This window comes from Bacillus rossius, chromosome 1 (assembly GCF_032445375.1).
Source record: "Bacillus rossius redtenbacheri isolate Brsri chromosome 1, Brsri_v3, whole genome shotgun sequence".
Lineage (NCBI taxonomy): Eukaryota > Metazoa > Arthropoda > Insecta > Phasmatodea > Bacillidae > Bacillus > Bacillus rossius.
The window spans coordinates 54,174,792-54,751,074 of record NC_086330.1 but is presented as its reverse complement, the minus strand read 5'-3'; the positions used below and the strand labels follow the sequence as shown (position 1 = coordinate 54,751,074).

Below are 576,283 nucleotides of genomic sequence, written 5' to 3'. Positions count from 1 at the left end.
GCTGTATCTTAAGGGTGGTATTAACTAGTAGTAGACAATGGTGACACTCCTTGTTCAGCATAAGGTAACCGGTGCCTAACTACAGATGTAATACATGCACTGGAACTGAAAACATGTGGTACACATATTTATTAACGGACATATTTGGGAACACGATATTGCACAACACTACTCTTTGTTGATAATTTGGACATAATTGATACACGATATTACACGACACTACTCTTGATTAATTATGATTGTCTCTACCTAAGGCAGTCAGTTAGAGGAGGGAGATCGTTGGTTGTCCTGGAGTCGGCCAGGTCCGTAACGTGACTGTCCTTAAGGTGGCCCTGTGGCCCGTGGCCTTAAGGCAGGAATTACGACGGCCGGGTTAAGCCCTGCACCATAAAAACCGACCCAGGGTCGCGTGGGGAATTGACGTTACAAAGGATTTGGTTCATGACTATATTTACCAGAGTGAAGAATCGGTGAGTTACTAAATTGAAGGTTCCCCACGGAACGAACACACGAACACATCTTCCCCGGGCCGCGAGATGATCTGGACTGCCGGACTGGGCTGTCGCGCGGGAGGTGGGGGGGGGGGAGGGGGAACAGTTCCGCCGCGCGCCAAACCACGAGTGAAGAAAAGAAATTACCGTTATTCGGTTTTTAATTGAAAATTTACTTGTTAATTTATTGTACATTACCCTTGTTTGAATATTAATGCTGACATTAGATATATTATGAAATATTTATTAAAGCTTTAGTATAAGAAATTGAACAAATATTATTTTAAAAAATAATCAAAGTTGGGGGCAATGTAATTGGCCTGCAGAGGCCACAATCTCGATTCGGAGCCTGTTTTGCCTATTATGCATGTTTACAATGACCATGAAGGCTAATCACAGAAGATATCCAAGAATCCAATGTAATATCGAGAATAGAAAACTAGAAATATTTATTTACATATAACTTAAGTAATTCAAAAGAAAATCAATGTTTCTTTGAATGAGTTTTTTTCACATGAACATTTTGAAATCGTCAATATAATTTATAAACTGTGTCGTCATCTCACCTGCTTTCTGTCGGTGCTGTGATGTGATATTGTGCCTGGTGAGCCCGCTCTGCCTCGTGCACCTCAGATCTCGCCAGCTCATTTCCCTGAAATGCCTACTCGCCCTCCGGCACAACTGGTTCGACCCACGCTTTCCTTCGCGCAGGCGGCGATAAATGTACCACGCACGCAAACTACAAACATACAGCTTCCCATTCCCATGCGGAACCCACCAAACCTGCTCTCCGCACCTCCAAAACCCCCCTCCCCACCTTCCAATCCTACCCACGGACTATCCTCTCTCGGCGACTGCGGCGGCATCCAATCAGCCCCTTTCGACCTCCGCGACCTGATGAACTTCCTCCGTGATGCCAACTTCGTGGCCTTCATGGACCACATGAAGCCCTACATGCTCCTTGCCAACTCGGTCGCCGAACCGTCCATGAAAACACTCCTGCTAGTGCAGGCACAGACTTTCATGGGCTGCGAGTAATGGTCGTACACCCCCAGCAGTGCATCCTGGCACCCTTTCCCTACTCTACTGGAACGCGAACAGTATTTATACACAACTATACGAACTGGAGCGAGTGTTGGAGATGTTCGGCGTGGAGGTGGCCCTTATTTACGAATTTTTTTTAAAACCAAAGAACGTTTTTCAATTAAAAACTATATCGCCTACCGTACAGATAGAGTAACTTTTGGTGGAGGAACAGTAATATTAATTCACAATAGAATACCACACCATTTAAATAAAACAATCGCAACTACCCACATAGAAAATACCTCTATAAATATTCGCACTCAAACAGGCCACATAACTCTAGTCGCAGCCTATAATCCGCCAAACAAGCAGTTACTAAATGACGATCTAGATAAAATAATTGACCAGCCATATCCATTTATCATAGCTGGTGACCTAAATGCCAAACATAAACAATGGCACAGCAGATATTATAATAATATTAAAGGAAACCTACTTGTAAAGCATTCCACATTAAATAAATACTTATTTCGAGGCCCACTTACACCAACTATTTACCCAGCAGATGTTAATAAAAAGCCGGACGTTTTAGATCTAATCCTGACTTATTACACAATTAAATATTGAAATGGAAGTGCTTCCGGAACTAGATTCAGACCACATGCCAGTTCATTGTATTCTGGAAGCAGGTATTTTAAAACACCCCAATGCAGTCCTTTGTAAGACCCCGGTCGTCAACTGGGTTAATTTTAAAGCAGAATCAGAGGAAGTATTTAGCGCTAATCTAGAAATACCATCAGCAGAAAACATTGACTCCGCAGCAGAAATATTACAAAATACACAAATAAACACACTTAAAAAACACACTGTTTTCCTAAACAGATGCGAATTTCTTAAACAATCTTTCCCGGATGCCGACCTCCTGCTTACTTATAAACGTCAGGCACATAATGTTTACCAAAAACACCGCATGAAAGAAAATAAAGATAAATATTTCGCTGATGCCGTCCCCTCTACATCCTTTAATTTGTACGTGAATTTTATATCGTTCGTGATTTTAGGGAGGGTTCGGCCTGTGGCTAGAGGTAGGGGTTAATGCACTAGGGCCCCCCGAGCTGTTATGGCCACTCGGAACGCCTGAAGAAAAACACAAAGTTACTGGTTGACGCCTGATTAATTTATTACGGCACAGACCTTTACATAGTGCTGCCCGTTCTGGCCGTAACAATTGTCCCGAATCGAATAGTCACACGCGCAGCCTACTTCCTCAGTGGTGGCTCACGATTTTACTGCGCGTGAAGGACATACTCTTGCACACGATGCGGCGGTTACAAAATATACTCTAACATGACAAATTATACCTTGAGGAATAAAACACTGCACTGTTACACAATACATTGACGTCGTCCCAAGTGCTCCTCCAGCTCGCTGAGGCCATTATTGCCCGTTGCTACTTCAGGCTTGCGTGTGCACCGGCACCCGTGCGCAAAAGTGCAACAAAGGTTTTGTTTATGTAATTATGTGAGTGTGTAAATATTTATTTGTCTTGTTGTGTACCTGTATAATTGTTTCCCGGGTGACTGAGTCGCGTCTCCCCGCCTGTGACCATGTGGGCTCCACACACACTTGCACACGAAGGGAAGAGGGGGTATTCATGTGCGCGCGGCAGGGGGGAGGCCGCTGAGACGTCGCGGAACGTGGGTGGAGTTAGTCGCCTGAGTGGGATGAGAGAGTGCAGTTGCGAAGTTGTGAGTGAGAGTCGAACAGACACTGTCAGTCGTGTCACCGTTGTCATGTCACTTTCAGTAACGTCATCGTCATTCGCATCGGCAGTTACATCACAGTCTTTCGTGTCATCGTCATTCGCATCACTGTCAGTCACGTCACAGTCAGTCACATCATCGTCATTCGCAACTGCAGTTACGTCACAGTTTTTCGTGTCATCGTCATTCGCATCACTGTCAGTCACGTCACCGTCAGTCACATCACCGTCAGTCACATCACCGTCAGTCACGTCACCGTCGTTCGTGTCACCGTCGTTCGCATCGGCAGTTATGTCACCGTCATTCAGCCACTGTCAGTCGCATCACTATTGTGTCACTGCCAGGCGCGTCACTGTTGTGTCACTGCCAGTCGCGTCACTGTCGTGTCACTGCCAGTCGCGTCACTGTCGTGTCACCGCCAGTCAGGTCACTGGTAGTTTCGTGTCGCGCTCAAAGTGCGTGGAGCCGGGCCTCGCCCTGATGGACTGTCACAGATGGGAGCTGTGACAGCCCATGTACAGTATGTGTGATGTGTGCAGGACGTGGAATGTTACACACCTGTGCGCGTGAATATGGATGGGGTCTGCCAGGCGTGTCATAAGCCACATGGGGCGGGCAGCTTGCGAGGGGAGGGCACTACGCTATGGTGCTCATGTACCCCTAAGGAAAATACTGTAAGAAAGGAAGTATATAACCATGACACAGAGCGGGCCGTGATAAGGGAGCGTGTGACTTGCGCGAGGGTAGGCTGTCCCGGGCGACCAGGCGAGACGGCACGGTGCTTTGCGTGCGGCACTGTCAGACACCGGATTTGCATGACTGCACGCGAATTCGCTAATTTAAGGGACGGACTATTTCTATGCGCAGCCTGTAACGACGGTGTGCGGCTCTATGGAAAGGCACAACCGGAACTGGTACCGCGAAAGGCAAGCGTGGCAGTATCACTGCCTGTATTCATGGGGCGAGCACATGAAGATCTGCATGCATTTCTGCAAGCATGTTGGGACATACTATCAAGACACGCGGTGCCCGAGGACGAGTTCACGGACAGAGTTAGTGGACAGCTCCGGGACAGTGCCCAAGCCTAGTGGGCGATGGCAGGCGAATACCGGATGTTTTGGACCAAATTCGTTACCCGGTTCGAATCCCGTTTTGATGACGCGCGTTCCCGTGCCAGCTGTCGGTACCAGCTGTACTGTCAAACACAGCGAGCCAGGGAAAGCATGGAAGGCTTTATTTATCAAAAGCTACGCCTCCACCGACGTCTGACGACAAGCAGCACTGTCGCCGAGATACTGCCAGTGATAGTGGAGCTACTGTCACCGGAATTACGACCTTTCATGCGTAACGCCATGGGGAGAAGCGTGGACGATTTCCTAGCTCTGGCGAGGGAAACAGAGAGAGACATCCAGGCCATACACAGTGCAACGGAGACCACGATGCAGTGGAGGACCAACCCCACCGCGTCGGTGCTGTCACCAGAAGATGCTGGAGCAGTGGTGTGGTACACTGGCCTGCCAGCACAGCCGGACAGATCCTCCCAGTCGCCGGGGTCGCGGGGACGCAACCTTGAGCCAAAAGGCCAGTCGCGGCTGACCTGGCGGCAGGCCGACTGAGGAAAGCGACGCCGAGGCCCGACAGCACGCGAAGAGCGGCCTCCCCGCTGCAGGTACTGTCCAACAGAAATGTACCACTGGCACCTCGAATGCCCCATCAAGGCCGCCGGAGAAAGGGGAAACGGAGGTGACACAACACCATCGGGAAATGTCTAGGTGAGGGCGATGAGACAGCTGGGCCCCGCTCTCCGAAACTCCAACCAGCCACGCCGCCCCACCTACCTAACGTCGGCGGGAGCGTTCCGCGCCGGCCCGACGGGCCGTGCCCCGAGTTTTCGGCGAGCTCTGCCGCTCACCCCACGTCGTCGGCGTCCCCGCCAGCAGCTGCGGGCACCAGTGTGCTAACGCCCCGCCCACCTGACGTCGGCGGGGGTGGTTCGCTCTGACCCAACGGGCCGTGCTCCGAGTCTTCGGCGAGCTCTGCCGCTCGCCCCACGTTGTCGGCATCCCCAACAGCAGCTGCCGGCGCCAGTGAGCTACCGCCTCGCCCACCTGAAGTCGGCGGGGGCGGTACGCGCAGGCCCGACAGGCCGTGCCCCGAGTCTCCGGCGTGCTCTGCCGCTCGCCCTACATCGCCGGGGGCCTCGACAGTAGATGCGGGGTTAGAGGATACCATGTCCCGGCTCGGGCGCATGGGTCCCGGGGAAGGCAGTCTGCTGCGCTTACCTGTCCGGGTGGACGGCCGGGAACTGGAGGCGCTGGTGCACACAGCCGCCAGCCACAGCTATATTGCCACTTACCTCGTCACCGGTGCTGATGTGACGGCTGAGGCGGACACAGTCCTGCTGGCCACCAGGGGAGCTTGCACGCCCACGTCTGAGCGCGCCCAGGTAAAAATCCTCATAAGGGACCATGTTAGCCAAACGGATGCCATAGTGCTGCATGAGCTACGAGAGGAGCTGATCATGGGAGCCCCCTGGCTGGCACAGGTCGATGCTACAATCGAAGTCCGTGCCGGGCGCTTGCACCTTGTTACCCGCGACTGCTGGACTGTCTACAGTATCCACAGGCCTATTCCATCCCCACCTAGCACAGTTGTAGGTTTGGATGAGCTGACCCACGGAGTTCCAGCCGAGCACCATGTCAACATCGACGAGGTGATAAGGGCTCATTCGCAAGTGTTTGCATCTGCGGACCAGTTACGGAGGAATACAATTACAGAGCATTGCATGCCCCCGGTGCCCCAAACCCCTCAGTTCCAGAAAGTGTTCGGGTTCGGACCCTGTGAACAGGATGCCATACAGGCGCAAATCGAGGAGATGCTGGTGAGTGGTGTCTTTGAACCTAGTAATTCACCTTATAGTATTCATATCGTAATGGCCACCAAGAAAGATGGAAGGCTGAGATTTTGCGTAAATTTCAAAGCAATAAATCACCTCACCATTCCAGGCCCCAACACCATTAATCAACATTACGGTTGCCCTCACTGGCTTGGGGAATGCCACCATATTTTCAAAGCTTTACCTCAAGTCGGGGTACTGGCAAGTGCCAGTATGCCCCGCCGACCGACCCAAAACAGCCTTTACCGCCCCAGACGGCAGGCGCTTCCAGATCTGCGCGATGCCGTTCGGACTGATGGATGATCCTGCGACCTTCCAGACCATGATGGTCTGTTTTGGATGGCTACATCGGCAAGTTTGCCCAAGCCTACCTGGACGATGTGATCATCTGGTCATGTTTGTGGGAAGAACTGGCACACCATCTGACCTTGGTGTTTGATCGGCTCGCAAGGGATGGGCTGATGTGCGCCCCGAGGAATTGCCACATTGGGGCGGAGGAGATCGAGTTTCTGGGCCATATTGTGGACACAGAGGGTTGCCGCCCGCTGCCCAAACAGCTGTCCATGATTGAGGGCAAGTAGGCACCCAAGACAGGGAAGCAGCTCCAGAAACTCATGGGGCTGTTGAATTGGTTGAGGTCATTTGTTCCTCACTTCGCCTCGATAACCGCGCCCATGACCGACCTGATTTCACCAAAGCACAAATTCCGGTGGACCAAGGCCGCCGACCAGGCCCTGGGCGAGGTAAAACAACAACTCCGCAACTGTCACACCCTGTAGCGACTGGTGCCGGACGAACCACTATTCGTGCAGACCGATGCCAGCCAGGAAGGCATAGGGGTGGTGCTGTACCAGCGGGACGGCCAAGGCTAGAGATGTATTGTCGAGTACGCGAGTGCCAAGTTTGGCCCAGCAGAAAGACGATACCATGCCAATGAGCAAGAGTGCCTCGCTGTGGTGTGGGCACTAAAAAGATACCGACATTACCTCGAGGGGCGCCCCTTCATTCTCCGCACGGACAGCCAGTGCCTCATATGGCTGGATTCCATGCAGGAGGGCAAGTCCAAGTTCACCCGGTGGGCCCTTCTCCTCCAGAACTTCCACTTCACGGTGGAACATGTTCCCGGCCGGGAAAATGAGCTCGCTGACAAGCTATCCCGGCACCCGGACCCCAGAACCATAGTCTACGATGACCAGGGGTGGGACAACCTCCTGCCCCCGGTTCCAATCACCAACTATTCGGACCCGGCCCCCAACGATGCCCTACTGTACACGCTGCCTGAGCCTAGCACACTGGAGCCGGTCACCCCATTCGCCACCATGGCAGAGCTGGTGGCTCACATCCGTGACGCCCAGCAGGACGACCCACAAACGCGAGCCCGACTGGCCGAGTGTGGCAACCAAGATTTTCCCCATCAGCGTAGTCTCGATGGCATGCTTCAGACCCGTGGTACTCGCAGAGGAAGCCGCTGGAGTATTCATGCACCCCCTGCTGCACGGCCAGCCATCCTACTGTTCTTCCACAGTCATGAGCTGGCGGGGCACCCTGGGGCTGAACAGACCCTGCGAGATATCCGCAGGATGTTCCACTGGCAGGAGGTCATGCCCGACATCAAGCGGTTCGTGCGTGAGTACCAACGTTGCCAACAGTGTAAGGCGCGTCGACCTGATGGCGTGGAGCAGCAGGTTCCCCGACGCCCTGACCACCCGTTCCACGAGGTGGCCCTTGACATTATGGGCCCCTACCCATGCACCTCCCGGGGAAAGCGGTTCATATTTGTAGTCACTGATGTGTTCACACGATGGACCGAGGCATTTGCTGTCGCCAATGTGAAGGTGGGAACAATCATCGCCCTACTGGACCGAGAGTTGTTCCCATGGTATGGGTATCCGCGAGTGCTGCTCACGGATAATGGAGTCCAATTTACGGGTCACAGTTGGCGGAAGGCATGTGGGCAGTGCAGGGTCCATCATCACACCACCCCTACCTATCATCCCAGATCAAATCCCACTGAACGCCGCAACCAAGACATTAAGACCCAGCTCCGTATCCGCCTTGATGAGGACCACACTAAGTGGGACATTCACCTCCCCACCCTCTTGTACTGCCTCCGCCGGCGCACGAACGAGGTCACGGGATATTCTTCAGCTGAGCTGCTCCATTGTCACAACTTGGCATTGCCAGCCGAACTGGGTGTTATTCACACAGAAGAACCTTTCCCGGTAGAGGACCTATGGGCTGGGGCACGCAGGCATCAGGCCCAGTTTTTGGATCATCGAATGCCCCAGTCCTTAAATCCATCCCCGCAGATCATTCCAGGCCAGTTTGTGCATGTAAGGCTCCAGCATCTGTCGGCCAGGGGCCGTGGGTTTTGCGCGGGCCTCGCGCCCAAGTGGTCCGAGCCCAGGGAGGTGGTGGCTCGCTTGGGGATGACCACTTACCTGGTGCGGCAACCGAATGGCCGAACGGCCAAAATACACCGTGATGCCTTGCGGCTAGCCACGGTCCCGATGCCGCAGCAGCCGTCAACCGCAGGAGCTGCAGATGGTTTTGCAGACCAGGACAGCCCCAGTGACCAATCAGAGACACAGCAGGGAGACCGTTTTGCCAATTCTGACCCGATGCCCTTAGACACCGACCATGGAAGAAACCACTGCGGTAGGGAAGGAAGGAGATCGGACTCCCCTCAGGTGCCGACGAACTTCGGTGACGAAATGGTCACTGGCAATACCAACCCAGCGGGTTGCAAGGTTACTTTAAATCCCGAAGCTCCAGTATTTTCCCGAGAAGCTACGCCCACCCAACAAGCATATGGGTATGAGCCCAACGGTTTTACTATGGACCACCTGGATGAGCTTGCTGACAGGCTGGACTCCAGGGATGCCCAAAACTCCATCGTTAACACATCCCTTACCCCAATCCCTGATGGAGAGGACCCTGAGTTATCAACCATTGACAGCATCCCTAAAATCGTATTCCCCGAGGAAGTAATGGAAGGGTTAAACTGGGATGGGTACCACCACCACATAGGTTATCCACCTGAAGAGCCCTGTGGCCCCGAGGAAGGGGTCATCATTGAACTCCTTGATGAGGTGAAGGAAGGGGACAGATCCCCACCTATGCACCCAGACACCGCACCGAATTCCCAGGTTCCGGAAATAGCCCACCGTTCCACTTGTCACCGCAGGCATCCCTCCTACCTGCTAGACTATTGGCCATGGGTACCCACCCAGCGGGTTACTCCTTCTTCCGCCCATGGGACGCCAATATGAAGGCCCGAGTGCCCAAGTGTTAATGGTGAAGTGCGTGTGATCGTAGCATCAGCGGGCAAAATGGCCTCGGGGAGGGGGGCATTTGATGTCGTCCTAAGTGCTGCTCCGGCTCGCTGAGGCCATTATTGCCCGTTACTGCTTCAGGCTTGCGTGTGCACCGGCACCGGTGTGCAAAAGTGCAACAAAGGTTTTGTTTATGTAATTATGTGAGTGTGTAAATATTTATTTGTTTTGTTGTGTACCTGTAGATGTGTTTCCCGGGCGACTGAGTCGCGTCTTCCTGCCTGTGATTATGTGGGCTCCACACACACTTGCACACGATGGGTAGAGGGGGTATTCATGTACGTGCGGCAAGGAGGGAGGCTGCTGAGACGTCGCGGAGCGTGGGTGGAGTTAGTCGCCTGAGTGGGATGAGAGAGTGCGGTCGCGAAGTTGTGAGTGAGAGTCGAACGGACACTGTCAGTCGTGTCACCATTGTCACGTCACCGTCAGTCACGTCATCGTCGTTCGCAAAGGCAGTTACATCACAGTCTTTCGTGTCATCGTCATTCGCATCACTGTCAGTCAGATCACAGTCAGTCACGTCATCGTCGTTCGCGTCGGCAGTTACATCACAGTCTTTCATGTCATCGTCATTCGCATCACTGCCAGTCACGTCACCATCAGTCACATCACCGTCAGTCACATCACTGTCAGTCACGTCACCATCTTTCGTGGCACCGTCGTTCGCGTCGGCAGTTACGTCACCGTCATTCAGCCACTGTCAGTCGCATCACTGTCGTGTCACCGCCAGTCAGGTCACTGGTAGTTTCGTGTCGCGCTCAAAGTGCGTGGAGCCGGGCCTCGCCCTGATGGACTGTCACAGATGGGAGCCATGACAGCCCATGTACAGTGTGTGTGACATGTGCAGTAAACACAACTTAAAATCATAAACTCTTTTATTTCACCCGAGTTAGGGTATTTCCCTTGCCACGTGGCACATACCCTCTCTACCGGAGCAGCTGGGCAGCGACTCCGAACCACGGAAACGGCCCTAATGTCGACAATGTATTACACTGGGCTAATGACACGTAGGCCCGTAACTCCGGTAACTCTACATGACTCTTAGACGTGTCCCAGAGACTGACTCGTTAGTAAGTTTGGTGGCACGACACCGTGCGGCAGTTACAAATAAACTCTAACATGACTTATTAAACCCTGGCGACAAAAACACTTCACTACTACATATTACGTATTACGCTGGGCTAATGACACGTAGGCCCGAAACTCTGGTGACTCTACGTGACTCTTAGACGTGTTTCAGAGACTGACTCATTAATAAGTTTGGTGGCACGTGTCGCCTACTGGCTGTCCCATGGGGGCTGAAACTAATTAGCTGGTAAGCTAGGTTGTTGCGTTGTAACGCCCCTCGTGCCTCAAAATTAAATTATTTTAAATTAATTAAAAAGAGCCTTGGAAACTGCTGGGTAAGAAAAATAAGAAAAATTAAGTTATTGACCAGAGGTGGCACGAGGTGGAGAACAAGATAATTTGGATCTCCCTGACACAAGCAACCTGGGAGCTGGTGGATCTTTTAAGGGAAGAAGGTATATCATAAATAAATTAACACTACACAAGTAGCTTGGTCTATAGGTTCCCTGGTTTATTATTAAGGAATTTTTTGTTCGTATTATTCAAACCTGACAATAAAAATCTTAGTAATTAACAAGGTTAAAGGGGGGGCGCCCCAGGATTATTTAAAATAATACATATTACACCTTAACAAAAAATTATTACATAATCAAAAATTTAAAAATTGCACCAAATTTGAATGTCCCAACAATTACATATATATATGAGTTTCCTCGATTTTACAGATTCTTGAGGATGACGTCTTTAAAACACTGCTCGCTGGTATCTTTGTTTTAGTTCCTTCTATTTAAGTAAAAAAAATATATATATATATCATATCACCCGGGTCTTTCCAGGATGACCTCGGACAGCGGGCCAAACTCTTCTAACAAGGGGGGGGGGGGGGATCAGCTGGAGGTCCCGAAGATCATGCGGGGGCAATTTCTCCCTCTGTAACTTCGACCCTGTCTGAAACACAGCCCAAATTCAAAACGAATTAGACCTGCGTCCAGACAGTCATACACAGTTGGCACGAAAGCCAACAACGGGAAATTGGGGAAAGAAAAGGACGGGTCGTCACTCACCAGACAGGGAAGTTGACTTCTATTTACAGATGCGTCGCCAGCCAGGAACTGGATCCCGCGAATACGCGGCTGGGCGCGGTCGTTTTCTAATTTCAAAAAAAAAATTAAAAGATAAAAAATAACTATTACATTTTATACTACGCAGACGGACTAAACTACTTGAAAAAGATTATAGGGATAGCATCCCTCATTTAGGCGACTACATAGTCGGTTGCGGCCGGATGGAAGTTTTGCAGAGTCTCGTCGACTCGCCGATAATCAAACGGTCCGTCTGCAGTCGCGGCGCGAAGTGTCCCGCGGAGAAACGCGTCTCGTAATTAAAAGTAAAACTTGAATCAAAAGTGGAGGGGAGGACTGGGAGTCCGGACCGAAAGGTCCCGAATTTCCCCGAGTGAGGGCCATAAAAAAAACTCTGATTGAAGTCTCGAAGCTGGTAGCATTGCATCGACTTTAGCGCTACCTGTTGGGGGCTGTCTGAAATAAAAAAAGAATCGACTCGCCCAAGGCGTCTGCTTAAACCAAGGGTTAAAGGGCGCAGTCTAGTGCTACACTCTGGCGGCCTACAGGGTAAGTTGGCTGGGTGGTTAGCGAGTTTGCCGCTAGGTGTCGCGGGGTGGTCCATCTTGGCACACACATTTTTTTATGCAAGGCATCCTGGGAGACGGTCGCTGTCTGCTGGGGTTTCTGACCTGTCATTGGCCTTAGGCGGATCCTTAGAACCGAAAGAGGAGGGGGGGAGCAAAAGTGCAACGACGCTGAGAACAAGCGTCCATGACGTGCTTTTCGAGGAGAGAACCTAATACGTATTCGTGACCAGACTTACTTCTCTCAGCAGCTCTCTGAGAAGTAGCAGCTTGCAGCCCAGAAGCTGCTCTATGCAGTTTTGGTCGTGCAGGGAATTAAAATTACAAACTCGGGACGTGACTGCAGGCGAGAGAAATTTCACCCGGACTGACCATGTCCACATTAGCCAGCAAAATATCAGATTGGCCCCCTGGGAAGGGGCTTCGGTCCACTGGCACAAGGTTTAAAACCGTGTTGTACACCGGCCTAACAAAAAGTAAATCACCCCCATTAACAACCAGATAAATTTAAAAAAATAGAAACCCCAAAAATTTTTAAAATTATAGAAAAAATTAAAAAAAAGTGACGAAATGCCTAATTTCCGGCACATACTCCCCCGCTTGAATGCGGAGCATATAGGGAAAAAATAAAAAAAAACACTTACACTGCTCACTAAAACTAGTACCAGGTTCGCCTGTATCATACTACTTATATTCTAACACCTTTGAGACGCGTCCGCCTCTCAGGCACAACATATCGATAACCATTAAACAAACTTATTAACTAAGTGGCCACTTAAAACTAATACCACGTAAAACTAGCATTCTTATTTCTAGTACCATGGATTTTTAAGACCTCGAGTATTTCTGGCATGCCTAATATTAGAGAGTCTCCTATGTTAGGGTAAAGAAATTAAACACATCTACTTTAAGTCAGCATGTGTTTTCTTTAGATGGGAGATGTGCGCTCTGGTCACGAATTCTCCTGAACTGGGGTCAGCTAGGCTAACCGTCACTGGCGTTAAAAATCGCTGTATTTGAAAAGCACCTCTGCAGCGGTACGCCAGCTTGGCGGAAAACTTATCCACTGCCTTGCTGAGTGGGTGTGCCTTACAAAGCACAAAATCGCCTACCCTGTAAGGGTTAGGAGATCGGTTTTTGTTGTATCTCTTTTTTCTGCTCTCATGAGCCAGGTTGAGATTTTTACGAGCTATTCTCCAAATCTCCCTGATGTCTCTCGGATCATCGGGCAATAGGTCATTCAAAGACCAAAGATTTGAAAGAGGGGTATTAGGTCGGTAAGTGAACATGAGTTCGAAAGGAGTACTTTTGTGTCCTTCATGATGTGCATAATTAAAGGCCATTTGCAGCCACACCAAATTCGAATCCCATTTATCCTGCTCCTGCGCATGGTAAGCTATTAGAGCAGACCGGAGATTGCGGTTGAATCTCTCAGCATGCGAGGGCTGTGGATAATAAGGCGAGGTTGTGACGTGCAGAATGCCATGTGAGAAGCACATGTTCTTAAAAATCCTAGCCGTGAACTGGGTTGCATTATCTGACACTACTATAGACGGGACTCCCGACGTCTTGAAGATCTGATTATGTAGCGCAGATACAGTGTGTTCTGCGGTGGCTTTTCGCATGGGGATGAGCCAGACAAATTTTGTGAAAGCGTCGATACACACCAGCAGCATAGTGTTTCCTGTCTTTGAGCGCGGGAAAGGCCCGACAAAGTCGATAAACATTTTTTTGCATGGGGCGTTCGGCCACATCTGAAGTTAAATAACCGAAACGAGTGTTCTGCGCTGGCTTACTCAGCGCACAGATTTTGCATAGTTTCACCTGCTCGGTGATGTCCTTGTGCATGCAGTCCCACACGAAATGACGTCGGATAGCCTGAATGGTCTTATATATACCGAGGTGTGCGCCCACCGGCGAGGTGTGATAATAATGGAATATCATATTACGTAGATTTTGTGGGAGCACAATTTTGTATGTTTTCGATTGGGTGGTGCGTTTTTGTAACAGCCCCTTAGACATCCTAAAGTATTTTGGCGCCGTTCCTGAACTAAAAAGTTTAATAATACTGGAAATGTGTGGGTCAGCTTCCTGCTGGCTCTGTAAATCCTGAAATGCCAACGGAAACTCTGTCAATAGGGCTTGACATAAGAGTGGTGTTCCTTCGGGCGGAGTCTGAGTTGGGTTTTCGAACATGCGAGACAGTGTGTCCGCTACTATATTCTGTGTGCCACGAATGTGTTGGATTTTGAATTTCAAAGAGGAAATTTTTGCAATCCATCGCCCGAGTTTCCCTAATTGTTTCGGGTGTGCCAAAAGCCAGGCTAATGCCTGATTATCTGTCTCTAACAGGAATTCCCTGTGTTCTATAAATTGGCGGAATTTGTCGATGCCAAATACCACGGCGAGGCATTCTAATTCGTAGATCGAGGAGGCTTTCCTCTCGGCGTGGGTAAGTGTCCGCGACGCAAACGCAATGGGCTGTCTGCAGCCTTCGACTTCCTGTGACAGTACTGCGCCAATAGCCACACTGGACGCATCAGTCTGTAAAATGAAAGGTTTGGTGAAGTCTGCCATGCGGAGTACAGGCGGGGAAGAAATCGCCTGTTTCAGGAAATTAAAAGCTTTTTCTTGTTCCGGACCCCATGTGAAAGGTGTGTTTTTCTTACGCAACGTATTTAGTGGTGCTGCGTGCTCAGCGAAATTAGGAATATATTTTGAGTAAAAATTTGCCATACCAATAAAACGTGAAATACCCTTAGGGTTTGTGGGAGGCGGAAAATCACGAATAGCTTGTGTACGTGAAGGATCAATGGTGACTCCCTTGCTAGAAACCAGGTGTCCTAGAAAAGACAGTTCTTGAACTGCAAACTTAACCTTTTTTGTGTTGACAGTTAACCCTGCTTTACGAAATCTACTTAGGACTTCCTCTAAATGTTTGATGTGTTCTTCGAATGTTTCTGAATATACGACGACATCGTCTAGGTAGTTGTACACTGTTTTGAATTTTAGATCTCCTAGTATCTGATCCAGGAGTCGAGTTAGTACTTGGGCTCCCGTGGCAAGTCCGAAAGGTACTACTGTGTATTGGTGCAAGTTCCAAGGGACACAGAAGGCTGTGATGGGTTTTGAATCCGCAGTAAGGGGAATTTCGTGGTAGGCAGAATTTAGATCAAACACACTAAAATATTTGGCCTTACTGAACCAATGAAAAGCAGTGTTTAGGTCTGGCAAAGGTATGTTTTGTATGACTATTTTCTCATTAACTTTTCTGTAATCAATTACACATCGTTGTTGATCCTTGCCTTAGGCACCAGGAAAGCTGGGGAACTGTAGGCGGAGGTCGAGGGTTCGATTACCCCTTTTTCTAAAAGCTCCTGAACATGATTGCGCATCGTCTGCATCTTAGGGCCTAAAAATTGATAAGGGTGAGATCTCACTGGTATTTTATCCGCCAACTCAATTCGGTACTCGACTAAATTTGTGCGACCTAGTTTACTAGTCAAGACATCTGGAAAACTACTGCATAATTTATCAATGGCGGCCCGCTGCTGTGTATTAAGGTGCTCGTGTGAAGTGGTGTTACCCTGATCCAAGATGGCTGCCGTTGGCTCGGCCGGAACTGAAACTATTTGTTCAGGGGTCCCACAAGGAATAGGATTACCCATGTTGAATTTGAAAACAAAATTCTTCGCCTGAAGATTAATGATTAGACCTGTCTTGGCAATGAAATCAGACCCGTAGATTAGGTCCGTGGCAAGTTGATCAGACACTAAAAATGGGAAATTCCATGAATATAAATCAATCTTCACCTTGATCACAACTGCTAACGTAATATTTAATGGCTGCTCTGAAGCTGTGAAACATTGTAACTTAGTGGTCTCAGTTCTTAGAATTAATTTGCTCTGTTTTAACTTGTTAAATAACTGCCCAGAAATCAGGCTGCGCGCTGATCCTGTATCAATTAGTCCCGATACAGTGTGTTCGCCAATCGTTGTTACTGCATACGGAATTACTGTAGGAATATTGCCAAAAATTTGGTGGCACTTTCTCTTGCCCTTATTTGTAGGATCAACACACGTTTTACATGAGTACGTGTGCGTTGAATTACCATTTCCCTTATTTTTGTTATTTCTCCTGCTATTGTGCTTTCTTTGTTTATGTTTGTGATCTCGCTTGTTACTTTTATTCCTGGACTCCTTGTTGTTAGGATTATTGTTTTTGTGTAATGGTGTTTCTTGTGTACGGCCATTACTTGGCGCAAGTTGAACTTCCCACTTATAAGAAAAATTTTTAACACTTGAATTTTTCGGTGGCCCTGAATAAGGTTGTTCAGGCCACCGCGTTATGCGTTTTTTGGAGTGTCGCCATTTTGTTTGTTGTTTTTGTGGTAACACTGGGACAGGGAATGTCCGTCTCTTTTACAGAAAGTACAATGTGCATTTTGTTGATATCTTCCTTGTGGCCTTGAAGAGAAAAATGTATTGCCCTGATGTTTCTGTGCTGCATTCTTTTGTTGCGAATTACTGCGCTCCGTTCCCGCGCTGCTACCTTGTTGACTAGCGAATGTGGCTTGTTTAATTCGCTGAAAATCAGCGTATTCTATGTTTGTGGCGTGTACGCAAAGTTTATCTAGCTCAGCATAATTTTGGGGGCGTGCCTGGAACACTGAGCGCGAGCGCTCCGCTGGGTTCAAACCGTCTAGAATCGTACTCACGACCTCTCTCTCGGAAACCTTTAGCCTGAGTACCTGGTTGGCTTCGCGTATGTCAGCCACGTAATTTGGCAAGGCTTCATTACGCTGCTGCAGGCGGTTAAACCACTCCAACCGAATGTTTGTGAGTAGCCTACTCGGTATACAAAAATTTAACACGTCTTCATGAAACTCATCGAAAGTGAGGTCATTCTCAATGGCTGTCATGATCCGCTCACTTAAGGGAGCTTGGGTGTATGGGTAAACAATTTCAAAAATTCGTTTGTCGGGAATCCCTCCCTTTTGTCGCAGCTTTAATAAGACTCGAAGGAAATCAATTAGTTTGTGTGCGTCCAGACCCGACGCCTCTGGCAAATCCTTGAGTAACCTTTCTACAGGATGGGTGATTTTTCCGTATAAACTGTAGCCAGTTTCTGGGGCTGTCGTGCTCCTCAATACTGAGTCGTGGGGCTGAGCCGAGGCTCCTGCCGGCTGAGGTGAAGGCTGGTGTGACACCGGGTGCGACTGAGTCTGTTCCCGAGTCGCACCCGAGGGACTGACCTGTGGTGGAGTGAGCTGAGGCGTTATGAGTGGCGGCTGCAAAATCCCAGCACTCGGAAGTGGGGTGGTTTGCCATGAAGGAAACTGTGGTTGAAATTGCGCATAAGGGTTAAAATAACCCTGAGCGGTCGGATACGGGAAAAACATGTTTGGTGGGTACGGTTGCGTCATTTGGTGTGCCAAGGTTGGTAATACCTGTGAAAATGTCACACTAGTGACGGGGTGGGTTGTCACATGACCCGTTGTAATGTTTGTCGCCGCTGTCGTCAACTGCACAAGCGGCTCTGAATGAGTAGTAGATACGGGTATCGGTTGATTTGGAAACGACGTTAGTGGCTGAGCGTCAGGGGCTGCGTCTGGTAATCTGCTCGTTTCCGTCTCCTGTCTGTTTACCGTCGCCCGCACTTCTGATTGTCGCGTGTCGGGTTGCTCTACTTTCAGGGGCAAGCTAGGAGCGTCCCCTTCCGGGAAGGCGGGACAATCGATGCCTAAAGCCTGTGCCTCAGCCACATAATGCTGACTGCGTCGTGTGTCTTCCAAAACGGCTGCTCTCGCCGCCAATTTTGTATGGAAACCTGCCGTCTGTTGCAAACATCGTTCTATCTCTTTTATATAAATTCCATGGAGAAGGTCTGCCGAAAGCTGTTTCAGGTTTTGCAAGCGTCGGGTAACATGTTTTAGCCTGACTATATGTCGCTCGACATTGGGTAAATTTTCCTCCACATCTAGATAGCTTACGAAAGCCGATATATCATAAAACTTGGCGCAAGCCAGGTTGAATTCTTCAGTTACATCTAAATCCAAATTCGATACACTAGTGGGCATGCCATCATGAATGGTGGCCCTGAGCCTCTTTCTGAGGACTTGGACATTGCCACTGGAGGGCAAATTGCGTAGCTGTAACTCATAGGTCAGCTCATCTGACAGCATTAACTCCGGCTTAAACATACTGCTCGGACGTAAATTACTGCTAATTAAAACAAAAATTTAACACACATGTACGATTCAAACGTACACCATAAATACTCCTCTCTTAACAACTATCTTAATTTTAAATACCTCATAAGGCTTCCTATATTAATATCAAATACCAACTAGCCCCAATGCGCGGGGAGTAAGTCACACTTTCAAGGTGGGGGGGGGGTATGTGCCCAAACTTATTTGCGTATAAAGTCGCCGTGCTACTCAAACATCTGCGCGAACGTCCCCTGTCAGCTTGACCTGCACCACCTGTATACGTCCACTAGGGGATTGACCTGCCACTCGCAAGGTCGTCTGCCACGTCGGGCAGAGGGAGAGGGGTGTGCGGGAGGAACAGGTCCGTGTCTTCGCCCTCAGATTACGGGCGTGTCGCAGGCTCGAGCGGGCTGGGGGGGGGGGGGGGGGGAACACCAGCTGAGGCGAGAGATAAGCCACGTCTCGCTGCCGGCCTGCTAGCGGACAGGACGCCGCGACTTCTTGCGCCGCGCACAGACTAAGTCCGCACGGCTCTTTAAAACTCAATCATAACTTTAAAATACAAAAGCAATATAACTACCGGGTGTACCAGCGATCAGTTTACAATGTTAAAAAAACAAAATTGGTTTCACAAAAAATTAATTAATTTTTTTTTTAGTTTTTTTATTTTATTTTAGGTATGCCTACTTTATTTAGGTATGCCTATAGACCAAACCACGCTCTGCTACCAATTATAGCGCCCCTCGTGCCTCAAAATTAAATTATTTTAAATTAATTAAAAAGAGCCTTGGAAACTGCTGGGTAAGAAAAATAAGAAAAATTAAGTTATTGACCAGAGGTGGCACGAGGTGGAGAACAAGATAATTTGGATCTCCCTGACACAAGCAACCTGGGAGCTGGTGGATCTTTTAAGGGAAGAAGGTATATCATAAATAAATTAACACTACACAAGTAGCTTGGTCTATAGGTTCCCTGGTTTATTATTAAGGAATTTTTTGTTCGTATTATTCAAACCTGACAATAAAAATCTTAGTAATTAACAAGGTTAAAGGGGGGGCGCCCCAGGATTATTTAAAATAATACATATTACACCTTAACAAAAAATTATTACATAATCAAAAATTTAAAAATTGCACCAAATTTGAATGTCCCAACAATTACATATATATATGAGTTTCCTCGATTTTACAGATTCTTGATGATGACGTCTTTAAAACACTGCTCGCTGGTATCTTTGTTTTAGTTCCTTCTATTTAAGTAAAAAAAATATATATATATCATATCACCCGGGTCTTTCCAGGATGACCTCGGACAGCGGGCCAAACTCTTCTACAAGGGGGGGGGGGGGATCAGCTGGAGGTCCCGAAGATCATGCGGGGGCAATTTCTCCCTCCGTAACTTCGACCCTGTCTGAAACACAGCCCAAATTCAAAACGAATTAGACCTGCGTCCAGACAGTCATACACAGTTGGCACGAAAGCCAACAACGGAAAATTGGGGAAAGAAAAGGCCGGGTCGTCACTCACCAGACAGGGAAGTTGACTTCTATTTACAGATGCGTCGCCAGCCAGGAACTGGATCCCGCGAATACGCGGCTGGGCGCGGTCGTTTTCTAATTTCAAAAAAAAATTAAAAGATAAAAAATAACTATTACATTTTATACTACGCAGACGGACTAAACTACTTGAAAAAGATTATAGGGATAGCATCCCTCATTTAAGCGACTACATAGTCGGTTGCGGCCGGATGGAAGTTTTGCAGAGTCTCGTCGACTCGCCGATAATCAAACGGTCCGTCTGCAGTCGCGGCGCGAAGTGTCCCGCGGAGAAACGCGTCTCGTAATTAAAAGTAAAACTTGAATCAAAAGTGGAGGGGAGGACTGGGAGTCCGGACCGAAAGGTCCCGAAGTTCCCCGAGTGAGGGCCATAAAAAAAACTCTGATTGAAGTCTCGAAGCTGGTAGCATTGCGTCGACTTTAGCGCTACCTGTTGGGGGCTGTCTGAAATAAAAAAAGAATCGACTCGCCCAAGGCGTCTGCTTAAACCAAGGGTTAAAGGGCGCAGTCTAGTGCTACACTCTGGCGGCCTACAGGGTAAGTTGGCTGGGTGGTTAGCGAGTTTGCCGCTAGGTGTCGCGGGGTGGTCCATCTTGGCACACACATTTTTTTATGCAAGGCATCCTGGGAGACGGTCGCTGTCTGCTGGGGTTTCTGACCTGTCATTGACCTTAGGCGGATCCTTAGAACCGAAAGAGGAGGGGGGGAGCAAAAGTGCAACGACACTGAGAACAAGCGTCCATGACGTGCTTTTCGAGGAGAGAACCTAATACGTATTCGTGACCAGACTTACTTCTCTCAGCAGCTCTCTGAGAAGTAGCAGCTTGCAGCCCAGAAGCTGCTCTATGCAGTTTTGGTCGTGCAGGGAATTAAAATTACAAACTCGGGACGTGACTGCAGGCGAGAGAAATTTCACCCGGACTGACCATGTCCACATTAGCCAGCAAAATATCAGATTGGCCCCCTGGGAAGGGGCTTCGGTCCACTGGCACAAGGTTTAAAACCATGTTGTACACCGGCCTAACAAAAAGTAAATCACCCCCATTAACAACCAGATAAATTTAAAAAAATAGAAACCCCAAAAATTTTTAAAATTATAGAAAAAATTAAAAAAAAGTGACGAAATGCCTAATTTCCGGCACAGCGTGAAGCGCCGACGTAACGTCTCATAGACTCCCCACAGTACTTTCGTAATATGCTGAACACTCATCTTGGAGCACTGATTTATTTAAGTGAAATATCTCATGGTAAATTGAGGCCAACCACGGAACTGTACGTAAAAGATTAAGAAAAGATTATAACTATTGAAGCAATATGTCGGTGAAAGCAAGAGTTAAAGGTTCCATGCTGCGCGAAGGCTGCAGGCCTATCCGAGCTCCTGAAGGACACTGCCCCTCTCGCCGCACGCGACCCCCCTCCCCCCGCCGTTCCTCCCGTGGAAACGTGTGATTTTCGCGGGAAACTGAACCGGCCAGGTTCGGAACAAGGCGCACAGTGAAACATACTTTTGAAAGGACTGAAATATTAAATGATGAAAATAATGTCTAATAAAAACTTGTGGAAAAATATACATAATTGCATTTGTTACAGTTCGGCGGAGGGATATGCCACACCCGGCCGGATCCTTCCGCCGACGTAGCACTCGTTGACTGGCGTTCGCCTCATTGCACGAACTACACTTTGCTGCGCGCACGAGCGCGTTCGGTGCACACGCCTTTGCGAGACGTTGATGAGGCATAGCGGTCTATGCGACATAGAGGAGCATTGGCGGTCGGCGTCAACGCCTTGAAAAAACAATTAAAATCCACTCTTCATAAATTAAAAATAAATAACTGGGAAAATTTCATGTCGGAATTAATGGATCATATGAATAAATTTTGGAAAATTTCAAAGATTTTAAGAAACAAAACTAAAAATACAAACTCTAATCCTATTCAATCGCCAACTGGAATACTGTTGTATGACCCGGACGAAAAAGCAAACACAATAGCAGACTGCTACGAAGAACAATTCTCACCTAATGACGACATCGGGGACCTGTTGTTTACACAAGACGTACTTTTAAACATAAATAATTTAAATCAGGCCCCCGTAACCTCTATCCCAGATTTAATTACACTCCCCGAATTAATAACAGTTATAAAACATGATAAAGCAAATAAAGCCCCCGGTCACGATAAAGTAACATATCAAATGATTAAAAACCTTCCCGTAAATGCACTTGACGCCATTTTAAACCTGTTTAACGCAATTCTGACTTATCAACATTTCCCGCAGATCTGGAAAACAGCCAAAATTATCACATTACCTAAGCCTGGAAAATCCCCCATAATTCCAGCCAATATAAGACCAATCTCCATTAGCAAATTATTCGAAAAAGTATTGCTCACAAGACTGCAAACTCATTCCGTAGTGCAAAAAATTATCACAGACACTCAATTTGGTTTTCGTTCCGCACATTCTACCGTCCACGTCCTTACAAAATTCACTACGGTAACTATGGCTGCAATGCAGAAAAAAGAATTTACAATAGCAGTATTCTTGGACGTATCCAAAGCATTCAGTGGGGGATCCAGGATTTTGGTTTAGGAGGGGCTTGACCCAGCTGAGGCTATGCTTTATCAAGGCAAACACTAAAACAATAGTGGACCCAGATGCTTTTTGGGGGGGGGCCTTGAGCCCCTTAGCCCCCCCTCTGGATCCGCTACTGAAAGCATTCGACAAGGTATGGATACCTGGTCTACTCCAAAAATTAATATCTTTTAATTTTCCTGACTGTAACATAAAGCTCCTAGCCAGCTACTTTCAGAACAGAAACGTCTATGTTTCAATAGATAAAGGCAATTCATCAACCAGACCTATCACAGCTGGCGTACCACAAGGCTCCGCCATGTATCCCTTTCTCTACAATATCTACACAGCCGATATCCCAACCACTCACTTCACCATCCAAATGTATGCGGACGATACTGTAATCTTTACTCACGACAGAAGTTTACCTTACGCAATCCTACGCACCCAACTGCAATTAGACGATTTAGAAAAATGGTTTAATAAATGGAAAATTAAAACTAATCCCGCAAAATCACAGGCTCTAAATTTCACCACCCGCGAAATGTATCATTAAATAATGGAATAATTCCTTACTCAGAAACTGCCACATACTTGGGCCTAACTATAGACAGAAAGCTTCGCTGGAACACGCACATAAACAAACTCAGGGGGTCGGCCATGGGCAAACTTAACCTATTGAACCCACTACTTAAAATCAATAAATTACCACAACACTTAAAAATACTAATTTACATCTCTACTGTCCGCTCAGCTTTCATGTACGGTAACGAAGTCTGGGGAAATGTACCTAAATATCAGATAAATATCCTTCATATAATACAAAATAAATACCTTCGCATAATTGGATACCCCCCTCCACGCACAAGGATAGTTGAACTCCATGACAGATTAAAAGTTCCCTTAATCACAAACTACCTTGTTTTTAGAAATAACAAATTTTTCAACAAATTACCCGTTCACAACAACCCGGTTATAAAACGCATAGGAGATTATAACCCAGACATAAATAGACGCTTAAAATGCCCAAAAATGGCTGTAGATGCAACGTAAGTAATGAAATATAACTATTGGCGCGGCCGCCTGCGCGCCGCGCATCTCCGACAACTCCACAAGTAACTACTATACTCGGTTGCGGACCGTCAAGAGAACTCCCGCACAGGCCGGCCAGCGCCGGACCCCTCCAACCAATCAGAGGGAAACACCGACTCCGCTCACGCACAGCAGGCTTAGAACAATTAAATCATAACAAGTACATATAAATTAACGAAAACATTAAGATCAAACATTAATTATTCTATACACTTTAAATTCAATTGCATTTAACCATAAAATCAACCTCTCAAGACCACGCTGTGTATTGGCTCGAGCCAATATCCACACCACCCAAATCGAAGCACCGACTTCGAACGAATTGAGCCCCAGTAATTAGATCAGCACCTTCCAGGAGCTAAGGCCGTCCTTTACCGACCGCACAACGCAAATTAATTAAGGCACTTCATGCAACCTTTCGGACTAACCTTAATTAAAGACTTGACAAAAATCAGACCCACAGTATTCAAAATCTTTCACACTACCAGGGACTGGGCAGGTGGGGACGCCTGCCCACACCTTCTCCCATTTTGGTCAGGGAGGGGGGTGAATCAAAAGGGTGCCAAGGGAGGGAGTGGCGACACACTCTCTCTCCAAGACAATCCGCTGGGTTTGCGCTGCAGGCTCAGAATGACAACTGTCTTACGAGTGGAGGAGGGGGCTTTTCCTTCTCTCACCCTCACGCACCTCTAAGAAGACAAAAAGGGAGGACAAGAGCCCCTCAAAAGGCTTGTACCTCCCCCGCGCTGAGGGGCTTCGCCCCAGTGATGAAAAGCGGCGGCGGCGTAGTTTCGGTTCCCTGCAAGAATTTCCGAAGATTTCCGAAGTTTTGCGTTTTGGTATTAACGCCACTTCAGCCGCTAAATCAGAAGTTTCCAATGAAAAAAAGCATGTTGTGACAGACCTAACCTAACCTAACTCTTCGATTTTTTTAATTTCAATTTTTGAGAGAAATACGAACGTGGTAGAGAACAGAAACTACCGTGAGTTGTAGGCTTCCCGTCTCTTGATTATTTTTTTATTTTCTAACATAACTAAAAACTAAGTGTATTTGAGAGGGGTCCTGGTTAGGGAGGAGACTATGTGTGTCTCAGGCCGAAACCTATACGCTGTACTCATACTGGGTTTAAGCCATGTAGGAAAGGTAACATGCATTATGTGCTAAGAGGGGATTGGCCAGCCATGGCAGCGATCGACGCCATGACTATGACGCCGTCCCCGCTACCTCTGACTATTTAGACGTGATTTTTGCTCGGGTTCGTGATCTCAGGGAAGGTTCGGCCTTTTGGCTAGAGTTAGGGGTTAACACAGTAGGGCCCCCCGAGATGTTATGGCCACTCGGGACGCCTGAAGAATAACACAAAGTTTAGTTGGTGAATTTAATACAGCACAGCCCAATACATGGTGCTGCCCGTTCTGGCCGTAACGGTTTGCCCGACGCGACTAGTCACACGCGCAGCTCACTTCCTCAGTGGCGGCTCACGATTTTAATGCGCGTGAGGGGCGGACTTGTATACGTGATGCGAGAGTTACAAAATACACTCTGACATGGCACACGATATCTTGACGAACAATCACTTCACTATTACCTAGCTCTTAATAAACTGGGCTAGCAACACGTAGGCCCGTATCTCCGGCGACTCTACGTGATGCCTAGATGTGTCCCAGGGACTGAATCGTTATTATGTTTGGCGGCTCAATGCCGTACGACGATGATACATAAACCCTGACGTGACAGATAACATTTGGACGAACAACTATTTCACTAATACATTACACTTAATAAACTGGGCTAGCGACACGTAGGCCCGTGTCTCCGGCGACTCTACGTGATGTCTAGATGTGTCCCAGGGACTGAATCGTTATTATGTTCGATGGCACGCGTCGCCTGCTGGCTGCCCCGTGCGGGCCAAAACTATGTAGCCGGTAGGCTAGGTTGGGGCGTGAAGCGCCGACGTAAATTCACAGAAACTCCCCACAGTACTTACGTATGACGTAGAACACTCATCTCGGAGCACTGATTTAATTAAGTTAAGTACCTCATGGTAAATTTAGGCCGACCTCGGAACTGTACGTGAAAGGTTGAAAAGAAATTACACTATTGAAAACTACATGTCGGTGAAAGCAAAGGTTGAAGGTTCCGCATTGCGCGCAGGCTGCCGGCCTGGTTGAGTTCTCGAAGGACACTGCTGGTATCGCTGCGCGCGACCCCCCTCCCCCGCCAGCCCTCCTGCGGAAACGTGTGAATTTCGCGGGAAACTGAACCGGCCAGGTTCGGGACAAATCGCACAGTGAAACATGATTTTGCAAGGTTTGAATTATTAATTAATGAAAAATAATGTTTAATAAAAACCTGTGGAAAACATAATTATAATAATCTGTTGTAGTGCGGCGGAAGGATATGCTACACCCGGCCAGATCCTTCCGCCGGCGCAGCACTCGTTGCACGGCGTTCGCCTCGACGCCCGCACTACCCTTTGCTGCGCGCACGGGCGCGTTCGGTGCACACGCTTTTGCGAGACGCTGATGAGGCATAGCGGTCTATGCGACAGAGGAGCATTGGCGGTCGGCGTCAACTAATTGCCTTCACTTCCTAACTCTATACCAAAAACTAGATAAGTTTTGCCCAGGTGAAAGCTGCATAAACACAGGAAAAACACTGGGCACTTACATGCAGAATGCTAAATTTCATGCATTAATATCAAGCAGGTTGGGTATGGAGAACAGTGGGATGTTTCAGGAAGAAGAGTTGTGAAGAGTAGAAAGAGTCTACTATGCGGGTGTTGGGTGCCTGAACTTTATATCCGCCTTGGGTTTGGGGGGCGCTGGTTCTTTCGGGGATAACTGTGTCGTTTCCCGCCAGGCTGCCAGACAGCCTATACTAAATTAAAACGGGTCTCTCGTGTTAGTCAGTTCTCGTCCTGATGCACTGTTATAGACAATTAGAAATGGTGGTTACACTGATGGCTGGTCATGTTACGCATAGGCACTGCTCCAGTTACTTCTTAGCAATTGGCACAATACAATTACAGATTACACTAAAAAGGCATCTTATTATTTCCCATTTGTCATGTGACTTTAGAATCCTTTGTGGGTAGAATTTTAGAAAAATCCTTGTGCCTAAACGATCTCAAGAAATAACCAAGAAACGAGTGTTGAAAATTTATTGTTCTGGTGATATGTTTATTTGTAAAATCATTTTTTTGTTTTCTTAAAATTATATCTCACAAATTTCTCGATTCTTAATGAACTATCGATACTGTAATGTTATCTACTTCAGCAACTAACGAGTTCATTTCATTTCATCATGCTTGCTGTGGTTAGTTCATTCGTCATTGCTGGTGAAGGTTCTGTAGTGCGTAAGTATTGCGATTTCTGCTTTTAGGTCTTAGTTTCTTTGTTAGTGTTTCTTATTTAATATTAATTTTAAACTCTTCCATGTTACTAATAATGTTTCTCTTATGAATATGTAAGTTTCGTTTATGGTAAAGCAATTGTCATAACTAATTTGCTTTCACAATGTTGCGAGAGAAAGTACCACGTTGTGTTGCGTGGCTGCTAGGTCTTGATGTTAAGAACATTTGTTAGGAAAGTTATGTTCTATAAACTGTTTACTTCTTTTTTTCAGGATACTTGAGTTGCTAAATCCGAAGAGGTATTTATTCGCCTACAATTCAAGAAATTTTTGATCTTGATGACAACAATCCATAAGGCACAAAGGAACTTGCTTTGAAGAGTGAAATTCAGAAGGGTTCATTTATAAAATTTTGTGGGGCTGAGTACTAAGTACGTAGCCTTGCATAAGTTTTCGTCGCAACACTTATGTGTGTCACACCGCAAGTGTTGTCTTATACCTTGTCTTTTGTCAGTCGTAACAATCCCTACGATGCAAGACGAAATTTCGGCAGCGGTGCGCTTTTTAATCCGCCTGATAGAGAAAAGCGAAAACTTTAACCACGACCAGCTTGAAGAATTCGAAGCATGCTTGTCAAAATTGTTAGTTGAACGTTTTCAAGATCATTGGTTTCCTGATCAGCCTTGCAAAGGACAGGGTTATCGCTGCATCAGGCTTAACGAACGGGATCCGCGAGACGCAATTTTGGAACAAGCTGCTATCGCCTGTGGTTTAAAATATGAAGATTTCAAATTACCTTTGGAGTTCACATTATGGGTTGATCCCAATGAAGTGTGTTGTAGGTAAGTCGTATAATAACTTTATTTATTCAATGTAATTGTGGGAGTCTAAGGCAAGGCTCAAATTGGTGTATCATATAAAATGACACTATACTACATGTAGAGTAATATGAGATCAGTAAACAGAAACTTAGGTAAAAAATTTTCATTCTTTTATGCTATCTGAAGTGCATAGTCAGAATGAGGATACTACTTAGCTCATGGGAGAACAAATATTGTTAATAGGTTTTCCTAATTATCATGTTTGCAGACACATGCAAGTAAAATTAAGTGAGCTTCATTTCCTTTTAATTATCATGAATGGTGTAAACATATGTCATTCCTTTGTGTTGTGTATTTTGATTGTAGCCTGAAATCGACCTGTCATTCTGCATATGTGCTATTAATGTACTAAAACAATTTTAGTCTAGCCCTAATTTCTTCACTTAAAAATTTGTTGCTGTATACTACATGTATATTCTGGGCAAATTTCTAAAGTAGCTGCTTTTTCGTAAATAAAATAATAAAATTCAGAATGTTATTTTTTTAACACTACATACGTTCCTCTATTTTCCCTAAAAAAAAAAAAAAAAAAAAAGTGTTTCAGAATTCTTATTGGTTTCTGAGAATGACTGTTTGTAGGTTACATTAGGTAATTAGGCACAGTTTGGGTGGTTTTAGTGTTGGCCCTGGTCTTGACATTCTGACATTAAACAGCCTTGGCTTTGTTGTATTCCTAAGAACCAGAAGATCAAGTTGCAGCTAGTATCAAGTAAACAGTAGGGTGGGAGTAGCAATTAAGCCAATAGCTTGTTAAAAACAGCTGTGTCGTTGCAACTGCTACTTAATGTAACCTAAAAACGGTAATTTCTCAGAAACCTTTAGTTTAGCATTGTATACTCTATTTGTTGGGTAAACAGAGTAACGTCTGCAGTGTTATAAAAACATTCTGAATTTTATTAATTTATTTACAGAAAAGCTGGAATATTAAAAATTTACTATTCCTTCAGTTTGTTGAGAAGCATGCTCAGTAGGATTTTGCAGTTTATTTCGAATACTCAATTTTTTTTTAATTAGTACTGGAGATAGTTGGTAATTTTGGGAAAATGCTGTTTAAAGTTCCTTTTGTCAACCCACATTGCTATAGTCAAATAATGAAGAATTGGTTCTTGTTTGATTTTGGAGTACAGATTAAGAAATTCTTGAAACACTATATTACCTTGGAAACTTTTATAGTGCTTATTTCTAAATCAAAATTAATAATAAGGGTTATAAAGATTGAGGAAAATTTTGGAACAGAGCAGCCTATCCACAAAGATTTCTTCATACAAATTACCAGAAAATTTTCCAATAAAATATTTCACTGGCTACTTCTCTTGACACGCCTGGTAATTGTAGCCATCTGGGTTGATTTCAGAGTGTAGGCTATATGGTGGCTGTTAGGTCTGGCAGCCAGCTGTAAAACATTTTCTTGCTAGTTTTTACGTAATGGAAACTGTAAACTTATTTGAAATGTTTGCTGCTGTTTTGAAGCACTCTCATAAAGAACATAGGTATAGCAGGGTGATCACATTCTGGAAATTTGGGGAAGTTAGAATTGTTCAAGGATAGTCGGGGAAGTTGGAATTGGTTAGGTAAAGTCAGGAAATTCTCTTGAAATCCTTGAGTTGTCATTGAAATTCTGAAGTGATAATAATTTGATGGGAAAATTTTTATGCGCCAATCTGCCATCCCTCAGAAGGTGAAAGCTTATTTTTTCAAATGGTTTTTTAGTACATTGTCATTCACACTATAAAATGGCATATTGTTATGATTCAACTATAAGATGATCTCAATTCTTGACTATTCTAAGACAGGGTGATAGGAGGCTCAAGACTAAGAATGAAAGACAATTCAATATGGAGACTTGATTTACTGTCATGTACTATTACAGTGTTAGCGGTCACCTAATTCCGACAATGATCAGGGGGTCTCGCTACCACACCTTGGCAGGTTCCTTACCCACGCTGTGATGGGTCGCGCTCGCGGCAGGTTCTCGACGACGGAATGCGGCTGCCGAGGACCACTGCGCTTCGTGGTTACGATGTCGCGACTTAAGCCGTCCAGTTGCCGCTGACCAGAAGAATCCCCTTCTCGACGGTGGCTGTCGTTTTTATCCTTCTGTCCGCGTCCGTGTTGTCCCCTTTTCTCTTGCAGCAGCGGTCGGCCTTCGGCGACCCGCGTCGCTGTTTCGCTGGCGGTGTTGAAATTGCTGACACCTCGTGTTTGACTCAGGGCGAGCCTCGAAGACGCTTGCCAGAGTGCTCAGAGCGAGTCATAACAATATGTATGGTTCTCTTTGAATTTTTAAGTGTTAAAGAAATTTCAGAGGAAACTAGGCCAGCTATGGTGTTGATAGAGGCTGGGTTTATTCTTTGTTTCTTTCAGAAAATATCAAAACAGGTAAATTATTTAATATAAATTAGGGAAATTTGAAAATTTGGTTATAGAAAATATGGGAAATATTACAAATTTATGTGGACACGCTGTTTTAATACTACATTAAAAAAATATATATATATATTTTCCCACAGTAATTATTTATTAGGTGAGGTTGGAAAACTTGTCATTTTAAAGCTTGTAACCTGTTAAGTCAGTCCAGCTAACAAGCAAACATTATGAGATTGAAAACTGTTCAAATACGCACTGTTTTCAATATTGTTACGAACGTGAGCAAGGCCGGGACACGTGCAGGTGCAGAGCTGGCTGGCGGCCGCCTAAACATGAGACGCGCCACGCGCGCCTGGAACATTACAAGGATTATCGCTTTCCTCCCCCCCCTCATTCGCTCTGCTCCCCATGCGGCCCTGATAGCTAAGACACCTGACACCTCAACGCTGCAGAGTTACGCGAGCCGCCGACACGTGTTTCGAGAGATTTATGCCGTCGGGTCGGCACGGAATGACGCGACTGGCCCCAGCCACGCTCGTGATTTCTGGAAAGCGCCTGGGCTGATGATATAAAAGCCGGGGGACACCGGCCTCAGAGAGTCAGTAAGAGTTCAGTCGGGAGTTCTCCCGCGGCAGAGTTTCCGGGGCGATAGTGCCGCGGGTGCGGCAGAGTGGCGAAGTCCTTGGATGAAGGTTCCAGGGCAGGGAGTGAGTGAGTGGAGTGGGGAGTTTTTCCCGCGGCAGAGTTTCTGGGCGATAGAGCGGCAAAGTCCCTGGACGAAGGTTCCAGGGCAGAGAGTTCAATTCCGGGCGATAGTGTCGCGGGCGCGGCGACTGAGTCCTGCAACGGAGGTCCGCGAGGGGTGCTGCGGCGAGAGTTGCGTCAGAGGTGCGGCCCAGCGAGGTGTGCAGTGTGTTCAAACGAGCTACTGGGAAAGCAACATTTTTTAAAGTGCAATTGATTATTTGCCATTTTAGAAGATTAATTGTTAGTGACATAAGTAGTGGCCATCAATAAAACTGTGTAGTGTAATAAAATCTTTAATTGGGCTATCCTTTACGAACCAGCGGTAAATCGTAACAATATAATTATTTTTTTTGTAATTGTCTGATGTTTGATAAAAATCAGTATTATCAAAGGCACCATAACTATTACATATATGGTGAGATCTTTTTTACAAGTTGTTATGAACATTTAGACTTTGACAGCTGAATATTGTAAAACTAAAAATAATTCTTGATACATAATAACCTAATCTGGTGCTTCATGAATGAGTGTATTTTGTATATTACATCATTAAATTATGCTGTCGGTCTAAACAATCTTTGCAACAGCCTTAAAATAGACTTCACCTTTATCTGGATCACTGTCTTATTTTTAAATTTATTATTATTGAGAAAAATGAAACACTTTTACTCATACTGTGCCATTGTATTGTGTCCATAAAAAAAAGATATTTAACTATGTGTGTATATGTATACCATGTACAAACTCAATACTAACTTAAGAATCATACTAATACCCTTTTTTACTTGGTAAGTACTGTTTGAAATCTGTGACATGTAAAATGTAAACATCTGTGGTGTATTAAGAAGGTTGTGTTGTAATGGAAAAAGTAATCTGATCTGCTTTTTAAGCTACAGTTACTCACTCATGGTATAGGCAATAAATAGGGACTGGAAAAATTTGCGGTTTCAGTGACCAGTAGGATAAACTCCTCGATCCTCTATCTTCTTATGCAAATTACACCTGCTGATTGGCTACTAATCCATGACACCATTCAACAGGAATGCTTGTGATTGCAGTTTTTTTTGTTAAGGATTCTTCATTGGCTTACTGTCATTCAGGTAAACTGTTGTCCAATCACGGAAGTAGCATGAAGTTGAACAAGTTTAGATTCTAGCCATCGTAAAATTAATCCGCGAATTTTCCGGTCTCTGGCAATAAATACTGGTAAACCAAATTCCTTTTAAGTATGTCCCTCCTTTAATTTTCTAATTTAAAATCCCATTAAGATTGTTTTACATGTAATAGTTAAGCATAAATAACTGTACCGGAACTTATTATTATTTTTTCAGGTATGATTTTGAGATTTCACGAAACGTGTAAACACAATTTACTAGAAATCTTAATAAGTTTGGTCTTATTTAATGTACATTATGCAAGTAACAGCAATTTTATTGCTATCATAGTTGTTTTTTCCGTGCGCACTTTTGAGTATACAAGTGCTTGCTGTATGCAGTATTTATTAACAGGTAGAGCTAATAACCAAATACTAATTACTTAGTTAAATTAAGCCTAATTTTTAAAATAGTAATACAACACATGCAGTTCTAGAAAAAATATTTACTCTCTTAAGTTTTTACAGTAATTGTGTACAAAGGTGACTGGCAGATCAGCTAGATTGTAATCTTATCATTATGGCATTAATGTAGATAAATGTAATCATTGAAAACTGCGTTGTTTCAGTATGGACTATTCTTAGTAAAGTTGTCGCCCAATACAGCCCACTATCAGTTTACATATGATGGTAGATAACTAACGGCGTGAATAACAAAGCATGTCTCGACTAAAGGCAAAGAATCTCATTAGACATGACTTTGCCTAGCATATAAAAATGTGATCCGTCATTTAAGTTATAAAGCCATTGGTTTAGGTGATGGTATATATATTTTGTAAAGAACATCCAGAGAAAAAAAAGTTATATATTTATTTTTTCCTTTTTTTTCAGATAAGGATATTTGTGCATGAAATGAGATGTTTGTAAAAAAAATAGCAAATGTGATAATGTGAAATCACGTATGTAATAAAGTTCATGGAATTTGTGTTAGTCTGTGCAATGTAACTTTTCTCAAATTTTACACTTCTAAAGTAGTAGCAGATGTTAGTATTTCCCATCACTTGCAAAGCATCACATAATGCTTGTTTGTGAACAATGACAACCACGTGAAGTAGTTTACCAACACTTGACAGAACAACAGTGGGGTAAAGATACATAGAACACTGGTACTATTTAGAGCACTTTCAAATTTAAGACAAGTTACAGAATACAGACAATTAGTAGTATTCTAAGACGTTCCGTTAAGGTAGCGAATAAGCACAACCTTTTTGGGATATAACCATAGCCGTAATCTAATTCGCGGGCCGTATTCCAGAATGTGCCCCAAACTGTATCCCAGTAAGGGATCAGATTGGCAGCCATTGTAATAAATGGGGGCATGAGTGAAGCTAGAAACTGGTTCCAGTGCATTCTAGTGGACGTTTGACAACCATCGACATAATTGTCATGGCAAAAATACTAGAGATAGCAGCATCGTCGCAGGAATTAAATGGTGTTATTCTAAATTTTCTCAAGTACTTTTAAAGTTGCGATTATTTCTTGTTATGACCATTAAAGTGTACAAAGTGTATTCCAGGATAGTTTCACTACCATAAAGCTTCATTTGGCACACCAAAACACTTGGTACATCCCCGATGTTCATGAAATTAAATATATATGCGTTAATGATGCCAGATGTGTATCTGCCATCTGGACAAAATCAACGAAAAAGTGAGCTCTGTGCATGCACGAAATTCGGGCAACAGATAAGTCACAGATAGGACACCATGTCCTGTTGTGCACTAGGAATACGGTTAGGTAACATATGTAGCATATTCAACACCTTAACCCTTATTTTTGTGTCTTGGAATACTGGCCTATTTGTAGTTTGTTTGTTTGTGTAAAGGAAAATTTATGTGATCGTTAGCTGTGGTTATGGATAAGTTTAAATGGAATACATGCTCATTTTAACTTAGTTTCTTGAATGTAATTTTTTCGGTCTTGCTTTTCAAGAGTTTTCACTATATTATAGTACATTTTGTACATTGAGGCTATAGATGCAATTATCATGAATAAACTCTCAAGTTATGTTATTGCTGTGTAAACATGGTTTAGTACTATTGCAATAGATAAGTGTGAAGGTCTTGAATACTTTTGGGTTTGAGCCGAAACCTAGCGTTCTGCTGGAAGATAAACTGTGGCATGAATCAATAGGTAGGCAGAGGTGACAGGCATGATGAATCATGCAGAGTTGTTTTGTTGAAGACAAAATTAGACGTGAAAATAAAGTAGGGCAAAAGACAGCTTGGTGACACTTGTTTCAGGTGTGGTGGACAAGCCATAACTTGTTGCTTTAAGAGAAGTGTCTTAAATCCATCTGCTTATATTTTGATGTCGGATTGCCTTTCAGACGACATAATCTGATCTGAAGGGGATCAAGGTGACAGTGGTCAGATCACTTGCCTCCCAAAGCGATCAGTGTTTGATTCCCAGTGTTGCCAAGTACTATGGATTTTCCTGTATTGTTTACCCATGCAGAAGTCCAGTCACAGCATTATGGAGTGTTATTTATTTATTACGGAAACAGCATTTAGCCGCCTGGCTGTTGCTGCAGTTGTGTGATAATTTTGGTAAATACCATTTTGGTTGAATCCAGTTTGGTAGAATCCAGTTCATTGTGTTTAGTTGTGCTAGTAACATAAATTTACCCCCAAGGAGGTTCCGTAATTCAGGCATGGAATGCTTACATTTTCAAATGATAAGTTAAATCTTTTGTAAAGATCTTAGCATAAATATAAATTGATTCATATTTTAATTTTTTTTAGACCTATGTACCTTTTAATCTGTTTATAAGGGATGAAATAGCTCATTGCTGTACAAGTGTGTCAATTGTTTAGTGGTATCATTTGCCATGACCTTTATCGTATTTGCTTTACATGTGTCTTATTGAATGTATAACTGATTACTGACTGCTGTGGATTCCCGGTGAGTTTATAACCCCTTTTCTTGATTGGGGAAACATGGCGACGTTGCATTTAGCTGGTGGGTTTTCTCGGGCTACTTCCGTTCCCCTTGCCGATGTGTTCCGTTGCTGGAGATTGTATTTGTAATAGTGAACATAACATCTATAAACTTATTTCAGGAATGCTGCTTGTAACAGAGTAAAGAGAAATTCAAGCAGACTGGGAATGAACAAGTTGGTTTTTATAAGTTGTTTGTGTTGGTGGTGATGAATGACTGTAAAAAAATTGTATTTCCAGGTTTGGTGAGCACAAAGGTTCCTATTGCACACTGGCACACTTTGATAAAGAAAACATGGACTTGAACAAAGAGATGGAAAATGACAGCGAAATCGCAAAGGAGACAAAAGAAGAGGTGAGTATTGGCCACACTTCACTATCAAATTGTAGTGTTAATTCTTAATAGTGTCGGGTTTGTAATGTTTCCGAGAACTACCAGTGTGATTTGAAGGTGCAGGGGTCATATGTATGTTCGAGAAATTCTTGGGATTTGCAACATGCACACATCTGGGATATCACTGAAACTATGATCAGCTGTTAGTGTAACTAGAAATTGTAATTGTGCATGCTTTTAGGAAACTTAAGGCGGTGCCTCGAGGCTCTCAAAACCTAGTTTTTCCTAATTATAGTTTACCCTACTGTAGGAATAAGAAATGAATTTGGTAATATATTATATTTATTTAAATTTACAACTAATTCACAAACTGGACTCTGTGTACATTGGCACTGTGCGTGCCTAGAGTGGGCTAGTATGAGTTAGCCTACGTGAACTTGGAGGTGGTGGACCTTTAGTTGTAGCTGGGTGTGCTTCAGTTCAGGCTTAGATGAAACAAGCATGTCACGAGTCTACTGAAAGTAATGAATGAGTGTGCCCAGACTTTAGGCAGCCAGTTGTCGGGAATTACGAACGAGTGAGACCCATGGTACTAAGACGACAGGTACGCGCGCGCGCATCGCCTCCCCTCGCCCCGCAGCTGCCGACGTCACGTGGCTGATAGCTCACCCAACACCAGCAACTACAGTAGCTCTGTACGTCTTGTCATTCTTTCGTTGGCAGTAAAAGCTGTCTACGGTGTACGAATTTCATTTAAATGTCATACTGTGCTGTTTATGGTTGTAAAAACAGTAGCAGAAACAGTGATGGGATAAAGTTTTTTCGCTTTACAAAAAATGAGGATCTTCAACAAGAATGGATACATTGCTGCCGCAGAAGCGACAAAATTAATGTAAAAAATGGTAAGTAGCCTATATCATTCTGTACTAATCAAATGTGCAGAAATATATTTGTGTTTGCAGTTGCACCTTATTTATTAAAATTGGTCAGAAATCATTTTATTGATAAAGGTTTCATTGTGAAAGGTGAGGAGATCGATAAAGACTTTGTACAGCAATTGCTCAACAAGTCTATTTATGAATTCGAACTTACACAGCATAGATGTCAGAGGTTCTGGAAGACAAAAAGTAAAGCCAGCCGTTAAGGTGTTTTCTAATTCGGTATCAAATGCAATTACGTATCGCAACGAAAAAAAAGTAATTGTAGGAAATGCACAACCACCAGCAAAAGTTTTGAAACTTTTTAATTATTGGTTTGATGTTTTTAATTCGTGTCGCCCTTGTGATGCGTACGGTACAAAATTAGAACAAAATGATATTTTGAATGAAATGTCTGAACTAACGGAATTTCTAAGAGTCAAAGGCGCAAAGCGTACGTTGCCTTTTCAGATCGGCATACAAATAAACAAGTCTCTACAGTCCCTCTTTACTGACCTAAAAAAAAATATAATATCAAATACATAACCACAGTTAAACTGAACCAAGATGTGTTGGAGTGTTTTTTTCCGTATATTAGAGGCATGGGACATCAAAATACGCATCCGTCGCCCATTTACTTTAAATACAGAATTAGAAACTACATATTGGGAAAACATTCTGCAGCAGTTTTTGCTGAACGGAAAAACACGGATGAGAAGACAGACTAAATGTGTTTGGTAAGTGATTTTTCGTCAAATTAAATGGAACAGGGCAGTGCTTATCAGAATGAAAGTACAGAACTACTTTTGTGCAAGGAAATGCATTTTACAAAGACATTTCAGGAGAAATCACCTTTAAATGAAATAGATCTTGCTGACATGGAAGAAATAGACTTAGATTTAGAGGACAGGCCCCTTTCAAGTGACGAAATTTCTCTTGAAAGGCTGAAATATGTTGCTGGCTATATTGCTCACTGTTTCAGAAATAAAAATCCTGACCTTGGCACTACGGATTTCAATTCGGAGGACGATAGCTGGATACATGTACAATCAAAGGGTAACTTAAAAGGGTAACTTTTGAATTAATAAAGATAGCTGAAATGTGTTTTGATAATATTCATGGCAACAATTTGTGCAAAAAAGAGCAGATTTTTTAATCACTGACACAAATGATTTGCGGAACTACTGAAAATAAATATCCAGAAGAAGTTATAAACTCTCTTGTCACGACAAGAACGTATATGCGTATCAAGTATTTGAACATGAATATGTTAACGAACAAGGCCAAAAATGCAAAGAAAGAAATAAGATGAGGTAAACTACCCTCTAAGATTTTTCAATGTGATAGTATCCACTTTCCTTCACTAAAATATGTATGTTCATAATTTATTTACGATGTTTTTAACTACTATATTTAAGAAAAGCATTTATTGTGCATATCGCAGCAATTATGTAGGGCTTAGGGTATTTATTTTATTCCAAATATTGAGTATGTCATTTTTATTGCCTTTATTAAAAATAATATATACATATGTTAACAATGTAACAAAATTGCGAAATTTTTGTATTGCTATTGCAATTTCGTTTCTTGTAAACATTATTGTAGACTTTTTCATATTGAAATTAAATTTGCTATAGGGTTGTTTGTATTTTAATTATACAGTTATAAGATGTTTTTATATATTGTTTACTGTTTACAAACATTTGAAAAATATTTCCTTAACCATATTTCCATTTCCATGGAAATAGTCTTGTTAGCTTTTCGGGTAACTCTTCTACATGGATGATAAGACGATGCGACATCAAAAACATATCACACCACCTTTACATAACTATTAAACTAAGAGGTGTTTTATTTGCATAATATTAAAGTATAATGTTTCCTTGTGGCGTAGGTGATTTAGAATTTCCATTTATCTAGAAAAATGCGCTTTCAAAATGATTTTTAACACACAGTGTTTCGGAAGGTTTTTGAAGAAAAAAATTGTCTACGCGTTTTATTTTTTTGCAGCTGAATTCGGGCACGTGCATGAAATATAATTAATCCGTAGGAAGCGCAATGTTTTAAAGTATTGATGTTGAATAATTGAAAAGATTTATTGAAATATTGTGAGAGAACGAGCGAGTTGAGTGAGAAGATGTGCGGAAGTGGCAGAGGTTAGCTCTCAGCCACATGACGTCGTCGTGCGCAGTTGCGGACGGAAAAATAATCCATTCCGCCTCCCCATGAGTGTGACCATGGGTTGGGAGTTAGGCATTGTGAATGTTTTAATTTCATGCACGTGTAATGTAACCAGAGGGAGGTTAGTGTTTTGTGCAGTGCAGGGTGATCCAAAATTATAGGTAGTCAAATTGTTGACTCATGTAATTTATGAAACAGAAACTGTAAAAGAGTTGGGGGGGGGGGGGGGGGGTTGGTGTTAATCAGAGAAGGTAAAAGGATAGATTTTCAATACCTTCAAACTCCTATCTTTCCCTCACCATAGTGGTGTCTGAGCAATCATGGTTACAAAGCATCTCTGAAGAACTTGTTAATATTGTTATTGATGTGTTCCAATTTCATCTTGAGTTTTTTTTTTGTGTTCCTCTGCTGAGTATACATACCTAATTTTATTCAATATTAGTCTAAATTCATCTCACTACGAAGTGCATGGGTCATATTTGAGTCACTTTCATGTGATCTTGTTACGCCATCAGTACGAGCACTGTGGAGTTTGTGACACACATAAAAAAATAGTTACCATCAGTTCGTATCATAAATAATGCTGTGTGTGATGTGTTTGATGGTATATGGTGCAGGGTTCATACACGTCCTGGAAAACCTGGAATTTCAAAAAACTGTTACCAGTACTGGAAATGTCCTGGAATTCGCAAATAATTGTAAATTGTCCTGGAAATTTTATCGGTATGCACACTCTGTGTTACAGTAAAACACTTGATTAAATAACTTAAGTTTCCTTTAACTGAAGTAAATTCTCCGTCCGTGCAGCATGTATTGTAAACAAACATAAATTCATAGATAACATGTCGTGAAGTAGACGTTCATCTATAAACTAAAAAGACGTAATACACGAACTTGCACTTTAAAGCTGTTTTTTTTCTTTCATGTGTTTGCACCAATGTGATTTTTTTTGTGGATTCTCAAAGTTAATGATCAAAATTAATATGAACATTATATATTAATGCAGATATACTAGTAAAAACATTTTTAAAGCCATTAAAATGAGGAAATTATTATTTACTTATAGTCAGATCTGTACATAATTCTAACTTTTATATTAATTTGCCAGTAATACTCTTAGCAAGAAAAAAATCAGTTTCCTTCTTGTCACAAATCATAAAAATATATTTACAGCTGCAAAGCTTTCAAGTTAATATTTTCCTACGTGGAGGATGTTGTTTCAGAACGGTCTATTGCTATTTGGCCACAAGTTACAGCATTTGTCGATTCTTACAAAGGTAAACCCAAATCTGCTCTGTGTACCAAGTCTTTTCAGACTGTTCAGAAGGCTACTAAAGATCCACTGATGGTTGCCAAATTGTCTTTCTTTTCCTTTATTGGAAGTCAGATACAACCATACCTCAAGTGCTACCAGACTGATTCTCCCATGATTACTTTCCAAGCTTCTGACACAATAGAATTGTTGTATGGACTAATATCATTATTCATAAAGAAAGAAATTTTGGATAAGGCAAACAATGATGTAGATTTGTGTGCACTTGATCCTAATAGCAAGGATAACGCAGTGTTTACGAAGAGTATCGAAATTGGTTTTGCAACAAGAAAACAACTGATTATGTGTGTTACACAAAAGAAAGTCACAGGCAAGGATGTTTTAGTGTTCAAATATGAATGTCTACAGTTATTGAAAGTATTGGTTAAAAGAATTCAAGATAAAAATCCATTGAAATATCCTGTAGTGAGATTTTCCAGGTGTCTTGACCCTAGAACTCTACTATGCAATGAAACTGAAACCACTGAAACATTTAAAAAGTTGCTTCAGCAGATTGAAAATAGAAAACTGATCAGTACAGGTGTGTGTGATGCAGCTTTACTACAGTTCAAGTTGTTCCTCGGAGAAGTGTCACCAGATCCTTCACAGTTTACAAACTTTGATAGAAATACTCAAAGGTTAGATTATTTTTTTTTGTAAATATTTCCTGGACAACAAACAGTATGCAGATTTGTAGAAAGTATTTAAACTTATTTTGATTCTGTCTCATGGCCAAGCATCTGTAGAACGTGGTTTCTCTGTCAACAGAGAAATGCTTGTGGAAAATTTAACAGAAAAAACTCTTGTAACAATGAAGATTGTGTATGATGAATTTAAAGATAAAAAAGTAAGTGATGTTATTTTCAGTAAAGAACTGTTGGCAAATGCTAGATCATCAAGAATGCGCTATCAGCACTTCTTGGATGAACAGAAGAAACAAACATCTAGAGAGGAAAGTAGTATAAAAGAGGTCACACATGTTAAAAACTGTCCAAGAACTGAAGAAGAAGAAGCTGCAGATTGAGAAATCATTTGATTCAATGAATAAAGAAGCTGATTCAATGGCATTACTTGCTGAGAAAAGAAATGATTTCACTCTTCTTTCAAAGTCCAACGCATACAGGAAAAATCATGTGAATCGGCAGCCGAAATCGCAAAGTTAAGTGAAGAGATTAAAAAACTGTTAAAAAAGGTACCTAATAATTGTTTTGTTGTAGTTTATAATCCTGGAAAAATATTGAAAAACAGCATTTTTATTATTATTAGTGTTTATCTTTGAATTAAGTGATTGCCATTTTATCGATTACAACATAGTATCAAATAACAATTGTTATTTTTGAAAATCTGTGAAATGTCCTGGAATTGTCCTTGAAATTTTTTTTCAATTTGTGTATGATCCCTGATGGTGACAAAATACACTTGACGCTATAATTTAGTGTATCAATGCAGTTGTATTGGTATTGGCTGATTTCCAAATTTTTTGGATTTTTGATAAATCATTTTCCAATTGATTCTTAAAAAACAAATACCATGAAAAAGCACAATAATTTCATCCATTCAGGTGTCACCCATATTTTTTTCTATATCTGTTTATACTTAGTTAAGGAGGCATCTTTTTTACTAAAATTTTTCTTGATTTAAGGCTTTACTTGAATGTTGAATGTTTTTTAATTAGTCAAAAGCATAATTTGTAATGTGCTATGCACAAATTTTATGCTGTAAAATACTTTTTTGTGTTCTGCCAAAAATTCTTAATAGTAAATAATTCTTTGTAAAGGTGCAGATTTATAACTTAAAAATACTGAATTTCTGGAGACTTGTGCTGTGATTGTTTACAAAAAATATTTTATTGAACCTGTATTGTATCGGTTGTCGGATCTTTAAGAAATATATTGTTACGATTTACCGCGGGTTCGTAAAGGATAGCCCAATTAAAGATTTTTATCACACACACAATTTTATTTATTACCACTACTTGTCACTTACAAATAATCTTCTAAATTGGCAAATAATTAATTACACTTTAAGAAATGTCAATTCCCCAATCACTCGTTCCTACCTCGCTGGGCCGCACCTCTGGCGCAACTCTCGCCGCAGCACCCCTTGTGGGTCTCCGCCGCCGCCGCCGTCACACCCTTCGCCGAGATCCCACACGACGACTCGCTCGCCACTTCACTCGGGACTCCGCCGCGCCTGCGACTCTATCGCCCGGAAACTCCCGACTCCACTGAACTCACTGACTCCCTGCCCTGGAACCTTTGTCCAAGGACTTTGCCACTCTGTCACACCCGCAGCACTATCGCCCGGAAACTCCGCCGCGGGAGAACTCCCGACTTCGCTCTGAACTGACTGACTCAGACTGACTCCTGACGTCCTCGGACCTATATATAGGCCCCAGCGAAATTCCAGAACTCACGAGAGCGGCCGGGGCCTGTTGCGTCATCGCGAGCCGTCCCGACGGCAGAAATCTCTTGAAAACACGTGTCGGCGGCTCGCGCAACTCCCAGCTGTCCGGTGTCAGTTACGTGTCAAAGGCAGGGCGCCGCGCGGGGAGTGGAGGGAAGGAGGGCGGAAAGCGACAATCCTTGTTATCTTCCAGGCGCGCGTGGCGCATATCACGTTGCGGCAGTCGCCAGCCAGCTCTGCACCTGCACGTGTCCCGGCCAATGTCACGTTCGTAACATTATCAATAGTTGAATTGAATCGGGGTTTATTAATATAGCCCACTGCTTCTTAAATTCCTCTCTGTTTCATATGTCTTCTGCCAATCTACTTTGAATTAGTTACTTATGACAAAAAATTGTTTTTTTAGTCCAATTTCTTTTATAAAACAGATTTTGATATTTTTTTATTTTTATGAAAGATAATGTGGTCAAAGTAATGGTAAAATTTATGTGCTGCATTTTTATGATGAAATAATTTGTAATAAATTGGTCTAAAACAGATAACATTCTGAACAATAAAAATAAATTAACCTATGTTTATACAAAAATCTTAAATTTTTTTAGTGATAAGTTAATGTACATAACACAAGCATGAATATGTTAACTTATTATTTAATTATAATACATGCAATGGTCGATTTTTTTTAATTTGTTAAAGTTATGTATATACATGTTTTGAGGTAAACTTTTTTTTTATCTGTTTACAATCTGAGAGAAATGAGTGTTTGCCTTTGAACGAGAGAATTTTAATCTCAGGCTTCACTATCTTATCAGGAAGTAAAGTTTAGCTGCATGAATTAGGTTTCACGTGGCGTGTTATGTTATAGATAGTGTTCTTTGTGGTTTGGTTTTACTACCTTGATGCATTCGTGCTTCAGGTTTCTTTATTTGTTTTACTGGAAAATTTAGATCCTTCAATGTGTGCTGCTTGTACTTGATCAGCACAAACTTTTATAGGGATTGTGATGATTTAATACTATTCTTTTCCAATCATACAACAAAACATGGCAAGGCAAACATTGCTAATTTTCAAATAATAATTCCTAACAGGATTTTTTGATGTGTAAACATCTTAGCTCTCTGGCGTAATTTTGTCAAAATGGAACTGAAGTCTGTAAACGGAAATGTTACAAAGATGGCAGAACCACATGTAGCAACATAAACTTGTTTATAGTTACTTTCGTAAACATTAAGGGTTATAATAGACATTTTGTTGTGCCATATGAAACTTTATGATAGTGAAACTACCCTGGAATATATTTGGTAAATTGTCATAGAAAAGAGTAATCACAAGGTTTAAAATACCTACCTAAGAAAATTAGAATTACAATGATTATAATACTTATTCTCCTTCTAAATTTCCAAGAGGCTTAGTAACACAGCGGAAGAGCATGCACTTGGTAACCTCAAGGGGTGCGGTTCATTTCACTGGAATTTTTTTTTAATTTTTTAATAATATTGTTACGAACGTGACATTGGCCGGGACACGTGCAGGTGCAGAGCTGGCTGGCGACTGCCGCAACATGATATGCGCCGCGCGCGCCTGGAAGATAACAAGGATTGTCTCTTTCCCCCCTCCTTCCCACACTCCCCGCGCGGCCCCCTGCCTTTGACACGTAACTGACACCGGAAAGCTGATAGTTACGCTAGCTGCCGACACGTGTTTCGAGAGATTTCTACCGTTGTGTCGGTGCGGAATGACGCAACTGGCCCCGGCCGCTCTAGTGATTTCTGGAATTGCGCCGGGGCCTATATATATGCCCGAGGACGCCGGCCAGAGGGGAGTCAGTTCAGAGTGTTTAGTCGGGAGTTCACCCGCGGCGGAGTTTCAGAGTGATAGAGTCGCGGGCGCGACGGAGTCCCGAGCGAAGTTGTGAGCGAGGAGTCGAGTGGGATCTCGGCGAAGGAGAAGTGCGTCGTCGGCGGCGGAGTGTGGCACCGGAGTCTCGCGGTGGAGACCCACGAGGGGTGCTGCGGCGAGAGTTGCGCCAGAGGTGCAGCCCAGCGAGGCGTGTGGAAGGAGTGACTGGGGAATAGACCTTTCTTTAAGTGTAATTTATAATTTGCCATTTTAGAAGATTTTTGTAAGTGACATAAGTAGTGGCCATCAATAAAACTGTGTGAAATAAAATCTATTAATTGGTTTATCCTTTACGAACCCACGGTAAATCGTAACACTATGATACTGTTGAATCAGCTCAATAAGGTTAATGTCTAACAGGCTGATTTAAGTCATTTAAGCAAAAAAATATATACAAACATATACTTAAGTGTTATAATAGTATGTGCTTTAAAAAGTTTCAGGTTAAAATTCTACTAATGCCATAGTAGTATATCTTTTAATGTATGCAGAAAGTTTATAGTATTAACTGTTTAGTGAATATCAACAACTGGGCAGTATTTTAATGAATTTCCTTGACAAAAATCAGGTCGAAAGCCAGGGTTTTATTGGAGCCATTTCTATTAGTTCAAAATTCCTTGTTTTTTTGTGCTGCTGTGTTTGATGGTGGCAACCAACGTTTATGATTCAGGCAGTGTATTGTAGTGGGGGGGGGTGTTTGCAGAAAAAGTATGTGATTCACACCCAGATATTTTGGTATTTGAAAAGAGACTATTTTATTTATCACACTAGGCATTATTTTAAAGAGTTCTATGTTAAGTTTGTGTCTTTGAGTTTTGTATTATAAGTTTTTTTGCAACATCTGAGTTTGCTTGTTACTGAGGTCAGATGTTTACACATCGCTGATGAGTACTGAAAGAATTCATATTTAAAAAAAATCTGATTTGTATTGTAAATTGATGAATCTTAGTTGAAACAAAGCTAGTTCTACATAGTTGTGTTGATTATCCATTTCAGTCTCACCATTCTGAATTTGTCTCTTCTGATACTCTTGTTTTAGTCTTTAAGTCTCCCTGCATTTAATGTAAGCAATTCATTTTCATCTTATACACCTTGTCTGTTTAATTTGTTAACAGTGCCATTTTAATTGTAAAGGGTCAGCTTTTCATTATTATTTTTTAATATTTGTTCATAAATTTGTCCCTATGACAGTTTACACACTCATATAAAGGTGAAAAATCTAGTTGCAATTTTACTGTTAACAAAATAAAATTACAAAATTTTTTTCTAGTTATAATGTGGCATAACGTGGGCTTGTTTGGTGTGACACCTTGAATGAAAGTTGATTTGCTATATTTTAAATATGTATTATGAAATGTTGTAGTATGTAAGAATATATTTATTCTTTTGTTAACTAAATAAATCCACATGCACACTATGTATAAAAAATTTATAATCAGCTCATTACATCTTACATTATTATTATTATTCAAAGAAAATACTAGCAACATAACAATTAACATTATATTTGATTACATTAAAAACTTAGTTTTCAATCTTTTAAGAATTTAGAAGAAACCTTGACAAAGGCCATAATGTTACTTATAAAGTGATGTTTTCTTACACAGATTGTGACCTGTTTAACATCAAATATTACTGTAGGTTCAAAATTAGTCATACGTAATTTATCCTACTGGTATTTTAACCTCAATGTTGTTCACTCACACTGATTGCAACACATACAGCCATTGCAGAACAGAAGTAATGAGTAATGGATTGTAGTTTCTTTGATCAGGATACTGCACAATCAAACACTTAAAACACGTAACCAGATGTTGACTTAGTCTTGTTTGCTGCCACCCAGTCTGCATGGATGAATCACTGAAGAGCAGGTCTCTTCTTTTGCTTTGTTAAGATCAGCTGAGTTTTGCTAGAACTTCTCACAGCCATCTGTATGTCAATCCCAGTGTTTTTATGGAAGCGACTCTCTGAATTTTACTATCATCAGATTCTTTCATTAATATTATGTTCAAGTAGTAGAGTAAAAAAAAAGCTTGTAATGCAGCAAAAATTAATCACTTATGATCTAGGAGTTTTGACATACTTTCATTGAATACACTTTGCTTTGTCGTTACAATATTTGATGATGAAAGTGTCATACTTTATACAACACTTGCTACAAAAGTTTTATGTTGTTTGATTATTGTTTTTTTAATATACCAACTTCTGCGTACTATTTGGTTTCCAAACAAAGATGAAGGAATAATTTTGATTGTTTTTTAATATACCAACTTCTGCGTACTATTTGGTTTCCAAACAAACGTGAAGGAATAATTTTCATATAGGATTTTGTATTTAGAATTTATTACACATTTACAGACAAGTTTTGGGTTAATTTCTTGATTGCCTAATTTGCTTATTTTATATTCCTACCAACAAGTTGTTAGTTAGAACATTTTTACCTGGGCTGAGAAGTGTGGTCGTGGGAATGTGAAATATTTAGCAGAACAGGTTAAAAGATTGCAGTTAATTTTGCAAAGTGACTAATGAATTGCCTTAAACTTTATACTTAAATAGAATAAATCTAGTAAAATTGTCTTCTCTTTCCTCCCAATTATTTTCACTTAATCCATAATTTTCGAATTGGGCACTGTGAATGGGATATGATACTTTGTAGGTTATGTACATAATGCCTCCTTAATATTATTGACTTCTTAGGGTGTCTACAGGTTACAAACGTCATGAAAAAGTAACGAAACTGAAAGACAGGTCACAAAAGTCATGAGAAGGTCCAGAAGTAAACAGCAATGGTGTTGGAAGTCACAAAACTTTTAATTTCCTAACTTCCTAACTTTAATTTTTTTTTTTATACCTCTTCAGTGGACACTGTCCACTCAAATAACTTACATAACTTTTGAAAGGTTTTTAGCTTTTGAACTAAAAAATCAGTATATCGTCCGGAATGTTTTTAAATTTTACCTGTTAAACTCCCTAATTAATTTTTTTCCAGTTGCACAAAAATACTTTTAATATGTAGGCGTTTTTTTCTTATTCTTTTTCGTACTTTGGCATCAGGTAATGTTTGGCACACACAATTTGTTAGTGTTTCACAATGCTGTATGAATAAATTTTTAATTACTCTTTGTTTTTGTGTTTCTTTTGTCAGTTATGAATGATAGGTTTTCATAAAATCCATTTTTGAAAAATAATTATTGAACTACTTACTGTCAATGAGGTAAAAATAAATTTGTAGTATTTGCGTATATTTGTCTTAGAGAGATCTAAAGTATGGAAAGGCACCGTGGATGCTGGAATGTGTGCCTTGAGAAGGAGTCTGGTCGGGTGGTTTCCAGAGCACTCCCCTGGGCGTGAGCAACCAGCGCAGCAGCCCGAAGCGAGCGGCCGGCCGCGGCAGCAGTCCCAGGCACAAGCACGGCAGTCCGCGCGCCAGCCGCGGCTGGGGGGTCCACGGTGGCTACCAACACCCGCCCCTCCAGTCGTGGTACAACCTCCTGCCCCCCCACTGGCTGGCCGCCCCCTCGCCGTCCCCCTACCACCTCAGCCACCCGCTCATGAGGTCCCCGCCCATGGGCAAGTGGGGGGGCCACTTCAACCAGCACCCGTCGGTTCGCTACTGGCACTCCAAGCCCGCCGTCAAGGTGTAGCCGCCACCACAGCCCTTCAACTCAGTACAAATGTATCACTCGCTCTCCATTATAATAGATTTTTGAACAGGTGTAGTGTAACATAAATTTGAACCATTTTTAAGAGCTCTGGTCACATACATGTAAATAACACACAGTACTTACCGGTACTTCCATTCGGCACAGTATTTTCGATTAACAGAATTCTGTGATTCTCTTATGTTGAGCTTCTGTCTTCTGCCATATACTTAGTGTAACAATGTTTTATATGAGTTTATTAATTGTAATATTCATAAAAAAAATCCTTATACATATAAATTAAATTTTAATAAATCCATCATGGCATTTTTATTTTGTAAGTAAGTTAACACAATTTAAGTAGCTTTATTATTTGTTTTATATTTACAAATATAATTTGAAGATTTGAGCATTATTTGTTTTAAATTGCTGCTGGCTATTACATAATTGTAGCTTCATTGATTGTAGCCTTTCATTTGCCTGGTTCTTTATCGTAAGTATTTCAACAGATTTAACAGTTTGTCATCGTTGTAGTTGACTGTACTAAGTGTCTTCTCTCCTAATTGCATGTTGGTGTGTAGTTCATTGTGAGACTGCTTGCATTACTGTCAACAGGCACGAGAATATTACTATAGTTTCACTTCAAGTAAATTTTGGTGACTGCATGTAAGAATGTGGCATGAAAACTAATAGTTGATTTATTGCACATGATTCTCATACTTCAGAAGCTGTAAGAGCTGTATGAGCTGTATGAAGCCTATTTCAGTATATTGTGATTGCCATGACATGAACCTTTCAATGATTATTGGTTGGATCAATTTACTGTGTCTGCAAATGAGACATAATTTTCTCAATACATTTAACATCTGCATATCTGTTCAAACTTTTAAGTCTATTCTACAAAAAATATAGGTACCTACCACTATGAGTGATAACATTTTATTAAAAAAAAACCATGTACTGTACTCAATAACATGTTTTTCAAAAAGATGTTTATTTGAACTTAACTGTAAACTCGGCTGTGTATTAACAATGAAAACATAAATAAATAAATTTAATGTTGGTTGAAAAGAGACAAAGCCTAATTTGTGTGAAAAACAAAGCCAAGTGCATTGTTATAACTGCTACTTTTTAATTAAACCACTTTAAGAAAAGAAACAAATATGAAACTTTTTACATAGGTTGAGTATGAATAACTAGGGAATATTGGATGTCTTAAATTTTGTTTTGTCTAAAATACTTTTTTTTTAAGGATAATAGTTTTTGTTTAAAGCATTTTTTGTCTGCTTCAGTAAGAGTATTTTGAACAGGTTCCACCCATGCTTCAAAAAGTTTAAGCTTGTCTTATGTCTAAATAACTTTATTACTATAACACACACCTTAGTTTATGTTTCATGGTCCCAGCCAGTTGATTGAGGTAACATGGAAAATAACTTGCAAAGAAAATTACAGTTTGGGTGTAGTTAGTGGCTCTTGGTGTATTGTTACATTTTTTCATTTGGTTTATAGGGACTTGCATTTAAAACCCAGCCAATCAAATGTACAGACCAGATGTATTAACAAATGTTCCATGGACTTGTGTTTTAACTTTTAAGTTTCTCCCAAGCCATCTTGGGTATGTTTATAGTGGATACTTCTAGTATACCACATAGTGTTCATTTAGGACGTCTATATTTATTGTGCTCTGTTTGGAAATAATCAACATTTCAGAAGCATTCAAAACATTCTTTGCTCATGGCAAACTGTTGGTGGATATTGTCACAAAAATGTTTTAATCTAATATAAAATCTATAAATATTTGTCTGAATTTGCTGCAAAGAGTATTAATGAATGCTTTTTTTTTTTTTTTTTGCATTTGGTTTTAAGCTGAAGATATTTTTGAGTTTTCTCTGCTTTAAAAGTGTAACCATTTTAGCTTGATGGGAGAATTAAAGAATTTTATTTGTAAAATTTGTTGCTTAAACTGAATTTGGTTTTTTGTGGCAAATGCTTTTTATTCAGCGTAAGTTTTACCTGTAAGTCTTTGTGCAATCTAGTTTTGTATGTTGCATGTTTTGCTAATTTATTCCAAATGTGCAATTAAATTTGAAGCTGAAGCACTAAGATTCCTTAAATGGTGTTTGCCTTCAAGAATGAAAAGGTAAAATATATGTTTGATTACTACCTTTCTTCCACTTTCACATTAATAATAGGGTGTTTGCAGTTCTTGAAAATCTTTTTATTTACACGTGTGTGGTTTAAGGCATTGGAAAAGTCCTTGTTATTTATTTTGGCAATGAATTTTTAATGTCTAGGAAACATAATAGTCCTTAAAAACAATAAATTGTATAAGTGGGCAGTAGTAATTATTAGGATTTTTTTTGATGTTACTTGTCAAGGTTTTTATTAGAAAAACATATGTTTAAATAAGTTCAAGCTCTTGAAGAGAACATTTACAAAAATTCCTAGAAATTTTTTTTTTTTGTTTATAATTTTTTTAAGTTTAGTGAAAATTGTATTGAAATATATAATAAAACTAAAAAATGGAGACATACAGTTATTCATAACAATGTTATCAATTTGGTTCTTGAAATTTTACCTTGAAAATTTTTTGAAAATAATAAAATTATAATTTCTGCAAGAACCCTGCATTGCACATTCTTCCATGTTCCCTTAAATACGTAGTTGAAAATTTATTGTTGGGTGTATTTTTCTGTATTTTATAATCACTGGTTGCTTGTAGTACTAAAACTTGCTGGCTAAAGAAAATTTGTAATGATTGTCTTATGGATGTTCCAAGAATCCCCTGATATTTTCCAAGAATATCTTGAATTGCAGTTTATTGGAACTATTGTTTTTTTGATGTAATAGTCCTCCTTGGGCTTGATAAGTCATGATGTTTGCAGGAATATAAGGCAAAAATATTTATTATACATTCTTAAAGAAAGATTCTGAGAGTACCAATGGATTTTTACTTTGAGATTTTTTTAGTTTTAAGATCGAGAATTGGTCAGTATTTTTCCAATGTTACAAATTTAGATTTTGTGTTGATATTGGTGACAATATATTGAGAAGTGATTACATAGTGTGCACTGAATGGTATGTTAAAATTTTATTCTAGTACTTATGTAGATGGATGATTAATTTAAATTAAGGGTAATAAGTAAAGTTATAAATGTTTACATCAGGGAAAAAACTAACTTATATGTAATTATTTTACATTTAATAATAAAGTTGTTGCAAATTTTTAAAAATATATATTTATGCTGCCTTGGTGACTAGTGCACTATATGATTTTGTTGATCTATAAACATTTTAGGCAGAAAACCAGTCAGCAAATTTGGGACACTTAGGTATAATGAAAGTGATTTGAAATAATAGTATTTTTTTAAATGTATATTTGCTGTAATGCTGCGTTAGTTTAACATGGGAAGCAGAAAATTCAGTACTTAAATGTTGCAAAATATATATAAGTTTTCAGTGGGCATTTTTCTTTGATATGTAATAGTGTCCATGTCACTGCAAATTGTTCAAAGCATTTTTTTAATTTCACGATAGCTTCTGAGTTATTGTGGAAACATGTATTTAAAAATACCTGCCGTCCCATTTGTGTTTTCATGTTAATGTTTGATCGTAAAATAATTGTAATTTGACCAAAAGTGTATATTATTGTCTTTGTGCGTGTGTTGGTGTGCGTGTGAATAAAATACATTATGAAGAGCACATGTTTTTGATTGCTGTTTTTATGCCAAGAGATATGTAGTGTGTGTTCCTAGAACACTTTTAAAATTGTTAAAGTGGGAGGTTATTAAGTTAGTATTTTTTTTTCATTTATTATTAATAACCTTAGGAAAACTTGCAATTAGGGTTGGGCTGATAACAGATTCTTGCAGGTGCCACTGCTACTGTACTGCTGATACCTACACAACCTTTCTTCTGTAATTCAGGAGATTATAAATGTTAGAATTTTTTTAGTGTATTAATTCTGATTAGAATTTGTCATAATATTGAACTTTTCTTTCAAAATGTTTCCCCTCAAGCTTTTGAAATTTTGTTTGTAAAAAAAAAAACTTTCACAGCACTGCTAACACAGGATAAAACTGCAAAAATATCCAAAGTCCTTGACTACATGGAAAGGTCATTCATCATCACTAGTAGCAGAGCTGGGAGGCCTGGGACTGCATACCACCATGTGGTACTATTGGGTGGGATGTGTGTCTACACGTCGGCAGATTCAAGGTTGTAAAGGGAGGCTGGCCTGCGTTTTCTAAACATTCAGGAGAGAGGGACTTGGCATAACGAGGTGTTTTTGATGGAGTGGCAACTGATAACTTTGAAATGTGGGAAGGGAAAGTTGTGTGGAGTTGTACACGTCCCCTTGTCTCAGAGAGCTGCAAGCGAGTATCTAACAGCAAATTTTTCTTGTGGAGTACCTCCCATCTACACCATGCAGTGGCTTTTGCTTCCCCACACACCTTACGAATCTCATTTAGCCTCCCTGAAAAAAGGTTCTTTTAGACTTTTTATTGTTTGTTTAAGAATTAAACGTACACACACACAAGCACCCTAAGCTTAATTTTTCTGAAATGGAAATGGATCGTGACAAGTGTCTGAAATTATTTCCCCATGTGCTTCCGATACGAACACTGTCAATGTCGGCTGATAGTCTGGTATCTGGATTGTCTTCAGCCCAGCCTTACGCCTGCAAGTAGTGCTCTTGTAGCTGGTCAGTGGAGCAGGTATAATATGCACATTTATATTTAAGCTTGATAAGGCTGAATTATTTGTGGGTTATTGTTTTGTATTACATACATAGTTATAAAATTATATGGGTTCCTTAATAAAAGAGTAATGTGATTTATTATTTATTTCCATGATAGGGTGTCTACAGCTCTCAAAAAAATAACTAAACTGGACTGGTCATTAAAGTCTCAAAATAAACAGTAATGTTGCTGAAGTCACCACACACTGTCTAGCAGCCTTTGTTAACTTGCATTATGTTTTTTGATACCTATCCTCTTAAATCATGTGGAAATAATATTTGAAAAGATTTCTGCTTCCTGTCATAAAAATCAGTTTTTTTTACTGCCATCAGTAGATCTGTTTTGCTTGTTATATATCAAAATTGGAAGGTTTTTCCTTCAAAAGTTCTAAAATTGGTTCACAAGGTAATTGTAGACACCCACCATGAAAACACAGATTTAAGCTAACATAGTTTTGGCTTTAATTAGTTAACTACTAGGTAAGAGTAAAATTTATGTTTGTTCATTTTTTTGTTTTGAAAGTTGTACAGTATATGTATGCACCCATATTCTAAACTCTGTAAGAACATAGCATCTTGTTTTATATTGGTTCACATTATCTTCATGTTGCTTGGGAAATTGATTTGCAATCTTACATTTATTTCATAATGAATTTTTTTAACCAAGTTGCAACTTTTATTTTGTATTTGTGTATGTCAGGTTTCTTAATTTGGTTTAAAGAGGGAATTATATACTGCTGTATTGCTGTTTCACAGTAATGAAGTTCATTTGCTAACGTTTACATAGGTAATAAAAAAAAGTATTTTTAACTTGAAGTGGATTATTGGGGGGGGGGGGGGGGGGGGGGGAGGAATACTGAAGGATTATAATTCATCTCATTTTGTTAAGTACAAATTGCTAAGAAATATTCCACTAACTATAAAAGTTCTTTTCTGTTAATCGTGGAGTTAACGTAATAATTAGGGCCATTTTTTGATAGTATCCATGTGCAGTGGGTAGCTTGATAGTACCAAGAACATTTTTGGACACACAACAGTCAAAATTACCATCACTGTGTGCATTTCAATGAAATAAGTTAAACTAAACTATGAATAAAGTATATATTGCTAATATGTTAGTGTGCTCTGCAATATAAATAACAACTAAATTTCAGCTAAAAAAAATTTTACATTTGTTTTTGCCAGTGAGAAGTCATGTTGAAGATTCCTAATTAGTATATAGCTCATTACACAATCCTTATTAGCATATGCAGTAAAAGTAAGTTTATTTGTAAAAGGCTGATTTCAACAGTGGGGAAAACTAGTACGAGTGCTTTAAAATGGTTTGAGAGCAGACATTCTTTCATAATCACGTAGTGACTGACTAAGCTTAAAAAAGTAACCATAATTTGCAATTTTTTTTGGAGAAAGTTAATTGGATGTAATAGTTATATTAAGGTGTGGGTGGGAGATGAGAAGTCTGGGAACACAGAGGGTAAGACTAATTCTGTTTTCGTCTGTGGTCATCTCATGCACACATACGAACAGGAAATGTTTTTGTACTGGGGCAGTGTTTGAAGACATGCTTTATGTTGCTGCTGATTATTCCACCAAGAATGTATCTTATTTACCAAAACTATGCACATCTCTAACCCGATACGATTATCAGACCTGCCAACTCTCACGATTTTGGAGTGAGGCTCACGATTTTAAGGTCCATCTCACGCCAAAATAGTGTTTCCTCACGATTTTTTGGGGCCCCAAGATTTTGTTTGTAAAAGTTACAAAACAAGTTTTACGAAAGCTTACAGTAACGAGTTGCCATCAATACTCGAGTCACGTAAAGGAAGCAATTTTGCGTTTTGTAGCGTGTGCCGTGCTGATTTTTCTATCTCGCATAGTGGAAGAGGAGACATTGTGAAACATGTCACTACAAAAAAACACAACTAACACTTGAAGTGTATTGCTTCCAATAAAAAAAATTAATTTTGCTGTGAACAGTGATAATAATGTTACACGAGTAGAATGTTATTTTACATCTTTTTTAGTTGCGGCCCTGCATGATCACTACACGACAGCGCTAAATTATGTTCAACTAAATTAAATCTGCAACCTATAATTTGTTGAAATAAATTTTGAAGCAGAGACCATGTAACATATGTACAGGTATGTCACTTAAATTTAAAGATTCTCATTTGTTATTTTTTTGTATCTAACCTGTATTTATGGGCCTGAAAATTTTTATCGAGGACCTCATGATTTTTTAAATTTGAATGTTGGCAGGTCTGGATTATGAATAACAGTAATACAATAAGTATGTACATTTGTTTAACAGAAGTTATCCTGTTACCATTTACAAAGTGAAATTTTTCTGTGTGAGGCTGGTTTAGGTTGACTATGTAACCTTCCAACTGACATCAGATTTTTACTGATATTGTTGTGAATGTCCGACTTAAATTTATTTGCTACCAATCAAAGCTTCCGATAAACTCTGCCCATTGAGTTTACCATTCTTTGGAAAAAATAATTTAAAAGACCTTAAAAGTTGGTGAAAAGATATGGTTTAAATTTAATAACTATTTTTGTTAAAGTTGTGAATTTCTGACTTACAGTGGAAAGTTTACAGAGGAAAATGTGTACATAAGGCATGTTGCATGTATGAAACAGGTAAGATTTTTAATGGGATGCAGTTTTAATGTGTACCTTGGTTGTTAGCTGGAATGAATTCAGCTGGTTACTTTATTACAATTTATTTCTTAATTTAGTCTGCCAGTGTAACAAGTTATACAAATAATGCATGCTTGGAGCTTGTGGTTAGTGTGCTTTCCTTAGGCAAGTTTTATCTTGGATTATATATTTTACCGTGCTTGCGGGATACATTTGTAAGAGTTATTTGGAGTAGTGCGTGATATCAATCTGCGAAAATCAAGTTTTAAAAAGAATGCATCTTCACTGCAACATAGCACAGAATTCATTATTATCTAGAACTTGCAATACTAAAATTAAAAATGTGATAATTTAAAAAAATATATTTCCTGAGTTGCCTGTTTGTCCCTTTTTGTGGACAAATAGTAACCAAAATTCTTAAACAGTTTTTAGTATAAAAAAAAATTCAGTGTGCGAATTTGATTTACTCCACATAACTTAAGAGATTATGCTTCAAAGTGTGAAAATGGGAGAGTACTGCATAAACTTAATGTGCTCCACAAATCCAGCATAGCTTTACAGATTTTCATATATGTAATTTGTTTAAAGTGTCTGACTAGGAACATCCCTTATTCTAGTCTTGGACTGTGTGTGTATTTTTGTGGTTGAATTCTTCTTAATGACACTGTCAATGTCTGTGCTGATCTTGTTAGTGGACTGTGCAAAAGTCATGTGTACATTTTATTAGGGTTTTATGTGCTGATTATGTGGAATAGTACGTACAAAACCATTTAATAATTTACCATTATAACTACCTATTTATCTTACACATTGTAATGAGTTTTATTTACATTTATGATTGTCATGGTGGCAGATATGTTGAATGTCTTCAATGCAATTAATTTTAAAGGGGCAATGGATTCTAAAAATATGCTGCATTGAAGGCTAGGTCCACAATTTTGTACAGACTGTGATGTGGGAATTAAATAATTGTATTTATATTGTGTAAATAAACAACTAAATTTGCAAAGGTCTACTATGTTGGTGTGATAAATGTATTATTGTGAAGGAATACTGTTTAAGTGTGCTTTATTACTGTTCGGAAACAGTTTGTGTAAATTTCCCATTAAGGATTTATAATTAACTAGATAATAAAAATTATTCCTAATTGTTGAATGAGTTAAAAATTTATTATTGCCAGTCAGTGTTAATTAATAATAAACATGTTATGTGGTAACTTGTATTAAAAATGTATGACAATAGATCATAGTTTTGCATCACTGAATAAAATGTTTTATTTTAATTATAAAATTGAAACACATTAACCTTACCCTGACATGCTTACTTAAGTTGATAGTGACTAAATTTTAAAGGAAAAGCATTTATTCTGGTTACAAGTTACACATCTAAAATTATGTGCTATTATTCAAGTAAAAAAACACTGTTAATAAATATTAAAATTAGTTAAAAACCTTTTCATATGACTAATATTTAAATGTAAAAGTGAATATTATTTAAGCGTGTTATTTCTCGTGTAAACCTGGCTAACTAGGCCTGTATGAATATCAGTTTTTAAGTTGAGATTGAATATTTATAGTAAATAATTTTTTAATTTAGAATTTTAATAGAAAAAATGATAATTGAAATCCTACAAAAATTTTTTTCTTCGCATTACTTAACAAATACACAGGGGGGGAAAAGGTAAACATGTAGTGTAGTGGCTTCTGGGAAATTAGACTAATACTAAGTAAAAGTTTAGTTAGGTTAAGTCAGCTATAATAATAATATGTAAAATGTTTGTTAAAATTAATAATTTTTGGAAGAAAATAAAGTGTTTTTAAACAGCTGACTTGACTTAACCAATCTTTCACTAAAGTTTTATATGCCTGCTTTCCCAGAACCAGCTACTCATACATGTTGATCCAAAATTTTTTGGCAAACCACAAAATACATACACAATTTATACGTGTTGCAACTAATTTGTTCACTTATTTAATTGCCATCACATAAGAGTTTTAGCATTTTGTGTCGTAGTTTACATGTGATGATAATTGTTTGTTTTAAAGTTTGAAATGTTACAAATGGCCAGATTTTGAATTGCCCATAATTTTTTCCACTACAATTTCGCGAGACAGTAGTGAAATAAGTTTGAATACTTTTTTGCATGTTTAAAATGCAAATAATTGTTCATGTTTTGATTATGCTGTTTTGCTAAATCATATAAACTAGTTATTTATGTCATACAATTGACTTAACTGAAACACTGAATGTTGGTGTATAACATACTCAGAAGGTATGCTATGTCAAATATTCATAACCAATTGAATATTTGTTAATTCAAAGTCAAATCTAATATGAATAATAAACTATTTGGATTAGAAAATTTGAATAGTCACACAGGCCTATTAGTAGTTCATCATATGGGTACCTACCTTCTGTCAATAAAAATAACTTTCTTTGGATATTAGTGTTTGTAAATGACTACCAAGAATACTACAAACTGGCTCATTACAATATAAGGGACTACAAACAAGATGACAACAAACAGTAAATTTCTGAAGGTTCCTCCATTACCAAACATAGTATAAGATTTCGACAAATTTGAAACCATAGCCAACATAGAGAATTACAAGAACAGGACAGTCACATAAGCTAAGTAAAAACATGGGCACCACATGTATAAAAGCAAAAACAATAACAAACAGCAGCATAAAGAGTAGAGAAGCTACAAAGACTCTTAACTCAAACTTGCCAATATCAAGAACAATTGATAAAGTCCATTCATGATTGGCAAATATTATAGCCCATGGCATCAGGGTCCTCCTCTGATCAGCTGGCACTGGAGCCAATAGAATTCTGGCGATCTGCTAACTAAAGATGACCCCCTCCTAACTCAGTTAATCCTTAATTCTGAAGATGCATGCTGCAATGTGGAGCAAAACATTACCACTCAAAATCGATAGCAGAGAAAGTTAATCAAACTTTAGCCACGGAAAGCTTGTATTGTATAAAAATTGACATTTGTGGTTTTTATTTGAATACAGGTACAGTAAAACCTCTAGATAGTTGGCCTTATAACTAATACTGTATTACAAACTATTTGTCAAGTACCTAACATAATGTGTTTTTACTTCTATGATAACAATATGCCGAAGAGTGAATTCATATTAATTTTCTTGAGATATTAAAAACAAGAAAAAAAAAGTTTTAAATAATTAACATAATCATATGAATTATTGAATTAGTAATATTTATATCTTAATATTTACAACAGAAATAAAAAAAAACTGCCAAAATATGCCACAAATACTAATTTATTTATATTTGTGACATGCCCAGTGACAGTTTGAGAACTTTAATGGTGGACACAACATATACACTCACATGCCAAGATGGAAAAGAAATTACACGGTCATCTCATTTTCGTAGTCTTACTTGATGTGTTTTTTTTTTTGGGTAGATTTCATATTGTAGCCATTGCCATGGTATGACTTCTAGAAAATATAGTTTTTTGTTTCATGGTCCATAGTCAACTACTGTAATTTTGCACAAATCTCTTTTAAACTGATGCCTAAACAGTGGCGAGGCATGGATTTTAGTGCATGTGTAAGCAATGAATAAAACTGTCCTTAGTTTAATTACTAAAAATTACAAACTTATGCAATGTTAGCATGTACAAGAATTGAGTTACACATGCCATTTATCAAAAGGTTTTAAAACTTTGTTTGCAATATATTTATTAGTTCTTGCACTTAAACCACATTGCTTATTATCTCTCTGTATGTTACAAACAAAAAAGTGAGTGAGTCTTTCAATACTTGCCAGTGATGTGTAACATCTAACCTCGCCAACGAGCAAATTCATGTGTTCTCATGTTGCAAATACACTTATAATACGAAAATAGGACACAAATTGTGTTCAATTACATTTCTGGATGTGAATCACACGTAGTTTCCGCACTCTTTGCTAGAATTTGTTACTGGAGCAGCTATGTCAATTATCGAATCAGTTGATTTGCAGAGCGAAATTTTAAACTACATACTGAAACAGCTCCAATAAAAGTGAAAAAGACTTGAAAAAAAAAAAATACTAACCCCGGCTTTGGACCTGAGTTTCGACAAGAGAATTTGTAAAATACTGCTTATTTGTTAAAATTCATTAAACAGTAAGTACTCTGTTTCCCTTTGTCTTTGTGAACTTTGCCACAGATGGTGGCACCATGGTTGTGATTTTGCCAATAGACTACATAGACATATTGCAATGTATTCATTGGCAATGATAATGTTCTGCCATCTAATGAACGAACAATGAGCAACATATCCGCCACACCGCGACTGCCACAAAGTGAAAATAAAAACAATTTTCTACACATGGGATTTGTTTAAACTTTTTTTTTAAACTAGCTTATTCTTAGTTGGACTCCACACATTTACACACCCGTGGGCTCATAAATATAATACGGTGTGTGATACCTTTAATAAAATAGTAATACGTGACAAATAAAAAACCCTGTCAAACTACAGCGTGAAAAACATTATACCAGCAAAAAATATTTAGTTACACAGCTAAAACAATACTCATGTAATGATGTTTAACAATATTGATTTACACAAGTAATTAAAACATAATACGTACTTAAAAGAACACCAATTTCTTGCGAAGATGGCCAGTGGTGTGGTGCGCAATAACCTCAAATCCCGTTGTGCTGCTCTCTGCCCAAGTTGGGTGACGTCAGGCGAGGGCTGGTTCCAACCGGAATGACCCGCCCATCCCTGCAGCATGGCAGGGTTAAACCTGAGCCCCATGCCACCACGTAGAGCCAGCGGCCCGCCGAGTTCTCTGCACCGTCCGCAACCGTTTAGCGTCAGAAATCATTTCACAATAATGTTTCATGAAAATGTTGCATTAAAATTTGGCCTTGAAATTTTACTTCCATCGCACCTAAAGAAGTTTCACTTAAAAAAATTTAAAAACTTCCTCACTATCAAATTAATTAAAATTTATTTTAAACAATCGTAATATTTTTTGAACCTTGGTCAAAAATAAATTTTTATATGAGCACATATTAGTGCAAGGGATGAAAAATGATGTGTGAATGTCAAAAAAATTTACTTATCTACCTTAGTAGGCATGATATGATATTTGCTCTAAGCTATCCAATGCTGCATAGAATATTTCTTGAAGAGAAAAAAAAATTTATTACTATTATTTTGGATTATTGGAAAACATATAATACAATATACATTAAGTTTTCAAAATGTTCCAAATGTTTGTAGAATCTTCCAGAACATTTCCAGAAGAAATCTACCTATGCCCGTAGGCTATGCCGAAAGGGATATTTTTTGTGTTACTTTTTAGTTATGTTATACAACAGTTTTACTGTACTGTCTTAATATGGTCTGGTCATGGAAAAAAAAAAATTCAAGAGACCTATACCATTTTTCACTACAGAAGGTAGCCATAATTTTCTTACTGAAAAGGCTAATGCAAAATGATTAAAAACTTATATGTTGTGAGGTTTCAGTACTAATTTAATAACCAACATTCTAAATCATTCACTATTTTACCGTAAAAATGATGAAACATACAACATATATATATAAAATTTTTATTTAGTGAAACGCTAAAATAATAAACAAGATACATAAAAATTTTTAACATTTTTTTATTGTGTTGAGTGTAAAAGATTATAATATTTGATATCACTGTACATTGACACACAATCACTGTGAGCACGAAAAATATGACTAGAATAGTTTTCAGTTTACAAACAGCCAACAATGGTCATACTTATAGCCAATTGAGGCCACTAATGTGGACACATGCTTGACTACTAATTCGCTGTGGGCAGGCCCTCTGCAGACACTCCATGTTAACAGTAAAGCATCTTTTATCTTTTTCTCCGCTTGAGGGCCACCCCTTCCCTACCCCTTTCAACGGACTCCCAGGCTTCCTGCAAACAAAACATGTCATATACTTTTTCCATTCACAAATTCCTTCTGCCATTTATACTCTACAAAAATAGTGAGTCTGATCCACAGCACTTAAAAAGTTTTCTTCTAAATGCACACTGAATTAAGAACTAGATTCTAATATTTTATATTATTTTAAAATTAAATCAATAAGGAAGATATTTGAACAAATATTGATCACACATTTAAAGTTTAAATGTAATTTTGTGAAATAGACGTTTATTCAACTAGTAATTTCTTAAAAAAAAAAATCTCAATTTTCACAAGGCCAGCTTCATAAAAACCAGTAGAAAACTTTGCTGTCAATTATGAGTTTTGTGTTTTACAGCCTAGATGTATTATTAACTAGAAGCGAAGCTAGTAATCAATTTCTGGAGGAATTATTCTTATTTTAAACTGCGTTTTAAAAATTTTATACTGTAATAATTTATTTTATTTACAATTGTAACATGCCCACCAACAGGTGTCTAGACTTTTATGGTGGGCACAACACATATAGACAAATACAAGGTTAGTCACTGCAAATGTATGGACTCCTACCCCCGTCTGTACCATAGCAGGCAAAACATCCACACATGACACGGGGAAAAGAGTACCATACGTTAGCAGAGAAACAACAAATACAAACAAACACAAAAACAATAATTAAAGACAAAAACAATAAAAGTACTAAATAATACAAACAACTGTAAGCAAAAAGAGAATCTAGTAAAACAGTAAATTAAATATTTATAATGTAGTATAATATTACTAGTACAGCAACAGAAATTAAGTAAAAATGAAAATAATTATAATTTGATTTAAACAAATTTTTTAAATCCCATATATTAAAGTTAAGACATTAGTTCATAAATTATATATTTTTTGTTGTCAAGAGTACATAACATAGATTGTAGGTGACTATAAAACTGGGGAACTTGAATACCTACCAGTGTTGCCAAGTAAATGTTTACAATATAATTTTGATTTATAACAATGTTATACAAAAAATAGCATCTTAGACCTACGGTTTAAAAAAAATTATTTTGTATGAATTCAATTTTGTCACCATCTGAAGTGTTCATATTATTCCAGATTACTGAACAACATTCTAATTTACTTCTAATAAAAGCTAGGTAAAGTGTAAGAATAGACAATATTTGAAGCTTATAAAGTTATGTGATTAATTAATGCTTAAATTCTGTTTTTTTTTTGTTTTTTTTAATCTCCATGTCAACAGTATATAGTTTGGAGTCTAAGATGATGTTAGGTCTTTTATTCTAGATGATATTGAAATTTGTGTGTAATCAAGTATATTATAAACATACCTAAATGGCTGAGTTTTTATAGTAACGGAAATAATTTGAGTTTTAATTTTATAAAGAGAAACAAATTAAATTTACACTTTATTAATTGCAAAAATATATCTTGGAAGCAGAAAACAATCATTTAAAGAATGAATTTCTATGCAGATTTGCAGATCACAAACAATAAACCAGTGCTATGATGAACCTGAATTATATCATTAATGTATATATTAAAAAGTAAGGGAAATGAAGAACCTCCTTGGGCAACATCAGAAGTAGCATAATGTAAAGAAGAAAATTATATGTAGTTATTTAATGATACCAAAAAAAAAAACTCTTTATCATCAAGGTAGCTAGTAAGCCAATTTATGTAACTATTATAAAGATCAAAGTTAGTTTATCAAGTGAAAAAGTGTGATTGACAGAATCAAAGGCTTTCGCCAGATCAAAATACATAATAGGCATCAACCTGGCTACTTTTGATACTTATTGCAAATTTGTGGTGACAGTCACACCTAGGGATGGGGCGAATCCTGATTTCCTCGAATCCGAATCCTAACTCGAATCCTCGACTGGAATTGCCGAATCTCGAACCCAAACCCGAATCTTTTAATAGATGATGTCCACATATCTAATGTAAGTGAGATGTATTCTGCTTGCACTAAAAGTCCCTTGACTTTATCACATGTAGTTTGGTACATTTCTGGTATAGCCTAAGTGTATATAAAGACAACAATTTTTTCTTGAGAAATTTCAGTTTTAGTACAGATTAGCGGTTAGGATTTTTTCTATAAATAAGCTAGAGGTCTGCGAGCCTAAGAATTTTACTTCGAGCCGAGCTCGAGCTTTTGTGGTACAGTTACACTTTTGGGAAATTATTTTTATCTTAAACTTAATATCATGTTTGAATAAAGTATTAAAATGAAGTGGGCTTATTAATTTTGGGTAACTATTTACAGAGTGTGTTTACATTTTGCACTGCTAGAAAAAAAATAACATTTTTTTTCATTGAATCTTACCTGTTTCCATTGGTTCATTAGTAACTGATATCATCCAACTAACATAACCAAGTATATGTTTGTGTAAATGTAACATATCTTTGGAAAAATTTCACCCTTGTCAATATTTCTGGAGTCCTTACTGAGCTTCAACAAACTTAGCACCAAAAATCATGTTGTTTGAAAAGTACATTCACATTGTTTCAACATTTCCACTTTTCAGCACAATAATTCTGAGAGAGATTGTCACAGAGTATTAAATTCTGTTCTTTAATCTATCATTCAGAACAATAATTTGTTCTGCACGTTCAGGAGTTAAATTAGCTCTACGATTGGAGATAGTGTTTCCAGCAAAAGAGAAGCGTCTCTCGCTGGCAACCTGCTTGGCTGGAATGCTTTAGTAAAATTGCTTAACCTCAAAATTAGTGTCATAAATATCTGTAACTGGTCATTAAAGTTTAATCAATTGAAAGTAATAAAAATAAAAACATTTTACTTCATTCAATTTACACTTGCAAAAAAAACATACACACAATAAACCTACATGGAAATTAAAGTCTTTTTCAATATCCTGAAGTCTGAAATATGTTTACTCATGTCATTAAATGTAGAGCTGTATTGAAGAAGCCGACTTTGCCAATATTTGGTTGAATCGGCATTTCTGCCGACTTCCGATACAGTACGCTCGTTAATTTTCGGCCGATATTACTGAAAAACGAAAGAGACTGCTGTCGTAAAGATGGCGGGCAAGTAATGTGATGTGGAATTGAGCTCTGCGGAAATGGTGGAATTATAGGAGTACAAAGGAGTTGAGAAGGGATTATACTAAGATAGCAGCGTAACATTATATATTTTGTATCAATGTAGATAAGAATTAAGGGTTTTAGTGTTTAATCTTTTGCATAAGGAGGTAGTAGTGTTGTGTTGATTTGCGGTCGCCACGTGGCCGTTTAATTAGAGTAGAAATAAGATCTAAGGTGTAGGATTATCTGTTGGTTATTACAGTAGGATTATATATTATTTAAGTTATTTGGGTAATAGGTTAGTGTAGAATAGTGAATTGTGACAAAATGGGTAGGGTGAAATGTAAGTCGAAGCTTAAATGTGTGGGTTGTAAAAAGGTGTGGAAAGATGGAGAGAGTGGTGTACGGTGTGACAAATGCGAAGGCTGGGTCCATACGGAGTGTGCAGGACTAGAGGAGGGGGAGCTGGGTAGTCTGGGGCAGGAGTGGATGTGTAAGGATTGTGACAAGGATAACAAGGGTTCAGGAAGTGTAGTGGCAATGGCAGGAAGCAGTGGTAGCCAGGAGCTGGTAGGTGGGGTGTCAGGAACTCAGAGGGAAGGAGGGAATGTAGATGTGGGTAAGGACTGGGCACTCAATTTCATTGGTGATATTCTGGGAGGAAAGATTGTTGAGGGTCTGAGTGGGACAAGGAGGGAAGTCGATTTGAAAGAAGGATTAGGTGAGGTGTTGTACAGGAAGGAGATGGAAATAAAACATAGATTAGAGAGGGTAGAGGAAGAAGTAAAAAGGGAGGATGGGTTGAGAAGTGTGTTAGTAAGGGTCGAAAGGCTGGAGTGCGAGCTGAAGAGGACAAAGGAGGAAGTTGAGAAGGAAAGGCAGATGAGAAAGGAGGCTGATGTGGAGGTAGATAGGCTGCGCAGGAGGGTGGAGGAGCTGGAAGGGAGGGAGAAAGTAAGGACTCAAGCTGTTAAGGCCACATATGCAGAGGCATGTACTGGGGAAGTTCAGGAAACAGGTGTCAGGTTGCAGAATGAAGGGGTAGCAAGGAGGGTGCGGGAGGAGGCCGGCAGTAAGGCTGTGGGTACAAGCAACGTAGATGTGAACAGGCATGAAGAGGGCAGGGATACGAAAAGGGGTACAATAGTTAGACAGGAGCCCGAAGTGATTTTCCTGGGCAGCTCTATTGTGAAGGGGGTAGAATTGCAGGGGGTGGGGAAAGGAAGTATATATAAAGCTGCGTTTGGGGGTGCAAAGATTAGGAACTTGGGGGAGAGGGTAGGCTGCATGAAAGGAAGCAGTAAAGTTAAGGTGGTGGTTGTTCATGTAGGGGGAAATGATGTGGCTGGTAGAGTGGTGGGGAGGGAAGTAGAGGAGGATATGAGGGGGCTAGTGGGCAAGGTGAAGGAGAAGTTCCCTGTAGCCAGAGTTGTGGTCAGTGGGGTACTAGTAAGGAGGGGTATAAACTATGTCAAGGCTGCGGCGGTCAGCGAGGTGTATGAGAGGGTGTGTAGGGACTTGGGAGCCATGTTGGTAGATAGCAGGAAATGGGTGGGGCAGGACTGTGTGGGCAGGGATCAGGTTCACCTAACAGAGAGGGGAAAATGGATGCTAGGAGACCTGCTAGGAAGGGAGACTTCTGGCCATTTGGAAAGGGCAAGGTTTGAGCAGCAGGGAAGAAGATAGCAACTAGATAGTGAGGAAGGTGGAGAGAAGGGGGGTGATTGTGAATATAGAGCCGATAGCAATGCTAGGGAGGAGGTGACAGCTAAAGTCAACAAAACTCAGATTGGTTGGACGGGGAGCGAGGAAGGAGGAAAGAGGGGGGTGGAGTTGGATAGGGCTGCAAGAGTGCTGGAAATCGGGGTTCTAAGGGGAAGGGGCACTCGTATCAGGGCGGAAGGGACAGAGGCGCAAAGGGGAAAATGCCAATATGTAAAAGTCGCAGTTATAAACTGTAGAAGTATATATAAGAAGGTGGAGGAGTTCTGGGGCAGGGTGGAAGCCTATGGGGCGGATATCATTGTAGCGGTGGAGACATGGTTGGACGAGGAAATTAGAGATGGGGAACTGAAGAGAGCACACTTTGAAATATTTAGAAGGGACAGGAACAGGAATGGAGGAGGGGTAATGGTGTGCATGCGAGAGGGACTCTGTGGTAGGGTTGTATGGGTTGGGGGGAGAGCGGAGTTATTGGAGATGCAGTTCCAGGTAGGAGAGAAAAATGTACGGCTGATTGCGGTGTACCGGCCACCAGGGCAAGGGGATGAAGCCATACGGGAGGTGCAGGACAGGTTGGACATGCTAGGGGAAGGCAAGTGGGTGATAGTGGCGGGGGATCTGAACATGCCAGGGGTGGCATGGGAAAAGGGGCCGGAGGGGATGGGGTCAAGGGAACAGAGATGGGCATCTCAACTGGCAAACAGAGGACTGGAGCAGGTGGTGACTGAAAGCACCAGAAAAGGTGCCAGGAGAGGAGAGCAGGATGACGGGAACCTGTTGGATGTGGTACTTGTGAGACCAATGGAGGCGGTCAGGGGAAGTGTGGTAATGGAGGGCATCAGTGATCACAGGATCCCAGTAGTGGAGTTAGACGTGGGCTGGAGGGAGAAAAGGGTAAGGAGGGGAAACGTGGTAAACTGTTGGGGTAAGGCTGATAGAGTGGGGGCAGAGGCATTCCTGAAGGGGGAATACAGTAGATGGGTAGATATAGAGGACCTCGAAGGTAGATGGGCTGCCTTAAGAAATATTCTGCTGCAGATGGCTACACGTTTTGTACCTCAGAGGAGGGTAGGCCAAGGAGGTGACCCTCCCTACTATGGAAGGGAGTTGAAAGTGTTGAAAAGGAAATGTAGGAGGCTGCATGCGAGGGCAAGGAAGCTTGGGGGAGAGGAGATAGAGGCGGAAATGAAGGCGCTTGGGAAGGAACTAGGGAGGAAATCACGGGAAGCAAGGGATGCTTACATGGAACAGCTGATGGGGGAAGGGGGGACGGTAAATGGGGCGGAGCTCTACAGATACATAAGAAGAGTGAAGGGTGAGGAGGGAATAGGGGTTCTCAGAGGAGGAGGGGGGCAGGAATATACAGAGGACAGGGAAAAGGCAGACTTACTGCAGGAGCAATATCTGGCAGTATTTACAAAGGGGGAGGCATGGGAGGGTAAAGAGGACGACAGTTTAATGGGCAGGAAGGCCTTTGAGCTGCGACTGACAGATGTAATTAAGGTGATCAGGAGGTTGAAAGGGAGAAAGGCAGCTGGGCCAGATGGTATAGGGAATAGTCATTTGAAGTTGGGTGATAGGGAGATTGGGAAGTACCTGTTGGAGGTTTTCAAGCAGTCTCTGGAGGAGGGGAAACTACCAATGGAATGGAAGGAGGCAAGTGGTAGTTCCCATCTACAAGGGGGGAAATGATAAGGCGGAGCCAGGAAGTTACAGGCCGGTCAGTTTGACGTCCTGTGTAGGAAAAGTGATGGAGAGGTTGGTAGGAAGGTACGTAAAGGGGGAAATGGAAGATCTGGGGTGGGTGGATAACAGGCAGCATGGATTCAGGATGGGGTTCTCATGCGAGACCCAGATGGCTGGGCTGTTGGAAGACCTGGTGGAAGCGGTGGACGGGGGGAAGCAGATAGATGCAATCTTTATAGATTTTGAAAAGGCGTTTGATAAGGTCCCCCATAGGAGGTTAATGGAAAAGGTTGAGTTGCTGGTGAGGGATGGAAGGGTGGTAAACTGGGTGGGTGATTTCCTGAGGAATAGAAGACAAAGAGTGAGAGTGGGTGAGGAAAGCTCCGAGGAGGGGGAAGTGACGTCGGGGGTGCCACAGGGGAGTGTGCTGGGGCCTCTGTTGTTCACAATTATGATAAACGATCTGGGGGAGGGCATGAAAGCCAGATGGAGGCTATTTGCAGATGACTGTGTAGTGTATGAGGTTGTGGGGGAAGGGGGATGTTTAACAGAGGACTTGATAAGGTTGGAGCAATGGACGGAGAAAAATGGAATGTCCTTGAATGTTGGTAAGACAAAAGTTGTCAGATTTACAAAGAGGAGGAAAGTCACACGAAATGTATATTACTGGAAGGGGCAGGAGATAAGAGAGGCAGCAGGATATAAGTACCTGGGGGTGACACTGAAAAATGACCTAGGATGGGCGGAGCACATAGAGGGGGTGGTCAGGAGGGGAAGGCAGGCGCTGGGGTTGCTTGGTAGGACCCTGCAGGGAGCTGGGAGGAGGACAAAGGAGAAGGCATACTCCACATTGGTCAGGCCAATGTTGGAGTATGCGGCGGCGGTCTGGGACCCCTACCTGGTGACTGAGGTGAAGGAGCTGGAAGGGGTGCAGCGCAGAGCGGCTAGGTGGGTGATGGGAATGTGGAGAAGGAGGGAGGGGCAGGATGGGAAACTGCATAGCCCAACGGAAATGATTAAGGAGTTGGGGTGGGAAACGTTACAGAGGAGAAGAAGAGTGGAAAGGTTGGTCAGGATGTTCAAGGTGCTGAAGGGGGAAGGGGGATGGGGGCAATTGGGAAGCAAAGTACATAGAGGGGAGTACAGAGGACGAAGAGACCACAGATGTAAGCTCCAGAGGGTGTGGAGGCGGACAGAGAGAGGGCGGAACACCTTCCTGGTGAGGACGGGGAGGGAGTGGAATGGGCTGGGGGAGGAAATGGTGGAGGTCAGGGATGGGAGGGAGCTGAGGAGAAAGCTGATGGAGGGGGGGGGGAGAGGGGAGTGAGTGGGAGTTCTTGCCACCGGGTGAAAGCCCAATTGCAGGTTAAGTAATAATAATAATAATAATAAACCTAAAAATCCACGAGTACCATTTTCACTTTTCGTAGTAGTACTGCATTCTTTCAGATCGCATTATTTCTTAGCAACATGTGCCAACCATACATATCAAAGTTTAACATCTTTTTTTTTTTTTAACAATGTTCTTTAATTTAATATGTCATAAATAAATAATACATTACTATCACGGTAAATATACATCTCAGTTGTTACGGTAACTATAGTGCAAATATGGTAGCTATCATGCTTCTGTAGTAATTATGGTATTCTACAAAGAATCTTTAGTTCTTTTTATGGTAATTATCCAAGGTCATTAGATACCAGGTCGTCTCAACAGAAGAAAAACGAGTTTGGTCGTTCGGGTGTTTCCGTGATATGACGTATCCGCTAGACCTTCAAAGTAAACAAAACTGTGAAATTGCGTGCTTGTTTTGATTTTGTTTTCGTGCTGTGGTTTAGTAATGTAAAAATGCCTGCTGTTGAGAAGAAATTGGGTGCTTCATTTGTAAGAATAAGGACTTTTTTAAGATTGAATCATTTCAATCGACAGCTAAGTAAAAAACGTGTTGGAAGAAGCAGCAACAAAGTGTGCAAGAAAATGAAAAAAAAATTGTAACATAAATAGTAGGCTAATAGATTTTTTGAAGGAAGTGTCATTTAATTTAGATTTAGCAAAAAAAAATTGTGGGGTGTGTTTGGAGTGATAGTAATCTTTTGTATTTCATATGAAATAATTTACATGTAAATTGCAGTCATGGATAATTTCAGGATGTGTGTTTGCTACAGAATTGTACAAAAACTTATGACTTGGCAAGATAGAACTTCTAAAACTGTTTGACAGGACTAAATGTTATTGGATGTATTATGTTTGTAGGAAAACAATAAGGCTCCTGATATTGCTCATCGTTCATTGAATAAAAGCATGTTTGATGTGAACCACACCTAATGAACTTCATTTTCTGGTTTAATGAATTTGTCATTGCTTTGTTTATCTTTAAATAGCAAACATTCCATAGCTTGTCAGATCACTCATTCTTTCATTGTATTGTTTTATTTCTCTGGTTTTTCACTAAATTGAAACTAAATAAATAACTCTGGACATATTGCAAGAGTTGTCCCTTGTTACATTCACAAGTAATTGTCTATGTTCTTATTATATTTACATATTTGTGCATTTTATAATTTTTAATAGGTATTGTGGTCATAATTGGGCCGCAGTGATTTAATGTAGTTTAACAAAAAAAAAACCTGAACCTAACCGCAGTTGTTTTCGACATGAATAGAAAATATGTAGCATATCAAACTAAGTAATTCAGATGCATGGAAAAGTTACAAATGTGTTTGTATACTTATGTAACAAGCTAGTGCACCCATGTGATATTTTGAAAGGGGGGGGGGGGGGGGGGGAAGTGAGATCTGGAGGTATATGGTGTTTTAAATATTTTGGAAGACAAATGGTGATTTGTAAGTAGGTACATATATTTAAAATCTTCTACGTGAAAATATTTCAGTGTTGGACGACTTATACGTAACTACATTTTTGTCTTTCTCTGTCAAGGAGGGGGGGGGGGGGGGGCTGCTTTGCCCCAGGTATGGGTGCCCATGGTAACAAGTAATAATCTAGTGATGTAAAATATGTCTTGTTAGCTCCAAATGAAGTATTTAGGGAGTCATGCTTAGTTTTACCTCAATTTATAACCTGTATTTGTCTACCACACACCAAAATTTATACTAAGCATCATCATCCACTGTTTCCAGCCTGTGGCTGGGTCAGCCAAGTGGGTCTTGTGACTTTGTCCATTTAACAATCACATTAAAGTGTGATGATATTGAAAGCCATGCAGTTTATATTTTATTCGTACAAATATATAGTAATGTATGTGTGTGTGTATGTATATATATACACACACACATACATATGCCATATAAATTTCAGAGATAAAGAAAATATGGTATTAATTTTCATGGCTAGCTGCCACACTAATTCTTTTTATCCAGGATTTTGTGCAAAATGACTTATATAAAAAAAAACTAATGGCAACAGTATAATAAATAAATTTAACATTTAATAGAGGTGGTATTAACCAACATGTAAATAATGTTATATCATTTACATAAATATCTTGGTAACAAAATTTATTTATGTACATATTTCATTAAGGAGACTTAATGCTAAACCATTTGAAACTTCGCAAATATGTAAAATTACAGAAAAAAATATTAAATTACTTTTTATGTAAATTAATGTAATAAATGATCAGCTACAAGTTGGGAAAACAATTCCTACACATTTGCATTGAAAAAAACAATTAAAGCAAAATAGTAATGAGATAATGCCTGTAGTAAAAAATAAAGTTTTGTGTATTTTTTGTCAGCTTTTTATTTAGCTTTCAAATATGTGTTCATTATAAAACATACTTGAAGTGCCTATTTATGTTGATGAAATATTTAGAGAAAAAAATCATGTCAATTGATGTAGTTTGTATGACAGAACATAGTGACTAATTGTATTTGTTTTATAGCTTCTTACTCACCACAATTTATAATAGGCATAAGTAAATGTAGATTATTATGAATTACCTATATATTTTGTTAAATACTGAATTTTGATGTGATGAAATATGTTCTGGGATCAGATTTGGAGTGTTGAAATATTTCTGATGAATTATTTGAGAAAAATTACCTTGTTACTGTTTCTAGCAGTAAAGAATTATGATGAGAGTATACAGACTGCATCTAATAAAATGAAAACAATTTAAGATATGGAGAAATGTGTTATGTGCATGAAAAATAATGAAAATCTGTTAAATTAATGGTGACTTTGAAATGCAAATCATCAATGTAATCACGATTACATTTAGTAATAAATTTAATAGTCACAAAAATAAATATTGCAAGTTTTAAAAGATGTTACACTCCTAGGATACAAACACTTACCTACAATGAAATATTTTTCACAGTAAATTATTATGTTTATTTGGCTCAGTGGTTTGTACGTAGTTATGGATTACAAGTTGCCAGGTTTAAATCCTGTCACTTAAGAATTATTTTAAGTAGGTACATAAATTTTTACTACATTTTAACACACTAGAGTTATAGTGGATTATATTATTGATGGTTATTTGTTCACATAATTGTTGTAATTACTATTAGCTTGGTCATTTTTTACTAGGTGGTCTTACAACATTTATATATTTTTTACTTGTAACAAAAAATTAATCTTGCAAACACAATCAAGGAGATTAATTACGAACATGTAAATAAAAATTTATATTGATACAAATTAAGTGTATATGTTTGTTTGCATGTTTTTTTATACAAATGTACAATTTTATTCTACACAAATAAAGTTTTGCACATTTAACCTTAAAAACTAGAGGAATGTCACTGTCTACACATTTAAAAAACCTGCCTCTTTTTCTACCTCTTACAGCAGAAGTTTGGCATTTTGTGGTGAAATTTTTTGTAACTAACAGTTCAAAATATGATTACTACTGTGAACATCTGATTACAAAATACAAAAACTATTCTCATGCTCCATCTTCTACCAGAAGTTTAATTTTCTGACAAATTAAAAAAAATATATTTTTTTATTCTAGTTACTCTCATTCAAAAAAAAATTATGTTTGTCTAAACTGCAAATGATGTTTATGTGATACTGTTTCTCATTACCGGCTTAGTACAATTTTACGTTCCAATGTTAAGAGATGAAATAAAATTACCCAGCGATGTATCATGTAATAAAGACTTTGAACAATGGTTTGTGATATTTGTGTTTTAAGCCACATATTTGCGGACCACTTGTTAGAAAGTATCACAAGGTAGGAATAAAGTGTTTCAGTGTTTTAGGCATGTTTTCTTCCAGAAGAAGTGTTCAGGTAAATCAGAAACTGAGTATGCCTTACTGCCTGCACTATGGTGCGTAAGTAGTGGCAGTAGTGGGAAAGGAGCATATTTAGGAATACCAGCTTGGAAACATGTACCTGCCAAGAATGCCAAAATACCAAAATATTTTTATCATGGTAAATGATCTGGGAGTGTGTTTTGCAATTTTAATTTGAGATTTTATATCAAAATTTAATTAATAGTATATGTGGTAATTTTGGAGACTATTAGTTTTTGGTAAATAAGTTGAGTAAGGATTAAAATGAAAGAATTTAAGCAGGGAAATACATATTTTTTAAAGAATTAATTACTTTAAAAAAATAATTGTGTTATTATTGTACTCTAATAAATCTTTCACTTAGAGCTACCATTTTTCAGAATTACAGATCCTAGTTAACCTAGCAAACCTTTCACATAGTGATCATTTACCATGTTACTCAGGAGTTACCATTCTTAAGAATTACAGCTGATGGAAAGGGACATGGTTAATAGTAGGCCAGACAGCTTTAGAGTGCAGTTTAATTTTTTTACTTAAATTAATAATTATAAATGACAGGTCTGTAAGAAAATTTTCTATGCAAAATTACTAGCTCACTTAATATTAAATTAATGGTAGGAAGAGGGAGTGGTGACATGGAGTACATACCACAGGGGAGTGCCATGGGGCCCTTGCTGTTCATAATGACAGATGTCTGGGAAAGCATGATGAGTAGATTAAAAAAAAGCGGACGGTGAAGAAGGGAGTAGGGGTCTGGGGTTAACTGCTATGACACTAAAGGAGAGAAATAAAAGTCAATGAAAAGGCATCTTCCATGCTGGTGATAATCAGATATGGAATACGCCACAGGAATTTGGGACTCGTACCTAGCGATGGACATTTAAGAGTTATAAAGGTACAATGCAATGTAGTGAGATAAGTGACAAATATCGGAGGAGAAACGATGACGGAAGAAGGAAGATGCATAGACCATCAGTGATGATGGAGCTTGTGTGGGACACACTGTAAAGGAGGAGAAAGAAAGAATGGTGAAATAGGTTAAGGTAATTAAAGGGAGGGGATTTTGGAAAGCTGAGAGATAGGTAAAGTGCAGAGGGATCACATGTGGAAGATCCACAGGTTAGAATGCAATGGATTAGACAAAATCATATTACTGCACACAAATATGAAATTTGGTAGTTAAAGGGCCATTAAATATTCTTAGAATATTTTTTGGAGGATAGTCATTACCATAAAACTTGTTATATTGTATGATATTCTTAATACACTTACAAAGTTTGTTTACTACTGCAAATGAACATAACATGTTGACACTTAAACATCTAGCAAGGAAGCTAAATGTAATATTGAATATAATTACTTATCAATGGTAACAAGCATAAACAAATTAGCATTAAATAACACAATGTTGTGAATATTGCAAGAACAGCACGCATCACAATGTTTACCAACAACACCAGTTTAGATTTTAAAATACACATTTGAGCCTAATTTACGATTAAATAACTGATAACATAACAAAGATTAAATATATTACTAGCGGAAACACGTGATACATTTAACCTGTACATAAATTACATCAGTCTATGTGAATCAGAAAATTTAAGAAAGTGCCATTTAGACACTTGATTAATTTGAATTCCCGCGGCAATGTGGTCTAGCATGTACGTCAGACGCGATTGACCAATAACAGTAAAATAGAGGGATGAGATGACCTGGTATCTAATGACCTTGGTAATTATCTTAAAATAACTATTGGGTTTGTACTGTAGTTATGGTACATCATCCATATTTCTTCGTATGTTGTTGTTCATTTGTCTTTTCTTCATATTTACGTGTGCCATTATTTGAGACAAGAAGTTTCAGAAAAAATTTTAACGGACATTATATCACACATTTAATGGCGTAAATGACGAGACCTCGGGCAATTTAAACGCTTTATATGGAAAAACCTACCATGCGGGACCTCGTAAGCGAGTTTTACTGTATTTTTTCCCCGTAAATAGTAAAAACCAAATCCTTTGACGAATCCTATATCAGACCAGCCGAACCTTCGAATCCCTAGGATTCGGCGGATTCGGCGGATATTGGATTCGGTCGCCCCATCCCTAGCTCACACCCTTTCTAAAGCCATGTTGGTTGTAAGATAATCTATTTTTATATGGACATTAATTGGTTAAAAAAAATTATTTTTTTTTCTTTCAAATTTTTGCAAGACCATTAAGTTATGAAATAAGTCTATAATTTGAAACATCTAATTTACTTCCCTTTTTGTTGATTGGAATAATCTTGGCTACTTTCCATTTCGAAGGAAAAACTTGTTATTTTAAGCTTGTATTAAAGAGATTTTTTAACAAAGGCAATAATCGATGAGCACATCCTTTTAAAATGAAATTAGGTAAGCCATCAGGGCCAGTTGACATAGAAGATTTTAAAGATTTTATGCCCCAAAGGACTAGACTCTCAGAAGTTTAAATAGTGTCCACATTTACATTTGATTCAAAAATTTTAGGGTTGTTAGTGGATGGTACATAAACACTAGAAAAATGATTTGCAAAAACATTGGATAGTAATTGTGGATCACTAATAACATCACCATTTACATTTAAAGATTGAGGTTCACAGTAACCATTTTTCAAAATTTTTACATATCTCCAAAATTTTTCTGAGTTATTCTTAACAGTATTGTTTATCCTTTAGGTCCAATGAATTTTGTCTCGCTTAATTAGATTTTTTACTAGTTTTCTATTATGGAAATTTTTTTTTGGATTATTTTAGGGCTTGAATTAACTCTCTTGTGAACCAATACAAATGTTTTGAGGCCCTTTTTGTAGTTTATGGGATGAAAGAATTAATTTTGTCACTTATACAAGTAGTTGGCTGTTCGACGTGAGTATTCATACCAAAGGTATTGTAGAAAGTGGACCAGTTATGTTATTTTATACAATTATATAGGTCAAGATAATCAACATTTTCACAATTACGTAATACATTGTGATGCAATGAGTTTCAGTTGATCAGAGCTTTGATGCATGTGACATGCATGGAGTGTTTTGCATGAACACAGGATGTTGGGTTAGTTGCTCAACACATGCCACTAGCATAGGCGTGCGCACGGTAGGTGCCACAGGTGCCTTGGCACCACCATTAGGGTTAACGTTATTTTATTTTTTACAAGCAGAAATAATACATACTTACAAAAAACCGTATTATTTACAAAAAATATGTTTTCCAATCGTGTCGAGTTACAGATATGTGCTCATAACACTATCAGTATATCAATTATCAATTAGGGATGGTGCGACCGAATCCAATATCCGCCGAATCCTAGGGATTCGAAGATTCGGCGGGTCTGATATAGGATTCGTCAAAGGATTCGGTTTTTTACTATTTACGGGAAAAAAATACAGTAAAACTCGCTTACGAGGTTCCGCATGGTAGGTTTTTCCGTATAAAGCGTTTAAATTGCCCGAGGTCTTATCATTTACGCCATTAAATGTGTGATTGTGATATAAAGTCCGTTAAAATTTTTTCTGAAACTTCCTGTATCAAATAATGGCTCACGTAAATATGAAGAAAAGACAAAGACAAATGAACAACAACATACGAAGAAATATGGATGATGTACCATAACTACAGTACAAACCCGAAAGTTATTTTAAGGTAATTACCGTAATAAGAACTAAAGATTCTTTGTAGAATACCATAATTACTACCGAAGCATGATAGCTACCATATTTGCACTATAGTTACCGTAACAACCGAGATGTATATTTACCGTGATAGTAATGTATTATTTATTTATGACATATTAAAGAACATTGTTGAAAAAAAAAAAAAAAAAAGGATGTTAAACTTTGATATGTATGGTTGGCACATGTTGCTAAGAAATAATGCGATGTGAAAGAATGCAGTACTACTACGAAAAGTGAAAATTGTACGCGTGGATTTTTAGGTTATGGAAGTCTCTTTCGTTTTTCAGTAATATCGGCCGAAAATTAACAAGCGTACTGTATCGGAAGTCGGCAGAAATGCCGATTCAACTAAATATTGGCAAAATCGGCTTCTTCAATACAGCTCTACCTTTAATGACATGAGTAAACATATTTCAGACTTCAGGATATTGAAAAAGACTTTAATTTCCATGTAGGTTTATGTGTGTGTGTTTTTTTTGCAAGTGTAAATTGAATGAAGTAAAATGCTTTTATTTTTATTACTTTCAATTGATTAAACTTTAATGACCAGTTACAGATATTTATGACACTAATTTTGAGGTTAAGCAATTTTACTAAAGCATTCCAGCCAAGCAGGTTGCCAGCGAGAGACGCTTCTCTTCTGCTGGAAACACTATCTCCAATCGCTAATTTAACTCCTGAACGTGCAGAACAAATTATTGTTCTGCATGATAGATTAAAGAACAGAATTTAATAAGACTCTGTGAAAATCTCTCTCAGAATTATTGTGCTGAAAAGTGGAAATGTTGAAACAATGTGAATGTACTTTTCAAACAACATGATTTTTGGTGCTAAGTTTGTTGAAGCTCAGTAAGGCCTCCAGAAAAATTGACAAGGATGAAATTTTCCCAAAGATTTGTTACATTTACACAAACATATACTTGGTTATGTTAGTTGGATGATATCAGTTACTAATGAACCAATGGAAACATGTAAATTCAATGGAAAAAAATGTTATTTTTTTTATGGCAGTGCAAAATGTAAACACACAATGTAAATAGTTACCCAAAATTAATAAGCCCACTTCATTTTAATACTTTATTCAAACATTATACTAAGTTTAAGATAAAAATAATTTCCCAAAAGTGTAACTGTACCACAAAAGCTCGAGCTCGGCTCGAAGTAAAATTCTTAGGCTCGCAGATCTCTAGCTTATTTATAGAAAAAATCCTAACCGCTAATCTGTACTAAAACAGAAATTTCTCAAGAAAAAATTGTTGTCTTTATATACACTTATACCATAAATGTACCAAACTACATGTGATAAAGTCAAGGGACTTTTAGTGCTAGTAGAATACATCTCACTTACATTAGATATGTGGACATCATCTATTCAAAGATTCGGGTTTGGGTTCGAGATTCGGCAATTCCAGTCGAGGATTCGAGTTAGGATTCGGATTCGAGGAAATCAGGATTCGCCCCATCCCTATTATCAATCGAACCAAATATACACACGGAAACAAGCCAGGTGCAATTACTTGTGTTGTACACGCGGGCCGCGGCTACGACACTTCTGAAAAGTAAATACTTCTCCTAGTTCTCCTCGAATTGCATAGAATGTGCGCTTTGTGTCCACTGTTCACTCCACTCGGCAGGCGCACGGAATAATAGCCGCCGTCCGCCAGATAGCACTACTGTGTAGTGTTTACTCTTACTGTTTACTCATCAGTTTACTGTTCTAATGAGTACACGAGTACAGCCTGTTTGTTACGTGGATCACTCATTAATTAATTATCATTTTATTTTCACTAGTTGACAGTTGTTATGGTTCGTTAATTGCTGTATATATCTGGCTGTATGATGTATAAATGGGTGATTAAAATTAAAAAGCCCGATCTCGAAAAGGATTACTCGATGACTTATATGCAGTCGCCGACAAAACATTTTTGTTGTATTCCAAAAGTTAAAACTTTTGCCCACTCTTATTTGTGTATTTTTATTATTTTAATATTTTTCATATTTGAGGTATGTTACAAAAACTCCCTTGATTTGTTGATTTTAAAACTTAACATTTGAGAATGTTTTTTCTAGCATTTATTTCGCGCCTTCAGAAAACATGTAAGTACGGTTTTTCAAAGCCACCAGCATGAATTACGTGCAAACAATTTGTGAAAATTTACTTTATGGCTCAACAAAGCTTAAAACTGTAAATAGTTTAGTAGTTTTTCTGGCGATTATAACGTTCAAAGCCATAATTTGTAATAAAAAATGTTAAAATTTTTGCATCTGTGTATTTAATGTTTTTGTTCGGAAACACCTTAAATAGCACCATTTTGCGCTTTCAAAACCAAATTTTTCCGGGGTAGGACCCCCGGACCCCCCGCTTTAGGCTCGGGTCCGTGAATGATAGGGCTGTTGTGTAATCTGGCACCACCACTACTGAAGTCCTGCGCACGCCTATGGCCACTAGGCCTGTTGGAATCTCTCTAATCCGTTACCTTTATTTATGTCTTGAAATGAAGTGAAAATGTGTTACAGTGATAGACAGGCAAACTTTCATGTGTGACAAAATACCATCAGATGTGAATCGCTAATAACTACAAGACAAATAATGCATCACCAATGGTTGAGTCCAATACAGATATGAGATAGATTACCTATATCTGTATGTGTTTATTGGGCAGTATTTGTTTTGCCCATGATGCATCATACCAGTGAAGATGCAGGCATGATTGTTACTGTTGATGATTAAATTACATATGTACTAATAAAAAACAATTGTAATGATTTTATCCCGTTTTCATGAAAAATCTATGGCCTGGACCTGAACTGCGCAATTTTAAATTTTGTTTTTTAATCGTAACGTCTGTTTCGTCATAGAAAATGCAACACATAAGCTGCTATTGTGCCGGACTATTGATACACACCATTGAAACTATAGTGTTCACTTTTTATGTCCATGGTAAAAGAGTGCCCATAATTTCTGATGTAGTCCATTGTCGCAGAGTTTTGTTTATTTTATTCTGAAACTGGTACGCAAGGAGAAATAAATACAAATAATTGTTTGTTTTCAATTTACAAATTTCAAAAATTGTCAGTGTTTTCAACCATTCATACAAATTTTCAGCTACCATATTACAAGACAGATTAGATAACTTTGATTAATTGTTGTTTATTTTTTGATAGTGCTTATCAGTTATCAGGTTATCACTATCAGTCATATTAAAACATCTCAACTGGGTATTTATAATGCACAAATGACTATCTCAACAGTCAAAGTTGATATACGTCCAGCTAATTTGTGCATATCATCTTGAATGCTTTAAAGTTTTGACTTCGTTCAAGCACCTCACAGCACATAATTAAATGTAATGCCGAAACTCACATAGTGATTGGCCACGTAAAATACAGTCTTTTATTCTGTGGTCAAAGAGGTTCAATAAAGCATTAACTTTGAAGAATCTACCTAATAAAATTATCAAAAGTCACTCTCTAAAAGAGTTACTAGATACATTAACGTGTGCCCTGCCTGTGCCAGTACAAAATAAAGAATACAAATATTGATGCTAAAAGAAAGTTATTGGTAAATGTATTAAAAAATGGCAATTATCGCTTCCCCTTAGGAAAAAACCTACCCTAAGAAAACCTATACATTATACTTACAAGGAGACGATGAGATAATGAGAGATGTAAGGAACTTCACTTTTCATTGTCCCCTACATTAGTCTCAGCATGTGTCTGCAAGTTCTTCACAGCAGAATAGAGTGTGAAAAGAACATGAAGTGACTGTATCTTCGATTCATATGTTGGGATGTCGAACAAACCTTTAGAAATAAATGGAGGAACAAAATAATCAAGCAATGTTTAAATTAGTTCATCCATCAAGTGTAACTTAACCTAATCATCAATGTAACCTGAAGCAACATTTAAATATTTATCAATAGCAAAGAGTTTGTTACTTAACTTCATCCAAAATATATAACAAAAGTAATCACTAATTCCCATTTAATGTGCAAATTTCAAATTTTTCTGCTGCCTGCAATGAGTGTGCTCTTAGAACTAGAAAACTGCACTTGTCACACAAATACATGAAAACAGTGAAAACTGTTGTTACACCAGAAACTGGAATGTGACTCAAGAAAAGTGCAACATATCTGGGGACATTATTTAAAATTTAGATTTCTGTAACTCAAGATATGTTCTTTTATTAAGGTTTGGTAATATAATAATTTGAGAAATTCCACATTTGCATGTGGCAAATCACCTTTCTATAATGCACACCAGGGTTTTCATTCTTATAAGGTTGAATACATTAACATAAATATAATTTTTTGACGTGATAACGTCTTACAAATCGATGAACGCCGGCTGCACGCACGAAAAAGCATGACTCATTATCACGTTCCGCCTGAGCTGAGCGTGCAAGAACCGGCCAACCACCGTGCGAGAAAATCTTTTATAATATCAAACAGGTTAAGGTGGGCTTTTTAAAAGCAGCAAGTTAATAATTTTGATTTATTTGTCCAATTTCGTCATTTCAAATTAAAAATTTATTGGCATTGATTTGATTTCAGTTTATTTCTATAACTAATTGTTCGTGATTATATTCAAACAAATTATTTAAATTAATTTTGCAAAAATTGTAAATAATATTTGAACATTAAAAAGTATGCAATTTTTCATCAATGTTTTCTTATGACGTTATCACATAAAATTTTAGTCCGTAAACTGACTTATATACAACCCCCCCTTTTTTAAGCAATTATACAGGTTATTTTCTCTTTTCAACACCTTCAAATTATTATGTATTATAACTATTGTACCAGCACAGTTCACTCCTGGAATACAGAAGAACACCGAACACAGTGCAAGAGTGAAGGCTAGGTCTGTGTGTGTAATTTGCTGTTTGTTTTTGTGTGACTACGGTGGGTAAGATATGGTTTACAAAATGGTGGGAGGTAACACACGTTTACTGATCCTGTGATGCCAGCCGCAACTTTGTTACACTAGAGTTGTGCCTATACGAATCAGCAGAAGCCGATTTTGCCGATATTTAGTTGAATCTGTGTTTCTGCCGATTCATGATAAGCTTGTTAATTTTCAGCCGATATTATTTAAAAAATTAAGTGGCTGTCATAATCTAAAAATCCACCAGTACCCATATCACTTTTTGTACTACAACATACTTTTATCATCATTTCTTAGCTACGTATGCCAGCCGTACATATCAAGCTTAAACATCCTACGTTTTATAACGTTCTGGAATCTAGTACAGTGCGCGCGCGCGTGCATATATATATATATATATATATATATATATATATACACACACACATACATATATATATATATATATATATATATATATATATATAGACACACACACACACATACACACACAGTATTAGATTCCAGAACATTATAAAATGTGTGTGTATATATATATATATATATATATATATATATATATATATATATATATATATATATAATATATATATATAATATAAACCAACACAGTAAAGTTAGATAAGAACAAAAACTTGCTTTATTTAGAGCATGGCTACCACTACAAACAGAAAATACCAACTGTTTGTAAAGCAAAGAAATGTTCTTAATATCGTGACTGAGACATTTTTTGATTAACTTACATAAAGTTTTTAAAATTGAATAAAAAAGTTATAACAAAATAATATAGGACTTCACATAACGTAAATTACTTTTCTGGAATTCCTGTTCTTGAATTGTAAACATGAACAAAGTCTCACAATTTTGCACATTTTAAAAATTCATTTTTCTAAATTTCTTATTTTGTTAAACAATATATTTTATAGTTAAGTATTATTAAATATTCTTATTTTATATAATTATGTATAAAATAATTAAATTTTCCAACTTCCATTAGTAAATTCATGTTTCAATAAGCAACTAATGGGTTGTCAACAAACAAATGAAAACAATCTAAAAATAAGAGTTAAAAAAGAGAGGTTATGTTCAATTTATAAACTAAAATATATGTGGAGTTGCATTGCATGCTTTTCTTAGAATGAGTTCTTTTGGGTAATTTTGTAAATTTATAAAAATATTTTAACCAAAATCCAAAATGTATTTTCTCCTGAATCGGTTCCAAATCTGTGAATCCGCAATAGATGTATCAGCATATCTGCAAAATTTTGTGAATCGGTACAGCTCTAGTTTACACGTAAATTTTTGGTGTGGTACAGCAACTTACACCCAGCAAACACAAGCATCAAGCCACAAACGTAAACAACAAACAAGTTGGCACTTCAACTATTGTTTTAGGTCAGATGTGGCCAACCTTTGGATAGTGCCGGACAATCACAAAAATGAAAAAAATATAGCTGGCCATTTTCCATTTTCACAATTTCCTGCCATTTTGGTTTGTAATAGAAAATAACTACAAATGACTGAGCACTATACTGCTTTCATCTAGGCCTATAGCAAAATTCCTTGCCTTTTCAGGGTCAGCATCTCCCATCACTACATTAGACGACCTGGCAGCGAACAAGAATTTTATAGCAGGTTACATTTCACATTAAAAATACCTGTATAATAGATAACATATAATAGACATAATATATAACTTTGCTTAAGAAACAACAAACAACAAAGCCTAAGTGACATTTTTTTAAAATTAGATTTTTGTTTCTTCATGGAAACATAAACATTTGGCATCTTCTTATGCCATGTTTTGCTGAAAATCCAACAGAATGCGCTGCTGTGATCTTTTTTTGTAACACCGGCTATAATTCAGTTTCAGCATGGTGCATTAGCTATTAAGTTCTCCTGAAAAATTTGATTTTTGTCACATAGGCGGTGTTGTTTCTTAAGCGACTATAATAGACATTCAAAACTTCGACAAAAAGGTTTTCGCTGTACTACCAAAGAAATTTAAAATCAGTGAAAAAAACAGGTTTCTACTAAGCCCTTTTTACAGTATTTACCAAGTAGACTGCTGGCAGCTGCAAGAAGATATGCGACACGCCTTAATATGCATGTGACAAACAAGACATTGCTAGAATTACTCATGTTTGGGCTGTTTACATGCGGCATAGAAAAAAATTCACAACCTAATTTTCAAAATAATTTTGATAAAACATGACAGCGAGGTTACACTGCAGGGAGGAAGAAGTTTGAGTAACTCTGCGTTTGGCAAGTCGAGGTTGCGCCTATTTTGTAAGCAAGAGACATTAGCCAGCCCGTGATAAATTGAAATTTAATGTAAATGTACAGGAATTTCATTTTGGCAGATTTGAAGAAAGTTAACTTTGGATGGACTTGAATCCAATTTTTTTTGTTACATTAAAATTTTTAATGAAACAATTTGTTTAGATAAAACTATTGTAGATTTGGTGTGGGGTCCCAGAGTTTACTAGTGTATACTGTGCACTGTTAACATAAAATACACAAATATTTGGGAATTACATGAGATTTAAAAATAACAATAAGTTGTGTATTTTCATGCACGAATCTTCCTGTGTTTGCCTTCACTGTGTCAAGTGGAGCATTTAAGAATTTGGTTTGGGTTGGGTTATTCTACAGCAGAGTTAAACAGTGCCAGAACTTTTTTTCATTAGGTAGTACCTAGTATAGCGTAGTGTGTGCGGGAAGTTGGTGTGCGGGATAAATTCGCCAGGCACTTTAAATTAGGCTCATAGTGTTTACCCACAAATGGTTAAGGCTGGGGCTACCTCTGAAGCCCATTGTTAAGACAGGTAATAAGCTGCACCAGTATGCAGAAATATATATACTATGTATAATATAGAAGAGAAAGTTTTTGTGTCTGTAGTTCACATAGCACCGAGGCTGTGTGACCTTAAGCCATGAAATTCTGTATGCGGATTCTCCAGTGGGTCAGTTTGCACCTCACAGAGAATTTTCTAAAATTTGTCTTAGTTTTCTTAGTTAATTTTTTAAGCAATTTTCAATCAAGTTTTCCCGAATTTCTCCAAGTCAACTGCTATCACATTGTTGATGCTTTGTTTCCTGGCAATGGCTATCACATTGTTGATGCTATCTTTGTCTCTTGGCAACTACTATTACATACATTGTTGATGCTTTCTTTGTCTCCTGGCAACGACTATTGCATTATTGATGACCCTTTCTTCATCTGCTGGCAACGGCTATCAAATTTTTGAAACTTTCTTAGTCCTTAAGCAACAGATGTTACAGTGTTCATGCATCATTCACACTCATATCTTAATCCATAATTTCTTTGCCATAATACTGACACAGTATTGTTGGATAAATAAATATGAATATGAAGGCCCTTAGAAAACTGCTGAATCCAAGATGGCTTCTTTGGTTTAAATTTTCTTCCCAGTTATATGACTTCTAAATATATATATTTTAATTCATAAGTAGATTTTTTATAAATTCAATTCAGTTTTTTCTTTTGTTTGAGGCTTGGTAGTGGCATAACATCGAGAAGGGGCATGTATAATGAGCTGATTGACAGTTTTCTTGGCTGTAGACTGCATGTAGCGCATGTGAAGCGCGGTTACATCATCTGGCATATGTATACATATATAGGCTATGTATATACACTAGAACCCCGATTTTAAGTATACTCACGCATTGCAGACACTGACAGTGAATGATTATTCTTACCAGCATCATAACAAACTGTATTAATAAATCTATGTAAAATAAGTGTTGTAAATACTATTACTTAGTGTTGTGACGAACTCAAATTTATATAGGCCTAGGTAAGTTTGACTATTATAATTTTTTTTACACAGGTATTTAATTTAAAAAAAAAAGTGCTTTGTCTTTTAACTGTAATTTCCTCTCCATAATTTTGTATTTTAACTGTGATCTCCTCTCCAAACATTCTTTTTCCTAGACTCTCAATCAAAAGGTTTGGGGTCGCATTATATTCAGAGTAGCAGTATCCTTAAGAAAATAAAGTACGCACTAAGCAAACTATGCACCTGCTTGTTCAAACAAAGGTCCCTGGCAAAACAAATACAAAAGAAACTTATGTTAACACGCAAACAAGTAAAAATAAAGCGTATGGGCTTATTCACTATAAAGGAAGCAAATTGTCAGAACACTTTAAAATGCATGAAACAATGTAAATTACGATGATAAAACATATGGCAAAGGAATAAAAAGCTGTTATTAAAATGATATTGAAAACCTCACCAATGTACTGAACATGAAACTTTGTAATAAATTGTTAATTAAACTGTGTAGCAAGTTGGGAGGGCAATAACCTAGGCTGTGAAAACACTTATGATGTTATGACCTGTGTTACCACTGCATTTTTTTTTTAAGTGTTGTTCACAGCTTAGTTGAAAAACTACTTTCTGTGCCTACGAACTTAGTCACTGATACCATTTTTGAGCACTGTTTATTGGTGAACCTCCCCAACATGTGAGGAATGTGACATGTGTTTAGATACATAACGCTGTGTGGTGCGTTGGCTTTCATCACAGGTGTAGACGAAGGGAGAAGGATGTGGACAGTTTCTCATTAGGAAGGTTGTATGAGGGGAGGGTATGTTGGAGCGTTGGAGGAGGAAGACAAGATGGTATGTCTCTCTAGGAGGGATGAGCTTTAGCCTTAAAGAATGTAAACTAGGAGAGGGTGGTAAAGTAATCCATACAACGTCATGATGCCGTCACTGCTGCTGGCATGCGCTAGCCTAGTGGGACGAGTTTTGTGCGCATCCACTTACTTCGCAGAAGCTACCACCGCCAAATCTTTAAACGGAATGTATAATTTTTTTGGTTCTTCTTATGGGAACAAATCAGAGTATTAAAGCCCACACAAAATACTCACTGTGTGTTAAAAAATAACATTTTTATTTATGAGATTTCAATGTGATTTTTTTTTAAAATTCTTTTATGAATAATTATATTTTGGTGTCAAAGTTCTGATGTTCCGACTGTTTCTGAGATGTATTTATAAATTGCTGCTTCATTAAATCTGGGGTTATTAATATAGGGGTTCTAGTGTATATACACACACATATATGTATATACAGTAGTGTTTCCATACTTCCATGTACGTACTTCCAAACATGAAGAAGGTCACTCACTGTCTTTGTGAAATTTCAAGAAAATCACCCCTTAAAGCAGATTTGGTACTTCTAGATCCAATTTTGATATTGCATTGATGATGATTTCTTCATTTCCATGGCAACGGCTATTGCATTGTTCGTGCTTTCTTCATCACCTGACAATGGCTAATGCATAATTTGATTTTTCCCCCCTCAAATTTGAGCCATGGCAGCGGCGTACCCATGAGGAGGGGTAAGTATAAGAAGCAGTGTAAAATGTGTTCTGTCTGTAAGCTGCCGTAGCGAAGCATGACTACTTCAGCTAGTATATATACAAAGAAGAATTTTTGTTTGTTTTTTTCTTATAAATCTGCAGTTTTACTCCAATCATGATGAAATTTTGCAAACTTGACCTTTGAAATATCAGGAAGGTCACTGTCTATTTGAGATTTCATGAAAACCAAGTCTTAGCAGAATTTTCAAACTTCTTGATGAAATTTTGCCACTGCAATGTTGATACTTTCTTTGTCTCCATTGAAACGGCTATTGCATTGTTGATGCCTTCTGCGTATCCTCGAAAAGGCTGTTTCGTTGCTGGATTTTTTTATTCGAGCACTGGCAGCAACGTACCCACGAAGAGGGGCATGTATAATGAGCTGTATGAGTGTGTTCTGCTTGTAGACTGCCATAGTGAAACACGGGTATTTTGAAACACAAAGAACAACATTGTCTACATGAGATTTAAAAAAACACCCTCATTTCCCTTTCCCACAGCTGAAATATGGTACTACTTAATGAAATTTTGCTCATTTAATGTTCAAATAAAAGGAAAATGTCTTTCTACATCTGATAAAAAAAACAAAACTACCCTCACCTCCTGAATTATGCCTTTTCACTCTGCATAAAGCATGAGCAATGGCTAGTAATTCAACAAGTTGTGTAATATACGTCAGACAATCTGAAATCATATAGAACTACGTTGGTAACAACAAAAAAAAAAGGAAAATATTCTGAACAGATTTTTTTCCCCCAGAATTATTTCTGCACACTATCTGCCACCCAGCAACAGTCCTGCCCAGTCTCGATGCCCTAGCACGCTAGCACGCACCGCACACAATGTCGATGTACGTGGCGAGGTCGCAGTCGAGGTCGGGGGTCGGCAGGCCCACCTCCCGCAGCTTCTGCTCGAACTCCGCCGGCCACTCCTGCAGCAGGCCGTCCACGTCGGGCAGAGGCCTGCGCACAGAGCAGTGTCCGCTGTTCCCCGCGACTGGCACACCCGGGCGCCACTCCACTGCATGGCAGTCTACAGGTAGGCAAGCGTTCGGTTTCACACCACGTCGTGCGGACCTCGGCATGTTGTTGAAACATTTCTGCCCCGATCAACTGTTCTTCCAGAACATCCTTCTTTGTCCAGTGTCGAACCTGCTTGCTTAATGCTTGCCATGTTGTGGCATGAAAGTGCCCAGTGTTTACCACGTGTTATTAAAGGTTTTACATGGACCCACCTTAAATGATTACAGTCTAAAATTAAGATAGGGGAGTTAGTCACGGCATCAACCGCTGCCATGGCTGGCCAATCCCCAATGTGCTACCCTTCCCGCATGGTTGAAACTTACCATGATTAGGCTTATAGCAGGGGTGCCCACAAGGGGGGGTAATGACGCAGACTGCGTCATTAAAATTTCAGGGGGGGGGGGGGGTTTGTTAAAAGACGAGAAAAATGTATATATTATTTACATAATTATAGCTTCTAATGTGAAAATACGTTTCTGGTGCTTTGATAATTGAAAGGGATCTTGTAAATCAAATTGGCAACCCCGCACTTTCCTCAACAAAAGCAGTTTGGCATCTGTCGAATCAGGATGGAAATATTACCTGATATGACCAAAATTATTATTAGAAAATCAGTTTTAATTAATGCAAAATGTGATAAAATATAATACTAAAAAGTGTAATATTATAAAATAATTGAGTAAATCATTGAGAAAATGGCATAAAAAATTTCGGGGGGGGGGGGGGCATCATTAGGTTAGGGGGGGGGGGGTGAGTCATAGTGTTTGGGGGGGGGGGGGGGGGTGGGCACCTCTGCTTATAGTGCCCGAGATGCACTTACACAAAAATTTTCTATTATATTTCACCAAAATAATTAAAATTTTAACTCTAGCACATTACAATAAAATAATTTATAATATGCATGCCTACAACAAAATATATTGGAACAATAAAAATCTGCAAGCATTTCCAAGTTTGAAAATTACATGTGTCAGCAATGAAAATATGATGCATAACAGCATAAGAGATGAAAGATCAAACAATATAAAATTTATTTGCTCACATTTTTTTTGGTTCATACATTTTAGTAGTATAAACTTAATATTGAATAAACAACATTCAATTGAAATTAAAATAATTGTATTAAAATATTTAAAAAAATTTATTAGAATTTTGTTAAAAAATTTAGTTGCATTTCAGTACAATAAGTTATATGGTGTACAGGCATGCTTTTCAGTTTTATTTTGGTTTTATCGCAATCCAACATAAAAGATTGTCCATAGGAAGTGGCCATGGCTCATTATACACAGAATCAGCCGAATATTTGCCTGGAACGATTCCAGAAAATCGTTAAAAATAAAAATCAGAATGACAGACCGGGATTTGAACCCGAATGCAAGTCTAATGATTTACTGTTGAGTCACCACGCTTTGGGGTCGACTTGAGAAGAATGGACAAACATTAATGAACTAGGGCTAAATATTTTGTCGACATTGAGGTCACTATGGACCATCCAGGCTTGTTTAACACTATTTCAAACTCTACTTTTGAAAAAAGGCACTGTCCATAAATGCATATAATACAACACAAACATCTAGTCAAGTTGGCAGGCAAATCAAAGGAAGCAATTCCTTGACTCAACATAAATAACTGAAAATTGTTCTTTTTCTTTGTATTCATGTAAAAGTAACATTTATGCTTGTGACAATTTGAAAGTTATTGACTGAAACATGCATAAAAGTGGCAATGTTGACTTTGCACTTGGCTGAAAGAAACTTAAAGCAGACATTGAGAACTTTCAAAAATGTTTCATTTGAAGGGGGTAAATGACAGGATGGATTAGCGGGGTTGAAATGGGATTACCTTGAGAAATTCCACCAACTTGTGCAACATCTGCCATGTTTCTACAGGGCACACTAAAAACGAGAGGGGAACAAGAAACTAAAGGAGATAGAGGTGCAGAATGATGAGCCAGTGGCATGATGGATGACGGACAATGACAAACAAACAAGAGCATTGAAATTTAACTTTTTATCTTCACTTCCATATGGCAACATCAGCAACACATCCGGACACTTTTTTGTATAAGAAAAGTTTCATGTTTCTAAATCCCAGAGTGGACTGTGCTCTTACAATTAATTCAATCCTTCCGTAACCACACGTGTACACTTAGCAGAACATCACGATCTGACGTCCACACTCACTTTGTGTAGTGAACGGTGGGTGGTGGCTTGCTGCGATGGAGATCTCCAATATCTTTAATCCATCTGTCTATAGCTTTTGGATTCTTCTCTGCATTTTCCACCATCTTCACCACCTGTTAACACCACAGACATTGGTGAAAATGTCAAGTTACAATTTGTTACATATATTGACATCATTGATAAGTGGTATGTGATCATGATGACAAACCTTAAATATGTAGGTACATTTAAGACCTATAAGTTTGAAGGTGAAAAAAAATCTTATGGTGAGATTTAGCAATGTTAGATGATTCAAATATGTGCACTACAATATACAGTAAACTCTCGCCAGTCCGTGGCCCGAGAATCCGAAGTTCTCAGAAATCCGGGGTATTTCCGAAGTGACATGATCGTTAATGTTTAGATGTATGTATCACTATTCTCAGTGGATGATAAGAGCGACGCTCACTGATATTTATAGCGCGGTAAAAGGCTCTGAACTGGCGCGCAGTCATCTCGTTCCCGTCAGATAACTGTGAAGTTTGAGCGGTGACCGTAACATTATATGGCGGGAAAATAAAGATAAAGGTGTAATGCCTTTTCCTCTGGTGCTTTCAAGAAATTTTTTAACGGTTTTTTACACCTAAAACTTCAAAACCATGCCTTTTAGCCATTTTAACTCCTCTTAATCCGATATAAAAAAAACAGTTGGGCATTAGCAAATTCTTAAATGCTTTTCGTAAACAGACTCCAGTCGGATATTTAGAGTAGGTTGGAAATCGCGTAGGTTTTCCTGAAGCTCTGGGCACCGTGTGTCAGTGTGTGAAACATGTTGCCAGTGACAAGTTTCCTAGCTGTGCGCGGCACACGACTGTAGTTGTCATGCGTCACACGCCGGGAATGCTGGCCGGAGGGAAGGTGAGTATAGTTCATTTGCAGTAAAAATAAATACTCTAACCGCCCTGCTAAATTTTTCCATTAAAGAAATTTTGAAGTTTCAGAGATTTTCCAGCAGAAATAATGTTCTGTAACTAACAAACAAATTGTATCAAAAAATTAACGGTAAATGGCTGCCGTGGGGGGCCTTAAAAAAATGTTCATTTTACCGGGAATGGACTATACAACCTGGCTTTCGTCGCATGCAGTGTGGAGTAGGGGAGGAAGGATGTTGACAGTTTCACACGCAGAAAATGGCTAGAGGGCTGGAGAGAGGGAGAGAGATGGTTTGTTGTCTGGGAGGGAGAGGTAAGCCGTATGACGTCATGCATCCGCTGCCTTTGCAGCCGCCAGCCTGTCTAGACGAGATTCTCGCACTCCCACTTACGTCGCACAAGCTACTGCTGCCGTGTTTTTAAACGGACTGTCCAATTTTTTTTCTCTTCTTATACGAACATTAGTAAGTGCACTATAAACCAACACAAAATATATGCTGCATGTTAAATAATAGCTTTGTATAAGCTTTTATTGTGAGTTTTACCATTTTTTCCCCGATTATTTTTGTTTTGTGCCAAAATTTCAGATTTTTTGATGGTTCTAGTGTACAATTAACTAATGATTTTTTTTTATTTCTCCCGTTTCTCTTTAGTTTAACTGGACTGGCCGTGTGTCTGTGAGGGAGTGGCCTTGAGTCTCTTGCCAGCTACGTATCGCTTCTCTCTCCCGCCCCTCCTAAATTCACTTCCCCTTATCAAGGGGCTTCCCGTTTCAGCGCACGCCACATTGCTACGCCTAGCTCTTTCACATCAAAGTGCGACTTCGGGTGCCATTAATTTAATTTAAGATGACTTTAAATTACTTTTTACACAATTTACTACCAACTTGAACAAATGGGTGTGTTAAATTTAATCAGGCCAGGCTGTAAATTTTCAGGAAAAAAAATTTCTCGGGTGCTTCATTTACTATGAATGGACTATACTGGTATTGCTTACGTACCATTCTGTTAACTTCTCAAGTGTCTTGTTTATTATGACGTCCTGTGGTAGTATTACATGTTCATTGACTACCATCTTATCTTTTAGAATTTTTTTTTGTATTTTAATGAAAATTTTTCAAAAATCCGAAGTTTTCAAAAATCCGAAGGTCATAAATCCCCGACACCCACGGATTTGCGAGAGTTTACTGTAGTTCAGTAGCAAACATCAATTGCCTCAGCTACAATAAATTTTTAATTATTTTTTTTCTTTAAAATATACTTATTAAAGTAAATTATAAATGTGCAATTAAGGTTTCAAATTGAACACTTCATAGTTTGAGAATAATAGTATGTTGGGTCTAATCCATAGCTGTCAGCAAAATTGCATAAAGATGTCACAATGACTCATTGGCACGGTCACTTTAGTCACAAAAAAAAATAGTGAGGTCAAAAAGATTTATACTTTTCTCTTTCTGGGAAAAAAGTACATAATCGGTCATAATTTTGTAGAACTTTTTCCTTATTCCATTACTCTTTCGGTCTAAATTCAAACACTATTGTTCACATGACTCTACTTCAACTGACTAATCACTACTATCAACCTTTGGATTTGTCAACAATCACATTATCTTCAAAGGGGCTTTTATTTATGTATTTATGGGCTTGTGCAAAGATGCCATTTCTAAAGTTGAATCTTTTGGCAACCCAAGAGTTTTAGTGTGGATTCATACTAAACTAAATTCAGTTTCAGTTTAATACTTAAGCTAACTCTACATGCAAAATGAAATTAGAGCTTGGATCACTCAAAAATTTAAATAAATAGGCTACTTATTGCCTACAATTTATTATTGAGTAAAATTATTCATGTAGCCATTTTGTGTTCTTCATGAGAAAGCAAAACTTAAGTAACCTTTTGAGTGAAATTTTTTTTTGTGTTTTAATGAGAGAGAATAACTAAGATGACACTTTAGTGTTTTTTTTTATACGGAAGCTTAACTAAGGTGACACTTTCGTGTTTTTTTCATGAGAAAGCATTCCTAAGATAACACTTTTGTGTGTTTTTTCCATAAGAAAGAGAAATTAAAAACAAATCTGATGAAGTAAAGAATTCTGGAACTAATATGAAACAAAACCTCTTAATGAGAAACTATTAACATTTTAAATTCCAAAATCATATTATATGGCTGTGCATGTGTTCTAGAACAGACGTTCTGCCATGATCCGGTCACCTAATACTTTGTTTTGGTTTGATGACTCACACGTTAGTGACTTGTATTGCAATATTTTGATCTAATGGCTACAAGGTTGATAATAAAAATCATATTATTAAAGATTTTATACTTGGCACACAATCCACCACAAAATTGTTTTTTATTCAATTAGCCCCATGGGACTTGTAATTTGGTTTTAATTTAAGCCTATAAAACCAAAAGTGATTAAAAGGAAATATGAATTCATCATTGTTTATTATAATTATTTGCTAAATATTACGAAACAGTAAAAAATATGGTGGATTTGTGGTAATTTAGAAAAGTTAGGAAATCCCATAATATCAGCTTTTTAACACTGTTCTTATGGAGAACAGAATTCCTGGAAAGTTGACTTCAAGCTCTATGTTACGATAACTGACTTACCATAATTGTTTCATAAAATAAAGACAGGCACACCAATGAACAATCCATGAGCACATAAAAACGGAACAGGATTATCGGAAGGGTAGAGGAAGAAGATGTTCATGTTAAGAAATATATTTTTTTTCCCCCCCCAGCAGAAAATGTCATCTAGCCAGAGTACATTGCGATCAGAAAGAAAAAGAAATGAAAATGGTGGTCGATTGTGTTTGACATTGTGTTTTACATTCACAGAGTTGTACACAGAGGCTTAACGCAATGGGACCTCCCAAGGTTTCAAGTGTGTACTGACTCTGTGGTAATTGTGCTGGGGTTACCGGAATCAAAACTGCAATCCTCGCCGCACGAGCGCGATGCGTCAGCTATCAAGGTAACCTCCGCCGACGAGAGCCACCCACCACGGGCTTGGCGGACGACTGCTTGGCGACCGCGCGCAGCTGCAGATGCAGCACGGCGGGCTCGCTCTGCCGGGCGCACGGCTCGTCCAGCACACGCAGCCCAATCAGGTCGTTCAGCCCGTCCGGGCGCGGCACTTTCAGGAAGGCGTCTATGTCCCCCACCGCCGGGATGAAGTCGGGGATGAACGGCCATAGCTTGTAGTCCAGCTCTATGTTCTGTGGTGTGTAGCTGGGAACAGGCCGAGGCTGTTAAGAGAGATCGCCCCTCCCTATCCCATGACAACGCAGACAGCCCAACACTCGACGCTGTGACGTGTCATTTGCAGCCCAACTGCTCTCTGCTGCTAAACAACACCTGATTGCTGAGAGCGTTCGCTTTTCAGCTGTTTTTAATTTTTAATTAATAACTTCACATGCCTGATAAACGATACATGAAGTATTTCATTTAAGCTTTGTAGTCTATGATATGCACTTAGCAAAACAATCTCTTTACAAAATAACTAATGAGCTATGTTGCATTTTAAGTTTATCAGTGTGATTTATATGCATCAAAAATTCTAATATAATTGTTTTCTGAAGAGTGTTTTTTTGTTTTCCTTTAAACTTATTTAATGAAAGTGATTTTGGCACCAATACCAAATATATAAAAATCAACTTGTAAAAGTGCCAACATCATAATGTTACGAACGTGAGCAGGGGCGCAGCGCGTGCAGTTTCGGAGCTGGCTGGCGGCCCCACACGGCCACTGATGTCACGTGGCCGCTGCAACGTGAGACGTGCCGCGCGCTTGGTAGATTACAAGGGTCGTCGCTTCCCCCCTCCTTCCCTCCACTCCCCGCGCGGCGCTCTGTCTCGGGGCAGTTATCTAACACCTGACAGCTGGGGAGTTCTGCGAGCTGCCGACGCCTTTCTCGAGAATTCTGCTGTCGCGTCAGCGCGGAATGACGCGACCGGCCCCAGCCGCGCTCGACACTTCTAGAAGTGGCGCCTGGGCCTATATAAGCCCGGGATGCCGGCCCCCGAGTGGAGTTCAGTTCCAGGACGAGTGTCTGGGCAATAGTGCCGCGGGTGCGGCGGAGTTCCGAGCGAAGCATTGAGGGGATCCTCGGCGAAGGGAAGTGCGGCGGCGGCGGCAGAGTGCAGCGATGGAGTCCTGTGACGGAGGTCAATGAAGGGTGCTGCGGCGAGAGTTGCGCCAGAGGTGCGGCCCAGTGAGGTGTGCAGTGTATAAAAACAGAGTGACTGGAGAGTAAACACTTTTAAGTGTAATTGATTATTAGGCATTTTTAGAAGATTATTTGTTAGTGATGTAAATATTAGCAATAAATAAAACTGTGTAGTAAAATTTTTAATTGGGCTATCCATTTACGAACCCAGTAGTTTTCCCACGACGATTATTGTTTTAATAATCGTAACAATACTTATACAAATAGTGACCTATTTTGTAGCACTTATGTAGGAATCAATAAAAACTTTTTTGTGTTTCATTTAACATTTGTTGATATTGTTGCATAATATTTATCAGGAACCACACCATCACGTGTACAATGTGTATGTACTAATGTTCATTAAAATTTCTTTGATATGCTTCTCAAATGACTTAAAAGGCTGTGAATGAAAACAAAGTTAGGTATCACTGTTGATACCACTTATGTGTGAGTGATTTACAAGTTTACATATCTTTTCCACCTCGAGATTTAATAAATGGTACGTTAAATATGGATCTTGATGGTATTTTAATAAATAATGGTTTGCAAATTAATCTTTTTAAGTCGCAGGTAAAATGCAAGGGACTAATGTTATGATGTCTAATAAATTCACTTAGCATCCCTGATAAAATCTTAGATAAACAAAAATTGGCCATTTAACCAGCAGGTTAAAACTTAGGTATCACCCTAACTCGTCACAGCATATAATACTGATAAGTAAAAAGGTGTTTGGCAATGTGCGTGGCCTAAAACATCTGATAAAAATGAAAAAGCTTCTGCCAACCTGTGTTAAAAATTATTTTGTTTAGTTTCTCATAATTCAATTTTTGATTACTGTGATACAGTTCATGGCAATTTGACCGAGGAGCAATGCAAAAGGTTGCAGCATATTTAGAATATGTGTGTCATTTTATTTATAATTTAAAGAGTCATGAGCACTTCTCCCATGTCACATTAGGTTCTTTTGGCTAAAACTTTAAAAATGACAATTCCATTGCAATTTACTTCTTAAGAAAATATTAATGACACAAACCCCTGTACTTTCTTGCTGACAAGTTTCAGTACCTTGGTTCACATCATGGTGTCGGCACGAGAGAAACTGTTCTTTGCTCATCATACAACATAAGACAGCTGTATACTCAAAATATTTTTCCATGACTACTGTACATACCTGGAACGAACTATCCAAGTCAATTAGACTTCAAATTCCCTATTAAAATTTTTATTTTTGAAATTGTCGAAGATACAGAAATAATAAAAATCCAAAATTTTTGTTTATATATATATACACACACACACACACACACACACACACACACACACATTCATAAAGGGCTGTAAATTTTCCCTAGTTGTAGTACAGCAAAAATTCACACATCATGTAAAAGCTAAGAGAAACAGCTTTTGATCGATATCCTACATGGCCTCCTTGTGACAGATTACTATTTCAAGGTCAGACACTGTAACTTTTAACATTGAATATCTCAGAAAAGTTTTATATATATATATATAGACACACACACACACACACACACACACAATTTATTGCTGTAGCATTTTTCTACCCATATGCCACTGCTATGGCAAGGAAGTGCGGAATTAACAGAAGAAGGCATGTTTTGGCACGGGCATATTATGTACAGTAATACTGTTTTTTCAGGTGCATAAATGTAATAATTTCACAAATATGTTTACAGGTTATCCTAGTGGTATAATGTTTCACTTTCGCAATTTCCAAAAAAATGTGAAAGTATACAATCAAGTGAAGCGCTTGGTTAATGTTAAGGCTGCGTACCAAAGGAAAATGATTTTATCTTAGTGGTGACCATCTCCAGAAAATATTTCCAACCTGTTGCTGTTCATAGGTCAACCTTCATAATTTTTCAATTACTTTACTTTTTTTCCATGGTAAACAACATCTCACTTCATCACTATTAGTATGCAATAACGTTTCTGATTGTAATATCACTGAGTTTTTTTCGGTATAGAATTTTGAGTTGCTAAAACACTCTGCTCTACCACATAAATTTAAATTCTCGTGCCATTTAATATGTTAGACAATTATTTCTGAATTTTATAAACACTCCAGGTTTTAGGCAAAATTGTTTGTATTTGGACCTTTAAACTTCTTAGGTTGGTTTATTGAAATTTTTCTTTCAACTAGTAAATCATGATTTTCACATTCTGGAACACCATAATAGTCTTTTATAACTTTACCAATTTTCTTAAATTTCTTTTTACCGTACTGTACAAAACATAATCTTTTTTATTGCAGAAGATTTGCCAAGAGAAAGTAATTCAGAATTCAGAATTTTCAAATTTGTGTCACTATCAGTCCATTTCTCACTCTGCACCTCTACCTCTGAATGATCTTCACTTAGTAACTCAGGTTCTGTCTCTCCATCTGTTTCAGTTATGGACCTAGCATTTCTGAAATATTTTTTCTGCATGAACTACATATTTTATGCTTTAATGCTATATTTGGATATTTCTGAATCATCCAAGTGTTTACTTTTCTAAGATTATTTCTGCACCTTGTCTGTCCACTTTTAATCTCAGAATTGCAACAAAAAAATTGACTTTTAAAGTCCATTTTGGTCAATGAAACTGTTTATTAAGGAAACTGATATAATTAATTTCAATTGTGCACTGATCATCAGACATATCTCAGAATTGAAATGACAGCAAATGTAAAATGGTTTAGTACGCTTTTTTATTGACTGTAATGATGTCTACCATTGGCTGTAACAAGAAGTGTTGCCATTGGCTATACGAATAAGCCCTTTCACAGATCAACATATCTTTACTAACGCAACAGAGACAAACAATACAACAATAGTAAACAAATACCGTACACACCCACCTCTCCCCACCAACCTTTGGAAGAGGCCACATGTCAATGAGGAAGGAGCGATGCTAACAGAAGCTCAATAACATTAGGGAGGAGATCGACCTGGAGTCTTGTTTCAATCCTTAGCCATAACCCTGATGGAACTAGGGCAGACTAAGCAAGATAATTCTGCAGTGGATCACCACTTCTGCAGAATGGAGGTGTATGGGCAGAACGACAACCAATCCGAACCCAAGTAAAAAATACCTGACCTGGCCATAAATCAAACCCAAGACCACCCAGAAGCACTGCTCACCAAGTATACAGGTCAGACCCAAAGACAATGTATATTTAAATTGCAAGAATTAATATACAAAGCATCAGACAACAATTTTGTGATCAAGCCTACTTACCGAGTTATGTCCTGGAAAAGATCTTTTATTTCTTCAGACACTTGTAGATGATCAAATTCCGAGGGATCATATGTTCTGCAACAAATCTAAATAGATATTACCTAATGAATAAGCTATTATAATCAGCTACACACAAACATCACTATTAAATCCCACACTCATAGGCACAAGGGGTTGTGGGATTAATAAAAGATATCTCGTACAATGTTCGGCAGCAAATCTATTACCTTTACACAATGATTACATTTAATAACTTCAAGCAATGCTGTACATTGTAAAATTAGATCAGTAATATTAAATTAAGTACATACTATGTATCGCTTGTAAACCCTTAGTTGCTGTAATCGCTAAGGCTTAATGCTCATATGAGGAGCATGAGGACATTGGTTTCATGCCAAACTGGAGTATGATATTTTAATGGACTGAGTAAATACCCAAATAGTTTGGATTCCACTATAATAGGCCTTCATTTGGAGTAACTGTGCAGCATAAACTCATTAGCCTTAATACCAGGGACTGAGATTTTATACTATCTCCAGGTTCTCCAAAAATTAAAAATTAGAAGGATAAAACAAATCTTTTACAATTGTATGTTTAATATAACTACTATTTCATCATGGAGGATTAAACCATAATATTAAGTACTACCTTAATTAAAAAAGAAAAAATTACCAACCTGAGATGGTTTTATCTGTATGGTTATTATAAAATTACTAACTTCAGGCCTAGCTGTTTATAGGAAGGTAGTTTCTTTTTCTTTTTTGAGAGTTCTAAATTGCTGTTCCTTCAACACTAACATTTATCTAATGAAGTAAATCTAATGTGTATCTAAAGCACAACTTGTTGAGCCACTGTTATGAAGTTCTACTACTACTGGGTGATAAAATTCATAGCAAACCTGGAGTCCAGGTCCTGGAGCCAGGAAAAGAAGTACAACGAAAGGTTGGGGACCATGCCCATGCCAGATGAGTAATTTTGACTGATTATTGAATGTTAATATATATATATATATATATATATATATATATATATATATATATATATATATATATATATATATATATATATATATATATAAAAATATACCAATGGAAAATTAACATCCAAAATAAGGTTATTTAAGACCAGTTGTAATAAGCTAAATTAAGAAGGAAAAAACACAGTTGAGCATTGGCCTTCAAAAAATATAGATAAGCATTGGTCTTCAAAAAATCATTCCTAAATCACACCAAATTAAATATGAAAATTAATCTAAAACCTATGCTAACTACAATTAGTTGATGGAGACTTCAATCCTGCCAATAAAATCATAAGTACAAGGCAAATGATGATGTGATCCCTTCTGTTTGGGATATTTGGAAGCAGAACTCTGTATTAAGTATACACACTAAATATCAGAGGTTATAACAAATTTATAAGCATATGAAACATCAAATCAAACATTGAGGCACAAAATATCATACCAAAGCTTTAAAATTTAGCTTAAAAAAATTATGTGACATACACGTGCAAATGTGTGAGTGCGAGGACAGGTAAGGAAGGTAATACCTCAAGATACAATACCACGTGACATCTTACCAAAAGACAGGTAATTAGGTAATTACTATAAATTAAATTTATCATCTTAAAAATATATGGGCTTATGCGATTATGAATCTGCTCCGCCTATTGGCATCTGCTGTGGGTCACTGGGACGGTTCGAGTTACTCTCTAACAAAAAACAGTTTCTTCTCTCTTCCTCAGACCTTTAATTTACCTTTAATTTAGAGAGTTAATATATCATTTCTGAGCATGTTTTAGATGTTTGGTAGTTCACAGCAAAACCACCTGGTGGAGACTGTTTGTTTAGTTGGTTAAAATTTGTTAATGTGAAATAGCTTCACAATGATACAAAACAACCTGGTGTTGAAAAGAAAGATTAAACATAGATAAAGATATTTGCTGGTCCAATATCATACTAACACACTGACTATGAAACTATTAATAATGAAAACAAGATAGCTAGCAGACTTACAGGTCTATGGGTCAGCTGCCTACCCATCCCTTGAAATCATTTCATTCAAAATAATTAAGACCTGCATTTGTAGAGCTACTGTAGGAGTTTAGGCCCCACTTGGAGTGCCAAATAACTATGTAGAGCTACTTCCTGCTTGAGGCCCCACACACTAAAACGTTGGGCTGAATAAAAACTGTGTAATAAATTTTATTTCTTAATTGTGTGGGTCTCCACTGGTAGTGTTGATGTCATGTAGGTCACAGTTAGGTGTCACTTGATTGGTTAGGAACATACATAAATACACACTGGGTAGGTGAAATTACAAATAACATAACACAACACTTCGAATATTAAATATAGAATTATTTTATTCCCAATGTAAAAACGATTTAAAAGGTTTCAATCTTATTAATATATTTAATTATTATTCATATTCAAACAACAACCTAACTTAACATTGACATCATAGGAATTCAATAAAAGTTCAATTACCAGGAGTTATGTTGCGCACATTTAAAATATTTTCAAAAGTCTTTATTTGGGTTCGTTGGCACTACACAGTTTTTAATTAATGTTTTTAGGGAACTTAAAATCAATTTACCTCGGCTAGTTAGGTTCAAAAGTCATCGGCAGAGCTCAGAGCCTCTCATCTATAGGACCACTGAGTCTGTTAATTAGTGTATAAATTCGTAAAATTTATGTCCAAGTATTATTTAAATCATCTATAAATGTCAATTAAATTCATGAGATCAAAGTTTATATTAAGTTTCGGCGACGATGCGACATAAAAACGGGAGTTGCGTGATTCGTGCATAAGATTAGAGACACAAAAATCTGGGCACTTTTATTACTCACGTTATTCACTCCTATATTATTTATCTTTTTAGATAAATCCTATTTCAATATTCTGAACTCCCTAATGGTTCATAATTATCATCCTCTATCCGGGATGCCTGATGCTAAATAGCTAATTTTCAGGATTTAAAATCGCCGACGTCACGAAGTTGCCGCTCATTCAGCTGGCCATTAAGAACTCTCTTTCTTACTAGTTTCCTCAAATAAACCAGTAAGACTAAACTTTTAAATGGTGGCCCGTGATTGGCCAAAAGGACCAATTCTGTTACTTAATTTCTTACCGAAAACGTGAACTCCGAACGCAACAATTGTGCGGATAACAAAATTTCACTTATAATTTAAATACATAAATATTAAAATAATAATTTACATAATAAAATCACGGCGTTAATTTTACCGTTTACAGATTCCAAGTCCATTAGTCCTTAGAGGGGTATCAACAATACATCGTTCAAATAGTCCGGTAAAAATCCAAAGAATCAATTTTCCATAGACATACATAACAAAATATTGTCGTTTCTGAAAATAAATAATATTATACATAGAGCAAACAAAATAAAATAAATCGTAAATAATAATAAATAAATAAACTGTCAAAACAAACATGTTGCAGTACACATTGTAGGGCGAAATTTGATAAACATTATAATCACATTCTTAAATTATTCCTGACAGCTTAAATTTTATGGTTAAAATTAGTTATTTTTACCATAAGTAACAAACTTGCATTACGAGATGTTGGAATAAATATTATTATTCTGTTTCAACTGTCTAGAAGATACGATTTTACAGTTGGGAATGCTAGCTTCATATTTACCTTTACTTTGTTGAAATTGACATTATCTAAACCTAAATATACAGGCTGCTTTTTGGCAAACTTGAGAGCAACTTCTGTTTCACATATGTGAAAACGGTAAATGATACAGAACAGTTTTGTTGTACAGATATCAGGGGCTTATGATGATGCGAAACCCAACATAGTGAACTGACTTGCTGTTAATAAAATTAATTCCAGAGGTGCCCGGAACAAAACCACAACCTCACTCTACATGATCGTGTTACGTTAGTAATAATGGCCACCAAGAACCCTCTTCCTACATGGAAACGTTTGTGAAGTTGACTGTGATATTCCTCTCATCGAACTTTTGTTACGGTTTGAAAATGAGTGATGTGTTTGAAACACAGCCTTACCATCATCATACAAGTGCCCTGTGTGGTCTCTAACTACCTAATTAATCATCTTATACATAATTCAGTAGATAGTACTTGACAGCCCATTGTAACTTAAAAAAATAAGTCACATGCAAGCGAGCTGCAGTGAATGTAATATTTATACGTATTTTAGTACCAAAGAATTTCTAGTAGGCTAAGTATGTTTGTTCTTTCCTTGTAGTTATGACACGCTTTTTTATTTGAAATTTTGTTTAGAACTGATTACTCTAATTATTTGCTGCAGTTAAAAACACTATTAGCTTTTAATATCTGGTCAGTTTCTTAACCTAATAGGTCATAATTCATTTTACTACACATGGACCCACATGCAAGGAGATCAAATGAATTAATTTTCTATCTCTTTCTGTTATTCTATTTGTTAGCAGAGAAAATGTTAACCTGTGTTAACTTTTAAAATTGAACTTTATTATTAAAAATACTAACTTTTTACAGTAGGTAGGAAACAATTGATGGAGAAACTGTACATATAAAGAAGCTTTTTAAAAATTTTTTTTTTTCTTTAAACAAATGAAAGGATTGTACATAATTTCCCACTTTTGTCCATGCAGTGGCGTACCGTGATTCGCGATTACATCTTGTCGTCAAATCTCTGACAAAGCGTGGTATCGGGCAATTGTCACAGACAGACGTTCACATGCAGTGATCGACATGTTAAGCACGTCCAACTATAGTTCCGTGTCAAAGTATTACCAAAACAGCATCTCTTTTGTCGCTCACCCTTCCAATGTGGTCGCCTGCACATCCAACTCTTCATCATCTTCTTCTTCGCTGTTGTCTGACTGATCGGAAACCCTCTGATTCAGATTGCGCGACAAAGATGACATCCGCGAAACTGAGCGCTTGGTTCCAGCCCCGAGAATGCTTGATGTGCCAGCCTTCAAACAAAAACATATCAAAATTTGATTAACGAGAGAGCCTACATATACATACCTATTGAAACTTTAGTTGCAATAGGTTCAGGGTTTAAATTATTACCAATGTATATAAGCTGATATAATTTATCTCAAGTAAATCTCAGCTAATACTTGAATACATTATCAAACTCTCAACATATATGTCTGACATAAACCATAAAATAAAAGGCGCCTATATTTATGTACATACATTAGAAGTTATATTTCTTTGGCATGATTAAATAAAACACCTAGTTAACATCTAAAGGAAAAGATAGCACAAAAATCTGTAACGTTAAAGAGAAACAACACAGTAATGAATTTCATAAAAGCCATTAATGTTCTAAAACCATATTCTCAAGTTAATAAATTGTAAGTAAATATGAAGAAAATGAAATTGATGTGTTCTCTTGTTTCAGCATTATTAGTTCAATTTTAAAAATATATATATATATATGAGCATATGTTTATCAATTTGTTTAATTCATTAACTATTTTTCATTAATTTGAAAATAAACCACAGCTTTGTTGTATATCTTGCATTTGAACATAATGGAACAAAATTTGCATCATATTTTAAATTTCCTAGTGTGTGCACATCTTGCTGCATGCTAAATTTCCACCTTAATGCTCCTAAAGGATTATAACTTCAAAAATGTATTTTTGGAACATGTTGTGTTTTACTTGTACAAATAAATTGTCATGGAAAAATTACCTTTTAAAAGATGCCTAATTTTTAAATGTGAAAGAATTTAAATAAAAATTTAAGAGGATATTAATTAGATCCTACCTTTCTTCACATTTTACTTTTCTGTATGAGATTACAAAACAGACAAGAGCAATAAACAACGAAAGGTATTATATTTCTTTCAGGTAATATGTCACACAATCGATTTTGTAAGTTACCGGTACAAGGAAACAATCTATTTTATATACTTGTATGAGATGAATGGTGAGTTTTAAGCTATATCTTTAATTTATTATAATTATTTAATTTATCTTTATCTGTGATTTTTTCACCATGAATTACTTTCACCGAACCTGAAACATCAACACGCCATCCATGAGTGGTTGATGGCATGGAAAATTCAGGCATGAGTACATGGTCGACATGAGAGAACAGGTCTCAGTTAACAGGACAGAAACTATGATAATGAGAGAGCGGTGAAATGAAATCACAAGTGACTTCCCACCCCATGGAACACCTACAACTGCTGCTGATTCTTTAAGGCTTGGTCTTCCTGCCCTGTTGGTATTTTAGTTTTCTTGTCATTCACTACTACTCACACAAGGCTATTGCTGTGAATTTATTACGGGTACACATTTGTATTTTTTAGGTCACAAATTCCATGAATTTTATTTGCAAGCTGAAAAATGTAACGTAAGTGATCAAGATTAAAAAAAAAGTGTAACACATTACATGTGATAGAAGTGAAACTTCTTTAGGATTTCAAACCTCGTCTCGTAAGTAAATCATATGGGTTAAAATGGCAAAGAGAGAAAGAAGACAATTTTCTAAATAAACATGAATTAACATAATGATTACTCACTTCAAAATAACTGCCTAGGATATCAATAAATAATTTAGTTACACAGCTAAAACAATACTCATAGCCTATAACATTGTTTAACAATATTGATTTAACCAAGTAATTAAAAAAAAAATACATAAGTACTTGAAAGAACACCATTTTTTTTTGCGAATATGGCCAGCGGCACGGTGCACAATAACCTTAAACTCTGTTGTGTTGCCCTATGCCCAAATACTCCCTTACTAGATGCCAGCAAGTCGGGAGGTGTCCGGCACAGGCGGGTCCCTACCGCCGCGACCCGCCTATCCCTGAAGCATGGCAGAGTTCAACCTGAGCCACACGCCAACACGTGGAGCCTGCTCAGGATTGGAACCCGACAAGTTCTCTGCACTGTACGCAACCTATTCTCCATCCTTTTTGCAATAGAAACATTACACAACGATGTTCCACGAAAACATTGAATTAAATTTCAGCCTTGAAATTTTACTCCCATCGTGCCCAAAGAAGCTTCACTTCAAAAATTTCATTACTTTCATTGCTATTAGCTAACATTTGGTAAATATTTGGGGCAAAGTCCTGACAAAACATAAATGCAAGAGAGCTATTATGGAAAATTAACAAGAAAGGCTCTTAAATTAAAGTAATGGAAACAAAAAGAAAACCAATACGGCAAGTGAAATCAAGCCTTAACACTGAGCACATAGATTCTTTATCCCCAGGTGTTGACTGCACTAATCACTAGCATTGCCCCTTTAAGGGGTCAAGTCATGTTCTCGAGGCACTGCAGAACTTTTGTCAATACATTCTTCTCAGACACCACTATTTATTTCAGGCTGAGAACGAGCACTAAAAGCATACAAGACTGCTCTATATCAACATGTCCATGATTCACTTTGAACGTACAAAAAATGACTGACTAAATAAAATAAAAAATAAAAATAATAAGCATGTTAGCACTATGGTTTTTCATGACAATATTTCCACTGTGGAAAGTACGTAAGCATTTTGTGTTCTCCTGAATTATGATTCAAGCTACAAGCGTAAAGAGGTTAGGAGTTAAAAAAAAATCATAATACATTGTTTGCAACCTACTGCAAACATAAATCCTTATTTGTTTGAAATAATGCAAAGTGTGCTTTACATGTATGACTTGATACTTTTTCCTCTCTTGTAAATGTGTAAAATACTTTAAAATTGTAAATACCAACTACAAACTGCTATGACATAACTATAAGGCAACAAATACATCTAAAATAATGTCATGCATTGCTACACTAAGCAATAATAATTTCTAAAAATTCAAAATTTTTAATCTGTTTCACATAATGCACAGCAGCTTACGAACATGAAAAAGATAGACATGCCGGAGGCAAATTTTCAGTTACTATTAGATTATTCATAACCAGTAATAACTTACCACAAAAATAGTTCAAAAATGGGATTATTTTTTTGTTTTGCTTGATAATATTCTGTGTCGCACAGTTAAGCACAGATAACAGTGGATACCAACTCAGAATTTGTGAATGTGAGTAATGCCGGGGTGTTACAATTATTGAATCCTACAAAAGTGATGCATCAGCTATCACAGTGTCTGAAAACTCAACGACTGAATGAAACAGGCCTGCATTGCTAAGGTGGACTAGCACAGTTAAGAAATAAAAATGTAAGCTAGTAATGGGGTAGCATTATTCACTGTCTCAAGTTACTACTGTGGATGCCTATGTTGTTAAATTGTGATACACACAGAAACGTTCTGGGGGATGATTATAAATAGGATGATCAATCAAATTATTCTTCAAATTATCTATGTGTCCTATTCAAACTTAATGGAAAGGAATGAAAAATATTTCTACAGATCATATTAAGCTTTCATTAAAGCAAACATTAAAGGCTAAGACCAAGAAATAATTTTCAGTGTGAAGAAATAAATCCTAAACAATAAAAAAATCTTTGCATGAAACAATTATTGTAGAAAAAAGTGCGTATGTAATGTCTTTATATACAAACTTTTATCTGAGTAACATTTTCATAAACATAATATGTCAATGAGTACCAGACCCATTCATAAAAATTACTTTTAAAAACTATTAAATTAATTCATCTTGTAAAAGAAAACCAAACCATCTTGGGTCAGCACAGTCATGATATTCAGAACCCATCCTACAGCCCTACATATGAATTTATAAATTTTTCTCAAGTTGACACATCTTTGTTGATTAACTGCATTGAATTCTGATGCTGTTTACACATAAGGTACATGCATGGTATTGAGTTATAGACCAGACAAATAGGCTGACTGAATGCCTAAAAATGGTAAGAAGAAAATTATCTGACGCCTTAAAAAAAATTTGGGATTTGTTAACTATAAGTAAACAAGCATTTAAAAATTGGCATAACGGCACTAAAATGAAACCACTGCAAAACTAAGTATACTATACTGATTAATTTAAGTACTTAGATTTGAGAGATTCATGCAAAACCGCTAAAGACCTACAAAACATATTGTGCATGCAGATGCAACAATCATAAAGGAGGAATTCATACCTGCTGGTCATAACAATCTTGTAACCCATGCCCATATGGTAACTGAACATTGGATACGTCTTGAAAACTGTAGTCAGTACCGTCTGGAGAGAGTGATCTCCCATCTCCTGCATCGAAACTGCCGTACATATGCGACGACAGCTACAAGAGAGCCCAGACTGTACAAGATGTGTCAGTCCACCCAAAGTGCCAGTCTACAAGTTCATGCCTCGATCATGTTTGTTTAACTTGTTATTTATGTCTCGCCCGCAACAAGGTCATCAGAGAGCATATAACTAGGACACAGAAATACTTAAGGATATCCCCCTTTCATAAAATAATTAAAAATTCCCATTTTTTTTACATTCACTAAAATGTTTTCGAATTATTCCCTAAGACCTCATGATACTTCCAGTAGTTTACCAGTAGTGTAGGCTACCGTTTTAACGGGTGGTTAAATTAGGTTAGTTTAGCTACATTACAACTACTCTGATATCTGAGAATAGTCGGTTGGGTTATATATAAACACTTAAAATACTTCAAGATTGTGTGAACAGCTGGCTTAGTTTGAGAAGATATTTTGTTTAATGTGACTGGTAAGTACCTTTGACTGAAACAATCAAAAGGAGGTTTCTTGTATTCATCCAATATTTGCACAATGCTGCCCTAACTGGAATCCAATTTGCACCTAAAAAGAAATTAACACAGCTTTCATTGTACAGCTGAATAGTGTACATATCTCATAGGTACTTCTATGAAGGCAGTCTCATGGCCAGGATGAAATAACCAATAGAATAATTTGTACACTGCCAATTTGAGGCCTATCCTGCGAATATAAAAATATTGAGCAATCCTACAAAATTTTGGCAGCTATAAAAGCTTTCACCCTTAAAACTATCATTATTTAAGGCCAGTAACATACAAATTTTTTAGAACATAAAAAGATTTTATAAAATGTTTTCACCCTAAATATAACACAATTTCTGTTAATTTCTGCACTTGTGTTGCTTTGCTTGAAATTAACCAGCATATTATTGATTTTTTTCTGCAAATGGGCAAAAAAAAAAAAACCAGTGGCAAGCATTCTCCCTACTTCCCTCTCACTTTTCTCAATTGCATAACACTCCCAGCCAACACACACTCCTCCCCCAATATATTCCATTTCCTTACCATTATCACTACCACAGAATTTCTCCCCCTTTCCATTCTTCTTCTCTCCTTAAAGTCCTTGCTATAATTCTACCTCCTACTTCTATGCATCCCCATTGCACCTCGTTTCCCCAGCTCTCCCCCCCTCCCACCCAACTCAGCACTTGGTACATCCTAACTAGCCTCTCATTATGCCTTCTGACCATTAGGGTCTCTCACCCCACTTCCTTCATCAGCTCTGTTGGACTATTAAAACTATCTCCCTTTCCATCACTCACTATCAATTCTCCTCTACATACCCTTCACCCACCTAGCTGCCCTCCTCTGCACCCCTTCCAGCTTCCTCTCAAGTCTCAAGCACTGCTGTATGTGGGTCCCACACTGCTGCAGCAGCACTGTGTAATCTAGCATGGTGCAAAACCACTGGTGAATATACCTTTTCCTTTAAATTACTGCTTTCTCTCCTAAGCACTCATCCCATCATGCACAGGGCCTGTCTGCTCTTCTTAGCAACCTTATACACTTCCTCTTCCCACCCCAGAGGCCTAACCTATTACAACTCCCCAGTGGTATACCCTCTTATTAACATTCTTCTTCCCAGTACCACTACTTTCGTCTTGCCCATATTTATCTTCATGCCATTTCTCTCCACACACACTTCCAGCCTATTAAAATCCTCCTGCAACCCTACCTTCTCAGCAACCCCATACACTATGCAGTCATCCGCAAAGACATTCATAAGCCCTTCTATTCCCTCTCCTAAACCGTTCACCATGATGGTGAAGAGCAGTGGGCCGAGCAAATTGCCCTGCGGCACCCCTGATAAGACACTTCCCTCCTCAGACATCTCATCCTCTACATGTAGGTACCCTCCGTGTCATGTTCCTACTGGAAATCACCAATCCATTCCACCGCCCTTCTGTCCCTTATGGATCACACACTTTCTTCAATTTCTCATGGGAAACCTTCAAAATCTATGAAACAGGCATCGATCTGCTGTCCCATGTCTACTCTACTTCACTAACTCCTCCAGCAGGCCCGTCAGCTGTGTTTCGCTTGAGTGGCCCCTCTGGAAACCATGCTGTCTCTTGTCCAGCCACTGCCTCCTGTCTATCTCACCTACTACATACCTGTGCACTAGTCTCTCCATGATCTTTCCTTCTGCTGATGTAATACTTTATTGCTTCCTTTTTTGTATATACATTCAACCACCGCCTCCTGCCATTCCTACGGTAATTTACTCTCCTCCAGTGATCTGTTGAATTATACCCCCAGGTACATTGCCATGGCTTCTCCCTCCAGTTTTACCAGTCCATTTGTTTATTCCATCCTAGCCTATGGCTTTCCTTTTATCTTGGTTTATTCCTTCCTTACCTTCAACTGTTCCTCATATTGCTCTGTACCTTGCTCTGCCCTAATCCCTTCCCACTGTTTTCCTGTCTCAAACACTGACAGGTACTGCTTTGCCACCATGTCCGCCTTCACCTTGGTTCCCACTGCAACTTCCCCTTCCTGATTCTTAAGTATCGGTATCACTGCACCTGTGACCTTCGTAATCCTAACAAACACGTACAACTACTGCCAGTTTTCCTTGATTCCCTGCACCATCAAATCTCCTAAATACATTTACTTCACTATTTTAATTTCTATAGTCATCTGTTTTGAAATTCCTTTTAATCTGTCCAATACTATCTCCTTTCCTCTCTTCCTACCCAATGCATGTAACCTTCTCCCCTTCCTCTTTAATTTTAGGATTTCCCTACAATAAAAAGGTGGGTAACTCCCCACTTTGATCATTTTCCATGGTACATATTGTTCCTGTGGACTTCCTAGAATATCCTTAAACACACAAAATCTATCTGGTCAAAATCTATCTAAATACTCCTCCACCCTTGTTTGTACTGCCCTCCCAAACCACCATATTGATTTACCCCTGCTTTTTGTGACCTGCTCCAAGCAGATCTCTACTATGGGTATATCATTGTCACTTATTCCTTCCACCATCTAGCTAGCTCCTCAGGTTTGACATTACCACATTCAATATTGATTCTTCTGCTCCCCCACCCATCCTTGTATTCCCCAGCACTACCCGGTTTAGACTCATATTCACTAGTTTGGTTACCCTCCACTGCCCCAAAAGCCCTACTAGTGCCTTACAACACTCCCACTGGATCCCTGGGAGATTATGTTATTCACTACCACTACCAGGCTGCTCTCCTTCAGCATATCTGGCTTCTCCAGCAACATCTCCACTTCCATTCCCCCCATCGCCCATTAGCCTGTAAACTGCAAACAGCTGCATTTTCCTCTTTTTACCTGTAACCTCCAGATGAAGCACCTCTTTCTGTTCCAACCATTTGACTTCCGCCTCCAGCTCTCCCCGTACGAGAACCATTACCCATCCACCTCTCAAACTTCTGTCTTTTCTGAATACTGTGTATCCCTCTATTTCCCAATCTGTAACTTCTCCATCGTCTTAACTGCTGCTACTACTATCTCAATCACATACCTATAGCTCTACTACTGACTATTGCTTGTTTACTTTGTTTACCTTTACCATTGGAGATATATCACGATCTTCGTCAATTTTATGTATCGACATTGTTGTAAATAATTTGCATTCACCAGTTAACCAAACTCATAAAGTAATAAACAACAATTTAACAAATCAGAAATATTTTAAAAACATGGTAACGTCAGGGTAACATCAATAACTGAGTTTTCCTTTGCGTTGCCAAGGCAACACAATTTCTCCCTCCCTCTTTTTTCATGCGACCACCAAAAAAACGATGAAATGAAACTACGTTTCTAGTTTATTGGGATAGAGTTTATACTGTTGTGTAAATATAGATATTATAAAATTTGCGCATTCTACTAAAAGTATATAATACTGTCTATAATTTTATTTAAATTAAATTTGTTAAATATAATCAACCCACCTTATGAGAATGAAGGTTATATTCATAGAGGTTTGAATTCATTCTATGGGCGCGGTTACACGGTAGTCTGAACTACTTCAGGTGAACATGTTCAGCTGTTGAGTGCGGTTACACCAACGACCTAGGTGAACATGTTTCTTTCGAGGCCATTTCCCATTTAACTTAAACAGGTTGGCAAAGTACCCTCGGCTTCTGGTCCCTGATTCCCCGTTTACGTAATAGTCCTGTTGTGCCCGTTCTGCTCTCGTCGGTGAGGTGTGGGTCCAGGCCGACGTGGCCGGGACCGGGAAATACGGGACCTGGAGGGAGAGTGAGGTGAGGAGGAAGAATGGTAGGCGAACCAAGGATAACTCGATGTTAACAGTTCTACGAGCCCCTTTTATTGTAGTTTTGAGAGCCTGCCGCAGCCTGGCGGATCCGTCGCGGAACGAGCGCCCTTCCCACGACGACCCGGACTCCCGGAAGACCGTCCTGTCTGTTAGCACGTCCAGACACTGACTGCAAATTTCCCCACGTAACAATGTCCCCGATTAAAGTCGCTCCACAAAGATGTGTGATACGTGCGCGGTCCGTTACGTAAAAATTCTCGCAATGACGGCGAAGGTTCGGCGGTTCGTGACTACGCTTACGCGTTCTAGGACGTTCGACTGATGACGTAACTCGTAACTCATAAACTCAACCGGGTGAGTGACTCGGCAGATGCAGCTCAGCTACCGCGACAACCCGTGCATTGGCACTGTCGCCGGAACACGAGCTCGGAAGACGCGCCTCGCGATCAGCGCGGAGCAGCATGCACGTCTGTCCCTGAACGAGCCCTGAGCATCACTGCCCTTCCCCGCCCGCCAGCGGGCCGAGGCCCGCGGGCCGCGGGGGACGGGGAGGAGAAATCGGCCGGCATGGGAAAGGCCCCCCCTCGAGAAGCGCCAGGCTGCGATTACATACTAGCACTGCGAAATATTTGAGAAAATTACAAGATCATTTACACACTTGACGAAACATTAATCAAAAGTAAATTTACACAAGAATTAATAAATTACGATTACATTATTTACACACTTATTGAGGTTCGCGACCATTTGAAAAATACATAAAGCGGAATTATTTGTAACACTAAAGAAGCCCACTGGCATGCTAGGGCGCACGCGGGTGCGTCCCTGGCCGTCGCACTACACATATGGTGCACTGGGGGGACAGACTCCCTCAGGCCCACGTCGGTGGCCAGGTACGGCCTCTGCAACTGGGAGGGTACGACGACTGTCGTCATATGCCCCCCCTCTCCCCAGGGCCGTCCTGGCCCCAGACGTCGACCTAGACCGGCAGCTGCGTCCGCGTCCAGCCACGTGTCTGGTCGTCGGAGTCCGTCACGTCATTCCGTATGGGTCGGGCAAACTGGGGCAGGAGCTGCATCACGCTGAAGCGTAGCCCACCGACGGCCGTCTGTCGTACGTCTCGGGACTTATACTGACCCCCCCACTCGTAGTCCCGGAGGTAGTGAGGGGCCGTTTTCTCACGCGTGGACCGGCGCAACGCCGGTCCTCTCCCTGCATGAGCGGTCGTCATCGGCTCCCCAGAAGGCAAGTCCAGGACCACCTGCTGGGCCCTGTCGACATCGCCCTCCCCACTGAGGAGCCGGACCGTTACCCCATCTGTCACGTCCTTGCTCACGTCCGTCCTTGTCACCCGCCGTTCCCAGGGGTGGACGCATCTCCGTCCACGCCTCTGGACAGGCTCCGGCAAAGTCACTACTGGATCACTCAGGTCGAACAGGTCACCCTGTGCAGTGTCGTCATGCGTCACGTCCTTGATGAGCGGTCTGTCATTAACGTTGGCGTTGGCGTTGACGTCATCGGGCGGAAGTACCCGGTCCACAAAGCGCTCCAGCTCTGCCATATTCGCGCCACGCGGGCCCCTTCCGCCCCTCCTTACGGGCGTCCTTGCCCCACCCCCTATCGCCAGCCGAGAGCCACCGTCTCCTCCCTGATGTCCCCTCGTAGGGGGCTGAGTCGGTATCGTCGTGCGGGCCCGTTCGTGCGTCGTGCCCCGTGTGTCATCGTCTCAGTCAACGCCCCCGCTTACAACCCGCCGTGACTTGGGGTGGGCGTGTCCTCGTCGACGTCCCTGATCCAGCTCCGGTGGCATCACCACGGGGTCACCGAGGTTGACCAGTATTCCTACGGTGACGTTGTCATTGGCCCGGTCCCTGACCACTGGCCCACTGCCATCGTGGCCGGCCCCGTGTGTCCCGTCCCATGTGTCATCGTCCTCGTCAACATCCCCGCTTACCACCCGCCGTGACCTGGGGTGGACGTGTCCCCGTCGACGTCCTTGGCACAGCTCCGGTGGCGTCACCATGGGGTCCCCGAGGTCGACCAGTATTCCTACGGCGACGTTGTCTTTGGCCCTGTCCTTGACCACTGGCCCACTGCCGTCGTGGCCGCCATCGTGTGTCCCGTCCTGTGTGTCATCGTCCTCGTCAACTTCCCTGCTTACCCCTAGCCATGACATGGAGTGGGCGTGTCCCCGTCGACGTCCCTGGTCCGGCTCCGGTGGTGTCACCATGGGGTCACCAGGGTCGACCCGTACTCCTACGGTGACATCACCATTGTCTCCGTCCTCGACCACTGGCCCGCTGTCGTCGTGGTCATCCTCGTCGTGTGGCTCGTCTACCAATTGGATGTCGTCTCTGTGTACTTTAGTCGTTCGTCCGTCGGCGCGAAGTACGAGGTACGTGGTGGTCCTCAGTCTGTCAACTACTTCCTGCGGTCCCGACCACTTAGAAGCCAGACTAGCGCAGAAGCCCCTCACGCCAGACGACAGGTGGTGACACCTGAGAAAAACCAGCTGGCCAGGCTCCAATTGTCCTGGGGGCTGGTGCGTCTGCGGTGTGCGGTGGGCCAGGTAGTCAGCCTGGCGACGTCGGGCGTCCTCCAGCAGATCGTCCGTGGTCAAATCGTGCGAGTCAGGGAGTGTGCGTGCTTCCCCGGGCAGGGCGAGGTTTCGGCCCTGCACCAGTTCAGCGGGGGAGTGGCCCATGACAGCGTTCGTCCGGCGGCGCAGACAAAACAGCAGCGTCGGCAGGTGCAGGTCCCACTTAGTGTGGTCCTCGTCCAACCGGATGCGCAGCTGAGTCTTAATGTCCTGATTCCGCCTTTCGGTCGGATTCGCGCGCGGATGGTAGGTGGGCGTTGTGTGAGGCTCCACCCCCCATCCCGCGCAGGACATTCGCCAGTTTCTCCCCGTGAACTGCACCCCGTTGTCCGTCAGCAGGAGACGTCCGTGACCACAACAATGAAACGCCGGCCACGGGACGTGCGAGGATACGGCCCCATGATATCAACCGCCACGTTATGGAAGGGATCTCGGGGCCGTCGCGGGACCTGTTGCTCCTTGCCGTCGGGTCGTCTGGACTTCCGCTCCTGGCAACGCAGGCAGGCCCGCATGTAGCGTCTCACTTCTGCCGCGTCGCCAGGCCAGTGGAACGTCCGTCTGACCTCACGCAGCGTCTGCTCTGCACCTGGGTGTCCCGCCAGGGGGTGGTCATGCAGGTAGCCCATGACCCAGCGCCTCGCCTCGGGCGGCACGTGGGTCTGCCACCTGCTCGTCCTGTGAGCCCCCTTGGTCTGGAGCACCCCGTCCAGTTTCCGGCAGCCCGGTACCACTCCTTCCCCGCACTCTGTCAGTCGAGTCTGGGTGTCGTGGTCCCGGAGCTGTGCATCGTGGACCCACTTTAGCAGTTCAGTCATAGTCTCTGGTCTCGCGTCCGGCGCAGGGGCAGTGGAGCTGGACAGTGCGTACAACGCACACAGTCGCAGCACCAAGTCCTCGACCCCTCGTTCACGCTCAGGGAGGAGCACTTCCTCCCAGCCCTGGTAGTCGTGGAACTCATTCTCAGGGTCCGGATTCCGGGACAGCTCGTCGGCCAGCTGATTTTCACGTCCAGGAACGTGTTCGACCGTGAACGAGAATTCCTGGATCAGCATGGCCCACCGAGTGAACTTAGACTTCGGGCCCTGAGCGGAGTCTAGCCAGCGGAGGCATTGGCTGTCGGTTCTCAGCGTGAATGAGCGCCCCTCGACGTGGTGACGGTACTGCTGCAGGGCCCAGACCACCGCAAGACACTCCTGCTCATTCACGTGATACCTCCGTTCAGCCTGCCCAAACTTGGCGCTGGCATACTCGATCACGCGTCTCACGCCCTGGTCATCCATCTGGTACAGTACCGCACTTATCCCCTCCTGACTCGCATCTGTCTGGATGAAGATGGGGTGGCTGGGCACCAGGCGCGAGAGCGTGTGACAGTTCCTGAATCGGTGCTTCACCTGTCGCAAGGCCTCGTCTGCGGCGGGGGTCCACCGGAACTTAGCCTTTGGCGACAGTAGGTCCGTCATCGGGGCCGTGATCGTGGCGAAGTCGGGGACAAAGGACCGCAGCCAGTTGAACAGCCCCAGCAGCTTCTGGAGCTGCTTCCTGGTATTCGGTGCCCCCTTTACCTCGATAAGCTCCAACTGCTCGGGTCTGGGGCGGCACCCCTCCGCTGTCACTATGTGCCCCAGGAACTCGATCTCAGTGGCCCCAATGTGACATTTCTTTGGGGCACACGTCAGTCCGTGTCTGGCCATACGTTCTAGCACCAGTGCCAGATGGTGCGCGTGCTCCTCCCACGTCCTGGACCAGATGATAACGTCGTCCAGATGGGCACTGGCGAATTCACCAATGTACCCATCCATAACATGTACCATCAGGGCCTGGAACATCGCAGGGGCATACATGAGGCCAAACGGCATGGCACAGAACTGGTATCGCAGTCCGTCTGGTGCTGTGAATGCCGTCTTAGGGCGGTCCTCTGGGCATACTGGCACCTGCCAGTACCCCGATTTCAAGTCAAGTGTCGTGAAGATGGTTGCGTCCCCCAGTCCGGCTAGAGCGCCCGTGATGTTGATCTGCAGGGGCAGGGCGGGGATGGTCAGTTTGTTTACCGCCTTGAAGTTTACTCAAAAGCATAAACTTCCGTCCGTTTTGGTGGCCAGCACCACCCGCGAGTTGTACGGGGAGATGCTGGGTTCAACCACTCCGTCACGTAACATCTCGTCAATTTGAGTATGTATGGCCCCCTGTTCTCAGATGCCAAATCCGTACACCTTCTCAAAGGGGGGGGGGGGCGGTGCGGTACCATCGGTATCCGGTGCTCAGTCACGTTCGTCCGTCGTAGCCGGTTCGCGGCCACTAATACCTGTGCCTGGGAGGTGAGGACACTGTTGATGGCGTCGACGTGTTCCTCGCGGACACCGTGCTGAAGATCCTCCAGGCGGATGACTGACTGAGGGGGACTGGGAGGAACCTGGTGTACGCCGTACACTGTCCAGCGCCCCCGGGTGCCGAAGTGCATCGGCCCAGCTCGTACTTCCATGGTGGCCTCGACCTCGTACAGCCACGGGACTCCCAGGATCAGCCCCTCGCGGAGCTAGGTACCACCCAGGCCTCGATGTGGCAAACGTGACCAACGATGCTCAATGTTTCCTGAGTGATGCCCCCTGCTGCGACGACGGCATCCCTGGTGGCCAGCTGCACCAGCTCCCTCCGCGGGGTCACCGCCTCCACTCTCACCAGGTGGGCCGTGATGTAGGATCGGCTGGCGGCGGTGTCCACCAGGGCCAGCATCTCCCGTCCGTTAGCGTGGACGGGAATTCGCAGCAGCTTCTGCTCCTCGGGGCCGACCTGCCCCAGCTGTGCAGCTGTCTGTCCCCCACCACCCCCGGCCTCCTGGCCGTCCAGGCGTGGGGAACTCGCGGCGAGGTCCCCAGCTCGTCCTGGCGTTGACGTGTTGACGTTACGGTGGTCCACCTTGTCGACGGCAGATCGACGAGGCGGCTGGTCCGGCCACGGAAAAACCTCCGTCGGGGCTGCTGTGGTCATGGCGGCATCCAGTTGTCCTTGGGGTTGTCCCAGCAAGGGAACTACTGGCGGGATGCCTATGCTGATGCTCCGGTTGCCCACCTCGCCGATGGCATGTCGACGAGGCGGCTGGTCCGGCCCTGGTAAAACTGGCTTCAGGGCCGCGGTGGTTAAGACGGCATCCAGCTGTCCCTGAGGTTGTTCTGGCATGGGAACAGCTGACGGGGAGCAGTTCTGTTGCCCCTTGCTTCCCGGCGACGGACACGATGTTGGTGTGGTAGGCGCTGGCGGTGGTCGACGAGTCCTGCTGGTTACTGGGTCTGCCGGTGGCTGGCGGGTCGGGGAGCGGCACCCAGTTGTCCCTCCGCCCCCGTTCCAGCGTTTCCCGCTTGCGATATGTTGCCTTCGCACGCCTCCTCCCACGCAGATCTGGTGGGGCACAGGCGATGCCAATGGTATGCCTCCGGGCAAAACCGGCATCGCGGCGGACGCTCGTCCCTCTCCCATGTTCCTGTCCGCTCGTGACGTCCTCCTCCTGCTGCAACTGTCTCTGGGAATCCCCTGGTGCCACCTCGGTCTGTTGTCTTCCGAGGTCCCGCGCCGTCGGCATAGCTCACCATGGCCATGTCATTGTCCATGACCTCTGTGACGGTTACCCCCCGTGGTCCCGAGCGGGCACGGGGAACCCTCGCGCACCTAAGTGCCGTCCTCCACTGCAACATGTCGCGTTCAATCACGCGAGCGATGGCCACGAACTCCTCTGTGTCACGTCTGGCGGCTCGTCTCATGAAGGGGCGGAACTCTGGTAGCAATTGTTCGATGATAGTTGGTAATGCCGCACTAACGTCCCCACTCGTCCCCAATCGGCGGAACATGCGCAGCTTCTCGTAAATGAACTGTTCCGCACTCTCGTCCTCATCCTGGTTCCGGTAATAAAATGTCCACAGACACATCGCACGCGCCTGATCGTTATCGAACCTAGTCTCGACTTGGCGTACAAAATGTCCCTACTCGGTATCAAAACTCCCGGCCATTGACCACCAGTTTCTTGCCTCGCCGCGGAGCTGTCCCGCCACTCGCGACGCCCACTCTGCCCGTCGCACTTCGTATAGTTTTAGGAGGTGCTATCACTCCCGCAAAAACTCCCACGGGTCCTCGTTGTCTCTCCCCGCAAACACTGGCAACTCGAACTGTGTATTCACGTACCGCACTACCGGCCCTTCCACGTCCGCGGGCCTGTCACTCTGTTCCCGTTTACAGTTGTCGTCTGTGCTGTCCATGCCGTTCGCGCCCCCGGACGCGCCGTCGGACCCGCACACTATGCTTTTTACGTCCATTTTTGCAGAGTCCCCTTCCTCGTACATGTCTGTTTCGAAACTGATCAGATCGTCCCTCTCTTGTCCCGCCTTCTTCCACGCCATCCTATCCTCCGGCGCTACTGATCCGGGACGTAATCGCAATCTCCCCCAGTAATACAGTCCAATCCTTCCCGTCGCGTTATCTTCAGTCGGAGAACCCGCTGCGCCGCCATCTTGAATTTCCGTCGCTCCCACGTCGCGCTATCTCTCGCCGAAACATCTTGTGTTGTCGCCGTTCGCACGCCACGTTAACTCCCGCCGGCACGCCGGCGCGACGGCTCGAGTTCACGCCGCTCCCACGCCGCGCGGCTGCACCTGCTTCCATCCTGTCTGCGTGCGCTTGCGTGCGCTTGTGTGCGCTTGCGTGTGTTTGCGTGTGCTTACGGCCACACTAGTTGGGCGCCAAATGACGTCCCTCAACTTTTGGTCCCTGATTCCTCGTTTACATAATAGTCATGTTGTGCCCGTTCTGCTCTCGTCGGTGAGGTGTGGGTCCAGGCCGACGTGGCCGGGACCGGGAAATATGGGACCTGGAGGGTGAGTGAGGTGAGGAGGAAGAATGGTAGGCGGTACTAAGGATAACTCGATGTTAACAGTTCTACGAGCCCCTTTTATTGTAGTTTTGAGAGCCTGCCGCAGCCTGGCGGATCCGTCGTGGAACGAGCGCCCTTCCCACGACGACCCGGACTCCCGGAAGACCGTCCTGTCCGTTAGCACGTCCCGACACTGACTGCAAATTTCCCCACGTAACTATGTCCCCGATTAAAGTCGCTCCACAAAGATGCGTGATACGTGCGCGGTCCATTATGTAAAAAGTCTCGCAATGATGGCGAATGTTCGGCGGTTCGTGACTACGCTTACGCGTTCTAGGACGTTCGACTGATGACGTAACTCGTAACTCATAAACTCAACCGGGTGAGCGACTCGGCGGATGCAGCTCAGCTGCCGCGACAACCTGTGCAGTGGCACTGTCGCCGGACCACGAGCTCGGAAGACGCGCCTCGCGATCAGCGCGGAGCGGCGTGCACGTCTGTCCCTGAACGAGCCCTGAGCAACACTGCCCTTCCCCGCCCGCGGGCCGCGGGGGAGGGGAGGAGAAATCGGCGGGCATGGGAAAGGCCCCCCCCTCGCGACGCGCCAGGCTGCGATTACATACTAGCACTGCAAACATTTCAGAAAATTACAAGATCATTTACACACTTGACGAGACATTAATCAAAAGTAAATTTACACAAGAATTAATAAATTACGATTACATTATTTACACACTTATTGAGGTTCGCGATCATTTGAAAAATACATAAAGTGGAATTATTTGTAACACTAAAGAAGCCCACTGGCATGCTAGGGCACACTTGGGTGCGTCCCTGGCCGTCGCACTACACAGATGGTGCACTGGGGGGACAGACTCCCACAGGCCCACGTCGGTGGCCAGGTACGGCCTCTGCAACTGGGAGGGTATGACAACTGTCGTCAAATATGTAAATACATTCCATTTCTGCTGATAATATTGTATATATAAGTGAGAAAATCCCATGTTTTCTAGATACAATTACAAAATAGAGATCAACAACACAGTCATTCGTTGACAGTAGACAATCGGTTTTAGAGCTAAACGCAACTACTGTGTAACCGTACACTTTCGCGTTTGTAAACCTGTTTATTTAAACATGTTCACCTGAAGTAGTTCAGGGTCCCGTGTAACTGCGTCCTATATAGAAAAAAAATAGTTGGAAAATTATGTCTGACGGAATCAGCCAATTAGAGTCATGCCCAAGGAATACGAAATTGGGGTTGTACTCTTCATATTAAAAATTGGCGCTGCCCTCTGCCTTACAATATAGATGGGCATGTTAAATATTAACCTGGTGTTACCGGGTATAGAAAAGTTGCGGTAATAACCTTTGAATAAACTAAATTTTTAATAAATAGCACAATAATGTGCCACCGTTGAAACGCACCCTGCGATGGCACTGCCAGCTATCACCAGTATTGTGTTTAAAGAAATTGTTTTAAGACTCTTATCAGGAAGACAGGTGGCATTATTAATTCAAATGTATTTAATGTATTCTTTTACAGCCACCCATATACAGACAGGCAGCATCTTAAATTAAAATTTGCGAAATTGTTTACACGAGTGCCGCTCCTGCGGAGCTGAATCTGTGTCCTTGTAACCCTTGCTCCATTACTACGTGACCCACTGGCAGGGCATGATGTTTCATGGGGTTCCCAACATTTGCTATCTTTAACTGATCAGTAAATATGATAATACCTTAACTACTGTTGTTACCTTCTTTTCTTATTTATGGAGCTTCTTGTGTATATCGCGGTGTGTATTTTGAGCAGTGTGCCTGACCCCACTCCTTAGATTCTTAACCTCGCACCGTGTCGTATGCCGGTCGACTAGTCCCTGAAATGTTTCTATTTTGCCAGCTACTCAGGGTTCGGTAGAGAGGGGTTCAGGCCGCGTGGCCGAGGGACTTAGTCTCCAGAATTAAAATTAAAAACAACTCGAATAACGTTTCCTGGTCCTTTATGCTCAGTAATATGAACACTTTACATGGGGCTGCCACGTTTCCGCCGGTGACTATTTCTATAGGGCGAAGCCCGGTTCCACCCACTTATATGGTACTGAAAAATATGGGACATCCCGCCCGTGACGAGTATTACCCACGCTGAAAGACTTGAATTCGCTATGACTCGCGTGCAATAAGATGGCTGTCTGACTCTACACCACAATGACCGGGAAGAAACGTAAAAACACAGTACATGCGACGGCGAATGTCCAGTTTACAAAAATACTCCGCAACTCGCAAAAATTAAGAGAAGAACAGACGTGAAAAAAATGACAAGATGAGAGATGCGACTGCCGTCACCCGACCTCTGTGAAAGGCCCGGGGGGTACCTGACGGGCGCTACGGGCGTCGCGATGCTCTTGTTGTCCGGAGGGTCGCCAGGCTAGCGGGCTGCTAGGCCGTTGGTGTGGGGTCGTGGGTACTCTGCCCCCGTGTGGCCCGCCAGGTTCACGGCTTGAATGTAACCTGAATGGTTCTACCTTGACTGTGAAGGCCGCTCGGCCGTTTAGAGGACGGGGGATTACGGAAAATGATATACAAGTTGGCGAGAATACATTTAATTTGGGAGTTTCACCGGGGGTCCATGTGGGTACACGGTACACTCTACAAGTCCGCTCTGCGGTTCAGTCCCGCTACAAAAATTCTCACCAACATTAAACACAACACTACGTGACAATGGTTACCACGGCAGTCTCGTGGGACGTGGGTCGATGCTCGCTGGAGATGGCCAGCGCCGAAAGTTAACGGGTGCAGGGGGGGCTCTATGAGCGGGCTCCTAAATTCGGCGAAACACTTACGTGTGTGCGGCCAGCAGGCATATGCACGGCGTCCTTAAATATAAACACTTTCGCTGGAGTCGGCCAGTACCGTACGTTCTGTGATACGATACGTAGCGCGGTATCACACTGAAGACGGTCGGGATAGGCCCGGCTCCGCAAAATACGTGCCGAGTCGACGTGGGCAGCGGTGAATTAATAAAAGGTTTTAAATTTAAGGATTTAGTACAGAATAAAATAATCAAAGAAAGAAAACTTGGATGCTGCCCACGGACACAAGTCTGTTCCCGGCGCGGAGTGGTTGGAGACTGCCGAACATGGCCGCCTCGCAAGGATGAGAAACTTTCTCTTCTTTGTGAGTCGGCGTCAAAAAACTTATATTAATTGAATTTACTCTATTACCAGTTAAAACATGTTCCAGGTGCCCAATTAAAACGTAGCACCTGGTAATTGGGTGCTTAAGGCTTAACAATGGTTTTAATGTATTTAATTATTTAAATTGTGACATCAAGTTGGCGACTGTAAATTTATTAACATATTGTCCCACTGTGAATTGTTTTAGAGGGATTTCTCCTATTCTGACTTGATCATAGTTACGGGCATTTTAATTAAGGCCAGTGGCCGTGGTGACTGTTAATGAGGTTTGTTGTCTGCTCCGTGCGTGGTGTACTCGCCCGGAGTGGCTACGACACACTTATTACATGTCGGGTAATTAGTAAATTCGTACTAATGGATTTTCCCTTAATTGAATAATGGGTACGAGCCTCCGGGGTTCCGTACCTTTAAATTTCATTATGTCTATTGGGGTCACGCCCGAGGCGCTCGCCTGACTCAATCCGGCTGGGAAAGGGGCGCGCTCCGAAAACGGGATATGGTACTGGCAGTGCGGAGCACGGGCTTAATGGCCATGGTCGGTACGACGTCACGACTGAATGACAAAGTAACAATCTCGACTGAATGACAAGGCGACTGTAAAACTTAAAACACTTCTGCTCGGCAATGTCTGAAGCTACAGCAAATACCGCGCCCGTTCCAATCTCACCGTCACGGAGCGACGTCGCAAACACGTCCGTTGCCTATCGTGCCGGGTCCACGACTCACTTCCCACTAGCGCGGAGCAGCCCGCTTCCGTGACCGCTGTCTCTCGCGTCTGGCTGACGACTCCTCTCCTTCCCCGCCTGGCACGCCCAAGCGCCCATGTCTCTCCCCTCTCTGCGAGCCCGCGGAACACGCTGATTGGTCACAGGCGGAAGCCACGGCCTTGGCGCCCGGTGAACAAATAAAAGCATATAATACATAAAACTTCAAATGGAGAAATATTAAAAATAAAGTTAAAACAAAATACTTACAATAAATTTAAAAACAAAACCTTCATAATCAAAATAGATGTCAAATCCTTTAAAGAAACAACACGTCGCACGTCACCTACACTTACGTCGCACTACACATGCAAGAGATGGCGCTGGCGATGCATAACGGCCTGAAGGAGCCGGGGAGACACTTGGGTCGACGTCAAACCGTAGGGCACCAAGGTTATGGGACTGACCGACTCAGGCATTTCTTTTCAAATAAATCACTGGCATGGGCTTGTGCCGGGCCAATGTTTTGGAATGAGAGCAAGTGTCATCACATGTTTCCAATTTACTTTTTTATCGAAGAGTGAGATGTGTTTGAACATTTGCACTTGTAAGTATATGTGGGTGCTATGTTAAAGACGGATGTAACTTCCACCTGATGTGTGAGTACTATTTTCCACCAAATCACTATCCTAGACCGGAGAGTATCTGCAGGAGAGTGTATTGACCTATCTAGAGACAGGGCTATCGAGAGAAATTACGACCCTAGGGGCAAAAAATTTCGTCGGGCAAAACTAAGTACTTTTAACAGCAGTTTAAGAAAAAGTTGGAATCATAATTTTCATCCCTTATTTGTACTGTGATGTAGCCAATCACAGTGGTCAATTCAAAACTGTTTATTCTACGATTTTTAATTATTTTCTGTTTGCAGATATTTTCATTTGTTTATTTGTGAATTTGGAAATAGCATCGCTCTGTGAATTGTTTTACTCTACGGCACTAAACCAGCTATGCAAAAACAATAGCCTACATTCTCTAGGCATAATTTATTTTATCTTATTTTAAGGTAAACATTTGTTTCGATTGTTGTATTATTTCTAACTATTTTTATTTTGAAATCTGAAGTTATAATTTGTATTTTTGTGTTACTTCACATCCAAACAGAAGTTTTCTGTATTTGGTATCCATTGGCTTGGGTCCACAGACGTCCAATCAGGATGCTGCATTTGATTTTGGTAAATATTAAAATGATTCGGAATTAAAAAAAAAAAGAATGTTGAAAATTGACGCCATTGTACAAACACACAAAAAGTGACATTGTGAAATCGTGTGTAATCCAGCATATTTATTAGCAAAAAAGTAGTGAATGTGTTCATTTTAACATTTTATATATAGAGTGCAATGAATAGTGCTAGGATAATCCTAGAAAGGGTTATGAAATAGGAGTGATCTACACACATTAAACACAGTGAGTTTTATTCACTTTCGGTAACATAGTTTGCATGATACTGTGTTTCAGACGGTGATTTCACTATCCTGAGGTGAAATTATAAACATATTTCACATTCTTATGATTGATTCAACAGTAAAGTAGTGTCTATTACTATCCATTATGCATCAGCCCGACTTTGGATTTGAAAACATTGTTTGTGCGGCCTATAAAATGTAACTACAGAGTTATGTGGTTTATAATACTCCCCAGTAGTCCAGGGATACCGAAGTTTAGAGCCTACCCAGAGTCTTCTAGCCTGGCAAATACAAAGTAAAGTGAAATACTTGTTTTTAAATGGAAATGATACAAAATCCGGTCAGTCAGAATTGTGCTATCTATAGACCGAAATTTTGATAGTTTCTATGTCTACGGCGTAACTTTCTGGTTGATTATCAAGTTTATGCCTGTACAGTCTTACTAATCTGAACTGATTTTATTTAGTAACATATTTATATTACTGTAAGATTTGTAAGTCTGTGTATGTGTATAAGAGTACTGTATGTTAAATTAATCTACTAATAATCTGTCACATCAGCCCATAGAGACATAAATTTTATTATTCAAATTGCTGGCATTTGTTTACATTAATATTTATTACCCTGACTAACCACTATTTAGTGTTTTCCGTTTCCCATACATATAACATAATTACTGTATGTTTTTAAATCAAAACAATTCTCTGACTTTGGATCAACATAACCTAAAACTATTCGTTATCCCTGAGCATCACTATAAATTAAACTGTGGTAAAAATTTACTTATGGCACATGGCACCCAGCAATGTATTATACAATTATTTTTATTCCCACATAATTTGACATCCCGAAGTATTGTAGTGTGCCGTCACCCGCGGTATCGTGATCGAGACCCGGGGCGGTCCTAGTGGTTTTCAGTGGGTCTAAAGGAAATCTCCGGCGGGCGCCAGGTTAATTCGAGGATTAACCGAGGTGGTCGTGAGTTTTTGCCCCTGCGTGTTCCACTAGGATCGACGGCTGTTGATGGTGGGAGGGAGTCCCTGCTTCTAACTGGCCCTAAACAGTATAGAGGACTGTTTCCTAATTGTCCAGGAGGCGTTCACGAAATAAAGAAACAGTATTTAGGTGCTGGTTTTTTAATTCCGCGTCTCACATAGTGTGGATGGGCACAAGTTACACAATTACACTTGACAAAAATACGTTGGCACTACACACACTCGCACTGATAATTAATTACGTGTTACGTTGCGGCACTTGCCAACAAGATCCCTACATTGGTTTGTGGGTCGCCGAAGGGTTTGAGTGGATTAACGGCCACTCCCGTGATGAACTGGAGATAGCTTCGTGCCCGGGCTCACCTGTGTCGGGAGTCGGCCCGGACTGTAAAGTGACTGCGTCGCGAACCGTTGTTCCGCGACGAGCAAAAATTAAAGAGGCCGGGTTAAGCCCTGCACCAGAAAAGGGCACGGGGGCACGCTGGGAGAGAAAAAGAGGTTTTAATGAATTATGATATTTACCAGTATGAAGAATCAGGAGTACAAAAGTTGAAGTCTCCCCGCGGGATCACCCGTCCGCCCCGGCTCGTGAGTAAAACTCTACTGCCGTTTTGTGCCGGCTTGGGACGGGAGGAAGCGTCATGACGCGCCGAACTTTCTAATGTGCCTTTATTCCACTTTTATAATTATAATTAGTCATTATTAGTTCTAGAACCCTCGTATCTTAATGACATCTGTCTGAATTAGTTGGTGGAAGACCTATTATAGTAATACATAATAAAATTGAGATTAATAATATTTGAAAATAAAAAGTCAAGCTGGAGACTGTCTGTCACTTGTTGACTACTCCAGTGGCTATTCGGAACTAAAAACAGGGAGGTGAATTTGGTTGATTTACACTGAGGTTAATTATTGGCGGAAGGCCGCAAGGGACGTTCCGAACGTTTATTAATTGCGGTTTCCCACCGGGAAAACCGCTGCACCCCTACGACACACTTTCACTATTAAGGGTTGTTCTATTAATTAAAAATTGCTTAATTACTTACAGCAATTAATGATGCATGAGAACTGTTTGGTGGTGTTGGCATATGGACGTAATCTGTGAAAGCACTCACCGACGTCGACAGCTCGCTTGACTCACGTGACATGGGCTAGGGGTGCGTTCCATTAGCGGGGTTTAATACTGGTGGGTGGAGGCCGGGCTTTATGGCATTCGAAGGGACGACGACAAGTGAAGCCTATGCTATATACATGTATATATATAGAGAGATAGGACAGCAGCGCTACAGTAAAAATGTCAAAAATATGACAAAATCATTCTTTAAAATTTTAACCATTTACATAAAACCGAACAACTTAAAATATAAAAGACTTAATACCGAGCAACTTAATAATCAGTAATAATTAAAAATAATTTTTTCGAGCTTACATAATGTTTTAATAATAAAATGATAACTCAATGTTCACGCAAGTCTTGATTCAATGCATAATGTTGCCATCACCCGACCTCTGATTAAGGCCCGGGAGGTACCGGACGGGCGCTACGGGCGCCGTGGTGCTGCTGATGTCCGGGGGGCGCCAGGCTAGTGCGATACTAGGCCGTTGATGGTGGGTCGTGGGTACTCTGCGCTCGCGTGCCCCGCCAGGTACGCGGCTTGAAACCTATCCTGAGTTGCAGCGCTCGGCCGTGTGGAGGACGGAAGGGTGCAGAATGACGGTAGACGACACAGTTTGTAGTAAACGGGGTTTAATTCACGTACTTTCCGGTGGTATGCATGGGTACCTTGTACGCCCTACACGTACACTACGCGGTACAAAGTCGCTACACAAACCACGCTAATGTGCTGTGCGGCATCTACGCCGTTGTAATACCCCAATTGTCTTTAAGAATAATTAAATAATAAGGTAAAAAGATTTGGAAACTTTGATTACTGGGGCCCACAATTAATAACAATAAAAGTCAACAACAGAAGTGACACTAGGAGTAAACAAAGAAAATTTAGAGACTCCCTACGAATACTTGGGAGTAAAAGGATCGTTATTATATATTAAATAAATAAAAACAACTGTTACGTCTATAGAGTTCCTTATTTTATTAATCATTGTTCTTTCTTTCTTTTATAGATTTAATTTTCCTTAGTAACATCGGTTTTTTTATTGATAAGTGATCTTACTTAAATTCCTCACCATTACACTTATTATATTATATATTTTTTGAACTTATTGACTATCGGGCCGGCCCTGAATGTTTAACAAAAATAACAATACTTAAAAACATGAATTAAATCGACATTGGTAACTTTAAAGGTTGTACATATAGTCCTTGCAAAACATAATATAAATTTCTTCTCCTCGAACTGCTTTTTACTGTCCGCTGTCTTAACTGGGGTACACTATTTTTGAGTTCGTGAATAAAAAGATAGAATTATGCGGGTATCACCCGGGGCCGTAGGTAGACGGTGATCGAGGTAGTAGGCCTAACGATGTTGGATTCTGTGCAGGAACCGACTCCAGAGGTTCTGGCAGAGGATTTTGGCTGCCCCAAACTTGGAACCCTGTCTGAAACAGAGGTCCAAATTCCAAAGAATTAGACCTGTTTCCAGACAGTATACATAAATAACGCAAAAGGCTAATAGAGGGAAATTAAAAGGGGGGGGGGGGGGGGGAATTACGTCAAGACTTACCAAAACAGGGTGTTTGTCCTGGCGCTCAGGAGAGGGCGTCTCGTCTTCGCAAACTCGTACCACGTTTCGCGGTATCCACGGAAGTCATCACGAATAATTAGAATTAATTTATATAAAAATACTAAGTTTCTCTACTTTCAACTAAACTACTGACTGGTTAATAATTTTAGCTAGGGACTCCATCCCTCTAGTCTGAGAAGACTACATAATATACGATGTCGATGATTCGCCGAAGATCGCAGATACAAATGGTACCAGTCAGTCAGGAGGCACGCACCGAAGTAAGTTCAGAGCGGGATATCACCAGAATATCATAAGCGCGGGATCTCTAGAGAATGGGAGGGGGGGTAGGCTCTGAGCCGAAAATTACCGAGCCCACCCGAAGGTGTCCGGCATAAAAAAATTAGATCTTACTGAAGTGACTGCGCGACTGAGGCGCTATCTTTTGGTGGCGAGAATAAGTACTAATAAATCGACTAGTGACCGACGAGAGTTTCAAGTTAGGGGGGTAATGGAGTAACCAGAGGTGCCACCTAGCGGCCTGAGACATAAGGAGGGGAAAGGTTGTCGTTACCTCCGCGCGAGCGCTGGTGTCGGCGCTGCCTACACCCACAAGTGGTGTTAGTTACCACAGCCGTCGCTAGATGTCGTTAAAGTCCAGAATCGTAACTGCTGCTGTCAAGCCTGAGATGGCCTTGACTCCGGTTAACGTCCCCGTGCGGTCGTCGCTCCTAGCCTCACTTCTGAGAAGAAAGGGTGGGTGAGCAGGAGGGGGATGCCTTCAAAAAACGCATGGTCTGTGGGACACAAGGCCCACGGGAATCCTCCTGTCGTGTCTTGCTGCTAGTGAACCCTATACCGATTCGTGACAGAGTTAGCAGGGCTCAGCACTGCTTCACAAGATGCTGTAGGAAAAATTAGTCACGTGAAGAAATAACGTTACCGGCCCCCGATGTGCCTGGAGGCGGGAGAAATATTAGCCAAAATGCTAAGCTAGCATGAGGCTGGGAAAGAAAATCAGCACGCCTCTGAGGAAAGAGGCTGATGCCTGGCCGTAAAGAAAATAAGATGAGAGAAAAAAAATATTTCCAAAAATATTTAAGATTACAAAATTTTAAATAAAACGTGCCTAAATCCCTAATACACGGCACATACTCCCCCGCGTTAAAGCGGAGCTTACGGGAAAGCAAAAACAAATCCAAAACTTCAGTAGGACGAGTTACCAGGTTCGCCTGTATCCTACTACTAACATTTGACGCACGGCTGCTGCGCGTCGGCACCTGCAGTCTCGTTGAGTTAAGAGAGGGAGTCGGGTCGAGATAGAGGCAAATGAATAAACGTTTTTGTTAATGTAGGTGGTAATACCTTACAGATAATCTCAATTACTAGTGGGGTCACTTTAAACTTTTTTATTAGAAAAATACTTATTCTTAAAGAAAATTTATTATTATAGATTATTATTGTGGGTGCAATATTAATAAAGTAAGTTTCAAATATTGTTAGGTCAAGAGACTCAAAATAAAATTTTAATATTTAGCATATGATAAATCGAAAATTATATATAATGATCACACATAATTATTTAATAAAGTAAATATTGAATCACGTTGATCTCAGATGTTGGACATCGTGTAGCTTCAGAAAGTGGGCACTGTGAGGGAAAGCCGAAATTACTGAGGCCAAAACAAGGGAAATGCGTCCTTGAGCACTCAGTGATATATGGGGATTGGAACCCCTGTATATGGGTATGGTGACCCGTAACTTACAAACTAAATGGGAATGAAAACCCCTGTACATATTCGTTTGTCCATAATAAGTTGAAGGCATGGGTCCAAGCCCTGCACACTCTGACGATGGATCAAACTAAATTATATAATTTTATACTTGCTCAAAAAGCTAAGTACACCTCAGTCCCGAAAACTACATTTATTAACTTACATAGGATCAATATGTTCAAGCTCTGATAGTTGATCAGACCAACAGGCTGAAGCAAAGATACCTACGAGGGAATTTCACCCTGAGTTAGATCGGGTTCGAAACCCGAAAGATCAACGAATTTCGATGAATTTAGAAAAAAAAATTAAATCAAACACAGACTGTGTAAAAACCACAATATTTAGATTCTGAAAAATATTTTATTTGATAAACTATATTTTAAAAGTTCAGTTATCCAGTTATTAATTGTAGTTATAATAAAATAATAATTAATATTAATCCTCGCACTCAAATTTAATTAATAACTATATATATATAAACTCGTAACATATAATATTATAATCGTAATAAACATAATTAAATTTAAATTAATTATTTTCGCCGTTGGATCTTCCATGGCGGGCACAAAAGTTCACACTGCCTAAGAGGGGGTTTGAACATAGGCCGTCCAAAGATGAGTGGTGGGAATGGAACCCCAAAGAACACTCGAAAACGGTCATGAGATATTTCACTCAGAGGACCAGGTCTTGGCTCATTGGCTCAGAGGACCTCTCGCGAATTAACGCCTGAATATAGTGCTGCACTGTGGCGAGCGTGACCTAGTTCGACTTTAGAAATACACAAAAATTAAACTTTAATGCCACCTTGGAAGTCACAGTTGCAAAACAATGTATAATAATATTATCATAATGATGTGAAATAGCTACTAATTTTAGAGTGAGTAAGCAAGACAATTAATAGAATTTAAAAATAACATTAAATATATAGATGCACAAATGTATCATCAGCTACTGGGCTCAAATTCCATTTACGTAGCTGTACAGTGAAAGAAAAAAAAATTAATTCTTCATGAAAATAAAACATATTAGAAATCTTATTAAAACAATAACACAAAATTAGTTAACACTCAATACAGTCTGATAAACTATGAATATGCAGTTCAGTTACTGGTTAAAATAGCCAATGTAAATAAATGGACCTAACCTAGGCAATCATCATCTCCGTACTAGCTTATAAAAAATATGGTTAATTAACCTACACCATAATAACTTAATTTAAGAACCTTTCGTCGAAGGCTAAAATGAATACACCTCTCATTGGGTAATCAGGAAATAAATCTAAACAAAAGCTAGTCACATGGATGGATGCAAATCGTGGAAAAGTAATAAACAATAATCAATAGCATCAATGCATACATTACTTTTAGAATTAAATTGACTGTAAACCTGTACGTATAGAATACGATAAATTTCTATTTCTTATTATAGTCATTATATTTATTATCTCTGACCTTAGATAAATATGCAAATTAAAGTTCTCGTGAAATTAAATCTTTATATGTTATGAATAATATCTAGTAAAGCTTACTAGGTACACTAGTAAATAGCGTAACTATGCTTACATTAATTCTAATATTAAATGATCGGCGTAAAGTAGTATTAAAATTAGAAGGTTTATAAATTACTGTCTATACCCCTTTTAAATGTTATGAAACTAAACATGAGGTTTTCCTTAAAATGTTGAATATAATTATGTATAGATATATATAACGCAGCATTAAAATATTATGTTCTAAAAAAAATGAAGATACACTTAAATATAGCTTATGAATAAAACAATTGCTTTATTGCATGGGAAGTGTGTGCCTTTATAAATTATTATTATTATTATTACGCGCGTCGGGAAATGAACAGTGTACTCGGGTGTAACAAGCAGTCAGGTTAACTTGCACAACACGGTACCTACAATGAACGTCACGTCAGCCGGCAGGACTGACTTTGGCGCGCAGCACCTTTAACTAGGGGTGTGGGGGGGAGGGTGTATCTGGTCCAGCGGACACATCTCTGTTGATAAGCCACGCGCGCGGGCTGAGTTGCTTGGGCGGGCAGCCAGCTGCCTCTCCGCGCGTGCTCAAATGTAAACACAGAGACCAAATTGCAGCAAAACTTATGATAATTTTAAAATTCAATGGCCAATTTAGCTACTAAGTGTATCAGCGGACAGTTCACAAATTACTTACTACAAAAATATTCTAAGTGACAAAAAAAATTAAAATTTTTTTTTATTCAATTTTATTTTTTTAAATTTTAATTTTAGGTATGACCTTTCAACTTAGGTAAGCCTATAGACGTAACCACGCTCTGCTAACATTTTGTTATATCCCAAGTGTCTTAAAGAATAATTAAATAATAAGGTAAAAAGATTTGGAAACTTTGATTACTGGGGCCCTCAATTAATAACCATAAAATTCAACAACAGAGGCGACATTAGGAGTAAACAAAGAAAATTTAGAGACTCCCTACGAATACTTGGGAGTAAAAGGATCGTTATTATATATTAAATAAATAAAAACAACTGTTACGTCTATAGACTTCCTTATTTTATTAATCATTGTTTTTCTTTCTTTTATAGATTAAATTTTCCTTAGTAACATCGGTTTTTTTATTGATAAGTGATCTTACTTAAATTCCTCACCATTACACTTATTATATTATATATTTTTTGAACTTATTGATTATCGGGCCGGCCCTGATGTTTAACAAAAATAACAATACTTAAAAACATGAATTAAATCGACATTGGTAACTTTAAAGGTTGTACATATAGTCCTTGCAAAACATAATATAAATTTCTTCTCCTCGAACTGCTTTTTACTGTCCGCTGTCTTAACTGGGTTACACTATTTTTGAGTTCGTGAATAAAAAGATAGAATTATGCGGGTATCACCCGGGGCCGTAGGTAGACGGTGATCGAGGTAGTAGGCCTAACGATGTTGAATTCTGCGCAGGAACCGACTCCAGAGGTTCTGGCAGAGGATTTTGGCTGCCCCAAACTTGGAACCCTGTCTGAAACAGACGTCCAAATTCCAAAGAATTAGACCTGTTTCCAGACAGTATACTTAAATGACGCAAAAGGCTAATAGAGGGAAATTAAAAGGGGGGGGGGGGATGACGTCAAGACTTACCAAAACAGGGTGTTGGTCCTGGCGCTCAGGAGAGGGCGTCTCGTCTCCGCAAACTCGTACCACGTTTCGCGGTAGCCACGGAAGTCATCACGAATAATTAGAAAATAATTTATATAAAAATACTAAGTTTCTCTACTTTCAACTAAACTACTGACTGGTTTATAATTTTAGCTAGGGACTCCATCCCTCTAGTCTGAGAAGACTACATAATATACGATGTCGATGATTCGCCGAAGATCGCAGATACAAATGGTACCAGTCAGTCAGGAGGCGCGCACCGAAGTAAGTTCAGAGCGGGATATCACTAGAATATCATAAGCGCGGGATCTCTAGTGAATGGGAAGGGGGGGGGGGGGGTAGGCTCTGAGCCGAAAATTACCGAGCCCACCCGAAGGTGTCCGGCATAAAAAAAATTAGATCTTACTGGAGTAACTGCGCGACTGAGGCGCTATCTTTTGGTGGCGAGAAGAATTTCTAATAAATCGACTAGTGACCGACGAGAGTGTCAAGCAGAGGTGCCACCTAGCGGCCTGAGACATAAGGAGGGGAAAGGTTGTCGTTACCTCCGCGCGAGCGCTGGTGTGGGCGCTGCCTATGCCCACAAGTGGCGTTAGTTACCACAGCCGTCGCTAGATGTCGTTAAAGTCCAGAATCGTAACTGCTGCTGTCAAGCCTGAGATGGCCTTGACTCCGGTTAACGTCCCCGTGCGGTCGTCGCTCCTAGCCTCACTTCTGAGAAGAAAGGGTGGGTGAGCAGGAGGGGGATGCCTTCAAAAAACGCATGGTCTGTGGGACACAAGGCCCACGGGATCCTCCTGTCGTGTCTTGCTGCTAGTGAACCCTATACCGATTCGTGACAGAGTTAGCAGGGCTCAGCACTGCTTCACAAGCTGCTGTAGGCAAAATTAGTCACGCTAAGAAATAACGTTACCGGTCCCCGATGTGCCTGGAGGCGGGAGAAATATTAGCCAGAATGCTAAGCTAGCATGAGGCTGGGAAAGAAAATCAGCTCGCCTCTGAGGAAAGAGGCTGATGGCCTGGCCGTAAAGAAAATAAGATGAGAGAAAAAAAAATATTTCCAAAAATATTTAAGATTACAAAATTTTAAATAAAACGTGCCTAAATCCCTAATACACGGCACACCGTATTACAATTACACTTTAAAACAAAACACGACACTACAATAACCCGGCAGTCTCGCGGGTACATGATTAATGTTTGCTGGAGACGGCTAGCGCCGAGAGTTAACTAGTCTGGGAGGGCTCGACGAGCGTGACCCTAATTTAGCTGTAACATTTACGGGACGTTGGAGCCGGCTGTCGTATGCGCGACGAAATAAATAAAAACACTGTGGCTGGAGTCGGCCAGTACCGTAAGTGGTGTGATCCGCGACGCGGTGCGGAATCACTAATAAGACGGTCGGGATAGGCCCGGCTCCGCGGAATACACGCCGAGACGACGTGAGCAGCAGCGAATCAGAAGGTTATGTGATTACATTACTTACAGAAGGAGCGGTCGGTGAGCACAAAGGTGAAGGCTGCTCACGGACGAACACGTCTTGACCCGGCGCGGAGTGGTTGGAGACTGCCGAACATGGCCGCCTCGCAAGGGGGAGGGGGGGGAAACTTTCCCTTCCCTTGTGAGACGGCGCCAAAAACTTATATTATATTAATTGGTTGAATTATAACACAAAAACACCTTCCAGGACACTTAAATAAAATCTAGCACCTGGTAATTGGGTGCTTAAGGCTTAACAGCTGTTTTGTATTATTTAAAGATTTGAAATGTTGCACCAAGTTGGCGACTGTCAATATAGTGACAAATTGTCTCTGTGTAAATTGTTTAGGTTGGATTTCTCCTAACCTGATTTGATCAGGTTCACGGGCACTGTAATTAAGGCCAGTGGCCGCAGTGACTGGTAATTAGGTTCGTTGCCCACTCCGTGCATGCGGTACTCGCACGGGTTACCTACGACGCACTTGCTTAATGCTTATGAATAAATTATTGTTCTAGTGTCTCATTTATTGACTGTTTTATGAAGTCGAGTCCCCGGGGTTTTGTGTCCTGAAGTTTATTCGAGTTTATTGAGGTCACACCCGGGGACCTCGTTTGACTCATTCCGGCTGGGCTAGGGGCGCGCCCAAAAAACGGGATCCGGTACCGGCGGTGCGGAGCACAGGCTTAGAGGCCATGGTCGGTACGACGTCAATGTTCTTAGATCAATAAGTCTTTGTTGAGCATTGTTAATCTCAAGCAATTCTTTATTCTGCTAAGCACACGGAAAAATGTTTCTGATTGAGCAACGGATCCAGGAAATATGTAAAAAAATGTGCGGTGCAACACACACATTCAGAAATAAATTAGGAATATTGAGTTATGGTAATTTGTTCAGCAATTTTAGAGGCTACAGAGTAGATTTTGAAAGGTTTGTCACATCCACCAGTATGACCTCGGCCGACACTCCAAGCCGACGACCAATCCCCCCCCCCCCCTTTACTACATTGCCTACCCCAACATGGCCGCATCCCGGAGCAACCATCAACGACATTCCCGTCTGCATAGCAAGTTGGACAGTAGTGCTCTCGTTGTTCATATATGACAGGTCATGAAGAATGGGTATTAAGTGAAATCATCCAAATGTCATGGGACATCCAGAGCCATAATATACATAATAAATGTAGTAATAATATTATGTAATATAATTGTAGAAGCTAATTTAAATGTGATATGTATGTATAGGTATCAAGTATGTAGGATAAGTGTATGCACATACCCTGATGAACTTGTATTCTTGGTGTATATAAATGCAGGCCCAACCAACTCTCCCTCACGCCCTCTATCCTGGAGCAGCCTTCCGGAGCTCGCTCTAGAGGTGGGTTGTTACTTCGGTATCTGCTCCAACCAGTTACTGATACAGTAAATTAGAGATGGTTGTTACAGCAATTTTCGGTATCTGTTCTAACCAGTTACTGATACAGTAATGTACTGGTTACAAATAGCTGATACTTCTGTATCAGCTACAGCAGTAGCAGTCCCAGGAAGCAACAAGGTATCAGCATTCTCGTTACAGGTTACACATCCGTGCCGTCATCACCAGCGTGAAAAGGTATCAATTTTCTCATTCTACATTCTTCGTTGTCGAAAAAAGGTATCGGTGTATCTTTCCACGCCTTTCGTAATCGGAGTCTTCAATCTTCGCAAGGAGTACTCACTGCACACTGAGCGTACTTTGATAAGAAGCCTAAGATGTACATCAAGCTCTGTCCCTGCCCGAACACGCCCGAATATTCACCTTCGGCCAACCTCGGGATTTGTTTTATTTTTGCGCAGGAAAAATGAATTCAAATATTAAAAGTGGTCAGTTAGGTTAGCTTCATTAAAACACTTTAAAACACTATGGACGGTTAGTTAGGTTAGTATAGTTACATTAAAATAAACAGAGAAATATAAATATATATAAATAAACCCGAGGTTCGCCGAAGGTGAATATTCAGGCGTGTTCGGGCAGGAACAGAACTTGATGTACATCTTAGGCTTCCCTACTTTTATGTGGGACAATAAACAAAACGACTCGTAACAATTTCGCTCTGCGCCTCTCCTTCAATGCCTTCCCCTGCTCTTCCTCCTCTACATTCTTTTTCTTCTTTATCCCTTATTCGTCGTGCCGCTCCCTCCCCTTTCACAAGCTCCGCCCAAGTGACCGCCATCTGCGATCGGGTTCTGCGCACATTGGCCGTGGTGTTGTTCCAGGTGTATTCTAAACTGATACTAAAGTACTTGATACTTGAATAGTGTACTCATTTGCAGTACTTGATACAGGCGTGTATCAGTTACAAAGTAGCAGATTGATACTCTGCAAACCACCTCTAGCTCGCTCTAGGATCCTCCCTTTCCCCTGGAGCGGCCTTCGGGAGCGTGCTCTAGGATCCTCCCACTTTCCTGGAGCAGCCTTCCGGAGTGCGTTCTAGGATCCTCCCGTTCCCCTGGAGCGGCCTTCAGGAGAGTGCTCTAGGATCCTCCTCCCCCCCTGGAGCAGCCTTCGGGAGCTCGCTCTAGGATCCTCCAGCCCACGACCCCTTCTCTTGTGCTGCTCCTTACATGCTGAGCAAGAGGGCTGGTGATCGACCCAGAGACCCACAGCCACAGCCCGTCTCGGCCAGGTGCGTCATGCGGCTGCAGGAGATCTTCGACAGCGACACTTAGGCGTGCAGCGCCCAGGAGTTTTTTTACCCTCACTGGAGACTCACCATTGCCTTATCCCGCAACCAGGGATAAGAAAGGTTTGTCCTGAAAATTTTGAGAACAATGAGAAATTTTGAACGAAATATTTGCCTTCTTACTTTGTTTTTCATCTGCATAAGCTGACACAAATCCAAACTTTAATAAATTTGCTTGACCCTTGATAACCTTTTCTTCTTTTTGATGATTTTCTTTCCGCATCTGAGAACCTTATTTATGTTGGTGTTACATAATTTCCTGAGATAATTGAGCACATTACATTTTACATGACTTGAATTTCAAATAAATATATACAATGAAAAAAAAAAGTGTTTGTATCGATGAGCTTAACAAATCTGGTGTCATATTTATAACTCAGAACCAAAATTAACTCAATGTATATTTGTCATATAACATATTTTTTATGCTACCATATTTATTATCTGCGTGTTCAGAGATATACCGTGTGAGATTTCGGATATTTGTATTTAAAGGTTATTTTAATTAATATGCCAAGCAAAATGGAAATATCTGGATCTAAAAATATACACACATATATAATACAATCATACTTCGCCAACTGTATGTGTACATTACTGTAAAATGCTAAATCTGAATTATCATGGAAGATAAATCAAGGAGCATTAAATAAATGAGTTACTGGCTGCAACAGAAGCCGCCCCGCTGATTATCTTGAAACTAGCTGCAGTACCCAGCATTGCCCGGGCTAAACACAGGGTGAAGGGGAACTGTTTAGAGATCAGATGTAGTTAGTAATTGTCTTCTTAATTTGAATGTCAAGTGTGCAAAATAATTTATATCACTTTCAGATCCCGACAGATGTTGTTCTGCCAGTTTATAGTTATTTACCTGGTCTATATGTAATCTAGACTCTATAAAGCAATATAAAAATAAACTGAAAAATAAGGGATTACTAATATTGAAAATATTCCATTATCTAGCTAATGCTCGGCATGCATTGCAATGCCTCATTCCGTTTTGTTATGTAATATGTTTGAAGTAGTTACACATATACAAATAATCTATCCATGTCTCTAAATATATATTTATCTCTGTCTACATCTATAGTCCTATATATCTATGTATCTCTCTATCTGTATTTATCTCTTTATATCTACATATATACCTCACACTATCTCTATGTATTCTATATGTGGGTACTGATTGCTTCGTTGTTAATATCACACGGGTGTTTTTTACTTGTATGGGAAAATTAAGAATGATAAGGCATCTAGTGCGTGGCAACAATGTTAATAGGCAATAGGAAATGAACTTCTAGCGCCTGCGGCATTGTCAACACACACTTCGTACGTGTACTGCATGTTGTATCTAACCCCCTCCAACACATTTGATTCTAAATTGGACTTTTAGTAAGGATCCCTAATGTTATTGATAATATAATATAGCCTATAGCCTTCCTCGATAAATGTACTATCCAACACTGAAATAATTATTCAAATCGGACCAGTGGTTCCTGAGATTAGCGCGTTCAAACAAACAAACAAACTCTTCAACTTTATAATATTAGTATAGTAAGATTGCTCATGCGGAAAAAGCTGGTGCTGGCAAACATCTAACACAGACACTATTAAGAAATGTCTGCCACGGCGAATAAAAAGGAAACCTACAGTGCAAGGCCCACTACCTAGTATCAGCATCATGCATGTTACCTGTGGTTTCAACAATATGTGTTTTTGCAAATAAATCAATATTTGCTTGAAACATGACGAAATGATGCAACATCGCATAGTAACTCTACAAAAGGTGGATATTTGGACATTTGAAAACCCCCATCGGTGCTCCCCATGCTTGCAGAGGCAGTTATTACACAATACTGCCTCACAGTGGTAGTATGTGTGTGGCCTCGTTGGTGGCGCGAACAAGTGTCTGCAGTGCAATGCAACATAGTGTAACACCTCGAACAGATGAAATTGCCGCGATATCGATTGCCACTTGGGATTGTTCCTGTGGGTTATTTGTTAATATTAATAATACAATTGTTATTATACATAATTTTTCCAGCATTGGACATATCTCAAATTATAATTAATTTCTGACTTAACATGATGACATTTGTAACATGGCCTGAAGTACTCCACAGTTCACATTATCGTGGGAAGACAACTCCTACTGGTGCACTGTGACTAGGAGCTAGGCCATTTCGTCATCCATCACCCTAAGAGCAAGATGAGTGTTCCATACAGTGGTGCTCCTCAACTGTTTCATCATTAACCACATTTTCAGCAATAGTGTTAGTTTTTAAAGCCTAATTCATTGACTCTGCAGCTAGCCCTCCGTGGCTAGCTTGAACTCATCATCTTCTTTACTTAATCACCTGTGCCAAAGCAAGGGATATTTTCTTGTAATATGTAATTTGTGATTTTTGCCTGGGGCCAAATTCTTGGCGCTGTCGGAATAATTATGCTAGAGGAATGATCCAATAATTTCATTCGGCAAAGAGCTAAAAGCCTATTCTTAAAACTTCCATAGCTGGTATCGGAATCAACAATGTCGGGGTAACGAAAAGTCTCTATGGAAGTGTGGCAACGTTGCTTTTAGTGTTGTCACTGGTAGAAGGCCTAACACAATACGTGAAGGAGCATTTCTCATTACAGTGTGTTAATTTTTTCATTATGTGTATCTCTATTCTATAGTTAATGGACATGGAAGTTATGTGTATAAATAAATAAGTAATAATTAAAAATGAGTTGTAAAGTTAGGCCCGGGAAACAGAAAATTCTATGACTTATAAAAAAATATGTTTTAAGCAGGGAAAATAATATAATTGTATAATGCAGATGTAAATTTATTTTTTGTGGAAAAAGAACTACAAAAACACAGATATATACGAAAATGTTTACAGCTTCGTGTTATTTATAGTATTAATAAATCTTATAACTTTGACGACAACCATCAGAGTTCACCCAGCTCACATAGGCCGTTATATACAATTGCCGTTCCTCCAGGGCTGCGCCCCTATTTTTCTACGTGTATACTTCAAGTGTAAAAAAACAAGGGAAGTGCAGCTAGTAGAACAGCCCTGCGGCCAATATATCGATAGCTGCCCACGCTTTTTTCAGATGACACAATTGTATTTCACCACCAGGGTTTAGTGTATCATTCTACCATATGAAAAAGCAATTAAGAAACTAATGTATTTTAAGAATTTTTATATCGCCATGTCGTTTTAGCAATTAAATCACTTTTATTCACTGTACACTTTGTTCCACGAAAATAGCCTGAATTGTCTTTTGCTGTCTACACACATCGCATGTGAAAGCGACCCCGCGCGGAACAGCGTCGCTACGGGCTAAGCCAGTTGTCATTCACCCAGCGCAGAGGCCAGACGCACTCGCGCACTGTGAAGCATTCATCACCTTGCCACCATTGACAATACCTACAATAGTATAAGTTTTTATTCAACCTTTTTCTTTGCACTCTGCGGCCGGCCTCCATTCGGCTTGAGTTAAAGCCTCTGCCATGTAATCTAATTCATCCAATTCTCTTGATGTATTCGGGGGTTGTACATCGTAGCTTTGTTGTCAAAGCTCCACACTGTGTGGACCCCTCCTAGATTACCTTGTCAATTTGTGCAACTGATTAGGGCTGTTAATTTCGCATAACTAAAAGCCTTGCTATCCCCTTATAGTGATGGCCGAGTGCGGAATAAATACTTGTGCCGCACGATGACATGAAAGCAGTACAAGAAGCTTAACTCTGAATCAAACACACAGAAGTAAACTAGAAGGAGCTATGGTACGAGAGTCGAAAACAGTACACATTCATTACCGAAAACGGAAGTCTGCAAATAAGACAGCGGATGCATGATCAGAGGGTGGCATCCAGCTGAGTCACCACCCTCTATCGGGCTCCTGTGCTATGTCCGACAGCGCCTGTCCTGTGTCACTCGTTCCCAACCTGGCGGCTCTGGTAGGGCATATGTTGTGCCAATGGTATTCCTCAGAATGACAGTACTGACATCGGGGTGGTCGCTCTTCTCCTGCCGACTGTCCTCTGACTTTGTCAAAGGGCTGCCCCCAGGGCTCCGTGCTTGGACCCTTGTTGTGGGACATACTGTTCGATGGATTCCTCCGGATCCGGCTGCCTGAGGGTTGCGAGATCTTTGGGTATGCCGATGATGGACTTATTCTCGTCTCAGGTTGTTCCAGGGATGCTCTTGAGTGGCGATGTAATGAGATCTTGGTGCAGATTTCATCCTGGGCTGACTCGGTGAAACTTCGGTTCTCATCGGGAAAGTCCAGATGCATGATGCTAAAGGGCAAGTTTAGCGGAGCCTGGGCTCACTACCCACAAGTGAGCCTGGGGGGTGAGCGCCTGAAATTTACCACCACTCATAAGTATCTGGGAGTCTTACTGGATGATCGGCTCTTATTTGCTAAGCATTTAGAGTACGTTTCCCAAAAGGCTGTGGTGATGTTTCATCGCCTCCGAGGATTGTCCCCGACCAACCGGGGCCTATCGTCGCCTACGCTGGCATGTCTGTACAGGGGGGTGTTCATCCCAATCATGACTTATGGTGCAGTTGCATGGTGGCATCGTTCAGGATTGGTACACATGAGGAGGAAACTGCAGTCGGCGCAGCGTGCTGCCCTTCTTGCGGTTACCGGGGCCTACCATACCGTATCCAATGACGCTCTGCAGGTTCTCGCTGGGGTGATCCCACTGGATCTGCTCATGGCTGAAAAAGGGCAGCTTGCTGCCCTGAAAGCTGCGGGCACCCTCAGGCCAGAGGACCACATAAGGCTCAGGTAAGTGACCATGGGGCAGTGGCAGCGCAAGTGGGAAGCTAGTGAAAAAGGTAGGCATACCTATGAGATCTTCCCGAATGTACAAGATCGACTTCAGTGCAAGCATATAGAACTGACGCGAGCCACGGTTCAACTTCTAACTGGGCATGGTAATTTCAAGGCCAAACTACACCAATTTGGTCTAGCAGAGAATCCGCTGTGTGGGCACTGCCACACGGTGGATGATGTCAGACATGTGCTGCATGATTGTGAAAAAGTAGAGGATCTTCGTGAACAGCTGAAGTTCCACCTGGGTCTGATTGGGTGTGACTACGACCTTGCAAATGTGGTGGCGCGGAAAGAGAGTTGGGTTCTCTTCCGTGAATTTGCTCGGAGAGTCATAGTGAGACTACAAGTGGCAGATGAAACTGAGCCACTGGCTCCGTGAGCATCCTCCCTTGCAACTGTTAGCGGAGTAGTATTCAACTACTACTGAGATACTTGGATTATGTTCTCCTGGATAAGGCACGCACAGGATCATTGACTACCTGCTGGTTAGTCAGGGCCCTAATGGGGGACCTGGCCCCAGTAGATGGTCCTCAAATTATGGCAATACCTGGATGACTGATGGGTAGCAGGTGCTGAAGCATGTCTGGTAATCTGTATATGGGTATATAATGGATATATAATCAATATAAGGAATATAATCAATATATAAATTACATGTAATGGACATATAATCAATATATAATGGCATATAAAGGATATGTAATGGACTCATATATATATATATATATATATATATATATATATATATATAATGGTGTTGGTTTTGCTGGACTGTGAATGCGCCTGACTTGAACCCTTACCTGCATATAGCCCCATGTGGGGATTTCAGTCTACAGGTTCCTAAGAAGCCACTATGGGTACCATAGTGGTGAAGGGGACATGTTTTCTGGATCTGGTAGTTTCAGTAGGAAGGAGCCCTGGACTATACAGATCTGAAAGCAGACTCCCAATCTACCCTTAAAGGGCGCACATTTGGGAGGGGCGGAAGGCGGGTGCATTGGCCTTCGGGCCTCCGAAAACATGTCCTCTGCAGCGATCTTCCCAATGGGGCTGTCACCAGATCTGCCTTGGCAGGCTCTGTTGTGTTGGGTCCCATCCCCATGCCTCTATCGTCAGGACTGATCATTCCTGGGTTGGCTGTGGGGCCACGTACGGAACTACCGGCATGGTGTCCTACAGTGGAACAGTTGCTGGAGCTGGGTTGGCCTCTCGTGTCGTGTTCCTGCATCCCGGACGCATGCTCTGTATGTTGTGTTCCACTTCTTTTGCTACTTCGAGAAATTCATCCAGTCCTCTTCCCAATGCTCCACACATGAAAGGGCGTAGTTCTGGGAGAATGAGCTCAACTATGATGGACAGCTCCTCGGCGACATGATCCCCCGATGCCAGACTTCAGTTAAGCCATATATTGCCATAGACAAACTCCTACACGCCCTCTCCGGCAGCTTGCGAGTGGAAAAACAGTTGACGTTGACAGCTGATGCGTGTATGAGCATTATCGTATTAGGACTCGAGCCACGTCACGAAGTAGTTCCACATCATCTGGTACTCGCCTGTCATGGCCCATCATGCCTGAGCACTCTCGCACAGCTGCCCGCTGACCTTCTCTGTGAACTCCTCGAGTGGAATGGAGTACATTTCGAACTGTCCAGGCATGTACGAATGAATGCACGCCGTTCTTTATGCGCTTGGCCAACAAACTCTGGTAACGATACTGGCATGCTTGCAGTGCGGGGCACTGGTCTTGGCTGTTCTAGGCCCACATTTTCAAAACTGTACACACAAACTGCGCACATGAAAAGTCCTCCCTATAAATTGAGAAATTCCCATGTTTTGGTACACGTCCTAGGCTTCGTTTTCTCACACTGGTATCGGCCATTTCGCCGGATTGTCCAGGGCAGTCCCTCACCACGCATGTCACACCCACTTCGTCCCATGCCTTGTTCGTGTCCGGTTCAATTTTCACTCCGTTCGTGCATGCAACATCTCGCTCCAGCACACTGCTGGTTATGCATGGTTTCCCGCAGTCCCTGCATAGCCCTTCCACGTTGATTGCTACCGACGTGGAATTTCGCATAGTCCTTCACAGACAGCCAACCCTAGCAGCAGGTCGGAGCATCGATGGCAAGATGCGGACAGGTAGGGAGGACTGCATCCCCTCACTACCCAGCTAAAGGGCCAATGCCCACTCGCCTCTTGCCCGCAGAAGTTAAGTGGATGCGCGGTGTTGTGAAGTGAAGTTTTTCGGCTAAGTTCGTTACAGTTCGGCTCGGCTGGGTCGAAGTTGTCTTCGTTAGCGCTCGGCTGCGCTCGTCGCGAAGGTGGGAGGGAAAAGATTCTGTTTCCGCAACACAGAGATGTAAGATGATCTGTGTACTGTGTGCGACATTTTGTAACTATACACGCTCTTATCTCGTGCTGAAAGATAATCCTGCGCTATTCTGGCAACCCGGATTCCGCTCTTCGCTGGAATTGTCCCTGCGCGGCTTTCAGACTTAAGAAATTTAAATTTTTTTTGAAATTTTTGGCTTTGAATTTTAAAGTTTGTGGTTTGAGGGTTTGATAGCCACATTAGTTGGGCACCATATGATGTTCTCTGGGCTGTCTCAAAATAAGGATATGTGAATATTGTGCCCGGTGAGTTCTCAGGGAGGGTTCCTGGCCATGTGGCTGAGGCAGCAATTAAATGATATCGGTTAGATTGCAAGACTGTGTGAATTTATACATGGTGTGACAAGAGCACCCAGCCTGTTATGTTGCTGTGCCAGAGCAACCCCCCGCGCACTGGTTGAATAAGAGAGTACAAGTTACGACCACGGATATGATGCAGGTTTGACTGTATAGCGAAGAGAAAGTCTGCAGGTGGCAAAGCACGGTTCCTGATGCGGAAATACGTGAGAGTTCGGTATGTGGTACAAATTAACACGAGACAGAACGATCAACCCTACAAAATACACTAAAGTTACAAAGAAACTGGTTTAGGTCGCGTGCGCGATGGCTATGTGATCAGCACTGTGCGTGCATTAAAGATTCAGTTTGCTAAGAGAAACACTGACACATTCGAGATACGGTACAATACAAGACAAATGTCTTCTCTTAAACACAGGTGAAGGCTCTCATGGGCACGAACCTCACGTGCACAGACGCTGCCTACAGCAAAGTCCCGTGGGAATTAATGATTACATAAGAAAGTTAAATTAAGCATGTGCACTTATGGTCCGTAGATGGCCCAGTGCGGGCGACGAAGGAAAAAATTCAATTGCTCGATCTACTCTCGAGGAAGGGCCACACTATGGTCCTTCAACTACTAAAGAAATAAGTGAAAACTCGCGAATGCGCACTGGCGAATAATGCAATTAAGCTAAGCGTGAATTTGGTTGAAAGTACACTATAGTTGGGGCCGATGCAAAAGGATTTGAAAGTACTTATACTATTGCGACAATAACAGATGAACAAAGCGGTGAGGACCCCGTGATGCGCGCGCGATCCGGACCCTTAGTCGGTCAGGCAACGACTGGCGCGCCTCTGGTGGTTCCACGCAGCCGAGGGTCGTGATTCCTGTGCGAAGCAGGCAGAGCGCGGGAACCGTATGGCTGGGTGTTGAAGCCTAATCGCGCAGTGGATAATTTTACGTTTTTTTTAAAACTACAAAACATGATTAAATTTTAATTAACAATTGCTGATTAACAAGAATAAATTTAAGTGTGATAACTATTTCTGGCGGAGAGATACGCACGGTTCCTGTGGAGAAACACGGCATGTCACATGATAGCCACGTGGGCGGCTATTGATAAATCGGCTGTGGGGCCGTTTCACTCGGTGCACTCCACTACACCGGGCTGCCCCTGGGGGCACATTCGTCGCACTCACATCGCACTCCTGTGAACACGGTATTGTGGGCGACAGTGGGCAACAACGGTCTAAGCGACTAGGAGAACATCGACGGATGTCGTCAAGTTTAAGTATATAAATAATTTTTTTCCCTTAGGGTTAAATTAAAGTTCAATCAAGTAACCTACGACTCGGTGATAGGCCTACCCACAGTTTCACATCGCGTATTTATATATGAATATATAATATAATATAACGAGGTGAATAAGTTATTGCTGGATTTAAATAAAGCTAACCCTATATAACTAGCCATCTGCACTATTTTACAAAATTTAAATTTAGCTAACTTAACAAAACCAACCATCAACACAATTTGAAAGTATTTCGGAACCACAACATAGCCTCCATTTTAAACAAATAGAAGTTCTGAAGAATAACCTCGCTCCCCAGACTGATCTGGTACTTGAGATTGGCATAATCAACATAAAGGCCTATGTTACCACTACATTTCCCTCGTTGTGTATTGCCTCTGGGATGGGTTCTTCCTGGTGCTTCCCTGGCTGATCTAGAACGATGGTACCATCGTGGTTGTGGGAGGGAGGCTTCATGTTGGGACCTGGAGACTTGTGGCAGTGTACGGGCTGGCTAATCGCTCGCCCCCCTACCCAAACTGCACGGATACAATCCTTTTGGTGGACATTCACAGTGGCGTGCCCCCTGAACATGCATCTTTATTATATTAGATTCTCGGAAAAAACCACAAGTGTTGGTTGAACGACTGCGCCGTACAGGTATACAAATTACTTGGTATCAACCCGGAAACGTAATTAACACATAGTACACAGCATGTAAGTAGTAATTACTAACTACATCTGATTTTGGATTTTTGCAGTTTCTTTCCCCCCCCCCCCCTTTCCCAAAATTTTGATGGAGAAGACATCTTTGGGTACATTTTCCACCATGCCCCGGACACTTTAGTTCACCGTACACACAGGAAACGGAATGAACACAAGGAAACGGAATGAACAAACAGTACACACAGGAAACGGAACGAACACACAGTACACACGGTACACACAGGAAACGGAACGAACACACAGTACATACAGTACACACAGGAAACGGAACGAACACACAGTACATACAGTACACACAGGAAACGGAACGAACACGCAGTACACACAGGAAACGGAACGAACACACAGTACACACAGGAAACGTAATTAACACACAGTATACACCGTACCCACAGGAAACGGAATGAACAAACAGTACACACAGGAAACCAAATGAACACACAGTACACATCGGAAACGGAACGAACACACAGTACATACAGTACACACAGGAAACGGAACGAACACGCAGTACACACAGGAAACGGAACGAACACACAGTACACACAGGAAACGTAATTAACACACAGTATACACCGTTCCCACAGGAAACGGAATGAACAAACAGTACACACAGGAAACCAAATGAACACACAGTACACATCGGAAATGGAATGAACACACAGTACACACAGGAAACGGAACGAACACGCAGTACACACAGGAAACGGAACGAACACACAGTACACACAGGAAACGTAATTAACACACAGTATACACCGTACCCACAGGAAACGGAATGAACAAACAGTACACACAGGAAACCAAATGAACACACAGTACACATCGGAAACGGAATGAACACACAGTACACACAGTTGACAAGGAATGAACACACACACAGAAGCGGGAACACAATAAATAAAACATTAAATTTGTGTAATTTAAATTATTTATTTTATTTCTCATCATCATACAAATGCAGGTAAAACAATTCATTATTGTATGTAGCCAGCCTCCTTCAGTTCTTTGAGTATGAAGGATATTTCTTTGATGCACGAATAGTTTCCTGCACAAAGAGAGGCATTTAGAAGTCTTAGCTGGTCAACCAATATGTTTGGATCTTCCCATTATGTGTAATCAATCTCTTCTGCTACGTTCATCTTCTTTGCATGTTTATAATAAATATTATAATCTCTGCTGTCTTCCGTTTTAACACCAACCACAAGGTCACTTTCATCATCGAGCCAGTGATCATCACAAGCTTGATCAGGATAATTTATTTTATTACGTCAGTAGTATGTAAATGACGGAGCTGGCACAGGCGTCAGGGTGTGGTGTCTGTGGTGTTTTCCGCCATCTTGGTTTGTGACGTCACGGCGGCAAAAATTCCTCAAAATTCCTCAAAAATGACTCAAAATGACTCAAAATTTCCCGTTTTCGAGGGAAAAATTCCCGTTTCGAGGAAAAATTAGGATTTCAAAAAACCACAAATGTCTTTTGCCTTAGAAAGAACACCAATTCCTAAAATAGGCTTAAGCATCCTTAACTCAAGCCTCAGTTAAGCCATTTCTAGGAATAAGGATACCTTGACCTTTGACCTTGACCCCGACGGCCATCTTGGATCCACCATCTTATATCCGCCATTGTGTTCTCGAACATTCCGTCGATGTGTTATCCGCCATTTTGAATTATGACGTCACCGTTGCAATTTTCGTTACGCTCGCATCTTTAACTTTTTTATTATCCGATTTTAATGAAAATTTTTTTAAAAATTATAAAAAAATTCACTTAATAAAATTTTAATCAAAAATATCGAAAAAACATATATTTACGACACGGAGCTCGGAGTCCTCGGTTCGAACCCGGTGAAGGCAAAAAAAAATAAAAATGGTGACCGATCCTTCCCCTGTGGCGGGGTGCTGGCAGACTGACCCCCACCACTTATGTCAATGCACATATACCATCAGGTAGTATGATGTCATGTCCGCCATCTTGAAATTTGGACGCCATCTTGAAAATCTTTATTTATTATCCGATTTTAATGAAAAAAATTCCAAAATTCATCAACAAATTAACGTATTTAAATTCTGTTTGATTATATCGATGTACGTCCTTGGTTCGATTCCCGACGAGAGTAAACAGTCGATCCTTCCTCCATGAAAGCTACCTAGACTGATCTATCACCACCAATACCAAGGTATATATCGTCAACTGGTATGACATCATGTCCGCCATCTTGTCTTCATCCACTGGAGACCACCATCTTGTTTTCGTGTGCTAGAGTGTGCCGATATCATGTAGTATAATTATCTGGTCACCACACCTTTGACCTTGACCTTGAACTTTGACCTTGACCTTGAAATTGACCTTGAACTTTAACTTTGACCTTAACCTTGAAATTTGACCTTGACCTTGAAATTTGACCTTGACCTTGAACTTTGACCTTGACCTTGAAATTTGACCTTGACCTTGAACTTTTACCTTGACCTTGAAATTTGACATTGACCTTGAAATTTGACCTTGACCTTGAACTTTGACCTTGACCTTTAACTTTGACTTTGACCTTGAAATTTTACTTTGTCCTTGAAATTTGACTTTGTCCTTGATGTCCATCACGGATCCGTCATTTTATGTTCAGTACATGCTACCAGGAGCGACCACCTGCTGGAGTACACCATCTTGTGCGTGTACTCGTATTACCATCATGCTAGTTTTATTCTAACATGCTACAGTGCAGTAATCATTTATTACTGAGGTACCCACCATCTTAAAATTTGACCGCCATCTTGAAATCATGTAATTATTTAGCTAGAAATGCGGGAAAAATTCCAATAGTCTCCGAAAAAATCATTTATTAATTTACAAATCGAATCGATAGATCCCTGTCCACGGTTAGATTCTTGACCAGAGACAGTTGTAACTAATTATTAAATAAATGTTAGGTTCTGTTTTCCATTACCTTTCGCGGAGTTTATTAATCATTCACTCTACGAAAATCAACTCAAGTCAATATACCGGACCAACGAATTAAATCAGTGCCGATTAGCCTATTATGAAAGTCTAATTTTTCAATAATCTGAATAACATATAAGCCGTTCATGTACAAAGCCACACATATAGATCAATTGCCTTCAGTCCATGAGACCGAGTCATGTCATTATCAGACGTATAGGCTAGTCATTTCAGGACCACATGACCTTCGTAATCCATCGTGACATTTTTATACATTCTAAAGGACCAAGTAACCTTGTAAAATATTTTAGTAACACCAAGAGGTGATAAACTAGTAAATATTCAATCACTACATTTTGTACTACGCGCAGTCAACAAAAAAGGAAGCACCAACAACGAAAAGACAGCACCACCAACGAAAAGACAGCACCACCAACGAAAAGACAGCACATTTGGAAGCACCGACTACGAAAAGGCAGCACATTTGGAAGCACCGACAACAAAAAGGCAGCACATTTGGAAGCACCGACAACGAAAAGGCAGCACATTTGGAAGCACCGACAACGAAAAGGCAGCACATTTGGAAGCACCGACTACGAAAAGGCAGCACATTTGGAAGCACCGACAACGAAAAGGCAGCACATTTGGAAGCACCGACAACGAAAAGGCAGCACATTTGGAAGCACCGACAACGAAAAGGCAGCACATTTGGAAGCACCGACAACGAAAAGGCAGCACATTTGGAAGCACCGACAACGAAAAGGCAGCACATTTGGAAGCACCGACAACGAAAAGGCAGCACATTGGAAGCACCGACAACGAAAAGGCAGCACATTTGGAAGCACCGCCAACGAAAAGGCAGCACATTTTGGATGCATCATCGAATAAGGAAGCACATTTGGAAGCTCCATCAACTAAAAAAGGCAAAAAGGAAGCACAAGTTACGAGATCTAAGTCTTAGTAAGAAAACATAATACAAGAAATAAAAACATTACATTCTTATAATTTAAATTATTTATTTTATTGCTTTACATTATACAAATGCAAGTAAAACAAGTCAATATTGTATGTAGCCAGCATTCCTCAGTTCCTTGAGTATGAAGGATATTTCTTTGATGCACGAATAGTTTCCTGCACAAAGCGAACCATGTAGTAGTCTTAGCCGGTCAACCAATATGTTTGGATCTTTCCATGATGTGTAATCATTCTCTTCTACCACCATCTTCCTTGCACCTTTTTAATAAATATTATGATCTCTGGTGTCTTCCGTTTTACCACCAACATCAGGGTAACTTTCATGTTTGAGACGGTGATCATCACAAGCTTGATCAGATTTATTTAATATATCACGTCGTTTCCATCGTTTCGGTCTCAGGACACCGCCACATTCTTCGATCTTGGCAGCTTTAGGTGCTTCATCATAGTCTATGTCTTTGTCAACAGCCTCAGAGTCACTGTAACAATCACCGTAGAAGGAATCGTCTTCACCCAATTTACCGTAATAATTCGATGTTGATGATGTTGAAGTGTCTTCATCGTCTTCGTGCTTCCTTTTTAGGAATCCATCATTTTTACAAAGTAGGAAAGATCTACTTGAATTCGGCTGGAATATATTCTTACTTTTCACGTTAAGGATTCTTCCATTGTCTTCATTCTTCCGTAAATCATCAACCTTCTTCAATTTAAGTTCTTTGTCGAGATCGGAAGAGCCAAGAAAATTATTGTCGTAATGCAGATCACTCTTCCTTAGGCTAGTAGATTCATCGTTGTCCTCTAGCTTGTACGCAGGCTTGGCGCTACAAGTTCTGCCATGTCTTTTTAGGCTCTCTCTCCGTGTAAACGACTTGCTACATCGAACACAACTTATCATATTGCGCAGTGGATTTTTAACACAGTCATTCTTCTCGTGTTGTCTTTTATTCTTTCTCAAGATAAACTCTTTACTGCAAAACTTACACCTATGTTCTTTCGAAACAGCGTCAGATCCCAAATCGGAATTCATATTAGTTACTGAGACTAATGCCAGATACCAATTGAGTGTTTTAAATTAGATTCAATACTTAAATAGAAATTTTTTCATATTTCATCAGCGAGAATTAATATATCTCATGCAAAAGTACTTTATGCATGTAGTTCTGCTTTTCAACAACAGATATCGCCACATGTTGCTTGCAGGTAAATAATATTTAGTTATTTTATGCGGGATGCGGAATGCTCACTAACGATCGCAAAAGAAGGATGGCTTCGTTAGACTCCAAGGAAAAGGAAGTTCGTCTTGCATGTTGGTGCTCCACAGATGTCTCATGGCGTAATATTAATTTGACTGAGTAATGATATTTGTTAATTCCACCTGATAAAAATATTGCAAGTTTTGATTTAGTAGCAGAAATTATCGAATTAAATGTAACTCCAAATAAAATGACATGTCTCATTAGAACAAAAAAAAAATCCATGCAGAGAGCGGTTTCTCAGAATAGTCAGAAACACTTGAAGAAACCACAGGAATGATTGCAAGAACACGAGAAAAACCATCAAAATATTGTCAAGAATAATCAGGAGCACACTGAGAAAACCACTATAATATTAACAATAATAATCGGAAGCACACGGAGAAAACCATCATAATATTGGCAAGAATAATCAGGAGCACACGAAGAAAACCGCCACAAGTTTTCTTTGATATCATTAAAATACAAAAAAAATTAATAAAAAATAAAACGAAAAAAAAATTCAAACATTCTGCTAGCTTGTGAACTTCTCATTGTTGAGCAAAGATAGAGTTCTAGTACAAGCCAGAATGTTTGAATTTTTTTTCGTTTTTATTTTTTATTAATTTTTTTTGTATTTTAATGATATCAAAGAAAACTTGTGGCGGTTTTCTTCGTGTGCTCCTGATTATTCTTGCCAATATTATGATGGTTTTCTCCGTGTGATTCCGATTATTATTGTTAATATTATAGTGGTTTTCTTAGTGTGCTCCTGATTATTCTTGACAATATTTTGATGGTTTTTCCCGTGTTCTTGCAATCATTCCTGTGGTTTCTTCAAGTGTTTCTGACTATTCTGAGAAACCGCTCTCTGCATGGATTTTTTTTTGTTCTAATGAGACATGTCATTTTATTTGGAGTTACATTTAATTCGATAATTTCTGCTACTAAATCAAAACTTGCAATATTTTTATCAGGTGGAATTAACAAATATCATTACTCAGTCAAATTAATATTACGCCATGAGACATCTGTGGAGCACCAACATGCAAGACGAACTTCCTTTTCCTTGGAGTCTAACGAAGCCATCCTTCTTTTGCGATCGTTAGTGAGCATCCCGCATCCCGCATAAAATAACTAAATATTATTTACCTGCAAGCAACATGTGGCGATATCTGTTGTTGAAAAGCAGAACTACATGCATAAAGTACTTTTGCATGAGATATATTAATTCTCGCTGATGAAATATGAAAAAATTTCTATTTAAGTATTGAATCTAATTTAAAACACTCAATTGGTATCTGGCATTAGTCTCAGTAACTAATATGAATTCCGATTTGGGATCTGACGCTGTTTCGAAAGAACATAGGTGTAAGTTTTGCAGTAAAGAGTTTATCTTGAGAAAGAATAAAAGACAACACGAGAAGAATGACTGTGTTAAAAATCCACTGCGCAATATGATAAGTTGTGTTCGATGTAGCAAGTCGTTTACACGGAGAGAGAGCCTAAAAAGACATGGCAGAACTTGTAGCGCCAAGCCTGCGTACAAGCTAGAGGACAACGATGAATCTACTAGCCTAAGGAAGAGTGATCTGCATTACGACAATAATTTTCTTGGCTCTTCCGATCTCGACAAAGAACTTAAATTGAAGAAGGTTGATGATTTACGGAAGAATGAAGACAATGGAAGAATCCTTAACGTGAAAAGTAAGAATATATTCCAGCCGAATTCAAGTAGATCTTTCCTACTTTGTAAAAATGATGGATTCCTAAAAAGGAAGCACGAAGACGATGAAGACACTTCAACATCATCAACATCGAATTATTACGGTAAATTGGGTGAAGACGATTCCTTCTACGGTGATTGTTACAGTGACTCTGAGGCTGTTGACAAAGACATAGACTATGATGAAGCACCTAAAGCTGCCAAGATCGAAGAATGTGGCGGTGTCCTGAGACCGAAACGATGGAAACGACGTGATATATTAAATAAATCTGATCAAGCTTGTGATGATCACCGTCTCAAACATGAAAGTTACCCTGATGTTGGTGGTAAAACGGAAGACACCAGAGATCATAATATTTATTAAAAAGGTGCAAGGAAGATGGTGGTAGAAGAGAATGATTACACATCATGGAAAGATCCAAACATATTGGTTGACCGGCTAAGACTACTACATGGTTCGCTTTGTGCAGGAAACTATTCGTGCATCAAAGAAATATCCTTCATACTCAAGGAACTGAGGAATGCTGGCTACATACAATATTGACTTGTTTTACTTGCATTTGTATAATGTAAAGCAATAAAATAAATAATTTAAATTATAAGAATGTAATGTTTTTATTTCTTGTATTATGTTTTCTTACTAAGACTTAGATCTCGTAACTTGTGCTTCCTTTTTGCCTTTTTTAGTTGATGGAGCTTCCAAATGTGCTTCCTTATTCGATGATGCATCCAAAATGTGCTGCCTTTTCGTTGGCGGTGCTTCCAAATGTGCTGCCTTTTCGTTGTCGGTGCTTCCAATGTGCTGCCTTTTCGTTGTCGGTGCTTCCGAATGTGCTGCCTTTTCGTTGTCGGTGCTTCCAAATGTGTTGCCTTTTCGTTGTCGGTGCTTCCAAATGTGCTGCCTTTTCGTTGTCGGTGCTTCCAAATGTGCTGCCTTTTCGTTGTCGGTGCTTCCAAATGTGCTGCCTTTTCGTTGTCGGTGCTTCCAAATGTGCTGCCTTTTCGTAGTCGGTGCTTCCAAATGTGCTGCCTTTTCGTTGTCGGTGCTTCCAAATGTGCTGCCTTTTCGTTGTCGGTGCTTCCAAATGTGCTGCCTTTTTGTTGTCGGTGCTTCCAAATGTGCTGCCTTTTCGTAGTCGGTGCTTCCAAATGTGCTGTCTTTTCGTTGGTGGTGCTGTCTTTTCGTTGTTGGTGCTTCCTTTTTTGTTGACTGCGCGTAGTACAAAATGTAGTGATTGAATAGTTACTAGTTTATCACCTCTTGGTGTTACTAAAATATTTTACAAGGTTACTTGGACCTTTAGAATGTATAAAAATGTCACGATGGATTACGAAGGTCATGTGGTCCTGAAATGACTAGCCTATACGTCTGATAATGACATGACTCGGTCTCATGGACTGAAGGCAATTGATCTATATGTGTGGCTTTGTACATGAACGGCTTATATGTTATTCAGATTATTGAAAAATTAGACTTTCATAATAGGCTAATCGGCACTGATTTAATTCGTTGGTCCGGTATATTGACTTGAGTTGATTTTCGTAGAGTGAATGATTAATAAACTCCGCGAAAGGTAATGGAAAACAGAACCTAACATTTATTTAATAATTAGTTACAACTGTCTCTGGTCAAGAATCTAACCGTGGACAGGGATCCATCGATTCGATTTGTAAATTAATAAATGATTTTTTCGGAGACTATTGGAATTTTTCCCGCATTTCTAGCTAAATAATTACATGATTTCAAGATGGCGGTCAAATTTTAAGATGGTGGGTACCTCAGTAATAAATGATTACTGCACTGTAGCATGTTAGAATAAAACTAGCATGATGGTAATACGAGTACACGCACAAGATGGTGTACTCCAGCAGGTGGTCGCTCCTGGTAGCATGTACTGAACATAAAATGACGGATCCGTGATGGACATCAAGGACAAAGTCAAATTTCAAGGACAAAGTAAAATTTCAAGGTCAAAGTCAAATTTCAAGGTCAAGGTCAAATTTCTAGGTCAAGGTCAAATTTCAAGGTCAAGGTAAAATTTCAAGGTCAAGGTAAAATTTCAAGGTCAAAGTTCAAGGTCAAGGTCAAATTTCAAGGTCAATGTCAAATTTCAAGGTCAAGGTCAAAGTTCAAGGTCAAGGTCAAATTTCAAGGTCAAGGTCAAATTTCAAGGTCAAGGTCAAATTTCAAGGTCAAGGTCAATTTCAAGGTCAAGGTCAAAGGTGTGGTGACCAGATAATTATACTACATGATATCGGCACACTCTAGCACACGAAAACAAGATGGTGGTCTCCAGTGGATGAAGACAAGATGGCGGACATGATGTCATACCAGTTGACGATATATACCTTGGTATTGGTGGTGATAGATCAGTCTAGGTAGCTTTCATGGAGGAAGGATCGACTGTTTACTCTCGTCGGGAATCGAACAAAGGACGTACATCGATATAATCAAACAGAATTTAAATACGTTAATTTTTTGATGAATTTTGGAATTTTTTTCATTAAAATCGGATAATAAATAAAGATTTTCAAGATGGCGTCCAAATTTCAAGATGGCGGACATGACATCATACTACCTGATGGTATATGTGCATTGACATAAGTGGTGGGGGTCAGTCTGCCAGCACCCCGCCACAGGGGAAGGATCGGTCACCATTTTTATTTTTTTTTGCCTTCACCGGGTTCGAACCGAGGACTCCGAGCTCCGTGTCGTAAATATATGTTTTTTCGATATTTTTGATTAAAATTTTATTAAGTGAATTTTTTTATAATTTTTAAAAAAATTTTCATTAAAATAGGATAATAAAAAAGTTAAAGATGGCGAGCATAACGAAAATTGCAACGGTGACGTCATAATTCAAAATGGCGGATAACACATCGACGGAATGTTCGAGAACACAATGGCGGATCTAAGATGGTGGATCCAAGATGGCCGTCGGGGTCAAGGTCAAAGGTCAAGGTATCCTTATTCCTAGAAATGGCTTAACTGAGGCTTGAGTTAAGGATGCTTAAGCCTATTTTAGGAATTGGTGTTCTTTCTAAGGCAAAAGACATTTGTGGTTTTTTGAAATCCTATTTTTTCCTCGAAACGGGAATTTTTCCCTCGAAAACGGGAAATTTTGAGTCATTTTGAGTCATTTTTGAGGAATTTTGAGGAATTTTTGCCGCCGTGACGTCACAAACCAAGATGGCGGAAAACACCACAGACACCACACCCTGACGCCTGTGCCAGCTCCGTCATTTACATACTACTTACGTCGTATCCAACGTTTTGGTCTGAGTACACCATTACAGTCTTCGATCTTGCCTGCTTTAGGTGCTTCAGTACAGTCTTCGATCACGTCACCAGCTTCAGAGTCACTACCGACATCACCATAGAAGTCAACATCTTCACTCGAATTACTGTAAGAACTCGAAATCGTTGATGATGTTGGAGCTTCTTTAACGTCTAAAATATTCCTTTTTAAGTGTCCATCATTATTCCAAAGTATGGAGGATCTACTGAATATGGGCTTGAAGGTATTCTCACTTTTCACGGTGTTGTTACTTCCATTAGTTTCAGTCTTCCCGAAGCCATCAGCATCCTTCAATTTATATTCTTCGTCACGTTCGGGTGAGCTAATAACATCACGCTCAGGACAAAGACAATTATTTACATCAACCAGCACACTCTTCCTTTGTGTAGTGTCTTTATCGATGTCCTCTATCCCGTAAGTGGGCTTGGCTTTACATGTTCTACCATGTGTGTTTAAGCTGTCAATGCGTGTTAACAACCTGCTACATCGATTACAGCTTATCATTTTGCGTAGTGGGTTTTTAACACAATCATTCTTCTCATGACGTGTAGCATTCCTTCTCATGACAAAATCCTTGCTACAGTATCTACAGCGGCTTCCTTCCGATTCAGCTGCATATAACAAACCATGATCCATGGTATCTTCTGTGACTAATGTTAGATGCAAACTGACAGTTTTCAAATTGGAACCATTACTTAAATAGAATTGTTTTAAATATTTCATCAGCGAGAGTTAAGTTATCTCATCTAAAGCAACTTTTTGTAAGTAGTTCTGCTTGTCAACAACAGATGACGACACATTTTGCTTGTAGGTAAATATTATTTATTTTTGTGGAATGCTCACTAACGATCGCAAAAGAAGGAAGGCTTCGCTAGGCACCAAGGACAAGGAAGTTCGTCCTTCGAAATAGTGTTTCTCATCAGTCTTATAACATATTATTAGACTGAGTAATGATTATTTTTAATTCCACCTGATAAAAATATTGTAAGTGCTGATTTAGTAGTAGCAGAATTTCACTAATTAAATGTAACTCTGAATAAAATGGCATGACTCATTAAGTAAAAAATCCTTCATGCAGAGATCGGTTTCTCATAAATAACCAGAATTACTTGAAGAAACCACAGGAATAATCAGGAGCGCACAGAGAAAACCATCAAAATATTAACAAGAATAATCAGAAGCACACGTAGAAAACCATCATAATATTGACAAGAATAATCGGGAGTACACGGCGAAAACCATCAAACGTTTTCCTTGATAACAAAATTACATAGAAAAAATAATTATAATAAAATTTAGAAAAATGAAACAAATTACAAAAACAGCTTCTGTCAGCTTGTGAACTTCTCCGTTGTTGAGCATCGTGAAAATGCATTCCCATTTTTGAATTAATACTTCTTTAGATGCGTTATGGAACAATTTTGAGAGTGAATTTTCACGATGCGCATGCATAATCCAACGAAATATTCACAGGAAGATGGCGAACCCACGTGTATGAACATAATCCCATATATATTCACTTTAGTTTAAAAAAAATTAGGGGACATACCAAACGTATTGGCGTGCCAAATGAAACTTTGTAATAGTGAAACTACCCTGGAATTAATTGGTAAACTTAAATAGTCATAGTAAAGAGTAATTTCTTTTTTTAATATCCCTACGGATTCAGGATTATAGCAATTATAATACATACCTATTCTCCTTGCAGGATTCATAGAAAAATGGTTCTAGTGCGCAGCTAATAAGCTAAAGGAACTTGCTTCAAAAATCAGGCAGTAGAATTTTTTTTATCACATGTTACTGGATTATACAAATTGCGCTTTACTCAAATATATATGTATGTATATATATATATTATTTGTTTATAGAATGGCTATAATATTATTCAATACATATCTCAGTCCACTGGATAGATTATTTCATACTAGATAGACCTAAATACTTGACATTTACTTAAAGCAATATTAAATTAAATAAGTTTGCTAGGAAATTAATTTCCATTAATTCAAATAGGTAATAAAAAAACTTTATAATACCGGTTGTACAACTATCCTTTAATAGTTAATAATTTATAGTCATATATAGTATACAGAAACTAAATACTATAAAAAGTTTAATGATTTTTAACATGGTGTGCAGTATTTTGATAGAAATTCCTGGTCAAAAATTAGATCCAGGCCTGCATATAGTATTTTTTTTACCCTATTTCGTTTTCTATCGGAAATATTTAATTATACAGTTTAACCTTTCGCTTTGCAAATCCAATGATTCGATAGTCGACGTAGTTGCTCCGGTAGCGAATTATAGTGGCAGGTATGGAACTATGTTTGATTCACGTTCAGAAATTTAGTGACCTTTATTTATTACGAATATAAGTGATAGAAACTGTGTTTATAAACTTTTCAATGTATATTTATATAAGTGAGTTTATGTTCCCGTATGCATAATTTTTTAGCATTATAAATTATCAGTCATTAATCATTAGTTATAAAATTTTTTAATAGTTTATTGAAAGTCTTTAATTGTAAAAAAAATCAGCGTATTTATTGATCTTCATTACTAAGTAAAAATGAACTCGATTATGTTATTAAATAAAATAATTAATTTTATACGCATGTTTGTATTAATATTGGATACTAATATTTATTTAATGAATTTTTGTTACAGGTAATTTTAAAATAGTTCAGTGTCTTAAAAAAAATAAGTATATCGTGTGCGTAAGTACAAACATCTTATATATATATGTGTGTGTATATATATGTATATATATATATATATATATATATATATATATATATATATATATATATATATATATATACTAGCTGCAGTACCCGGCATTTCCCGGGCTGAACACAGGGTGAAGGGAATCTTTTTCGAAATCAGATGTAGTTAGTAATTGACTTCTTAATTTGAATGTTAAGTGTGCAAAATAATTCATATCACTTTTAGATCCCGACAGACGTTGTTATGCCATTGTATAGTTATTTATCAGTATATATCTAATAATTTGTGGTCTGTATGTAATCTAGACTATACAAAGCACTATAGAAATAAGCTGAAAAATAACAGATTACTAATATTGAAAAGATTCCATTATCTAGCTAATGCTCGGCATGCATTGCAATGCCTCATTCAGTTTTGTTTTGTAATATGTTTGAAGTATTTACACATATACAAATCATATATCCATCTCTCTAAATATATATATTTATATCTATCTACATCTATATATATCTATGTATCTCTCTATCTATATTTTTCTCTCGAAAGAGAACAGATATTAAATTTCTGAAATTTTCGAAATTTTTTGGCTTTGTCCCTAGAGGAGGGGGTATGTTGAGGACCCTGAATGGCTCGGAATCACTCAACATCTAAGGAGAATAGATTTTTGAAATTTTTGAAACTTCGAAATTTTGGTGCTTTGACTCCTTGTGGGGGGAGGTTAGTTTGAGGAAACTGATTTCGAAAAAGATTCCCTTCACCCTGTGTTCAGCCCGCGCAACGCCGGGTACTGCAGCTAGTATATATATATATATATATATATATATATATATATATATATATATAAGATGTTTGTTCTTACGCACACGCTATACTTATTTTTTTTAAGACACTGAACTATTTTAAAATTAATTGTAACAAAAATTAATTAAATAAATATAAGTATTCAATATTAATACAAACATGTGTATAAAATTAATTATTTTATTTAGTAAATTATCTAGTTAAATTTTACTTAGTAATGAAGATCAAAAAATACGCTAAATTTAATTACAATTTAAGACTTTTAATAAACTATTAAATTTTTTTATAACTTATGATTAATGATTAATTAATGATTGATAATTTATAATTCAAATAAATTATACATACGGGAACATAAACTCACTTATATAAATATATATTGAAAAGTTTATAAACACAGTTTATATCACTTATATTCCTAATAAATAAAGGTCATAAAATTTCTGAACGTGAATTAAACATAGTTCCATACCTGCCACTATAATTCGCTACCGGAGCAGCTACGTCGACTTATGAATCATTGGATTTGCAAAGTGAAAGGTTATACTGTATAATTTAATATTTCCGATAAAAAACGAAATAGAGTGAAAAAAAATACTATACCCAGGCCTGGATCTGAATTTTTTCCAGGAATTTCTATGAAAATACTGCACACCATGTTAAAAATCATTAAACTTTTTATAGTATTTAGTTTCTGTATACTATATATGACTATAAATTATTAACTATTAAAGGATAGTTGTACAACCGGTATTATAAAGTTTTTTTATTACCTATTTGAATTAATGGAAATTAATTTCCTAGCAAACTTATTTAATTTAATATTGCTTTAAGTAAATGTCAAGTATTTAGGTCTATCTAGTATGAAATAATCTATCCAGTGGACTGAGATATGTATTGAATAATATTATAGCCATTCTATAAACAAATAATATATATATATACATATATATATATTTGAGTAAAGCGCAATTTGTATAATCCAGTAACATGTGATAAAAAAAATTCTACTGCCTGATTTTTGAAGCAAGTTCCTTTAGCTTATTAGCTGCGCACTAGAACCATTTTTCTATGAATCCTGCAAGGAGAATAGGTATGTATTATAATTGCTATAATCCTGAATCCGTAGGGATATTAAAAAAAGAAATTACTCTTTACTATGACTATTTAAGTTTACCAATTAATTCCAGGGTAGTTTCACTATTACAAAGTTTCATTTGGCACGCCAATACGTTTGGTATGTCCCCTAATTTTTTTAAATTAAAGTGAATATATATGGGATTATGTTCAAAAACGTGGGTTCGCCATCTTCCTGTGAATATTTCGTTGGTTTATGCATGCGCATCGTGAAATATCACTCTCAAAATTGTTCCATAACGCATCTAAAGAAGTATTAATTCAAAAATGAGAATGCATTTTCACGATGCTCAACAACGGAGAAGTTCACAAGCTGACAGAAGCTGTTTTTGTAATTTGTTTCATTTTTCTAAATTTTATTATAATTATTTTTTCTATGTAATTTTGTTATCAAGGAAAACGTTTGATGGTTTTCGCCGTGTGCTCCCGATTATTCTTGTCAATATTATGATGGTTTTCTACGTGTGCTTCTGATTATTCTTGTTAATATTTTGATGGTTTTCTCTGTGCGCTCCTGATTATTCCTGTGGTTTCTTCAAGTGATTCTGGTTATTTATGAGAAACCGATCTCTGCATGAAGGATTTTTTACTTAATGAGTCATGCCATTTTATTCAGAGTTACATTTAATTAGTGAAATTCTGCTACTACTAAATCAGCACTTACAATATTTTTATCAGGTGGAATTAAAAATAATCATTACTCAGTCTAATAATATGTTATAAGACTGATGAGAAACACTATTTCGAAGGACGAACTTCCTTGTCCTTGGTGCCTAGCGAAGCCTTCCTTCTTTTGCGATCGTTAGTGAGCATTCCACAAAAATAAATAATATTTACCTACAAGCAAAATGTGTCGTCATCTGTTGTTGACAAGCAGAACTACTTACAAAAAGTTGCTTTAGATGAGATAACTTAACTCTCGCTGATGAAATATTTAAAACAATTCTATTTAAGTAATGGTTCCAATTTGAAAACTGTCAGTTTGCATCTAACATTAGTCACAGAAGATACCATGGATCATGATTTGTTATATGCAGCTGAATCGGAAGGAAGCCGCTGTAGATACTGTAGCAAGGATTTTGTCATGAGAAGGAATGCTACACGTCATGAGAAGAATGATTGTGTTAAAAACCCACTACGCAAAATGATAAGCTGTAATCGATGTAGCAAGTTGTTAACACGCATTGACAGCTTAAACAGACATGGTAGAACATGTAAAGCCAAGCCCACTTACGGGATAGAGGACATCGATAAAGACACTACACAAAGGAAGAGTGTGCTGGTTGATGTAAATAATTGTCCTTGTCCTGAGCGTGATGTTATTAGCTCACCCGAACGTGACGAAGAATATAAATTGAAGGATGCTGATGGCTTCGGGAAGACTGAAACTAATGGAAGTATCAACACCGTGAAAAGTGAGAATACCTTCAAGCCCATATTCAGTAGATCCTCCATACTTTGGAATAATGATGGACACTTAAAAAGGAATATTTTAGACGTTAAAGAAGCTCCAACATCATCAACGATTTCGAGTTCTTACAGTAATTCGAGTGAAGATGTTGACTTCTATGGTGATGTCGGTAGTGACTCTGAAGCTGGTGACGTGATCGAAGACTGTACTGAAGCACCTAAAGCAGGCAAGATCGAAGACTGTAATGGTGTACTCAGACCAAAACGATGGATACGACGTAATAAAATAAATTATCCTGATCAAGCTTGTGATGATCACTGGCTCGATGATGAAAGTGACCTTGTGGTTGGTGTTAAAACGGAAGACAGCAGAGATCATAATATTTATTATAAACATGCAAAGAAGATGAACGTAGCAGAAGAGATTGATTACACATAATGGGAAGATCCAAACATATTGGTTGACCAGCTAAGACTTCTAAATGCCTCTCTTTGTGCAGGAAACTATTCGTGCATCAAAGAAATATCCTTCATACTCAAAGAACTGAAGGAGGCTGGCTACATACAATAATGAATTGTTTTACCTGCATTTGTATGATGATGAGAAATAAAATAAATAATTTAAATTACACAAATTTAATGTTTTATTTATTGTGTTCCCGCTTCTGTGTGTGTGTTCATTCCTTGTCAACTGTGTGTACTGTGTGTTCATTCCGTTTCCGATGTGTACTGTGTGTTCATTTGGTTTCCTGTGTGTACTGTTTGTTCATTCCGTTTCCTGTGGGTACGGTGTATACTGTGTGTTAATTACGTTTCCTGTGTGTACTGTGTGTTCGTTCCGTTTCCTGTGTGTACTGCGTGTTCGTTCCGTTTCCTGTGTGTACTGTGTGTACTGTGTTCATTCCGTTTCCGATGTGTACTGTGTGTTCATTTGGTTTCCTGTGTGTACTGTTTGTTCATTCCGTTTCCTGTGGGAACGGTGTATACTGTGTGTTAATTACGTTTCCTGTGTGTACTGTGTGTTCGTTCCGTTTCCTGTGTGTACTGCGTGTTCGTTCCGTTTCCTGTGTGTACTGTATGTACTGTGTGTTCGTTCCGTTTCCGGCGTGTACCGTGTGTACTGTGTGTTCGTTCCGTTTCCTGTGTGTACTGTGTGTTCATTCCGTTTCCTTGTGTTCATTCCGTTTTCTGTGTGTATGGTGTGTATTGTGTGTTAATTGCGTTTCCTGTGTGTACTTTGTGTTAGTTCCGTTTCCTGTGTGTACTGTGTGTACTGTATGTTTAGTGCGTTCTTTTGTTGAATGTGTGATTTTTCGTTAAATGCGCGTGTTTAATTCAGTAGGATATCTGAAAGTTTACTAGTTCAAAACCTCTTAGTCTTGGTAGATCAATTTTTCAGGGATTCTTGGTATTCTTGTGAACTTAAAACATGTTACGTTGGTTATTGAAAATAATTAGCCGACGTCGAAGAAGTACATGTGGTTCGGAAAAGACTGGTCTATATGTCTGACATTGTTCATGACCCTGTCTCGCGGTCCGAAGATGCTTGGTCTATATTTATGTATGGCTTTGTACATGAACGTTTTAGAGGTTATTTTAAGTATTGAAAAACTAGACCTTCATGTTAGGCCTATCGGCAACGTATTTAATTCGTCGGGCAGGTATATTGTTTTGTGTTGTTTTTCGTAGAGAGAATGTTTAATAAACTCCGCGAAAGGTAATGGAAAACAGAATATAAAATTATTAAATATATAGTTACACTTAACACTGGTCAAGACTCAAACCGAGGACAGGACTCCATCGATTAAATATGTAAATTAATGAGTGATTTTTTCGGTGGATTTTGGAATTTTCCCGAATTTATAGGTCAATAAATACAAATTTCCAAGATGGTGGTCATATCGGTTCACTGGAGGCTGGTAGTAGAGGAGTTGAAGCCTCTTTTATGTCTTACAATCTTATTGATTGAAATTGATATTTTTACATAAAATGATTTTTTTTTTGTATCGACCAGGGATCAAACCGAGTATATGAACTGATCGAATCAATCAGTATATTGATTGCAAAATCATTTAATGGATTTAGGATTTCCCCCCGAATTTTTAGCTAAATAATTACACAATTCCAAGATGGCGTCAAAATTTCAAGATGGCCTCAGAAATAATAAATGATTACTGCACTCTAGCTGGTAAAAATTATACTAACATGTTGTCGGCGCACTCTAGGAGCTGAAAACAAGATGGAGACCTCCAGCAGACAAAAATATGGCGGACATGAATTCATACCAGCTGATGATACATACCTTGCTATTGGTGGGTCAGTCAGCAGGTGGCTTCCATGGAAGAAGGATCTAACAAAATTTATTTTTTATTTTTGCTCTTACCAGATTCGAACCGAGGACTTCAAGGCCTAAGTGCGTTTTTAAATAGTATTTTATTTAAATGTTATTAATAAAATGTTATTATAATTTTTGAAATTTTTTCCTAATTTCTAGCATAAAAATTACGGTTTTCCAAGATGGTTTGCTATAACGAAAAGTGCAACGATCTAGAATTTAATATGGTGGACGTAACGAAAAGTGTAACGATGACATCATACTCAACCAAGATGGCGGGCATAACGAAACATGCAACATTTAGAGGATCCAAGATTGCGACTGTAACGATATGTGCAACGGTGGATTTTAATTAATATTTTATTAAATTTTAATTAATTAAATTTCTTTAAAATTTTATTTTTTTTCATTAAAATTGGATAATAATTACTGATTTTCAAGATGACGGCCGTAACGATAATTGCAACAGTTACGTCTTAATACAAGATGGCGATTCTGTCTCAAACAGGCAATGCTATTATTACTTCAAATTAAAAAAAATTAAATGTCCTAATATGTTTTATATATATATATATATAAGTATACCTTATTTAACTCTCAGTCTGGTAGATGTCTCGGTGGCCGTGCGGTCAAAGGCGCATGTTATCCAACCTAGAGGTCAGAGCTGCGTTGGTCCGAATCACAGCGCTTCCCAGGTATTTTGCATAAAATATTAAATGTAATATGTCGATAAGGACCATAATAGCTATGGTAGGTAATGGAACATCGACCTTATGTAATGAGACAGAGCGATGCTGGCGCTCCTTAGGAACAAACATCAGAAACAAAGTCGACGGTATCCAAGATGGCGGCCTCCAGCGGACAGAAAAAAATCAATTTGGTGGCAGTGACGAAAATTTCATCATGAGTGAGTGGGGCACTCTATTTAAAGATGGAGGATCCAAGATGGCGGATTCAATATAGACGCCGAGTTCAAGGTCAAGGTCATCCACGATAGCCACCGTGACGTCAGAGGGCGGTAGGTCATTGACCTCACCACCACCACACGCCTGGCGCTTGGCGCCGGAGGAACTATGACATAATACTGTCAAGGTCACGGTTGAGGTTGAAGGTCAAGGTCATCCAAGATGGCCGCCGTGACGTCAGAGGGCGGTCGGTCATTGACCCCACCACCACCACACGCCTGGCGCTTGGCGCCGGAGGAACTATGACATAATACTGTCAAGGTCACGGTTGAGGTTGAAGGTCAAGGTCATCCAAGATGGCCGCCGTGACGTCACACTTCAAGATGGCGGTCGGTTCCACTGGCTCCACACCTTAAACCCTGTGCCCGGAGCCCCTATCCTATACTACTGTCATAGAGTATGATTGATATAGAGTGATAGTTTGTTTTATTGGGCCAAATACTGTTGATACTCCAATCATGAAATTAAAATGATTTGTAAACAGACGTAGGCCATCATAACTGTACTGTTGTCTCTGCACAATATTGACCCCGTATAAATGTAATTTACAAGTTAATTATAACCAAGATCCTGATTTGAGGTACAATTCAAAATTGACGAAACCTCAACACCCAAATGTTTACGATTATATTATTAAAATATCCTATAGGCCATTCCTATTAATCCTAATTAGAGAGTTAATGAAAAACATTTGTTACCACTGTATGATCCTCAAAATGTAATTGTGAATTAAAGTTTCTTTGATTTCAACGAAATCAGGTTTTGGGCGCTTAGGTCAAGTTTACAATTTACGCAAGAAATGCAAAAACGCAATAATCGCAAAACGCGAAATGTTCAATAACGACGTTTTCACATCTACCCGTTAAAATTTTAACCAAGACTCAAAAGTTGATGCGTTTCAATTTGCGTGTACGCCTTCCATATTTAAAGCAAAGTGTTCCAAAAACTTTTCAAGGCTCTGAACTTAAGTGAATAAAAAGTTACGATGTATTTTTTATTATATTCATCACGTTTTCACTTGTTAAACATTCAAACATAAAATAAAAACAACAAATTTAAATCAAATTACTTTAATTTAATATATTTTATAAAATTTTTATAATATACATTAATCATAGAAAAAGCTCAAGGAAGAAACTTGTTTTATACTATTCTGCAATTTTAAGTTGTAGGATTGGTGACATATTGCCATTTGCGTGCTTCATAAAACATCCTAGTTTTCTTGCGTTAGTTGCGTATTGCGTTGTTATGACGCGACGTTGCGTTCCTTGCGTAGTTTACAAACCTAGCCTTAGTCCCTTTTGAGTTTCATTCATAGAATTGAAAAAACTGAAGTACGTTATAGAAAAATTGTTGTATATTGAACGTTTTCAGAACTCCACACACACACACACACACACACACACTCACACACACACCTACACACACATACACACACACACATATATATATATATAACATTTTAAGTAGTGACAGATGGTAGACATGCAGGACAGTACTTCAAATAAATATGTTGTTTACAGTTCAGGTAGTTTATTCAAAAGTTAAACAGCAATTAAGTGGAATGACACACAGGATATCGAAGTAAATATAAAGTAGACAGGAAGAGGGGTATAGGTATGACTATGAAACTGCCACAATAAGTATTAAGGAAATAACATACAGTAAACAGAATTAGTGAAGTGACATGTCACCATATGGTGACACGACAGACATTGAAGTCTCATAAAATGTTGGTTACCAATCTCTTCAATAGCCATCATTGACCCAATATACTAAGTATAACACAGATGTAAAAAATTAGACTCTGAAGGAGTAATACTTACTGCTAAGATACTGTTACTAGAGTAAAGTGTTTAAAAGCGCTTTTTCTCCCCAGTACGCCATCATCAGGATGACTATTACAATGGACATTAAAAACAGAATACGATTTATTTAAAAGTGGTAATCGTAGATTACGTTGAAATACATTTCCGTACCGAAACACTGTGAATTTTTCTTCCCACTCTTTCATCTTACCAACAAGTCATTTGCAGCTCTTAACAGGCGTCAAATCTTGATATATTCCAGGAATTACGCATGCCAATTGGGACTGCATGACTACATGGTAAAAGTAGCATTTAGTAAAACGTACACCGTGTCTTAATGAGGTTATTTCTTTGGTATTCCCAGGCGAAGAGAGGCCTTTAAATTTTCTGTTAATCATTTAAGTTCCAAGAGAATAAAAGGTACTCCTGATAAGATTCATACATTTTCACTTATAGATTAATATAAATTTGAATTGTTTTAAGTTGTCAGCTGGTGAAATCTATGCTACTATGCCCCGACAAGTAGGCCTAGTACAAGGCCAGACCCTTATTTTTTCCAGGCTTGATGATATTCAGACTACAATATGAAGCAGTGCTTCTTTTAATTTCTTACTTATCTCTATACAAGATGATTGAAAATAAAATAATCGTAGTGGTTGTAGATTGCCGCTGTTTAAAGTAAAAAAAAAGTTACAACATGGGTTCTAATCGCAATACGCATGGCGTTATGACAATGCGCCAAAATGCACTAGTGTTTAGTGCGCGCTTGCAGCATTGTCCGATGGTAAGTCGCCGCAGAACAAACGCGGGTGAGCGACGCAACACGCTCATTTCACATGATTGGTGCGGAATGCATTGCCGCCAAAGTAATTGTGATTGAACATCTACTGTAAAATAACCGTTAGTTATCAGATCCTTCTTTGGTTCCACTTCAGTAGTGTGCTTACGGCGGGACTGGCACAGGCCTCAGGCTGGGTGCAGGGCGCGGGTCAATGACCGGCTGCCATATTGGATTTGAGACTTAACGGCGGCCTAAATTTCAGCAAAAGTCCTTGTAAACTAACACAATTATCCTCAAAATTACTAAAACTTTCCCTGTTACGAGGCATCAATACCCATTTTAAGGGTAAATTTGTAAACATAACAAATAAAAATTGATTGATAACGTGATAAATTAAACCCTAGCAACAATTTGGGCCACTCAGATATTTAATTGGTCTAAAAAATGGTATCAGTCTTTTTCTATCTATTTAACCCAAGGGAATTATTCCGTAAACGTGAATTAAGTCACAAAATGAGCTTGAAACCATTAAATCATGCTTTAAGTGCATGTGGTGTTGGTTTGATGAAGTAGGTATTCAGAATGATTTGTCGAGTATCATAAGCTTTATATATTCCTTCAACATAAGCTTAAACCATGTTAAAGAAAAATGTAAAGCTTTACCTAAACCTGTAGAATAAAAACATAGAAACGATAATTCGGTACTTGAAAAAAAAAGACTCTGTGCACGTTCATTCTTAGTGACTTACGCAGTTAAGAACACAAAATATAATGAAGTCGAACAGGGTTTTAAAGTACCAAGAGTCGTCATGAAAGTAGATTGTGAAATCACCAAGAGTGCTGAAATACAGAGTAGATAAAATTGCATAATTAATGAGTACAGCCATCGTATTCATGGAATACTTGTGTAGGTACACCATTTATGTTTATCTACATTTAAGTTTTGACAGACCATCTTCAAATAAGATTCGATTTTTACGAAAACTCAATATAAATATTATTGTTATTCATAAACTCAAAGTTTTTATTTAAAATTAAAACAAATATTTAAATTACGATGGGCCTTGTTTTTTCAGGGGCATGTAAATAAATTGGGCGAACTTTTAAATATAATAAACACAATATTATTATTTCGATGTACTATAAATTAAGTGCATTGTTGTGTACAAATGTAATTGAAAATGTTTTTGTTGCGAAGTTAAAAAAATCTTTATGAAAATTTTATTTTTAATATTGCTTTATATATTTAAACCTTTTTGCTTTTCGTTAAGTCTAAAGTTATTCGGTTATATTATAAAAAAATTTCAAATAAAAGTTTCTCATTATATTTGTTTTTTATACTATAGCCAATAATTATAAATAAGTTATTTGGAACTTCCTTATCGAAAATCTCTTATTACTATTTCTTAATATCACAATCTTCTCATTAGATACAAGTGCTTCATTGCTGTTTGGGACAGTTGTATATTTTCATAGTATTTTTGCTTATTGAGTGTTTGTTTTGCCACTAGTTTCCAGTACCAAAACAAAAGACAAATTTCAACTTTAAAATATATACATTTTAGAAAGAATGATTTTTTTCAAACTTTATACAATATGTTTGATAAAAATTTCTTTGATAACTGGTAAGGTTCTTTTTATATCTAGTTTAAAATTATTTTGAGTGACCGGCCTATATTTATATATTTTTTTAAATGTCACAATGCAGAACACGTTTTGACACATTCTTTAGTTTATTGTTTTATCATTTAATTTACATCTTCGGAGATACGAGTTTTAAAATATATGTAAAATTATCCCTTTTTCACCCCCATTAAAAACAAATTTCAATGCAGGAAAAAAAAGCAATACTAACTCCAGATGCAAGTTCATTTTTAGTTTCTTACTTCTAGTTCTAATTGAATTGGAAGTGTTATTTTTTTTTGTTTTAAAACACAACTACACATTTTAGCAAACTTAGGGTTTGAATTTCGCAAAATGGTAAAATTGTGGTTGATAGTTTTCGTATTTTTATAACTGTTATCGATTTTTATATAAGATGCTATATTAATTTGCAGTTAAAATTGTTTATCTTAAAACAATATTCACCCCTTTTTCACCCCTTATGGCTGGAATTTCGCAAATTCGTAAATTCGTGGTTGGTAATTGCTGTGTTTATTATTACATTATTAGTCCCTAATATATTTTGTTATGCTAGGTTAGCTCGGAGATATTATTAATTATTTTAAAATCATATTTACCCCTTTTTCACCCCTTAGGGGTTGAATTTTGAAAAAAAAAAATGATAAAATTGTGATTGGTAGTTGTCGTAATTTTATTATTGGTACACAAAATAAATTATTATGCTTAATTTAATTCGGAGATCTAGTTATTAATCTTATAATAATACTTACCCATTTTCACCTGCTAGGGGTTGAATTTGGCAAAATGTCTATAGGAAAAAACAGCAGCAACTTAATGCTGGATTAACGACAGCATGATGAGCACGATTTGAAGAGTGCGGTGCGAATTTTTTTTTGAAACCAATTTGGTTTGACACACATGACGTCAGCGCTACGCAAATGTCGATCTGACAGACTTCTTGTCTAGATCAATTTTCTATTTTAATTTCTTTGGAGGCTCGACGTTATTGAAATGAGCGTTAGACTTCTGTTTTAGAACGATGGTTATACATGTGTATTGATAGCATATTAAAAAAGAAAAATGGTTAGATTATATTTATACTAGAATTTTTGAAAATGTTTACGCGCACTGATTTTTTCAGATCAACATTAAAATTGCTTTAAAATGAAAATACTTGTCTTAAACATGGCGGCGGGAATAAAAACTTCACATATTGATGACTGATTGTTTTGTTGCTATGAAATATAACAAATATTTCATAAATAATTGTTTATTTCAGTTTACCGCGTGGGTGGGTGACAATCGCATGTTCACAATACCCGCGATATTTTACTGTCGCATCGCGTCAATCGCGTCGCTTCTGTCGCACCATGTTGACTCCATCATAACTTTCCCAGGCAGCACATCGGTGTGAATGGAACCTAGTAGTTAAGAGAGAAGGCAATGGTAGCCATGCAAGTGCTTCGTAAGCTCGTTTACGTACTCAGAACAAGTGACAATGGACATTCGAGTAAAAATCGGCATGTAACAGCTATAGCGCAGGCAATTAAATTAGTTCTTATTCGTTATGGTTGTTAAATTATTAGAGGAAAACAAGCACACAAACTTTCAATTTCAAACATAAAAGCCAATGAGTTTTATTCATTTTTTTCTTGCATGCCTTGGAACAAACACATTGGTATGCTAAGAATATTCACAATATTACTTAGAAAAAATTTATCGAGGAGTGGTGTGCTATAATATTTTTTTTTGTAGAAATGGAAATGATTTAACGCAATGTCAAATCGGTATGAGAGAAAATAAATATTTGAAAGAAAATCCTGCTGACACGATCACTTAAGAGGGTTTGCTAGTGCTATCAATGAGTTATATATCGCTAAGAAACATTTGTATAGGGGCTTTTTAATGCACTTTCTGCATAAATTTTTAACTGCATGATCGGGAATGTGATATATTTTTTAAATATAAATTAACCCTTAAACACTAAAGAAAAGTGAACTGTACCAAATGAAGCTAAAATAAATTTAAATTATTTGAAATGACAATAATTTGTTCAATCTTAATCTAATTTGGTGTCCAACATTTTAGAGACATTGAAATTATTTACATAACATTATAAGATATTTCAAATTAATACTGTTTGATAAAGTCATGTTGTTCATTACAGATCAAATATTTCAGCACAAATTCGTACATTATCATTTTTATAAGGAAGAAGTCTTTTTACATAATTACACTAATTGCTAAAACATAAATGAGGACAAGTCAAATAATTGTTCCTCTTCTTAATTTTCAGATACTTGTTACAATTGGATACTCTTAAACAACTTTTTGTTTAAGAGATGTAATACTCTAAATCAAATCATCGTTTAAAAGTTGCGAGCAGTTGTTGCCTTTATTTAAAAAAGAAATATAATCATTTTAAATATATGTTAAATTTAAAAACCAATGATGCTTCAGAAGATGATTCATCACATGCACACTATAGTAAAAACTGATTGAAATTGAGAAGGAAAATTAAACTATACGTTGAGCAAATTCTTGGTGTATAATGATGATGATTTACGCATTAATTACGAGAACGATGGAGAGATTATCTTCGCTTCGAAAGCTATTTGTATAGTTCTGTATAAAACAGTAGGTGCTGGTATTGCAAAACAAGCAGAACTACATAAAAAATACATAAAAATAAAACCATATCACACTTTAACATCTAACACTGAGGTAGACGCTTGCTTCAAGGTCCGCGCATATTCGTTATATTTTTGATGTAAATTATCCATTTAAAACTAAGGAATGCAAAACGGACATTGCTTGTGTAATTAAATTAATATAAAACAATTATAACGGGATGATTAAAAATATTTTGTCAGATCCTGACCTTTTTATTATGACTCATGTAAATATTTGTGCTGTCAAAGTGCATTTTTAAAAAATTTAATTGCTTGTGTCACACTTGTATTTATGTACTTAAACACAACAAATAAGTGCTGAAAATTTTGCCAAGTTCATGGAAATTTGAACTTTAAAAGTTTTAGATCTCATCATAAAGCTTTCATAATAAGTTCTCTCGAAATTGGCAGTAGGAAAATAAAACTTTAAAACTTTGTGAACGTAACTTCTTTATTCCTTATAACTATGTAAGTTTTTTTTTCCATTTCTAGTGATACACTCTGGTGACACAAGACACGACAGTATTGATAGTCATGTAAACAGAATGGTCACGAGACTAGTATTCAACCTTAAGTGGTCCACTCTTTTTGGATTTGTTGTTACTTCTTGTACGGAAACAAGGAAGCTCTAAAAACGAAGGTCGCTTGCGCTACAAGTTACCTAACGCCTCTATTCTCTGAAGTGACGGATTCACCTGTAGGACTTCACTCCAAGCTACTTTTTTTTTTTTTTTGTGGGTGAAAGCGTGTAGTAAAAATCAGTGCTTAAAATTGGGATAATTTCGTGGATATTCAATGGAACGATTTAAATACAAATCAATGTTAAAGTATACAACTAATATGTTAATAGCTTCAATATAACGTATATCCGACACTAACACAATATTTTAAAACCGATTCCCGAACTTAAATTTAGGCTGATTTCTTCTCAGGTGAAAAGAACTGCAAGCAAATTCCATTGTTTCTTGCGAAAACATGCATTTCAAACAGTTTTCAGTGAAATTAAGTGCCAGATAGACAGGACCCGTAAATTGCATTGTGGTTTATTTTTCAGTATAGAATTCGGTCCTTAAAAAAATTTCCCGTGAGGTATGGTACATTTGTTAAATCTGCAAGTATCTATCGTTTCTTCAGTTCTCCTCCCTCAAATTGCAGCCCGTCGCACGGCGACGCACGGTAGTGAGGTGTCGCCGTGGTAAGGCACGTGAGAGCACTACCACGGTCTGGGATTCTGGTTCGGCCAACATGACTGGCGACTTGCGTGGTTCCCTTGAACGATTCCAGGCCACTGCAGGGATGATGCCTCACTACAGGCCACTGCAGGGACGGTACCTCACTACAGGCCACTGCAGGGATGGTACCTCACGACAGACCACTGCAGGGATGGTACCTCACTACAGGCCACTGCAGGGATGGTACCTCACGACAGGCCACTGCAGGGATGGTACCTCACGACAGGCCACTGCAGGGATGGCACCTCACGACAGGCCACTGCAGGGATGGTACCTCACGACAGGCCACTGCAGGGATGGTACCTCACTACAGGCCACTGCAGGGATAGTACCTCACGACAGGCCACTGCAGGGATAGTACCTCACGACAGGCCACTGCAGGGATAGTACCTCACGACAGGCCACTGCAGGGATGGTACCTCACTACAGACCTCTACAGGGATGGTACCTCACGACAGGCCACTGCAGGAATGGTACCTCACGACAGGCCACTGCAGGGATGGTACCTCACGACAGGCCACTGCAGGGATAGTACCTCACGACAGGCCACTGCAGGGATGGTACCTCACTACAGGCCACTGCAGGGATGGTACCTCACGACAGGCCACTGCAGGAATGGTACCTCACGACAGGCCACTGCAGGGATGGTACCTCACTACAGACCTCTACAGGGATGGTACCTCACGACAGACCACTGCAGGGATGGTACCTCACTACAGGCCACTGCAGGGATGGTACCTCACGACAGGCCACTGCAGGGATGGTACCTCACGACAGGCCACTGCAGGGATGGTACCTCACGACAGGCCACTGCAGGGATGGTACCTCACTACAGACCTCTACAGGGATGGTACCTCACTACAGACCACTGCAGGGATGGTACCTCACTACAGGCCACTGCAGGGATGGTACCTCACGACAGGCCACTGCAGGGATGGTACCTCACTACAGACCTCTACAGGGATGGTACCTCACGACAGACCACTGCAGGGATGGTACCTCACTACAGGCCACTGCAGGGATGGTACCTCACGACAGGCCACTGCAGGGATGGTACCTCACGACAGGCCACTGCAGGGATGGTACCTCACGACAGGCCACTGCAGGGATAGTACCTCACGACAGGCCACTGCAGGGATGGTACCTCACTACAGGCCACTGCAGGGATGGTACCTCACGACAGGCCACTGCAGGGATGGTACCTCACGACAGGCCACTGCAGGGATGGTACCTCACTACAGACCTCTACAGGGATGGTACCTCACTACAGACCACTGCAGGGATGGTAACTCACTACAGGTCACTGCAGGGATGGTACCTCGCCACAGGCGACTGCAGGGATGGTACCTCACTACAGGTCACTACAGACTTTGGTCCCCAAGGGCGCAGCTAGAAAGGGGGGCAGAGGTCGCGTAATCTGCGGTCCGAGGGTTTCTCGCGCGGGGCGGAAACGACACAAGTCATCTCTCGAGTCCAGGCCTATATGCATGCAATAAGCGGAAAATAAATCACTAATGTTAAACAGGCTTTCCTTAAATCATAGCTTGGGCTTTATCATCACGTTTATCATCCCAGTACACAGTTACGTTTGCCTCCACAGTTGAGGTTTTTTTTTCATCCTTGACTCAGAATCACATTCCCTGTTAGGCATACAAACACTTCTTTAACTGGAACGTTACTTGCACGACTTACGGCATGCCTATTTATTGTAGATCATATCCGATTTCGAGTGAAGAGTACAATCAATGAAAGAAATTTTGAGATCGGTCAAATATTTTTCGAGTATACACTTGTTATGGTAGGAAACTCCTACCCAACGAGAATTCCCCAAAATGCAGGACATCTGCACTACACGGGAGTCTAAGAGGTTGCATAACTCCTAGGTCCCAGGAAACCCGGAGACTCGCAGGCGACCGAGCCCTTAGCAACAAGGCAGTGAGCGCTGATTGGCTCTAGATGATGTCACTTCAAGTCTGTGCTGATTGGCACTTGATGATGTCATGCTGGGTTCGCCGGGTATAAATACGGGTTTGTTATCAAGCAGCAAGCAAAAGGTGCCTGGCTGCCAGCCAGAGGCTCCGGCTTACCACCGCTCCGAAGAAGACAACAGATCGTAACACTGCCGCCATCGCCCACGAGGCCCGGAACTGCGCTACACCACGACGCTGCCGGCTTAGACAAGTCAGCACCAGGGGCAGAAGGGAATCGCTGCTCCACCACGAGAGAGGCTCCAACCGGACTCTGCCTGCGGCTGCCGCGCCGTGACCTCCGGAGTCTATCACCTCCATCAGCAGCCGAGGTGGGACTTAGCCGAATTTCAACAAGCAGTAAGTGGGACTTTAACTTTTCACACTGGACCGGGACTTAGCCGCAGACGACATAATAAGAAGAAACGGACTTAACCTCAGACGCCACGACTCGCCACCAATACTCGCCAGGAGCGAGTAGGAACTCGCTCGGCGAGTAATTTTGTGAAAAGCTGCTAGTCAAATTTGAAGTCCTCAGGGGTGGGTGAATACCCCCTGAAGGAAAATAGTGAAGGGAGCAGACTTTTGATTAGGGACACTCACTCAGCGAGTGGGGAAGGAGCGAGTCGGCGCAACGAGAGTGGAAGTCGACATTTACATCGTCCGCATACGGCGAAGAGGGTTTATAGGCAGCGTTGGCGAAATGACCCGGAATTGACATTGTACATAGAGTAGTAATTTGATAGAGACAGGACTGAGACGCCGGATAACCGGAAATATAAAGACGATGAGTTGGCCGCACCTCAATAGTGTGTAGGCGAAGGCGCCACTAGGGATTTGACTTAAATGTTTTTTATATAAATGGAGGGCGGACCAAAACTCGCGGCGTAGTTCTAAGTCTAAATCAAGTGTATCTTATAAATTGTGTGTCAGATAAAGATTGTGTGTAATTCAGTAAAGTTAAGTATAGTTTGGAATTTTGGAAGTAACAGTAAATTAATTCAAAGAAACTAGAAGACCAAAATTACATTGTTTGTTGCCATTGCTAATATAATCGCTAATTGTCAGGATTATTATTTGTTGTTATTACGAGATTATTGCATCAAATTAAAAGTGTGTAATTTGTGTTCACAGAGATCGTCAGCCATTTGCAGTTAACCTGTTTCAGCTATTGAATCAAACGGCGACGTAACGGTACCAAGTTTGCATGTTTGTCGTGTGCTATATCATAACCAATAAAAGCGTCTTGTACACAAAACTGTTTGAGTTTCTTCGCAAGATAAAAACCCACCCTATCTCCCTTGGCAACTCTGTTCGAGTCGCTGCAGGAGATAACACACTAACACTTTCTCTTTAAAATATTTTTATACATTGCAGGAATAGTCACATCTCTAAATCAGTACATTTTTGTCCATATATTAACATTCTGGAAGGCTTGTGGGTACAACACTATATTTTTCTCAGCCAGGTACTACTGTAGTGAGTGTAAGAGACAGTATCGAGCAAGAAAAATAACATATGCCCCTTTTGTGTTCCCAAACAACGAAGTCTTTTTTTCTTGAGAAAATGATGCAGTTGCATTTTTTTGTTGAAATTATAGCTTATTAACTATAAGTACATATGTTAAAAATATAATAATAAAATTTAGAGTGCAACATAAAATTTTTCATTATGTACCAACAGAATGTAAAATAAAATCTGATAAAAATACTAATATTTTATAATATTAATGAAAGTCGAAGCTTTTATTTGGTTTACTGACATTCATCCCTTGAGTTTTTCTGCAGAGTTCGTGACCACCTGTTTACTGATATTTATAAACAATGGAACAATTTTTACTATGTGTAGAGTAAAATAAGTGACATATTAACCTCACTTATTTGGTACACACACACACTGTTCACAGAAAGAAATTCCTCGCATTAAGGAAGTTTGAGGTTGCGAGTTTTAAATACAATTTATTGCTACCGAAATAAAGTTTGTTCATGTTACAAACTGAATTTAATGTTTTATGTTAGAATAAATTATCGCTTACTTCTAGTTACAGTGTCAATACAATTTCTGTTTGCATTACGAAGTCCAGTATTTGTGGTTACGGTATTTATTATGATGTTATTAAACTACATTGATTTATTATTTGTTTACTTTTTAAACCATTTAGAAACTAGGAAATACTTTTTCTACGTATTTATAAGTTTTTCAGAGATCAATATTTCCTTAAAAACCATAAAGTATTTTAAATAATATTTCAACACAGTAACTGCAACAATGCTTTAAGCTAAATAATTTCTGGAAACTTTATTTTTGGAAAGTTGTTTAGTGACTATGAAAATACGTAATTGTTACCTTAATACCACACATCAATAATAACAAGTGTTTTAAGTAGATATATTCGATTCTCATTTTCGCTGATAACGTAGTTTACATTTTCTACCCTGACAACTGCACTACCTATTTTAATCACAGTTTTACAAATAAATTAACATCGTTTCAGTCATGTGTTTGAGTTGATACAGACATACCTAATGCCGTAAGTGTGAGACTCGTCGTATTTCTAGGATTAGTCGAATGTTTTCGCAGCATTCTTGGTCATTCGGTAGAGTTTTTTTTTTTAAATTCACGTTCGTGACGATGTAATATTATATTTTGCTGCTGAAGTCAAGAGCACTAGCCGGGCGATAGTAAATAAAAGTTACCGTTGCGCCGCATTGCCTGACTTCGAAGACGATGCGATATAACTCGGCGGTCACGCTGTTCGTTTGTCGCAAGAAGATGGCGAACAACATCAGTCTGTACATAGACATTATTCCCCTGGTTCTTCATTACTGTCCACGCATCAGCACTTCAGCCCTGCTGGGAATGCGGTGACGCATTCAAAGTTTAAAAGAGATAAAAAATAAGTTGCATTTACAATCGAGCGGTAGTGTAAGCGAGTAGCATAAGCAAATTCACAAGAGACCCGGAAATTTAGAAGTTAGGCAGCAAACCTTTATACCTATGAACTGAATTTATGATTAGATCACAGTTGTTTCAACACGTTTCTCATCACTGTGAACAAATAAGTACTACTTGTAAAATAAGGTAATTACAAGGGATCCACTGAAAAAAAAGGCCATGTTTATTATAAGAAATCAGCCGATTTGGAAGCAAATGTGAGTAATGTATACTTGTACACAGGAATCTAATTTGTATGTTGACATTAAACAAATACGCGATATATATATATGTATATATATCTGCACTGATACGATCGTTCATAAATTTACAGTTGGTTCACACTTAAATTAACATAAAATGAGACATAGTTTAGGCTCTAATTCTCCGTTACTGAAACTTCCGTCAAACTTTGAAATGAAAATCGAGATGTCACGCGTACGCATACACGACTTCATGATAAAGATGTGGAATAGAAACCCAATCACGAGACTACTGCGAGGATACAGGTTAAAATGTATATCTGAAACAACGAATTTAGTTAAATGACTGCAAGATAAATAAAACAACACTAATAAAAAAAAGGTGCCAACATACGAACTACTCTCACCAGCCCTCTGCCAACGTATCTGGTTCAAATAGAGATAACGAGGATGTCGATGGGTTACACGACTGGCTCAGACGGGTTCGGGCAGGGCTGAAGCGCCGGCGAGGGCGCGCAGGGGCGGACGGGCTACAGCCGGTCCAGCTCCGTGGTGACGACGGACGGCTTGTGCTCCGAGGACTCCCACTCGCCGCGCGCCGGGTAGTGCACGTAGGGCCCGGGCGAGGGCGCGCGCGGCCGCCTCGCGCTGCGCTGCCCGCCCAGCGACGCGCTGCCGTTGCGCAGCACCGTGGTGCCGGCGCGACCCAGGCGGCACACGTGCGTGCTGCGCACCGAGCAGTTCCTGCCGTCGCCGTTCGACACGACGCTGTCGTCGTGCGTGCCGCCCTCCGGGGAGTCGCGGCCGCCGAACGGGCCGCGTGAGCAGAACAGCTTGAAGAACAGCCGCTTGAACTTCTCGCCGAACGTCACGTAGATGATGAAGTTGACGGAGGAGTTGATGGTGATGAGCAGGTCGCTGGTCTTCACCAGCTGGTCCACGGTGTCGCCGTAGAACGCCTCCAGCACGTTGTTCACCAGCGCCAGGATGTTGCACAGGAAGAACACGAACACCACGCACAGCAGCATCGTCGCCAGCCCGATCTCCTTCTTCTGCAGCCGCGACAGCCGCTGTCGCTCCTTGTTGGCCCGTCTCACCTGCGCAACACCGAGCACGCGTCAGCGACCTCCGACACCACATTCACTCATTCGCAAACCTTCACACACTCGCACCGTGTTCACGATAGGACCGCAGTTATTCGGACACGAGCCTCTACGACCGCGAGCCAACGATGCGCAGCTAGGAGAGAAGTAGGCGAACCAGGATAAAAATGTTCTCGCTAAGAAGTAAACCAATAGGAAAGCAAACATGGGTTGAGCACCACCTGCGACTCTGAATTCTACCCTGAGGTCAGAAGAATCTGAGAAATTTCCGGGTGTCTACGTCATAAACCTCGGCGTGTTGATGGCTGCGGTCGATATTCTATTTATAGAGACCTGCAAAGTTCACGTTATTGTAAAGTGCTAGGTTTGACTCCACAGACGTTCGCTTAAGAAAGCCGATTATCATCTGTTCATTGTCTGCTGGCACATCTCACTTCCTCTCATTGGCTTCTATGCCTCCAGTGCGTGTCTAAAAGACCGTGGTCCAAATGAAAAGGTAATTTAGATGTACATGCATTTTTAGGGGCATGCATTTATAGCGAAAAAAAATCTGAACACCCATTACTGTAATACAGTATGACTGCGCCAGCTGTTTCTTCCTTGCAATTGGCGACCGTCAGCGAGAGACCGTTGCCTTATTTGAGCGAACCACTCAGGACAGGTTTGCTTCCGACTGAATTAATGTGACTGGTGTTCTAACAGTAGAAACATACCTGAAATAAACTCACTCAATCACGAAACACAGACTATCAGCTAGTTTCGCAAAAAATACATGCCCATAGACATTTGCATTCTCGCCTGTTATCAATATAAAGTGAATTTTGCACGTGTTTATCCACCAGATCACAATAACATGATATTTTTGTTTTATCAGGAGCAGGAACATTTATGGACGTAACTCTGCTATTTATGGAGTTACCAATGGCAACCATTTATTTTAGAACTAAATTAATTTTTTTTTCACTCAAAAATGTTTAGATCTAAACAATATTATATGGAAGCAGTCTAGTTCTAACGATTTAAAGTCTTAACTTATTCATAATCGCGCTATTATCCTTGAATAATTTAGTGACAAAGGTTCACTACTTTTCAGGAAAATTTGATGTCATTGAAGGAAGGAATACATAAATATACACTCAGTGAAAAAAAGAGGCAGAAAAAGGGAAGATTGTTTGAAATACAGATAAAATCGCTGTAGATACCATAAAATATCACATCTGTTTGAACGTATTATAACTCAAAGAAGTAACACAACAATTTTTTTTTCTGAATACGTTTTTGATACGACCATACACAACGGCAAAGGGTTGGAAAAAAAGGGTTGGAAGGGAAAAATCTCCCTTCAAGGGTACAACATCGAATTGTACAAAATTTGAATGAATCTTATAATTTTTATCTAAAACATTTTTTCTGGAACAATTTTTGATTAGACCAACCATTCCTGCCAGGGATTGAAAAAATAAGGGGTAGGATTAAAAAAAAATTCATAACTCCCTTAGTAGATAGACTATGAAATCCATTCACATTGTAAGTAAATATTATAATTTTTATGTAAAACTTTAGTCTGAAACAATTTTTGATAAGACGAACCAATGTTGTTGTGTTTAAAAAATAAAGTGGTAGAATTAAAAAAAAATCACAATTTACGTAGGGGAGACCGGGGTAAGTTGGCGAACGGGGTAAGATGACGAATCGTATGTAACTAATCCAGAAACACAGATAGAAGGTTGGCGCACCTGTGACCTTGTGTGTCACCATCTGCACCTACTAGGCAGGTGCAGCGGAATTTTCCAGTCAGTTTGAATGTGGCAGCTTTGAGAGGCAGTCTGTTTCGTGAGCCATTGTTGTGATATTGAAGGTACGTATGTTAAGCTATTACGAGAAAAGAGTCCATTTGTTTTAAATGTTTATATATGTAAAATGAAATGCTGACTTTTGGAAGTATTTTAATGTATAGATTGTTGAAGAAAATTTTTTCATGTTGTTCGTGATTTTGGTAAAGCAAAAATACGGCTGCTGGGGCAAGTTGACGGGGGCAAGATGACGAATTCGTCATCTTGCCCCTGCAATCTCCAACTTGCCATAGGTAATGACAGTGTGAGCATTATTTTGTATTAAATGTGTTATTTAAACCAATGATGTGCAGATATGACGAAAATTTAAGTAAAATAAAAATAATAAAGAAATTATAAAATATTATAAATAGTTCCTGTGTTAATAGTCGTAACAATTGTGTTTAATTTTTTTGTAGATGCCTAGGCATATTATAAGCGGAGAACGAAAAGGAGGCGTTGGAGTGACGTAGAGATGACTGCTGATGTGAATTTTTGTCGTGATAATGGTATTGTGATGGTCGAATTGCCACCACATACGTACTTCGCATAGGTTGCATCAATTGTATGTTTAGTTTGTCGGCCCTTTGAAGACATTATACTCACATGCCTGTGACAATTAATTATTTGGTGTCACATCCCGGACAACAAATAACTGATCCTAATGTAGGAAATTTCTTCGCTGCAGCTTATTCAAAAGCAGCAACTGTAGGCAATGCCATCAAAGGGTTTGAGGATACTGGGTTAGAGCCTTACAACCCTCAGATATTCGAAGAATGTGATTTTGCTGCTGCGGCTACATCGGAAAGAAAACTTCCCGGAAGTGAAGAACCAATGTCCACTTCAATACCAATTTCATCTGATCATGCATCAAACGATGTTTGGCTAAATTATATGCTTAATGCTTCAGGAGCTGATTCATTAGCCCAGTCTTCAAACAATGTGCAGCCAGAACAAAATAGTGATCTTATCGATGAAGCAGGGCCTTCTTCTGGAAAGGCCAATGCATGCTGATGTAGTAAAAAGGCATCGTTTTATGATTTAAAACCATTGACAGTGGCCCACAGGACAACCACGACAAGGAAAAATAGTATAGGATCAGCTTCAGTAATAACAAGCTCGCCCGTTAAGAACATGTTGTTACGAAGAGATAGATAGAAGAAGCAGAATGAAGAGAAGAAAAATGAAAGAAAAACTAAGAAAACTGAAAAACGAAGCTCTGATAATTCTGTAGCAAAACCATCAAGCCTAAATAGTGTTTCTTGCCCTGCATGTGAAGAAGTTTACGTGGAACCTCCAAATGAAGACTGGATTCAGTGTTCCACATGTTCTGAGTGGTGGCACGAAAACTGTTCCAATTATGAAGTCAAGGAATTATATCAAAGTCGCCCAAATATGTTACAATATATCTTCTTTACATCCTGAACGTTGTTTAGTGTAGGATATCTATAAAACTATTGTTTACTTTGTCTGTAAATATATATATTTTTGTTTCGTCATCTTACCCCAATAGGTTCGTCAACTTACCCCACTCCTGGGGCAAGATGACGAATGTGTTAACTAATTGGTTTCTTGTCAATAACTTCGGAACTACGCAAAGTAATAGAACCTTTTTACATATTTAGGTAGAAATTAGTATGTACTTCGTATTGGTACCAAATTAGATATTATATATGCTTATTTATCTGTTAAAGGCCATTTCAAAGCTTAACATCGTCAACTTGCCCCGGTCTCCCCTACCATGTAAACTGTCATATCCGTTCTGTTTTATTGTAAAACCTTAAATTATCTACAGCTAACCATAACTCCCTTCGTAGGCAAAACATCTAATTCATTCCCTGTAAGTCTAAAACCAGCGTTATTTCGAACGTTTCGCGAGTTTACAAGGCATATATATTTTACGTTTAAATCATTGAGTGTCAAGAACAAACATCACGTAAACAATTATCACTATTTAAAACATAAATTTTAAAATCACGAAAATAAATAATACAATATGAGGAGGTTAAGAACAAAAAGAGTTTCGTCACAAAGAATTAAAAAGTTAGCTGAGAGAAGTTTTGTGTAGGGACTGGTCATCCTGAACTAATGTTATCACCCAAAATGTTCGAAAAAAATTAATCCCATGTATGTAGCCATTCGAAAATTAAAGTTTATTTCAAAAGAAGTTTAATTCACCATCAGTGACGTTCAAAAAAAATTTATTCCAAAACAGCCAATCACAGAGCTAACTCAAGTTCCCATGAGCCTATGCTGCTCTCTTGTTTACATTGAGAGTTTGCATGTTGTTATGTTAGTTGTAAAATGTGTTTTGTGTTTAATAGTTAATTATTTTTATCAAAACTAAAAATAAGTGTCACTGAAGACAATTTAGTGACTGTTGGTGTGCGAGCAACGAAGGCAGTCGAAAAAGAGAAACTAAAGGAAGAAAGAGGGTTGATGAAATGAGAAAAAAGTACTTGCAACCCAAAGGCTTCAACACATAAAACCCTTGTCAACAAAATAGTAAGCACTTTAAGAGCAATAAATTTTCACATAATGACTGTAATTAAGTACTTAAGTAACAAACTTTTAGTGTCGGATAAAGTAGCTCAGGATAACTTAATTTACAGTTTTATTGATGTTCTCCCAGTAAAACGGCGCAGACCATTGGCCACAAGCAATAACAGCTGACCAAATTCTGTTTTGACTAAATATCGTTTAATTACGTCCAAGGGAAAAAGGTTGCCTGTGTACAAGAAGCTTTTCATGCAAGTAATGTGTGTGAAACCTACTAGATTAAGAAGTATCTTTCAGCTAAGTCTAAAGGCGAGTATATTTCTGTAAAAAGAGGTGGAGACCGAAAACTCATAAAAATGCCGCAAAACGCCTTTTAGTTTCAGAATTTATCAAAACGTTAAGGGGAATAGAAAGCTATTACTACAGGAAAAAGTCTAAAATTATTTATCTCAGAGGAAACTTTAACATAAATATACTGTGGAACCTCTATGTCCCATTTTAAATCTGTAATACCTTCGAAAATATTCATTTAAATTACATGCTGTAGTGGTTCATATCGATCTATATTAAATGCACAATGTATTTAAGGTACTTAATTGGATAAGGATTAATGCTGTATTGATTAAAATCGCATCGTAAATAAGACATTATTTTTCGTAAAAAGTAAAGGATAAAGAATGATTATTGTGGGTTATCCCTATGAGATAGACATATACCAGCGCAGACTTTTTTGTAGACCTTTTTAAGGCGTACAATACTGTAGTACATTATTTTGATCTATTTCGTAGGGTTCAGCCAGTGTTTGCAATGTAAGAGCAAAAAAAGTGTTTATTTACGAGATCACATTAGAAACCTCTAAAATTATCAGTGTTTATCCTTGAATCACTCTATTTATTAAAAAGAACCGCATTAAAATCCGTTGTGTAATTTTAAAGATCTAAGCATACATAGGAACAGTTAAACAACATTCGAAACATTTTCGCTCGATGCATCCAGCATTGAATAGCAAAGAACAAATTTCATGCTATGCCTACTAAGGAAGTTATGAACTTATTTTGACCTTTAAAAACTGTCATTCATCCTTATTCATATTAAGCCTACTAATGTAGTATTGATATATTTTTCACACTAATACTTGGTCGTACAAAAAATTTGCTTTGGATCAATGTTTAAGATAATATTTAAAAGTTTTAAAATAAATTCGAACAAATTTGATAGTGCAAGTTTTAAGGAAGTTTATATTTTTTTTAATTTAAACCCCCGTTTTTAGGGTAATTGCTTGTCTCATCAAAAGTTTTTTAGTAAAACGTTTTAGATAATGTTTAGTATTTGTACAGTAAGTTATAACGGATTTAATAGTTAATCTACTAAATGATTTATTATTTTTTGTCTTTCAAACCTTGTTATTCCCACTCTTTGCAAGAAATAGTTGGTTACAAAAAAATTTATATCACAAATGTTTAGATAATATTTAGAAATTTTAAAATAAAAAAAAACGGATTCGATAGTGTATATTATATGGAACTTATGGCTTTTTTTATTTCACCCTTAGTTTTTTCAACCAGATGCAGTAATGGTTAGTTTTATCAAAAATTGTTCCAGACAGAGCTTTAGCTAATTTTTTGGAGACTTACAATTAATTGTTATAGATTTGATACTAACCTAATAAGGAAGTTATCATTTTTATCTGTCTCTGAACCCCGGTTTTTTCACCTCTTGTAGTGATATTGGTCACATCTAAAAAAAATTTCAGGCAAAATTGTAGATAATAATTTAAGATTTACCTTAACAATAATTAATAAAGTATTTAATAGTTTACATGGTATGATAATTATTAATTTTTTATTTCTTCCCGTTTTTATCAACTCCTTACAGCAGTGATTCATCTTATCAAAAAATGTTTCAGACAAACGTTTTAGACCAAACTATAAGATTTACAAACAATTTGAAAGGGTTCGATGGTGTGCCCACTAAGTGAATTATGATTCTTTTGTCATCCAAAACCTGTTTTTTCATCCCTTGCAGTTATAGTTGGTCGTATCAAAAAATTATTCAGACGATAGTTATTGGTATTACTCCTATAAATTATAATACGTTAAAATCGATGCGCTATTGGTCATATTAGGGAGTTACAGAAATTTTTCTGTTTTTTTAAAAACTTTCCCTATTTTCAAACTTTTAGATCGGATTTTACCTATTAATGAACTTAAACGAGATTTTCCATTACTTTATTCTATTTATCTATTTGTAAGTAATTTGTGCAAAATTACGGCGTGATCGTGATATAAATATATAAATATATGTATAATCATTTTGATTTGACGATAGTTTTTTTAGTCTATGGAACATTAAACGATAAAAAAACTATATAAAAAACTGTCCGGAAGTCGCACTATGGTAACGGCTTTAATAGGTAGCCTTTCTTAGAAATCTACCAAAAATACACATATAAAGATAATTTAAGATGCTTTTGTGCAAAACACATTAAGTTCTTAGTTAAATTGTAATAATATATTCAAGCATAAAAAAATTACTATAAAGTTTAAAGTAAACGTGTTTGTGTGTATTTAAGAGAAAAATGAAAAAAAAAAATTACGATGACATTGTATTCATTGTAAGAACTGATATTTTTTTACAAAGAGCTGCGTCTTTGCATGTTTTGGTACAAAACATTTTTTTCTGCCCTAGAGTGTACGTACTAACATAACGCGAGATAACTTCTGGGCAGAATATTATCCCAGGGCTTGTCTGTCCGAGGAGCACTCGCCGAATGGTCGGAACCACCACCCTCCCCCCTCTACGGTTTTAACTCTAATGGACTTGAAAGGTACACCATTTGCTTGTATAGAGGCTTTCTTCGTAGTAAAGGGAGTGTGGGTTAAGAAGGAGGGGGGAGGGGGTAGGTTTAACGAGTAGATGGCAACGACCCTCCAGATTGCGACAGAAAATAACGGGCGACACTTAAACTCTCTACCGTGCCATAACTACGGGAAGGGATTATCCTTGAAAAAACGTTTAAGCTACAGCAGCAAGATATGACTATCATTTTGCGGGAGGTGCATTTTGTCCAAGAGATATCCATAAATCGGTGAGACGCCATTTTTATTTTTATAATTTTTTTTTTTTTTCGTTATAAAATTTTTCTATTGTATGATTTTCAATATTAGGCTTCGATAAAGCAAAATATGTAATTTAATAACTAGCTCCTTCAAATAGTTTACACTGTGAATTAATTGACATTTAAAATAATTAATTTTTTGAATGACTACAACTGTAATAATACTGTCAATAGACTGTATGTTTTGGTCTTTATAAATCTCTTAAAGTGTGATCTATGTCTTAAAGAAGAAAAATTTCAACGTTAAATGATGACACATTGTTATGGCATAAAACAGTTGATTTAATATTATGTCTTTTGGGATCCATCTCTCCCTCCATTTAAAACAAGATGCAAACACTGACATAATATTATAGCATTATTATATTCTTTTTGACCTTACGGAAACGTAATAAATCGATTCGATAGCTCCGTTTCTAACGAGTATCAGTAGAGTTGATACATAATATGCATTCAAACTGCCCTTTCCAAAGAACGAGATTCTTACTAGCACGTGTGCAAAAACAATACAAGCATAGAAACTATGTTGTTCATTGGTGTGGGTTCACATTCTTCCTGATGACTGCAACGGAACTGCAAAGTTATAGAAGCAAGATTAACTTGAGAAAAAAAGGGTGCATGTTCGGCGACAAGTAATAACAAACAAAATTTTTTTCTTATTTATAATATTAGTTTGATTAGGATAGTAGGACTGGTCATTGCCGACTCCTTCCCCAATATCCTTGGTTTCTATTTACTATTTTCGTCTTTGACGATGTCACTGTCGGTAATATTTTGAACTCAATAAAAAAAAAATATTCGTTTGTGACTTTCTTATTTATCTGTCAACAAATATCAGGAACTAACATTTTAACCATGGTGTGTATTGTTCGCGTTTTTAGTACTGAAAATAGACGAACATAAAGTAGCGGGTTTTCTAATTTTACATGAATTAAAAAAAAAGTTGCCCAAAAAGCAGAATTAAAAAATTCGTCGTTTGCATCTTAATACTCTTAAAAAATTTCATTAAACGTGAAGATAATAACTGTGACACAGATTATAATATAATATTTAATACATAAATTTTATTTAATGCTGAAGTGAACAATAGTGGACCCCAACTGCTGATGATTGGATCGTTCTATTTAAAGTTTGAAGTCAATCTAGCTATTTATTTGTTTAAAACCGCGCATAAAAAGGATATAGCTACTACATAGATTCATGCAATTAGTTTTATTTTCAGTACAACTGCAAGATTGATTTTACCGTCTAAGGCGTCGTATTTAATTTTTCTGGTTACCACATTTAATCCAAAGAAATGGTTGACGTGAAAGTTATGGCCGAGGAATTTCGATTATTTCGATAAAATCCTGCCAATCTTTGAAATAAAAACGATTTTTTCCCCTAACATAACTAACACTAAGTGTATTTTGTAGGAGGGGTCCTGTTCTTGGGAGGGACCTTGGTGCGTCTCACGTAGAAGTCATACCAGGGATTAGCCATGCAGGGAAGGGTCGCATGCATCGTGTGCGCTGCTCGGGGTAAGGCCAGCGGTTGAATCATGGCTACTCCCTTCACCAAGATCTAGGCTTAAAAAAAATGTGTGAGTGTAGTCCACGAGCGACAGAAGTGAAACTATTGCATATTATATTATAAGTTATAGGAAACATAATTCTCTTTGGCTGAAGTCACAGATTAAAAAAAATGATATGCAAGTATGCGAGGGCTAAAATATGCTATTGCGCAAGTATGCCAGTGTGAAAAGTATGCAAGTGTGCAAGTGTAAAATGTGCAAGTGGGCAAGTATTTAAATGTACAAGCATGTAAGTATGCAAGTGTGCCATTGTGCGAGTATGCAAGTGTGCAAGCATGTAAGAGTGCGAGTAGGCTGCGTCATTTCCACCTCTCCCCTGCGGTCTCCTCCCCTACCGGTTACCCCACCACGCACCCAACTAATACCTATCATGCGATCGGAAATTTCGCAAAGCTCGAAAAATTGTAGCCCCGCTCAGCAAAGAAGTTTTCACTTCGAAAAAAACTAGTTTTAAGTCGTCGGGCCCGGGTAAAAAAACTGCGTGGACACAGGCTCAGACGTGCAGGGTGAAAATCACGTGCGTAGATGTGCGAGAACGCAGGAGTCAGAGGATGGAACTGGACGACGAGTTTGTCTACCACGCAGGGGTGCGGGCGCCTCAGGGCCGGTTAAACGTAAATTGGCGCCCTAGGCGAAAAACCTTAATGCCCCCCCATCCCCCCCCCGCCGGACACCCCAAAAAAAATTTTCCTTGCCTCAAAATACATCACGTAAGCCTAAGATTTTGTCAACAATCAAATGTAAGCAGGCTTGTGTTTTTTTTAACTTTTTTACTTATTACAGATCATTAACAGGTCACCGTGGACTTTAAATAATTACTTATATCAATATAAACATTCCAAACTGTTTCAAAAATCCATTTTCACCTAGTTTCAATAATCGTTAAACATATTATATGAGCTGTTATGTGTCGTGCTGCGCCGCCCCCAGCTACTTTGCGCCCTAGGCGGTTGCCTAGTTCGCCTGTATGGACGCGCAGGGGTGCGGGCGCCTGGCACGGACGCGACGTCCTCGGCGCGGCGACCCTGGCTGACCGGCCACCGTCCTGCGTTTCGATGACCTCCAGGATAGACTCCACGATCCTCTATGTACTCGGGAACATTACACCAGCTCATTGGCTACTGACTCGTGACACCTGTTAACTGGGATGTTTGTGATTCGATACTTCTTACGTTGAGGGTCATTCATTGGCTCACAGTCCTTCAGGCAAACTGTGTTCCAATCACTGAAGCGGCAATAAGTTACACGCACTTGGATTCTAGCCTATCGCGAAATGAAACCGCGAATTTTTCCGGTCTCTAACGATCGCTAAACAAAGCTGCAGCCAGTTGTGTTCGCCCGAGCTCGCAGTCACTGCGTGGCGCAACGACACGGCGCTATCGCAAAGCAAATAATAACTCGCCCGCCGCACAAACATTGACCGAATTCACAAAACACGAGAGCGTAGGAAAAAATAAACATTTTTCACAAAACACGAGAGCGAATTTTTTTTTTTTTCACACACCGTGCCACTGTACAAATGATGCAGTACCAGCGCCACACGCAGCTATTTATGTGTTATTTTGCCATACCTACGTTACTACCTAGTTGGAGTATGAGATAGTTATAAGCGAACTTAATTTTTGTTTTGCTTGACAGTGTGTTAAAGAAAGACAGTGTGAAAATAACATTCTTTTATAAATGCAAATTTCACCTATTCTGACTGTAGTATCTAGAGATGTGAACTATTGCGAGTTTATTGGACTTCAACAAACTGGACAGGCAAGTTGTTCATATCACTAAAATAACCGTTAAACATAAATCAAATATTCTATAGTTCTTATTGTGCGGTTTGGAACTGAACTATTACATTTCTAATTTCTTTTTCCCTATAAAAGATGCTCCGAGCTTTTGCTGGCCCTTAAATTAAATATATAACAGAAGTTTTATATAAGTAGGATATTTATTCATTATCTTTATTTTGTCGGTTAGCACCTTATGAAAACGCCCACAAAAGGAAAAAAAAAAGATACTTAATCTCTTGAAGGTATGCGCTGTTGTCTTTTTTTCAGTTATATTTTAGGTTGTTTTAGTTCCTCCGAGAGATGCTGGTTCGTGCCGCGGTTGCTTGTGCGAGCGTGACTAAGGAAGTTGTTTGGATCATGAATCCTTTTTGTCCGATGCTCTTAAACAGTTACAAAGACGGCCTCTCTCCTTAAATCAAACAATTTTATCGTCTGTAACGGCCCCACTAAAAAACATTTCATTTGTTTCTCCTCTAATCTGTATTCTTCCTGAGTTTCTTTTTGGGCGTGGCCGTTTTACTGAAAACGATGAGTTCAGCCAATCCTTTAGAAACAAATATTAAAATCAAAATTTGTATGTGAATTAAACGTATCACATAATTATGGTAACGAACAGTTCACAATATTAATGAATTACAGTGTGATACCATAAAAGGGATGTGCATGATACACATCACCTCCAAAAATCTAATTACATATTTAGTTGTTTACGTAAATAAGATCGATTAACGTTTGAAAACGGTAAGTAGTAAAATGTACTTAAGTTAACTTGACTTAACACGGTATAAATATTTTTACACTTGAAAATTACATTCCTCCTTTCCCTAAATAGATTTATAGCTAAGATCCTGTGTTACCACGACTACTATAAAGTTGAACACACCATAGGCGTACCCAGGGGGGGGGTGTATTGGGGGTTCAAACCCCCCCCACCCCCCCCCCCCGAAATGAGGCAAGAAAATTATGAACACTCATGTCATTCGAGCTCAATTTCTAAACACAGAGCAACGAGAGAAATAACGTCACCAAGCAGCCCAATTGGTAAGTAAACGTAAACAAATTTGAATTGCAGTGGTTGGTTCATGATAGGTCAGTCTAAATTCTCAAATCGCGGTGATTGGTCTGTGGAATAATCAGTTCAACTCTACTTATATATAAAGATTTAATTCTGTTTTGCTACACTTGAATTGTAAAGCCTGCATGACAACAGCCCGTCGCATCCGTCCGTCAGCCGCCAAGCGATATACAACTTCACTTCACTTCACTACACTTCACTTCACTGCTTGGATTTTGGACTTGAGCGGTATCCGTTTAGCCAGAAATATCAATTTAATTATTCTTTTTTATCATCTTTTATCGCAAGTGTATATTTTGAATAAGTCTCAGTTTTAATCCCATGCCTTACCCGGGACTCGAACCCAGAACCTCTCCCACCATAAGCCGGTGTGCATCCGACTACGCTACGGAGGTCGGCTGGCGATTTACAACACTCCGCTCGTCCGTCATAATATTTCTCCACGTCAATGCTGACAACTGTTGAGAAAACTTAACAATTTGGGGGAAAAAAGTTATCATATGTAATTATATTACTTAAACAATTATGTAAAGTAAGTATGTACTTTGAAACTCATTAAACTCGGAGTGTTTTTTTTTTCGGTATGTATTTTCACATTTCCAGAGTTACCATACGTAATTATAATACGTCCGTAACTTAGACAATTTTTGTTACAAAAAAGAGCTTTCGAAATGTGTCTAAACGTAAGCTAAGAAATTATTTTGGAATCAGTTAAACAGTTAAACAAAATTTAATACATTTTAATATAATATTTTATATGCAAACACCTAGAAGACATAAGGAGGTTATAGTTTCATCCGTTCACCCGTCAAAAGTATAAAGTTACCAAGCTTTAGACGGACAAGTGGATGACATTTTTCAGTCCATCTTATTGGGTGCAGGTCACGTAATTGACAGTCGGATGACGGATGGACGGGCTATTGTAATTCCGGCCTTAGTTGCTAACACCCTTGCAATCAAATTATACAGCAATTATTATATTGTCACGTCGTCAACTTATTAGGAATAAGTTTGTAAAGTACGTACGTAAAGTTGTTAAGTTAACTAATTATTTATATATATATATATATATATATATCTTTTTGGGGGGTTTTGTAGGTATTTTAATATTGCAATGTGAATTTACTTATGTTAATTGAAAGAAAAATTACGTACACATTACATATCAAGAATAGCCCAGGTGAAAAAATGAAATGTGAGATTATTCTACTCAAGAAATAATTAATTTTTGGTGTTTATGCAGTTTTTCCTAAAAATCTGTAAGAACACCCCCCGAAAAAATTCCTGGGTACGCCTATGGAACACACTGAATGTAGAAAAACCATCACAAAGAAAATAAAAATAAAGTCAAAATGTAATTATGAGGTTGAAATAAATGACAAATAATAAAATAACCGTAACACAACATAAATTTGTAGTACATATTAGTATTATGTAAATGACGGACCGAGCGCAGGGTTCAGGGTGTGGATTGTGATTGTCGGCCCACCATGTTGAATTCTGACGTCACGGCGGCCATCTTGGATGAGTGTAACGGGACACAGAGTAACGGGACAAGTAGGAAATTGACCTTTGACCCTCAAAACTAGTCAAAATTGGGCAAAATTTGCCCAAACTTCCTCAAAAATCGCCAAAATTTACATTTCTGTGGAAAAAAATTCCGCCAAAAAATCTCAAAAATTTTGATAAATTGAAAATTCCCGTTTTCGAAGGAAAAATTTCCCGTTTCGAGGGAAAATTTCCCGTTTTATTCCTTAAAAATACCAACAGCTAGAAATGTCCATATGTAGGCTTAAGCATCCATGTCTACAGCCTCCGATAAGCCTCTTTTAGGATTATGACGTCACCGTTGCAATTTTCGTTACAGCCGCCATCTTGAAAATCTTTATTTATTATCCGATTTTAATGAAATTTTTTTTAAAAATTATAAAAAAATTCAATTAATAAAATTTAAATAAAAATATTAAAAATTGTACTTTTACGCCACGGAGCTCGGAGTCCTCGGTTCGAACCCGACGAGTGCAAAAAAAATAAATATGGCGACCGATCCTTCCTCACAGTGGCTGCTGGCATACTGACCCCCACCAATTATGTCAAAGTATATATATCTTAACCTCATATGACGCCATGACCGCCATCTTGAAAATCCGTAATTTTTATGTTAGGAAAACGGGAAATTTTTTAAAAATCATTAAAAAAGTAACTATCAAATTAAATAATAGAAATCTTAAAAACCACTGTTACATGTTTCGTTACGGCTGCCATCTTTAAAATCCGTAATTTTTATGTTAGAAAAACGGGAAAATTTTTAAAAATCATTAAAAAATGTAACTAATCGAATTAAATAATAGAAATCTTAAAAACCACTGTTACATGTTTCGTTACGGCCGCCATCTTGTAAATCTTTAATATTAATGCTAGAGATTCGGGAAAAATTCCAAAATTCATCAAAAAATTAACTCATTAAGGAAATTATTGATTCCTGTCCTTGGTTCGATCCCAAGACGATACAAAACAACTTTAATTTTAAAAAATACCACAAAAGTGACAGGTTTGAGAAAATAAAAACACCGCAAGTTCTATTAAAAAAAAACTTTTATTACATAAATTCTACACAACTACAAGTACAAAAAAAATACACAGACAAATTACCAAAGTATCGTGGATCTCTCGATTCAAACAGTCTTCTTATTATACGGACTAAGTCCTTTACATAACTTTAAATGTCTATTCAGTTTATCAGGTCGACATATTGGTACACCACAATTTTCACACAAAGACAAATTATCAACTTCATTAAAAGGACAGTGATATATTTCGTGTCGTTGTGCACTTTGAATATTTGCTAATGTTTTGTTACAAAATATACAACTAAATTCCGATGAATGTACAGCCAGTCTATCACAATTCCTGAGGTACAGTTTTAATCTTCCATAGAGTATAAACTTGCTTAAACATCTGTTGCACTGATATTTAATGCGTTCAGAGTTACTACTACAATTGTGTATTACATAATCCCGTAATTTCAAGTTTTTGATCTTCTCACAGTACGTGCAGTCGGGGGATGGAACACCGCTGGATGCTCCTTCCTTCATCTATGGCACTGGAACTGTTGACAACCATTGTAACACTGTTGACATTTTACCTACTGAAGCCTTTGAGGTCTGCTCTGCGGAAGATGTTTCACGCGTCGAAATCTCCTGCTGTGCTGAGAGAGCAGGTGTAGCTGTAGACGTCGTTGTCATCGTGCTCTGCACTGATGATGGTAGACCTTCGATCCAGGTTGGTGTGTTTAGTGGTAATGATGCCATCGAGTTCTCTATTATGTTATACAAGTCTAACTATCCGATCCGTTCATCACCGCAGCCAGAGACGGACTGAAGTCCATATCACCAGGGTCTCACTTATATAGTCTCATCAGCTGGTACAACACATGAGTCAAAACAATAACCATGTTCATTATACTCGCACTTAACTTTCTCGGAGCATTTTTTATAATGAAGATGTAAGCTATCAAGACGTGAAATTAGTTTTTTGCACTTATTGCACTGAAATTGTATTCTTTTAACATTATTAGAACAACTGCTTCTTTCATGTCTGCGAGCATTTGTGGTGATAGTAAATGATGCGTCACAGTATTTGCACTGACGCAATGTACACTCTTCATTAGTTGAAGTATCCATTACTGATGATGAAACTTCGGATGATGGTGGTATCACATCTGTTGAAATCTCCTCCAATGTTGACGTCGTCGTCGTTGCCAACGGAATCTGCACCTTCTCCGTCGTAGCTGTCGTAAAGGTTCCCGTAGACGATGGTAAAACCTCCGATTTCGACGTTAAAGTCGGTAAAGATGCCATCGAGTTAGCAAGAGCAGGTAATTACGCGATTTATGCACCAGATTAAACAAACTAGGTGATCTTTACACCGCCGACGTCAGTAACAAAGTGAGCGTCCTGTTGTCTAGGACTCGCATTTATACATGCACCGTATGGAATAATACGCTAGTCAAATCAAGAACCATCTACAAAAATACAAGAGTCAAAACAACATTAAAAATAGAAGGACCATCAACGAAAAGGCAGCACATTTGGAAGCACCCACAACGAAAAGGCAGCACATTTGGAAGCACCGACAACGAAAAGGCAGCACATTTGGAAGCACCGACAACGTAAAGGAAGCACATTTGGAAGTACCAACAACGAAAAGGCAGCACATTTGGAAGCACCGCCAACGAAAAGGCAGCACATTTTGGATGCACCATCATAAAGGCAGCACATTTTGGAAGCACCATCGAATAAGGAAGCACATTTGGAAGCTCCATCAACAAAAAAAAAAAGGCATAAAGGAAGCACAAGTTACGAGATCTAAGTCTTAGTTAGAAATCAGAATACAAGAAATAAAAACATTAAATTCTTATAATTTAAATTATTTATTTATTTTTTACATTATACAAATGCAAGTAAAACAAGCCATTATCGTATGTAGCCAGCTTTCCTTAGTTCCTTGAGTATGAAATATATTTCTTTGATGCACGAATAGTTTCCTGCACAATGCGAACCATCTAGAAGTCTTAGCCGGTCAACCAATATGTTTGGATCTTTCCATGATGTGTAATCATTCTCTTCTACCACCATCTTCCTTGCACCTTTATAATAAATATTATGATCCCTGGTGTCTTCCGTTTTACCACCAACCTCATGGTAACTTTCATTTTTGAGACGGTGATCATCACCAGCTTGATCAGATTTATTTAATATATCACGTCGTTTCCATCGTTTCGGTCTCAGGACACCGCCACATTCTTCGATCTTATCAGCTTTAGGTGCTTCATCATAGTCTATGTCTTTGTCAACAGCCTCAGAGTCAATGTAACAATCACCGTAGAAGGAATCGTCTTCACCCAATTTACCGTAATAATTCGATGTTGATGATGTTGAAGTGTCTTCGTCGTCTTCATGCTTCCTTTTTAGGAGTCCATCATTTTTACGAAGTAGGAAAGATCTACTTGAATTCGGCTGGAATATATTCTCACTTTTCACGTTAAGGATTCTTCCATTGTCTTCATTCTTCCGTAAATCATCAACCTCCTTCAATTTAAGTTCTTTGTCGAGATCGGAAGAGCCAAGAAAATTATTGTCGTAATGCAGATCACTCTTCCTTAGGCTAGTAGATTCATCGTTGTCCTCTAGCTTGTACGCAGGCTTGGCGCTACAAGTTCTGCCATGTCTTTTTAGGCTCTCTCTCTGCGTAAACGACTTGCTACATCGAACACCACTTGTCATATTGCGCAGTGTATTTTTAACACAGTCATTCTTCTCGTGTTGTCTTTTATTCTTTCTCAAGATAAACTCTTTGCTGCAAAACTTACACCTATGTTCTTTCGATACAGCGTCAGATCCCAAATCGGAATTCATATTAGTTACTGAGACTAATGCCAGATACCAATTGAGTGTTTTAAATTAGATCCAATACTTAAATAGAATTTTTTTCACATTTCATCAGCGATAATTAATATATCTCATGCAAAAGTACTTTATGCATGTAGTTCTGCTTTTCAACAACAGATGTCGCCACATGTTGCTTGCAGGTAAATAATATTTAGTTCTTTTATGCGGAATGCGGGATGCTCACTAACGATCGCAAAAGAAGGATGGCTTAACTAGACTCCAAGGAGAAGGAAGTCAGTCCTTCCTGTTAGTACTTCTTAGATTTCTCAGAGATTATTATTTGACTGAGAAAAGATATTTTTTTTATATTTCCACCTGATAAAAATATTACAAGTGTTGATTAAGTAGCAGAAATTCACTTATTAAATGTAACCTTAAATAAATTAACATGACTCATTAAATAAAAAAATCCTTCTTGAAGAGATCAATTGCTCATCTGTAACCAGAAGCACTTGCAGAAAACCATCAAAATATTGTCAAGTATAATCAGGAGCACACTGAGAAAACCATCAAAATATTGACAAGAATATTCAGGAGCACACGGAGAAAACCACCATAATATTGTCAAGAATAATCAGGAGCACACGGAGAAAAACACCATTATATTGACAAGAATAATCGGGAGCACACGGAGAAAACCGCCACCAGTTTTCTTTGTTATCATAAAATAACAGAAAAAAAAATTAATAAAAAAATCACAACAAATTCAAAAACTGATTCTGGCTTGGACTAGAACTCTATCTTTGCTCAACAATGAGAAGTTCACAAGCTAGCATAATCAGTTTTTGAATTTGTTGTGATTTTTTATTAATTTTTTATTAATTTTTTTTTCTGTTATTTTATGATAACAAAGAAAACTGGTGGCGGTTTTCTCTGTGTGCTTCCGATTATTCTTGTCAATATAATGGTGGTTTTCTCCGTGTGCTCCTGATTATTCTTGACAATATTATGGTGGTTTTCTCCGTGTGCTCCTGAATATTCTTGTCAATATTTTGATGGTTTTCTCAGTGTGCTCCTGATTATACTTGACAATAATTTGATGGTTTTCTGCAAGTGCTTCTGGTTACAGATGAGCAATTGATCTCTTCATGAAGGATTTTTTTATTTAATGAGTCATGTTAATTTATTTAAGGTTACATTTAATAAGTGAATTTCTGCTACTTAATCAACACTTGTAATATTTTTATCAGGTGGAAATATAAAAAAAATATCTTTTCTCAGTCAAATAATAATCTCTGAGAAATCTAAGAAGTACTAACAGGAAGGACTGACTTCCTTCTCCTTGGAGTCTAGCGAAGCCATCCTTCTTTTGCGATCGTTAGTGAGCATCCCGCATCCCGCATAAAAGAACTAAATATTATTTACCTGCAAGCAACATGTGGCGACATCTGTTGTTGAAAAGCAGAACTACATGCATAAAGTACTTTTGCATGAGATATATTAATTATCGCTGATGAAATGTGAAAAAAATTCTATTTAAGTATTGGATCTAATTTAAAACACTCAATTGGTATCTGGCATTAGTCTCAGTAACTAATATGAATTCCGATTTGGGATCTGACGCTGTATCGAAAGAACATAGGTGTAAGTTTTGCAGCAAAGAGTTTATCTTGAGAAAGAATAAAAGACAACACGAGAAGAATGACTGTGTTAAAAATACACTGCGCAATATGACAAGTGGTGTTCGATGTAGCAAGTCGTTTACGCGGAGAGAGAGCCTAAAACGACATGGCAGAACTTGTAACGCCAAGCCTGCGTACAAGCTAGAGGACAACGATGAATCTACTAGCCTAAGGAAGAGTGATCTGCATTACGACAATAATTATTTTAGCTCTTCCGATCTCGACAAAGAACTTAAATTGAAGGAGGTTGATGATTTACGGAAGAATGAAGACAATGGAAGAATCCTTAACGTGAAAAGTGAGAATATATTCCAGCCGAATTCAAGTAGATCTTTCCTACTTCGTAAAAATGATGGACTCCTAAAAAGGAAGCATGAAGACGACGAAGACACTTCAACATCATCAACATCGAATTATTACGGTAAATTGGGTGAAGACGATTCCTTCTACGGTGATTGTTACATTGACTCTGAGGCTGTTGACAAAGACATAGACTATGATGAAGCACCTAAAGCTGATAAGATCGAAGAATGTGGCGGTGTCCTGAGACCGAAACGATGGAAACGACGTGATATATTAAATAAATCTGATCAAGCTTGTGATGATCACCGTCTCAAAAATGAAAGTTACCATGAGGTTGGTGGTAAAACGGAAGACACCAGGGATCATAATATTTATTATAAAGGTGCAAGGAAGATGGTGGTAGAAGAGAATGATTACACATCATGGAAAGATCCAAACATATTGGTTGACCGGCTAAGACTTCTACATGGTTCGCATTGTGCAGGAAACTATTCGTGCATCAAAGAAATATCCTTCATACTCAAGGAACTGAGGAAAGCTGGCTACATACGATAATGGCTTGTTTTACTTGCATTCGTATAATGTAAAGAAATAAAATCAATAATTTAAATTATAAGAATTTAATGTTTTTATTTCTTGTATTCTGATTTCTAACTAAGACTTAGATCTCGTAACTTGTGCTTCCTTTTTGCCTTTTTTTTTGTTGATGGAGCTTCCAAATGTGCTGCCTTTATGATGGTGCATCTAAAATGTGCTGTCTTTTCGTTGGCGGTGCTTCCAAATGTGCTGCCTTTTCGTTGTCGGTGCTTCCAAATGTGCAGCCTTTTCGTTGTCGGTGCTTCCAAATGTGCTGCCTTTTCGTTGTCGGTGCTTCCAAATGTGCTGTCTTTTCTTTGTCGGTGCTTCCAAATGTGCTGCCTTTTCGTTGTCGGTGCTTCCAAATGTGCTGCCTTTTCGTTGTCGGTGCTTCCAAATGTGCTGCTTTTTCGTTGATGGTCCTTCTATTTTTAATGTTGTTTTGACTCTTGTATTATTGTAGATGGTTCTTGATTTGACTAGCGTATTATTTCATACGGTGCATGTATATAAGCCAGTCCTAGACAACAGGACGCTCAGTTTGTTACTGACGTCGGCGGTGTAAGGATCACCTAGTTTGTTTAATCTGGTGCATAAATCGCGTAATTACCTGCTCTTGCGAACTCGATGGCATCTTTACCGACTTTAACGTCGAACTCGGATGTTGTACCATTGTCTACAGGAACCTTTACGACAGCTACGACGGAGAAGGTGCAGATCCCGTTGGCAACGACGACGACGTCAACATTGGAGGAGATTTCAACAGATGTGATACCACCATCATCCGAAGTTTCATCATCAGCAATGGATACTTCAACTAATGAAGAGCGTACATTGCGTTAGTGCAAATACTGTGACGCATCATTTACTATCACCTCAAATGCTCGCAGACATGAAAGAAGCAGTTGTTCTAATAATGTTAAAAGAATACAATTTCAGTGCAATAAGTGCAAAAAACTAATTTCACGTCTTGATAGCTTACATCTTCATTATAAAAAATGCTCCGAGAAAGTTAAGTGCGAGTATAATGAACATGGTTATTGTTTTGACTCATGTGTTGTACCAGCTGATGAGACTATATAAGTGAGACCCTGGTGATATGGACTTCAGTCCGTCTCTGGCTGCGGTGATGAACGGATCGGATAGTTAGACTTGTATAACATAATAGAGAACTCGATGGCATCATTACCACTAAACACACCAACCTGGATCGAAGGTCTACCATCATCAGTGCAGAGCACGATGACAACGACGTCTACAGCTACACCTGCTCTCTCAGCACAGCAGGAGATTTCGACGCGTGCAACATCTTCCGCAGAGCAGACCTCAAAGGCTTCAGAAGTTAACATGTCAGCAGTGTTACAATGGTTGTCAACAGTTCCAGTGCCATAGATGAAGGAAGGAGCATCCAGCGGTGTTCCATCCCCCGACTGCACATACTGTGAGAAGATCAAAAATTTGAAATTACGGGATTATGTAATACACAATTGTAGTAGTAACTCTGAACGCATTAAATATCAGTGCAACAGATGTTTAAGCAAGTTTATACTCTATGGAAGATTAAAACGGTACCTCAGGAATTGTGATAGACTGGCTGTACATTCATCGGAATCAAGTTGTATATTTTGTAACAAAACATTAGCAAATATTCAAAGTGCACAACGACACGAAATATATCACTGTCCTTTTAATGAAGTTGATAATTTGTCTTTGTGTGAAAATTGTGGTGTACCAATATGTCGACCTGATAAACTGAATAGACATTTAAAGTTATGTAAAGGACTTAGTCCGTATAATAAGAAGACTGTTTGAATCGAGAGATCCACGATACTTTGGTAATTTGTCTGTGTATTTTTTTTGTACTTGTAGTTGTGTAGAATTTATGTAATAAAAGTTTTTTTTTAATAGAACTTGCGGTGTTTTTATTTTCTCAAACCTGTCACTTTTGTGGTATTTTTTAAAATTAAAGTTGTTTTGTATCGTCTTGGGATCGAACCAAGGACAGGAATCAATAATTTCCTTAATGAGTTAATTTTTTGATGAATTTTGGAATTTTTCCCGAATCTCTAGCACTAATATTAAGGATTTATAAGATGGCGCCGTAACGAAACATGCAACAGTGGTTTTTATGATTTCTATTATTTAATTCGATTAGTTACTTTTATTTAATTATTTTTAAAATTTTTCCCGTTTTTCTAACATAAAAATTACGGATTTTCAAGATGGCAGCCGTAACGAAACATGTAACAGTGGTTTTTAAGATTTCTATTATTTAATTCGCTTAGTTACTTTTTTAATGATTTTTAAAATTTTTCCCGTTTTTCTAACATAAAAATTACGGATTTCAATATGGCGGTCATGACATCATACTAGGTGAAGATATATATACTTTGACATAAGTGGTGGGGGTCAGTATGCCAGCAGCCACTGTGAGGAAGGATCGGTCGCCATTTTTATTTTTTTCTGCACTCGTCGGGTTCGAACCGAGGACTCCGAGTTCCGTGTCGTAAAAGTACAATTTTTTAATGTTTTTATTAAAATTTTATTAATTGAATTTTTTATAATTATTAAATTTTTTTTATTAAAATCGGATAATAAATAAAGATTTTCAAGATGGCGGCCGTAACGAAAATTGCAACGATGACGTCATAATCCTAAAAGATGCTTATCGGAGGCTGTAGACATGGATGCTTAAGTCTACATATGGACATTTCTAGCTGTTGGTATTTTTAAGGAATAAAACGGGAAATTTTTCCCTCTAAAACGGAAATTTACAATTTATCAAAATTTTTGAGATTTTTTGGCGGAATTTTTTTCCACAGAAATGTAAATTTTGGCGATTTTTGAGGAATTTTGGGCAAATTTTGCCCAATTTTGACTAGTTTTGAGGGTCAAAGGTCAATTTCCTACTTGTCCCGTTACTCTGTGTCCCGTTACACTCATCCAAGATGGCCACCGTGACGTCAGAATTTAACATGGCGGTCCGACAATCACAATCCACACCCTGAACCCTGCGCTCGGTCCGTCATTTGTATACTACTCATATTTAATAATAATAATAAAAACAGATCTGTAGCAGCCACAAACTATTTTATCCATATTCACTCTATCAAATATTTAGCTGTGACAAAGAAAAATAATTTTGTAGTCTTCATGAAGTGATCCAGTGCCAGACAAAAATTGTTGCCTCCACTAAATGGTTTTCTTCAGACTGCAAAATTACGTTGTTGCCACCACAAAACGTTTGGCAGGGTGTATACTGACAAGAGTGGTTTAGAGTTACTGGCGAGCCGAAGGTAGCGGGTTCGGTTTCCGGCACCGGTTAAAGTATTTTTTTTTCACTTGTGAATTATTTACTTCCCGGGTACAGCCCTGGGTGTGGTGTTGTCCATTTATCACTATGCTGCGGAAGTCAACGTGAAACCACCTCCGGATCACCCTGCCACGGAAACCCGCGGTGTGACCTGGGGTAGCCATGCTCGGACACGAGTAGTGATAACTCATCACAGTCATACCAACAAAATATTTAGTGGCGTCTACAGTCCTAGGCTGCAAGGGAAATGGAGTATTAGTCACAGAATGGCCATAATGGAATTAGGCCAACCTTCTGCTTAAAGGATGAGCCTGCTCACGTGGTTTTAGTTATGGGATCTCCCTAATGTTTAAGTGGGGTTTTCTTTTCTCCGGTAGTATGCGTAAATGTAATTTTTTTCAAAAGTGATTTTGTATTTGATATATTTTTGAATGAACGAAATACTTTCGTGTACAAAGTACTTGCTCCTTAAAAAAATAGCATTAATATTAATAAATTAAGATTATTGTTTTTAATAATTTTTAAATTTGTTGCATTTTTTTTTGTAATTTTTTCAAGTTTTCATTTTCTATTTATTACAGTTATGATGAACTAAATATAGAGCACTCACTAATAGCACTCACGCACAATCTTGCTTTTGTGGTTGTTAATTTTCCTACAAAATACTTTGTGATTGTGTAAATATGAATTAAAAAGGGGGAAAAAAATTATTACATTAAATCATTAATTTTTTTGGGGATAACATTTGATTCAAACAAGATAAATAAAAATAAATTTCCAATTTCTATAGAAGGAAAAACGAGTAGAAGTCAGTTGTTCCCCTGACAGCCTCGCGGCACTGACCTGGCGGTAGATGGCGGCGTTGAAGAGCGCCAGGCAGCTGAACGGCAGGAAGTACATGAACACGAGGTAGAGCCAGTGCACGTAGATCTTGACGTAGTAGGGGTTGCTGCGCATGCCCGACGGCTCGACCATGTAGAGCGTGGTGTTGCGGCGCTCGTCGAAGCCCAGCACGCTGACGCGCACGTCCCAGAACCTGGGCAGGTTGTAGAGCGTGGAGAAGGCGATGACGGCGAGCACGTAGAGCCGCGCCCGGCCGTACGTGCAGAGGGAGCGGGCGCGCAGAGGGTGGCACACGGCGACGAAGCGCTCCAGCGTGACGGTGAGCGTGAGGTAGACGGACACCGTCTGCGCGATGAGCGCCAGGGGGAACACGTAGGGCGCGATGTGCGGGTACACCTTGAAGTAGTAGGTGAAGAGGAAGCCCGTGTAGGTGAACACCGCCGGCAGGCCGAACAGCAGCACCGACGTGATGATGAGCACCGTGTCGCAGCGCGCCAGCCCGATCAGCAGGTAGTTGATGGACGAGCGCATCTGCGGCCGCGACAGGATGATCATGGAGACGACGTTGCCGAACACCCCCAGGGCTCCGACGGCGTTCAGCAAGACGCCGTTGGTCACGAACTGGAACAGGATGGCGCGCCGGCCCTCGCTGTCGGACACGGCGTACAAGGTGCCGTTCAGGTCCACGGTGTTGTCGGCCATGGCTCTGCTCCGGGTGACCTACGAGGGGGGTCGCCTCCCGCCGCCGTGGGCGCCCGCGCGTGGCCGCGCCTCGCCGGCACCGGGCCCTTCATCGGCGACTCTCATCACCACCGACACTCCGCACTGTCCCGCGCCAGGAGGCCCGCAAGGTCCCGGACACTCTCGCTCTCTCGACGTCCGCACAGCAGCCACGGGGGGGTTCTTCACGGTCTGTCTCTTGCTAGCCGCCGCTGGATATCTCCATCACGTGCTCTCCAACCGAGTGAAGAAGTAGAACTCAGCCGAGTGTCGAGGTCAATGGACAGCGGTGATCTGAAAAACAAAAGAAAAAAAAATGTTAGCGGGTCTTTCAGTACTCGCCTGTGATGTGTAACATCCAACCTCGATAACGAAATTTAATGTATAATTCTTTAAAATAATGCAGAGCGTGATTAAATACACGCATATTGTGTTTTCAACTACATTTCTGGACGCGAATCACTCGTAGTTACCACACCTGCCGCTAGAATTCGCTGCCATTAAGGTACGTCAACTATTGAATAATTTTACTAGCAGACCGAAATTTTAAACTATATAACGAAACGGCTCCAACAAAAGCGAAAAAGACTTTAAAAAATACTACAACATGGATTGGATCCTGATTTTAGACAATACATTTTATTAAAACACTGCCCATCTTGTTCAGATTCATTAAACACTTAATACTGTAATGTTTCCCTTTGTATTTGTGAACTTTGGTTCGCGCTATCTACCACAGATGGCAGCACATGGTTGTTTCACTTTTCCGTTCCTTGACTTCCGTCACATTCACGAAATTACTCCCACCAAATGCCATATACCGAGAGCTATAATATTACACATAAAAAAAGCTATACTACAGTTTCATCAAACGTGCAGGCAAAAATATATTATTTTTAACACAAAATAAACTAATATTCCACATAAGCTGGCAAGCAATATTTCATGATGAAAAAAATGACTTTGGCACACGAGACCCACATTTTTAATTGAGATATTTGAGATAATTTGTATTTATAAACATTCGAGTGTCTATCTGTTCCTAACTAGGTGACATCGCTTCACATATTTTCTATAAAAATCTTTACCAAACAAATGTTTACATCTGGCAATAAAAAAAACTTGAAATGTTTATACTTGATATGAAAAACAAAATGCAATAGTGCTTAATTTACAGTTTATTCTGGAACTATGAAAATACTAAGGATCAAAATTACTTGTGTCAACTTATATTTATCTTAAATTATAGGTTGGTTACGTTTTACCTCTACCAGTGCCAAAAAGGACTAACCAAACAGTTTAACTAGAATATGAGAAACATTTTTTTCAAAATGTATCAGATATCACTAAAACTGAGTAACAAGTGACAAAATTCACACAACACATCAAAATTCATAAAATGATATATATATAATATATATTATATATACCATCAAGTATCACAGTTAAATTAACAGTATTTTTAAATTTATCTTAATGTATTTTTCGTCAGGACATGATCTTTCCAACACAATCTTATGATTAAAAATTATAAATTTGAGGCCTCGTCAAGCAATATGTGGTGTATATATGTATATGTGTGTGTTTTAATTATCTTACCAATATACGCTTTGCAGTCAAATTTGCAAATGCAATTTCATGGTATTTGGTGTTCCGCAAAGTAGTAGTTTATCTCAAATACTCTTTAATATTTAAAACATGATATTCCAACTGTAATCAGAATTGATCAAGAAAAGATATCGTGAAAAAAATATATAATTGGGAAATATGTTTGTGAAACTATTCAGCAAGATATTTCAGCTGTCCAGATCTGATTTTCAAGTAAACAAACGTCTGTGAATTACGATAGCATTTATTCTAGGTATAACCTTTAGTAAAAAAAACCTAATTAAATTAATCAGAATTATTACATAGTAAGTAATGACATTAAACGGGATTTCCTCTTTTAAGACCTTCGAGTTATATTGGATGCCAAGCTTTTTTTTCACCAACATGTAGATAATACTATTAGCGACACATGGAGATCTTTAGATCTTATTAAATTTATAACTTTTTCTACATAAACTAATTTTAATTAGAATATAATTGAAATTATGAAGAAAAAAGTTCTTAAATTAATATTTAAAAATTTTAGGTATTTAAATTATTTTGAATATACTACATTCCTATAAAAACTATTTGCATATTCTATTTATTAGACGTTCAGTCAGTGATGAACTTTTATTATATACAATTTATTACCATTTTTGTTGGTTCAGACGTAATATCTCGGTTTCGATTAATAATTCCAACTTGCAATTACAGAATTAGAGACACTTTTAAAACCATTAGTAACTATAAAATGTGTAAAAAATTAAAACTCTTTTTGAATAATATAGAAACATTCATTGGTAAAAAAAACTTAAGCAGAAAGTTATTTTAAACTTTTGTAATCTACATATTTATTTTGTATACACCATTTTAGTTTCTGTTTAATATTTTTGTGATAACAAAAGTAACCAATTAGTTAACATGAACTTTATCAATCTTTATCTATCTGTGTGTTGTGTTGTTTCGTGTTTTGTCGCAAGGTATTAATATGTATCAGTGTATGCTTGTGTTAATGTGTTTTTGTTGTTATTTTATGTGCCATAATTCGTTTATAGGTGCTGTAAGGCACAAAAAAATTGTATTTCAATTTGATCTGACAGTTTTAATGAAGCAAAATAATATGCTACGCATATTAATGTTTTTTATTTACTAATATAAAAAATACTTAAATTATAGTACAGTTTATTTTTGAAAGACTGCAAGCCTATGAAAAGCCCACCAACATTCGATGTACGAGCTTATTTCTCCCCTAGAGCACCTGTGCTACTTGACCTATGCCTTCTACACTACACAAAAATATTTTCCTCGCATTTCAGCATCTTAAAAATACATTTTGTAGACTTTAAATAATTTAATATGGATATTAAAGAGCTTAGTATCTGAGTTTATTTTCTGTTCTATCATCCTAATAATGAAAACATTACATAAGAAAACCCTTGAATATTTGAATTTTGATTTGCACTCATTAAATAATGATCTTCAATTATTTTAATTATTTCAGTGTGGAAAAATGTTAATTATATGAAGCTAGTTACATTACGATTTTCCGAGTAAGGCCATTTTCCTCATTCCGTAGAATGTATAAGAAATTTCGGCAGAATTCCCCTTTGTCTGTCCTTTTAGTTATGGCAGTTTTCCATAATGGTACTCTTTAGCCGCCTCCGTAAAAACAGGAGGAAAAGTGCCTTAATGGAAAACTAAATTTTTTTTTTACAAATCGTCGTAATAAGAATACAGTGCTGCTCCCTATAACACATTTTTGGAAACATTTGTTTCTATTAGTGCGCGATCTATCGGTGATTTGTGATTGCAACTATGATAGTCGGAAGCGTTATCTGTAGGCTTTAAAGTTAACCTGAGAAACAGCTAGAGGGTTGACGGCGCTACCTACCAAGTATTCTATACATTACTTCGACAGCAATGCTGCTATACTCATTCCATGGAGTGTATAAGAAAATATGGCAGAATTCTGCTTCGTCATGGCAGTTTTCCATTATGGTACTTTTTCGCCTTTTTCGAAGAGGCCAGGCGGAATACTGTCATTATGGTAGTTTTCCAGTATGACAGTCTACCGCGTCCCCGAAAAAACTCCCAAAATAAAATAAGTAAATAAGTGGGGAAAAAAGTCCATACGAAACACACGAATTTCTCAAGCTAATATGACCGAGAGAAATGTGTAAACGAATCAACGATAAGCAATGGCAGGGGGATGAAATTACAGCAATATATATATATATATTTAAATTAATTTTATTACCAAGCTTTCACCTAAATTAAAATACCAGAAATCGTCAGAAAAGATTGTCCATACGTTTTAACTTTTGGAGTCTTTTCAACTCATTGTAACATTCGCTGTAATATTTTCGCTCTAATGCACTGCCAGACTGTAATGATCGAAACTCATTAAGTTGGAAATTAAGTGAATGGTTCCGAAGCATTTTTAAGGTCTTGTGCGACAGTTTCTACTTTCCATTGTTTGGTAAAATGCTGTTAAGTGACAGTACGGTTCATTAGCGCTTACCCTCAAGGAACATGGATATTTTACTTGCTATTATTAGTCGATTCCTAAGGTTCTTTTCGAAACGAATTTCCATTCTTATTCAAATCCATCCAAATACCCACAAGGCTCTTTGCTAAGCTCTGAGATGATTAACGACTTCTCTATAATGTAGAGCCTTCGCTGCTTTAATCGAAAAAAAGCCTCTTCAAGTAAGCTGCGCTTCCCTCCAGCAATTTTATATAACTTTGAAATATGTATGTATAAATATTATATTATGTATAAATATTATGTATGTATAATATTATGTATAAATATTATATATAAAAGTATCTGAAGAGACATGTTTGATGTTCTATAAAAACAAACGTAATACAAAAAAAATGTTTAGTGTCGAAGGTTTACCAAATAAAATAATATTCTTCAATTGTGATGGAAGTTTGGGTGAAAACATCAACATGTACATAAATTAATTATGAGCTTAAATATTGCAATGATTTTAAGCTCTTGTGCAGGTTGGTAATTAACTTGCAGGAAATTGCAGGAAAAAAGAATACCTTTAAAGTAAACTTTAGAAAAAATGAATGTCAATTACCAATTACTGCACATGATTCAAGTCAAACAAGATGGCAACAAATCGAGAAAATTAGTCCTACAAATTAATAATTTGTTAAATTTGCTACGTTTAGTACAGCTGACCACTTAACTATTTTTTTCGGTGAAGAACATGGAGGGTAAGAAGTGTAGTGAAAGTAACATATTTGCGTTTGATAATATTTTACAGCTCTGCCCTCTGAAATGTTGAATCTGCCATCTGGCGGAAGAATATTTAAATTTGATTTCAAAGCAAGGATTCAGAAAAAAAGGCGAATTAAAGGTTAACCAACTGTAATCCATCCAAGCCCCGTCAGATTCACTGTGACGTAGTAACCTCGTGGTTGTTTCATAAATAATACATGTAATATACAACTGGGTGAGATGGTCGGTCACATGAAATACCGTTATTAAAACTGGAATAAGTTAGTTATTGGAACTTTACAAATACACATTTAATTGCAGCTTTTCCGGTTTTACATGGTTGGAATATATTCATTTAATGGGTTTCGTTACCTTTGGTTCTACCTTGGGTCGATCAATGTTTCTGGAGTGAAGAGACTCAATGCGGCGATAGTTTTATTCGGACCGAACATGTAATTATTATGTTTCCGTTCTTCTAACGAAATACACGATTAAATTTAACAACTATACGCTATTTAAGCGCGTATCTTAAAACATTATCCATATAAAATTGTGCTTTATAAAATTAATTACGAAGTCTCATTCATCATTTTTTTCCTTTAAGAGTTACAACTTACGACAAATAACTTTGAAAATAAGTAAGTGGGATTATCTAGGATTTTTTGTCTATTGATGAAGAAACGAAAAAATCAACATGGCGTCTGAGACAGAAAATTTAATAGTCACTGAAAAAACTTCCCACGCATAAGCAAGTGCATTATCTTCCCAAAAACCAGTAGCCACCTTACTGTTAGCGTTACGTTAAAAATAAGATTTGGAATCAAAAAATCACACATGCATGCCTTTTACTTAACAAAGCTAGGAATTTCTGCTTTAATATGCATGATATAAAAGTATAAAATCAGACAAGTTAAATTGGCTGAGCGTTTCAATAGAAACAATAATTAAATATTGCTACGTAAATCTATGAGTAGCAGTAACAATACATTTACATTGTCAACAGTTTTAGAAGTTAAATTCATCTAAGTACGAGGTTTACAGTTACTATGCGAACAAAATCATCGTTCAAGACACTGTGATAAACTTCGAATACCGTACAATTTTATGACTTTGAAAACAAAACTTATGTTTATTAAATAAAGTCAGTTATAATATACATTTTTAAGTTTTTATTTTCTGGTACCTCTTTCCACAGTGTACATTGTTTGTACTATTAGCACAATAATGTGCAATAATGGACAAAGGGCAATATTTACGGCTGTTATACGGAACAAGCGTCAAGCGAACGCTCGCTGAATGTTAATGTTACAGGGAGCGATCTGGTATCTAACTCCGGAACAATACAATTTCCTCGTAGTTCATTCCATTGATAGCCATCTAGTTGTGGATGAAAGATCATTTATTTCTTCTTGGGCGTGGATTGTGTAAAATAATTTTATAGCTGGCTTGTCATATGTAAATTTATCGTTCTGTATTTAGCTTTGTTTTATTTTTAGGGCATTAAAAAAAACGATACTGATATCAATCCAAAAGGTATGAACAAACATATACGTTTGTTACAGACTGAAGAATTCATAAAATTATAATTTTTAAAATATATTGTAAATATGCCATATTCACAGCACTATGAAACTGAATAATTTTTATTTTGTCTTTGGACTCGAATGAACACTATGAGAAAAGATTATTTTATTTTATGTGCTTTGTTTTTGCAAAGAAGTGCAATATCTTTGCTGACTTGTAACAAAAAGAAAAGTTTTAAAAATGAAAATGGAAATTTCGGATTGTCAATAGTGAGTTTTAAATAAAATGTTTTGCTGTATGAAATAATTAAATAATTGTATGCCAAGAAATAGTTTCATCAGGTATGTGTGTACAAATAGGAATAAATTGCAACTAAATACTATCCCAGTGGTAGAGTACTAAAGAACTCATGACTCTAACTGAGTGATAAATTAGCCGGCAAAAACTTTTAAATTTGATATTTTAAGAACTTTTGATACGTGTTATGCGCCCAACTATTAAAGGCAACGCTAGATACGAATATTTAAATATTGCTATAATTAACTTCTGCAGTGATCATTTTTTTAATTTACAAATCTATGACACTCTAGGTTACACTGGCAATATTTATATTTAAAATAAATATCAATCATACTGTGAGGGTTAGTTTCCCCGCAATATCCATATGCAGTGTTTGAATTCGATAAGTTGGGGGATTATATTTTAATTATTTACCATGAACGTCACGTAATACACCACATGTAATGACAGTGGGAGACATTTCTTTGTTATATGTGTATGTAATTTTGTTACTCCCTAAGAAACGGCTGAATTCGTAACGTTCAGTCACAGCTGGGGAAAAAAGTTAACCAGCTTGCTGTTTTAATTCAGCACGTCGAAAAATACTGATGGCATGATCTTGTTTGCTTGATCTGTGGTACATGGTGCTTGCTGGTTTAGTTCAGTACGTCGGAAAATCCTGCACATGAAAGAAATTGCGAAATATAAAGAATTAAGATTTAAGTTGAAAAAATCCATTTTATTCGACTTACCGACATAATTAATTATTATATGATATTTTTTTTGCGTAAATGATCTTCCGACGTACTGAATTAAAACAGCAAGAATCATGTACCACAGGATCAAACCATCAGAATCATGGTATCAGAATATTTCGACGTACTGAATTAAAACAACACACATCATGTACCAGAGGATAGCCAACAGGATCATGCCATCAGTATCAAGCCTTCAGGATTCAGCAATAAACTTCAATATATTAAACGAAATAATTAGCGTATTTCTTTATTCTCCATAGTTGGCTACAGTTGTGCTTAACGAACAGATAGACGGTCGCGGGTAAACAATGAATAGCGGCGGCAGTGTGAAAACACAGGTATTGTAATGTAAGTTTTAAACTGTTATTTTTCATGAACAAGTAGGAATTAAAAAATAATCTCTTCAGGGTAAATTTAGGGACGTGTGTAGTGTGTGAAACCATGTTTTCCGATTTTTTCTTTTCTTCTAAAAAACCCCGATATCCGAGTATTACCGTAGTAAATTGATACAAATGTAAATTTTCGTTCAAAATATTAAATATCAGAAAGTTCTTCACCGATTGCTTTGAAATTTTGACACATGGTTGCAATAGAATGCGCGCATGATTTTTATATACGTATGTCACACCTGTGAAAGGTAAAAAAGATATATAAAATACTAGCTGCCCGACCCGGCTTCGCACGGTTGTATTTATGGGGGGGGGGGGGGAAATGAGACCAAATCTTCTATTTACAGTTATAATAAATGAAATAAAATGAAAATTAATTAATTTTGACAAAAACTTAATACAATGCTTTGTAATGTACCGAAGAAAAAACGAATAGCACCGATGGTTTCCCGACTCTCAAGCACGCAACGTTGTCATGGAAACGAAGTACCCACTGTTTCCCGGGCTTAAACACCAATCAACATTGATAATCAGTTTATTATTAATTATAAATTATTAAGACTATTAATCGAAATAAAAACTACCCTATCTCTCAAGTTGGAAACAATTACACATAAATGCCAATTTTCATCGAAATCGGTTGACTTGGTAAAGAGTTCACTGGACCATTTTAGAAATCAGATGTAGTTAGTAATTGTCTTCTTAATTTGAATAATTTATATCACTTTCAAATCCCGACCGACTTTGTTCTACCAGTGTATAGTTATTTACCTGTATATATCTAAAAATTGGTGGTCTGTATTTAATGAGTGATGAGGACTACACTAACAATGAAATAGTCGTTGCCATGGAGACGAATGAAGCATCAACAATGCTACAGCCGTTGCCGTGGTGATTTTCTGCCAACTCATACATACATCACATTAGAAAACTCTAAAATTATCAGATTAAGACCATTTATCGAAATAAAAACTATCCTATCTCTCAAGTTGGAAAAAATTACACATAAATGCCATTTTTCATCGAAATCGGTTAAGTGGTTTAGAAGTCCATTGAGGACAAACATTGTGACACGAGATTTATATATATTAAGAAGATAGATTAGCAACACTATATATGTATGAATGATGTTTGTGTGTTCGTCTTCGGTTTTGTAAAGATAAAAATATAGATATGAATAAATAGACACACAGAGAGATATACAGAGTGAGAAGCGATACAGAGAGGGATATATACAGATATATAGAGAGATATAGCGAGGAATATATTTAGATATAGAGAGAGATGTAGAGAGATATGGATAGGGAGATATATTGAGACATAGCTAGAAACTTAGATACATAAAGAAGTATAGTGAGATATCTAGTGATATAGATATATAGAGAGATAGAGAGATTTATTTATAGAAATATAGTGAGACTTAAAGAGGGACAGACATAGAGAGATAGATACTTTGAATATGTGTACCTACTTCGAAAAATTACAAAAATATATTGAAATAGGCATATTAAAGCATGCCTGGCATTAGCAAGTTAAATATATGTATAGTATTGGCTGAGAATAATCTTACATAGTATAATGTGTATGTGTTTGCGTGTCTGTCAATTGTTCCATGTATTTGTGGTTAGAATGTGTTTTAGATTAACCGAACAATTCGTATCTCGAGCCTCCCTGAAAGTTGAGCCTCTTAAAATCTCAAAAATTTGAAAAGAGCTTAACATAAATTCAAAATAATGGCCTAGAATGGGCTGCACTTCCTTTAGGAGGAGGGCGTGATGTTTTCTGGCCGGGGTGTAGCATGCTGGACCGGAAGTCTGTGTAGGGTCATGGCGGGGGCGTAACACACAGAACGAGAGAGAGAGAGAGAGAGAAGAAATAAAACAGTTTGACCAGACAGCTCTCTCTCTCTCTCTCTCTCTCTCTCTCTCTCTCTCTCTCTCTCTGCGCTATGGCGTGACGTCGGGCGTGAACGACGCCTTTACGCGAGCTCCTCCATTCGATTTTACGGGCCATTTGGTGCCGCGACGCGGGGTTCAGAGGCCTGCAGTAGCTCGTGACTTTCTACCCTTCTCCTTCAGTCTTCCTCCTCAAGCGCTCTTATCCCCGATTCACTCCTCCCCGGCCCCGCACACAGCTCGTGCGCGCACGCGCCGCGTGTACGGCAGACCTACCATTCACTTACCCCCGGTCAGACACCAGTACAGTCCGCTTTCGTGCGCACAAATTTTTCCCCTTCTAAACATAGTCTAGGCTGGCTGGCAGCCTGGTGGGTAACGACTAAAGTCGCCCCCGAAAAAAAACCAGTGCCACCAAAACAAATGCGGACAAAATGTCCAAGCTCCCGCCCATTTGCATAGTAGTCTTTCTACTATGCCCAACTTCTTCTTCCAGAACCATCCTTCTGTTTCCCGTAACCAACCTGCTTGTAATAAATGCATGAAATTTTCATCCTGCATGTCAGTGTCCAGGGTTTTCCCTGTGTCTTTGCAGGTTTTACCTGGGCCCAACTCATCTAGTTTTTAACCTAGAATAGTCAGTGAGGGGAGTTAGTCATGGCTAAAAATTTGCCATGGCTGGCCAATACCCTCCTAGCACATGATGCATGCTTCCTCTCCTGCATGGTTCATAACCTGCATGCTTAGAGCGTATAGGCTTCGGCCTGAGACGCACTTAGAGTCTTCCCTACCCAGACCCCTCCCAAATACACTTAGTTATTAGTTAGGTTAGGAAAAAAAAACTTTCGTGCATCTTCTTCTTTTATTTTAAAGTGAACCTTCTGTACAGCTGGTGGGGTGTGTCGAGGTGATGACTCATCAAGGCTTAAATTAAAGTTTAACAATCTGAAATAATATCTTATACGACCATATATTTATAGCAACAGGTTGGAAAAAAACATGCGATGAAAGACAAAATAATTAATAACTCCCTTATTTGGCAACTTATTAAAACCGTTAAAATTGTTTGAAAACCTTAATATAATCATAAAAACCTTTGCCTAATACATTATTTTTGATACAACCAACTATTACTGCAAAGGGTGGATTAACAAGTGTTAAAGAACACAAAATTCATAACTCTCTTAGTAAATCCACCATCAAATCCGTTTAAATTGTTTGTGAATATTATAATTTTAATCTAAAACGTTTGCCTGAAACAATTTCTGATACTGCAACCATACCTGCAAGGGGTTAAAAAAAATATGGTGTGATATATGTGAAACTTTTACTGTATGTATTGAGTTATGTGTATTAATTTTAGTTAATGTATTAGCTACTTGGGCTGTCGGGCAAGCGAAACTAGGGCGGATGTTGTCGAGATGACTGAGTGTGTACAGAGTCAATAGTTTATCCGCGGGAGCCTGAGGTCACGGGACAACAGGAAATGTACCATTAACCAGTAGCGGAACTTGGGTAAATAACACACAGCCTCTTGGCCTGGAAGTACAAACATGTGAGCAACCATGTTTACAGAACCAGAGCAGGAACTGACCTCCCGGTCACGAGGTTGTTACAGAGTGACCCCCCGGTCACATGGTTGATACAGAGGAGGCGTAAAGGCAGAGAAAGCTGTCGGAGTCGAGGGAGTCTTTCAAAGAAGCTGGAGGAGAACAGTCGCAAAGTAGGGACCAAGCAGGGTCCGAGCGCTTGGCAGGAAGCGCGACGATTAGTTAAAGTCTTCAGAACACTGGAAGCAGTTAAGGTAGATACTTCGCAACCACCATGGCTTGCCTGTCATTAGCAAGCTTAATAATGAACTAAGAAGTTAATGATTATGGTAAGATAACACCGATGCAGAGTATAATAAAAGAGAACATAGTATTACAGGAGTTAAAGTTATTGCTTAAAACTTCACTCGCTTACCCGCAACATCGCTGCCTAATTGAAATCCTCGCCGCTCGGATATAACACTGGGGTGGAAAAAAATAATATAATTAAAATTTCTGTAATATGTAAACTATTAAATCTTTTATTATTTATTATGAAACCATGAAATATTTGTACAACCTTCATCTGAAATAATTCAAACGGATTTAATAGCGTGCCTACTAAGAGATTTATGAATTTTGTTGCCTCCAATAAATGATTTCCTTCAGACAACTTTCCTGGAGAGCCGAAGGTAGCGGGTTTAATTTCCAGCGCCGGTTAAAGTATTTTTTTCTCACTCGTGGAACATTTACTTCCCGGGTACAGCACTGGGTGTGGTGTTGTGCAGTTATCACTATGCTGCGGAAGTCAACGTGAAACCACCTCCGGATCACCCTGCCACGGAACCCCGCGGTGTGACCTGGGGTAGCCGCGTTCGGACACGAGTAGCGAGAACTCATCACAGTCACACCAACAAAATATTTAGTGGCGTCTCCAGTCCTAGGCTGCAAGGGAAATGGAGCATTAGTCACAAAATGGTAATAATGGAATTAGGCCAACCGTCTGATAACAGGGGGCCTGCTCACGTGGTTTTAATGATATCTCTCAAATGTTTAGGTGGAGTTTTCTTTTCTCTTTTCGGACGAAAGCTGTAGATAATATTTGAGGTTTTTTTACAACAAATAAGGATGGATTTATTAGTGTACATGATACGGAAATTCGGAATTCATTAAATTCTACCCCTGTCTCTTTCGTCGCCTTGCTACAATGTTTCGTCCCCCCCCCACAATAATGTTTCTGACAAACGTTTTAGACAAAATTAAAATAGTTACAAACAATTTTTATACTAGTCGTTACTGTAAGGGGTAGAAACAAATAGGGATTGAATGACAAAAAAAAATCATAACTTTTTTAATAGTCGGCAAAATATCAAATACGTTCATATTGTTTGTAAACCTGTTAAAATGTTATCCAAAACTATTGTCTGAAATTATTTTTGATGCAGCCATTCATTGTTGCAAAGGGTGGAAAAAAACAAAGGTAAAAAAAAATCTTGACTCCCTTATTAGGTAAACAATATAATATATAACAATTGAATGTAAATCTGAAAATGTTCTTAGACTTTGGTCTGAAACAATTTTTGACAAGACGGACTATTACTGCAAGGGTTGAAGAAAAACAAGGGTTTGTACAACAACATAAATAAAACCTTCGTACCTTTTACACTACTGAATCCGTTCATATTTATTTTAACTTGCTAATTTGGTCTAAAACGTTTGTATAAATTAAATTTTTATGCAACCAATCGTTACTGCTAGGTGTGAAAAAAAAAACAAGGGATGAAAGATAAAAATAAATATATTTTTTAAGGTATATTATCAAATCCGTTAGAATTTATTGCGAAAATTCTAAACATTATCTTCAACTATTGACTGAAATAATTTTCGATTAGACGAACTATTCCATTAATACATTTTAAATTTACGTCTTTGTCCAACCACCACCAAATAATGCACCCCAACTCTGTATAACTAAAAACGTGGGGTGCTTGATATCATTTGTCTTAAATTTTCTATCAGTAATAACAATATGACTTGTAATAGTTTTTCTATCACTAATTTTAGGATATAGTCAATACGAAAATTCTACGATATAATTATTTCAAAATCTTAGGAATAGTCATTACGAAAATGAATATATTAACTCAATAACAATAATAACTTAAAATTAGTAGTGTTGTAATTTAGGGGCACAAATCTGTAGGACTCGCAAGTGGGGCCCACGGATATTTTCGGGGGGGGGGGGGGGGGTGGGGGGGAGGGGGGCTGCTCCCGAGAATTTTGCACGTGGGGTTAACCGACATGTCATATTTGGATGCGGTGCCCGTATGCTGTGCACTGCCCATATTTTGGCCTACATGCAAGCAATAAGAATAAAAATTTTAAATGTACAGGAAGTTTTGACATCAAACACGTATCACAGTCATTATTTGCAAGTGCAGGCGGGTCCCCCTTAATAAGGGGCTGCTTAATTCCAGGGAGGCCCGGGACTTCCTGCCTCCCCGCCCCTAGGATCTACGCCCAGGGGGTCCTTGATTTAATTTGTCTTAAATTTTCTATCACTAATTTTAGGATATAGTCATTACGAAAATGAAAGAAGAGAGCACCCCTCGCTTTTAGCTATACAGAGTTGTGATGAATTACTTGGCTGATGGACAAAAAGCTACTAAATATAATTTTTTTTTATTTTTAGTTCATTCAACTATAAAAAGCGTTTTTTAGTTTTTTAAACTATATGTTTATTTTATTCTTTTTAGACTCAAAACACAATAAAATTATTGAATATGAGTAATTGAAACAAATTAAAAATACTACATATGAGTGATGAAAGTATTTATTTGTTACAATGAACTTAAAATTATTCATTAATATACACGTAATCCAGTCATTTCAGCTAATGCGCCAACATTACGAGCAATCAAGTTCTTTAACTTCGAGACCATCCAGTGACTTTACACGACTAAGAGCTACATAAGCATATCCGGCAGCAAATAGACCCGATCCAAAATAAATAACTGCATAATCTACAGTGCAGTCTTGCACTTTATGTACGGTAGATGCCAAACTCAATATTAATGGTAAAATTCACCTTTCAGCAGAAACCATAGCTGTATTTCGCTGGAAACTGAATGGCTATTGGTTTAATTATATTGTTACGATTTTTGAAATATTCGTCGTGGGAAGAACTGGGTTCGTATAGGGATAGCCCAATTATTTATTTATTTTTTGCACAGTTTTATTGACTGCTAATATTTACAACACTACTAAATAATCTTACTACATTGCCTACTAATCAATTACTCGCGCTCAGTATCTCAAGTCCTTAAACACCACACACCTCGCTGGGCCGCACCCCTCGTGCAACTCTCGCCAGAAATACTCCTAGCGGACCTCCGTTCTCCGAACTCTCGTCGCATTCCGTCGCCGCCGTCGCACTTGCCTTCGCCGAGGATTCCCTCGACGCTTCAGTCGGAACTTCGCTCGGGACTCTCGCCGCACTTGCAGCACTCTCGCCACCCAAAAACTCTCCTCGCCGAGGAGCTCACTCCAAGTCACCGAGACACTGTCGCGGCTTATATAGACCATGGCGCCCTTCTAGAAGTGACGAGCGCGGCTGGGGCCAGTCGCGTCATCCTGTGCCGACCCGACGCCCGAAGCGTCGAGAAGGGAATCGGCAGCTCGCGCGAGGCAGGGTGCCGCACGGGGAGCGGAGAGGAGGAGGGGTGGTAGCGACGACCCTTGTAATACAGCCAGGCACGCGTGGCATGTCTTACGTCACTGGATGGCGCATGACGTCAGTGACCGTGCGGGGCCGCCAGCCAGCTCCGAACCTGGCATCGCGGTCTGCTCTCTCGCGTTCGTAACAATATGTACACCATCTGTGCAGAAATCAACACGGACTGATGGAATGTCCGTATCATACACTTGATCACGCCGGAAGAGTGGCCATATAATTTCAGATATCCTACTAATATTATAAACGCGAAAGTTTGTAAGTATGGATGGATGGATGTTTGTTACTCTTTCACGTAAAAACTACTGAATGGATTTGAATGAAATTCGGCCTACAGCTAGCTTATAACCTGGATTAACACATAGACCTCATATTAATATGAAATTCCATCCCTAAGGGAGTGAAAAAGTGATAATTTCATTTTATAACAGAAAAAATTACAGGTCATAGACATACAAATAGTAAGTGAGTGTCATTTCTCATACACATAGTAAGGTCTGGCAAATTAATATTTTTTTCCTTGGTGAGACCAGTCCGCTTAGTGGGGCTCGCAGCGGCTAACAAAATAAAGGCGCTAATAACAGTTTTGTTCTTAACTTCGTCAATAGATAGAGTTGCCTTGAATTTTAAACGCACCATCGTATGATGCGTTTGTCATGTCTTTAATTTTCCTTTGTTTGTGCCGTATGCGTTCCTAAACCATTCATCCGATTGCGATGCAATTTTGGTGATTTGTTATGCGCATGCCCATGAAGTTTACTGAGACGGTATAACTATTTTTCAATAGTTGGAGCACGAATCGTGTCAAAAAATGTGTTTATTTTATATAGCGGTACTTCGTCTGTTTTTGTTGTATAAGTGCGCATGCATGACACAATTTATTTAAATATAAAAGAGAGACAGAGATAGAGTGATATATATATATATAGATTGAGATAGAGACGGAGAGATAAGTTGTGATAGAGCGATGCATAAAGAATGAAATGGGTTAGATAAAGATATATACCTATAGATGTATAGAGCTATATAGAGACTTATATATAGAATATATAGTGATAGCGGGAAGTATATATGTACATATAAAGAGATAAATAGAGATAGAGAGATACATAGATGTATATAGATGTAGATAGAGATAAATATATATAGAGAGATGGATAGATGATTTGTATATGTGGAACTACTTCAAACATATTACAAAACAAAACTGAATGAGGCATTGCAATGCAGGCCGAGCATTAGCTAGATAATGGAATCTTTTCAATATTAGTAATCTCTAATTTTTCAGCTTTTTTCTATATTGCTTTATAAAGCCTAAATTACATACAGACCAGGTAAATAACTATAAACTGGCAGAATAACGTCTGTCGGGATCTGAAAGTGATATAAATTAATTTTCACACTTGACATTCAAATTAAGAAGACAATTACTAACTACACCCTGTGTTCAGCCCGGGAAACGCTGGGTATTGCAGCTAGTAGTACCCATATTGCCATTAACAAAAACCGGGCACATTTTCCACCATAACCCAACCTCGGAAACACTCTAAATCAAAAAGAGTATACTCTGAAATGTTCAAAATTTAGGAGCATTACAACCACCCCCCCCCCCCAAATTACCCGGGCACATTTTATATTATAACACGATATTCCAAACGATAAAGCATCGAGTTTTAAAATTTTAGAAATTTTGGGTCTTCAACCCCTCCTCTCTATGGTAACAGTCAACCCCGGGGCAAATTCCCTCCATGCCCCGACCTCATGGATAAAAAAAAACGCCTTGTTATCACCCATGGCTCGAAATTAGCGTTTTTTTTAACCCTCTGAACCCCCCCCCCAACCCCCCTTACCCGAAGAGTATTAAGTTAAGAAAATATTGTATTGTCAGAGGTTCTTTATATGCATGTATGTATGCACAATTTAAACACATTCAGACGTCGAAAAGTGGGTAAAAATTGAATGGTAAGATTTTATTACATAGTCCGTTCATACATACATACAGGTGAAGCTAATAAAAGCGCGGTGAAAACAGGGGAAGTTTAAATTTAAAAAAAAATATTTAAACTTCCTTACTATCAAATACTTTCGAATTTCTTTCAAACACTGTTAATATTTACCTAAGCCTTGGTCTAAATCAAATTTTTCTACGTATACGTACTAGTGCAACGGATAAAAAATAGTGTTTGATGATCAAAAAACTCACTACTACCTTAATATGAAATACAATCGTTTCAGGCTATTCAATGCTGGATGTATTGAGTTAAAAACATTAGAATATTTTCGCTGTATGGTATATGAAACAATATGTATATTACGCTTTTAAAATATTTTAGAAGTTAATTGATGTTTCCAGAAAAATTCTGCAATATGTAGGTACAGACTTCGAAATCTACCTACGCCTGCAGGCTGTGCCGAAAGGATTTTTTTTTGCTTGCGATCGTCATATTGAGTTTTCGAGACACGATGAGACAAACGACGGTACAAGAGTCTTAAGGTGGCCGCCCGGCTGAGTGCACGAGCTCTAAAAATGCGCGGTGACTAAGGGCGACCCTGGTCCGTGGATCATGCGCCTCTTCGCCTCTACGCACCAGGCACTGAAATGGTGTGCAGTCTTCTCGTCGGTAACGCGCCTCTATGAGACTTTAGGCGGTAACTTTATGATTTTAAGGTGGAACATTGAATATAAAGGCTTACTGCATTTTTCTATATAATATACAATACTGTGTGGAAAATTGTTAATACCTAAAAACCACCACGAATACACCCGTTTGAGTCCTTTTTCATGGACAAAAAATTACACGTTACAGAGGAAACCATCGAACGAAATGGGTACCTACCCGCCCGGTTAAGGTTGTTTATTTGTTAGTGAGGCGGGATGATAAGTGCGACGCTCGCTGGTGCTTCTAGCGCGATGTCGCCTCTAAGCGTAAGTCTGTGTTTTGGCGTACAGAAGATAAAAGTATACTGAAAGTCCTTTGACTGCTTTCAAGAATTTTTACCGGGAATTTAACGAATAAAAATTATTCTGAAAACACGTATTTTAGCCCTTTTCACTCTCTTTGAAATGCAGTTTGAAAACGTTAATCAGAAATAGAACTACCCATCCACCCTCAGCATATTCTTAAATAGTTTTCGTAAACAGACAGATATCGTGAGGAGTTTTCAAATCACGTGTTTTATTCTTAAGACGGTTTTAACAAACTCTGATAGAAGATTTATTTTTTCATTCAAGTATTCATGTGATATAGGCCTATAGTTCTGAATTAAGCGTTTGCATTTAGCTTTTGTTGTAATAAGTTTGAGCAAAAGACTTAAAAAATTAGGTTTTTCTTAGAGTTAAGATAAAATGAAAATTTTAAAGTTTTAATTATTTATACAAACATTTAAATTTTGACACTTTACATTATTACAAAAAGGAAGAATTACTATTTCTGAGGTCTTAATACTGAGGACAAAAATTATTGCATGTTCGATGTAATTCTTATTATATCCCTAGAGATATTCCCCGTTTGAAACTTTGCCAAGTATTCCAATGAAAATGTCATTTTGTAACTGTATTGTATAATATACTCCAAACAAGGCCATGCATACGTGTAACGTTAACGCATATATAACATATCAAAACCACCAAATTCATCCTCAACTCGTACCCATATATAGCGTCATCCTTCTTTACAAAAAACATTTTTTCTAATAAATAACTGAACATAAATTTATCAATAGGATTATAATTTTTTTTAATATTTGGGTTTAACATCTCTTCAATAGCAATATGGCCTCGTGGAAAATGCGTATCCAGGAAAAGATGAAGAAGGGGGAGGGGAGCCAACTGGCCCCCTTTTTTCATAAGTGAAAAACCAAACGGATAAGGGGTTAAATTGCATAGCCACGCTAAGTATTCACCACCAATGGGTTTTCGCAAACAACGAGTAAAGAGATGTAGTTAAAAAAAGAGAACATCGCAGTTCGGGCACGCGCCATAGATTTTCCGTGAAAACGTGAGGAAAAAATCATAACTATTGTTTTGTATTAATAAGTAATTTAATTATCAATCCATGGATTACAATGGTTACACAGAGCAGTCAATTTTCACTTATATTCCGGCGGAAATTTTTATTGTCTCACTTTGGGTCCGCATGCTCTTCACAGCGAAACCCGAATCAATGTCCCAGCTAAACGTATTCCCACGCTACACCAATTTATAATTTCACACAAATCTAATTCGCAGCAATCACGCGCATCCGCCTACGCTGGTACGATGACGTCACAGGCAAAACAAATACTGCGCGACGAACACGTGCAGACATGATAGATCCGTTTCAACCACTGCCGACGCATTATTAGTCACGTAGTTATTAGCGATTCAAATCTGATGGTATTTTCTCACTCAAAAAAGTTCGACTGACTATCACCGTAGCGAGCGAATATACGTTTTCAAGTCAAAACTGTAATTGATCCTTACACCATATTGTAATATATATAGTTTTAAAATAATTGTTCTGTTGTTATTGTTTATTATTGTATGGATCCATGGTCGGGGGTTCGAGGACTAATCTTCCGAGTCCAGTGTCGTACCACTGCACTTCTCGCTTCACCACGGACTGTCATCACATGAACTTCGGCGTGGTACTTCTAAAAGTGGAGGGAAAAAAAATAACAACAATACTGTCGCGAGCGCTTGCAGAGGGTTTATTTCATTATTATATTTTTTTCCGGTAGGAAGTGACCGTCTGGATCTTATTTCCGAGTCACGAGGCAGAAGTCCCGGCACGTCACCGCCGACTGTTCTTTATGACGGATGGCTGGCTGCTCCGCCTTCAGACGGGAATAACCTTTCCCTTTTTTCCCTCTCGATCACATTGGGACGACCCAATTTTACTTTTTTTTTATTTTTACCATCAAAGATCCGCTCGTAAGGGATGTCCTACTTTCCATTTATTTGGCCGGGTTTTTCTCAGTTAGATTTTGATGGAAAAAAAAAATACACCGTGTCGGAATCCCATCTCACATCCTCAAAAATTTTGTTCGAGCCCGATTGGCTACACGCGCGGACCAATTAAAGCGACCCAGGCCACCGAGTAATTCGTAAAGGATCCAATTATAACTTCGAAGATGAGTTTCTTCGCGCTCGTAATCATTTTCGCACCAACATCAAGAATAGTTATAAGTATTCCTAATTAGCTGCCAGCATTATGACAAGGCTTAAGCGGGGGCAAAAAAAAAGTGTTTATTAGAAGCATCACAATTTCACTGAAACGAGTTCCGGCAGCAAATTATCACACTTGAATTCAATGTTGTTTTTTTTTTGAAATATTAAGTGCAAAGAAAATAATATTTTCAAACATTTAGCTTCAAACATGGACTACTAGAAACCAGAAAAAAGTTTTTTTTTTTTTTGGTTAGGACTCTAGAGAAACTCACATCACCGGTGGTTAGGTTTGCATTCTCAGTTTCTCTCAATAGAGTCAATTATGATAAAACTATGTTATACATTTTAACTAATAAAACAAAAATTTTATTTTTGTGAAACAGAAATAAATACATAACATGTGTGCAAAATACCGTTGTCTTTCCTAAACTGTTATAAATAAGACATTATTAGGAAAGTTTTCTATAGGTTTATTATGTTCATGTATCCATAATAATGATTCACGTATAGTAAAATTAAAAGTTATAACCTAAAACTTAAATAGATTTGTTTTAAAAATTTAACTAAAAATTTTATTGAATGTTTTTACAGCACTTTTATTTGTTTATAAATAACCCTTATTTCAGTAATGTACGTAAGTTATTGCTTTACTTTGTATATAGCCTATGTACATTGCTTTCAATTTATTACATGATGTAGCTTTTTATCTTAGGACTGCATCCACCGTATTTTCTCAGGTGTTAAAAATGTTTTATTAAGTTGTTAGCTAAAAATTGCAAAGTTAATCGTTTTGTTTTCAAACACAAACGCTGAAAAACATAACATTATTTTTCTACTTACGCCTATAAAACAGTGTGCAACTATCTGAATTCACCTGAATTATATACTTATATATAAAAGTCCCCGGAATTAATAAAACGAGGGCTGTCCGAACTGAGAGTGAAGGATATTAATATGAAGTAAACGAATCTATTTATAGGCTATTATTAGGCACTTCCGGGTAAAGAAACATCGCCATTTTCAAAAGTGTTTTGCAGGTTATATTTAATTGAAAACTATAGTAACTAAATTTGTAAATTAAAATAATTTTCACTTTATTTAGCAGGTTTAACCCATTTAAATAACAAAATAACTATTAATAGGTTCACTACGTGTTCAATCAAAAGCAAGCACATAACCATAAATTAATATGGACGCAAGAGAGGTTCGTTGTGTCCATCCGTTTTCTATCCGACCGTCAATCACTTGACAGAAAGCCCGAAAAATTCCATCCGCCCGTCCATCAAAAGCTCCCCAAGCTTTAAGTTTTGACGGACGGACGGATGAAAGACAAACCCCCAAAATGTTAGAAACGTATTTATTGTCAGCAACCTTTACTATCTTAAAAAGTTTTAAAATTGGTTTATTTTGTTTAGCTGCTTCCATTCAATGTTTTTAACTTACGTTTGAACACGTTTTAAAGTTTCATTATTTGATACAAAAATTGATCGACACAAGGAAGTGTATTCAGTTACGTAAGGTGACACTAAAATAATATTAATAAATATCAGAGCGAAAAAAAAATTGAGTTTAATGATTTATAAGAGCTTAACTTTCGTGATCGTCAATGTAATCTGCGTATACAGAATAATTTTTAACCATTATTTAATTATTATAGTCAGTTAGCAGCATCAAAATGGAATAGTATTTGACCTGGATGGTGAGAAGGGGAGGAGATGCCAGGCAGATCTTGGCTGTGAAATCATTTGAAGCCAGGGGGCGTTGTTTGGACGCCATGTTCAAGTAAGCAAAATGCAGTGATCAACCATTGTCGTTTATGGACAGGCAGTATCACGTAAAGGTTATGTTGGACCATAACAAGAAAAAATTTGCTTGTGTCTGTTAAAATACTATCAGAATGTTGTGTGAAAATAGTGGTTAACGTTTAAACTAATTAATGATATTTTGTTTCATCTATGATGTTGGGATTTTGACAGATGCTGCAAAATTTATTCGGAAGACTAATAACGGTAACTAATTAAAGAAAAAACCACGTATTCATGTCTCGCCAGATTAGCTTAGTGTGTGTTAAGAAATTAATAAGTGATTTTCTTTTTACAAGATTAGCTGTCAAAGTGTGCCAGTTTATTTTGAAACTTTTATTATTGTGAGATTGGTTGTTTAGTTAGGTAAGCTACAGTAAAAATAAAGATTTGTTAGATTAAAAAATCTAAAAGGTAAAGTAAATTTCTGGAAGTTACACAATTATAATAGATACTTCGCCTACTAACACATTTTATTAAACAGATGCTGCTATAAGTATTTACTCGTGAAAAGTAAGACCAACCCGTCCTTTTTTTAAAAAAAAGCTTTTGATACAGTAATTAGTTGCACAACTGACAACCGTTATGTGAGACCGATATCATCCATCAATCTAACTAGAGGACCCTGGCTAAATTTGTTGGCAACATACATTTTTAGTCGACAACAGGGTAAAACTCCCTGGTATACATTATAGACCATGCAAATTCTGCTAGCAGACGACCCTGACATCAGTTCGTGACGTCATGCCAGCTCGTCCATTTCTATCCTCTCTGCATTTGACAAACGTGCGTATAATTGCGAATAGCTCGGCTTTTTGACGGACGGAAGGATGGCGTACGGACAGGTGACGGACGAACTCAGCGGACCATCGAGAGTCTATCTTAACTTTCAAAGAAAACGTAGAAACATAAATTTAAATTATATTAAATACACGAGTGCAAACATTTATTATCAAAAAAATAATATTTTTTGAAAGGATTAAATTTATTTGTTGAAATAATAAATACTAAGCTGGCTAATGCCATTTTAACACGTCCAAAAGCAAATGAAGTAACCAAGGATAGCAAGTACATAAACGTGTACTTAAATTCGTTAACGGCATAGTACACAGTTCATAAATACCATGGAAAAAATTTCATGCGAAAAACATAATTTTGGAATAACAGTTGTAAGAGTTCACTCACGAAAAAACACTTTCATTGAATATTACGTGAAATTTTTCTGCGCGAAAGAGCTTGCTACTTCGACGCACTGACGAATATTCACTTGAGCTGAAATTCCTTTTTCACTTGATCGATTCTGCGAATATCCTCTTTTTTTCGTCTGAATTGGTCCTCACGCAACCTTTCATTTCTGTTCATGGGTCTCGCCCGAAACACATTTCTCACATTCTTTCCAGTCGGAACATCACACGAATACATCAGCTGCCTGCGCTTCTCTCCATTCAAATCCATGCTTTTGTATTTGGTACATATTCATATTTGTTATCTGTCGTGTTCGAGGAATGTTTTAAACGAGTATTTAACTGTCTCACGTTTGTTACAGTATGAGTTACAATCTTCGAAGTTGTTTCCAGAACATTTTTTTCTGTAATATTATTTTAATAAAAAGGTCGATATAGTTTTTCATATATGTGACATAAAATATTTGTAAAAATTAAAACTTTAAAAAATTCAATTTTGAAATTAATCGAAAGTTTGAATACGTTTATTTATCCCCTTACATGACTATTATAGCCTATATATAATTGAATGTTTGGTATGTCTGTATGTACATATGACGTCGATAAACTCGACACTGTTTGACCGATCGCAATGAAAGTTCGAACATCCAAGGTTTTTTTTTCATGGAGAAGGTTATTATGCTATACATTTTTTTGTAACTCGCCGCTAGATGGCGCTGCAGCGCATCAAATTCTAAACTGTTCAACCGATCTCCATGAAAATTGGTATAGCCTACATAGATATCGGAACACGGAGAATATTTTCACGATATCCATTTTGCTGTAACTCGCCAGTAGATGGCACTGAAATGCATCAACTTAGACTACGTTCAAACAGATCTATAGTAAAATTGGTATACATATATATTTGAACACAGATGATATTTTCGCGATATACATTTTGCTACAACTTGCGCTAGATGGCGCTGCAGCGCATCAATTTCTATTCCGTTCAACCGATCGCCATGGGTGAACAGAAAATCATACGTCATAGACATACAAACCGTTAATTGTGTGTCTTTTCTTCATGTCCACCACACTGTCATATAGCGCTATCCATTTTGCTTGACCTCGCGGGAACGTATAACCCTGTGCTCAGCCCGGGCAACGCCGGGTACTGCAGATAGTATATCATAAATTAAAACTAATAGAAGAGTATGAGAATGCATGAAATTAAATGTAATTGTGTATGCCTTGTTATAAATTGTTACACATTGCAAACTAAACGATGAGATAGTAAAGTCGGCCTGTTGTGAAATTTCGAGCAGTTTCTGACATTCGCTGTAGCGTGTGTGTTGCTGCGTATGCGGTCATGACAAAGAGGCGGACCCCTTGGCAAACATCTTGAAACTGCCTACAAAATAATTTTTTTACGATATTACACAATAAGTTAAAAATATAAATATAATGCTGATGCTTTTTTCAATAAAATATTACTCCCGGTATTTTACCATATTATGCTTTTGACAGTTGCAAAGCTAAATACATCACAATTAAAAAAAACATACAAGTTAACTGCAGGTTCCTGAAAATAGGGTAATGTCATTCGCATTAAGAAAATGTAAATAAAACCTTTTTGTAATTCTGGTTTGAGCGACCTGGAATAACAATAGCGTGACGGACGCGACGCGAAAGATGCGATGAGACAGCAAAATATCGCGTCATTTTTATCACGTGGTTTTTAGCCACGCGACAAACACAAATCAACTAAATTATACGTAATATATTTTTGTTCATTATAAGTATATGCACCACACATGTGGCAGCCACACGTGTTTACAAGTTTTTAATGCGCAAACATCTTAATTCACGGTGTACGGGATTTGGTAATTTCGAGAATGGAACGGAAGTCGCATGGAACGGAAAAGTGTAACCACGGTGCTGCTATCTGAAGCGGATGGCGCGAACCAATTTTCATATAAACAAAGGGAAAATTTTATAGCATTAACTGTTTAATGCATTTTAACAAGATGAGCAGTGTTTTAATAAGATACTTTGTCGAAAATCAGGTCCAATCCCGGGGTTTAGTAGTTTTTTCAAGACCTTTTCGCTTGTGTTGGAGCTGTTTCATTACATAGTTTACATTTTTGTTCTGCTAATCAGATGATTCAATAGTAGACGTAGCTGCTCCGGCAGCGATTTCTGGCGGCGCCTTCAGAAACAAAATATGATTCACGTCAAGTAATGTAGTTGAAAACATAATTTTCGTATATCGCTGGGGATTATTTTAAAGAAGTCTACGTTATATTTCGTGTCCGAGTTTCATATTATAAGTGTATTTGCATCATGAGAACACATGAATTTGCTCGTTCCAACGTTAGATGTTACACGCATCTCTGACGAGTACTGAAAGACTTGCTCACTTTTTTTTTTTTAAATCAACTGTTTGAGAGAATTATGTTTAATAAAAATTCAACCTTCAATTTATTTCAAAGATTTCACAGATAAATTTTGGAATCATAACGTTATAAATAATGAATCGAACAAACAAATATTCGGTTGATTATTCCAGTAATGTCGCGCACACGAAACGATTGAAAAAATTAAATCTTTCTAACAGAAATGTCTGTCACGACCGCAAATTTTGTGGAACGTGGTTGGCTGGTGAATTATATTATTCGCGCTAAGTTAATCACGTCGGATCCTGCCCGTTATTGTGTATTGCGTTTCCAGTATTACTGACTAGCTTAAAGCAAAAAAAATTGGCTGTCTGTAAAGTCGGTTTACGGACGATAGTTTAACGTGACAACGTCATAACAAAACATTGATGAAATGTTTGCATACTTTTATGAATAAATTTGAAACATTTTTTTTTTGGAATTATCACTATTATGTATGAATACAAAGATGGAGTGAAATGAAATCTACAATTTAATTGATAAATTTACTTTTATTTGCACTCATTAATTCAAATATGTTTATTACTTTAACGAACAGATTATTTTAACTATAACCTTTATACATGTTTGCTATTTAACTTCAAGATCGTCGAGAATGTTTTACGCTTTTCCATAATTACATTTTTAACGACGAATTTTGTTCGTCGTGAAACTAAACGTAGAATTTAATAAAAATTCCCTTGCAGTTAATAAAATAAGTATTATTAGTAAATTTAAGAGATGATTTCGGCTTTAATCTCCAACTTAGACGCTCGGGGTGGGCTGGGGCCGAGATTAAAATTTGTCGAGAATATTTTACGTTTTTACGTCTTCCAGTGCTCAAAATGATATACAATTGTGGCCCCGGGCACGAAATTTTTTATAATTCATTAATAATCACGCCCTTCGCTATAAAAAAAGGAAAATATGTATTAACGAGTGCCTGGTTGCCGCGGAAGCGGATAGATAGCGCGATTCGTTCGGTTCACATCCGTCACCGTAGATGGCAGCACCGTAGGGGAATAATATTATTTAGTTTTTATAATACGATTGTATAACAAATACGCATCCCAAATACACCAAACTTATTTATAATGTGTAACAATATTTTTTAAAACATTGTGCAAAAGATCCCGGGTGTAATTTGAATTATTATGTTTAACTGTAAAAGACCATTGTTCGTAAAAAACGTATTTGAAAATTCAACATTACTTTTAAATAACCGTACTGATTATGCTGAAAATCGGTGGACGATCGTTAAATTACATAATATTAATAATTCAAACGACGAAAACATGATTGAAAAGTCAAATCGGTGGTTGTTACAATCGAGTGGAAGAGAGTTAGATGCGGCGCAAGCGTACAATGAGCGTAACGGGACACATAGTAGTGAGACAATGTGCGTTACGGGACACTTTTTCGTGCGTGCAGCCGGCGTTCATCGATTTATTAGACGTTGTCACGTCAAAAAAAAACTTCTTCTAAAGGCAAACAGGGAGCAGAGCTTCAGGTGATAACGCGTCATTTACAAACTGCTCAAGAATTCTCCAGAGTGTCTGATTAAAAAAAATACCTTTCAGCACAGCCTACAGGCGTAGGTAGATTTAGAAGTACCTATTTATTCCGTAAATATTTTGGAAACTTCTATAAACACCTGGAACATTTTAAGATCATAATATTCACCAATATTAAAAAAACAAACGGATTTAACCTTTTCTCCTATTCCATTCAAAGAAAATATTTAGAATTTTGTTAATTACATGCATCAAATTGTAAATATCTTAACGAATTTACTAAGGTAGTTATTCAATTATTTTTGATCTTCAAACACTAGTTTTCATTTCTTGCACTAATATGGGGTCGCATAAATTTATTTTGGACAAATGTTTAAAGTCATATTAAGAGGGTTATTAATTAATTTCGACAAGTTTGATGCTAAGAAAGTATTAATTTTTTAAAATTTCAACTCCTGTTTTTACTGCAATAGTTCGTTTCATCAAAAATTGTTTCAGCCAAAGGTTTTATATAAAAAAAATAATATTTACAAAGAATTGGAACGGATGTGATAATGTACCTACGAAGGGAGTAATGAATTATTTTAAATTTTACCCTTAATTTTTTTAACCTCTTGGAGCATTGGTTCTTCTAAGAAAAATTGTTTCATACAAAAGGTTTAGATACGAATTATAAGATTAACACACAATTTATAAGAATTCTATGTTTTACCTACGAACAGATTATGGTATTTTTGTCCTCCAACCCTTATTTTTTCAATCCCTTGCAGTTATGGTTGGTCGAATAAAAAACTTATTCAGACAAAATATTTTGGTATCGCTCCTACGAGTTATAATACTTTCAAACGGATGTGATATTTTTTTCTATATTATAGGAGTTGCAGCGATTGTTACATTTTTCAAAAAAGCTCCCTTTATACCCCTTTGGTCGGATATTGCTCATTAACGAACTGTACCGAGATTTTCTACTACTATATTTGATGTATCAGTTTGGAAGTGATTTGTGAAAAATGTCTGCATTTATCGTGTCAGCAAAATTGTGTGTGTATGTAAACTTTTTAATGGTCGAAAAACTATATAAAAATTCTCCTGAAGACGAACCATGGTAACGCCTACAACAGGTAGTATTTCTTTGAAAGCTACATAAGCATTTAAGAGGCCCGCCTATTTAAGGGTGTATTTTTGTTAGTGAGGCGGGATGATAAGTGCGACGCTCGCTGGTGCTTCTAGCGCGGTGTCGCCTCTAAGCGCAAGGCTCTGAACTGACGCGCAGTCTTCTCGTCGTCCATAGGGAAACTGTGATATTTGAACTATAAACATTGCGGTATATGGCTGAGAAATGAAGACAATTGTGTAATACAAGTCTATAAGTGATTTCGAGAATCTGTTACCGTACGTTTACCTAATTATTATTCCGTAAACACTCGTGGTAGTCATTTTAATTAAATTTTTAAAAAATAAATACAGAAACAGAATTACTCATCCACCTTCATCGTATTCTTTAATAATTTTGGTAAACAGGTATATACTGATACTTCGAGCAGTTTTGAAATCGCGTTTTCCCCCTGAAGCTCTGCATACCGAATGTGCACCCAGGCAGACCATAGCTCTTGTCTATAAAGTTTCGATCCATGGTTTCGTCTGTAACATGTGTTTTTTGACAGTGGAAAAAGTTAAAACGAGTGTCTTCCAGGCGTTTTCAGGCCGGAAAACTCCTAAACGCAGTAAGTGGTGTAGGAAAGTGCAGGAAGCCTCTATCTCCAATATAATAGCATAATATCACAGAGTGACCTATTGAAGTTCCAAAGAGGTGCGTTACTGCACGCCAGTTCAGCGCCTGGCGCGTAGAGGCGACGAGGCGTGCGATGCGCGAGCCAACGTCGCCCTTAGATCTCGTGCGCTGAGCCAGGCGGCCGCCTTGAAGGAGCACCGGGTGCGCGTGACGGAGGCGACTTAAGGCAAGCACTCGGCTCTCCCGAACTCCGGCTGATGTGCTCCTTACTTCCTTCCTTCGCGCCGTTATCTCGTTACGCCCTTCCCCGCAGCCTGAGGAGGCCGTGTCGCTGAAACACCCCGCGACGGCCTCTGACACCGCAACTCATCAGATTTAGAATTTTTTAAAAAATATTTTCCTGAAATTTCGTCACATAACATTGTAACGTTAAAGTACAAGGAGAACCGTAAATTGTGAAACTTTTTACGGCTTTTGAGCTCTACTATGTGTCAAAATAACTATACTTAAGTAGAAAATTATATATATATGATACCAACAATTTATCTTACTCATATATTAAAAAAACATGTTTGGCAAAATTATCGCCTTTACACTACATTAAAATCGTATGTCAAACCCAATTTTAAAAGTAATTTGATTACAAAGTATAAATATAAGACAAAGCGATAAATCTATTTTTCTTTAAAATTCGACACTTTTTAGTTTGAAATAAATAGGAGCTGGTATATCAGTTAATAAAACTTCAATTTTGTGAAAAATATCGGAACAATTTTGCAATTATACACCATGCAGGATTAAAAATATATGTATTTCTTTGAAATATCTGCCAATGTTATAGAGGTTATATATATATATATTTTTTTCAAGGCATCCACCTAATTCATAATTGTTTGTTGAAAGGTACAAAATAATTTTAAATATTAAAAATTTGGCTAGTTACTGATTTGCGCAGTTGTGGGCTTTTCAAATATTGCATTAGTGATTATAATTGTTGCAAACAATGGTAATGCAAAATATTACTGTTTGTAAGGACACGAATGTTCACAAATTCTTATTTAGTCAATCCCAAGAACAAGTGAACTTTTCTTCACGAATTCATAAGGCATTAAATTGTCAGTCCATACAACTGTTTTTCAATAACTAACATAAATTACCTTATTCATGTAAATCCTGCCTCAGGCGAACTACATGTCTGTTTTCATTTTCATTCACTCTGTTTATAAAGAACCAGGCAAGCCTACCATTTATCAGTATGTTAATGATATATAAGGGAAGAATATTTTTCTGTCAAAACTGAACGCATTGCTCATGCTGTCTGTCCTCAATGTGCACCCGTCCTTGAAATACCATATACCTCGAACCAGTGCAGATCCCAATTCGTAACTTAAGAAAACGCGATCAGACATGACTGACATTGTTTACTTCAAAAACTAATTTTTTTACTGAAACATTTTCAGAAAATTATGTGCACATTTTTACGAGACACGAGATAAGACTTTTCAAGGGTTGGTTATCATTTTGAAAATGCTGAGATAGTCGCTGGTGCCTGTTCGTGGTGAAGATCGCGAGAAGCCCGAAGAGTTTCAGACAAGCATTCCTTCTGGGGTCACTGTTACGAGAGGTCAGGTCACTCGCCTGCTACCAACGAGATCAGGGTTCTTTACGCGGCGGGGGTCACACCAGAGGGAAACGTGGCGGACGTTTCCGTAACCCCCCTCCTTCCACAACTCATCCAGTTCCGTCCCAAAACTGATTGGTTTAGTACAATTTGTTTGGACACGCACCATTACAGTTTTTCACTGTTCGTCATGGACAAAATTCAAGAACGCAAAATACGTTTTGTCGTGTTAAACTTACCGTGTTCGTCGAAGCTGTCGTCGTTGTGTTATCCGTAATGGGCGCCTGTTTATTTTTCATCGTTGTGTTCGTATGTTTGCTGCGTTGTCCAGGTTTGTTGTCTATCTGCTTTTCCTGTTCTCGTAGAAACTGTCTCATCGTTGTTAGTCCACTGTGTTCGTCTGTACTGTTATTTATTCACGACTAAATTCCTTCCACGGAATTCTTGTGTTGTCTTGATATTTTAAGTTTGAATGTGTTCGTCTGTGCGGTCGTCGAGGCGTTGTCAATAATACCTGTTTATTTGCATCGCTGGGTCAATCTGTTTGATACCAGCTGGTAAGGCTTGTTCTCTGTGGGTTCATGTTTTCATTTTTATTTATTATTTTGCATACTTGAAATTATTTTTCCATGACAGACAGTGCAGAACTGCAATGGCATATGTTCAAAAAATTGTATTGAATAAAAATTTTCAATCGCATGAATTATTTAAAGAAGAAACATCCTGGTCGCGACCCGTGGTCTCTGGTGGCTCTGCCGCCACCAATCCTGGGACTGGACTCGAGATTCCCGTAGGTCGGACTGCGAGGCCAATCTTCGCACCGCAGTGGTCCGCGAGGCCGGAAGTTTAGTTTGTGGTTTAGGGGGTTGCGGGAGACACTCGGGGCCCCCTCGGAGCGCGATTGCACTCTGCGAGGCAAACACTCTCCCTCCCTCCTCCCTTCGCTAGCTGCCCTCCGCCCCAGGAGGGTTGTAGCGGGTCCTCTGATGGCCGCCAAGCGCGCAGCACAACAAACAACCAGCGCCGCCGTCGATAGCTACAGCGCGCCTCACCTCGGATTGCAGTGCACCCTCTCTCTTTCCGCTGTTAGCGCCGTCCTTGCTTCGGCGTGCTCTGTTGCCAGATGCACGCCATAGAGCGCGAAAATGTTCCAGACACAACTTTTGTAATGCAATGAAAATTTTAATAATGTATCGGAAAAAATTGTATTTTATAAGGTAAAACTAGGAATGAGAATCGTGGGAATACATTTTTTCTGGAGTATTTCATCAAGAGCACCGTCTGATGATTTCCATTTTTTTTTTTAATTTCTAAGGAGATGTAACTGAAAGACGCCATCTTGGTTTCAACCGTTTTTGTTAACTCTTTGTTTATATCACTTCTTTTTAAGAATCACTAAATGATGTTTTCTAGCTCTTGTACCATTTATTGAAAAGTTTTATTTTATTGAGACAGATATCTTATTTTCATAGGTAAATTAAAATCACTAAATGATGTTTTCGATACTTTCATGGAATGCCTTGTTATTAGTAGTCACTAAATGATGTAAATCACTAAATGATGTTTTCTAGCTCTTGTACCATTTATTGAAAAGTTTTATTTTATTGAGACAGATATCTTATTTTCATAGGTAAATTAAAATCACTAAATGATGTTTTCGATACTTTCATGGAATGCCTTGTTATTAGTAGTGACTGATTGTTACAAATAGTTTCTCCTGTGAAATAACAATTGGTGTTTTAGCATTTTTTTGTGAGAATGACTACAACTGCAATCATACTGTCAGTAATATTTTATGGTCTTATATAGTAGAACTAGTATGATTAAAAAAAATATATACATTATAACTTATTATGGTCAACAATAGTACACAAAATAAGACAGTTAATGTTAACAAGCCGGGTAGTATCAATCTGGCAACAGTGTTCGCCACTTACTCCGCACTGCAATCCAAGCGTGAAACAGACTGTAGCTAGGACCCCGACACTCGAGCACCTGAACACCCCTCGGCTATACTCGAGTCCCGCCGAACTGCTCGACGCTGGTCCGTGCACACACTACCTCCGCGTCGCGACGCTTGCCCATCGCGACAAGGGCGTATCCAGCTCGAGACGGTTAAAGGGAAGGGGAGAGGCTGGAGAAATTTCTTCTTTATTTTGAAATTCAACAAAAAGAAGAAAAAAATATAAAAATTTTTTTTTCAACAATATAATTGAATATTAGTTACAAATTTTCTAACTACAGCTTCTTTCTCCTTGTTTGCGAAAACCAACCGGCAGTGTTGCGAGTTGCATAAATAACTCTTAAAGTTGTAGTTCTTATGATTTCTCACAGATGATGTAGGGTCTCTATTTCGTAATTTCGTACGAACGTGTTTCATCGAACGTGTTTAAATACAACATGTTTATTTTTGTTTGAAATTTGTTTGATATTTTTGGAGTTTCTTGGCTTGTGGGATTCAGCCGCATTGAGGGCGATGCTTTCACAGACGTTTCTGTCGACACTGCAATCGCCATTAACAGGGTATGATCCTATTGGGGGGGTCTCACATAACATCTTGACTTTATATACTCTTGTCTGGGATCTATGTGTTTCCTGATTGGCTGCAGCTGAGGATCAATTAGAGGATTCTTTCTTTTTGGTTGGCTGGTTGGTATGGCCAAAGGAAGATGGGCTTCTGTGATTAGATGGGTTTACTGGCCAATCGGTGGCATATGTTTTTTTCCACTTCTTGTTCTCCTTTCCCCCGGAATACACTGTTGATGCAAGGAATACTTTCAGCACATTACTGAACACTCTTTGATGGATACACTTTGTTCAAGATATGTGTCACTTTTTTGACGGGTGCTTCGGTGAACATTTAAACTTTGGCAGCTGAATATTGTGATGTAATGAAGCAAAAACAAATTCACGTGACACCAGAAAAACTAATTATGCATCAGTAATTATTTAACTAATTTCATACACATATTCATATTTCAAAAGTCTAAATTTTTACATCTTTTCTTGAATAGAGTTAAAGTAAAATTAAGTAAAATTTTTCTCGCTAATTTTGTACTGAGGCCATGTTTTACCATATATCTAGTTACAAACTTTCCTACTAGTTTATTTACTTTTAATATTTTGCGAAAAAGCATAAATACACGAATAATATAACCATTTTTTTTTCATTCACCATGTTCATTTGTAATAAATTTTGTCACATCCGTTAACGTAATCAAAAGTGAATCACTTTTTTTCTATCTGACATTAAAAATAATGACTTTCAAACTATAGCAATGACAGAGAACCTGTTGGGTGATTCAGTAAGCCATTAAAAACTTGGCTTTTAAATATATATATTTAATTTATAACGAAATGTTACAAATATATCACGTATGATAAGAATCCCTCAATTTTAAGCAATCTGCAACACAACTGATGAATCGCTCTATTATTTGCAAAATTGCCGACACAGTTTTCGCCTTGGTGAGAAGAGGGTAGTCGATTACATTCAGAGCCAGTTTGACCAATATTTATAAAATTTAGAAATTCAAGTTAATTGAATAGGCCCTAGTGATAGCGGTGTTGGTAATTTTTAATATATGTATTCATAAAAACACTTTAAATCTTGCTTAGAGATCTTTGGAAATAATCTTTTTACTACGATACGACATCAAATTCTTTTTATCCTCTTAAGTGACGTATTGAGGAAGGCTGTAAAAATGTGTTTTTTTTTTATTGTTCATATTCACTATCTTTCCTCTCACTTCTTTTGCTTTGGATATTATGTTTGTTTTAATGAAACAAAAAAAAATTGTTTTACATCCTTAGAGGTTTAATTTCGTGATATGAAGAATATGTGTTAATCTAGTTTATAAACTAGAAATGTCCATATTTTTTTTATTAGTTCATTATTAAAAAAGTGACTGAGTTACAGAAAATAAAACATTCAATTTTCACATTTATTTATTAGTAGGGAGCAATACGAAATCAAATATACTGAGATAAAAAAAAGTATTTAGACTAGTAAGATAAAACAAAAATATCGACACCCTTCTAATATTGGTACATATGTCAAATACAGTTTTTGAGTAGGGAAATCCGTAGTATATTCTATAAAGTTTTCATATAAATGTGTCAACATACATTCTGGCTTTCTTTACCTATTAGTGTTTTAGCGAATCACTGGAATCAATTTTTATATGTGATATAGTTTGTAAAAACGTAAAAAGTCACGCTAGTTCAGCTTGCTTTCATTTGGAAATAATAATTTTTTGTGCTTGTTACAACCGCATGGCTTGTCCTTGAATCAGAAACAGCCAAATGAATTTTTATTTTTAAAAAATTAATCGTCATTACAATAATTTAAAGTTTATTTAGTGAATTTTAAGAAAATACCTCCCTCGAATTTGTTGTTCTGTTACAAATATTTTCAACGGTTATTCACTAAGTGGGTGTATGGGGTGTAAAATATCGCACAAGTTTTTGTTGGCCACTTGTGAGAATTTTTACGCCCATTTTTAATGTTAGAGAATATCTGTTGAAAAAAATTGTGACTCAACAAAAAATTAGAGAGGTTTTGTGTTAAAATTTACAAAATATCTTTTAAACAATTAATAACCAGATAATAAAAAAAAATCATAATGGCGTGTGAGACCAAGACTTATTGGGTTTTGCTTGGTAAATTTAGAAAAAAAAACCACAGTGTTTCAATGTCAACGAACCACACTGAAAAAAAACTTAGGTAAGGAAATTCATAGCTTTGTAGACCATGTGTTAACCTAGGATACGAACAGGCTACGGTTCAAATTTTATCCAAATTCGTTCAGTATTAAATACGTCATTAAATTTCAAACATCCACACATCAAAACTATTACAATTTTATATTGGAAGGGAATATAAATTTTGAATTGCACAAGTGTTTTCTTAAAATTCAACATGTTTACATCTATCGATTGATAACAATCACACACTTAACACAAATCACAATTCGGCTTTAAAAGTAATTTAATATTCTCTGTGCTACACAATGCGACGCATATAACTCAAAATTGTACACATGTATATAAAGGCATCCTTCTGTTTACGTCATTCAGTGTCTGCGTCACAACACTTGTCGATGGCTACTCCTGTTCGCTCCGCCTGCTTCGTCTGGCTTCTTTTGCTCTTGCCGACTTGCCGTGGGGTCCTCCTGAGTGTTTTGTTATCTTCGCACTGATCGAGTTCCAGCACCTGGTTAACCAGGTCGTGTATCAGCGCGGAATTAGACTACGATAGGCGAAGTTTACGGCGGGGCAGGGCAAATTTACTCCCGATGGGTCGAAACGAGCGAGGATCCTCGGAGATCCGTTATCTGGAAGACGGACGCGCGCCCACATGGCCGGGCCGTCTCCACACGCACAGCTCGGTCGCGGGAAGCCGGGGGGACACGCCAGTTTCCCTCGACGACACGAAACGGGACGTGACCGTAAATTAACTCAGCGAAGAGTTCCAGAGGGGTTTTAAAAAATGGTAGACGTGCTTCCTTGGCGGGAATCGAGACAATAAACGCGACGTAAAGTTCTCGATACGCGAGACTGAATCGTAAGGAACCTACACTCAAAGAGTATAACTATAGTGATTTAAGTGATGTTAGTTTAAAATTTTGGGCTCATCGTATCTCGCCAGCGAAGTCGTTAGAGACGGCGAGACAGCCCGTAGTGCAAGGATCTCGGAAAAATAAATCTTCCGTGGCGCATAGTACAAGAACCAGGGGGTGGATACGTCTGCATTATTACATGGTAATTGTTTGAAGACTTTTTTTTTCCTCCAGCTAATTGTTGCGCCATATTGGTCGGGCACCCAAAAAACTGACTGAGGTGTAATTTTTTACACTGAGTAAACAGTTTTAAATGACTTTTTTTTGATCTGTAAACGTAAACGGCATTTGGTAGGAGAAATTTCGTGAAAATGGAACGGAAGTCGATGAACGGAAATGTGATATAAAGATGGCGGACCTACGTGTGGCAACATAAACACGTATATAGTCACTTCCATAAAACTTGGTATGCCATGTGAAACTCTATGACAGTTAAACTACTCCGGAATATACTTGGTAAACTAAAATAGTCATAGTAGTAATCTCAAGTTTTAAAATAACTAAGAAATGGTGACATTACAATGATTATAAGCTAATAAAATTTTCCTTGTAGCATGTAAAAGGGCTCGGAAGCACAGCGGCAAAGCGTGCGCTTGTTAACCTCAAGGGCCGTGGCTCGAATCTCGTCACTAATTTTTTGAAATAACATTATCATTTAATATTATTATATAATAATGACGTTTAATCAGCTCAATAAGGTTAAGGTTTGTATTTAGACTGATTTCAATCGTTTAAGCAAAAATAAATATACAAACATATACGTATTATTATAATGTGTTATAAAATGTATACGTTTTCTTTAGAAATGCCATATAAGTATATCTTCTACCGTATGCGGAAACTTTAAAATATTAACTTATTAGTGAATGTTTACAAGATGGACAGTTTTTGAATTAAAATTCGTTGTCGAAAAATTTATTTGCAACACGAACAACATGAGAACACACATACATTTTCTCGTTACCGAGGTTAATGTTTACAAATCACTAATTTTTTTTTATTTTTAAAAAAGTGACTGTTTTTTTAACGACGGAGATTCTAATTCATACTTACTAACCATCATCAGACGTTACCAAACAATGTTTCGGGCGGGACAACATGGCTACTGCGAGGTAGGGAGTGACTTCAACCACGTCACGGCATGCCGTTTCCCGAGGGTACCCCGTCTCCCTGCATTACGCCTGGGGGATCCGAGCGACACCGCGGACCACCGACACCAGGACAGCCGGATCCACCGGATCGCGAGTCCAGCGCGCACGCTCGCCGCGTCTCAACACGCGCACTCGTGACGTCGTTACTTCGACTGGACACGTCGTTTCCGCACCAATCCCGATGGCATTCGCGTGGACGTGAGCCAGTGGGCGACAGCGGTCCGCATGCTTACAAAAAAAAAAAAATCTTCAGCCCATTGTCTTTGGCATTTGCGTCACACGTAAATATATATTTGTTTCAGGGTGCACTCGTCGTCATGGGTGTATCTGTGTCAGTGAGGCGGGATGGTAACGACGCTCGCCGGTGCTTCCAGCGCGGTATCGCCTCTAGGCGCAAGGCTTTGGACTGGCGCGCAGTCTTCTCGTCGTGATTATATGGCGAAGAAATGAAGGTAAAGGTGTAATGTAAGGCCCTTGAGTGCTTCAAAGCTTCTCTAACAGTAGTTTCGTCTAAACATATTCTGAAAAAAAAAAACACGCATTTTAGCCATATTCACTCTCCTAAAAATACCGTTTGAAAACAAAATATGGAAACAGAACTACTCGTCCGCCCTCTGAGCATTCTTAAATACTTTTCGTAAGCAGACATCGCTTGGATATCTCTAGCAGTTTCCAGATCATGAGGTTTCTTCCGAAGCTATGCACGCTGGGCGTGTAAGGTATTGTCATGCTATTGAAGTATCAAGCAAGAAATACTTTCATTTACAAGGCCGAGTGTTCCCTGGTGGTAGAGTTCGTCGAGGAGTTATGCCCATGGAACGATGTTCGTGGGTTCGACATCAGCTCCTAATGAGAATCAGTGTATGGGGAATTTATGAATGTTTGCAACCCACAATATATGACTGGAGGTTAAGTGTGACGTACAGTTTAACAATTGGTGCCTAATGACACAAAACGTCTGTTTATGGAGCGAACAGAATGTTGGTTAAAATTATTAGGGAATTTTTTATAGTCTACATTGTCCGTATTAATAAAAGAAAAACAAGAACCTGAAGAATCATCCAACATGATTTATTTACACTGTTAAACTCTTTAACGAGTGACAAGTGACCTACAGACTGACAAGTGTTCCAAATAATAGTTTCGTCGACAAACTTTTAAAAAAGTTCATAGATGACGTATCTCATAACGACATTGAAATATGTTACCAAATAAATCATGAAAAAAACTTAACATTTTATGATCCTCTAAAAGTTTCACAGAAAATATAAGAACTTAGTGACAACTTTACAGGAACGATCAACCTAAAATATAACGAGCGTTAAATTAAACATTTTATTGTGATCACTTATGCACGTCACGTGGTAAGACACAGTGCAATCACCATCGCTAACGAACTGTTTCCTGCAATACAGCATGGCCGCATGAAATACTACCTCGCTTTAAAAAAAAGTGAGATTTTAATGCCACTTAAAAGGAGGGCACAAATTATATGCTGGTTGTGAGTCAAACTCAATGACCTCGGGGAAAAAAAATGTTCTGAAGAAACGTGAGACAAGATCGAAGAAGTCGAGTTTCCAGGTTCAAAGAAGTTGAAAGATACAAAGGAAAGGAGTGTCACCTGAGCCGACAAAAATGATGTTGGTGATTTTGAGAATAACGAATATGCCTACAGACAGCATTTGCATATCTACATCTCTCGAGTTACTTGCAGTCGAAGGCAAATGATGGAAGAAGACAGAGAACAAGAACATAAATGATTTATTTCGGAGTGAGTATCAATACTTTTATTCTGCCTATATTGATGGATTTGTAAGTCGATAGATAAATCACATGCAATAACTGAAAAAAGTTCGATTCATTTGTAAGATTGGTAAATAAATACTATGAAATAACTTGAGTAATTGCGGATATTAAAATTGTTTATAAAATTAATTCAGTGTTGTTATTTGGGAATAAGTAGATGAAACATTATGTAAATATAACACTAAACTGACTAACTTATGTTAATAACCTATGCGAATTATTCGGTACGATTGAACAAAGTTCATTAACGAGGACAGCTGTTACAAATACAACTCTGATGTCGGCCTGCAAGGCAAAGAAGCTTTGACTAATCGAAATATTAGCACTTGGTGTGAATAAATAGCGATCGGTTTTACATGTTCGGATGGGAGTGACATTATATATTGGCCAGCCAATTAAAGAATGAGAAAATGAGGCTACAACGTGTTGGGAACGGGTCGAGCGAATTTGAACAAATCGTAAGATACATTTTTACCGTCTGCGGCAGAAAGCAACCTTTAATATAGTGTGCATTATTCAGTGATATATTTAATATTGTTTTATTACGATATGTGCATTGATGCCATATTAACAGTGTTATTACCAACTAGCTGACCCGGCAGACTTCGTACTGCCTAATTAAATTGCAATAAAGTCCTGTCAAAATGATTTGTAATGTGACATTTTTTTGTTCCTACATATTTTATAGTCGGGGCAAAAAATTATCCTGAACAGAACCGTCACGCTGGTGATAGGGTGTTGTGAATAAGAAATATAATTAAATAAAACATATAAATAAAAAGATAAAAAAATTAGTAATCTATTTATTGTTAATCATGTGAAACATAATAATTGTTATTTTCATTGTAGTGCATGATTATATCGGTAATTAGCTTGGTTTGTAGCATTTCGGGTTCTTCTACCTAAATTGATTCGTCTAATAGGAGGCATATCTATATTATAGATTATTTTGTCACATGCAATAATTAGCGATCATAGGTAAATGAACACTGCACAAAACACTATATAGGTAAGAATTTGTTTCGTGTATAAGTTGACAAAAGCAAACTCATTAGGGTAGGTAACCTAAAATCCAAGAAAAAAAAACACTGACATTGACAGTTTGTTGTTGTTTCTACTTTTTTTTTTTAATTTGATATGACTTGGAGTCAAATTCTTCAAGCCGTATTTAAAATAGAGAAATGAAATAATAAAAACTTAAACTTATGAAATACTTTTGGTAACGCTGGTTTTGTTTGACTGATGTAATGACTTGAAAACTTATGCATTTTAAAGGAAAAACAAATGAAATAATATCGCGAAGCCGACCAAATTGAACTATTCGATTTCGTTTTTTTTATCTGTGCTCCAACGCACACTGTTTTGATAGATATGATTGAACATTGTACAGAGGTAATAAAGTGCAAATTGACTCTTTGACGTTAGGAACATACCTACATTGTTTAAACAACAATGAGTGCTTGTTTTAATTAGAAAACTTATGTATGGGAAAAAGAAAAGGGCTGGTTTTAGGGTTTTTCCGGCAATTATTCAAATTTTTCTCGCCGTAAAAACCATCTTTGAACTTCAGCGAACATTTAAAAAAAAATTGGCCGAATTGGTCCAGGCGTTGTTGAGTTATGCGCTTACCAACACTTTTTGCGATTCATTTTTATATTATAGATATAAATTTCATTTTCTCGATTAGTTTCATGCCCAATATGCGTCGTTAGTGAATGCGGTGTTGCGTAGCACTAGACTTAAGTGATTTCAGCACAAAATACAGAACGTTAAAATGTCTATGGAGGTGCAATTTTTTTCCCATTGACGCACTAAATATTTCACCTTCCTTGATTATTTGTTACAACTCATTCTCTTCACCGCTACCTTTCAAAAAAATTCTGCCTTTTAGCTACATAATTCCATGACTCAACGCCCAACACACTTCTTTGTTTAATTGCGTGTACTCCACTGGGGAACTTTGCGCACGTATTCGCAATGTTACCTTTTAAATTCATTAATGACATAATCTTCCGCGAATTTGCAGTCTTGTTTTCAGGTACTTAAGCCTTTCTAAACATCACTTTGAAATCAGTATTGGTAGCAATAATCAGCACGAAAAAAAATGCTACGTAAGACTCGGTTTTAAAAGAACACATTTAAGACTTAGGAGGTTTTCTTTGGTGCAGTTGGTAATTGAGATGTTACCCTCAGAGCGAAAAGTAGACCAAAAAATATGAGCACAGATTGTATAGAAAGACAGTGGCGGGATTTTACGTTACAGGTTCAAGACCTTTTCACGCAAGGAAATTTACGTGCATGCCACTTCTCTCGAAGTCGCTAGAGTTTGCTTCAGGCAGATTTCAAAAAATGTCTGAAACGATCACTAACTAAAACCTTATTAACTGGATGCAACGCGGGAAAAATCATGGAAAATTATATCTATAACAGTATGAAGTACGTGCTTTAGTTTTATAGAAGAACATATACCAGTAAAATCAGACATTTCTTGTAAAAAAAAAAGTGTTAAAAATAATTTCCACTTAATCTACGCTTAAAGCTCGGCACCACCCGAGACTTGGGGTTATTACATTTTCATGTAATGTTTTGAGAAAATTACTACGGATTCCTATATGAATATTATAAACAGTTACATTATAAACAGTGTGTGCGAGAGTGTTTGTTATTACGAAGTTAACTTGAAAACAACTGGACAGATTTCAAGAATTCTTTCCCTGTCATTAGCTACATTATACCAGATGGAAAAAAGTAAATTATATATCTAAAAAAATATTTTTAAATAACGCAAAACAAATACACCATATATATATGTTTATCTCGAAGACATGTATATCAGAAATAAATAATGTTACAACAAACATATATCGAAGTGCAGATATAAATTAAGTATGCATTAAACTTATTTTAGTTACCTTTTTTATTTGTACTAATCTTCCCATGAAAGTAAGAATGTGGACATAGGCTAGGCTTCATTTTAGATATTTAATAATTTATAGTACCGTAACATAAAACAATATCATATATATATATGTAAGTGCAATAAGAACTTAAATGTATTTATGCGGTTTTAGCAAAAACCACGCGGTTAATCCATATAAATTTGGTATCATTATATATTTAAATATTGAGTTAAAAATAGTTTTTTTAACATAAAAGCTACGGAAGCAACCCTCACTTAAGCCTACAAAGGGCACCAGTGTAGTCAGAAATAACACGCCGGAGTAGGTGATAATTATACAGCACGAAAATACTGGCTGTGCTACTTCGTATTTAGCCGGTGGGGGTTTTCTTTTAGCTGGCGATGTCGCGCCGCAGAATTCTTTTGAAGGACCGTCGCTGATGTTATTTTTACGCCGTTGGCCGCGTCCGTTTCGCTTTGTGTAGGAAAGAGCACGGGAGCGAAGAATTGAGTTTCTTGGTTCCGCCCCGCGATACGCATTTGTTACCCTTCTTCGTTACAACTTTCTTTTTATTTTATATTTGATGGACTTGTGGTTGTTATTCATGACAAGTCTATTTAGTAGCGAGTTAAATATGCGGATTTTATGAAGATAGTCATTTCCGTCAAATATATTCGAAAATATGTTGTGTTTGATTTCTACCAAGAATGTCTATATTTTTACATAACTGTTTCATGGAATAATTAACTTGGCTTACTTACAACCAGTTCATTAACCTCCCGTCAAAAGCTAACAGAATATTTGATATTGCGCCTAATTTAAGCTAAATGAAAATAAAACAACTTTCTCCACGCAAAAAAAAAAGATCTATTGTTTTAAAATATTATAATTATTTTTTTAAACTCATGGTGAATGTATTTATTTGTAACGGGAATATTTTATCACATCTATGCTTATAAATGAAAGTTCAATGCATTCTATCTCGTTTTGATTAGTAGAGCTAAAATATTTGAAGTATGACATAAGATACACGTATTTTTCTAAACTTAGGTAAGTGTCATCGTGTCAAAGCAACATCCCTAAATTAACTGCAGTCATCAGGGGAAAAAAAAACTGCCGTTAAGTCCACGGAAAAAACGTGCCTACCAATATTTCAGGTGTTATCTAAATTTTACGTCTATGTGAAAGTTACTAAATAGACCTATACGGCGCATTCGTACGCAGTTAAGAATTTTTCCCCATCTAGTTTGATATTCGAAATTGAGAAAAATACGAAAGTTAATCACTAAGTGTATAAAATATGATAATAAATAATTTTAAGGCGTTCACGGTTAATAATAATTTTAACGTGCTTAGCCACGTGTGAGTTGAAAAGAAATAAAAATTGGTTGTCTGTAAAGTCGGTAAACGGACGATAGTTTAACGTGACATCATAACAACACACTGATGAAATGATTGCATACTTTTATGAATAAAATTGAATCATTTTTATTTCAATAATAAAAGAATAAATAGGTACTTGAAATTATACTAGTAATCAGATTTTTAAAATGCAAGAATAATGAACTTTTATCGCCAAAATTTTTGTTGTAATAAGCAATGAAAACCACATTAACTTTTCACTTCACTTTATAAACAGTCGACGAAACAGTTTACGTTTAGATGACTTGTAATTAATTTTAAAAACTGGCGTTTAGCTATACAGTTTAAATATAATTATGAACAAGTTTTCATATAAGTAAACTATAATCAAATATCTATCATCAATTATATGAATCACCATAATTCTTTAGTGAATTGTAACATAACCTATTATTACTGCACTCGCCGACAGATGCTACTTTTTTTAATAATAAAAGAATAAATAGTTGAAATTATACTATTAATAAGATTTTTAAAATGCAAGAATAATTAACCTTTATTGCCGAAATTGTTGTTGTAATAAGCAATGAAAACCACAGATTAAAATTCGTCGAGAAAGTGGTACGTTTTTATGTCTTCCAGTGCTCAAAATGATATGCAATTGTGGCCCCGGCCACCAAATTTTATTTATAATTCATTAATAATAACGCCCCTCATGATAAACAAAGGAAAATATGTATTAATGAGTGCCTGGTTGCCGCGGAAGCGGCTAAATAGAGCGATTCGTTCGGTTCGCGTCCGTCACCGTAGATGGCAGCACCGTAGGGCAATGATATTATTTCGTTTTTATAATACGATTTTATAACAAATACGCACCCCAAATACACTAAACTTATTTATAATGTGTTACAATATTTTTTAAAACATTGTGCAAAAGATCCCGGGTGTCATTTGAATTATTATGTGTAACTGTAAAACACCATTGTTCGTACAAAAACGTATTTGAAAATTCAACATTACTTTTAAATAACTGTACCGATTGTGCTGAAAATCGGTGGACGATCGTTAAATTAAATAATATTAATAATTCAAACGAAAAAAAAAAAACATGATTGAAAAGTCAAATCGATGGTTGTTCCAATTGAGTGGAAGAGAGATGCGGCGCAAGCGTACTATGAGCATAACGGGACACATCGTAGTGGGACAATGTGCGTTACGTGACACTTTTTCGTGCGTGCAGCCGGCGTTCATCGATTTATTAGACGTTGTCACGTCAAAAATATTTTAGGTGCATTACAACTGGGTTCTTGAAAACGATTATAAGACAATCCTTCCAAAAAAAAAAAAAATCCAAACAGGAGTAGGGCGGCAGAAACGCCGCTACCGGGTCACTGTTCTGGCCGCTAATTGGCTGTCTGGCAGCAGATCGCGCGGCCTGATCCGTCTCAGCCGTGGGGCGCGCGGGCTATGTTTAGCGCGCAGTAAATATAGGCGAGTCTCGTCACGAGCGGAGCCTGCTTGCCAAAGACGACGCTCCTGCAATCACGGCGACAATGCCTTCAGTAATAAATACACTCCAGCTTGGGACCACACGCACACACCCACACACCTATTATATGAAGTTTCTGTAAAAAAAAAATTGGTTGTCTGTAAAGTCGGTTTACGGACGATAGTTTAACGTGACGTCATAAAAAAACATTGATGAAATGATTGATCCAGAAGAAAAGGAAATATCATATTCGGCCTGAGACTGAGCTGTATCTAATAGGTTTTTGCAACCAAACCAGTTAGGCATTAAAAATATTATATTCTTTGAGGAAGAATTTTTTTTTTAATTTTTCTATCTTTTGTATGATACAATCTACCTCTGCTTACTTTTATGAATAAAACTGAATCATTTTTATTGATTTATCACTATTTCGTATGGATACAAAGGAGTGAAATGACATGTACAATTTAATTAATAAAGTTACTTTTATTTGCATTCATTAATTCAAATATATTTATTACTTTTGAAATGTTGCGTGCGCCGTATTTATTTTTACAAGTACAAAAAAAAATCGCAGCTGCCGGGAGTCGAACCAACAACCTATGGATTGAAAGTCAGCTATGCTGACCGCAAGGCCACGAGGCCATACTTGAAAAATAATAGTTTCCGATTTTGTGTACATATTTATAAAAATTTTGTTCACGGTAGGGGAATAATATTTCGTTTTTATAACACGATTTTATAACAAATACGCATCCCAAATACACCAAACTTATTTATAAGGTGTTACAAAATAATGATTCAAAAGTCAAATCGATGGTTGTTCCAATCGAGTTGAAGAGAGATGCCACGCATGCGTATAATGAGCATGAAGAGAGATGCCACGCATGCGTACAATGAGCAAACAGGACACATCCGTAGTGGGACACTTTTTCGTGCGTGCAGCCGGCGTTCATCGATTTATTAGACGTTGTCACGTCAAAAAAAATAACAACTTCAATATCTTACTTAATGCGCTCATAGCAAACATACAAGTGCATATCGTCAACAATTGTGTGCATGGAGTCGACTCCTTGCTTATTAGGTATACATAGAGATACATTTATTTACATTTTCAATAATTCTATTCACATAAAATAAAGTTAACTGCACAACTCAATAACTCTTTTCCACACGAATAAGTAAATTGTAGATATTTAAATAAAATTAAAGAAATTTGAATAAGACAACCACAAATAGCGTTACGAGTATTCTGTGGAATCACTGCTGCGTCATTTCTATCTCACCCCTGCCGCATCCCCTTCCGGCCGTTACAACTAGCATATAGCATGCTACGCCACGTAACTATCCCCCACCCCCCTTGCTGTTTTCCCATTCGACCGCTAGTGCGTGTGTTGGAGTGTCGTCGCCGCTGACGCACTCTCCTCCTCTGCCCACTCCCACACCACGTACCTAACTGTTACTCTCATGCGATCGGAATTTTCGTAACGCTCGAAAATTTTAGCTCCCTCAGCAATAAAGTTTCTCTTCAAAAATTGGTCATTATATTGTCATTGTATTGTGATAAGAACATAAACAACTTGTAGGCTGTATCAAGGGCAATCCTACCAAAAACAGAAAACTAGAAAGGAAAGGTTTTCAGAATCCAAAACAAGGGGGGAATTTTCTGGAATTTAACCATGAATGCAATACAAAAATAAACAATAACAAAGGAAAACATCATTAATAAAAATGTTTTACTTTACTATGTGAGGATTAGTATTAATTATTTCTCTAAGTATAGGGCCTTGCTCTTGTTTTATAAAGGAGGGGGGATCAGCTTCCCATCCCTTTCCCTCCCCCCTCCACCTGAATACGCCCATGTACTGGATCGTACCGCAACCAGAGTCACGGGGACACATAAGTGTGACCGGAGAGAGGTGATACTGCAGAGGCTCACCATTGCCTTCCGCAAAATGAAAGTAAAGGGATGACATAATACATAGTGAAAAACTACCCTTTACGGCCGGAAATTGAGCCCTGAATCTTTGCCTCTCCAGCCAGTGGCTCCAACCCATTTTTGAAAAGGATTTATTTACAGCTTTACACACAAAATTTACAACATGTTAATTATATGTTAGACTAAGACATGATTATCATTGGCATGAAAAAATTCAAAGTGATTGTTAACAAACCAATTGCAGCAACAAAGAAATTTCACTGAGACGAACACATGCTGTACGATCGAAATCCTCGTATAGTCTCTCTGATGCTGGAGTAACAATAGCGCGATATACGCAACGCAAAGGAATTTGATGCAGCGACAGCAAAATATCGCTTTATTGCGATCATGCAATTTTTATCCGAGCGAAAAAAACAAAATTTGAAAATATGTATGTAGTTTTTCTGGACCTTAAATATGCATCACAAATACAACAGTCATCAATGTTTACAAGCCTACGACATGTTTGAGAGAAGTAGGTTTAATGAAAGCTTAACGTAAGTATGGAGGGAAAAATGCTGTGTTTGCAACACTTTTCAAAAATCTCACAGATAATAATTTAAGTAAAATAACCTTTCAAATACGAGCTTTTTAAAAAGCTCAGTTTGGTCATTAAAAAAAAGAACTTGTCAAAAGGGGTTTTAATGAGAGTCTTAGTTTACTAAATATATACTTGATATTTTTCACGTGATCGCCATTCAGTTCCAAACACTCTTCGTAACGTTGCATCGGTTTCTTTAACCCCTCTGCATACAAGTTCGCCGCCAGGGAATTAAACCGCCCGGAAGCGCGGCTACTCGCAGTGCAGACGAATGAAGCGGGAAGCCTGCACATAGGGGCAACTTATCATAGCATCCCAGCCCCCGCGACTATCACACCGACGGCGACGGCATCTTCGCGAGTCACGCCGCGCCCGGCAGGCACAGCTACTCGCCGGGGACCCCAGCTGACGAGGAGAGTCAAGGGCAGGCATGTGGACGACGCGCGTTGCGTTCCGAGTTTTGACGTGACAACGCAACGTCTAATAAATCGATGAACGCCGGCTGCACGCACGAAAAAGAATGACTCATTGTCCCGTTACGCTCATTGTTCGCTTGCGACTCATCTATCTCTCTTCCACTCGATTGGTACAACCATCGATTTGACTTTTTCGAGGCACATTAAACTTGAAACACTCCCATTCATTTCCTACTTTTCCTACCATCGTCCTATCCTTAACAGAATAACACAGATTGGAAGAAGTTAAATAGCAAACATGTACAAAAGTTATAGTTAAAATAATCTGTTCGTTAAAGTAATAAACATATTTGAATTAATGAGTGCAAATAACAGTAAATTTTACAATTAAAAGTATATTTCATTTCACTCCTTCTTTGTATCCATACAAAATAGTGATAATTCAATAAAAATGATTTAATTTTATTCATAAAAGTATGCAATCATTTCATCAATCGTTTTTTATGACGTTGTCACGTTAAACTATCGTCCGTAAACCGACTTTACAGAAAACCAATTATTTGTGCGCAAAAGGATCTGCGTCTGCCACATGTGTGCGGGCTTACCGCTTCACTCGTCTGCACTGCGAGTAGTCGCCCTTCCAGGCGGTTTAATTCCCAGGCGGCGAACTTCTACTATGTATGCAGAGGGGTTAAATAAAACCGGTGCAGAGTTTCGAAAAGTGCTTGGAAATGAATGGCGATTATTTGGAAAAATGAAGTAGATGTGTAGTAAAATAAAACGGTCAATATTTTTGTTTCACGAGTTTATTATTTTTAATCACCAAACTGACCTTATTAAAAAAAAGCCCTCGTATGTATGAATAATAAGATGCGAATGAAGCACCAGTTATTACATCGCTGGAAAACCGAATTCTGCGAAGCGAGTAATCTCGGGCCGCCTCGTTGGCTCGGCGCCAGTGGAGCGACTCTTCAGGGAAACGAGGCGGCGCGGCGCGTCCTTCTGGCCGCTAACGAGACCATCGAAGCCCGATCCAGGACCGGCGTCCGTCTGCTCTGAAAAAAATAAACTACCTTTGCTTTTATGAAGTCACTAGCCGGAACACCCGCGCTTAGCTACGGTAGTCCAACGACAAAACACACTACAGAACGAGGAGGGAAATGTAGAAGCGCGACTCTTACAGTGGAAAATGAAACCATGTTTTGCGCGATATCTGTTGTGTGGGCCCATAACTACTAGCAAGCAAAATGAGGGAGGTTCAAATACAAAGTAATAACTTTATAATTTAACTACTTGACGACTAATTGCTTAGTAGAAGAGATTTACACTGTGTACAAAAAACACTTAATACGGTTGTGTAATAAAAAAAATGTTCTTAATACATTAGTAGGTAATGCAGTATTTCTGGTATGCCACACCAAAAAATATGTGACTACCAAAATAAAGTGAATTATTGTCACTGGTTTGCTTCCCTAATAATAGCTGATGCATTACTTCTCACAATCAATGTAGCTATATCAGTAAAATATTATGAAAGCTACTATCTAAAGGGTTGGACCAAAAAAATACTTAAAAAACTATGCTTCAGTAGCGTCAATTATCCCCAGTGGAACACACTCGCACTTCTCATTATACACGCCTTTTATCGTGTCGTTTCAAAAGCCGTTGCCATGGTAACGCAGAAGGCGTCAACAATGTAAAATCCCGCAGTCGAAGAAACGAAATAAGCGTCATCCACGAAATGGCACAATTTCATCAAAAATAGTATATATTGGTAGTAGTATGTAAATGTTCCCCCGGGGACATGTCGCTGGCGCGTGGTGCCGGGTGCCGACCGTAGATTGTGACGTCACGGCGGCCATCTTGGACTCAAAAATTCCTCAAAATTCCTCAAAAATGACTCAAATGACTCAAAAATTACAGTTTTGAGGAAACATTTCTCGTTTTCTTCCTCAAAAATTCAAAAATTAGGATTTCGAAAAACCTCAAAAGTCTTTTGCCTTAGAAAGAACACAAATTCCTAAAAGAGGCTTAAAAGTCCTAAGAGCTAGCCGCTCTAAGCCTCTTTTAGGATTATGACGTCACCGTTGCAATTTCCGTTACGTCCGCCAAATTGAAAATCTTTATTTATTATCCGATTTTAATGAACAAATATTTAAAATTTATAAAAAATTCAAATATTAAAATTTTAATAAAAATATTAAAAAAATTACTTTTTCGACATGGAGCTCGGAGTCCTCGGTTCGAACTCAGAGAGGGCAAAAAAAATTTAAATGTCGACCGAAACTTCTTCCAAGGAAGCCGCTGGCAGACTGACTCCCCCCACCACTTATGTCAAAGTATATATATCTTCACCTAGTATGACGTCATGTCCGCCATCTTGAAAATCTGTAATTTTTATGTTAGAAAATAGGGAAAATTATTAAAATAATTAATTAATCAATTGAATTGAAAATAAAATTTATTAAAATATTACTTAAAAATCACTGATGTACTCATTGTTACGGTCGCCATCTTGGATTATATAAATTTTTCATGTTTCGTTACGGCAGCCATCTTGAAAATCCGTAATTTCAATGCTAGAAATTCCGAAAAAATTCCAAAAAATATTTTTAATTTGTCTACTTCAAATGTTTCGTTATTTAACCGATTTTGGTTCTTGGTTAGATTTCCGGCGAGAGTAAACTAGTATTTTATTAATATATTAAAAACATTCTCAATAAAAAGTAATATCAACATCTTACACCACACCCATAGTTTTGAATTATGTCACCACTATATCAATTATTATCTTTACGGACGCCATCTTGAAAATCTTTATTAATTATCTGATTTTAATGAAAAAAGTTCAAAATTTATCAAAAAAATAACTTATTAGAATACTACTTGATTAGATTGATTCCCGTCCTTGGTTCGAAACCGGTAAGAGCAAAAAAATAAAAATAACATAAAGATCCTTCCTTGATAGAAGCTACCTAGACTGACCTCACACCACCAATACTAAGGTGTATATATATATATATATATATATATATATATATATATATATATATATATATATATATATCGTCAACTGGTATGACGTCATGTCCGCCACCTTGTCTTCGTCCGCTGGCGGCCGCCATCTTGTTTTCGTCTGCTACAGTGTGCTGGTGACATGTTAGTATAATTTTCTGTTCACCATACCTTTGACCTCGACTGTTGGCATTGAACTTTGACTTTGACCTTGAAATTTGACCTTGACCTTGAAATTTGTCCTTGACCTTGAAATTTGACTATGACCTTGACGTCCATCATGGATCCGACATTTTATGTTCAGTACTAGCTACCAGGAGCTACCACCTGCTAGAGAAAATTGCCACAATTTTTTTTTTTGTTTTCGTTCTGCTGGAGGACACCATCTTGTGTGTACTCGTCTTATAGAGTGCATTACCATCATACTAGTTTTATTCTAACCTGCTAGTGTGCAGTTATCATTTATTATTACTGAGGTTCCCGCCATCCGGAAATTTGGACGCCATCTTGGAATCGTGTAATTATTTAGCTAGAAATTCGGGAAAAATTCCCAAATTCAACAAAAAAATCAAACATTGGTGTACTGATTGATACGTAACTTGGTTCGATCCCTGGACGATATAAAATTAATATAACATCAATTTAGTATAATAGTGACAGGTTCGAAAATAAAACAGCACAAGTTCTTTTTCAAAATACATTTTATTACATATCTTATATTATACTACAGAAACATTTGCGAAAGTTAACAATTTTATAAACATTTAGTTCCGCATCGGTGTGAAATGACTAATTCTAAGCTCCAATCGGTTTATACTAGACAGAGACCAACCAGAACCTTTACTGACGTAGTCTTCCTCTTCTTGACAGAGTTTCTGGATACCGCGTTTAACAGATTGCTTCAAATAATTAGAAATGTCAATTGTAACAGTCGATGTCTTCAAAGGACTTCTTCTTTAGGTCCTCGAACGGATACGATTTACCATATAAACAGCACAGCCACAAGTTATAATTTAAAGGTCTAGGTTAATTATTACGTATTTTCAAGATGGTGGAAACGTCATCATTGACTTACTGGAGGCTGGTAGACTAGGAACCTAAGCTGCTTTTAGAATATTTTGTCATATTTTATTGAATAAATATTTTTTTACCTAAAATTATCTTTATTTGCATTGTTCAGGGAAAAGAGCGAAGACGGATACCGATCGAATCAATCATTATTTTAATAAGTGGTTTTTGATGAATTTTGGAATTTTTCCCGAATTTATAGCTTAATAAATACAAATTTTCAAGATGGCGGGCGCCCTGGCAATAACTAATTACAACACTCTAGCGAGTGAAAATTATACTTCCATGGTGGAAGGGCCTCTAGCAGACGAAAACAATGTTGTATCCAAGTTGGCATCTGCAGCAGACGAAAACCAGATGACGGACGTTACGTAATACTAGTGGCGATTTATATACCTTGGCATTGGTGGTGGGAGTTCAGTCTGCTAGTGGATTCCGTGAATGAAGGATCCGTCACTTTTTTTTATTTTTGCCCTCAACTGGTTCGAACTGAAGACTCCATGACGTAAGTTAATTGATTTTAAATTAAAATTTTATATACCTATTAATATTTTTATTAAATTAAATTTTTTCCGTGTTTTTGAATGAAAATTATGAATTTTCAAGATGGCGGACGTGATATCATAATCCAAGATAGCGGAATGTTTATATTAACAATTTATTATTTAATATTTTTATTAATTTTAAAATATTTACCGATTTTCTAGCATAAAAATACGGATTTTCGAGATAGCGGCCGTAACGAAAAGTGCAACGGTGACGTCATAATTCATAATGGCGGCCATGACATCCTAATGGTAGAGGTCATGACCTCGGTGGAATAGTGCGGCTTGCTCATGGGGAATTTAAGCAGCTTTGGATAATTTTCAAGCCGTTGAAATTTTTAAGGACTGGCAATTTTTGGCTAATTTTGAAGGTCATGGTAATGTCAAAGGTCATGGTAATAGACATCCAAGATGGCCGCCGTGTCATCAGAATCCAAGATGGCGGACATCGGCTCTCGGCTCCACACTCCTATCACTACTGCCGCAGGAGGTACCATTATATACTACTATCAAACCATGCTAATCTTTTGTGGTATATTATACGCTCCGCCCGCGTGGCATCTAGTGCAAGGGCCACTCAAAACTGAACCTCTTTAAGATGAATGTACTGAAAATGGGATCTCATATTTGTTGCGCTTGGTTGTGAAATAATGTGGTTTTATTGTTATATCTTCCGCTCTCGTAATTACAAGGAGATAGAATATACACCAGAGTTTACGTCTAATCATAAGATTTTAAACACAAAACGATTAATAGAAATCTTCCAGTAGTTTTTGCGTCAAACTCCAACAAATAAACATAAACTATATAATATAATACTTTATAAATTCAAACATGGCACAATGCCTTTATCATTTAAAAAAATTGAAATGTGCGGCTGTAGTGACTTCTGAACCACGTGGCAATCAGACAAAACGACTAGCGCTAGAACATTGCGTGTTTAAGTTATCAAGCCAATTGTATTGAAGAAGAAAAAAATTATTTTTGGCAACTTATCTCTCAGACCAAGAAATTTTCACGCTAAATTTACCACTTCGTGAATAATATTCAGACACGTTGACGTACGTGAGTAAGATGTTTTGAAGGTCGACACTAATACGTGTATCTAAAGCACCTTCGTGATTATGACCGTCACGTTTAAAGCATACGTGTTTTTTTTCTTTTGATTGGGATAAAACGTATTTGAAGTCCCCGGGAGCATACCTACATCTTTTTTGATTAAAGGCTTGAGCCATTTCGAAATTTTTTTTTTTAATTTTTATACGTGGATTTATCGTATCACGAAATCACAATGGAAACAGGTAGTCAGTGTGTTTCTCCTATGGTTTAAAATAAAATAACGTTATCCTTTGCTTGGGATTTTTCTTCGTGTGTAACCCTTATCTTTATTAGCTTGCGATAAAAGTTGCGTGAGACGTGAGCAATCCTCCTCCAGAACGTGTTATTTCCTTCACGATTACCCATGAGTTGTGTGCATGAGCGGTGGCCAGCATGCATGGGAGAGGAAACCTCACCACGGTTTCTTTTTATCACCGACACATACACACCCTCCCACCAAAGAGGTGGAAGGTTACTTTAAATGCACGGCAACATGGGAGTTGGGGCATAGATAAAAAAGCAGTAGGAGGTGAACTGCATTCACCCGGAAGATGAAAAAAAAAACACACATACACAAAACTATGAATAACCCCTCTCTCGTGATCCTGAAGGGAAAGACGTTGAAGAGAAATACGCTGAAGAGAACTAGCCAAGTGTTGAACGCGAGTTGATCTTGTTAAACACTCCATCAAACAGGCCCTAAATACTCACGCCGTCAAAAAAGGCAGCGTGAGAACATACCGGAATAAAATTTCCAACACGTGGTTTTAGCCGCTCAAGTTGACCCGGCCGGAATGATCCGATTTATAAAATATAAAATTTACACTAAGGCTCGTTCACACGTGCGAATGGGTCACCGCGAATGTCATGCTCAGCAGCTGAAAGGACAGTGCTATAACTTTGAGAGGAGATTAAGTCTGCACATCGGAGGTAAAGAACAAATTTATGAAATACATTTGGCACTATGACCATGATATTATTTGTTTGCTCTATGAATTGGCATTAGAACACTCATACCATTATGTCCAAAGTGTTTTTATAAGTATAAAAAAAGCCTTAACACTATTTCAGAATTAAAACATGGAACTTATATCTTAAAAATATTTTTTTTGTATGTTAAAGAATTTTAAGAATCATCTTATACCTTGGGGGTACAGAAATATAAAATAAAAACTAGCTGCAGTACCCGGCGTTGCCCGGGCTGAACACAGGGTGAAGGGGACCTTTTTCGAAATCAGATGAAGATAGTAATTGTCTTCTTAATTTGAATGCCAACTGTGCAAAATAATTTATATCACTTTCAGATCCCGACAGACGTTCTGCCAGTGTATAGTTATTTACCTATATATATTTAAAAAATTGATAGTCTGTATGTAATCTAGACTCTATAAAGCACTATAGAATAAAACTGAAAAATAAGAGATTACTGATATTGAAAATATTCCATTATCTAGCTAATGCTCGGCATGGATAGGAATGCCTCATTCAGTTTTGTATTGTAATGTGTTTGAAGTAGTTACACATATACAAATCATCTATCCATCTATCTAAATATATATTTATCTCTATCTACATCTATATAAGTATATCTCTATCTCTTTATATCTACATATATACATGTATACCTCCCACTATCTCTATCTCTTCTATATATAAATCTCTATATAGCTCTATACATCTATATATCTCTTTATCTTACCCATTTCATTCTCTATACCTCGCTCTATCTCAACTTATCTCTATTTCTCTCTCTATCTCACTCTTTATAATATATATCACTCTATCTCTGTCTCTCTTTTATATTTAAATAAATTGTGTCATGCGTGCGCACTTATACAACAAAAACAGACGAAGTGCTGCTATATAATATGAAATAAACACATTTTTTGAAACGATTCATGCTCCAACTATTGAAAAATAGTTATACCGTCTCAGAAACCTTCACGGGCATGCGCATAACAGCTCACCAAAATTTCATCGCAATCGGATGATGGTATAGGAACGCATACGGCACAAACAAACGAAAATTAAAGACATGACAAAGGCATTAAACGATGGTGCGTTTAAAATTCAAGGCAAAAATATTTATTGACGAAGTTAAGAACAAAACTGTTATTAGCGCCTTTATTTTGCTAGCCCCTGTGAGATCCACTACGCGGGATGGTCTCACAAAGGAGACAAATATTAATTTGCCAGACCTTACTATGTGTATGATAGTGTGGCAGATATAGAGAAATGACACTCACTCACTATTTGTATGTCTATGACCTATGATTTTACTGTTATAAAATGAAATTATCACTTTTTCACTCCCTTAGGGATGGAATTTAATATTAATATGTGTCTATGTGCTATTCCAGACTATAATCTATATCTGTGCCAAATTTCACTTAGATCTCTTCAGCCGTTCTGGCGTGATTGAGTAACAAACATCCATCCATCCAAACTTTCACATTTATAATATTATAGTGGGATGAATGCCGACATGGATTTATCCTACGTTGTGCGATATGAAGTGACAGGCTAGTGTAATACTACAGGAAAATCCTTTTGTTGTCAACGCCCCTTCAGTCTCTTGAGGCCATGTAGATGTTACGCGTGTTAACTTACTCAAATATTTGCCCGCGGAAAAAAAACCCAGCAGGGACATGCGGTATTATTTACACTCTACTGAAACACGTGCCTTGTAGCCGCGTTATAAACCATGGAGTTAGGAATTGTCAGTGACGTAGTTGAAGCCACTTTTTAACCTCGCCATCGCCATATTGTTACGCTAAAAACATTGCAGAAATGGTGCTTGACAACGTCTGATGATGTTTAGAAAGTATGGATTAAAATCTCCAACTTTAAAAACAGTCACTTTCATTAAAAAAAAAAAAAAAAAACATTTAAAACTATTTCTTCAAATAAAACACTACACTTAAGCCAATGGTTTGGGCGTCTAACCAAAATGGCACACAAATTAACTGAAGGAAAAAAACCGGCTTCACACAGTTATCATGTAATCATGCAGTTGTAGCCACCCCCTGGTATAAACCAATGACGAGAAAGGCAAGCGACCTCTGATTGTTAACGTATTTGTCGAAACACAATTTTTTCAGTAAAATATTACTATTTTGTTTTACTGGTAACTTTAATGTTTATATTTATAGTTTCATCTCCCTTGTTTCAAACACTTGAAAGTTTGTACTGATTTGTTTCATATTTAATTAAATTAAAGATGCAGACATTTTTTGTCACCCATGTTGTTTAAGTGTACGTTGTCATAAAAAATATGGAACCATAGATTAACAAGATAGAACTACTACTACAGTAATAGTTCTAAACCTCAAAACTATTTACGTTAAACACCATTTTTTATATGTTATGCTTCCTTAAAGACTCAACTAAGTATGTTATGAGATTTTAGTGATACGATTTTCTTTTATTTCATACTAATTATACTAATTATAATAAATCTACATTGTAACTTTTGATTCGCTCAATACCAACAAATGAAACACACTTGGGCTATAACATAGTATTATTAATGGTTTGATGAATTGGAAAAAGGTGGAAAAAATTAAAAAAAAATTCCTTGTCGGAAATCAGGCCACAAAGCCGGGGTTATTATTTTTTAAAAATATTTTCCACCTTTATGAGATAAGTTTCATTATGTAGTTTAAAATTTCGCTCGGCAAATTGAATGATTCGATGGTCGACGTAGCTGCTCCGACGTAGCTGTAGCGAATTATAGCGGTGGGAGCGGAAACTACTCGCGATTCGCATCCAGAAAGTTAAGTGAAAACACGATTTTAGTTTATTCATCACGATATGATTTATTTTAAAGATTCTAAGTGAAATTTCATGTCCAAGTTTCGTATTAAAAGTGTATTTGCAACAAGAGAACACATGAATTTGCTCGTTACCGTGGTTAGATGTTACACGTCGCTAGCGAGTATTGAAGAACCTGCTCACTTTTTTTTTTTTTTTACTGCAACCATACGTTGCAAAACCACGGCATCGAATTCTACTACATCTAGCCGAGCGCTACCCGTTGGTTGAAGTGTGTTCCTGTCTAAACAAAATAACCGTCACTACGCAGTAACATTTCGAGCACACGAAGAGCGATTGCAACCGAGATCGCAACTGTCAACAAACTGTACAAATTGGAACCAACATGGCTCGCGTTTATCACAGCCAGTCCTGCCAACATCAACGCGGAAAGTGGAATGCTCGATCTCGAACAAATGCTTCACGCTAGAAGTATACCAACTTTTATTGACAACAAATTTACAACGGTTTTGCTAAGTACAGGACCGGTAAACTTAATCCCGGCAATATTTACCGTCGACTGTGGTTAAGTGCGTCTGAAATATCACTATTTTAAGTGGGAATTATTTTTGTAAATTTTTTGTCACGTTTATATTTAAGTAAACCCAAAAATGTTTTTTTCCTGTATTTTTGTTTTAGATGTCACTGATTTAATTGAAACATAATTTAATGGCAGAGTTTTAAGCTAGACGGAGGTGCCAAATTAATTATATTTTTTTTAAAATTTAACTGGAGTAGTATGTAATAGGGCATACTGGGACAGGCTTCAAGCTGTGGTGTCTGTGGTGTCGACCGCCATCTTGGATTGTGACGTCACGGCGGCCATTTTTGACTAAAAATTCCTCATAAATGACTCAAAAAGTCCCGTTTTGAGTACAAATTTCCCGTTTTATTCCTTAAAAATACCAGCAGCTAGAAATGTCCTATGTAGGCTTAAGCATCCATGTCTACAGCATACGATAAGCCTCTGACGTCATCATGGATGACGTCACCGTTGCAATTTCCGTTACGGCCGCCTTCTTATTATACGAATTTAATTTAAAAAATTAAAAAATTATAAAAAAATTCAATTAATAAAATTTAAAAAACAGAAATCTACGACACGGAGCTCGGAGTCCTCGGTTAGAACCCGACGAGTGCAAAAAAATAAAAATGGCAACCGATCCTTCCTCCCGTGGTGGCTGCTGGCAGACTGACCCACACCATTTATGTCAAAGTATATATATCGTCAGGTAGTATGACGTCATGTCCGCCATCTTGAAATTTGGACACCATCTTGAAAATCTTTATATATTATGCGATTTTAATGAAAAAAATTCCAAAATGCATCAAAAAATTAACTTATTTGAATTCTGTTTGATTAGATCGATTAAAGTCCTTGGTTAGATTCCCGGCGAGAGTAAACGGTCGAACTTCCTCCATGAAAGCTATCTAGACTGACCTACCACCAACAATAACAAGGTAGGCCTATATATCGTCAACTGGTATGACGTCATGTCCGCCACCTTGTCATCATCCGCTGGAGACCACCATCTTGTTTACGTCAGGTAGAGTGTGCTGATACCATGTTAGTATAATTTTCTGTTCACCATACCTTTGTCCTCCACTGTTGGCATTGAACTTTGACCTTGACCTTGAGCTTTGACCTTGACCTTGAAAATTGACCCTGACCTTGAAATTTGACCCTGACCTTATAATTTGACTTTGTCCTTGTTGACCATCATGGATCCAACATTTTAAGTTGTGTACATACTACCAGGAGCTACCACCTGCTGGAGTACACCATCTTGTGCGTGTACTCGTCTTATAGAGTAAATTTCCATCTGAATAATTTAATTCCAACCTGCTACAGTGCAGTAAACATTTATTACCGAGGTGCCCCCGCCATCTTGAAATTTGTACGCCATCTTGAAATCGTGTAATTATTTAGCTAGAAATTCGGGAAAAAATCCAAAATTCATCAAAAAAAATCACTCATTAATTTACATATTGAATCGCTGGATTCCTGCCCTCGATTAGATACTTGAACAGTGACAAGTGTAACTAAATATTAAATAAATTCAATATTCTGTTTTTCCATTACCTTTCGCGGAGTTTATAAATCATTCTCTCTTCAAAAATAAAACACAAGTCAATGTACGACAATGTTCGACGAATTAAATACGTTGTCGATGAGCCTAACATGAAAGTCTAGTTTTTCGATAATCTGAATAACCTCTAAACCGTTCATGTACAAAGCCATACATATAGACCAAGCGTCTTCGGACCTAGAGACGGGTCATAATCAATGTCAGACGTATAGACCAGTTATTTCCGAACCTCACGACCTTCCTCATCGTCAGCTAATTATATTCAATTGAACCAACGGATTATGTTTTTTATGCTTATAAGAGGACCAAGAATCCAACAAAAAAGGCAGCACATTTGGAAGCACCGTCAATGAAAAGGCAGCACATTTGGAAGCACCATAATTAAAAAGGCAGCACATTTGGAAGCACCATCAACAAAAAGGCAGCAAATTTGGAAGCACCATAATCGAAAAGGAAGCACATTTTGGAAGCACCATCAACAAAAAGGCAGCACATTTGGAAGCACCATTAAAAAAGGAAGCACAATTGGAAGCACCATAATCAAAAAGGCAGCACAATTGGAAGCACCATAATCAAAAAGGCAGCACATTTGGAAGCACCATCAACAAAAAGGCAGAACATTTGGAAGCACCATCAAAAAAGGAAGCACAATTGGAAGCACCATAATCAAAAAGGCAGCACATTTGGAAGCACCATCAAAAAAGGAAGCACAATTGGAAGCACCATCAACAAAAAGGCAGCACATTTGGAAGCACCATAATCAAAAAGGCAGTACATTTGGAAGCACCATCAACAAAAAGGCAGAACATTTGGAAGCACCATCAAAAAAGGAAGCACAATTGGAAGCACCATAATCAAAAAGGCAGCACAATTGGAAGCACCATAATCAAAAAGGCAGCACATTTGGAAGCACCATCAACAAAAAGGCAGAACATTTGGAAGCACCATCAAAAAAGGAAGCACAATTGGAAGCACCATAATCAAAAAGGCAGCACAATTGGAAGCACCATAATCAAAAAGGCAGCACATTTGGAAGCACCATCAACAAAAAGGCAGAACATTTGGAAGCACCATAATCAAAAAGGAAGCACATTGTGGAAGCACCATCAACAAAAAGGCAGCACATTTGGAAGCACCATCAAAAAAGGAAGCACAATTGGAAGCACCATAATCAAAAAGACAGCACATTTGGAAGCACCATAATCAAAAAGGAAGCATATTTTGGAAGTACCATCAACAAAAAGGCACTAAGGAAGCAAAAGTTACGAGAACTAAGTCTTAGTTAGAAATCAGAATACAAGAAATAAAAACATTAAATTTTTATAATTTAAATTATTTATTTTATTTCTTTACATTATACAAATGCAAGTAAAACATGCCATTATTGTATGTAGCCAGCTTCCCTCAGGTCTTTGAGTATGAAGGATATTTCTTTGATGCACGAATAGTTTCCTGCACAAAGCGAACCATGTAGAAGTCTTAGCCGGTCAACCAATATGTTTGGATCTTTCCATGATGTGTAATCATTCTCTTCTACCACCATCTTCCTTGCACGTTAATAATAAATATTATGATCTCTGGTGTCTTCCGTTTTACCACCAACCTCAGGGTAACTTTCATTTTTGAGACAGTGATCATCACAAGCTTGATCAGATTTATTTAATATATCACGTCGTTTCCATCCTTTCGGTCTCAGGACACCGCCAAATTCTTCGATCTTGTCAGCGTTAGGTGCTTCATCATAGTCTATGTCTTTGTCAACAGCCTCAGAGTCACTGTAACAATCACCGTAGAAGGCATCGTCTTCACCCAGATTACCGTAAGAATTCGATGTTGATGATGTCGAAGTGTCTTCATCGTCTTCATGCTTCCGTTTTAGGAGTCCTTCATTTTTACAAAGTAGGAAAGATCTACTTGAATTCGGCTGGAATATATTCTCACTTTTCACGTTAAGGGTTCTTCCATTGTCTTCATTCTTCCGTAAATCATCAACCTCCATCAATTTAAGTTCTTTGTCGAGATCAGAAGAGCCAGGAAAATTATTGTCGTAATGCAGATCACTCTTCCTTAGTCTAGTAGATTCATCGTTGTCCTCTAGCTTGTACGCAGGCTTGGCGTTACAAGTTCTGCCATGTCTTTTTAGGCTCTCTCTCCGCATAAACGAATTGCTACATCAAACACAACTTATCATATTGCGAAGTGGATTTTTAACACAGTCATTCTTCTCGTGTTGTCTTTTATTCTTTCTCAAGATAAACTCTTTGCTGCAAAACTTACACCTATGTACTTTCGATACAGCGTCAGATCCCAAATCGGAATTCATATTAGTTACGTAGACTAATGCCAGATACCAATTGAGTGTTTTAAATTAGATACATTACTTAAATAGAATTTTTTTCATATTTCATCATCGAGAATTAATATATCTCATGCAAAGGTACTTGTTGCAAGTAATTTTGCTTTTCAACAACAGATGACGCCACATGTTGCTTGCAGGTAAATAATATTAATTTCTTTTATGCGGGATGCGGGATGCTCACTAACGATCGCAAAAGAAGGATGGCTTCGCTAGACTCCAAGGAGAAGGAAGTCTGTCCTTTCTGTTAGTGCTTCTTAGATTTCTCAGAGATTATTATTATTTGACTGAGAAATGATATATTTTTTTAAAATTCCACCTGATAAAAATATTACAAGTGTTGATTAAGTAGCAGAAATTCACTAATTAAATGTAACCTTTAATAAATTAACATGACTCATTAAGTATACAAATCCTTCAAGCAGAGATCAATTGCTCATCTGTAACCAGAAGCACTTGCAGAAAACCACCATAGTATTTGACAAGAATAATCAGGAGCACACGGAGAAAACCGCCATAATATTGACAAGAATAATCGGAAGCACACGGATAAACCGCCACAAGTTTTCTTTGTTATAAAATTACAGAAAACAATTAATAAAAAATTAATAAAAAAATCACAAAAAAATCAAAAACTTACAAATGTGCTTCCTTTTTGAGTATGGTGCTTCCAAATGTGCTGCCTTTTCGTTGACGGTGCTTCCAAATGTGCTGCCTTTTTTGTTGGATTCTTGGTCCTCTTATAAGCATAAAAAACATAATCCGTTGGTTCAATTGAATATAATTAGCTGACAATGAGGAAGGTCGTGAGGTTCGGAAATAACTGGTCTATACGTCTGACATTGATTATGACCCGTCTCTAGGTCCGAAGACGCTTGGTCTATATGTATGGCTTTGTACATGAATGGTTTAGAGGTTATTAAGATTATCGAAAAACTAGACTTTCATGTTAGGCTTATCGACAACGTATTTAATTCGTCGAACATTGTCGTACATTGACTTGTGTTTTATTTTTGAAGAGAGAATGATTTATAAACTCCGCGAAAGGTAATGGAAAAACAGAATATTGAATTTATTTAATATTTAGTTACACTTGTCACTGTTCAAATATCGAATCAAGGGCAGGAATCCAGCGATTCAATATGTAAATTAATGAGTGATTTTTTTGATGAATTTTGGATTTTTTCCCGAATTTCTAGCTCAATAATTACACGATTTCAAGATGGCGTACAAATTTCAAGATGGCGGAGGCATCTCGGTAATAAATATTTACTGCACTGTAACAGGTTGGAATTAAATTATTCAGATGGAAATGTACTCTATAAGACGAGTACACGCACAAGATGGTGTACTCCAGCAGGTGGTAGCTCCTGGTAGCATGTACTATACTTAAAATGTTGGATTCATGATGGTCAAAGGATAAAGTCAAATTAAAAGGTCAGGGTCAAATTTCAAGGTCAGGGTCAAATTTCAAGGTCAAGGTTAAATTTCAAGGTGAAGGTCAGATTTCAAGGTCAAGGTCAAATTTCAAGGTTAAGGTCAAATTTCAAGGTCAAAGTTCAAGGTCAAGGTCAAAGTTCAATGCCAACAGTGGAGGACAAAGGTATGGTGAACAGATAATTATACTACATGATATCAGCACACTCTACCTGACGTAAACAAGATGGTGGTCTCCAGCGGATGATGACAAGGTGGCGGACATGACGTCATACCAGTTGACGATATATACCTTGTTATTGTTGGTGGTAGGTCAGTCTAGGTAGCTTTCATGGAGGAAGTTCGACCGTTTACTCTCGCCGGGAATCTAACCAAGGACGTTAATCGATCTAATCAAACAGAATTCAAATAAGTTAATTTTTTGAAGCATTTTGGAATTTTTTTCATTAAAATCGCATAATAAATAAAGATTTTTAAGATGGTGTCCAAATTTCAAGATGGCGGACATGACGTCATACTACCTGACGATATATATACTTTGACATAAATGGTGTGGGTCAGTCTGCCAGCACCCACCACGGGAGGAAGGATCGGTCGCCATTTTTTTTTTTTTGCACTCGTCGGGTTCGAACCGAGGACTCCGAGCTCCGTGTCGTAGATTTCTGTTTTTTAAATTTTATTAATTGAATTTTTTGATATAATTTTTAAATTTTTTTAATTAAATTCGTATAATAAGATGGCGACCGTAACGGAAATTGCAACGGTGACGTCATCAATGATGACGTCAGAGGCTTATCGAAGGCTGTAGACATGGATGCTTAAGCCTACATATGGACATTTCTAGCTGCTGGTATTTTTAAGGAATAAAACGGGAAATTTTTCCTCAAAACGGGTTTTTTGAGTCATTTTGAGTCATTTTTGAGGAATTTTTGAGTCAAAATGGCCACCATGACGTCACAATTCAAGATGGCGGTCGACACCACAGACACCACAGCCTGAAGCCTGTCCCAGTATGCCCTATTACATACTACTAACTGGTTTAAATTAATGTATTTGTTTTTATGCCGTAGGATAAATATTGGGTTGGGTTGCGGGTGGGGTTTGCAAGAAAACTTAATTTAAATCAATTAATTATGAGGGATTCGAATTTACAACCCCTGACAACGAAGTACGTTTGACCATTATTTAGCGGCAAGAACAGAATGCCAATCATGGTTACAGAGAACTTTGGGGGTCACATAACAAACTTTTGAAAATTTCGGGAGGGGGTTGGCGTGAAAAAATGGGAATTAAACGAGCTAGAGATAAGCGCCAATTTGAAGGCAACTGCGCTGAATGACGTTCGAGGGCACATTGACCACATCATCCCAAAATACGAATCTCACGCGTTTAGAGCAGTTGCCGACTGATATCCCGGAAGAAGTTGCGTGTTAGTTACGAAACTTTCACACAGGATATTGGTTGTTCCCATGTGATTTGAAACCACATTCACTTTTTTTTAAGGTGAATGTTGGTATTTTTTTTTTTGCCAGTAAGGTGGTGGGGGAGGGTTCCATTTGCTACACAAATAACAGGCTCTTTGACCTTCCTTACGTTACGATTCTAACTGGCTACTTTATACAAATACTAGGACAGTACCTACTTAAAACCACAGTTCAACATGTAGGGGATTAGCTTGGCCAAACAGCTAGGGAAACCCTTTTAGACGGTCGTTGTTCATGTGATGTATTTATGCGTGGCCATAATAAAAGAAAAGCGCTATGTTTGGTCATACTATTTTTTTTGTTCACAATCGTGGAGTACAAAATGACAGTTTTCGTTTTGTCAGAACATGCAACATTAAACCAGTTTTATTTAAGTACTTAGCTGTGATTAGCATAAGGGTAAAATGTTGCTCTAGATATTTAATCTAATAATTGCCAAATTATTTATTTTGCGAACACCTAGTTATCAATTTTTTTTTGGTTTTCGTAACTCATTTTTCCATCACGGAGTATTTCATATAGTTACGTTACTGAGAGATAAAACATTTAATGTATTTAACAAATAAAAAATTGGATATCTAATTGCAAATAATTTACGTAACACAGTTTAAAATGAAGTTTTACCCCATTTATTTATACATTTGCACTCAAAAGTGTACATGTTTTTATCTGGTTCGTATTTTCACCTTTCACAATAAAAAATACATGCAGTTTATTCAAAACTATGTATCATACATGCGGACGAAATTAATGCTGTTCATTTTAAAACTGTTTAAGTTATCATAACATTTTTTGGATAGGATTCAACCATGAGTGATTCACTTGTGAGTTTCACCACTCAAAAACGTACGGAATTCAGAAAAAACTGATTGATTTAAGGGTAAAATTTCAAAGCAGTGATATGTCAGGAATGTAATTTCACTGTATCAATAGTCTGGTAACAGTAAATTTTAATTATAAAGTATTTGGTTTAGGATAAAACTTTATGTTATTTTCAACTACCATACACCTTCGAGACATTATTTTGCTAAGAACATTGTGTAATTATATTATCTTGTCTAATGCAAATGTAAGAACCTTATGGAGGATGGAATGCAAATGAAAAAAACAACTCACGGCCCTTTATAGTTGATCACAAAACAAGCTGCACGATTACATTAAACCATTTCTTTATTCCGTATAGTAGTGAAGTGGAGCTGAAAATCCTTTATTTAAGATCTTAAATTAGTTCTCAACTGTAAAAACTGCGAAGATAATTGATTCTTATTCATAACTCAGGGTATTAAATAAGAGATTAATTATTGTACTTGTAAATAAGAAACTAAAAAAAAGAATCAATGTAATTTAAGTATCTGTTTTAAACGTTAAAATTTTGTTTAAAAAAATAATATTTTCTTTAGTCACGGTGCTTACGTGAAACATGCACGTGTAGTAATCACAAAAAATTAAGCTTTTTTTAAAATTTGATATCACAGAATTTTAGAACTTTTCTTGCAGCCTTTTGTGCCTTGTCTTGTTGTGTAGATTATGTTGTCTTGTCAGCTTGAGCCGCTTCAGAGCGTAAGGTAGTACCACGTTTGGCTCTTTATTCTAGCAGAAATAATTATTCTGGTAAACATCTTTATTCTAGCACACATCATTATTCTGGCAGACATATTTATTCTGGCAGACATCACTATGCTAACAGACATCATTGTTCTAGCAGACATATTTATTTTAGCAAACATCTTTATTCTAGCAGAAATCATTATCCTGGTAGACATATTTATGCTAGCAGACATCATTATTCTGGCAAACATCATTATTCTAGCAGACATTATTATTCTAGCAGACATATTTATTTTAGCAGACATAATTATTCTAGCAGACATCATTAAAGGTCATTAAGCAACAGAGCTTTGAACACGCAAACGCAACCTTGGACAGCTAAAGGATACACCGCAAAGAACGAATAATGAATATTAAATGTTTTTTCATCAATACAAATAAATTAAATCGAATTGTCGGTATTTTCTGATTATTACATTTTATAAACTTTTCCTGTTAGAAAATTAGATAACTTACCACTTACCCCATTCAAACGTTTAATATGTTTTGCATAAAAGTACGGAACGATTAAACACAGAAATTGCTGATTCTATGACTTAAATTTCAAAACATATTTTATATATTGATAAATAATTTTATTGTGATATTTAAACTGTTCCAGATATTTAATCATAATTATAAACCAAAATCTAATAGCAAGTATCGTTATTTATTTTGAATTTTAAATAAAAATAAAAATAATAATGGAATTGTACATTTAGACATGATAACAATGCTATAACTAAAAAAAGAATGATTATAAGCTTGATAAATCAATTCTATGCAGTCATTTGAGGAATGGTGTATTTCAGTTGTTTCTAAAATAAATATTGTTTTTTTTTTTTTTTTTTTAAATTTTGTTCACTGTTGTCAATTTGGGTTTAATAGGTGATTGATCAGATGTACGTATCATGTTTTCGTGTTAGTGATTACAATAAATTGTTTGTGCGCGCTTGTAAAAGTAAAACCAAAAATCAAGTTTACACAGAAGATTTGATGAAAATTTAGCTTTAGTATACACATAAATAAACATTACCTAACAGTTCCACTTTTATATCGAAATAACCCGTGTGAGTACATTTTATACGCGCGAGTGTAGTCGCAGGGACAGAAATTACGAAATAAATTATTTAAGGGGGATTACGCCTCGCCATCTTGCAGTTTAAAATATTTTGATACATCTTGCAATAAAGAATCCGTGCTATTTTTGTTTTGTTTTACATGGCATGGGACTTGGCTACTTATTGAAGTCAACACTTGTGAACTCGTGTTATTGTCATGATAGTTGTAGTCACCCACGTAAGTTATAAGTTATAAGTTATTTCCTCGCGGCGGTTACAAACTAGAGCCTGTTAGTAAATACGTGGTTGCAACAAGGTATAGAAGGTCTGGGAGATATGGTGTATGCCTTGGCATGCCTACAATTGTGATAAATAGTTAAACATTAGAATTATAGCAAAAAAAGATGGCGAAAAAATCCAATATGACGGGGCGTAATCCCCTTTAGCTGTCCACGCATTTATCGATTTCATCAAGCATTCTGCATTTGCTTGAACGGAAAAAAAACACATTTCCACCGTTGGAGCACCAACTGCAGTGCCTAATAGTGATCGTGTAATGAAACACTGCGACGCAAGGGAGTGACCGGATTATTTTCGGATGTTCCGGTGGTTTGTCCGGACGCTCTTAATCGCGCTGTTTGAGATCGCTGCAGCACGCGACGGGCCCGCCAGCAACACGCTATCGCGAGCGGTTTCCGTGACACGTGTTCCTTCATCGAGCGGGATCCGAACAGGAGTGGTAGTGGTTAACGCGGACACAACGCTGCACAAAAAAAATTCCATACTTAAACAAAAGATTCTTTCGGAAACCCATTGCCGAGAAATAGTTCGCAATACTTCAAACTACTTTGTACAAAAAAAATGGCTATACGCGAAATATGTTTTTTTCCTTCTAGATAATACTGAGTATATCTTACGAACATTGGCCAATAACTTTATATATATATATATATTTTTTAAACCGTGTGAACGCTAATCGAATATTCAACAATTTGACTTTGTTCCGTTGCATCATGCTTAATTAAGGTGCGCAGTTAATACAAAAAGCTATTCAGGGCACGGTTTACAAATAACTTTCTTACTATTGGAGACACTGGGACAACACAAAACATAAATTCCCAAGTACGTATACGAACCTAGTATTACTGCGAACATTTTTTTTGTAGCGATACAGTTGTTATAATGTGAATGTAACAATTCCATTTAGAGTAAATGTAAATACATAAATAAATAAATAAATTTAAATACATTTAGAGTAAATTCGCGGACAAAGCCGAGTTTCGCCTCCACAGGTATCAAGTAAAAAATTACAGCACAAAATTTTTGGCATCTGTGCTGAAAAATATAAATTAATTAGAGAAGAATAAAGGTACTAAAAATGAACATTCATGCCACCAAAGCTAAGGGGAGGAATGAAACAGAGTGTAAATTGCATTCACATAAATTGACGTAACTATTTTTCTTTCCAATTTTCGGAATTTGACAGTTAATTGGAGTGAAATAGTAGAAAGTTTTTGTTTCATGATAAAAAAAATATTTATCTGAAGCTAATCAAACAGTAAAATATATATTGAATGCACTGCATTAACTAACCCATAACAGGCTTGCTTTAAGAAGAAATTGTAATTTTTGTATATTTGTTAATTAACTCTATTTTGAAGAAATTTTGAAAAAGGAAGCAATTTTACTTCAGTAAACGAGAGATTACTTTAAATTCCGTTCAGATAACACGGAGCAGATAATAAAATAAATTTTCTATGAGAACGCGCGGTGGCAGTGGCCACAAAAGCTACCGCGTGGGGAGCGAGTTATTATAATATATGCTCATGTATAGCCTATATTTAAAGCTACACTAAACATTTAGTTTGCATTAACATTTAGTTTAAATACTGTGAACAAATATACAAAAAAAAACCTTAGTTTAGCCTCACATATAATGGTTATGAAACTGCGGGTATCAGTTATGTTCATACAGATAAATGTACGCAAGAAGCTGTGTTCTTCAGGCCTTGCGACAAACCAGAAATCTCACCTGCAAACTGACGTGGTCTGCAGCTAATATGCCGTGAATTAGATTTTTTTTGTGTCTGCTTTCACTTATTGTTCGATTTTAATTAACAGGATATCGGCGAGATGCGTTAAACCCAAATTCATTCCAGAAGCGAGAGGCGCATGTAGGCCTCAAATTCATCATTTTTCAAATTGGAGAGTAAAGCGAAGGACTCTGGTTCGTTCCCATCGATTAGTGTCTTTATAATTATCACTTCTCCATCACTCTTTAAAAAAATTAAATAAGTAATGAGAAATCTACTTACTCTTGACTGTTTTGTCATCGACAGCAATTGCGAATAAAGTAAGTTTTATTAACATTAAAAATTAGAACCTTTTTATTATATTCCAATGAAACCAAAATTTAATTGCTGTATTTGACATTATTTGCTTTTAAGGTGTTGTGTTATTTAATTTACAATGTTTATTTTAGGACTGATACCATTTAAAGGCTTTAAGAAGCCCGTTGACGCGACGCTTCAAAGCAAACAATTATATGAAATAAATTACAATCGTTTCTTCACAATAAACAAAAAAAACTACTGCACCTGGTTTAACGCAGATAAATAAATTACATCATGAAGCTGTATTAATCTCTATTACCTAAGTATTTTTCTACTAAATGAACAAATTGACTGACTGAGATTTTAACAAACTTATTTCTCAAAACAGTTTTTTGGAATATTTATTTAATTGTAATTAATGTTTGAATAAATCCTCAGCCACATGCTAATTATGCAACACACTGCCATTTCACTGACATGTCATTTGCAGGACTGTTCACTGATCAACGGCGCTATTTGCCTGGACGAAACTTCGGATCTCTGCACTGTTCGAACTAATTACGCAACGTTCCGCAACAGATCAACATTTCATTTGATAAATTACAAGCCAAGCTCTTTACCGCGAAGGAGATCATTTATAATTACGGACAAAACCAGCGAGAGATTTAACTACACATGATCACACATATTCACTATTATTCACAGATGGTAATAAATCTGATTAAAAAAATGTTTTACGGTCATACGAAATTGCTGATACACTGCAGGTCATAGAGAAATCTCAATAATGGACAAACAACATGGATACAAAAACAAACAGAAAAAAAGGGCCAAAACCAGCCGATGCCAAATCTTAAATGCATAGATAAAACAGAGGATTCCACAGAAGGAGAAAATAAATCATGGTGTAGACGAGAACAGTGGGCTGACAATAACGAGAAATTTGCAACAAGAACAGAAAATACAAACAACAACTTTGTACAACACAGCGACAAGCGGGAGTACCCCGAGAAAACCCACAGGCCACGACAACGTCCGCCACGTTTCCCACTTGCAGAAAATCCTGGTTTGACTCCTCCGGAAATCGATGCTAGGACACCTTGGTGAGAGGCGAGGGTTATTTAATACTGCTTGCATTTAAATATAGTAACCCCTTATTTTCTTGGTTTAAGGACCACCTGAACGAAAGAGTACTCGTGAAATTAAGTAAGTCGGAAATCAATATGATTTTCTAAGAAATTTTAGAGCAGAAGAAGGCGAGAGTTTGTTTGTAAAATTGAAATTTCGATAAAGCTAGTTTGACACTGAGTACTTAGTTTGGTAGGAAAACAATACGGAGTGAAAGGAGTTCTTCTGAACACACCCTGTAAGCTAGACTGTACGGTTATTCGACGTGGTTCTTGAGATATAGGTTAAGTTAACTGTACTTGCTGGGAAATCTTTAAAGGAAGCTATGAAACCCGGCCCGCGGAAGGCTTGTTCCGGGTAGCGCTGTCGGCTGTCGAGAGGGCGTGTCCGGCATAATCACGTCACAAGGGCCGACACCGCACGCACGCCGGCCGGCAGTTGCAACACTGTCGACAGCCACGCGGAAGGAACGGACATAAATCACTAGCAGGCTTACTCGCAACGTAGTCCAAACAACCAAGTTACAACCCCCCCCTCCCCCCTGAGAAACTACATCCTTCCATCTTAACAGAACCTATAAAATACAGCACGTGCGTAAAAGACTGTCCCAACAGTAAGTATCAACTCTAAGCGTTGTAGAGTGTTGGCTGAAGGTCACAATTATTAAAGAATACCCTCAAACAGCTTTAGTTAAGCGCATGCGCGAGTACTGCTTTTTTTTCTTTTTTTTTTTCTCTCGCTTGCAACGCCACCTACTCAAGATGGCGACTCCTGAGCGTGAAGCGTTTCGTGTTCTGCAATTTTCCAAGAGTGAATCTGTAATTTCAGATCTCCCCATTGGAATCTCTTTGCACGAGAGTGGTTGAACGTCGAAGTCCCTGACCGTTGGATTGGTTACAATGGTCGAGACGATGGAGTTCTTTTTCTCTGGCCTCCACGCTCACTTGACAAAACGTCATGAGAATTTCTACTTTGGGGCTTTACAAAAGATCGCGTCTACGTTCCGCCACTATCTAATAATCTGCCAGAGATGAGACACAGAACTGAAGACTATTGCTTCCATTACTCTCCGGACGTGTTAACCAAAGTGTGGGAAGAATTGGACTTTAGGTTGGATGTATGCCGTGTAAGTAAAAGTGGATATATTGAACATTTCTAAGATATACAAGGTTATTTTATCTTCAATTTGATGTATGATTTGTTGTAAATAGTCTAAATTGAACTGTTATAATATACTATAAAAACTGGGACATTCTTTTAGGAACACTCTGGACCTTGTAAGTCTTAAACCTACTGGCGTTCAATGAACTGAGAAATCAGTTTGTAAATAATGCAAAAACGAGATTATAACGATCATAAAATTTTATTACATTTCACTAAGTACATTGTTATGAATTACAGTAAATTTTTGGAACTTTAACGAAAAATTAAGCTGCAATTAAAGAAGAGTTGTATTTGCACCTCCACACTTCTCTTTGTTACGAGCATACAATCTTAGCTTACCCAGCACAAATATTTCAAAACATTGTATTTTTTGGTGTTGTTTTTAGGTATTTAATATTAAAGTTGTACACAAAAACTCTTCCCTACATTTGAGACCCAGATAGGTCGATATTTTATGAATTTAAACGAAATTATTAGGGCTACAAGAAAGCTACTGAGAGTTATGTAATATTAGGGCGGATGAATCGATATCAGATGGTTTCGGAACAAACCTATTATTTGCGTTGATTCCCAGATCTTCAACTGCAGAAGAGCACAATCAGATTTTTTCAAACATGTTTAACCATGTCTTTCAGTGATAAGCAAATAACAAACGCTGCAAACTCACCTTTTCACACTTAAGAGTGGTGAGTCAGAAAATAATGTGGAAACTCGCCATAAGATTTGTATTCCGAAGTGCATAAAATACTTCCAAGAGGTTCACAAATAAGTTTAATTGGAGAACCACCCACATCATACAATGTGGACTTACAGTAAACGAGGTTCTGTATAATGACAATAAATTATGAATTGAACAAATCACGCAGGCTTAATTGGTTTGTCTTTTGATCTTCTGACCAGCAGTTACATTAATTCATCTTCGTAAACTGCACTTAGTCCTTGACGTAGAAATTTTGTTCACTGAGTAGGTGAAGTAATTACCTAAAACCAAAAACTCGAACGTCTGTCAAGAACTGTCAAAAAGCGACGATGAACTATATGTTTGTCATATCGCTTGAATGATTTCCTCGGTGAATAAAGTCAAAAGTGTTTCCGACGTGTTTTGCAGTTTCCAACTACTAATTCCGCCCGATTTTCCCGTCACGACGGTAAATTACAGTCACTGCCACACGAACAGAAGCAGAGTAACGAAGAGGCAAGAACCAGGTCGCTAACTAATTCGGCGAAGATGTTTGAAGTTTCTTTAGAAGTTGGGAAACAACTTACGAGTGCGTGAGATAAAATGTGGTTTAACTGTTTAACGACTTTTTTCCCCTTAGCTAGACAGCACCTTTAGTAAAACTGAGATCATTGCTTGTTTTTTACAAGTAGGAAGGATATTTCCTTTACCGATGTTGAAACCAACCAAAGGGATCTTTTCAGTTTATGGCTGCATTCAGTGGGAAACTAGCCGTAAAAGGGATATCATAATTATTTCGACGAAAACAAAATCTTGTGTTGTTTCAGTAAAGAACTACCTTTTTGATTGTCATTTCCTTGTGTTCACAATTTTTTTACACTCTATTTTCAAGCAATTATCACTTTTACAATTAAACTGATTTATTTTTCAGCGAGCCTTTAGTATCAAAACAAGCTCAACACAATTTGTCGAAAGAAAAAATTCGGCATTTTTGTAAAGACCTCAAAATTACCAAGCAAATATGATAGATTTTTCGGAAACAATTTCTAATGTTACACCAAAACCATTTTAATCCATTATTAATTAAATAATAAAATAAAAAAACTTTAAGAGTTATAAAAGCCAAAAGCATATAAAAACAAACTTAGACCAAAGTCCTTTCAAACAATTCTTAACACATATATACGTAAATAAAAATGCATGACACTGAGACTTTTTTTACGTATCCTGATAACTGATTGAGCTGGTTTTGATATTAAACGCCTAATATATACTAATTAGTTGTGGCAGCAGCTGGCTGTCCAAGCAACAGACAACCGTTACTTTTCACTAAAAGACAGCGCCACAAACCACTCTCAGGCCACGAGGCTGCATGAAAGGTCGTGAGCGACTCATCCTTTCACGAAAGGTTGCATCGGTGATTCTGCATAGATACTTGCAAATATTCGGAAGGCAAATAAAAATGGGCTGACAGCTTTTAAGATGCACTTTTTAAGGATTATTTAGGCTAAAGAGTACCTACTTGAAAGAGGTATTCGAAAACAGGCAAAGAGTATAAAAATCGCAATAAATAGGTATATTTACAGGAAATATCAGCTGAATTGTGTTTATATTACGGTGGGTATGAATTCAAGCCAATTATATCTTGGGACGTTTTTTCTGTAGGATTCTGTAATTTAAAATGGCCAGATATTTTTACTGATGGTGTTTGTTTTGTTTAACTTAGTTAATTCTCAACATATTGAAAGGTATTTCATAACTTCACACATATACATTAGAAGCATTTGTGTGCCTATAGGTAATTAACTTATAAAAGTGTTGCGGATCATCATTTAGGTAATTGGTATGATGATCAAATTTGCTGTATTATTTGGCAAGCACCTAGCTATGAAACCCCTGACACGTGTTACTACATATTTGTAGAATTATTTTTTGGTTAGTGGTCATCAAAATATATGTTAGCGTAGCAAACCTCATTAAAACAGTGTAACATTCTAAATAACTATTGACTATTAAGTATAGAACTGTAACTGGTGGCCAAGCATTTCTTTCATAGTCTTGATATTCAATCAATTATACAGTTATATCAATGAATTTTCGTCTAACACGAAACGAATGGTTTTCCTCGTAAGTATTAAAACCTACATAATATTAACTCAGAAGTGTTCTGAGGCTCCATTTAGTTTATAAAACAGGCCCAAGTTTGGAGTAATTTTTCCTTAAAAAATTTAATAATACTTACTTTTACCCTTTTAGTTTATATTCATTGCGTGGTCTTAAATTATAAAGTTATATTAAAAAAATATATTTAAAACACGTGCATCTTTGCCTTAACTGCCAACAAGTTGCTATTAGCTTTTCTTAGAAAATAACATTATCTAATTATAAGGAACACACCCGAGCTGGCCCAATTAGGTTGCCCAAGTATTTTAACTTTCCTCTCCTGAGTACCCACTCTAAATGTTAGATATGTTAACGGCCTCGTATTTGACCTAAAAATAATTCTTCCTAATTTTTTCTTCCTTCTTCATATAGCTATACTGTCATACAGAAAGGTTATTTTATTAAAGGTCTTACATTATTCATTCAGTAACATTACTTACACATAAATATCAAGAAAATTTAATATGATGTAAAATGCTATGTAATTGCACACTATTTTTAATTAAAAAACTTATATCACGTCGCCGAATAAATTTACAATGATTTAGGCATCATACTGAATCCTAGACATGTAACGCTGTATAGTCTATAATGCCCGGCTAAATTCTAGGTATTATAGTAGTGTTTTTTTTCTCAATAAATTTTCACGTACGTAAATCCACCCACATATGTATTGTTATTTGCAGCTTATCACTTGGTGGTATAATTTGATCTCTCTATTACAGTTTCTTTTTCACAGTAATATCTTTTTTATGATTTAGTCCGATGAGAATCACTTGAGTTTTTAAATTGCATTGTCTTTATCAGTTGGTTTTGGGGGTATTATTTTTACCGCTGAGATGAAAATTCAACTAAACACACCCTAAGCATAACCAAATTTAATTTTTAAAGTTATAAAGTAATAGAAAGTTTTGCACAAAAATTGAATGAAAAACATGATTCTATAGCGTTGCTCTTCATCTCACCAAATCGCTTTACGCTTGTATTTTAAGGGGCCAACACCGTAGACGGTACTGCTGTACAGCCTTGAAAGTAGTTTGCCGTGGATTACCTTTCAATTATTTGACAGGTTTTTTCTTTCTATTTATCAACAATTGTACCAGTTCAAAGCTTTCCCAATAGAGTGCAGAACAAGTCTAATGAGAGTTAACAACGTACTTCTTTGTATATGTAGTATAGAAAATAAATTTTAAAGTAAAAACAAGTTAGTATATTTAGTTTCGTACATTTATTTTTATTTGTTTTTAAGAGCAAGACTAAGTCTTATTTAGTCTTCGAAATAATATTACAGCTGAATCACTGCTTATTTGATATGGCACATTAAACCTTTGAACCTACCCAATAACGTACAGTGGGAAAAGATCGAAAATACTCATCATCGAGCACTTTGAATCACCGATAATAGGTACAATACGTTGAAGGAGTCTTTGGGTTATCATATGAGACTATTTAGCGTGATATAATTTAACTCAAGACCACTTTAAAAATTTGAAATGTGAAATATGAACATATGTACAAAAGAGTAAATCCATAAGAAGTCTCCAAAGCTAAACTCAACCTTAAGTCTGTACCACATTAAATCTCGTACATGACCTGTTAAATTTTATAAACCAACCCGTAATAGTTATTACATCGGTTGAAAATGATACTTTTTAAAAGTTATTTCACTTCCTTGTTGTAAAGTTCCAACAACTCTACCAAGAAAAATTCTACAGGTGGGAGATTCTCCTGATATTCAGTTTTATCAGTTTCTTCATCCAGCACTGGAATACCATGCAAAACAAATTCAATTTAAAAAGTAATTAAGAAGTTATCACTGTTCCCGAGTTTAACAAGCGAGAAGAGGAAAATGAGGGAAGAAGAAGTGAAGAAGGAAAAAAAAAAACCTCTTAATTCCACTGTAGGTTTGAGACTGAGTTGCTTGTTAGGACGTGACAGAACAATATAGAACTAACAAGAAACCTGATTTTCCAAATTAATTTAATGACGATGCCAGATAAAATTTATCATAAAGTTTAACCTTTTAATTATTTTTGTAGATGTTTCATGTTTAATTGACATTATTATACAAAACATTAATACGACGTAAGTTTGAAATTTAGTTTCGTCTCCTTAACTTGCCGACATTTCTTTTAATGAAATGTGAGCAGAGATACCATCAAAGCAAGCACCAAAAACACATTCTGCTTGGTTTTTTTTAATTGGGAGGTTTTTCTGCAGGGTAACACAATGATGACTTTAAAGCAAAATGATTTCATGACTAACATATATATTTTGTTTTCAGTTGAAAAAATGTGTAAAACCACAGTATCATAATTTAGTTCAGCTTTATACCTAAGTATAAATCAGTTTACAAGTAATTTGTTCAACTAAATTTTTATCTACAGTTGATATTAAAGTTACAACTTTATCAAACTCTTCCCAGCTACGTCTCATTTATTTTATCCATTTGGAGTAAAGTTTTGCGGCGGTAGTCAAATTCAAGTGTTATTAAAGATAATATATTCCTTAATCTTTTCCAACAAAATGCACAGGTATAAAAATGATTCAATTTAATTCTTGATATTTATGTTTTTTTTGCTCTTTTTATGCAAGTTTAAAAGAATAACTCACAGTTGAATAAACTGGCAGAAACGGTATGATTTTTCCCACCTCTCGTAGACCATGGATCAACTTAAAGTAGCAATATTAAATTAAATTTTCTACCAAAAATAGTTTGCAAACATCACCATTTCTTTATTTAGCACCAACCATTTCAAAAAAGGCAGTGTCTTTAAAAAGAAAACCAACTTTATACGATAAAAAATTGACATCCTTTACAACCTAAAAAAATCAGTTATTGCGTACATTGTAATGTAAAAAACAAAAGACACTAAAGTTTTTTGATGTATACGGTATTTGATTGAAGTAATTTCGTGAATGGAACGGAAGATGCATGTAACGGAAATGTGTAACCACGATCCTGCCATCTGTGACAGAAGACGCGAATCAAAGTCCACAAAGCCAAGGGAATACTAAAATATTAACTATATGGTGAATTAAAAAAAAGGACAGTGTTTTAATAAAATTCCTTGTCGAAAATCAAATCCAAAGCCGAGGTTTAGGATTTTTTTCTAGACTTTTTCGTTTTTACGGAGCCGTTTCATTATATATTTTAACCGTTCGCTCTGCAAATCGAATGAATGATTCGATACTTTACTTAGCTGCTCCAGCAGCGAATTATAGCTGCGGGTGCGGTGTACAACGCGTGATTCGCGTCAAGAACCGCAGTTTAAAAAACCAATTTTTGTTTATTTACCACGCTCGTGCCCGAGTTCCGTATTGTAAGTTTATTTTAAACGTGAGAACACACGAACTTTCTCGTTACCGAGGTTCGATGTTTACACATCAATGGGGAGTACTAAAAGTCTCACTCACATATTTTTCTCCCCCCCCCCCCCTTTTCCACACTCCGGTCAGCCCACTTTTTAACATGGCTTTTTAAAAATCGAACATACAGAATCGGTAGGCGTACGGGTAAAATTTACCCGTGATGCCAACGTTACGAAGTGAAAACCGTCGAGCCAGTATCGCGCGTGACCAGAAAGGAGAAGCAGCATGACCCGGTCGTGTAGACGGAGAGTGAGAGCGAGAAAGGGTTTGGGGAGGTGGAAGGAGGGGGGGGGGGGGGTTTGTAAGAAGCGGAAGAGGCGGAAGAGTTGTCAGGAGAAACAGGAAGGAGCCGGGTCTCCAGAGTGGATCAGTTCCTCAGAATTAGCGGCGGTGAGGGATGGAGAACAAGGGGGGGAGCTGAGTTTATTCACTGGGCGTGGCGAGGGTTGCCTTCCCGCCAGATAAAAGCCTGCACTGGAAACTTCCAACGGTTCGCGAACAGTATCCCTGAACGCAAACGAATGAAGTAACACTTCCCCAACCCCCCCCCCCCCCGGTCTCCGCCAGTTTTAATTGATTTATTTAATTATTGAATTTATACTTCATTAGGCGTGTTATGAAAAATATGACGAGAGTTAATTTTTACGATGCGCGCGCAGCATCCGACAAATATTGACATGATAAAAAATGCTACAAACAAATAAAAATTATATATGTTCTTTCAAATCATATACTTAAGCGATTTATAATGATTACTGGTCCATATAACTAAAAACCTTTACTTATTGTGAAAATTAGTGATAGAAATTGTATTTATAAACTTTTCAGGTGTATTTTCAAGTGTTTTTGTATGAGGGAGTTATGTTCCCTTATGTATAATTTATTTGCACTATATGTTATTGAATTATTTAATGAATAATTAAAATGTATAAATTAGAATAAAAATTCAATATATTTTTGATTTTAATTATTAATTAAAATTCACCTCGACGATTTTACTAAAATGACTAATTAATTAAAACACGCGTGTCTATTAATATTAAATACTGAGTATTAATTTAACAAAAATAATTTGATTCAGTTTATACTTACCAAACGTACTTATAATATCTATCATTCAAATCCTTTTTATTATTTTATTTAGATTATTTATTTGCATGCAAAATTAAATTTAGTTTTTTAACATGCCAAGTAAGTATAATTTCTAGCGTTAGTACATAAGTACACGCACCAGTTTTTTGTGATAGTAAATGTAGTCGTAAACATTACACCAGCCAGCAATATACAATTATTATTATTATTATTTACTTTTCGCTTACATATTGAATTTTTTTTTGACGATTCCACATTTTTAATTGTTTGCATTAAGAGGCCACTCCAGTGTTTCAGGGGCACTACGCAACCCGCGTTAACCTTTTAAGATTCAATGCTATTTTCATTTTGCTTATAACTAATTAACTAATATAGATTTCGAAATGATGCTTACTTGATATGTAAGACAACGATGCTCTTATCAAAGCCCCTTTCTTCAAAAACGTGCATAAATTATGGTTTTATACTAATATTTACTAATATGCATAATTGTATAGTCTAGGTTTGAACCATAATTTATGCACGTTTTTGAAGAAAGGGGCTTTGATAAGAGCATCGTTGTCTTACACATCAAGCAAGCATCATTTCTAAATCTATATTAGTTAATTAGTTATAAGCAAAATGAAAATAGCATTGAATCTTATGAGGTTAACGCGGGTTGCGTAGTGCCCCTGAAACACTGGAGTGGCCTCTTAAGAAGCTGTGGAAACACAGAAAATAACTATATAGTCACTGAATAAGTTTACTTACATAAGATGATTGTTGGCTGATTGTTTGATTTTTTTTCTCATCACTATTAAATACGGAATTTGGCTGTAAATAAATTACTTAAGCCCTCTCGCATTTCATGTTTGTTCACAAATTTTCTCACCACATGTTTTTAAAAGTTGTTTTTAAGCTTTAAAAAGTTACGATATGGATCATTATAATAAACACTAGCCGAATTATTTTTTTACCACTCTTATATAATTTTTATTAAATATCTGTTAAGATAATCTGAGACGAAACTTAATATTAGAGAGAACTATCGGAATACATGAAATGTTTGCAAACAATACTGATGAGAAGAAAACGAAATAACCAATATGGTATGTGAGACATAAAGATATTTGTTTTTTAAATATAGCCCAAGATTTTTACAAATAGCAGATAAGATTGCATATATTTGTTCCAAAATTTGTAACAAAATAAACCTTGTAAAGTTTTTTTGTCTTAACATCCGTAGGAATTTCTGTGGTATATATACATTTATATATATTCTCTTTTTATATTATAAATGCGAAAGTTGTTTGTCTGTCTGTCTTTTCACGCGGCAACGAAGCAACGGGTTGACATAGATAATTAATGGGTCGAAGAGTGACATAGACCACATGTAATTATAAAATTCCATTCCCAATGTTTTAGGTTATTTTGTTTTAATGTTTCTACTGGACTTAACCTTTTGTTTAAAAATACTTAAAAGATAGTGCCACGTGCGTAATGCTTTAGAGAACCAACAAAATGTTAAATATTTTTGACGCCATTTGTTACAACACAATTTTCTTAGCTAATAAATTATAGGTATCTTTTAAAGTTGCGATTTTATCTTATTACGACTATTGAAGTTTACAAAATTCATTCCAGTATAGTCGAAGTAACTCCCTGTGCTTTAACCAATGACTCATGTTTATCTTGAAAATATGCGAAATGGTCAATAATAAATTTAAAATTGCTATCTTTTTATTGTGCTAAAAATTTAACAAGTAAAAACGTGTGAATTTACAGAAAAAAAGTCTTTACTTTTACAAAAGATTCCTTTGGAAATCAGTTGCCAAGAAATAGTTTGTAATACTAGAGTAAAGATATTGTAACTTTGTACTACATATGACTGTGGTTATTTTTTCATATAATAAATACGGTTTTTTGAGATAATACATAGTGTTTCTTGAAAATAAATTGGCGCATAAATTCATATTTTAAATGATGTTTCATTCAAACAATTTTTTAAACCATGTAAAAGATAATTGAATACTCAGTAATTGGACATTAGTTTTATTATGCTTATTAATGTGCGCAGTTAATACTGGAAAGTTACTCAGGGAACGGTTTACAAATAACTTTAACTATATCAGGTACTGGGACAACACAAAGTATAAATTACCGGGAAAGAATCCGAACCCAGACATTTTTTTTTAGTAATACAGATGTTTTAATGCAAATGTACAAATTTTTTAAAATATATGTAATTTTACGTGAATATTACTCTTCCATTAAAAAAAATTGCTGTGTAGTAAAAAAGAACGTCGTAGTCTTCTTGACACATAACTACTACGTCTTTGAAAGATTTTCGGCACACAGAAGGCGGAAATGCAAGAAGATGAAAGTTTGCCGACGCTTGAGTTGCGTATTTTGCGTCAAGAACGATTCGAAAAACGCGAATTTGAAAACTTGGTCGTCGAACTTTTTCTTGCGTTTAGTCCGTAGCTTCCCTGACTCTGCCTTAAAACTGCGGAGCGAAGGAAGCCGGAAGGGCGACCGTGCGCGGAAACTCAGGATGAGTTATGGTCCATCTGTTATCGAATTCACGTCGTCGCGTCTAGGAGTTTGGAACCTGCGAGAGCGACGAAGGCACCTGGCCCCGCCTGCGCGCAACAACGCGAGCGAGGCCGCAGCGAAGCGCAGAGCGAGACGGAGGTCGCGGCCGACTGTTGCAGTCGACTTGCATTCCTCGCTCCTTGTGGTCTCGGAGAGACGCGCAAGTCCCCGTCACCGTCGGAAAGGAAACTTGGTGAGATCCGGGAAGTCTTCCGCGTCAAAGAAGAACCCAGCACACTGCCATCCGAAATGAATTTTTACGTTGATGTGCAACATCTTTGCCCTCAGTACACGGCATTTGGTGGGAGTAATTTCGGGAATGGAGCAGAAGCTCATGTAGCGGATATGTGTAACCACGGTGCTGCCAACTTCGGCTGATGCACAGAAATCTGAAGGAAAATAAAATGGTGGGCCCGTGTGATTCATCCGTATGTATTGCTTTCGTGAACATCGCGGAATTTACGCCACCCTTACGTGTTAAAAATAAAACTTTATTTAAAGTACAATAATCTATTAATACTCTACGTTATAATTTATACTCATAAAAATAATTAATGCGAAGTTAAAAAATACGTTCGAATTCTGGCATTACAAAAACAATAACCCGTTGTTAACATTGAAATGTAGAGACTGCACAGCGTTTATCATAGTGTAGAGACGAAATGAATTGTTAGCTTACATGTATTTGACGCAATGTTGAATAAAATTATTTCTTGAATAAATTTTTACTGTTAAATCTTAAAAGTTGAATCAGCTCAATAAGGTTATAGTTTGTTTGTACGAAATATGTACTAACTGATTTCATTCGTTTAAGGGGATACAACATAAATGAATATACTTAATGGTATATTAATTCTTTTTAAATGTTTCATGTTAATATTTTATTAATGCCATATAAGTTTATCTTCTAACGTGTGTACCTAAGTACACACTTCTATTTTTTTAAACAATTATTTATTGAATTTCGTGTAGGATATTTGTATAACAAGTGTATATGCAACATCAGAACACATGAATTTGCCCTTTATCGAGGTTAGATGTTAATCTCTGGCGAGTATTGACAGACCTGCTAACATTAAATATTTCAAATGCTGTTTAAGGTTAAGGTTAATACCAAGGTTATTAAATAAGATGGAGAATTTTAACAATGAAAACTTCAATTAAAAAATTATATTTTCTAAGGAACTTCCTACCCCACCCCCTCCAAAAATATTTTTTTGTAGAAAAATTTTTTTTCTTTAAATGGGAAACTTATATTCGAAAATGTGCTTTAATGTTTAGCCCTTTTTTTGAGGAATTCTGTGTCTTTTTTTGAGGAATAACTGGAAATTTTGACACAGGAACCCAAGATGGCAGTCAGTCATTTATTCTCATCCCCAGGCTGAACACTGTCCTTGGAGCCTTTTTACACACACTCAGAGTACGATTGCAAATTCAAGATATTTGGGAACTATAATATTCCGAAAACAGAAATCTAATTTTATGCGTGGTGAATCTGTGATCGACCGATCAACTTAGGCTGCAGGTTTTTCACAAAATAAAGTTGTAAATAAGGTACTACTTACCCTCGTCTTAAGTGTTTTCCAAGACTGGTGTCCGCCTTTGAAGTTGGAGCTGAGTAACGCTTTTATTGCTAACTATTGCTCCGTATGCGTTGCTATGCCACTTTCGATTTTTTTGTAATTTGTTTGAAGTAGGTACACATAAACAAAGCATGTCTCTCTATAACTATATTTCTCTATATATGTCCCTCTAAACTAATTACTATATTTTACTATACATAATAATCTCTCTATATATCTCTCTATACCTCTATCTAAATATATATATGTCCATTTCTCTCTATATTACTTTATCTCTCTCTATATCTCTCTGTGTTTCTGTTTCTATCTCTATCGCAATATGTCTCCCTATCTAACAGCTCTAATCTATATTTATCTATATATCCTTCCATATCTTTATATATACTTATATGTATATCTCCATCCTTTATTTATAACTCTCTACGTCTCTATATCTCTATGTCTATATCTTCCTATCTATATCTTTATCTTTACAAAACAGAAGAATAACACACAAACATTTATATATAGTTTTACTTATCTAATTTTTATCTATCTTTTAGCTGTCATAGGTGTCACATAGATATATAAAACACGTGCGAATGCAACGTTGTTTTATTAAAAGTTCAAAGCAATCGGCGAAGAACTTTCGTAGATTTAAGAATTTTAACATACGAGCATTTACATTTTTATTTATCTACCTTGATAGTAGGAAAATAATTTAAGATGTAACAGTACGAACCTGCATTATGTTTATTTGAATAAATTTCTGCAAACACAATTATTACGTCACTTATCAAAGTCGAATAAATGGCAAAATATAAAACTTAATGTGATAAATATGTTGTATGTTGGAATATGTGTATGCCAGGCTATTTTTGAGTTACATTTTGTGCAGACGGATAGTTGTCAGATGTTGTTTCTATGTCTTCAGATTAGTTTTAACAAAACGCCCACAAATATGAATTGTTATTGTCGTTATAAGTTGTGAGGTGATTAAATCGCAACTATAATTTCCTTTCAATGGCTAAATATTTTTTTTTTCCGACAGACGTACTTACACGTTTCACATTTATGTTATTGCTAATCTGAAGACATAGAATCAATAGGTGACGACTGTTACCCTCCAGTATATTGGTCAAATTTTAACTCAAAAATAGACTGGCGTACGCCTAATTCCAAATTGAACACATTATTACAAGAAGTATTATATTTTAACGCGTCTTCGACTTTAAAAAGGAACGTTATTTTGGTTGAAAATTTTTGTTGAATTAAACACTAAGCAGGCACTTACTGTTTCAGAACAATATTAATACGGATTATATGTTCAGCCCGGACATGTACAAGGGTTTCTCTGTTGGAAACGTGATGAGCGTTGAGTTACTTACAAGGAACATTACCTCCCCTACTTGTACTATTACTGGAAATGATGTTACTGGTGTGTACTTGATTACGACTCCACGTTGAGGTAGAAAAATTTCTCTCTGTACTGATACTCGTTGTATTTAGATCTATTACTGTTATAATTATAGTTGGGCGCCGTTTTTCTTCTGTTCTATCGGTACAGATTTACTTATAGTGTTGTACTGTGATCATATCAAGATCACCAGGGGATAACATCCAGAAGATTGATACAGCTGACATAAATTGCTAATAAATACAAATAAAACTGAGATAGGTAGAGAATATAATAAAATATGTTAATGGTGTTGAAAAGGTATGGGATATATATATATATATATATATATATATATACTGTAGTAAAAAGGTCTTGATGGTTTGGGACACAGAACACAAAACACATTTAATATGATAAAACTACACTTACACATGCATATACGCTTACAATGACTTAAGCGCTAATGTATACACAATAACACAGGCGTTGATGAAGTTTGCTTTGGATTGACAAAAATTAAAATAAAAAAATATGATTGTTATTTAGTGTGATTAAGGCAGACCTGGTGATGTGTAACTGGATCAAATTGACAGGAGATACGGTGCGATAGATCATTTCACAAGTTCTTTAAGTTAGTTCGGAATTAAAATAGGTCCAGAAAAGATTAACTCAGCTTTAAATATTTCTTAATTTAGCTTTATGCAGTTGTATCACAATTAATTATTATAATGTACCACGGCTAGTTAGTTCAGGGTGAACGATGATTACTTGACAAACAGACCTCTGGTATATTATTCCAACTTACGATGTCCTCGAAATGTTAATTAAAAAATTGGTTGTCTGTAAAGTGGGTTTACGGATGATAGTTTAACGTGACAACGTCATAACAAAACATTGATGAAATGATTGATCCAGAAGAAAAGGAAATATCATATTCGGCCTGAGACTGAGCCGTAATAGGTTTTTGCAACCAAACCATTTAGGCATTAAAAATATTATATTCTTTGAGGAAGAATTTTTTTTTAAATTTTTCAATCTTTTGCATGATAAAATCTACCTCTGCATACTTTATAAATAAAATTGAATCATTTTTATTGATTGATCACTATTTTGTATGGATACAAAGGAGTGAAATGAAATGTGCAATTCAATTAATAAATTTAATTTTATTTGCATTCATTAATTCAAATATATTTATTACTTCTGAAATGTTGCGTGTGCCATATTTATTTTTACAAGTACATAAATCATTTCGCAGCTGCCGGGATTCGAACCGACAACCTTTAGTATAAAAGTTTGGTTCGCTAACCACACGCCCACGAGACCCAACTAAAATAATGAAGTTTCAAATTTTATATGTATATTTATAAAAACTTTGTTCACGGTAGGGGTATAATATTAACACGATTTTATAACAAATATGCATCCCAAATACACCAAACTTATTTATAATGTGTTACAATATTTTTTAAAACATTGTGCTAAAGATCCCGGTTGTAATTTGAATTATTATGTGTAACTGTAAAACACCATAGTTGGTTCAAAACGTATTTGAATTTTCAACATTACTTTTAAATAACCGTACCGATTGTGCTGAAAATCGGTGGACTATCATTAAATTACATAATATTAATAATTCAAACGACGAAAATATGATTAAAAAGTCAAATCGATGGTTGTTCCAATCGAGTGGAAGAGAGATGCCACGCATGCGTACAATGAGCATGAAGAGAGATGCCACGCATGCGTACAATGAGCAAACAGAACACATCCGTAGTGGGACATCCGTAGTGGGACACTTTTTTGTGCGTGCAGCCGGCGTTCATCGATTTATTAGACGTTGTCACGTCAAAAACAATAACTGATTTAATTACAATTATTATCTTCGATATGTAGCACAGCTATTAATGCAAAACAAAGTTAAAACAAAGTTATCACGAAGTTACTAAATTGGTAAGTGGCATTACTAAGAGAAGCGTGGCTTTAATGGCGATGGCTTAGGCTTCCATCGAAATATTGAAATAATTACTTACAACATAGTTACTTCTTGCCACATTTACTCACGGCACGCCTTTGTATAGTGTAGATTCTGATGCACAATATATTATCACAACACGCAATAAATATTTTATATAATATCAAAATTTCTACACGGCGGCGTCGGGCTAAGCCTTACGATGTACGCCTTAGACATTTCTTCTTTCTATTCTAATACTTCCTCCCTGTTGAACAAAAGGATTATTGTTAATTTAAAATCTGGTTGCTGATTGGCTGCTGTAAGAACATAACAGGAGGCCTTCGTACACATGTAAGCAGCAAGATACAGGTAAGTAATATTAATTAATAAACTTACAATAAATGACAGTTAAATAACAAAATAACATAAAATAATTTAAAATAAATCCAGTTCAGGATAGATTGCAAACTTATGTGATGTAAATGGCGTAATGTCTATTGTTGATTTAATATAAATAAGAGTTTAGATATTCGTGGCTGGATCTCGTAGAAACATATTTAACAATATAAATTAACTCTTAGATTACAATACTAATATCTTAACATATAACAATTAATTTCACAATAATAAATAAAAAAAATCTGAACGAAAACCATGTTATCGTACATCCTCCCATTGCATTTTGTTGCTTCTTCCTCGTGTAATCTCATACCATGACGTATTCATGAAAAGTAGGCGCACGTGAATACCACCTCACATCCTCGTCAACGAAGTAGTTGTTTCTTGCCACATGCGTTGCAACACGATGGGCGGTATTATCTCCTTAAAAAATAAACAGTCCTCAGGAGTCATGCACTCATGTAAAAATAAGCAAGGTCGTATGGTCGATCCCAACTTCCAGCATAAATTATTCTAGCGAATGAACCGTGAGTTGTTAAGAGGGTGGTATAATAAATTATTTTGCTTCTACGAATTCCATGAATTCGTGCTTTGCTTGTAACAATAAATCAATTAAAAATATAACAATCTGTTTTGTTTACAAATTGTTTCGTTAATTTAATTAATACGCCTGAGAAACGTAAGGGCCAATTTATATTTCACTTCTTGCATGTGCGGTACACAGTTTTGAATTAAACGATTGTGTGTGTGTGTACTTTGTCGTAAAAACCTTTATTTTTAGGATATCAGTCCTTAATATATAAACGTTTGTTTGCCAAAGAGCCTATAAAAATGTGAGTTTTTGGGTTTTGAAATAATGTTTTTTAAAATTAGAAACGATATTCTTAAAATTAATGTTTTTACGATGAAGGCCACATAAAAAATAATTAATTAAAAATTGCATTACACGAGGTATCAAGCTGTTAAAAAAGGCTAGGATTGAAATACAAATTGGTTTTTAAAGTTCTCAGAAAAATTAAGTAAGGATTACTTATTGATGTTATACAAATATTAACAAATTTTTAAATAAAGTTAAAATATTCATTAAAGTTTAATTACTGAAAAAACTTACATTATTATAGGCACAAAATAATGAAGGAAAATATCCCGTTAACCAACTGGTTCTGGCCTTAACTATAATATTAGCAGTGCCGTTACGTTGAGTCCTCGAAACCGCGGCAGTGGACTGAAAAAAAAAATTACTGACAGGCAGTTTAGCTGATAGTCGTTTGACTAACAGGTAGTAGACCAACAGTTATTTTGCCGATTGTGATTCATCAGAAAAATATTCAAACCGACATTCTATGACCGACAGTCATTTAAGAGAAAACCTGAATATTTAGATTTCTGAGAAAATGGCCAACTCTGGCAACAGGAAGTTGACTGACAGTTATTTTTCAAGTCATTTAACCGTCAAGTCATTAGACCAATAGTCGTTCCATCATAGTCATTTGAGCGAAAACACGAATATTTATCTTTCTGGACAAAAATGTCAACTGCGAAAATAGGCAGCTGACTGACAGTCATTTGGACGACAGACATAAACAGAAAAGTCATTTGACCGACAGTCGTTTCACTGACATTTAGGTCAAGTTACTTTCTGTCTTCTGACTGCTACCTGAGATCACAACCCGTAGCAAAATCAACATTTCAATAGTTCCTTATTTTCTCAAATGAAGACGGTACTCTTCTTTCCTCTCGCATCCGAGAGCAGATCGAAGATGCCCCAGAGAGTCCGCCCTCGGCTAGATGCTATCGATTAATCGTCTCGGAATAAAATTGGTAGCCTGACACTTGAGAGGTCGTTATGAGAAACGAGTTGGAGGGAGGGAGACTCGAGAAACGAGAATATACGAAAAAAGGAGGTGAATCTCTCTGGTCGAAGAGATTCAGAAGCCTGACGGAAGAAACCGTTTGGTTAGGTCTCGTGCCTGTAATTTAATCTAGCCAATGAGGCGGCGAAGACGTTACAGTCTGTCATACGTACCTGAGTAGTATAACTTTTGTATATTATTTTATAAAAAACATTTTTATAAAAAAAATTTATCATGAATGTTTCTTGATAGTTTAATGATCCTGGGTATTTTGGAAGTGAAAACTTCTTTAGCCGCGTTGAGCGATTTTTTGGTAGGGGAAAAACTTATGGGTTCGCGTCACCGACATGCTTGTGACGTGTTGCGCCAGACTGGCGACGCGCAGCGGCCTGTGCACATGTATACGCATGTATACACTAATACATTGTATATACTAGACTGTATCATGTGCGTGTTGGACTATTTTTGGTTGGGTAAAATCTTTTGAGTTCGCGTCACTGACATGGTGTAGTAGCAGTAAGTGAAGTAAAATTGACCGCGTTGAGCGATTTTCTATTGTTTATTTATTTACGTAGTGACTGTTTAATATTTAAGGATTTAAGATTATAGTTTTTATTTTCAAGGATAAAACTTCATTTATTCTAATTTTCATTTTATTTTTATTTTCCAAGGAAATTTTAACGTTGTGGTGTGGTACATATTTCGAGTATTGACTATTCTTTTTAGTAGGTAGTTAATTTGAGGTTAAGTGATTTATTTTGTTTATTTATTAACGTAGTGAATTTATTGAAATATTGGGTTATTGATTTATGAGAGGTAATGTTAATAATTTGTGGATTTAAGTTCATAATTTTTTTTTCAATGATAAAACTTCTTTTCTTCAAATTTTAAAGATAATATTGGTAGGGGCAAAACGCATGGGTTCTTGTCACCAACATGCTAGTGATATAATACAAAAATAATTTTCTTACGTACATTTGACGTAGAAATGATGAGACATTACACATTTAAAAACAAGGTTTTAAGTTTTCACTTCTGTCGACAGTCCCCATGACTGCCTTTTCGTTTTTTTTTTTTTTTAAATAATAAATCATTAAAGGAAATTTTGTGATAGTTCCATCTACGAACTTTTTTTAAATTATAGCATAAGGTAAGCACTCGACCCAAAAACTAAATGATGATGGGTACGACGTTTCGGAGTGCCTTGTTGCGTGATTTTTGAATTATTCCTTTTACAAATATTTTGAACAATCATCACCAAAGAATCAGCATAAGTCCAGATTGTGGCACCTACAAATCAGATGCTTGCTTCCTGATTGTTTAGACATCCTCCAATCAGGGCCGACCTCATGGAACAAATACAGCCCAGTGGCGATCGGCCGCCATGTAAATACTGCGCAAAAACACCTTGTAAATCGCCCTTAATAATGGCTGCAACGATCTAAAACTTTTTTCCCAAAACTGCGGCAACTGAATAAAATGAACACCAACGTTATTGCGTGTGAAATGATAATGCTTCAACTTATGTGTTTGTACAACTATCGTGTACTCCGAAGGATGGCATGAGTAAGTCAGTGCTAAATCTGGTATGCGTTTAATCAAGCATCTGATGACATGGTTGCCTAAAGAAATATTCCCGAAATAACAAAGCAAATAAAGCACTTTTGATAAAGCATTCGAATAACGTATTGATGTTTCTGTATGGCATAATAAAGAACAACGAAGTATGTTTCTTCCTGCCCTCATATGTCTCTTTCACCCACCTCACTATCTCTCCTCCTCCCCGATTTCCTTCATCCACCCTCCCTATTACTATCTCTCCAACCCCACTATCTTTCCTCCTCCTGCCAGACCATTGATCCTTATTCCAACTTCACTACCTCTCTTCTTTTCACACTACTCTCTCTTCCCCCACACTGCTCTCTCACCTCTTCCCAAACTACTCTCTCCTCCTCTCACCTTACTAACTTTTCTTCTCCCCATTTCGCCTCATTCACTCTCCCCACTATATTTCCTCCTCCTGTTCTGTTATTGCTTCTAATGCCAACCTTACTACCTCTCTTCCTCCCACACTACTCCCCCCCTACTATCTCTCCTCCTCCCATTCTATCTCTACACGTCTTACACTACTCTCTCTTCCCCCACTCTATCTCTCCTCCCCCATTCTATTATCTATCCTCTTTCCACTATAAATTACTCTTTTTTTCCTCTTCTTTCCTCCTCTCCACTCTTTACATATAACTCTCTTCCCTCCTTTCCTCAACCACTCACGCACCTCCGGGGTTCAGTTGGCATCTCGCCAAAGAGCTGCTGACGTGCAGTGAAATCTGACCATCCGTTACACTGAAACCGTCCCTCCCGTAGGCCTTCGCGACAATTGGACAGTATCAATCGATTCGGCAATAATTCATCCATAATCTAGACCCTTCTTAATCAAGATTTCCGTTTACGTACGCTGGGCCAGTAGCAAGAACCTGGAAACTGTCGCCCACACCGACACATTCAACTAAATATACATGATTGAAGCTTAAACGATGACGTAAAAGTGATGCTACAAAGAACAATTTTAGTGACAACAAACAACAAAACTTTTGATACATATTGTGAAGAATTAAAAGGAGGCAGAAAGCTCAATGAATAATAGGTATGTAAATGATTCAGTTCATCGCTAGTCATTGCCGTGTACAAGGAGACACTGGATCCCTGTTACGCGGAACGTCATGTCAGTGATCATGTGCACATTATGCAACATACTATACGTATAGTTAATAGTGTATTAGTTCTCTGTGTCTCTTTGAAATGTGGATTTCCTGATAACTTAAGAATTTTTGCAATTTTTTTTATAAAATTTTCTTATCATTATCACAGGAAATGTAGAATGTAGTATATATATATATATATATATATTTGAGTTTTATTAGCATTTAAATTATTTCGATTATGATTTTTTCATGATAACTATACACTAACTATTAGACAATATTGATATATATTAGGTAAAGCATCTATTAAAGTCAAATGCGTGGTTTAAAATCGTAAAAAAGTACAACAGTATTAATAGAAAGGTCTGAACATTTAAAGTTTTAGAAATAATACACAATAATAATTTATCGTACATATATTTATTGATGATGCTGCTGTAAAAACAAGTGTACCTTTTCTAGCAATAATATTAATAGAAAATAATACACTGTTTAGTGAATGGACAATTTTGCTGCAATACCTAAAATGTAACTTATCAAAATTATGAATGTTACATTTGATTATTTATAAATAATGATTTTTTGGCAGGGAGATACAATATGCTAATGCAGATTAATATTTTTTCTGTCACTGTTGTTAAAATACTATACTAGTAATTTTCTAAGAAAATAAATTCTGTGGACACTCATGATTATACAAAACAAGGATATAGTTTATAATAGCACAAATACGCACCTACAGAAAAATTGCTTCGCTTCCAAAATGAGAGTTGAAAGAAAAAAATATTAATGTGGAATTAGCTCGTGGAACGGAACAAATGATTAGGTTAACTTCAAGTAAAATTTTGTGATGTCCTTAGTTAACTGGTTTTTCGTAAACATTTGCATGTAAATGAGGATGTAAGAGGGGGAAAATATTCCAATAAATATAATTCAATTTTACCACAAAGATTTTGAATTTCGTTCAAAAATGTTAATTGTATTTAAATTTGGAACTTTTTGTAGCAAATTTAAGACTTTCCGTTTTGGATACTTATTATGTACAAATATTTTATACAGTAAAAGAGATAAAAAAATTATTTTTCTTAATATTTAATAACAATTTTGTCATCTTGATTGCCCTCTCATAATTCTTGGGAAGGTAAAAAACGAGATGTATATGTTATTTTCATGAAGCCACATAACGATACAGGCTAAAATAAGAGCATATATTTTCAAGTTAAAAAAAAACTATGCAGGCGAAAAGATTAATTTTTCTGCTTGTAATTTAAATAAATACTTAGTTATTCAAATATCTCTATAAAATTAATGACTACATTACTGGGCGTATAAATTTTTTAAACTTGGGTTTAAGATGATTGGAAAAGTCGTAGGTCGTTCTTGAATTACGAGTGTGTGTGTATATATATATGTATAGTAGTATATAATAGGGGCGCCGGGCGCACGGCTTCTGGCTGAGGATTGAAGATTGTTTACATTGTGACGTCACGGCGGCCATCTTGGAGGAGTGTAACGGGACACAGCGTAACGGGACAAGTTTGACCTTGACCTTCGACCCTCAAAATTCGTCAAAATTGGGCAAAAAATGCCCAAAATTCCTCAAAATTCGTCAAAATTTACATTTCTGTGGAAAAAAATTCCGCCAAAAAATCTCAAAAAATTCCACAATTCAAAAATCAGGATTTCGAAAATCCTCAAAAGTCGTTTTGCCCTAGAAAGAACCCAAATTCCTAAAAGCGGCTTAAAACTCCTAAGAGCTAGCCGCTCTAAGCCGCCGAGGTCATGACCTTGAAAACTAGGATGCCATGACAGCCATATTGGATGATGACGTCACCGTTGCAATTTTGGTTACGGCCGCCATCTTTAACTTTTTTATTTATTATCCGATTTTAATGAAATTTTTTTTAAAAATTATAAAAAAATTAAATAATAAAATTTTAATAAATTATTTATAAAAATCATACATTAACGACACGGAGCTCGGAGTCCTCAGTTCGAACCCGACTAGTGCAAAAAAAATAAAAATGGCGACCGATCCTTCCCCCGTGGTGACTTTTGGCAGACTGACTCCCACCACTTTTCTTAAAGCATATATATCGTCACCTAGTATGACGTCATGTCCGCCATCTTGTCTACGTTGCTGGAGACCACCATCTTGTTTTCGTCGGCGAGAGTGCGCTGACGCCATGTTAGTTTAGTTCTTATCCGCTAGAGTGCAGTAATCATTTATTACTGTGACACCCGCCATCTTGAAATTTGGACACCATCTTGAAAATCCGTAATTATTTAGCTAGAAATTCGGGAAAAGTTCCAAAATTCATTAAATAAAGCACTCATTAATTTACATATTGATTCGATCCGCTCCTGTCCTTGGTTCGATACCCGATCGATGCAATAATGGTTAATCTTATTTAAAAAATAATAATTTCAATAAACCATGTTCAACATTCGTAAAGAGACTCTAAATCCTCTACGACCACCATCCTATCAGACGTCAAGACCACCATATTGGAAATGTGTAATTTTAATGCTAGAGATTCGAGAAAAAGTTCAAAATTCATTAAATAAATTTGTAATCCATTTAATGATTGATTAGATCGACTAAGATCCTTGGTTCGATCCCTGGCCGATACAAAACAACTTTAATTTAAAAAAATACTAAAAAAGTGTTAGGTTTGAGAAAATAAAAACACCACAAGTTCTTTTAAAAAAATTTATTACATAAATTCAATACACTACTACAAGTACAAAAAAAAAACACTTACAAATACCAAAGCCTTTTGGATTCCTCGTTTCAAACAGTCTTCTTATTGTACGGACTAAGCCTTTTACATGACTTTAAATGTCTATCCGATCCGTTCATTACCGCAGCCAGAGACGGACTGAAGTTCATATCACTTATATAGTCTCATTAGCCGGTACAACACATGAGTCAAATCAATAACCATGTTCATTATACGTCTCGGAGCATTTTTTATAATGAAGATGTAAGCTATCAAGACGTGAAATAAGTTTTTTGCATTTATTGCACTGAAATTGTATTCTTTTAACATTATTAGAACAACTGCTTCTTTCATGTCTGCGAGCATTTGAGGTGATAGTAAATGATGCGTCACAGTATTTGCACTGACGCAATGTACGCTCTTCATTAATTTAAGTATTCAATGCTGATGAAACTTCGGATGATGGTGGAACAGCACATATCGAAGTCTCCTCCAGTGTTGTCAGAGGCGTTGCCAACGGGATCTGCTCCAACATCGTCGGCGCCGACGTCATGGTTCCCGTAGTCGATGGTACATCCTCCATCGAGTACGACGTTAAAGTCGGCAAAGATGCCATCGAAGTCTCAAGAACAAGCAATTACACGTCTTATGCACCAGAAGAAACAAACTAGGTGATCCGTACACCGTCGACGTCAGTAACAAAACTGAGCGTCCTGCTGTCTAGGACTCGCTTATATACATGCACCGTATGGAATAATACGCTAGTCAAACCAAGAACATTTTACTAAAATACTAGAGTCAAAACAACATTAAAAAAATAGAAGCACCATCAAAAAAAAAAGGAAGCACACTTGGAAGCACCTTCAAAAAAGGAAAAAAAAAATTGGAAGCACCATCAAAAAAAGGAAGCACACTTGGAAGCACCTTCAAAAAAGGAAAAAAAAAAATTGGAAGCACCGACTACGAAAAGGCAGCACACTTGGAAGCACCTTCAAAAAAGGAAAAAAAAAATTGGAAGCACCGACTACGAAAAGGCAGCACATTTGGAAGCACCGCCTACGAAAAGGCAGCACATTTGGCAGCACCGACAACGAAAAGGCAGCACATTTGGCAGCACCGACAACGAAAAGGCAGCACATTTGGAAGCACCGACAACGAAAAGGCAGCACATTTGGAAGCACCGTCAAAGCAAAGACAGCACATTTGGAAGCACCGACTACGAAAAGGCAGCACATTTGGAAGCACCGCCTACGAAAAGGCAGCACATTTGGAAGCACCGACTACGAAAAGGCAGCACATTTGGAAGCACCGCCTACGAAAAGGCAGCACATTTGACAGCACTGACAACGAAAAGGCAGCACATTTGGAAGCACCGTCTACGAAAAGGCAGCACATTTGGAAGCACCGACAACGAAAAGGCAGCACATTTGGAAGCACCGACAACGAAAAGGCAGCACATTTGGAAGCACCGCCTACGAAAAGGCAGCACATTTGGAAGCACCGACAACGAAAAGGCAGCACATTTGGAAGCACCATCATCGAAAAGGCAGCACATTTGGAAGCACCGACTACGAAAAGGCAGCACATTTGGAAGCACCGACAACGAAAAGACAGCACATTTGGAAGCACCGACAACGAAAAGGCAGTACATTTGGAAGCACCGACAACGAAAAGGCAGCACATTTGGAAGCACCATCATCGAAAAGGCAGCACATTTGGAAGCTCCATCAACAAAACAAAAGGCAAAAAGGAAGCACAAGTTACGAGATCTAAGTCTTAGAAATCAGAATACAAGAAATAAAAACATTAAATTCTTATAATTTAAATTGTTTATTTTATTGCTTTACATTATAAAAATGCAAGTAAAACAAGCCATTATTGTATGTAGCCAGCATTCCTCAGTTCCTTGAGTATGAAGGATATTTCTTTGATGCACGAATAGTTTCCTGCACAAAGCGAACCATGTAGAAGTCTTAACCGGTCAACCAATATGTTTGGATCATTCCATGATGTGTAATCAATCTCTTCTACCACCATCTTCCTTGCACCTTTATAAATATTATGATCTCTGGTGTCTTCCGTTTTACCACCAACCTCAGGGTAACTTTCATGTTTGAGACGGTGATCATCACAAGCTTGATCAGATTTATTTAATATATCACGTCGTTTCCACCGTTTCGGTCTCAGGACACCGCCACATTCTTCGATCTTGGCAGCTTTAGGTGCTTCATCATAGTCTATGTCTTTGTCAACAGCCTCAGAGTCACTGTAACAATCACCGTAGAAGGAATCGTCTTCACCCAATTTTCCGTAATATTTCGATGTTGATGATGTTGAAGCGTCTTCATCGCCTTCATGCTTCCTTTTTAGGAGTCCATCATTTTTACAAAGTAGGAAAGATCTACTTGAATTCGGCTGGAATATATTCTCACTTTTCACGTTAAGGATTCTTCCATTGTCTTCATTCTTCCGTAAATCATCAACCTCCTTCAATTTAAGTTCTTTGTCGAGATCGGAAGAGCCAAGAAAATTATTGTGGTGATGCAGATCACTCTTCCTTAGGATGGTAGATTCATCGTTGTCCTCTAGCTTGTACGCAGGCTTGGCGCTACAAGTTATTCCATGTCTTTTTAGGCTCTCTCTCCGCGTAAACGACTTGCTACATCGAACACAACTTATCATATTGCGCAGTGGATTTTTAACACAGTCATTCTTCTCGTGTTGTCTTTTATTCTTTCTCAAGATAAAATCTTTACTGCAAAACTTACACCTATGTTCTTTCGATACAGCGTCAGATCCCAAATCGGAATTCATATTAGTTACGTAGACTAATGCCAGATACCAATTGAGTGTTTTAAATTAGATTCAATACTTAAATAGAATTTTTTTAATATTTCATCAGCGAGAATTAATATATCTCCTGCAAAAGTACTTTATGCATGTAGTTCTGCTTTTCAACAACAGATGTCGCCACATGTTGCTTGCAGGTAAATAATATTTAGTTATTTTATGCGGGATGCGGGATGCTCACTAACGATCGCAAAAGAAGGATGGCTTCGCTAGACTCCAAGGAAAAGGAAGTTCGTCTTGCATGTTGGTGCTCCACAGATGTCTCATGGCATAATATTAATTTGACTGAGTAATGATATGTGTTAATTCCACCTTATAAAAATATTGCAAGTTTTGATTTAGTAGCAGAAATTATCGAATTAAATGTAACTCCAAATAAAATTACATGTCTCATTAGACAAAAAAAAATCCATGCAGAGAGCGGTTTCTCAGAATAGTCAGAAACACTTGAAGAAACCACAGGAATGATTGCAAGAACACGAGAAAACCATCAAAATATTGCCAAGAATATTCAGGAGCACACGGAGAAAACCACCATAATATTGACAAGAATAATCGGAAGCACACGGAGAAAACCGCCACAAGTTTTCTTTGTTATCATAAAATTACAGAAAAAAATAAAAAATAAAAAAACACAACAATTTCAAAAACTGATTATGCTAGCTTGTGAACTTCTCATTGTTGAGCAAAGATAGAGTTCTAGTCCAAGCCAGAATCAGTTTTTGAATTTGTTGTGTTTTTTTTATTTTTGATTTTTTTCTGTAATTTTATGATAACAAAGAAAACTTGTGGCGGTTTTCTCCGTGTGCTTCCGATTATTCTTGTCAATATTATGGTGGTTTTCTCAGTGTGCTCCTGAATATTCTTGTCAATATTTTGATGGTTTTCTCGTGTTCTTGCAATCATTCCTGTGGTTTCTTCAAGTGTTTCTGACTATTCTGAGAAACCGCTCTCTGCATGGATTTTTTTTTGTCTAATGAGACATGTAATTTTATTTGGAGTTACATTTAATTCGATAATTTCTGCTACTAAATCAAAACTTGCAATATTTTTATAAGGTGGAATTAACACATATCATTACTCAGTCAAATTAATATTATGCCATGAGACATCTGTGGAGCACCAACATGCAAGACGAACTTCCTTTTCCTTGGAGTCTAGCGAAGCCATCCTTCTTTTGCGATCGTTAGTGAGCATCCCGCATCCCGCATAAAATAACTAAATATTATTTACCTGCAAGCAACATGTGGCGACATCTGTTGTTGAAAAGCAGAACTACATGCATAAAGTACTTTTGCAGGAGATATATTAATTCTCGCTGATGAAATATGAAAAAATTTCTATTTAAGTATTGAATCTAATTTAAAACACTCAATTGGTATCTGGCATTAGTCTCAGTAACTAATATGAATTCTGATTTGGGATCTGACGCTGTATCGAAAGAACATAGGTGTAAGTTTTGCAGTAAAGATTTTATCTTGAGAAAGAATAAAAGACAACACGAGAAGAATGACTGTGTTAAAAATCCACTGCGCAATATGATAAGTTGTGTTCGATGTAGCAAGTCGTTTACGCGGAGAGAGAGCCTAAAAAGACATGGAAGAACTTGTAGCGCCAAGCCTGCGTACAAGCTAGAGGACAACGATGAATCTACCATCCTAAGGAAGAGTGATCTGCATCACCACAATAATTTTCTTGGCTCTTCCGATCTCGACAAAGAACTTAAATTGAAGGAGGTTGATGATTTACGGAAGAATGAAGACAATGGAAGAATCCTTAACGTGAAAAGTGAGAATATATTCCAGCCGAATTCAAGTAGATCTTTCCTACTTTATAAAAATGATGGACTCCTAAAAAGGAAGCATGAAGGCGATGAAGACGCTTCAACATCATCAACATCGAAATATTACGGAAAATTGAGTGAAGACGATTCCTTCTACGGTGATTGTTACAGTGACTCTGAGGCTGTTGACAAAGACATAGACTATGATGAAGCACCTAAAGCTGCCAAGATCGAAGAATGTGGCGGTGTCCTGAGACCGAAACGGTGGAAACGACGTGATATATTAAATAAATCTGATCAAGCTTGTGATGATCACCGTCTCAAACATGAAAGTTACCCTGAGGTTGGTGGTAAAACGGAAGACACCAGAGATCATAATATTTATAAAGGTGCAAGGAAGATAGTGGTAGAAGAGATTGATTACACATCATGGAATGATCCAAACATATTGGTTGACCGGTTAAGACTTCTACATGGTTCGCTTTGTGCAGGAAACTATTCGTGCATCAAAGAAATATCCTTCATACTCAAGGAACTGAGGAATGCTGGCTACATACAATAATGGCTTGTTTTACTTGCTTTTGTATAATGTAAAGCAATAAAATAAACAATTTAAATTATAAGAATTTAATGTTTTTATTTCTTGTATTCTGATTTCTAAGACTTAGATCTCGTAACTTGTGCTTCCTTTTTGCCTTTTGTTTTGTTGATGGAGCTTCCAAATGTGCTGCCTTTTCGATGATGGTGCTTCCAAATGTGCTGCCTTTTCGATGATGGTGCTTCCAAATGTGCTGCCTTTTCGTTGTCGGTGCTTCCAAATGTACTGCCTTTTCGTTGTTGGTGCTTCCAAATGTGCTGTCTTTTCGTTGTCGGTGCTTCCAAATGTGCTGCCTTTTCGTAGTCGGTGCTTCCAAATGTGCTGCCTTTTCGATGATGGTGCTGTCAAATGTGCTGCCTTTTCGTAGGCGGTGCTTCCAAATGTGCTGCCTTTTCGTAGTCGGTGCTTCCAAATGTGCTGCCTTTTCGTAGGCGGTGCTTCCAAATGTGCTGCCTTTTCGTAGTCGGTGCTTCCAAATGTGCTGTCTTTGCGTTGTCGGTGCTTCCAAATGTGCTGCCTTTTCGTTGTCGGTGCTGCCAAATGTGCTGCCTTTTCGTTGTCGGTGCTGCCAAATGTGCTGCCTTTTCGTAGGCGGTGCTTCCAAATGTGCTGCCTTTTCGTAGTCGGTGCTTCCAATTTTTTTTTTTCCTTTTTTGAAGGTGCTTCCAAGTGTGCTGCCTTTTCGTAGTCGGTGCTTCCAATTTTTTTTTCCTTTTTTGAAGGTGCTTCCAAGTGTGCTTCCTTTTTTTGATGGTGCTTCCAATTTTTTTTTTCCTTTTTTGAAGGTGCTTCCAAGTGTGCTTCCTTTTTTTTTTGATGGTGCTTCTATTTTTTTAATGTTGTTTTGACTCTAGTATTTTAGTAAAATGTTCTTGGTTTGACTAGCGTATTATTCCATACGGTGCATGTATATAAGCGAGTCCTAGACAGCAGGACGCTCAGTTTTGTTACTGACGTCGACGGTGTACGGATCACCTAGTTTGTTTCTTCTGGTGCATAAGACGTGTAATTGCTTGTTCTTGAGACTTCGATGGCATCTTTGCCGACTTTAACGTCGTACTCGATGGAGGATGTACCATCGACTACGGGAACCATGACGTCGGCGCCGACGATGTTGGAGCAGATCCCGTTGGCAACGCCTCTGACAACACTGGAGGAGACTTCGATATGTGCTGTTCCACCATCATCCGAAGTTTCATCAGCATTGAATACTTCAATTAATGAAGAGCGTACATTGCGTCAGTGCAAATACTGTGACGCATCATTTACTATCACCTCAAATGCTCGCAGACATGAAAGAAGCAGTTGTTCTAATAATGTTAAAAGAATACAATTTCAGTGCAATAAATGCAAAAAACTAATTTCACGTCTTGATAGCTTACATCTTCATTATAAAAAATGCTCCGAGACGTATAATGAACATGGTTATTGATTTGACTCATGTGTTGTACCGGCTAATGAGACTATATAAGTGATATGAACTTCAGTCCGTCTCTGGCTGCGGTAATGAACGGATCGGATAGACATTTAAAGTCATGTAAAAGGCTTAGTCCGTACAATAAGAAGACTGTTTGAAACGAGGAATCCAAAAGGCTTTGGTATTTGTAAGTGTTTTTTTTTGTTCTTGTAGTAGTGTATTGAATTTATGTAATAAATTTTTTTAAAAGAACTTGTGGTGTTTTTTTTTCTTAAACCTAACACTTTGTTAGTATTTTTTTAAATTAAAGTTATTTTGTATCGGCCAGGGATCGAACCAAGGATCTTAGTCGATCTAATCAATCATTAAATGGATTACAAATTTATTTAATGAATTTTGAACTTTTTCTCGAATCTCTAGCATTAAAATTACACATTTCCAATATGGTAGTCTTGACGTCTGATAGGATGGTGGTCGTAGAGGATTTAGAGTCTCTTTACGAATGTTGAACATGGTTTATTGAAATTATTATTTTTTAAATAAGATTAATCATTATTGCATCGATCGGTTACCGAACCAAGGACAGGAGCGGATCGAATCAATATGTAAATTAATGAGTGCTTTATTTAATGAATTTTGGAACTTTTCCCGAATTTCTAGCTAAATAATTACGGATTTTCAAGATGGTGTCCAAATTTCAAGATGGCGGGTGTCACAGTAATAAATGATTACTGCACTCTAGCGGATAAGAACTAAACTAACATGGCGTCAGCGCAATCTCGCCGACGAAAACAAGATGGTCTCCAGCAACGTAGACAAGATGGCGAACATGATGTCATACTAGGTGACGATATATATGCTTTAAGAAAAGTGGTGGGAGTCAGTCTGCCAAAAGTCACCACGGGGGAAGGATCGGTCGCCATTTTTATTTTTTTTGCACTAGTCGGGTTCGAACTGAGGACTCCGAGCTCCGTGTCGTTAATGTATGATTTTTATAAATAATTTATTAAAATTTTATTATTTAATTTTTTTATAATTTTTAAAAAAAATTTCATTAAAATCGGATAATAAATAAAAAAGTTAAAGATGGCGGCCGTAACCAAAATTGCAACGGTGACGTCATCATCCAATATGGCTGTCATGGCATCCTAGTTTTCAAGGTCATGACCTCGGCGGCTTAGAGCGGCTAGCTCTTAGGAGTTTTAAGCCGCTTTTAGGAATTTGGGTTCTTTCTAGGGCAAAACGACTTTTGAGGATTTTCGAAATCCTGATTTTTGAATTGTGGAATTTTTTGAGATTTTTTGGCGGAATTTTTTTCCACAGAAATGTAAATTTTGACGAATTTTGAGGAATTTTGGGCATTTTTTGCCCAATTTTGACGAATTTTGAGGGTCAAACTTGTCCCGTTACGCTGTGTCATGTTACACTCCTCCAAGATGGCCGCCGTGACGTCACAATGTAAACAATCTTCAATCCTCAGCCAGAAGCCGTGCGCCCGGCGCCCCTATTATATACTACTATGTATATATATGTATATATATGTATATATATGTATGTATGTATGTATATATATATATATATATATATATATATAATAGAGTATCTGAACGACTTGACAGAATTCTATGGGGTTTGTTTTGCCAGCTAGATATTTTCATTGAAGACTTGATGTTGTGGGAGCATCGTACTGGGTGAAAGAAAAAAAAAACAGACAGCGAAGTGAAGTTGCCAAAATTAATTTATTATAAACACAAGCAAACAACTTATGACAAACTCAGCATTTAAGTTGTTCTGAGAATCATTTTATGAAAGTAGGTACTTGTGTTCCTTCGGTACAGGGACTCGCTCAGTATTTTAATGAAGGCTGTGTCCAACTACTTAAAGAATAACAAATACAAATACACATCTCATAAGAAGCCTAACACAGAATCATCTTAAATGCTTCTATTAGGCTCGTCTTGTGAATGCTTTTCTTTACAATTTTAGAGCCTGCTAAATACGAATATCAAAGGAAATATTCTTCAATCTCTCAAAAATATTTCCCTTAAAATAAACACGTGAGAAATAATTATTTTCAAATGATTATTGACTACAATATAAAATTACGAAACTTGATAAATGATATTTGGAAGATGAGTACGTTTTGAAATAGAATATTAAAATTAAGTTTACATGAAATATTAATATATCCAGATCTATAAATATTACTTCTAAAGTTAATACTATACTCTGAATATAATATACAGATTATTAAAGTAAGGCGTGAATATGGATGTGATAACACTTTAAACAATATCGCCTTAATTAACATGGCTAGACACCACCCGACCTGCGGTGGGATTTATATTTTCGCAACTCGCCTGAGAACGTTAAACAGCCAGACAACGAGTTCACTCGCTGCCCTCCGATAGAAGTTCAAGACAATTTGAGACTCATTCCGCAGGAGAGGCGAGTAGCACGAATACCGCAGTACGTTAAGCCGTAACGGCGTATGCAGAGTAGTCTCGCGACGAGGCCCGGAACTGCTTACGATGACTCACGCTGCCTTCTGCTGTATTCGCTACGGCTCTCGATCGTAGCTGCCGCGTCCTAACGTTTTCCTGTTCCTGTCTTCAAATCACACATATTCTAAGAACTACTGGAATTCCTCACGTAGCCCTTCCTCACGTAGCATAACCGTAATTCGTCTACGTCATTAACAATCACGTGTTCCGCCGTACAGAGAAACTCCCTGCGCGTGACTTACGTTGCGTTACGTAATTCACTAACAACTGTTAATTTATCACTGCTTAATTTCAATAAACTACACAGGGATAGAGCTGTCCTCTAGACGCAGCTGTCTCCCACTCTATGCGTTGCCAATAGACGTCATTACGAAATGACGACGTGGTGGGTGTGTTAATGTGATGCCTGCATGTAAACGCCAAACGTGTTCGCCCATGCTTAAGTTCACTTCGTCTTCACTAAGTAAAGTATTTTCTTACGTGCAGTTATTTCCCAAACGACTAGGTACAAACCTGCACATATAATTTTAAATCGCCTTATGTAATTCGCTAATAAATTCTATCCCCTTCACTGCGATTCTCCAAAATTATTCTTTCACGGAATAATAACAATGTAGAGTCACTATACCCTTATTCCGTAGTGCGTAGTCCCGTGTTGAGCAGCGTAACGACGTAAGGCGGCAGTGGGCCAGAGCTTCGGCGGCGATCGTGGTTCTTCGGTGGTCGGTGGAGATTGTGCTGGGTACAGGGAGCTGTTATACTTCGCGAGTGCTGTGGTTATTGGGGCCGAGAATATTCTTCGCTGACCACCAAGACACTCGCCACAGTCCGGCTTCCGACTACGTACACAATTTTTGGTAGTATTTCGGAGAAATACTACCTATTATAGCCGTTACCATGGTGCGACTTTTTAGTTTCATGGTCCATAGACCCCAAAATCATCGCCAACTCAAAAGTTAGTATATATATATATATAATTTTTATGGACAGGTTAACTGTCATTATTTTTCACAAATTACTTCCAAACTATTACATAACATATAGTAATAGAAAAAAAATCTAATTTGAGTTAGTTAACGAGCAATATCCGACCACAAGGGTAGAAATGGGAAGGTGTTTTGAAAAACATAAAAATCGCTACAACTCCTATAATATAAAGAATATCACAACCGGTTGAACCTAATATAACGTTTAGGCGATAAAAAACGAAAAACGTTTGTCTGAATAAATTTTTGATTCGACCAACCATAAATGCAAGGGGTGGAAGAAACAAGGATTGGAAGACAAAAAAAAAATCATAACTTCTTTCGCAGGCACACAATCGAATACGTTAAAATGTCGTTGTAGCCATGTTTGTTTATGCTCTAAAGACGTTAAAAATTGTTTTAAGTTCACCATATAAAGTCTTCTATTATTACTTGATCGTTTATTTTTTTATTATATATGTTCATTCTGCCCGTGATACGAATTCGAATATTTTTTTTAAAATTAAATAAATATTTTGTAACCTTGAAGTGCAATGTCGTTGATTAACATTTGTTACGTTTCCCGTGCATTGTGGAAGCAGCAGACGCGATGGTGAAATGTTCCGGGAGATCCGTCTCCGTTTACGTGATCCGTCTCCGTTTCCGGGGCTCCACTCGCCATTAGCTCGTGCGCTTGCAGGGGAGCGCCAGCCGGGTACGAGTTTCAACACGAGCTTCTGCCACACTTCTTCTTGGTCTGAGGTGGATCCCGGCGTGAGCCACACGGTGTAGGACGACACATTCGATCACAATATCACCTAATTTTGACGGCTTCAAATTTATCGCATTAAAATACAAACTAAAACGTACATCAACTACTCAAAACGCATCATCTTAAACGGGTTGATTTAAAGTTTATGACTGATATCTCGTGGGTTAGGTCTTCACTGACGAAGGGTTTCAACATTTTTTCTATGAGCGCGAAAACCCCTCGTGCAACGAAAACTTAGTTCATACGTTCAACAATGTCTTAATTATTTGAAAGATTCAGATTCACCATGCCTTCAACTTTCGGCAAATATTTTGATTATTCTATTGCACATCCAACAGGAACTCACCTGTTTTATCCTACGTTGGCCATAATGAATTCGAAATTTGCATTTGCAAGTGCCATAAAATTAATACTATAGCATGAATTGTGTTTGAAGTAATAGGAGCCTGCATTAATGATTATAATAGTTTCCTTTTGTTTACCGTCAAAGCAACCACCAGATTTTGGAATATTATGAATTGATTGTGATTATATAATTTTCTTCTGGGAAGGTTTGTAAATTAAAAGCACAATGTATTCTTAGTAAAATACGTATTCTATAAGAACATATTCAAAATCATTTAAATATATTCTGATTAAAATTCAAAAAAGAATTTTTAACACCTCTGTTTATTTAATATACAGAGTTTTAGGTGTTTTCTCATAACAATGTTGCATGTTTTTTCAAGTGAGAACATAAGTAATACTCTAAACTTTTTTTTTTTTTTTTTTTTTTTGGAAAATCACAGTTATCCTCTACGCGAACAATAGTTGGCGGATTAAAACAATTTTGGCATTTAATGTTACATGAATCCAATTAACATGTAAAATTTACACATTTCGGAAACTAAAACCTACGAATTAAGTTCGGAGCATGAGCGTATCGTGTGTGGTAAAAACTAGCCGAATATGGCTCGCGAACAAGTTCGCCGAGTCAGACTCTCGAACCAGACTCGTAACGTGTACAGCTCTCTTTTCAGCGGCCCATACACGCACGAGTCTGGCTCGCGAACAAGTTCACCGAGTCAGACTCTCGAACCAGACTCGTAACGTGTACAGCTCTCTTTTCAGCGGCCCATACACGCACGAGTCTGGCTCGCGAACAAGTTCACCGAGTCAGACTCTCGAACCAGACTCGTAACGTGTACAGCTCTCTTTTCAGCGGTTCATACACGCACGAGTCTGGCTCGCAAACAAGTTCACCGAGTCAGACTCTCGAACCAGACTCGTAACGTGTACAGCTCTCTTTTCAGCGGTTCATACACGCACGAGTCTGGCTCGCAAACAAGTTCACCGAGTCAGACTCTCGAACCAGACTCGTAACGTGTACAGCTCTCTTTTCAGCGGCCCATACACGCACGAGTCTGGCTCGCAAACAAGTTCACCGAGTCAGACTCTCGAACCAGACTCGTAACGTGTACAGCTCTCTTTTCAGCGGTTCATACACGCACGAGTCTGGCTCGCAAACAAGTTCACCGAGTCAGACTCTCGAACCAGACTCGTAACGTGTACAGCTCTCTTTTCAGCGGCCCATACACGCACGAGTCTGGCTCGCGAACAAGTTCACCGAGTCAGAATCTCGAACCAGACTCGTAACGTGTACAGCTCTCTTTTCAGCGGTTCATACACGCACGAGTCTGGCTCGCAAACAAGTTCACCGAGTCAGACTCTCGAACCAGACTCGTAACGTGTACAGCTCTCTTTTCAGCGGTCCATACACGCACGAGTCTGGCTCGCAAACAAGTTCACCGAGTCAGACTCTCGAACCAGACTCGTAACGTGTACAGCTCTCTTTTCAGCGGCCCATACACGCACGAGTCTGGCTCGCAAACAAGTTCACCGAGTCAGACTCTCGAACCAGACTCGTAACGTGTACAGCTCTCTTTTCAGCGGCCCATACACGCACGAGTCTGGCTCGCGAACAAGTTCACCGAGTCAGACTCTCGAACCAGACTCGTAACGTGTACAGCTCTCTTTTCAGCGGCCCATACACGCACGAGTCTGGCTCGCAAACAAGTTCACCGAGTCAGACTCTCGAACCAGACTCGTAACGTGTACAGCTCTCTTTTCAGCGGCCCATACACGCACGAGTCTGGCTCGCGAACAAGTTCACCGAGTCAGACTCTCGAACCAGACTCGTAACGTGTACAGCTCTCTTTTCAGCGGTCCATACACGCACGAGTCTGGCTCGCGAACAAGTTCACCGAGTCAGACTCTCGAACCAGACTCGTAACGTGTACAGCTCTCTTTTCAGCGGCCCATACACGCACGAGTCTGGCTCGCGAACAAGTTCACCGAGTCAGACTCTCGAACCAGACTCGTAACGTGTACAGCTCTCTTTTCAGCGGTCCATACACGCACGAGTCTGGCTCGCAAACAAGTTCACCGAGTCAGACTCTCGAACCAGACTCGTAACGTGTACAGCTCTCTTTTCAGCGGTCCATACACGCACGAGTCTGGCTCGCGAACAAGTTCACCGAGTCAGACTCTCGAACCAGACTCGTAACGTGTACAGCTCTCTTTTCAGCGGTCCATACACGCACGAGTCTGGCTCGCAAACAAGTTCACCGAGTCAGACTCTCGAACCAGACTCGTAACGTGTACAGCTCTCTTTTCAGCGGTCCATACACGCACGAGTCTGGCTCGCGAACAAGTTCACCGAGTCAGACTCTCGAACCAGACTCGTAACGTGTACAGCTCTCTTTTCAGCGGTCCATACACGCACGAGTCTGGCTCGCAAACAAGTTCACCGAGTCAGACTCTCGAACCAGACTCGTAACGTGTACAGCTCTCTTTTCAGCGGCTCATACACACACGTGTCTGGCTCGGCAAGTTCGCCTTAAGAGCCAGACGTGTATGGGCCGCTTTTGGTTTGGTTTGGTTTTTTTAAAAGTTTTTATCGAGTAAAAACATCGTGACTAAAAGATACAAGACCCAAACCCTTTACAGCTTTCAAACCAATTTTTGGTTTCTTCCACTGTCATGGGATCTAAGTCTTTTACGGTCCATCCTGTGCATTGGTCATAAGCGCGGTCGAGGTGTGTAAGGAGCTGATACAAAACACAATACTAAAGACAGAAAATAATTAGCACCTTCTGGAGGAGGAAATATTGCAAAAAAATCAGGTGATGGGACGCGACTGATCTCACAGCCTAGAGCGTTTCTACTTCGCCATGTGTCACATTCACGTATTTTTTTTATAGCAAGCTTGATAGATAGGTAATATCTCACACGAAACCCCCGGCATGACTCATGAGTATAATGGATGAACAGAAGGTCGGATGCACGCGGAATTGGATGGTATGATGACAGTAAAAACTGTTAAATGCGGGAAAATTGAATTTAAAAAAAAACAACATAAACCCAGGTTTACAGCATAAATTATTTCCGACTGAAACACATATATCTAGCAATATCTACTTCAGGACGATATTGTAATTCAAATTTATGGAAACTCAATTTGCCAAACATTAAAGTATTTGTACTTGATTCACAACGGCTAGAGACTTGCAAAATTCCCGAATTCATTCGGTGATAGGCTAGAATTCAAACACATATACCTCTTAGATAAGTTTGCTATTGGCTTACTGTTCATCTGGACGAATCTCAACCAGTTATAAACCCTCAACCAAAGAAGGATCGAATCACAGACAAACCAGCTGAGACGACTTACAAGTCGACAGCCAATGAACTTGCGTTATTTGCCCTAGTGTACAGGGGTATGTGCAGTCTATCCTGAAGGCCATCGAAACCGCGAATTTTGCAGTTCTCTAACTATGGCACAGGACTCTCCAATTTCACTCCACGCTCTAACTTTAATGACCGAAATGGGCACGGCTGCGTGCCTGGCACATTTCTGGGCAGCAAAGACTTTTACGAGTTTCCTCCGAGGCAGTAAATTGCCAAGGTCACAGACGCGGGGAGGTTTCCTTGCGCCGGGGTTGGCGCCGCAGCGAATCCGGCCGTAAGGGCCTGCTCGCCCTCGCCAGGACGTGACCCGGCGCGCAGGGTTGTTTGTGGCGCCGACCGAGAGAGCGCAGGTCGTTCGTTGCGCGGTCTGCTGGAAGGGAGCCCTCAGTGAGATTCACTGAACCGCGAACAGTCCCGAACACATCCGAAATTCCCGCACCCCTCCACCTCGCACGTATAACTTCAAGGTCGAAATAAAATGAAAACAACATTTTGCTAGTTGTCATACCGTACACTATATTAGAGATCACTATAACGTGAGAAAACAGACATTAAAAAAAACAAAGTAATTATTATGTAGCATAAACAACGTAACTTGCCTTTTGCCACTACACAAGTAAAAATAAGTGTGTGTGTTTTTATGTGAGATATATTTTGTAGTTATGTTTTTATAATACACTAAGAATTTTGAATGTGAAACTAATAGTTACAAAACGAATCAAAAATTGGTTACTTTGGAACAAAAACTATTTTACAGCACAATGTGTGTGTGTGTGTGTGTGTGTGTGTAAATTTACGAACTGAAGTACCCGTTATTGCCAGCTGGGCTTTGTAATCTAATGTAACGAGACATCTGTTTTAATTTTTCGAGAGAAATCAAATGTTTTATTTAATAAACTTAAACTACTGGTGGGTGGAGGACGGGAGTAGTTGATATTTTAATCAGATGTAGGCAATAATTTTTGTCTTATTTTTAATGTCAAGTTTGCAAGATTTAATCAAGAATATTACCGAATTTTCTGTTTAGAACGTGGAATATGGGATTGGGCTGTTTTTTGACGTTTATTTATAAGTGATCTTTCATAATTTTTTTAAATATTATATGTCGACAGTAATTTTTGTCAAATGTGCTGAATTTCATCAAAGAAGTACTACAATTCAGCTAAAGGGTTGGGAAAGGCGGATGTGGCGGTTTTAAGAAATATTATGTAGATCTATCCTCTTTTTCCTAATGGGTAATATTCTTCTAATTTTTACTAAGACGTACTTAAATTCCACTTTAAGAGATGAGAAAAGGTACAATGAAATTCGTCTTGTTTTGAAGGTCAGGTTTGCCAAATTTCATCAAGCTCTAAATAAAACTGTAGATTTGTATTTAAAAAAGACAATAAAAAAATGCAAGCAAACAAATAAAGTTTTCTTTATACGTGTATGTGTATATATAAAATTTCTCAAAGTTTTTTTTTGTGCCAACGACATATCCCCCTTAATTCTTCATCAAAATTAATGATTCAAACATAATTTTAAAGCTTATGTTTCCCACTATTGACGAAAAATGGACAAATCGTTTCAATTTAATGTTTTTGTTAAAAAAATGATTAAAAACGTTTTATAAAAAGAATATTGTCATTAGGATTGCCATCTGTTGATGGTTTTTCTAATGAAAATATATTCAACTAATATGTAGGAGGAATCATATATTAACAATCTGTTTAACTACTATGACAGCTGTTGGATGGTTTAAATTGTATAGGTATGTAAGTATAATCTATAACGCAAAGCAATCAAATTAAATTAACTTAAAGCGTTATAAATCCTTAAAAACGGTTATTTATAAACCAATGTAAATAATACAAAACGTAATTAAATGAATTAAATCAAAGTATTAAATCAAGTAAGTACTCCTAACTTCAATAACAATGATGCTGTACATATGGTATACATATATAATGACTTTTTACAATAAGACTGATATTTATTACTTCTCTTCAAAATGAAATTGTAAAGCTTATGTTTCCCGCTATTGACGAAAAATGGACAAATCAATAATAAATACTTGCATTTAGTTATTTCCACATTATTGAATTACTGTTCGATGTTTGATCATGATTCTGTGCGAAATATTCGCACGTGTCAGCTTTTATAAATATTACTAATTAAAAACTTTTAGTATAATAGCCAAAACAACGGACTAAGCTCTATTAAAAGTTATTGTAACAATTAGTTAAACAAAGCTATAAAGTAGTGTTAAAATGCAATTATGTCATATAGCAAAAAGTAAAAAAAAAATCCTTTAGAGACGGTATACGACCCTTGAAACACGAAAGCACTTAAATGCTGAGGTAAATAGACAAGCTAACATTTAACGTAAAATATTTGCTTATAAATATTTGTCATATCAGGAGTGGTATTATAAAATTTGTGAATATTTATTTTTGTTGTTATTAAATTTTATGAAATGTATTCATGAATAGGTTTGCTATTACAAAGATACGTTGATAACTCCCGCGATGTTCACATATGTACGCGCGGTCGGCTATCAGAGCGACGGCGGCTCGAGTCTGTTGCACAAACTTTTAGAGCTCATCAATTTAAACTTCCATGGTGAGAGCAGTTCACTGCATTTTCTTTTCTTACTAAAATTTTTCCTGAGACGCGCCTTAAGAAGTATGACTTCAAATCATCCCTGAAGAACCACGAACGTGGATTATTCGGGCGTCAGGTCCGGGGTATGTGAATGTTATGTTTCTCTATTTGCTGCGATGACAGGAACAACTGTCACACGAATGGCGAACCCGAGAGGAGACGGCTTGTAACAGCGTGGATAAAACAGCACCGAAACCTTTAAACAACTTTATGTACGCGTTGTAGCATAATGCTAAAAAAAAAAAAAAATCACACGTGCCTAAGGTTAGTCCGAATTCGACCAACATACTACGACTGCAGGCTCGTTACGAAAAATGAAGCTGAAAACATTTTCCACGCCTTATGGTATAAAGTGCTACACCTCTGAAGTTGAATTTGAACTGGTTTATTACAAATAATCTAGAAAGTTTTTAAGATGATATAATAAGCGTCCAAGCAATCTTTAATAAAAAAAAATAACGTTCTAAAACTACAGCAAAGTTTGAAATAATTTTGGGGTAACTCATTTATTTCCCATGCCTTTTTGTAACGTGGAAGTATATTGTGGATTTAAAAGGTGGATTACTAACCAACCGGTGAAAAACAGCTTTTAATTTCCATTAATTATTTCTTTAAAAATACCTTTAAGGGCCCCGCCTACCTGGGCACACATACGGTGTTCAGAGCTTCAGAAGAAACCACGCTATTTAATAACTGCTCGAGATATCCAAGAGATGTCTGTTTACGTAAAGCAATTAGGAATTCGTTGACGGCGGATGAGTAGCTCTGTTTCTGTATTTCCGTTATTATGTTTTTAAACTGTGTTTTTAGGAGAGTGGAAAGAGCCAAAATGCATGTCTCCAGAGTGATTTTTAGACATTAGACATCCGGTACAGATTATTGAAAACACTCAGGATTTGCCCTACACCTTTAGCGCCATTCATCTGCTATATAGTGCGATAGTTATCACTCAAATTTCATAGTTGTCGCATGCACGATGAGAAGTCTGCGCGCCAGTTCAGAGCCTTGCGCCTAGAGGCGATACTGCGATAAGAGCACCAGCGAGCGTTGGCGTTATCACACCGCCTTACGAGCAAAAATACAAACCCTGACTAGGTGGGCACCTAAAGGCGTGTACTCCACTTAAGTGCCCCTTAAAGGCGTGTGCCTCAATTAAGTGTCCCTGATTTGAAGCACCTATATCATGATAATGTGTAGTGCATGTTGCAAACATGCCAGGCGTTGTAGGTATTTTTTTTACTTTTATATTATTGATACTGGGCACACAAACTGATCTCTTTGTTTTAGGCAGGTACTGCTCTGGCATTTTCCTGAGGTAGGGCTATGAATAAACTGGAATCCAAACCCTGTGTAGGAAACCGAGATAAAAAAAAGACATACATAATGTATTTCGGGTAAGCTATTGTTCTTGGCTAAACACGCACTTATAGTTAAGGTGCCACGAATATGGAAGTAGAACCAATGAACAATAAAAATATAATTATGAAGGAAATTAATCGAATGAGAAATTAGTTTTGAAATCAGTCAAATATAAATGGTACATTTTCTCGGCACCAAGGACTGCCTTCGTATATGTCAGGATGAAGCCAGGTGGTAGGTTAACCATTTCATTAACAGGAGACTTTCAGGACGTGATTTCAGTAAATCTACATTACAAGCTGATGAACTCGTTATTCGCTACCGAAGTCTACAAGCAGTACACTCTCTCACTGCCCTTTGGATGTGAAATATCTCGAAATTTGCTTTATTAGTGTTGCCCTTTGACCTACGACGACCGTATGTACCTTCGTTAGCTATCTAAGCCTTTTATTTGTAGCCACATAGTGATTAGTCGATAAGTGAATTTTATAGTTAGCGTATATGATTAGGCCCATTAGAAATATGTCCTCATTGTAAACATTACACAAACCATGTTTATTCATTTCTCAGTTTATCCAAAAAAGTTTAAAATAAAAAATTACTGTGTTTTGGCTTTAGCCTAATGTAAACAACTTAAAATCTGAATTTAAAGAAAAAAAACTTTCCTTATTGCAACGCTGGAGTCTGAGATAATCATATGCACAAATGTTCAGCTCTACAAATCTTTTTGGTGGAGTCTTCGTTATCAGTAAGTAGTGAGTCTTATTTAGGTTTCATGTATAGAAGAAGGTAATAAAATTAATATTAAAAATATGATTGCTCTTCTTTCACAATTCCGAAAGTTAGTCTCAAAAAACGAGTTTGGTGACAATTTACAAACTAGGAACTTCACCAGTTTTAACCATGTTTGTACGCTGCAATTCGTCAAATACAAAGAAAGCAAAACCTTGCATTTTTTATTAGTGACGCCGTGGTTTAGTGAAAAAACAAGCGACGCGCACACACACTCGGGGTATAGAACAAAATAACTTTCATTTTCAATTTAATTGACATGAGTTATTTCGGTATATATGTAACTGTAGAGTGTCTCATTTATTTATTTATTTTCAATTTGACAGTTCTTGGAGGTAGTAGCAGTGCTCTACGTATTTATGCTACTGTTTTTCTGTCGACAGTGCTCGTAACTGACTTTATGTGAATGTGAATGTTCGTCTTCCAACATTACGTCTCATTTTGCAAATGACGTTTAGGATTCGAGTACCACTGGCACTACGTTTGAAAACTGTACAATTTTCAGGATCAGTTACATGACATGGACTTTATATTTTAGACGAAATAATGGGAAATATTTTAGTAGCGATAAATCGTTCGCAATTTTCAGCAGCATCTTCTATTACACAACTTCGAGGTTATGTACGGAGAGCAGATCGCAGGAAAGAAAGGTAAGGTGGTATAGCTATATAAAATGCAGGCTCTCCTGCGAACATTATTGCCGACGGTAAATCCCAGCATATCGCGGCGAACAACTGCTCCATTCCCCCCCCCCCTAGTTTCTGTGTAAACAACCCCCCTCCCCCTTATATGGCCGGGCGGCGCGGGGTTTATGGCCCGCGCGGGGGTATTCCTCCCATAATGAAGAGGAAATTAGTTGAGCGGGAAATTGCTTCTGCGTCAAAGCGATCGATGCCGGATTGTCCCAGACGCGCCGAATGTGTCTGCAGCGGCGAGAGTGCCGTAAAACTAGCCAGGTCGTTCCGTGACGTACTTGCGCTCGAGTAATCGGAAATAACATCATCCAGGCAGGAAAAAAAAATCGATTTTTTTTTTATATCAGTCGACTAACGTAACTCGATCTTCATTCCAAATAATTTCATGGACATGCGCAAAGGGGGTGGCTAGTCTGCACGATTGCATGGTAACTGTGTGAAGCCGTATTTTTTCACTTCACCTAATAGTAGCGCCATATTGGTTGTACGCACAAAACATTGACTGAAGTGTAGTGTTTTAGTGTTTGCATTGTGGAAACAGTTTTGAATGACGGGGTTTAAAATTTACTCTTATTAACCTTCATCAGACGTTATCAAGCATTATACTCGCAATGTTTTTGGCAGAACAATATGGTTATGGCGAGGTTAAAAAGTAACTTCAACTACATGCGTACGTTATTGCTGACTTATACTGATTGTCATAAAAAAAACCTCACAAATGGACAACTAACGTTGTACAGTTATCGTAACAACAGTCTCGTTGTTGTCGGCCAATCGTGTTCGTCTGTGCTGTAATTTTTGTGAACAAATTTCTTCCTATGAATTATTTGTGCTGGCTAAGCATATAACATTTGACATCAGCCGATATTGGCTAGCTATCCGTGTTTTTATATTTTTATATTTTCTGTTCATTCGTGAGGGATTTTTTTAAGACAGCCAGTGTAAATAAGACATGGAGTATTTCCATGAAATTATTTTAATAAATCTTACTAATTGCAAGAAGTATTAGAAATCGTTTTAAATAAACTTTCAATTTTTTTTAATTGTGTTTTAAAAGGTGACATCCAGCTTTTCACAGAATGAAAAATAAGAACCTAACGCTTAATACATAATTGCATAAAGAAGATAACAGAAATGTCACTAGTTCTGTATTTTTTAAAGAAAAAATGACTTCAGGGATATATACGTCTTTGATAGTTTACTTTAAATATAATAGAAAAACCTCCCGATTTAAGGATAAAAACCAGTACATGAACACATGGAGAAGGAGTCAATATCAGCTGATGTCAAATGCTAAGCGCCTAGACAGCACAGAGAATTCCGTAGAAAGAATTTAGTCTGACAATACAATTACAATAATTACATAACAGACGAACACAGCATTAATTGACAGTGGCAAAAGAAAACAACAAAAAAACAAACAAATTATATCAGCTCGGTTGATTAAAATGCAAAACATGTCAGTTAAGGTTCTTGTTGGAAGGTGCGGTTAATTTTCCTGTATGTTTCGGTTTCTGTATACTTTAGTGGTGATTCAGCAGTTTTACTTGGTGACTAGGGCACATCTAGGAAAATAAGGCTACCATCGATTACCATTTCATATATGAACTGGATGGATAGCCTAACATTCCAGTATAAACCAGAAAAGGCGTATGCACATGAAATTGTTTAAGAATCCATTTGCACCTTTCTACACCCAAACCCAATATTATATCCATATATTATGATTAAAACATTATTTTTTTATCACGAAAGGCAGAAAGAACAAGAAATAAAAGTAGAGCATCCAAACTGTACTAACTTGTGTCTTGCTAAATCATCAGGAATATAGAACACATCTAATAAATATATTTGAGATATATAATGTGTTATCATTGATAAGTATCAAAACAATAATAGTACGGAAAAGGAATTTATAATCTTAATGCTTAGGTTATTCAGTCGATATAACTGCATAAGACTTCTGGTTTAAGAATTATACTCGAAAAGTCTAAAAGTAATCACCAATAGTTATAGTTTTTTAAATTTAATTGTAAATCAGGGCATGTAATTTTGTGTGTATTGTAAGTATCAAACTTAACATTAAAATAATATCACTAGGAATGTTGCATACAGAAAATATGGATGTTTCAGGATTTTCTGCGACTCTTCTTTAAAATAATATACACTTGGATATCCAATAAACTCTTTTGTGATAACTATTGCAACTCCTTGATCAAAAATTTGCTTTTTAAGTCCATAATAAAATATATAAATAACTCTGAATTACATCTCCAAGTCATTCACACACATTCCTTATACGATAGTTAGTCGTAGTTTCGCCATATTGACAATGTCTCATTTTAAAGTTACTTAATCCTACATTACGTGCCCTAATAGGATCAAAGTGTCATAGTACAGCATAAAGTATTAACTTAGTACATATAATACATACTTCATCACACATAATACATATATAATACATACTTCATCCATAGAGTAAGTTTTCAATATCAAACAATTTCAAAAATCTATGGTCAACACGAACGATTTGTTTAAATTAAAATACAGCATAGTTATCATGCTATAAGAGAAATAAAAATGACAATCGTGATGACGATGACAATAGCGGTCATAGAGTCACTGACTGGTGGAACTGCTCAATGTTCATATACCATTAAAATCACAGATAATAATACAAGAACAGTTCATGCTTCTGTGACCATCTTTTGGCACACCTTTGTAAGAATCCAACAAAGAACGTAGTTTGTATTCATTTAGACTTATATAAATTTTGGACTGCATCACTTAATGATACTCAATTCTGTCAGATAAAAGTCAGTGTTATTCCAGATGAAAGTCAGTGTTATTCCAGATGAAAGTTAATATTTTTTTCCCGAGGACAGTTGTGCGAACAGTTTTAATTTCCCGAAAAGAATTTCTGTTAAATGGTCTTAAACGATTTCGACAGTGAGTTCACTAGAGACGACAGACACCATTAAAGCCTGGGACATTGGGAAAGGAATTGTACGTGTCCTATTGTAAGGAAAAAAAAAATCAGTATTTGCCTGCAGTGTTTTCATAAAAACCATGAAAAACAGGAATTAGGATAGTCTTAACAGGATTCGAATTCGTTTCCTACATCTCAATCCAGTGGAGATTGAGTGGTCAGATTACTCACCTTGTCAGCCCAAAATTGATAAACTAATTTGCCAATATAACTGTCATAAACGGATAGCTGACGCAGCTAGCACATTACTGTCAAATGCCACTTTGCATGCAGTTACTGTTTCACCTCTTGTAGTGTTCAGGAAAGGAGTAGGCGACCTCTTATCAAAAGGCGAAAAGCGCACAACTGAGCCCTGATCTGTTTGCCCTTAATGAAGTCTGAGTTTCTTATTATAACAATTATATGTATGATACTATAATTTGCAGTATTAGCGACACTGAATTATGGTATTTTAACGAAAACTCCGAATAAATGTTTGCTTTAATCTCTTGATATATCTCCTTTAATATTATTTAACACAGAACAACCCTTTTAAGAAAATCCAAGTTAAGGAAATTTCGTGCTTAAAATTGTTTAAAAATTAGTATTTCAATTATAAATAAAAACATAGTGCTAAAAACAAGTGTAAGCAAAGATGTTATTTAATAGTTTTTATGTTTATTACCCGAATTTTATTAATAATGTCTTTATAAACAGTTTTTTCTTTCAAATGTAACCCATATCTACGAAACCGAGACCTCTATGACTGTTGTTTTTCGAATATCAACGCAATGCACGGACCCTTCTCAGGACTATGATGTTTGTTAGCTGAAATAGTTTTCTATGATGTTATGTTATGTTTTTATTTTAAATCTGTGTTATTTTACACTTATCTCATCTTTGTTGACAGTTTCCATTGATACATTTATTTGGGAAAAAGGTTAATGTGACGGCTTTCCAGCCAATCAGGAAGTAGCATTTTGTTAATTTAAGAACATTTTAAATTATTAAAAAAAAAGAATGTTTTAGCGTCCGATATGGAATAGTGTTACGGTATTATGTGGTGTTGAATCCTTTGAATATTATGTGCAAAATGGATTCTGACAATTAACAACAAAGCGAAGTGTTTAAGTAAAGTTGATAAGTGTTTTGATATATAAAACATTGTAGTTATTTGCGATACTGTAAAGTGAGCGGCAATTTCCGTGGGTACATTTTTCTGCACATTTCGCCTCACTCACATATTTTGCACTAATTAAATAAACAATATTGCATGTGTATCAGTTTCTCGCGATCATAAAACACTGTTAAAACGTGACTATCAGCAACAAGACTTATAGTGGGGTAGGATAGCTGCAAAAAACTTCACAACTGGCAACCAATGCGCCCCTTTGGATTCTGATAGTACATGGGTAGACGAGTCTAAAAAGCCTGGGACACAAATTTTCTTCACCCTCTAGCGGTGTTGATGACGTAATCAATATGGCCGCCAAAGTTTTGTGACAAGCTTCTACGTTTCCTTATATAACTTGGGTTTTTATTTTGATATTAACCTAAATTTAAAGTGATTATTAATCAGTAGGAAATGCGCTTTCTAACGGCATATTTGACGTCATTGTTTAGGTTCATAAATCTTAAATATTATTTATTTTATTAAAATTTTGTATTTCATTTTTTATTTTTTCGAAATATTTTGCTAAATAACCTGGAATCTGTTACATTTAGCTGAAAACTTGCCCTATACGTTTTTGTTTGTCAGAAAATTATCTTGTAAACGGTATACATGACTTCTATTTTATCAAAAACAGTTGCTGAAAATTCGCCAAAACAATGTATTGTTGCACAGCGAGTCGTTATGGCAAAATGTAATTTATAAGGGTTCCGAAAAGTAATACTTAGATATTTTTGTAACTGTTTATGAGGAAAATGTAATAATTATAATTTTTTATGTTTATGTAAATATATACTAGCTTTTTAGGGGGTATTTTTTAAAATCCTAGGCCCTCTTGCCTAGCGTATCGGTTTCTGCATTTCATGCACAAAATGAACTTGGTGTTAGAAAAATAAGGTCTAATGCATCATTACTTCCACTTTTAAATGACGAAATTGCGACGCCAGCAATGGTACGTCATATGATGGATATCATAGTAATGGCTACAGCAAAATTAAATGGAAATCAAACACCCGTGATTACATGTGACCAACCAGTATATGATATTGGGAAGCAACTGCAATGGAAATTTCCTGACAAGTTTGGTGAAGATCGCATCATACTCATGATGGGTGGCCTTAGAAATGATGGTCATTAACTTACTTGGCAAGTGGTTAACTGGAAGTAGATGGACTGAATTAGTAACAACCGCTGGTATTGCAAGTTCTGGTGTTGCAGAATCTTGCCTTACATCTTTGCATGTAAAAAGATTTCGGTATGCACACGAAGTTTCTTAAACTATCTTGCATTGTCTACATACCAACAAAGCATGTGTAACAAAATCCAGCATCAGCAGCGACGGCATTGAACTGTGGATTTTATCTAAAACATCTGAATGTCCTCAGTTCCAATACTGGAACACAGTCATCAAACTGGAGTCCCTTCTAGTGCAACTTGTATTGAGTTTTCATACATCTAACTTTGCAATGTACGTCGATACTTTGGCTCAGTTATGTCCGTGGACATTTGCGTTGGACGCAGTCAACTATTCTCGTTGGTTGACAGTATTTGTACGCACTCCACTGGACCTTCCAGAAAAACATCCAGATATATATGCTGAATTTCTTTGTGGCAACATTACCAGCAGCAAAACTGCTACACCGTTTTCTGCAATATCTGACGATCAGCTTCATGAACACAATAACAAAGTTATAAAGGGTTAAGTTGGAGCAATTGGAATCCTTGATAGTGAAAATTCTCTGCTTAAATGGATGGTAGCAGGCCCTAGGATCAGTTCTGTAATTGAGGAATTTGAAGAGAAATCAAATTTAAAAGATGACAAAAATGTGGACGCAAAGCATCATTAAGATAACAATGCATTTGAGAAAAGATTCATGACACATGCCAAAGAAATGATTAAATTCTTGACAGAACAATGAAATCCGTTTGAAGAAACCGATTTAGTGTCAGTAGAGAGATCCAAAATAATTCCAAATGTCGAAGCTGTCAAGTGTGTTATGGAAGCATTTGCTGTAGGGCTGAAACAGTATGATGAATATGTTGTGTCCCGTCTCGATCAAGCTAAAAATTCAATTCATGAAATTATTCCGTGAACCAACATTCACATTTTCAAGACTAAAACAAATAACAAAAAACAAAAAACAGATAAGGCAAAATCCAAGATTGCTAACTTGCATAAAGATTCAAACTTGTTCTGCAGATTGTATGTTGCATCTGAAGCAAGGAATGGCAACATTAATGATTTCTTTGCGCGTGAAAACCAAATGTACCCACCATATATATCAGATTATGGAAAACTCCGAAAACCACCCAACAAGTCAGATATTATTGAATGCGACACAGTTATCACTTTTTGTGGCGTTGGCAAGAAGACTGCTTGGAAGGTCTGGATGTCATTTCGCGAAATTGATTGTGTATGGAATCAGCTCTGTACAGGCACCTGTGATACTGATGATGAATGTCATGATCTGTTGCAGCGATTTATTATTCTACTATATGATCAAGCATCAGATCTTCAGAGCATCAATAACTGCAGACGAGTGTTATTTACAAGAAAGTATCGAGCAATCGAAAACATACCTCCTACAGTAGATGCTTTAAAACAACACATCAAACGAGCTACTCTCCAAGCAAGAATTTGGAACAAAAGTCTCGTTGCACAATACGCAATACCCTCGCCAACCCAGTGGGGATGGAACGTAACTTCAGGAGGATCATACCGACCTGTGTGGACAACAATACCAGAAGTGTCAAAACACTGTGTACAACTGTACTTGCCTGTACTTGCCGCAAGCGATGCACATCTTGTAAATGTGTTAAAATGGGAATACGATGTAGGAAATTCTGTGAATGTGAAGGACAGTGCTCCGACAGTGATCGGTAATCTCAAGTGAATTTACAGAAATCATTAAGGTATTATTTCATATGATAGCAATATATTATTTTATTTGGATATTATGGCTGACATTAGTGTGTTTGACAATGTAGAGGATATTATTGGATTTGGATGTTAAATTGTATCAATGTATTGTAAGTACATTCTTGTGTTTCTCATACTTGTACTTAATTTTAATGTAACTGATTTTAAAACGGTAATGAAAATTTCATAGCCCTAAAAAAGCTTGAATTTATTTAAATGTACATAAAAATTACAATAATTACATTTCCTACATAAACTATTACTTTTCGAAACCCGATAAATTACATTTTGCCATAACGACACGCTACATTGTTTTGGCGAATTTTCAGCAACTGTTTTTGATAAAATAGAAGTCATGTATACTGTTCAAAAGATAATTTTCTGACAAACAAAAACGTATAGGGCAAGTTTCAGCTACATGTAACAGATTCCAGGTTATTTAGCAAAATGTTTCTAAAAATTAAAAAATAAATAAAAAAGTTTAATAAAATTTAAAATATTTCAGGTATTATGAAACTAAACAATGATATTAAATAAACCGTTTGAAAGCACATTTTCTACTGATTAATAATCACTACAAATTTAGGTTAATATCAAAATACAAACCCAAGTTATATAAGGAAATGTAGAAGCCTGTCACAAAACTTTGACGGTCATTTTGATTACGTCATAAATACCAATAGAGTGCCAAGAAAAATTGTGTCCCGGGCTTTTTAGACTTGTCTACCCATGTACTATCTGAATCCAAAGGGGCATATTGGTTGCCAGACGTGAAATATTTTGGTATAATTTTAAGATAACCTACCCCACTATTATGTAATACGTGTATTTTATGAGTGAAACAACAAATATTGAAACTGAAAATTATCTGTAATTTTTCGTTCTTACACACACTCAGTGGTCCTACTGAAAGTTTGTGTGACTACCACTGAGCTTTAGCTAGCCGAAGCGAACCCCATTACTTAAAAATATCAGTAAACTATTAACAGTGTGGTGTTATTTTCGAAGGCTTATAAACTGACCTAAATTGAATGAACAATTGCTATTTTTAATGTTTCCGACCTATATCCAGCATTTTATATACAAAACTAGTCTTGCGGCCATGAAATATCTATTGTTTTAGGTATTATGTATAAAGGTTATATTGTAAATTTATTACATTGAAAGCAACTTACATAACGTGTTTAAAATATACCTTTAATCATACACTTTTACAGTATATGATGTGTATGTTATTTATTACTAAAACTATGTAATTTATTGTATGTTTTCAACAAGGCTCTAGGTATAAATAATTTCATTATATCGGTTTTGTTTGGATTTTATTATTTGAAGATAAGTGTTGTTTTTTCCCCTCAAAGAACTACAGTACTTTATCCTGTTACAACACACTTAATTTTGCTGATCAGTGTGATACTGTTAATATTCTTGTTTAATCATTTCTCTCAATTTTAAGCTAGTCAAATTAAATGAGAGTAATATTAGCAGGCACATATAAAATATATTTTGTTACGGTACAACATACTATTTAATCCTCTACTGATAAGTTTTCCCTGTTTATAATTTTAAAATTCTAAGTAATTTAAAGAACTTATTAACCGGGTTTTACTGTAGTAATTCGCCATTTTATTAAGTAGTTGTTATTTCATGTTACCTGTATTTGATCTGTAACGTAACTGTGAAAAGCTGCCTGGATATCAGCGTGATCCCGTTACATTTTTTTTGAGTGATATGTTCCTTTCACTTTGTTTTTGCATTTGCATTGTGCAAGACTGTTTTGACTGGAACTAACCTAATACATGTAATAATTTGAGCAAAGGCTTGAGTTTTTTTGGAGTACCTTACGTAATAAAACGCACGTGTCTTTTTTTTTTTTAACATTTTCAGATTTTCATTGTTCCGTTGACAAAAATTACGCCAATGTCGAGAGCTACCCTCGGAAGAAAAGAATCGGCCCACACCCAACAAGAATCTATGCGATACGCAGTATAATATTTAGAAGTACGCTTTCCCATACTTAACTTAGTTGCGTTTGCTAGGCGCAGATGTGAATATTTAGTTCTTCGTTTATCTTGTGCGGGAAAGCAAGTGGTGCTAAGAAATTGTACGTGTTACATACATAATTTTCATAAAAAATATATATACAGCATGTCTCAGTTCTTGATGGTCAACCTCTGGGAACGAATTTTATAGTTAAAGAGGAAATAATTTTTGGAGAAAAAATCTTCGTTAGGAGATATTTCACAATTTATGTTTTGCTAAATTCTCGCTACCTTACCGCGTTAAAACGGTCTTAATGACATAGATATAAGGCTTTAACTAATAAGATTTTAAAATAAAATTGTTTGCTTTTGAAGTGTACCTACAAAGTTAGGGCATTTAGAACTGATATTAATTGCATTATCGCTTCGGCCATGTGCCGGAGGGTTTGATAAGGAACGTAATAAAAACGTACTAACCGAGTTACTTACCCTTAATGTGCGCAAGACAGAGGTTGAGTTTAAAACATAGTCCTCATTCATGAATGACCATTGACCACAACCACCCCAGAAATGAGCTCCATAAAACTTTAATTAAAAAACGCACGGACTTAACTAAAAATATTGAGTCACTCAGGAGAAAAGTGCGTTAGTAAATCTCGATCAGATTTTAATGGCATAAGTTTAATTAATTATTTAGCGTATTTTCCGTACTTATTATAGTAAAAAATATATATTTTTTCAATATGGATTAAAATGAATACTCAGAAATGAATATAAATAAAATTTAAAAACTTAAACATTTCAAAGTGCCAAAAAAAAATATTAATACTTGTTTTCTTAATATTCCAGAATGTTACGATTGTTCTGTTACTACATATTTGGGAACGGTTATTTTTTATGTATTTCGTAAATAATTGGAGTAATAATGGTTTGTCTACAGCCCATAAGCCATCAAAACTTGATTAGTATTTTTTACTGGTATGCTAGAAAGCACTTAATGCTTGAACTAACCTAAATTCTTTACAAAATTCCAAACAGAATCAATGTGAAATAAAGGACAGGCGTTTGCAAATATCGGTTACAGAGGGAACTGGCAGTAGTGTTAGCGGGTTAGTCATGGTGAGATGAACAGTGCATCTCAAAAATTAAAATTAAATTTAACGTTTATCAGGTTCACACGTGGTCCCATAGTAAATAATTTAGTTTTAGCCAAATGGTCAGTAAAATTGGGTTGTGTTCTTGATGAAAAAGATAGTTTTATAATTAAATAATAGTCCTTGACATATTTCCTTTAAAAATTTAAAAATTCGAATTCATCACATAAAAATTTCAATGTTATGTCAACGTAAACTGTTTTAGCCCAATTTTCTTACATGTCTTTAGAAACATTTGTAAAATATTTTCTGGCTTAGGTTTTAATATCTCTAGATAAAGACAAAACCTCTTGATTGGAGCGTGTTTAAGAAATAAACTATAACACTACTAGCAGCTTGCGTGGCATATTTAATTGAAGCGAGGCACACTTCAAAGGGCGCCTTGCCTGCATTTGCAGTGCCTCATTTAAAAAGTTTACAAGCTGCATTATTTTTCTCATTGGTAGTGCTGGTTATTGTTTTTATCTTGCGATAGTTATTAAGGTTAGTGACTGAGAACTTGTAGTGAAAAAAGGATGCGGTTGACATTAATACGTCTCCCATTAATACATCTAAATATCTATATACTTTATTATCCCTTCAAAATGTACGTTTCACCATAAACGTTTAGATGCTTATATTCGCATCAAGAACATATCTCAAACTTACTGTTGTTGGACCCCATGTTTTGAGCCTCAGAAATAAAAGAAGACGATCTTGGTCCACGCAAAATATATCGTTGCAAAATTTTTTGTTGCTGTATTTATCCCTCACATAACTCAGTCTCATTTACGTTATGATAAAAATATAGCTATGCATTCAAGGTAGAATATATTGTGACCCTTACATACCAGTAAAAAAGTTATTTCTGTTTTTTTTTATCTTTATGCTTGCTCATTACCTTAAATTCTACGAGAGAAACCACTTTAAGCCCTTTTTTATACTTATATTACGACTCATAAAATATTTTTCTCAGCCGTGTATTTTATACACGAAGGAAAATATTATCACTACAGGCTTTCGGTGCAGCGTTTAGAAATCTTGGATAATTTGCATATGCTGGAATATTGCTACGGTGACGTCTTATTCTTTAAAACAGGATAAAAGACACGAACAATGTTGGAGATATATGTTGTACAACAATAAATAAAAAGAGGAATGAAGAGATGGCATTCGAAGAAAATTGGATGAAATATTTTGCGTTGACAGTATTAATAGCAATAAGAAGTAGCCAAGGGGAAGACCAAATTCGCAGGAAGATTGAGATTGTGAGATATTGTACTCAAAGAGCGCGACGAAATATTCTGAATAAAGGAAAATGACGGAAGATAAATACGCAGGAAGACTATGTAGGAATTCAAGGATTCTTAGATGAGCAGGACGACTATGGTTTCTATTTAAATTAATAAAACAGTTAAATGGAAGAAATGACTTCTACAGCCCCGCCGTGTACATTAAAAAAATAATTGATGTTTATTCAATAGTTTTAAAATAAGGAAGAAAAAAAAAATTGGGGAGAAAAATAAACACGCAGTTTCTTTCATGCAAAGAAGAAACTAAGGCCCGTTATACAATGGCACGTAAACAGAGACGCATCTCACGCAACAGAGTTTTCACAACAGCACGCAGACGGAGACGAACTCGTACGTATAAGCTCGGCAATGCTGAGCTCCGTGTGACCAATAGAAGCCGAGTATTTAGCTGCGGTGGTTGCCATGTTTATATTCTAAATTCGTTAAAAATTGTTTCAATACAGTATTATTTTATTTTCTATATTAATTTTTGGTTGAGTTTTATTATAAATATAAATTCTGCCCGTGCTTTGGTATTGAAGCAAATTATATTTTAAAATTAATAAATATTTCGTAACCACAAAATGGAATCTCAATAGTTGCCATTTTTACATTTACATGCATTGTGGGAGCAGCAAAGACGCAATAGTGAAATGTTACGGAAAATCCGTCTCCGTTATGTGATCTGTCTCCGTTTCTGTACCATTGTCGAACAGGCTTAAAAGAATTTAGTTAAGGCAGACCGATCTCTAATCAATATGATATTTGCGTTACTGATAAAAACATACATAAATACAACAATGTCACGTCGAAATAAAGAGTTAGGCCTGCTATTAAATGATACGGATCACGTACGTCTATATGTAAATAACGAAAAACATAATCTACAATAGCAAGCGTAGGGACACGGATACTTAACGAATCTCTAATATTTTCTGTTTACGTTACTTCGTGTGACCAACAGAAGCCGAGTATACGGCCGTGGTGGTAGCCATGTTTGTTTAAGTTTTAAATACATAAAACAAAATGTTTTAATTACAAAAATATTTTCATACACGTGGTACTTTAAGTTTTATTTTTATTATAGACCTATGCAAATACCGACCATGTTTTTAGATCTAAAATATTTTTCGATTAAATTAATGTTTCGTAACCGTGATATACTTGGCCTTTAAATACGTTAGCTAATAAACTTCAGTATTGCCACATTGTGATTGTGATTGTGTTGATTAAATAATTCCCGAGCAATCTCTGTAGTTGCCGTATGTTTGTTTTCACTCACTATTGATAACGAAATGTAAATACCTCGCGCTTCCGTGTCCCGTGTTTCACGCGCCTGAGAATTTTGAAACGGGCCTTGTTAACTTCCATGCGTGAAGAGAATTGCGGGCAAGGTTACACTTGGAGAAGGCTTAGACAGCAAACGATCGATGCTTAAAGAATTGTACATAAATTTCACAAGTTGAAAAACCCCAACTAATGCAGACGTAATAAGGAATACTGCTTAAAAAATCTAGATAATATGTAATTATATATATTTTTTCAGACACAGTGATTTCTTACGTACTAAGAAGCTAATTAAGAAATATTAGGATGTTTTGTTAAATATTGCATACCCCATAATTTATTTTCCGACGTTATATGTACTCGATAACTACATTTTAATATTTTAATCTTAATTTTTTAAAATAATTTTTACTTCATTACAAGTCAACAAATTTTTGCGAACAAAATTGTTCTATCATAATGTAAAGTTCGAGTTCTCAGCCACCATTTTAATCAAACAGCGATTTTAAAACGTTACTACTTATACTGAAAATAGCATCTGATCTCTTGCTCAATCAGATATGTCCTCACGTAAGTTGAGCCACTATGCATACACACGCTAAGTATAGATTTAAAACGCATTATGGAATTCTAATATTTAAATATTTTCTACGTGTAGGTTGTGATTCTATATTTTGAGACGGAAATGTTGCTAATGCATATCTGGTTTATCCTACTTCTAGAGTCCAACGTCTTGATTCGTACAAGGTGTAAATTTTATGATATTCATGCTAATTAGGACACAAAAAAGACAATCTACATAAGTGTAGAGATAAATAATGTATACGACATTAACACTTTTGACGTAAATAATATTCAAAACAAAGTATCTGAAACTAGAAAAAAATAAGCTATAGAAAATATTACGAATTGTGATTATTGAAGGAAATGAATTTGATTATTAAGTATAAAGTTCCTGAAAACCAGTTTTAACCTAATGTCTTAGGTGAAATAACGATTTTAAAAAATCTGTGGGCACCTTACAATAGATCTGCGACAATACGATACCAAAAGAAAAACAGCTTAAATACCTACCTGCATTTTTTATAATTACATTACTTACTACCGGAAAAGTATGATATACGTATCCATTAAAAGGAGGTACAATTGAATTCGTTTGTGGAGGAAGAATTTTTGTTTTATAAATCTAGTTATCCTTTGTATCATATTATAAAAATTCAATAATACTAATTCAATGCAATTAATGTGAACATATTAATAACATACCTTATCAACTTAGCTGGAAATCCATAAATGCATTAATAACTTAAATTCAGAAACCAGCCATTGATCTCCTTTATGTTGTTATCTTCGTGCGCTGCGAAGTCGTATCCACAAGCACAGGAAATCTTCGGAGTAATCATTCAAACCGCAAGAACACTCACTGTGTCACACATATTCGTGTAAAAACGAAACAATCACAGCACTCGAATTGTATGATTGCGTTACGATCCATTCTTTCAAAACCAAACGGGATGGAACACTCCGCACTCTCAAACTCAAGCAGTTCAAGAAATAATCATAAGAAAATTAATTTTTTTCCCCGTGTCAAAATTATGTATGATTTAAAACATGGTAGCACACAAAAATAAAATAAAAAATAAAATATCTGCAAGGGTATTTTAAACAAAATATCACTTCGTAGGTGGATTCGTGAAGGAAGTTTTACGTAACGCAAGGTTACCGCTGCACTGCCGGGCCTCCCTCAACAATGTACGCAGCAGACAGTGGGTTGTGGTAGTCATGTTGGCGACACTGCTCGCTCCCGCCGAAACTTGGCCGCCTTCCCGCCGCCTCGAACACAACAGCGCTGCCGGTCGGTGCCACCGCGCGCAGCAGACTGGCCCCACGAGGGGGAGGGGTCTGCCGGCAGGTTGGCGACACTGCTCACTCCCGCCGAAACTTGGCCGCCTTCCCGGGCAAATCTTCCCATCAGCGCTGGCTGGATGATTCACTCGTGTCGGTCCATGTCACAACCTCGCGAGGAAGGAGCTCGACGCCCACTAGTCTCCAAAGTCATAAACGGTCATGCTGAAAGGGATGGGGAAAATATATATCTCAAGGGCGTTTGCTTGGACAAATTTTCGGGAGAAAAAAAAAAGAGCGCGTGTAACTAAGTACATGTGATAGAAGTGAAACGTCTTTGGAAAATAAAACTTCGATTCGTAAGTGCTCTCTTTGGCGTTAGGAACGTTTCAGAAAATGTTTCACGAAAACGTTGCATTAAAATTCGGCCTTGTAATTGTGATTGAAAATTTACTCTAATCGCTCCCAAAGAAGGTTAAGCTCAAACATATTTAGTTAAATAGCTAAAACAATACTCATATATCACTGTTTAACACACGTTACACAAGTAACTACAAAAACACTTACTTGAAAGAACACAATTTTCTTGGGAATATGGCCCGTGACGCGGTTCACAACAATAAGCTCAAACCTCGTATTGCCTTCTGCCCAAATACTCCCTTACTAGATGCCAGCAAGTCGGATGGCGTCAGGCGCATCCGGGTTCCTACCACCGCGACCCGCCTATCCCTCCAGCATGTCAGGGTTCAACCTGAGCCGCACGCCGCCACGTGGAGCCACTCAAAGGAACGAGGTCCGACGAGTTCTCTGCACCGTCCGCAACCTATTCCCCGTACTTTTCACGTTTCACGATACGCATGTTTGCTGGCAGTTTATTTTTAAGTTACGTTTATAATTAACCTAATTATATTTAATATTAAGGCTCCCTCCAACACCATCGTCCCTAACATTTCACACAACCGTAGCCTACGATTGCGTAGAAGCTGTGGCTAGGACCTCGCGATGAAGGACTGGATACTTTCCCTAACCGATTTTGGTAAACCTGAAACTATGTCCACTCCTGAGTGTGGGTCCGATGCACCAGCTCGCGACAAAAGCACGAAATTAATTAATAAAAGCTACCGAACTAAATTTATGTTAATGTTTATTTTAATGTATATTTAAATATTTAAATTCAACAGGCGCATACTAAATTTCCCCTTCTTAATTTAGTTTAGGCTGGCTGGCAGCCTGGCGGGAAACGACAAAGTCGCCCCCGAAACAACCAGTGCCACCAAAACTAATGCGGACAAAAATGTCCTAGCTCCCGCCCTTTTGCTTAGTAGTCTTTCTACTCTGCCCAACTGTTATTCCAGAACCATCTATTTCCTGTAACCAACCTGCTTGTTTTTAATTCATGAAATTTTTGCATCCCGCATGTCAGTGCCCAGGGTTTTCCCTGTGTCTATGAAGGTTTTAGCTGGGCCCAACTTATCTAGTTTTAATCTAGAATAGTCAGTGAGAGAAATTAGTCATGGCTAAAACGTTGCCATGGCTGGCCAATCCCCTCCTAGCACATGATGCATACTACCTCTCCTGCATGGTTCATAACCTGCATGGTTCATAACCTGCATGATTATAGCGTATAGGCTTCGGCCTGAGACGCACTTAGAGTCTTCCCTACCCAGATCTCTCCCGCACACTCATAGCTTTAAGTTAGGTTAGGAAATAAAACGAGACCCGATGCAACATTTCGCCATTAATTAACATTATTTACTTATATAATATTTTCACATGTGACCTACACATACTTCTTTAGGTTTAAGTACACGAGTTGGCTAGCAGCCTGGTGGGAAACGACGAATGCCACCCCCTAAAGACCAGTGTCCACCCGAAATCAGTACGGACTGCCGGACAGCAATGTACAATCTCCCCACTTTGCTTAGTAGATTCTATCTATCTGACCAAATCTTCTTCCTGCACCATCCTTCTTTGTACTGTATTGAACCTGCTTGCTTAATGCATGCATTTTGTATACCGCATGAAGTGGCCAGGTTTTTCCCTGTGTCTATGCAGGTTTTACCTGGGCCCAACTTAACCAAATTATTCTAGATTTTAAGATAGGTGAGTTAGTCATGGTACCAATTACTGCGATGGCTGGCCAATCTCCGAACAAACCACACGGTGCATGGTACCCTTTCTGCATGGCTACAACCCAGCACGATTAGGCGTAAAGGCTTCGGCCTGAGACGCACCTAATCCAGACCCCTCCCAAACAAATACACTTAGTTTAAGTTAGGCCAGTAAAAAAATCGCATTAAAATTCGGCCATGAAATTTTACCCCCATCGCGCTAAAGACATTTTACTATATATATATATATATATATATATATATATATATATATATATATATATATATATATATATACACAAATCATTGGACGTATCGACTAGCAAAATCCTTCCGAATCCAAATGTATACTTCAAGGCCAGGCGCAATCTCGCCAGATTACTTTCTGACGCCCTTCTTTATGACTGATATAAATATAAAATGCACCGAACGATTATGGGAAAAGGGAGAACGATGTTTCCCTCCACGGCGTGAAGGATTTGGATTCACACGTTTTCATAATCTGCGTTCGTGCAGCTTCGGAATATTCCTTCCGAGAAGAAGAAAAACAATTGTTTAACGTTATTAATTTGGCTGGCTGAACCCAACGTACCCTTCGCTTTAGTTCTGATAATTTAGGCCTCTTAAAAAAAGTAAATCCGCAATTGCGAAAATCGGGCGTGCTTTCTTCAGAACTCTATGCTACCAATAGTTAAAAAAGTCCCCCATTATAAATATGGTAGAAATAATCTTAAACTCTATTAGGAAATAACTATGATTTTAAAAATAATTATGTATGTTTCATTAACTCGCATATGAACAACTAAAATAAGAGTAAGCGCACAGTCACACTCGTTAACTAGCGAAGTTAACTGTACAGTAATGGGCTTCCCTCCCGCCTCATCCAGATTTCTCCATCTAAAGCAACCGGTCACCAGGAAAACGCGTCGATCCATCTATTTACTACACGTAACTCTTTATCTCTGGCACAAATTAGTAATTTAACTACTCCTTATCTTTCCTTGTCACTAAAATCTTTTTTTATATCCTCATACAAAAAATTTCTCTACATACATGTTTTCAATTTTTAATACCAAATAGATTGACCAAAAGCAACTAGATAGCGTTTCCCAACCGAGCAATTATTTTTATAAACAACCAGATATATTTGGAAAACAACTAAGATGGCAACAGTGGATGAGCCCAATATCTGCTATTAGCGCTGTCCTTGTTTCGGTGTGCTCTGTTGCAATATGCACGCCATAGAGCGCAAATGTTCCAGAAACAACTTTATAATGTAACAACAAATTGTTAAATATATCTGAATAATTTTGTATGAGGTAAAATTTTGGAACGAGGATTGTGGAAAAAAAACATTTTCCTGGTGTATTTCATATTTCATTAACAGCATAATTTGATAATTTCCTTATTTTAATTTCTAAGGAGATTTAACTGAAAGACACTATTTTGGTTTAAACAGCTTTCATCAACATTTTTATATAATTCAACTTTAAGAAGTTTTGATCTTTTAAACATTTCAATTATTTTCATGGAATGCCTTGTTAATATTAGTGACTGTTACAAATAGTTTCTCCTGTGAGATAAACAATTGTTGTTTAGCACTGTAATAATACGTTCAGTACATTATTTTATGGTCTTAGACAAATCAAGAAGTAGCAGAATTTAAAATATACATTACAACTTATTATGAGAAACGATGGCACACAAAAAAAAAACTTTTAATGTTAACAAGCCGGGTAGCATCAATCTGGCAAGTAGTGTTCGCCATTTACTCTGTACTGCAATCTAAGCGCGAGAACAGACTGTAGTCTCGAAATATCATCGCCAAAAAAATAGGAGGCGCTAGTCATGAGACACGTTAGTGAATCCCTGAAGGGGTTTGAATGCCCCGTGCAGACACCCGGAGCCCCGCGCGCCTTTTATCAGGGGAAGAGAGGCGGCCTGACCCACGCTCCGCGGACGCTTTTAACGGGATTGCTCCGCGACTCGGTGTGTTGATTGGGTGAAGGGGGGTGGGGGGTGGGAGAGGGAGAGAGAGAGAGAGAGAGAGAGAGAGAGAGAGAGAGAGAGAGAGAGAGAGAGAGAGAGAGAGAGAGAGAGAGAGAGAGAGAGAGAGAGAGAGGCGAGTGGCGACCGACGGCCGGGCGATCTTGGACAGACCACTCGACCCCGGTCTCTTCCCGCGCCACCCCGTCACAGGGAGCTGAGTGGCAGCCGGGTTGGGCGACACCAGCAAGTCTTCCACCCCCACCACACTACCACCACCACCACCACCACCACCACCACCACCACACTGGGCTGCCAAGAGAAACTAGGGGCGGTGTTCCGAGACGTCCGGGTGAGGTAGCGAATAAGCACTGCCTTCTTGGGACACGACCGTAACCTAACTCGCGGGCCGTATTCCAGAACGTGTCCAAAGCCGAATCTCAATAAGGCATCAAATCGGCATCCACTTAAATAAACGGTGCCCTGCGCGAGGCTAGAAAATAGTTTAAACGCATTCTAGTTGATGTTCCGCAAACCAAGATTCGATCGTTACGACCAAAATTACTAGCGATATCAGCAACGTCTCACGAATTAAATGGTGGTATTATAATTTTCTCAAGTACTTTTTTAAGTTGCAATTGTTTCTGGTTATGACCAATGAAGTGTACAAAATCCATACCATAATATTTTATTTGGCACACCAATACATTTGGTATAGGCTATTCCTCGATATTTACGAAATTGAATGTTAATGGCGCCAGACGCAGGTTCGGCATCTGGACAAAATCAACGAAAAAGTGAGCTCTGCGCATGTGCGGGATTTGGGCATCAGATCGGCAACGGATAGGACACCAAAATTCGTTTCCTAAAAAAAAAAAAAAAAAAGACTGGCTGTGTCTTTAGGGTACAGGAGTAGCATACTAAACCCCTAACCCTTAATTTTGGGTATATGAGAGGTTTTTGAAGGAGAGGTCTGGGTTAGGGAGGGACCTAGGTGCGTCTCAGGGCGAAGCCTACACGCCTAATGCTGTGATTAGCCATGGCAGCAGTTGAAGCCATGAAAGGTTTGGACCAGGTAAAACCTGCGTAGACAAGGAAAACACTGGGCGATCTAGCCCAGTATTTACGTGTATAGGGGTCGATCACAGCCGAGCTTGACGCACCTACAAAGCAAATGCTTCTTGATTGTTGTGACCATCCTCCAATCAAGGCCGACCTCAGAGAACAATCACAGCGCAGCTGCCATCAGTCCCTATATAAATACTGCGCCAGAACACCAGGCCTCAGTTGTTAATCGCTCTTTATAATGGCTGCAACAAGGCACTTCGATACGTCCGGGAACTTTATCAGTTACAAAGATGTGACTCCATCACAGGAACTAAGAAGTCCTATAATCTGGATTCCCAAACAGTTTACAATAAAAAAAAAAAAAAAAGAAACAAAAGTAGGTCTTCAAATGTTACCATGACCTTTCGTAAGGTTTTCATGGAATTATATTAACTAAATATTTATAAGTTTATATTTTATCGCAGTAAAATTCACTCGTCAAAAATATCATCAATCTAAAACACTCTCCACCCCTAATTTTCGTGTGCCCCACCAACTGGTTATCAAACCCAGGACCGTCAAAAAAAAAAACCTAAATAAAATCCAAGGTCCTAATCCCTGCGCGTGGTCAACGTTTTCTACATCTTCCAACTTAGTCTTGTCACCATCCGTCTTGCTTATTAATGCATGTATCGAATATAGTTTGTCCTGTTGGAGATCATTTTCACGTACGCGGCCTCAACTCGTCAGAAGCCGATAAGTAGTTTAGTGACTGTAAACCACTAAAGCGCACTATTCAATGTTTAGGCCTACTGCGTAATGTTTTATTTTGACAGTACTGTTAAATAAATCGTGCTGAGATAAACAAGAATAAATCTTTATGGATGTTTCAATTATTCTTGTAATGATAGTGATTAACTTAACGTGGTGTGTTGGGAATACGCAATTTCTGGTTTCACGTCGGTTGTCACAGAAAAAAATAAAGAACCCTCAAGAATCGATAACAGAGTTAGGATGAGGGAGTTTTTTCGTGATATGTTGGAAAAACGCAATATCTGGTTTCACGCTGCTTGTCACAGAAAACGAATACTCAGGAATCGACAACAGAGTTAGGACGAGGGAGTTTGGTCATAACACCAATCACTCCAAACAAATCACACAGTGCATTTAATATTTCCTGTGTGGTTACACAAAAAGCCGCACTATACTTGGATATAGGCTTAGGCCTGAGACACACAGACGTATATTGCCAAGACTCCTCCCATGAATAACTTTAAATTGATTCAAGCCATAAATAAATTTAAAAAAAATATAATCGCCAGGTGCTCTACTCATTCGTCGGACAAGAAAAATAGCCATTGTTTTGTCACTCCAGTACAATAAATGTGAGAAATATATTTTATGTCAACAGTTTACACTCACACCAACATACACACACACACATATTGAAATTAACCATACTATCATTAAGAAAACTTTATTTTAATTTCTAGACAATTTTTTTTTGTTATATTCCGAACCTAAAGTTAAGCTGTATCAAAATATTTACAATTTTTCAATGTCCTATAAGAATTGACAAATAATAGTAAACATAAAATACATATTTTAACCTTTTATATTTATATTATTTATGTGACATCACTTAAAGCTAGGTTACATTTTTCGGTCTTTCCGTTATTTTTTCCGTATAGATATGTCTCTAAAGATTTGACGACGTGCCCCATCGCAAAATAACTTCCTATCGGACTTTCCACGACCCAGTCCCAGTGGTGTGTCCAGGAATAGAAAATTTTGGGCAGGGTGAAAATTTTTTAATTATTTTATTGCGCTGCATATCATGTTTTAAAAGTAGTTAATTCCTTAACCTGGATAAAATACTGACATTCAATACAGACATGCACATGTGCTCGTACAAAAGCGTCGGTAAACTTACAAGACACATAGCGTACATTTTCCCATGTTATAAAAAAATTATCTATCCCTCTTCCTCTTCCTTAACAGAGGTGGGCCCAGTTGTCACCGATCCTGGTAGCGCAGTTAGCGTGCGTTTAAATTTGTAACTACATAAATAAACATTGACATAAAACATCTAATAAATTATTTAACAACAAAATTAACAAATAAATATGAGTACTAAAGGTTTCACAAAGAACATGTCCGTTCTCACAAATACTTGATACGCACACAAATTCACAATGGTAAGTCACTTGTATTTTACAATCAATGACAGAGAGATAATTAATAATTGTCGATATACAAATTTACGTCGTCAAAAGGAAAGACACAAGTTGGAGCTTTTGGCTGGTGAGCCAAATGCCTCGGGTTCGTTACCCAGCCTAAACGGGTAATATTTATTTGCAAAAATTTTCCTTTATAAGGAATGGCATTGAGTTGTCACTTCGCCTCCGTACTTCAGAAATAAATTGCAAATCATCTCAGTATCCTCTGGACAGTGCAGTCCAGTCCAAAGTTTTATGACAAGTTGTAAAAGTTATGCCTATTCATTTTCTTTTTTACTTTCTAACAGTTTTCCTCCCTTCGATGGCATCGTTTAAAAAACAATTTACCGTGGGGAAGAATGTTCTATCCAGTTACACTTCTTTTGATTTATACCTCCAACATTTTCCCATCCTTCTTCGACCCTCTTTAGTTTAGCATTCTCTCTGTTCAGCCAGGTCTCCACTTCAAAAGCCTCCAATCCCTCCACTTCCGCTCTCCAGCAGCCTACGACTTCAGCTCCATACAGAGACACGCCTGAGATGTAACATTTTTATGAAGCCCCTCCTGATTTAGAAGTAGATGAAAAATATATCCCTCGTAAGAGGCCATTCCCGCCAGGGTTGCAGCCCTGCTTGCAGTCGTATATATATTTTGGGAAACAAGTTGACATTTTGAGTTCGTGTAAAAAACATTATAATTTACCTATACATTTCGGTTTTTTATGTGTAGTCTCATACCTAACATCCTTAAATTTTGCGCATATGTCTTTGTTCCGTAGATTCAATATTTATTGTCAGAAGAACTTTAATATTTAAATAGGTATTTATACAATTTTTTTCACCTGAATGTCTAAATTTTTAATGACATAATTGAAGGTTTAGTTTATGACAACTTAAAATTTGATAATTGTGAAAAAGACCAATATCATTAAATTGTGATTTTTAAAACATTTTATTTTCAAATATAATAACCTATGATATAGAAAATATTTATATTTAAAAAGAGAAATAAAATAAAACGAAGAAGTGGACACTGTTTTACATGCTAAGAAAGAGTAAGAAAATGGATAGTAGTTGTTTGTTCACTGCTACTGGGTATAAAAGATTTTGAATTTGCTGTATTTTGTATTTGAATATGTCTTTAATGATAGTAATATACACATAAGATTAGTTGGTTGAATTAAGTGACGTAGACCATCAAAAAGGGTAGCAAGTACCAGTAGTTCATGACTAATAAACAATTCCACTCTAGAATTTTGTTATTGAAATATGAATTAAAGATAAATTTCCCCAAAAAAAAAATATATATGTATGATATATATATATATATATATATATATATATATATACATATACATGTACATGTACATACACACATGTGTTTTCAAAGTTCACAAATCTTCAGCACAGGACAGGCAACATCTTTATTTGGTTATCACGTTTCTTGCACACGCATAAATATTAAGCTATATACGTTTTCTTCTTTAAATCTTAGGTATTAACTAATGTCATCGTCTCCAATATTTCTTCAGCAGTGTAAGGAGTTTCTTATATATAACAGGGATAACTCTAATAAAGCAAGCTCTAATTCTACAGAATGGCTTCTATATCTTAGGTTTCATGACAGAATCCATTTTTGCTATCAAGAATGTGTGTATACGTGATCTTCTTAATTTTATTTATATATAACTACATAAAATAAAACAATTCTATTTTTTAATCAAGAACGCAATAAAATAGTTACATAGGCCAACAACGCTTCGGGAACTGAAATCTTCTCCCGTTCCCAAAACGTCGCGAATGTTTTGTCATAAAAAACCTACTGTATTAATCCATGCTGTCATCATTGTGTTGTCCAGATCATCTGTGTAGTTTCATCGCTGGGTTCTCTTGTGCACCACTGTGTTGTTCAGTGTTGTTTTTTCTGTGTTTATTGTTATTGTTGCAACTGCCTCGTCATTGTCAGCTCACTGTGTACGTCTGAATAAATTCCTTCTGTGTTGTCTAGGCATGTAATATTTAACATCAAATGAATTTGGCTTGTTTATTGTTTTTTTTTTTATTTATTCATCTTTGCTGTCTACTCTTGAGGGTTTTCTATGATAAGCAGTGTAAATTACCATTGTGATGTATCCATGGGATAATTTCATGTCAATCTTCTTTATTGCAAAAATCGTTGGAAGGTAAATTTTTTAATAACTATAGAAAGAACTTGTTTTGCTCCTATTAATTAATTTAATCTAACCTAACTAACGTTATCATGTTCGTCCCACCCGAACAGCAACCCCGCTTAATGGTTCACGCAACTCCACGGTGTATATTTTCGCTTAAGCATGAGTGAGTACCACTACACTACGGTGGTTTTTATTAGATTTAAACTATTTTCGGAGCTTGTAAACTAATCTAACACTGTTGTGTCCTGTCCCTCGTCGGTATCTCTTGACTCGATCGGTGTGTTTACAGAGGGTAATGTATATCACAGAATTCATATATCACAGTTCATAAGAATTAATGGTAAGGGGAACATCTATTGAGTATTACTAAACTTAGTAACTACACGCACTAAGTCCAGGGAGACAACATGTATTTACACCGCGGGTCTTGTGGGCGACAAGCACGACAAATTAACAATACAAGGGACTGCCCATGATTGACTTAATTACCGCCTATCTGCAGTGGGTGGAACTTCCAAGAATCTCCATAGATAATATCACTTCGTGGCGTCCACGGCCGAGGCCATTGTAACGAGGGACTTGTCACTACTTATTAATTTAAAAACTTGTTTGAAATGTAACAAATACTAATTAATCGCCTTAAAATAAAATCAGAATGGAAAATAGTGATGTTTTAATTATGCGACTGTCGTGTAATGGTACAATTTATGAGCAAGACTTTGCGAATGATGCTGTAGACCAAGAAAGTTCTTTATGTAATTATATATTTTTGATTTTTGGAATTATACTTCTTTAGGAGCGTTATGAAAAAATGATGAGAGAGAATTTTTATTATGCGCGCGCACCATGCAACGAAATTTGCACAAAATGAAAATAAAGGCGAAATACAAAAAAAAAAAGACTACAAACAAATAAAAATATATCTATGTGCTTCTAAATCTTATACTTTAGTAAGTGATATTGAATACTGATCCATATCATTAGAAACATTAATTTATTGCATATATTAGGGATAGAAATTGTATTAATAAACCTTTTTACGAGTATTTTTAGTGTATCAATATAGGTGACGTTAGGTTATACTTCTTTAGCGCTTATGAAAAAATAATAAAAATATTTTTTTTTTGCGCGCGCAGCTCGCAACAAAATTGACAAGATTGAAAAGGCTACATACCAATAAAATTATATATGTACATTTAAATCATATACTTTAGTAATTGATATTGAATAATTGTACATATAATAAAAACATTTATTTATTGTAAATATTAGTGATAGAATTTGAGTTTATAAACTTTTTCAAGAGTTTTTTCAAGTTTATTTATGCAAGTGAGGTATGTTTTCATATGAATAATTTATTTTCGTTATAAATAATAAATTGTTACATTATTATTTAATACATTTTTAAAATTATTAAATTAAAATAAACGTTTAACTTATTTATTTAATTTTCATTATTAATTAAAATTTACGTTGATTACTTTAATAAATTAAATATTTAATTTTTCGTATCCATATTAATATATAACACTAAGTATTTATTTAATTTTTTAAATTTTATTGAATTTTAGTCGTTAACAACTTATTTATAATATCACTCCATATTTTATTTTTACTTATTATGTGTATGCTAAATGAAAGTTAGTTTTTTATAACTCCAAGTAAGAATAACTTATAACGCGCGTATATACTAACACGCACTCATTTTTATAGCATGTCCGACGTGTTTACTCAGTGGTCAGTGGGTCATGGGATTTTTCGCTTGCGGTAAAATTTACTTTCTGGGTTCGAGATTGGGTGTAGGTGTCATGTTTCTGTCCCTTCACCACCATTATGAGGAAGGCAAAAACGTACCATCGCCGTTTCATCTCGCATTGGTAGCCGTAGTCAAGCATTGGTTGCATCCCCGTGGTGAACACTGGGGTACAATCCAGTCTCCGGGTGCCAATTAAGCCAACTTATTCATCATCCCCATCATTATTATCATCATCCTGTTGCATAACTGCGTGCAGCCATGATATAGTTAAAGTAAGACTTCAGTGACAGTTGCAACGAATTCTCGAGAAGAAAACCGTGTGTTGCGAAGGAATACCCAAAAAACTTAGAAAGTCAAAACTTAGAACAGTTATTACTTAGAATTCTTGAAAAAACACATAAATTAAAACTGTCATAAGTTAGAACGATCATAACTTAGAAACACACAACTTAAACTGTCATAACTTATAAACACTTAAATTAGAAACAAAACGCCAAAACACACCACATAAAACTGTCATAAGTTAGAAGCACAACTTAGAAACACACAACCCCGAAACCAGCAACTTAAAAACGTCATAACTTAGAAAATCATAACTTAGAACTATCACAACTTAGAAACACGCCACTTATAATTCGCATATCTAAGAAACACGTAATTAAGGAACACACAACTTAGAAACGTCAAAACTTAGAAAGTCATAACTTAGACTATTATAAAGTAGACATGTCATAACCTTAAACTGTCATAACTAAGAAGTGTCATAACTTAGAAAATTATATCTTTAGTGTTTCTATGTTGTTTGTTTCCAAGTTATGACAACATCCCTGTTGCGAACACGTGTCCGCTGCAAGCGAGTGTTTCCAAGCTTGCGCGACGCTCCAGCCATTGCTTGCGCTGACCGCCAGCTCGCGTCTTGACGTAACGAGCCAATCCTTTCCCGGGCTTTTGTTTCGCCCCCGTTCTTTCCCGCGCCGCTGCCATCCATCACTTCCGGAGAATTCCTCTCGGCACGTCCCGAAAATATTACTCCGGCTGTCGGCTCAAGCCAGGCCCCATTCATTTTTTTTTTATTCTACCATGCTGATTTATCGGGGATTCCCTCATCTATCCGCTCGTGCTGAATAAAAAAAAAGTTTTGAAATTATGTTACGTTTTTATGACATACTCCTCTCTGTTAACATGCTTACAGACGGAAAACAGTAATATTATTAGGGATTTGTTGAAGTCCTCCAACCGTACGGCAATAAACCTAGTGTACCCAACCGGAAAAATGGGTCACCTACTGAGACGAGAACATTTTCAAACGTCCAAACCATTCTGAATTATCAAAGCACTCCTCCTGCTGGTTGCAACATTTCATGTGCTATAAGTAGGGATAGGAAAAATTCGCGGGTTCATTTCGCGACAGGCTAAAATACAAATAGTTACACCTCAGTGCTGCCTCTGCTATTGGCTCACAACTCACCTGGATGACTCTGGGCCAGTGAGAAACGCCCGACCAAAGCTTTATCGAATCACAGGCTGCTACGTTGGGACGTCTCACAAGATGGCAGCCAATGGGTGGGTGGCATTTGACCGAGTGTACGTAGAACTATGGAGTTCATCCTGCAGGTCATTGAACCCGCGAATTTTTCCTATCCCTAGCTATAAGCCATATAGTTGAATTCAATTTTATTTCTGATGTGGATTAAAAAAATTAAGTATTGTTAAAAAAATTATGGCTTTATATACAGTCAAAACAAAATGAAGGAATCTACGAAACATATATATAAAAAAACAGAAAAAAAATCTCCAGTTTAACATTAAATGTTGATTTATTGTTGAGAAGATAACTGCATATTACTTGAACGGCAAATGAATCGTTAAAATGTATAAGGTTTAATTTTATTAATATTATTTACATTCGAAAACTTCTAAATGGGAAGTAAAAAATTATTTAAAAGGTTTAAGTTTAACTCAGTTTCTTTTATTTTACGGAAGTAGGACACACTTCGTTGAAAAAGTCGAGCTACTGTAATTAAAAAAAACTGCATATTCCACAGATGTTTATTTATTGCAAAAATCAAGAATAAAGCAATGAATAATTACGATATTTTCATTGTAGTACAAAATATACTTATATGCAAATAGAAAGAAATAGAAATTTATTCATACGTATACTTAGCTGTTAAAATTCAAAGAATGACGAAAAACACATATACACCAAATAATGCATAAAAAACTTTACATTAAATAGTTTTTAAATCCTTTACAATACAAATATTTTTTATTAAACGCTAGTATTTGAGTGTCCTGTTATCTTACAGAAGGATTACTCGTAAAAAAGTTGATTTAAGTTTACCAATTACTTAGTATCTGTAAGTTAAAACATTTATTGTATAAATAGAGGGAAATAAAACATTTTTACTAAACGATTTAGCTTTTAAATTACAACGGTCTGGTGATTTCAAGAGAGAAAAAAAATAGGGTTTTGTTATTTATAGCGCTTTGGCTAAAGAACTCAGAAGTTCACTCGCTTATAATCACACCGTAATTCAATTAAATGCTTCAGACTTGGGAGTAAAACTGACCCAAGTCCCAATCTTTTGTATAAAGTGTACTGCGTCAAACTAATTTTTTGTCCACGACTTCTACAGTTCGTCCCACTTAGGTCAGCTATCTTTTATATGCATGGTTTTTCAAAATATATGAATGTACCGGCCTAATAAAAAGTTTTCTTCCTCTTAAGAACTTATAAATAACGTATAAAAACCTGGACTTGGGTTACTCATAGTTTTAGATTATATAATTAGTAAAAATATTTCTGCAATTTTGTTAGGTACATTCAATAAACTATTTTATCACTCGAGATAATAGAGAAACTAGTAAAAATGAAAACAAAAAAAAATAGTTATTCTGTGAGAGTAAATTTGCGAAACGTACTATGTTTAGGTATCAAATCAGACATGATTGTTGCACGTTTTTTTCTGAATAATGTTGGTAAACATCTTTATGACAATGAATTAAAAGAAAATTATATATATTTTGTACAAGACTACATCAATAATCCTACACTGCATTTAATAATTTCCAGCGGGGTTTATTAGTATACGTAGTTACCGAATAAACGAATAATTGACGGACGAGGATTGAAAGTATTAGTACGTATTTATCATTACGTAACGTACTCGCATAAAAATAAGAGATAATTACAAGGGTAAAATATATTTATTGTTATGACTATAACTACCATCCTAGTTATAAACTGTCCCAAAAGCATTACCATTTTTTTTTGTATTGGAACCAATTCTATTGGAAGTGTGACCGCTCTTAGTGTTACGTATTCGGAAGAATCGAACAGTAAGACTCGAGACGGCGACAGAACGACTCGGCAAATCATGAGCTATGAGCCACGCCGGAGGTCGGACGCAGCGCTCGCCGGACAGCCCACTCCGCCGACATGAGCGCGACTGCTGGACATGCAGGGCGCGCGATCACACACTAGCTTGTTACGGCTCACCGCGGCGGTCCGACCCATGGAGGTACCGAGTCAGGGAGTGGACCAGTGTGTGATCTTTTTCACGTCGATAAGTGAAGTTCAAAACGTAAGGAACTGTATACAAACAACCTTTTTTTTATTATTGTTTGAGTGAATTTTAAAGTTAATTTCCAGCAGGTGTGGTTTGTTAATACTTCTGTTTATTAATACATTATATTGGACATACACCATTGCTAATTTCCACTGCGTATGAACAACATTATGTTTGAAATAAATTTTCTCCATTCCAATAATCATTCAAAGAACAAGATACTCCATTATGCCGCTATTTTTTACGATTATTTCTTGCGAGTTGCTTATAAAAGCTATTATTTTTTTAGCATTACTTTATACCGCAAGGCTTGTTTTGCTAACCTAATGCGATGCATCAACTCAACGGACTAATATAGACCTCCATGAGCCTTACACACACACAAACACACACGTTGATAACTTCTGCAGAACGCGCCGCACAGAAAACCAGTCATCGCCGCAACGAGGTTACGTTAGGCAGGCCGCGCCGAAAAAAAAAAAGAGAAAAGAAAGAAAGAAAGAGTTTTCGGTGCGGGCCGGCCCATCGTTATGAGCCATTTCCTCGTTAGCCACTCTGCTTGCCGTCCATCAGCCGGCCCACTTCAGCAACCCCTCGCGGAGAGGCTGTTCCCTTTCTCCCCCACGGCGCAGCTTCCGCCATCTGCCGACATCACGTTGTTCGGAAGGGGGAGGGGGGTGTCACCCCGGCGTGTTCGCAGCGGCTGGTCCCGCGGTGCGGAGACAACACAAGCCTGAGACCGCGTGCAAGCCTCGCCAGTCTCCAGTCTGCTGGCTTTCCGCCCAACTGTCGGCAATTTCCGGGCGAGTTTGCATCGGTTCGGGCTGGTGGACACACCACTCTGCCTGTATTGCCATGAGAATGATGACATGTACCATGTTCTGACTAATTGCTGGAAGATGGAGGACCAACGGGAACAATTGCACTACCAGTCCGGGCTCCTGTTAGGTGAGATTACATTGCCCGAGATGCTCCTGCTTAAGAGCACAGCAGCCTTAGTAGGAGCATTTGCTCACGCAGTGGTCCGCCGGCTTAGTGTAGCGGAAACGCTGCTAACGCCGAGACCCCCGGACGGACAACCTGGTCGCAGTGGACAGGGAGACCTGACCCCTACCAGTTAGTGAGCGAAGCATAGGTAATGAGGTCCCAGTGCGTGGGAAGTTGAGACAGGGACATGATACCAATGATTGCACGGGACGGTGCCGTGCGCTGGCTCTCAAGGTGAGCGTAGCGGTGCCACTCCAAGATGGCAATGATGCAGGAGCGGAGCCATTCGTGTTGGTGGCATATACACCACCGACGGGGCTGCAGGGGGTGACGAAGGGGCGAGTACCGTAGTCAATGTCCCGGCAGAAACCTTAGGGAAAGCCTTAACCAGCGCAAAGAGCGCAGCATCTACTGCGGCCTGATCCTACCGAAATGAGCCTCAGCCGGCGAGGGGTGCCCGTGGACCTCACGACTAGGGACGACGTAGTTCACCGTCCCTGACTGTGTTAGTGCGGGTGGCAGCGCCGGTGCACGCGTAAATCTCTCAGAGGGCTAGAACACCAGCCCAAATATGTCTGCAAGTACACGAGAGGCAACCATCACATGTCCTCGTGTAACCTGAGATCCCTTCCCGGCGTCAGCTGGGCAGGAGGAGGGGCGTGATTTCAAGCTGAACGGATCCTTGAGATGGGCAACAATCTTGTGCCGAAGTTTTTGACGTGACAACGTCTAATAAATCGATGAACTCCGGCTGAACGCACGAAAAAGTGTCCCGTTACGCACACTGTCCCGTTTCGATGTGTCCCGTTATGCTCATTTTATATTGCTCTTTGCTAACCTGAACCTCCTAGCATTGCGCCCGAGTTTGTGGCGTAATTCTGTTTTCATGCATTTCACTGTAAAATTTTCATTGCTCTTTGCTAACCCGTTCCTCCTAGCATTGCTGCAGAGTCCGTGGAGCAAATATATTATTTTTGACTGCATTTTGGTGTTGGGTAAGCCATTTTCCTTCACATCATCCTTGAAACACTCCCATTCGTTTCCTACTTTTCCTATCATCGTCCTATCCTTAACAGAATAACACAGATTGGAAGAAGTTAAATAGAAAACATAAAAGTTATAGTTAAAATAATCTCTTCGTTAAAGTAATAAACATATTTTAATAATGAGTGCAAATTAAAGTAAATTTATCAATTAAATTGAAGATTTAATTTCACTCCTTCTTTGTATCCATACAAAATAGTGATAATTAAATAAAAATGATTTAATTTTATTCATAAAAGTATGCAATCATTTCATCAATGTTTTTTATGACGTTGTCACGTTAAACTATTGTCCGTAAACCAACTTTACAGACAACCAATTTTTTATAGGCCCATTCTAACACGTATATCACCTGTTCCCTGGTTCTACCTTTGAGGTGCAGGTACAGGGAGGGAGGAGGCGCGGAAAGCCGGACATGTTCCGGAAAACATGTGGAGAACCTCGAACCTCGAAGGATGCAGCTGCACTTCGTCTCTCCGAGTTTTATTATTATTTAAAAAAAAAATCTCTTTTGATATTCTTTCACCCAGATGTGCTTAAAGAGGAGTAAATGGCTCCAAAATTTTTTTCCACAGTAAAATTATTTTAAATGTTTTTTTTCTAATATTGAAAATTTTGGCCACGTTGAAAGCAGAGGTTCATATATTAGTAGATTTGCAAGGAACTTAACGTAATTTCTACTGACAGTATTATTACAACTGTAGTAATTTCCGAAAGTTAGTTAAATACTAGCCAACATCGGCTTCACAGGCTAAAATATGTAATGTGCTTCAACAGAGCCAAATTTTGGAAATAGAATGGTACACAATCGTTATGGCCTGTATTACCTTTAAAATAAATGAAATCAATCAACGTCTTTCGTTGCTATATAGTACTTGAGAAAGAACAAATTAAAATCATGAAAACAAAAGGAATTACCGTTAAAATATGTGTGATTTTATGTTTCTTATGTTATGAGTGATAGCAAAAAAAAAAAAAATTCTTCGATATGGTTGGTACACTCTAGAAGGAAATCTAAAGACACTGTTTAATTGATTGATTACAATTTCTAATAATTAAACAACACTTAGAATTTCGTATGTTGTGGAGGAGTCGATTATATATATGTTTATATATATACACATACATATATATACATATATATACAAACACACATATATACACAGGGACGCAAGTAGCCGGATTCGCAAGGGGAAGGGGGGTGATAGTAATTTGCAAGGGAGGGGGGCGGCCCGAAAATTTTGAGCGCGTGTTTTAACTGACACAAGTCATTTCTGGATACGGTGCTCGTAACTCGTATGTTGTACACTGCCCATATTTTGGCATACATGCATGCAATAAGTAGAAAACTTAAAAATAGACAGAAATTTTTTCATAATAGTTTTGACGTTTACGTTTATCGACCCTGTTTCACAGTCATGATTTTGCAAGTGCAAGCTGACCCCCTAAGTGAGGAGATTCTTAATTCCAGGGGGGGGGGGTTGTCCCTCCCTACCCCTCCCCCGGGATCTACACGCTCATGAACATACATATATATATGGAAACTTGACTCTAAAATTTACGCAGAAAGACCAAATTGGTAATTAATATTGACTACTTAAATAAACCGTGAGTTTTGGGTTCGAAGAGAAATTTTAGAAGCTACATTCGGTGGAAACTTTATAGGAATGAGGTTTAAGAAAAACTTCTTTCTTTATTGACGGTCATTTTGAACGGAATGAAGAAAACCGATTTTCTCTTCCCACTGACTAGGAAATAATTCCGAATCAACTAAAGTAAGTAACTGAATCACGTGCACCTAAATAAAAAATATATTCGAAGTTAAAATAAGTTAAAACCATTGAGTCTTGATTTCGGCAAAAAAAATATATTAGTACTATAACATGACTCTGTAAATATTTGCGTGATTAAAAATACATTGATGGATACAAATTTGCTAAAAATACACGAAAAAGGAAGGGCTAAGGATGTAAGATTTATTTATGGTGGTTAGAAATAAATTGAACCATACACATGGAAGTTACATAGAGACTGAACTCGTTAAATGATGTGTTTACATGTTTAGAAATGCTATCTGATACTCAATAGAAAAGCGATTTGGCTGTTCACTATTACCTAGAATTTTGCAAAATATCTTTAATGAACTTGTGTCTCAAAAATGTCACATAAATCTGTCTCGTTTAGTGACGGTAAAAGAAAAACTGGATAAATTAATATTATTCTCTCTTAATATATTTTCATCGGGTGTTTTACTTTAAATTATTTTTTTCCCGAAGTCTCAGACATTCTAGAGACGCCCTATGCGTGAAGTTAAATGCTAGATATCCCTACTGCAAATGAGAAATAAACTCTTAAAAATTAAGACACGCAGTAACAATAGCCAATCATTATTTTCCTTACTGTACCTCTGCCAATTGAGCAGGGCGTTACGTAGGGCGCAGTGCAGCACGCACACTGAGCCAATCACAGCCAATTAGCCTGAGCGAGATTGCCCCCATCGTAGCGGGTGTATCGAGAGTTGCGCGGGAAATAAAAACTGGGAGGAAATTCTACCGACACGGTTCATCGACTCGGATAACACGAGTTTGTTGTTTTGCAGTTCTGTTGTGTTATTTTCAGTTTCAGTTTTTTTGTTTCGTGCGAAATCGTTGGGTAGGACCTAAGAGGAAAGAGAGAAAGAACTCTTTGTATAGCTCAACTACAATACAGTACAGAAAAAAAAAAGCTGGAAAAATTCCTGCCAGTATTGTTCCAACATAGCTCAACATTACACACAGCAGCAATATTCTAAATATTTTTTTGTCGCCCCCCTTTTTATAAAGTCGAAGCGGCGAAATAATATGTTACCATGTTATTTGGTATGGTGATTTCAGAGTAAAATAATACATCGCATCAACAAGCGTATTCGAATACAAATCAAGTTGTTCCTACAGACTTGAAACTGTTTTTACCACATGTATTGTTCACACGCACTGCTAACGAAGTAACGCAAGAATGTGCATCTATCTTTATAAGAATGGTAGGAGAATGCCTTTACAAGTAAATTAATAAACTTAATTTTTGTACATTGAAACATATGAAGTTGCGCATTAGGTAAAGGCATTTCAAACACGTGGTAAACATTTAACTGTAAGAGATTCAAATTTGCAAAAGTTTTCTGTACACGGGTAAGCGAAAGAAAGGTTCCTATGAGTGCACGTTAGAGGTACACCCAGAGACCCAGCTGGTGACCCAGCTGACGACGCGACAGTCGACAGCTCGGTTTTGTTTCCGGACCTCTGACAGTGTTGGCATCTCCAACACTCACACAACACTCACAGTTCCGCGCTAGTGCTGCACTCTCCTCTACTGTCTTCACAAACAATAGTTGGCCCGTGTTTTGGGGCGGCTCACAGCGTGAAAACCCTCTCTCGGTGATGTCGTGAAACATGTCAGCTCTCGGTTTACGGCATTTGGTTAGAGTAATTTCGGGAATGCGACGAAAGTCGAGGAACGATAACAGACGGTGCTGCTTTCTGTGGTGGATGGCGTGAAGCAAAGTTCACAAAGCCAAAGGGAATCTTTATGGTATTAAATGTTAAATGAATTTTCATCAAGTTGGGCAGTATTTTAATAAAATTTGTTGACGTAAATCAAGTCCAAATCCGGGGTTTAGTATTTTTTAAAGTACATACTTCATTTCACTTTTATCGAAGCCGTTTTATTATATAGTTTAAAAATTTCGGTCTGCAAATGAATGAGTCGATAGTCGACGTAGCTGCTCCGGCAGCGAATTCTAACCTCGTGTGCGGAAAAGTGTAATTTGCGTCCAGAAATGTAGTTGAAAACACAATTGGGCTTTATCTTAAAGAATTATACGTTAAATGTCGTATCCGAGTTTCGTATGGTAAGTGTATTTACAACATGAGAACACAGGAATTTGCTTGTTACCGAGGTTAGTAGCTACAAATCTCTGGCAAATAATGAAAGATTCGCTTATTTTTTATTCATTTATTTGTTCGTGTTTCCTTTGCTTTATTTTTATACGAGCAGGGAAAAAATCTTTATGTAGTGAAATGCGTTTAATCCCGAGCGTATGTGAACACTACCATGCCTGTGTAACAAAGCAGTCAAGTCAATAGCAGGAGTCCACCCGAAAAAAAATTTTAATGTGAGCGGCTCGTATGATGCCGGATTACAGAATGTGCTGAACTATAAAATACCAGATTTTTTGTAAGTTCACTGTAGTTTATCCTAAAAGCAGAGGCCGGGATATAATTACCACATTGTCTGCCAGTAAAGATAATTTATCATACATTATTTATGAAATAGGCTCTTTGAGAGCCTCTTCTTGTGGACCAGGTTGTTTTATTTACCTTATTATATAATGAATAAAACATATACATGTAAGATTATTTAAATGATTATTAAGGGTTTTCATGTTACGTGTTATAATATAAGTCGGAGTAAAGTTATTAATTTATTTTAAAGTAAAATGTTTAATTACATCCATGAACAGTGTCCAAGAAGTCGAACTGCATCCACCCTTCCCTGCGATATATATATATATATATATATATATATATATATATATATATATATATATATATATATAAATTCCAGATTTGGTTTTGAAGTCTTCGTGTGCGTGTAGAAACGCCTGATTCAAGAGTAGTTTTCCATGAGAAGACACAAAAGTAGACTGTGTTTCCCTTTGTCAGCCATGCAGCAAAGTACCTTAAACATTTGCTGCGTGACAACCAATGTCATCATCCTATTGTATCGTATGGATGAACTTAATTACGTCACGTTATCGCTGGCCTGACGTTTCAGTAATTCAAAGGCTTTTGCTCCTTGTGCGGGATTCCTAATTATTTTCAAGGTTTGACCTCTATGTAAGGGCAGGTACTAACAAGATTTCGATCAATTTTTCTTTGAACATTAATCATAGCATTTCAAAATGCGCTCGTATCAGTCACGTTCCGAGTACTGAAAACGATCTGCACACTGTTCTCAAGGGCTAGGACACCGAATATCAACAAATTATTTTCGCTAATGGGTCAAAAAGTAGAAAGTGTGAAAAAAGAATAATAGAATAGTAATTATTACTAGAATAGTAATTATTACTAAAGTACCGGGTTGCTATTGACCAGCGAGTGTGGAGGCCTTGGATTCTCCAATCAGTGACCTGATAGAAGTATTGAATACACAAAGACTTTGAGGTATTTTCAAGATAATCTGAATAATTCACTATCTCAATTAGTAACGAAAACATATTTTGCTAAACGCAGCAAGAATGTTATTTATTTATATATGAAAGAAATTGATGAAATTACTGCGGATGAGTAAAAAGTATAAAAAAGTGTTATTCGACGTATTTTTTTATCCAGTTTAATGTTGGAATTGGCCAGTAACCTTCATCTTACTATACCGTATGTCCGTGCAAAAATCTACTTGCTTGAAGAGTCAGAATTTCACGGGAAATGGAAATTGAAAAGATAATTGAACCAATTACTATTCGCATTGATGAACTTAAAAATAAAAAAGAACCCCCCATCTCAATGAAGACTGAAGTTGTTGATGAGGTACCAACTGCAAAAAAGAGAAAATATAAACCAGCTTGATAAGGAGAGGTCAATCCGAGTACCAATTTTATACACAAGGAAAAATTATATAAATGTGGACACCAAGTTAATGCAATGGTCCAACCGTACCCGAGGTCTTTCACGAGTCAGAATAATGATACAACAAATTAAATGTACAGAAAACATTATAATGTTTCCTCGGCGCTAAATAATATACTTTTTTAACCAAGAAATGTCATATGTGTAGAGGATTACAAAACAAACGGGACTCCAGGTCTGTACGAATGGTTGTTTAGCAAGCTATATAAAGGCTATTCCCATGAAAATTTGCAGGAGTACAAAAACTGCTAGAGCTAACTCATGCACATTTCCATGATAACGATGCAGAAAGTTGCGTATATTAAAATAAAGATCATGAAAATATCGGCAATTTCACTAATCTCTTCAGTGAACTTGCAGTTCATGGTGAAGGTTTATAAAAGCTAGAAAGCTATCATGAGGTAAGGACCCATCGTCCTACATAATTATATGAAGTTACTGGTTTCGAACCGAGGACTCCAAGGTTCAATATGTAAAAGCATATTTTTATTAAAATTTTGTTTAAATTGTTACTAGGTGATCTTTTATAAACTTTAAAAATTTTCAGATTTTTCTATGATAATTACTGATTTTCAATATGACGGATGTCATATCATAATGCAAGATTGCTGGAGGTTATAGAAAACAAAATAGCAGAATATAAAATGATAAAATTTAAAATGACTGAAATTTTCAGAATACATGATTACGAATGTGAATTCTTAATTTAAATTGGTGGAATTTAAGACGGTAGCCGGGGTAAAGATCATCCAAGATGGGGTTGGGGTCAAGGTCAAAGTCAGTCAAAGGTCAATTTCAAGGACATCCAATATGGCCACCGTAACGTCACAATCCAATACGGTGACCCCGACACCTCACCCTTCACACGGGAGCCTGCTCTCGGAGGAGCTAAAATATTCTACTATCCAGTCCACCCAAATTGTCTTGCTTGCTAACATTGAAGGTAATTTGTAACCAAAATTGCTTATCTCAAAGCTTGCCTGACACGAACACATTTGTGATATATGCAGAATATTGACAATACAGTTACCAGGATGTATGAAAACAGTATCCGAAAATATAAATATTGTTTTATATCCACCCGGCACTGAAGAGATTATCGGCATATAAACTTACTAATCTAGAACTCTGCAACTAAAATTTATTTTTAACCCTTAGTTTCTTTTTTTAAACAATTTTAATTGATATTTCACTTTACCTTCATGTTGGTATTAGGAAAAAACTTATCAATAAAGCGAGGTTTTGTTTAATACGATTAGTCTCAGAGGTTTTGTGGCTCAAAAACAATTTGGGCACTGAATCAATATCTTGAATTTCAAGTCTTAGAGCACTGAAGTGCTATAGTGTACCGATATTTCACTCTGCATTAATTTAAGCAGGCATCTACATGGTTGAAAAATCAACTCAATATTGCATGCTGCAATGCAGAGTGAAACGTCCTTTCAATCTACCACTTAAACGCGGCTAAGCTTCGAAATCCAAGTTAAATTATTAATTCGACAATGGCCGCGAAAGCATGAAGTCTACTTCAGTTTTCATTAAAAGGCAATAATGCTTGGAAGTTAAATGTTGGAACCGCCACTTTTTCCTGCCATCGAGAAAAGAGACTTTTTAAGGGAGTCACTAGAATGAGCAGGTGATAAATGTTTCACTAATTGCCTAAATTAAGTAGAGAGAAATGATTATTCAATGAATATGATAACGATTATTCACCGGAAATTAGGTCTGTCGTAGCCAATCACGTGGGCAGCGCACGGGAGGTCAACCTAAGTGATGGACGACGCAAAACGGATAAAGGTCAAAGAGAAGGGAAACGGCGGCGCGACGTAACATAACAGGTAGCGTACGAAACGAGGCGGCTCAGTGGTAACACACTGGACTCTCATTTCCAGAGGACGCGGTCATCCTGATATCGGTTTACCAGGGTTTATGCCGAAACCGCTAGAGACTTATGATAGGATGTACCCTCATTAGGCTACAGACGATTCCTTTCATCAAATGCCTTGAACTGTGTCCATGAGTTTGTTCTTCTCGAATGAATTCGCTCTTGATAAGACGTTAAAACCAATAAAACTAACAGTTATAAAGCACCAGCAGCGTTGCATAAAATAAAAGTGTGTATTTCAACGTGTAAATAAGGCGATTTTTAAAAACAGGATACATTCACTGCTAACAATTAAGTGTTTCTATTTGTTTTTGAAGTATGTTGAGGTTTTTTAGTTAATGTTCATTAAAATAAAATTAAGAAAACTTGTATGCTACTCACGAAGGCGCATCCATATCGTTAGTAAAAACTGGAGTCTAAAGTTATATTTAAACGAGATATATCTTACCATGATATTTCTCATACAGCTGGGCATATAAGAAGAGAGAAGTTTGTTTCAAGTTATGTCGGGATGTTCCTTATTTCTTTACGTCACAGATACGGCGCTGAGACGAAGATAAATGGGCTGAAAGCTTTTGTACGCATCTATCCCTCTTGTAAGGCTTTGCATTTTGTTTTCTCAGATACAGGCAGAACGTCCTTTTATAACTGTGACGTGGAAGATCTTACGGAATGATACAATGATAAATTATATTTTCAAAAAAAATAAAAAAAATTGTATGATTTTATTGCCATTCGTAACAGTTGTTAATAAATTACAATTTTTTCTGGTTTTGCTCGTTTAGCAATGTTAACATTTATATTAATCACTATGATTAAAGAATAATTTTCTTATTTTTTCATCTCACATGACCCAACGTTTAAAAACGAAGAAAAAATTAAATTACTACAGTTGTTGATATTAACGTAGAAATGATGGGCATCGATCAAGCTTTTCAGCACTGGATACAAATTGATATGGATGGCGCAGTGCGTTATGGTAAACTTTCATACATGACGGAGGTATTCAGTTTTCGATTGTATTTTAACACTCACAAAACATTTTCTTTTATTTCACTTGAAGAAGCAAAACAAAATTAAATATAAATGACTGCAAATTGTACTGACAAAACGGCTTGTCGTAGTAAATAAAGCATTAATAAATTGTCGGGGCTGTGTGAGATTCATTAACTTAATATAAGTTACCTCAGCTAGAATTGTTTAACTGGTATCAAACTATTCAGATAAAATTTATTTCTAACAGGCTAATGCTTGTTTTTCTCATGGTAATGGAGGTCATGTCTTTCTCACAGTAATAAAGGCTGAAAAAAAAAAAAACAACTCCTAACATAAAGCAGCAATACAGACGTAAAACCCTCCTAAGTACCTAATATTGACTGAAACAAAATTAGTCCCTCAGATTTTTTTAAAATTTAGAACTTAATAATCTAAAAGATTCCGTAAAATTATTTGTAAGGGGCTTTTTCATATTAGTTGTAAATCAGTGCTGTGTCATTTCTGTCAATGATAGAGGCAAAATTGAAAAACTTCTGATTTGTCATGCTACGAGAATTTAGTTTATCATGTCGCCTTCATATGTTTCAGTCTATATAACTTTCCTGGGGCTAGCTGTTGCCAGACTTAAAATTTATGTCGTAAATAAAACAAAATTAAAAAAAAAATTATTCAAAATATAGAATGTCCCTTTGAGTAACGCAGCAAACATTAACTTAGTAAGTTTTTAAAACTAATAATAAGTAATTCTTGGATTGTGGCATCTAATAATTTAAAAGAATCTGATTTAGATAGCGGACAGATGTACTTAACTAATTCAGGCAAACTTCACTGAAAGGAAAATATACAGTTGTCTTGATCAAAATATGCTAAAAACCTACTGGTGTGAAAAAAGTATTTAATCTATGATTAATTCATGTGATAAACTGTGCAAATGTTTTGTTCCTGTTGAAATATCATTGTAAAGTTATAATTATGCGTGTTTTGTACTATTCTGCATACGACCCCAAAAATTGCAAATACCAGTGGTCCTTGACAGATATGTCAATATTTAAAATGAAGTTTCCGGACAGGAATATAACTAATGCACTTTAGTTATTAATTTAAAAAAATGAACCAATACATATTATTCATTCACTCCTGATTTATCTGCAGACATAAGAAGACACGTTGAAAAACATTCAACGCGCAACGTTCAACCAACAAAGAACACTCTGTGCGGATGAGAAAAGGAAATTTTTTTACAGTAAATTTTGCTTCCGAGCATCCTCAGACGTGTAGCCGCGCGCGTTGGGATCGGTAAACAAGTGACTCAGTTGCTCGTGTATACTAGGTGCAGGGGTGCAGGGGCGGGGGAGCGCTGGGCGGATTGCGCAGTGCAGAATGTATCTGCAGCTTCTCCGGTGCCTGCGAACACGTGACTCGCTCACTCGACCAACTAGCATCGAGGATGAACATTGAAGAAAAAAAAAAAAAAAAAAAAGGAAACTGAGCTTTTTTTTACCCCCCACCCACACCCTTATTGAGAACATAACCAACGCTACACATCCTGACCTGCACACTAAACCCGTTTTATAAACTATTTAATCCGATGTATTTTTACAGGCTTTTCGCGGCCATCTTGGATTTCGGCGTTGAGGCATACGTTGCAGTCGTAACGTGTTTCGACGTTTCGCTATGTGTTGCAGCGGTCATCTTCATGTTTGAGAATCTACTGAGCTTTTTAACAACACTCCGTAATTTATAGACTAATGATGGATATACGTATACCGAGTGCACAAGCTGCGGAATAAAAAAAAAACTTGCCCATAATTCAACAGTTTTTTTTTAAATTTAAAAACAGTGTATAAGAAAGTGTACTGGGGGACGTAGCCAAGAAATTGTCGCAACTATAAAAACTCATACATCTTTGTATGTCAAACACTCTAAACGGAAAATTATTTATTTTTTGTTATAAGTGCATTGAAATATGTTATGTATAAAATTAATATTGTACATTAGAAGTTAAAAAAAAGACGCGTGCGTGTCTGTTGGATTATAATTTGTGTACAAACGCCATATGGCTTAGTTTACTTTAGCTAAATTTGGATGGTTCTTTTATAAAATAGCACGCACTGATGGTTTGGTACGAAAAATACAATAATATGTCTATATTAATCTTCCGTCTCTGCCATACTAACGTTTAAAATATTTAACAGATTAAAAAATATTATCCGGTTGAGCGGTCAAAACCAGCTGATGTAAACATTACGAAAATCAGTTTGCATTAAAACGATTCTCCAAAAGACATGCACTGGTGTTAACATGATTGCACGTTGGGAAGCATTTTGCTGCAGTGAACATCAAAATGTGCTTGTCACTAAATGTCAATTAAAATCACTACGAGATTTTGTTATTTAACAATGTGTGAACTGCGTCCTAAGCGACACTTGTTTTCGACAGTTGTTTTGGCAAACAAGTAATTCAATTTCAGAGGTACAAATATTTTTTCATGCAGTTTGCACGCTTGATTTGTGACATTATTTTAAATCAAGTTGCCCACCGCCGCCTATCGAATATTAATGTGTGTGTGTGGATTTTTACGTTATACTTTTCAAATCAAAGCTACCAGTGCCCCGCTTTGCTCAATTCATCTACTTTGCAAACTCGGGAAATATTTTCTCTTCATTTCACGCGAGCACGTTAGTAGTACATTTTGGCCGATTCTGGTGTAGGCTTCAGGCAGATTGTGTCAGTAATAAAATGTTTAATCTCACAGAGGCTACAACTACCACTATTTTTTATATTTATTTATTTATAAAAAAATATAAATTCTTAAGTGAGTTTAGGTAAAATGTGAATTCGACGCCACATTTCACTTGAAGAGTTAAATTTCAGTAGAGGGGTCGTATTTAAAGACCAAAGTTCAAGGTCAAATTCAAGACCACCAAATTCCGAGATGGCGCCTTGTCATAGATTTAATGTTTCATTCTTAGTCTTAAAATTTGCGCTAGATTAGGATAAATTTTACTACTAATACTTGTTCTCTAAACTGCAACAGTAACTGTACTCCATTATAAACCAAAATATTAGTACATTCACACTAAATTGAATATCATACTAGCTATCAAAAAGGCGGAGCAAGAATTAGACTATTAACTCGTGTATGAAAGTAAATGTGTTCGAATTCCCGGGTTATTCATCTTGTTTTCGGTTTCCATAGCTTATATAAATCACGCCAAGCAAATTATTAGGTAGTTTCATAAAAAATAAAAAAGCTTTGGGCGATATCTTTCCCATTCATACCTACATTTTATTTATTGTATACGCACCTTTGGAATGACTTATGTTATGATGATTTCCCAATCGCATCAAGGAATCATACTTATTATTTTGTGACGAAGCTTTGCAAATAATGTTCATTAAGCATTTACAAACGAATGTTATTTACTTTAACCTTTTTTTTTTATCTACTCGCCAAAATTCCACTTTCATTAGTATGTGCATTCAAGTTCAACAACTGCAGAGTAAAACCTGTGCAAGCTTACAAAAATTTTTATTCAGTTCACCATTACCGTCATTTCTCGCAAGCGCTGTTTCTTATTCAATACGCCCTACGTTCAGCGCCTGGCTGTCTGCAACGCCTGTCTCTACCACGCTGTACGGGTTGCATACAAAGGAGTGTTCAAGGGGTGCTCAAAATTGGACTGTCTAGAAAACTTGGATCGTTGGAGTAGGTCATAAAGTGCCCCGAAGCGTATGAACGGCACAGAAGGTAAAATTAAAAGCTCCCACCTTCAGTATAGTGCCTTAAGTACTTAATACAATTACATATAGCAAGTGTATATATAAAAGTTTTTGAATTGAATCGCTCTTTTTATGCAGCTGGTTGAGAATAATTCGGTGCCACCTATGAAGGAGACATAATGATTGACATGTGTCTTTTATTTGGAACAACTAGTTAATTGATGACACAAAATCTGCGAGTGTACTTCAGAAATAGAGTCTAATATGTGTGACATGATTATATATTACATGGAATTTAGATGTTGGTACAATTGCTCCGTTTTACCATGAAAATATAGAATATGTATATATAGAATAATCTATATATAGCATAGGATGTTGGTATGTATGTATGTATGTATGTATGTATGTATGTATGTATGTATGTATGTATGTATGACGTCGATAAATTCCGACATCGTTTGACCGATCGCCATGAAAGTTGGCACATCGAAGTGATTTTTTTTTTCGCTGCTAGATGGCACTATAGCGCATCATCAACTTCTATAGCGTTCAACCGATCGCCACGAAAATTGGTATAATAGATATTTGATCACGGATAATATTTTTGTGATATGAATTTTGCTATAACTCGCCACTAGATGGCTCTGCAGCACACCAACTTCTATACCGTTCATCTGATCACCATGAAAATTGGTATGTTGTAATTTTTACTGTTATTATATATTAAACAACAATAAATATTGATTGTGACTGTGATTACTATTTGGCGCGGGAGATTAAAATGGAATACCATTTCAAATCATTATGCTTTATAGAGTCTAGACTACACACAAACCATACATTTAAGATATATAGAGATAAATAAACAAACACTGACAGAACAACGTTTGCCGGTTTCTGCTCGTTACTTATAAGGGACGTTCTTTTAATGGTTCCTGCAACAGGGAAGGTCAGTTTAAGATATTTTTGTCGACATACTCCATTGTTGGTCATACCCTATGTCATTAGAAACTTCTATATGTCTTAAGAAGCATTCTATGTTCGTCTGTGTTGTCTTCGTTGTGTTGTCAGAACATTTGTTTGATTTCATTGCATGTGCGTCCTGTATGTCGTGCTGTTCATATTATCTGTTCTGAATCATTATTGGGTTCCTCTATTTCTTCTGTGTTATCCAAATATGTTGTTTTGTTTGCATTCACTATTATTGTCGCAAATGTCTCGTCGTTGACAGCCCACTATGTCCATCAGTTTTGTAATTTTTTTATTAATTTGTTTTTGACAATTCCTTCCAGTATTTTTCTGTGCTGTCTATGATTTTTAATTTTTTGATATCGACTGACTTTAGCTTGCTTTCTATGTGTTTGAATATTAATATTTTTGTATATTAATCTTCTTAGTCTATAATTTAGGGTTTTTATTATAACATGTAACCCGTAATGGCGTATACCCACAAAAACGTTTTAAATATTTATAAGGTATAGATCAAATTCTTAAGGTGAAATTATGATTCCCATCAAGTATGAACAATGCCAGCTAAAAATAAATGAATGTTTGACTTAGCTGTTAAGAACATGATTAAATATCAGCAGTGATTCATTTGTTGCATTTTTTATATCCACATATTAATTATTCAATTTTTATAATGATTACTTCTCTCTTTGTGGTATATCAATTATCCACAACAAACCTTCCTCAGCGATATGGAAAATCTCATAAAAAAGAAGCCACTAGATTGAAAACTCATTTTAGGCATGGCTGAATCAGCTATCGTAAATCTAAACTATGAATCAAACCCACACCAGTGTCAAGAAGCAAAATTCCACCATTATTTGTTAGTAGTTTAAATATTACAACACAGCTGACTCAGAAACTTTTGTCTGATTCACCGTAGTGTTACAGGTGTAAATATGCTAAAATAATATCTTATAACTTAGATTACCTTAAAATGCAAAAGTAACAAAAAATCCCAAAATATATATAATTTAGAATTTTTTAGTTGGGGATAAGCGGTACTTGGTTCACAACCGATAAAAAACGTGATGTTTAATTTCTTTCTTTTTTTGATTATAAGCTGCCACCGATCTGAGAAGCTAACTGCAATTTATTGGCTAATAAAATAACCTGTTACATTTAAAAATTCTAATTATGATTAAAATTCATAAAATATACTCATTTTAAATTAAAACTTTATAATATTTTCAGGTATTTTCAATATGAGTCACGCTTTACTTTCTCCGTAATATTTATCATCATTAATTTTCTAGTATAAAACTCGTAATATTTTAACTATAACAGCGGTAAGCAGTAATAAATGTAACTTTTGTTCTTTTTTTAAGTAATGTTTTTATTTTAAAAATATTTTTTTTTATTGAGTTGTGATATAAATGATTAGAAATCAGCCTTGAATGTCCTTAAATCTTGAATTTATAACCGCAGAGGTTATGAGGTACTAAAATGATTCGTAGAAATAAGAAGAAATGCAGGATACACAAACGATAGTGCAAGCCGTTTGACGGGCTACCGTAAACGATACGTTCTGGAGATATTAGCCTAGCGATATCTTAGCACCTAACATTATGAAAAATATATTTTTAATGCAGTTCTGTTTTTCCAACATTTTTTGACAGCCAGCTACAAATAAATCGTTTCATTGTTAATAACTGAAATGATAATGAGAAATTCCCCCCCCCCCCCCCCCCCGGCCATTCAACAAACACTATTTCCCATTCGGAAAGTAAAACAATTTTTGTTGTTGTAATGAATTTTAAAGCTGATGGGTTGTAAATATTTTTGTCTAACAATACTCACTTCATGGTGGCATTATTTAATTTCTTACTAGAAAAATAATTTTAAAGTTATTAAACCAACTTCTAGCATTAGCCTTTATAAAAACGTTTGTAACTAATCAATAAATAGCTAACCAGAGTGCCATCATTATAACAGATACCTACACGGTGGACCTCCAATATAATAATGGACAAAAAATAGTGTCATTGAAAGATATAAAAAATTCATAATATGTATGACTTCTTTGTGTCCATATAGTTTAATTATGCTTACCTAAATCAGTTTTTTTATCATCCATCGCCTGAACACACAAATTGCAAGTCGTCTCACGAGTCCAGATATCAAAGCTGATAGGGCTTTTCTCGTCGGAGTTTTAAGACGGAGGCGCCCATATACTCTTTAGAATTTTCAAGTTAAACCTACAAATATGAATGGTTATAAGTAATTGAATGTATGGATGATTTCGTGAATTTGCGGACAAAGAGAGTACAAATTTTAATCACGATCTTCCAAGAATCTTTTCGGAGTGTTGAAAAAACCCTTAAAAACTTGTTAAATTTACAGAAATTTTTTTTAATGCCGATCATCTTACAAAACAACACAAAATTCGTTCGTCAAATTTCAGCATAGATTTTAAAAATGAACTGTCATTTAGCACTACAATGTAGAAACCCATAACTTTACATTTACGTAGAACAGTTGTCACAAATTATACAGGGTTCTTCTTAAATCAACGATATATTCATAAATTTACGAGTACAGAGTTTTCGTAAATTTTACAAGACATTAAACGAGTACCTAATCTTGGAAGTTCCAAACAAATTTGTTAAGTATAGAGCAGAAACACTTCTTCTTTTCACCTGCCTGTTTCCCTAGTTTAAAATGTATGATCGAGCTATCCTGTTAAAACTTTTCACGGTAAATTTACGAAGAATGCCGGCTAAAAATTATTCAAAGAAATTCGTAAATTAGCGATTTTTGTTTTTCGAAAATTTACGTTATCGGGTTAATTAATTTTCAACATGAATAAACAATATTAATATTTTTATATTTCAAAACAATTTGAATCTTGTTGAATATACAGAAAAAAAAATTTTTTTCTTCCACGCTTGTGTTTACCCTGTTTACAACGAAACCCTTAACTCGTCGGGATCAGACGTAGTTTCTACGAAGATCCAGCTACCTGAGATTAAGAACAACAATTCGTTTATTTCAGGTAAGTTCTTCGTTGATAAATCCGTAAATTAACTGTATGTAGGTAGTTATTAACAGCGTAAGTGGAACACAACGAACAATTCGTTTTCTGTGCTTTCTTGGTGGAAATATTCCGTGAACTTAACTCAATTTATAACAGTGCACGGAGCACTCTTCGTTCACTTGAGGTACACACTTGGTCGGTGAGAATGTGATTTCTAAGAGAGCGCAGGACTCGGTTATCTGCCGCTCTGCTGGCGCGCCAGCCCACATACTCCCTGAAGCGAAGTTAAATAAGAGAAGAGTAGTTGGGGGCGCGCGCATCCCCGCCGGCGGAGCGGAGATGACAACCTATCGCACGGAGAGATACGGGAGCCCTCGCGATTGGCTGGGCTGAGCGCGCTAGGGACAGAAGGACGTGCGAGGGAGCAGGAGCAGCGAGCAACCCGCACGAGACGCCAGTCAAGTCGCTTCACATCCAGCTTGCATCACCACGCGTGGAGAAGACAACAGCAAATTAAATTATTAATCTCGCTTTTGTCTAGCAGAGTGTTTCCGTTTGACGTAGATTCTTTAGCAACGCGTACAACGCTCGCATCACGGCGCATGCAGCTTACAAAAAAAAACTTTTACAATTTACATTTATTTTAATACTTTCGTTTTTATTTAAAAAAAAAGCTAATTTGATACTCTGGACCAAAATGTAATTAATAATGAGAATCTAGATGCACTCTTACATTTATATTAAACAAAGTCATGTGAAATTTCAGTTTAATTAAACAAAAAAAATGGTTGTCTGTAAAGTCGGTTTACGGACGATAGTTTAACGTGACGTCATAACAAAACATTGATGATATTATTAATCCAGAAGAAAGTGAAATATCATATTCGGCCTGAGACTGAGCCGTAATAGGTTTTTTCAACCAAAACATTTAGGCATTAAAATATTATATTCTTTGAGAAATAATTTTTTTAAATTTTTTTAAATCTTTTGTATGATAAAATCTACCTCTGCATACTTTTATGAATAAAATTGAATCATTTTTATTGAATTCTCACTATTTTGTATGGATACAAAGGAGTGAAATGAAATCTACAATTTAATTGATAAATTTCTTTTATTTGCATTCATTAATTAAAATATATTTATTACTTTTGTAGTGTCGCGCGCGCTGTATTTATTTTTACAAGTACAAAAATGAAGCTTCGCAGCGACCGGGATTCGATCTGTCAACTTTACGCATAGTAGTCAGCGATGCTAATCGTACGGCCACGAGGCCATTATGGAAATAGTTGTTTCAGATGTTATATATACATTTACAAAAAATTTTGTTTTGTGTTGTGGAAGTTTTAAAAACGTATGTAGTCCACCATGTTTATTTCTTATAGTGGTAAGCGGGAAATTAATAACCGTACCGATTGTGCTGAAAATCGGTGGACGGTCGTTAAATTACATAATAGTAATAATTCAAACGACGAAAATATTATTGAAAAGTCAAATCGATGGTTGTTCCAATCGAGTGGAAGAGAGATGCCACACATGCGTACAATGAGCATAACAGGACACATCCGTAGTGGGACATCCGTAGTGGAACAATGTGCGTTACGGGACACTTTTTCGTGCGTGCAGCCGGCGTTCATCGATTTATTAGACGTTGTCATGTTAAAAAAATTAATTGGAAATTCATATGACAAACGATTAGTAAGAATAAAAATCTCGAAAAATTACACATAGGTTATCATAATATAAAATTAAAATACATGCTACCCAAAGTGCAAATTTATTATGATTTAAAAAAAGAGCACTTTTATCAAAAACATTGTTGTATGAAGATCTATGTCGTTTATCTGCAATTTATTTTCTAATTTTAAAAAAGGAGCAATTTTCGCTATTTGAGTAAAAAGCTCATACAAATTTAACACTGTTTTTTATATTTAGACACTTAAGCAACTTATATTTCCAATCACTTAGTCTTTTTTCGCAAGATAACAAAATAATTACTTGATATGAGTTAATACTGTCAGTTTATAAATCGAGAAATTCCAATGCACATATTACTGAAAGTGTTCATAGCATTAAAAATATATGTTCAAAAGTAATTACAAAGTTTTCTGAAAATATTAATTTCATCAATTAAAAATACTGTGTACGTAGTAATATGTAAATTATAGAGCAAGTTTAATATTGTGGATTGGGGTTATGCTGACCGCTTCCGCAAAAGTCCTCAAAAACGACTTAAAATCCTCAAGAAGACTTAACATTCCCCTATTTAAAGGGAATAATTCCCGCTTCCAGGGATAATTTTCCACTTTTTTCCTTAAAAAAAATTATAGGATTATGTCTACAACCCAAGATGGTGGTAGACACAATACCCAATTCACAATCTTTAACCTGCTTTCAGAACTATACATTTACATACTACTTATGTTAGTATTTATCAATGAAAAAAATAGTTCTTAAAAATGTAAATATATTTATGCGAAGCAAACGTATTCACCCCATGGCACGCAGTTTATCTTATTTAGTGTAATTTACCCAGAACAAGAGTTAACTAATGCATTGTCTTGAATTCATGAGGTTTTTGCTTTAAATCTCAGCTAATATTCTAAATGTGAGAAATACGTACGTTAGAAACAATAACGATATTACCGAAAAGTTTATGATTTGGGTGATATAAAACAGAACTACACCAACAAATGGAAACCTTAATTTTGTGTCTGAATAGTATGAAATAGGTGTAACATTTTAACTGAATATGCTTCAAGAGAATTATCATCAGCCAACAAACTTCAATAACGATATAACAAATAAAAACAATCAGTTGTTATTATATTTTTTACAACAAGCTTATTTGTAGATAAATTATGAAGTGTTAAATTGAAAGAATTGTTAACGTAATAATAAGGCGTAATTTGCATTGAATGTGGACAGGTTTAGTTCACACACAGTCTCGAAACATTCTCCGCAAATCATGAAACCTTCACCACGCCTATACCGTTTACATATTTGCTCAGATGAAATGAAAAATTGCCTGTGAACATGCACAAATATTACAAGAGAAAAAAATAATAGACCGCGTCTTTGTCATAGTGCATGGTTAATGAGCGAAAGGACCGTTGTTCGAAACTTGGCAGAGGAAAATATTTTTACTTTTTTTTATTTACAAATTAATGGAATTTACAAATTGTGCTTTAAGCAAATATATATAATTACATTTTATTTGTTTATCGAAATATTATAAAAATATTTCAGAAACAGGTTTACATTAAAATTAATTACCGCGTGTAAAAGAAAACGAAGAAAAAATAAAAACAATGAAATGAAAATTACATGGCCATTAAAGCAGTGTCCCTTTCTCCGTGGATCAGCCACTTTCAGTGACGCAGCTTACGATATCGCTAGTGTCGATGCGCTACCTTCTCCCGCCACGTGCCTGCCCGGAGGACCCAGCTGTCCGCGCCTGGACACTGCCTGGACACTGCCTGGACACTGCCTGGACACTGCCTGGACATGAACCCCGCGCAGACGCCTAGCACGCTAATTCTGGCAACTGTTTAAGAGAGTGCATCTCCTCCCTTATCACACATGCTCGCACGAGCTGGGCCAACGTCGAAAAAAACTCCCCTGCACATTAAAATACGACGTGTTCAAACCCTCACTGTCGGTTTTAAAGAAGTAGTGCGTCGCTTCTACTGAAGCGTTGGTTCGAAAGATGTTCATCACTACAATTAGGACGTTAGTACACATTACGGTACGAGGGGAATCATTTTTTCACTCTCAGTTTTAGTGTGAAATGTATTTTTTTTTTTGGAGAAATTATTTTTGGACAAACGAAGTGTGCTCGTTTTTCACCCGGAGTGGTGTCGTGTAAACCCCACGAGAAAGGAATTATTGCAACTCCCGAACATCCTGCGTACGCCACTGCAATTACAAATTCCAGCCACGCGTTCATTAGCATTCCGCTCGTTGATGGGGAGGAGATGGGGGGGGGGGGGAATTGATGCGGTGTCCGTCCTGAAAGCTGCAGTTGCGCCAGGCAGGCTTGTCCGTCGGCGACGTTAAAAAACCACGCGCTGATGATGAACGAGCGAGCAACGAGGGCGGGCTCCGAGGTGAACACGATAACAACACAGCCGCGTCGCGCGTCACGTCCACTATCGCCGGATAATGTCGCTTCACATTATCTAAACCCCCCTCCTCTTTCCCGTCAGCGGTCCCTCTCGGACACACCACACTACTCGTGCATGTCACAAATACGCCGCCGAGGTAAAGGTCAGCGCAAACACGACCGGCGCAAGCATGAATATGTTGACTCGGTCAGGAGAGGAGAAACAGTTCCCGACCCTCTAACCATGACCGCAGGGACCTCAAAGAAGTGCCCAGAGTTGCCAGTTACTGCATAGGTTTTGTTACATAAGTACACATTCAAATCACACCAATTTATGTCTCATAAGTCGGAAGAAGAATTTTTTTTTTCCTTCAAATAATAGCATTACAATGTTTAACTTAATTAGACGATCAAATAAAAATACTAAAAATATGATTTAAATGATCACGTATATTTTATAGTAACGTATCGAACCGAAAAAATTACAACACAATGTATATTACGGTTGCAAATATTAAACTACAAGTTTGTTGGTCTATACTATTATTATTATGATCAGTGGAAAAATTAATGCATTTTTAAGCATATTTTAAGACTGGAGAGAAAACTATTTTTATAAAATTTTTGGCGTGATAATGGTTTTGTGCGAATGTTCTTGCATTTAAGCTGCATTCTTTGATGAAAATGCTATTAATTTACTGTTACTTTTAACAGCGTATGTGCTAAGCCATGTGCCAATTCCTACCAAACTCAATTTCTGTGATTTATCTGAAAACATAATGCTTGCTTTTAAGGGGGTATGTCCTGTTTCAGGTTATCATTTTAGATTTATGTTAAACACAATTAAACTTATAGACTTTTTGAATGTCTGAACTACAACAAAATGAATGTATACAGTGCATACTTTTGCATAATTAACTGGCAAAGTTGAAGTTTTAACATGTTTGTGCAGTATGGATAAAGAGAACCAAATAAAATAAATATCTGAAAATTTTTTGGTCAAAAAGCAATTCTGGTGGCTGGTTTAAATTTGAAATTTATTTAATTTTATTTAGCCTTTAAAAATCACACAATTATGATGATTTACAAAACCAAGATATATTAAATAGTGTTTCTGAAAGAAACTAAACCATGTTATATAGTAGCCAGTAAAAAAAAACTTTAAAACTAAAAAGTTACAGTTATATATTCCATTTCATTCTTCTTATCCAAACGCACAAAAATGTTAATAATGCAACTTCGCCAGCTAATTATGGTATAAATGTATGATATATATATATATATATATATGTATATATATATATATACACACACACACACATCCATCTTGTGAAAGATCCCATTCAAAAAGTCGGAAAAATTAGCCGTGTTTAACGTAAATATAAAATAATAACCTGGGACGGGACATGTGTACAGACTTAACAAATAATCTTGGACCTGTTATAGAAAAAAGCTCACGACAGGATTGCACAACAAATATTAAATACAAAAACACAACAATAACAAACCAATACCGCCTGAACGTTGCTATGTTGTCTGTAGGTTTTTTAAAGGTTTTACTTCTTCAGGCATGTTATGGTAAAAGTATGAGAGTGAATTTTCACGATGCGCGCGCGTCACGTGACGAAATTCTACAGGAAAATGGTGGACCCACGCGCAGAAACATAGACCTGCATATAGTCACTTTCATAATAATTAGGGAACATACCAAACGTATTGGTGTGCCAAAAGAAACTTTATGCTGGTGAAACTACCCGGGAATATATTTGTTAAACTAAAATAGTCATGATAAAGAGTAACTGCATAATTAAAAAATCTAAGGATTTTGGAATGGTACAAACTATATTACATACCATTCTTCTGTCAGGCTTCATAACCTATCGGCCTCCGTAGCATAGTCGGCAACGCACCGGGCTTCGCTGCTTGGGCTCTGGGTTTGAATCCCGGGTAAGACATGGATAAAACTTATGTTGACCTTATCGTCTCCTTTGCGCTTACCTATTCTCCAACAACTACGACAGCTACAACGTCAACCACTACAACAAATTACTCGGGGTTACAAATAAATATACCACATTAAGGGAGAGAGATGGTTGGCTTAATGGTGACCTTTAAACCTGCCAGTGTGCCACTCATCTTTGTCATAGTGCATGGTTATTGAGCGAAAGGACCGTTGTTCGAAACTCGGTGGAGGAAAATTTTTTTCTTTTTTTTTGAATTACAAATTATTGGATTATACAAATTGTGCTTTAAGCAAAAAATACATATAATTACATTTTATTTGTTTATCGCAATACTATAAAATTATTTTAGAAACATTTTTACATTAAAATTAAATACTGGGTACTTATTTAATTGATTTTTGTTAAAATCAATTTCAAAATAGTTCAGTGTCTTAAATCAAAAAGAAGTTATAATTTATAACGCGTTTACATAAGTACACTCGCCTATTTTTGTATATAATGTTCTTGTTGCAAATGTCTCGTCATTGACAGCCTATTGGGTTCGTCTGTGCTGTAATTTTTATTTCTGACTAAAAAGCCCCATACACTAGCGGATATGCTCACCGCATGGCCGCTACCACACACTACACGAGCATGCTCGTCTCTTTCTCTATAAAGACAGTCGGTGTTGTACTTGCACAACGGTTACAAGCAGCATTGCACTGTTTGGCGGATTATTTTGTTTGGATGTTTTAATTATTCGAAGTTCACGACGAAAGCTTGAACGTAAATTGTCAATTTTGTTTCTTCACAAAGTCTAAGTCTGCGTCTGGAAACATTTCTCTGGCTTTTTTCACTAGCTGTTCGTAGCACACTCGTGTTATATGCCTTTTGACATATTCCTTACACCTTATGTCCCACACTGGTCGAAGAGTGCGATATAAATTTATGAACTCCTCCCAAAAAAAACTTTATTGTAATTAGAAGACACGATGATGCGACAACAGACAGCACACTCGCTGTGGGCTCGGGGCGAGCATGTTGGAACCTGCCACACACTGGCGGATATGCTCGGTCCGGGGCTCGGCTCGGAGGGAACTGCCATCCGACGGCGAGCCGAGCATGCTCAGTCTGACGGAGGCCGGACCAGCCCACACACTGGCGGATATGCTCGTCGAGCCAAGCCAGCGAGCATGCTCGGCGAGCATATCCGCTAGTGTATGGGGCGATTTGAATTCATTCCATGTTCTCCAAGCTTCTGTCTTATGTATTAAAATTGGCTTGTTCTCCACGCGCGCGCGCGTGTGTGTATGCACTGATATTTGTTATCAATTCTTCAGGTATCAAAAATTACGTTCGTTCAAATTGCCCTGAATAATATGTTGGAACAAATCTTCCACGTTGCAAGAGCAAGTAAAAAAAAATATTTCTGCGTGAAAGAAAAATCGGCGTGTTCAGTGTGGGCGACCCACCTCTGTCTCCGTCTCTCTCGCACGCGTCAGCGATGTGGAGGAGGCTGGCACGCAGCCAGTATAAAAGAACGAGGAGGGGGCGGGGGGAGGGTTTGTGGATGTCACAGCCGTCGTCAGGGGGATCCCGGGGTCATATCGGAGATTGGTTCGCGCGACGGACAGTTCCTCCACCCCCCGCTTCTTCGGCCGCGGGGCAGCTGTGCGTTCGACCCGCCGCGACCCGCTGCCTCCAGGATCCACCGACCCCCGGATCAGTCGTCGAACACTTCCGAGGTCTCGTCGCTCGCTTCGTGCAGCTTCGCGGTCTGAATTCAAAAATTAAACTTTACGTGCTAAAACCCACCTTCCGAAAGAAAAAGAACCATTCTTTTGTGACAATTCCAAATAAATACCTTATTTTTTTTTTTTTAAATTAGAAGTTTTCTATCTCCTGGATTTTTTGTGTGTTTATAATCTTACGCTATAATTATATTAATAATGTATAATTATTTTATTATAATTAAAAGAAGAAAAATAAAATAGCCAGCTTAACCCATACATTCAAGGTTTAATAAACTCCATGTACCATTAAGTTATAAATGTTCCACTTCAGTGCAGGGATGGACTGAAAGGGTTGATCTAAAAAAAAATTTTACTACAGCAAAAAAAAAAAAAAAAATCTTCGAAAATGCACGAGCACGGATTATTCGGGCTCCTGGCTCTGGGTCAGTGACTTCGAGGTTTCTCTTTGGGTGACGTGTTCCACGCGAGATGGCGGTGGACGACCGAAATGGTGTGGGTGAATGGGGTGGGGAGGGGAGTGGAGGAACATGGTCTTCTCGCTCGGCCGAATTCAGTGACTGGAGAGATTTCTCCTTCCCCTCTGCAGTCGAGAACCAAACGCTCTCCACTGCGTCTCTGGGGGACGAGAAGTCACGTGGTACACAAGTTCGAAACGGAACACTCACTGTTTTCTACCCGCTTGGAACCATTCCAGTCACATTAGCCAGCTCGCATGCGTATTCGGAACAAAAAATATTGGCAATATTATGGCATTGTCAGCAACTAAGTAGATAGAAATGAAAAAATATATATTAAGTATCTAACTAATAAAAATCTTTCTGGCGGTATCCAAAAATTCCTTGACATCATGTAAATGATTTAGTTTTATCTTCTAAAAAATAACTCAAACAGTAGACATTTTAAAGTTCTTTTTATTCAAACAAGATGTAGTATTGTGACTAAACAAAATAAATACAGTATTCATTCTTTTTAAAATATGTTGTACAACTGTAAACCACATACACACCCTTTCACCACTCAACGTTTCAACCCAGTAACCCATCAGTCTAAGCTGTGTTACTCAATATCCATGACAAATCTGTGGCACACATCTTAAAGTAGCTCCATTATATATCCCAGGCGTTTTTGTTATCATCTAGTGTTGTTTTATAATTTGCTTGCGTTTAATGAGCTCATAAATATATATCGAAATTGGTAAGCCAACATTCAAACAAGCGCAGTCAAAATTAAACTCTCGCAGGTAAGTTATAGTGACTTCGTAGGGACTTTCCTGCTTGTTATTAAATATGATAGAAGGTCACAAAATTCTCGTCTCTTTGTATAATTTGTATGGTGTCTTACAATAAAAAGGCTTTAATTTAAAATAGAATAAATTATGTTTGTTTCTGAGATAATACAAGCAAGTTATTAAATTTAATACAGACCTTTTTAGCTCACATCATAATTGGTGACTAAGACTTTTTTTCACTTTATATTATAATGCAGTATCATTTAAGACGTGAGACGCGGTAATTAAGTGGTTACAACAATCTACTTCCAACAAGACGGCCGGGGTTAGATTCCCGAGAGGTCGAACGTAGATTTTCTCAAGTGTAAAGTGTGGTGGACGTTGACGTGTCGTATGTGTTTTCTCAGGGTACTCCCGTTTCCTCCATCAATTCATTCCGTGGCATCTCCATAGCCCATCTCACTTCACCTCACTCAACAACAGATCTGTTCCTCGGGTAGGGCAGCCGGCTCCTGTGAGTGACCGCGCCATTCCATCCATGTAGACCCTGCCTCAGGCGGGAAACTACGTGTAATTTAAGAATGTATCTTGTTCAAATTATTTTGTTGTTGTGAATCAAAATAAAGATCTTGTTGGCACTTTCTTGGCAAAATCAGGCCACCCTCCCTGAAGACTCCGTAGATGATGGAATTCTAGACGTACACTTTATTGAAGACTATGGATATTAATTTAACGGTCAATAATAATATAGTGAAGTTTTTATGTATCGCACTGTCTTAAGGGTTTAATTGTTTCCTAAGCTTCTCGTTTATTCTAAGGTGTTTAACTACATGTGTTATTAAATAAATTCCTGTGTTTTGGAATGGTATTTCTTATTATGAATTGTATGTATCAAAAATTTAGTTTATAGTATATTTCAAATTAAATCATGATAGAATTGCTACATTTAAAAAGTGTGGTAACGAATAAAAAAAAATTTAAATTCGCAATTTCATGTGACTTTCTACCATAATTTTTTTCAGTTCGTAGGTTACATTCTTAGCAAAATGCATACATATTCAATGTAAATAACACATCATATTTTGTAAATTAAAGTATTTTACGGACGCCTCCTTGAGAGTGGTGAGTCCAGGCAGCGTCATGGTTTTGGAAGCCACAGGCTCCTGACCGCGCTATGGCGAGGCGATCCTGTGCCATCGCTTTGCGCGGAATGGAGTTGCATGCCGGAACCTCCACCCAACTGAACCCAAGTGAACTGACCGTTTAACCAACAGTCAGAGCTGTTTACAGCTCTTCAAAATTACTAAATTCATTCCTGACAGATATGCACTTCTACAGCATTGTGAGATTTGTATGCAAAGCAATTCTATCGATTATATGTCACCTATGTAGAAAAGGGAGTCTATGTATATACATACATCATCACCTTTGAAACACAATTTTCATACATAAAGTGTATCTTTCTGCTAGCTTTCAAAACTTTTACTCGACAATTTGCATGGCAGTGTCATTCGGTTATACAATTCGGGACAGTCTAAATTTAATGCAATTGGAACTGTTTGCAGCATATCCGATTGGCTGGCAGTTCATTATGAGACTTGAGTGCCAATGACAAACCCGCCTTTACGACGAAGTACCGAATCACTAAGCAGCCGAAGAACAGGTGATATTTTCCTGAATAAATAAAATAATTTATTCCATCCTGCAGGTAACTAAACCCGCGAATTTTCCAAGACCTTAATTAGGTGGAAGTCTCACAAGCCATTTTTTTTTTTCCATTTTCTCGTCATCACTGTTAGTTAAGGGCTCTTTATCTGTAAAATTAAAACAATACTACTCTTGCATCTGTTGTTCTGTCACAAATATTTTCAGGGATATTCGCTAAATGTGATATAATTGCTGTGAAATGTCGCGCATATAAAAACAATTATATTCACTTGCATAACATTATTCACCCATTATATAAAACTTAGTAAATATCTGTTAAAAATTTGTGTGATATATCGACAAATACAAGAAAGGTATGGAGTTAAATGAACAGAAGTAGGCCTTATCTATTAGTTATGATGGGGAAATTTAAACAAAAAAATTGTGAGTCTTTCCGTACTTGCCACAGATTAGTAACCTCTAACCTCGGTAACGAGCAAATTTATGTGTTCTCCTGTTGCAAATACGCTTACAATACGAAACTTGGACACGAAATTAAACGTAGAATTCTTTAAAATGACGCCCAGCATAATAAATATAAGCAAATTGTGTTTACAACTAAATTTCTGAACGCGAATCAAACGTAGTTTCCGCACCCACCGCTAAAATTCACTGAGAGAGCAGCTACTTCAACTATCGAATCATTCCATTTGCAGACCGAAATTCCAAACTATAAAATAAAACGGTTCCGTTTAAAGCAAAAAAAAAAAAAAAATACTAAAAAAAAAATACTAATCCCCGGCTTTGGACCTGATTTTCAAAAACTAATTTTATCAAAATGCTGCCTATCTTGTTAAACTCCATTCAACAGTCAATACTATGAAGTTTGCCATTGGCTTTGTGAATGTTGGTTCACGCCATTCGCTACAGACGGCAGCACCGTCGCGAAATTACTCCTACCGAATACCGAGAGCTAAGACGTTACACGAACCCAAAACAGAGCGCGCCAGACACGGTGGAAGATGACACGTCAGCAGTGTTGATCCGTCATGTGGTGCTGGAGGACGGGGTGGGGGAAAGGGGGGAATGGTAAACTGTGTAGCGTGTCAGCCCGGCACTCGCTTTGTCCCCGTGTTGCCTCGTCATCAGCCCTCATCAACGCCCGGACCGCAGGTATACCTCCCCTGTCCCCTTCCGACAGTCAAACACCCCTGTATCCTCACTAGCATGTTGCAGCCTCACCCCACCTGTCGTGTGAAATGTTTGTCTTCAAGAGCCCCGCCTGCCCGGGCACACATGCGGTGTGCAGAGCTTCAGAAAAAAAAAACACGCGATTAGAAAACTACTCAACACATTCGAGCGGAGTCTGTTTGCGGAAACCATTTAAAAATAGGCTGAGGGCGGATGAGTAGATTCATCTCCAAATTTCGTTTTCAAAATGTATTTCTAAGAGGATAAAAATGGCAAAAAAACGCAGGTTTTCAGGTTAATTCTAGGCATTAGCGTGCGACGCTCGCTGGTGCTTTTAGCGTGGTATATTCTCTGTAAACAGGCGCGCAGTCTTCTCGTCATGTTCAGGTCAACTACGAGATGTGAGCGGCGAGGCGCATAAATGAAGATAAAGTTGCATTGAAAATCCCTTGAGTGATTTGGAGGTAGGTAACTCTATTTTCCACATATTTGTGAGGCATTTTACTAACCTCAATTTATTTAATAAAATACATTTGCTTCAGTGACAAAATTCGAGGTGGATGTGGAATGACATTAAACTAAACATAATCCAAACGCTTAGAGATATATCTTAAATACTTTCTCTGTTATTTACAATAAAAATATTTTTCAGTCCCAACCTAACCTAACCTAAAATCTTCGCAGTCGACAATGAAGTGAACATAAAAATATTAATCTTCGTTCCTTAAAAAAATTTAATACATTTTTCTTTGGTTAATAATTCCGGAGTAATGGAAGAAATAGCCTCATCAATTCTGTATTTCAACTCTGGAAAATCATTAGGTGGCGGCGGAACGTAGTCACGATTTTATATAAAGCCCTAAAGGAAAAATTCGCATGGCGTTACGTCAGGTGAACGTAGAGGCAAACAAAAAAGAGCTCTGTCGTCTCGACCATTACGACTTATCCAACGGCAGAGACTTCGACATTCAACCCCTCTTGTACCAAGAGATTCTAATGGCGAGTGGTTCCATCCTGAAATTACAGATTCTTTCTTAGCAAATTTCAGAACAGAAAATGCTTTTCGCTCAGGAGTCGTCATTTTGCGTAGGTGGAGCTGCAAGCGAGAGAGAATAAAAAAAAAACACACAAACAAGTACTCGCACATGCGCTTATCTAAAATTGTTTGAGTTACTCTTTAACCGTGACTTTGAACCAAAAGTCTATAACGCTTACAGTTGATACGATTGAAATTTATAACTGGGACATTATTTTGTGGACGAACTATATAATGCGTATTCACTGCAGGGGCTGCGATGGACTGGGAGAAGAAAAAAAATATATGTTTTCGTCTTTTTTCCTTCCAAGTCGATTGAAGAATCTTTTTTTACTCTTGGCCTTTCTTCCGCACACCCCAGTTCCCTCGCTGACCCACGGTTCCTTAGCTTCTTCCGCGCCACCTGATGCCACCTGCCGTCTTCAGGCTCGCCGGAGCGCCTTAACCTTGAGGGGTGTTTGAGCGGGGAGGGGGGAGATCATTCGACTTCGAGCAGCCCTGGGTCCACGTTGTTCATGACGTATCAGATTGAAACCTGCAGATTTAAACCTACGAATCCTTCCCCCAATTTCTTATATAAAAAAAATTCTCATCTTTTTGGAGGAAAAACTCCTTCTGACCAAACATAACAGGGCCTTTTTGATATTAAAAGTAGTCTTTTTAGTAGAAGAGTAGGTTTTTTAAAATTCTATGCTGGGATATCAAACGAATTTATTCTAAAAAAAAAGAAGATAATTTTTATGATGAATTTACGAAATTATTCATCGCAATACGTTTTGATGCAATAATAAACATATTTAACAATGCCACTATTAAATAATATAACTGCAGTATCAAAACCATATTATGACAGAAGGAAATATTTTAGATCTTTTTTTATTCAAAAATTAAATAAATGTTTTGGTATATTAATTGCGCAAAGACGCAATAACCTATTGGATGTCTGTCAAGTACATTGAAACTTACCTGCCAACTAAGCCTAAAATGTTATTTATGGCTAATACTTGTCAAAAGTTTTAATATCGAGACAATACTTAGTTTGACTCAGAAAGTTCTTATTCTGAGAAACCTAATATAAACGTATTGTTAATGGCAGCCGTGTACCCGGACATAAATATGCGTGAGCCCCTGCTAAATGTGATACTGTCCCGCCGAGCATGGGGCGCGCTGGCTATTTGGTTGCCGCAGCCGCTGCCTCATCGGAGTCGGGGAACTTCGGCAATCCTCGGAACTCCCGTCCAGTGGTCAGTGCAACCACTCACCACCAGGGGCGCTTGCGTCCCTGGTCACTAAATCCAGTACTGGACAATTAGCAAGGCGGACCACGAGTCCAAGTGCCCAACCCTCGCATGGTAGACTCTTTTCTATTCTGTCCAACACTTCATCCAGACCATACTCTGTCTCCTGTAAATTCCTACACGTAATGCATGCCAATTTGCATCCCGCATGAATGTTCCCAGGGTTTTCCCTGTGTCTATGCAGGTTTTACCTGGGCCCAACCTATCTCTAGTTATAGTCTAGATTTAAGAGTGAGGGGAGTTAGTCATGGCGCCAATCGCTGCCATGGCTGGTCAATCCCCTCCTAGCACATGATGCATGCGACCCTCTCCCTGCATGGCTAATCCCAGCATGACTAGGCGTATAGGCTTCGGCCTGAGACGCACCTAGGTCCCTCCCTATCCCGGACCCCTCCAAAATACACTTAGTTTTAGTTAGGTTAGGAATAAAAAAAATCGGAAGCGGAAATGACGCTTATCGAAGGCGGCTGTCCAGGCTAGTCTGGATGTTTCGACGAAGGTGTCGAACTCGTCTGAAGGGGTTTATAAACCCCTCCTCAGTTCGTTCACGACTGGAAGCAGTCGAGAGGATGACGCCGAAGACTGACGCGCTGACTGAACACCTGTCAACAAGCTGCCACCGCCCCGCCGATGACGTCAGGAGAAGATGGTCTTCGACTCTGGCAAGCCTCGTCGACTACACTTTGCTTGAGTTAAAGAAGTAGTCTGGTCACAGATAGTTGCAGAAACGACTCAGTAATTTGGATACTGTGGCAGATAGGGAGTAACGAGTGGTAATTTATACTCTTTCACTAAAGTTATGCGCTAAAGCAACTACGTAGTTGAGGTCAAGAAGGGCAGGCGGTGGAGGTAGCGAGGATCTAGAGGTACAGACAGCAAACCATAACAGATACTACATTGTTCCCAGTGGAGTTGCAGACAGCACAGGAATACGTCCGTTATTCAGTTGCATTTACGTCTTGGTGCAGAGTCCCCGACAGCGAGTAGAAGTGGCGTGTAGATAGACACTTAGTAATTTCAAGACTTGATGTAATAGCGAGACTTGGGAATCCAGAGGAAGGTGGTGTTTGAAGGAACGAGTGTGATAACTTGTGTCGTCGGTCACCAAGTTGCAGTATTTGCAAACTCGTTCCCTTACTCGTCGGAAGCACCGCGAGTAGCCGAGGCCACTGTCAGCGAGCTCGCGGCCGGGATACGAGTTCCCGCCGTGGACGACTCGCTGCAGAAGTCATCTCCTGAAGCGGATGAGGCGTGGAACAGCGTGTGGCGCCCCGGGATAGGACTTCGACAACCCGGACGAGTCACTCGCGGAGACTTTACTGCAATATTCCCAGGCGAGTGCGAAAGGCATTGGAAACGCATAGACAGTCACTATACAATGTTGACAACCTCCTAAAGACTTACCGCGGCGGTTTTTTGGGCCCACCTGCAGACACAAGACATTTTGTATTTTTTTTATATAACTCTGTAAAGTTGCAAATAATCAATATGTATATAAACGTTAAAAATTAGAAACAGCTATGTAATAATTCGAGTTTGCTAAGATCTCAGGCTGGAGAGGAATTTAAATTCAAATTGTTAATAGCCACGTGTTTACTTAAAAATACTGGTGTAGATGTTTGCTCGAATGCTATAAAATTATATATTTTGGAGAATTGAAATTTACTGAAATATTGTTTCATGTGAGGACTTAAATGATCCATGTGTTAAGAACCATTGACTGATTAAGTTAACATCAGTCAATACTATGACATAATAAAATGTTAGAGTTTTGTTTTGTGAAATAATCTTCCACAGATTTATAGAGTTTGGTATTTGAATTTACAGCGTGGTGATTTGCCTGTTTAGTAGAAACAGTAGGAGGGCGAACGCCAGTGCGGTGTTCAGACACCGTCATCATTAAGGCTCTTGCTTGCCTTGATATTCAGGCCCTTGCCAGTTTATGATTTCTCTAAAATGTTGCTTTCTCTAAAATTGTATTTATTATGTTTACAGACCTTGTGCCGTAAGGAATGCAATCATAAACTGAATACTGAAATTTTAGATGAAAATGTTGTTGATCATGTTTTACTGGATTTTAAATAGTACAATAAATTGTGTGTTATCGTACGTATGCATTCACTCTCGCTCTTTAGCTTAAGTTATATTCGGTCCCTCTACTTTTTCAGGGAAAGGTAACAGTACATTGAAGTTATGTTATGAGTAGTACGATCTTGTCTAAAATTTACAAACGATTGTAGTACTCCGGCCAAAGTATTTAGTTTTTAAATTAACTATATAACAGACTGTAATTGTTGTTAACTTTTTATGGACTGGTATTTAGATACTTTAATTTGTTTAATGCCTCCAATACTTCGAAATATCCATTTTTGTGAAACATGCTAACCGTTACCTGTTGCAATGATAATACTATGGATAATTATGTTATAATCACATATCATTCTTTTTTCCTTCTAATTGCACGACGATTTATATCCTTAAAATATATAGTCAATACCTTGAAACAACTATTTCCAGAATTTAGGAAGAGATAAAATTTATTACTTTGTTTTAATAGCAGTTACGGTGTGTGAACTGCTTGACTCGTCAGCTAACACAAAAACTGAAACAATAAAAGTTTATTTTACACAACGCATTTCTAAGACATATTTATGGGATAGGTTTACTAGAAAAGTTTAGTAAAGATGAAGAAATTTCCCTCAGGGATAGAATGCGGATGGAGAATGGCCAGTTAATAATAAAGTTTCAAACTTGTCAAGAACTTCATGTAGCTGCTTGTTAGTAAAAAATCGAAGAAAGTAGCTTATGTATCGAGTGGCCTTAATTATACGACCAGGTACATGGCAATAGTTAATTTTACTGGAGATAATCATGCAGGTAAAAGTACACCTTGTTGCAAAAACAGTGAATGGCCTTGTTTCGACCGTATTGTATTAAAAATATGAAAAAGAAGACATAATTAATATTTTTTTAAATAAGCCTAAACGAAAAATAGAATTAATTTAATAATGCATTTGGCATAAAATAAAACATGAATTCCCTGGAAAACATTATGATTTGTATATTTACTACAAGTGTTTTTATTGAAGAAAATAACTTAGAATCAATATCTTGTTACAAAAAGTTTTCAAAATCTCAGAATTATGTATGCTGTAACTACATTGAGAAAGCAATATTTTTTGTCGCTTACATGTGATAATGAATGAACTATGATACTGTCATACAGCGGCATTAGCCTATAGAACATTTTATGCGAACTCTCTTAATTACAATACAGAAATCTACTATTAAAATAAAGGTATTAAAACATTGGTTTTTTTCTTAAAGGTAAAAATCATTGAGCGTATTCTCACAATAGAAGAAAATGTAGTTCTTGATAATGAAATATACATTTGCCCTAAAAAGTAATCCTCACACACATTGTAACGTTTATCAACTAGCTGACAAAAGGTTTATATGTAACACAATGTAAATATTTAATGCAGGATTGAATTAAGTTCAGTTTCTTGCTCCTTCGATCTATACACTTTGCAACCTGTGTCGCGAGTTTTAACAAAGACATCCGTAGATTGAATTATCCTGTGATGTATGTCAAAGGTGAAAGACAAAGGTAAACATCAATGCGTTTATTGAAACAAAATGCAAGGTTTATAAAAAATCAGTTTAGCACCTTTACAAAGATCTTTGAGAGCGTACTTAAACTACTTTCATAATTGCCATGTTAAGTCTTAACGTAATTCTGAAGATTATTCTGTAAGAACGTTACGCTTTTAAGCCAAGCGTTTTTTTACACATTTAAGAAGATAATAACATTAGAAAATTAGAGGAAAAATTGAAAAATAACAATTTAGGGCATGGAAAATTTCCACCATAATGTGGTCCATATTTTATTATCTCAGCTATTACACGAAACTTAAAGTGCAATAACCACACTGTCCGGTGCAATACTTCTCTGGTGTTAAAATTTGCGTGACGTGAGTAAAAATTCGAAATCGGAGCCATGCCTCGATACATCTTACGACTGATACGGTCTCGGCAAAACGGGAAGGTTGACAGCACCATAGGGGGCATCTGCACGACGTACGTGACGCAAAGGGTGCGATGCAACAGAAAAATTTCATGTTGTTGTGAACATGCCGTTTTTAAATGTGTGACAGACAGAAATAATTCACTAGATAAAAAAATGTTTCTTGATATTTCATTCGCACAACTCGAACAAAAGCTATCAAATGTTTACAAGTTGGTTTTTCATGAACAACTTGTTTAACCTAAATTGAAATTTTGTTTGAAAAAAAAAAATCCAAAATATTTCACAAAAATTTCTATACACAAACTCTCGAAGACATAAGAATAATAATCGCAATACCAATAAGACAGATAAACCATAATTTAAAAACCAAATTCTCACATTTTTAAGTAAAAATATGCTTACGACGCGATGGAAACAGAAAAAAAAACCTTTTAACCAAAGGTCAGAACAAACAACGAAATAGAGGAGAGGCAGACACTTAAAAATAATGCGTTGTTAGTAGATCTACAAATTCACGTTATTTTATGTTACACGCCTTCCGGTCAGATAGCATTTTATTGGGTGATTCGAATGTTGTAACGCTGTTATTGGTTTATTTCTTTCATTTCGGGGCATGTCAAAACTACCTATGGTCCAATAAAAACGCAGCTCAAGTGCAAAATATGTATTCAAACCTCTTTACAAATAATAACGTGAACGTTGCAGGTCTCTAGTAATTAAGGTTTAAATTTTTATATATAGTGTTACAAGAATTTAATTAGGTATACTTAAAGGAAAACCCTTATTTAAGATACTATAAATTTAGAGCCCATTGGATTCATTCCAATGTATTGTGTCTTCAATATCACATTATTACGAAGGCATCCTGGCATACATTTTGGGTTAGAGTGAAATTCTTCTGCGAACTTTGTCGCGTTGACATCACACATGTGTTAACGTGCATTTATGATTAAACTGTGAAAATACTCTCCTTTCGGGACAGGGTACATAAGAGCCATGGGGAAATGTTCTATTTCATCGTGATTTAAAGGTAGTACACAGAAAAAATATCTCTATATTTACTAAAGATTCCTTTCGAAACCATTTGTCAAGAAATAGTTTATATTACTACAAGAAAGATAATGTAGCATTGTACAAAACATAGCTATATTTATTTTTGCATATATGAAATGTGTTTTCGGGATGATACTGATAATTTATTACGAAAATTGGCGCATAATTTTATATTTCAATTGATGTACTATTTAAACATATTTTTTTTTCAAACCACGGAAAAGATAATAAAATATTCAATAATTTGAGTATTTTGTTGTATATATACTTATTGATGTGCGAAGTTAATACTAAAGGAATTTCAAGAAACAGTTTACAAATAAATTTTACTATTGTATGTACTGGGACAACACGGAATGCTAAGCTAGTATTACTGCGAACACTATTTTGTAACGATACAGTTGTTTTCATGTAAATGCACAAACTTACAAAAATCCGTAATTTAACATGAATATTTCTGTTCCATAAAAAAAATTGCATTAAAGTGACTGACTGATACTTAACTAAATCTTTCACTACAAAATGAGACCCCTGAACTGCCTAGATTATTCGTGATCCGATGAAGTTCCTAGCCGCCCTCTACTAGATGTCCAAGCTGGTACCAGAGCTGTTCCGCTGCTTACTGCGTCCGGTCATTCAGGAATTGGGATCCCTCCCGTAGTTCTCCCAGAGGAAGTTCCACTGTCAGTGTGAGTCCAATAACAATCTATTCAGAGACTTAGGGAAGCAAGCCCCAGTGCGCCGGGGTAAAGCCAGTACTACTACAAATTCATCAAGACACTTACGTATCTTATCAGACCGTTAGACTTTAACTAGAGACACCCTAAACCAGATCGCAGACATGTGGTAACACCTGCATGCCTCAAATATACTACCACCTCCAAGTACCACAGCACAGCAAGGTTAGAGCTGTTAAGGCCTTTATTCCAAGGCACAGAAATAAAGGCTTAGGTGTTGAATATGGTACACCTGTACCCTAACCATGTTCCTAGTGCACGATAGGACCCAGCCAGTCCCTTACTTTCAAGGAACGGATTTTGGTGTCATATCCGTTGCCGATCTTTTACCCGAATTCCCAGCATGAGCAGAGCTCACTTTTTTCGTTGATTGCGTCGAGATGGCGGACCCGCGTCTGGCGCCATTAACTCTTATATAGTTACTTTTGTGATCATCGGGAGACGTACCAAGTGTGTTGGTGTGCCAAATGAAACTTTATGATAGAGAAAATAACCTGGAATACCTTTTGTTCACTTTAATGGCCATAACGAAAAATAATCGTCGCTTAAAAAATACCAGAGAAATTAGAAAGGCTGTTCTATTTTCGTGTGATGGTGCTACACTCTCTAGTATCTTTTTGGTTATTGTATCGATGGTTGCGAAACGTCCGCTAGAATGCGTTGAAACCATTTTCTAGCCTCGCGCAGGGCACCGGTTATTAAAACTGTTGCAGATTTGTTTTCTTAATGGGATTCGATTTGGACACGTTCTGGAATACGGCCCGCGAGTTATGTTACCGTCGTGTCCCAAGAAGGCAGTGCTTATTCGCTACTTTACCCGAACGTCTTGTAATACCACTCTAAGACCAGATGTTTCCCAGTCAAACTAACAGAAAAGCACCCGATCTTCCCTGTTACCATAGCCTGAAGGTCCACATTAATTCAAGGCTTTTGAGACGTAGCGACCTAGAGGCTCAGTTGTCGAACCCGCCCAGAATTGATATGGCCAATTTATCCAATGTGGTTGGTTATAAAATTATGTTATTCTTATCACGCGGCAACCAACGCATCACGCATTGTGTTTGCAGCACTAGTGGGTCATCGGGAGTCAATGGCTGCGGGGGGTAGGGGCGCTGCTCCTGGAGTTGTTCTGCCTCTGTCGCTCCTCTTCAAGGAGGACTCATGGCCAGTTGCATCATCGGAGTTTAGGCGTGATCTCAAGTCATAAGCTGGTGTGATCACCGTTATACCGCATTTTCTGTTGCACCGTTGTGTTGTGAGCGCCGAACGAAGATAACTGAGAACTTCAATATGAACCGACTCTTTGGTCAGTTCATATCAATGATCTGGGATCGACATTGCGTGAGCTGATATGGCTGGCATTTTCACTGACTTTACACAGAATTATTTCATCAGGCGCAAATATTAGAGTATAATTAACACAATTTCAGATCATATATGATACAATTCTTCTAGCGTTAAAACCTCGTCTCAAAGGAAATACTCATATTTTCTTAATGTTTTTAATGCTTTCTATTTTAGTTTCATATTGTGATATATTATTTGCTAATGATTTCCTTCCATATGAAATAGAAGTGTTGTTTAGTCAAAACCTATTCATATTTCCAAATTATTTGTTTATTTTTAACTTTTAAAAACCAGTATGTCTTTTCAATCGTTATTAAAATTCAAATAATGAGGCAGTTACTATATTTCCTGTTATCTTGTGACAGTTGCATCAGCCATTTGCTCTCCGTGTCACATATCGTTCCAGCCCACCAATAGAAATGCACCTAACATTTCTTCGACACTGCTGCTGACTGTTGTCACAGATTGGAAACGTATGAACTATACTTGATGTAAGTTTTTGGACATACGTCATTGCTTAGCATGCTAAGCAATGGCATATGTCCAAAGACTTACATCAAGTCATGCACTCCCATTGCACAAATAAGTATGAACTATAGTTCATGTAATCCCGGTATGTGCTGGCGCAACGTTCAGAGGAATGATCCTAAGACCACTGGATCACGGATTGAAGAGCAGAATGTGTGCAACTGGCCAGTACTCCTCAACAGTGGCGGCTCGCGGCCGGTTGCAGGTAGTGCTGCTGCCCGCTAGGCGCTTGCCCCCTGAGGCATGCAAGTGTGCAGCGGCAATCGAAATAGTCCCTCCATATCTATGGTAACCATTTCGGTGTTTCACTGACCGGGGGTAGGGGCGTGTTTTCCAAGCTTTGGATCTTTGGCATGGGCAAACAATTTCAATGTCCGGACTTTTATAGGAACACAACAATAAGTCTAGCACGCTCTTATATCATTCTATATCTTACGAGTAGCAGGTACGAAGAGGGAGAAGGTGCGAAAAGCGGGAAGTAATCCTGAAAATATGATCTCTTGCTGGCTGTTGAGTATGAAGTTTCATGGCTTATGGGTCTCAGCCAGTCAAAAGTGATGAGGTAACCAACATTTCGGCCAACGTTGCAGTCGCCATCATCAGGGTAACAGTCTTGTCAGTCCTCTTGCCTTCGAATTATTTAACCTGAGAGGTGAGTGTTTCAGTTCCAACCAACCTTAACAGCCCATCTCCTATTGGGCCAAACCACCCAGTCAACCCAAAAGGAAAGAAGCCCTGACTGGGCCCACAGCAGCAGCCAATCAGGATACAATTCATGCTCTCAGGAGAAAGTATTTTAAAGGGCAGGGGGACTGCCAGAAATCTCAGTAGGAGACTGTGCTTCTAATGATGGTGACTGCAATGTCGGCCGAAACGTTGGTGAGCTCTTAGTTTTTGACAAGGCTCAAACTCACAGGCCAATAAACTTCAGCAATTGGTAGTTACTTTCTGGAGTAAGAGGGCTAAACTCAACGGTCCTGATTTGGGTATTTTCGTGGATTCTCTAAATCACTCCAGAAAAATGGTATAGGCTATGACAAGAGACCCGCAAAACACGCTTAATATTTCGGCGACAGTCTAGAATGAAAATGTTTGTACATTGGAACGTCTTTGGGAAGCTGGAAAACGGGTTAGTTTACACGTCTTGAAGGATTAGAATCCAATGAAAAACACTAAGGAAAACCACTGATCCAAATCATGTGGGACACGGATAGAAGGGTAAATGTGCCAGAAGCCAAGTAATCACATAACATTTATTTGAATATGCACACGTTTGTGGATCCTAATATTTGTGAAGTGTTAATATTTAAGTATTTATATATTTTTATGTGTAGAGTCCATATTTATGCAGTGTTCTATTATTTACAAATAATTTATTAGATTTTTTAATTATAACGCATCTCATATTATCTTTTATGTTACATATTCTTATGATTACTTGAAATAAACAATTACTCCCTGGAAATTTTGTATTAGACATAAATGTAAACAATATATACATACATATTTAATTTAGCTGCAATCACAATGAAAATGAAACTGTTTTGGTGAAAATAGTACTAGGAATTATTACATTGTTTTGCATGTTTCATATTTATCATCTTCATAAAAAATAAAACAGAATTTATGAAAATAATAAAACCAGTAACACATAAATATTTCACTTAAAAGAAACGAATGTGATTTAATATGGAAACTAGAATTTTTTGTTCTCGTAATTATGCTCTTTATCGAAGCTTGTCTTTGCATCGACAGCGCGATCATCAGAGTCGAAGAAAACACGATAACGCGGACCAGGAATTCTGGGACAGAAATTGGCCATGACCTGCGTTAAGGAACTATCCCAGCATTTTTATTTTCCATGTTCGTGGTGTTCAACGTTGTCTCACTAGCCTCGCGTTGGCAAAAGCTAGACTGGTTCTTTATGAGACCACACTACCTATTCATTCAAATAATTTGTTTGCAACTCCATATATGTCAGTAATATGTTCAGTAAGTTTATATAAATCAACAAATCCTGGCTACATACTTTTGAAGGGGAGATGAAAAAAAACTTAAAATACTTATTCTTAGATTACACAGCTTTTAAACCGTACTTTTTTTATTGCTTATAATTGATTGAAACTTTACAGAATTATTTTAAAAAGCGCAGGTTTTATTAGAAAATCAGGCTACTATTAGCAGGAAAAAATGTACAAAACTAAAATAAAAATATTAGCTGTCACAATTTTTCAGGGAATTTATGTGCGCCTTGCAAAGCAGGAAATTAGCTGTAACAACAGTTTGTACAACTGATGATAAGTACTGCTGACATGTATTTTGTTAGGCCATGATTATGCATCGCTAATTAGTGCGAAGTACAGAAAGTATTTTTTTAATCACGTAAATTTCGAAAATATCTGGAATTTTGGAGGGAAATTTTCTTACAATCGGTAGAATATGTCGAGGCGATGACGTCATCGGAGCGTAACAAAAGTACACCGGGAAGGCACCAAAAGCGTAATTACCAGGAGTGGGCTACTCAATGTCACATAGGATGAGAGTGCTCAGGAGCTGGGCGCTTGATTTTACTATTGATTATCACAATAGCATATTTACTTATTTAAATAATTTCAAATATGCATACTCACACACTTTCACACTTACACACATGCATACTTGTGCATTTATTTACACACGCACATACACATTTGCGCACTTTCCTACTTAGTAATATATTTGATTATTGGCAAACTAGTATATTCTTATTCCTTTTTCTGTAAAGTATCTTTTTTAATGTGTGACCACGCACCCATGTGTTTTTTTATTCGAATCCTTAAACTTATTTCAATGAAATTAATCCATTATAGAAATCCGAAATATCACAAAAAAATGTCATAAATCTATTTAGAGTAGTAATAATATCTTGTCTGTCGTGTAGCATATCTGTGGTAACGGAAACACGTGCGATCTATTACGACAACTTGGAAAAGCCGCGCTGGCTTTATTCTCTCTCTCTCTCTCTCCCTTTCTATCTTTCTCCATCTCTTCCACATTTCGCCGCGCGGGCCGACAAGTGCCGACCGCTAACCCCCTTTCCCAGTTTTCACTTCCCCGCGCCGCCCGGAAGCATATCCAATATTTCACTCTCCCCAGAGATAAACGACCTCGTTCAACGTTTTTTTTAAACTGCACTTTCTGCCCTCGTCACCCTCTTCGTTTTAGTATTAAAAACGAACTTACTTCAGGCGTGGCACTGTCTGCGGCGTACCCTGCAATAAAGCATAACGAATAATTCCTATAGATTGACAGCAAATTCTATTGGCTTTTGTGTTGAGTTAGTTTAAAACGAATGAGTGATGCAAAATTTTCATCCTGGGTCTCATGAAGACATGGAAAAGAGCTGGTTGATGAATATATATATCCTGAAATTAAGGTGTTCGAAATGAATTATTTCTACATATATATACACAGACATATAAATACACAGACAGATAGATATACACAGACAGATGTGTTTATTGCGTGTAGGCTTCTGATAAAAAAAATTTGTAAACACTACCTCTTAAAAGGTTTTAAATACAATCCGTTATAATAATGGGAATTTTTGGTTCAAATGTGTCTTGAAACATCCTATTTCTGTGGCCTCGTAGAAATTTCCTTAAAATGTATTTTTGTAATGTGATTGTTTTTGAGGCGCTGCTGCACAATTTGCAAACAACCCACTTGTCTGTGCTCCAATCACAGACTGGCTTCATGCTATTGGTGTGCGGTGAAGTGTTCACGGTCGGGCTCCGCGGTTCGATGCTCTGGTCTGGCAGACGGGCCCCGGGCTCCGCTACTACTGCGATGGTAGCTTAGTTGCAGCTTCAATGCAGCGGGACTGCTTCATCGGCCAGCTTTTCTGAGCGATTTGTTTTTTAATATTAACAAATTAGCTCTAGGTTAACGGCATTAAGTAGGAGTAATTTCGTGAATGGAACAAAATTAGATTGGAAATGAAGTTTGTAACTACGATGCTGCCATCTGTGAAAGTTAAAATTTTTCGCAAACATAGCGGACCTGCGTGATTAATCGGCATATATTGCTTTCTTAATCCTCGCAGAATTTAAAACGCGCATAGGTAGGGCCTACTAAAATATAAAACTTTATAATAGTAAAACTATCCTTTAATGGTCTATGTTATGATTAATAACCATAAAAAATGATGACAACTTAAAAATACGTTATAACGGTAGCATTATAATTTGGACAATTCTTAGTTAACTTTGAAATATAGAGATCGTGCAACGTTCATCATGATGTAGAGAGACAGCAAATTTTTTGCCTACAAATATTATAAGACATGAAAAATAAGAAAAATAAATATGTTTTAATAAAAATTTACTGTTAAATTTTAAATAAATAATCAGCTAAATAAAGTTAAGGTTTGTTAGTAGGAAATATTTACATACTGATTTAAGTCGTTTAAGCAAAAACAAATATACAAATATAAACTTAGTATTATAAAATGTGTTTTAAAGATTTTTCAGGTTAGTTAGTATTTTAGTAATGCCGTATAAGTATAACTTCTAACGTGTGTACCAAGTACACACTCCCTTTTTTTGTATGCGAATTATCTCAGTTGTAAAATAGATATATTTCCAATCTTTATTATAAAATTTGTAATGTACAAAATATTTAAATATGAAACATTTGTATAACTCAGGGATATGTCAACAGTTACTATTTCTGGGGGGGGGGGGGGGGGTAGAGAGATAGTAGAATATATTGAGATATCCTGAATAATATTTTTATAGTGAGATTAAGTTTACTTACCTGTGGAGGGGTTGGTTCTGCCCTCCCCTCCCCTCCTTGTATGCCAACCCTGATGGAACTTCACTTGTATAATTTTTGATGTGTAACATACTAGTTCTCGGTTTACGGCATTTGGTATTTATTGGAAGTAATTTCGTGAATGCGACGGTTATTCAAGAAACGGAAATGTGTAACAACCACAGTGCTGTCATCTGTGGCGGATGTGCGAACAAAAGTTCATCCAGACAAAGGGAAACTTTAAAGTATTAACTGTTCAATGAATTTCAACGAGAAGGCAGTATTTTAATAAAATTCCTTGTCAAAAATCAGGTCTGAGCCGGGGTTTAGTATTTTTAAAAGTCTTTTTTATGTTTTGTCGGAGCTTTTTCATTATATAGTTTTAAATTTAGCTCTGTAAATCGAATGATTTTATAGTCAACTACCTGCTCTGGCAGCGAATTCTAACGGCAGGTGCGGAAACTATGTGCGATTCGCGTCCAGAAATGTAGTAAAAAACACAATTTGCGTAATCAGCATTATTTTTAAGAATTCTACGTTAAATTTCGTGTCCGAGTTTCGTTTTATAAGTTTAATTGCAACATGAGCAATGTGAGAACACGTGTGTTTGCTCGTTGCTGAGGTTTAGATATTTATACATTATTGGCGAATACTGAAAAATACGCTCATTTTTTTTGTGTAGTGGTGCACGTAACGAATTAGTTTTTGATGCAGTGCACCACTGTAGTTTGTCGGGGTCAACAGTAGGAGAAGAAACTTTTGCATGTTTGACAGTCGTAAACTGTAAGCTGTTTCTGTGCTGCGGATTTCGTTGCAAGGTGTTGGCGCGTCAGCTGTAGCGACGCGCGGGAACACCAGAGATTTCGTGAGCGCCGAGGCCTCTCACGTAAATTTGTGTGGCATGCCTTTACTTATGTTTGGGACTGGACCTTTTCCATGAATTAGAACTTGCAAAGCCGCGCCTGGGGTAATTAAAGTTTGGTAATATCATTCGAGCTGTGTACGCAAAAATGTTGCACACAGTTTTGAGGTGAATTCAGTCCAAAGAGAACTGAAGAACTTTCAGCAAGTTACGTTTCACGCCTTTGTTTATGGCGCATGGTGTAAACTGTGAAAGTGTTACCCGGCTCGCGAGGTCGATGGACTGTCACATTGTTAGCGCTGTGTAGGCAAGACTGCGAACTGTGTACGCTGTCAAAAAGGGGACTTGTTGGTCGCACGCATGGACTCTGGGTGTGTGTCCCGTCACGAGGTATAGTCGTCCGTATTGCCTCGTAAACTGCCTGCTTTTGCGACTATCACATGAAGGTTGCCAATAAACGAAAAACCATGCTCCTGGGAAGAAATACGACGAAATATTACGCCCTAAAATACGAGTACGGACTGAGACTTTATTTTTTAAGCGATAAATTTAGTATAAAAGTTTGGCAGAACTTTTCTTTTTTGGAAATTAATTTTTTTTTGGTAGAAAAAATAAATCATGGAAAGATTTGACAACCAGCTATAAACTTTTATTGCGTATTTGTATTTTACTTGTATTTTTGCCTGGTGATCGAGTATTCAAAAATAGAATTTTAATAATAATTTATGCAGGCTCTGTTTAATCTGTTTAGTTTTATGGCCGATTGTACATCACTAGGTGAAGATTTTGAGCTGGGATAAACCAGTTGGTACTAAGGCAGTTCATGATTTTAATTCCAGTAGCGATTTTTATACTGTTGTAAAACTGCGCTTTGTGAGATGTGAGCCAGGTTACTTATACTTTTACTTAGGTCATATTATCAATAGATTTTGTTTGTATACCGACAGATTTTTTGTTTTTCGTAAAGAATATTCTGCTAGTTGGCAGTTTATCCACCCCTATATTTTTGCTTTTGCATTTTATCTGTTTAAAAAATTTTCCCCAAAAATTACTGACCACGATAGGCTGGGGTTTCTCAGGTTGCTGTTTTGGGCAAAATACCTTTGTAGGGTATTTGGAGTTTTAGGGCCTGCTCTACTCCCAGCGAAGTGATGGCGGATTTTCCCGCCTCTGTAGCAAAGAGAGGGATTTTTAATGTAGGCCTACATAGGAAGCCTGAGTGCTTAAGGGGCACATCGTCTTGTGAATATATAAAAAAGAAAAATGATATGAACTCACCTCTCAAGAAGATGATGGGCGGATTAAACATTTGAATCTCGTATCTTGGTCTTAAAGAAGAAATTTTCTACAACACGCTCGGCAATACTAAATCGTTAGCAGCCACTGCTACTGACTGTAGTTCGAACCTCTTACAAACGTTATGTGACCGAGGTTTCGCAGACGTGTGAAATCATAATTTAAAATAAATCTCGTAGCTGCAGCTATGAAGCAGTCATTAATCAGACAAATCAGTGGTATATTACTATCTAAGCAGTAATAATTTAATGCCTGTAAAACGTATATACCTTTGGCCCGATTGCGAAAAATAATATGTTAATACAAAAATATAAATTAATATTTTCAATAAGAGAGTTTTTCGTTGGAGGATATTAAAATCTTTTAATTTTTTTGGTCACTTCAGCCAGTCATTTACTTAATTAGATGTTTCAATAACAGCTACCTCATTTATTATGGCATGAATATCAAACGTAGTATATTTGATTTTTTCCTTATGCCAAAATGCTTCGCAGGTTTGTTGCTATTGGACCGGCGTATGGCGTATCCTACGTGTGCGAAACTGAAAAATGGCGATGAGAAAAATAGTAATTTTCCATAGACTCCGATTCTGTAAAAGTTGGTTCAGTTAGGTGTGTTACATAAATTAAATTATCAAACAATTTAATACTTTCTTTTGGGTGGAGTAGGTTTTTTCACGTCTACAGTAGGTGATGGTTATTCATATGGATAGATTGTAAGGATGGTAAAGTTACACAAAATATACTAAAATCGTTGCTAAATTATAAAGATTTTCTCAAACTTCGTTCTTTATTTTTTTAACAGAGTAGGTTTTTGGTTGTTTAGGATATTGTAATTCAATTTGAAGTTGGTTTAGGTAAGCGAAATTTAAAAAAAAAATTAAATCTGGAAAAAAATATGAAATTTCGATAACTGGTGATTTTTTTTTGATTCTGACCTCGAAATTGCTAGAGCTAGTTACAAAAATTTCTCGTTGCTCGAGGAATGATTTGTAGGTCGATGGATCTTAAACTTTCCTGTTATCGTCTTGGCTGAGCGGCGAGTGTCGCAACCATTAACCCCTTCCCCTTTTTCTCGTGTCACTTTCTCTTTTTTCTCTTTTTTTCTCTCTTTCTACCTTTTATTGTCTCTTTCTCTCTTTTTCAAACTCACTTCATCTTTCTTTCTCGCTCTTTCCCTCTCTTTTTCTCTCTCTTTCTCTCTGTCTCTCTTTATCTCTTTCTCACTATGTCTCATTCGGGTTGCAACCGCCAACGTGAAACCAGGACCTTCTTTCATCGACCGCCGGTCCAAGAAGGAAAACTTTGGTCCAGGGACTCTCCGAGGACGTGAAGATGCTTTTGCAGGCGTGGGCGCGTCGATTCGCCAACCCAACCCCACCCTCCTCCTCCCCTCCTCCCGACTGCAACCCCCGGTCCAACAGTCCGCTCCCTCCCACAGGCAGTTCGTCGGCAAGCGACCTATCTCACGTCACACTGGCAAACTTTCGCTTCAAACGCCTCACAATAAATTCAATAAAAAGTATTGAAGGAATTTAGCGGCACAGAAGACACCAACAAACTTTTGAAACCACCCGAAAAATGGGGCCGTATTTCTCTTGGTTGCTTACAGCCGACGAGGGAATATCAACAGAAATATCAGTTGGTTATTTTTTGGCTCCAAACATAAATGATAAACTCCCAGATGTTATATTCATTACAATAACTGAATACCCAAACATATTAAATATATTAACACGATTAAAAATTTAGGGTTACTCTACAATATATTTTTTTTACACTGTAAGCAAATAATACATTTACTTGGATGACCATAATTTCTAATTATTATTTTTACACACAGAAACGGTTCTAAAAGTTCCTGGATGTTTGACGGAATAAACGAATCAAAATTGTGCCAAGCGAAAAACAGGAATTGCGGATGTTTCCGACTTGATACATTTTTTTAAAGGGGCGAAGGGTGCACGGAAGATAAAAATGCTCTCAAAGGTTTAATAGAGTAGTATGAAGGTTGTCTGTAAAATCATTCGGCAGGAAAGAAAAGCGAGTGGTATGTCGACCAGTTCTAAAGCTCGTATAACGTATGTTTTACTATCCAACGAAAACTTCCGGCACCCGCCTAGTGAGTGATGTGTCTGGGTTAGTGAGGCGGGATGTTAAGAGCGACGCTTCCTGGTGCTGCTGGCACGGTATCGCCTTTAAGCGCAAGACTCTGGACTGGCGCGCCTTCTTTATCGTCGGGAATAGGGAAACTGTGATATTTGACCGGTAATGAAGATTAAGGTGTAATGCAATACCCTTGGGCGTTTTCAAGAATCTTTACTGGACGTTTCGTGTTTAAAAATTATTCTCAAAACACGCAATTTAGCCCTTTTACCTTTAAATTTCTAAAAGTACTCGTTAAAAACTAAAAATGGAAACGTGACTACCCATCCACCCTCAGCGCATTCTTAAATGCTTTGTAAACAGACACAACTCGGATATCTTTAGCAGTTTTCAAAACTCGTGGTTTCTTCTGAAGTTCTGTACACCGAATGTGTGCCCAGGTAGGCAAGCCTTTTAAGTGACTTTAAATTACATTTTTTTGAATGTGGAGCAATACACAAAAATATAAAACAAAATTTTCCATCAAGCATAGTGGAAAATTATTTAAGTTATAAAATTAAGTTAAAGCCTTAAATAAATCCTTATGGCAAGAATACTTAGGACGTATCCGAATTCGCCTGAAGTATATACTTGTACGTACTGTCAGCAGAAGAGACATCACAAGGGCTGTCCGAACTGTAAGTGAAGTATGGAAATATGTAAGTAAGCGAATCTGTGCTCTTCCCACGTAGGCTACTTCAAGTATGCGAAAAGTCGCTATTTTTAAAATCGTGTTTGTAGGTTAGTTTTGATAAAAAAAATTAATTATTTAATGACTTGTAAAAATCGTTTTCTTGCTATATCAACTGGTTTTAATAAATAGAATAAAAATTATTATTAAAACACGTTTATAAGGATGATTGAACAAATACGTGTACCCTACGTATCTACCTATATATTGATTTTAACTACGAATGAAATGTAGAATAATGAAGTGAATCAACGCAAATTTATGTTCACTAATTTAGGGTTGAAAATAACTTATCTTAGGTTGATTCTTTTTTCAATAAAATTTATTTGTTGAAAAAAAGTATACAATATGTTCAGCTGGCTAATAGCGTTTAAAAAGGCCATATGTTAAACCTATTCGGATACGTCGATTACGCCACAAGGGCAAGTGAAGTACGGAAGGTCGCAAGTACACAACCGCGCGCTTGACTTCAGACGCGGCCTTAAGAAAGGGTTTTCTTATGTTCGTAACGCCCACAGCCACGCCAGGGGCTCGGGGTTGCTCTGCATCGCGCAACACTATCTCGGCATTTGAAGGCCCAATTAACAAGGGCTTTCTCACCTCCCAACAATACTGCTGCGATTATTCATTCCAGTTTCATAGTACATTTTGGGGAGTTTATTGGCCGAAAGTTGGTTCATTTCATTTTATAAAATATAGTGAGTATATATTTATTTTAAATAACAAAGTCGAAGATAACCGTAACAGTGTCCAGAAGAAGTAAGGAAGTGCAAAGTCTATTTATATGTATGTTTTGGCAGGTACAGTTTGGTATCAGCGTTGACAGCAAAAATATCTGTACACGTTTCACATAGTTACAAACGTTTCAAGGGGGAAGAAAATTTTTTAAAAATAAAAATAGAGAAATGTAAAATTTATCACACATGTTCTCAAAAAAAATTACATTACTATTGACACTAACACACAGACATAATGGATAGTAGTAACCGTAGGAGACGAGGCTTCTCACACAGGGGAAATTGCACGTGTTGTAACAGTTAAAATTGCATCACTAAAAATAACATAACTGTCTTCGATTATATTTTATATATTTTTTTCATTTTTTCAGGGTTGTTTGGCGGGGGAGGGGGGGGGGGTAGAGGATTTATACATCTCCCCCTGGTCCGCCACTGAAAGTTTTCCTGCAACCCCGCGATATGGCTCCACACATCTCCAAGGCGGGCCTCAGTAGTTCGGAACACGGTAACTGCTGGCGAGGAGCGACGATGATCTACGCGCGATGCTAAGTGATAAGAGCTCCGCGGGATGCGCGGCAGACTCTGACAGGTCTCTGCCTGCCTCGAGGTCCCTACGCGCGCATGAGAAGAAGAGGGGGGTGGGGGGGAGGCACCTTGCGTGCGGTTGCAAAGGGGGGCGTGTTCGGGCGGTCTCTTCGAACCCGACCAGCAAATCATCCCCCCCCCCCGGACCAACTACCCCTTCTCCACATCGCGCCTCACGTGACTAATGGACGAAATGGTAGCCGAGAGGGATTCGCAAACCCCACTCTTAACACCTCCATCCTTCTCCATACGAACGATCTGCAGGCAATATCGGCGAGAGAGAGAGAGAGAGAGAGAGAGAGAAAATTTATCAATCGGAGACAGAGAGCCACGTCAGTCGTAGAGGAGTCAGCTACCGTCGTCTGTCTCTCTTTAGCCCATGGGAGAGTGAGAGGGAGACTGTACCAACTGCCTCCAGTAACATACGTCGTCACGAGGAAGTATCGGGCACCTCTAGGCACGATATTTTCGTGTCCGACCCGAAGTTTATGGGTCACCGTCCCTCCACCTCCTTGCCGGCGTAATTTACGACCCGGGAGAACGCTCTGAAGACATGAACTCTGAAACGTTATTGGGCCTTCAAAATATACTGACAAAAATTGCACGCGAACTCGTGACCTTTTTTTTTTTGTCCCGACTAGTTGGCCCAGGGCGGCTGACCGCCGAGGAGTTGATGCAACCCTGCTCTGGGCGCGAGGTTGCTCTGAGTTCGAGTCCCAAGCGAGGCGTCGGGGTTGAATTTGTGTTTGTCTAAATATCAGTCACATGCCTTCACGTAGTAAATGAGTTATCAAAATGAGATTTTGTGTGTAAACCTTCCAATAGTAACTTACTAAAAAGTAGGTTTGCTCGTTGTGATTAAAAATAATTACCAACGGTTTAAAAAAAAATCTATCAAATGATTAAAGGATAAATAAATGAGGGCAGAGTGTCGTGTCGTCCTTGACACCTCCGTACTTCGAAGACGAATGATGAACCACTGTCTTGGACTCGTCTCAAGTCCGCCTCACTCCTATTTTAATGATTTTTTTTAAACTTAAAGGTTGATTTTTATGTCAATCCTAGTATTTACTCAAAGCATGTAATCGTATGGTATATGGTTTTGGATTAACTATCCGTATGTAACCTTCGTCTTCACTTTTTTTAGTACATCACACATAAATCAATGAAAAAAAATGATTTTCCCAAAACCACACAAGGCTACTTACGATTTTCAGTTTGTGCAAGACTATTGGTATAGCACACACGATTCCATGCGTTCAGTACCTACTTGGACTGACATAAAAAAATTATTTTAAGTAAAAACCATTAAATAAGTACTTGTTTAACATAAAAAAAGCATTTTATAAACAATATACATATGGTTTTACTGTGAATTCCTTTAAAATCAACTGCTAAAACACGAAATACAAGAAGAAAAATTATTCAGGATAACCCCCACTGCCATGTCACTGCTATAAAGTATGGCCCTTGAAATCAGCTTCCACAGTAAAAAGACTACACTATCAGTACATTTACGAATGTTTACTTTGGAAACCAGTTGCCAAAAAATAGTTTACAATACTACAAGAAAGATACTGTAACTTTGTACAACACCTGGCTATGGTTAGTTTTGAATATGATAAATACGTTTTAGGAGATAATACTGAGTAATTTTTAAAACCACGGAAAAGATAACAAAATATTCCACAAATTGATTTGATTTGATTTTATCATGCTTATTGTGTGCGTAGTAAATACTGTAAAGCTATTCAGGTAACGTTTTACAAATAACTTGTAACTATTAGATATACTGATACAACACGAAGAATAAATGCCCGGGTAAGTATATTAACCCAGTATTACTGCGAACACTGTTTTGAAGTAATACAGTTATTTTCATGTAAATGTACATATTTACAAATACATAAAATGTTAAATTTCCATTTTAAAAAAATACAGTGGAACGATGAGCAGGAATTAATATCAGACTTCATCATTTTAGTTTATCTGCACTTTCACTTTCTGTCCTATTCGGCTTCATCCCTCCATTTTGAGTTGTTGACTTTTCTTGTAATTATTATTTTTTTTTGAATTGCAGCTCATACTGACGTTTGGTTTAATATGCATTTTATATTCTATTTTTTTAATGATTTGTCACCATACATATTCTATGCGTTATGTAATTATCTGCCTAACTAAACTATTAAATATAACTTTCCTTAAAATTTACGAAGAACGCCGGTTACAAATTATCCAAATATATTCGTAAATTAACAGTTATCTTTGTTAATGTACGGGTACTACGTTTATTGACTTTGAACACGAATGCCCGAAAATAATCTTTGTATACTAGCAAAAAGTAAAAAATAACTTTTTAAGATTCCTGCAAAAGGCACTCTTAAATCTTCTAATCTTAAATCTTCTACGCATATGCTTACCCTAAAAATAGATCACGGAAGTTTAATTACGGCTTATATTCGGGAAAATCCAGTTATATGAAATTGCGAATAATATCCTTTTAGTTGAGGTGAATTCTTTATTGAAAAGTCCTCACTATAATTATTTCAACTGCATCGGGTTTACTGACTTAAAAGTTCATTTTCTGTCTTTCTGCAGTCGGGCAATGCGTACAACATACTCCTACAGCCCCGTTATCGAAATAATAATTGTTTATAAATATCTGGAACTACCCAAAAAAATCACACTGAAATACAACATGGTATATGAATCCGAGCATTTGTAGAGCTCTATGTATTCCTGCGAGATCTGAGAGTTTCCTCGTTTTATTAAAACTAAAATATATATATATATATATTTTTCCCCGGTAGTTCGGAAGTCCACAGCCTGTAGAGCCGAACAACTCACAGAGGTGGAGTGAGCAAGTCAATAAAAAGTAAATATCCAATTTTTTTTCGAAACTTTTTTGAAATGATGAATTTACTCACCTTTGTGGGCTCGACAGATGTCAATCTCGCAATTCAGCGACCACCAGAAACGTTTCAACATATCAGCGCCACGTTCAGTTTGTTTTAAGCTAAAGCTTTGAAATATACGTGAAAACGATATATCATGTGAAACTTTGAAGGAAAAGCTTCACTGACTAAAGCCGGAATGAAATTTTTTTTTTCTGTTCACTTGAAAATTACCATGTTTTAAAACTTTGCTACCATCTAGTTGAAAAATTTGTAACTACAAGGTGTAGCATATTTCGAGGGAGCGATAGATTTATATTTCTTTCCATTTGAATTTTTTTACTCCTGTTAATGTGGGAATTGCTACTACGCGAGTAAAAAATTGAAATTATGAATTCACCTACGAAATTATAAGCATTTACCAAAGTTTTTCTAAAATTTGTGACCTCGAATAACGTCTTTGTTATTTAAAACACCTATCGGTAGTTACAACTACTGAAACTGTTGCGATAAAGAGATCACAAATATATTCAGATACTTTTTTTTCTATTATGGCATTCTTTAGCACAAAATTATTTATTACGTAATTTATTTGTTTCATTAGCACGTAAAATTTTTCCCCCCTCGGATGTTTGTACCATCTTTATGCATGTAAAAATAATACTTTCATAGAGTTCACACTTGTTTGATTCCAACACTGGCAAACGATACGTAAGCAGTGTTGTATATCAAAATATAATCCACATGTATTATTTATCAAAGGCAGGAGCTCGTATGAGCAGACTATACTATATCAGAGGGACAAACCTCTCACTCCAAGGGGTGGCTATGCAAGCATTACTACATTGCTATTCCGTAAACCTGCTGTTTGTCAATTCCCACTGTAATTTGTTTTCCTGTAAATGGAACAGAAATAATTACCTATGAAAATTACAGATATTTGTTAAAATTTACTTTTACACGAAAAAAACTGTATCAATACAAAATAGTGTTCGCAGTAATACTGAGGTTCAGAATCTTACCCGGGATTTTATGCTTTGTGTTGTTTGAGTACCTCCAATAGTTACAATTAATTTGTAAACCGTTCCCTGAATAGCTTTAATAAGCATTAATAAGCACGATACAGCAAAATAAAGTCCAATTGTTGAATATTCCATTATCTTTTCCATGGTTTAAAAACAATTATGTTTGAATGAAACATGAATCAAAATATAAAATTATGCGCTAATTTTCGTAAGAATAATTTAGTATCATCTAGAAAAACGTATTCCATATGTGCAAAAATAACGATAGTCATGTTTTGTACAAAATGACAATATATTTCTTGTAATATTACAGACTATTTCTTGGCAACTGGTTTCCAAAGGAATCTCTTGTAAGTGTACAGAATTTTTTTTTCTGTGTAATTTTCCGCGCCAAGATAGCGAGGGGCCCAAACCGTCGGGTGAAGTGAAGTTTTTGCATTGTGGAAACTGATTTCAAGGGCCATACTTTATAGCATGAAAGTACGGGGGGGGGGGGGGGGGGGGGGGGGGGGGGGGGGGGGCTGTATTCTAATTTTCTTCTTCTTGAATTTAGTGTTTTTGCATATGATTTGGAAGAAATAATTGTTTATAAATGGACCTTTCTACTAAACAAGTACTTATTTAATGATTTATGCTAACTTTAAAGCAAGTTTTTATGTTAGTCGAAGCAGGTTATGAAAGCATGGAATCGTGAGTAGTATATAATAGTTCCTCCGGAAACTGGGTTCTGGGTGTGGTGCCGGTGCCGGTGTCCGCCATCTTGGATTTGTGACGTCACGGCGGCAAAAATTCCTCAAAATTCCTCAAAAATGACTCAAAATGACTCAAAATTTCCCGTTTTAAGAAAAAATTTCCCGTTTTCGAGGGAAAAATTCCCGTTTCGAGGGAAAATTTCCCGATTTAGTCCTTAAAAATCCCAACGGCTAGAAATGTCCTGATAGAGGCTTAAGCATCCTTAACTCAAGCCTCAGTTAAGCCTCTATCAGGATGTGACCTTGACCTTTGACCTTGACCCCGACGGCCATCTTGGATCCACCATCTTGGATGACGTCATTTCGTTTTCTCGAACATTCCGGCATTGTGTTATCCGCCATTTTGAATTATGATGTCACCATTGCAATTTCCGTTACGGCCGCCATCTTTAAATTTATTATCCTATTTTAATGAAAAAAATTTTAAAATTATAAAAAAATTAAATAATAATATTTTTAATAAAAAATATTTAAAAAAACATTTACGACACGGAGCTCGGAGTCCTCGGTTCGAACCCGACGAGTGCAAAAAAATTAAAAATGATGACCGATCCTTCCCTCACAGTGGACGCAGGCATACTGACTCCCACCACTTTTTTTTCAAAGCATATATATCGTCAGGTAGTATGATGTCATGTCCGCCATCTTGTCTTCGATGCTGGAAGCCATCATCATTGTATCGTCGGCTAGAGTGCGCCGATGACATGTTAGTTTAATTCGTATCCGCTAGAGTGCAGTTATAATTTATTACTGTGACACCCGCCATCTTGTCATTTGGCCGCCATCTTGAAAATCCGTAATTATTTAGCTAGAAATTCGGGAAAACTTTCAAAATTCATTAAATAAATCACTCATTAATTTACATATTGATTCGATCGATTCCCGTCCTCGGTTCGATCTTGGATGATGCAAAAAAAATTAAATATAACATCAATTTAACATAATAGTAACAGGATCGAGGAATTAAACACTGCAAGTTCTTTTACAAACATAATATTTATTACATAATTTCTATTCTACTACAGGATCATTTGCGAAAGCCAGCAATCTTATAATCATTTAGTTCCGCAGCGGTGTGAAATGACTAATTCTTAGCTCCAATCGGTTTGTACTAGACAGAGTCCAGCCAGAACCTTTACAGACATAGTCCACCTCTTCTTGACAGAGTTTCTGGATACCGTTTTTAACAGTTTGCTTCACATCGTTAGAACTGTAAATTACTGCAGCCGATGTCTTGAATGCACACTTCTTCACTTTGTCATCGAACGGATATGGCTTTCTATATATACAGTCCAACCACAAGTTATATTTCAAAGGTCCGTTTGTTGCTACATCATCAGTAAGCTGATTGATTATGTCCTCTCTGATATCATCAAGAAAATTACAAATGTCTTTCGACTCACCTAACGTATTTAAATAATAATAGTCCTTCAATGTTCCACGAAATGCAGACTGCGCCAAGTAGAAGCCATTATCGTTCACTTGTAATGCTCCGAACACAGTCTTAGGTTTATTTTCCTGTTCAGACGTCATACCAATCGGTTGCTGCACATCGGTTTTCTTGCTTGTACGCTCACGAGCCTTCAACCTAAACCGAGGAGTCGAAATTTCTGCAGGTAGTTCAGCAGTAGGCACACGGACTTCACCTTTACAGTTTTTCGCATGTCGTCGCAAATTATCAATTCGAGTAAACCATTCATGACACTCATCACATCGAAACTTCATGCGAGATGGATTCTTCGTGCATTTGATCCGCTCATGTCTTCGTGCATCATGGGAAAATGCGAACGACGTATCACAGTAGCTGCAAGGATACCGTGGTGATGAAGACGATCCTTTCAGACCCGATCCAGATACAGGCGTTACAACAGTAGTACCATTTCCAGGCATTCTCTTATGCACATCGATGCATCGTTGTTGCGACGAAACCTTTACTTTCTGCCGAACAGCAGGACCTTTGCATGCCTTCATGTGCGTTTTCATATTATCTTTTCTGGCAAACTGCTTATGACATTTCTCACAAACAAACATTTTACGATATAGGTTCTTGGCACATTCGCTCCTCTCGTGTCGCCGAGCATTGCTGCTGTTTGAGAAAATCTTGTCGCAATAACAGCACCGATGTTCGCTAGTTGTCAAATCAGCATCCATTGAAGTCTCCATCGAGGTCGTATCGTCGATCGTCGTGGTTTCCTGCACATCCAGCTCAGTAGTCATTAAGCTATCTTCTGCTGGTGGTATCACATCTGTTGAAATCTCCTCCAGTGTTGACATCGACGTTGTCAACGGAATCTGCTCCTTCTCCGTCGTAGCTGTCGTCAAGGTTCCCGTAGAATATGGTACAACCTCCATCGAGTTCGTCGTTAAAGTCGGTAAAGATGCCATCGAGTTCGCAAGAACAGGTAATTACGTGATTAATGCACCAGAAGAAACAAACTAGGTGATCCTTACACCGACGACGTCAGTAACAAACTGAGCGTCCTGTTGTCTAGGACTCGCTTATATACATGCACCGTATGGAATAAAACGCTAGTCAAATCAAGAACCATTTACAATAATACTAGAGTCAAAACAACATTAAAATAGAAGGACCATCAACGAAAAGGCAGCACATTTGGAAGCACCGACAACGAAACGGCAGCACATTTGGAAGCACCGACAACGAAACGGCAGCACATTTGGAAGCACCGACAACGAAACGGCAGCACATTTGGAAGCACCGACAACGAAACGGCAGCACATTTGGAAGCACCGACAACGAAACGGCAGCACATTTGGAAGCACCGACAACGAAACGGCAGCACATTTGGAAGCACCGAAAACGAAAAGGCAGCACATTTGGAAGCACCGACAACGAAACGGCAGCACATTTGGAAGCACCGACAACGAAAAGGCAGCACATTTGGAAGCACCGACAACGAAAAGGCAGCACATTTGGAAGCACCGACAACGAAAAGGCAGCACATTTGGTAGCACCGACAACGAAAAGGCAGCACATTTGGAAGCACCGACAACGAAAAGGCAGCACATTTGGAAGCACCGACAACGAAACGGCAGCACATTTGGAAGCACCGGCAACGAAAAGGCAGCACATTTGGAAGCACCGACAACGAAAAGGCAGCACCATCATCAAAAAGGCCGCACATTTGTCATTGGCTCCAATATTCATTGGCTCCAATATTCATTGGCTCCATTATTCATTGATTCCATCAGTCTATTGATTCCATCAGTCTATTGATTCCATCAGTCTAGTGACTCCATCTGTCATTGGCTCCTACAGTCATTGGCTCCTACAGTCATTGGCTCCAACAACTGTCTTTTGTCTCACCAACTCCAAATATATATATTTGGCTAGAATTCTACGAGTCTAAGAGACTATGAGACCACATGGCTACGAGTCTAAAATGATCTAGCTGGTTACGAGTTATACATGGCTTGCGAGGCTACAGAGCTACGAAGTTTCTAGTACACAGGTTTACATGACTGCGAGGAAACAGGACTACAAGTCTGCAAGAGTACTTGACTACGAAGGTACTCGTCTACATGACTCCAGTTACCGCATCTGTCTTCGACGGAATTTTCTCTTTTGCTCCAACTGCTCCATCAGCATTATGTTATAAGATTACAAGGCCTCTTGCTTACGTAGCTTCAAGTCTACAAGCCTCCAATGCATCATGACTGCGAGACTACGATCAATGAGGTTACGAGTCTACGCGATTGCGAGTCTTCTAGGTTACGTGATCGCGAGGCTATAGGACTACGAAGCTTCTAGAACGCATGGTTACGAGACTGCGAGGCTACAATTCTACGAGGTCCCAAGACATCCAGGCTACGCGACTACGAGCCATGAGGTTACGAGACTACGTGACTACGAATCTTCAAGTTTACGAGACTGCGAGGCTACAGAGCTACGAAGCCTCTAGTACACAGGTTTACGTGACTGCGAGGATACAGGACTACGCGACTTCGAGCCATAAGGTTACGAGATTACGTGACTACGAATCTTCATGTTTACGAGACTGCGAGGCTACAGAGCTACGAAGCCTCTAGAAAACGAGTTTACGTGACTGCGTGGATACAGGAATACAAGTCTGCATGAGTTCTTGACTACGAAGCTACTCGTCTACAAGGCTCCAATTGACACATCTGTCTTCGATGGAATTTTCTCTTTTGCTACATCTACACCATCAGCATTATGTTATAAGATTACAAAGCTACTTGCTTACGTAGCTTCAAGTCTACGAGGCTCCAATACATCATGACTACGAGACTACGAGCCATGAGGTTACGAGGCTATGCGATTGCAAGTCTTCAAGGTTACGTCATCGCGAGGCTATAGGACTACGAAGCTTCCAGAACGCATGGTTACGAGAATGCATGACTAATTGGCCGCATGGCTACGAAACTTTATGTCTCTGACTACAATAGCAGTATTCAGTGGTGAGAGTTAATTTATTTCATGCAAAGGTACTTGCTGCAAGCAGTTCCACTTTTCAACATCAGATGACGTCACGTTTTGCTTGCAGGTAAAATAATATTTATTTATTTTATGCGGGATGCGGGTTGTTCACTATCGATCGCATAAGAAGAATGGCATCGATAGTCTTCAAGGAGAAGGAAGTTCGTCCTTCCTGCTAGTGCTTCTCAGATTTCTCACGGTCCGCCATCTTGGATTGCGACGTCACGGCTGCCATCTTAGATGGGTGTGACTTTGACCTTTGACCGAAACCGCAGGAATGATCGCAAGCACACGGATTAACCATCAAAATATATATAAGAATTATCAGGAGCACACGAAGAAAACCATCATAATATTGGCAAGAATAATCAGGAGCACACGGAGAAAAACGACACATGTTTTCTTTGATATCATAAAATTACAGAAAAAAAATATTTAGAAATAAAAAAAATTAATAAAAAAATTTAAAATAAAAACAAAAAATACATAAAATTCTGGCTTGTACTAGAACTCTATCTTTGCTCAGCAATGATAAGTTTACAAGCTAGCAGAATCTATTTATGTATTTTTTGTTTTTATTTTAAATTTTTTTATTAATTTTTTTTTATTTCTAAATATTTTTTTTCTGTAATTTTATGATATCAAAGAAAACATGTGTCGTTTTTCTCCGTGTGCTCCTGATTATTCTTGCCAATATTATGATGGTTTACTTCGTGTGCTCCTGATAATTCTTATATATATTTTGATGGTTAATCCGTGTGCTTGCGATCATTCCTGCGGTTTCGGTCAAAGGTCAAAGTCACACCCATCTAAGATGGCAGCCGTGACGTCGCAATCCAAGATGGCGGACCGTGAGAAATCTGAGAAGCACTAGCAGGAAGGACGAACTTCCTTCTCCTTGAAGACTATCGATGCCATTCTTCTTATGCGATCGATAGTGAACAACCCGCATCCCGCATAAAATAAATAAATATTATTTTACCTGCAAGCAAAACGTGACGTCATCTGATGTTGAAAAGTGGAACTGCTTGCAGCAAGTACCTTTGCATGAAATAAATTAACTCTCACCACTGAATACTGCTATTGTAGTCAGAGACATAAAGTTTCGTAGCCATGCGGCCAATTAGTCATGCATTCTCGTAACCATGCGTTCTGGAAGCTTCGTAGTCCTATAGCCTCGCGATGACGTAACCTTGAAGACTTGCAATCGCATAGCCTCGTAACCTCATGGCTCGTAGTCTCGTAGTCATGATGTATTGGAGCCTCGTAGACTTGAAGCTACGTAAGCAAGTAGCTTTGTAATCTTATAACATAATGCTGATGGTGTAGATGTAGCAAAAGAGAAAATTCCATCGAAGACAGATGTGTCAATTGGAGCCTTGTAGACGAGTAGCTTCGTAGTCAAGAACTCATGCAGACTTGTATTCCTGTATCCACGCAGTCACGTAAACTCGTTTTCTAGAGGCTTCGTAGCTCTGTAGCCTCGCAGTCTCGTAAACATGAAGATTCGTAGTCACGTAATCTCGTAACCTTATGGCTCGAAGTCGCGTAGTCCTGTATCCTCGCAGTCACGTAAACCTGTGTACTAGAGGCTTCGTAGCTCTGTAGCCTCGCAGTCTCGTAAACTTGAAGATTCGTAGTCACGTAGTCTCGTAACCTCATGGCTCGTAGTCGCGTAGCCTGGATGTCTTGGGACCTCGTAGAATTGTAGCCTCGCAGTCTCGTAACCATGCGTTCTAGAAGCTTCGTAGTCCTATAGCCTCGCGATCACGTAACCTAGAAGACTCGCAATCGCGTAGACTCGTAACCTCATTGATCGTAGTCTCGCAGTCATGATGCATTGGAGGCTTGTAGACTTGAAGCTACGTAAGCAAGAGGCCTTGTAATCTTATAACATAATGCTGATGGAGCAGTTGGAGCAAAAGAGAAAATTCCGTCGAAGACAGATGCGGTAACTGGAGTCATGTAGACGAGTACCTTCGTAGTCAAGTACTCTTGCAGACTTGTAGTCCTGTTTCCTCGCAGTCATGTAAACCTGTGTACTAGAAACTTCGTAGCTCTGTAGCCTCGCAAGCCATGTATAACTCGTAACCAGCTAGATCATTTTAGACTCGTAGCCATGTGGTCTCATAGTCTCTTAGACTCGTAGAATTCTAGCCAAATATATATATTTGGAGTTGGTGAGACAAAAGACAGTTGTTGGAGCCAATGACTGTAGGAGCCAATGACAGATGGAGTCACTAGACTGATGGAATCAATAGACTGATGGAATCAATGAATAATGGAGCCAATGAATATTGGAGCCAATGAATATTGGAGCCAATGAATATTGGAGCCAATGAATATTGGAGCCAATGAATATTGGAGCCAATGACAAATGTGCGGCCTTTTTGATGATGGTGCTGCCTTTTCGTTGTCGGTGCTTCCAAATACGCTGCCTTTTCGTTGTCGGTGCTTCCAAATGTGCTGCCTTTTCGTTGCCGGTGCTTCCAAATGTGCTGCCGTTTCGTTGTCGGTGCTTCCAAATGTGCTGCCTTTTCGTTGTCGGTGCTTTCAAATGTGCTGCCTTTTCGTTGTCGGTGCTTCCAAATGTGCTGCCTTTTCGTTGTCGGTGCTTCCAAATGTGCTGCCTTTTCGTTGTCGTGGCTTCCAAATGTGCTGCCTTTTCGTTGTCGGTGCTTCCAAATGTGCTGCCGTTTCGTTGTCGGTGCTTCCAAATGTGCTGCCTTTTCGTTGTCGGTGCTTCCAAATGTGCTGCCGTTTCGTTGTCGGTGCTTCCAAATGTGCTGCCGTTTCGTTGTCGGTGCTTCCAAATGTGCTGCCGTTTCGTTGTCGGTGCTTCCAAATGTGCTGCCGTTTCGTTGTCGGTGCTTCCAAATGTGCTGCCTTTTCGTTGTCGGTGCTTCCAAATGTGCTGCCGTTTCGTTGTCGGTGCTTCCAAATGTGCTGCCATTTCGTTGTCGGTGCTTCCAAATGTGCTGCCATTTCGTTGTCGGTGCTTCCAAATGTGCTGCCTTTTCGTTGTCGGTGCTTCCAAATGTGCTGCCTTTTCGTTGTCGGTGCTTCCAAAAGTGCTGCCTTTTCGTTGTCGGTGCTTCCAAATGTGCTGCCGTTTCGTTTTCGGTGCTTCCAAATGTGCTGCCTTTTCGTTGTCGGTGCTTCCAAATGTGCTGTCTTTTCGTTGTCGGTGCTTCCAAATGTGCTGCCGTTTCGTTGTCGGTGCTTCCAAATGTGCTGCCTTTTCGTTGATGGTCCTTCTATTTTAATGTTGTTTTGACTCTAGTATTATTGTAAATGGTTCTTGATTTGGCTAGCGTTTTATTCCATACGGTGCATGTATATAAGCGAGTCCTAGACAACAGGACGCTCAGTTTGTTACTGACGTCGTCGGTGTAAGGATCACCTAGTTTGTTTCTTCTGGTGCATTAATCACGTAATTACCTGTTCTTGCGAACTCGATGGCATCTTTACCGACTTTAACGACGAACTCGATGGAGGTTGTACCATCGTCTACGGGAACCTTGACGACAGCTACGACGGAGAAGGAGCAGATTCCGTTGACAACGTCGATGTCAACACTGGAGGAGATTTCAACAGATGTGATACCACCAGCAGAAGATAGCTTAATGACTACTGAGCTGGATGTGCAGGAAACCACGACGATCGACGATACGACCTCGATGGAGACTTCAATGGATGCTGATTTGACAACTAGCGAACATCGGTGCTGTTATTGCGACAAGATTTTCTTAAACAGCAGCAATGCTCGGCGACACGAGAGGAGCGAATGTGCCAAGAACCTATATCGTAAAATGTTTGTTTGTGAGAAATGTCATAAGCAGTTTGCCAGAAAAGATAATATGAAAACGCACATGAAGGCATGCAAAGGTCCTGCTGTTCGGCAGAAAGTAAAGGTTTCGTCGCAACAACGATGCATCGATGTGCATAAGAGAATGCCTGGAAATGGTACTACTGTTGTAACGCCTGTATCTGGATCGGGTCTGAAAGGATCGTCTTCATCACCACGGTATCCTTGCAGCTACTGTGATACGTCGTTCGCATTTTCCCATGATGCACGAAGACATGAGCGGAGCAAATGCACGAAGAATCCATCTCGCATGAAGTTTCGATGTGATGAGTGTCATGAATGGTTTACTCGAATTGATAATTTGCGACGACATGCGAAAAACTGTAAAGGTGAAGTCCGTGTGCCTACTGCTGAACTACCTGCAGAAATTTCGACTCCTCGGTTTAGGTTGAAGGCTCGTGAGCGTACAAGCAAGAAAACCGATGTGCAGCAACCGATTGGTATGACGTCTGAACAGGAAAATAAACCTAAGACTGTGTTCGGAGCATTACAAGTGAACGATAATGGCTTCTACTTGGCGCAGTCTGCATTTCGTGGAACATTGAAGGACTATTATTATTTAAATACGTTAGGTGAGTCGAAAGACATTTGTAATTTTCTTGATGATATCAGAGAGGACATAATCAATCAGCTTACTGATGATGTAGCAACAAACGGACCTTTGAAATATAACTTGTGGTTGGACTGTATATATGGAAAGCCATATCCGTTCGATGACAAAGTGAAGAAGTGTGCATTCAAGACATCGGCTGCAGTAATTTACAGTTCTAACGATGTGAAGCAAACTGTTAAAAACGGTATCCAGAAACTCTGTCAAGAAGAGGTGGACTATGTCTGTAAAGGTTCTGGCTGGACTCTGTCTAGTATAAACCGATTGGAGCTAAGAATTAGTCATTTCACACCGCTGCGGAACTAAATGATTATAAGATTGCTGGCTTTCGCAAATGATCCTGTAGTAGAATAGAAATTATGTAATAAATATTATGTTTGTAAAAGAACTTGCAGTGTTTAATTCCTCGAACCTGTTACTATTATGTTAAATTGATGTTATATTTAATTTTTTTTGCATCATCCAAGATCGAACCGAGGACGGGAATCGATCGAATCAATATGTAAATTAATGAGTGATTTATTTAATGAATTTTGAAAGTTTTCCCGAATTTCTAGCTAAATAATTACGGATTTTCAAGATGGCGGCCAAATGACAAGATGGCGGGTGTCACAGTAATAAATTATAACTGCACTCTAGCGGATACGAATTAAACTAACATGTCATCGGCGCACTCTAGCCGACGATACGATGATGATGGCTTCCAGCATCGAAGACAAGATGGCGGACATGACATCATACTACCTGACGATATATATGCTTTGAAAAAAAAAGTGGTGGGAGTCAGTATGCCTGCGTCCACTGTGAGGGAAGGATCGGTCATCATTTTTAATTTTTTTGCACTCGTCGGGTTCGAACCGAGGACTCCGAGCTCCGTGTCGTAAATGTTTTTTTAAATATTTTTTATTAAAAATATTATTATTTAATTTTTTTATAATTTTAAAATTTTTTTCATTAAAATCGGATAATAAATTTAAAAATGGCGGCCGTAACGGAAATTGCAATGGTGACATCATAATTCAAAATGGCGGATAACACAATGCCGGAATGTTCGAGAAAACGAAATGACGTCATCCAAGATGGTGGATCCAAGATGGCCGTCGGGGTCAAGGTCAAAGGTCAAGGTCACATCCTGATAGAGGCTTAACTGAGGCTTGAGTTAAGGATGCTTAAGCCTCTATCAGGACATTTCTAGCCGTTGGGATTTTTAAGGACTAAATCGGGAAATTTTCCCTCGAAACGGGAATTTTTCCCTCGAAAACGGGAAATTTTTTCTTAAAACGGGAAATTTTGAGTCATTTTGAGTCATTTTTGAGGAATTTCGAGGAATTTTTGCCGCCGTGACGTCACAAATCCAAGATGGCGGACACCGGCACCGGCACCACACCCAGAACCCAGTTTCCGGAGGAACTATTATATACTACTATCGTGTATGATATACATAAAGATTCGTGTGTAGCCTTTTGTGGTTTTGTGAAAACATAATTTTTTGTTTGTTTTATGAGTAAAATATTAAAAATTTGAAGAAAAATGCTGTATACAAATGGTTAATCAAATATCATATACCAGGCGATTCCATGCTTTTAGTAGTCTACATTCTGGGACAGACATAAAAATTAACCTTTAAGTTAAAAATACATTAAATAATGATTTGTTTATTAGAAAGAAACGTGCTATAAAATTATGGTTTGTTAAGAATTTATTTAAAAGACGAGCAAAAAAAGGACTTATTAGAAGAAAATTAATACTACATCCTTAACTACGGAAATTCTAATTCATACTGACTGACCATCACCAGGCGTCTGCAATGTTTCGGGTTTTGCAGTGTGGTGGCGGTGAGGCATGAAGCGACAAACTACTTCAAAGCATGTCATCTCCTTACAATTAATAACTCTGTGCCTCACTCCGACAAGCTTGAAGAATGCGTGAGGTGGGATGAGGTTGGCATGGAGTATAGATGGAATATATGGACTGGGGAAAACTGCTCATAGAAAATTTCACTATCTGACGAGAAAACACGGTGTTTGGCAAGCTGACAGCAGAAGAAATAATTTAAAAAAAAGCTTTTAAGCTTGGCGCTCTATAAGACAATGCTGAGCGAGTCTGTCACCCATTTACAAGAAAAAAAAAGGAAAAGGAAAATAGAAAAAAATGAAAGAAAAAGAAATCATAGTGCGTGAAGAAGTTTGGCCTTGCTCAACTTGTGCGACAGCCGTCGACAGCAGATGCTTTTCGCGAGGTTCATCGCTATCACGACAGTGCCATCGACGAGATCAATGCCCCTGCTTTTGCAACGGCCCGTCGTGTTCATTTCATCGTGAGAATGGAGTTAAAGAATATATATAAGTATAATTATACACTTAGCCTGAAGCCCGAGGCATTTCATTTGCTAGCTGCTAACATCGGACGGATTAAGTTACGGCCGAATCTCACAGTTGTGCGATGTTTTTTCCCGCTTGATTTCCGGCAAACCTCCCTTTGTTAGCCGTGCGAACGAGGCAATATTTATTCCAACTACGATTTAACATTAACTTACTAATTTTGAACTATTAGAAAATATAGGTTAATTACTAAATATTCAGCAGTTATTTATAATTGGTTAATTTTACCAGATTAAAATTTATCATTTGTCAGTTCAGCTTCGCTACATACTCAAATATTTTCATTTAAATACATTTGGACAAATTTGTTATTTTATTCCGTAAATGCATGGCACATTTACTATCTGAATGCCTGAATTTGCAAGTGATTAGTTTTATTTGATTTCAATATTTAATTAATGTTTAGAAATAACTACAGCTGTATTGTATTATTAATACTCTTTTTTCATCGGTTCCCATTATTGGGCGTTTTATTCTTTGACATAGAAACATTTTCAATAGCTTTTATTTATTTATTTTTCATTTTCGCAGGGCATGGTGCAGACCCCGGTTATATTCCTAGTAGTACGAAATACTTCTAACTTCCACGATACGTCAGCAATTACGAATAAAAATAAAAATTATTTTACGGAATACTTAAAGAAGTTTTGAATAACATGTGTTCATTTATTGAAGAATTTTTTGTTGACATCTAAAGTATTTCAGAATTAGGACAAAGAATGTTAATGATGATCTTGTATTCACAGCACGATTGACAGTAGATTGCTAGTGAGACAATATAATTTTTATTTTGGTAGGAACTTAATATTCTCAGGTATAGGTTATATCTCACTCTTTTCACGTCGAAAGTATCGATAGTTTGATCAAACCTTTGGTGTGTTCCTACTTTTTCTGAGCACTCTTTAAGTTCCTAGATGAAGTGAAGCGTGCAAAAATGTTGGAGTAACGTTGTTCAAGGTCTTCATTATTAATCTTACAATTTACAAATATAAAGTTACATTTCATTACAATTTCGTGTGTTTCATGGTGCTTGATGTTGCTCATCAGTAAATAACCATGTTAAGAAAACAGTTTTAAATCCAATACACAGTACCATAGCTTTTGGCTTAGCGCAATCACTTAAGCTAAATCTGATAACACAGAAAAACAATATTGCAGTTGATAATACATTGTAATACATTCGCATCAGGTTTTGATATAAGAAATAAGAGACTTACAAATTTATGTTTCCTGATTGGTAAATGAGTAACAAATATTTAACAAATTCTATTTTAATTTGAAACATGAATTTGAACATACCCAATTACTAGTTGACACTTTTCTTTTCCCGTTTCCGAATTGACTGATGCATAAATGGTACACACCGGACATAAATTGTACATACCGGATATAAATACGTTCTTTAATGATTCTTAGAATGAGTAACGTTGATTTAAAACATTATTTCGCATATACATACTATCTATAATTTATTTTGCGATTTAAATCAAGCTAATACCATCCCACGTGTAAGAGATCAAATTGAATGAAAAAAAACGTATAATTAAAACACAGATTTTTTTAACAAAAACTTGAGCTTTAATAATTTTAGTGTTGTAAAATTAATTAGGATTTACGTTAAGAATTTTGTAGCCAGATAGCATGATGCGGAAACACTTCTTTCATGATGTTCATGTATCGCATAGTAAACGCAATTTTTTTATTTATTTTTTATTTACACAATGATGAAATGGAATGTGATAAATGTAACTTTGCTTAAAAAGCCTTTTCGTATATCCTACAGAGGATGAAGAAGCGACAAATTTTTTTAATAATATTGCCCGTAATTATTAACCTTATTGGCATTGTTCCATATACGGTTTCGCAAACCTTGAGCAAAAAGAGATAATATAGCTGGCCAAGAAAATGATTTGTTACATTCACAACACTTTCCTTCTGCGTTCTTCAGCGATTTCTTAATGATACATCAAATTTACGGTCACCGAGTCGGTAACCAAGTGTTTCGGAGTTCACATTACAATATTTGAGTTCAGGTCACCTTGTCGACAAGAACTTGATATTGTACTATTCTTTTATTATCTACTACCGACTGCAGAAAGGTTTCTAGAAAAATTGCAGTTATAAAAGGTGGTTATGAAAAAGCTGAAAAGCGTTTTATGCTATCGTTTTGGAAAATAATAATATATGTACAATGTGGTAAAATTTGAACATGTGTCAAAAAAGATGCTACTCAAATGCCAACAAAATATTAATGTAAACTCCAAAATTAATAATTATTGTTTTTCAGAAAATAACACATTAAAATTTGCTTTAGTTATATGAAATAATGTAATTTAACATAAGTTAATAAAGTTTTCACGATGTATTTTCAACTTAGTTGAATAAAATAGAAAACACACGGGAATTTGACTAGATTTGAGCCATTGATTTCATACTATACATAAGTGTAATGAAAAAAAAAAAAACATTCTGCGGTTTTGTGTGTTATAGTTTTAATAGTTATGTCAATAATTATTTGCTTAAATAAGGAAAATCTACGCAATCTCGCATAAAGATAGAAATACGCTTAAAATCATTCCAGTGCGCGTTTTCATCATCGGTGTTTTGATGCAAACAAAGTGGCATACGTGCCCACGAGAATAAATGCATTAAAATCTGGCATTGTTATGAGTTGTGCTGCGTCAATAAAGAGTGACCTAATTTTCTTCCCTCTCTTTGCTTCAGCAAAGAGATTTATTCTAGCAAGAAAATATTTAGTAGTTGACTTAATTGTACGACCATTTGTGTGGTTTGCCATCCACTCGAGACCCGTTGTCTTTAGACAATAAGACATTTGTCTTCATCACCGTTGTGCGAAGACAGTTTTGTTTGTGTCTATTACCTCAAATACTCCGAGACAGCAAAAAACAACTCTGCAACAAAGAAGTTTTTAGAAAACGAGACAGTTTCTCTGTTTATTTGTCACTTGCATGTTTGAAAAAAGATAACGTTAGGTCTGCCCAACATGTTTCTTATGAGTACGTGTTCTGGAATAAAGGTTTTGGCTTACAATAAAGTGACACATTTCAATAAGATGAAACAGTGTTTTGTTTATAAAAAATTGGGACATAACCGTCAGATAAATGAGTAGTTTTCAAAACTATTTTTTATATATTTTTTATCCATTTGCCTTATTTCGACTAAATATGGAATAAAAAATATATTGTAAGATATTCACAAGCAATTAATTAACTCGTTAATTTTTTTAATGAAACGTTTTTACAGCCGGTACAGTCATAACAGAATCATAGGGTAACGAAGTAAAAGTGTGTAATGCATGTAACGAATACGTATTGTTCTATGGCGTGGCGTTTCATAAAAAAAGTTGTTTAATTGAAACATTATTACAACTTTTAAAGATGGCATCAGCAGCGCAAGATTTCGTGAACATTCCAATACTTTTATAAACGTTTACATAATTTCTTATAATATTGCATTATTTTGCACAATTGTGTATACTCTCCAATAATTTCCAATACTTTTGCATACTTTCAAATTCATTTGCACACTTTCAATTTTTTTGCATACTTTCGCAACCCGTAATTCAAAATTCTAAACTCTTAACTCTGAGATTGAATCCGGTATTAGCAAAAGAATTTTGAATTTTTTTTTATAGAATTTTCGATAGGGCTCTGTATCATAAAGCCATTAATGTTCATTACCTATATTCAATTGAAGATATGGACAGACCCCAGTAATTAAAGGTCCATATTCAATGCATAATTAAGCATAGATCAAATATTAAAGTACAGTACACTAAAAAATTATTTTTCCTCTTATCTATGAAGTTTCACTTCTTACGCGCGTGGGGCCACGTAGCAATGTTTTTATTACTAAACTAATATTTTTAATAAATAAAATTTGAAAAATGCAAGTGGTTTATCTAGCCCTGACCGCCACATAGTTTAAAACCACTCCAAAATTTGGATTGTTTTAAAAGCTTATAACATAGAAATATTCTACCATTGATAACCGATAGTAAAAGTCTGAAATACTTATCGATATCTAAAATAATTTACCCGGTTTTTCAATAATATTATATTGTAGTTTTGGTGAAAAAACAATGCACTAAAATACAAAATAAATAAACTGCATGAAAATAATGATTTAATTAATTTTATCCACAAGGAAAACATAAATTTTTATGAAAGTTTATTTTTATTATTTTTATTGGATAACTTTAGATATTTTTAATATAATATAATATAGCGATTTTAAAACATCTTTAGACCAATATATTAAATATAAAATAATCCAATACTTTTGAATTTCTTCTTTTTTATGATTATTTTGGCACTTAGTGTCTAAAATTAAGAATAGATTAGAGAAACTTGTGATGTTATTAAATAGTATATGTTTTGAGGTTTAAATTTAAATTCTAAAATGTAAGAACATATAAAAAATACTATTATAAATGGAATTTACTTTTCACAATTCAAAACATACGAGATTATAATAGATGCGTGTTACAAATATTCTAGTTATACTATAATTATTTAAAAATAAAATTTTCCGCCGATATTACAAAATAATTTTTCAGTTTATTTAGCTCATTGGAACAGAAATCATTCCAGTCAGGTTCAGTGTGTTAAGTGGAGGGCAAAAATATTACAAAAAATATTCCTTGTAAATTAATTTTTAATTTGTAAGTTTTGACAGAAAATAATATTCTATCTAAAACACGCTATTGACTATGTATTTATTTGTTCTCGATATAAATTTGTGTTAAGGAGGAAAAAAAAATTATGAAAATAAGAATGAATAAAATGTGCTATATTTTGCAGTTGAGCAGTGCTGGGAGTTGGTGCGATGGTATAAAAGTCCAACTGCTGTCTTTGAGCTGGTAGTAACCTTCAACAGTCCACAATACGCTCGTAGCCGCGGGCGCTCCTTTCTAGTCCCGCGCGGACCAGCCGGTTTATCCAACGTGCCTCGGAGATATTACGTCCTCTTGTATTAACTTATATATCTCTCTCATCCTCCTCCTCCTCCTCCTCCTCCACCACCACCTCCTCCTGTTCTCAGAGCATTACCCTACCCCTTTTGTCAGGGCAACCCGCCGCACAATGCCGCCATGCCGTTTGCAGCTTCTGATTCCGCCAGGGGAGGACGCGGGCGCGGCCCTGTGACCAACCCCTCGACACGACGTGACAAGCCCGGCGCGCTTCAGGCCTTGTTGAAAACATCCCCGGAAACGGCCCACGTAAAGAAAACAAACAAACATCGGCAGTCCTCTTTTTTTTTTTACGAGACGCCGCACAAAGGCACGCCGCAGGGCAAATTAATCCCTCAACGCAGAGAAACAAGAGATAATCATCAAATGCGCCGGAAACTTTCTTTATCCTCCTACCCTTTTAAGATTAAGTGTTTAATCTTGGGAATACAAACTTGGATTTATTACGCAGGTCTTTTTGAAGTTACAATTCTTTAGGCGCGTTATGAAAAAAAAAGAGGAAGAGAGTGAAGTTTAACGATGCGCGCGCACCATTCAACGAAATTTTCACTGGATAAAAAAAAGTCTACATTCAAAAAAACATGGCGGACCCACGTAATGGAGCATTAACTTTTATATATCCCAATTCGTAAACATTGGGGGACGCACGAATTGTATTGGTGTGCCAACTACGTATTCTCAAATACAAATATTAAACTGAAATACTCATAAAAAAGAAGTTATATAAATTTAAATAAATATGTTTGAAACTAAGTGTGATTTAAATTATTACACATAATTTCATTCAAATAATGTTGTGCTACGGTAGGGAACCATGACACTTGCATGAAGCTAATTGTCAATAAAAAAAAAGGGAGGGCAGTGACCAAGCAAGCGTGTATAGAAATATTGAAATTAATTTTAATTAGTTTCAAATCCCGTCACAGGAAGAAAACAATTTTATATAATTGAATATTACAGTACACATATTTTACTTTAAACAAAAATGATTTAATATTTTATTTCTGTATTTTATAGCTGTTATTACTTTTAATACATCGCTCAGTCTGTTGATTCAGTCATTTAATACTACATGGACTTTATTTGTTCCTTATAGCAAAACAAAATAATATAGGGAAACAATCTTGAACAAAAACGTTAACGCTATAATTGAACACACCTTCGTTTGTAAGTAAATAAGTTTCCATATATTTTTTATGAATAAACGAATTATTGATAGGATGTGCACTCTTGTTAGATGTAAAATCGAGCTAGTTTTATTTCCATACGTATTTAAGGATGATATGCATTAGTTTTTCATCAAAAGTGCTTGTTTCTTTGTCTCAGTTAGTAAAATAATTTTTTTTACAGTTTCTCTAACTAATTTAATAAGTAAGTGATTAATCAAATTTAACAAAATAAGTTCTATAGAATTTTGAATTGGAACTTTTAATGAGCACAATTATTGCTGTAAATGATTTTGATGAAGTAATTAATTGCATGTAATGTTATGTTTATATTATTAAAAAATCTTAAATTAAAACAGACCTCAATTCGAACATATTCCTTTTCCAATTATACTTTTTTAGGCACGTTACGAAAAAAATGATAAGAGTGAATTTTTATGATGCGCCCGCACCATGCAACGAAATGTTCAAAGTTTAAAGAAAAGGCTACATAAAAAAATGTGCGTTTAAATATTATATTTTAGTTATTGACATTGAGTACTAGTCAATGTCATTAAACATTTATAAATTGTGAAAATTAGTGGAAGAAATTGTGTTTATAAACTTTTTCAAGTGTATTTAAAAAGTGAGGTTGTGTTCCCGTATGCATATTTTATTTGCATTATAAAATATAAAATATAAACTCTGACATTATTTAATAAATATTTAAAATTCATAGTGAGAATAAACTTTAACATATTTATTTAGTGACATTATTAATTAAATTTTAACTTGATTATTTTACTAAACTTAATAATTAATTTTTTACAGGTTTTTATATTAATATTTAATACTGATTATAAATTTAAACTTTTTTAATTTGATGGAATATTTACATTACCAACAGTATTTTAAATATCACTCCAGTTATTTTATTATTTTATTTTTATTAATAATTTGTTTGTAAAATTAAAATCAGGTTTTTATTACGCCAAGTATAACTTCTAACGCGCGTACATAAGTACACGCACCCATTTTTTTATGTGGACATAATAGCTCTCGGTATACGGCATTTGGAAGAAGTTATTTCGTGAATGGAACGGAGGAATGTGTAACCACGGCGCTGCCATCTGTGGCGGAAGACATGAACCAAAGTTACAAAGCCAAAGGGTTAGTATAGTATTGAACTATTTGGCAAATTTTAACAAGATAGGCAGAATTTTAATATAATTCTTTGTCAGATCCAAAGCCAGGGATTAGTATCTATATTTTGAAGTGTTTTTCACTTTTATCAGAGCAGTGTATTTTTTCCTCCAAAAGGTCCATTTGGAAAGTAGTAGCCAAGAAATAGTTTGTAATACTACTAGAACAGTATTGTAACTTTGTACAACACTTGACATACTGAGTTTTTCTTACGAAAAAGGCACATCATTTATAATTTGATTGATGTTTGATAAAAGCATAATTTGCTTAATTAATGAAAAATATAATCGAATATTCCATAATGGGACTTTATTTTGTATTTTTATGCTTATACATGTGCGTAGTTAACACTGAAAAGCTAATCAGGGAATAACGGTTCACAAAGAACTTTTAACTATGGGAGATACTGGGTCAACACAAAGCATAAACGCCTGGGTAAGAATCCGAACCCAGTATTATTGCGAACATTGTTTTGTAGCGATAGATTTGTTTTCATGTAAATGTAAAAAAAAATTACAAAAATCTGTATTTATGCATGGATATCTCCGTTTCGTTTTCGATGGGAAATTACTGTGTGCGGACGGAAACGTGACTTCAAATCGTCTGAAGCTACTGATGCGACCCGCGCAGCAGTGCGCGTCGGGGATGAGCGACGCAGACGCATCCAGACCAAAGAGAGAGTCGCACGACGCGAGGACAGCCCCGCTGCCTGTCCACCCCTGGCGCCGCTAGGAGCGCTAGGGGCGGCGCGTTATTGGATTCCAGAGTGGATGGCGCGTCTTCCCTCAGTCTGCCACTGTCGGCGGCTCCCCCCGCTCCATCGACCCGCCGTCGCGCGCATATTTAACGCGCCTTTATTTGTTTGCTCACATTCCTGCATTAAGTTACTCCCATGATCCCCCCACCCTCTCTATCACTCTCTCTCACCCCCTCCCCCTTATTTTATGGGGAAATAATTTAACATGATTTTTTTTTTTTTTTTTTTTTTAAGTGCAACAACGTCCAATGCTCGCTGCCAACTGCCTTATTTACTTCGTTAAGTTATTTCATTCTTGTATTAGCTCATGCATTATTCAAGTCGTAAAATTCAGACGGAAAGGGTTCCGAGGTACGAGCTGAGCTAAATGTTGGATTAAATAATGACTCCGTGCGTAATTACTAGAGACTTTCGAAAATGACACCTGTCATATAACCCCATGGGCTAAAGATTTTTTTTTAAATGTCCTTCGTGGTTGATGCTACGGCATTCTGATACACAGAGTTAGAAAATGGAGGTAAAATTTTATATTTAACAATTATTATTGAAATTTATTTTGTTGAACCACTTGAAAATAATTTTTGGTTAAGTTTAGTAGCATATAAAGTGGGGGAAATAATTGAAGCCATTAGAATGAAATCATTTATCATGAGAAAAGCTACTTCAATACCAAATACATCCTTTTCCTTTTTTACAAATTCGTCAATACCAGAAAAGGAAAGCGTAGCTAATTTATTTTATTCTGTAAAAAAATATATACAAACTAATTTTTTGTTTCAATGAAATAAAATCCTACATCAAATTAACGTTAGTGTGATTATTGTTTATTTAAATATCTTGGATGAGCGTGATTTATGTGAACATTAATATTTATTAGAGGTTACAATAACATTAATGTACAGAAACAGTAACGAACTTTGTAAATAAAAAAATCATTGCACCAGTTTAATAACAAAGAATATATTTTTTCACTGCTTATATACTTTGCCAAATAATTTAAATTTTTTGCAGCAACAGAACTTTGCAGCAGCCAGATTCAAAAAACCTTTTCTGTAGCAAATAAATCTGTTTTAAAGTGCAACAGTAAAAACCAGATTCACTTACACATAATATTTGGCTTTGTAGTTCATAATTTTTAAATACTCGATTTAGAAAAATTACTTCTGTTTTTACAGTATAATGCCGGATAAACTTATCACACACGAATTCACAAAAATGAAGCCGCGTAAATAATGCAGAATCCTAAATCATCATTCACTGACATGCACTCAAATGATTGCTATACAACAATGTTGTAGCCTATGAACAATTCCAATAATATTTATTAGTTTCAGATAAACATAACGAACTAACATCATGCAGCAAACGTCAAAAAGATATGTGATATATTATCCAACACAGTTTTAGCAGTAACAGTCGTTAATTTGTCATGTACGTCATAAACAATTAAAAAAAAGGTTCTTAAGTAGTTTAAATTTACCATTTCCATGTGAGCTTTATTTCGTCTTCATTGTCTTTTATGGAACAGAAAACGTTTGGATCCAGGAATGTTTGAAGTGTACTGCAAGTTTCTCACTAATCAAGACACTTAAAATAAAATATAATATACAATTATTGAAAATCCATCATAATAAGAGCATTTAACAAAATATTTTACGTAAAATATTATGTTAAGTGTTCAAAAACCTTAATAATTTTTTTATATTGGAAAAGTAATCAAAACACGCATCAAAATTTTTGAATATATTACTCTTCATTTAGCTTTCAGTTACTTTGCAGAATAATAAACTCAAAGACTACGGCCTATCATCAACCTAAATAAAATGACTTATATAACAAATAACTATATAAACGAATACTCATGTCTTGAAATGAGCAATTCGTGTGATCAGCACAAGACACACTTGCTTAAAAAACTGTTTCTATCAAGGTATTCAAACCTACATTCTTGTATAGTTTCTCTTTCTGCCAAAATTATGATACTCGCTCAATACAGGTACCCATAATATATATTTAGCTTAATATTTTACCGCCACACCACGATTAGTAACAAATTGTACCTACTTATAATCAGGTAAACTTGAAAGTTCCTAAGTACGACTTATTTTCTGGGTTAGGTTACAACTCGCCCTTGAGAATTGAGATTTAATTGTGCCGAAACGTCGAGCACATAATTTTATGAACGTGGCTTCAACGTTCTAGCCTTGATACGCCTGTTTTCCATATTTATTCTTCGTTAAGTGTGGTGACTCTTTATTTCTTCACCTACTCATAAAATAATAAGTACAGTTTTTAATTTTAATATTTAATTTTTAATTCTACTATACATGCAATATTCATTAATCTTTTTGTAAAAAATACATTTTAAATGATTTCTAATTAGGTACAGTTAATCTGTTCTAGGGTCCCCTGACAATTTTTAAAAGGCACAGATTTACAGTAGTTGTAAAATTCACGCTCGGATGGCTGAAATATGAACACTTATAGCACGGTAGTAAAATTAGAATTTAAATCCACAAATAAAATGACGACAAATTATATCTTTAGGCCGGTGGCGAGGAAATTTTTTTTTAAGAACAGCAATAGTGTCACGGTAATTTAAATCTTTGCTAATAGGAACACGTTGTTGTACAGTTTTTTTCCTCAAGAAACACACTTTAAGTTTGATATTTTGTAAAGGGAACTGAAATAATCTTCTAAAATTATACATGTTTATCAATTTATACATTTACGTTAATGAAACTGAAGTTAAATGGTTAAATATTATATTTACTTTTACATGTTTTAAAAATTAATGCTTGTATAAAAATTATTTAAAATTTAAAATTGTTGTCTAATTTCGTGAGCAGGACCTGAAATATTCAGTGTTGTTTCCAAAAAATGTATTTTATTAATGCAAAAATAACCACAGCAATGTGTGGTACAAATTTACAATATTTTTTTCTTGTAGTTTAACGAAATATTTCTTGGCGACAGGTTTACGACGGAAAAATTTTGTACAAAAAAAAATGTTTTCCGTTCCCAAGACTGAGCTGTTCTCTGGAGTTTATCCGTTTACCAAGCTGTCGTAAATAAATCTCCGTCGAGCTGCTTTTCTCGGCCGGCCATAAACAACTCTTCCTCTCTTCCGCCGAGCTAAAACACAAGACTGGCTGCGGTTACCCCGCATCCCTTCCCTGTACAAACACCGCGACATTTCCTTACCGCCATTAATTTCCCCCTGGTTAGGAACTCTGTGGCTGACAGCTCTAAGACATCCTTCCCACGTGGTGAGCAGGTCCAGTAGGTGATGGCTAGGGGCATGTATTTTTCGCGAAATAATATGATCGCCCATTAGAATGCAATTAGTTATGCCTCGCTTCACTGTACATTTTTTTTTGTACAAGGAACAGAAAGATTCGTTTAAAATTACAGATATTTGTCCATTTGTACACTTACGTGAAAACAACCGTACCACTACAAAATAGTGTTCGTAGTAATACTGAATTTGGATTCTTACCCTGAAATTTATTCTTTTATTTGTCCCAGGACCTCCAATTGTTAAAGTTATTTGTAAACTGTTCCCTGACTAGCTTTCCCGTTTTTAGGAAAACATTCCAATTTTTTCGTCAAAAAATCTGGAGAGGTCGAAATTCCACGGAGAGGGGCAATTGTCCTCAAAGCCCCATCAGAGGTCATCACCTTGACCTTGACCATAAACTTGTCTTTTAAATATTAGCCAACAAATTCCGAAAAACTTTCCACAAAATAAAAGAAAAATATTTTCTTAAAATTTTTAATTACATAATTTATCTAATTACTCCTCCGTCCGATTACCGACGACAGCAAACATGTTATTTATGTATAACAATAAAATATATATTTATTTAAGATTTTAACATAATTTTATAACCTTTGCCTTTTTGTAAGTATGACATCACATCCGCCATCTTGAATAAAATTTGTCCGCAATCTTAGAATACGTAATTATTATTAGAAAAATCAGGAAAAACCTAAAAATTTATAACAATTATTAATACAATTTTAATCAAAAAGTATATAAGTCATGGAGTCTTCGGTTCACACTCGGCAAGGTCATTCGATTAAAAATGACAATAGATCCTTCCTCCACGGAAGACACCTGCAGACTGACCTACCACCACTAATGCCAAGGAATATATTACGTCAGCCAGTTTGACGTCATGGCGGCCATATTGTTTTCATCTGTTGGAGGCCACCATCTTGGATCAGACATATGGCTTTTCATCTGCTAGAGGATGCTTCTACCACATTAGTTTAATGTTTACCCGCTAGAGTGAAGTAGTATTTATTACTTTTACATCCGCCCTCTTATTGGCCGTCTTGGCCGCCATATTGAAATTTTGTCAATTTTGATCTTATAATTCGGGATGAATACCAAAAAAACATCAAAAAATCACTCATTATAATAATGATTGATTCGTTTGATTCCTGTCCTCAGACCATTTCTGATGCAAAAAAAATATAATTTAATAAATTACCAATTAAATGACTGGTTCGAGGAAAAACCATTTTACAAATTTAACTTGTAAGCTTATTGATAGTGTTATGCTTGATAACGTCCAGAAAAGTACAAATGTATTTTGATAATAGTAGTCTTTCAACATTCCACGAAATTTAGATTTCGACAAGTGGTATCCATTATCATTTATCAGTAATGCACCGAGCACAGTCTTGGGTTTAGTTTCACGTCCAGACTTCATCGCAATCGGTTGCTGAACACCTGCTTGTGTGCTTGTACGCATACGAGTCCCCAATGTAAATCGTGGAGTTGAAATGTCTGCAGATAGTTCCACAGTTGGCACATGGATTTAACCTTTCTAGTCGTCTCAAACTGTCAATACGAGTATACCACACATGACACTCATCACAACGAAACGTCATACCAGAAAAGATTCTTCGTACATTTTTCTCTCGTGTCTTCGTGCATCAAGGGAAAATGCGAACGACAGATAGCAAAAATGTCTAGTCGATGAAGATGAAATTTCATACCCAAACCAGATTCTGTGTTGCTGCAGTTGTACCAATTCCCGGTGTACTCTTATGCACATCGATGCAGCGTTGTTGCAGCGAACCCTTTACTTTCTACCGTGCAGCACGACCTTTGCATGTCTTCAAGTGTGTTTTCATATTATCATGACTGGAAAACTGCTTATAGCATTTCTCGCAGCTAAATTTTGTGCGACGAGGATTACCAGCACATTCTCTCTTCTCGTGTCGACGAGCATTACCTACTGTTTTTCAAGAAAATCTCGTCACAAAAACGAAATCGATGCTGGGAAGACACTTATACAATTTCAGTGGACATCATTGATGCTAGTGGTACTGCAGATATTGAAGTCTCCTTCGCTGGAGAAACTTAATTTATCGAGGTTTCCTTTGCAGCCAGCAGCGCAGAGATTAAAGTCTCTTTTGCTGATGGAACCACGCCTGTTGAAGTCTCCTCTAGTGTTACTGCTGACGATCATACACATTCCATCGGGATCTGCGTCGTCGCTGACGAGATCTCCGCTGTCAAGGTATTCGTGGTTTTCGTCGACGATGCCAACGGGATCTGCTTGGCCGTTGTTGTCATTGCCGTCAGGAACCCCGACGTTTATGGCAAAACTTCCATTGAGTTCGGCGTTAAATATGCCATAAAGTTCTCAAGAATAGTATCAGACGAGTCAAACCAAATGACCCTGACACCGCCGTAGCCGCATCGTACAGTTCCCTCTTATATACCTGCGGCTGCTGGGATAATATGCGAGTAAAAAAAGAACCATCTAAATTAATACATTAGTCAAATATATTTAAAAAATAAGGTCTTTGGAAGCGCATTTAAAAAAGGACTCACATTTAGACATAATTCAGTTTGATAGGATACCATCCCTTCAGCAGGGATACGAACTCATCAGAGGGACATGATCTCAGCACGGGAATACGATTTCATCAGTAGAATACTCTAGTAAGAATATTAGAGGAAGTAAGGTAAATAAAAGAAATTCAACACTGATAACCACTGAAGTTTACTAAATTAAATTTTTCTTCATAACTATTCTGTTACCAATCCCCAAGATATTTTAATTTTAACATGTGAGTATATAGATAACATTACAATAAGTATGTATTAATTCTAGAAACTTAGTTAGTGAAACAACCATTTAAAGGATAGACTGTTTCAACACCATAGTTAATATTTTTCATTAACTACACACACACACATATATATTGGAAATTCACACCTTGATTCGGATTCGAGGGGTATATTCGAATTCGATTCTGGGATTCGAATTCGAGATTCCGATTTGATGAAATTATAATCCAAGCAATCACAAGTAAAAACGAAAATAATACCTTTATATTAAACAAATTAATGTCAATGAAGTGTCATAAACCGGGAATGGTTGGCTCGTTGTTGAGAAATTCACCAATGAGCAGAGACCTGCAATATTCACATTATTTTCCTAGTGCCAGGTTATAATCCATGAGCGTGTGCAAAATCAAGTCGGTGGTAGGTTTCGTAGGCTCTTGCCACATTTAATCTTCTATTTACAACGCACATCAATTGATTGGATGCAGTTCAGGAGTTGATTATTGGATTCTTGTCTTCAGGGCATGTCACGTATCTAGGGCCACGTACTTTTCGCGAGAATATTTCCAGACCAGCTGTGCGTTAAGACATTGTAGAATTGTTTGAGCTACGTGGTTGGTTGGGTTTATTCAAGGTACATGTCTACTGCTGGCGCACCAATCATTGCGGAAGCAAACGCATCCCGAATGGTTTGATCAAATAGGGTAATAATGGCTTCTTCTCTGGCAGACGGCCGCCAATTAAAAGAGAACACTGGCTACCGTAAGAATACATTATTGCAGTCTAATGAGCGATCAGATAATTTAGATTACAAACATTTCAAATCCATGCTGTCGGCCAATAATAACACAAATTTTACAGATCTCTAACAATGAGATAAAAAGTAAAAAAAAAATATTTTCATTTATTCGCCAGCTGACATATTTATCACTGACTTTTCAATTAATAGATATTATACATTAAAAAATTTCATTTATCATGATAAGTAGGGGCACAAATATTTCGCGAAAAGATTTCTAGACTAGCTGAAAGTTAAAACACTGTAGCATCGTCTATGTCTCGTGATTGGATGAGTTCCTTTCAGGTACATGTCGACTGTTCCAACACCAATCACAGTAATTCAGTACGGAAGCAAACGCGTGATGAGTGACTCGGTCAAATAAGGCAACGACTTCTCTTGCAAACGGCCGCCAATAACAAGGAAGAAACCACTAGTGCGGGTACACTTTGTTGCAGTCTAATACGCGTTCATATTTATTCGCGAAAAATGCCTGCCTTAATGATAAGAGACCGGAAAAATTCATGGATTTCAAATACATATACTTTTAAGCTGCTTTTTCTATAGGCTCACAGTTAATCTGGACGACTCTTGAGCTAATTAGAAAGCCTGAACCAAAGGGGTATCCAATCACAGGCAAACTATTTGATATGACTCACAAATCAGCAGCCAATGAACTATTGTATTTATTTCTCCCGAGTATGCAGAGAGCTGAAGTTCATTGAAACCAAGAAATTTTCCAATCCCTATATCATGATTCAAGAAAACAAGGTAAGTTAAAAAAAATCCCTTTCGGCACAGCCTACAGGCTTAGGTAAATTTCGAAATACCTATTTATTCTCTAAATATTTAGGAAACTTCTATAAACTTCTGGAACATTTTAAGAACTTAATGTACATGCAGCAAAAATATTACAAATATTTTTAACTCAACGTACCCAAAATAATAGTTTACAACGCAGCATTAAAAAGTCTAGAACAAATTTCACATTATATGCCAACGAAGGTAATTATTTCATTTTTTCTCCCATTGCACTAATAACGTAGTTAAATAAAAATTTGCTTCACACCAAGGTTTAAGATAATATTAAAATAGTTTATAATACATTCAAACGAATTTGACACTTTGAAAGTTTTGATTTTTTTTAAATTTCAATCCATGTTTTTACGATAATAATTCGTTTCATAAAAAACTTTTCAGCCAAAGTTTTAGATGGAATTTAGGACTCTTACAATAAATTATAATGGATATGATAAAATAGTAATGAATATTACTTTTTTACTTTCAAACCTTGTACCCCTTGCACTTTTGTATGATCAAAAATTGTTTCAGACAAAAGTTTTAGATAATTATTATAATATTTATAAACAATTTGAACGGATTCAATTGTATCCTTACTAAGGGAGTTATTACTATTATATTTGACTTTCAACCCTTGTTTTGACCACCCCTTCCAGTTATGGTTGGTCGAATGAAAAATTATTTCAGCAGAAATTTTAGATAATATTTATACAGTTTACAAATAATTTTAACGGATTTAAAAGTGTGTATATTAAGGGAGTTGTGAAATTTTTTGTCTTTCAACACTAGTTTTTTTCCATCCTTTGCAGTAATGGTTAGTTGAATAAAAAATTATTTCAGACGAAAGTTGTGGATAATAATTTAAGGTTTTACAATACAACAGAACGGATTTAACAGTGTACATGGTAAGTAAATTATTATTTTTTTTTAAATTCTACCCCTTATTTTTTAAACTCTTGCAGAAATGGTTCGTCTAATAAAAAATTATTTCAGACAAAGTTTCAGATAAAAATCATAAGATTAATAAGGAATTTGCACGAATTCTATGTTGTTCTTATGAAGCGAGTTATGATTTTTTTGTCTTCTAACCTTTGTTTTTTCAAACCCTTGCAGTTATGGTTGGTCGTATCAAAACCTTACTTAGACAAAAGATTTAGTATTAATCATATGAGTTACAACACGTTCAAACGGATGTGATAATGTTTCCATACTTTGGGAATTACAGTGTTTTTTCTGTTTTTCAAAAAACCTTCCCAATTTCTTCATTTTTGGTCGGATATTGTCCGTTAACGACCTAGACTGAGATTTCCCACTACTATATTATTTTATGTATCAGTTTGGAAGTGATGTGAAAAATTGGGGCAGTTATCGTATCCACAAAATTGTGATATATAAATATAAATATAAACTTTTGGGGACTATGGACCATGAAACGAAAAACTATATACTAATTTTCTCAAAGATGGACCAGGTAACGGCAGCAATAGGTAATATTTATTTAAAATCTTCCTAAAAATGGCAAAGCATTTATGTTCAACCATATATCTCTTGGTCCGTCTGTCATTTCGAGGAACCTGACCAGCGCGAAATTAAAATGCAAGACATTTTCATCAGTTTCTTTATATTTAGCGCATTGTGTCTTATTAATTATATATATTTTTGATTCATTCTGCTAAACACATTACGCTTACAAGCTGACAGTTATTTTTACTTCTAGGCCTAATTAGACAATTTCAGTGTGGGTGACTGCGTGGAAAATGTTTTTTCGTTTAATTTTACTAGAGATATGTAACAGATGATTTGTATAATTTTTAAATGTATACTTGTGGTTGTGCAATATCCATCAGAAACGAAGCATGGAGGAGAAGCAAAGTATACATGTATAAAAACAATTTGTTATATTTGTGTGCTTTTTATGTTTGTAACAAATACAGCTAAAAACCCCACAATAGTAAATTTGCTAATATTTTTCTCGATGCCATCACGTGCGTATGCATGTATGCATGCCATGCAGTACTTACCACTTCTGGATTGTCACCGTTCAGTCGAAGAATGGATGGATGTGGGAAAAAAATGTCCGTTTCTGAATACCTCCTTGAAGGATTGTTTTTAGCCTAAAGTGCATCTTAAAGAATGTGAGTCATTTTATTGACCAGTCGAATTGTCGCGAGCATCGGCGAATACCTGCAGGATTCCCATCTCACAGTTAGACGGTTTTTCAAGCGTAAGCGGACCTCCTCAAAAATGGGCTTTTTCTATTCGGGGGGGGGGGGGGGGGGGGGGGGGGATCCTGGCCGACCCTGGATCTACACTCTGATTTTCGACAATAAAATTAATTTTGTTAAATTTCACTAAACTGGAAAACTCACCTCTCAGTTGAAAGTGTTTCAAGGCAAGATGTTCACCAAATACCCTAAGCAGGAGACTGTTTTCCTTGATGGTGGTGTCTGTAATGTCGACCGAAAAGCCGAGACGCCTTGAGCAGGTAAAATTTTTAAACTGTCATAAATTAGAGTCTTAAAAATTTGAAATTGTGTATTTTTTTTGTATGCACCAAATTATGTTGACATCAAAATAATTCAGATATACTTTCGCGGCTAGTCTCTCACTGAATGTAGCATGGCAATTAAAGGATCCTTTAGTTGGGGCGACAGCGGTAAATGAATACTATTCAGAAACAGCAAGAGACATTAGGATGCTGCAGCGATCGTAAATAAACTCTTTTGATTAAATTAGGATCTATATATTAATACGGCAATCTGCGTTTTTTTTATGTGTAACAGCTTAGCTCTCGGTATACGGCACTTGGTAGGAGTATTTGCGTGAATGGAACGGAAGTCGCATGGAATGGAAGTAACATGGAGAGGAAGTAGCATGGAACGGAAATGTGTAACATCGGTGCTGCCAACCGTGGCAGATGGCGTGAACCAAATTTCACCAAATCAAATGAAAACTTTATTGTATTAAACCTAATGAATTTTAACAAGATGATAAGTAGTTTAATACAATTCCTTGTTAAAAAGAAGGTACAAAGCTGGGATTTAGTATTTTTTTAAATCTTTCTTACTTTTATTGAAACCGATTCATTATATAGTTTTTAAATTTTGACCTGCCAACAAAATTATTCAATAGTCGACTTAGTTGCTCCGGCAGCGAATTCTAGCGGCGGGAGTGTAAACCACGTTTGATTCGCCTCCAGAAATGTAGTTGAAAACAAATTTTGCGTACATTTATCAGGCTCGGCATTAAATTTTAAAGAAATCTACATTAAATTCCGTGTCCGAGTTTCGTATTCAAATATTTCCAACATTCGAACTCGTGAATTTGCTCGATACTAAGGTTAGATGTTACACATCTCTGGTGAGTACTAAATCACGTTTGAACTGAGTGATGAAGCCTTCAAAAGGGACGAGATCAGAAATCAAGTGATTTCGTTGAATGGAAACGGATGGAAACCGGCGGTGAAGTTGGACGGAAAGGGACGGGGGAACAGGGTCGAGTGCATTCGAGTCGGTGGTAGAACGCTCGCATCAATCAAAACGCGTCGCTGTACCGCGGCGCGGGCCATATAGCCGGCCGATAAGGCTAATGAAGGAGCGCACCCCTTCTAGCCAGTGGCTCTGAGTACGGCGCCGCGGCGGGGTATAATGGGGCCCCCTTTTCGGCTCTCCATCATGAGCTATCCAAACTAACAAACATCTTCCAGTCCCTTCTCCCTTCATAGTCCTGGTACTTTTTTTTTTTTCAACGCGATTTCCTGCCCGCGTTCGGAGCAAAGTGCGTACCGCAATATAACACTTCAGGGTTCTTCCTCGCGGCCCTCACACACACTCACACTCCCCATGACCCTCCGAGCGAGCGAGCGAGCGAGCGAGAGAGAGATAGAGAGAGAGAGAGAGTTACGGCCTGTTAGCGCGTGGCGGCCGACCATCAGTCTCCCCGTCAGCGTCACTGCGAGCACCCCACTTGACGCCGGGAGCGCGAGAGGGACGGACACACGCACCACGCGACGCGCGTGGCAATCCACGCACCGCACCGAACTTCCGCGGCCGATTTATTCACGTCAGAGCCTCCCATTTTTATTTTCCGCTGCGGGCTTTCGTGAAACATTCGTTGGCGTTCGTGGCAAATCATGATTATTCCTCCGTGGTTGTTATTTGTGACCGACGGGTAAAAGTAATATAACCTCACGGGAAGATTCCCAACACGTGAGTGGAGGAAACACAAATAATATCTTATAAAAAAAATTTTCTGACTCAGAAATTCTAAATATTTCTAAATATTAAGAGACCGCCTACTTGAAATAACTAATTAAAGTTCTGAATTAGCTACATTGTTGTAAATTTGTTTTTTTTTTCTCATGCCCTATTTTTATAAATAACAATGGGGTGCACGAAAGATTCACAATTGAATTAAATATTTTTAAATATTTACGTTGATGGTTTTAATATTATACATAATCTAACAATAATAAAAACATAGGTATATATTTGAAATTGACAGAAATAAAGCCAGAGAACATGTTACGCAAACATACAGTATCAAAGAAGTGAGTGGATTGCGACTGAATACGAAACACCTTTAACCCTATCCCTTCTACTCTCACACCACTCTTCCCACACCCACGCTACTTCTCCCACTCCCATGCCACTTAAATCATTCCCACACTGCTCCCCCCACTACACCCCCCCCCCTGGCAAAACACACTCCCAAATTGCTATCACTACTCCCCCCATTACCATATCGCTGCCTCCCCTCCTCCCACTTCAACACAACTCCCCCTACTCCACTCACTACCACACCAACGTTCCCATTCCAACCCTCCCTTTATTCCACACCACTACCCTCACTCCACTGCATACCACGCCGCTGTCCCCACTCCACCACTTCTCCAATCCCGTAACCACGCCATTCTTCCCTCTCCCCGTAACTAGTCTACTGCCAGAACGCCTACAACACTCTGGCCCTGCTCATTACCATGAATGGCGCGAAACATACGTTTTGAATGCTGTTCTATGACCAAAGATGAACCTATGTATATATGTAGCTATCTAAGCCTTTTGTATTTAGAGATACATTGATTAGCCAGTGAGTGGGTTTCATATTTCATAGTTCGACTGTACAATTAGTACTGAGGCCATGCTTTCGTTAAGAAAATGTAATTATTTTTATCATGCTTTCCAACCGCACTTCTTTATCAGATTTAATTTATTAATTTATCCAATAAAGTTAAAAATCAGAGATTACCATGTTTTGATCCCAGACCATTTTACATAAAAATATTAATATATATAATAATAAATTATTTGTAAGTGCTACTCCAAAGCCTAGGATAAATAAAACATTTAGGTCTCGAGGCATTATCGTATCTGAAAATATGGGTGAAGGGATGTGTTTTAGCTTGAGTTCAGTTTGAGACCGTTTAATATTTGCTCAAATAAGTGCACCTCTACGACAAAATATGAACTTATGTACTTAATTTAATTTATTTTTTGGTGCTTTGATCTGGATATTTCGTGATCAAAAGGCGAGTGATATTTGGCTTTATGTATTTATATTTATGTAGAAAATGTAACTATGTATAATTTTGAGTTAATTAGCCATCTGTGACAATGCAGAAAATGTACCTTGTTGTAATTAGTAAAAAAATTAATTTTCATCGTGTACACAAGCCTAATTTAATAGAATAGCAAAACAAGAGTAAAATACACATTTGGAAAGAAAAAAAACTAGAAACAAAATAGAATATGAAAAGCTTATAAAGTGGACCATTAGTATGAGTTAACCCTAAAACCGTAAAGCAAATACACAGGAATGTAACATTTAAACATGATGGGTTGTCTGTCACTTTTTAAAGCTAAAAAAAATAGAAAAAAATTATAAAACACACAAACTGTTCGGCTCCCGAGAAAATGAAAAATTGTGCCAAATTAACTATGGGTGACGACTGCTTGATGTGACAGCGGCGTGTGTTATTCATAAAAACCAACTCTGAACTAACGAAAGGAATGCGTCAGCACTGACAATTTTTATTTGCGATCCACTTTTTATGTTGTGACGTTTACTAATACTTGATTAAATTTTGTTATTGCATTCGAATAGAACTATAGCGCAATGACAGTCGGTCATTTTGATTTGTTTCACATCCAATGGAAGTGGCTTTGCAATCTATTTTTAATACTCGCAAAATATAAACTAACAAAGACGAAAATAAGTATATACTCCAAACGAATTGACATGAGAAAATTAAAAAAAAAAAAAAAATCATGCAAAAATCTGCAAGTACATAAAGATAGTTAAAATTTCTATTATGAAAGTAACTACAAAAATTAAATTAAAACATTATTTGATTGATATTGAAATTTTTATATTTAAAAGGGCTTGAAAAAAAAATAAATAAATTATAAATAAAATTTTGATCATATTGGACGTATAAACATAATAATAAACACATAATATTTTTATTTCAGCACTAATAAATTAAAAATTAAATGCGTTCACATATTAAAACTAATAAACTATACTGGATTGAGATTAAGGTAAAACCACAAGGAATGGATGAAAGGTAGATTTTCAAAACCATTTTGAAAAAAAAAATCTATTTTACTACGAATTTATTTTCCTAATAATTTTTAATTGAATTTTATGAAAAACAATTAGAATATCAAATAGAAAATTATGGAACCAAAATTGTTTCAACTTTACAATCAGCACATAATATATCTGATTGTGGATTGATGGAATAGTTATATGACCCTTATATGTTTATAATTTGATTAAAAACTACTCAAAAATTTAAAATATACAGATTGCGTAGAATGTAAAAAAAAATAGTGACAGGAATAAAAATTATTAATATAGTTGTATATACAGTATTACGGTTATTTGAAAATAAAATTTGTAGCAAAATATGTCTGTTTATCATTTCTTTCTAAAAAATTTTATTTCATCACATAATTTTTAAACATGTAAATGTGATTTGACAAAAATTTTCGTTCGGAACTTAAAGATAAAAATGTAAATTGGTTAATAGTGTGAGATCTTTTAATTCCAAAAATTGTCTTACAATCGAATAATTATTTATTTTATATTATTTCATTTATATAATTTTTCTTCGTGATGGAGCTTTCGAATATGTAAGTTGGATGATCGTTTGAACTAATTCATTAGATATATCCGGGAACCACTTCCAACTGGCTCTAAATTTTATTACATTTATACGGAAAATCTTACATTACAAATAGATTTTTTTAACGGACACTGCAAAATAAATCCCTACCCCAACGCCATAAAAAAAACCTCACTGAAAATGGAGGGAAAAGAAAGAGAGAAATAAACGAGGTAACTGACCTGGAACATCAGAATGCGGCAGAGTGGGATACAAAGATAAGACAGACGCACGAGGGAGATGACCGCAAGGAGGGAAAAGAAAGGAGCGTCTGGCGAAAGGAAATGACTTCCCAGAAGACAAAGAGTGGCGCAGCGAGTGCTGGAGAACTTTTACACCGTCGGCGGAAAAGCAAAGTGGCGGAGGCCTCTTAAATGTCCGGAGAAGCTGCGGGAGACGTGAGTAACATTCAGTAAAGATACCAACATTCACAGAGTTTCCAAATGATGGACCATAAAGTGAACACAATTTAAAATAGTGCTAAGAATTTTTGTTAGAAATGTCACTTCTTACCACGGAAACATTAAATTTTTTTTTCTGAGTAGCATTGAAATATCGATTCAGTAAATTTTAATTGTATACTCAAGATATTTATCAAGATCTTTATTACCTTGTTACATTCAAGACAAATAAAAATATAAAATAACGCAAAACCAATGTGAAATAGAACTTATCAGAAACCTTTGAGGAATATTCATTAGTTAAGATAAGCTTTATTTCAGTCACACTGAGCCACTACTAAAATTTGGGTTAAAATTCAAGAGATATTAGGCGATAATGTGAAGTTTTATTTCGTTGGTCTCAAAGCATATTGATACTACACACTAAGGTGTGGTTCTAAAGAAAGGGTACATGGACGTTGTATATAATAACGGGTTACTTCAAAAAATTACAAAAAAAATGATTGAGATATCTCAACGCATGCCGGGTATTATGCACATAGTATTATATAAATTTTACTATAAGCATACTTATAAATGTATTCAGTTACTCTTGTGATGGTTTCCTCCGTGCATATTGGATTAGATTAAATAGTTTTTATTTCTCGTAATCTAATTTATAGCTTGAGACTGATCTATCGTAATAGTTCTCATAACTTAAGGATGTAAAAATCGTCACCAATGACTAACAAAATGGAGAGTAATAATAAACCCTTTCGAACCATTGGAACAAGTTCAAGCAAAATGCAATTGAAATCAGTTGGTACAGTTGTATCCAGTTATAGCCATTGTAGCAGTTGGAGCCAAATGCAATATAAGCAGTTGAGGCTAGTTAGAACAAATATAACCATTGCAGCTAGTTATTTCGAAATGAAATTAGAGCAATTGGAGTAATTTTAGCCAATTGAAGCAATTTAAGTTATTATGTCCAAATGGAGCGAGATCCTATCGTATCCTGCCGATCGTATCCAATCGTATTCTACCTATCGTATCCTACCAAACATATCCTACCAATTGTATCTTACCGATTGTATCTTACCGCTTGTATTATAGAGATCGTATCCTAACATTTTGTGTATTCTAGATGCTAAATGAGTGTCTAAATGTGTGTCCTATATGGCGAATGTGTGTTCTTTTATTTTTTACATTATTTTTAGGGGCCTGCACTTACTCATTACCGGATCAAAATCTCGGACAAGTCTGTCGAAGAGGGAATATAAGGCAATTGCTCAGTGATGCATCTGTATTCGCATGAAGTTTTCTCTCTGGCGTTTCAAAAAGTAGCGTAAAGGTAGGTTACCTTGAATGTTCCCAGCAAATTGTTGATGACCACTTTCCTTTAATCGCGATTTTGAAATGAATTATTACAGATATAATTATTTAGGTGCGTTATGAAAAAAAATTGAGAGTGAATTTTTACGATGCGCGTGCACCATTCAACGAAATTTCCACAGGATAATAAAAACAACCACATACAAATAACAATTATATATGTGCTTTTAAATATAATACTTTAGTGATTGATATTTAGTACTGGCCCATATCATTAAAATGATTTATTTGGAATATTATTAATAGAATTTGTGTTTATAAACACTTTAAAGTTAATTTATGTAAGTGAGGTTATGTTTCTGTATGAATAATTTATTTTCAGTACAAATTAAAAATGATTACATTATTTAAAAATAATTAAAATACATAAATTAGAATTGACATTAAAATATTTAAAGATTTTTAATTTAAAATAAAATAAACTTGATTATTTTACTTAATTAAGTAATTAATTTTATGCACTTGTTTACATTAATATTGAAACTGAGTATTTATTTAAATTTTATATTTGATCGAATTTATACTTTACTGAACGTATTTATATTATCACTCGACTCCTTTAAAATTTTTTTAAATTATCTGCATACAGCATTATAGTTAGTCTTTTTATTATGCCAAGTAAGTATTAATTCTAACACGCGCCCAATTTTCATTTATATACCACAAACTTTGGTAATTATCTTAAATACTCCACAAGCTCTACAGTCATCCGCTGTTTGGTGGCGAACGACGAGGAAAACGAAACGACGGAACGGGTAACGGAGCGCCGGAGGGAGGATCCACAGAGTAGATCACGAACCAGCGGAGAAGCTCTCGGTCCGAGGTCCAAGCGACAACGCTACAGAGAGCCGCTGAAGACAAGCAAACCACGGCCCTCAGCCTTCCCGACGTTGTGTCGTCGCTGTTCGTCCGCGGACAGCAGCGAACGGTCTTGTCCGAGGTTCGGTACGGGGGTGCGCAGTCGCCTTTAAAGTTGTACGCGACCGTCACTAACGACCCGGGCAGTCCACCGAGCCAATAAAAGAGAGAAAGAAACTACAAGCCGAGACCCGGAAGGTGGACTGAGTATACCCGGAGGTCCCGGCTGTACCCGGGTGGGCTGTAAATCGTCCTCTTTTATTCGCGAACTGCAAATTGCCAGCGTCGTCGTCGTCGTCGTAGGGGGGCGACGGCCGTATACCAGCTTTGTCTCCGGGCTTTGCCCTGGGAAATGGCGAGTATGGGGTGAGGGGGTGGGAGGGGGACGTCCCTTCCCCGCTATCCCCTCGCGGGAAGACACACCAGGGCAAGGAGAGTACAGGGTGAATCAGGGGGAGGGGACAGAGGCTGGTGGATAGACGCCGGCGGAATCCTCCCCACAGACGCCAAGAGCCCTGGATCGCAATCACAGCCACGTCCGACCACCCCCTCCCCCCTTTCCGTAAGTTCTAGCCAATAGCAAGCGGGTTACAGCGTCGAGGGTCGCTGCCGAGACCGGAGAAGCGATGTCGCCACTGTAGCGCAATCTCGTTACAGTATAAGCGCAGGACATCTGAACTCCGGTCATAGTTGAATTCCGACAATGACAAGAACATAGTAGTGCAGATCAGTGCGTATTGCGTAACACCTATGAAACTACAAGCATTAAAAAAAAATCTCTTTTGACACAACCTACAGGCGTAGGTAGATTTCGAAGTACCTATTTCTTCTTGATTAGTTCTGGAAATTTCTAATAACTTCTGGTACATTTCAAGAACTCAATGTACATAACATCCTACATGTTCTACAATATTCCAAAATAATTGTTGAAACATTTTCACATATTCCACGTAGCGAAAATGTTTCGAATGTTTTTTTTTTAAATGAATGCATTTATAATTGAATACCTTAGAATAAATAACATATTATTCCTACTGAAGTTGTTATGCATTGCATTTTTGACCTTCAAACACTCTTTTTCATCCCTTGTACCAATACGTGGTCATATAAAAATTTGCTTTAGACTAAGGTTTAAAATAATGTTAGAATTGTTTATAATAAATTCGAACGAATTTTATAGTAAGGAGGATTTCATTTTTTTTATTTGAACCAATATTTTTACGGTAATAGATCATCTCATCAAAATTGTTTCAGTCAATGTTTTGAGATAATGTTTAAGATTTTTGCAATAATTTAAGACTGATTTGACTATATTCGTACTAAAAAAGGTATGTTTTTTTTTAAAAACTTTCCCCGTTTCAATAATTTTTCATTTCTGCTGGCACGCCCTAGAAAATGCACCAGGTATAAATCACAGCTCGCAAAACACGATGGAGGGGTAGCAATACTGTAGTGGTAACTGCGAACTGAACATTTTCGGACCATAGTACGCTCACCGGACCGTGTTCCAGTTGAACCAAACATTTGTGTAAATTTATACATACTGTATTTTTACATTTTCGTCGTGTAACTCTAAAAAAAAAACAGTTTTTGTATTTTTTATACATTCCTGTGCAAAATTACTACTACATTATGTAATTTTACACTGAATGTAGGTGGATGGTATTAAAAAATAAACATAAGTGTCAAAAATATACATGAGCCGAGTAAATTAGCGATTCTTCTGAAGTCTTACTAAAATTTCATCAACATAAAGCATAACAACACGTTACGGTTTTTTTAATAATACCCCAACGGGAGCGTGTAGTTTTTCACAAGCAATATGGATTTTAAAACACTATTAGAAACTTTCAAATTAAATCAGATTTATTCCTGTGAGCCTATCGAGCAACATGGCTAGTGAAAAATAACAATATCGCGTAGTTTTACATCAAATGCATGTTTATATTCTAAAAACTTAACATGGGGGTTAAAATACACAATTGTCATGTACAAATTTTACACCTATATTCTAGCGCTTGCTATCAACACACAGGCCACAATATTGTTGCGGTTGTAATTTACTGCCCGCAACGAGTCGAAGAATTCTCGGAAGTATACGAACTTTACTCCTGATTGTTGTCCTACCTCCGTACTTTGACGTATTCCCGGTAACGTACCCTTCAAGCAAGACTAGCCTGCTGCAAATACGTGTCGTGCTCGGGGTCGCTTTGAGTGGAGGGGGTGACCACGTGATCGGTCACACGACTGTACCACCCCTCCTTCCCTCTCTCTCAGGCCTGCTCAGTCGTTTGAAAATGGAGTGGATGACGGGCTGAAGGGATATAAACAGGCCTGTCCTGGCCTAGTGAGATCAGAGTGTAACAAACCCGATTTTGACTTGCCCGAAGAATCACTGACGTCGGTGGTGTGACGGAACTTATCCCGTCTCTCGAGTATCTGCAGCACTGGAAGTGTGTGTGTACATGTCAAACGTGTCGGTAAACGACTTGGAACGAGTAGCAGAAGAGGGCTGCGGCCAGTCTTTTGTCCAGGCAGTCAGTCAGTGTCGCCAGGACTTGGAGTTCCTGCCTTCGTCCGCGCCGTCCAAGTCCGGCTGGAGCGCTGCTGGGGCAGGAGAGCGCCAGGCGACAGGCGTGTTGACACTGCGAGACAACTTGCTGCAGGGGCCCTGGACCTGACGACCTCTGAAGGACTGTAAGGCGAGTGTCCTGCTGGTTACAAACCAGTTTCACGAATTTTTTTTAAAAATTATTTTGTTCTAATCACAATACCATACAAGTATGTTGTGATGATATGCTTTACGAGACGCTAAGTTTTGTAATCATAAAGGTCATTGCTGTAAACTTATTTGTGATATACGCTTATTATATTTTGTTAATATTTTGTTAAAGACTTAAGCTTGTAGATAATATTGTAATTAAAAAATAAGTCCTTGTTTATAAATACATATATGATTTGAAGTGAGTTTCGATATTAGTTTGTTAGAGGCACCTGTAAAATAATTGTGAGACTCAAATGTGACTTGTTTATTGTACACCAGTAATTATCTTAAAGCAGTTCTTTACTATGTGCTTAAATAATAATGAATGTTGAATTTTAAACTATTGAACGGGTAACCATATATTTTGCAAAGATCTCCAGTAGAGTAATTTAGCCGTATTAATTCACTTTGTTTATAATACTTTTTCTCATGTCAAAAGCCCTTACTGATATTGTGATTTTGTTGGTTAATAGTCTTTCTCTGTGTACGTCTTTGTGTTCAAGACGAAGAATGCACAAGCTATCAAGACCACGCGAGTGTTCAATAATACTATCTTGCAAAGTGTTTTATTACAATTTCATGTTAATAAAAATTGCGTCTCTCATGGCACAGTTATTTTGTGTTCGCTCTAGTTAACTCCCTTATTTCCCCTCTCGAGGGGCAAAAATATGAAATACTTTCAAAGCCAGGAATCCCCAAACTTTTTCATTTCGTGGCGCACTGACAGGTTTAGTATTTTGCAGCGGCGCCCTACCTATTCGAAATATATGTATAATGATAAAAATATAACAAACATAATTTTTTATGACACAAGGCTCAGAAATGAAAACAACTACAATCTGAGGTTCTCATACCACAATCTGAGGCTCACGTAGGTGTGTGGGTGTATATATAGAATTGACACACAAGAATATATTATTATTAGAGTAAAATACTAAAAAATTCAGTGTCAAGTAAATCAATGTGACATGTGAGCATGGTGATCTCATTTCCGAATATAACCCGAGCGTGAGTACCGGCGAACGCAGCGCGCGATTTGAGTTGTTTATGGCGAATATAAGTAAGTTCAGTTTCCGGAGAAGAGAAAACAGGGGCGTCTCTTCTAAGCTATTCAATGTTTGATTGAGTTAAAAATCATTCGAAATATTTAAGCTGCATGGACCATGAGAAAATGTAATTGATAATTTTTTTTTAACATTGGAGGACATATAGGATATCATGTGCATTAAGTTATTAAAATTTTCCAGAAATTTATAGAATTTTCCAGAACATTCCCAGGATAAATATGTATTTTTTTCATCTACCTAATCCCCTTAAGCTGTGCCGATAGGGATTTTTTTATGCATTCTTCACATTTAAATTGTCATTAAATTAAATGTAATTTATAGCCATGATATGGTCACGTCTGCATGATTACATAGTAAATTGGGTGAAGCCGATTTTTCTTCTTTAATATAATGGTCTGTATGCCATGTTGGTTAGACGCCGAAAACATTGGCTGAAGTGTGTAGTGTTTGCGTTGTGAAAACAGTTTCAAAACACTGTATACTATGGTAGTCACTGTTTTTAACGACGCAGATTCTATTTCATACTCATTAACCTGCATCAGACGCAGTCAAGCACAATATTCGCAATGTTTTGGATGGAACACTATGGTGAGGGTGACGTAAAGATGTAGCTTCACCTAAGTCACAGCGTGCTGTCTCCTGACAATTCCTAACTCCATGTTTAGAGCAGTGCAGATTGTATGTGTGTGTGTTGATTTTTTTACCTGTGTGTGCTTATTGTGAACGAACATTGGATTCGGATGGTTTAGTAGTGTGTTAAGGCCTTAATAAATATCTATAATTCGCTCACCAAGTCATAAGTCATCTTCGAGAAGCCAGTGCTTTGTCTTGCACGAATACTCTGGCTCACAAAGCGTAAATTGAACTGGATCAATAATCAAAAAAGTGTGTCCATCCGTCATCCGTCCGTCAATCACGTGACATGCAGCCAATCCGGTTGCTTCACAAAAATCCACCCGATCTCCGGTAAAAGGTTTGCCAAAGCTTAAAGGGGCCCGCCTCGTCAGAGGTGTATGTGTGTTAGTGAGGCGGAATGATAAGCGTGTCGCTCGCTGGTGCTTCTAGCGCGGTATAGCCTCTAAGAGCAAGGCTCTGAACTGGCGCGCAGTCTTCTCGTCGTCACAGGATAACTGTGAAATTTGAGCGGTGACCGTAACATTACATGGCAGAGAAATGAAGATAAATGTGTAATTCAAGTCCCTTAAGTGCTTTCAAGAATATTTACCGGTTATTTTACGCCTAAAAATTACTCTGAAAATATGCATTTTAGCCATTTTAACTCTTCTAAAAATACGGTTTAAAAACTTAATCCGAAATCAACAGTATTTTTGTGCCCGCAGTGAACTCTTAAATGCTTTTCGTAAACACACCTCACTCGGATATCCTGAGTAGTTTTGAAATCGCGTTGTTTTTCCTGAAGCTCTGCGCACCGTATGTGTGCCCGGGTAGGCGGAGCCCTTAACTTAGGACGGACTGAAGGATAAAATTATAATCTAAAAATTTTTACATAGTATTCCCAGCTAAGTTTTAGTACTCTAAAATAAGGTTTTCAAGATTATTCATTTGTTTAGATGCTTTCACGACATGTTTATAACTTCAGTTCGGAAAAAAAAATTAAGTCTAATTTTTTTAAACAGAAAATGATAAAGTGTGATAAATTACATTCGGTTACTCAGAAGTTAATAAATAATTATAAAATTGAAAAAAATTGTAATTTATTAAAAGTTGTTAGCTCACATGTTCGTCAAACTAATTATCTTTGCGAGACAAAATATGTCACAAATTTAATTTCTTTCGTCAGCAGGCAGAACTGAAACGAAAAAAAAGTATTGTGACGAATGTGCACAACGTTGTAAATCGCTAGGCTAGCTAACGGACGGATGGATGGCGAAAAGACGGGATGGATGACGGACAGGTGGATGACGGACAGGTGGATGACAAACGGACGCAACGAGCTGTCGTAAAACTTCGGCTGTAGTCTCGGAACAACGGTGAAAAATAAAATTCTAAATACAGGTTCACTTGAATTCAAACATGAAGTTTGCTGTAATTTTATTTTGGTAATCCTAGTACGGCCTCAGATTCACTTGTTCTAAGTAGATATACGTATTGCCACCTTTATAAGCGCCAGGTTTCCCCAGGTTTTATTCCGCCGATAGTGGAGTCTGGAATTTCGATAAAAGAAAAGTAAAATCCCATGTTCAATCCTAGAATAGGTGGTAGCATGTTTAGAGAACCAGTTCCCGGTGGTCGCAACTAGAATGCTATTAATGTGACCCTAATCTATATATCGATCTATATTAATAGAGGAGGGAGTTCGTCTGATTGTAGTTCGTCTAGCGCGACAAAATTTGACCGGGAGCCGTGAAATTCAGTAGATTTTCCAGAGGGGGTCCATTCACACCTCGAAGAGGTTTTTTTCTTCTAAATTAATGATAGTTCATTTTTAATTTATAGTTTTACTGATTTTAAGTTACATTTTCCCGGTAGTAATAATTGAAACGGCTGTTGTAATTATTGATAACGCATTCTTCGTCTCCAGGCAACGGCGAGTGCATTTTTGATGCCCTATTCACTATCTGATTTTAAAAGCGTTTGTAACTTCTGAATCCAATAACACGTATTTGGTAGGCTATATATTTCTCCCCGGTTATGTAAGTGCTATCGATTTTGAATTTCAAAAGTTAATTTTTTTTTATTCGAGGCGCGGCACTGGCGTATCCCCGAGGAAGGTCGTGTATAATGAATGAGATGTGCGACAGTGTCTCGCCTGCAAAATGTCGTAGAGAAGCGCCGGTGCATAAACTTAAAATAAGATAATGTAGGATATGACGGAAATAATGAGCGGGATGTGTGAGGAACATGAGTTCCCCGAGGGAAAAAAAATCGGCTCGCGGCAACGTCAGCCACGTTTCTTACTGGTTCCCTGGCTGGGAGAATCGAACGCGGATCGGTGAGTGATCCGACTACTCAAACCCCGTGGTGCCGTCACTGCAAAGAAGTTCTGTCAGTGGCGAGTAGCCAAACTTTGCTAGATCTTTCAACAAAGTGGAAAACAATTAACAGTGTAGATTACGTTGTAGTTGGTTAGAAAATGATTTGAAACCCGAATGAATGTGTAAAATAGTTGAAAGTTCATTAAAAACGAAAGGATTATATTTTAAGACGAAAATATGTGAGGGCGGTGTGTTTGCGGCGTTGCACTCTGTCCACACACGTGGACCCCAAGTCTGGCGTGAGATCGCGGCGTAATGAAGAGCCCAGCTGCGCAATCAAACGACCCCGGGGGTCTATCTTGCGCTCCCCTGGAGTTCCGTAACAGGGCATTTCCTGCCTCGGATGTTAACGGCCACTTTAAGTCGATGACGATGGCCCTGGATGATTGCTCGGCCGTCGCTTCTTTCCCATTCCCCTTGGCCGGCCACTTTCAATCATCAGCCGCTCCGCACCAGAGGTGCTTCTCGTCGTGGTAGGGGTGCAAACATTAGCCAATAGCGCGTCTCCTCCTGGCCCAGTCGGCCCAATCACGCAGCTCAAGAGTAACATCGACAAGTGTTCTTGAGAGCAGCTAAATGAATAATTATTCAAACCCTCCTTTCAAGATAATAAGGATTGGCAGGCAATAGCCTACAAAAATGTTGGAGGTTATAATTTTTATCCTTCCGCCGAAAGTTTAAGCTTGGCAAACAACTGACGGACGGATGGGTGGACATTTCTGGGGCATTCTTATTGGCTGCAGGTCTCGTGATTGAAATATGGACACAAGTGTCGGACTATTATAATATCGGCTTTATTTTTTCAAATTGCTATTAGTAGTATACAATAGTAGGTCCAGCGGCAGGTTTCAGAGTGAGGATTGTGTGGATTGTGGACTGTGTCCACAATATTGGATTCTGACATCACGGCGGCCGTATTGGATGAACTTAAACTTAACCTTTGACTTTTAAATTGACCTTGACCTTCAAAATTTGCCAAAAATTGCTAATAATGACTCAGTGTTCCTCAAACGTTTCCCAAAGTACGCAAAAATTTTAAGTTTTAAGAAAAAAAAACATCCACCAAAAATTCTCAAAAAATCAGAAAAACAAAAATTTCCCTAGTTCAAGGAAACAATTCTCGTTTTTAGGGAAGAATTCTCGTTTTAGTCCTGAAAAATGTCAACGACTTGAAAATTCCTTAAAGCGGCTTAAATTCCCCATGGGAAAACCACCCTAAGCCGCCGAGGTCATGACCTCAAATATTAGAATGTCACGGCCACCATTTTGAATTATGACTTCACCGTTGCATATTTTCGTTACGGCCGCCAGCTATGATATCCGAATTTTTTGCTAAAAAGTCGGAAAAATAAAAAAAAATTAAATGATTAAATTTTAATAAAAATTCCACATTTTGTAATTATGACGTCACTTCCGCTATCTTTAATATCCGTTATATTATCAGAAAAAAATTGAAAAAAGTTGGTTTATAAATTAACAAAATAATTTATCGAATTTTGATAAAATTTTAATTAAAAACATACTTATGTCATGACATCCTCGGTTAGAACCGGGCGAGAGCTTCCACAGAAGCCAATGACAAACTAACCTCTCACCACTTATGTCAAGGTAGATATATCGCCAGATAGTATGACGTAATACCCGCCATCTTGAATTATATGCTTAAAGCCTCCATCTTGATTTCGTCTGCTATAGGACGCTACCGCCATGTTAGTTTAATTTTCACACACTAGAGTGCAGTAATTATTTAGTACCACGGCGCCCGTCATCTTGACATTTTGGCAGCCATATTGGATAACTGTATTTATATAAGCTAGAAATTTGGGAAAAATTCCCAAATTCGTCAAAAAAATTACTTATTCAAATTATGATTTATTCAATTGATTACTGTCCTTGGTTCGATACTTGATCGATCCAAAAAAGGTAATTTTAGGTACAAAAATTCTCATTCAATAAAATATTGTGGAAAGTCGTAAAATAGGCTTACATTAATCTACTACCAAACACCAATAAGCCGATGATGACATACTGGCTGCCATATTGAAAAATTGAAATAATAATAAACTATAAATTCGGAAAAAAATTCTAAAAATATTTTAATAATGTAACATTGATTCAATCGATATCCGTCCTTGGTTAGAATCTTGGTCAACTACATGAGTAACGAAAGCTTAAAATAAATATTAAATTCTGTTTCCTATTACGTTAATGGAGTTTATTAATCATTCTCTCAACGAATAAAATACTCTATACAAGATACATGTCCGACGAAACACAAATGTTGCCGATGTGCCTCCCATGGAAGTATAATTTTTCGATACTTGGAATATATTCCAACCAGGTCTTGTTCAATGTCAGATATATAGACCAAGCGTCTCCGAACCAAGATATATTTTTTGATGATACTCAAAAAATAAATTTTAAACAAACCATGTTCAATGTCAGGCGTTTACACCAAGTATCTTCGAACCACGGGACCAATCATGTCCTGAGTGCAGACTTAACGATTCTTAATCAATGAAAAGGAAGCACAACTTTAATAACAATAAAAAGAAAAGCACACTTGGAAGCACAGTAAACGAAAGGAAGCACAATTGGAAGCACATTCAACGAAAAGGAAGCAAAATTAAAAGCACAATAAACGAGAAGAATGCACAAAAAAAAAGGAAGCACAATCGGAATTTCAATCAACGAAAATGAAGCACAGTCAATGAAAAGGAAGCATAATTGAAAGACAATCAACGAAAATGAAGTACAATAAAAAAATTAAACATTTGGAAGCATAATCAACGAGAAGAAAGCACAATTGGAAGCTAAATCAACGAAAAGGAAGCACATTTAGAAGAACAATAAAAAAGAAAGCTAGCTGTATTACGTAAATTGAGGCTTCATTATAAATAATTAAAAATTTTTTTTTAAAATATAAATATTTGATTTAGTTTTTCAATATTATTCAAATAAAAGTAAAACAAGTGATATTATTTGTAGCCAGCTTCCCTCATGTCTTTAAGATTGAAGGCTACATTGTCAATGTGCGAATAGTTACCTAATCGAACCTATGCCACCAACAGTCTCAGGCGATCAACCAAAATGTTAATCTCTTCTGCTATCGAAATCTTCCTGAAATATCTGTTATTAATATTTTTAAGATCACTTTCGACCCAGTGTTAATCGTAAGCTTGATCAGAATAATTTATTTTATCACGCCGTTTCCATCGTTTCGGTCTCAGGGCTTCACATTTTTCGATCTTGCCAACTTTAGGTACTTCATCACTGTCTTTGGTCTTGTCACATCCTCAGAGTCACTGTCACCATCATCGTAGAATACAGAATATTCACAAAGATTATTGTAAGAATTCGAAATCGTTGACGTTGAAGCTTCTTCATCGTCTTAAAGCATCCTTTTCAAATGCCCATCATTTTGACAAAGTACGGATGATCTACTTAATTCAGCTTGAATTTATTCTCACTTTTCATGGTAATGATACTTCCATTGTCTTCAGCCTTCCATAAATCACCAACGTCCTTCAATTTAAGTTCTTTGTCGAGATCAGGAGAGCTATAAACATAATCTTGTTCAAGACAAGGAAAACTTTTGATGTAATGTAGAAAGCCTCCTTTAGAATAGTAGCTCCATATTTGTCCTCTATCTTGGCTTAGTAAGTAAGTAGGCTTAGCGTTACAAGTTTTGCCATGTCTTTTTAAGCTCTCTCTTGTGTAATTGTCTTGCTACCACGAACTTAAGTTATCATTTTGTGTAGCGTATTTTTAACATAGTCATTCTTATCGCATAGTCTACCATTCTTTCTCAAGATAAATTCCTTGCTGCAGAACTTACACCTGTGACCTTTCGATACAGCGGCAGACCTCGAACAGGGATCCATATTAATTACTGAGACTAGTAGCAGATGTTTATTGAGGGTTTTAAATTGGAACCATTACTTAGATAGAATTTTTAATATTTTGACAAACAGAGTTAATTTATGTCTTGCAAGAAACTGGCTGCAAGTAGTTCCTATTTCTGGTAACAGATGGCGTCACGTGTTGTGTTGAGTGAAATATTATTTTTTTTCTGTGAGATGCGTTATGTTTACTCACGGTCGCAAAAGAAGGAAGGCTTCGCTAGACATCAAGGAAAATGAAGTTCGTCTTGCATGATAGTGCTTCTCAACTGTCTCAAGGCATGTTATCTGACTGAGTAATGGATGTTTTTGGTATGAATTCCATCTGATGAAAATATTGCAGTGTTGATTTCGTAACAGATATTCAATAACTAAACGAGACACTGAAAAAATTGCTTGTCCCAGTACCAAACATATATTCTCGGGAATAACCAGAATCTCTCTGAGAATAACAGCAGTAGTCTTACGAAAAAAAACAACAATAAATAAATATTTACAGGAATAACCAGGACCACACGGAGAAACCAACAGAATATTGACAGTAATAATCAAGAGAACATGGAGAGAACCATCAGCAATATCGCTAGAAATAATCAGGAGCAAGCGGATAAAAACCTACAAAATAATGACAGGAATAATCAGGAGCACACGGAGTAAACCAATGCACGTTTTCCTACATCAAAATCACGGAACCACAAAAAAAAATTAAACTAAATGAAAATCAAACTAACATGGCTATAGAACCCTCTGGCAGACGAAAACAATATGGCGGTCTCCAGTAGACGAAAACAACATGGCGGGTGCGACGTCATAGTAGCTCTCTCTCGATAAATCTACCTTGGCATTGATGGTGGGAGGTGAGTCTGACGACTTCTTTTGAGGAAGGTTTTATCGCCATTTTTATCTCTCACCGAATTCGACCTGAGGACTCTATGATGTGTGTTTTAATTATATTCTTTTACAAATTTATAAATCAATTTTTTACAAGTTTTAAAATGTTTTCAAAGTTTTTGTTAATAATTATAGATTTTAAAGATGGCGGATGTGATGACTAATTTTTAAATTTTGGCACATTTTCAATTAAAAAAATTGTTGTATAAAGTTTTTTATAACTTTTAAAATTTTTCACCAATTTCTTGCATAAAAATACGAATTTCCAAGATGGTGGCCGGTACGAAAATTGTAACGGTGATGTCAAAATTCAAAATGGTGGCCGTGACATCCTAATGGTCGAGATCATGACCTCGGCGGCTTAGGGCGGCTTGTCCATGGGGAATTTAAGCCGCTTTGGGAAATTTTCAAGACGTTTACATTTTTGAGGAGTAAAATGGAAAAATTTCCCTCAAAACGATAATTTTTCCCTTGAAATAAGTTTTTTTTTAAAAATATTTCTGGTAGATTTTTTTTTTTAAACTTTATATTTTGGGTATTTTGGCGAATTTTGGAAAACATATATTAGGAATTATGAGTAATTTTTGGCCATTTTTGGTAATTTTTGAAGGTTAAGGTCAATATTAAGGTCGAAGGTCAAGGTTACGTAACCGTATGGTCGCTGTGACGTCTTAATCCAAGATGGCGGACACAATTCACACACTGAACTCTGCCGTCGGACTTACTTTTATATACTACTGCATTTTAAAATATTCTACTATCCAGTTTAGTTTTTAAAAAACATCAGTGCATTGGGTCTGCCTCATCACAAACTGGTCTTGAAAATTTGAGTAACGTTCATATTACTTCCTAACTTATAACTACTAAAACATTTGTAACCGAACTCCCTTTAGGGTCACTTTATTACAAAAGATAATATGAGGGAGAAATTTTTCGTACCAAGAATTCCAATCATACCTCCGAACTACCCATTTTGATTCAAAATATAAAAATTTCCTCTTAATTTATACTTTTTATTGACAGTAAATCACAAAAGGAGATATTTTCTAAAGTATGTACAAAACTGTGTATTAGTTGTTTCAGCCATGAACGGCAACTAAACGTGGCAATTTGTCAGATCTGAGATTCCACCTAATTGTTTGCGCATGCTTCGAAATCTAAAACACAGAAAATAAATTTGTAATGTAACTTTTACTTTAGTGAACAAACTCAATCTTTTCTATCTTAATAATCTGTGTAAATTATTCTTTCCACGCAAACAAAGTCGTTATATTCAGTTTTTTGTTCTTTTGAATTTTAACGTTTTCTTTTTGATCCAACAATATTGAGAATTCAGTATCATAAAAACTACAACAAGTATCACAGTATACCGTATGATTGAAGCGGAAACCCAACTTAGTCAGTGGAAGTGATTTCTCAACATTCCCGGAATACATTATTTCTCTTTTTGCAGCTGGCTTGGTGATCGAACTCTTCACAAAGGAAGGAAATGAAGGTTTTCATGTTTCGCACCTACGTCTCTACTTTTCGTGGATCTAACTGCGCTACGGAGATCAGCACACTGAACAGCAGATGTTTGTTGGAGGAGAGGCACAGTAGTCGTGCACACGGCAAGGGATCGATGGACAGCGCATCTGCAGGGTGAGTCTGAATTCGACCAAAGAACTTCAGCTTCAGGTCCATCACAACAAAATGAGTTGAAAATTTATAACAGCTTGTGGTCTTAAGTGCATTCCAATACTGGCATACGTCTTTGAAGTTGTGGCACAGCAACATTTTTATTGAAAATATTTAATAAAATACACCGACCGTCTGGAATCTGCTTAATTAAATGTATTTCTACAACCACCACGAATTTTGTCGCTGTCGCAAAATTATTTCATTGAAATAATTGTCGGTGGTATTTTTTATACGAGGAGAAGACGGTTATCATTTAAATTTGGAACAAATAAAGCCAAAAAGAGACGCAGAAACAAATAAAAAGATCACTTCAAAATTTTTTTATGCATTTAGCATAATGGTTAGAGACAACGAGGAATACAATAATATTATTAATGCCCGTAATTTATTTCAACAGTTTTTAGTTGATATGTACGCAAAAATAGAGGCAGAACGAACGATGTTCATACGACAGAATCAAATGAAATTGCGTACTGTAGAGTAAATGCATCCATTTAAACGACGCAATCATGAATGACAGTAACGTGGATAACATTGGAAAACACGTGGAAAATAAAGGCGTTACCCCAATTATTTAAATAAAAATATTTTGCTACAGAGACAAAATTCGCGGTAGTTGTAGAACTCTGTTCATTTAAACATAATCCAGACGCTGAATGTTCTATATTAAATACTTTCTCCATTTACAAAATAAATGTTGTTCAGCGCCTTCTTCAAAGGTGCATACCAGCCTCGGCAAACACTCTAAACCATAAGTTTTATTCAATTTTTTCAACATATTTTGTCATGATAGACATGCAGCTGAAATTTTTCGGTCGAGTACAGACTTATTCAGTATATAATGATTTTTCACAGCAGGTAAACGTATCAATAGTTGCCGTTTGGCAGTGTATTCCCCCACAGGGTGATAAATTTCATCCTCATTCCCGCTACCACTCAAATGAGGGCCAAATCTGACGCCACTCACGGAGGGGTGAATTAACCACGAGTCTTCGCTACAAAAGGTAAACTCGCACAAAGGCTTGAGGCAACGGGAGAGCCAAAACTCGTGCAGAAGTCAAGATAATCCGACATGGAGGCATCCAATATGGCGGCTACAACGTTACACTTATGGGAGTAATTTATGGCTTGGTATAAGGGGTGGTCGTTAGTTTAGGTCATACCGGGCTGTTGGGAATGAACCCAAGACCATAAACTTATGAAAGTGAAACTCAGCGATAACAGTCATCAAGGTCCTTCTCATCGAAGAGTAAAACATATTTAGAGTGGCACCCCACTAAGGATGCATCGTGCTATAAATATTATTTTATTATTTTTATACTAGGCTTGACTTTTTCCGATTTGTTAAAAATTAATTTATTTTTGGCTAACTTTGGAAATTTGTGAAGAAATGTTTTTGAGACAAAAAAATTTTTTTTTCCTAAGCGTCATTTAGTTTTGGAAATTCATAAACCGAACTTATAATTAGTGAATATGACTCATTTACTCAGGGTAAATAATTCTGCTCTCAATAAGTATATGCAAAACGATTTAATAATATCATGAACCGGAATTCGAGCCCACGTTCTACAGGATGCAAGTATAGTGACTTATTACTACGTTCCCTCACTTGGACTCTGATGGTCTGAGGTTCGAGATGGCATGAATATAACGACCAAATTTCTTTAAATGGTCCGTGCCATGTCACTTTGTCTCAGATATGACAATTTCCAAGGGTAGCACCAGTGGTGCCCATTTCCCAAGTGTAACTTCTGAACCCATCACATTAAGTTTCAAACACTGACAACTACATTCAGTTGATTATAAACGCTGTTGACAGAAAACACAGTAGCAATAGTATAGTAGACAATTCGCAATACTTTCAAGAAATGTCGACTTTAAGTAGAGTCATAACATAGACTATAATTTTTATGGAGCAAACTTGTGTTGGATAATAAAGAAATAATCGGGAAAAAAAAATGCAGTAACCTAACTAATTTTATTTTTTATTTCTAATTGTATTTTAACCAGAAAAATTAGAAAAATGTCGCAGTAGTCTAGCACCATTTTATATGTTTTTGAGTTTTGAAATATGGCAATGGTGAAGTAAATGTGACTTTTACTACGTCATAGTATGCCAACTTCTGACAATTACTAACTCCATGCATAAAAAAAATATTTTTACAATACATATTTTATGTCATCGCATTTTGAAAAATAAAAAAATAAAAGTGTATTTAGAAACTGTAAAGTATCCTTAAGCCAATTAAAGACTGTGTCACCTAACTTGTCTCAAATTTGACATATATCAAAGAAATACCAGTGGCAGAATGTTACGAAGGCCATTGGTACTAATCTTGAGAACTGTCAGGTTTGGGACAAGCTACGTGACACAAACTATACATGAAGAGCAGAGCAGTGACTCACTGGACTTAACTTCCCTCACGCAGCCAGCCACGGGCAGCTTGGTACTTCACGAGACAGAGCAAGCGACTAGCGCCAGGCACTGGCTCCTGTTGGCTGAGTGGTTCCAAAACATGAGAAGTATGTGTACCACGGGAATAAACATGCCAACTGCTGAAGATAAGGCTGACATCGATGTACTTTCTGCTTGCACAGCCAACTAAGAATCTAAGAATAGTCTAGCAGTGATAAGGATGATGATAGTTTACATTTGTGCGTACCATCACACAGGAGCGTACGCAGAATTTCATTTCTTTATGAAAAAGGTTGGAGAGGGGGGGGAGAGAGGAAAAGAACCACTTTGTTCGTTGTTTGATTTAAAATTCGTTCGTACAAAAGATAGATTTATGTCGCTTCACTCCCTTGCGTACGCCCCTGGTGATTTTAAATTTTGAAAGAAATATCTATTAAAAACTATACAATAATTCACACGAAAAGATTGCAATTGAGAGAGATTAACTATCTAATTACTAAGTAATTTAGTAATGAATTATCTCATATTATTAATAACTCATTAAATTCAGAATATAGACATTCATCGTAATCAACATGATATAAATTGTAAAATAAAGAATCTAAGAATAAACGAGCAAGTATAAACTAATTTTAAGGTTATTAATAATATAAGACTGTTTGTGTTTATATTATAAGATGAAACATTAAAGTGGTAGTGATGTCATGAGTTAAAACAGATTAATTGCAGTGTTAAAGGCATCATGAGTACTAAAATAAATCATAGTAATTAATACACATATTTTTAGTAATAAAATAAGCGTAGCGAATATGAATATTAGACTGCTATAAAGTAGTAAGCTAACACTTACAGGCAAAACCAGCAGAAAGAAGCATTCAAACAATAAACTTTATAAGACAGCATATTTGCGATCCTGGTTAACACTCACGAGGCAACAGGCCTGCTTTAAAGTCACTGAAAGGAGTCCTGCGCTTCGCTCAACAGCGCGCATATTTCTTAGCGCTGCAGTCACGTTTTGTTCGTTTTTTTGTTATAATTTAGCTTCTTATCCTTGTGTCGCTATACAAGCAGAATATATTGCATTACAGCAGTTTATAAATTATAATTTAGCTAGTTTTGTGAAGTGGATTAACACCTGGAAGACAAATGCAGTAATACATATCGTAAGAGCGGATGCAATAGAAAAACTAAATTTAACTGTGCAACAGCTTGAAAATTATAATTTTAAGAGTAAAATAAAAATTCCTGGTTTCTAAGATTAGAAATACGCGAAATTTAAGGTAAAAATGAATTGGTTTTATAACCATGCAAGTTATTAACTGGGTGACAACATGAAAATCCTTATTTACCTTTCCCCATATCTATTACTATAATAAAACAGTATTTTTTTTTTCTGTCTGTCTGTCTGTTTGTACGCGGTGTTCTACAAAACTACTATACGAATTTTAATGGGGTTTTTAAGTTAACTTGAGCGTAGCAGAGAAAAAAATATAAGCTTTATTTCATCAAAATCGGCTCAAGGAAAGAAAATAAATCTTAATTTTATGACATACAATATAATCATTATAAGAAGCCATTAAGTTTTGCTATTGTAAGGAACTAAGTAGAGAGTAAGAAAAAATAAAGATCCTGACAGTTTTTAGTGTCGCCATATTTGTTTCAATTTTCAATACCCTTTTTGTGTATTACAAATTAAATTGCAGAAAAAAATCATGTTTCATAGACACATAAATAGTGTGTGTGTCATTTCTCTATGTCCACGAGGTCTCGCCGCGTCAATTTTCTCCTTGGGGCGAACCCGTCCGCTTAATTAAATAAACAGCTTTTATCGTTGAATAATTTCATGATTTATTTCATGAAAATTTGCTCTCATAAAAAAGTTAGTTTTATAGACATTCAATAGGTGTCTCTCTCGCTCTCTCTCTGAAAATCAATCTATGAATCGTTACTAATTTATTTCCTTTATTCATATCAGGATCTTTGTTTGTTGTGGTTGCGTGTTTTTCTGGGAATTGTTACAATATGTAAGGTTGTGTTTAGTTGCAAATTTGTGTTTTATTATTGTGTGAGTTTTCGGGTTGGTTCCCATCTCTTTAAGCTGCCAGCAAAGATAATAAATCATAGCTGAAAGGAACGAGTACGTAAAGTAGGTTTCATTGTTTAATATTCACCAATAATGTTACACATTATCTATTTTCCTATTCGATACAACCAATACATTACCTAACATGAGAGCACAGCTGGGTGGTAATTATCATGCGGAAGAATTTTCCGGTGTTCTATTAAAAGTTGGAGAAGGTGCCCTCCCTGAGCAACACGGTCAGGTGACGCTTCCAGAAATACTTGGCCGAGTCGTATCTTCGGAAGACGAACTCATACGTTCGGTATTCGGGGATCTGTCAAACATACAACATCAGGAACATACGTGGTTATGTGAACGTGCCATACTCACTCCAAGAAATGACCAAGCTGCTGCAATCAATGAAAAAATTTTAAACGAATTGAATGGGGCTGAAGTGGTTTACACATCGTTTAACAGCGTCCTTAATCAGGACGACGCCACTAATTATCCAGTTGAGTTTTTGAGTTCTCTCACTGCAAGTGGTCTTCCTGTTCACAAAATTGTTCTCAAAGTCGGTGTTCCAATAATGCTTCTGAGGAACCTTACTCCCCCAAAATTGTGCAATGGAACCCGACTTAAAGTAACTGCTCTACAACGAAATATAATCGAAGCTGAGATTCTTACTGGATGTGGCTCAGGTGAAACTGTTTTCATACCACGCATACCGATCATCCCGAATAACTTCCCGTTCGAGTTCAAGCGCACACAGTTTCCAATAGCAGTTTGTTTTGCGATGACAATAAATAAGTCTCAGGGTCAGAGCCTTAAGGCAGCTGGTGTAGACTAAGGTCTGATTGTTTTTCCCATGGCCAGATGTATGTGGCTTGCTCGTGGGTCAGTAATGCAGACAATCTTTACATTCTAGCTCAAGACGGGAAAACAGTAAATGTGGTTTACAAAGAAATTTTATGAAGTGTCTTCCCGACATTACATTTGAAAGTAGAAACATATTTACCCAAAATTTAGGTAGTAACATATTTTTATTGCAAAGACTGAAATAGAGGAGAGAAAAATTATCATTTGTGAACATAAGAAAACTACTACAACTGTATCAACTGTTATGTTATAATGTTTAAATTTCTAAATGGAGGAAGATAATACAAAATTCCATGCGGAAAAAGTCGTGGGCAGCAGCTACGTATAGCTATAGGTATAGGGCTATGCATGCTGATTTTTCATATACTGCATGGATGCGAACATGTAAGAATAATCTATCTATCTTACTATAATAAAACAGTAGTTCGTTTTTTGTCTGTCTGTCTGTCTGTTTGTACGCGGTGTTCTACACAACTACTATACGAATTTTAATGCGGTCTTGCATATAACAGTCATTACTTAATTATTTGCCTTCAATGCAGTTACCTTATTTTACGTCCAGCGAAGCGGGCAGGTTCGGCTAGTGTATCAATAAATTGTTTCCTTGCACAGTGATTCATTAAAATGTGGTTTAAAATAAAACATGATTTATTTTGTTGTATCTGGAGTATGTTTTTCTTCCGTTTTCCTCACAGCAACGGTAGTTTCGCATCTGAAGGCAGTTTCGTACTGCATTTATCACAGCAGCAAGCTTCATTAGCAAATTGTAATTAATTACTGATAATAAAATGTATGACGTATGTCAAGAAGTTCTCTTTGGCTGAGCTCATTGAGATAACTACCAAAAAGATTTTTTTTTATTTGGACATTAAATTTATTTTCTTTGAAACTGTTTGGGCTCTAAGCTTGTGTCAACGAGAACATATCCTATCCTACTTCTTATCTTAATATACAAATAATATATGACTGATTCTCAGAAATTTACGAAAATCGTGTCCACGCTCAGTTTTATGTGTTATAAACATTATGTCATTAGCTTTGTATTTTTTTTTACGAAAACTCTACCATTATAGCTACTCGAACCATACATAATTTTAGTGTACTCATTTAAAAATAAAAAAATGGCAGTTGAATGAATACTTTAAATATAATTCCCTCATTGTGTATATTAACTATTCTACGCAGAACACGTCTCGGCGTCTCAATCTTAGCGCCTCTTCCCTCCGTAAACCCCTCCTCAACCCTCTCGGCCTAACCGATGTTCCCCATCCATTACTTCACATACCACCCCTCCCTTTCTTTTCGCGCATGCGCGAGAGCCCTGCGGGCTGATTATGAACACATGTTTTGCGATACAAGACGCGGTAAACATGGAAGGTCGCAAGAAAAATCTGCGTGATTACGAACACAACAATTTTCGTTAAACTGACGGTATACACTGTAACCTTTGAGTACTAACACACATTTTGGCCGGTATTTCCCGCACCGGTGCTACGTTTATATATCACGTGTATGTTAGTTGGTGGTGTGAAACGAATACGAGGTTAGCAATGTAATTTAACTATAATAAGTATTAAATAATGTGACATTTTAATGGCATGATTTTCTATTTATCATAGCTGGGATTTTTACGGAGCCAAATCTATTTACAATAACGTTTAACGTAAACAATATTTTAGGTTAGGAACTGCTATGGTAGTATTTTTATCTATGGTTTAATGTTTGCTAGGCAATACATAGGTATTGCAACATTGAAGGCACGAATTTATTTTACTACATCTTTAAAGTAAATAATTATCAACAATTCACCGATGAAATAAAAATAGAATCTAAAAAAATATTTAAATCATCAACAAAAAAATTTACCTATTGCCCTGACACAATAGTTTATTATCTAGTGGTTGCTTGCCTTTGATGTGACTGATTTATACCGAGACTCGCAAGTCTCGCGGATCGAAACTCACCGCATGTCGGCTCGTAATCACCAAACGCGGCACGTGTTTCAGTAGAGCGTGGGGAACTCGCGAGTGTTCGTAATCGGCCCGAGAGGATTTGCCTATACAAACAGCTGTTTCGTAAGCCCCAGTGATGTGTGTGTATTGACCTGTGAGTGTCCCAGCGATCGTCTTTGGGGGTGAGACGTGGCCACTTGTCTGCATAGTAACCTCCTTGTGTTGGCGCGAAGGTGGTCGCACCTGTGGCGTAGACTTAGTGTTTGTAGAACTGATAGTTTAGGCTGCTACTGTCATAGTTGTTGTTTTGGTTTAATTTGTGTGCCTGGTTGCGTGCTACCGTGATTCTCCTCGGAGTACCTCCTGGGGTCATTGTGTAACAATGGAGTCATTAAGGAGTCACCTTTGTCAGGCTTATAGCATCATCTCCCCCTATCTACCATCAACCAAAAATACGTGCAACATCTCGAGAGCCCTATTGCTCTAGTGTGTATGCCCTTAGTCCTTCAAGTGTTGATGTTTTCCGAATTTAATAAACACACTCGCCTTCGATTTGTCGCCTTGTGTTTCCATGATGCCAATTAAGCCCCTTTCTTACATCTTAGTAGTAGAACAAGGTTTATCTGTTTTATCTGTCAACGTCTCGTCGTATGAGGAAGGAATTAGTAGCTAGGGGATTCCATTACACTTCTTTTTAATAAGGGTGTCATTTCTCAATGTCCACCAAGTATAACCTGTGCATCTTTGGAGTTATGCTGTTGATACTCCAAAGCAAGCCATGTGGTTGTTAAAGCCAAAACATTGGGCTTTTCATAATTTATCAAGCTAAAATTGCATGAATTTTTTATTTTCATACAATTATAAATTATTATTATTTGTTATTTCAGCGACTTGCCATAATTATAATATCACGTATCGCGAATAAATATTTGTAGATAAATACTAGCGGATTTACTGGGAAAAATCTCAGGGTAGTACTAATATATTAATTTAATAGTAATCGTACGTGACAAATGTGAAGTATCCTTAAGTAAGTAAGACAATAAAAGGACAGTTTTTAATAGGTTTCATTAAAAACTATCAGGGTTGGAACTTCGAAATTGGTAATATAAGCCTATATATTTTAAAAAAGATTAAGAGTGCTAGATAAAAATCATGATTAGCTCATTCAACTTTATTGGAAAGTGAAATTTTAAAGAAATTAACAAACTCGCGTTCCTTTATTTTTAACCATATTTCCTGTTTCTTTGGATTTGGTTGAAAGAAAGCCATTGAAATCAAACACCCTGTTTTCATCATATTTTAAATACACTTTTAACAATTTGTGAAACAACAGCACTTTAAATTTTAATGTTTATGAAAACAAATCATTTAATATTTATTTAACTTGTATATCCGTGTATTTTTATACATTTTAAGACTTAATGTACCGAAATTCAGCTGATTTTGGCTTGATCTTTATGTGTTTATGTAGCTAGTTGTCGTTCTTGTACATTCTTACAGGTTTTCTATGACATACAGTATATGTCCATAAATTCAAATGAAATATTTAAAACTTCTGTGAGGAATCACCATCGTCAGTGACTTGCAGATACGTGGCGAGATGGCCTGGATTGAGTAACTCTTCAGTAAAAAGGCGAGAAATTCTCCGTAATTATCATTACTTGCGCGAATTTTCACATCCATGATATTAAACTAAGTGAATATCTGTTGAAAAAAATATGTATGTCAGAGCAGAAACTTACAAGGGTACCGCCAGCCGCCGGGGAAGGCACAGGCGGCGACGGTGCTGCCGCCGTGAGGTATCTATGCCAAGGACAGTCTCAGGGTAGCGCGGGATAAGGGATGCTCCTGTAACCCGTGGGTCACCTTTGATCAGGAGTTCGCAGGGACGTTGAAGCAGAGGTTCGCTGATTAGCCTCCCGGGCTAGCAATCCCCCTCCCTTTTTTCTTCATACCAACCCCTTCCCCCCCTCCTCAAAACTGTTGTGTCGTCGTAAGCCTCGGAGAACCAACACCGTCCAGCACAGAATTAAGGCTCCCGTTTAGTGAGGGGTGTATTTGTGTTACTGAGGCGGTATCATAAATGCGACGTTCGCGTGTGCTTCCAGCGCGGTATCGCCTCTAAGCGCAAGGCTCTGAATTAGCACGCAGTATTCTCATCGCCCAAAGGAAAACTATGAAAGCTGAGAATTAATCAGTGTAATAAAGTTCTTTGAGTGTTTTAAAAAATATGTACCGGGCGTTTCGTATCTAAAAATTACTCTGAAAACAAGCGGTTAAGCTATTTTAACTCTTCTAAAAATATATTTTAAAAACGAAACACGGAAACAGAACTACTCAACCACCTCAGAATATACTTAAGTGCTTTACGTAAACTGACTTTACGTGTACTGTGGTATCTTGAGCAGTTTTTAAACAAGTTGTATCTTCTGGAGCCCAGCACACCGCACGTGTGGCCAGGTAAGCGAGGTTTTTAAGTTGACTAACCCGAAAGCCCTTTCTATTCACAATGTGACAAAATAAACATGTTTTATTGCTGGGTACAGATAGATCATATAGTGTATGTTTCACGTGTTTACTTAAATATTTTATGGGAAGGACTGAAGTGTACACCTTTTACATTGTGACGTACCAGGGTAAATTCCGTTCCGCCTGATACGTGATAGTAAATACGTAGCTTTACAAGTTGTTTGTGAATTGACGTGTTAACGAACGCTAATCTGAAGGGAAGGTGAACCGCTCAGCAATAAAATAAAAATAAGCCTTGGAAGTCTGGTTAAACTGAGCGCCGCGTGGCCGGAAGTGTTGATGGTTTCCGGCGGGGCTAGTTCAGATTGTAGCGGGTCTAATCAACCGTTCCTGTTTCGGAGTATATAGACCTATTGTCTCGGAGTGAGAGAAGCAGACCAGCGTAGACCAGCGGAATCCACCGAAGGAAGCACCCGATATACGACGACGTCACGCCCGCCTTCCGCCGACATCGCCAGGCAGTCCACATCGTTGTTGCTATGGACTTGGGTTTAGGTATGATTATGTCCATATGTACGTCACTGCGGAGTTACCATCAAGAAGAGGCGTCGCATAAGTGAGCCGAAGGAAGTATTGCGCCAGTAGGAGCGAGTACCCATTCATTCGGCGCGCAATTGAATCTGTGACTTACCTAGTGAGTTGGTAATAGGTCGGGCCACGGAATACGATTGGCCAAGGAAAGTACGGTAACATTTTAGTCCGGGCATCGACATAATGAACTATCATAGACTTATGCTACCAGTAGAGTGGTCTACTGCATGTGTCAGAATTTTTGCCATCACCATTTTCGCCACACAATCTGTAATTCCGGAAGCGAGTCAGACTCGTCCTCAGTTTAGTTTGGGAACGGAGACGAGGAGCGTGTATCTGAACTGGAAGCTCTGTGTGTCAGTCGAGATCAGAGAAGGAAGGATATTCCCGTCAGAGGAATACGAGCACACCACTTGCACCTGGAGCTCGCTCCCCAGTTGGCGGGCGTAGAGCGAGTTCTCTGTCGACGAACGAGTACTCTACTTGTCCCGCACCAAGACCACGCTGCGCCTTTCAGACTCGTCATGGATGGAGGTGAGAAACTTTTTGTTGTTTCCACAAGTCCGGCGGTATTTTCATTATTACAAAATTTAAATATGCCACAGTTTTAATTGGCGTTTGCACATGTTTTTAGTATTAAATTTTAATCTTTAAATAATTACTATTCTATTTGGTGTTTGTATTACTTGCAGTAGGCTACTAACTTACATTGATAATTTACCTGTCAAACAATGCTTATTTTGAAATATCATATTAATGTAAAATTTTTATAATGCCCTTTTGCTTATTTATTTTTGAGCTATTATTAATAATTAATATATATTGGCGAGATTAATTATTTAATTTGTTAATGGCTTTAAAGAATATTTTGACCGTGTAGTAATATTTTGGTTATTCCTTTCGAAGGCTCAGTAATTCATGTTTGCAAGGTGCACAACACAGAACAAGTTGTTAACATATTGTAAAATAATTTTCCTTTAGAAGAATCGTGCTCATATATTATTTGTTGTCTTGATTTTTTCACAGTTTACGCAACTGTATGAATCGTGACTTTCTAACGCGGCTAACATCTGTTTTCAAGTTCATAGTTTGTATGGAAATTTATAATCACTGCTTAAGATCTTGATGTTTTCAATAAACCATTAGATCATGACGCAACCTCGTAATATTTACTCACCCAACCCATAACAGTGTATTTCTATTGGTCATTGATGTGTGGAACTTTATGTATATCTAATTTAGGTTTCATTATAAGTGATAAAAAATGAAATTATAGGTAGCAAAGACAATTAAGCACATTTGAGTTCACATACTGCATAACCAACGCGAAAATTATGTCAAGCCGCTTTACAACCGATGAAATATTAATAGTTCCCACAGTCTTATCAAAACTAAGTTAATTGAATTTTATAATATGCGCTTAACTTCACGATATACTACTACAAACATGTGTGTGTCTTCCTATTTAAGGGGAATGTTATAAATAGTTATTAAATTTTGGTCTCCTTGAAATCTTTGTCCCTCGATTCTACTGGCTATGTGGTTCACGCACTCGAAAATAAGTTTTTCAATCCGGTAAGAGGAGGAGATTCCTTGTCAGACCCGGCCCTTGGAATCTCCCGAGCGTCAGCGGGAGGCTGGAAGTGCGTGGATAATGCTTGAAACCGCTTGTTCTCCAGCTAACAGTCCGCACCACGTCTGCGGGAGACCGATAATATTTGGCGGAGGCTAGTTATTGTATCGTGGAAACAATTTTAAAGGACAGAATTTTAATGAAGGTAATCGTGTTGAGCAAGACAATTTGTAATTATTGCTTATTAAACATCATCAGGCGTGGCCACACATAATTTCTGCAATGTATCGGCGAAGGTAAAGTAGAAAGGGTCTTCTACTACGTTTGCATAATTCGGTCTCCTGACAATTCCTGAATCCTTATCCGGAGCCGTAATGAATCACAATCAATTATGTGCTTCTCTCTATCTCCTCCCTTTCTCTCTCTCTCTCTGTCTTTCTCTCTCCCTACGACTAAGTACCCTCCACCGACATTCTCTTTCCTTCTTGCGACCCACTCTATCTCACTCTCCAGCAACGAAAGATAAAAAAATAATTTACCCGTATTTCACGGAGGATAAAGAAGTATTTTATCCCAAGCGTTTTCACAGTTTGTCATAAAGCGGAGCAGCAGAAGTTCCATATTTCAACCAGCGACTGTTTGTGTGCGGGTATATAGCCACATCGTAACCATGCTCTCCCACACAAAGAGAGGTTGTTTTGCATGATTATTTGATATTTTTTTTTCCAGCAAACGCTCATCTTCCTTTTTACCAATGACGATTGTTCGGAGTTAGATAAGCGCCCTGAAGTCATTATGCTACCTAAATCACAAAAGAAAGGCAGGGTTAAGAGCGACATTAACCCTGCCGTTACATTTACGAGAAGAAAAGAACTTAAATGATGCGTCCGGGTTTTCACTTGAGGGTGTAATACTTCAGGTGGCAAAACTTTTATAGTTTCAATAGGCGAAATGTGTGTAAAATATTCTGTAAGTGTTTATGATCATGTGGCATTTTGTGTTTATATTTTATTTTATTTTGAATTTTTATCACATTTGATAATCTGGTACAAAGTGGGGATTTCAAAAATTAAAAAAAATTCTGATTCAGAACCATAATTAGTTTGCTTATCAGATGTTCTCGGTTTGATGTTGAAATCTGGAACAGTCTTCATACTGCTCACAAGACTCTGCTAGTATCTAACAGTGCTTTGTTAGAAAGTTTTTAAAGAATGGCTGCGTTTTGCAGTCGCTACCATGATGATATTTAACGAAAACTTGTACCTATTTTTGTTTTGTTTTTGTTTTATGGCCCGTGGACCCCAATATCCCCGTCAACCCAGAAGATTATAACTATATTCACATATATGTATAACATTATATGCAACTGTAACTTCCGTAATTTAGCACTAATTACTTCTAGACATACAAGTGTTATATAGAGATAAAAAAATCTGTAGTTTAGTTCATAATGGTCAAAATCAGACCAAATACGGGGGGAAAAAAATGAATATTTTAAAAAAAAAATCTATATAATCACTATAATTTCCTTAATATAACATTTTGCATCTCTGTATTATAGTTATTATATCTACTAACACACGTTTTGTTTATAATATATATTTGTTTGAGCAGCAAACATTAGCTAAAGGAAATTTATATAAAGCCCAACACTTTCTGCACTGGTTACATAATGAGATCAACTAACAAAAAATTAATTACTCCCTTAGTAGAATTTGTTGTTTTCAACTTATTAATTATTTTCAAAAATCGTTTTGGTAAAACATTTTTTTTAATCTGCAACCTTCAACGTGAAGTCAATGTGAAGCTCTTTGACCATTTTATTCTTGTGGAAAATATTATATAATTTCTATATATAAAAAAGCTGGATGCATTGAATGGAAAGCGTTCGAAACATTGGGCTGCGTGGAATATGGGAAAATAATCGATCAGAATGTTCAAGGTTGTATTGCCGTTAAATTAATTTTCCATAATTTACTTTAGTTCATAAATATACCAGCGCGTGTAGGCCATGCGAAAATGTGGTGTCCTACCAAGAGAGATTTGAGGAACAACAAACGCCCTTTTTCATTCGAGTTTTGAAATATTAGATTTTTCTTTTCGCAATTTTTTGAACATCGTTGGACACATTAAGTGAATTTTTATCATTTTCACTGTTGGATCAGAAACGATCTACGCGCAACAGCTTCGGCGGATAGTTTGCCTCGCAGAAAGGTGTAATCCACCGTTTAGTAAAACGTGTTAGTGTCCCTCTCAAGAAGATTGGGAATGGAATATCATTTTTGGAATAAAACCAATTACAGTGCAGACTACCGATGTCGAGACACTGCACTTACATTGTTTAAAATGTTAACCTTAGATTTACGGAGAATGATGGTTACAGATTATTCGTCAATTTTCAGCTATCCTTGTAAACATACGGGTACTGTTATAATTTACTTTGAGCAATAATCAACAAGAACAAACTTGGTTTAGTAAAGAAACATTAAACAACTTGTAATAGCACTCATGTCCCTGCCACGGGTGTGTTTACGTTGTTTACTACGAAATACGAAACTTGGAATTCAGAATATGACGTATTTTCACGTAGATACAGTTACCTGTAATTACGTAGAACGCTTCGTTTATTCGAGGTGATTTTTTAGTCTAAAACTCCGTAAATTTACTGTAATTTTTAACAGTGTACCGTGTAAGATACCGACATGCAACCAAACATGATCAGCATGAATTAAAATACACAATTAGGAATGTCGGTGTTAGGGAAATATTATGTGATTCTTATAAATATATTACCCCATGTGCCACCTACTCACTCAAACAATCACTCAGTTATCTTTACAAATTCTAGCTTACTTACAGATGAGATAGGAACTTGGAAATTTGTAAACTTTTAGCCTTAAATCTACAAAAAATTTAAAATAAATATTTTTCTTGAGTTACAAGCCATTAAAAACATGGTTGCATGTATCTACTAATGTACAAGCTTTGGAAGTTATACTTGCGTGGCGTAGTAAAAACCTCACTTTAAGTTTGCATGTGAATAATTAATAGAAATAAAATATTAAATAGGACTGTAGTGATATTTTAAATATGGTTGGTAAAGTATAAAATCAATCAAATAAATTTTTTAAATTAATACTCAATTTTTTTATATAAATATAAAAACGTGTATTAATTTAATAAAATTAAAAATTTAATAAAATAATCTAAATTAAATTAAATTTATAATGAAAATTAATGAATAAACTGTATAATTATTTTAATTTAATAATTTTAATTATTTACTAAAAATTAATTACATAAATTATAATTTTTAATACAAATAAATTTTACATATGGGAACATAACTTCACTTATATAAATACACTTGAAAAAGTTTATAAACACAATTTCTACCACTAATATTCACAATAAATATTAATTTTGATAATATGAACAAGTATTTAATATTAATCACTCACATCTAAGATTTAAAAGCACATATGCAATTTTTATTTGTATATAAACAATTTTTCATGTTGCGAAAATGTATTTGCATGGTGTGCGCGTATCACAAAAATTCACTCTTCATTTTTTCATAACGCGCTTGAAGAAGTATAACTTTAATTAAACGGTAACGGTCCTTTGAAGTCGGTGTGAGGAATTTTTTGGAAATCCATTGTGGACAAGTGGTAATGTTGTACCTGGAGTACAAACATCCCCCCCCCCCCCATTTCCCCCCGAAATGTATCATCATCACCGTACGCCGACATAACAGAGGCGCTGTGTCACGAGTGCCCGGCGCGCACCAACGATGAAGCCTGTGGAGGTAGGTGACCAGCAATACATTAGCAGAAACAAAAGTATAAAAAACGAGAGACGTGGCCCGTAGGACAGTAACGAATATTCTAGGCCCTATTAGCCGCCTAGCTCGCGGGGTATGGAAACCCCTGCCCACAGCACCGGCAGCAGAAGCGCATCACCGATCGACGACGAGGAAGGACGACCTCCGCCGAAGCTCGACTCCGTTGCAGCCTGCGTCGTTACGCTGCCCGAAGCCACGCCTACGTACTACTGAATAACGGTATTATGAGTTCATCTTTACATTTATTTGGTGATAAAAACTTTTTGAAGGATCACATAGAATATTTTCACTTATCACGCTTGGTGATAGAAAATCAAGGCGTAGAACCGGACTCAGTAATCTTATTGGGGTTATTGCACTTATGAACGGTAAATTACGTAATGGACACGTAATGATTGTAAAGACGGGCGTAACATCAGGCGTTGGTGGTGGCATGGCATTCAGGGCACAAGTCGTGAATATGGAATAAGAAGTTAAGACAAAACTTCTGACAGTACATGACTGTTGTGTTGTCATTCTACAACTGATACATATAGGACGTAAGAAGAGTTACTGATAAGCAACTGCGTTTCCGTGGGAATGAGTTGTTCTCTAACCTTAGGCTTCTGATAATTAAGCCTTTTATATATTTCAAGACATTTTGAATCGACGTATGATACGTTAAGTCAGATGCGATAGCGATTACGAAGTTCACGTCGAGATAATACGTAAAACATTGTGAACCACGCAACTGTGTAGGATATTGTGAATGAAGAATAGGTTACTCGTGGATGAGCTCTGTTAGGCCTATAACAAGAATTACTTGTAGCGAGTATTCCAACGAGTGTCGGTATCGGTGGGCTGTGCAATAGAGTGCAGGACTCTGCGGATCGCAAAATGTTCCGGTTCTAGTCAGCAGACCATTTGGCAAGCTGTTTTAGTAGCGGGCAAGTTAGGCAACTCGTTGTTACTCGGCTTCCCGGTGAACTACTTCTTGGCTGCGAACTTCTCTTCGACGACAATGAGTAGCGACTCGTTGGCCGCGCAGTCTACGATAAGGCGAGTTGCGAATTAAATTTTTTACGCTGCTCATGTATTGTGATAGGCGATAAGTAGTATAGCAATGTAGGTCCGGGAACAGGGTTTCTCGTGAGGTGCCAGGTTTAGTTGTGGTGCCGATCGCCATCTTGGATTGTGACATCACGGCGGCAATCTTGGATTACCTGGACCTTAGACCATGACGACCCCGGCGGCTATTTTTGATTCCGGAATTTTGTTTTACCACCATTTTGATTTTCTGCCATTTTGTTTTTCTGCCATTTTGTTTTTTCACCATCATAGAATAGAGAACTTTTCGCAATCTTGGAATAGAATGCCACACTCTCTTAAGTTTCACTTTTCCGTTACAATCTCCATTTTGAAAATTATGACATCATCGTTGCACTTTTAGCTACGGCCACCATCTTAAAAAACTGCAATTTATATTCTAGAAATTTGGGATGGATCTGAAAATTTATAAAAAAAACTTTATTAATAATATTTTAATAAAAATAATATCCTGCTTTTTTAATTTGTCCACCATATTGAAAAAATGTATTTTTTATGACAGAAAATCGGGAAATAATTAAATTTTATAAATAATTACTTAATTAAAATTTGATAGTAAATTTATAAATATTTACAGAGTGTCATGATATATGATTTAAAATGTTTCAGATTAATTTTTTTTTCTGTGATGCCACAGAAGTATAACTTCTAACGCGTGGACATTAATAAACACGACGTTTTCTTATAATCTCGATAGTTAATCTTACAATATTTATAATGTGTTTGGCTTAGCTAACTGTTCTTAGTTTCCGCTGTAACCAAGGCTCGAAGAAGCTTCTCACAGCTGTTAAAACACACCCAAGCTTGTTATTGTTCCTATAATTTACCCAGAGGAGAGTTATGACGTTATCAACACAACTTGCAGCGCTCCAACTTCGGGGGGAGGGAAGTTTTGCATTCGCGTAGCGTTGGCACCAATGAAGACGGCACGTGTGTGTGTGTGTGTGTGTGTGTGTGTGTGTAGCTGGCACGCGTGCACGGGAAGTTGCCGAGCGAGAGGCAATTCCCGTTCCAAGACCCAGAGGCGCACAGAGCCGCTGCAGGCTCCATGAAGCAGCCGTGCAGTGAATGAATTATGTAACTTCACCCGAAACAATCTCCCTGTGCGTATTTAGGACTGCCTGCGACACTACAGTCTTTTCTTGCGGGCTGTCCGTGACCTTATCCCTAAAGTGAATCACGTCGCATTGTCGCACGGGACACTTCCCCGTCTACAACTGCGATGGCCGATGTCCGAATCTACTGATTTATAAAGTAGCCACCAGAGCACCGTAAAAATAGAGCGCCCAAAATTATTTTTATCCATTTGTTTTTAATTATTACTTCCATGCATTTTAAATGAGTACCTACAAGGCTAATTTGTTGAATGTTCATTTAACTTGTGGAAGTTAAATAATATTTATATATTTATTCTTTAAGGCAAAAGTAAATGTGAATAAATGACTAAAATTTCAATGAAAAAATTAATTCGTGTGTTCGGCCTTTGAAAAGTTCCGGTCGCAAATGGACAGTACTGATCCAAATATTTTTTTTTTCCTGTCTTATTGGCTTTTTGTTTCTACCACACCGGCCGTTATTTTATGTTTGTTTATTTTGTTTTTGAAACGGGGAGCGGGAACAGCAAACATTACAAATGTTCTTCTTCTATGGTACCAAAGGACACATATTATAGCAAAAAGTTCAATTAGATCCAATGTATAAAGGGATTCGGACCATCACCGACACCATCCATGACGTCAGAGGGTCAAGTGGACCAACCAGCTATCAGTGTCCGTCGTACCAATTTGGGACATTGCAACTGTAGACGGGCCTTTTAAAAGAACAATTCAGTCGTAGGTGCAAATACGGTTCTAAGGAGGTTGTGAATGGGATGGCAAAAGTGGGGGGGGGGGGGGGGGGGGAGTGCAAGCTGGGGTGCTAGGTTAGAGGGTGCACCGGACGTGCCGAAAAAATTTGTTGTATACATACTACAAAAATTTAACGTTAAAGGAGAATAGAGACGATAATTACTCAACAACTACTAATATTTTGATTTTTCTTATAATCCATAATCATGTTCTTAATGGTTTACTTTTACTAAGTTTTAAGTGTGTGTGCGTGGGATTTTTTTTGTAGAGTGCGAGAAATGTATCCTACATTTAAACACTGGTAAGTACACGGGTTCAATAAAATTTAACTCTATTTTTTTCCCTCCACATTACGTACACGGATGGGAAACAATAAGTGCCTAGAGGTTTATTGTTTTTAATTTTTTTGAGCGGTTGAAGGTGCTGTGAAACATGGGTTAGGGGCGGGAAAGGCGTTCATCGCAATTTATGTCCCGGCTCAAGGAAAAACTAGCTCCACCACTGCGCAGGTTGTATGTGTTCGTTATTGAGAAGTGGTGACATAACTAAAATAAAAAGATTTAAGTTGATTAAACTTTAATTATTTTTTGCCTATACTTTTGTGTGTTTTAATCATGATTTGAAATATATTTATCATATACTAGTTGTAAGTGTTTTATAAAAGATTTTTATCAATGCAATGACTATTTGTCTAAGGTTTTTAGAATTTTAAAAGAAAATATTATTTCAACAATAGTATGGTCCAAGCGTACGTAGCCTAATCATGTGGTAAAAATTGTTGAGTTCTTCATTGTATGTAGTTTTGTTATAAAACTGTTTGTATTTAATATATAATTTAAAATAAGTTTTAATGTAAGTAAGATATTTTAAAAATATATTTTATTTAATTAATGTAACAGTTTGCTGCTTGATAACACATAACGATCTTCTTTCTTGCTATTACTGTAAACAAACACTTCGCTAAATAAAATGAAATATAGAGTAGGGTTTTATTTGGCATGCAAATTCCACGATTAAAACAGACATGAATTAGAATAGAAATAGCTTGTATTTATAATTGAAGAAAAGAAAATATTATTTGGACAGAAAATAGGCCACTCGAACATTATTCCAGAGTAAAATAATGTTGAGAAAAAATTAAATTATTAATGTTGTCAATAAGTTGGACTTAAACCGTACGGATAGCACTGTTGTTTTAAGTAATAATATGAAAATTTATGAAATGTTTAATTTTTCAGTGCTCATGGTATACTTAAATTTATAATTTGGCCAACTCAGAGCGATTAAGTAACCAAAATTCCGTTACTTAGGACCTCTAAACTTAGTTGTCTCAGTCTGCGTTTTTATGCTCGAATTGTTTAAAATTAGGACGAGTAAAACAATGGCTAGTGTGTAATTATATAGTTTCAGGTCTAAATCTAATACAACATAGTTTTCACACACACACTTTTTGAAAAGTGCCTGAAAACTGCGTGGCGTCAGTAAAATGTGTCTAAACGGCTTTTCGATGTGGCCTACCTGGATGTAGGGTACCTGGACCACGTTCACTTTCACACGCAATCTGTTTATTTGCGCGAATCACTCGGTACTTTCACGTGCTCCCTCGTCACATACAGGTACGCTGCTCCAAGTTGATACAAACCTTAATTTTAACCCGAAAACGCGAAATGACTATATTTATAATGCTTCCGACAGGAGGTCCTGACGGGAAGCTGCATCTCACAAGCCGGACCAAGACGTTCCATTTGCCAGCATCCCTGGCGCCAGGCGCTCGCCTTTAGGCAACGCCAAACAATCGGCCAATCAGAGGGTGCTGTCCAGTAAATCTAAGGATACGAGATTTAACGATCCCAAGAAAAACAAATAGTTATTTTAAACAATCAGTCACGTCGCAACGTCTGTAAATGTGCCTGAAATAGTGTTCAAAACATAAAGAAGTTTAATATAGATTTTTATAATACCTGTAGACAAATCAAATAGTTACATCTGGTATCGTACCAACGGCAATCAAGACAAAAACAAAAGTTTAAATGCATAGTTTAAACTCTCTGTACTATTTGGAACCTGAGTACTTTTAAAAAATTAAAAAGCCTTATTTTTATTGACTTTTGAATAATGTACTAAAATTAAAACCTTAATGTGAAATCTTGTTTATTCTTTATACTTATTTTGGTACAGATTTATCACTGAATGTCTCTCACAAGAAGGTTGATACATACAAATTCAGGTTTAAGTCACTCTTACCTTATAAATACTTAACATTGTTCTTCTGAAGCCTTATGGTAAGAAAGGTGAAAAATGGATTGATTAGGCCTAACCTGTTAACTCTAAGCTAAAGTACATTTCCCATGCCATGTCCATAAATAAAATAGCAGACGTTACCCCAATAGTTTTGTCGCACAGAATAATATGTTAATAATGGCAATGTTTTCTTCAAATAAAATATTTGCAGACTTATAAGCAACCCCTTGAAATTTTCAAGTTAGGATGAGAATATTACATTCCCTAATACTTAAATTTCGGAAAGATACAAATGTATAGTGCGTAATATTTTTGTGAGTTATTCCGTCGACGAGTGAATTTACAGACAGGCACGAACGCTAAACAATTATTTCATCTGCCTGGAACCAGCGAAATATCTGTTCACATTCACAAATATATACATACACATTTATATATGTGTGTTGTGGCCAACCCCCCTTATACCGGGGTAGTTGCACACGTCCGCACTCGCCACGCCAGTCCCGTATACGCGTCACCACTGCCATGCTGATATTGAAAGTTTAGTAAAATTAAATTCAACAGACGCGCATGGACTGGTGTAACATTTGGCCAGTGCGCAAAATAAATCATTAGCATGCTAAATTTACCGACAGTCCTGCATAACCTATTGTGATAGTTATAATAATGAATTACCAAAAATAAGATGCTCAAAATTAAGTACTGTAAAAGGGTATAGGGATCTAAAAGGTTAATTCGAGATATCATTTAAATTGCTATAATTGAATTCAACGCATGTAGCGACATTTGTATACAGACACTCTTACAGTAAACTTAATTATATTCCAAAGTCCCACAAAGTCTATTACGGAGGAGGGGGGGGGGGGGAAACGAAATAGTGACGTCCTTCAGTCTAGATAAATTCAACCAGCAATTCCCGTCGCCGCACTTTGTCTTTCAAACACGTCTTCCATAAGTCATACCAGCCGGGCAAAAAGTACAAAATCCAGTTCTCGCACTTACTTGTTACTGAAGCATACCTCTGTAGTTGGTGACTGCCGGGGTCGGGTGTAAACCCCACTCACTTTTTAGCGCCTCTTGCATCGCGCTGTATCGGTGGCCCGCACACTAGGCCCCCAAATATCGCGTTCTCGTATACCACCACTTATGTTGCTTCGCCCAAGGTGTCGTGGCGTTACCGTCATATTAAATCTTATTCACGTAACGTAACACCAGTTACTCATCGCTGGGATGCAAATTCTACTATCCACCGAGTAGTTCCGCGGCCGGCGGTCAAACACACACTCCCCCGCTGCAAACAGCTGGCCGTCGCCTCCCCTTGTCACGTCAGCTGACGTCACCCCCCTCCTCTACTACCACCCCTCACTCCGCTAGATCGTTCTGGTTATTTCTTGCAAGTCCCACTCCAGAATAAGGGTACTTAACGTAAAATAAAAAAGGTATACGATTAAAAAGTTACAATAAATAAATAATAACATACACCATTAAATAATATAAACACATAAATAATGTTATTGAAAAAATTAACTCATCTTAAAATAAACTTTACGCAAAATAAAGGTAATAGTAATAACCAAGACGACTGAGGCCGTCACAAGTGGCCTCAGTGTGTATGTGTGTGTGTGTGTGTGTGTGTGTGTGTGTGTGTGTGTGTGTGTGTGTGTGGTGCACAGGAGATTGGATAATTCAATGATATTCATTCCACGGGCCTTTCGAAGCAGATTCGTGACAGCTGAGTGACAGGTACCGTTGACGGGACCATTCAGATCGCACCTGAGGCATGCGGCACACGGACCGATAAACCCGAATCGTTTCATTTTCCGATATTGGAGGCGATGCAAAGTCGCAAGCGTTATCCTAGCCAAGTAGAATGGGAGAAGTATATAATAGGGCATCCGGGGACAGGCACCAGGCGCGTGGTGGTGGTGGGGTCAATGACCGACCGACCTCTGACGTCACGGCGGCCATCTTGGACCCAAAAATTCCTAAAAAATGACTCAAAATGACTCAACATTTCCCGTTTTGAGGGAAAAATTCTTGTTTATCTTCCACGAAAATTCAAAAATTAGGATTTCAAAAAACCTCAAAAGTCTTTTGCCTTAGAAAAACTCGTAATCCTAAAAGCGGCTTAAAAGTCCTAATAGCTAGCCCCTCTAAGCCGCTGACATCATCTAGGAGTATGACGTAACCGTAACGGCCGCCATTTTGGAGTTTTTTATTTACCATCCGATTATAATGAAAAAAATTTATGATTAAAAAAATCAATTAATAATATTTTAATAAAAATACTTTACCGAGTACAGCGGAAGAGACTTTAACAACGGCTTTGTCGTTAGCTGAGGAACAATCTTTGTCTACAATACCGGCAACGACCTAACCATCTACCAGCCGTCTATTATTACACACACTTGGGCACTGTTGTTGTCCTGTGATAAGACTTGCGTATATTGTAGAAACACAATCGTCACGAATAGTACTGTCTCATAATCACGGCTCCAGTGTGGTATAAGTGTGACAGATGTGGTAGTCAAATGTCACGAAAATAAGCTCTGAAACGACGTGACAAGACATGCAAAGAACTGGTTTAATAATTGTGTACAAATTAAGGTGATGTTGAGTATTATTTGTTTTTGTTGTAGAGTACAATTTATGTAATAAACATTATTGTAAGAATGGGTTATTTTATTTCTTGCACCTGGAAAATATAATTTTATGGTTAAATTGTAGCGACGTGCGTGGCTGTTACGGTTTTCCCCGGCACCTTTGTCTTGGAAAACTGACTGTGGCTCGATGAACGACGGAGCGATTACTCAACCAAGCCTAACCCTGGGTCTGTGGATGTGTTAGAAGCCCGGGATGGTAAAGAAATCGACCATGAATTGATCAGTCAGCGCCAGGGTGTATTCACAAGGCCCGGCGCGCGATTGTCATCACTCTACCACCATCTACGAGTCAAGGAGGTGCACCATGTGGGCCTTAGTGGCGAACCTTGAAGCATGCTAATGCACAACGTTACGTCAGAGGAACCCGTCATCCATGTCCGAGTGCACGCAATACGTCAGCGATGCCACTATGAGGAGGTCGCTGGTTGGAATCCCGGAGGACCGGGAAATATTAATCTGAAATATTTTGCCTTACTGAACCAATGAAATACCGAACTGAGGTCTGAGAGAAAAATTGATTCTATATCGATCTGCCCTGTTGGTTTTTCTGAAGTCAACCACAAGGCGGTATTCCTTCCCTTTTGGAACTAGAAAGGCAGGCGAACTGGAAGAATAGGTGGAGGTTTCGATGACATCTTTGTGTAACAAACTTTATAAGTGATTTCGCGTGATTTAAATTTTGGGGCATTGCAACTCTGGTATGGGTGACATTTCACTGGAGCAGTGCCCAAATGTTTTATGTCGTATTCAATTAGGTGGGTGCGGCCCAATGTTTTGGTTAAAACAACGGATAATTTACTACAGAGATGGTTTTTCATGGCTGAGATGGTCTGAGTATTTCCATGTTCCGCACTTGTGGCTATTGAGACGGCGAGGATTGGCGCTGCTGGAAGGCTGGACGGACGAGCGAGCTACGCAGAGCACCAGCGTGGCACACCGCGAGCGGACTCGCTGCGTTAACCACGGAACGAGTGGCGAGCGAGTTGGCATTGGAACGAGTTGCTGTGCCCACCCCGGATCCCCAGGCACCCGTCGTCCCACACCAGCACCGACACCACGGACAGACAGGACAGCGACACAACAGGCGAGTGACACAGTCAATGTAAATGATACAATAATCCTTTCGGTGATGTACCTTGCCAGGGCTTTGATGAGTCGTTCCTGAATAGTTTATGCTCTAATCATAAAGTCATTTCCGCAGGACAAGTGGGTCGATGAACGAAGTGTGATGAGGGAAAGTAATTGTGGACCCCGAGAGTTGTATAATTCAGTGGAGGAAGCTCGCCAGTCGTAACTAGACTGATGCTCCCGTGCAGGGCGTGAGCGAGTAGCGTAACCAAGGCACCTTGGTCAAGATTATATTCAATTAAATATAAGGTGCTAATGTAATATATTTAAAAATTCAATCAAACATTAACAATAAATTGATAGTCCATGGTAGGAAAGTATTATTTATTTTATTTGAGCCCCAGATTCTTTCGACCCCTTGCAGTAATGGTTCGTCTTATCAAAAATTATTTCAGACAAAAGTCTTAGAGAGAAATTATGAATTACAAACAATTTGAACGGATTTGATAGTGTACCTACTAAGAGAGCTATAAATTTTTTTCTAACTATACCTCCCATTTATTTAGCCCTTGGAGCAATGGATTGTCTAATAAAAATTGTTTCAAACACAGTTTTAGATAAAAATTATAAGATTTTCAATAAATCCGCACAATTCGATGTTGTTTTTACAAAGGGAATAATGAATTTTTTTCCTCTAACCATTGTTTTTTCAACTCCTTGCAGTTATGGTTGGTCGTATAACCTTCTCTATTTCAACACCTTTGGTCGGATATTGCCTATTAACGAAATCGACCAAGATTTTCCCAGACTAGATTTTATTTATCAGTTTTGAAGAGATTTGTGAAACTTTTGAGTTGACGATGATTTTGTAGTTAATGGACCAAGAAATGAAAAACCATATAAAAATTTTCTGGAAGTCGCACCATGGTAGCGGCTACCATAAGTAGTATTTCTGTAAAATCTACCCAAAAATATTAGCAGCACAGACGAACACAGCTGGCTTACGAGGACGATACAGTTTGAACAATAACAGTAAATGCGGGTGGTCAATAAAACCGTGGTAATGCAGCAAATATATGAACACATCGATGAAGATAAACAGATATTGTGGACAACACAAACGAAAACAGTAGGTTATCCTATGATAAAACAGTTTCATTAAATATCCGGATAGTCCAGGTGTTAGAAACGCGGGGAAGGGGTGGCGGGTACGCTTCGGAAAGGAGGGTGTCGAGTGGATAATTTGGGAGGGGTCGAGAGGAGGTGGTTAAAGGGGGAGGGAGGGGTTGCAAGGGCACAGAAGCTAACGCGAGACGCGTTATCGAGCACGTGATTTCATTAGGGGCTGAAAAGGAATTGGCGAGAGGCAGCGCTTGCGGCAAGCAGGGTCTGGCGAGAGAAGAAGGCGGAGTACCCCGCCTGATGACGTGGCGGCAGCTGGGACTGACGCTCCAATCAGGGCCGCCCTGCTAATAGGCCACCCCCCACCTCCCCCTACCCTCCAACACGCACCCTAGCGGCGAGCGTTGAACATTTTAGGCTTCCAGAAGATCGCCGGCGTGGGCAACTACTGCCAGGTAAAGTCGTGGCCACACAGAAAGCTTAGCTATGTTTGCTACGTACGCCACGTTTTCTGCGCCACATGGCCAGACGGGATAGTCCAGTTCGCGATGTCGGAGAGACGCATGCCGTGGGATTGGAGTGATGATTCCGACCATGATAATATTCTGCTGGCTCTCACAGTATGTGAACGTGAAAAGAAATGGATCCATGAATTTAATATAAAAAAGTTAATTTTAAGAATTTCATCATTTGATGAAGCAGTTGCTTGTGAGGACGAAAACAAATTTATGGATTATTTCAGGATAAATTACACTCAGTTTGATAGCATTATTTTAGAATCAAATCCCAGGCATTGTCCCGCATATCCTGCCGTCTATATTATTCCATCGATGTATTCCATAAACATGGATACTTCCTTAATATTTTAATTAACGTTTACGTCGACTTGATGATTTAAAGTACAATATTGAAAGAAATTAAACTTCATAAAAAGCAAATGTAACCAACAAACTTTAAGTAATGTGTCAGCCCTGTGTCATTAAGTACAGCACAATTCCGCGCGAAAGCAGATGTTTTTGTTTATATGCGCATGCGCGAAGTCAGTGACGTTTTAGAAAAATATCCGAAAACCAAACATCTGGCGACGTCACCAACATAGCGAACATAGAGAACACAGCTTTGTGCGGCCAGTGACACCTGAAATGCAGCTGGCTATATTCTATTCCCGTAGCGAACAACATCGCGTACATAGCGAGAATAGCGCCCTGTGCAGCCATAGCTTAAGACGTCGATAGAACGTGCGTCCCGGTAATTAGACGCTTGGAATCAACTCCTGATCATCACAATTGTCCACAACTGTCAAATTAAAAACAAAAAAAATTACATTTAAAACATAACCAATTAGAAAAATCCATTTGAAATTTTTACACTCTCTCCAAACAACATGATAATAAACAAAATATACTTAGCTAGAATTCCCAGTGCATACTTACATAGTGCAGTTGCATAAACGCCGGTACAACAGGTTCTAGTTGAGGTGAATTTGTATTTGTCTAATTAATATTAAACTTGTGAAACAATAGTCAGTAATAGAGAATAATGGTTAGCTTGGTAATGAGCATTTACTTACAAAACAATATTTTAATAAAAATGAAAAAGATGGGACAGTGGTAAAACGTAGGAATTACCTTTGATAGGAAGCAGGTTCAAAGCCAGGTACATATATTATAATTTATAGTCTCAATGGTTCCTCGAATCTATTCCAGAGAAATGCTGGGATGTTTTAGTTCAAACGTTTGTGGTCGATTTCAATCCCAACTACCCTTGTTCGACAAGTCAAAGAGAACTATTTTTTCACACTATTCGAACTGATTACGACCTAATATAACCTTGTGAAAACATACATTGAAAATTTCTTGAAAGCTTGTAAGTTATCACTGCTACAGGTAAAAAAAAGATAGTTCTCAAAGTTGAAAATAATAAACACCGCTTCACGTTAAAGAACGACTGTTTATGTGCCGTAATATTATTAAAGTTTTTTTTTTGGTAAGGAGGAACACAGAAAGACTTATCATACACAGTATTTAAGTGATTTTCTTTCAAACTCTTACATAATCTAATATCTAGGACGATAACATTTTTAAAAGATTTTGTGTGAACGAATACATTGATACGCTTTGTGTTATTACAAACGAATAAAGATTAATTTAATGGTTTTACGAGGTTCTATGTCTATGATACACAACACAATCTAAAAAAAAAAAAACATTAAGGCAAGCTTTTAACCTGTTAGTTTCATTAAAAGTATTGTAGAAATGAAATTTCATACAAGAACAAAAACATCAGTTGTTTTCAAACAAGAATGTATTAATTCTGAAAAGAAGAAACGTTAAATACTTAGACATTAAAAATATTTAAAAAAATCTGCGTCCATACATGTTAAACCTGAATGACCGAAAGAAGACAAAAATTAATCGAGTTTTATTTTTCAATTTTTTTAGCTTATTCTGTAAGTAGAACCTCAAATGAATTAGAGCTGAACCTCAGCCTCAAAGATATTGATTTTAGTTAGGGCTTACGACATGTGTAACGTTGAGTTTTGTGGCATGGTATATTCTCAATATAACATAATCACTTTGCGTACACAGATAGGCAAGATTAGGAAAATAATTTATTCCTGTCAACCTTAGTACCAATTTTACTGAAATCATTTCCCTTTGACTATATTGTATAGAGTCGTCTTCCACTGACTCTTTTTAATAAGTTACGAGCTCTCCGAAAATTACTCAGATTAAAAACTGAAATTTTAATTGTAATTTGCAGCTCGGTGTCATACTAGAAAAAATAATATTCTGCTTGGGTAGCTACAAAACTAATTTGTGTTGCGTTTTTAATGCACTGGATGCAAAACGCAGATTATAAATCTCGGATAGCATTTACTTTTTTTTTGTGGCTCGTTACTTTTCTTCGTATAGGCTACAACAACGCGTGGGTTAGTCGGAGCAAAAAAAAAGTTAAACTTTTTCACTGACAATATTTTTCCAAAGGTTATTAGATAGTAATGTAAAAAAGGTAAACCTCTTGGCCGATCGCTAAATTGATATTACAAAATTAATTTAACTGTTATAATTAATGACAATTCCTCAATATTTAAATTTATTGTTTTTCTGAAGTGATTTATATTTGTAAAGTTTAAATACTTTAAAAACAGAGAACAGTCGAAAGTAATAGATTCAATTAAATCGGAGCAATTTAAAATTTTTGCTAAGTGATTTCTTCCAACAAAGAACATGATAAAATACAAACAAGTTAGCACAATTTCGTGCCTTTTTTGCCAGTAGTAACTATTAGTATAAAGGCGTTCAGATCAACTTGAACGTACTTCAAGCACAACGGATATGAACTTGAAAATATAAAATTGTTCATACAACAGACACTTTTGTAACTCCCTTGCAAAATACCCCCACGCTACACGGTGTCAATGTGAAGATTCAAATGTTAAAAATAACTGAAATTTCATAGAGTAAATTCCAAAGAATGAGCACACACATTCCGCAATTTTTGTTGACGCGTATTGCCATCTTCATGTTGAGATCGGAAACTTTTCAGACAACCCTCGTACAAGGTGACATTGTTGATAATTGTATCTTATGTTTCTGTGAACATGTCTACATTTTTTACACTAGTAATTATAGTCAGAATGGAGAACCTAATTATTATCACCATGACTAAATTATAAAATTCACCGCCTATATCTATCTACACGAATATATATGTAGGTACCTACTCAAAGGCAGCACCTAAACGCTATTCATGTGCTATCGCCGTTTTAAAACGCGTGTTCCTTTTTTTCGCAATAGTATTTTTCGCAATAGCTATAAAATTGTCACTTTACATTTAAAATACTGAAAAAAATCTTAATCCTGGAGAAAATCTAGAAACAGATCATAAATTCACCGTTCTCGTATCTCTTTAATAATTTTTATTGTTAATCCAGAATCTTGGCAAACGTTTAACTGACCCATCACACGGAACCAAGATCATATCATCTTCGTCACAAGAACTTCTAATTTTAACAAGATGTACCACAACTTCAAGTATTTGAAGACCTGTTTGTCAGCTGCGTGAATGAAGGAACGGCCAGAGCAATGCCGATAAAGTGCGCGGGCGAAATTTATTTTCATAACCTAACTAAAACTAAGTGTGTTTGCAGGAGGGGTCCGGGTTAGGGAGGGACCTAGGTGCGTCTCAGGCCGAAGCCTATACGCCTAGTCGTGCTGGGATTAGCCATGCATGGAGGGGTCGCATGCATCGTGTGCTAGGAGGGGATTGGCCAGCCATGGCAGCGATTGATGCCATTCACTCTTAACTCTAGACTAAAAACTAGATTAACTGGGCCCAGGTAAAACCTGCATAGACACAGGAAAAACCCTGGCCTCTGTCACGGGGGGAGAAAATTTGCATGCATTAAGTGAAGAAGAATACCGGAGACAGAGGGTGGGTCTGAATGAAGAGTTTTGCAGAGTAGAAAAGAGTCTACCATACGGGGGGTTGGGCACTTTGACTCGTGGTATTTTTCGCTTTTATCGGAACCGTTATATTTTTAAGTTTAAAATTTTGGTCGATTAATCAAATGATTCACTGCACCGGCAGCGAATTATAATGGCGGGTACGGAAACTACATGTGATTAGCGTCCAGAAATGAAGCTGAAGACACAATTTGCGTATATTTATCACGATTGACATTATTTGAAAGAATTGTACGTTAAATTTCGTGTCCAAGCTTCGTATTATAAGTTTATTTACAACTTAAGTACACATTAATTTTCCCTCGGTACCAAATTTAGATGTTTACACATCACTAGCGAGGACTGAATAACTCACTGAAGTTTTTTTTTTCCCACTGAGCCACTTGTATTTCCATTTACAATAATTGATCTGAATTTTTTTAAATGTGATTTAAGGCAAGCCCAAATCGTGCCTTTACACTTAAACCTTTCTAGGCTCTCTTGTTTGGATTCTCAGCGGGGTATGAACCTAGGTTTTATGCAAGTAGGTTGTGTGTCTGGAGTTGCTGTGAGAACGGGGGTTTTCTCGGGGTAAATCCGTTTCCACTTACCAATCCGTTCTGCCAGTGCTCCATTTTCATCTCGACATCTCGCACCGTGTCTAACTGACCTCAAATTGGATAGTGCATTAAGGGCTCCCGTCTACGTGGGCACACATGCGGTATGCAGAGCTTCAGGAGAAACCACGCAATTTATAAACAGCTTAAGATATCCGAGTGGTGTCTGTTTAAAAAGCATTTAAGAATGCGTTGAGGGCAGATGAGTAGTTATGTTTCCATATTTCGTTTTTAAACGTATTTTTAGGATTGTGTAAAGGGATAAAACGCGTGTTTTCAGGATAATTTATATACATGTAACAACCGGTGCCAATTCTTGAAAGCATCCAGGGGCCTTGCATCACACTTTTATTTTCATTTCTCCGCCATCACATATCAAGGTTGTTGCTCCAATTTCATAGTTGTCCTATTCACGACGAGAAAACTGCGCGCCAGTTCAGAGGAAATACCGCGCTAGAAGCACCAGCGAGCGTCGCGCTTATCATCCCGCCTCACGAACACAGATACACCCATGATTAGACGGGCCACTTAAGCTTTAATGTATTCGTAATTTAAACCTTAAAGAGTTTACATTCATGCACTCACTCCGCATACTAATTATGGCGTTGCATCAGTCGTCACTGGTTCGAAATATCACTGCTTAATGCCAGGTACAGCATGCCACGGCGTTGTCAGTTATTACCTACATGATTGCCAAAATTTCGTTTATATCCCACGCAAATATAAAGATTGAATTTTCAGTAATGTAATTTTCAGAAATAAAAGGTGATGATACCTCCGATTTCATATCTATTGTACGGCGGTCATAAAAATACATTTCTCTATTGAATGATTTCAGTCATTCTCATAATGACTTGGTCATGTGGTTTGTATTACTCGGAGAATCATCGAAATAAGCCATACTCATTTTTGATGCTTTGCAGAAAGTGTCAGCACAAAAACCTTTACTTTAAATATCAAACTTTTATCAACTGACCTTTCAATCTCTACTACGTTTCTTGCATTAAACACATGTTAAAATAATATTCCTATTGTGTTGTTTGTAGCAAACAAAAAAATAGTGTTTTATTTTCTTTAAATCCAACGGTTAAAGTAAATTTAATAAAACCTATCTTATATTTGTTACATTTTTTGGGTCAAATAGTATTTAAAGTTGCCATTAAAAAAGCAAAATAATATTTCCATGTTTTACCATTGGAAAATAAGCAAAAATCAACGAAGATATGAGCAAATGATTTAAATGCAGAGCTTGCAAAAACACATTTTTTACGTAACGTAGATATTTTTTATAAAACAAAGTTTTTTGGTTCAGAACTATTTCTAACGGCACCATTCCATTTAGAGAATTTTAATTAAAATTTTTTACGCAGTAAAATATTTTACCCTTCGCACCACCACGTATTCTATCAACCCTAATATGGATATCTAATATGGAGCTAGATAAAAGTTCCATTACTTATGTAACTAAAACTTATTTGAAGGGGGAAAAAACACCCATTATGAAATGAAGTATACAAACATAAAGTAAATTAATGAATGTGTACCGAGGAAAATGCAGTTGTTAAACTTTATAATTAATTTTCAATTAGAAAAAAAATATTCTAAAAACAATTGTAACTGGAAGTAAACAAATTGAAATAATTTTTTGAAATTAAGTATTAGGTTAGTTGTTCAAATAAATTTTCTGAGTTCCAGAACATCATGCAAACTTAAATTTCAATGTAGTCACTATTAAATCTTTTTAAAAATAAAATTAAAAAAATTCATTAAACTAAATTTCCAACTCCTACTGATCTCAAAATATTCCAAATACTTTAACTTAGTAAATATAAACATTAACTTTGCCTTTTCTACGCAAAATTGGTCAAAATTAGGCAAATATAGGAACGAAGGACGATTTGGTGAAAAGAAAATAAAGATTATTTTTCATATTAAATGACTAAATTTTTAAGAATCGGAAACTAAAGTGTAGCGTGTTAAAGGTTGATTAGCTGATTATCTAACTTGATTTTACTGTATTAAATTTCAATGTCAACAAAGTAAAACATTTTTTTAAGAAAAATATTTTTAGACAGTTAAAGTTATAAATTATTGAGATGCGAGTTCTGATAAAGTTTTCCGGCTACTGTACAACCGAATATCAATCTTTGATGAATTATATTTTTACGTGATAATATTTGCTACTGCCGTTTTAAGTTAGGTGTCGGCAATTTCTACGGCGTTTCAAATTTTACAACATTAACAACGTGTAGTTTAAAGTAATCGTTTTATAATACATGTTTGAAACTCCTCCTTGCTATAAAATTTAAATTTTTGTTATTAATTCAAAGATAATACTCCGCTGCACCCAAAACCGAGGAGCGCTTGTGTTTTGTTTTAATACTGGTGTATCAACCGGGGTTGTTTTTGTTGTGCGTTAGAGGCCTCCCTGTTTTAATTTCACGCAGTAAGGCTTCCAATGTAGTTCCGACTGTGAGCTACTGCCGTCTTTATGTGCGCGTGCGCCTGTCTTACCCCTACATTCTCCACAGCCCATTATTTATCCTCGTCCTGTGCTTTATTCGCACGAAGCTCTCCAGCGTCGAGTTGCAAACTCCTCGCCGTGGAGGAGACAGCACCGGGGCAGTAGGCAAGACGCGTATCCGCCTAATTAAATTTTCTGGAGCGTATATGTGACACTGTTCTATTTTCCTAGCTTTCGCGGCGTAGTTCACGCTCATCCATGGAATTATTTATGAGTTTCAAGGATTCTTAAAGCCCGGTCTCACACGTCATGTTGGCTATTTTATTTTGTTGTCATTATTACTATTTAAGGATGTATCCCCCTTTTAAGGTCATCATTTTATTATTTTCGTTTAGTACGGTAATGTACACTTGTAACATTTTGAGTGGCTGAAATTCAATAAAATGAAATATATATTTAACGCATACTTTATGCATAATTAGCTGGCCGAGGTAGATTTTTAACATTTTTGTACAGTATGAATAAGGAGAACCAAATGGAATAACAAACTGAAATTCCTTAAGATTTTTCTATGTATTTAGCCCTTTAAAATTATAAAATATCTGATTATTTTAAAAGGCCAAGTAAATTAATTTTTTTTATAAAAAAAATTAGACCATATCACATAGCAGCCAATAAAATTGACTTAAAAAATGAAATAGAAATGTCCAGTTTTTACACTTTATTTCATTCTCCTTATCTAAACAGCACATAAACATGTATGCAATATAAAAACCTTTTCATTTTATGAAAGTTCAGCCATTCACAAAGTAGCCAAGTTTAAACGTGTGGAACGTAAATATAAAATAATCACCTGGAACGGGATGTGCACCCTTAAGAGTTTAAGGGCTGCGTCTAGTCAGGGTGTATTTGTGTTAGTGACGCGGGATGATAAACGCGACGCTCGCTGGTGCTTCTAACGCAGTATCGCCTCTAAGCGCAAGGCCTAGAACTGGCGCGCAGTCTTCTCGTCATCCGTAGGACAACTGTGAGATTTGAGCGGTGACCGTAACAGTATATAAGGAGAAATGAAGAATAATGTGTAATGCTAGTCCTTTAAGTGCTTTGAAGTATCTGTACTGGTTGTTTCACGCTTATAAATCACTGTAAAAACACGCATTTTAGCCATTTGATCTCTTCTAAAAACACAGTTTTAAAACTTAATACGACATCAAAAGTACTTTTCGGCCCTCAGAAAATTATTAAATGGTTTCCGTAAACAGACCCCACTCGGATATCCTGAGTAGTTTTGAAATCGAGTTGTTTTCCCTGAAGTTCTGCACACCGTGTGTGTGCCCGGGTAGGCGGGGCCCTTAAACTGTAACTTCATCAATAGCACTCTCACATTGCGTGATTCGTCTCGAACGTTTTCAACAGTTTCTTTTACTAAATACTACTTTAGAACTGTAAAATTTTAAGCAAGTGTTCGTAATTATGATAACTTGCGTGACCTTAACAGATCTAAAAATGTTTAGTAAATATCTGGTAAGAAAATTGGTGTCCAACAATTAGTGTAAGTGAGCTATCGTGATAAGTTTACAGGAAAGCCCTAGAATAATAGTTATGACAGTTAAATAACCAACTTCATGCGTGTGACTAAATTTTAAGTTTAGTAATAAAGTTTGCAAGTTATAATTTTAACTAAGTAATGTGACATGCTAGTTATAAACTGCAACACAGTACAACAATATAATCGTAAATATTTCATCCAAAACAGTAGAAATTAATTTTAATAATTAAAAATCACTGTTCTATTGAACGTTTTCCAGACAAATTATAAAGTAAATATGAGAAAAAAAAAGGAATTTGAATTTTTTATGTTGTCAGACTTCTCAGATTTTTTTTAAAGAATTTCGACACTTCGATAAAATTAACAAAATTTATCTCAGGGTAAAACGAGATATGCAATAACTTATTCCATAACATTAACTTTTAATCCATAAAGTTAAACTTTTTATCAATTTATTTTTTATGTTTTTTGGCCTTAAAAATATTAATAAGTAGGAATTTCACAGCTAAGTATCCCAAAAAATATATATCTGATTAAACTTTTCATCTAAAATGTCTAGAAGATATTATTTAATGGCAATTAACGCAAGGTTCATAGCAATCTTAGGTGGAATAAGAATGCAAAATACTTTTGTGCCTATTTTAGTGATCAAAACTTCGTTAGTTTTCAACTTTACTTTTCATATATGTTTGTTAATGTTTTCCCATATCCCATTAGAAGTGTTAACGGATTGCTTATAGCTACATTTTTGCATCTTAAGAATCAAATCAATTTTAAAATTTTTATTTTTGTGTTGGTTTCAAATTTAAAAATAGCTTCTTCATAACAGTTGATTGGCACTGGCGGTAAAATGATGAGAACAATACTGATTTCAATAAATTTGCTCCATTTTTAAATTTGCCGAGTATCATTAGATATATGGCAAATATATAACTAATACATAAAACATTTAAAAAGGATCCGCAAATAAATGTACAAAATAAAACTTTGTTTTTTACTGAAAAATCATTGTATTTTCAAAAAGAACTTTGGAATTATTTTGATTGGTTAACTGTTTGCCACATGTTCGTTTTGTGTATCACACAGTTAAAAAGCTCGTTTTTACATAAAAGGGGCAGAACTTCGAAAGTGATATTTTAATTATTAGACTGCTCTCGGGAGAGTGCGGCATCTAATATCACGCTTTTTTTTAATCTTGTCGCCAGAACCACATTATTGGAAAACCTAGCGGGCAAAACTGCTGAAACAAAAAAAGTCTCGTCTGCCCTTCTGAAAAAGAAGTGCGGGGGTGGAAGCAAAACAACAGTGATAAACTCGAAACTAATATAAAACAATTCCGTTGTACGTTGTAAGAACTCTAGTTTGGAAAAAATAATCTAGCGGTTTATTTAAACTGTCCACAGAAATCGTGCTACAGCTGATTTTAAGACAGTCTATTTGCCCCTTAATGTACGCCAAAAATCAAATCACTCCTATCTTTAAACGTAAATGTTAAAAGTAGGGTATTACGTAACGCGATAAAAAACAGATCTTTAAGGAGACGGAATATCTGTTCACTTGTTTACGCTTGTTTACTTACTCATTTTGTGCTATAAACGGGTATCACAAATGGGGTATCAACTTTTAATTTTTTATATATTTTGCATAAATCACATTTGCCTAACTAAACAATATCGTGTCTAAAAACATGAGTCATATCTACAACACTTTGACTATAGGCCTAGTTGTTCCAGCGAAAACGCAATACTCTTACCCCGCTAAGAATTATTGGTCTTGTCAATGAACATATGGAATATTTTTTTTATGAACTATTATATTTTACTTATGAATTTATTTTGAAAACAGTTATTTTCCACACCTAATTGCCATTGTTGACATTTTGGTTGTGTGATTGTTACAAATAAAAACGTACAGAGAATCAGAGGCCAGCGTATCAATTTAAGTAAATTTTGTATGAACATTAAAAATAACTCTTGCTTATAAAATAGTTATACGGGGCTAGATGAAGCATTTTATGAAGATCGGCGGAAATTCGACGGTGCTAGCTTAATTTAGCACCGTGACAATTTCTACAGATGCTTTTTGAATTTATTCGAGTATGTTAACGTAATGTTTAGGATAACACCTAAAAAAAGGTTTGACCATAGGAGTGTTTTTATGTTAGTACAATTTCACCAACGCTATCCTATACTACACACAAACCCTTCAGTATCTTGTGGACCAGTAAACGATGTTTTACGTCTCATTTGACAACAAAGTACTGATATAACGCAACGTGAAACTAATTTGAGTAATAAGCACTCATAGGTACTGGAGAACTATCATAACTGTAAATTATCACACTGAACTTAAGAGACTCTCCGACCCAGTGGTCTCGTTTGAAATAGTCTTTCTTACTGCTTGCCACTGTTTTGAAGTTAGTCGCAGAGAACCCATCTTTTACTAAAACTGTTAAATAAAGAATAGAGTGTTTTGTTATTTGTAATAACATCTGAACTACGACAAATATCAAGACTTTTGTTTACTGTGTGTGCCCAACCTTTCCCCTGCACAATATCAAGATAGTTTGTAACCACAGCCATAAAATGCCTTTGTTTTCAGTTTATTACAGATTATTGAATGAACTGGTGTCAAATAGTATCTTATACTAGAATAGTAAACAAAGGGAGGTATAGAGAGAAAAAAATAAGTTATTGTACTTATATGTATAGCGCCGTGTGATTTTACATTAACAATAGTACATTGGATACATTGTATGTATTCAGGGGCCACACCTTTCCTTATAACACAAACTTTCCTACCTGCCTGCCTCATATTGATGATACTTTTGCTGTTCACTACAAAGTGTAGTGCTATGATAATATATAAACAGCAAAGAATCAGTACAATTTGATAAATATTAACTGCAGTCCGGGATGAGGGGAGTGTGGTTTTGGAATAGAATCCGCGCTTTTTTTGCAGATGTGTCGCACGAGTGAGCCAGAAGGAACTCAATGGCATTTACTCAAGAACCGAAGTAGCGTCCACATAGTGCAGTAAGGAAGTATAGAGGTAACAGTGACCAAACTTTTGTTTTTAGGATTTAATTTACAAAAGTTAGGTGTATTGCAAGAACAGTTATATGTTACTTCACATTTCCAGTCACGTATTACATTACCAGCAGTAGTAAGTTATCTACAACTTAGGGTAAAAATATTTTCTCATTAAAATTTTAGGAATAATGTAGGCACATTTTCTTAGTTGCCTCGACCACATTATGTCGTTTAATAAAGTGGTAACGATCTTTAATTTGATCACAGGGTAGTGGTTACATATACATCACTGGAGACTATTTTAAACCATGATTTCCATAGATAATAGGCAGTTTAATTTTACCGTTATCCACTTCGAACAAGTCAACGCAAAATTAATTTAAATTAAATTTCAAGCATTTTAGTTACTAAATGTGTGGTATTGGGGTACTTGTTTGTTATAATAATGAACAACATTGTAGAAAGGAAACATTCTTGTTCTAAACATTACATGCAATAAGCACGCTGGTTGCCTGAAGCAGAATCAACGCATGTAAGACCAACCCTTCAATAATTTTTTAAAAATAACCTGAAATCATTAACACTCAACTGGGATATTTTGAAGGGAGATTAAATTTAATTATATTCCTCAAAATTATTACTGTAATTCTCCGTGGAGAAGTTCGCAATCTATATTTAATGCAAAATAAGTGATGAGTATTGACAAGACTTTTTAAAAAAAAAAAAATATCTGAACACGCATTAGACTGCCTTAAGATATGCCCACGCCAGGAGTGGTATCTTCCTTCTAAATGGCAGAAGTCTGCAAGAGAAGCTATTGCATTATTTGATCGGGCCATTTAGGGTGTGTTTGCTTCCGCACTGGATGGTTGTGATTCGTGCGCCGACGGTAGACTTGTACCTGAAAGAAACTCGAACAGTTACGAAACTCAGTCGATGTTTCAGTGTTCAAACAAACAACTAATCTGGAAATTTTTCCACGAAAATTACGTGTCCTTATCGTTGAGTAGAAATATTATATTTTGCGATGTTTTGTGTCTCAAAAACATGTTTTTTCTCTCTCTAATTTTATGTCCGGGCTGGTCAAAAAAGTGTGGAAAAAAAAGAAAGAAAATTAACTCTTTTAATTTTTGGGGCATATACTTATGATTAACTGTGTTTTTTTAAATCAAAGTACATTTTATTCTTCGTAACTGCATTTTATTTTTTGTAAGTGATATATCTATTTGGTTCCTCTTCCGGTTGTTTCCAGGCATGTCTTTTAACCCAACATATGTATCTGTTCAACAACAATGAAACTCATTGATTGTGACATTTTTTCCATTTACTTTCCTTTGATTTAAAACGAAAACCTACGATGGAAATACATCGTAAACAAACATTTGGCCGCCAACGACTTATTAAAAAATTAGATTCTTTGTGTCTGTTTCAGTTGTTTCTCCTCTAGAAACTAAAAAAAAATAATCCTTTTTACTCCCGTAAAAAAGAGCCGGGGCGGACAAAAAATTAAAGACTGCCAGTGCAAAGATCTTAAAAAATTAAGGCATTAATAAAAAAGTAGAGATGCTCAAAACCACGATTAAAAGAAGAACAAAGAACATACTAAGGTTAACAGACACGCAGCTCAGCAGTACTCTCAAAACAATTCTAAGATGAACAGAGAGATGTTCAACAATATATTTAACATCACCTTAAAGCAGCTTTAGAAAGAAAAAAGTATGGGTGTGAGTACTTACGTACGAACGTTAGAAGTTACACTTACTTGGCGTAATAAACAACTAACTTTAGCTTTGAAAACGAATAATTAATGTAAATAAAATAATAAAAGTACTATAGTGATATTATAAACCGGTTGGTGAAGTATAATTCAATTAAAAAATTAAAGTAAATACTCAGTTTTCGATATTATCATATAAAAACGTCTATAAATATATTTGCTTAATTTATTAAAATATTTGAGATGAATTTTCATTAATAATGAAAATCATTAAATAAGCTAAACTTTTATTCTAATTTATTAACTTTAATTATTTATTAAATAATATTGCAATAATTTATAGCAAAATAATTATACGTACAGGAACATAACCTCACAAAAAATACTATGAAAATGGCCAGGAGAATACTAAACCTTCCACAGACATTCCCTGCCAGAGAAAATGGTATCTTACAAGCAACCTGACATTGTTATACTTATGGGAACATAACCTACTTTTATATAAATACACTTGAAAAGTTTATAAACACAATTTCTATCACTAATATTCACAATAAATAAATGTTTGTAATTATATCGATCAGAATATATTATCACTCGTTGAAGTATATAATTTAAAAGCACATATATAATTTTTATTTGTATTTAGCTTTTTTTCTCATCCTGTAATAATTCGTTGCATGGTACGCACGCATAGTAAAAATTCCCTCTACATTTTTTCATAACGCACCTTAAGAAGTATAACTTCAAAAATATTAGAATTAATGAAATTAAAGTTATCTGAATAATGAGATCTCCGAAATTATCGCTCGCAATGTTTCGAGAGGGGGACGCACCACAATGCCGAAATACCACAACGCCGAAATACCACAACGCCGAACGTACAATAACGCCGAAAACCATAACGCCGAATGCCAAATTGACTACAACGCCGACAGCTAGAAAAATGCTGTGTACCACAACGCCGGATTACCACAACGCCGAAATACATTAATGCCGAAAAATATAATTGCAGGACTGCCACAAAGGTTAGGTTATGTAAGTGTTTAGCACACAAATTCATTCAGTTGTTTTTCATTTTTCTCCTGTGCCCCCCCCCCCCCCCCCCCCCCTTCCAGCAGCAACATTTTCCGGCGTTACTGTATTTCGGCGTTGTGGTACACAGCAGTTTTCTAGCTGTCGGCGTTGCGGTCAATTTGGCATTAGGCGTTATGGTATTCGGCGTTATTGTACGTTCGGCGTTGTGGTAACAACCCTTTCGAGAGTCAATGAAATATGTTATATTGAAGAATGGACATTTAAAACGATACAGCTCTTTGAAAATTGAAAATAGATTTTCCTTTGGGTACACTACACTTGCTTCAGAGCACGGCCTTGCTAGAAAGAGGATAATCAAATGTTTTGCTTTGCTGTGAAGTGGGGGCCTACAACGTCTGTGTGCATACAACTATTTGTTTGTTTCTTGTGCACTTAAGATGTCTGACGAGTACCAGCTCCTTAGTGGTATTGTTTTTCTCTTAAAAATAATGTAGGTTATACCACCCAAGTATACTGCCTGGACGTTCCTGGTAAAAGTTTTGCGCCTAGAGGAGGAAACATCAAGTTCTTTCAACCCACGTTTTCTTTACATCGACGACGGTGAAGCATTCAAGAACACTACCATGGTTAGATCTCTCAGTGTGAAATAATTGAAGCCATTCCTGACTATCTGACACCAAGCGATGCTTTCATAAAATATTTACGTCTGTTGAGTTATGATAAATTAACTATCACCAACTTTAAATTTCAAGTTACAATACAGTCTGCCTACGGCCCTGTTCTTGGTGACAAACGAACAGGCAGAGAAGTAAATGCAGTTTAAGCGCGGAGAACATTGAAAATGGGATCACATCGATCATAATCAAGTGATCTCTTTAGTCCCTTGAAAGAAACGTTTCATTAACCACAAGTTGATTTTGGCTGATGTTGATAATCGTGTGAAAAAATTAAAGTGCAATATATCGAAATGCCTCTTATTTTTGGATCTTTGATTTTGTCAACAGTGTTGTATATCACGTGCTGGCACGTGGGAGTTTGCAAGATACGAAGAAAAGTGACTTTTGTTTATCAAATTTTCTCAGAGGAAGTCTGTTTCTCGAAAACACTGGATGAAGTGTTCGAGTGCAGCAGGGTAGTCAGGCAGTCAGGACGTAGCTGACGTCATCTGTGTCGAAACGTTAAAAAACAAGAGAGAAATTCAACCTGGAAAGATTTACCTCACAAGTTCATTTCGGTTACAGGTAGACCAAGGTAGGGGAGGTCCGTGTAATTTGGAACACTTAAATTTAGATGCTTGTAAAAATTATAATATAATTTCAAAACTCTTCAAAATTTAGGGGCCGATGAACCATAACAAGATTTAACAAATCCTTTAAGTAAAATCCCATTTACTTTAATATAAGAAAGAAAATTAAAGATCTTCTAATATTTAGGTTACCGTGTAATTTGGGCCAAAGGCGTGTAATTTGAGCTTCATAGGTGTGTAATTTGGTCCAACCGAAAAAAGAAGAAAAATGAAATAGAAAACATTCTGCACTTCAAATGTATTATTAGTTACTCTTTCATGTATTTTAAAATGTAAAAAAAAAAAAAATCTTCAAAATGAGAAATAAGCCTTTTGGCCTAAGGAATGAAATGAAATTCTTAGCATTTCACACAATCATCACAAAAGTAAAAAAGTGCATCTCTTAAATCTGCACACTCCTCGTGTGACCAAAGTTTACAAGATTTGCACTGGATCCAATCTGTGTCATAAGTGTCACCACAGTTGATGCACATTGTATCCGAACTTTTTGCAATAAACACTTTCTTCTTCTTCTTTTGGAATTTTGGCTTTCCGTTACTAATAATTGTTTCATCTTCATAGAAGCAGTAGTCTTAGTTGAGGAACATGGACTCCTGTTAGGTGTAAGCGATTCCTTATGAAGCGTTGATGTCAGCACTATGCCTGAAACCTCCCATCTTCGTCTTTTCTTTTGCTGTGGTGAAAATGAGCATGAAGGGAGAGGACTTATTTCCTCTGCAGACACGTAACTCGTTACAGATGAACCAAGAACATCACTTGAACCATAAATAATGTCTCTGGAAGTTGTAGGCACATTTATTTCTGGTGGATGACAAACTTTAGACAGTCGTACTTCTTCAGCATGCTCCATTTGCTCAGGAATCATCACATCTAGGGTAACAGGAGTAGGCTCAATTGGCTGTTCTTGCTCCTTGCTAGCTGGTTTTTGAAATGGACGATCAGTGACCGATGAAGCAGCAAAGTCAGCATCTGTAAACACGTGGCGATCAACTGGCCACAGCCCAGATTTCCTAAAGCCATTTATTGCAGTGTCCATGGAAGCAGCTCTAGGAAACGCAGCTCCAACTAAAGAGGCGATATGCTCAACAGTAAGTCGTTTTCCTGGAGACGTTCTGAGCTTTGTTGCAATTGCGGAGTCATAGTAGGTGTTCAGTGGCTTAAAAAAAGCCAAATCGAGTGGTTGCAAACGGTGTGTGCAATGCGATGGCAATGAAAGCATAATAACACCATTTTTTCGAGCCAGATCAATCGAATGTAAGCTCTGGGTGTGACTGCTGTGTCCATCTAAAATGAGAAGAACCTTTTCTGTAACGCTAGGTTTTACGTTCCGAATGAAGTGCGACATCCATTCCGTAAACACGTCTGCAGTCATCCAACCTTTGTCCTGACAACTGAAAATTGTCCCAGAGGGAGCACCAAACGCTAGAGAATCCTTCATTCTTTTTCTCGCATAGATTAGCATTGGAGGGATAAATAACCCAACAGCATTCATGGCGTATACTCCTGTCACATTTTGTCCTCTTTCGTAAGCTGTTATGTCGCCAACTTGGTGCTTCCCTCTTTGTGCAATAACTTTTTCCGGGCGTTGAACTACAGTATGCGAAGTTTCATCCATATTAAAAATCCTGGCTGCTGTAATCTTTTCCTGGTCTACTATTTTTTCCAACTCATCGAAGAATTTGTTGACAACCGGTTTATTGAATCCAGCAGCTCTTGCTAAAGAAGTAGCTTCTGGCCGTCTCAAACTTAACTGTGGATGTCGTCTCATGAATCCTTCAAACCATTCTATTCCAGCCTCTTCTTTTTCTTTATTGAAGCGAGTGCTGAGGTTATTTTTCTTTGCTATTTCGAAAGATAGTTTCATAACTCCTTTCCTGGTTAATCTGTAACAAAATAACCAAATATGTGTTGCCACTCAATAAAAAAATAATTTAAGTCAATGTTTAAAAGACTTACAGTAAAGGGACACTCGTGACAAAAAATGCCAATTCAGGAAGCAACATAATAGGTACTATCTGTAGGCCTACTAGCACGGTGATTGTGCCTTATAGCTGGATAGTAGGCAAATTTAAAACTTTTTATAAATAATTAAAGGATAAACAAAGAGAATTTTGAGTTAGATATGTAGAAAGCAGCCATTCTCCATTTTATTACAATTGAGAGTCCTACAGGACCAACAGCTGACACTCTAAATTGTGGCTCCAAACTTACTGTAAGAACTTTACAAAAATATACACACCCATAACACATGTTTTCCTAATGCAAGAGATGTTCAACGAGATATTCTTCGCCCTCTTTTGGCAGATCAAGGGGTCGGCCTATACAATTTGAAACTGTAGAATGTTGTTTTATTCTTCTTTTCAGTGTACTCTTTGGGATCTTGAAAATATCCGCAGCTTTATTAATCCCCACTTCTTCCACGGCATGTACGGCAGCAATTAAGTCTTCTTCCTTCCATTTGTTATAAATCCCCCTAGATTTAGTGCTTCTCTTGTAGTCATCTAAAACAATAATAATAAACCCGTTTTTAATTTATTTGTGCTCATTTTTAATGTATTCGTGTAATTTCGACCACATTCGTGTAATTTGGACCAGTGGTCCAAATTACACTATGACTGTTGGACCAAATTACACAACGACACAACTTGAACGCCATATTTGAAATCCCGGTAAATGTATTTTCATATACGTTTGTCAATACACATAAATAAAGTTTACTTTACGAACTTTAATTCTAAATCAAGCATAACTTAAATTGATGAAACTACTTCACTATCCCACGCTTGTAAAATAATTAAATTATTACATGAAAACTCTAAAAATCGTACTTACCTTCGTATTTTCCGTGTCGCTTCATCCACAAGCAAATAACTTTGAACCAGCGCTGTACTGGAACGTACGCAAATGCCAAACGTTCACGGTGCTGCTATCTGTTGGTGGCTCTGAGAAACACAGCTGGCCCGAATTACACGCTGGTCCAAATTACACGGACTTCCCCTACATGATAGTAAACTACAAAAATGTAATTTAAATCGGGTTTCGCATGGGTTATCTGCATTGTTTCAACTTTTATGTACAGTGTTTCTAAGTAAACACAAAAGGTCTTCTCCCGAGTTAAATTATAACTTACCAATGAAGTGGTAACTTTGAATTTTGCACACTTACAGAGTTGGTCGTGTAACATAGAAGAATAATTTAAAACCCTATAAGTTCTTGTTTAATTATGAAACTTAATCTGATAAACGACAGCCATTCATCAAATATAAAATTAGATATAAGGTAAATTTGAAATGTTGAACATATTCACTGCTATAAAACAGCTATAAATTTTCAATATGTCACATTTTTATCTACAGCTGTGCTTTAATGATTCTTTGCCCAAACCCACTGTTAATTTGTGCAAGAAGCTCCCAAAAGAACGAAGCGAGTATACACATTTTCTAACTTTATTTATCTTGAATAAGTGATTGATGTAATCATCCATTACTATCAGAAGCATACTTAATATGTTTTGATTGCACATATATATATATATATATATATATATATATATATATATATATATATATATGTGTGTGTGTGTGTAAAGAAAGATTAGAAAGAATGAAAGCCGAATTACAGTCGTAGAAGTAGGCACACGAAACAAGAACAGTAAAAAAAAAAAAAAGGAATAATTTACTTGCGAAAGAGCTTGAGTATTTAAATTAAAATACTCGAGCAGTTTTTCCACAACGCATTTTTATATCTGTTGCAATATTAGTTGCGTAAATTCTTCCGTTCATGAATGTTTCAAAACGGGTAATTTAGTAACTTTAAATAGTATACTATGTTTGTTTTGCCTTAATAAGTGTTATTGCCACTTCAAACACCCCGTAGGCAACTTTATTTGAATTTTTTAAAGGAAAAGCATATATGTTTCAATTAATAACTTTTTAAAACACTAAAAAAATATTATAAAATTATTTTTACATGGTTGAGAGATATTAGAGATAAAACTTATTTTCCGCTCTCTGATGGTGGAGTGCCAACGAAGTTCAAGAATATTTCATTGTTCATTTGCCAACACATTTAATCCTTACATATATATTTTTTCTCCGTTTCAAATTTTTCATTTAATATACATTTTGCAAATGTACGTAGAATTGTGTTATTAATTCAACAAGCCTTATATTTAATTCGTATAAGAGTGTTTAACTTTCCGAACGGATTATGTTTTCTTTTAACAAGCACACTCTAGGTATTATCATATAAAATTAAAATAAATACTCACATGAGAATAACAGTGATATTATACATTCCCCGTAAGCAACGATAGTTAATCACACACTATTTTAAGCTGTGCTTGAAACTGCCGCCACTTCATGTAAAATTCTTGAATATTATTCCAAATAAACAGGCGTAGCGGACACAGCATTATTGGTTTAAGCTCCTCCATACTATCTGATTTGTTTTGGATTATGCCTTACGGACCAGTGGCAAAGAAAATAACGGTAAATTATTGATAAAATAACACACATAAAAGATATGTAATTTTAAAATTTCAAGTAAGATTTGATTTAATTTCAATTTATTTATAGTTAATGCGATTCTACTGAAAAGTTTCTTCAAAAATAAGACTTGGATTTTAAAGACGGATGTATTTATTTAATAAAATAATGTGTGTTATATTGTGACGAACGCGAGAGAGAAGACCGCGATGCGCACCGGGTAAAGAGCTGGCTGGCGGCCACGCACGGCCATTGACGTCACGCGCCGTCCATTGACGTAAGGCATGCCACGCGTGCCTGACCGGAATTTCAAGGGTCCTCGCTACCAATCCCCCTCCGCTCCCCGCGCACCATACCGCATAGGGCTATTGTCACCATTAGCAGCCTATGCATTACGGACTTTCAGAGGCCGCCTCGAGGAGTGGCGTGAATAAGCGTCGCTGTTCTGGGTGTTTCGGGCGTCGGGTCGGTCCGGGATGACGCGACACGTACCAGCCGCTCTCGTCCTTTCGAGAAGGACGCCACAGGTATATAAGCGACGACGCCGGCCTCCGCGGGAGTTCCAAGTGAGTTCGGAGACTTCGAAGAGTTCTGAGAGTATCGGAGAGAGTCTTCTTCTCGGGGAGTGATACTCGCGATTCCCGTGCGATCAGCGAGAAGTGAAGATGGCAAGTGGCCCTTGCTGAGCGAACCGGACCTATCGGGAGGTGATACCTGATAGTGAAGGCCTGGCTAGCTAGTCAGGTGCGACGAGCGATAGTTGAGGACTGTGCTGTGGTGCGGCGTGGGTGAGTGTGCGGACAGAAGAGCGAGCCACTGTCGAGCCAAGTGGGAAGTGTTAATATTTGAATGATCAGACTAATTTTTGAGGACAGAGATATTGAGTGAAGTAATTAAATTTATATTGTAGACATTAGTAATAAATGAAACTGTACCAATTAAATGCAACTTCCCTTACGAACCCAGTAGTTCTCCCCACATATATCGTAACACTATTATAACATGTGCTTAGTTATTACTACTATGATTTTTACCACTTCAGTGTAGTTCTATAGTCACTAATTAAATTTTTAACATAAAATAAATCGATAAATTTTGAACGACTGATTACTATGCAGTTACATACTGGCACAAACACATTAAATGTAAGGATTTATTTTTAACTTTAACATGGCAATAGTTGAAAAAGTTTGTAATGTAAACAGTATTCTCAACACATTTGATGAATCAGAATCGTGTACGATGACTTGGTGCTGACCTCAGTGACGCAGTTAGATGCTTTCCGGCTTTCAGTGTGGGGGTACGAGGTTTGAGTCCCGGGAAGGGATTGGATTTACAATTTAACTACCTCCATAGTTACAAAAAGTGAGAAATTAACAAAACAAGCTGTCAAAATTCAGGGCCAAAGGGGGAAACGCCCTAAGGGCTCAGGCACCATTGTGGGTCCGCTTGATCTTAAATTTTTTAATAAGTCTTTAGCTGATAAAATCCATTGATTCAAACAAATATTTTTCATTAGAAAAGATTTTGCCGTCAAATCAACTGTAGGGTAAGACCGCCTTAATTGGACCACCGCTTAAATTGGAACACGTCTGTAGCGAGTAGACAAATGAAGTGATCTTCCATCTGTCAGCCTACGCGTGAAGCTAGTGTGCCGTGGAAGTAGGAGAGACAAAGGAAATTGTCCACGCATTGTGTTTGTAGTCGTGGTCCGTGAGTGTTTAGATTTCAGGAAGTTGATGTTATTTTCATTGTAATTGCGTAGCAAAGTGTAAAGTGCAATACAGCAAGCACGGTGAGTTTCTGCCCATATGTTTAAGTGTTGTTTATGTGTATAGTTTTAGTGTATTGCACAGAAGGTTGGATGAAAACGTGTTTGAGAACCACAACAGAGTTCAAAATATGGCTGATATGCTTAAATTGGACCAACAGTATGTTCCTATATTGGACCAGTGGTCCATTTTAAGCATATTGCACAATCGTTTCGTCCAACTATCGTGCCACAGATTATCCTACACTGTGCAGGTTTATGTTTGATAAATCACTTCTCGACTGTCCCAAAAGGAACTAAGGAACGAATATTCAATATGAGTGAGAGGAAATTTATGCAATATTTTAAAACTCAATAATTCTGTAATTTATCACATAGTTGGCTGCAGTTTCCGATATTTTTTTGATACATTCATGAGTCTTGTTTTATGGAGAGAGATTACTTGTTATACCACACCTGTCGTTATGCGAAATTACTTTATGCAAGAATAGTTTTTTTTTTTTTCAAATTATCTAAATGTTCATTATGGCATGTCAGTAGTTAGGGACATGTAAATTTCGCGATTTTTTAAGGACAAGTTAAATTTGAAAAACATGTACATTTGTTGAAGGGACATAACCGTTGAGTCATTTGAAACCTTTTTCCGACGCATCCTGGTTTTGTGGAATTTGTGCTACAGTTGCAGAACGTGAAATGATTCAGTGCATGCGTTCCAAAACGTGGGCTCATGTGGACTGTGCTAAAGTCAAGCCACGTGCTAAAAAGTAATTTTGTCATAACTGTCCATAAGACCATTCACTTTTGTTTCTTAATATGCAAGAAATAAGGTACATACGTTTTGGTCCAATATAAGAATACTATAGTCCAATTTAGGACAAGCTATTCCTAAATCGGAACAAACACATTTTGAGAAACTTGATTTTTTTTTATAGATAATTATTGTTAAAACATCATGTTTTTATTATCTACACGTTGCTAACACATTAGGGATCAACATATTTTTTTTGTGCGGTATGGTATTTGTTTTTGTATTGTGTAGCATTAATCAAATTAAACTGGTCCAATATAGGCGGTCTTACCCTACATTTTGTTAGGTGTAACAAATCAGTTGGTTGGTGAAGTCAACAAAAGCAAATATTTTGTTACAGCAAGTGAATATTTGTTTCTCCGTGCACAAACAAAGAATTGTTTGATTCAAACAAACCTTTTTCTCCGTGCACCGCAAAACCTGCGCGAGCGATGTGTCAAATGTAGTTAGGCAATGGGAGTGGTGGCAGAATGGTCTAAACCAGAGGGGTTGGGGGTTGGGGGCTGGGAGTTGTTGACATTGCTCGATAACCACCAACCAGATTAGCGTCTGACGCACTGAGCGTCTGACGCACTGAGCGTCATCTCTCCCTGCTGGAATGGAAAGGGGCCAGCGCAACTCCGGTGACAAAGAAACAGCCGCCTAACGAAATAGATGTCCGAAGCCGAGTCCATACAACTCACGATAAGCACTTCGTTAATCAACTCTGTTTGCCCTCTTTATCTCCGTTTGTGCTATTGCAACCAAAACATTGAATGAATCCCGAATTTGAGGGGAGGGGGGAGGACAATTAGGTCTCCATCCTCACGATGAGCGGTATTTCAGGATCGCCAATAATACATTCACCAGCTACTGGCCTAGTTTGCTGGCACACACCGATGCATTTAGTAGAAAACGTGACAACCACGAAACGGTTACGTAACACGTGGATTCAAAATGTAACTGTTGCTAAACTTTAGGGCGAGTCACAGAATGAATTTTTGTGGATAACGAATGGTTATGTAGTATACAGCCCTCCTACCAGAGCCAAACATATAGAGACCCAGGGAAGCTTACATAAATTGGCTTCGTTTTTAATTTTTTGAATGAAAAAAAAAATATACATATTTAAAACAATTTAGAAAAGAGACAAACAGATGTAGAAATATAATAAAACAATTACTAACCATACCTTTTAACATATATTTAGATATGGGGATTTACTGTGAGAAATTTTAATTTTTCGATAGGCTTCAAAATAATTTGCACATGTCTCAAACCTTTATTGATTTCGGTGGAAGTAGCTCAGCCAAACTGAAAAACCAAAACCTTCCAGAAGGGAATGATTATGATTCCACCCGAAAATAACCACAACGTGTAAAAACTTTTCTTCCTTTCCAGGCACAAACGAAGGCAAAACCGTGTGCCATTCGGTACACACCAAATGCCGGCGAAATATTCACAGACGTGTTGACGTATTCAACCAAACACTCGTTCGATGCTCGTGCATGTTAGTTGTTTCACACTCGAGACCCGCTCCTCGCCGATCTAACAACACGACTCTCCCACTCCGCGTCGCCCACTCGCTCGCAGCAGACACTCGGTGACGTCACCACCCCCTCACTTCCCCGCTCTTGCGGACATTAGCTGAACCTTTGAATATATATACTGTATAGAAGTCGCCAGCCCAGGTTAAAATTTCTAATACGGTTTTGAGGTAGTTGGTTAATTCACCGTCGCAATCGCCACCATCTCTAGGGCATCGACATGTGGTGGTCCCTAGCGGACAAGTTTCGAACTCTTCAAACACCCCTTCCCCCTCCGGTTGAACGAACTTGAGCTGCAGTGAATGATAGGTGGGGGGTGCGGGGAATGACAGCGGGCGACAGTGCTGCGCTCTAACGGGTAAATAACAACTAAGACGATACAGGGTGTTACGGCAGCGCACTGCAGCGGTGAAGTTCCCAAGCTGCTCATCATACGCTGCTGAAAAACGTAGAGTAAATCCTATCCACTCGCGACTTCTACACAGTATATATATTCAAAGGCTGAACCAACTAGCTGCGCGCAAATGTAAAGTCTTTAAAACGAATCTAAATCCTTCCTAACTTTTACGTATCCATAAACTTATTTTTATTTCTTGGTAAAAAAAAAACTTTTAAAACCAAATTTATAATACACATGAATAAAATATACATTAACAAGCTACCAACGCCTAATTCGTTTGCCAACTTAACAAACTATAACACTCATAGCTTATAGTAAAGTTTAAAATTTCATATCATTAAAAAAATAACAGACAAGTTTAAAAAATCGTTGCTAATTTCATTAAAAATGAAATAATTAAAATAGTAAATTGCGTGCTGCTGAACAGGGGGCACAAATATCCCCCGTTAAAAAAATTATATTAAATTTTACAGTTAAAATATCACAATTAAAAGCAGAAGAAAAATATATAATTTTTTTTAGACGAAGTCATAAAATACACACGTTTTGTTTTGAGGCACAGTCTCTAATAAGCTAGATTTAGACGAGATTTAAAAGCTGGAACAAAAATAAAGTTTAAAAAATAATTAAATCATGTCTAAATTAACATAGTCGAGGAATAGCCACTACTACAGCTTCCATTCAAACATAGAGAAGAAAATCTTATTCGCTATCTCAAGCCAGTAATGTAAATACGGACACCGAATTAAGCGGGATGCATGGTTTTAAAGGCAATGTTTCCAAATGGCGAACGTATTTCGTTATCCAATCGGAGCAGAGCCCGTGAATGTGTTTCCCACTGCGCTGCTGTGACAGCCAAAGCAATTTCAAACGTCTTCTTATTTTTTTTTCTCTCCCTGCTGTCTTGATTGGTCGAGCTACCCGCCTCGAACTGGCGTTACATTTGTCTTCCTGAATTTACCACTGTGAACCACGAGAACATGCTACCCGTCCACTTTGGGGGACTGTCGTTTGATGAACATACCAAACTACCTGCCAAATTTTATAAAATACAAAAAATGGCTTGAAAATGATCGCTGGATAAAGTCACAAACAAGCATACATACAACCACAGATCGCTCTAGTTGTTACGGACACCTCGCTTCACGTTTCGTCTGAAAACATTACAATAAAATAAAAAGGGTCAGAACTTTTGGTGATTGGCCTCAAGTCCCAGGTCTCGTTCAGAGCGGGGCTTTTTCACTTGGGGAATTGTACTTCATTCTTGAGTTCAGTCTGGATTTTGTGTTTTACCTTCAACACAAGAATGAAAAAAAGGCAATGAATGGTAAACCACTGCATAATCACCTTGCTATGAGAGTCTTAGCAAGTTGTCCACGCAAATCTATAATATAATTTCCCCGGATTTTCCCTGATTTTCCATGAAAAAATTACTAATTTTCTAAATAATTTTTTTAAAAAATACTTCACATACTGTGAAAATTCCTGAACTAAATAAAGAATATCCAACCTCCACCAACACCATAAAAGGCCTTATTTTCAAAAGATAATTGCATACGCTTTTTACATTGTATGACTATGCACTCAAACAAAGTGTAAAAAATATCAACCAATATTGAGTTATGGCAGAAAACAAGTTAATTTCAGCTTTAAATAACTATCATTGGGGAATTGCCATGACTTGTCAAGGATTTAATGTAAATTTTTTGATTTTCCCTTTTTACGTTTAAATTTTTTTTAACTTAGTATCACTGATTCTCCCGTACTTTCCAGAATGTGGACAACCCGCTGAGGTACTGTAGCCATGGCGATAGAGACGAAAGAAAATATACCGCAGCAGTTCAAGATAAAAAAGTGAAATGGGTAGCTTACAGTAGAAAAGTAGAACATATACCAAAGAAGTTCAAGAAAGAGGGTGAAATGAGTAGCTTACGGTAGTACAGCAGGAAAATTACCGTAGAAGTTAGACAATGCAGTGAAATGAGTAGTTTACTGTAGAAAAGCAGGAAATATACAACAGAAGTTCAAGACAAAGGGTGAAAAGAGGAGCTTACGGTAGTAGAACAAAAACAAAAAAAAAATAAGTTCAAGACAGTACAGTGAAATAAAAATCTTACGGTGGTAGAGAAGTAAATACTCCAAAAAAGTTCAAGAAAAGAGTTTCAAATGAGTAGCTCACATTAGTAAAAAAAAAAAAAAGACAAATACCACAGAAGTTCAAGACAGGAGGATGGAAAAAGGAGCTTATGGTAGTAAAGCAGAAAAAATACCGCAGTTGTTCAAGACAGAAGGGTAAAATAAGTAGCCTACAGCAGGAGCGCAGAAAATATACCGCAAAAGTTCAAGACAGGAGGGTGAAATGAGAAGCTATTGGTAGTAAACCAGAAAATATATCACAGAGGTTCATGACAGAAGGGTGAAATGAGTAGGTTACGATAGAAAAACAAGAAATATACCCCAGATTTTCAAGACAAAGGGGTGAAATGAGAAGTTTATGGTAGTACAGCAGAAAATATACCACAAAAGTTCAAACCAAGAGATTAGATGAGAAGTTTAAGATAGTAAATCAGGAAACATATCCCAAAGATTTAAGGCTGGAGAGTGAACTTAGTATATTACAGTAGTAAAGCTGTTAATATACCTCAGAAGTTCAAGACAGGAAGGTAAAATGTTCAACTTACAGTTATAGAGCAGAATATTTTTCACTACGTATCCACCACAACTAACACTTTTGAACACACCTTTATTGTACGTATTAGACTAACGTTGGTTTTTTTAGGCCAATGGAAAATTGTTTATACTAGCTGGAGTACCTGGCGTCGCCCGGAATGAACACAGTTTGAAGAGGTTTTTTTTTAAATTGATGTATACAGTAAATTGTCTTATTAATTTGAACGCCAAGTATGCAAATTTCATATAAAGTAAGATTTAAAAAAATTTAAATATAATACAAAAACTGGATATGTATTATGAATTAAAAATTTAATATAAATAAATATTTCGAGCCATTGATTGTGCTTTCATAAATTTGGTAGGTACCTAGATATGGGTAATGGACTTTTTAAGTTCGTGTATGATCGATAACGATTGCAAAGTTTATAATGTATTTAATAAATACAGAAATTATTTTAAAATCAAACGCACAAAATTAATTTCTGCCTTGTAATCGAAAAAAAAAAAGTGTCCATTGCAGTCAAGATACTGCCTGTCTCAAAGCGAATAATAAGCAATAAATTGTACCTAAATTATTTCTACTTCTTCTGTAAACATGCATTTGTTAGTTTAACTTCAAAACTATTTGGTAAAACTATCTACATTTTGTAATTTATTTAGTTGTTAGGTTGTCGAATAAATTGCAAATATTAGTTATAAGTTATAGAGTAAAAATTTAAAAAATCACTTAAAAACATTACCTAGCCTCAGTTCGGGGCGAGCTTATAGTTATAATGTTTTGCCAACATGTGTTTTTAAATGCAAGACAAGCATCCAGAATTGAGTATTTTTCTAAATTTAATTGCAGAAGTGATAAACATTAACACGGTAGTTACTCATTTCTTCATGAACGGAGAGATTTAAAGTAAAAGAAAGAAGGAAGGAAAAAGAAAAACAGCTGGTGGCGCCGACGCGGGGAGACATCAGCGCTGGAAGCGGTCCAGAGGGGGCGCCCTGGGGCAGGTCGTCGTGACGCATGCATCCGCAGCCCCGTGACGTCACAGGGGCCCGGCGTCACGACGCCGGCTGCTACCCACGCGAAACCCACACACTCCCCTCTCTCCCACTCATCCCCACTGCCTTCCCCTCTCCAACTCCTCCCGCACACTTCCCCTCGCACACCCTCGAAATGGACCATTTCTTCCCCTCCCTTCCGCCGCCCCCGCAGTGAGAACACTAGACCCCGCTTCCCCTTACTTCCTTCCGGTAAAGTTTCTTCCCACCGTGGTCCACAACGTACGAGGAACAAAGAATAAAATATAAAAAAACTCTCGCTGCTGCTGAAACTTTCTGGAAGCAGTGAACGAACAACTGATGCGAACATTAGCCCATTAGGAGGCCTATACAGACAGGGAGCAACTCCGCGAGTACGTTCAGCGCGTGCACTTTCATGGGAGGTGGGCGGGACAAGCTGGAGAGTTGGACACGTGGATTGGTTATCTGGGCCGTGCGTCACCTCGACTGGGAGGCGCAGTGGGGGGAATACATTCCGCCCCTCCGGCATCCCGGCCTGGTCTGTCCACCGCGCAAGATTTCTCTGTCGAGTCTCGTAGTATTGCGGTGTCACTTAAGTCAGTACTTGGCGTTCTGTTGTGCCCATTACCCTCCACCCCTCATCACTCTCTCCCCCGAAGGAAGCCGAGTTGCCGAGTTCAACACCCGGCCTGGTTGTTCACACTAGACACAACTATTGGCTCGAGTGTATTCTTTTTATGTGTAAACATCTTAGCTCTCGGTAAACGGAATTTGGTAGGAGTAATTTCTTAAAAATGGAACGTAAGTCGATGAACGGTAATGTGTCACAAAGATGGTGGGCCCACATGTAGCAACATAAACCCGCATATAGTTACTTCCTAAATATTAGGAGACCTATCAAACGTACTGGCGTGCCAAATGAGTCTTTATGATAGTGGAATATATTTGGAATATATACCCTGGAATATATTTGGTAAACTAAGGAAGTCATAGTAAAAAGTAATCACAAGTTTTAAAATACCTAAGAAAACTGGCATTACAATTATGGGGCATGGTTGGAATCTCATCACTGGAAAGATTTTAGTTTATGTTTTTTTTTTTTAAATATAATAATGTTTAATCAGCTCAATCTTCAAGAGGTAGTTAACCCCTTTAAATTAATAAGTAATAGATGCATTAAATATCATAAACATACAAATTCCATCTGTTTGGACTTAATGGGAACAGACAACCTATCAAAAACTGCACTGTTTATATGTAAAATAACTTTTATTTAAAATCAACAGATTTTATCTCTAGCCTACATATATTAAATAAACTTTTCAACATGCGACGGTGTATATCTAAGGTAACTCAACATTATGTAGAGGAGGCGGTTGGAGGGAAGGGGTCACAACGTATGATATATTATAAAACATACTGACTTTTGACTCCAGTACACTTTGAGATGAGTAGCATTATTTGTCTTTCTTTTCGAACTGCAGAAACATAAAGATTTTTTTCTCCTTTTACTTTTTCCATCAATTCTTGACAAAAATCTTAACTATGACATACATGATAACTATCGATTTGACAAGTGGTAACAATTACTGTCACTCAACTAATGCCTGCTTGCAGATAACCTCCACTTGACTCGAGCGCACCGTACTGAGCCTTCTCGCCGCGCTGTAAGCGTGGCATGAGAATGATGGAAGTTTTCTCTGGGAATAACTATCTGTCTTCCAGACCAGGAGGACTCCGCTGTAGCCTCTCTCAGCAGTGTTGCCAACTCCTACAGAGTGTTCCCCCTAGGACCAACATCAAATCCCCCTAGATTTCGATTAAAAACCCCTAAAGATTTGTCGTACACTCTGTTTGAGAGGTTATTTCTAATATAAATATAAAATACATTCAAGTAGTATAAAATAGCTGTTGTATTTACGTGGGTGCATTTTACAAGCACGCTGACCGTTCAGCTATTATTTCTGATATTTTAGTTATAGCCGCGCTTGGAGTTTATGTTTGGTTTAGTTTGTTGGTTTGGTTCGAAGCTTAATATAAATTGTATAGAGTCGTACGTTTTTGTTTGTATTGAGTTCATGGTTTTTTGTGTTCACTTGAGCGTTATAGCGGTATAAAAATTATTATGTTTTGTGTCATTTACATGCTTTTCTTTTTTTAATTTTTTTTCAAGATTTACACTTTGATTTCACGCTCTCAAAAAAAATTCTGGAATAATGTGCCCCCTAAAAAATCCCCCTAAATAAATGTACCCCCTAAAAAAAAACCTGTACATCTTGATTACCCCTAAATTTGGGGGGAAAACCCCCAAGTTGGCATCACTGTCTCTCAGTGAACACAGATGCTTAACGCGCTCTCCGACACCGCGAGGCGTCAGAAAGACGGAGCTGGGGGCAGTCGAACTTCCCCTACTCCCCCCACTCCTGGCTCCAGTCGGCCGGCTGAGCAGTACGCCGCGCGAGGGAGACATGAGACATCTCCTGCCAGAATGAATGCGCGAAAATGTGTTTCGTCGTAAGAAAATCCTGCGAGTTTTTTTCAGCAGAGACCTATTTATTTCTATATACCCTTTAAATCAACATTGTATACTCTAGCGTTGTTAATTTTTCTTTTTTTTTTGTTATTAATTAAACACTATCTATAAAACAGCTGTGTAAAACCATATCTTCTGGAAAAAAATTTACCTGTGTTCCGAACTTTAAAAAGCATTATAATATTTTAAGACAGGTTCATTCATCCTTTCCTTATAACCTAAAAAAATATGGGAAGCTGTAAAAGTTCATAAACAAAAGGCCCTACAATCACATCCTGAAGACAGTCTGTATAGGCCTCTTCACGGCCCCACCTATTGAGGGGTGTATCTGTGTTGGTGAGGTGGGATAAAAGTGCGACGTTTGTTGGTGTTTCTAGCGTGGTGTCGCCTCTAAGTGCAAGGCTCTGAACTGGCACGCAGTCTTCTTGTCGTGCATAGGACAACTATGAAATTTGATCTGTGACTGTAACATTATATGGCGGATAAATGAAGAAAAATGTGTAATGCAAGTCTCTTAAGTGCTTTCAAAAATCTGTATCGGTTGTTTTACGCCTAAAAATTACTCTGAAAACACGCCTTTTAGATTTTAACTCTTCTAACAATACAATTTATAAACCTAACTCGGAAACCAAACTACTTATCGGTCTTCAGCAATCTCTTAAATCGTAAACAGTCCCCACTCGGATACCTTGAGTAGTTTTGAAATCGCGTTGTTTTTTCCTGAGTCTCTGCATACTGTATGTGTGCTCAGGTAGGTAGGGACCTTAAGGCTCAGTTAGCAAGCTATGTTAGTTATTTTTACAGAAATGAGTCATAAGTGTTCATTAAAATGGTGAAAGCAGTGATCTGTTTTTTTTTTTTTTTTTCGTTTTCAGTAAAGAGAATCAATTTAAATGATATGCCACTAACAAAAGAAGAACGGATTGACATTATTTTGTATATTTCATATACCATTCTTACGAATAAAACAAACATTAAACGTCGCTTTCACCGTATGTATGGATACTAAATGACACACCTAAGTCCTGTAAATTAATCATGAAAGTTTACATGCATATAATATTTCGTTTGAAATGTCTTAAACAGATATTTTCTTTATTTGTATCTAAGGTCGGAAATAATTCTACAAGTGTTTGTAAATATGATCCCTCGAGTGAATTTTTCATCTCGAAAATAACAGTTATTTATATTTAGGTCAAGTAAGAAGAATTTTTATCTGACATAAAATGCAAGAGAGCTATCGAAATTAAATAATAGGGAAATTCCTTGATTGATATTTATGACAATAACACGTATTTAAGAAATCAGCGTGTTAGACCAAACAAGTAAAAAAACACAAATACAAATACAAGGTGGTATCTCGAAGTAAAAATTCCGAACCATGTAGCTATAAATCATTTTATATGAGATTGTGAAATATATTTAGGATTAAAAACAGATTATGGTCTTAAAACTTTATGGATTTCAAATAAGTAGACAGTTTGATTTTTTTTTCATTCAGAGCCATTAAAAAAATTGTCAATTGAAAACCATATTATCATGTCGTTATGATTCGTTAAAATAACACTACCATGTTATTCTTCACAAGTGTTTCAAAACGATGCTCCGTATACCTATGTTCTGTTTCTTTTTCGATAACTTATCTATATTTAAAACATTTTCTACACAATACTTGGTATTGTGTCAAAGTAATAGCGCGCATAACTTGGTACCTTACATTTTTCATATTTGGTTTTTATAAATATTTACACATCCAATTTTTTTTACATGGGATTAATTTAATGTGTCCCTCCTAATTTTTTTTTTAAATAATTTATAAGAAAAATATTTACTCCACTTTAAGAATATATTTTACCAATTTTGAGATTATTTACGTCAAACATTTTTGAATTAATAGTTCATCAAGTTGAGATTATTTTTTTAAAAATATTTTGGAGTTGAAAAGATTACAAAAACTTGATTTATTATTTCCTAAATTAATGGCCCTACAATCATTGATATATTATTTCGATTATATATTGCGGACAATAGTTGAAATGTTTTCAAAAATAACTGTTGCCATTATCTTTCTTTCTTAAAAATAAAAAAAATGATTTTTGTGTGTTCGTCTGCTATGCGCTCGCACATCGTTCATCCGACTGACGTGAGTTGAAACTTTTCACACTAGACCTTCGAAACAAGAGGAAGGTCACTGTCTAGGTGAGATTTAGATAAAACCAAACCATAAAGCATAATTTAATTATTCTTGGTGAAATTTTGCCATTCCATCGTCGTTGTACAAACTAACCACGAAAGAATGCGCGCTATTAAATGTATTTCACTCAGGGTGAGACAGAGCGTGCGCGTTGCATGCTATTGGCGAGCTATCGATATAGATATTGGACTATGCGAGCGCACTCTATACAGTAATCAACTAAACAAAACATGAATACGCTGCAGATAAAGACTATAAGATTTAAAACGTCTTTGAAAGAAACTTTACATATCGCCAACTTCGTATTTCTGATAATTAAATAAGTAACCGGTAATATACTAACAAATAATAGTTTTGAACTTTACAATACCTCGTTTTATACAGGAAAAGCAGTTTATGGGCAACATCTTACACGGGAAAAAAATCAAAATAACGTATATCTTATTATTGGCAGGAACGAAAAATTTGACCGTTTTGGATGGGAAATCGTTGTAATGGTAATTACCCTATTGTCTAGGTGAGATTCTTATAAAACCAATCCTTAAAGAAGAATTTAATTATTTTAATAAAATTTCGTCATTACATTGATAACTACTCATTGTTCATCTGATCTCTATGAAATGTTGTACGCTTGACCTTTGAAACCATGGAGGTATTAGTATATGGAGTGGTTGTCTGTTCTGATGTTAAACTCAACTGGTTAGCAATTGAGTAGCAAAAAAAAAATCGTAGCTTTATAAAGGCTAAAATGTTATAAATGTGTTTAATAGCTGAAAAGAACTCGCTAGGAATAATCGCAAATATTCCATCACTAAGTGAATAGCTAAAGAAACATAATGCCAACACATCTGCAAGAAATTAGGGTTAAACTTCATTTAACAAATAAATTGTTTTGCTATCCAGAAGAATAAAAAACAGGTTACAGGTCGTTCTCACTTTGACTTTAAGTATTAAAATAGCAAAGATTATATACACAAACTTCCTTACTTCTTACCTCCATGTTTAAAACACGAAGAAGGTCACTAGTCAGGTGAGATTTCGATAGTACCGACCTTTAAAGTAAAAATTAAGGTGGCGCGCGAGTAGTATTGGATAATTACCACTAAGTACCTCATGTCAGTTCCTCTTTACCATGGTCCGAAAAATAATGTAGCGTGAAAGTCAAGAGAGATAAAGAGAGATAGATACAGAGAAAGCGAGAGAAAGAAAGAGGCAGCAAGTGACGGAGTGAGATAGAAAGGGACAGAAACAGAGAGAGTGATAGAGAAATACAGAGTGATGGAGATAAATATAGATATACAGAGAGGTTTAGAGCTAGAAATATATATATATAAATATATATATATATATAGAGTGATATATAAGATAAGTATAACTATATATAGATGATATATATATAAAGAGTTAAAAATAAAGGGTTAGAGCTATAGAGAATTATACAGCAATATGTATATAGAGATAGACAGATATATAAAGATATGTTTAGAGATATAGACATACATGGATATACATAGTGAGATATAGAGAAAGGGTGATTAAGAGATATAGAGTGATATGGAAAGATATAAAGAGATAAAGAAATATATATATAATTACATAAAGAGATAGATAGAGAGAGATGCTTTGTATCTAAGTACGTACTTAAATATGTTTACAAAAAATAATTCCAAAGAGGCATTGAAACTCATGCCGGGCATTAGATAGTATTAAAATAAAAATGTTAATATGCACGAAGTACATTTAGATGTCTTTTGAATTATGCATTTGTTACACAGTAAAATCATAATAAAGTTGTAGTAAATTTGTAGGACCCAATCAGTGTATGTAAATTTTTTTGCGACAGTGAGATAATTAAATACGGTAACACACTACGATACCAACCTCCGACAGACCTTAAGAAAGAAACCGTCCCAAAATTTGCTTCTAGGGATTTGCGGGGAAACATAAAAAGCCGATATCAGGATTGCCGTACCAAGATACGAGCCCGAGTCGTTGAGATAAGAAGTTAAGTGTAATACCACTACGCCACCTATCTACATAGCCGCACAAAATATACGTCACATATATTTGATTTAAATTGTACACAGTCCTGAACCTTAACGAATTAAGTGGAACGTTATATTACAGTCGGTAGTAAAAAAACTCGAACTTTCCTGCTCAGCAATAGGCATTTCTAAGAAAAATGATAATGCCGTAGTGAATTTTAACGAGAGTTGCTTGAAATCGGCCTATCACGAAGCCATTTAGATTAAAATACGACTACGCGCCAAGAGGAATATGCTTATCTGAAGGTACCTATCTCAGACCAGCTAGAACAGAGCAGGAACTGAGGCAATGATTAAAGAATTTATCTCTGTCTCGATCAAATAACACCCTCGTCTCGTAGCGGATCAAGGAAGAGGGGGCGCAACGGTAGGACGTAAATTTCAATTAACATCAACGATATTGCTTCCTCGCGAAGAAGAAAAAGAGAACGCAGGGGAAATAAAACGGAATCAATTGAAAGGAGGTTAAGTATATAACAAGTGTATCAGATGGCCAGTAGAAATGACTAAATGTGATGATTAAAACAATTTTTTAAACATAGTAACTTCTTCGAGGTATTTTTGGTTGAAAAGGAATTTTTTTTTATTTACTGGACTCGGCTATATTTTTGGACAAATCACACGCATTCTGTTACGCAGCAGTTGTGTTTTTTGGCTCGTTCACAGGGCGAAAATATATGATCGCTCATTAGACTGGAAAAATGTATGCCCGCGCTAGCGATTGTTTCCTTTTAATTGGCGGCCGTCTGCAAGAGAAGAAATTTATTTGCCTTAGTAAACCGGGCTATTCAGGGCGCGTTTTCAGCCGCGCCGGATGGCTGCGTTTGATGTACTGACAGTTTAGACATGTTCCTGAAATAAACCCAGTCAAACACGAAACACAGATAATGCTACAAATGTTTCACACACAACTGGTCTGAAAATCGTTTCACGAAAAATACACGTCCCTGACCATTCACTGCCCATGCATGTTACTCCCGCACGAAGACATAAACGAAATGTACTGAAGCTGAACAAACACTCAAATTTAAATCTAGGGCCATGTAAATTCAGGTACATGTCTACTATCAGCACACCAATCATAGCCATCCAGTGGGGAAGCAGCAAACGCATCCCGAATGGCCCGGACAAACAGGCCAATCAATGGCTTCTCTTACAGACGATCGCCAAAGGCAAGTCTAATGAGCAATCTGATTACATACATGCTCAGATCATCCCTAATATCATTACTTTTATCGGTGTGAAAATAGTCTCATTTTAGTCTCAATATAAGAAACAAACGAACATTTAAGTATTTCTATATTGTACTGTTTCTATTGTTATTCACAAAATTTTCAAAATTTTTGTAACTTCCTGTACTATAAAACATAAATTTTCGCTATTTACAAAAATAAAAATTCTATACTATAAAATGTAATACTTTACTTAAAAAAATTAGTCAACGTTCATACGGATGGAAAAAAAATTGAACATTTTAAAACAGTACTATCTGGTAGGGCCTATACAAATTATCAGAATTAGCTCAAAAAACTTCTCAACATAAAACATAAAAAAATTGGTTGTGTGTCAACACAGCACAACACCTGTAAGGGTGTTTTTCTGCAACTTATAAAACAACATGTTTTTACCAATGAAATGGCTCCGTTACCTTTCCTTCATTAAATTTTCCATTGGAAACAAATGCAATCCTGACTATATGTGATATACCTATGGTTGATATAAATTTATAGCTGATATCCTGTGATTACTACTTCATTTCAGGTAGAGATTTTGTTCAATTAATTGTGCTACACATGAACCAGCATATGACCATTTTTTATCACCATTAGTCATACAACACAAAAAAAGTAAGTTCTGTTAACGAAAAAGGCATTTCATAAAATTTTTGCGAATCTAACAAAGTTTATCAAACATTTAAAGTAACGAACAAATTTGGTTCATTGCGTGTCGTTGTTAGTTTCGTAGAAGGTAAGTTTCTACGATTATTTCACTTTTTTAAGCATGTAATACCATATTTCGTTGCATAATTTGTCGTCAAGTATTCGTGGTTGAAACATATCTTTTGACTTATTGCGTCAAAGTCACTATCTTGTAGTTAATTTTCTGTGGTTCCACACTTGGGCAATATAAAAAATTTAACTTGAATGGTCAAATTAACAATAATATATACACCTATGTATACAGGTGTTTTTATTAAGCAACATGTGTTCTAGAACAAAACCTTTCAAAGTTATAGGATCAAACAGTAGCGTGAAAAAGTTGAATTTGGCGGGTTTCAGGGGACAGCTCCACTGGCTGAGAGAACGCAGTGACGTTTAAACGCTCCACGAGAAGCAGAATACGACCCGGACCCAGGTGTATAGAGTTAGTTAAATACACTAGCAACCAGCAGTCCCGTGTACAGCACAGTGGATGGTAGGTTGTGGTAAGTTTACACGTTTGACTTTGGGTGATTAGCGCAGTGTTGACTGTTAGGGAGTACGACGCTGCGATTGATTTTACAGACAGTAACATAACGGCACATTTATCAATCGCAGAGATGGTCGATAGTTAATGCTGTACGGCTGGACAAAAAAAAATGCAGCAGAAGCAGTGCGCTTTTACCAAGGGCTCTTTAACAACAGACTTGTGCCGAATATGAAGACCTTTGTATGGCTTAACCAGCCTGAAACTGGCAGTTTCATACAACTAAGGGTGATGCACACAAAACTGAGTATTGTGGAGGACTAAGTCTGAGCCCGGCTCTTCAACTGCTCCTTGCGGGGCGTCTGAACGTCACTGCGCTGCTGTCAAGGTTTTCTCGGCCAGTGGAGTAGTCCTCCTCAGCCAGTGGAGAAGTCCCCTGAAGCCAGTGGAGTAAACCCCCTCAGCCAGTTGAGTAGTCCCCCTTAGACAGTGGAGTAGTCCCCCTTAGACAGTGTAGTAGTCCCCTGAAGCCCGCCAAATACAAATCTCCGTTCGCGCCTTTAGCTTTGAAGGGTTTCATTTTAGGACATATGTTCCTTGACAAAAATTTCTGGTTTTGACTTTTCCTGCCACCCATTAAATGTACGCCCACCAATTTGCAAACATACTGTAAGCGTAAATGCCTGAGTAGTAGGTATATAAATTCGTACCGAACCCAGGGTCGAGTGTGTGGATTGGGATTGTAGAGGTCCGCTATCTAGAATTGAAACGTCACGGTCACCATCTCGGAATAATTTAACCTTGGAATTTGATCGTGACATCTGACCTTGACCCCGTACACCAATTTTGATGACCTCGGCCCGGCCGTCATCATGTATTCTAGAACATTTCGTTATATTTTATTCCAAAAAGATGGCCGGGTTGAAACTTAGGTCAAAGTTCAAGTTGAAGGTCATCCTTGATGGTGGACCCCTACATCTTTAAACCACGCCCGGGACCCTGGGCTTGGACCGACTAATATATACTACTAACGTTCAAATGACAAACCACTTCTTAAACAGATATGTCAGGCAAAACCGTGCCTCAACACAAAGTGAGCACCATGGAGTGCAATCACCGAACACGCTCGGCCACGGTGGAACGAGCAACTCCTCATTTTCATCCACTCGCAAACCACTCATCAAGTCCTGCCACAAAGTACACTCACTCAACTCTCTCTGTCGCTCCCGTCTGGAATGCGCGTGCGAGTCATGCAAAAACAGGGGGCGAACATTCGCTCAATCGTGTCATTGGGGAAACGTACTTTCCACCCACCCCGAGTGAGACATCCGACAATCTGCCTCCACACAACTTTTTGATGTGTTACATCTTAGCTCTCGGTATACGGCATTTAATGAGATTAATTTCATAAATACGACGAATCTCGTACGGAAAGGAACTGTGTAGCCACGGTGCTGCCCTCTGTGGCCGATGGCACGAACCAAATTTCACAAAGCCAAAAATAAATGTTATATAATTTGCTGTTTACTGAATTTCAACAAGATGGACAGTATTTTAATAAAATTTCTTGTTGAAAATCACGTCTAAAGCCGTGGTCTAGAATTTTTCAAGTATTTTTTCGCGTCAAGAAATATTTTGGAAATCACAAAATTGCGTATACTTATCATGCTTGGAAGTTTGGTGTCAAAGTTCCGTATTACAAGTGTATTTGCAACATGAGAACACAGTAATTTGCTCGTTATCGAGGTAAGATGTTAACACATCACTGGCAAGTACTGAAAGATTCGCTTACTTTTTTTTTTTTTACTTTTTGTTGTGAGAAGAGACTGTTGTTGTAGGCTAAGCTGATACATTATTAACATTCTAGCAAAAAAATTTATTTTATTTTATTTTGGAAGAGTAGATTTTCATACGCCTCTATCGTGAGTTAAATAAAACATTGTTTTTTATAAAGCCATATGCAATAAATAGATCCTAAGGTATAAAAATTCACGTAAACGTTGGCTCTATTTTATTTAATCTCCGGGAGGGTGGGTTTTCACAAGTCGTAAATTTAACTAAAATAAAAGTGGTTTTAGTTAGACTAGTTACGTAAATATTAGGTTAGATTTTTAAAATGTATTTTGATTTAACTCATAAGTAGGTTCTTTTATTTTTTATTTATGGGAGAGTATGTTTCCGCACGTTTGGCTTGGTTCGGGTCAGCGAAAATTATGATACTCTAAAATAGAGCAAATGCGGTAACTGTAACAAAATCATTGTTTTTTTTTTGTTAGTATTGTTATTCCTACCGCGAAGTGGCACGGGCCAAAGGCGACCTACGTTAGTGTTCGGGAAGTGATACGAGGTCAGCGGAAAGCAGGCTCCCCTTGTGAGTGACGCCCGGGTTCCAGCCAGAGCCTCGTTCAAACGAGCGCGACCTTTGTGCGGGCGGCATTCCTCGGGTTGCTCGGGTTGCTCGGGTTGCTCGGGTTGCTCGGGTTGCTCGGGTTGCTCGGGTTGCTCGGGTTGCTGGCGCCTCCTCTTGGGCCGAGCGTCTAGTTACGGCCCTCGAGCGGCTGTGAGAGCGCTCGCCCACGCTCAGGTGGCGGTGGGGGGGGTGATGTCCTCTGCCCTTGCTGGCGCACCAAGGCCTCGCACACACTTGTGCGACATTTCACTATGTTTATTTTGTAGAAATATATCCTTGGTATATATATATATATGTACACACAGGAGCGTAGCCAGGGGGGGGGGGGGTTAGGTGTTCAAACACCCCCCCCCCCCCAATTAGCACCAAAATCTTTAATTAATTTCTTATTCGTCACTCAAATAAATTTCATATTAAAATTAATAAAATTTTTACCATTACAATATTTAAATTTAAGAACCGAAAACTGCTAAAATAGCACTATTTTACACCTTAAAATCCAAATTTTCCCGGGGGAGGACCCCCCACCCCCCGCTTTAATACGGGGGGGGGGCATGCTTCTTAACACCCCTCCCCATACACAAATCCTGGCTACGCCACTGTGTACACACACATACACACACATACACACACATTGGCTGAAGTACCCGGTGGTGGCCGGGCTAAACACGTAATAATACAAAAGGAATATCACTTCCGAGTTTCAAGTCCATAGGACATGCACGCGAAAAAAAGGAAATTTCGATTTTAAACTTAACATTGGTGCATCAAGGCTACGTAACAGCAAAACTGGAGACGCGCCGATCTTCAGCTTCATTTTGTGGTAAGGCAGGCAGGCAACCCGCTAGGCTAAACTAAACTGTTATTGGCGCCTTAAGTTCGCCAGCACCCACGAGCTTCACCAAGCGGGAGGGTTTCGTTAAGGAGAAGGATGGGAAGTGGCCAGGCCTTACTGTATGACCGTGTGGCGGACATAGAGAAATAACACAAAGTCACTGTTTTTGTGTCTATGACCTAACTCATATAAATTTCTATAATAAAAATGAGTTTACTTTTTTTTCATTCTTATCCGGATGGAATTTCAGAATTATATGTATTCTGTGTCACTCTCAGATCCATAAAATATCTATATGCAAAAAAAATCATGACGATTCGTTGCTCCGTTGCTAAGATACTGAGTAAAGGACAAACAGATAAAATACAATTTCGTATTTATAATAACCGTGATTGTGACTTAAATAAAGTTTTGTTTTAGTTAGACCAGATGCATAAAAATAGCCTTAAATATTTTCTAATTTATCAAAATTCATGCAAAATATTTTCTTTAATTTGTTTTATATCTCCATGGCATGGTTCGTATCTCGTCAATGTAAAAGTTTGATCAGCTCAAAAAAGTTAAAGTTTGATGGTAGGAGGTATTTAAAGTTAAGTAAAAATTAATATACAAACATATTATTAGTGTTATACTATGTGTTTTTAAATGTTTTAGGTTAATATTTTAGTAATGCTATAGAAGTATAAACTCTAACGTTTATTGATTTTCAACAAGCTTGGCAGTATTTTAATAAAATCCCTTGTCGAAAATCTGTTTCATATAGTTTAAAATTTCCGGGTCTTTCGTGCGGCTAATTGGCATCTGTGTTTGATGGTGGCAAGCAACTTTTACGATTCAGGCATCGAATATGGCCACGAGCGCAGAAAGTATATATGACAGTGCATCCAGAAAAAATCGTATTTAAAATTTTTGTTTATCAGTTTATTTATAACCCTCAAAATTTTTGAAAAATAATTCTATGTTAAATTTTGTGTAAGAGTTTCCTATTACAACATTATTTACAACATAAACAACATGATAAAAAATGAGTTTGCTCGTTAACAAGGTTAGATGTTTAAACATCACTGGCAAATATTGATTGTCATGTTTTTTATTACACTACATAGGTACTTGATTACTTCACAAATTAACTGCCAGAAGTAATCACGTGTTTGTGACAAACGAAACTACAGTAAACTCGTGGAATAACATCTTGCCAGTTATAAGAAGACTGCAGGTCACCGCTCTACCCTCTGGCTCTGGGGTAGAGCGTCTGATTGTGACTTGTAGGACCCGGGTTCGCGGCTCGGCTCCTCCAAGGAGGATTGCCTCAGGCATATGGTGGCATTTGTCTGATAGGAATACAAACCTTGCAACAAGTCAGGCTACCAAAGAGACGGTGGGTGGAAACAAAAAACCTTCTAGGGTGGCTTCCGAATGGGGAGCCCGTTTCTTTTCTAGGGTGCCCCATGCGGAGGCCTTTCCGGTGGTTTCTCCGGGGTTGCCGATAGTTTTGCAAAAAGCTTTGTTAGTTTTGTATCAGATAACTGTGCATAGAAATCTATTTGAAAACACAATATGCGTATATTAATCATGATTGGCATTATTTTTAGATTTTTTAGTTCACTTTTGTTAACATGAACGTAACTAAAAAATAGTGTTTTCAAGTTAGGCCTGTTTCATAAATATTACGTTTATATATAAAAATAGAGGGTGTCTCATTACTCAAGCCGATAACAGTTGATAGGCCTGTAAAATACTGCTCTAAATCAAAAAAACAACTTTTAAAATGTGACGTAGTTTTCGAGTTCCATTTTACAAATTTTTTAATTCCCCACCCTGCACAAAATTATGAGATGACGGGATTCAAATATTTGGCTTCGCAATTATTAACAATCCAACTATTAGCAACAATTTTAAAATAAGGTCAGACATACTACACTTTTAGAGAAAAAAATATTTGGAAAACTTATTAGGTAAAAAAAAATTAATCTGATAAATTTGACTAGTCATACTGAAAAACCATTCCTAACTTAGCAAGTTATTTCAATAATTGGCTAATTAGAGCAAAACATTGCTAGGTAAGCAAAGTATTTTTTCCAGTCTGAATAGTTAAAGTAACCCGATTAAAAATGGTTGCCTGATAAGTCTTGTATATTTACATGTACGTGTAAAATTTGAATATCATAGTTGTGGAAATTTTGATTAGTACCTTCCAAGTAATAAAAATCCAGGTTTAAGTGTTGATAGTGAGGTGTGTTTATTATAAATATTTTCGTTTACATAGAACATACAAAAATACAAAGAACGAAGCTTCAAAAAATTTATGCTTATTGATTTCCTAAACTCAGTCTTCATTGCAACCACAACTCACCAAAATATTGGTTATCACTATTAACCCCCGAAAACTGATGTTTTCTAAGAAAGTTTCAAATGTTGAGAATTCTCTTACAAGAAAAATTTAAAACCCAGAACGATCATGTTACAAATTAAATTGACTGAGTATTTGCCATATTTAAGAAGAAATGGTGGACTAATATAACCAATTTTATGTAAGTACGAAATAAATTTTAATTATAATGATTTTTTTGGTAGCAACCATTTTGACTACAAGACATAAATAAAATGCCATCTCATAAAAAAAACAAAAAAAAACAGGTTTTCTTGTTGTGTGTTGCTACAGGGAGGTAAAGAACTAGTGACAGCATCATGTTAGCGAATGAAACAGGGGAAACCTGAAAAAAGAAAAAAAATCTGTATGCGTGGCCGCCATGCTCAATGAAAGTTATTTTGGAAAAAATATTTTACGCATTATTTTAAAGTTTCGTCTTGATCCAATGCGTAATTGTATTTAGACTGACTTGGCTAATAGCTTTATTGAAAGCTTCCAGCAGAGCCTGTATGCAACCTTTCATCGTGTGATACAGGCTTAAGCCGTTGTGGCCACCGAAGAACCTCCAATGTTTTTCCTGGCTTGCAAGTAAAAGAATGTAGGCCTCCTCACATCACATCACATCATCGGCAGAGACCCACATAAGTCTGCACACTTTTTGGTAAACGAGTCAATATATATATTTTTTTGTTTAATGGCCGCTGACACGTTTTTACTTCAGTCCGAATCTAATATAATTTTTTTTAAGCTTCTTGTCATTCATGGCGTGTCAAACCACCTGAGATCGAAACCAAAATGTCATTTTGATGCATAAAAGCAAAAGTGCAGTGGTGAACACAGAAATGTGTTTCTGAAAGTGGCTGGAAAAAAGGAGGGTGGTTTCGGGTAGCGGGAAGGTTTGAAAAAAAAAAACTTTTAAAAACTTAAAAAAAAAAAATACTTTTACACAAAGGGGTTTAAAGGTTACTGCATCATAATTCCTAAAAATGCGTCATTTCCTGAGCGGTCTGTGGTTCCAAGTGTTGTAACAGCTCATCTTTCATCACCCAAAATAACATACCATCACCGACGAAATCTAGCAAATTGTTGTTCATGGCTTCTTAAGAGTTGTCTGCCACAGCATGCATACGTAATAATCTTTATCCAAACAATAACGCGAGCAGGTCCTTAAATTGATCAATCAGAACTCTGGCTTTTTTTTTTTATTCCGACGCCAGGCCGGGCCCGTCTTCAGTCCCAGCCAGTTCCTCCCGCGACTTCACTCCAGTGGCTGAGCTTTATCGGCTTTCGGGATCGCTGCCGCTCTGATAACTCCACGAGCCCCTTTGCCCCGAGAGGTCTTATTTCGCGTAGCTTCCTCGACAAATCCGATCAGAGGATGAGACGGCGCCAACGACGACGGGGGGGGGGGGGGGGGGAGGGGGGGGGCAACACCAGGCAAACACAATCACCGGACGCTGCCTATCCCGCCAGCGGAAACCAGTACTGACTGGCGTGATCTGCGAATTCTCTTTCAAACACTGTCCTGGATTGCAGTGTGCAATTTACTGGGCGTTTACTCTCGCTTTCCAACGCACGGTATCTTCCATCAGCGCTGTTCTTGTTTCCGCGTGCTGTATTGTCAGATATACACACGGAGCCCAACAGTTTAACACTCGACTTTATAATGTAATGAGAGATTTTACAAATGTTATTTAACATTTATATTTTAAAATTAAATTTTTGTAATGTGAATATTTAAAATATGCCTATTTTCATTTTGGATTGAATTTAGAACATCGACTAATAATGTGGAAATATAACTGAAAGACGATATATTGTATTGAACAATTTTTTTCCATCAAATTTTATTATTTATTTAATTTTAAATATTTTTGGCTCTTTTTTATTATATGACAATATTAATGGAATTCTTTGTTATTAATTGTGACCGACTGCTCAAAAAGATTTCTCCTGTGAAATAATAAAAATAATTCGTGTTTCGAGAAACCATTTTCTTTCTTGCAGTATTTATGCAACTGTAATAATAATACTTAAATACATAATTTAGTGGTCTAAAAACCAACATAAAATAGTAAAATGAATAATATAGAAAAACTCATTAAAATAATCGGTGTTATACAAAATATTTTAATATTAACAAGCCGGGTAGTATCAATGTAGCAATAGTGGGCTCTATTTACTGTGTTCTGCAATTAAAGCTCGAGACAGGTTACAGTTAACACTGTGTGTCATAGAGAAAACCCCGAAGAACGGACAAAGATAGATGAATTCACAAACACACAGAAACAATTAACTTTTAGCCGATGTCAAATGCTAAATTTATATACTGTACAAAGAATCCCGCGGAAGGAACAAGTGAGAAGAATCCCACAGTGCAGACAAAAACAGTAGGCTAACTACGAAGAGAAAGTTCGAACAAGAGCATTAAGCACAGACAATCAACAACCGTGAACAACACTGTGTAATATTTTCCATTCCCGTGGTTTTAATCTTAAGCGTGTACAGAATGTTTTATACAAATTTTAAATTTCACTATTGTCATACGTGTGTGTATATATAAACAGAAAAAAAATCTCTACTTTTACAAAAGAAGTTGCCAAGAAATAGTTTATAACACTACAGGAAATTTATTGTAAATTTGTACAACACATGGCAATGGTTATTTTTGCATATATGAAATACTTTTCCGTGTAATACTGAGTATTTCTTTCAAAAATTGACGCATAATTTTATATTTAGATTCATGGTTCATTCAAGCATAATTTTTTAAAACTATTGAAAAGATAATTTAATGTTCGATAATCGGACATTTTAACAGACTTCAAAAAAGAGAGGTTCTCAATTCGTCTATATATATTTTATATATTTATGTATGTTTGGCCCCAAATTCTTTGTTTATGAACCGATTTTATTGATTCCTTTTTGTGTTGGGTTGATTATAGCTTCAAGGTGGTCCCATTTAAATTTCATTGTTATTGCATTGATACATCAGGGCAATACTCAAAATCAAACAAAAATGTATAGTAATTGAGGTATTGTTAAGTTTATGACAATTCGAAAACTTGATAGGTACGTAACTATGGTCAAGGACGTGCTGGTTTTGACTGAACTTGGATTAGGAAGGTTAATGACATACAGCACGATATTATGGATATTAGGTCAATACAATAGGTACGTACTTTACTATAGATCTAAGCAGAACCTCATCGGAATTATTTAGCAAAAAATAACAGCATAAATAAGGTGAATTGAGATATTGCGTGTGAATCATGCAATTTTTAATATATGTTATAAGTAAAAAAGGAAAATTTGTTAGTACGTAATGTCAGTTCTGACAATACTCTTTGTCGTGTGGTCTACTCAATAATTTATTTGATTATAAATCAGACAGTGATATTCCTTCCAAGGTTTTCACACGACTGAGAGCTACATACATCTGGCCTTTAGCGAAATTTTTTGTTTCTTAGGGAAATAACAGCTTTATCAAGTGTAGTACCTTATAACTTGTGCACCGTGACTGCCCAGCTTAGAATCAAAGGTAACATTCGATCCACGTCTCTGTATCGAATCCTTTAGTCGCCTGAAATGTTGCAACAAGAATTATCGCAACCAAGCTATCTTCACCTTTCATTCTGCTTCCAATCGTATCACCATCACATTTCATTAATACACATTCAGGCAATTCGCCTTCTTCGATTTGTTCTCTCCGAAGAGCCGGTCTGAGACCGATATATTTCACTCTAGCATGACCCGAAATTCTTCAGCTAACTTCAGTGTCGATAATAAACCTTCGCAGTTATTGACATCTTTTGGAACGTCAATTTTGGTGGTGTCCTTCCATAAGTAGCTATTTCACGAGACTCATCTACAGCGTTGATGATGTTAACTCTACGTGTTTTCGCATTTGCTGCTGTCATAGTATCGTTGTAAGCATCACTTGTTTCACAGTGGGATAGATTATAAAATAATGCAAGTCAGTCAAAAATCTGTGACGTTCACATAGAAATGGCATCTGATTGATAATTAATTCACCAACTCGCAAATCAATAAACAGATCGATGAATTCACTACCATTTCGTTTTTGCATATTTATTGTCAGGTCACAAAATTCAAACTGATGCCACAAATTTATTTCTATTTCAAGACAATATGGTTCTAAAAAACGACAATGAACTTTGACTGGAGGCAGTTGCATAATGTCCCCAAAGAGTAAGATAACTCTACCAAATAATTTCTCGTTGTTTTTAAATTCCTGTAGACGTAAATGGACAATTCTCACATTTTTGTAGGAGACCACTGAATTTTGACTAAGCCGATGAGCACATTCTTCCTCTGTTTCGCTGGTTAGTCACCTGTGAACTAAACCAAGTCGATGAGCACGGTGTTCAACATCTGCATTTGTTAGATTATCACCTATCATAGCAAAGCAATGGTCTCAAACTTCTTGACTTTCTTTTCTTAATTTATTCAAATCACGAACTCTCACACCCAACAATCTATTTTCTCGTATCTGTGTACTTTCATTCTTATATCTTTTAATATTTGTGTTTCTATTTTTTTCTGTTTCCGCTCATTCGATAAATGTCTTTATAAAGTCTTCCCATCACTAACAATTGGAAAAAATATTTATAAAAATAACCGATTTCAAAATACACAAAAGTAACATAAGTTCACTAAAAAGCAAAAAATAAAGAATACTTCATTGTTTTTTCAGTTTATTTTGCATATGAACTTATTGTTTATTATGTAATTATTGATTGTTTTATAATTTTGGAAATCGGTGCCTACTATAACATAAAAAATATACCTTTAATGTATAGTATTTTATATATATATAGCATCGATTATTTATAGCAAACACACACAACCAACTTAAACAAAGACTTAAAGCAATTACTACAGAGCTAAAAAATCGGACACTGTCTGGAAATCATGGTAACCACAGCGCCCGCGTTCTTAACGACAGTTTTTTTTTCTAACTAGCATTAAAGCTGGTTTTAATAAACAGTCGTTGAAATTTAGTGACTATCAATAACCAATATAGTGTCATTTTGAATTGAAACTTCTTTGGACGCAATGAGATTAAAATTTCAATGCCGATATTTATTGCAAATTTTTCTTGAAACTATTTTGTGAAACATTTCTAATGCAAACAGGGGTGATAATAGGTATTTGGCCAAAGAGAAATGATGCTAGCATAAGTTTACATAATATCTGAGGTTTAAAATGCCAGGGAAGTTTCATTTCTAACATGTGTACATAGTAACACGCGCTGTTTTTTTTTTTTTTACTTGGCACTGAATTCCAAATTACAATTACATTTAATAATTACATAATAAACAATAATTTATTAATTAAAACAAATGAAAAAAAAATTAAGTATTAATGTACAGTATTGTATAAACCACTAGCTGCAGTACCCGGCGTTGCCCGGGCTGAACACAGGATGAAGGGGACCTTTTTCTTAATAAGATGTAGTTAGTAATGGTCTTCTTAATTTAAATGTCAAGTGAGCAAAGTAATTTATATCGCTTTCAAATCCCGACAGACGTTGTTCTGCCAGTGTATAGTTATTAACCTATAGCCTATACATCTAAAAATTGGCGGTCTGTTTGTAATCTAGACTCTATAAAGCACTATAGAATTAAGCAGAAAAATAAGAGTTAACTAATATTGAAAAGATTACATTATCTAGCTAATGCTCGGCATGCATTTCAATGCCTCATTCAGTTTTGTTTCGTAATATGTTTGAAGTAGTTACACATATACAAATTATTTATCCATTTCTCTGAATATTTATTTATCTCTACATCTATATATATATCTATATCTCTATTTATCTCTTTATATCAACATATATACCTCCCATTATCTCTATCTCTTCTAAATATAAATCTATATATAGCTCTATACATCTATATATCTCTTTATCTAATCCATTTCATTCTCTATACCTCACTCTATCTCAACTTATCTCTCTGTCTCTATCTATCTCACTTTATATAGCTATATAAATATCACTCTCTCTGTCTCTCTTTTATATTTAAATAAATTGTGTTATGCGTGCGCACTTATACAACAAAAACAGACAAAGTGCCGCTATATAATAATTATGAAACAAACACATTTTTGAAACGATTTGTGCTACAACTATTGCAAAATAGTTATACACTCTCAGAAACCTTCACAGGCATGCGCATAACAACTCACCAAAATTTCATCGCAATCGGATGAATGGTATAGGAACGTATACGGCACAAACAAACGAAAATTAAAGACATGACAAACGCATCAAACGATGGTGCGTTTAAAATTCAAGGCAACTCTATCTATTGACGAAGTTAAGAACAAAACTGTTATTAGCACTTTATTTTGCTAGCCACTGCGAGCTCCACTAAGTGGGCTGGTCTTACCAAGAAGAAAAATATGAATATGCCAGACCTTACTATGTGTATGATCGTGTGGCAGACATAGAGAAATGACACTCACTCACTATTTGTATGTCTATGACCTATGATTTTTTTGTTATAAAATGAAATTATCACTTTATTACTCCCTTAGGGATGGAATTTCATATTAATATGTGGTATATGTGTTAATCCAGGTTATGAGCTCGCTGTAGGCCAAATTTCATCCATTACCGTTCAGCCGTTCTGGCGTGATTGAGTAACAAACATCCATCCATCCAAACTTTCACATTTTTTATAATATTAGTGGGATTATTTTTTTTTGCTTTTTAATGAAATTATGTTACTGTTGTGAATTATGAAGTCTTATTTTTTAAGTTTTTATTACTATGCTTATTAATTTGCACAGTTAATACAGGAAAGTTTCTCAGGGAACATTTTACAAAATAATAACTTTAAATATTTGAGGTATGGGACAACACAAAGTAAGAAATGACCGGGTAAGAATCCGAGCTCAGTCTACCTGCAAACACAGGTTATATTAATACAGTTATTTTTATCTAAATGTACCAATTTACAAATATATGCAAGTTTACAAAAATATTTTTCTTAACAAAATCAATTAAAGTATCAGCACGCAGAACCCCCAAAGGTATACTAATAAATTGTTCCCACCTTGTTTTCCAATATTTTCGATCTGTTGTAAGAAGAAAGCTTTTTCGCTTTCAGTTTCAGCAACATGTATTCTGTACGAAGCCGCATTTTTTTTCCAGCGGATGGTCCACGCCTTGTAGAACGGTGTTTAACTAAAGCAACCTGGTTCAACTACGGGGACCACAACTCGTACTTGTTAGCCACCGTCAAGTCAAGGTTAGACAGAAAGTGACTTTGACCACGTCACAGACATTGAATTCAAGTGACAGTTCATAACGCCGTGCTTGGCAAAGCCACAGCCTGCTAAAGTTCCGGTTCTGAAAAGAAAAAGAAGAAAGACGCATTTTGGTTCCAGACCGTAGATTTTTCGTGAAAACGTAAGTACGCGCGTTGATGTCCAACGTGTCAGCATCGGTTGATAACACGACGATATTTTGTGGTCGCGATACGTTTTCATAGTTCTCTTCATCATCACTGTTTCCTGCACTGCCTTACAACGACGCCTGCACATGATCCGTAGATGTTTGGACGGTCGCTGGCCGCTGTATGCTCGATGTGCCAGCTTTGTAATCGCTTTGCACCTTTTTTTTTATTTCCTTTTCGACGTTGCCGTAGCTCTCGAACACGCTTGTCACTGGTAGTTTATCTTTTAGGCTTTTTGGATTTCTTTCGACGCGAGCCATCCTCTGACTTGCGTTTTCTATAATTCCGAGCATGTTTACAAGACGTATAAGTGAACAAAATTTCATCAAGTAGTTTTGAAGTTTTGTTTCAAGTGGTGGGAAAGGTTTTTTTTTTTAGAAATCTTGTGTGGACTATCTTCGTGTTTCGAAGGTCAATTGTGCAAAGTTTCAACCCAATCGGATGAATGATGCGCGAACGCATAGAAAACGAACAACGTAGAAGACGAGTACACATTCATATTTATGTTTAAGACTAGCTGTACTGGCCATGCGTTGCTGTGGCTCAGTCTGGTTAAATGGAAAAGAATGATTAGTAGAGGAAGCACCCGTTTCTAATATGATTAGTTTCACAATTAACTGAATCTTCTTTGGGCGCGACGAGACTAAAATTTCAATTACAATTTCAAGAAAGATTTTTAATGCAAAGTTTTCGTAAAACATTGTTTTGAAAAGTTTCTGCCGCCAAAGAGATATAAAGAGAGCACTTAGGTGTCAAGGTTTGAATCGCCAAAGAAGTTTCACTTCTATCACATCGACTGAGGTTCACGCGCTCTTTTTTTTGACGTTACAACGTCTAATAAATCGATGAACGCCGGCTGCACGCACGAAAAAGTGTCCCGTTACGCACATTGTCCCGTTACGATGTTTCCCGTTACGCTGTGTCCCGTTACGCTCATTGTACGCTTGCGCCGCATCTATCTCTCTTCAGCTCGATTGGAACAACCATCGATTTGACTTTTTCGAGGCACATTAAAATTGAAACACTCCGATTCATTTCCTACTTTTCCTATCATCGTCCTATCCTTAACAGAATAACACAGATTGGAAGAAGTTAAATACCAAACATGTATAAAAGTTATAGTTAAAATAATCTCTTCGTTAAAGTAATAAACATATTTGCATTAATGAGTGCAAATAAAAGTAAATTTATCAATTAAAATGTAGATTCCATTTCACTCCTTCTTTGTATCCATACAAAATAGTGATAATTCAATAAAAATTATTCAATTTTATTCATAAAAGTATGCAATCATTTCATCAATGTTTTGTTATGACGTGGTCACGTTAAACTATCGTCCGTAAACCGACTTTACAGACAACCAATTTATATTTTATTAAAACACGCGCGAATACAAATACCAAATTTTGTCAAAATTTCAAAGCAATCGGTGAAATACTTTCGGAGAGAGACTAAAAAAAAAAAATATATTAAAATGGAGTAGAACGCTTACCCCTGGCAGAGCTACACCGGCTATCTGCATTACCGGACTGTTTTGATAGGTCACCGAATTATCTTTTATGCAGGCGCACTAACTCACGCCTGAGATTATATCTTATTTAAGATTTGATTTTTTACTACAGAACTACGCTCCAGATCTATCTCACAGGATAAGTTCATTTTTCTGAGATAATAAGTAGCCTACGTCACTATCAGGCCCATAAACTATCACTATGCCAAAAATTCATGTCGATCCGTTGCTCCGTTGCTGCGTGAAAAGAGGACAAGTCAACACACACACACTTTCGCATTTACAATGTTAGTACGGAATTTAGGATTTCAATTAGTATTTTTATTTAGTAGCACACGTTTTTAGATAAGTTTTACCATCAGCGGGGGTTCGAATCGTCATTTGAGAGCAAGTGATTATTTTCCAATTGGTTACACACACCAAAAAAAAAAAAAATGATTTACATGAAAACAAAAATTGATTACGTTCTTTTAGTACGGCTCTACCCGAACTAGTTTTTAACTCCCTTAAAGCAATTTTTGGTGCACCAGCTAAAAGGTGGAAGAAAAACTCCGTGGCGCGTAATCTGGCCCGAGCAAGTTAAAAACTATCTTAAGCAAAGACTACTTTAGTGGCGCGCCCTGCAATGCCGGGTAACTTGGCCGTGTAGTTCGCCGCCTCTGGGCTGGGCCGAGCTGAAGTTAGCTTCTTCCTCCCCACAGATACTCCCCCGCCCTGCCTCCTGAGCAAACAAGATTCCCGAATTCGGCGGTGTCTTTGGAGGCGGCGAGGGTGTGTGCGGCAGGAGTGTGTTTGGGGTCGGTTGAAGGGGGTGTAAGAACAGGGGGGTGGAGAAAGGCGGTTGGCTGGGAAGGCCAGCGCCGTCCCCTCAGAGACGCCCTTGTTAGCGCGTGATGAACGACGAGGGCTGACCCCCAAGTTCTCCGAGGCCCCGGCCTCAGAGGATTGACGAACTGTGCCCATGCCGAAAGACATATTCACCTCATCGGCACTCTTGACTCACCTCCTATCGCCGATGCAACTCGCAGCCACGAGCAGCTGTGATGTTGCGGACCACAGGAATGACAAGTTTGTCATTTCTATCTCTTAAGGAATTTTTGGAGAAGACAAACTCCTAACTTAACATATAACTGAAAAAGATTTTTAATAAAAATATACTTAGTTCTTTAAAATTATATTTAATTGGTAAAAGTTTATTTTAATTATTATTAATATATTTAATACATTTTATGTATTTTGTATAATTAAAATTAAAAATATATAAGATTTTAAATTATAATTTCATTTAAAAAGCTTTATACTAAAAAAGAGTAATTTATTATCCTAATTCTGCTAATTTTTACTTTGGAGGCGTGGTGAGTTTTTTACGTCTTTGAATATGACAGTATAATATCAGCCTAAAATAAAATGATGTTTCGTAATTTATTAATCTGCAATCTACGCGCATTGGTTAGCAGGTTTATGCATAAGTAAACGTGTGTTTTTTCGTTGTGTTTTTCAGCCCCTTGTACGTAGTACACGTATTTTCGTTATGGTTTTTACAACAAACTTGTAAGAACATGTGAAATTGTTGCCAAGTTTTTAAAGGAATCCATTTTAAAATTTCTTAAAGTTAAATCAAAACAAACCGCTTTTATAGTTAGTACAATGAAGTTAGTAGATGAATGAACTCCCCAAAAAGCAATTAGATTGTTTCATGGGTAGGTGAAGCGAATTGCACGAGTGACAGAAATCAGTATAAATTTTCAAAACAAATGTTTCTTTACAAAATTTTTCTTTCGTTTTTATTCCGTGGCTGCCAACACCGAACTTAGAGACGATTTCCTGTTAAAAGAATTATTTCGGTTAAGCATGCTTTTTTTTTCAAATATGAAAAAACGCGTTCTAATATTCGGTCAGATTGGAAAGATGTAGGGCAGGCCATTGTTGGTTAGGGAGGAATGCCGAACGGATTTAACCTTTCCTTCATCCGGAGCAGAAATTGAGATTAGCGCTACAACCACTTCCCCCGACTCCATTTAATAAAAGTACCCAGACATCAATGGTTTTCCACCCGTGTACATTATATGTAACATTTTGGGTTAAAGTTTATTAATCCGGTATACTTACTAGTTTAATTCACAGCCTCTAAGCAGGAGTGCCACGCAAACTCACTAGAAACGGCGAGTAATAAATATCACCATTGAAAACATTATTTTTTAATGTGAGTAAATTCAAAATATGGGTAGATTTAGCGTAGTCATTTTTGATGTATAAACATCATAGCTCTCGGTATACAGCATTTGGTTGGAGTAATTTCGTGAACATGGAACGGAATTCGATGAACGGAAATGTGACCTAAAGATGGCGGACCGATGTGTGGATACATAAACCCTTAAATAGTCACTTTCGTAAACATTAGGGTACATACCAAACGTATCGGTGAGCCAAATGAAATTTTAGGATAGTAAAAATACCTTGGAGTTAATTTGGTAAACTAGTCACAGCAAAAAGTAATCACAAATTTTAAAATACGTAAGAAAACTGGAATTATAATAAATATAACATATATCCACCTTCTAAATTCTCAAGAGGCTTAGTAGCACAACGGTAGTCACTGAAAAAAAAATTTTTACTTTATTTTCTAACACTATACCTACTATTATAATAAAGTTTAATCAGCTCAAAAACGTTGTTTGTTTTAGGAAGTAGTTACAAACGGACTTCAGCAGTTCTGTGCTCTCGATCGACATGAACAGTACGCGATCGATATTTTAAAATATTCTTTATTATTTCACAACTATGAGTAAAATGAAATTATTATTTCGTAATTATTTGGTTTTAACATATTAAAAGTTTAAGGTTGTTCCATGTGTGCGTCATTAGGCTATAAAGTCTGCACGTCAAAGTAAAGCGGTACCTATAAACTAAATTTTATCAAATGTGTCAATCATTCAGTCAGTAGAAATGTATTCTTAATTATGCAAATGAACAAATGTTTGCATCAAATTATTATTTTCTTTTGAATTAAGAAAATGAAAATTTCGAAGTCTGTGTTAAAATTACGTCATAAATTTTCTAGCTGCAATGATTTTTTGTCCCTCTTTGTAATTGGGATAGCGAATGGTTGAAAACAGACCTTCATATTCAATAAATGATAACGTTAACCAGTTATTCGATTGGAACCATAAATTCCATAACTGATATTGGAAAATAACCATTTTGCCTATCTATAGTTGTGTAATGCGCGCTTATTTCACTGCATTTCTGGCGCAAACTAAAATTTCACCCTTCACACTTCTAGAGGGGGGGGGGGGGGGGGGGGGAGGGGAAATCGCAGGTTTAGGGTCGAGGCATTCACATGCGACGCGTTTGTTCGGCTAGACCTGAGAAATTAATGGTACCATCTCGTTAGAAAGAATTGTGGTTAGGTTTTAAAAAAGGAAATTTTTTACTGTTTTTTCCCTAAAAACGAATATATTTCGTTTACTGATCATGCTTGGCAATAATTAAAATTATTCTTCGTTAAATATCGTGTTATAAGTTTGTTTAAGTTTAAACATCACTGTCGAGTACTGAAGGACTCGCTCTAGTCTTATTTTTATTTAATTCAAGCCAGTAACGTTAGTCGTAAGTTTGGGCACAACCACGGTGGTTTGTCAGAGACACCGAGAAACATGTGGGCAAGACTGTGTGCCGGTGACTGGCGGTTTTCTTGCTGGAGATATGTTTCGCACAATTGGTTGATATTGTGGTGAAAACACTCGTTATTGTGATACTGTGTGAAATACTGTATGGACACAAGAATACACAATACTGATTAGATTTACTTCAATCTACCATTGTAATATTTGGAAAATAAAAAAAATGATCATGGAACAAATTAGTTAAGCACTTCAATGTAATAAAAAAATCCTAGTTTTCCTAAATTTATTATTAATGACAAAGCTATCTACTTTATCGTTTGATCGTGTATTCGTATTTTAAGTTACATTGCCAATTTACGCTCTTCTATTTTGCTATCTCGCACAGATACTATGTCGAGTAAAATGCGAAGTTTTAATAGCTTTGAGTGACCACTTTCTACTTTGTGTTATGGTATGTCATATAAAGTACTAAAGTGAAATTTATATATTTTGAAAATTCATGATATTTATTAAGCTAAAGGTTTTATAACCAACACAGAGCAAATTGAACCGAAAACATACTGGACAAGTCATGAAAAAAGAATGATCCTTAAACTGAAACATGGCCGAAAGTGGATTAATTATTTGATAAATAAAATCTATCAAATTCTCCTGGTATTATCAAAAAAAAATGAAATTACGTATATAGCAGGTGTTTTTATTTCGTACGTATAAAAGCATATGTTAGGCTATAACCAATATATTTGGACTGTGTAGGATCTTAAATTTCCCCTCAGCACATCCTCTGATTTTGATAAATATTTCTGTTACCTATATTCAAAGGATATATAGGTTCATGAAAGGCATCGTTGTCTTCAGATCTCCAGGAGCCTAACTATACGGGTTGTACAGAATGAATCTGAATTCAACTGACATATTTAGTCTGCAGGTTTACCACAACAAACTAAGTGAAAACATCTGTACGACTTATGGACTTAAATGCTTCCCAAGGCTGAACAGAAATTTTATCGCCCATAATAGAGAAAATATTTAATAAAGAACACTAAGCGTCAGAATTATTCTTTAATTGAACCAAGTTCTACAACCACCAAAAATTTCGTCGCTGTAGTAAAATTATTTTATTGAAATATTTTGGAGTAAACTTTTATTTTCCACGTATGGAAATATTTGTAATAAATTTTTGTGTTGATTTAATACCCTACCCCCCCCCCCCCTCCTGGCTCTCCATTATTTCAAGTATATTATTTTGCTACCGCAACAAAATTAACGGTCGTTCAATTAAATATAATCCGTACGTTCAGTGATATGTCCTAGATGTTTTTCTTTGTTATTTACAGTAAAATTATTTTCGGCCCCAACTTCAAAGGCGTGTATCAGCCTTGGGAAGTAAGATGTAGACCGCGTCGTGTTGAAACTGCAGCCGAAGTCTCTCGGTAGAATTCAGACTCACACTGTATCGTGCGGCATGTAGCTGTGTGTGTATATATATATTTTTTTTTTCGGTCCGTGTCCTGGAAAACTAGGGCGCGGGCACTAAGTGGGTCAGCGGTCATCGTCCAACCCAGCGAGGAATCAGCGGGCCGCGTGACTTCGCTGGAGTTGAAAATCAATACGTGATTATTTTTTGTATTGTATTCAGTTTAACATATCAGCTACTACAGTGAGGTCACTAAAGACGGAAATACACGACCATACAAATCGTGAGAATCGGTGGTATGGAACACTGTAATTGTAATAGTTTTTCCTTCTGTTAATGGAACACAAATATTCATGAAAATGACGGATGGATGTAAATTTTTTCATTTACATGAAAACAACTGAATCACTGCAAAATAGTGTTTACAATGATACCATGTGGGGATTATTACCAGAAATTTGTGATTTAGGTGGTCCCAGTACATCCAATATTTAGTTATTTGTAAATCGTTCCCTGTATAGATTTCCAGTACTAACTGCGAAAAATAATAAGAAAAGTAAAACAAAACAAAGTAATTGTTGAATATTTGACTATCTTATCCATGTTTTAAAAAAATGTTCCAATGAAACATATAAAATATAAAATTATAAAGAAAATTTCTCAAAGGAACATTCACTATCTCGAAAAAACGTGTTTCATATAGGTATGCAAAAATAACCAGATACATGTGTTTTACATATTTTATATATCTTTCATGTACTATTACAATAACGGCAACTGAATTATAAAGGAATCTTTTGTAAAATTAGATTTTTTTTCTGTGAATGTATTGTGGAACGGAGGAGCTTCCTTGAATGCTCGCGGCTCGATTTCAGTTATCAGGCTAGCAGGACCCGAAGCGAATAAAACAACTTATGAGCCAATCACGTTCATTTTATCTGTGACTTCAATGCAAAGAAATTCGCCGGCGTAACCGACTTTCCGATTAGAAAAGATTTTTTTATTTCCACCGCGTTGCGGGTTTGACGTAACTACATAAATGCTGTGACAAAAATTTATTTTTGCAATGAGTTCTTCTGGTGCAATGTTGTTATTATCATCATTACTGTATTTATAAAGTTTTCTTTACTTAGTTTTTATGCGAAATCGTTGAAATGTTTTCACATTCAGTGGCATAATTTTCCACCATAATGTTAAATTTTTATTCTCTCTAACATTTCGAATGAAAAATTCTTGTAAGCACTAATGGATGTTGTATGCTAGATTCATATGAAATGGTGAATAAATTTTGATATATAATAGTTAATTTTGGTTTTTCACGCGTGTAAAGTCACATGTTAAAAATAACACAATATTTTGTTGTATGTTCGCGTCCATCGCGATATTGTTATTAAAACATTGTGCGAATATATATTTTTTTTAAATTGTAATGAGTTGGCGCTGTGGCAAAACAATGAGCTCATTGTCCTGAGGCTTCGGGTTCAACATTGGATCGGCCCATCATGATCTTGATATCCAGAAATCACCCAAGAAAAAATTCTGGGATTGTTCCTAACTGTAGGTCATAAGCGATTGTTTCTCCAAAATCTCTATTCCTGTGTGGTTTACTACCATCAAAAACAAAAAAAAGCCTTTGTTCTAGTAGAAAATTAATACCAAACAAAAAGAAAACAAAAAAAAACATTGTTAGCGAGACTTTCAGTACTCGCCACAGGTGTGTAACATCTAACCTTTGTAATGAACAAATATATGTGTTCTCGTGTTGAAAATACACATATAATACAAAATAAAAGACACGGAATTTAACGTAAAATAATTAAATTAATGCCAAGCGTGGTAAATATATGCACTGTGTGTTTTACAACTAAATTTTTGGACGGGAATCAAACGTATTTTCCGCACCCACCGCTAAAATTCGATGCCGGAGCAGCTACGTTGACTACTGAATCAATTTATAAGCAGTCTAAAATGTTAAATTATATAATGGAACAGCTCTGATTAAAGGGAAATAGATTTTAAAAAAATACTAAACCCCAGATTTGGATTTGATTTTCAACAAGGAATTCTATTAGAATACTGCCTATTTAGTCTAAATTCATTAAACAGTTAATACTATAAAGTTTCCTTTTAGCTTTTCGAACTTTGTTGGGCAACATCCACCTCAGATTGCAGCGCTGTGGTAAAACATTTCCGTTCGATGCGACTTCCGTTCCCTTCATGAAATTACTCCTACCAAATGCCGTATACCGAGATAAAAATAATTCAAAGTATGCTGTTGTAGGCAAAAAAAAAATTTCTAGTGCCGCTCATGCATGAGAAACTTGGAGAGTGATGTGGTCAGTTTGTAGGTTTTCTCAGGGCAATTTCCGTTACCTCACGTCCTTACACCTAATCTAGGCGAATTTTATTTTCAGGCTGGTGATCCTGTGTTTCAGCTGGACCAGAAATTTCCCGCCGAGGGTCAACCTTTCATCCTTTATAGGTGCGCTGAAAACACGACGGATCACTACGTTGTTATGTTTGGGTTTTTGTTAGGCCTATATATAAGTTTTAAGGGCGTGGCAGCGAACATATGTTTAATTACGAGACTCTAAATTGGCCACATAAGTCTGTTCAGCAAGTACTCTGTAATTTTTTATTTTGTAAATGGAACACAAATATTCCTGTAAAACTAAATTTATTCTAATTTGTAAATTAACATGAAAACAACTGCATCACTACAAAATAGGGTTAGCAGTAATACTGGTTCTGGGTTCGGATTCTTCCCCGGGCATTTATGTTTTGTGTAGTCCCAGTACCTACAATAGTTAAAGTTATTCGTAAACCGTTTCCTGAATAGCTTTCCAGTAATAACTGCGCACATTTATAAGCATAATAAAATAAAGCCCAATAATTGAATAATGTATCATCTTTTTCATTGTTTAAAAAAATATGCTTAAATGAAACATCGATGTAAATATAAATTTTTTCCCCAATTATGGTAAGGAAATACAGACTTTTATCCATAAAAATGTGTTTCATATATGCAAAAATAACCATAGTCATGTGCTGTATGTACAAAGTAACAATATCATTCTTGTAGTATTACAAACTATATTTTTGGCTACTGGTTTACAAAGAAATTTTTTGTAATGGTACAGAAAATATTTTTCAGTTTTCACCACTTAGTTTTTGCCATTTATACAATATTTTATGTATTCAAAATGTAAAGGAAAAAGTAATTGAGTTCCTGGCTTCTGTCTCAGTTTAACATGAATGTTACGCGCTTCACTAGAGCTTTCGACAGCCGTGAGACAGTTTATCGACCTACGAATTGCATTTATTCCTCACGGCCACTTCGCCATCTTTTTGGGCGGCTATGGTGACACGATTGAAAACATTATGTTAGACATACGCCATTGTTAGTTTACTTCGTATGCCATATAAATAACTTGAAGAACGGACAAACAAAAGATGAATACCCAAACACGCACACACACTCACAGTCGATGTCAAAGGCTAAATGCATAGAGAGCACAGAGAATTCCGAGGAAGTAATTCGAACAATATCACAACACAGACGAACCCAGTGGAGTGACGACGAGACAGTTGTGAAACTGTAGATACAGAACAAAGAGCAACCGTGGACAACACAGTGACCAACAGAGGAACACAAAGATGATGACCATAATACATACCCTGCTTGTGCCTAGAGAATTATAACAGATCTCAGTTCCCAAAACGTTGTTGTGTCTGTTTTGTCGTCGTTGTGTTGTCAGAATATTTGTTTAATTTCATCGCTGGGTTAGTATGTTCGTCGCTGTAATGTTGTTGTGCAGTACAGGTAATCGGTATTGAATCAACGTTGTGTTCCTCTGTTTGTAGATGTGTGGTCCAAGCTTGTTGTCTGTCTGTATTTTCTGTTCTTGTAAGAACTGTTTCGTCATTGTCAGCCCTCTAGGTTCTGACATATTCCTTTCACGGAATTTTCTGTGCTGTCAATGCACTTAACATTTGAAATCAACTGATTGTTCTGTTTGTGTGTGTGTTTGTGTATTCATATTTTGGTGATTCGTAATTAAGGCTCTATCTATGACTCTGCGGTGAGCTGGCGTTGGAGGACGTCCCATATAATGTTTTAAATCAATCTTCCCCTTACAAGAATCATTCCAAGAACCTATCGTGGTCCGGCCTCGCCAACCGTCCTGCGGTCAAACGCTCCTTGGACTGTTAGAAACCACAGTAAATTTACGGAATTTTCAACTAAGAATTCACTTGAAATAAACAAAGAGTTGTTCGTAATCTCAAATGGCTGAATATTCGTAGAAAATACTTCGAAATTCCACTTCCGAGACCTGTTTTACGTAGGAAATAAGGTAAACATGCACATGGAAAAAAATTTTTTTAAACGCTTTGTTAATATAATAAGATTATAAGTGTTAATATATGTTTAAAATAACTGAACTGAACACCCGTTAACTTAAGAATATTGCAGTAACTTGTCTAAGATATTTGGATAATTTGTGACTACGCTGTTAAAAATTTTCAACTTAAATTTCTGAAGAACGCAGGTTGAACATTATCCAGATATTTTTGTGAATGTATAATTATCTTCGTAAATTTACGGGCACAAAGTCACTTACTGAGAATATAAATCTACTTCAATAATATTTATATAGAACAAAAACATTGAAGAATCCACGCAAGCGTTTACCCTGTTTATACGGAAAAAAAATTAAGAAGTTGAAATATGGCGTAGCTCCTATGAAAATTCAGCTATTGAAATTAAGAAGCATTCTTCGTTTATTTCAGGTGAATTTTGCGTTGGGAAGTCTGTAAATTTACTGCAGTTTTCAAAAGTGCAGCGTTCTTCTTCAATTTACTGCAGTTTTTAAAGTGTAATCTTCTTCTTAAATTTATTGCAGTTTTCAAAAGTTAAGCCTTCTTCTTAAATTTATTGTAGTTTTCAAAAGTGCAGCGTTCTTCTTAGATTAACCTAAGTTTTAAAAAGTACAGCGTTCTTCTTAAATTTACTGCAGCTTTCAAAAGTGCAGCGCTATTCTTAAATTTATTGCAGTTTTCAAAAGTGCAGCGTTCATCTTAAATGACTTGATGTAAGTTTTTGGACATACGCCATTGCTAAGAACTTTTTCTGTTGAAAAAAACTAATAAATAAAATAAATAAATAAAAATACCCAAAAAAAGACAAAAAAAAACACAAAATTAAGCAAACAATTGCTGTTGTCAACAAAAATATGAACACCATCATTTGTGTTTTTTTTTCGTTCTCTTAGTACATTTTTCTTTGTTTTTCTTTGTTTGTTGGCCATATTCCTGTTTCGGAATATTTTGTGGTGTTCATATCCTTGTTGACAACAGCAATTGTTTGCTTAATTTTGTGTGTTTGTCTTTTTTGGGTATTTTTATTTATTTATTTTATTTATTAAATTTTTTCAACAGAAAAAGTTCTTAGCAATGGCGTATGTCAAAAAACTTACATCAAGTCATGCACTCCCATTGCACAAATCTTTTAAAGAGTTCATCTAAAATGTAAGGTGAAAATTTGCAACAGTGTGTCGTCGCCACGACGAGGACGACCACGAAGCCACTGTTCCCGCGCTCCCTGTGCTTAACAACTTCGGCCCGCCCCCAGGGTGGACGCTCCTGCGACCACTTCTCTCGGCGGCGGTTTGACCCGGCGTCTCGGAGCGGCCTAGCCTCTGAACTTAGCTGGCGCTGCGTCGCCTTCCTTGGCCAGCGCGCGCGAACATTCAGTTAGGGTTTGAACAGACAGGCTCCTTCTTTACTTCAACAGGTCTCCAGGTCATGACTAAAGTCTGTCTTTACAAAATTTCAAACTTGAGCTTCTTCGTTAAAGCGTAGTATATGAATTCAGTATAATACTTAAAGTTAAATGTTACTGACTTCTACAAACATCAATCCCCTGCGAAGTCATTGGCAATTAGTAGTGATTGCGAAGTCATTGGCAATTAGTAGTGATTTATTTTTTATTAAATGACTACAACCGTAGTAAATTCTCTCAAAATACACTATTTTGTGGCCTTTAAAAATCGCTCAATGTATAATCTCTGCTTCAATAGGAGTATGAAACATCAAAAGAAAAATTGTTGAAATAAATGTTGCCTATGTGTTCCCCTTAAGGTGGCCAGCTGGCTGAGCACACGGGCTTTGCAAGTGCGGGGGCTTTACGGGCGACACGCCTTGCGTATCGTACGCCTCTACGTGCTAGACACAAAACGCCTCTCTATGTGACTTATACCTATGTTGTGAGCCTATAATTTTAATTTGCAATATAAAAAATACAGGCTCCTTGTACTTACATATAGTGTTAAGAATACTATGTATAGAATTTATTATATCTAATGTGACATATTGTTTTGACTGAAAGGTATTCATCTGCTATAGCATCCTACATAACCTCAATGTGTGGCATTGGAAGTTACCCAAGGACACTATAACACATGAAAGTTTCAGATATGTCGGATCGTTTACATTTGCTGTACTATGTTATTATGTATTAACCAAAGGATTAGTATAAATTACTATAGAGACATGAGAATATATTGCCCTTTATAACCAAACAATATGTTAAAAGGAATTAAAACATATTGGAATGAACCACTGGGAACAAATAACACAAATATCAGATTGGTGCTGGTTGTAATTATAGGCCTTTGTAAAAAAACAACAATGATGTAAAACAAACATCGACAAAACAATTAACATATTAACAAATGTAATTGAGTATTATATATTAAGTAACGAGCTCGTGAACAACTAGGTACGTACCAAGTATTTATATTAGATTTAAGTAAAAACAGGTTAAGTTTATCAACAAATATTATTTAAAAAATTAATTCATCAAACAAATATTAAATTATTGAAGTCTTCTTATAATTCTTTCTTCAGAATGAAAATTAATTGCCGAAAATGTTCCAAAGTGTAGAAATCAATATTATTTCGTTGATTCAAGTTCAATAGTAGAAACTTGCATGATGATCACGTAGAAGTTTAAAACAGTTACATAACCTTAAAATAATAATAATGAAATTTCTGGCCTTTGTTTTGAAGAGGTTAATTCCCAAAAATGAATTTAGATTCCTGGAACACCAAAGCCAGGATGAGGCCCATGACTCGAACCGCTATGGAATGAAACCACAAAAATATTAACCTCCAAACATAAAAAATAATTATCATGGGATACACTTTTCCCACAGACGAAACATTTACTCACCCAAAACGGCGGTAACAGATAAGTTATTACATTTTGTGGTGGTTTTTACATCCGCACCAAAAAATTACATGGCAAATGGCCGAAAAGAAATTGAAAAGGGCAAGGTAAGTCTTTTTCGTTTGGCACGACAGAAATCATAGAGTTTACAATAAGTAGAATATACAAACAAAACAAAATATTCATAGAACCAGTATTGTAGTAGTGTTTCCCTTACACATTTGATTATAATAGAAACAAACACATTTAAGACATTATTAATTAAATAGCTACACAAAACTTTAACATTAAAACAATGAAATATGTAAAGATAAATAAATATTAAATACAATCTTTGCATAAAAATATTAAAATTTATTTAACATGAAAGATTTTAAAAAAAATGTGAATAAATTAATTACCTACTCATAAAATCACGAGTGCCATACCTAGAAACGGCACACACTCCTCCCCTCAAAACAGACGCTACCGTCTAAAAAAAAAATTTTTTTTTTAAAGTTGCCATCAAAAACAATTCAATTTACCCAAAAAAAAGAGACATTAGAATTAATGATGTCAAAAAGATAAGACTATATTAAATATAGAAATCAAAAATTAAATCATTACACTGCTGAAGAAACAAACAGCACAGACACGAGCATAAAACCCCTATATATTTACTGAGAAACAACAAAATATTATCCTTATAAACTCAATACTCAATGAGGAATATACACCTATACATACAATTATTATATAAACTGGGGACCACTCATCCCTTCTTATAAAAAAAATTATTTAAATGCTCGCTCAAGAAAATTCCATAGAAAACTTGGTCTCGAAGTCGACATGAATTAGCTGAACGTAGGATACTCTCATACCTACGAGAGACAAATCTCAAGGCTAAAGTGTAATTTAAATCGAAGATCAAAATACCAAAGGACAAAAAATTTCAGTGTGTAATTGTAGAAACAAGACAGGACAGAATGGCGGTACAAGTACCCAGGACAGCCAGTTACATACTACAACAAAAGAGGACCATACCTCATATAAAATGCCCGTCGGCTTATTCAGAATAGTGGGGACTGCTTACCCCTACTTATTCAGCTAAATGGGGGGTCTTCTACCTCCTCCATATTAACAAAATTGGGGATTCTCTACCCCTTCTTAAATCCTGGTCACTAAGATCCTGATCAGACGATACCGCTCTGAACACTGCAGTTCAAACAACACATGAAGATAAACATGAGCCCAAACAAAAGGAAAACAAAAATCTTTAAAATGCTTATTCAGCGACAACACAAAATTGAAAATTAAAAAATAAGAAAACGGTCGTCCAAAGGTGAATGACTAAGTCCCATACCTTAGACACTCAAGAAATAATTTAGTACCTGCAAAAGCAAGCTTGACCACTAACAAAAAATATAACATCACAAAGTTAAGATTCAGCAAAAGGGAAGTGAATAAAACTAACTGCCTGCAATTAATCGAAGAAAATGTTATGAGAAGAAATCAAAGTAGAAACCATACCTTACAATGAAGAATGTGTCACTATAAGACAATCCCACCAAGCAGAACTCCACTACACGAAATTCACCAGAGATGGCTGAAACGGTGAGTCGCAGCAACACCGAGCCGAAGCCGCAACCACCCTAGCAAAATCCATGCAGCAGACACCCCACCGGAGAGATGTCATACAGCAACAACCCTAGTACACAAATCAAAAACAAGAACAGTATCTAAGTTTAAAAAAAGGTTAAACACAAATTAAAAAAATTATTAAATAGATGACACTACACGGTGTAATGTGTGGAACACATGTGCAATAGCTGTGTCGTGTGGAAGATGTGTAAAACACACAACACACCACATCCCCACATGAACTAAGACACACATAACCTACAAAACAGAAATTTCAAAAAAAGTATATATTTTGGATGACAAGACAAAAAACAAAACCCAAATACTAAAATGTTATTTTAAAAGATGACACTAGTAAGACAAACAAAATAGAAAAGCAATGAATCAAAGCTAGCACTCAAAAAAAAATTAATTATTATTTAAAACAAATAAAATCACGAAATGTTATTAATCTAAAATGAAACTATTATTAAAAATGAGTGATTGGATCTTTCATGGCAGATATATGGTTTGATAAAAAAAAGACTGAGGTCTGCAAAAATGAAAAGTGCTGGTGAAGCCTAAACACTTCTCAACAGGACTTGGCACTGGCTCACTGGCTCTGGCTCAGAGGACCTGCCTAAAATAAAAAGTTTGCTCTCAGGCTAAACTTGACCAAAGTCGACAACACAATTAAAACACAACCCAAATATCGTCTGGAAGTCACTTACTCCCAGAATAGAAAATTACATACATACATAACATTAAAACTATAAAACCTTTATAATAGTGCTTAATGAAAAGATTCAAAAGAGGAAACGACAAAATTCTAACAAGAAAACCACTAACCTTTTACTGCATCTCACTGAAACAAAATAATTAAAACAAAACAAATGCAAAATAGTGAAATTAAGATAAAAAATTAATAGGCTCAAGAAAAAAATTCAAATGAAGATCAAACACAACCTAAAAAATGTTACTCAAATACTTGATTCAAAGATAAGTTTACTGGAAATTAAATACTTATACAACAACGTCATTACCTCAATTATTAACTCGTGCAATGAAAAGCACTAGAACACACATTAAATGAACTCATTAGGAAAACGGCAAAATGTCTCTTAAAAGAAATTAGATAAAATACATACCCAAGATGACCTACAACAAAACATGGGCAAGGAAACAACATTAAAATTATTAAAACCACCTGCCAAAAAAAAGAACTTATTAAACGATGGCAACAAAACAAGAAAATATACCTATCATGGTTAAATTATGAAAAACGTGCCCCAAATGGTGATACACGAAATGTAAACAAACATCACATCAATTAAATATTACTGAAGAAACCACAGACTTCTCAACTTATGGCAATCTGCAAAAAAAAAAAAAGAAACATGGAAATATTATGAAAACGAGAAATAATGCTTAAACAGTTCTCTCACGAACAAAACTTTCAACCTTATAAAATTGAAATTTCATTTAGAATTATATTAATAAAGAATATGCAAATTATGGAATTATAACCACGACAATATTATAGGTTAAAAGGGATATAAATTTTAAAACTCTCAAATAACTTGCGACAAATTAAACGACAATTACCAAACATAACCTCAATCTTACAAACAAAATAAAAAAAACAGTGTTGAAATTAATCTAGTTGTTACACCAAACCCTAAGTTATGTGAAATGGACACAAAAAACTCATGAAAACCAAACATGAAGATGATAACAAAATAACTTGTACGAAAATACATACCCCAAATACCAACTAATAACCACATGATTACTTGAACATAAAAATTCAAACTAAGAAAACCCTATAACCAAACTTGTTCCCCAGAAATAATATATTAAAAAAATTAAATGTTGCAACAACTTAAAAACTAGTACCATGGTTTTTTATTTATTTATGACTCGAGTACAAAAGTTACAAGGGACTCAAAGACTAGGACACGTGGGTGATCAGTCCACGATCAACTGAGTCAAGTACCCAAATAACGAAACAACGCCAACAGTAGGACACAAGGTTAGGCTGCAGCTCCTATACAATGCACACTTAAACTGAAGAACACAAATTATACTTAAAAGGAATACTTAATAACCTACCCAAAATAACCTGTAAACTACATGATAAAGGCAACACAACTGGTGTAAACAACAGGACCAACAACCACACTGATTCAAATATAGCCAGAAACTGTAAATAGAAAATTTGCTTATATTAAGAAAGATGCATACTTTAAAACAAAGTTTAGATCTCTTGCAGATTAAATGTCACTGAAGACAAAACACCTTAGAAACTGAAAATTAAAACCGACGAGAGAAACATAAGAAATCAAAGAAATCTCTTGGACAATTCTAACTTCATAATGTACCTTATAAGGAAAACACTTAAAACTAAAAAAAATAATAGATTGCCATAAAAAAGATTATCAAACAATAATTACCATAAATTAAATAGTTAAAAAAGTACTTCAAGATGATAGCTTGGAACTTATTTTAGAGTTAAAACTATGAAAACATAAAATTCGTTAATTTACTCAAAAAAAAATTTAAACTTAAACAAAAAAACACAACAAAACATTTAAGGTTATAAAATCTTAAAATTAAAATTATGATTTAGTTTCTTCACAATTATATATATAAAACAAAATAATAACATAGTAAACAGCAAACCATGCTCTGCTACCATTTTGTGACATATTGTTTTGACTGAAAGGTATTCATCTGCTATAGCATCCTACATAACCTCAATGTGTGGCATTGGAAGTTACCCAAGGACACTATAACACATGAAAGTTTCAGATATGTCGGATCGTTTACATTTGCTGTACTATGTTATTATGTATTAACCAAAGGATTAGTATAAATTACTATAGAGACATGAGAATATATTGCCCTTTATAACCAAACAATATGTTAAAAGGAATTAAAACATATTGGAATGAACCACTGGGAACAAATAACACAAATATCAGATTGGTGCTGGTTGTAATTATAGGCCTTTGTAAAAAAACAACAATGATGTAAAACAAACATCGACAAAACAATTAACATATTAACAAATGTAATTGAGTATTATATATTAAGTAACGAGCTCGTGAACAACTAGGTACGTACCAAGTATTTATATTAGATTTAAGTAAAAACAGGTTAAGTTTATCAACAAATATTATTTAAAAAATTAATTCATCAAACAAATATTAAATTATTGAAGTCTTCTTATAATTCTTTCTTCAGAATGAAAATTAATTGCCGAAAATGTTCCAAAGTGTAGAAATCAATATTATTTCGTTGATTCAAGTTCAATAGTAGAAACTTGCATGATGATCACGTAGAAGTTTAAAACAGTTACATAACCTTAAAATAATAATAATGAAATTTCTGGCCTTTGTTTTGAAGAGGTTAATTCCCAAAAATGAATTTAGATTCCTGGAACACCAAAGCCAGGATGAGGCCCATGACTCGAACCGCTATGGAATGAAACCACAAAAATATTAACCTCCAAACATAAAAAATAATTATCATGGGATACACTTTTCCCACAGACGAAACATTTACTCACCCAAAACGGCGGTAACAGATAAGTTATTACATTTTGTGGTGGTTTTTACATCCGCACCAAAAAATTACATGGCAAATGGCCGAAAAGAAATTGAAAAGGGCAAGGTAAGTCTTTTTCGTTTGGCACGACAGAAATCATAGAGTTTACAATAAGTAGAATATACAAACAAAACAAAATATTCATAGAACCAGTATTGTAGTAGTGTTTCCCTTACACATTTGATTATAATAGAAACAAACACATTTAAGACATTATTAATTAAATAGCTACACAAAACTTTAACATTAAAACAATGAAATATGTAAAGATAAATAAATATTAAATACAATCTTTGCATAAAAATATTAAAATTTATTTAACATGAAAGATTTTAAAAAAAATGTGAATAAATTAATTACCTACTCATAAAATCACGAGTGCCATACCTAGAAACGGCACACACTCCTCCCCTCAAAACAGACGCTACCGTCTAAAAAAAAAATTTTTTTTTTAAAGTTGCCATCAAAAACAATTCAATTTACCCAAAAAAAAGAGACATTAGAATTAATGATGTCAAAAAGATAAGACTATATTAAATATAGAAATCAAAAATTAAATCATTACACTGCTGAAGAAACAAACAGCACAGACACGAGCATAAAACCCCTATATATTTACTGAGAAACAACAAAATATTATCCTTATAAACTCAATACTCAATGAGGAATATACACCTATACATACAATTATTATATAAACTGGGGACCACTCATCCCTTCTTATAAAAAAAATTATTTAAATGCTCGCTCAAGAAAATTCCATAGAAAACTTGGTCTCGAAGTCGACATGAATTAGCTGAACGTAGGATACTCTCATACCTACGAGAGACAAATCTCAAGGCTAAAGTGTAATTTAAATCGAAGATCAAAATACCAAAGGACAAAAAATTTCAGTGTGTAATTGTAGAAACAAGACAGGACAGAATGGCGGTACAAGTACCCAGGACAGCCAGTTACATACTACAACAAAAGAGGACCATACCTCATATAAAATGCCCGTCGGCTTATTCAGAATAGTGGGGACTGCTTACCCCTACTTATTCAGCTAAATGGGGGGTCTTCTACCTCCTCCATATTAACAAAATTGGGGATTCTCTACCCCTTCTTAAATCCTGGTCACTAAGATCCTGATCAGACGATACCGCTCTGAACACTGCAGTTCAAACAACACATGAAGATAAACATGAGCCCAAACAAAAGGAAAACAAAAATCTTTAAAATGCTTATTCAGCGACAACACAAAATTGAAAATTAAAAAATAAGAAAACGGTCGTCCAAAGGTGAATGACTAAGTCCCATACCTTAGACACTCAAGAAATAATTTAGTACCTGCAAAAGCAAGCTTGACCACTAACAAAAAATATAACATCACAAAGTTAAGATTCAGCAAAAGGGAAGTGAATAAAACTAACTGCCTGCAATTAATCGAAGAAAATGTTATGAGAAGAAATCAAAGTAGAAACCATACCTTACAATGAAGAATGTGTCACTATAAGACAATCCCACCAAGCAGAACTCCACTACACGAAATTCACCAGAGATGGCTGAAACGGTGAGTCGCAGCAACACCGAGCCGAAGCCGCAACCACCCTAGCAAAATCCATGCAGCAGACACCCCACCGGAGAGATGTCATACAGCAACAACCCTAGTACACAAATCAAAAACAAGAACAGTATCTAAGTTTAAAAAAAGGTTAAACACAAATTAAAAAAATTATTAAATAGATGACACTACACGGTGTAATGTGTGGAACACATGTGCAATAGCTGTGTCGTGTGGAAGATGTGTAAAACACACAACACACCACATCCCCACATGAACTAAGACACACATAACCTACAAAACAGAAATTTCAAAAAAAGTATATATTTTGGATGACAAGACAAAAAACAAAACCCAAATACTAAAATGTTATTTTAAAAGATGACACTAGTAAGACAAACAAAATAGAAAAGCAATGAATCAAAGCTAGCACTCAAAAAAAAATTAATTATTATTTAAAACAAATAAAATCACGAAATGTTATTAATCTAAAATGAAACTATTATTAAAAATGAGTGATTGGATCTTTCATGGCAGATATATGGTTTGATAAAAAAAAGACTGAGGTCTGCAAAAATGAAAAGTGCTGGTGAAGCCTAAACACTTCTCAACAGGACTTGGCACTGGCTCACTGGCTCTGGCTCAGAGGACCTGCCTAAAATAAAAAGTTTGCTCTCAGGCTAAACTTGACCAAAGTCGACAACACAATTAAAACACAACCCAAATATCGTCTGGAAGTCACTTACTCCCAGAATAGAAAATTACATACATACATAACATTAAAACTATAAAACCTTTATAATAGTGCTTAATGAAAAGATTCAAAAGAGGAAACGACAAAATTCTAACAAGAAAACCACTAACCTTTTACTGCATCTCACTGAAACAAAATAATTAAAACAAAACAAATGCAAAATAGTGAAATTAAGATAAAAAATTAATAGGCTCAAGAAAAAAATTCAAATGAAGATCAAACACAACCTAAAAAATGTTACTCAAATACTTGATTCAAAGATAAGTTTACTGGAAATTAAATACTTATACAACAACGTCATTACCTCAATTATTAACTCGTGCAATGAAAAGCACTAGAACACACATTAAATGAACTCATTAGGAAAACGGCAAAATGTCTCTTAAAAGAAATTAGATAAAATACATACCCAAGATGACCTACAACAAAACATGGGCAAGGAAACAACATTAAAATTATTAAAACCACCTGCCAAAAAAAAGAACTTATTAAACGATGGCAACAAAACAAGAAAATATACCTATCATGGTTAAATTATGAAAAACGTGCCCCAAATGGTGATACACGAAATGTAAACAAACATCACATCAATTAAATATTACTGAAGAAACCACAGACTTCTCAACTTATGGCAATCTGCAAAAAAAAAAAAAAGAAACATGGAAATATTATGAAAACGAGAAATAATGCTTAAACAGTTCTCTCACGAACAAAACTTTCAACCTTATAAAATTGAAATTTCATTTAGAATTATATTAATAAAGAATATGCAAATTATGGAATTATAACCAAGACAATATTATAGGTTAAAAGGGATATAAATTTTAAAACTCTCAAATAACTTGCGACAAATTAAACGACAATTACCAAACATAACCTCAATCTTACAAACAAAATAAAAAAAACAGTGTTGAAATTAATCTAGTTGTTACACCAAACCCTAAGTTATGTGAAATGGACACAAAAAACTCATGAAAACCAAACATGAAGATGATAACAAAATAACTTGTACGAAAATACATACCCCAAATACCAACTAATAACCACATGATTACTTGAACATAAAAATTCAAACTAAGAAAACCCTATAACCAAACTTGTTCCCCAGAAATAATATATTAAAAAAATTAAATGTTGCAACAACTTAAAAACTAGTACCATGGTTTTTTATTTATTTATGACTCGAGTACAAAAGTTACAAGGGACTCAAAGACTAGGACACGTGGGTGATCAGTCCACGATCAACTGAGTCAAGTACCCAAATAACGAAACAACGCCAACAGTAGGACACAAGGTTAGGCTGCAGCTCCTATACAATGCACACTTAAACTGAAGAACACAAATTATACTTAAAAGGAATACTTAATAACCTACCCAAAATAACCTGTAAACTACATGATAAAGGCAACACAACTGGTGTAAACAACAGGACCAACAACCACACTGATTCAAATATAGCCAGAAACTGTAAATAGAAAATTTGCTTATATTAAGAAAGATGCATACTTTAAAACAAAGTTTAGATCTCTTGCAGATTAAATGTCACTGAAGACAAAACACCTTAGAAACTGAAAATTAAAACCGACGAGAGAAACATAAGAAATCAAAGAAATCTCTTGGACAATTCTAACTTCATAATGTACCTTATAAGGAAAACACTTAAAACTAAAAAAAATAATAGATTGCCATAAAAAAGATTATCAAACAATAATTACCATAAATTAAATAGTTAAAAAAGTACTTCAAGATGATAGCTTGGAACTTATTTTAGAGTTAAAACTATGAAAACATAAAATTCGTTAATTTACTCAAAAAAAAATTTAAACTTAAACAAAAAAACACAACAAAACATTTAAGGTTATAAAATCTTAAAATTAAAATTATGATTTAGTTTCTTCACAATTATATATATAAAACAAAATAATAACATAGTAAACAGCAAACCATGCTCTGCTACCATTTTGTGACATATTGTTTTGACTGAAAGGTATTCATCTGCTATAGCATCCTACATAACCTCAATGTGTGGCATTGGAAGTTACCCAAGGACACTATAACACATGAAAGTTTCAGATATGTCGGATCGTTTACATTTGCTGTACTATGTTATTATGTATTAACCAAAGGATTAGTATAAATTACTATAGAGACATGAGAATATATTGCCCTTTATAACCAAACAATATGTTAAAAGGAATTAAAACATATTGGAATGAACCACTGGGAACAAATAACACAAATATCAGATTGGTGCTGGTTGTAATTATAGGCCTTTGTAAAAAAACAACAATGATGTAAAACAAACATCGACAAAACAATTAACATATTAACAAATGTAATTGAGTATTATATATTAAGTAACGAGCTCGTGAACAACTAGGTACGTACCAAGTATTTATATTAGATTTAAGTAAAAACAGGTTAAGTTTATCAACAAATATTATTTAAAAAATTAATTCATCAAACAAATATTAAATTATTGAAGTCGTCTTATAATTCTTTCTTCAGAATGAAAATTAATTGCCGGAAATGTTCCAAAGTGTAGAAATCAATATTATTTCGTTGATTCAAGTTCAATAGTAGAAACTTGCATGATGATCACGTAGAAGTTTAAAACAGTTACATAACCTTAAAATAATAATAATGAAATTTCTGGCCTTTGTTTTGAAGAGGTTAATTCCCAAAAATGAATTTAGATTCCTGGAACACCAAAGCCAGGATGAGGCCCATGACTCGAACCGCTATGGAATGAAACCACAAAAATATTAACCTCCAAACATAAAAAATAATTATCATGGGATACACTTTTCCCACAGACGAAACATTTACTCACCCAAAACGGCGGTAACAAATAAGTTATTACATTTTGTGGTGGTTTTTACATCCGCACCAAAAAATTACATGGCAAATGGCCGAAAAGAAATTGAAAAGGGCAAGGTAAGTCTTTTTCGTTTGGCACGACAGAAATCATAGAGTTTACAATAAGTAGAATTATACAAACAAAACAAAATATTCATAGAACCAGTATTGTAGTAGTGTTTCCCTTACACATTTGATTATAATAGAAACAAACACATTTAAGACATTATTAATTAAATAGCTACACAAAACTTTAACATTAAAACAATGAAATATGTAAAGATAAATAAGTATTAAATACAATCTTTGCATAAAAATATTAAAATTTATTTAACATGAAAGATTTTAAAAAAAATGTGAATAAATTAATTACCTACTCATAAAATCACGAGTGCCATACCTAGAAACGGCACACTAAGGACGTCTGTGAAAACACCCGTTTTTTCCTTTTCCTCGGACCAAAAAATTCACGTTATAAACGAAACTATGGAACGAAACTTTTAAAGAAAGTGCAATGGCTCTTATGTGCTACTAATTATTATTTGTAAGGCGCCCAAGGCACCCGTTGAAATAATCAATACAATAAACAATTGAATTTAATACGAAATATTTATATGAAAGTTCAATTTATTTTAATACTGTGGAAATGAAAATTATAAATATATTTTATTATTTCATATGTATATATATATATATGAAATAACAAAATATTTGACATTAAATTTGTATCTAACTCTTGAAAAACTTCATCAATTGTCTCTGGTCATTCCGTAATCGCCCTGGATGTGGACTCCATTCAATGCACACCAGGATGGCAACTATATTGGTAGTGAAATTCGTATGAAGGTGCTCAATTGAATAGAGTTCGCAAAACATCACCATGCTACAATTCAAATGTACCCTAAAATCTACACGTGATCAATTTAATCATATCATTAACGTTGGAAAATTGACCCAACAGTGTTTGATAGATTTATATTTGAAGTGGAGGCCATCAACTTGAGTTATATTAAACAGATATACGCGGCCAAAACCTGGTAAACTAATTCTCGACTCGCTACTTTATCACTGGAAAATGCTGAAACTAACGGCCTTGTCAAAATATGACTGTTTGCTACCCGTGCATATTATTATTTTTGCGCCATGGACTCGGCGGAAATGCTAGGAGTAACAGGCTAACAAAGATCAATGAAAATGTTACACTCTAAGCGCACGAAAATATATTTCATACATCGTTATAGATTGAATCAATGGGCCAGTGATGAGCGTATTATTTATTCTTTATACAATTTTTAAAATAGCGCGTTAACAGCCGGAGCTCTGCACGCCATTCGACGGCCCAGCCAGGTAGCCATCTTTGTTTTTCATCTATTTTTTTTGCTATTATTCTAATTTTTAATTATTTATCTTAATTTTTGATATCTAAAGTCATAAATTATATCTACCAGTCTAAATACTAATTACTAACAGGCTCTAGTCTGTAAGCGCCGGTAGGAATTAATTTTATCTCATGCGGGTGACCACAACTATCATTATAAACACACTAGTACACCCGTATTGACTTCAAAAATGGGCCAAAACTGAGACCTATGTCTTGAAGATTCCAAAAAAAAGAAGAAGATTTATAGAAAGCCGTATCAGAATATTTGAACTTGCAACATGGCGATGCCTAACCTACTTTAAGAGGTCGGTATATTTCACCTCGCAACATCGTGGATCGCGGATTGAAATTGGTCTTGAATCCCAGCCTTAATCAGGCAGGCACGGTGATGATTAGGGGCATGCGTATTACGCGGAAAGATTCCGAAGTCTAGCGCGTGTGTTTCGTGATAGGGTGAGTTACTTTCAGTTACAACACCAATCACAGTGATTACGCGCTGAAGCAAACGCGTCCCGATTGGCTCGGTCAAATAAGGCGACGGCTTCTCTCGCAGACGGCCTCCAATCACCAGGAAGAAACGGCTGGGGGAGGGGAGAGGGGTTATACCTTATTGCTAGAGACCTGCAAAACTCGCGGATTCAATTACCTCCATGATAGACTCTACTACACTCTACACACTCGGGCAAATGCCACCTGTTCATTGGCTGCTGACTTGTGAGTCGTCTCGACCGAGTGTCTGTGAATCGACACTTCTTTGAGCGAGGGTCTCTAATTGACCCTCATTACTCCAGATTAACAGTGAACCAATTGCAGAAGCAGCGCTAAGGTATAATTATTTTTGAATTGTAGCATATCACGAAATGAATCCGCGAATTTTGCAGGTCTCTACTTATTGCAGTCAGATTTTTTATTTTTTTTTCGCGAAAAATACCTCGTCCCTTGTGATGATCGTGCGTTTTGGTTCGGAGAGAAGGAAGTGGTCTGACGGGATGGGAGGGCGAAAGCGTCTCTTGCTCGAGCGACGCCATTCGTTTTCGCGTCACGACCGGCGTCGCCGCCGCCGTATTGGACCAGGGAGGCGGGCGACGTCGGTGTTTGCCGAGCCCCCGGGAGGGACCGGCCGGATGGCTAATTGGAAAAAAAAAAAAAAAATCCTCTTGCCATCCCGGGAGTGTATCCACAATTCCGACCACGTTTAAGAGAGCGCGCGCTCGTCCGCCGATCGCTGACTGCCTTTCATCGCCGCCGCTATGAACGACGGGTGTTCCGAGAGAGAGAGAGAGAGAGATAGCTGGACAAACAACGACCCCGTCTGCCAACATCAGCTCGAGTATACACGTGCTAGTTCTGTGGTCAACGTAGAAAGGGCATAACTAAAAAGAAAAGTGCCGTTTGATTGCACTGTAATTTTTTTTAACGGAACGGAAATATACATGTAAAATTACAGATATTTGTAGTTTTGTACATTTACATTAAAAAACTGTGTAACTACAAAATAGAGTTCTTCAGTAATCCTGGGTTCGGATTCTTAAGCGAGCATTTTATGCTTTGTGTTGAGCCGGTACGTACTTCGAAAAGTTAAAGTTGTTTGTAAGCTTTTCCCTTAATAGCTTTTCAGTATTAACAGCTCACATCAAAATGCACAATAAAACAAAATTAACAAATATTATATTATATGTTTCATGATTGAAAAAAATTATGCTTAAATGAAACATGAATAAAAATTTAAAAAATGTGCCGATTTTCGTAAGAAATATGCAGTATTATCTCGAAAATTTTATTTTATACATAAAAAAATAACCATTACCATATGTTGTACAATGTTAAAAAAATTTCTTGTAGTATTACCAACTATTATTGGCAAATAGTTTTCAAAGGAATTTTTTTGTAAAAGTACAGAAATATTTTTCTGTGTACGAATGGTCTAGAGAATTTTTTAAGGTTAGCATACGGCTTCCAAGCTGGACGTGAGAAAATGCTTTATTGAAAACAATAGAGAAAGCAAGTGTACAATGTTTTATGTTTTATCGAATAAAGTTCTACAATATTCGCAAAAATGGTTGCTGTCGTTAAATTATTTCCTTAAAGATCAAAGTTTTTCCGAGTCACAGAACGAAGTGAAAAATATGGATTTTTACACCCAATTAGTTTAATAAAGTTATTTTATAACGGAACCAAGGTTTGCAGTAGCTGTATTAATATCTTGAACTTATCAGCTACAACTTAAAAGACGTTTTCTAGCCTTGGAAATAAATTTTTAGACCGTAAGTCATAAATATGTTAACTATTTATTTTGTGGTAAACCTTCACACACACAGAAAAAAATATTCTGTACTTTTACAAAAGATTAATTTGGGAACCAGTAGCCAAGAAATAGTTTTTAATTCTATAAGAGAGATTATTTTTACAATTTTCGTACATATGAAATACTTTTTAGAGATAATGCAGAGTTGTTCTTACGAAAATTGGCGCATAATTTAATGTTTTGTTTGATGTTCCTTTCATCATTTTTTTTTTAAACAATGGAAAAGATAATTCAATATTCAATAGTTGGAGATTATTTGGTTTTGTTATGCTTGTTAATGCACGCAGACAATACTAGAAAGCTATTCAGGGAACAATTTACAAATAACTTTAATTATGAAAGGTACTGGAACAACAAAAAGGCATAAAATTCCCGGGTAAGCATCCCAACCCAGTATTACTGAGAACACTGTTTTCTATCGATACATTTGTTTTCACGTAAATGTACAAATTTACTCATATCTGTAATTTTAACACGAACATCTCTGTTCCATTTACAAAAAAATCTACATTGGGAAGTTTATCGCGCGGATGCAGACTCAGCTCGTGCACGGAGAGTGAGGGATAAGGAACGCCTGACGCGACACCGCAGCGGTTGCCCGGGAACCACTCTCCTCCGCTCCGCGCTTGGGACAGCCGGGAGCCAGAGGTGCTTGACTGCTCCGCCAAGCCCTCTCGGACCCACATTTATTTCACTCTGGCTGCTGCACCCGTGCTTCGCCACAGCAGTGCGCAGTCGGAACACTCTCTCGCAGCATCATGCACGCTCCACCTGGCGGGCACACCACTGCCGCGCCTTGTGCAAGGGAAAATAAATTGGTTGTCTGTAAAGTCGGTTTACGGACGATAGTTTAACGTGACAACGTCATAACAAAACATTGACGAAATGATTGCATATTTTATGAATAAAATTGAATAATTTTAATTTTAATAATAAGAAAATAAATACTTGAAATTATACTAGTAATCAGATTTTAAATTGCAAGAATAATTAACCTTTATTGCCGAGATTGTTGTTGTAATAAGCAATGAAAACCATATTAACTTTTCACTTCACTTTATAAACAGTCGAGTGGAAGAGCGATAGATGCAGCGCAAGCGTACAATGAGCGTAACGGGACACAGAGTAACGGAATAATGTGCGTAACGGGACACTTTTTCGTCCGTGCAGCCGGCGTTCATCGATTTATTTGACGTTGTCACGTCAAAAAAAACATCTGAATCATATTCGAAAATATACATGCGCAAGAAAAGAAAAGAACTCCACAACAATGTTAACCAGGAAGAAATATAAACCAAAGACGCCAATTTGGAGCAAACGGTTGTTAAGAACCCTCAAATTTGCATTTATTTAACCAACAATAAAGCGCCTTTATGACACCAAAGACGTTCACAGAAACACTTGATCAAGATCCGAAATTGAATGAAGCATCAACAATATTAAAACCCGTTACCAGGAAATGAAGACAGCGATAATGCTAAGGCCGTTGCCATGGAGATTATCGGGAAAACATGGTCGATAATCGCTAAAATAAATAAATAAATCACTAAGATAAATTGAAAAAATTTATTTTCCAATACGCAATGCGTGTAGCCTTAGTACATGCGCTTAGTAAACATCTCCGAAAAACGTTTAAGCAATCTCCACACTAAAGTCCAAAAAAATTTGCCTACCGTTTTTTTTTTGGAGAAAAAAGGGCATCGTTTTTGTTGATTTCATGGTACGTGGGTCAACAATTACAACAAAAATATCAAAATTACGATTTAATTTAATCTAATTCCCAGGCGGCGAACTTCAATGCAGAGAAGTTAATAAACTGGTGCAGCGTTGCGAAAAGTGCTTGAAACTGAGTGGTGATTATGTGAAAATTGGAAGTAGATAGCTTGTAATAAACTATAAAACTGTCACTAAGAAATTTTTTTCACGAGTTTTTATTTTTTAATGTCCAAACGGAATTTTCTTTACGAATATCCCTCGACATTACTGTTCATTCTGCAACTGTCTCGTCGTTCTCTGCCCACTTTCTTCGCCTGTACTGTGAATTTTTCTGAATTATTTCCTTTCACGGAATTTTCTGTGCTTTCTAGGCATGGAACATTTGACATCACGTGAAATTAGTTTGCTTTTTGTGTGTTTAAATATTCGTCTTTGTTGTCCATTCTTGAAGTTTTTTTTATGACAACCAGTTAAACTAACAATGACTAGAGTCCGGAAAAATTCGCGGTTTCATTTCGCGATGGGATAGAATCCAAGTGCGTGTAACTTATTGTCGTTCCAGTGATTGGAAAACATTTTGCCTGAAGGACTGTGAGCCAATGAATGACCCTCAACGTAAGAAGTATCGAATCACAATAATCCCAGTTAGCAGGTGTCACGAGTCAGTAGCCAATGAGCTGGCGTAATTTTTCCGCGTACATAGAGTATCGTGGAGTCCATCCTAGGGGTCATCGAAACCACGAATTTTTCGTCTCTAGCAATGACGTATCTATATAATATTAATATAATCAATATTTCCTATTGCATGAATAATTGAACGAACCGTGTTATTTATTACGTTTGTATTAGATAGAAGCTATTTCTGTTTATTTTTCACGATAGCTCTTTGAGTAGGTTGTTTGGTTGCAAATCTTTTCATGGACTATTTGCTGAACGGTATTTTTTACGAATTAGTAAAAGTCACGGATTTATCAATAATTGTGTGACTTATTACCACTTTTTGATAACACTCATAAAACATCTGGTGATATCAAGGGATATCGTGAATAATTTACAAGAAAAACTCTTAAATAATGGTTATAAAAAATTAAATAACAAAAAAAAAAAATTGGTTGTCTGTAAAGTCGAGTTTACGGACGATAGTTTAACGTGACAACGTCATAACAAAACATTGAGGAAATGATTGATCCAGAAGAAAAGGAAATATCATATTCGGTCTGAGACTGAGCCGTAATAAGTTTTTGCAACCAAACCATTTAGGCATAAAAAATATTATATTTTTTGAGAAATAATTTTTTTTAATTTTTCTATCTTTTGTATGATAAAATCTACCTCTGCATACTTTTATGAATAAAATTGAATCATTTTTATTGAATTATCACTATTTTGTATGGATACAAAGGAGTGAAATGAAATGTACAATTTAATTAATAAATTTACTTTTATTTGAATTCATTATTCAAATATATTTATTACGTTTGAAATGTTGCGTGCGCGGTATTTATTTTTACAAGTTCAAAAAAAAATTCGCACCTGCCGGAATCCGAACCGACAACCTTACGATTAGAAACTGCGCCTCTGACCGCTCAGCCACGAGGCCACGCTTGAAATATAATAGTTTCAGATGGTATATACAGTTTATAACCATTTTGTTCACGGTAGGGAAATAATATTATTTCGTTTTAATAACTCGATTTTATAACAAATACGCATCCCAAATACACCAAACTTATTTATAAGGTGTTACAATATTTTTTAAAACATTGTGCAAAAGATCCCGGTTGTAATTTGAATTATTATGTGTAACTGTAAAACACCATTGTTGGTTCAAAACGTATTTGAATATTCAACATTACTTTTAAATAACCGTACCGATTGTGCTGGAAATAGGTGGACGATCGTTAAATTACATAATATTAATAATTCAAACAACGAAAATATGATTGAAAAGTCAAATCGATGGTCGTTCCAATCGAGTGGAAGAGAGATGCCACGTAGGACATGTCCGTAGTAGGACATCCGTAGTGGGACATCCGTAGTGGGACACTTTTTCGTGCGTGCAGCTGGCGTTCATCGATTTATTAGACGTTGTCACGTCAAAATTTATTACAATTTTCTGGACATAAGCCATTACTCTTTTGCACTATGTTTGTCATGGAAAAAGGATTAAACCTTCAAACAAAAAATAAAATTAAAACATAAATTCTCAAAGGACAAGCCTAATTAGCGGATGTCGAATAGATAAACCCAACGATAAAACTAAACAGGTAGGCCTATTATGGGCAACACAACGACGACATCGCCAAATAACGCAGTAAGTTTCCTATGACAAAACAGTTGCGCGTTTCGGGAACTGCTTGTGCTTGATGGTGGGAACTGATGCCAGTTCCCGAAACTTTACAACTGCTTTGTGCTATTTTTGTGTTTTGGAAACCTACTGTAATCGTCGATGCTGTCGTCATTGTGTTGTCCATAATACCTGTTTATCTTCATCGTTGTGTTCGTGTGTTTGCTGCATTGTCCATGTTTGTTGTCTGCCTGCATTCAGTGTACTTGTTGAAACTGTCTCGGCGATGTTAGGCCATTAGTGTTCGTTTGTGCTGTTAATTTTTAATGAATAAAAATATATTTCACGGAATTATTGTGCTGTTCGACATTAAAGGTTTGTATATGTTCACCTGTGCTATCGTCATTGTGCTGTCCTCAAACCAGGTTTAGTTTTATCGTTGGGTCAATCTGTCCGACATCAGCTGATTTAAGCTTGTTTTCCGTGAATTTGTGTTTTCCATGACAAACTGTGCACAGCAGCAATGGCGTATGACCTAAAAATTATATTAAGTAAAAATTAACGATTCCATGAACCATTTAAAAGAACGAACTAAAATGGCATGCAAGACCGACCTAAGTTTTTCGCGTTAGCTATTTGCAGCTGTTGGTCGCGACGTGTGTAATCTGTTTCTTTTGCCAAACAACAATCTTGGATGGATCCATCCTCTTTACTTGGTCCGCAGCTCGTGCGACGTCACACGCCATACAGACGCCCTCCGCAAGCGGATATCCAGCGTCGGAATGTAAATTAAAAATCCCGCGGGAAATGGAAAAGCGTGCTCTACCTCGGCTAGGGGTTTATTCAATTTTGAGCTTTCACGCTCGCATAAAAGGAAAAAAAAAAAAAAAAAAAAAAAAAAAAAATCCTGAATAAATATAATTTTTTTTCTTGGCAAACAACAATATTTTATTGCTAGGAGTAAAATTTCTCTTTCGCCCCTTTTTCAATAGGGGAAAATTTTTCAATGGCATAGCTCTATTATGATTTGGCTTATGTGTTTCAAAGTTCTACATCTTAAATTTATTAAAGATTTTGTAAATTTTTATTTAACTTCAACTTCAGTGTAAAAATATTCACCTTAAGCGTAAACTTGTAAAACACGTAAAAAAAATTTCCAAGATGTTTGTAAATTTGCTGCTACCTTAAAAGTTTTACGGGTATATTTTTACCTTTCCATTAACATGTACATACTACTGGTGTAACTTGTGCTGTAGTAATGTTTTGACTAATTTCCTCCACGGAATTCTTTTTGCTCTCTATGCATATATCTGCATTTATTATTTGACATCGGCTAATTATGGCTTGGTTTTTCTGTGTGTGTTTGTCAAATCATACTGGGCTTCGTTCTTCAGGTTTTTTTCTATGACACACAATGTAAACTTGAAATGTAGTTTGACCAACATAATTTTTTAAATTACAGAAACGTATACAGTCATTCAGTGGGCATGTTCTAAAACATAAAATAACCACGAAAATTTTAATACACAATATTTATAAGTAATAATTATAATATCTGTCTGTAATGTTCTCTAGCCTAATATTACAATGCTGGGACGCCCTTTTGATGAATTAATTTTGAAATTTGGCTCCCGGTTGAATAATTTTCACCTTTGTGATGATAATGAGTTCAGAACCGTGTTTTGTGATATCCACTTGATTCTACACCACAGAAGGCAATGGGAGACCATTACTGAATCAAATTTTTGCAGCATGACTTGGCGATCACGGTAACGGATTCGTGGCGTAAATCCAGCCAACATAAGAGAGAACTACAATACTTGTGTGAAAGAAACATTTCCATTAGAAATTCTATATCTAATAAAAACAATAATTTATATGAAAAGATTTGTAGAAAAAACACCATGGACGTAAATCTTTTACCATCTCCTTTGAGATACACAGTTTTAATTTTTACGGGTGCCAGATTTTTAACAATTGATGCTATTAAGATATATTATATGCTATATTTAAGATGGTTTGATATTGAAGTGGCCAAACATTATACACTTTTCGCAAAAATAGCAAGTGATCAAAATGTTTCCAATCTTGGGATAAATTTCTTTCAATATGTATTCCACGTTGCTTGTCCATAATGATCCACATTTTACATGGAATACTATAACAAAAATATAGCTTAGTGAGAGAATGAGTCAAGTAAATATAAAAATAACGTTTCAAAATCTGCAATAAAGTCTTGAATATTTTTACAACACAGCCAAAATTTCTAACATAAAACATGGTTACTAAATCTGTAAAATTTCATGCAAGTAATCATAATTATGAACAATTGCGTGTCTTTTAACGTTATTAGATACAACATGGTATAATATCTGGGGTCAAAATTTGGGGTGAACAATACAGTGCAAGCTAGTTATCGTGATGAATTTACCACAATAGTTATGAAAGGGACACTAAATAAAGAACAAGTCATGTAAGACCGAGACGTAAGCTTTGAAGATTATGTCATAATTACAGAAAAAAACAATAATTGTGCTGCTCTGTCCCAGGCTATAGAGATTAATTAGTTTTACGCTTCAAGATGATTTTTAATTATACTTATGTGCGATTTGGTTAATTTATGATGTTTATTGCTGAGAATAAATGTATGTTGGAGCAAACAAAAACTTGTATGAAGTGCCTTTAATGTCTATAAATTAATTTTTTATAATCTAAAAGAAATAATACATTGTTTTAATAATATAATTATAAGTTGTTTACGACTGAGTCATGCGATGTAAAAATACTTTAATAACCTGCAATAAAAATTTCTTAGCAAGAAAAAACTTAAATAGTATGTTAAAAACTTACGTCATAGTTTCCGTAAAGTAGAAATAAAAAATACCGATAAATATTTTATAGTTATAATACATCTATTACCTTTGGGACCAAAAGTAAAGTTAAGGAAAAAAATATTATTTTTTTTAAATTTTAAGTGGTCTATTTTATTTTAATCAGATAAAAAAACTTCAGGGTAGAGTATGCCAACTGTTGTCTGATGCATGAAATCCGCGAAACAAAATGTCGGACTCGCGAGTGGCTTCGCAGCGCTCGCTCGCCGAGAAGTGAATAGAATTTGCAATGTAGATACGGTCACATTAAACACACCGGGCGGGATCGATATGCTAATGAGAACAAGTCGGGGGTGGACTGAGCGGTCGGACGACGCTAGTTTTCGCTGGAGCAGTTGCTAATCCGAGCGGACACGATGAAAACAAATTAGCGATAATTTAAGCGTAAGCCTCATTAAGTGTCTCGTGAAGGATGATTTTTTATGTGGTCTATGCTACTTCATAATGTGCATGTTGTATATGTTATTGCTATTAATTATAATTAAATTATCAATAAATTATTTAACAAATAAAGTTTTACTAATCACAATTATTATTAAAAGCACATATTAATTTAATAAATTATTCTAAGAATTTATCCTGTTGATATATATTTATCATTATTACAAAAATAAAAATGTATAATTATGATTAACTTTAATGGAATTAAGGTAAACGAATAAAACTAGTGAGTTCAAAAAATTTTTTCAGGAAAATTTTGTTGTAAAATAATGCATAAAAGGAAGGAAATAGATAACATTTCAACTGGCCTGATCTACAAAATTTGAACTAGCTTTGTACATTTATTCATATATATAGGTGTAAACGCCGCTTGAATGTGCGTTTGAATTTTAATTAATGTTAACTGTGAGTTCAATGGTTAAAGTTATTATACATATTAATAATAAAGGATTTAAAAAAGATAAGGTACATGTAGGGTATCCTTCTAAATATTTAGAATCCTTGCTATTTAAAGTAGCAATTGTAAATCTAGTACAAAAGCGTGCTGATATTAGAAAAATGATCATCTAAACCATTGGATGATATAGGTACTTATTCTTGCCGTATGCCATTTTAAAAGGCATTATAGTCAATGATTCTGCCGAGATACCACATCTAGTTTTTTTTTTTTTTTCGATTATACGCTCAATTAAAAAAAAAATTGTTTATCGGATACGGAATACTGGTACTTACAAACCAAAACTTTACTCAATATAAACTACAACACTTGATATCTAAGTTATCTTTAGGTTGGTTTAGTTTGGTTGGTGAAGTAAAGTTTTATTTAAAGTGTCTAAGTGAACGGCGGTTTAAATATATATAAACTAAATTCCACTTACAACGTAACAAACATTATTAAACGATGCTAATTTATATTGTTACTAATGGGTAAAACCAGTTCGTAAGGATTGTCCAATTCATTTTTGCGCAGTTTTATTTTCTACTAATAGTTACATTACTAATTAAATCACCACACTTAATGTCTGTTTACAATTCACTTAGTATCTGTCCAGTCCACAGTTGACACTCCTCACTGGAGCCAGGCACAACAGTGGTTCGCCCCTTGGACCCGCACCTGTCCACACACAGTCTCGCGCCTCTCGATCACACTCGCACTGCCCCGTCGCCCCACTTCACTCAACTCACCTGTTGGAACCCCCGCGGAGGCCGGCGTCACAGATTTTTTTATCCGTTGGCTGTCTTTCTGGAACTTACTGAAGTGGTTGTGTAGTTTCGCGTCATCCTGAGCCATCCCAACGCTCGAAGCATCCAGAATAGCGGCGCGTTATTCACGCCACTCCAAGTGGCGGCCTAAGTAAGCCCGCGGAACTCTCAGGCCACTGAGGGTTAGAGACAGCGCCGAGGAAGGAGGGCGCGGGGGCAGGGGATTGGCGAGGCCGTCAACCCTAAGAATGCGCGCGTGACCACAGTGGTCGTGTGTACTGGCGTGCGTCGCGGCTTTGCCTCCCACGCTCGTATCACTACATTTTCTTTTCAATATTGCGTGGCTAAACAATAGTTTACACAGAAAAAAATTAGTAAAATTAAGAACTTCGTATAGCTTAGACTATAATTTGTACGAAAGAACCCATGTATGACTCAATAATCTGGAGAGAAAAAAAGTTTATCATTTATAAAAAAAATTACATTAAAATTCTACGGGTATTGTTAAAGTTATTTATGATAAGTCAATTAGTAGCGTAAAATATACCTGAAAAAAATATTTATTCCTATTATTTGATTAAACCGAAGTTTCACTTAAATTTAAAATAAATATTTTATCTCTATACTAACACTTAATTTAGCTGACAAAGAAAAAAGATGGTGTTAAAATTGATATTGGACATAAAATCTCGCGAAATAAAATGAATTAAGGCTTTACTTTCGAATCTGCCATCAGGAACCCAGGTGAAATTTATGTGTAATGTAATTAAATTAATCTAAGTAGAAAACCACATCATTTTTTGGTAACTAGTAATTATATTTTATGTAACCACATTGAATCCGTTCATTTGTAACATTAAATCCAACTTGCTGTTTACACAAAATTTCTAACCAGCTAATAGAGAAAGATAAAAGTGATAAAATTTGCTATGAAAAATTAAAAAAAAAAATGGAACGCTCACTGAAACGTCACACCGAAAAAATATCTTGGATTTAAACTAATGCAATATAACAATTGATGAAATAAGTTTTAATCTGTAAGTAAACACAACCATTAGGAAAATGATTTACAAGACAATTTAACATATACCTTAAAAAAAAACTCATTCCTTGCAATCTTTGTCAATAAATATTTACGTTGAAAGCATTTTGTTTGAATTATATTTCTGTGAGAGAGCAGTAAGTTTTTCAGTATTGTTCAGAGCCAGATATTATCTCCACATTTGCATTTAACGATTTCGCTCCTTTTGCGAGTTAGCGGGCCAGGCGTGGTCTAGAAAAAAACAGCGTTGCTTCAGCAGATGGATTTCGAGTACGCAGCTCCCGTGGCTATTTGCATGCTCGGAGCGCCAATTAGGGCGATGTACGAGCCAGCGGCCCCGCTGCCGCTGCAGCCGCGCGCTGTGCGATCGTAGCCTCGCGAGTGTGGAATACAGAATGAGTCGGAACTCGGCCGACTAACTGCGGCTACTGGTTCCTCGCGAAACAATTAAGTTAAAAACCTGAAACTGCTTCCCAAAGTTTATGAACTGTTTTAAAGTTGGGGCTAAACAATTGGTTCATCGAAAATTGTAGATAAAGTGTTCAAGAGAAATCACATAGACTCTGGAAAATGTTTAATTTAACCAATTCCTACAACCACCGTGAAACTTGTAAAAAATCTATGAAATAAGTGTGGTTAACGTAATTATTTCTCATACATATTTGAGAATTGTTGTTTACCTGAATTACCTATATTAAAGAATACAGCGATAACTCTCTCTGAATGATTTTAAACTTCGTTAAGTAACAAATAAGATGCCAAGGGTTCCATACTAAATATTTTCTCCGTGTTATGCAATGAACTGGTAGTTCATAGTGGGTTTTCTCGGGTGACTCCCGTCTCATTCACCCATTCGTTTCGACGTTGCTCCAGCCTTATCTCACAGGTCACATCAGAAGCATCTACGTAGCGACTTCTGGCCACTGTTTCTCTGAACTAGCTAATTCTGCTTTACTCGGTCTCATGTACACTCGGCTAAAATTTCACAGTTCTGCCATTGTTTTTCTGTTATTTTTGAGCGATTTTAAACCTTTTCATGTGATCGTCAGTATTCGAAGGGAAACATAATGTTAATGTGCTGCTTTGCAAGTGACATTGGTTTAAGGGTTTTGAGAACTGTCATATTTGAGACAACTTATATAGTGAGAAGAGTCTTGTGATAGTCTCCATATGATAGCTAGGAGAACAACTATAAACAGGTACCAAAACAATTATATATTTCATACAAATTTGTGTAACTAGATACCATCCAGATTTGAACAATATATTCTCACTGGATAGTGATGATGATGAGTCGTTTTACTCATGGCTGGTTGTCGTGATCACATGCAACGACATGGTGTTGAAAACCGTGACGTCCCTATGCCCTCCAAGGCAGGATGATTCCGCGATGGTTTACCAATGACTTCCACACATCACACACACTCAGTCCAGGACCCAGGGAGAAGGTCTGACCAATCCCCTCCTCAGCCAGGAATCGAACCCGGGCCCATCAGCCAGACACGCTAGCGCTAGACCTAGTGGGTTCGAATCCCGGGCAATTCATGTATGTGACTTCTGTTGTCCTAAACGTCTCCTTGGCTCTTACCCATACACCAACTACAACAACCACATTTATATAACGACCCAATGTGACAATAAAAAACAATACGACCATAATGGGATGAGAATGATTGGCTCACTGGTGACCGTCAAACTTCCTAGTGTGCCATTCATCTTTCAAACACAACTCGATATCAAAACTTTCATGGTATTAAACTAAAAAAGACGAACGATTAAACTTAGCTAGAAAAATAAATATTTGATGTAACAGAAAATGGGTCCCAGATGAATTTCATTTTTCCCCGCTTGTTTTTACATTATACACCTCGCAAAAATGGATGAAAAATTCTGGTAAACTATATGCTCATGAATAATCATTCGCCCTGAGTTGTTTGCGCTGCAGCTGACAGGAACCCTTTGCAAACACGCAAGCGTACTTGTTTCTGTGATTCCATTTACGCACGCAGAAAAATTTATTATTTGTTCATTTATCTTATTTCCCTAAACAACCACGTATTTCATTCGAAAGTGACAACACCAAAACGTTGGAAACACAGTGCAAACGATTTTATCGCCACCTAAAATAAAATTCCATTAAAGGTTATTGCTTATTTTAATGGGCACCTCTTTTATAGAAATCTCTAAAATTGTATTACCAAGCAGCCAAAATTACGAGAACACATCCTAATATTTTTATGTAGAGTAGACTTTAAATAATTATTATTGTTATATTAATATGAATATTACTATGCCATATTCAAATTTGCTCGGTACACTCTCTTCATGTATCTGCGTTAGAAAATAAAGTTTAAAAATTCATATATCGGCATTGTCATTTTTCTGTACAGTTTAGTATCTTTTTATTTCTGTGTAAGTGCATATCTGAGTATTTCAAAAACTATTTTATCACATAAAGGAGTAAATATCACACGTCAAACATCCAAAAATATTTCGGTATACACTAGTAATATATTTTTAAAATATAGATTTGTATGCTTTGGGACATTAGCACTGCTGCTTCTTAGAGTTGGCCAGCATGTAGTTAAAGTATAATGCAAACTTTCTATGCCATTGGCTTTAGATGTTAAGACGCGTCGGAGAGGTAAATTGTATCGCCGTTTGGCTCTGCGCTGCAGCAGACATCTTAAGCGTTGATTACTTGGTAGTTTGGCCACTAAGTAATCGTTCACTTTACCTTGTTATGATGTGTACAGCTGTAATATTTATTTCCTATCACTGTGCTGAAACGTGGTGTGGTTTATGCGAAAAGCGCAAATCGCTCGCCTAGTGTCCGTGGTACGCAGTGTAAGTCGTCCCAGGTATCAACAGTAGGCTGGGGACGCAGTGACGAGCAGAAGGCAAACATGTGACGTCATCGCAGCTGACGGGCTTACAAAGCCGAGCAACTGCACCAGCAGACCGACGAGCGACTATATTCGCAGCAAGACTAATTGTGACTAGGAACGTGTGGGAGGAAGCTCTTCCCGAGCGAGTACTTTCCCTTAGTAAACTTTTCTTTTACAGCCCATGTCAAACATGGTTTTCCTATTTTTTGTGGCACGCGTCAGTTTTCGAAATAATATTTGTTAGTTTAGTAAATAACTGCGCAACGTGTTGACAGAAATTTCCAAATCACTTCTGCTTTTAATACATAAAAGTCGCCTCTTTACTTTCTTGACGTTATTCACGTGTCCACTAATAAACATATATTTCACTTTCAATAAACTATTCTCAATAACGATGATATATTTAATCAGTAGGAAACCCAATTTATTTTAATATTACAAGTTTATGAAAAATAATTTATCAGCTTACTCCGTGTCCCGGAGAGTTGTTAGGAGCACAATCAGTACCATTTTCAGACCCGTGCAAGTTGCCTATATTCATTATTCGGAAACGAAAGTTTCGCTCGTAATTCGATCTCGTCACAGAAAAATAGGAGAGGAGGTGAACACCCCCTCCCCTCCTCATTGGAAAGTGTCCATGGGCTAGATTGTATTAGGCTCTGTGGAAGTCACCCTACAATAAGAGAGAGGGGCACCCCACAAAGGTGAAAATTGTACTTAGAACAATTTTCGCAGCCGGTATAGATTGTGGATTATGCTTAGTTATGGCGTATGCCTTCTATGGAATAGCAATCATACATAGTATATGCCGTTCCCCTATACGTGGTGTACCGTGGGCCCATCGTCTGATTATAAAATAATTAGAAATAAGACGGAAAGAGACGTAAATACGGGATATTGAAGAAGTGAAGGAAAATGTTTTATCCAGCAACTTTTATTTTCACAAATCCCGCATTACAACTGCTCAGTATTCAGGCCGCCAACAGTAACGCAGGCTTCACACTTTCCATGTTGAAACAAAAAAAAATGTCTCGATACAATCTTTGTGCACTGTGATCCACAACCTCGTACGTGTGATGTTTCAAGGGGTCTCTCGTGATTCGCGTACACATCCATCTCGTTGGAGACCCACAGCACATATGGCGGTCGCTGTGTTCTGCGCGTGTGTATCGTTTGCCGGAGAGCTGACTCCAGCGCTTCATCGAACTAGTTTCCAGCATATGGTAACTTGTGCTTGTCAAGTGACGTTCTATCACCCCCTGATTTATTAACCACAAATGTTCAAACATCATGTTTATTATTATATTTAAAAATAAAATTGAATTTATTTATATAAATATAAATTTAATTTAAAATGCGAGGTGGAGCAGTTGTTAGACACCGGACTCGCATTACAGAGAACCTCTTTGGAACTTGTTCTGGTCACTTCTTATTTAGTTTCTTCTTTCTCACTGTTTAACAAAATAGCTCCGGGAAAACGCTCGGACGTTATTTCCCAATACGTCTTCGCAATCCTTGAATAATTTTAGTTTTTTTTTTTGTTGAGAAAGTTGCTTTTCACACACAGAAAAAACTTCTGTATTTTTACAAAAGATTCATTTCGAAACATACAGTGAGTATGTGTACAACACATGGTTATGGTTATTATTGCATATCTTAAATACTTTTTTTCGAGATAATACTAAATATTTTTTTTACAAAAATTAGCTCATAATTTTATCTTTTAATTGATGTTTCATTCAAGAATACTTTTTAAACCGTGGGACAGATAATCATATATTAAAAAATTGGACATTACTTTTTATTATGCTTATTCATTTGCGCATTCTGGAAAAATATTCAGGGTATTGTTTACAAAAAACTTGATATGTTGGAGGTAGCGGGAGAACACAAGGCCTTAATGTCTGGGTAAGACTTCAAAAACGGAATATCTGCGAACACGTTTTTGTAATGATAGAGTTGTCATGTAAATATAAAAACTTTAAAATTCTTTAGTATTACATGAATATTTCTTATACATTTACGAAAAAACAGCGCAGTGTCTTTTAATGAATGTAACATCAAAATTACTTAAATCAGTTTTTTGATATACCACGTTTTTAAAATAGAATAAATGTATGAATATTATCACCTAACCCCATACAATTTACTAACCCGTACAGATTCCTAAAGCCATAGAGATTGTCCTGAAAATTATTAATACCTATGGCAATACTTGTAAGATTAAAAACAAAACAAAAAAACGTGGGGCGTATGCAACAGGTAATTGATGCTCGCGTAGTTCACCAAAGTCACATACAATTTTATTGCACTCACATGAACTGTTGTGTAAGTTTTCTCAACGACAGGTACTCCCTAAATTCCTTAATAATACCTATTGCATGCGCCCCACGTTTTTTGTTTAAAATTTTACAAGTATTTTTATAGGTATTAAAACTACAAAGTCACGCATTTTCAGGACAATCTATATAGCGTTAGGAATCTGTATAGGGTTATAATTTGTATGGAGCTAGGATAAATTATTTTAATACGCTTCAGTTCGTTTAAAATACGTGGTATATTAAAAAAATATCATAATAATTTATTTCTGCTTTTTAGTCTTGTGTGTGTGAAATTTAGAAATTTATTTTAAACATCTCGATGAGTTTATGACAGAGATATTAGGAAAATTCACATTATTACAGCCGGAGAATTAAGACAACATATAAAATCAATTAATTAATGGTGAGCTGTTATTTATAGTATTAATTATTAGTTTCATATATATTATTTATTATTAGGATTATTATATATAAGGTCAATTTGATTGTTCGTTATCCACTTCTGAGCTATGTTCTGAGCTATCTCTAGATCATCGAGAAGTTAGTTTAAAATCGATTGAAAAATTAGTACAGAAAATAAAAACAAACAGACAGACAAGAATGTGAGTTAATATTGAATTGTCATCCAGTTCTGAGCTATGTTTAAAAAATTCAAGTGTCTAGCTCATCGGAAAGTTAATTTGTAATCGATTTAAATTTTACTGAGCAGACGAACAAGCAGTCACACAGGAAAGCAAGTTAATAAAACCTTGGTAAAATAATTGTAAGTTTTCGAACGCCTAATGGGTAGGGGCATGCAGATTTCGCGACAAGATTTTGAGACTACTGTAAATGAAAGTTAAAACACTATAGCATCGTCTGTGTTTCGTGATTGGGTGAGTTTCTCCCAGGTACATATCGATTGTAACAAAACCAATCACAGTGATTCAGTGCGGAAGTAAATTCGTCCTGAGTGTCTCGGTCAAATAAGGCAACGACTTCTCTCGCAGACGGCCGCCAATCGCAAGGGAGAAACCACAGGTGCGAGTATACCTTGTTGCAGTCTAATAAGTGTTCAGATCTTTTCGCGAAAAATGCCTGCCCCTACTAATGGGGGACTCTCGGTGAAAGGTCGACTGCAGCATCGGACAGATGTCGAGTGACGGGCTTGCTAGGGAAGGCTCCTTGTGTTGGCCGCGTGTCGATCAGC

The 576,283-nt window shown here is 37.4% G+C and overlaps 3 protein-coding genes across 13 annotated transcripts; 1 reads left to right on the top strand and 2 right to left on the bottom strand.

The window, feature by feature from the left end:
• The first annotated feature begins 26,943 nt into the window (after positions 1 to 26,943).
• On the top strand, positions 26,944 to 51,490 carry LOC134536209 (maternal B9.15 protein-like). Of its 2 annotated transcripts, none has more exons than XM_063375871.1 (4): positions 26,944 to 27,015; positions 27,285 to 27,853; positions 35,339 to 35,453; positions 47,480 to 51,490. In XM_063375871.1, the coding sequence occupies exons 2-4, from the start codon at positions 27,543 to 27,545 to the stop codon at positions 47,789 to 47,791; spliced, it is 738 nt and encodes a 245-aa protein (XP_063231941.1). In that variant the 5' UTR covers positions 26,944 to 27,015; positions 27,285 to 27,542; the 3' UTR covers positions 47,792 to 51,490. The 2 variants fall into 2 exon arrangements, with proteins under 2 accessions (XP_063231941.1, XP_063231949.1); XM_063375879.1 differs by having other exon boundaries at positions 27,010 to 27,125.
• Positions 51,491 to 60,802: 9,312 nt separating this feature from the next.
• LOC134536161 (intraflagellar transport protein 46 homolog) lies at positions 60,803 to 111,335 on the bottom strand. Of its 9 annotated transcripts, none has more exons than XM_063375794.1 (9): positions 111,108 to 111,319; positions 107,429 to 107,569; positions 103,177 to 103,334; positions 98,376 to 98,450; positions 93,925 to 94,153; positions 90,005 to 90,117; positions 87,634 to 87,761; positions 80,162 to 80,322; positions 60,803 to 61,107 (listed from the first exon to the last, which is right to left on the bottom strand). In XM_063375794.1, the coding sequence occupies exons 1-8, from the start codon at positions 111,156 to 111,158 to the stop codon at positions 80,198 to 80,200; spliced, it is 1,020 nt and encodes a 339-aa protein (XP_063231864.1). In that variant the 5' UTR covers positions 111,159 to 111,319; the 3' UTR covers positions 60,803 to 61,107; positions 80,162 to 80,197. The 9 variants fall into 9 exon arrangements, with proteins under 9 accessions (XP_063231864.1, XP_063231872.1, XP_063231913.1 ...); XM_063375802.1 differs by having other exon boundaries at positions 111,114 to 111,319; XM_063375843.1 differs by lacking the exon at positions 107,429 to 107,569 and adding an exon at positions 108,012 to 108,095 and having other exon boundaries at positions 111,108 to 111,155.
• Positions 111,336 to 168,020: 56,685 nt separating this feature from the next.
• Positions 168,021 to 458,015, bottom strand: LOC134536153 (FMRFamide receptor). Of its 2 annotated transcripts, none has more exons than XM_063375781.1 (3): positions 457,934 to 458,015; positions 204,816 to 205,829; positions 168,021 to 180,821 (listed from the first exon to the last, which is right to left on the bottom strand). In XM_063375781.1, the coding sequence occupies exons 2-3, from the start codon at positions 205,515 to 205,517 to the stop codon at positions 180,255 to 180,257; spliced, it is 1,269 nt and encodes a 422-aa protein (XP_063231851.1). In that variant the 5' UTR covers positions 205,518 to 205,829; positions 457,934 to 458,015; the 3' UTR covers positions 168,021 to 180,254. The 2 variants fall into 2 exon arrangements, with proteins under 2 accessions (XP_063231851.1, XP_063231841.1); XM_063375771.1 differs by lacking the exon at positions 457,934 to 458,015 and adding an exon at positions 333,937 to 334,487.
• Between the last annotated feature and the right edge of the window lie 118,268 nt (positions 458,016 to 576,283).

Bases quoted from the DNA above. Each gene is read 5' to 3' on its own strand.
- LOC134536209 (XM_063375871.1), top strand. From the start codon at position 27,543: ATGCAAGACGAAATTTCGGCAGCGGTGCGCTTTTTAATCCGCCTGATA. The intron at 27,854-35,338 runs GTAAGTCGTATA...TTGTATTTCCAG, and splicing joins CCCAATGAAGTGTGTTGTAG to GTTTGGTGAGCACAAAGGTT. The intron at 35,454-47,479 runs GTGAGTATTGGC...GGTGGTTTCCAG, and splicing joins CAAAGGAGACAAAAGAAGAG to AGCACTCCCCTGGGCGTGAG.
- LOC134536161 (XM_063375794.1), bottom strand. From the start codon at position 111,158: ATGTCGATACATAAAATTGACGAAGATCGTGATATATCTCCAATGGTA. The intron at 98,451-103,176 runs GTGAGCGACAAA...GATTTGTTGCAG, and splicing joins CAGGCGACCACATTGGAAGG to AACATATGATCCCTCGGAAT. The intron at 94,154-98,375 runs GTAAGTAGGCTT...GCCTGTTCCCAG, and splicing joins CTTTTCCAGGACATAACTCG to CTACACACCACAGAACATAG.
- LOC134536153 (XM_063375781.1), bottom strand. From the start codon at position 205,517: ATGGCCGACAACACCGTGGACCTGAACGGCACCTTGTACGCCGTGTCC. The intron at 180,822-204,815 runs GTCAGTGCCGCG...GGTGTTGCGCAG, and splicing joins ACGCCGCCATCTACCGCCAG to GTGAGACGGGCCAACAAGGA.